Source organism: Cuculus canorus, chromosome 23 (genome assembly GCF_017976375.1).
Source record: "Cuculus canorus isolate bCucCan1 chromosome 23, bCucCan1.pri, whole genome shotgun sequence".
NCBI lineage: Eukaryota > Metazoa > Chordata > Aves > Cuculiformes > Cuculidae > Cuculus > Cuculus canorus.
The window spans coordinates 1,484,583-2,059,613 of NC_071423.1; the positions used below are offsets into that span (position 1 = coordinate 1,484,583).

The window sequence follows — 575,031 nt, forward strand, 5'->3', positions numbered from 1 at the left end:
CCTACACAGTTTTTTTAGTTTTCACAAGACCTTCATGCTTCAAAGGCAAAGATAATCTGTGTTTGCATTGTGGATTATTTGTGAAGGATACATCTAGACCTGGGAATTTCCTCTTTTCTCCCAGTGGATTGCTGTTCTGCCAGGTGTGAAGCGATCAATGTATTCTTCACCTTCTTTCTGGACAGTTGTCTTCAGATGTTTCCTATTTTGGTTAGCCAGCTCCTGGGGAAGTGGAGAGAAGACATCTGGAGGGTGAAACAGTTGGGAAAAAGCTGCAAAATTCCTCTTCTCCAATAACGATTCTCTGCTTCTCCTTGTTTTTTCACTTTCCATTTGCCTATTTTCCCCTGAAAGGAATCAAAGGCTTTTGTAGGAGGAGAACGGTATTTTACAGAGTTCCAGGTGCAGAAGGATGGCACGGGCGTTGTCTTTTCTGGCTTCCTAAGCACGTGCCATCCCTTAATGCTCCATTTCTGTAGAGGTACCAGTCCCAAAGAAAGAAGGAATTGCTTCAAAAGGTTCCAAAGCACTCAAGTCTTCCAGCGCCAGCGTCTGCTTTCACGGAGGACTTTGGCAATGAGAAACAGACACTTTTTTTTGAGGTTTTGGCTCCCAAGTCCCTTAGTTCCAAGAACTAAAGCTTCTTTAGTTCTGCCTTCTGTATCCCCTTTTGATGTTCTCTTTCCAGCAGCTCTGATTCTTTATCAAGTCCTAAAGCTTCTCACTATCTGTTCAGGCTTTTCAACAGACTTCGTGACTTTGGGAACTTAAATGAGTTGGGCACTCTAACATAGCAGCTTCATTAAATGTCCCATAGGTATAAAAATATAAATTCTATGAAATATATATATAGCGCATAGTTAAATAGTGTTCTGAAGATCACTGGTACTCTGGTCCTCTTTGATTTTGAGTCTTTTGAGAAGATAAATGCTGTTTTAGAGTAAAACCAAACCTGTGTGTTTCATTTTTGTTTTACTAAGTTATTAATCCTCTCAAGATCAAATTCATTATAAGAAAATATACAGTCCTGTGAATATCTGGAACTACATTTTTGTGTCACTGGTTTCACTAACTTCTGACAAGACAAAACCAGGATTGTCATAACCTTTCTTCTCTTTGGCTTTAGCTTCTTTCTCATTGTAGAGACAGAAGGCGCAGTGGGGAGTCTCCACAGCCACTGTCTTGCTGAAGTTCTGGAAGTCTACTCTGTATTTCCCTTCTTTGGTTTTGGACACAATGGGAGCAAAGCGATAACCCCAGAGCACCTCTTCTGGGATGTAGGATGTCCTCACTTGGCAGGTAGCACTGGTGGCTTCAACAGTGCCATCTAAAAACACCACCAGTTCAAAATCTTGCTGCAGGATGGTCTCTGCTGCCATGTGGAAGAATGGGCTGTTCTTATCTATGATATGATAAATAGTTAATGGGGAAATGAAGAAGAGATTCTCATTGCCAGCATCAACTACAAATTCTATGTTGACCTGGTCCAAAATGATTGTCTCTCCTTCTGGGGTAATGGTGGTCTTCAGAAGCTTCCCATAGATGTGGCTCCCAATCAGCAGACTCTTCCTGAGGTTTGCCACCCGAATAAGGAGGCAGAGCTTCCCACCGCGTTTGCTGATGACAGCGTGTTTGCTGAAGGTGATAGTCTTAGCCCGGTTCTTGGACCTCGATATCTTGGCCAAGATGGCACCACACATAAAAGAATTGATGATTACCCCCAAGATAGACTGGAAGATGAGCAGGAAAATGGCAGTGGCACATTGTTCTGTGACGCATCTGAAGCCGTAACCGATGGTTACCTGGGTCTCCAAGGAGAACAGGAAAGCTGAAGTCAGGCCGTTGATATTCTCAACACAGGGGGTGTGATTTATGGAAGGATTGAATTCTGGAAGATCTTTGTGTATGTATGCCACAACGTACCAAAGGAGACCAAACAGAAACCAGCTGCCTAAGAACGCTGAAATGAAGATAGTCATTTTGTATCTCCACTTGAGATCCAGGATAGTTGTCCATATATCAATCAAAAAGACAAACCTTGACTGTTCTACATTGCCAAACTCTATGTTACACCTTCCATCTTTGGAGACAAGCCTTGCTCTTCGCCGACTGCGTTCTCTGATGTGGCTGGTAAAGCGTTTCCGGAGGTAGTTGAACATTCCCTCTGCTGATAGTGTTCTGGAGAGTAAGAAATAATAAACATTATGCATAATGCAGGTTTCATTTATACCTGCAGGCAAGGAGTAAATTCTGATGAAGTCTCAAGACACTTGTGTAGGGAAAAAAGTATATGATTTGCATATTTTCCCTCGGCTGGTGGGAAAAAGTTCCAGTAAGTGTATGAGGGAACTAACAGATTTTTGCCTAAGGAGCATTCCAGCAGAAATACTCATTCTGGTTTGTTCAGTAAACTTCAAATCGGTCAACTGTTAATATTGTCCCTTGTTCTGCTGAGTAAGTGGGGGCACAGAGAAGCAGGTTACCTCATGGTGGACATACGTTGGAAAAACTGGAGGGGAGAGGCTGGGGTTTGAGGAGGTCTTTCTGCCCTTTGGAAGGTGAAGTGAGACCTGTCCGTGTTTGTGTGTGGTTACATCGACATCAGGAGACTCTGGATGTGATGTGGATAGTGAATTTAGGAAGAAATAAGAGGAGATACAGAAGACATAATTAAGACAGAGATGCAGTTATTTTTATCTTAGGTTGGGTTTGAGAGTATATTTAAGAGTCTATAAGTATATATACGTTTTGGAGCTCTTATACATACACAGATTTCAAACTCCGGATTCACAAAAGCATCTCAAATAGGACTTTAGGGTGAGAATAAAAGAAAAGATTAAATGTCAGCAGCAGGAGAATTGGGTTTTTACTCACCACAAAGGTAACACTAAGACTAAAGAATCGGATTCAGGAATCCATTCTTAAAGGAAAGTGTGGCTCTGCATCCCTGATAATTTTGCCATTCATGATTGGCCGTGTTCACAGGAGACCCAAGGAATTCTGGTCATTGGTGGAGAACGTGCTCCAGATGTGTTCAGACTGGAATTCAGATCAACCTTTGTTTGGAAAATTCCCAGTCTTGGATACTCAGGCATGAGGAGAGGTTGACCCACTACAGAATTAGGGGTTGCCTGCTACATTCATGAGCAGATCGAGGGTCTGATTTTGTCCCCAAACTTATGAATGTTCTTAGAAGAAGTAATTGATTTCAGAGTTAATCGCCCTTTAAGTACAAAATGTGTTTCCTTGCCGGAGAGGATGTGTCTGATTCGTGTACAGTACAAACCCACCCTGAAAGCGTACCCTCGTGTGCCTGTTTATTCAGCCTTTGTTAGACAAACTTCTTCTCATGCCGCTGCATTTAGCTGTGTAGTGTAATCGTATTTCTTGAGGGCAAAATGTTTCTGCGTAAAACCAACTGAAATGAAGAACTTGAGGGGAAAACATTCTCACCGGTGACTCACGTGAAGGACGTCTGAGCTTGCTGTGTCCCTAAGGACAGTGTGTCCCCAGACACACGGACCTGAATAGTTTGGGGTCCTGCAGCTGCTATGGATGATGTTGGCTTTAGAAGGACCTTTTGAAGAGTGCATCTCTGATCAGGAGATGCTGAGGCTTTGTGGTGTTTTGCTGCTGTTGCTTTGCTGCTGCCTTCCCAATTGAGGGTGACACCAAAACAGCCTTTAGGGATTATTGGGGTGTTTTTTAGATGCAAGCTGAAGGTGCCACCACACTTACCTGAAACCTTAACTCATAGCTCTGTCCTACCCAGGCTTCCTTTTTGGCTAGAAGCTAAATGCTTAGGCTAAAGTTGTTGTCAGATGCACTGCCCAAATGTCACTTGATTTCATGGCTGAATAATGTGCTTAAATACCTGTGGCAACAGTTGTTTGGCCTCTTTCAGCCCTAATTTCTTATATCCAAAATGGAGATAATCCATTTTGTAGTAGGGCATGTAGTGGACTACATACACTGATGTGAGTTTAGTGTGAAACATCTCATTTAACCCCAGTCATCTACCTCTGGGCCAGTTGTGCAGCTGACTCCTAACAGACAGGAAAGAAAGCATAAGTGCCTGCAGAGCCCTCTTGCCTCGTCACCCCAACTGTCTTATGGAGGAATGGGTGGCTCTTTGGCAAAGTCTTTCTCGCGTTTACTCTGTAGGCATCTAGATCGACTCAGAGAAGCTAAACCAGAAATCCTTCCATCAGGCATCATTATGGGGGCCAGAGAAAACATTTAGCTCTGACCTTCAGTACCAAAGGGAAACTATTGTATTATCAACGATGGAGTCTAAGTACAAATTAATTACATTTTGTAAAGCCAGAAGTAAGTTCTATTATTTAATGTCCTTGTTTGTATAAATGGCCCTGAGAATTAACTTGTCTCGTACTGATGCCTGCCTTCCTCACCGAGACTGAAACCACCTTTCTGCTTTGCTCATTAAAATTAGAATGAGTAAAACGAAGGTCACTTCTGTTGTAATGTAGCTTTTCACTGTTTTAAACCTCTGCTCTTGAATTTATTGGTTGTGAATGTAGCTGACAAAAGTTAAAGTTTAAGCACACATCTGAGGAAGGGGGGGATGAGGTGACTTTCTAAACAATCCTCAGGTTTTATTTTCCTGATGCGCTTTTAATATGTTACTCTTATAGTACATAGTTTGAGAAAAACCAAATATTCCTTGTAAAGCACTATTCAAAGAAGATTTCCAGTATTTCGCTCCGAACGTTCCTATTTATTGAGCAAAACCATGCAGCTCCAGTTATGGCTGGTGGTTGGTTTTGTCGTTTTCTGCAATAATGTGGATGTTGACTGTCATTGCCAGACTAACACAGTGTGCAAAATGCTGAGATGCCCCACTCTGTGCATCATAAACTCCGTGTTGTGTCCATTTGGCATAGCTGAGCTACTGCAGGCTTGCTGCTCATCCTGGTGAAAAGATAGGAAGAAAGAAATCTGAAGGAAAATTCAGGCTTGTAATCTGCCCATCTACTCCTGCAGGGGCTGTGATAAATCCAGACCACAATTCTGGCAGATCTGATTCAGCGTTCTTTGGAAATCTGAGCAATCAGCAGGACACACAAATCAACAGAGAATAACCACAGAAGAGATAGAAGAGAGATAATTGGTGTGGTCATCAAACTGGAAACTTGAAAATAGATCCTGAACTTTACCACTCTTCTCCTGCCTCTTTAACCTCTCCAGAGGCTGTTTTACAAGCCCTGATATGCTGCACCAGGAAGATCAAAGCAGCAGAGGAATCACGCCCTTCTCCAGGCAGGATGACAAAGGAATTCTCCCTTTCTTGCTCTCACAAATGGCATTGATTTGCTTCACCTGGAGAAAAATCCCCTTCTGCATGTCCACACTGTGAGTGCATTGGAGTCTGGAGGAGATCGTATAAAGCAAGTTACATAACGCAGCGCTGAACGTCCCTAAGTTTAGATCGACCAAGGTAACCCAATTCCAGCCTAGCTAATATTTACCAGGATATGCTTCCTGTTGGGCCCAAACAAACAGTATTGCTGTCTGTCTCATACGTGCAATTCCTTGTTGCGAGAGTTAGCAGAGTTGCTGCTGTCCCCGGGCACAATGTGTTTATAGAAAGTGCACTGCACTGCTGGTAATCTTAAACAATGGGGCGTTTACCAATAAAAGTGCTCAATGAATAAAGATGACATGTCAAGGTTAGCTATGAAAACAAGGGGGTTCCATTTCCCTGTTCCACTCTTGTATTTCACAGGGATCACTAGAGTAAGCAGAAACCTTTAGATTTTTGTTCTCAAATTCCTGATCTTTCCTAACTTCTCAGTTCCTCCACCCAGAATATTTGATAAATGCCCAGAAAGTCAGTTGCTAACAGCTGCATTTTCTACCACCTTCTTTCTCTGTGTTCCTGCAAGTAGGGAACAACCATCATTACAGTTCCTGATAGTTCCTCGGCTCACTTACAAATGTAACCAACTGGTACTCTTTGCTCCAACTTGCTTGAAATTGTTTTGTTTTGAAGCATTTTGAATGTGGAGATAACAATCAGTAACTTTGATCTTTGCATAAGTCCATTGTGCAACACTGTGTGCGGATCACATTATTCCAAGGAAATGGCTTTAATCTCAGCCACGTGCAACACTTGAGAAGATCAGCGAGTGAAGGAAGGGGAAGGTGTTTAATGTTTGACAAGAACAACGTTCCATCACCTGCTATTTCACTGAAGTTCTGATATCTGTGGATTCACATGTATTTCTTCCCTCACAGCAGTGGATGGATGAGCAAAGTTGGCAATACCCAATTGTTAGTGGGAAATGGTATAAATGAAAAGCAGCCCAGTGAACCCGCAGCTTTTGTTAGAAATCTTTGTTGGGGATTCAGATGAAGTTCTAAGAAGCTTAAGTAGAAGAAATAGAGATATGGAGTTAAAGGATTATTTTTTCAGCCCTGTTCAGGTCTTTACAAAACTCAGATCTTCTTTCACTGCTTTCTGTGATTTTCTTTTTATTGAACTTCCTCTGAACAAAGTATATGAAATATCCAATTCCTAATGCCTTATAAAATCCTTTTTTATTCAAAAAGCAAACTATAACACTTAGTCTCATGGTGTATTATCTGCTGGCTGCTTTGTCACTGAGCCCTTTGGAGAGTACAGCTCATTTACCCTTCGCTGGCTGCCCTGGGTAGAGCAGGAATGTGCCTGTTGTAACGAGATGACAATTGCGGCGTCCAATCTCCCTGGCTCGCTGCTTGTATCAAACTTATATCAGAATCAAGGATCGCTGAACCTCTGTTGAATCACTTGTAAGTACAGCAAGAATGTAAGCCCACTTCAAGCGGTCGGTTAGCCCTAGGGATATGCCTGAAAAGAATCCGATTTACACCATTAATTGTGCTCACTTTATGTTTTTGAGGGACACATTAAGCGAAGGGATGAGTCCTGCTGGCACCGGCAAGCTGACACGGGCAGCTTTCTTCTTGGACCTGGTAATGTTTTCATTAAGTATTTATTGCTGGTAGCAGATCTGAGCACTGGACACAGTGACTGTGTCTCCAGAGTATTGACTGAAATGCCTGTTCCACCCAGCAAATACGATCCTTCAGTCCGGCTCAGCATGCTAATCCGGGAGTTTTGTCACAGCTCCAGTCCAAGTGACTACATTTTACCAACCTAAAGTCCTAAAGGAATTTCTAGTTGGTACACCGAAGGATCTTACACCGTGCCTTGTCCTCCCGCCTGCAATGTAGAATTGCTGTAGGATCTTAAAGAGCTGCCCTTTTCTAGTGCAATGATGGCCATTTTTCAGCAGGAGATGCGAAGTGGCACCTGCCCACTTGTGGGTTGTGCATTAACTTATAGTATCCACTGGGAGTATTGAAGTATCTCAAGAAGAGATATCTTTCATCTCAGATTACTGTAAACCCATAGGTGTGATCTAACCAGCTTTGTGCAAGTACCTAATGAAAGAGTGCTCTTAAGGGCTGCCTTTCCTCTTTAGATAGGGAGGAAGGAAGTTTCATCCTTCTTTCTTTCAAACTGGCTGAACAAGGGCTATTTCAACCACTCTACCAGTAATACAACCAGTAATACAACAAGGACATGAGCTATCCCCCATGTTCTGATTTTTAAGGGAAGGAAACATGTATTCTGACATATATTGATGCTACAAGAGCTGTGGGTTGCCTAAGGGACTAAGTCACTTTATTAAGACCACTCTAATGCGCTGCCAGCCTATAGCAGGGGGGATTCTGAGCCTCTGCCTGAAAATCAGATCTCTCTTCTCATAATGTTTGGTAGAGTTTGCTGCCTGGTGCGTTCTGCTGCTGAGCTGCCCTAGTGTTGCTTGAGTGCACCTTGGAGTCAAAGTGCACCTTGGAGTCGAACATCCCAGAAGGTTTCAATGATAACAGCAGTACCTATTGTACCCAGGAATGTTGCTTGCACCGTGACATCTATGCATGGTTTGAAAAGATAGTCTGCAGTTTCCCCTCACAAAGCTGACTTGAAAGAGTAACTCATTGATGAGATAACTTAAAGAACAGGCGCTGCAGCATTGGGACTCAAGCAAATCATATTTTCTGAAAGCTCAGGAGTCTTTGGGGTCCTCAAAAGCTAAAATACTTACTTAAGGTGTATAAGTAAATGATGGACAGCAGTAAAGGTGTTATTATCATTGATAGCAATCAATAACTTTGTAATTAGTGCCGCACACAAAATTAATCCATGACTACATCTATTGGGGGAAAGAATTGAAAGACTTCAGCTGACTGGGGAGCAAACGCTGCATCTGATACAAGCAAACACCGTTATGGTTTTGGTCTGCCTCCAAAAGGAGCGTTTCTTCCTGCCCTGTGTGCCACAGCGGTGAGAGGTCAATGCCAGCCCACAGCCGCTCCCTTCCTGCCACGTACCTGAAACCTGGCAAATCTCTAGTCCAGGCAAAAACATTTGCTGTCACCTTCCAGCAATGACTGCTTCATAAGCACTGAAGAAAACTCATTTATTTGGTGTTTTTCCACTGATGGACAAGTTCCATGGCTAGACCTTGTCTCCCATAGCACCTTCTGCCGTGGCAGAGAATTCCCACGCAGCGAATGACCATCACCATCAGGTGAAGATGTGCAGTCACGCTGGGACTCCTGCCTCTGGAGAGCCGAGACCCAGGAGCTGAGCTGTCATTACTGTACAGCAGGATTTCCTGACAGAACTATTTCTGTCTTCAGATAATTAGATTTCCACTGGAAATATTAGATTTTCATTAGGAAGCGGCTCTCAGGGGGAAATCGTTCCTCAAGCAAATTGTACCTTTGGGGATTTGTAATTTGGTCAAAAAAACTCCAAAAAAATCATTCTCATTGGAGTGGATGTGTGCATATTTGGTGTGGTTGGGTTTAACGATCTCAAAGGTCTTTTCCAACCTAGTGATTCTATGATGCATTGTTGTGGTTGGAAGAGAATAAAAATAGGGATTTAAGTCACCAACAGTGGTTCTAGTGCTGTATTGTACTCTAAGAGAATTAGGTTTGAGTTACTGAGAAGTCTTGAAAAGAAAACATTTTGCTTTTTGTTGAAGGTTTCTAAAGGGGAAGGGTGGGTTTTGTCCAGTCACTTTTCCTCTCCGTTGCGAGAAAAAGTCTTTGCACTCTCGAAGTGTGGGAAAGGTGGGTTGTCATACATTCCCATACATACGACCGAGCGCAGGAGCTGCCTATAACCAAAGAGCAGTAGGAGATAGGCTGGGGAGGCAATCCTGCACAAACACCACCCATAAAAGTCACAGGGAAACTGGACAGAGTCATGTGAGCCAATTCACGTTCTTTGCTGAAGTATTTAAGGGGTTGAATGATTAACTCACAATTTATTCCTACAGGTTGGCAATGTCAAGTCTCAGTCCCCAGCACCGTGTGGCAAAAGGGCTTTCGGCAGGAGCCCCGAAGGCTGAGGCAGCTGACTCGAGCATCAGCAGCACGGCTAGAAGAGAGCCATTGCCCACGGCAAAACCTCCTGTGAACAGTTCTCACCCTGCTTTGGCATCTAATCATAAGGTATCTCGGCATTACCGTGTCACAGAAAAGCTTCCCTTCATGTACACCCTCCTTCCGAAGTGCCAGTGAATTTAAACTGATTGTGGCTTCATACGACCCTGAAAAGGACCCAGCTCAGGGCGTGGGGAAGATTGCTGACAGAAAACATGTAGCGCTGTTGCAACGCTTCTCGATGTGGTTGGAAAAAGGTTCTTATTTGCTCAATGCAAAAGAAAAGCACAAAGTTGGTCTCCCTGCACTCTGTGCGGTGCTAAAGGAACAAAAGCAAGAAAGCAAGTGTTGCCATGATAAAAAGCTTTCTCTCACTAGTTCACATCACAGGGAATTGCTAATTCCAGCTCCAGGGGAGAAAAACAGTAACAGAATAGTCAGGATAGACTGCAGCAGCCCTGCTAGCCCTGCTGTGTGGTCAGATTCTGCCTGTTTGGTCAGCCTTTGGGGCAGGATTCGACGTATTATTTGTCAGATCTGCAACACTCCCTCTGTGTGAACCGATGAGGGAAAGGCAAATGGGCACCTAGCCTGGAGGATACCACAGTGGGAAGAGTTCTTTTGAATTCTGCTACTGTGTTTTTATGATATAGACGGCACATAACTCACTGATGCCGCAACCAGGTGCTTGTAACTCATGGTGTGGGTTGCACCCTGCATTGCTCTGCTGCAATCCTTCACCTGCTCACAGACCAGGGTAAAGAGCGCAGCGGGTGGTTACCCTACACAGCAGCTCGGGAATATTTTCGTGTCATGTTAAAAGCACTGTCCTATTGCAGTCCTTACCTTCAGCTAGGCTGTAACTTTAGTATCTCAGTCTTTTGTGGTTATCAAGGTGACTTTGATTTCTAAACTGGCAAAAACCCCACTATGCTGTGCTGGTTTGTTGCCAATCACTCGCCTATAGCAGCATAACATTGGTCTTGATAACCCAGATTGGAATCCCTGCGTCTCCTGGTTCCCGTTGGGAACCTCAGCCCCGAGCAGTTCTCAGATAGTAGGGCTAGGAGAGAAAAGAACTGGAGATGTCCCAGATGATAGATGGCAGCCACGTTCTGCAGCAGAGCCTGCAGCTGTGGAATGGGAAGGACACGAAGAGGAGAATGCCAGATTCATCAGTCGGGAAAGAGGCAGTTGTTGAGCTGTGGCCCTGGATCTATGGTCTCACCCTGTTTCCCTTGCATTACAACTCATGTTCCCTGTCTGCAAAGGAAATGAAAGCAATTCCACTACTTTCCATGTGACTGTGAGGCTATTCCACTATCAAAAAGGTTTTTTCATGAGGTTGGGTGTTATTTTATCACAAAGCAACTTTTGGACTGCCCTGCCCTGTTAGAGTAGGATGTTGCTTCAGTAGCAACTGAAATGAACCCTGAACGCAGCCATTGCTTGTAAAGTATTGAGAGACCTTTCAGGAGGAATTGTGGGCTATAAATAGAAATTATTGCTATTTTTTTCATATGAAAGGCAGTGTTTTTTGTATTTTATTCTATTGCTGTCTTAAGGTAAACAAAGAATAAAGTGAGGAAGGCTTTCTCTCAAGGTGAATGTGTGTGTGCAGGTGTAGCTTTCTCCCTGGATAGTTTATACCCCTGAGCCGTGTGTAAGGCAGTTTTCAGCCCTTGCATATCTCATTTGTCAGAGATTAAACTCATGCAACATCACAGAATAAGTCCCGTACTGCTCGTTACTCAGCACTTCTCACCCCCTTCCTTTAATAACTCATATTCGCACAAGGTAATCCCCTAGACCGAGTTTATAGAGGTATTTTCCACTATTAGTTCTTCTGCTACCTCCCTGGCTGCTCACGGGTTCTCTGCTAGGTGCACTGGTTTGTCATTGGTTTGCAATCGAGTTGTCCCTGCATCTTTAATTTCTGTACTGAGGATCACAGGTTCTCTTTGGAATATTAACAGCCCATTGTCTTCATGAGTGTGTGGTGGGTCCCTCTGCCCGTATCCTGTCTGTTGTTCGGAAGCTTTCCCGTGGGCATGTTGAAAGGAGTATCACTCCAGACCTGCTCTCATTAATAGGACTTCATTTTCTTGACTTGCATTTGACCTCTGAAGAACCGCCCTGGTGGATATGATCTGCCAGGTGGGCTCCAGCTGGTAACAGAGGAGAGGGGAGCATCCGGGAGGGGGAATGCAGCCCCTCAATTCCTACTGTATATCTAAAAAACAAAGAAACCAATGATGAAAAGGGAAAGGATTCATTGCATTCTTGAACAGATGCATGTTTTCTTGTACCAGTTTGGATGCCACAGGCTCTCTCCTACAGGAGGTCCTTTGTGTATCCATCCAGCTGAGCTTACATTGAAGCACATTGTGCGCCGTTGATCTTCCAAGCTTCCTTTTCTCCTGGCTGGCCCTGCGTGTCTGTCACAGCAGCTGCGAGGTGGATTGGCATTTGCCGGCTGATGCTTAATCAGTCGAGGTTCAGCAATAGCTGTATCAGACACCGGTAGTCTGGAAGCTTTCTTTTCATCATGCAGTGCTCCAATCACAAGGTTGGCAGTGCCGCAGACTTTGATTGGCAGATTTTGTCCTACTGATGGTTCCTGAAGCTTGATTTCTGTGATGTTCAACCAAGCTCTCCAGATACATCTTGCCTCATTACAGCCTCATCCCAATATTTCCCTTCCCTCGGCTCTTCTTGCCTACTGCATTGTGACGGGGGTGACAGCTGTCATTCCAGTGCCTTTCGTAGGGATGTACAACACTGATGGCAGCCCCTGCCATGGCGTTTAAAGCCAGTTTGAGGGTCTCAAGATGAAAAAGCCTGCCTTCAGAGATTCCCAGCTGAAGTCAGAGGTACTAAAGGTGTTTGGTGCTCTTTCATACAAGATCTGATGAAGCGAATTTTGTCAATCTGAATTAGAGCCTGTTTGTGCCTAGTAAATTAGTTAACTTGTTCCTGTGATTTAGTACAACCAAATATCATGAAAGCTAAACAAATTTCAGGAGCAGAGCTCGAGGATCACACTCAGTAGGCAGCTATTTGCCTAATGTCCTACTTTTTTTCACATTTGCAGGAAGAAAATAGCTTTTAGATACATGAGTACCTGAGTATTCCCTGAAAGACCAAAACTCAAAATTGCCCCTTTTAAGGCTAATTTCTGCTTTCAAGGCCAAGCACAGTGCCCTTTGAAGATACTGAGGAACACGGGCTGGGAATTTAAAGACAGGGACAGTCTGCTATCCCTGAGGCAGACAGTATCTCACCAGCAGAGCTTTTTCTACGCCAACCCTTCAGTTATTTTTGTGTTCCTAATTATTTCTATAAGTGTAATTACCTCGCAAGACATTCTTGGCTTTCAGTATGCATTGAATGAATTATTGACCCATCACATAGGTCGTTGATGTGAAGAGACGTATGAACAAACTGGGTGCAAAATAGCTACTTTGCATTCTTAATAGCAACCGTAAGCCATTAATAACTTTGCAGCCTGATGCACTCGGAGCCTGCACAGTTTTGGTTTGACATGCATATGGTTCAGTTCATCCTCAGTGTAATTTGAAATTCATTGGGCATGGACTTCATCTCCTTATGCTACTTTAAAATCTCTCCTGTGTTGAGATGCGATATGCTAATTCTAAAGTTTATGGCTGACTTGAGATGCTACATTTGAAAAATCACATCCAATTAAATCAACTTATTACCAAGGTCAGAGACCAGTATTCAGCACATTTTATTCCTTGCTGTTTTACAGCAAAAACTAAACTTACCGAGTATATTGTGTCTCAACTCATAAACAAACTACTCTGCCCTAATAAGAAGGCTTCTGGCTGCAGGACCTGGGAGACAGTCAAGGTATAAAGCATTCTCTGGAGAGCCCAAATAGCTGAGCTCAGTTTCTGACACGTTTGTTTATGTACTATGGGACAAGCGCTCTCCCCTTCGTGTCTGCTTCCCCATCTATTCGCAAGATGGAAGTGAACTTCAGGTGTTGTGTGGCTAAATTCAATAATTGCAAATAGATTTAAGACCTCTTGAATGCGTTGCCACGGACTGGCAACATGGCATCACCTGGCTGGCGTCAGAATTGTAACAGAGCTGCAATTCTAGGAGAATATTTATGAGAGATACCCAATGGCTACCTTGGCAGGAAAGTGTTTATTATCGATGAAGAAGAAAAGCTTTTGCATGCATAATATTGTCATATTTTCAGCAAGGAGTGAAACAGAAGGGGATATGCTGTGACTTTTTTTTTGGATGGACAAATACTAAGTCGATTTCCAGATTCTTTTGCCAATGAAAGTCTAAGTTTAGATTTATTAGGAGTCCCTAAACTGTGCAAGTCTTTGTATACAAATTATGCTTTCACCAAGTGCCCAGAGGCCCTTTCTGCCTGTTAAGGTTCAGCATTTCCTGAAGGAGGTCCTTGTGTTCCACAGACAGAGAAGTGAGAAGCATGTTGAATTCTTAGGTACCCTTCACAAATAGCCTACTGCCTCATTTCCCATGGAAAATACAATTTAACCTGCACAGGCATCTTACATCTTTCCTATTCATTTAGGAGCTTAAGTCTTGCTGGAATTCTCTGCGATGTCAATACATTCCACCAGCCTGAGGGAACTTACTGAAGTGCCCACATTAGCAGCTCAGGTGTCTCCGAGTTCCTCCCAGCTGATAGAAAACAGCATCTCAAGGTGAATTGCTTCCAGCCAATTACTGGTCTTGAACTTACCTGTGTCTCCAGCTACACAGGCAGCTCTAGGTACCAAGATTTCTATTTTGAGTTACATTTCTGCTTCTGTTAAGTGCCTAACCCGAGCCTGGGACTAAATTACTTCCAAAAGTGAGGCTCTTACCTCAATTCTTAACAAGCTTTTAAAAATCTTGTATTGGGTGCCCTAGTCCATGCAGAATTCAATTATGTAGCAGACCTCGGGGTGTGATTGAGATTTCCAGAGTCCTACTAAAGCGGTGTAAACCCAGCCAAGGATTTACTCTCACCTCACTTTACCCCTCAAAATGTTAGAAAAGCCCAGGAGCTAATCTAAGAGTGACACCGGAGTTAGAGTGCGTATGAGGACTGGAGGAGCTGTTGTTCACAGCATCTCATCCCACCTGCCCTCCACCAGGCTGTGTGAGCAACCTGGTACCATCATCATCAAGACACAACCTTCAAATTGTAAATGAGTAAAGGACACGAGATTTAACTCCCTTGTTTTATCTCTCGACATCAGCAAACATTCACACACAGGATGGCCATTCGGATCGCAGTAACTGCATCCTGTGATGCAAACACCACTTGTATAGCTGCTTGGTTTTCTCTTTGGGCAGAAATTCCTAGGGCTTTAAACAATGTCTTGCTGTTTGTTGCCTGGTCCGTGGTTACCCTGTGCACATTTCTCCCTACGATATAGAAGGTAGCTGAGAGTTTATTAAAATAGGAGCCAACTAAAATTACTTCGCATTTATCATGGGATGCTGCAGAGAAATTTTACCCTTCACTGTAAAATCCAGAAATGAGTAAAACCCTCTTACCTCTGTGAGCACTCAGTATGGAGAGTGCAAACTCATCAGCCACCCACAGCCTGAATGGGCTCCGAGTTACCTGTTCTGTAGGAAAGCCTTGTGAAGCTATTCAGGGTGGGCTAACAAAAAACTCTGAATGTTAACTACAAAGCTGCTTTTTCTCCAGCTACCATCCTGTTTTACAGACAAGAAATACAGTATCTACTGCTAGTACATCTTTCGGTGGGTTCTGGTGCTGAGGAATAGGCAACTGGCACTTCTGGAGCAACTTGGCTTGGAAGGAAGATCTGCATTCCTGTGTCAAACGCCCTCATTTCCATTGCAGTTCAAAGACTTAACGATGCACCTTAACCATCTGTTAAGGTGAGCTGCTGATTACAGCTGAAAGGCAAGAGTAGCTTTCAGATGTGGGGTACTCAGAACCTTGGGGCTGGAAAGTGCTTTCACCGTGACCACCCTCACTTCAAGAACCACCCAGCTGCCCCAGAATTTCACTGCTTACCAGCTACAGGGGTGGGTCCACAGAGCTTCTGCCAAGTAAATGTGAATGCCCAGAGCTGCTCTCTTACATTTCTCCTGAAACAGCCAAGGACGAACAATAGATCTGGATGGAGCTGGAGACCAGCAAGAAACTCAGTGGAGGGAAATGAGGCATGAGAGTCTCTTTCCACCACTGTCTCACCACCTCCCAGCCCCCTGCTTCCTTCACACCCAAATACAAATCCCTGATTAAGACTTAGTGCCCTTTGCCCTCCTCCTTTCCCACTCCACGCATTGCTCCCACTAAATAGAGCTGTGTTTCCAAGTCCTCATGTACCCCCTCCAGCCTCTTGCCGTCTGTGTTTCCACCCAGGAGCCCAACGCCCTCCGCTCCTCCAGCTCACGCAAACACCACCTCACCCACACGCTTTGTGCCACCTCGCTCAGCTCCCCGGTCCTCAGTCAGGAGCTCAGCAAAGCAGGGGCAGGATCCAGTGGCCCCAGCTGTGCCGGGATGTACAACTGTAAATTATGCCTAATTAGATGTGTCAGCAGGGGCCGAGGCGCTGATCCAAAGGCACCTATAGGACTATGGGTAGAAGGAGGGTGTGCTTGGTGCTGCCGCTGCCCAGCATGACTGAGTTAAAGTTTGTATAACACACGTACCACCGCTCAGGAGCTTCTGGCTTGATTAGGAATTAGCTGCAAGGATCAATCCCTGGGCGCTGCATTAACACTGAGCTAGTCAGGCGCTGCAGGGTGTCTAACGCTTGTTAACACTTAACGATGACCAAAGCTTTTTTACGCTACACCTTATTGGGTTATTTTAACAGAATTTAAGAAAATACTGGCAGTTATTAGATAAGCACCCATGGGAAAAGGCTGTGGTATAGGAAACGGAGGCCATCAGCACAGATGGGGCACCTGTTTCTTCCTGATCGTTCAAACCATTACTTTGTTATTTTCATAATTTGATTCTTTAATGGCCATTTCCCCCTTCTCAAGCGGCGAGGTTGCATCATGCAGAAAATTGGTTTGTTTAAGTAAGAACTCTTATGGTGTCTTTCATCAAATGTTCTCAGAGAACATTACTAATAATTCATTAAAGGGGCACTGTCAGCTGGAACACTTTTAATTACCATTTTCTGACAAGTCAACCCTTAAGTGCTGTGCCCTGATTTTTAGATTTATTGCTAACACATATGCAGATTTGTCTTTTTCCCTGCTGCTGTTTATATGGGTTGAGAAAAGTAATTGACTGTGAGATTGAGGAAGTGAACCATGCACTACATGTTGTCATGCCCAAAATGGAAGATAATTTAAGGGTGGTTACTGTTTTTTTTAACAGTAGTTTTGAGTAACTCGTTACTGCAGCTTCCGAGCATCTCAACGAATCTGAATGTAGCGAGCTCTCGCTGCGTGCCCCGCTGCTGGGAAACCGAAACACCTTGAACTTAAGGTATAGATAGCTGTGAAAATCGTTACTTGCTGTTCGTTAACTGTCTGGATACAGTTGCTTAGCCTTTAAGTAACCGAGGTGAACGCTGGCTGGTATTAATACAGGGTTAAACCAACACTACTGGCAGCTACCACACAACAGTGAATACGCCGTGAACTTGGATCGGCTTCTCCCACCCTTGGTTGTTTGCACAGCCAGACTTTAAGGCCTTTCCAAGCCCGTGCCACTGTCAGAATTCCCACTCAGCGCTCCCAGAGATGAGCAATGCCTGAAGCGTTATGTTCCCCCTCCTGGGTCTGAGGTGACTAGAGCAGAAGTTGAGATTTTCTTCAATAACCTGTTTTATGGGAGAAGAAGCTGAGTTATCAAGAGGGCTATCCAAGGAAAGGCAAAAGTTAAGTGAGTAAAGACTAGAAGCCGTGCATCTTATACCCTCTATACCCTCAGAAAGGATTCTCCAGTTGACTTGCTGTAGCCGCTGGTAACAATTTTGTGCAAGGGTGCAAAAGGGACAATTTATCTGATAATAGGCTGGATTTTCTCAATCAACTATTAAGAAAACCATATGGCCCTGAGCCTCTTACCTTGTGTTGTAAGTGGTGAAGGTGACTGCAGAAGGAGAAAAAGCTGCTCTGCTTCGTCTCCCCTAGACCATGCAATTTCCACAGGACTTTGGTCCAACAGCTTCTGTATCAAAGGAAGAAAGCCCAAGGCCCTTTTTGGCTTTTATGTGTGGCTGTGTCAGCTCAGACTGGTTGCCAGCTCATCTATATGCAATGGCTCATTAACGTTGAGGCTCGGTTTATATATGGTATGTGAAAGGCAGAGGAATGGCTGCTGGATGGAGGAAAAACACAGCAGAAGTGTTGAGTAGGGAAAGCAGTGCAATATTACATGAAGAAGCTGACATTACTCTCACTGTCACCAACGTCTCTTGTCCGATGCCACCAGTACAAGCGCAACAGAAGCATCTCGGTGACTTGTGAGGGTCGGGCCTTTTCTTTGCATGAATGGTGTGATTTTTGGGAAGAACTCAATGCCTCTTGATACCTTCCTTATTCTGCAGAACCCTTTGCAGTTTGATTTATTTGGTTTGTGCTGTATGAGATGTCTGCCCTTGCCCAAATTCCTGCCTAGACTTTCCTTCCTAGGTTTGATCCAAGACCCAGAGTCCGTCTGAACTCTTTGCAGCAGGGTTAACCCGTGGCTGTAAAGCTGCCGTTACTTTTTCTGCAGCACTGCTGTCTTGGAGCTTAAAGGAATGGGCATTTCTCGTATTTCTCAATCCTTTGCATCCTGTCGATAAGGGATCGAGTGACCTAAGTCTGGAATCATCCCACATTACCTACAGCACACAACAATTAGACGTATATTAAAGCTAATTCTTCTGGTTCCTCTAGAGCTTGAAGGCATTTCTTTGTGCTTTAAGACAGTTGTCTAAGGATGTGTTGCCTTGTAACAGTGCCCATCCTTCTCCATCAGCAGAGAGAGGACTTAGATAGCTGGAGTAGGTTATATCCCTATCTTTTGGAGGCCCGGTGGAAATAAAGGTGTCCAACCCTCAACATTACAATTCCCAGACTAGACACTGATCTTCCCTCGGTTATACAGCAATAAGAACCCAGAGCTTCTAGCCACCTGCGAGGGCTGGGTGGAGGACACCCTGCAGGCAGGATCCTCTGATTCTTAGAGGAGTTTGGGACCAGAATTTGTATGTTGAAAAAAGTTATTTAACGCTTGAGCAGAGCTAGACCTGGTCACAGAAACCACCAGGAGCTGTGTGATTCTGTGACTTAAGCATTTGCCCCAGAGTGTTCCAATGACAAAAATCACTGCTAGAAGGACTTAAGCTCTGTTATGAGCCATCCCATGGTTTTAATATCTCCATCATTAATATTACATTTGATAATACTCAAGTAGCACTTTTCATCTCCAAAGCATGTCAATCCACCTCAACATTCCTCTGAGACAGGTATGCAGGTAATGATACCAACTTGTATAGGCTTTTCTAGCACCAGGAGTCTATGGAATTGCTCCAGATACTTGTACCAGGAGCTAAATAATGTGGTATACTCTGAACTAATCTGGTTATCCAACCCAAACCATTCTATGATTCTATTATTCTATTTTTATACTGTGCCTAGTCCATGCAGGAATCCCGTTGTTTTCACCTATTGGCAGTTCATGATGGCACAAATTAATATTCTTGCATCACACAAAGTCTTGCAGATTGTTTAACATGATTTTTCAAAGCAGCAAGCTAGTTCTCCTGCAACGAAACGCAATGAGATTTTTTCCCAGTAGCTTCAAAGAGCATAGTTGAGCCCTTAAAGGGATTTACTTCTGTTAAATATTATCCTTAAAACTGAGAAATTAAAAGCAAAAGGGCTTTCTTCCTTCTTCCTCTAAGACACGTCAAAAGAATATTATAAAAAAGAATAGCTTTCCACAGCTTTCAGAAACTCCCCAAGTGAATTTCAATTGCGGGTTTTTAGGAAAGAGTATAATTAACAACTTTATTCATTCTGGAGCCAGAAAATTATTTCTATATTTGGCAAGAAAAAAAGCAGAGCAGAGGAGGGGAGTAAATGACCCAGATTTTCACAAGCGACAGATGACTCCTCGGTGCTCCACCTGTGACCCCTTAAGTGGCAGGGATTCCCACAAAGTCCACTGCAAAAGGACTTCTCTTCATTGTTTCCCACGCTGGACGTTCCAAATCACTCAGAACACTCGGAAATTTAGGCTGTTATGTTTGTTAAACTGATTATTTCATTCACCTAGGGTAATATTTCCACCAATGCAGCCATAACCGAGCAATTAAATCCCCTTTTCAGAAGTGACCTTGGGATGCCAGCACCTCTCCTCGTTCCCAACCACCTCCACTTTTCTGAGCTTGCTTTGTTGTTTTCCTGGAAACGCCTGCTTTGAGAGCACCTCACATGAAGAAGAAGTGGGGAACACAAGGTATGACTGAGCTAACATTCTCAAAACGCCCCTTGCTATATTTGCAATATTTTCTTATTTTTTTTTAATGGTCTATTTTCCACAATGGAGTGCACATTTTCTATAAAAAGCAAGTTCTCTACATAAAGCCTGTTTGCCTGACAGCAATATTTCTCTATAAATGTGATAATCTCCATTTTGTCAAAGCGAAAAATAGATTTAATGCCTTTATCTTTTGGAATTTCTATTTATAGAAGAGGAGGTCTCCCTAAGATGCAATCAAAGATATATACCATAAGTATAGCAGGCAAGTCAGCACTGCAGGCAGTTGTTTATTCATTAACCTCAGTGTGCCTAGGCTGGCAGCCTCCCAGTGCTTATTTACTTTGTGCTTACCACGGCGAGGGATTTGAAATCCCTTGCAATTTAAATCTGAGTCCCGGGAGAGAGGGCTCTGTCCTTCCACTCATGTCTCATTTGGTATGAGCAAAATGTAGCAGTGTAGCACTGAGCGCAGCGCTAACAGGAGACGGAATATTCTGTCTGATGTATGTACGCTTCTGATTCATTCCCAAACCTTGTTTTTCTGTTAATGAGCACAACCGTAGCGGAGTGAGAAATGAGAAAACTGGCTTTTTGCTCCATTTAGCAGAGACTCTCACCAACACCCTTCCTGAATTTAACAGCCACGCGTGCCGGCATGCAGATAAGCTCGGAGAAAGTGTAAATCTCTAGGATAGCAAGTGTCAGAAATGGAAGAACCGTGTAGCAGATGAAGGTAATTCTACCCCTCATCCCTTTCAGCACCTTTAAGCATTGCTACTGATGCAAGTAAACGGTTCTTAATCACTTCAGCCTTCCCTATTCTTAGACAGCAGGTAGGTGAAGCCCTTGGCCTCCTCTGCTAACTGTAATGACAATATTTAAATGCATAGGCTCTTCAAATTGAAGAACAAAGCTGGCTTAGTGCTGACTTGACATTGCATGGCAATCCAGGAAGGCAGAGACCTGTGTTATTTAACTCCTTGAAGCCACAGTCAGCAGTTGAAACGCAACAGAGGACTCATTTACAGCAAGGTATTATCTGCCCTCTTCTTTCTGCAGGTGGGCTTGACAGGGGGAGATGGCGTTTGTGGCTTAAAACCCCCAAGAGAAGTGTGGCTGCTCACGGATGAGTTGTTTTGTGTCTTCTAGGCACATCCACACACTTTTTCTATGACTTTTCTGAAAGCACAAAGTTAGTGACAAGACTTCAGCCCTGTTTTTAACCAAACGTACATGAAATAAGGATTCCCTGGAGCAGTGTGGCCCTGGAATCCTCACCAGTCCCTGGGAAAGCCCACAGGGTCGAACACCTCTGCTGCCGGTGCCCCATGGGGAAAGTGAGGTTTATGCAACTCTATTCATAGAGGAAATTACACCAGCTTCTCACTTCAAGAAGTAAAGCTGATTACTTGTACTTGCTTGTAATTCAGCTGTTTGGCAGAAGGTGAGAGTGCCAGAGAAGTCCTTACTTCCCCTGAAAATGTAGGGCATGGGTGGACTGCAACAAAGGCACTTCTTTCCTTCCCAGGGCGAGTAAGCTGGGTTTAGCGCAAGACTGTTCTGCTGCGGAGAGAGTGAACCTGGCAGGGCGGTACAGGACATGAGCTACCAGCACCTCCCCGTAGCCCTTAGCTGGGTAGAGGGGGTGTAGTGGCCCATGCAGAACACAGCAAAGGGGATGTTAAGTCATGAGTCACTTCCCTTTTTCTACTCACTGAATCCTCCATTTGAAAAGTTAAGCTAAGGACACAGTGGAAAAGATAAAACTTGTATTGATAGAAAACACCTTATTCTTACATTGGCAGCTGTGTCCTTGTCACTTTGCCCCTTTTCTGCACTCCAGAGCAAAGCGATCTGCGATGAAAATATGAGTGTACGATGCTGCAAACCTGGTGATTGCTCTGAACAATGACAATGGCATCGGATTCAGGGGTACCTGAAATATTTTTTTCTGGCTGAAGCTAGGAAAATAGGAGTTTAAAAGACTGTATGTCAGGAAGCGTATGAAGTCAATGAACACCCAACAGCACAAGGTAACAGGCACTGAAGTTCTCTTTCTAGATTTTGTCTAGGAGCACCAGCCTTCCGCATCAGTCCTTAGAGCTCTCATCACTCATATTATAAATTGTATAATCATAGAATAGTTTGGGTTGGAAGGGACCTTAAAGATCACCCAGCTCCAAATCCCTGCCATGGGCAGGGACATTCCACTGGATCAGGGGTTCCAAGCCGCATCCAGCCTGGCCTTGAACACCTCCAGGGATGGGGCAGCCACCACTGCTCTGGACAACCTGGGCCAGTGTCTCACCACTCTCATGGTAAAGAAATTCCTCCTTACGTGTGGTCTAAATCTGCGCCTCTCCAGTTTATACCCATTGCCCCTCGTCCTATCCCCACAAGCCTTTGTGAATTGCCGCTCTCCAGCTTTCCTGGAGCACCTTTCAGGTACTGGAAGGTCACTATAAGGTCTCCTCGGAGCCTTCTGTTCTCCAGGCTGAACAACCCCAACTCTCTCAGCCTGTCCTTGAATGGAAGGTGCTCCAGCCCTTGGATCATCTTTGTAGCCTCCTCTGGACCCATTCCAACAGTTCCATATCCATAAATGATGCATAAAAAGTGGTAACTAGTTACAACTCAGTGACAATGCTTATTAATTCGGTAGAAGAATGAGCACATCCATCTCGAGGACAGATTGTGCTCTAACGAGAGGTTCTGAGCTGCAGCCTGTTGAGGTACAAGACCTTAAAAATGGGATCACATTTTGTTTCATCCTCTCTATGTTTCCTCTCTCGTTGTTTTCCAAATAAACACGCTTCTGGAAGATGTAGGAAAGTATTTGTGGAAGCTTAAGTTGTTCTGAAAGGCATGAGATGTTTCTAAAATGCCGCTCTCAAGGGGTTGACCCTGCATGAACCTTTGCCAGTGCCTGGGGCGCCCAGGTTTGCTGTGAGCACAGACGTGTCTAGCCAAAGGCTTTCTCCGGAGCTGTGACACCGTGTGTGCTTGAGCAAAGCTGATATGATAGGGAGCAGGGAGACCCACAACGCAGCCGGGGCTCCTCTCTGCCGGAGCACGTTCGTACACACAGGAGTAAGCAGATCAGGCTGTAATGTACTTCTTGCTGTTGCTTTGCTGGGCCGTGTTAAACATCACCAGCAAAATGCAGTTTCTGGAGGATAGAATATGAACTTTAGTTCCGGAGAACAGAGAATAGGGTTCTGGAGAACTGAATGCGAACTTTAGGTAAGTTTGTTGTCCGTACTTCTGTTTTTCCACCCTTTGTGGAAAATTTGCAGACGAGGAAAGATGGAGTTGTAGATAGATACAATACTGCATTATTCCCTGTATATCAGCAGCCGTCCCTGATACTGACAGTCTTTAAGGCCCCTTGACAGTCCTATCAATTGATCTTCCTTCTCCTCTGAAGCTCCTAGATTTCAGGGATCTCCGAGGCAGGACCCTCTGGATGGTGGTTGTATCTCCCTTGGGATCCATATCTAAGATTACTTTTTGGTCTGGTTGCCAATTGACTATTTTTAGCCTTCTCTTTCTGCCAGCTTTAGAAATTCATTCCATCCATTCCCTGTTTACCTAGAAGCCTCCAGGTACATTTTATAGACTGTTAGGCTCATGTTTGGGGTATTTTTATTATTATTACGGTTTTTATTTTGGACAATGTCGCAGTTGCCTAGCAATGTCTGTAGGTGCTTTGAAAAGAGCATAAAGCATAAGCTTTCTGCAAAGGGGAACATCATATTCTGCTTCATATCGAGCCTTTTTATCTGCAAGTCTCCATAGACTCTATCGGCATTAATAAATGAAACTCACCCTCTCTTGCGGAATGCAGGGGAGGGAGGGAAAGACACAGGAAGCAGTCGTCATCCTATTTTTCACCGATGATAACCAAGGCAGAAAAAAGCAAAACAAGGTAGAAAGCATGACTTGATATCCTGACCCGCTGAAGTCAGGCATTGATCTCTCATGGGAGTCACGAAGAAAGCTGAGGTCATATCACTTGAAAGAACCAGAGCTCTGTCGAATTCCCTTTGTAGCTGATGGGTTGGATAGAGCTCACAGTGCCGGGCAGGGTAAGGAAGTGAGCAAGTTGTGTAGAATGATTGTTTATTTAGTCATTTCCCAGCAGTAGGAATACGCTCCCAGAGGCAACACAGATGCAGGACAGGGTAGTGAAGAAACAGAGCATTCTTTTTACATGTTTTATGCTCTTTGTTCTGTTCTTTCACTGGGAAAAGGGTTAGTGTTGATTGTTGCCCGTGTTTTGTTCACAGCCCCATGGAGTCTGGCCTTGTGAAATGCATCTCAATATCTCCATCTCTACATCTCCACCCCTGCATCTCCATCTCTACGTGGAGAGCTGGATCCAGGAGGCAAATTTGTACTTCTAAGCAGCCACAAGTGTGACTGCAGAGAATGTACACCATGTAGGCAGTGCCAGAGCGAACTGTGGCCCCTGTAGTTCCTTTCCTCCCTCTGGTAAATCCACACCTGACCCTTTACCACTTGCAATAAGAGAGCTGCATGGTAACTTTGTCCCTGTTTCTAAGGGCAGCAGAGCAGGCTGACACTCTCACCCTGTACCCATAAAAGCTGTCATTGATTTTGTGTGTGGTTGCTGTTATCAAAAGAAAAAAATATGAAGTATCTTGGGGTTTTTTGCCCCAGCAAAGAACAGCAGGTACTTTGGCTGCTCTTTAGAGAAGTACAGTTACCACACAATCACACAGAAACCCTGGGCTCTGCATTTGAAGGTCAAGACATTAGAAATAGCCATGTAACGAATGACTGTTTTACAGATGAGTGAACCCATCAGAACGAGTCACTCGGCAGCTCAGTAAGAACAGAGAGCTGTTGCCACTTTTGGTAATAGAAAGCAGCCTGAAGGATCAGCTGTAGCCTGCGAGCTTTGTATGAGCAATGAAAATGGTCAGTGGTGTGTCTTCATCTGTGTAAGGCTTAGCATGCAGGCTGGAAGAAACATTTTCTCTGAGGGGTGGTGATATACAGCAGGCACAGCCCTCCCTGTGCTGTTCCTAGCTGAGTTTTGGACAGGTTGCTCTGGGTGATACACTGCTGCCTTCAAGAAGCCACCGGCTTCAAAGCCTCTACTGTAGTGCTGGAATAGAAACAGGAATGGAGCCAACTCTGAGTAAGGTTGGCTCCTTATCTCCCTTGAGGTGATTACAGTCAATGACTAGGTTAAGTAGCTGAAGACAGTCCTCTGTCCTTCCTCTCACAATGTATAGAAGTCTCTTTGTGCTGAAGATCCCCCTTTACAATGTGTTTGTGTCTTGTCTTGTCCCACAGAGCCGTGAGGTTCTTTCTGAAGAGGAGTTTGATTTACGCCCAGGCAGCCACCATCACCTCTTGTAGCACAGTGCTCTGCAGGTCTCCATCACCCACACTGAGATAAATCCCGGCATTGTCTGGCCTTTTCTACAAATGACAGATGTGCCAAAACACGCTTGTCCTGCACAGTAACTTGTAAGAGCTTTCTAAAACCTTAAAGTCATGCATGGCCCTCATATATGGATAAAGGACTTAAACGTGGCAGGTATCACTTCCACCACAAAGTTATGGAGAAGACCTTATCTCAGTAAAGGTTTTGCTTGAAGCTTAACCTTTTGTACTTTCTTGAAGATAGGATGCATGATTAAGTACTGTTTCAGAGTGGTTTTATCCCTTAGTGAGGTCAGGACAGTGGAGTCCCAGTGTGGCTGCCCACCACCCTCTGCTGGCCCCAGCAGGGACTGCTTGAGGTTGCGCTGCCTCTGGACCTAAAGAGGTAAATTTCTTAACGAGTTGAAAGGAGGAGAAGGGAAAAGGTGAAAAACAGAAAGGTTGTCTGTAGGCATTTTCACACCACACCTACCCAAGTACCGCAAGGCTCCATCTTCTTTAAATTAGGATTAGTGTTGTCAATAAAAGAATTACTCACCCTTTTCTTACATAGATGCCAAAAATTATTTTGCTGAGCAACCAAGTGAAATCAGAGAAGTTGAACTTTTTCTCCAGATGTGATAGTTTTGATTTTTAGGAGATGGGGTGGACACAGAGGAGAGTGTAGTTCTGGGCTGAAACAAGGGTGACAGCAGCACTACATGTCTGTTGGCTTTAACTGCTTTATCTCAGATTTAATATAGTTCAGATGAGAACAACATCTGGTCCAGGTACAGGGGGAATTCTTTTGGCATTGGCTCAGAGTGCTGGATAAGTCCCTGATAAATCACCCAAAGCAATGATTGTGGCCTTTCTGGCAATTCAGTTGCAATAACTTTATTGCACGACAAGGTGTGTGCAAGCTGTCAGCACAAATAAATCCATTCTCTGTGAATGGGGCAGTACTGAACCCTCGAGTTCCAGTGGTGTCGTTAGTGTGGGAACACCTCAGCCCAGGGCAATTTAAGTGCTGGGATGACATAACCCAGTCATCTCGCTAGAAAACATCATGACACAGAAAAGCCTGGGGAACTGAAAGAAGCCTCACCAGAACAAAGACCGTGTCCATATGGCATCATATTTCCTGGAATAAGTTATTTTTATGTTTTTTGACATGTCTACAATTCTGGTGTTATGCCTCATTTACACTGGTACATTCTGGGAAATCTAGTCAATAATTCTTTATGTCTGTGCTTACAACAGAGCAGTGTGACCCATAGTCATCTCAGTTACTTCTGCGTTTGTGTTGCACTCTGAGAAAGGTTCATAATGGCCTGAGATTCATAGAATCATGGAATGGTTTGGGTCAGAGGGGACCTTAAAGCCCATCCAGTTCCAACTCCCTGCCATGGGCAGAGACACCTCCCACTGGAAAAGGTCACTCCAAGCCCCATCCAACCTGGCCTGGAACCCCTCCAGGGATGGGGCAGCCACCACTGCTCTGGGCACCCTGGGCCAGGGCCTCCCCGCCCTCACAGCAAAACATTTCTGCCTAAAACTCATCTCAGTCTCCCCTCTTGCAGCTCAAACCCGTTCCCCATCATCTTATACCCACACTCTCTGCCGTTTACACTGATCAGATGGCATTGAACTCCCTAATCTCAGGCTCAGAGGTATTGAGCAGTGGACGAATTTCATAACTAACAAGGAAATAAACTCCATCCATTTGGGTGAAGCGTCTTTTCTTTCACAACTTTAGCACCAGATCTGGCATTTTGAGCTGGTGAATCGAGTGACAAATGAATAAGCCCCAGGCAAATCCCACCAGAAAGGAAACTCACTGATTAACTGCAGAGTAAATCCAGCAGTTTTTCTGCAACTTTAGTGAACTGCTGCTGCACAAATTACAGCATGTAAGGGAGCACTCTTGTGGGCACGGTGGTGTGACTGAATTCAGCATACATTCAGAGAAGTTTGGCCCTGGAGATTGCAGAGGACCCGGTTTGCCTTTTGGCAGCTCAAGCTCTTTCTCAGCACCGCCTGAAAGGTCCTGTTCCCTGGTCTGCATCACGGTTTCATACAGCAGTAAAGAAGGTCACAGCAAAACTCATCTAGAATCATAGAATTACAGAATAGTTCGGGTTGGAAGGGACCTTAAAGATCATCCAGTTCCAACCCCTGCCATGGGCAGGGACACCTCCCACTGGATCAGGCTGTCCAAGCCCCATCCAACCTGGCCTTGAGCACCTCCAGGGATGGGGCAGCCACAACTTCCCTGGACAACTTGTTCCAGTGTCTCACCAGTCCCATGATGAAGAAATTCTTCCTTATGTCCAGTCTAAATCTTCCCCTCTCCAGTTCATACCCATTTCCCTTCGTCCTATTACCACAAACGTTTTTGATGATCTATTCACTCTTCAGGAGGATAGGAAAGGATTTTAGGAAGTTCTCCAAATTAAACATTCCCCAAAAGTGACTCTGTGGTTTGTGTTCCAGGTGTGACAGGTCCCTTAAAGACTGTGTTCCAGGGACAGGGTCCGGCAGGACCGCAGATCAGATGTCTGCAGCGCTCCTGTTCCTGGGGAATTCAGATCCTATTGTCTGCAGCATCATCTGCCTTAGGCGCACTACTGCTGCCTAAATGTGTCCCATCACACACCAGCCCATGATTAGAGGGACGGGAGTTGTTGGGGCAGGCAGAAGGCTGCCGTCGGAAAGAGGTGTGTATTTTTAGAGATGGCTGCAAAGCGTTGCTGTCACAGCAGCAGTGCACTGTGACACGTTAGTCCCACAGCAAACGCTTCATCCTCTCTTGTTTTATGTGACTACGCAGTGATAACGAGCGGTACGGATCCTACCCCATCTCCTCGCAGAGCAGGGAATACGGGGGAGGCAGGAACGGAGGGACCCGTGTCACAGAGCTTTAGCACATTTCGTCCTCAGTGCTTTAACCAGTCACTCCCTGCAGTTTTATATTTATGAATCGGTATCGGGGGACTGCTTGATAGGTCTTTAATTTCCTTTGGTTTTACTCTGCGCAGGCCTCTCTAGGGACAGCAAGAACACTTTCAGTGTTATTGAATGTCAGCTCTGTGCAAACTGAAGAGAGGAAAAATATTCTGATGTTAACTATGAAATATAGGGGAGGTGGGAGGCTTTCTGGCTGCTGCTTTCTTTATTATTTTTTTACCCTCTGATGAGAGTTTCGAGGTCAGCTGGCTCCATAGACACAGATATACCAAGGACAAAAGGTACAGATGCGCCAGGAGTCAGGGACCCAGCATCGCTGGCTCTGTAAACAGCCCTGGATCAGGTCCAGCACCGTCAGGCAACGAGCAGACAGGAGTTTTCTTAAAAAGGCACTTTATTACAGTGACAGCGAGATTTATCTTTTCTCTCTGTTGCATCATTAAACGTGAGCCGTTCGCATTTTTGCAGAAAAGCTTAGATTCAGCACGATCTCAAAATGTTATTTAGAGGATGGGGGAGGGTTTTATTCATGTGTTACAGAATCCTATTGCAATATCTGAGCGCTTCATACACAGCGTGGGTCTCTGAATCAGTGGCTGGAGTAGAAACCTGAAGACTGGTTCTGTCCCTGATGCTGCTGCTGATTTATTGTGTAAGCAGAGGAAAATCTTTTGCTGTAGCTGCTGCAAATTCCCATGCACCCTCTCCTTTCCAAGACCTTTCAAGATCTATTTGCTCAAACTAGACATCTACCAGTCAGGCAAAAGCTGGAAATATTCTCATCTAGCAGTCTTTGGCAGAATCCGTCCCTGGAGATATTTAAAAGACGGGTAGATGAGGTGCTCAGGGACTTGGTTTAGTGACAGATAGGGATGGTTGGACTTGATGATCCTAGAGGTTTTTTCCAACCTGGTGATTCTATGATTAATTTTGTGCCGAGTCCTGGACTTGGGACACAACCGACCCCATGCAGCACTCCAGGCTTTGGGGAAGAATGGCTGGAAAGTCGCCAGGCAGAGAAGGACCCGGGAGTGTTCGTTGACAGTGGCTGAACACGAGCCAGCAGTGGCCCAAGTGACCAAGGAAGCCAATGGCATGTTGGCTTGGATCAGAAAGAGTTTGGCCAGCAGGAACAGGGAAGTGATCACCTGTCTGTACTCGGTGAGGCTGACCTCGAATCCTGGGTTCAGTTTTGGGCTCCTCACTCCAAGAAAAACAGTGAAGGGCTGGAGCACATCTGGAGAAGGGAACGGAGCTGGGGAAGGGGAACAAGTCTTATGACGAGCAGCTGAGGGAACTGGGATTGTTTAGCCTGGAGAAAGGGAGGCTCTCTGCAGCTCCTGGAAAGGAGGTTGTGGGAAGATGGCTGTTGGTCTCTTCTCCCAAGTGACAGGCAATAGAATGAGAGGGAATGGCCTCAAGTTGTGCAAGGGGAGGTTTGGACTAGATACTAGGAAAAATTTCCTCCCTGAAAGGGTTCTCAGGCCCTGGCAGAGGCTGCCCAGGGAGGTGGTGGAGTCCCCATCCCTGGAGGGATTTAAAAGATGGGTGGATGAAGTGCTCAGGGGTTTGGTCTAGTACTGACAGGTACGACTGGACTCTATGTTCTCAAAAGTCTTTTCCAACCAAACGATTCTATGATTCTATGTCTGCTTTTTATAGCGTACTTATTTTTCGTAATCGTCAGTTGTTGCTACTAAGGCAGGGAATTCCTTATAAATATTGAATACTGCTGCAAGGTCTGGAAAGATATAGTCTAGAAATAGTTCTCTTAAGCTCCCAAATGACTGAAAAACTGCTGAAAATCTTCCTAATGTTAATAAATTATGTGGAAATCCAGCAGCTCAGGTGTTACCTCACTGATATACTGTCATATTTCTTGAATTTAACCAATTCAAGCAGACTGGTTACTGGACATAGAGACTGTGGGGAAAGAAGGGTACAATTGGTTTTGCTATTGAAGACTCCCTAGAAGTTGCTGTAGTGAGATGCATCTCAGAAATTGTCTGGAAGGTCTGTTGTATGCTAAAGATTAAAACTCGATTGCAGAGGAGCTCTGCTGCCCAGCTTGAGCACTGGAATTTTGACAAAGCAAAAAATTCCCCTGGTAGAGCAACTTCCAGCCCTTGCAGAGGAAAAGAGTGTGCAGAGACGTTCCTGTGTAGTCAGCAACCACTCAGTTGTTGCAGCAGGAATTCACATGTAGGTTCTTTTATGGACCTACCCACTACCCTTCTCACTCCAAAAGGATCCCAGTAGAAAGTACAGCTCAGCCTTTTAATAAAACGCAAGTTTAAAATGGGTTTTGAAGATCTCTAGTTCAGATCTAGCCTAGGTTAGCCATGACTGGAGCTTTAAATCCCTGGTGACGTCAGTCAGATCCTAAGGGATGGATCCTGAGCTCCATCACAGCCACCACTAACTGAAGCAGAGGAGCCAAAGGTTAACTGCTTGAGTCTTACCAGCTAATCTGTCTATGGTGAGTTGTGCTGTCCGACCTCTCCAGCTGAGCCCTCCTGGCTCCACAGCCATCCCCGCCAGTCACCTGAATGCACTTGGGTGACCTTCCCCCAGCACTGGGGAAAGGCTCTCTGAAAGTACCCATTTGTGGGGAAATAGAGCCCTTTTGTCCCCAGGGCTGATAGTCTGCTGCCAGGCACACACGCAGGATTAAACAGCAATAAAGAGACTTCATTAGAGTCAGTGGGGGTCATTTTTTCTGCAGCCAGAGTAGAGCTGAGCAGAATCCCGGAGTGAACTCAAAGCAGTGACATAGGACCTGCTGGAACAAATGCTGAGTTGCTAAGAGTAGATGGAAAATAGTATTAAAATACACCAGTTAAATAAACCAAACATGTTGATGTGCATTGCCTAAAACCTGTCTTCAAGGCATGGTATTTGCCTGGTTGATTGTGCTTTTTGCTCAGTAACCACAGAATAGTAGGAGGTGGTTGTTCTATGTTGCACCGATCTGTGCTGTTTACTGGATTGTTAGTGCACAGAGGGTGACAATCCACGACTTCAGGTGCACACACTGGGCTCTGGGTGAGCTCCTGCTGGTGCCCAGAAGCCAAATTGAATCTATTATCCTCCCATGCAAAGAGAGCTGTGGAATCCCTTGGAATCAAGTAAACACCCTGTTAGATCCTCACAGTTAAACGAAGGAGCTGCTGGCTTTATGTCTTATCTCTCTCTTACCATTGCTGGGAAAAACACAAGCTGGAGGCAAGACCATTTTTCAGGGCGGCGGCTGGTTGCTGGCTAAGTTAGAGAAGCAGACTGCACCTTTCTTGGTCAGACCTGTATGCACCCACCCCTCTCCGCAAAGGGAAGGCTGTTATGTTTTCAAGAGGGAGGTTAATGCAGTGATTCCCACCTGAAAGAACCAAAGCATTTCCTTGTCTCAGAAATCTCCTTGAATTCTGGCAGCCTGGCAAGGAAATTGCTTTCATAAATTTGTCGTTCTTAGCGCTGTGCTACAACAATGGCATTTTTGCTGCCGTTGTTTCTGAGCTTGCAGGCAGCGAGCAGCCAGGAGAGCTGGAAGCTGGAGTGGTTCATCCACAGAGGAGACATCAGGAGTGTGCGAGTTCCCACCGTGTGCCCCTCATCACTGTTTCCTAGCCCTGCAGCTACCATGGGCCTTGGAGAAGTTCAGTCTCTGGGTGCCCTCCAGCCTCAGGTTCTGCTGCAGCACCTGCAAAATGAGAGCTTAATTAGTGTTAATTATGACAGCAGTTCACTAAGAACCGGATTAACCCACTAGTGGGCAACCCAGAAGTTAAAAGTTAGGCATGACTGTGGCTGCACATCGTCTGGTGCCGATCAGTGCTACGCAATAACCCCCTTGAGCTGGGAGAAGAGCTGTGTCTTTCCCCAGGTTAGCCTTAGCTCTCATTATCACATCAAAGGAAACGGCAAGCAGACTCCTCCACACACGCTTCACAGAGGCGGAGGAGTTCAGGTTTATTGCAGAAACTTTTCCTTCCGTCTGCCTCTGTTCCTACTTCCTAAGTTTCATTTTGAGTTTGGGGGTTTAATAAGCCCCAAAACACAAAAGGAAGTCGAGACAGAGTGGGTGGGTGTCACATCTTTACTGGAAAGCTCAGCTCCTGTTTAGTAGAGAGCACCAAGAAGGAGTGGAGGTGGATGAGACAATCTTAGAAGCTCTTCCCAACCCCAGCTCTTACAACTCTGTTTTCCTCTAGTGAGATGGTAGGTTAATGGTTGACAAAAGCAAGAAGACGTCTCTCATTCCCAAGATCAAATTGCACAACAAATTAAAACGCTCCCTGAAGACACTGTTTCTCCCTTTCCTCTCGATTCATGCAAAGTTGAAGACAGCCACCCTTGATTTCAGAGCCAGCTACAATTTCTGTCACTGGTGCTCAGACTGAAGACCATCCCTTTGGGTACTAAATGTCATGGGATGGCTCATTTATGTGCAATGAAACCCAATTTGATAGCTCAAAAATAGAATGCAGCAGGGCAGTCCAGTAGGAACCAGCAAAAATCCAAACTGTTTGTTTTATGAAAGCCTTTTATATACATAATGTCCTCAGGGAGCTGTTTAGCTCTACCAAAATTAGTCTAAAGTTTGTTCTTCAACATCTTGTTCTGTTTGCAAATCCAGGAGCAAAGCATTCCGCAGCTGCCGTAATTCCACCCCTGTAAATACCCTGTATGGCCTTTGAGCAGGGAAGCACAGCTGTTAGGGCTTGTGAGCACCCCCAGGAAAATCAAGATGTTGCACTGAAGTGAAATTTGTATCTACACACTCCTGGAGTTGGATGGTTCATCCCATTCTTACAGAAGGGTCTAATTTACGTGTCTTCTAATACTGTGGCTCTTCATCAGTCAGAAAAAAACAGCAAGGCTGTTCGGACTCAGACCAGCACACCCCAAATGGCATCACCTAAGGTGAATCATATCTCAGACCTGAGAGAACTTCGTGTTGTTATTGACTCGGAGAAGCAATCCTTCTGTGTTTCTTTGTTTACACACCAGTTCGAGGGGACACCTGAACTGTACTGCCATTTCTCGTTAAATCTGCCCATCCGCAGCAAGCTGGTATCTGGAATCCTTTAACACATCTCAAACTTTTGAGGCCACTGACAACATTCTATTCACCTTTTCAAGGGCACACTGATGTCACTGCCTCACTGAAGTGTTGTTTCCAGCTGCAAAACTACTTTCAGATCTTCCTTATCATTAATTAGTACGAACTGGAGGATGTCTATTGAAATTGAATTGGGGAAGAGTGGCTGGAAATCTGCCCAGCGGAAAAGCACTCTGAGATGCTGGTTGACAGTGGCTAAACATGAACCAGCAGTGTGTCCAGGTGGCCAAGAAGGCCACCAGCATCCTGGCTTGCATCAGCCATGGTGAGGCCAGCAGGAGCAGGGAAGGGCTTGTCCCCCTAGACTCAACTCTGGTGAGGCAGCACCTAGAATCCTGGGTGCAGTTTTGGAACCCTCACTCCAAGGACATTGAGGGGCTGGAGCACATCCATACAAAGCGGAATAGAGCTGGGGAAAGAGCTGGAGGACGAGGTTCTGGGAGCAGCTGAGGGACCTGCAGTTGTTTAGCCTGGACTAAAGGAGGCTGAGGGAAGACCTCATCACTCTCTGTGGCTCCTGGAAAGGAGGTTGTGATGAGGCAGATGCAGGTCTCTTCTCTCAAGTAATAAGGGATGGAATGAGAGGAAATGTCCTCAAGTTGCAGCAGGGGAGGTTTAGATTGGATATTAGAAAATATTTCTTTACCAAAAGTGTGATCAGGCACTGGCAGAGGCTGGTGAGGGCAGCAGTGGGGTCTCCATCCCTGGAGGGGTTCAAAAAACGAGTAGATGTGGCACTTTGGGACATGGTTTAATAGGCACAGTGGGACTGGGTTGATGGTTGGACTGGACGAGCTTAGAGGGCTTTTCCACCCTTATCAATTCAATGTTTCTATAAATCATACATGAAACAATACATGAATTTATAAGGTAGAAACAACGAAGCACTTTGACCAGGATTCATGCACTCATATGGACCCATGGGAAAGGCGTTACCTTTCTGGCTATTAAATAAATGGCTCCTGAAAGGCCTTTAACATTGATTGAAGTAGGTAGCTCTCAAGTGCACTTTTCTCTGTGGCCTTTGCAATGTGTGTGTGCAGATTCTGTGAGAGAGAGCAGCCACAGAGGCACTTACGGTGTGTGTTGGGCTGCCACGTCCCTCTCCTCTGAGCCAACACCTGGACAGAGGTGTGAACACAGCCTGGTGGGACAGCATCAGACCTTGGCAGAGCTGTGGCGAAGAGAAAAGAGTGTCAAAATGGCACGCTGGCTCATGAGCCCCAAGATCTCATTGCAGGAGAGGTCTCTTTCTTCCAGCTGAACAATATACGTGAGATGTTGGGGAAGAAGGGCTCTGTGCAGCCTCACAGCTTAGTGGGAGCTGGGAGAATCCAGACTCCACTTGGAACCCTCACTGTGCCCCACTTTTGTCAGCGTTTGGGGGGAAACCAGTGGAAGGACACGGTGCCAGCAGATGGCAGTGCCTGTTAGCAGAGTTTCACTCCTGTCAGGAGAGGCAGGAGTCAGCTGGAAACAGGAAAACGTTTTCATTTACATTGCATGAAACTCAGAGCCATTTCTCATGTGTGAGCCATGCAGTGGGGCAGCTCAAGGTAGCAAATGGTCACCACAGAAGTGACCGTCCTGTGAGCCCACTCCAGCTGGGAGAAGCTGGGTGCCTTGCTGAGATGTACCATGTAAGGTGGGAAGGAAGGCTTCTCCTAACATTGACCACACCAGCTCTGCAGGCGCTCTGTTCCTCTAGGGCTGCCGGCTGGGCAGCCCTTCCTAGCACTAAAATTCATTCTAAATCTTACTAAAAGACTTTAAATGAAAGAAGAAGCAAATCTGATGCCTTGACGAAGGTGACGCTCTCCTTCATGCAGGTGAGTCAGCATCCAGGGACTTAACCTGCTCTGAAAGTCAACGGTACGACTTTAGGGGTGACCGACACTCCTGCTATTATGAATGATTGCCAGGTACTTTTTAAGTAAGTTTGAGTGCTTATTAAAACCAAATCAAATACTCCCTAAGTAGCATTTTTACAAGGATACTTCATGTATCATAGACATGTTCCTATCATAAATATTGCTCAAAAGAATGTTCCCAACTGTTATGAGCAGGCAGAAGATCTAATGTAATTTGATAGGATTTAATCAGCAGTTTATTACCATGCCTTTTACTTTCATTGTAATAGTTTCAGTGTGATTTGAATTCCGTCCTCCGTGCAGTTTGCAGCCGAGGTGGGGCAGCACTGTTCTAACACACAAGAGATCATTGTCCATACTGTGGCAAGGTGGGAAACATAAACCAACAACAAGTAGAAAAGCAGAATTACCTAATTACCTTCACAGAACTAATTAATAATGTCATCAGCCCTTGGTCTGGCTCCTGGTCCCCAGCCCACCTGGCCAGATCCAACCTCCACGTGCAGACCAGAGAACCAGAATGCTGGGAGGAGAGATGCTGACTTAACCCAGACTCCAGTGTGATGTGATTATTAATGACATCGAGAGCTGTGATCATTTCCCTTCCTATAGCACATCTCTCTTTGAATTTTTCCAGTCTAGCTTCCATAATAAAATGTTATATATCCTGGAATGAAGATGATCAGGAATCAGATTTTCTGATCGACAGGAAGTTCTAGGAGTTCAATATTTATCCTGTTTCAAAATGGAATAAGTGGAAAATGTCCATATAGTAAAATAAAAACGTTCTTCCAATGCTGATGTATTTCATTAGCGATAACGTAACTTTAAAAAGACTTTAAAAATTGAAAGCCATTCAAAGAAGAACATGGAAAAAAAGAGCTTTTGCATTCCAGCAATACAGACACATTCCTGTACAGTGCTTTAGTTTTCATAATTTCTCTTTTCCTTACCAGAAAATCTCCTGTGAAAGCATTCCTGATGGGCTGTAATGTGTGTGGTCCTGGAATAGAGAGCTATGGAGGATGGGGGGACGGGGCAGCAAAGCCTGAAGGTAACCTGTAGCCACCAGGCAGATGTGTCTCATATGCAGCTGACTGACATTTGCTTTGCAGAAAAGGAAATATTTTACTAAACCAGGGAGACAGGGTGATGTTATCGATGCCAAAAAGAAAAAAAAGGGGAAGAAATAAGGAAAGACAAAATCTACAATAAACCATCGAGGAGCTTGGAGCCCATTCTCTGCAGGATGGCAGGCAAACAACCCAGCTCAGTCAGCAAACACCATTTCAGTAGCTCGATGGTTGGCAAGAGAGGGAAGAGCACTATAGGAATCGTATTCTCCCTCCTCCCTACTTTTCCCCAAAGCCTTGGTCCAGCCTGGAAGAGAGAGCTCCAACGCTGATGAAGATGCTCTCCCTGTTCCATGTGCAGCTTCTGCCTCCTCCCTGACCTCCTTTTCTTAGGAACTGCTTTCTGTTTGAGTGATTTTAAAACAAGAACGTCAGCCCTTATCCCCCAAAGGAACGACAGCCCACCCAGTAACCCAGGAGAGGAGAACCCAGACGAGGGGAGGAGAAGTGACCACTCGGTGCCTGGGGAGCTGGTGAGGAGGGCAAAACCCGTATAGTGGCAGGGAGCAGGGTGCCTCGCCTTTTCTCCAGGCAGGGAATCCGCCTCTCCACCCTCCCCATCCCTTCTTGAACGAAGCAGCAGCTTAAACCCCTCCTCTCCTCTCCTCTCCTCCCCTCCTGCCACCTTTCCCTCTGCTGCTCATTCAGAACAGATGATGCTCCCCATCACACGCAGTGTGCTCCCCTCCCTCCCCGCTGCCCCAGTCCTTCGCAAAGCTTAACACCACCAGGAATTCGTTTCTACACGAAGAAGGAGAGGCAGGCATTTGACAGGCAAAAGTAGGACTGCAGCAGTGGAGGGTGAGGGTCTGGAGCACCCCGCGTCAGCTCTGGCAGAGCAGGGAAATCAGGGATACCCAGGGACAGAGAGGCGTGTGCAGTTAAATCTTCTGTGCCACATCGATGTTTTCTAATAGCAGGCAGAGGGAAGAAGGAAGGGGGCAGCCCAGGGAGCAGAAGACGACCGCAGCTCTCTGGTGATGGCATGGATCGGACACTTTTGCAGCCGTTATTCCACCTACCTCTCAACCCTGTCACCGTCCGGTACCCCCGGAGTGCCGAGGCACGAGACTGATGCAGAGCCACGCTTAGCCAGTAAGTTATCTGATTCTGTTTGGTTTTTTTCCAGCTCAGTCCTTTTCTTCTCCGGCTGCGAAGGGTCAAGACCCCAGAAGGCAGGAGGACAAGCAGCTGAGGTCAGGTTTCACCTGCCAGGGTGCGAGCTAGAGACTGCTCTTGCCTAACTCGCCACCTGCCAGGGAACTCTTTGGGAAGCCGGGGATTAGATGTTGATCTTGGCAAAAGCACTGCCAGTGTTGTGCAGGAAAAGACATTAAAAATGATGAGCTGCTCAGATACCAGCTTAGTCGAGATCGCTGGAATACGACAGGCAGGGGGGCACTCATCAGCAGGAAGCTCTGAAAAGCATGGAGTGACTCCATAATCCTCACCTAGAGTCACAGACTAAATTCTTATTATAATTAGGATACTTACTGGTTAGCTTGGGGCTTAAAGAGTGTAGTCTGCAGAGGAAGCGACACGTTGAGCCCTTGGAGGGGACAGGCAATTTAATGCATTGGGAATGCCTAGAAGTGTTTATGGCTCTGGGGGGGTAAAAGTGTGAGTGATTATTTTACCAATGTTCTGTTGTGTCGGTCAGAAAGGTGCCTGGAGTCCTTCCTGTATTAGCACAGGCTGGTTGGAAGGAACATGCTAACTTCTCTACAGCATGTCTCTCATTTGGTTTGACCTGAGAGTTTCAGGAACCAATCAAGAATTGGCAGAAACCGTCTCTGTCCCAAAAACTTATCAGCTGACTCTTGGGGTAATCCTCCCTCCTGCACCCTTCTGCTTTTGAGTAGACAACTACTTTGGCTTTATAGTAGAGTAGCTCAGATGGAAACCAAACTGGCTTCTCTTGCTAGTTCTCTGACCGACACAAGCAACCAGTCTTTTCAGTAGTATGTGGGAATTGTTGCTGGCAGTGTTTGTGCTGAGGGAGTTATTTCACTTGTAGGGCTCAGGTCTTTAACCCACCTCTCCGACTCACTTGGAGATGAAGGGTCAGGATCATTTCTGGTTCCCGTGAGAGATGCACAGTGGGTTCAGTAGCCCTGATGAGTGTCTTGGGGCAAAAAGAGCCTGAATTTGATCAGTTCATCTTTGAACTATTTGGATGCATATACTGGAGAAGCGTGAAGTGGTATAAACATCCTCACTTTTACTTCATTTTTTAAAGCCAGCTGCAGGATTACATAGGCATTCTCGGTTGCTGTGATGGTGAGAGGTCTAAACAACAGAGAGCAGGAATGTTAATTCTCTTTGGGCAGGATTTTCTCTTAAAACTGAGGTTCTGCTCTCCCCAATATTCAGTGTACGCTGCGTGTAAGCAGCCAGAAGCAGGAGAAACAGGAATGTCTTATTAGGACATAAGTATCTCTTTTCCTTTGTTCAGTTGTGTTGTCTGAAAGATAACAGATTTTTAATGATGCCACAAGGTTCTCCTGAAAACAGAGTCTGGGGTGAGAGGACAGAGGCTGCAGAGTGCCTGAGGCACAGTCACTTCCTTCAAATTGGCTTCTTTTTCTGTTTGTTGGTAAAGAAAATATCATTTGAATATTCAAAATCAAGAAAAACCCCTAAGAGGGTAATATTGTGATTGCGTTCTTTGCACATATGTTCAACTTCTTTATTTCAATGAAGTATAAGGTAATTGACTCAAGTTACATGGATTCTATCCTCCTCTCCGTCCTGTGCACTTGAATTGTGATACAGCAGTGTCGTGGTTTAGCCAAAACCAGTGCTATGGAGGAGTAGATCATAGAATGATAGAATGGGTTGGGTTGGAAGAGACCTTTACAGGTCATCTATTCCAACCGCTCTGCAATAAGCAGGGATACCTTCAACTAGATCAGATTGCTCAAATGTTGTAGGAACTCCATGTTCTCCGGTCCTGGCTCTATAACAAGGTGGCATATCCCGTGCACTGGGGGTTTTGTGATGTCTCACAAGGCATTTTCTTTTTTTCATCTTTTATACTGAAATAAAAACCCCACCCCAGCCCATCCTCTGTTCTCATTACGGTTTAGTTACTCCACTCTTTTCTGCATTGCTCTGAAGTCAATGTGTTTGATGCATCTGCAAACTTGTGTGTTATGAGTGGTATTGTTTGATACTTTAATCTGTAAATTGAGGGGAGGAAATCTATGTGAAACTCGTAGGTACTTGAGAGAACAGAAATAATATTTCTTGGCATTAGAAATGGGTGGGTTATTCGTGCTGATAATTCAAGCTAATTTTTAATCAAAGTAGTCTTTAGAGACACCTGAAGCAGATAGGGACTACGTTCACTGCTGCTGGATTGGTGGAAGGGAGGAAGAGTGGTGTGGTGATTACCGGCACTGGTTCGGGATTTTGGAAATTCTAGGTTTAATTCCCTGCCCTGCCACAGCCTTCCAGTGGGAGCGTGGAAGATGTAATTGTCACCGTGACTCACTTCCCCGGCTTGAGATATGGGAAATGAAGCACTTCTTGGTTCCACAGATCGGAACAAAGAAATGATTAAAATTTTAAAGCAGGTAAAACCTGTGTTGAACACCGTGAATCATTTGGATACTCTGGGAATTGGGGGGGCATATTGCTACGCTGATGATGAATGGGCTCAGGGATGCTAGAGCTGTGATTATACAGCTCTGCTGGAGAGAAGGACAGATTGGGAGGTAATTAGCAGATAAAAGTAAAGTGCAAATGTCCCTAAGCTCTGTCTGTCTTTGTGTCATATTGGCTTCCTACCCAGGGAGAGTTTCTTACGAGGTATTCTCTGTGGAAAGACTGAACACCTTCTGTTTCAGTGCTTCTGAGCCTAATGAACTCTAAGCAGACAGGCGCCGTCATCAGCCCGGCACTGTAACAAGCACAAAGTCATTCTGCATCTTTAGTAGCTGCCTAATTAATCATCAGCCACCCATTTTTGTGCGCTGGTGGGTGGGTGTCTCTTCCAGCCCCTGAGGAACTCCAGTGTAAAAGCACGCCTGTCAGCATGTTAGAAAAGCGATGCTGTCACTTAATGAAAACTCAGAGAGGAAGTGAAAGGCATTTTCCAACTCCAGTACTGAGCAAGATTACACTTGGAAAGCAATTACTTGGATCAAGGAGCTTCTGAACCACATGTTTATTAGTGAAGCGCCATGGGTCTCCGTTCTTGTGCGGTTTCCTTCATGTTCTGCCCTGGTTTTGAACAGCATAACTGTTCCGCATCATTCGCTCCAGCTGTGGATCTCTAAGCACTTTCCAAAGAGCCAACACCACCTCTATTTGTAAGTCAGAAAACTGAAAGATTGCATAATTTGCACGAAATCCACCTGCCTTTCTTTTTGTTGCGTGCCTATGTACGCCTCACAAGGTAATCACACATTGGCATTGTTGACTGGGCAGTCTCAGGCTGTAAGTAAAATATAGTTGGAAAGATGCATTTCTCAGGGAAATCAAAGTCCCACTCGGCAGTCAGCACCTATCGAATAGCCATTCATCTTTGGATTGTCAAAGGCCATCTCTTCCTAATATTTCTTCTTCCTCAGTCTTTCCACTGTCCCTCAGTGCTCAGCGACTGATGCTTTCATTCTCTTTGCTACTGCTTGAATTGGCTCCGTTCCTCCACCAGCTTCCCCATGCCGCTTGTGTCTCTAGATTAAGAATTTCATTCCATTCTTGCAGTGTGACACAACGCAGACGATGTTGCCCAGAGGAGTCTGGGGACGGTGACCCAGGTTCTGTTTAAGTGGTGTGGGCCGAAAGGCAACCAATGAACCAAATCGAGTTTTTCAGTAATGATTTGTTTCATGTTTAATGCCGTATTGATTGCTTGCAGAGTAGCATAGAACTGTTTGTTTGAGAGAAGAGATGGCAGAATTAAGTAGAATCCTGACTTGGGGAGGTGTGGGATGTTTCATTAAAGAACAGTTACTCATTTATTCTTATAATGCAAGAAAACACTGGCATCTGGTTTAAAACAAACAAAAAGAAATGTCTTTTTACACAAACTTGATGATGAATTCATGTCTTCAGAATCCTCCTGCCTGCCAGTATAAACACCTCCAGAAGCAAACCCTGGCCCCACCAAAACTCGTGTTTACTTAAGCAAGATCAGCAGTTATTTAAATTGAAAAAAGTCACTGTGGTCAGTAGGGGAAAGTATCTCTCGCAGACTTCTCTTGTTTTACCTTCTGCGATGTCTTCAGCAAGTTTCTACCTTGAAGCCTTGGAGCTACCAGGAGGCACATCAGCGCTGTAGGCAGGACTTGTAGACAGCTCTGCAGAACAATGCTTCCTGAAGAGGCTTGGCTAACCCCAGCTTGACTCTTCTTCAGCAAATCTAAGAGCCCGAAATGTCACCGCCTGCCCCTGAGTCTGTTGTCTGGGCAAAAGCTGAGCAACAGCCAGTCTGATAAAAAGCCTCTTTGCAAGGTTGATAATACACTGACTCACATCTCCTTTGCAGTACCCTGGCCAAAAGGAAAGCAGCTTTGTACAAAGTGACATTTTTATTATCCCGGCCCCATTTCCCCAAAGATGGTAAATGCCAATGGAACAGGACGGCGCGTGTGACTATAAGAGGCAATTTCATCTCACACATCTCTTTGCCGGGGGAAGCAGTGATATACAAACTGAAATCTAAGTCTCTGGGAGATGCTTGCACGTGATTACAATTATCTGGAAAAGCTGCGTGTGCTCGATCGCGGTGGCAGTGCATCAAACAATAAAGGAGTTAAGAAACCCTTATGTAGGTAGAGTGCTCCTTGTATAGCATCTCGTCAATCATGCTAAAGTTTCCCAGAGCAGCTAAACTAATAATGGAACAATAGCAAATTTTCTAGAAGGTTCTTGTGCCTAGGAGCTCGCAGACTATTCATATCTGTCTCACAGATTTCACAGTTGGGGAATTAAAACAGAGGGAAAAGCAGTGATTTGCTCCGAATTAGAGAAACAATACTGAAATTATTTGGCGGAATATGAATCCCTACCACTATTTCTGGCTAGACTCCAGCCATCTAAAACTGCTCCCAAACTGCTAACCAGTATTATTCCTTTTAGAGAATCCAATGCAAAGATTCATCTGCTTAATTATTGTCAATAACCACATACTGAGTTTATGCCTGTACTACAATGGGGGACTTCAAATATTAGGAGAAATGCTAATGCCACCGAGGCTGTCAGTAAAGTTCATACACAGCAGGAATTTCTCTGCTTTCATGGACCACTTGTAAGGTGTTCTTGAAGGTTTCCAGAAAGATTTCACTTGACCTATTGTTAAAGATCAGTAGCATTAGAGAGGTGATGTTGCAGTCCCTTGAGGGTTTCAGTTAAAGCAGGTTTCCCTGTACTTTCATTAATGGGCAGTCCCTCCAGCCCGCTTCAGCAGAGTGATATTTCTAGGGATTTAGGCTTTTTGATTGTTTTTATTCTATTCTATTCTTTTTAATATACTTCAAGATCCCTTTTGGTCTGTTTGGTATAGATCGAAAATATGAAACCTTACACTACAGATTAATTTCTTCAAATATTTCTCTCTTGCATAGTGTCGGTATAAGGGAAGCTCAGCTTCAGCTCTAACTTTTATAGCCAAATTATCTGTAAATCAATTCTTTTTAAATTGAAAACATGCAACTCTCACCCACTTTTACATTTCTACACATAGATGGATCAAAAGCTTTTTAGTCAAAGTGGAGTAATTTTGGAGTAATTTTAGAATAATCAAACATTAAAAACGGAGATGAAAAGTAATATTCCTAAGGGAGAAGAGAAGAGGTTCTTCTCTGTACCTAATTCCCTTGAAGTCAGTGGATGGGATGCTTCTTTCCCTACTTCCCTGTTCAGCCTGGAGAAGAGAAGGCTCCAAGGAGATCTTACAGCGACTTTCCAGTACCTGAAGGGGCTACAGGAAAGCTGGAGAGGGACTATTCATAAAGGCTTGTGGGAATAGGATGAGGGGCAATGGGTATAAACTGGAGAGAGGCAGATTTAGACTGGACATTACAAAGAATTTCTTCACCATGAGAGTGGTGAGACACTGGAACAGGTTGCCCAGGGAAGCCGTGTCTGCCCCATCCCTGGAGGTGCTCAAGGCCAGGTTGGATGGGCCTTGGGCAACTTGATCTAATGGGATGTCCCTGCCCATGGCAGGGGAGTTGGAACTAGGTGATCTTTAAGGTCCCTTCCAACCCAAACTATTCTATGATTCTATAAACTGCATTTGAACCTGGATGTGAATGACCCCGACTCTGTGCCGCTCCCCTTCTCAGACAGCAGCATCAAGGAGTTTGGCATAATATGAATCTCTACTGCTGTTTTTTTCACTTCTGAAGGTAGGACTCTTGAGAGCTGGCTTGGGGTGTGTTTAGACATATCTTCAGCTGTTTTCCACTGCTTGTTGCAAGTTCAAATCTCCTAGACCACTCGTCTGGCTCTCCGCTGCCTTGTAATGTGTGTCTGTACACGTATGTGCAAAGGATCTGCTGGATGTTGTCTGATTGTAAGGGCTCGTGTCTACACTCACTTCCCAGCAAGGAGAATCATATGCCAAGTGTAAGTCAGAAAAATCACACCGAGGGTTTTATCTCTTTAATCATAGAATCTCCTCTGAGCCTTCTCTTCTCCAGGCTGAACAACTTCAACTCTCTCAGCCTGTCCTCATATGGAAGGTGCTACAGCCCTCCAATCATCTTTGTAGCCTCCTCTGGGTCCATTCCAACAGATCCATCTCCTTTTTATGTTGAGGATTCCAGAACTGGACAGATAAGGTCTCACAGGAGAGGAATAGAGGGGCAGAATCCCCTCCCTCCCTGCTGGCCACTCTGCTTTGGATGCAGCCCAGGACACGGTTCGCCTTCTGGGCTGTGAGAGCACGTTGCCAGCTCATGTCGAGCTTCTCATCCCCAGCACTCCAAGTCCTTCTCTGCTCTCAAGCCTGTCATCCCCCATCATGTACTGAAAATGGAGATTGCCCCAACCCAGGTGCAGGACCTTACACTTGGCCTTGTTGAACCTCATGAGGTTCTCACAGCCGCTTCTCCAGCCTGCCCAGGTCCCTCTGGATGACATATTGTCCTTCCAGTGTGGCAACTCCACCACTCAGCTTGATGTCACCAGTTGGGGTAGCAAACCTGGTTCTTCCTAACTTCCCACCCCAGTGTAATCCTTTCCTATGATTTAGCCCTTCCTGTGGCTGCGCTGGCTCAGCCCCGGCCCAAACCCTTCAAATGAGGCAAATTTGCCAGCCCGAAGAAACGCTGGGACTGTGCAGCGGACAGATGGTTGGGCTCCCTGGTGAACAGAGCCAGCGGGTATGGTTCCAGCAACAGGCTCTGGCTGCTTCATTGGAGTAATGATTGATGGTGACTTATACAAGGGCTAAGAGTAATTCTTTGCTGTTAACCAGACTTGGCTACAGCAGAATGGAAGTGGAAATTTGTTGCTTCATTTATTCATCCTGCCTCTGCTTCCTTCCCGCCCACCCTTTGTGCTTTTTAATACCGAGAAGATGAAGCTACTTTGTTCAATCTTAAAATTGTCTTTCCCAAGATACTCTTAATTGTATCTCTACACCTTTTCTCATTCACAGACGCATAAGAAGATTAAAGATAGAGGGAGCAGTAATAGATTTAGTCAGGTTTTAATAGGATTTGCGGAGGACAATGCAGAGAATGAACGCCATAGAGAATATTGCTGCTCTCTCTTTGATATCCCCAAGGCTTCTTAGGTAGGATGGCACAGAGATTTTGTCCTGCATTCAGAATCAAGTCTCTCTATTTTCAACATAACATGTATGGGTTTTTTTTAAAGGAGTATCTAATCATCTCAGTAAACAGGATGTTACATTTAAATCTGCAAAAATCATTGCACCCATCATTTTGTAGTATTTATTTCTAGCTTGTTAAGCATAGTTTTGCATGTTGGCTTGTTAATAGCCGTCTGTTATGCTTCTAAGAGTGTCTGGTGGCTTTGGCTAATGTCAAAGGAAGTAATGGGGTTCTGATACATCTGATTAACAGTGGGCCTGGATCCATCACACCTTCAGACACGTAACTCAAGATGTTAAATTAAAAGCCTATTTCACATTTGGAGCCCAGGCTCCCAGAAGAATTTGTGGAGGGGGGTAGGTGCTTCCAAAAGGTGATTCAGCACACCTGAAATCTGAATTATCCCTGGAGATGCCTTTCTTTGCTGACTTTAAGGGAAACCTTCATGCATAATTTACACTTCTGGGATGTGTAAGTAGACATTGGTGCTCAGCATTTTCTATTAATTTCCAAGGTTTCTCCTGCTATGCACCTGAGGCACCAAAAATCTCCAGTTCCTCTCGAAAATATTTGTTGATGTATCTTCACTTTGTTCCTAGTGTTCTCAAGCAAATTCTGAGTGCAAAAAAATCTAAGGACCAAATGCAAACCAACCCAAAAGACAGTAACAAGGTTTACCTATTTCACGAGTCCTGGTTCATGCTTATGTTCTGAGGTTCCAGCAGTGCATTAAGCAGAGCGACTGGCAGCTGGCTCATGTTTGAAGAGACGGTGTCTTCTGAATCAATATTTAACACCCAGGTCAATGCAGGTTTATATTTAGCAAGTGGCTGTTGTGAGAGAAGTGCTGAAGCCTTTCAAAGTCTTCCCAAAACAAAAGACACGACCCTAGCAAAAGGCTTCCCTGACATATGATCAGCCTCTATCCAGCCCTGCACCAACATGGGGTGAAGTTTATCAGTGCAGCATTAATATTTGCAGTGTTTGCTGTTCTGGTGTCTCGTAGTGGTTCAGACAGTAAAATGAAATGGCTTTTGCCTCAGCATTCTTCCCCCTATTTTAAACTATTATTTCTTTGTTCGCCAGCAGCCCAACCATGGCCGGAGATTCTAGGATCTTCATGAACCAGGACATGGACATCGGAGTTACATCCAGAGAGCCTAAGAAGATTCCCAAACAGGCTCGGGATGATGTCCCTATTGCCACGGACCGAACCCGCCTCATATCAGCAGAAGGTAAGAAGCCACGTCAGCGTTACATGGAGAAAAGTGGCAAGTGCAACGTGCACCATGGAAACGTCCAAGAAACCTATCGATACCTTAGTGACCTCTTCACTACGCTCGTGGACCTCAAGTGGCGATTTAATCTTCTTGTCTTCACTATGGTCTATACCATCACTTGGTTGTTTTTTGGGTTCATATGGTGGCTCATTGCCTATATCCGGGGCGATCTGGATCATCTTGAAGATGACAACTGGATCCCCTGTGTTGAAAATCTCAGTGGATTTGTTTCTGCGTTCCTGTTTTCCATCGAGACTGAGACAACAATTGGGTATGGCTATAGGGTCATAACAGAAAAGTGCCCAGAGGGCATCATCCTGCTCCTGATCCAGGCCATTCTGGGCTCCATTGTCAATGCATTCATGGTGGGATGCATGTTTGTCAAGATCAGCCAACCAAAGAAGAGGGCTGAAACCCTCATGTTTTCTAACAATGCAGTGATTTCCATGAGGGATGAGAAGCTCTGTCTCATGTTCCGGGTTGGAGACCTCCGCAATTCCCACATTGTCGAGGCTTCCATTAGAGCCAAACTGATTAAGTCCAAACAGACCAAAGAAGGAGAGTTTATTCCTTTGAACCAAACGGACATCAACGTGGGATTTGACACTGGAGACGACAGGTTGTTCCTGGTGTCACCACTTATCATCTCACATGAAATCAATGAGAAAAGCCCCTTCTGGGAGATGTCACGCACCCAGCTGGAGAAGGAAGAGTTTGAAATTGTGGTCATATTGGAAGGAATGGTGGAAGCAACAGGTAAGGACTTATCAAAAATCAGGCATAATTTTGAGGGGGGAAAGGCAAAAATTAAGTGCAGTTTGGTGTTAAGGTTTTTACTGTCATGTCACTTGGACTGAGAAGGTGTTGGGATTTGTCCTTCTCTAGTGACTGATTCGGGTGAGATGTGGGTGTCTGAGATAACTGGCAATTAAAAGATGGGCCCTTTAGCTCACATTATAGTGTTCACATTCTTTTTGTAAGTTTGGGATTCAAACAGAGGGTTTAGCCGAGGAACCCTCCATCACCACTTAGAACTGATCCTTGGATGGCCTAAAAGGAATTCATGAGATCTCTTGTGGTCCTGTTTCCTGTGATCAAAATTTGTGACGCAAATCTTTTTCCATTTCCCCTCTTTATTAAAAAAATTGGCTGTGACTGTGCTATTTTAGGTAGCGCTGTAGTGTTGCTTTTGCTGTGAAGGAAGCGCCCAAGAATTGCTGTATCCCATAAACCGGCGGGTGCTGGAACAGAATGCCTTGTGCGTGATCCGGGACATTTTCAAAAGGAGTTCAAGGAGCAAAACACTGCTTTTGTGACTCTTGCAACCCAGCAGCTGTTTAACAGTGCAGAACAATGCTGTGTAATGCGTGGATTAGGAGATCTCCTCAGCTGACTCCCAGTTTCCTCCTGCGGGTGTGTTTGTGGCAGGTGATGAAAGCAGCCTACATCCATATATAATAAATCTGGAAAAGATGTGTGTCTCAACTTTCCAAAGCGTAGAAAAAGGGAGGTGGCCACGTGCCTCTCAAGATGAGTGAATGAGCCTCCACAGAGGCCTCCAGGCTCCTTTCTGCAGTGGGATGCAGTGTGTCTCAGGGGGATCTGGCTGGGGAGGAGGATACGTTCACTCTGAAGTCTCACCTAGAAGACACAGCACTGTGGCATTGTTTTGCCACTTGCAGCTCATTCATTTATTCTAGGCTTCGAGGAGGAGCTGGCAGGCTCTGCCTGCTGTGTTTCTAGCACAGTGAGTGTGTTTCAGCCCCCTGAGATGCTAATGTTCCCTTCAAGAAGGCTTTCCAGGTCCAGGGTTGGCAGCATCCCTCAGTCAACCCGGGGTGTGTGACGGGAATGGGGTTGCAGGCAGCACCGAGCAGAGAGCTGTGATCTAGAGATGAGGAACAGAGGAAGAGTCAGAGATGCAAAAAAAAAAAGCTTTATAAGCAGCTTTTCCCTTTGGTGTTTAAGGATTTTTGTTACGACATAGCACTGTGAACCTGAGTTTTTTCTGTGGGTGATGTTTTGATCTCTTTTTCCATCTGGATGAGGCGTGGGTTCTCTCTGAAACACTAACAAGGGTTTTCAGACTGCGGCACGGACTCGGTGGTATCAGCACCCTGTCTCACAGATTCTGGCTCTTGGCTAGTATTGTTCCCTTCTTGAGATTTGTCCTTGTTAATCCCCTAACAGCCAGAGGGAAAGGGAAATAGTCTCTCAGATTCCTGCATCCCCAACCTTTGCACTTAAAGGCAGCTCTCTAGGGAGCGGATGCAGTGTCCCAGTACCTCCCTTTAGTCATTAGGTGCATAGTGAATAGTAGACTTTTCCAAACAGAAAAAGCCAATAAGAATTTCTGTAGATCTTGCGCTGTTCCCTGCTTGGAGTACTGTGTTGTAGACGTGGCATTACTGGGCAAATAAATATATTGCATTCATTTGGCATTACAAGGCAAATATTCTTTCCCGGCAGAGAGTTGTAGAGATGTGGGAAAAGAAGGGGTGGGTGGAAAAGACTATCAAAGGCATAGATTCGTAATGGAAGCTTATTTTATAGCCTAAACATTTACTAGATGCTAGAATCTCCTAATCTGAGCATGGAATGCATTTCCTTGTTTGTCCAAAGCCTCTTTCCTCACCACACAGTGACACTATCAAATTCTGTTTGAACAGCCACCACACTGCCTTCCTCTTCTGAAAGCTCAGCCTCTGCTAGATGTGCATGAGAGGAAGTCATTACCAATAACAACCTCAAAATTAAAAGGATGGCATAGGAATAATATTGCTTTGCAAATGGGCTTCTCTCCCAGAGGGATTGTACAGGCCAGGGTGTAATGATATTAAGGAGCATACATCTGTGGAAATGAATTATTCTCGTCTAGGAAGACAGGCTGTGAAATTCCAAAATTGGAGCTAGAAGAGCCAGTTTGCATGGAACTTGGAGCAGAGTGGACTTCAGATGATGCCATTATCCGATTCATAGGTTGAGAGGGTTTTTCTGAATGACATATGGTGACCGTGGAGGTGTGATATTTTGCCACAATGAGAGTGGCTTACAGAAGCAGTGTTTGTGCTTTCTTGTTTTGTCCTTCCATTTGCAATATTGATAAAGCAGTTTGGGGATATTAATCCTTACTTTAAAATTTGCTCCAAGCAAATTCTTTCGGTTCTTTCCTTCCTATCATATTGTTTGAGCCCCATCTGCTTTCAGGAATGGTATCATTTACTCACAGCACGACACTGCTATAACCCGGTCAGGTTCAGGGCAGTGTGAAAATGCAATGAGCCATTTGTTCCCTTTGTAACTCCTATGAAAAATTAGGAACCGCCATCACAGTGTTCTGAGGTGCAGCTGGTCACATCCTCAGCCCCGTTCCCGGAGCATGAGCAGCGAGCCCGTCCAGCATGTGGTCTCAGAGAGGGCTGAGCTCTGCAGTTGTTGGCAGAGAAATTGTTGGGAAAGTTGTTGGGAAAAAATAATGGAAACCCAGTCCGTCTTTGCAGACAACAGCAAATGACACCATGTGTGCATTCTGCACCGGCGGGGAAAAGATAACGATGTTTTTTCATAAGGTATTTTGAAAGCAGGTCAAAATGGTGATCGTCAATGTACAAATGACTAAAGAAATCACAGCCTAGTGTCTAAAAACATGTATGTTTTTCATTGAAACACTTGTGACAGCAATTTTATCACTATTTCCCCTAGCTTTGACCAATTACATGCATATTACAAATGTAATGTATTGTTTGCTCTCAAACAAGTAACTCTTCTCACTGACATTTAAGTTTAATTCTGATCCAGTGGAAGGCAAAGGTGGTCAATATTTTCAAATGACAAGTACAGAACGAATTCTGAAGAGCCGAAACACTTCAAGTTATTGTTTTTTTTACAAAAAGAAATATTGTGGTTTAAAGCAATGTTTTTGTTTTCAAGTTGACTTGAGTTCCCTAAACACTTTGAGTTGTTCTGTTTACAAACGTGTTTTAAACCCATGGCTTTGTTTTCAAGTTGACTTGAAGTTTTAAAAGGATAAAAACCAACACACTGATGAACGCAGCACCCAAGAAATGTGCCAGCCAGCCTAAAATGCAGTGGGTTTGAAAAAGAAAACATTGTCTTTATCTGGCAAGAGCTCTCCGGGGTTCCACAGCCATTCTGCTGACCAAGCCATGAAGCCGGCTGCGGCAGAAAGCCCACTGGCAGGGTTCTTTCCAATCAATATTGTAGTGTGATTGAGGCACTGTGACTCTACAAGAGGTTAAAAAACGCCAAAGGGAGACTAAGTTTCTAGGCAGCTTTGTTGTGATCATTGCTGAGTGAAACAACCTCTGGAAAGGCACAATCGATAGAGATGACAAGAGTTCTGACTTCCCGCGCTGCTCTGTGGGCATCTTAAAAGCAGCAGCATCGCTCACAGTGCCCACTTAATGAATTGGTCACAGAGATTACTTAAGGGAATTAATTCCCTTTTGCTTTATCTGAAAGGGACACTTGTCAAGATCAACTGGCCCACGTCTGACCTGCAATAAAAGGCAAGGAAGTGAAGGTGGAAAATCTGTTTGCAAAGTGAATACATTTTTGCTTTCACTACCTTCTTCTTCCCACAACAACAACAAAAATTAGAGCCGTCCTGCTGACAGAGCAGACCTAGGCTGTTGTTGGCCAAACCTTACACTCCTGATCCTGAGTTAAACAGTGTATAAAGCAAGGCTGCTGGAAGGCAGAAGAGCTGTGGAGGTTCAGAGCCTCCCTTCCGTGCGCGTGTGGAGTCAGCTGGGTTATGGTGAAGAATCTGGCTGATTCGATTCAAGAGCATTCGAGACTCCAATGTTTTTAATGTGTTTTTTTTTCCTGTAAGCCATTGATCTGGGTGATGACACCACCCACACTCTCTTTTCTTCCAACTTCACACTTCCACTGCTGTTTACTGACAATTAACCAAACCCTGATTTATTAGTAGCTGTCCTGCAAACCTCTTTCTGTGTCCACATGATCCAGCAGAGCTATTGTTTAGGCACAGAGACTGCAGTGTTTGTTACTTTACTCTTGGTCCTCGCTAGCTTTCATTATCTCTTTTTTCCCCACCACTGTTAAAGAAGCCACCAGAGACGGTCCAGATGCCTGATTAGTCCAGTCATTAAATGAAGTTTTAATAAACTCTTAGGAAAGGATAACATACATATTTCTGGCTTAGAGTCTGTGTAATAAAAAGTGGTTTAATGATTACAAGTAATTTACCTCATTGTGTCCCTGTGAAAGTGTAGGCAAACAGCAACTTTTTTGCACCTCAATTTATCCACTTTCACAGAGGATGTGGTAAAATTTCCATGCTGTAAATACAGGAGCAAAAATGTACCACAACATAAGGGATCCTGAAATTAATCATGATTTTTTTGGAAGAAAAAATGAAGGGTGAGATTCCTAAATGGTATTTTCATACATTCATCATCTGGTTTGGGTTGTCTTGTTTGTTTGTTTTGCACCTTGCATATAGATTAAGTTTTCTTTTCTGCAAGAAGGACCTTGCAGAATTGCTACAGACACTGCTTATCTAATTATAGGGATGAGAGAGACCTCTCAAGTCATTCTTTTCATCAGCTGAGTTGTCCTCCAGAGGTGGATGTTGATAAGCTCAGGTGCCTCTGCAGTCACGGTAAATACCTTTGTGAGATACCTGAGCTTAAGTGGTGAGAGCTGGGTGCTCAGGTTCTTCCTGGCAGAGAAGTGCCAATTGAATCCAAGATCTTTAATCATAAAGTCTTTTTTTCCCCCTCCCCATCCCCAGTGCCTCTGAGCTTTTGCATGCCTGGAGAGCATTCAGATAAATTACAATCCTATTACTGTCCTCTGGCATAAAAAAACCAAGCGGGTTATGATGAAGAATTTGGCTGATTCAAATACAGAACATTGGAGAGTCCAATTTTTTTTGTTGTTTTAATATTTTTTCCTGTAAGCCATCACTCCAGGTGATGACGCAGCCCTCATATCCTACAAGATGTTCTGGCAGATAATTTGAAGAGGCTCTCTTCTCTTCCAACTTTACCCTTCCGCTTCTGTCAAAGCCCAGATACGTCTTCGTCTAAGGGACATAAGCACAAATAATTGGAGGACCACGCTTTTACCTTCTAATATTCCTTTTCAGATTGGAGGAATACTGGCTTTTTGGAGATTGTCATGTACTTTGGTCTAATTAAGGCAAAGGGGCTAGTAAATTTTATAACTATCCAAAAGCTGGTGTTCATATAAAGACATGTATTTCTTAATTAGAATGATAGGACTTAAAATTTTTATAACTACTCCTTGCCATCTTTACTTAAATCAGCCTGTCGCTGTACCCCTGAGCCCATCAGTTCTTTCTCTGTGCTCATGTAGTGTAGGTGGAGCCCAGCTCAAGGAGCGGAGCATGTATTATGCATCCAGTACAAGGGGGAAAGTCACCCTGCACACAAGAGTGTAGGAAAACAAGGGCAGAGATGTGAAATCACTTCCAGCGATATCTGTGTCTGAACTGCAGCGAGAGCCTGGCAAATATGGCCAGCGTACAGTCAGCATCCACATGACATTTTGCCAACAGATAATCACTGAGCTCGGTGGCATTTAAATGAGGAGAGTTAATTTTAGGCTGATGAAAAATGTTGTCTTGACAGCCCCGGGGCATGGGATATCTCTCCCCACTGAGAAAGTTCAGGCCATGTAGCAGTACTGAAAGATTCAACTAATCTGCTGATGTGATCAAATCCAAGCCTGTGGCAGTTTCTTGGGCTGGTAGATGATGCTTTGTGGTCCCCTTGCCCACTCCTGTTAAACTGACAGTGAGGGTACTGGTTATGATGGTAATTTTGACCAAATTAAACACCCTCCAACAGCTGGAGAGAGGCTGCTGGTTCCTCTCTGGGTAACAAAACAGTGGCAAATGTGATTATATTTGCCCTGTGATAATGAAATTTGATGTTATCGGGCAACCTAAGGGTACGAGACCTGACAATCAGGAGCAATCGCCACTTTTCCTAGCAGCGTGGCAGAGCCAGAAGCGGCTGCTCCAGTTGCATAATCAGCGGCATTGCGAGCAGTGAAACGTTCCGAAATCTGCAACTCCCATTGAGTGCACTGCAGAAAAAAACAGGCTCCTTGCTGAGCGAGCATCAAATAACTGCTTTTTGTCACCACGTATTAACATTCCTTTGTCTTTGATAAAATGTAAGCTGCTTGATCTCAGCTGATTTTGATGACAGAAAAGTGCCTTGCTGGTAGAGTTCCCTGACACCTATTTTACACACCAGTCTGTCCTCAGTTACTCTCTCTGTTCTCAGATGTAATGAAACACCTGGTTTAATACACATAGCAATATATTTTGCATCTTTTCATCTGCTGGAAACTAGAAATGAGCCATTTAGGAAGGCACTGATGGCTGCCTTAAACAGGAACATGCACGAACTCTGCTATTGATCCTGCACCGCAGTGACTGCAGCCGACAGACAAAAAATCCACTTCTTCAGATTCTGCTGTAATGAAATTATTGCTCAAACTCTATGAAATGTTTATTACAGAACTTGAAACCAGGGGACTGTCCTCTGGTCTCCAGCTTTCTAAAAAGCCTGGAACTGGTTCCAGCTTTATTAAAAATTTGATGCATCTGCTTATAACTTTGTGCAAACTGTTCTCTGGTTTCAATTAGGATTGAGTTTTGTTTGCAACTGAAAGCTAAGCTGCTGAATTAAGACATGAGAAAGTTGCAATTAAAGCTTGAAAGTTAGAGATTTCACATATCATTTCACATTTTCCACAACTGACAGCTTGTACAAATCTATATGAAACATACTTTTTCATTTCAAAACCAGATTGTTTAGGAGAAAATCAAACGTCTAATCACAGATTCATACAATCATGGAACAGTTTGAGTTGGAAGGGACCTCAAAGCTCATCCAGTTCCAACTCCTGCCATGGGCAGGGACACTTCCCACTCGATCAGAGGCTCCAAGGCCCATCCAACCTGGCCTGGAACCCCTCCAGGGATGGGGCAGCCACCACTGCTCTGGGCAACTTGGGCCAGGGATTCACCACTTTTTCAGTAAAGAATTTTTTCCTAATATCCAATCTAAATATCCCATGGCACGACTTGAGGCCATGCTATGTGATGGAATGATTCATCCCAGCCAAGATGTCCAAGATCTGGATAAGCAAGGCTTAAGAAATGAAGCCACAGACTTTTGCAGAGAGCCCACCACCACGTACAAGAGATCTTAGTCCAGAAAATCGCTCTGCCCCACTGGAAGTCCCACGGAGACCTCGGATATTCAGAGCACAGAGGGCACAGTGCATGCTGTGTGCAAGTGGAAAGCGGCTGCATCCATGTGCTCTTAGTAAAAGTAAGGTTTATTGTTTCCACACCTCTTCTGTCATCTTTTTGCAGTTACAGAGGCAGTAATTAGCTGGGGACATCACAGATGCATTAATTAACCAGGCTGGAGAGCATAGGGCCGCCTGCAAAGTAGGCACTTAATGGAATTCGAAGCAGAGACAATGCTGTTGTTTACTGGGTAATGTAGGAGTTGCCAGGCAGTATGCCCCCAAGCAATTAAGACACCACTGCACATGTGCTAAAAATGAATATTTGAATGGGATTATGGAGCAATTACAAGTTGTCTTATTGTGCTGGTTCTGTGTACCCCTGGGGTGAGAGAAAGCAGCTAGTGCAGAAAGCTGGCGGTGTGCGGTGTTTGGTTGCTGAAAGCTTTCTATTGTTCTGTCCTTAATTGAATACTTACAGCAGGAGATAACTATGGTTGTGTCTCTGGAGTTCAGGTTCACTGTCAGGTACTCTCCCCAGGGAAGGAACTATTTCAGGTCCTGATTATAAGACAGGAGTTCTCTCAGGATGCCTCAGCCCCCCACGTTTAGCATCTTGGCCTTCGGGACTTGTACATGATACCTTCCCGCAGCGCTTGGAAGGCCATGATAAGAATCACGACCTAATCCTCAGCCTGAGTGGTCTCCTCTCCTGCTCTCTCTGCTGGGCTCTGAAAGCACTCAGAACTTGGAGGAGGCACTCGAAGGCCTTCCTGATTTCTGGCGCTAAACCAGATCTGTCTGAAGGCAAAAGGACTGGTTTATTTTAACTGTCTCCTTGCCACATGCATCCTGGTGGTTGTCCAGCATTTTGGCCTCCCAGTGTGAAGAAGCATCGGAAAATGGGATTAGACCTGCAGCCCTATGTCACCAACCCTCAAACCAGGCATAATCATCGAATCATAGAACAGTTTGGGTTGGAAGGGATCTTGAAGATCATCCAGTTCCAACCCTGCTGCAATGGGCCGGGACATCTCCCACTGGATCAGGGGCTCCAAGCCCCATCCAACCTGGCCTGGAACCCCTCCAGGGATGGGGCAGCCACCACTGCTCTGGGCAACCTGGGCCAGGGCCTCCCCACACTCATGGTGAAGAAATTCGTCCTAATGTCCAGTCTAAACCTGCCTCTCCCCAGTTTGTACGTGTTCCCCCTCGTCCTATCACCACAAGCCTTTATGAACAGTAATAAAAGCCCTTGCCCAGGAAAGCCAGTGGTATGAGAAGCATAAGCAGAGAATCTCTCCTGAGAAAAGATGTAGCAGGGCTCCATGAGCTGCCTGTGTGTTGAGCTGCTGTTTGCTAGCTGATAAAAGAGAGTGAAGATTAACCAGTCTTCACCTGAGGACTGAGGAGTCCAGGGCAGGTGATGAGAAGCTTGACACGAGCTGGCAATGTGCACTCGCAGCCCAAAATACAACCATGTCCTGGGCTGCATCCAAAGCAGCGTGGCCAGCAGGGAAAGGGAGGGGATCCTACCCCTCTGTTCCTCTCTTGTGAGACCTCATCTGAAGTATTGTATCCAGTTCTGGAATCCTTAACATAAGAAGGAGATGGAGCTGTTGGAAGGGGTCCAGAGGAGGCTACAAAGATGATCCGAGGGCTGAAGAACCTCATATACGAGGACAGGCTGAGAGAGTTGGGATTGCTCAAGCAGGGAGATGACTCAAAGGAGACTTTAGAGTGACCTTCCAGTACCTGAAGGGGCTACAAGAAACCTGGAGAGGGGCTGTTCACAAAGCCTTGTGGAGATAGGACGAGGGGCAATGGGTATAAACCAGAGAGAGGAAGATTTAGACTGGACATAAGGAGGAGTTTCTTCACCATGAGAGTGGTGAGGCCCTGGCCCAGGTTGCCCAGGGAGGTTGTGGCTGCCCCATCCCTGGAGGTGTTCAAGGCCAGGTTGGATGGGCCTTGGGCAGCCTGAGCCAGTGGGAGGTGTCCCTGCCCATCACAGGATGGTTGGAACTGGATGATCTCTAAGGTTCCTTCCAGCCCAAACTATTCTATGATTCTATGCTGCACATTGTGGTGTCATCACACAGTCAGGAGTGGTCTCCTCTCTGCTGTGACTTGTAAAGCTAAAGCTGGTAGTTTCCTGAAAAGATATTGTACTTCAGCTTCTTAAGGCAAAAAGGCTCCGGGTAATTTTTTTTTTTTCCATTTTTGTATTTTTTCGTGGCAGCCTCTGCACTTCCCAGTTCCTTCCGGCCCAGGAAGCAGGCACGCTGGAACACTGTGACTAACTCTGTACTTGTTGTTCCTGCCCAGAAGCAAATACTCCTGCAGATCTTCTTGGGGGGGAAAAAATGTCTTTTCATTTTGTGATACAGAACTGCAAATTTCTCAGCGTGGCGTGTGTCAGCATTACTCTTTACCCCACTCAAGAACCAAAATGCAACTGATATTCTCCTGGCCCAATAGTTTTGAACTAAGGAAAGCAGTAAGAGACAAGTAAGGCTTTCCAGAGAACTCGCTTGTGTGGGTGCCTTTTAATGGACTGTAGCAATTATGAGAGCAACATATTCACCTTTACACAAAGGAACCTTATTTTTTTTTTTTTAAAGGAAAGGAGTTTTCTGATTACGTGGAGATTTTAGTGACTGAAACCACTGAGCTCTGTGCTACGCTCTTCACTGCAGCATCCGCCTATGCATTGCTTTAGATTTCCATTTGTGTTTGCACAAGTTAGACTTGGAAGTATTGGCCAGGAACTGGATCAAAGGTGTATTCTGAATGTATTCCAATCTCTTACTCTCCAAAAAGGACCAATGGGAGGATGCTGTGAGGTCAGGTTTTCCAGATTTCACCAGAATTAATTCCAAAATCGTGATGCAATTAAGACAATTATAGACAAATATTTGGAAGAGAAGTGACTCCTGACACTGGCAGGTCATTCCAAGAGAATTTGTTTGCAGTTAGGCCGATGTTGAATGCCTCTCCTTGTACTGCAAAGTGGCTCTTTAAACTCTTTTCAAAGCAAATAAATCATTTATATGAGATGACTCTGATCCTTGGGGCTGAGCAGCAGCTTGACAAATATTGGTTTCCTATTGACCACTGTTCATTTGATCCACAATCCATTAATGCATGGAATTCAATATATTTGTGATCTTGACTGTGTGGAATTCCAAAGAGGAATCCATCCCTTTTCCTTTTTGAGTGTTCAGCTTTTTCATGATAGAGGCTTGTGTGACGTTTATTAAGTGAAGACCTTTTTGATGTCCCAGAGCAATCAGGTATGGAGATAACATGAAAGTGCTTTTAAATGCAAGAAGTGGTTGGGTGAGCATGTAAAGAAGCTTTTCATTTAACATCCCTCTCTTTCTACCCAGGGATGACTTGCCAGGCTCGCAGCTCCTACATGGACACCGAGGTGCTGTGGGGACATCGTTTCACTCCTGTCCTCACCCTAGAGAAGGATTTTTATGAGGTCGACTATAACAGCTTCCATAGCACTTATGAAACCAACACCCCAGTGTGCTGTGCCAAAGAGCTCGCCGAGTCCCGCCGCGAAGGGCAGCTCCTCAGCCACCTCTCCGGTGCCACCGTCCTGAGCGGAGGCAGAGAAGCAGAGACAGTGAAAGGGGAAGAAGAAGAAGAGGAGGAAGAAGGCAGGGAGCCAGCGGGATTGAATGGAGCCAACGGGACAGCGGGAGAGGTGAAAGAAGATTTGCCTGTATAACACATAAACTGTGGGACAGTAGATACTCACACACACTGGGAGATCGTGGCCTGGCAAGTCAGGAATTGACTGGGAGTCAGAGAGCTGAGATATCCATCCAGATCTCTGCTGCCTGCTGCTTGATCCTGGCAAGTCACTGCACAGCACTGTGCCTCAGTTTCCCTCCCCTTTTATCTGTACAGTGAGATTCAGAGCTTTGCACTCGTTGGCAAAGCATTTTGATCTCCATGGACAAGGGTCACTAGATATGATCACTGTTAAAATTCCCACCACGGGTTGTTTCAAAAAGTGTTCACTGATTTCAGAACTCTTCCCCCTGAGAGGGTATTAAAAAGTAAAAGTGCAGAATGTCCCATCTCAGTATGAAGAATGTGGTTTCATACCTTCATTTAATTTGTGAGTCAATGTATTGTAGACATTGTTACTGCTAAATTAAAAGAAGAGGAAAAAAACTCTCTGGTATGTAGCAAAGTGGTCTACCACCATTAATTTTACAAATAGATTTTAGTGTTTTCCTCCAGGATCACAGTCATTGTGATTTATTTCATATGAAACATCTGATATCAACAGGACAACTTTCACTGGAAATCATTGACGTGCTTATCCAATGTTTTTTACTGTCTTCTCAAACTGAAGTTTTCTCTTTGTGGAATATCTGACACGTTTCATAGGCTCTCCATGGTCAGAGAAAGCTTAGATCTTGATCCAGTAAAGGTTTCTTTCTGGCCTGGATGTCCCAGTTTCAGTTCTGGTTCATGATTTAAAAGAGAGTAAGTAGCCATCTGGGAGTCTGAAATGTTCTGGAATTTCAGACAGAGTCCCTGGAGTAGGCAGATGGGGTAGGTATCAGTTTGCAACATTCTCTGCTCTTCTGTAAAGTACATTTTTCAAATAAAGGTTTATATGCTGATGTTCCTGTAGCTAATGGGAATGTGCACTGACATAACTGGAGCCATCTGGCCAGGCTGGTGCAAGCACGTTGGATGGTGTCCAAAATCAGGATCAATTCCCCACTTCTGTCAGTAGTAAGCGGTAACATAGAATCATAGATTCATAGAATGGTTTGGGTTGGAAGGGACCTCAAAGCCCATCCAGTCCCACACCCTGCCGTGGGCAGGGACACCTCCCACTGGATCAGGGGCTCCAAGCCCCATCCAACCTGGCCTGGAACACCTCCACATCTCTGGGAGTCTAGTGCTAACCTGTCAGTAACCTTGAGTGCTTTAGGCGTGCTTTGTCCTGCACCTCAGCTACGGTTGCTGTTCCTGTGAAGCACTAAACCGAGTTAACGATCCTGGTCTTCACAAAAAGTTGGGCACAGAACCACGCTTCCCCAAAGAGGAGTGTGAAGACCAGAAAAGGTGAGGAAAACCAGTCTGAGAGATGAAAAATTGCCACGAATTTGAACAACATAGAAAAAAAATGGCATTGCCAGGGAAAATCTCTCCCGTTACCCCCCAAATTTTGGTGGAAAAATAAGAAACCTGCAGAATGACTGCTTTATGAAAATAGAATGAAGAATATATAATATGAAGGAGTTATTTTCCTTATCAGAAGGACTGGATATATATCTGCAGAATAAATATACATTGCAGTAGGGATGGACTGAGCTTAAATATGGGTTTACCTCTTCATATGAAAACAAAGACAAGGTAAATTGAAAATAGAAAGCAATGGTCTTATTGACATGTGTATAAAGAGAATACTATCTTCAGGGGTCAGAGATATTATTTAATTGGAGACCTAATGCTATAATGTAGATAAAAATTGTATTTCTTTCTGAGGGAAGTGGTAGACTGAACATGACAGGACTCTGTTGTACTTAATACCATTTTAAGAGCCAGGAGTCAGCTTGGCCTCCAGGATATAGGAATTACCATTATATTATACACTAAATTTCAAAGTGAAGTAACTCCATTTGAAATGCTCGTCAGTTCTAGAAAGCATCTTGCAGTCTCAGAGTCAGCAGTGTTTTTCAGAAAGGTCTCATTTTAGTTTTTCTACTCAGCATCCTTTTTCCATATTCAGCCTCAGAGGAACAGAGGGAGAAAATTGGGAGAGCTTCCTTAGAAGGGTTTGTTCTTTTTCTGAGACCCCCACTTCTCAGCCTACCTCTGAAAAATAATTGTGTGTCAAAACTGGTTTTCAGGCTTTTTCTGTTCTGTAGCCGCAGTGAACTCCTAATGTAGGGGATCATAACGGAAAGTAAAACTGCAACTGCTCCGTGCAAGGCAGAGGCAAATTCAGCCCCTCAGAGAGATTTTATGTAAGCTCTACGCAATGAGCTGACTTGTCCAGCTCGATTCAAAGTGAAAGAGGATTTGCTGAGTCCTTATGGGGTGCCAGAGACAGAGAGCTTGGAAAATGGCACTAGATTGCCTCTGCACAATTCTTTCTCTTCGTGGCTTTTACCTTCCAGCGAGAAGCCAGACATCTTCAGATGCTTAAGTTATTGCATCTGCTCATTGCCCTTGAGATTTCAGCACACAAACTGCTCTCTCCTAACACTGTCAAGTCTAAGAAGCCACATATCCTATATGTCAGGAATCTTTGTTGTCGCACATTAGGTATTGCTGGCAGAATAAATGCTGAATTGTGCGTAGTGGAGCCGCTGCACATCTAATAGAGTGCTTGGGCAGCAAGACAAGAAGGGTGTTTTTCCCCTCCTCTAATACAATGCATGGGGAGCAAGACAAGAAGGGTGTTTCTCCCCTCCTAAGCAAGCAGCTGTGTACTCTGTTGGCTTCATGGACCATTTCTGTGTTTGAAATCTGCAAATATGCGTAAGAACCTTGTTGAATCGATGCTTCAAACAGCACCGGTGTAAGCAGTAGCGAAAGAACTTCCCTGGTTTCTGTAGAACAGGAGAAACATCCTCCTGTATTTTTAATAAGCTGAGCACACCTGGAGGGCGATATCCTCCAGAGCTGAACGCACCTTGTATTTGCTATATTAAAAGTGGAGAATCAGACTTTCAAGTTGTGTAACATAGCAACCAGTTATGAGGGTTTTGGTAACGCCATCAAGCCGTGCCCTTTCTAAAGCATATCAGGCAGGCCCCTGTCCTGTGTTGTCCTTTTTCTGAAACGTATCCCAAAGAACCATGTAATTTAGTGAGCGTATTAAGCTTTTCTGAAGGTAAAGGAGAGAACCCCTTCCTCTTCTGGAATTGTCATCTCTGAAAACCGCGTCAGCTTCCCTGCCGCTCCGCAAGCATGTGCAGGACAATAACCCATGGGAATAACAGCATAATAGATCCTTTCTTTGATGTATGAATAAACATTTAAATACAATTCTGCATCTCTTATGTGAGTTGAAATATCTCTCATAGATGTGTCCACCCACATAAATATCCAATATACACTATACACTCATCAGCCTCTGTGCGTTCAAAAATATTAACTACTGCTCCACAAGAAGCATTAATAGCCTGTAAACACACTGTTCATCCACAAATAGCCATTCACATTAACATAATGTAGCCAGAAAACAAGATAAAAATACATTTTCAAAACATTGAGTAATTTTGTCTACCTTAAAAATGTATCAGTGATAAGCAAAATTCACAGCAGTATCATAGAATTATAGAATCATGGAATGTTTTGAGTGGAAGAAAGCTCAAAGCCCATCCAGTTCCACCCCATGCCATGTGCAGGGACACCTCCCACTGGATCAGGGGCTCCAAGCCCCATCCAACCTGGCCTGGAACCCCTCCAGGGATGGGGCAGCCACCACTGCTCTGGGCAACCTGGGCCAGGGCCTCCCCACCCTCACAGCAAAACGTTTCTTCCTAAGATCTCATCTCAATCTCCCCTCTTTCAGATAAAAACCATTCCCCTCCCCTTATCCCTGCCCTCCCTCATCAAGAGCCCCTCCCCAGCTTTTCTGGAGCCCCTTTCAGCACTGGAAGCTGCTCTAAGGTCTCCCTGGAGCCTTCTCTTCTCCAGGTTGAACAACCCCAACTCTCTGTCTCTCCTCACATGGGAGGTGCTCCAGCCCTTGGATCATCTTTGTGCCCTCCTCTGGACATGCTCTAACAGCTCCATGTCCTCCCTGTGCTGCTCCATCCCCAACAGCTCACACTCACGCGAGTGTGTGTACGCTAAATTGTTGTCTCCCCTGTCGCAGCCCACGGCAAGTCTCAGAGCAGCCTCTTTGTACACCAAGTGTACAGTTGCTCACAAACACGTGCCCACAGAAGCTTCCATACCTGATCCTGCATTTTCAAACATGGCCTGGGCACTGTATTGTCCATCATGAGTCCAGGTGTCTTCATGCAGACATAAATCTATGCATTGTCTTTCTGGCAGGCAAAGCAACACATTTAAATTATTCTCCAAACCCTTCACTGCACAGCGCAAACACTTTGTGTAACCCTGAGCGGTGCTGAATCATTAAAGTAATTTAATTCCAGGTGTGTATTTCTGTCCTGCACTCATTAATGAGAGGGTTTGAGCAAACAACAGCCACGTTTCTTGTTCTTTTTTTTCTCCTTGTGATGAGACAGTTGGGAAACACCTCTGTAATGCAGGGGAGTTAATGAGCTGTGAATAAAAGCAGGAGAGGAGAATTGCTTACAGTAAAAGGCTTTGTCATTCTGCTTGATTTTGTTTGAGGGTTTGGAGATTGGAGTGGGAAGAAGCCCTGCAAGCCAAGCCCTTTCACTCTACCATCAGCTGTGCTCCTGGGCAGGGCTGGCTCCCTGCACTGTCACCACTGCTCCGAGCTGCCCTGTATGCCCGGATTCCTTTCTGCTTTTGTACGAGTTTCCATACCTCTGCTTATTAAGACCATTTGTTTTGACTAACGTGTGCTTCTAAACTGACCTGAAGATACCTAGAGATGAAAATCCCAGCTCTTTCCGTGGTAGCTGGTTCCAGAGGTTATTCAATGCAACTGCTAGAAATGTACCTTCGCTTTTCATTTTAATTTGCTTGGCCTTAACTTTCACTCCTTTCTAGACCTGTCTCTCATTTTTTAAGGCTTTTATTTTCCCCCTCATTGTTTTCTCTCGTTACCATGAATATATTTCCATCAGAAATAGAAGCTCATGAAGTTGAGATAAGAGGGAATGTTATTTATGCTCAAGTAATTAATACCCCGTGATAAGCCCCGTGCATTGCCATATCTGCTGCAATATAGGAGAGGCGTGTTGCCAGCATGCGTTAAGCAGCAGTTTGGTGGATGATAGAGAGGATACTTAATTAAGTTACAGGGGCACTAGGAAGGCTTTCAGTTCAGGCAGGAATGTGGCAGCAATTCCCATTTCAAGGCTGGTGAAACAGTGATAAGTACGGAGAGACTGATTCAGACATTTGGAGTGATTTGGTCAGGACTTCGTTTCCAGGCGTGCTCAGTCATTTGGATGGGTGCGAGAAGCAGGAGAATTTAGCTGTTTGCATTTTATTCTATGAAGAAGTCAATGCCAAATTCTGATCTCACTTAGGGAGATCCCTCTCTTTCAGGGAAACGGGAGCCGTTCCAGTGGAGCCCAGAGGTCCCTCCACTTTGGCAGCATCTAGCAGACCCGAACTCGACCCTTCAGTATTAGCGGTTGTGCTTTCCAGGAAGGGAGAGTTGTGTTTTCAGACTTTATTGTAAGAAAATGCATATGGACATGGCTTGTGTTGAACAACAGGTGCTAGTGGAATCACTTTTCTCTAAAGTAAAGCCTGATTCTGCGGTTTTGCTGGAGGAAGGTTATTTGCCTTACAGGAGTCTCTGAGCATCCCAATTAAGCCAGAAACAGGTAACCACGCATCTATTTTCCCAAAAAGCATGAAGTGTAACTAAAATGCTACTGAAATCTGTATTTTGCGTACTGATATGAATGCAATCATGGAGCAACTTCAGTGGTGCCATTGGTTCAGCAAGCGCTGCAGGTCGCTGGTTTAAGCATTGAGCTCTGTGGGGTGACTAAAGGTTGTAAAGCTCTGCTTTTATTTACAAAGTATTTGTATCGTAGCCCATCTCGAAGTAGGATAGAGAAGAAAATCAATGACTTTTCCTTACCCAGATGTAGAAGTGAAATGATCAGTGCAGTGTAGCTTTATTTCCTACTCTGTAGGTATTTCTTCAGTCCTGAAAGAACAGGACTGGCTTTATGAATGGCTAAAAGCCACTAACGCTTCTTCTGCTACAGAGCCGCTAATACTGCGTCTGATACAGAGAGAGGGCAGGTGCAGCACTGCACAGCAAAAAGCTGAGCCTTTAAATTAACAGCCAGATACTGTAAATAACAGTGGGCAAGGAGGAGGGGGAACGCCTTGGCCGAGCCACCTAAATAGGGTTTGGTTTGCCAAAGAGGGTGGCAAGAGCTCAGTGCCTCCTGAATGAAGCCGTGGTTGGTCTATTCAAAGAAATAGCAGGAGGGGCAGCACAGTGGTTCCAGCTCATGAGGTCCCGGCATCACCCAGCGCATGTGGAGCTGGATTCAACTGAGTCTAACGTAACACAGCATAGGAGAAGTAATTTAACGAAGGGTGATTCAAAATTGAAACAACTCTAGCCTCATCTTGTAACTGAAATATTCATAAAGCTCCTCATTCGGCATAAAACCATTGCAGGAGTGTTTTAAGGATTTAATGTTTTTTGCAGTTATGCTGTGCAAATTCAGCATCGCTCGCCTGCGTTTTCTCAGTGCAAATGCATCATGGTTTTGACCCATCGCTCTTTCAACGTGTTTTCCCCTTAAGAGACTTATCATGAGGTTTAATGAAATTGTGATTTTATAGTATGCGCAAACAGGTTGAGAAACCATTGAGCTTATTGTCCTGGTCAGTGAAGGCTTTTGGGGTTCATGTCAGAAAAAAAACTGTTTTAAAATCATAGAATGCCCTGAGTTGGAAGGGAGCCACCAGGATCATCAAGTCCAACTCCTGTCCCTGTGCAGAACAACCCCAACATTCACACCATGGGGCTGAGGGCATTGGCCAAATGCTTCTGGAATATTGTCCGGCTTGGTGCCGTGACTGCTTCCCTGGAAGCTGTTCCAGTGCTCCACCACCCTCTGGGAGAAGAACCTTTCCCAATGTCCAACCTAACCTTCCCCTGGCATCTTCCTGCCATTCCCTCGGGTCCTGATATGTTCCTAAAATATGTTCTTTTTTAATTTTACTGTGATCCTCAAATCCCACGTGGGTTTAGGGCTCACGAAACTGAACACAGATAAAGCAAAAGATTAATTAAAAATTATATGGATCTGTGTTTCTATCTCTTAGAGGAAGCGAACGTTTCCGCCTTTCTCCATTTTTCACCCTAATATCCAGCGGTGTATACATATATCCCTGTGTGCAGCTCCCTAAGCAGGGAAACCAAAACGTCTGTTCTCATTGCCCCAAATTGAAAGAAAGTCACTATAGGAAATTCTAGGAACAGAACAACCCATCAGATAAAACACCTGACGGGAATCAGGATGACAACTACACCTTCCATGTTTAAGCAGATTTATCACTGAACGAGAAGCAAATCTCTCAGTAACAGGAAAATTAATGACATTAAAAGCTATCCAGCCTTCATACCCCCCCCCCCCATGTTTGTTCCGGGTTGTTCTATCATGTGTCTGTCATTTTAATGCCAAACAAATGAGCAGTACAATCACCACTGAATTCACGCCCCATCTGCCTCCCGCGCATACGGTGGCAGAGCTCAGCTGCTTCTCTTCCTCCCAGAATAGAAAGAGGGGAGGCAGATGCCAGGTGCAGGCAGAGTCACCGCCTGATGGACCCGGGAAGGAAGGCCATGAGGGGTTTGTCCTTCCCAGAACGAAACCACTCGCCGCTGCCAAGCTGAATAAAGAGACAGACTGAGCAGTTGAAACAGCAGCTGGAAAAGGAGAGGGAGTAGGAGCAAGACCCCGGATCCTGCGGGGCAGCCGGAACAACTCTCCAAGCACCTTTCAATAACAGAGAAAAGACATATTTTTCACATTTAATTTCACCATGTGAGGTTTTATTGAATCATCGCTCTCTCGCTGCCCTCTGCTTCCCCTGCCTGGCTTCTCTCTCCCCATCTGCTTGCAGCCTTCTTGCAGCAAAGCTCCTGCATGCAGGATGGGATCCGTGGTGGCCACAGAGCGACCCACACGGCAGAGCTCGGCTTTGCCGTTACGCCTGCGATACACGTAATAGACAATCATCATAATGGATAACTGCTCCTCGCTGGGGTAAATGAACAGCTAGCCTGGAACAAAGTGCTGTGCTTCATTAAAGACAATATTGAAGAAGGCAGCATAATTGATGGTTAAGGCGATGGGCTGTGACTCAGACAACTTGCATCTCATCCCTGACTTCCCCTGACCCATCACACAATTCTGGGACACTCAGTGCTGACATGTGTTGCTTTTTTTGCCTTATCTGGGAAGGAATTTTTACAAGGGCATGGAATGATGGGACAAGGGGGAATGGCTTCAAATTTAGAGTAGACATTAGGAAGCAATTCTTCACGATGAGGGTGGGGAGGCCCTGGCCCAGGTTGCCCAGAGCAGTGGTGGCTGCTCCATCCCTGGAGGGGTTCAAGGCCAGGTTGGATGGGGCTTGGAGCCCCTGATCCAGTGGGAGGTGTCCCTGCCCATGGCAGGGGGTGGAACTGGATGAGCTTTGAGGTCCCTTCCAACCCAAACCATTCTTTGATTCTCTGACCTGTTTAGGCTCCAGTTCAGGAAGGCCCATGATCACATCCTGAATTTGAAGCTGGCTGAGTTTTTGTGTTGGGGCTAAATGACTTCAATTTCACCAAGGCGGGAGTTGTTCTGTGTTCATGCAGCAACCAGTGAAGTAGGACACTGCCACAGGGCATCATCGAGCCCTTAAACAAGGGTAAGTCATCTTCCCTGTGATTTTACTCTGATCAGAGTGGTCACTGATACGGACAAGAGCCTGTCTTGACTGGGGAAAACTGTGGGCCAAATTGGAGAGGAGACCCAAACAGAGAGTGAAGCTGAATGTCAGACCAAATGCAGTCATGCACATTCCAAGACAGGACATTTTTGTCTTTCAGAACCTGCAGGCTCACATGCTTTTACATGGAGGAAATAGGGTCTATAAACCAAAACTCCAAGAAAACCAAGCCTGGTTTCCACGGGGCAGCCTCACAAAAGCAGAAGCTGCTCTTCATCCCCACAACTGTGCCCCTGTACGGTACGATCCGTACAAGGAATGTGAGCAGCTTATGCCTTGTTTTGATGGTTCACATGGGGTGTGTGTAATTTTCAGAGAGAGGACAGTTTCTGTACCAGGAATAGTAATTGTTCCATTTACATAAAACACATTCATTAAATTGTCTGAGCGGTTGCACTCTGCTGATGAGCTTCTGTCTCCCTAGATCTTGCCTGTATCAGGCTTTATTTATGGGTTCCCCTGACCTTTTCATTACACAGAGTCTCTCATGGATCATGTCCTCTATATCACATCAGTTTTTCTTGTCCCATTTGACATTTACTTTTTATTAACTGTAGTGTAGGTAAAGCTGGTTTTCTTTGTTTTCCACCCTGTGTCCTTCTCCTGCTCTCTAGGCAATAGAATCTGTCGTTCCAGAAATGCAGGGGAGAATTTTTTCTTGACATTTTGAGATTTTCCAGCAGGACATGGAAATTAAAACCGGGTTTGAGGTTAATAATGTCTCCGTGAGCTGATGGGAATTATAGAATGGGGACATGAAAATGAGCCTCATTGCTGACCTGCAGGGTCTAAGTGTGTTCCTCAGTATCTGACAGGCTGAGAGAGTTGGGGTCGTTCAGCCTGGAGAAGGGAAGGCTCCAGGGAGACCTTAGAGCAGCTTCCAGTACCAAAAGGGGCTCCAGGAAAGCTGGAGAGGGGCTCTGGATGAGGGAGGGCAGGGACAGGGCGAGAGGGAATGATTTTGAGCTGAAAGAGGGCAGATTGAGATGAGATTTTAGGAAGAAACATTTTCCTGTGAGGGTGGGGAGGCCCTGGCCCAGGGTGCCCAGAGCAGTGGTGGCTGCCCCATCCCTGGAGGGGTTCCAGGCCAGGTTGGATGGGGCTTGGAGCCCCTGATCCAGTGGGAGGTGTCCCTGCCTATGGCCGGGGGTAGGACTGGATGGGCTTTGAGGTCTCTTCCAACCCAAACCGTTCCATGATTCTGCCTTGAAGCAGTCCAGGAGGTATTCCCAAGTCATCGGAAAACCTTTCTGCATCTCCCACTCCTTGTGTGGCTGACACTCCTTCCATGTCTTTTAAAAAGAGGGAACACATGATTAGCTTTTGAGTGTGATGGAGGGACACATGTTGAGGTTTTCCAGCTGTGTTTAATGTATTTGAAACGCCCTTTGATGAGGAATTTCTTGTTCCTCATTTAACTGAAAAATCACATTAACTCAAAGAGTTTAAGCAGAAAAGCAAGTAGAGGACTATTCACAGTGACATCCAAACCAGTTAGGAATGTTTGTGAGAGACAGATGAAGGAACACTTCCATCTCCTCTCTGTTTGGGAGGTTCCTACCAATTAAGAGAAGCCCTCTCTCATTCTGATCATGCATCTCTCCTGTGCTCTACTGGCCAATTAACAAATCCTTCCCTCAAAAAGATGAAGTTCTCTCCATCTTTTTAGTGACTCACTGTGCATGTTTCGCTGTGAAGTGTCTTACATCGAATTTATAGTCTGTGTTAATCCATACATAAACATATTTATACAAACATTTATTGGAAATAGATCTATACCTCATTTCTGACACTAATAGCCGGTAGAGAAGCATAAGCTACTGCCAAATCTCACTGAAATTAAACACTTTAATTCTGTTCAACACAGCAACTGGGTTTCCAAGTGCTGAGAAAAAGCATCTCAAACAAAATGGTTTTTTGGATGAGTGTTGATACAGTCTATACTCCGAAATAATGGAATATTTCACATTCCTTTTAGATTAAAAATTGAAAACAGATTCTGAATATCTCATGGGACAGAGGTATTATTTACTGAGCAATGATATTTTGCTACCGTATATACATGGGAATATCTCACGCCTGGAAGAATTAATGGATTTTCAAGAAGTACTGCTTTGCAACGATCCTCAGCTGATAGTGGCGTTCATTCCTGTACGTTTAAGTAAAGCTTACATTTGCTCACTTTTCATAAGCCTTCTTTAGAAGGGAGGAAAACAATCAGGCTGTTCTTTTATAGAGGGAATTTGAAATTAAAATTAGAGGTTTAGGTGCCATTACGGTTGTAAAGTAGCCCTTAGTTCTGATGGTGGGAACACGGACTCCAATTTTGTTTAATTTGTATGCGCGAGGCTCAGTTCGACAAAGCATTAAGGAGTCTCAGTTTTTCATAATATTACTATAGCGCTCAGGGCTTTTCAGCACCGTCACTCAATTAGTTCTTGGAAGCCGTTGTTCTCTATATTAATGTAATATATCCCACACATAGTAAAACAAACTGTTTGGCCTTTCAAACAAGAGGACCCCAATCTCAATAAATATTGAATTATAATATCCCTATATAGGGAATACAAGCAAATTCTTTTCTTTTTTTCACCAGCTGTGAGCTGCTCCGTGTGATGTACGGTACAGACTCGACGGGAAAGAGGAGCAAATTGAAAACACCACCCCTGTGGGTTCCCTTATTAGACTGGAAGTGACTGTGAAATTCACAGGACACAGCTCATTAAAACAAGGCTGGCAATCTGTGACCTCTTGAGCAGGAGGAGAAGATCCATGCTGAAAAACAGGCTGTTCCTTTGATTGGGGGGTAACTCAGCTACACAGGAGAAAAACTGGTAGAGCTGCTTCTTAACTCACTCGCTGCCAGAGCACGTTGCTCCTTAGGAAATGCATCTTCAGGGGAAGAGGAAAGCAGCTGCCAGCTTGCTCAGACCCAGCTAAAAAACAAACTGATGGGACCTCTGGAGAGCTGTTGTCGTTTCCCATCACAGCTCCCACTCTCTGAGGGCTGGTGTGCTGCCCTGGTGTGTCAATGGGCTGGTATGCAATGCAGAAGGCAATGAAAGTTTCAGCGGTTGCTCGTGTCTGACTCTCCACTGTGCTCTGGTGATGCCTCACTTGGATCGCTGCATTCAGTTCTGGAGTCCACAGCTCTGGAAGGACATGGAGCTGTTGGAGCTAGTCCAGAGGAGGCCACGGAGACTATCCCAGGGCTGGAGAACCTCCTGTATAAGGACAGGCTCAGAGTTGGGGTTGTTCAGACTGGAGAAGAGAAGGCTTTGGGGAGAACTTAGAGCAGCTTCCAGTGCTGAAAGGGGCTTCAGGAAAGCTGCGGAGTGGCTCTGGATCAGGGAGGGCAGAGATAGGATGAGGGTGAATGATTTTGAGCTGCAAGAGGGGAGATTGAGATGAGATCTTAGGGAGAAATGTTTTGCTGTGAGGGTGGGGAGGCCCTGGCCCAGGTTGCCCAGAGCAGTGGTGGCTGCCCCATCCCTGGAGGGGTTCCAGGCCAGGTTGGATTATACAGTGGGCTCCCTGACCCAAGTGAGTGCATCAAGAGGAGGAAGGTTTCATTGACAGCCTGTTCTCTGCCACAAAATGACTTTCTTCTTGGATTCTGTCCTTTTGGTAACTGAGCTTTAAGAGCACTGTGCTTTGTATGTGGAAAACCTAAGTGGCAGGAGGAAATGTCCAGGCTATTGTAAATCAGGGCAGCTTTATAGAACTGTCTGAAACCAGACAAGACCATAGTCTCAGCAGACAATCTGACTTGCCCTCAAGCATAAGTCCTTAAAATTCCTGTGCCAGTGTATGCTACCCAGGGTGCTTTCTATTGTCTTAGAATCAAACTTGGTACAGTACAGTTTGATAAGGAATATTTGGTTATACATTGCTTCCACTGAAGAAAATAACAGGATAATTTTTCCATGAACTTACTGTAGGGTCTAATAAATCCCACTCTCCTGCCAATAGAACCCAGGGCAAAAATATGGCAAGAAGGTGAACATTTTCTGCTTGAAAAAGCAGCTATCTTAGTAGCTATGTTCAGTCCCTAAAGTGATCATCTCATTCTGGTCTGACGTTTTCTGTAAGTGAATAAACTTGTATCTTAATTCTATGCCTGTCAAAGATTAAATAATGCAACATCAGCTTTTAACATGATTGATCCGAATAAAGACCGTGAAAAATGTAGCCTGGTTGGAAACCTTCGGTGAAAGAATACATTTCAGTGAAGGTTCCCCCCAACCCTGCTAATGCGGAAGAGCTGAATTGTGGGAAAAGAAAAAAACAGATGAGAACCCTTAAGCTGATGCTGCTCTGCGTGAGAAAGAGTAGAAGTTGAATACGAAATGGGCTTAGTAATTATGAGTGAGTTTCATGCTCTAGTGAACTACGAAAGACTGCTCTGGTGTCCAATGAAAATCAGGTTCTCTCAAGGCAAGCAAATTGAGTTTCTAAAATGACCAGTCAGTCACAGCTGAAAACTTTGGCCGCGCTCACTGAGTTAGAGGAAAGAACCAGGAACCCTTAGTTTTGACAAGTGAGGGACCGGTACCTTACTTGCAACTTTCCCTTAGGAAGAACGGGAAATGGAAGTTCAGAAAGGATAGTCATAAATTTCTGCTGCCTTTTGTGCCAATCTGTTCCTTTCAGGGAAAGTGAAGGACATAGAGGTGTCTGACTTGAAGTAAAGATAAGGAAAGCACTTTATGATATTGAACTTTATGCTGTTATGGTAATTGTCCATCATCTACCTGCGAGGATCCTGTAGTCTTGGAGTCACTGGGGTTTTTATTTGTTTTCCAATTGAAAATAGGTTCTAAATTCAGTTGTAATAGTGACATAAAAAAGCAGCCTTTTCCTGACCCAAACCAATTTGATGATTCACTTCTCACATAGTCTACTGATTGCTACAAGTATTTGTAAAATGATTGGACACCAGAGGCCTGGCTCATAAATGTTTTATTCTTTTATCAGTAGTTTTAGTAAATGAAGCTAACCTTCCTGTAGGTAATCCTGTGGCTGGGAGGCGCCAGCCTGACAGTGCTGAAAAGGAGGGGGATTTTAGAATATTCAATCTGCACAAAGCACAGAAAGGAGGACTGTTAGATAGGTAGGGAGAAGGAAAGAGAGAAAGAGAGAAAGAATACAAACAGAGAAAGAATACAGAGAAAGAAAGAATACAGAGAAAGAAAACAAAGAAAGGAAGAAAGCCAGGAACGTACAGGTTTATTTTTAGGAAGAATTTATTCTTAGCAGTGGTAAATCACAGCCAGGCTGGATTCAGCAAAGCATTTGTACACAATGTTCTGATACACAGGCATCCAGATACCCTTCAAGAGCCCAACGTACAGGGCACAGGTTGGCCAACCCTCCATCAGCTTGGTTCATCCCAGGAAAAGTGTCTGGTTTCATTTGCACCTACGCTATTAATAACAGAGGTGGACACTGATAGCTTTCAAGCACTAGGAGCGTTCTTTAAAGTCAAATTATATTGGGTAGATAGATTTATTTCCATCACAATTAAATTTGTGATCCTCTTTCCACTTTCCAAAGATGAAGTAGAAAGTTACTGGAAAAACTCTAAACTGATAGCAAGGTGATTCATATTTCTTACTTAATTGTCACTGAGGTGGATGCTTTGGGAATATTGCCAAGACTGTGCTGGGGTTAGAACTCACAATTTTGAACATCTCTTACTGAAGTCATAGCAACTGACAAAGGATGGGAGTGATGTTCTTCAAAGCAATCCTAAAGACTCTCGGATGAGCTGCCACAGCCTGGCCCCCTGTGCTCCCAGAGATTACTCAGTGAATGTTTTGCATGTCTGGCAACGCAGGGAAGTTAGTTTTAATTAAATTATTTCGGGACAGTTTGGGACTGTGAGCTTTAAACTTGGTTCTTCAGGTAGTTGGTCATGCACAAGTGGATGCATTGACCCCTGGCTGGAGGGCTGTGCTCCCCATTATGTTGCACATGGAAAACCACAGGATGGTTGCAGCTTGGATGAAATAAGGCCAAAAGACATCTGCCCTTGCTGAGAGGATGCTTTTGAATGGCTTTAACTCCAAACTGTCTACAAAGAGAGATGGGAGAAACCGGAGAGCTATTATGAAGGAGTGAAGACACCTTCCCTTGCCCCTTTTCTCTCCTGTCCCTGCTCAGTAGCCCTCAGTGCCCTAAGACGGCAACTCTGGCTCTTATGTGTTTTCCCCCTTCTTATCAGAGCACATGGCTGTCCAAAGGAGGAGTCCTTTCACACCTATCTGCCAGGTCCTTGAGAGGTGTTAAGAGTAAACTAGGTGTGAACAACGTCTGAAGTGGGTACACACATGGAAGCTGAGCTGTGAAAGCATTTGCTCGGTAAAAATAGAACCAGGCTGTTGGCAGAAAGAGGTGTCTCTAACAGATAAACCCAGCAGTGATTGACAGGAGTTGTGGGTTTCTTTTATTAAAGCATCAGAGTTTGTTGACCTTATGAGGAAGGAGCAGGTTTGGCAGGACAGGTGAGTTGTAATTTGTTCTTTAACAAGGAAATGCACCTCTTCTGGCTCTGTACGGAACAACCAATACCGGGTTTTAACCTCTGCCTATCACTCTGTGTGCTTAGTTAGAACAGACAATAAATGAGGGGTTGCCAGGTATTAGTGATCCCATGAAAAAGCGTGAGCTCTATTCCTTTTTGATTTTGGTGGGCTTTATTGTGGAGGAGCTGCAGCTCTTGAGTCCTACCATCTATCCAGATGATCCTCTTTGAACGTCCTTTTGCACTGGAAAGCCAGTAATTGTTCTTCTCAATTGAAATATTTATAAATCAAGGATTGTTTACTAAACAATAAGTTGCACTATGTTTTTTAATAAGAACATCCCTCACGTATAGCTGTTATTCTACAGGTTGCAATGCAACCTTCAGTCCACAGATCTCATACATTGACATCGCACAGAGATCAGCATATTACAAACCAAAAGCCATTTACCAGAGCAGTCGCAGTTCCTGCCTGTATTATTGTATGATGAATGATGTAAATGGACCTGGAGTGCAATGGAGAAGCTGCCTTTAAAACACAAACAAGCAGTATTAGACTAACAGATCTGATATTCCAAAGATACCTATCTCCTCTAGCTTCCAACGATTGGGCCTGCTCTTTATTTTGCTGTCTCACTCAACCAACTCTTATCATAGAATCATAGAATAGTTTGGGTTGGAAGGGACCTTAAGGATCTTCCAGTTCCAACCCCCTGCCATGGGCAGGGACACCTCCCCCTGGATCAGGGGCTCCAAGCCCCATCCAACCTGGCCTGGAACCCCTCCAGGGATGGGGCAGCCACCACTGCTCTGGGCACCCTGGGCCAGGGCCTCCCCACCTGAACAGGATAACATTTCTGCCTAAGATCTCATCTCAATCTCCCCTCTTTCAGATAAAAAACATTTCCCTCCCCTTATCCCTGCCCTCCCTCATCAAAAGCCCCTCTCCATCTTTCCTGGAGCCCCTTTCAGCACTGGAAGCTGCTCTAAGGTCTACCCAGAACCTTCTCCAGGCTGAAAACCCCAACTCTGAGCCTGTCCTGATACATGAGGTGCTCCAGCCATCGGATCATCTTGATGGCCCTACTATGCAAGCTCTAACCTTCTTTGTTGCTCTCAGAAAGGCTAAAGCATAAAAGAGAATTACAAGTCTCAACAAGCGCAGACTGTCTGCACGGAGCCATCTGCCGAATGGGCATCCCAAGACAGGGAGGGACAGGAAAAGAGAGTTGAACACAGGGCCTGCTGAAATCAGTGAGGGGTTTGCTGCTGGCTGCATGGGTTTCAGATTCGACCCGATGGGAAGAAACACTGTGAGTGTAATTTCAGACACTCCATGGCTATAGATGCACTTGCTTTTAAAAGCATTAATAGTGCATCTAAATTTAGAGTGCTGCACTTCCCTTTCATTAAGAATTCTACTTTAGTTCCAGACAGACTCGGCAGAATCTGTCCCCACAAAAGACTCACTCGCTGTCCTGCCTGGTGCACAGCATAGCAGGATCTTTTATTTTTAAAATAGCTTCATCTAACCTGCAGCTGCTCCGAACTTGGTGTCTTTTCTGCATTCATTCTCATTTTTGGAACCTGAACCTCTGCTACTCCCTAGGCTTTATATATCATGGGGCAAAAAAAACCCCAACTCTAAAAAGAGATCCGATTTCAGCCTAAAGCAGGATTATGAAGGCTTGTATGGATGTCTACATATAGAAGAAACACATGCTAATTTGCAAACCTTACTCATGTTTGAATTTCCCTTCGCTGTCATCTTTCAGGAAGCAGTGAGAGTCATTCACGTCTTTCTCATAGATGGGGAAGATGAGATGCAAAGACACTGAAAGTCAGTCTTCAAATAACTCGTACTGAGAAGAATGCAAACCAGGCATCCTGCTTCTCAACCACCTCTCCCTGTCTTTAGTCACTGAGCATCCTATTTCTAGGACTTCTGATGCTCTCCAGTGTCATTCTGGTGGATCGGACGCTATGTGAGAGCTAGCAGAAGCCTCTGGGGGAAATGAGAGTAAATGTTATTAAAAATAGGCACCAGTGTCACAGCAGGGACCCTCGCACAAACCCTGGAAATAAAGGAAATACAGAAATGTGTCATATTAGGGCTTGCAAGATCAAATGCTCTAAATCACAATACATTATACTTCCCCAAAGCATTCTAGAACTATACAGTCTTAATGCCTCTTTTTGTCCATTTTTATGACAGCATACTTCAATGTGGAGCTATCTGAACACTTAGGAAACTTTTTAGCACTTTATTATTTTAAAAGGCAGAGATTTTGTGTCACTTGAGCAGATGGGCCTGAAATCTCTATTTTTGTCATGGTAATTTTTCTTTCTGGCCTCATTTGTTAAAGGGCAAACAGGATTGTTGGACCATTTATCATCTCCTGGGAGGCAGTGTATGTGACTTTGTATTCCCTTGAAATCAGAGTAGGAAATAGTTAATGGAGAAGCTGTCCAGCTCTGCAGTGTGAGAGAGTAGGTTTAGAGGGGTTTTTGGAGTAAAAAAATAAAGTAAATAAGAGCATCATTTTCAGAAGCAGACAAGGACAGTGTCCTCCAAGGCTACAGCAGAGCGTGTACCGGAGTCAATCCGCTTCACCCTCTGCCCTCCAGAGCCTCATACAAGTGCCGAGGGCAGCACGAACCTTTCTCGCACTCACACTCAGACTGGAAATCATTGCCAGAGGGACACTGGGAGATGGTTTGATCTGAAGGTTGCAAAAGCACCCATCCTGGGCTGCTCAAAGCAAGAAATCTCTGCCCCTCTCTGTTTTTTAAGTGGTTCATTCCAGCTCCTCTCAGAGCCCAGGCAGTCCCCATTTAACCACAGAATCATGGAATAATTTGGTTTGGAAGAGACCTCAAAGCCCATCCAGTCCCACCCCTGCCATGGGCAGGGACACCTCCCCCTGGATCAGGGGCTCCGAGCCCCATCCAACCTGGCCTGGAACCCCTCCAGGGATGGGGCAGCCACCACTGCTCTGGGCAACCTGGGCCAGGGCCTCCCCACCCTCACAGCAAAACAGTTCTGCCTAAGATGTCATCTCAGTCTTCCCTCTTCCAGCAGGAAACCCTTCCCCTTCATCCTCTCCCTGCCTTCCCTGATCCAGAGCCCCTCCCCAGCTTTTCTGGAGCCCCTTTCAGCACTGGAAGCTGCTCTAAGTTCTCCCCAAAGCCTTCTCTTCTCCAGGCTGAACAACCCCCACTTTCTCGACCTGTTCTTATACGGGAGGTGCTCCAGCCTTCGGATCATTTTTGTGGCCTCCTCTGGTCTCATTCCAACAAATCCATGTCCTTCTAGAGCTGAGGACCTCAGAAGTGAAAAATCAGGGGCTTCCCTTGCTTTGGTTCCCAGCTGCCTGGTGCAGCTCGGCTGTCTGAGCTGTCATGCACCTTGTTGAAAAGCAGCAGAGAGACCCCAGGCCTGGCTGAAGCCAGAAGATTCCACTGATAATGAACATAGTACTGCTTTGGAGTGGATAAATGTCCACTTGGGATGTTTACAAGGAAACATTTTCAGATATATGGACCTTTTACCCTCTTCTGCCTTGATGTCTGCTTTGCTGTGAATTGGGATTTCTCCCTCTCGACTGTTCTGTTACTTTACTGATGCTGATAAAATGTTAATGCTCATAAGGGAGGCATTAATGGAGCTTTGTTATTCGTTAAGCCACCTCCTTGTGTATCTGGATTGTGGAGAAAATTCTCCCTGCTGCTCTCCCTTGGTATTTTTTCACAGCCAGTCACGTCCCCTCAGCTCGACAGCTTCTCCTTGGGGAGCCACCTTTGTCTGCTTTTTCCCTGGCAGGCCAGGCAGGGAAGCAGGACTACGATTTAACAGCAGAGCAAAGCACTCAAAGCCACACAAACACCCAGAGATTAAATGCTTCCTCCCACCTGGATTCCCAAGGAACTTGCAGAGTCTCAGCATGCTGTTTCTGAAACACAATTGCACCTGGAAAGAAGCTATCACAGCACTAGGCAGCACAGGGCATATTTTAAAGTCCTTTTTTCTTCCTTTTGTCCCTCTTTTCAAGGTCTTCCTCTCTTTGATTTGTGGATTTGGAGACCTTCTTTAATTATCTCCCTTGACCAGCTGCTTGAAGTGATGCTCACTAAGGCAGGTGCAGCGTGCAGCACTCCTGGGTTTTACATAGCAAAGCGCTGCGTGGAGTGACCACCGATATATGGTGAGAAGGGCAACGGTTCCTGCTGCGCTGGTTTTTGGGGTATGAACATGTTCAGAGCAGCTTGTGCGTGCACACAGTCTCCATTGTGCACACACGCTTGTGCACGTTTCCTTTCTGCTCTCTGGCCGGTGCACCAGAGTGACTGTTACAAGGGCCACATTACCCACAAAATCTTCCAGTGAGGGAAATTGCTTTGGATGTGATGCCTGGAGGCATTCTCAGTGCTGGGAAATAAGGGCTCACTTACTTCTTTAAAAATTTTGCACTCGGAGATGAATAACAATGATGAAAATCTGTCACAGTGCAGACGGGTCTGCACACATTCATGCTCAGGACTGTTTTGCAAGCACCCTCAGTCCAGTTTGGCACTCAGCTTTCCCTCTCTTAAGCTGCTCTGTAAGCCTCAGTCCTGGTTGTCTTGCAACCACGGAAGGGATTGCCACGTCAGTGTGTGAGGCCAAGGAGGGCATAGCCAGCCAGCTCAGGCTCTGAGGCAGTGCGGCAGCGTGAATTCCATCTCACTCAGGATGAATTATAGAATTATAGAATCATGGAATAGTTTGGGTTGGAAGGAACCTCAAAGCCCATCCAGTCCCACCCCTGCCATGGGCAGGGACACCTCCCACTGGATCAGGGGCTCCAAGCCCCATTCAACCTGGCCTGGAACCCCTCCAGGGATGGGGCAGCCGCTTGGGTTAATCCCCTCTCCCCTCTCCATCTGATCACTCCACACCAAATCATGAACCTCCGTATCTTCACACCAGCAGCAGCTCTTCCATCTTTGCAAACCAGATTAGAGTCCCCGTATGTTTACACACACTGCAGCTTAACCTCCTGCTGAAGTGTTGATAGAACCTACATCTGCTTCCCCATCCTGCTGCAGCATCTTCAGGTTTTCAGGGTGGAAGTGCTGACTTGTTCAGGCTTTCTCTTCCCCTTTGACTGGAGGGACCATCTACTGTGCCTGGTGGGATGCAAAACTGGAGCTTCTTCCATCTATGGGTAAATCATTTTTCAGCTCCCTTAAATCATTTCTTACAAAAAAATAAGCTTGCGACAGCTTTCCCTTGGAAGCAGGGAGATTGTTGTCAAAGCCTCAGGAAACCCCTTTGATGTGGGGCAGACAACTGGGAGAGCTGGTAATGAGGTGCGGGAGAGAACTTCAATCACTAGTGACAGAGATCAGCATTTCTGAAGCTGACAGAGTTGCAAGGACATCCCGCTGCCAGCTCTGCCCTGACCAACTGGAAGGGGTGAGGAAATGGCTTATTAAAAGCTCACAAACACTCCTGACTTTACTGCTTTAGGGATGAGCAATGTCTGGACTTGCAAATATATGGAAACACTCTTCTGGTCAGAAAATGCAAACAGACGTTCAATTAGCAGACCATGTTCTTACATCTCCTGGACTCCGATAATGGAATACTGCGGGACTCTGCACCGTCCCTTTCGTCCTGTCTTGCAGCCCATTTCAACCATAAATTCTTGGGGCAGGAACTCTGCCGTTCTCTTCTTGCACGGCTCGAAATAGAAAGGGATTTCAGTCTTGGGTGGAGCATATTGATATCACGGTTATAAATACAATGCTAGTGACAGAAGTCTCTGGTAAAATGGCTTTGTGCCCAACCTCATTAAGCAAGGACTTTAATTTAAGCTAAAGAAGTGACTAACTGGATCTGTAGATTGCAGAGAGAGATTTTTCCCAGGTCCTGGTTATTAGCATCCAGCCTTCCCTCCCCTGTGTTGCCAACCCCAGGCCACCTCCGTGGCTGTTGCCGCAAGAACGGACACGACAGATCTGGCTCAGGGATCTCACCTTGTCCATCGCACAGCTGGAGGCTGGCGGGGGCAACCAGAGCTTGCCCCCCTGGACCTGTCACCCATTGCAGCTCAAGACCTGATGCATTACCCACTCCTTGGTATTTAAACTGACCCTTTGCATCCTCTGCCTCTTCCATAAATACACCTCCTATATGAGGCCAGGCTGAGAGATTTGGGGTTGTTCAGCCTGGAGAAGACTCCGAGGAGACCTTAGAGTGACTTTCCAGTACCTGAAAAGGGCTATAAGAAAGCTGGGGAGGGGCTACTCATAAAGGCTTGTGGTCATGGGACAAGGGGGAATGGGTATCAACTGGAGAGGGGCTTGATACAAGAATTTCTTCACCATGAGATTGGTGAGGCCCTGGAACAAGTTGCACAAAGCAGTGGTGGCTGCTCCATCCCTGGAGGTGTTCAAGGCCAGGTTGGATGGACCTTGGGCAGCCTGACCCAGAGGTGTCCCTGGATCCAGGAGGTGTCTCTGCCCATGGTAGGGAGTTGGAATTGGATGCTCTTTAAGGTCCCTTCCAACCCAAACTATTCTATGATTTAGTAGTATACAGGTACGGTTGGACTTGATGATCTCAAAGGTCTTTTCCAACCAAATGATTCAATGATTCTACGTTTCTGGGGGCAAAGGGTACAGTAAAATCTCCTGCCATTTGCAAATCCTGGAGGCAACGTGACCCAGCTGCGATGGCACGAGCTTGTCACAGGAATTCTGTTAATGCTATGTGATGGGGAAGGGTTTGCTTACCGTCTCCTAGCATCGGTCTAGACAAAAATCTTTGCCTGATAGTAGCTACCTTCTGCAGCGCTACCATGAGAACAGAAACACACTAAACACATTCCCCAAGCCAAATTCCTCTTTGGCACAGCTCTGCTGGGATCACAGAGCCACAGCTCAGCGTCCTTTGCTGAATAAGGCAGAAAGACAGCACTGGTTTTCGACCTGGGCTAAGTCTTCAAAGTCTGACTGTAAATCAGAAATACTCATTATGTGCCAGACAGATTTTTTTTTCCTTTTCCTAACTGAAGCACTGCTGATAACTCAAAAATACTGTCAGGAACCTTGCCTGCTGCAAATGTGGACGCTAGGGAGAATAACAAAGCAAGCATGTTTGCACGGCTGAGGTTGCTACTCAATAAATTAAGACTAGACTCCAGCTTCTCGTTTGAAAGTACCATTTTACCTTTTTATTCTTTTTTTAATGAAACCTTTTCTTCCTGAAAGAGGAGAGAATTGCCTTTTTCCTAAGTGGATATTGTCATGAAAAAATAATTTTCAAGTTCTTCAACAAGAACTCAGAAGTAAAATACCCTTGTTGCCTCTCCTAGCATGCTGAAAAGGGGAAAAAATAGGAGAAAAAGAGAAAAAACACATTAATTTTCTGCACATTTTTTGTGGAGAAGCAGAAAACATGTAAAAACTCCATTTCTGAGGTGCCAAGAATTAAACTGGTGTTTTCCTCAAAATCCTCACTGGTGGGTTTCAGCTTTACCCCACCACCAATACAGACTGACCCGTAAGAGACGAGTTAGGAGCAAGGTGGCTTTGTTCACAGGTGGACTTGGTTACCCTTCCCACTCAGGTGGATTCTCTTAAGCTGTTAATATCTGTTGGGGCAGTGGAGGTTGAAGGGGAAAGAGTGAGGTTTGGATTTGGTTTTGTTTTAGGCAGAAAGTAACTTTGCTTTTGCTGGAGTTTTGTGCTGATGGAGCTTGTTGATGTTCATGGTGTGCTTCTCCACTGTGCTTTGCTGATTTAAGTTCCCTGTGCGGTTCTGAGTGTGAGTTTAGTTCTGCCTCCCACCTTGATTTGTTGAGGAAAAAGAAGAGTGGTGGAGGAGAAAGGAGGTAAGGAAATCTGGAAGGAATTCTGGTATGCAGGAAGAAAGTTGGCCTCTTTCTGAGGTCTTTTGCCTCCAGGGAGGCATAACTAGTTTGCCCTTAGGGTAGCCAGTGATGGAGCCCTTCCTGAGGCAGGATTTGTCCCTGCCCTGTACTGCGGTGTGGTTAACCGGTAGGTGATGTACTTAGAGTGGTTGCTTGACGCCGCTTGCTGCGCTTTAGAGTCTGGTTCTGCCTATTGTCAGTGTGATGTTTGTGTTACACCCAGGAATGATCAAATGCATGTCGTGTCTTTATCGCTTTTTGCTCTGCTAAGTGATCCCTGTTCCTTGCCCTGAAGTATGTGGGAATCTAAATTGGTTTTATTTTGTGTTGTGGTCCAACAGTACTGACTTGTTGGCCCGAAAGCCCCCCTTTGCCCCTTTCCCTCCTTTAATAGACTCTTCTTTGACATAGGGGTTGGTCCCAGCACACAACAATAACATGACCTTTATCTAATGCTTTGTGATTTTGTGTTTGAAAGCATTTCATGTGAGTGGCTGGTGTCACTGTGGCTGTTAGTAAAGGGAGAAACCGAAGCAGAGAACAGACGGATAATGTGATTAAGGTTTCAAAACCAGTCTGTAGGGGAACTTGCTCTGAATCTGAGAGCTTTCTAAGAGCCCTGTGCCCTCTCTGACCTCTTTCTCAGCTGCTGACCAGGGCTGTGACAGCACATAAAACATAATAATTACTCACTGGTTATACTGGTGCTGTAAAAACAAATGCCTGGCCAAAGAAGGTAGTGAGATCTCCCACACGTGCTCATACGCCTGCATGGGACACACTTGAGCTGTTGCCCTCCATGACCTGTCTGTGAGAGGTCATGACCTGTCTGTGAGAGGGTACCTGAGGCACATGGCTATCGGGTCCTTTCCAGGGCTTGTGATATCCCTACTTGTGCAAATAGATGCCTTTTGGGAACTGTGCAGTAGATACTGGGTGGTAGGGTAAGTCCCTGCTCATAGAATCATAGAATAGTTTGGGTAGGAAGGGATCTCAAAGCCCATCCAGTTCCAACCCCTGCCATGGACAGGGACATCCCACTGGATCAGGCTGCCCAAGGCCCATCCAACCTGGCCTTGAACACCTCCAGGGATGGGACAGCCACAGCTTCCATGGGCAACCTGGGCCAGGGCCTCCTCACTCTCATGGTGAAGAAATTCTTCCTAATGTCCAGTCTAAATCTGCCCCTCTCCAGTTTATACCCATTGCTCCTCGTCCTATGCCCAAAAGCCTTTGTGAACAGTCCCTCTGCAACTTTCTTGTAGCCCCTTCAGGTACTGGAAGGTCACTCTAAGGTCTCCCTGGAGTTTTCTCTTCTCTCAGTAGGTGCTCCAGTCCTCTGATCATCTTTGTAGCCTCTCCTGGACCCGTTCCAACAGCTCCATCTCCTTCTTACATTGAGGATTCCAGAACTGGACACAATACTCCAGATAAGGTCTCACAAGAGAGGAACAGAGGGGCAGAATCCCCTCCCTTTCCGTGCTGGCCACGCTTCTTTTAATGCATCCCAGGATACAGTTGGATTTCTGAGCTGAAGTTAAAGTGGCTTATGGGGTTCCTTATCTTCTTTGGTATCAAAAGGACAGCACTTTTCAAAGGCTGTGTCTCCTATTTGCCTTTGTCCTGTTGTCCTCCTCTAGATACCCAGAAGCAATTGTTCTTTTCTTCCCAAATTCAGCAGGAAGCTGCCTCTCATGCTGCCTGAAATCTCTGACACAGGAGAATTTCCACCCTGCTGAGTTCATTTCCTGCTTTTCCAGTATCTGCAGTTAATATGTAGTTTCTTTGTTGTTGTTTTGGTGTTTGTACAGGGATTTTTCTTATTTAATTATGGAGGCTCCATGGCTGCCACCTAATTGTGCTGGTCTTTAGGCACAGCTTTCCACGGAGCCTCAGCGTTGGATGTCACTGCCATGGAAATTCCAGCAGTGACACTGAATGCTCTTTGTTGGTAATGTGCATGCAGTGATAGTCCCAACCCAGCACAAGGAGTAAAGATGTTCCCCATCTCCCTTCTTTTAAAGGGAGAAGAGACGAGGGAGGCTGTGAGGTGCTGGCAAAGTAGGATGCATCTCCTGCCCAGGTGTAGGAGGCTTGGAACGTGGGAGGATTGACCCAAGATGTGTCCCTGGCAGGTGATTTATGCAATACCATAAAGTGGTTTCTAAGTAGGGCAAACACGGGTGTCTCGAAAGTGCCTGAAATGCATTTGGGCAAAGCGGAGGCAGAGCTGCTTGGTGTGTTGATCATGTAGGGCTCTTCAGTAAGGCTGAAGTGCATTTGGGACACTCGGGAAGCATCAAACACCTCTCCTGAAAATGACAACACTCAAAATCACCAAGAAAACAGGCAGTCCAACCTACCCTTTTCAGCCCTTTGATCTTTAGCGAAGAGTTAACAACAGAGCCGTCTCTGCCACGAGGTTGTGTTCTGTGAAAATATTTCATGTTGGCCAGAGTGCATTAGAGAGGATTTCTAGTCATTAAAGGGAACTGAGTTCCTACTCTATGAAGATTAATATGCTTCTTCAGCCATTTATTGGGCAGAAAAGCATGTGAGGATGCAGATTGTCCAGCCTTCAGCATGTTTATCAGGATAAATAGAGTGCTGGGAAAGTGCATAGAGTGGTGGCTTCTGTTTCTTTGCAAATGGTGGAAAACAAACAAGCAGGATTTTAGAATGTGAAGCATGTGACTGAGAGAGTTAAACCAAGAAAAGACAATACGTCTGTCTAATGCCACATCTTGAGACTGCACAACATGGCGTGAGTTTCTATCATGTAAACACTTAACTAAAGGTGGTGGTTAGCGATGCTGAGTGGCGCTATGAAGCAGGGAGCTCTCATCTCATGCTCAGTCTTGCCTCTTCCTTATCTGTTTCCGTCTTCAGATTTTTCATTGCTGACTAGGTTTCTCCTGCCAGTTTTATTATCTACATTTCTTTTTCTGGACAGAATTGGACCAGCGTTTCCCTAGTTTTCTTGCTCATCTTGACTAAATTCCCCTTAGCCACAGTCTCTACCCTGACTCTCCGCAGGCTTCCGCTGTGGTTGCATTCCATGCCGTGCTTCCTTGACTCTCTGTTTGGGTATTTCCATTTTCCTCCTTTCCTCTGTACGTTCTTCACCTTCTCATCAATTCTTGTTATTCCTAGCGTTCCACCCCCTAATGATTCTTCTGTTTTCCCTTTGGGGTGTCTCTTTTTCCCCTTGCCTCTGATCAGACTGATGCTGAGCGGGGCCCGGTGGGGGGATTGCAGGAGCGGGATGCTCCCTGTTATCTTTTGGAGGGTTTTGCTCGCTGAGGGAGGAAGATGCATTTGCTCTGCTGTTCTGAAAGGGAGGAATTTGATGCTATTTTGGAAGCTTGCAAAATCTTAAAGGCAAATCCTGCTTTGGGAGGCATTTCTCTGTATGGACACAGCAGACAAGTAGTCATGTCGGGATGCAAATTGGAACCTAGTGGATGTTTTTTTGTTGCCCAAGAGATGTGATTGATTTTTTGCTAACGGCAGAGGCTTTGTTAGGGAGCTCTGTTGTACTCTCTGGATGGGCAATGTTTTCTGGGTCTCCACAGTTAAGTTTTTATGGAAGGCACGTTCAGTTTAATGTAGCTGTAGTTGAGTTATAAATTAATAATCCCTTCTGCTGGGACTGCTGTGTAGCAAGATGGCTTTCCTGAATGTATGTGTAAATAATTCATGCTATTAAATTAGTTGTGTTCCCTGTCCACAGCTCGTTTACCTGCTGTGACTACAAATTCCTCCATACCGTTAGAGTAGGTGTCAGAATATGCCATGCGTGAGAGGTTCATGTCTGTCGGAAAGAGCCTTTACCTCTTATTAAATGGATTGGAAACTCTTTTGACAGAGAGTACCAGAAGAGTCTGGTTTGTTAAACATGACACTCTACACAGGAATATACCTGCTTAGGCAACATTCTCGTCTTTGGTTTATAGATCATAGAAAGACTCGAGTTGTATGAGACGGGCTTTCCTTGTAAACCACAGTCTTGGGTCTCTTTCAAGCTCTCTGTCTCTCCAGAGCTTTGCTGGAATGGTTTCAGTAGTCTGTGCCTCAGTTTCTCCACCCGTAAAACAGGAAAAATAAAAATTATTCCCTGCTTCACCTGTAAAATCCATTTACAATTTTTTATTAATATTCTATCTATGTTTCTTTGGAAAGCAGTTACCACAGAAGGAGTAAATAATCCTTGTCAATGACAGAATCATCACAGAATCACAGAATCACAAGGTTGGAAAGGACCCATTGGATCATCGAGTCCAACCATTCCTAACACTCCCTAAACCATGTCCCTAAGCACTTCATCCACCCGTTCCTTAAACACCTCCAGGGAAGGCGACTCGACCCCCTCCCTGGGCAGCTGTTCCAGTGCCCAATGACTCTTACTGTGAATAATTTTTTTCTGATATCCAACCTGAACCTCCCCTGACGGAGCTTCAGGCCATTCCCTCTTGTCCTGTCCGCTGTCCCTTGGGAGAAGAGCCCAGCTCCCTCCTCTCCACAACCTCCTTTCAGGTAGTTGTAGAGAGTAATAAGGTCATGGAATGGTTTGAGTTGGAAGGGACCTCAAAGCCCATCCAGTCCCAACCCCTGCCATGGGCAGGGACACCTCCCACTGGATCAGGGGCTCCAAGACCCATCCAACCTGGCCTTGAACCCCTCCAGGGATGGGGCAGCCACCACTGCTCTGGGCAACCTGGGCCAGGGCCTCCCCACCCTCACAGCAAAACACTTCTCCCTAAGATCTCATCTCAATCTCCCCTCTTTCAGCTCAAAACTGTCCCCCCTTGTCCTGTCCCCGCACTCCTTGAATCTCAGGTCTGAATTTTCTACGTGGCCATCAGCTGTTTTGTGCTGCAGCAAATGGAATGTGCTCCACAGAAAAGCTAAGAAAGAGCTCTAAGGAAAAAAATAATGATCTCGAGCCTAAAATCTTTTTTTCAGGTTTCTAACAGTCTCTGAAACATTTGCCTCTTTTTTTGGCACTACCTGATGTTCCTAAGAGATGCTGCTGTACTAGCAAGATATTTCAGACCACAATAGTAATGTTTTCTGCTGATTTAACGTTGTCGATTCTTGTTTGTTTTTCCTCAGCCTGCTGCTGCTCTTTTCTGCATGTGATGAGCCAAGGCAAGACTTAAGGGAGCCCAGGGAAGACTCTTAAAATATCTTTCATCTTCTCCCTGTGTACCAGAAACCTGATCATCTGACAGTGAGTAATATTTATATGCTTTTATACATCATACATAACGTGTAAAATTGTTTTATTGCTGAGTTACCATCATATATTATCTATAACAACCTAAAAAGTTTGGTTTGTCTCTCTCTATAAATATTAATGAGAAATCTGAAGTATATTTTTCTGCAGGAAATGCCTACATTTATATCAGATTGAAATATATCTGGAAAAGACGTTATTGCTTACACTTCTGCTGAAGTCTATTTAGAAGACATCCCAAGAAAGGATGTGTCTGTACAAATAACAAGTACTCTCATATTCGTTTGGGACCAATTTATTCACTAGAAAGACTTCTGAAGAAACGTATCTGCGTATTGGAAATCACTAATGGGAGCCGTAAAGGTTTTTGCTAAGGTTTGGGACTTTGGACAAATGTTTGCAATGGGATGGAAGCAAGAAAGGAGTTGTGTGGTCGCATGAGATGGAGAAAATGAGATGGGAGCTCAGTAACTTCGAAATAACTTTGAACTCCTAAACTGGTTATAAGGGAAGTTTCATTGCTCTCTTTTTTGGTTAAAAGACGGGTTTCTGTTAGCCGGGACAAAGCATTTCTAAATACTGAAGGGACTGTTCACATTGTGATTCTAAATTTGGCACTTACCTTTGCTTTCCTAGCAATTAATCTGTTTGTTGTGGTTAAACTTCATACTGGGGGTTGTAAATGATGTCTTGCGAATGTCCAGTCTGCCTTGCAAATGATTGTGTATGAACTGGGAATGCAGAGGAGTGGCACCACAGGTTGTGAGGGCTGCATTGGCGAAGTATGCTTTGTCCCAGTCAGTTGGAGGCTGATTTGGGAGGAGGCAAAGGGACGGAAGAATTACTCATAAGCAAGAAACTGACTTGTAATATCTCCTTCAAGTTGCAAACAAGCTGAGGAATGGTTGTGGGCCTTTTTTGAGACAGTGCAGACAGACATGAAGCTCGACACGAGCCAGCAACGTATGCTCGCAGCCCAGAATCCAACCATGTCCTGGGCCACATCAATAGAAGCGTGGCCAGCAGGGCGAGGGATAGGGATTCTGCCCCTCTATCCCTCTCTCGTGAGGCCTCATTTGGACTATTGTGTCCAGTTCTGGAATCCTCAACATAAGAAGGAGATGGAGCTGTTGAAACAGGTCCAGAGGAGGCTACAAAGATGATCCGAGGGCTGGAGAACCTCCCACCCGAGGACAGGCTGAGAGAGTTGGGGTTTGTTCAGCCTGGAGAAGAGAAGGGTCCAGGGAGACCTTATAGTGACCTTCCAGTACCTGAAGGAGCTACAGGAAAGCTGCAGAGGGGCTGTTTACAAAGTCTCATAGTGATAGGACGAAAGGCAATGGGTAAAAACTGGAGAGGGGCAGGTTAAGGCTTGACGTTAGGAAGAATTTCTTCAGTATTCACCTCCTTTGCTCTGAATGGGGGAGTGTTGTGTTGGTTTAGTTTTGATGCTGTATTTTTGGAGGCTTCCTCTAGCCATCGTCCTAACAGTCTGTGAGATCCTGCTTCCACAAACGTGCAGTATAACGAAACATGAAGTATTAAGCTCTACCCTAACCCATTTAAGTGACTTAATTAACATTGAATTTTACTGAGCATGTCAGGCTTGGAGACACACCGTAAGAGAGAAATATAATCTAATAGGAAGGAACATACCTCACCAGAGTAGTCAAGCTGTGAGACAAACGAATGTCGTTTAGAAGAGACAAATGAACTGATGTGCTGTGGAAGGACATGATCACATTCTGCTCCTTCTTCCTCCAAAATAAGAAAAAAGCAAAAATTCCCCCCACAACTTGGAATGTTATGGCAATATTCAAGTGTTATAAGCAGTGCGTATATGTTGCTCAGATGAAAAGGAATAACAAAGTGGAAGGTGGTGGGAATAGATGGATGATGCAGAAGGGCGGCGAGAAGGGCGAGTCAGTTGGGATTGAGATGTAAGTAACCCTAAAAAATATTGATCAAATGTATGAATGTATCTTGGTGTCCTCTAGGCTGTGGGAGTTCCCAGACTGTTTGCCTTGAAATGGAAGCAATTTAATCTTTAAAAATAATAATGAAAGAGCAAACTGCAAATGAGACCTTCTGGCAGACTGACGGGGCTGCGGTCCCAGAGGCAGACACACATGCTAGGATGACAAATGAGGTCATTAAAGTAAATAGTGTAAATTGAGTTTTGGCAGTGGGTAGGAATCCTTATTATGATGGAGGGCACTAATATGGGAAGGAAAAAAGGGGGTGGAAGAATCTGCTGATGACAAGCTTATCTGGGGCAGAGAAGCAGTGTAATTCTGTAGTGGTTCCAGCTATCTACATCATTGCAAGGCAATGAGCTCGTTTAATGTAGCAGGGACTTCAGCAGGGGATGTTTTAGAGTGTATTAAAGATGATTAAGTGTCACCTCACCAAATAGCAACCAGGATGCTATTTTACCAAAGTCTGAAATGTTCCTTACTCATACAGTTTGTTCTGTGACTTTACATTTGTAGCGTGGTGGTTCTTTGCATACAGATTACCTTTTTTTAAGAGTTTCTCATTGTGGGTGTTTCAAATCTGAGCTCTTGATTTCCTCTTGATAGTTTTTGAGTGTGGGGAGTGCAGCGCATAGCGTTAAAGGGCTGCGGCAGACTGTTCTCACTGTGGCTGACCATGGAGAGACCACTGGATTTTGTCTTCTGATGTGCTCCGCTAGATGCTGGTGACAGAAAATGTGATTATCTTGCTCAACACAAGAGCTTCTAACATGTAGTTGTGTCACTGCTTAAGGTCATGCTGGCTTTTTAAAGCTACTGGAGTTTTCTACAGCTGTGCTGAGACTTAGTGAATAATTCTGTACCTAATGTTGGGGTTTTTCCATGATCAGTTGATGCTGACATAAAGCGTTACTCTTGTAAGAGCAGTTGTATCTTGCAAGTCAGGGCATTGCCTTAGCAGTCTTGTGCCCCGAGTATTACTGTCCTTTGCTATGGGCCCTTTGTGAGCTTGGGGGGTATCTGTGCCTCAGTTTCCCCATCTCTGTAATGGAACTGGTGGTACCCACCAGTCTTGTGTAAAGACACCTTACAGGCTGTTACTAATGAGAGAGATATTTGGATGTAGACGTAAGGAGGAACTGCTTCGCAATGACAGTGGGAAGGCCCTGACCCAGGTTGCAGTGGTGGCTGCCCCATCCCTGGAGGGGTTCAAGGCCAGGTTGGATGGGGCTTGGAGCCCCTGATCCAGTGGGAGGTGTCCCTGCCCATGGCAGGGAGTGGGACTGGATGGGCTTTGAGGTCCCTTCCAGCCCAAACTAGTCTATGATTCTATGTTCCTATTAACACACTAGCTCTCTGTTTCCGGTACTCTGAAGTTCAGCTTCTGTGCTCATCTCAACGTGAGGACAAATGACTTGTGAAGTGCAATGTAGACTTCTGAAGTAAAGGTTTCAGCTTCATTTGGCACTGGTGAGACCTCACCTTGAGTACTGTGTTCAGTTCTGGACCCCTCACCACAAGAAGGATGTTGAGGCTCTGGAGTGTGTCCAGAGAAGAGCAACGAAGCTGGTGAGGGGGCTGGAGAACAAGTCTTATGAGGAGCGTCTGAGAGAGCTGGGGTTGTTTAGCCTGGAGAAGAGGAGGCTGAGGGGAGACCTTATTACTCTCTACAACTACCTGAACGGAAGTTGTGGAGAGGAGGGAGCTGGGTTCTTCTCCCAAGTGTCAGAGGACAGGACAAGGGGGAATGGCCTCAAGCTCCACCAGAGGAGGTTCAGGCTGGATATCAGAAAAAAAATTTTCACGGAAAGAATCATCCTGCACTGGCAGAGGCTGCCCAGGGAGGGGGTGGAGTCACCTTCCCTGGAGGTGTTTAAGGTATGGGTGGATGAAGTGCTTAGGGACATGGTTTAGGGAGTGTTAGGAATGGTTGGACTCGATGATCCAGTGGGTCCTTTCCAACCTGGTGATGCTATGATTCTCTCTGCTCTCAATTTCTGTGCTAGAGCCAGGTTTTCCTACATTTGCCTGAAACTTCCAGATAAGAGCCCATGGGGGCTGAATTGTATATGAAATGATGATCGATAGTATGACCTTAAGCAAGGCCTAAAGGCACAGTGACTCAGCCAAGGGTAGCCAGCAGGTTGTGAGAACAACACGCAGGAATGGATAGAGCGATGCTGGGAATGGTTACCAAAACGAGCATCTTAGGACCTGTAGTATCCTAACACCAATCTAAGTGTGAATCCCATGGGTGGCCTGATGGTGCAAACAGATTCTCTTGTGGTTAGTGTTGTAAGGGAAGACCAGTGCTGAGGGACCCAATCCCAGAGTCAATCTGGATAGTAATGACTACGGAAGCCAATGGCTACCTGTAGTATTGTATCCAGTTCTGGAATCCCCACTGTAGGAAGGATATGGAACAGTTGTAGCAGGTCCAGAGGAGGGCTGTGAAGATGATCTGAGGGCTGGAGCACCTCTGTTATGGACAGGCTGAGAAAGCAGCTGTTGCTCAGCCTAGAGAAGATAAGGCTCCGGGGAGACGTTGGAGCAGTTTCCAGCACTGAAAGGGGCTCCAGGAAAGCTGAGGAGGGACTTATTAAGGGCATGGAGTGATAGGACTGGGGGAATGGCTTTAAATTGGAGGGGGGATGATTTAGGTTAGGCATTAGGAAGAAATTCTTCACAATGAGGTTGCCCAGAGAAGTCGTGGCTGTCCCATTCCTGGAGGTGTTCAAGGCCAGGTTGGATGGGGCCTTTAGCATCCTGGTCCAGTGGGAGGTGTCCAACGCCATGGACATAGGAACTGAATGATTTTAAGGCCCCTTCCAACCCAACACATTCTATGATGCTGTTAATCCCGTCCTGTACTATCAAAGAGGACCGTGCATTTGGACAGAGTTCTTCTATTCGGCTTGCAAAAGAAAGCGTTCCTTTAAAGGTATATTTACATATTACATCTCCAAGAGAAGATCTTATTTTTCACAACATGCCTACAAAAATGCCCCAAATCCAAAACCAAACAGAAATTTACTTCTTTTGCCCAGGAAATGCAGGTTTCTGTTGAACCCATCATTGCATGGTGATGCTGATTTCCACGGTCTGTTAGAAGGAATAAGCACTAAAGCCATTCCTGATGCCGAGAACGGCATTGCAGTTGTGGGAAGGCGGGAAGCTGAAGGCTTAAGGACAGCTCAAGGCATTTGCATTAACAAACACTGCTGGGTTTGGACTTGATAATTTCAAAAAGTACATTTCAAACTAGCATCTTCCGTGATTGCAGCAGGATGAAGAATACTTCTAGAGGCTTTTGTTGCATACAATTTGAAGAACTGCTGTAGTGTAGATGGGGGATGAGCAGGGAAATGGGGTATGAAGGAGCTGAAGTAGCACTTAAAATCATGTGAGTCTGGACAGTCGGGAGAGCGCTGTACCAGGTAGTTTCAGGACATCTCTAACAGAAGTGTTCACTGAAGAGCTGCGGAAGGGCTGGCGATGCAGCTGCACCAGTGTGTCTGCTGATGCAGGAGACTTTTCCAAAGGAATATTTGCACTTGATATGCAAGAAGGAAAGCTTATGCGATATTATAATCACATAGAACATGGGGCTGGCTGTGGACTGACTTTCAGGTCTCTCATCACAGAGCTCATTGCTATTAAAATGGGACGCAGAACAAGGCGCTTATCTCCTACCAGTCTGTGCTTCTTGCGTTGCTGCAGATCGGGGTATGACCACTGCATGATGTGCAGGTAAATATGGACTGATGCTAAGTTAGCAAGTTGCAAATGTTGTTGCTCTGAGGAAGAAAATCATGCTGGCAGGTGGTGTGGGTTTCCTCCTGCTTCTGCAGTGCAAGCCCAGCATGGATGCTTGGAGACCCCAGAGCTTGCTTGTTATTCTCCCTCCTGTAACTTGGAGAGATCTGCATGGTAGGCTTTGTGCTCCTGTTTGGGTGCAGGGCAGGATGCGATCTTTCCAGACTCTTCTGGCATCAGCAATGATGTCAGTCCCCGCTGGTTTCCTTGGTTACTGCCTTGCATCCATTCACCTGGGCGTGCTTGGCCAGTGCGGGAGCGCTGCCGGTCTCCACCAGTCTGTCGGGGTTGCTTCATGCCCATACACGCCTCTTTTTCCAGTAAAACTCAGATTATCAGGCACTAGCAGATCGTTCTTACAAAGCCCAGGGAAGCATGAAGCAGAGTTGAAGTTTGATAACTAATTTGCTTAGTTCTTGCCTCTCTTTAATTACTGCAGACTGAAATCTGCTCTGCTTTTCTGGGAGTGGCTCAATACAACCTTGTCTGGGGGAAGGGACCAGAGGCTGATAGGAAAGAGTTTGTGGTGCGGGTTCAGTGCTTTCCTGGTGGAACTACTGACCTCGAGAGGGTTGGCTGGCTTTTTGTTATGATAGGTTGAAGAATCGCAGCAATGTGTAGTATGCCAGGTCCTGACGTTGGGAAAAGATTGCATTGTATGGCTGAAATCCACGTGGTTTTGTAACGAAAGTGTGATGGGTGGTATTATTGGTGACCAGAGCATAGCCAGTTGTAAGTGGGAAGCTGAGCAGGACTTAAAGGTCTGTCCCCAGCTGTGTGTGTCTACAGTTGTCCCTCAGCTCTGCAGGTTTAGAAGGAATCCAAGGTCTTGCTCAATGCTATTATGAGTTAGAACATCTAAATGCTGGGGAAGTGTTCCTACAATATGAATAGAATCATAGAATAGTTAGAGTTGGAAGGGACCTTAGAGATCATCCAGTTCCAATTCCTGCCATGGGCAGGGACATCCCACTGGATTAGGCTGCGCAAGGCCCGTCCAACCTGGCTGTGAACACCTCCAGGGATGGGGCAGCCACAACCTCCCTGGGCAACCTGTTCTGGTGTCTCTCTGCTCTCATGGTGAAAATAGCTATTTTTTTCCCCCAAGAAATACTTGGAACCTTTTAAGCAAATAGTGGTGAAAAACATTTATTAGGAAGAAGAAAAACATTTGACTCTGAAAAATGGGTCATCAGACACCTCTCTCCCCCACCATGAAGAAACCTGAAGGTGTCAGTGCTAGACCAATCATGTGGTCCCAGTGACATAAGTCCCTAAAGAACAAATGTTCCTTGAATAATAGATTGACTTACTTATGAGTGCTTTTCCCTAAGCAAATCTGGAGATCAATAGCTAATTATTTGCAGGAATAATCTTGCAAATTTCCCAGCATAAATAGATGCATGAAAACTGGAACTTGTTCCAACAAATTTGTGAACAGAAAGAGGTAAAACTTATTATTCTCTTAGCTCGGATCCTAATAGGCACTTCCCCCTCCTGCTTGTACTTGCCGGAATAGCTGCACTTAACCCGTGGCCTTGTTTATGCTGGGAAAAAAATGTTCCTTTAACTACATCCATTCAGAAGTTGAACTAGATCATTAACTGTGAGTTTCTAGTCAGGTTCAAACTTAATTGCTGTTTATAAACCGATTGCATCTGTAGTTGGGGTTTGCCCACAATGAGTGATGTGAACTTCTAAACAAGCCATTCTGTGAGCAGAGGGGTGGTGGAGCTCAGCTGCTTGTGGTTTTCTGCTTCAAGGCGTGGGCTCTGAAGCTTAGTAAAATTTGCCTCCTGTGAATGCCTTTCATGCAACAGGAGGGATGTTACTGGGGCTTCTTTCCCTCTGCCCAACCACCCTTTCCACAAAACCAGTCAGAATTTAAATATCTTTGGGGCTTCTGTCCTCCAAAATTATGTCCTCCATCTGACTTCCAGATCATCACGGAATGGTTTGGGTTGGAAGGGAGCTTAAAGCCCATCCAGTTCCACCCCCTGCCATGGGCAGGGACACCTCCCACTGGATCAGGGGCTCCAAGCCCCATCCAGCCTGGCCTTGAACACCTCCAGGGATGGGACATCCATCTCTTTGTCAGGATCCATCACTCCTGAGCTCAGAGGAGGTGATCCTTGAATATTAACAAGCTTTCTTGGGCCCCTCTCCCCGACAGGATGTTATTCCATGGTACTCTACCAAGCAGGTCCATTAAGAGGCCAAATCCTGCTCTCCTGAAGAACGTGGTAGTGAGCCTGCTGTGCACCCTTCTTGCTGCCCTAAGGCTCTTGAACTCCACCATTTCATGGTCCTTGCAGCCAAGGCTTCCTTTGAGCTTCACATTCCCCACCAGCTCTTCCTTGTTGGTGAGAATGAGATCCAGCATTGGCTCTTCTATCTATTGGACAAGGAAGTTGTCATCAACGCACTCCAGGAACCTCCTGGATTGTTTGTGTCCTGCTGTGTCTGGATCTGGGTTTCTAGTCAAATTTTGTTGCTATTTATTTTTTGCCAGTGTACTCAAGCCTGAAAGTTTAACTTTAAATAATTCTGGGAGGAGTGTTTTTTCCTTTTAGAGGATAAGACAGCATCTTGCATCTCTCTTGGATATTTATGCGTGTTTGTATTTGTTCTTTCACCAAAAATAAATTAGCTCAGAGGGGCAAAATGAATCCTACATTCTGATCAGTGTCTGTCTCCGCAGCCAAGTGCCTGCTTATCTTATCAAGATAAAATTCCCTCTCTAAAGTCTGTGTCCAGCTGAATGAATTGCTTCATAACATATTCCATATTTGCTATTGTTGCTGCAATAGCCTTGTATTGAAAACAGACCTGACGAAATAAGCTTCTGTATGAAGCATTGGGGGTAGAAGTACGCCAGGGGAAGGAGATGGAACCCTCCTTGGCTTGTCCTGGAGCTGCTCTCTGATCAGCCCCAGGGCTGACAAGGAGATGTATCCCTGCCGCAAGCTGCTGCTTGTCTCATCGTATACAAACCCTTCTCTTCTCCTCCCTGCTTGAGCACCTTTGCTCTTCCGTTCATTCTCTTACGAGCACAGCACTGTCTATTCAGCTCTTTTATTTTTCAAATGTCAGCCAATATCTCCATCCAGCTTTGCTCCTGTGATGCCAATAACATAATTCCTATGGCTTAGTCTCTTGTCAAGCACTTTCTCTCCAGGGTGTTTTATTTTGCTTGTTGTCAGCAGCTTTCTCTGGAGAAACGAAATCCTTCCTTCCCTCCCCCTTCTCCCCTGTCCTTCTGTTAAATAATCTGCCTGCACTGCTGAGCCAGAAACGGCTCTCGTAGAAAAATGGGCTGAAAGCCCAAATCTTGCCTGGCCACTAACTTGGAGCAGCAAATTCAGAGCAACTCTTTTACCGGCTCAGATTTGCTGTGGCTTCTGCTCACCTCCAAGGACCGAGGCAGATAGCTGTCCACTACAAAAGGAGCTGGAATTGTTCCCCAACTCTCTGATCCTGCAGCTCATTGATGTTGGATCTGTTCTGGCTGCCCCCAGACCATCTAGGAGAGCCTCCTCAAGGAGGCTGTTCTGTAGCCTTGCTTCAAGCTTCTTTAAACAAGGATGCTTGAGTGAATATTAGTCCACAGTAACTGACAGCGTGAATTTAAAGTGGATTACCTGAACCTTACTGGTCTATAGCACGGTGCCTCCTATTCGGAATAAAAGTGGCCTTGACTTGTTTACGTCAAAACCAAATTAGAAGCAGCCTGATGCTAATTCTAGATAAATGTGTCCACACAGGGGTTAATAATAATCCAGTTTACCTATGCAAATCTTATTCAAATTAACTGCCTTGATTGTCTACATGTCAACAAGTTTCCGTCAAGTGGGATGTTCCAGAGAATGTGAAAATATTGTCTGTGGATTCCACCATCAGCGTGTGCATCCACACCACACTTGCACTGGGGCTCGTTTCCCTGTCTGACCTTGTGGTCTGTGTCAAGCTTGCTATCCACAGCAGGAATTAAAGTCGTCTTCTTGAAGATTACCCTGTATAGAATCATGGATTCTTTGGGCCGGAAGGGACCACAAATACCATCCAGTTCCACCCCCTGCCATGGGCAGGGACACCTCCCACTGGATCAGGGACACCTCCCACTGGATCAGGGGCTCCAAGCCCAATCCAGCCTGGCCTTGAACCCCTCCAGGGATGGGGCAGCCACCACTGCTCTGGGCACCCTGGGCCAGGGCCAAGGCCTTCCCACCCTCACAGGAGAACACTACTTCCTGAGGTCTCCTCTCAGTCTCCCCTACCCCTGCACTCCCTGATCCAGAGCCTCTCCCCATTTTCCCGGAGCCCCTTTCAGTACTGTAAGATGCTCTAAGTTCCCACTGCAGCCTTGTCTTCTCCAGGCTGAACAACTCCAACTCTCTCAGCCTGTCCTTGTACAGGAGGTGCTCCAGCCCTTGGATCATCTCCATGCCCTCCTCTGGACCCGTAACCACAGCTCCATGTCCTTCCTGTGCTGAGGACTCCAGAACTGGACACAGGGGTCCAGGTGGGGCCTCCCCAGAGCGGAGGCAGAACCCCCTCCCTCCCTGCTGGTCCCGCTGCTCTGGATGCAGCCCAAGACAGTGTTGGCTTTCTGGGCTGCAAGCACACGTTGCTGGAGCCTGTGGAGCTTCTCATCCAGCAGCACCTCCAAGTCCTTCTCTTCAGCGCTGCTCTCACCCAGCCTGTGTTTGTGCTTGAGTTTGCTCTGATCCGGTCCCTTCTTACCTAGCAGACACCTCCCCTGTACATGACCTCCTGCCTTGGTGTCTTTGCCCAAGACCTTGCAGTGGTTGGATCAGCACCAATTTCCTTCTCCTGAAAAGCTGGAGAAGGAAAGGAAATAAACTGAATTTGTGTAAATATAAGGGAAATGGAACAAAGCGGGTGTATTAGTGTCACTTTCATATTAATAAGCCTCTGATAAATCCCCAGTTTTTTTTCTCCAGTCTAAAAATACTCCACCTTGGCAGCATGTTGCAGTGGTGATAATGGAAGTGTAGCAGCATGTGCAGGCTGGAGCTCCTGCCCTTTCCTCTGTGGACTGGCAGCAGCCCTGCGGTTATCTTAGGAAAGACTAGAGGGCATATATATGTATTGAGATGTAGTAGAGTGAGTCAGGACTTCTCCCTCCTGAAAGGCCACAGCCTGGAAATTGTCTCTGTTTCAGTAGAACCAAGTGTATTATGGAGATGTCGTGTCCCTGAGTCAGTGAGACCGCTAGAACGCGAGATCAAAACAAGAATGGCGCTATATTTAAAACCAAAAAGTTAATTTTGAAGTGATCAAAGTAATGAGTGTATGTACGCTATGCCAGAACCCGTGGAACTCCCTGCTAGAAGTATTTGTGGAGCAAACGAAGGCACTCTGCGTGCGTTTGCTTATGAATATGTGGTGTGATCCTGGCTTAGCTGAGAGAGGAAACTGCTGTTATTGGATTTGTACCTCTGTGCTGTGAAAAGTTTTAGCCTAAACTGATACTAAAAGTGGAAACCATAGCACAAGCTTGGCTATGCATCTGCCTCGTGATGAGCTGATGCCAGAGGAGATCCCCTTTCTGCTGTCTTATGGCAAGTCCTGTGCTCAAAGAGGAGGTAGCGCTGAGAGCTGAGCCCTGTTTGATGGGGCAGTAGGGTAAGGACTTCTGTGGTAGGTTGGTCTGGGAAGTGGCGTCCTGTGGACAGCTCTGTCTGTTAGGAGACGAGCCAGTGGAGCAGAAGGAGGGGGAGAATCTGCAGGTAATGATGGCTTCACTGTCACATTGAGCCTTTGTCAGCGTCGGGCATCCAAAGATAGATACGTGAAGCTTTGTCCTGTCCTTGGGAGATGTTGTTGGCTGGGACAACAAAGTTGACTGGCTACGGTGCTGTGCAGGAAGGCAGGATGGGCTGGTGTGCGCATCCTGCAGTTGTCTGGCACTCTCTTCCTTCTGCCCTTTGCAGACTGTTTGAAGAAATTAGGCTATTTTATTTTTCGTACAGCTGCTGCCTGTGTGATGGTCAGACAGCCGATTATCTTGTCAGTGTCCCATGGTCTAAGCCATCCTCTAGTAAGAAAGGCGAGTGGAAATGTTGTTCCCTTAATCTGCCTTCTCCTAGAAGCCAGCCACAGCTCGTCCACTTACAGGCAACATAGAATTAGCTTGGAAGACAGCTGAAAGATTTATTGCTGCTTAGAGAGGCCTTGGGAGTAACATCCTTTCCTTACAGTTTTTCCTTGAACTTCAGTAGAGGACTGATAATTCACTGCCTGTGTAATGTGCAGTGCACTTATTTTGTCCTAACTCGTTTTCAGAGGCTGTTTGTCTTGCAGTGAGACATTTGGGCTTGGCAGAAAAAAAGAAGAGCCACAGTAGAGGTCGCAGCAGGAGTCCTGGTGGAATTTGATGTCGTCAGAGCTGTTTGGGCAAAGGAAACTTGAAAGGCTGTAGGAAGATAATGTCAGGCATTGCCTTGCGCAGAATCTCTCCTATTCCCTTCCAAAAGGACACTGAGGTGCTTTGCTCTGCTTATGTCCTGGGAAATGTGCATAATGGATTTCCCCTTGCAGAAATCATTCACCATTGACTTCATCCTTGGAAGAAGGGAGAAGAGAATGTAGTTGATGCAGCAAGTCATTAATAGCTCAGTCTAGAGGGTAGAGCAGAAAGATTTGGGTCGGGACTTCTGAGCCGGTTTCCAGTGTGGTTGCTGACTCGTTGGTGGCCCTGGGCCAAGTGCCTCTTGTTAAGAGTTTGCTTGCCAAACCTTTGGTGCTCAGCAATTTGCCTTCTTGCCCTTGTTTTAGGTCATACATGAGAGGTATGCACAGCAGCTGCGGGTGGTTTCCAGGCACCGAACAGAAGTCCGTTTGCAGAAGGAGAGAGTGCTGCCTCATCTGTTGGTTATGGTTCAGAGAAAACACTTTAACGATTGTTTAAATGGAAAATGCTTTGTGTACACGGGAAACAATTCACAGCTGTCGTGTGGAGCCTGGAGCTGAACAGCAAAGGGACTCCTGCACGGGCCTTGTCGTTAGTAGGCGTTCGTTATCTCTGTCTTACAGTTGGCAGAACTGGGGGGCGAGCAGACAAAGCTATCAGCTGGTTTTAAATGTCTTTTTGACTAAAACTTGTGTTATTCCACTGGAAAAATGCCAGAAGGAAGAGGGCTGTGTGCCACAAAAAGAGCAAAGCTTTGATTTGGAGAGAAAAATTTGCCAGTTTTAGAGGAGGCTCTTAAGTCCCATCTCTCTGACTCCTTGCTTTCAACTTCTTATTTTCCTCTTCCCCTGTTCTTTAGGAAAAAAAAGTCAGGACTTTCTACAGACCTTTTTTTAGTGGAAAAACTTAAGTGAGGAAATGTTCCACAGAATTTGAATAGAGAGAGAAAAAGAACCTCTTCAAACTTTATTGCTTTGACATTTCTTTTCCTCAAGTGCTGATACAATTGTAGGGTAGTAAGTCTTTGTTCAGGATGGCTTAGCATGCAAGTTGTAGAATCATGGAAAGGCTTGAGTTGGAAGGGACCCATGGGGATCAGAGTCCAGCTCCTGGCCCTGCCCAAGACAACCCCAACATTCACCCCGCGTGTCTGCGAGTGAGCACGAGCAAACCTTCAGAACAGGAAAGGCTGGACACGCATCTGTCACGGGTCATTACAGCTCTCCACCCGACTCTCCTGCCTGCGAAAAAAACCCAGAAATAATTCTGCTTCATATTTCCAGCTAGCGATTAGAGGCTCAGCCTCTCAAAACTGATCAGCTGCTTAATTATTTCTGAAGACACTGCCTTAGCTCTTCGTGCCTTCTGAGCTAAGAGAATATTCTGCCCCCTGAATAAGGCTTTACTGAGTGTTGAGGAACTCCTGGAGGGTCTGTAGGTCTGACCTGTTTCACATGGGCGTTCAAGAACAAATCATGGGGCTTATTTGAAGCCGGGAATATAAAATCAGCCACTTGTGTCATAATACCTGGGGGAGACCCAGAAAACCACAATATCCATAGGAAAAAAAAAAAAGAGAATATAATTAGACTCTCTTGTTTACTTTCTTCCTCTTCATGATGGTGGCTTTAAAGCAGTCTTTAACAGAGCTTCTTTCCCGGTGGTGTTATTGTGGGTAGATGTGAATAAACAGAGCTTCCTTCTAATTCGGCCAGTTCAGGTTTTAAGCTTCTTGCTGTCTGGCAAGAAGCTGAAAGTCCTTACAGCTGAAAGTCCTTACAGGCATATCTGCTCCTGTCTTTCCCTTAGCACTGCTCCGTTATTTGTCATCCAGGAGATGAGATAAAAGAAAGCCGGAATGAGGACACTGAGGCTGCTCTGGCTGAGGGTAGGAGCAGAGCAATGCTCTGTGGAAAAATGGGACCGTGTGTGCAGAAGCAGAGAGCAGAGGTTGCATCTATAACACAAACCCACAGAAGTGCTGTCCCAGGTTTACAAAGAGATGTACTTAAAAGCTGGGAATTGCCAGAAGAGAAATTTCTGGTGAATCTCACTTTGCACCTCTGTGTATATGCATTATGGGAATCTCTCACTGTGCAGCTGCATTATCCTTTCCCAAAGCTCCCGGCCTGTCTCGCTCAGTGTTGCAGAATGGATTGTGTTCACTTGCTCAGTCTCTATTAAATAATTTTTCTTCTGTGGCATCTTGTCCATCCCTGCGCTGCTTCAAATCCTCCTCTGGAAGAAAGAATGGCCAACTTAAAGCCTTGTAGGCTTTCATGGCATCAGTGGCTGTTGTATCTACATTATATGCTTCACAAACAGTAAATCACCTCTCTGGCCCTTAAGAAGGGGCATCTCCCCATTTTGCTGTTGGTGTATTTGTTCCTCCAAACCTACTATGAAAACCGCCCTGTTCAGTTGCGTTGCAGATGTCGGGGATTTGATGCGACCCAGTACTTGACCTCAGCCCTTCAGGTGTTCCAAAGGTGGCTTCTGTCGCGCTGCGTAGCAATTCCAAATGCTCAGTGGTTCTGCAGACCAGACCACCGCGTCTCGTGTCAGGCACCCAGAAAATGCATCTGAACAACTCTCTGTGGGGTTTCTCCTGCCTGTCGCTCCCAGCAGCGGTGGTTTGAGGCAGCGCCCAGCTCTTGTGGGAGCTGCCTTGGCAGCTGCGCTGACCATGAGGGAGAGCTCTGCCTCCCTTCCAAGCGGCAGAGCTCCCCGCTGAGCGGAGACGCTGACTGCTGGGCTCACCCTGAAGCTTTAAATAACCCTTGAGGTGGAAGGGAAGAGTCTGTGGTTTGGAGGGTTTGTGAAAGCATTTTGGTTTTGCTTTTGAAGTTGTGTTGCCGACTGAGGAAAATACTTCCCAGTATGAGAGAGTTCAGACCAGCTTTTTCTTTCTCCTGCTCGATTGCAGATATTGGGTGACTGCTCTGAGATGTTAAAGCACCTTCTGCACGTGACTGCACTCCTCCAAGCACTGGTTGGGAGGTTGTTGCTTCAAGGATTATTATCAACAAACTTTCTCTATTTTGGTGAAACTTGAATACAAAACTGCTCCCTGGTAATGTTTGTGGTGGGTTGGATTCACGTATTTTTCTTGTGCAGCCATCCCTTCTCAACATCCCTGTTCTCTGTGGTAGAAGATGAGCTTCCATCCTTTTAAGGCTGGATAAAGGCTTGGAGAGCTTGAACTGGAATCAGAGGAAAGAAAACAAAGGGGCGAGACAAACAAATAGCTCAAAAATAGCTACTAGAGGGTTCTGAAGAAAAAGAAAAGATGTTAATAAATGAAATGAGTCTTGTGAAGGGCAGCGCTGATAGAAGGCAGTGGGGCCAAGCAGATGTCAGCCCATCCTCAGAAGCAAGGCGTGCTCTGTGTGCGAGTTTCTGCTGGCTGCCTGCCTCCAATCCTGGTCCTGTCTGGCACTTCCTTTATTCCTTGTGTTTGAACTCATAACTGGAAGTGCAGCAGCTTGAGGTTCTCCTAGAATACTGCTATTGATGAGATTGTCTACCCTGGAGGGTTGATTTGGAGGAGGTGAGACTTGGCTTTCACTTGCCTGTCTATTGTGGTAATTCCTTTTATTGTGCTTAGTTCTTCTGTGTTTCTGCTTTCCTACTGCATTTCTGTGTTTAGTTTGTTTTCAGTTATGTTTGATACTTGTGGATCACAAACAGTTTCTCCATAGATGCATCCCGAGTCCCTCTCGCTGGGGGTTTCTGAGCAGCCTAGGGGCAGAGGGGGAGTGGGGCTGCGGTACCTATACCATCATCGATAGAAGCCATGAAACCCACTGCAACTGCCGCCTCCGTTTGGGTGACACAGATCACCCACGCTTCCTCCCTGGCAATGTGCCAGGTGATTTGTTCCTGTTGAAGCTTTCCTGGTCTCTGGTCTTCAAATATTCATGCAGTTTGAAAAAAAAAAGCATAAACTTCCAGCACTTACTAGAGCCAAATATTCTTCTCTAGCATCTTAGATCTTTAAAAAAATAAATTACTACTTTTTTACTCAAAAACATTTCCCTCGCCCTTTCTGCAACCTGTTCCCCTTTCTAAGCTGTCACACTTTCTGCAAACCACGAGGCTTTCTAGACGTACATTTGCTACTGGCGCTAACTGCCTTTTTGTACAAGGACCTCACTCTTTCCTGTTGCCTTTGATATTTAGAAGGGCGACTTTTCTTCATGCAGAAGGGCAGCATCATCATTGACTACATCTGGCCGCAATTAATAAAGTCGGTCAAGCTGTAATGGGATGCTGTGTTTCTGGGGAGAAGATTCACCTTTCTCTTCCTGTTGTCTTCTGTTAATCAAACTGGTGGAGCTTCTTCTGTGCTGCTGGGGAGGCACTGGGTGCTGTGATGGGGACCGTGTTGGGTCTGCTACAATGGGAGTGTTGGTGCGTGGGGAGCTCTGGCAGCTCAGGGAGGTTTCCCCCTCCTTTGTGGATTTGGGAGACTTCTCTCTCGCTGGGGAGGTGCTGGCGGGTGAGCCAGGGCTGCAGGACAGAAGGGAACGGGCTTGTGGTGCTCTGTAAATGTCTGAGTCGATGCTGGGGCCTTACATGTGTGATCCTGGTGCTTGATGGGCTTCACTTCAAGCTGGGCAGACCTCTCGTCCCTTTGTGGTACGATGACCTCCTCGGACTGGGAGCTGAAGCTGCGGTGTCGCTGGCAGATCATGATAACTTTGAGCACTTGCAGGAAGGGAAATCCGTGGTGAGAGATGTAAAGATGAGACAGATCAGACGTCAGCTCTGCAAAGAGTCTGGAGGGGCCCATGTTAGGCAGCACGATCCTTCCAGGCAGGTGATAAGGCAGATACTGTAAGAGAGCCTTTCCTGACTGCCAACTTGAACCATAAAGTGCAGACATGATGTCTGAAGTCAAGAGTGTCTGTCGTCTATCTGGAGGCTGAGGATTTGCTTTGTCTCGCTGGAGCAAGGAGCATTTAGGGGTCTGAACTTGAAGGAACAAGATGCTCACAGAAGAACTGAAGCAACTTTAATTCCACTGTACTTTGCGTAAAGCATTTCCATTCTTTATTTAATGGATGCTTTCTACAAGTTGCTTCTTCACTTCGGGACCTGTAGCTTGTAGCATTCATGACCTAAGAGATGGAGTGGGGGGACAGTCGGCTCACACCATAGAATGAAACGGGCACTGCTGCCTGTTTGCAGAACCACAGTGATGCTGCGTGTGCTCAGCAGAAGGGCTGCAACCTGCAAAGCCTCATCTTTAATCAGGCAGTGAGGGACAGACTAACCTTTCCCAACAGCATGAAGGCAGAACTGTTTGTCTTTGATTCCTGTTCCTCCCTGCATTCTCGAGCTGTTGAGATCCAACATCTCAACCCACAGTTGCTGGGTGATGTGTATCTCTGGGTGTCTTTTAGCCTGGAGAAAAGGAGGCTGAGGGGAGACCTTTCCGCTCTCTACAACTGCCTGAAAGGAGGTTGTTGCAAGATGGGTTTTGGTCTCTTCTTCCAAATGATTGGTGATAGGACAAGAGGGAACGGACTCAAATTGTTCCAGGGGAGGTTCAGGTTGAACATCAGGAAGAATCCCTTCACTGAAAGGGTTCTTGGGCACTGGCAGAGGCTGTTTGGGGAGGTGGTGGAGTCCCCATCCCTGGAGGTGTTTAAAAGATGGGCAGGTGAAGTCCTCAGGGATATGGTTTAGCAGTGAAAAGGTACATTTGGGCTTGATGATCTCAAAGGTCTTTTCCAACCTAGTGATTCTGTGATTCTGACATGCCAAAGGTGTGGATCCACATTGAGAAAAGCCTACTCTATACCTGCTGAAGCTGAGCTAAAAGGCATTGCCGGGAGCAGGACAGTAGTTAAACCGCAGCCGCGTGGGAAGATGGGACTGGGTGATAGCAGGGAAAGTTGAATTGTTTGGGCTCGTTGTGAGACTCCAAGAGTCAAAGAGACTTCTTCCATAACCTGGAAGAAGAGCTGTGTTGCAGGCTGGAGAATCTTGATTTAAATGGTATCCTTTGGTGCCACTTGTGGCACTGAACTGACCCGAGGGTTCTGTCCCGCTGTGCGTGTGCATCCAAATGACAGAACAAAAAACCCTTTGGGAAAGGGAGATAAAAGGATTGCAGAGGGGTGGGTGAGTGGTGTTGTCACGGTTCCTGCTGCAGCGCTGGCTGAAAGCTCTGGCGCAGATAAAACAAAGGGGCAGCACCATGCCCTCCCTGTTCTACCCACAGGGGTTATGGGTTGGAGAAGCCAGAGGAGATAGACAGCCCTGGGGCGGGGAGCTTGCTCCTGCTGTCCCGGGAGGGTGAGAGGAACAGAGAGGACTGCTTTTCCCCATCCGTTTCGGTTGTTGCTGTTGGCCCCACATCACAAATGCTCCCTCAGGAGCGGCTGGTCCGTGACCCGGGCAGTGGGCAGGATGCTTCGCCATCTGTGATCACTTGTTGTTTGAGGCGATGGCAGGCTGTTCCTGCACCACGCGCTGCTTCTCTGCCAGGAATGCTAATCTGGGGGATTCGTGTGACCTCTCTGTGTCCCTCCCTTACTCTCCTGCCACTCTGCCAAGCTTCTGTCAAGTCCTGCTCATGAGAGGCCCCAGAAGCCTCCCCACCTGGCGGCCTCCCTGCCTGCGGGTCCCTTCACAGGGGCAGGAAGATCGCGTGTCCTGCTGCCCTGCTTGGACCCCCGGGAAGGAGTCTGCCTGGAGCAGATGCTCAGCCCCTGATGAAGGTGGAGAGGAGAAGCCAAATCCTGGCCTCTGCCCAGTGCTATGCTGGGAAGCGAGGTTCAACACTCTGCGCGCTGCCTCGTGTCCGCGCCTGAGTCTCTTGTGTTTGCATCAGCTCTGCTGGCAGATGCTGCTCTCAGTGCTTGTGACCGAGGGGGTCTTCTGGGTGCACAGCCTCATAATCTTAGCAAGGCGCCCTTGCTGGGTGGAGGAAGACAAGGGAGGAACTGAGCAGTATTCATAGACCCATGGAATGGTTTTGCTTGAAAAAGGCCTTTAAGACCATCGAGTCCAGTCATCAATCCAGCCCTGCTAAGTCCACCACTAGACCATGTCCCCAAGTAGGACATGGTCTTTTGAACACCTCCAGGGATGGCTGAGGGAGTTGATTCTGCCCCTCTGTTCCTCTCTTGTGAGACCTCATCTGGAGTATTGTGTCCAGTTCTGGAATACTTAACATAATAAGGAGATGGAGCTGTTGGAACAGGTCCAGATGAGGCTACAAGGATGATCAGAAGGGTGGAGCACCTACCATAGAAGGACAGGCTGAGAGAGTTGGGGTTGTTCAGCCTGGAGAAGAGAAGGCTATGTCTGAGAAGATCTTGTAGTGACCTTCCAGTACCTGAAGGGGCTATAAGAAAGCTGGGGAGGGGCTGTTCACAAAGGCTTGTGGTGATGGGATGAGGGGCAAAGGGGATAAACTGGAGAGGGGCAGATTTAGACTACACATAAGGAAGAATTTCTTTGTTCTGAGAGCGATGAGACACTGGCCCAGGTTGCCCAGGGAAGCTGTGGCTGCCCCATCCCTGGAGGTGTTCAAGGCCAGATTGGATGGGCTTTGGGCAGCTTGATCCAGCGGGAGGTGTCCCTGCCCATGACAGGGGGTTGGAACTAGTTCATATTTAAGGTCCCTTCCAACCCAAACTATTCTATGATGACTCAACCACCTCCTTGGGCAGCCTCTCACAGTATTGCTATTCCAGTCCTGCATTATCCTGGCTTTTCCAGCATCAGTTGCTGCTTCTGGATGACTTCTCCACTGTTGAAGCCAACCTATTGTAGTGTTCCTCTAGGGATGCAGTCCTGGGTCCCCGATTCGCTTCTCGGTTTGGGTGCTTCAGCCCTGTTGATGCCAGAGCATCCCCAGAGCAGGCGCTCTGCGTGCAGCAGGAGCGCTCGAGACTCAACAGATCTTGTTTGTAAAATGCAAAGCGAATAACAGAAGCCACGCCTTGATAACAGGAGTTGGAAACTTGAACAGAAACTACTAGATCGGAACATAAACCTATTACAGGGTCTGAAAAGTTGGTTTTTAGAGGCAAATGTTGTTTAACAGCGCTACCTGGTGGAAGCACTTCTGCAGACTCGATTGGACGCCTAAGGTTTTGCAGTCCTTGGATGCACTATAAAGCTTAAACCTGTCCTTCCTCCCCCTCCCCAATCTACTCTGTCCCTAAATCTCAGCCTTATTCGTTCATCCTTATTCTTTTCCTTAAATCAGTGGGGAGAGGACTAAGGGTGCTGTTGAGGAATGCTCTCAGCAGTGCCTGTACACACTGAGTCCTATCTCGATGTGGGGCAAAACGCCCACCTGGTAACCTCCACGCTCGCTGTGGTCTTGAGTGTTATTAAAGGAGGTGTTTTTGCTGGCTGGGAAAGCACAGCGGTGCTTTTGAAGTGGTTTAGGCCAAACTGAGTGGGGAGGGAGATGCTCGTTCTCCGGAATGCTCCTTGAGGCAGTGGGTTTGCATCTCTATTCCCTCACCCACCAAGGCTGAGCCTTTTGGATAGATCTCGTCATTGACAGATGTCCTTTTGGCAGCATACTCTGCAGAAAACCCGTCTAGCTGCCACAAGCACTTCAGTTCAGGTATGAATTTGTCTCTTCAGAAGAGATTTTATTTGCCAAGTCATCCTCATTGTGTTCTGCCTTTTGCCTGAAGGACATCCGTGTTGGTGACATAAACAACGGATTCTTCATCAGGCCGATACGAGGCGGGGAGAGAACAGCGAGTACAGAGCAGGGGTCATGTGGAGCTTTGTGAAAGCCTTTCTGATCCTTGTTCTACCCTGGATGGACATCAGCCTCTGTTGGTGCTCAGCAGGTGAAATGCTTGATGCCCAGAGCCTTTAGTGCACTTCTGGGGTAAAGACAGGGATTGTTTGTACTGAAATGCAGCAGGTGGATGGTTTACAGGCAGCCTTTGGTCCCTCCGTCCTGCCAGTGTCGCTCTGGAAGAGGAGTTCCTGATGCCAAGCAGCTGATAAACAACAGGGAAGGGGTGGGTTGCTCACCTCCCATAGGACAGGCTGAGAGAATTGGGCTTATTCAGCTTGGAGAAGGCTCCAAGGAGACCTTATAGCGACCTTCCAGTACCTGAAGGGGCTACAGGAAAGCTGTGGAGGGGGTGTTCATAAGGGCTTGTGGGGTTAGGATGAGGGGCAATGGGGATAAACTGGAGAGGGGCAGATTTAGACTGGACATTAGGAAGAATTTCTTCGCTCTGAGGGCGGTGAGACACTGGCCCAGGTTGCCCAGGGAAGCTGTAGCTGCTCCATCCCTGGAGGTGTTCAAGGCCAGGTTGGATGGGCTTTTGGCAGGCTGATCCAGTGGGAGGTGTTCCTGCCCATGGCAGGGGGTGGGACTGGATCATCTTTAAGGTCCCTTCCAACCCAAACTGTTCTATGATTCTATGATCTTGCTGGTGGGACCTTTCTTACAAGGATGTGTTTAGCTGGGGAGGTTGGATGAGAGTTAATAGTAGATCTGGATTGAAGTGAGGAATGGGAGAAGCAAAGAATTCAAAAGGTAGATCTGGCACAAACCTTGACAGCCCCTCTGTGCTCATGCAGAAGAGTTCTGGGCCTGATGATCCGAGGGCTGGAACACCTTCCATAGGAGGACAGGCTGAGAGAGTTTGTGTTGTTTAGCAAAGAGAAGGCTCCAGGGAGACCTTATAGTGACCTTCCAGTACCTGAAGGGCCTACAGGAAAGCTGGGGAGGGGCTGTTTATAAGGTCACAGAGTGATAGGACGAGGGGGGATGGCTTGAAATTAGAAGGGGAAAGATCTACATCAGACATTAGGAAGAAATTCTTCACGTTGATGATGTGGAGGCCCTGGCCCGGGTCGCCCAAGCGGCTGCCCCATCCCTGGAGGGGTTCCAGGCCAGGTTGGATGGGGCTTGGAGCCCCTGATCCAGTGGGAGGTGTCCCTGCCTGTGGCAGGGGGTGGAACTGGATGGACCTTATGTTGTCTTCCGACCCAAACAATTCTGTGATTCTGATTCTGTGCCCAGGGCAGCAATAACCCACGGCAGACTGTGCCCTACGGGTTCGGCGTGGGGCTGCCCTGTCCATGGAGGAGAGGAGTATATTGCTTTTTTTTACTACTGGCAGCAGTTCTAAAGAGCATAACTCTTACTGGATGAAAAGACTAGTAGAAGTCCTTCTTACAATGTTAAAGAAGTATGACATTAGCTTCCTTTAATCACCTTTTTGTTGTTAATTAACTACAAACAATATTACCATGATGCCTCGCGTCCCTCCCTGCTGGCTCTAAGGGCCAAGGTGGCCCGTGCCATCTGTCAGTCCTACCTGAATCTGCCCTGTGTCTTCTGCACGAGTGCCAAGCTCGTTCTCCTTGCGCCGTCACGCTGGGTGAGAAGAAAGGGGAGACTAAAAAAGCCCAGGCTGGTTCAATTTTTGTCACGAAGCAGCCACGGCCTCAAGAGTAACCGAACACGTAAGCAGTGACACGGCCTTAAGGAGAGCAATTCTGCAACAGCCTTGGCAGATGGCTACAAAGTCACCTCCTCCTTCATCTTCAGGGACGCCTGCCAGCATCCTTCCAAAGTTTGGCTCTAAACCAGCTTCTCCTGCTTTTTAAAGATAACCCGTGAGTTAATGAGGCAGAGGCAAAAACACACACAAACACAACAGAATAGTTTTCAACCTGGCTTGATTAATGCTGTTGAGTTGTACATCTGAGTGTGAGCTCAGTGGGACTGTTGCTTTTGTTTTAATACCACAAGACACCTCAGTCTGGATTGTTGCATTACAGTACAAATAAAAAACAGAAACAAAACCACATCTGCATCATACAAGGTGAGAAGAAGATGAGAATTCTAAATATTTACAGAGGAGGGCAAGTGGGGAAACCACAAAAAATATTTACATAAAAATACATGAGCTCGTCGGCATATACATTTTACACCAGTTCACAAAAAAAAAAGACACTATATAAATTAAAGTGAAGGGAACTCCAAAGGTAACCCAAGACTTTCTGGGATGTTTCTCTCATGCGGCTCAGGGAAAGAAAAATCAAGTCTTCTACAGCAGGAAAATGAACTGCAAAACAACCCTTTTCTCCCCCCCTCCCTCCCTCCCTTGACTGGATGAGGCAAGACTCCGCACACACGGGTTCGTTGTGGGTTCGTTAAAACCAGACCATGCCTTTCACACTGGGTAGCTGTAGCACGAGGCTCTGGGGAAGGAGTTGCATGCCTAAGCCGCCTTTACCTAAAGGAAGTAAAACCGTTTCTCATCCAGATTTCCTAACACATAAAATACATCACGTCGGTCAATGCCCTGGCAACGTACTGAGGAATCGCAGAGTACACGCAACGTTCTGTCCCGTTCTGGGGCTGAAGGGGAACACTTATGTTTTCAAGGTGGTTTTGGTTTCGTGTAGCAACTTAACTACCGCTGTGCAATCCTTACTGACCTCCCCTTCGTATGATGAGCCTAAAACGAGGATCTCTGGAAAGACACAGGCACAAAGCTGTGGGCGTTTCATCATAGATGCATATAGATCTCACCTGGTAAGACTCTTAAAAAGCAGAAATTAATGCGTTACCCAAGACTTCATGGGGGTCACGTCCTCATTACTCGCCTGACATCCGCACTCCCCCTTCGCCAAGGAAGGTCTCCTGTGGGTCACACGTTGCGCTCCAAAGTGGAGGTGGAAATCCAGAGTTGGAGAACGCTTCTGGACCCTAACCCTTGCACACTCTAGGGAGAAAGGCGGCGGAAAACTTAGGAAGTGGCAACTTAAGATGCAGGTAGCTTGTGGCAAGTATGAGGGTATTACTTAAGGACATAGCTGCTTGTCATCTAGCTGGAGATAAGGTCAGGCAATAACCTGCTTATTCTGAGCAGAACTGGACTTGCAGTAGAAGAGCACTGCCATCCCCTTGCTCTCTCCTGTTTCTCTGCTGGGACACCAAGAACTCAGCTACTGCCTTGTCTCCAGATCATCCACCACCCGGTGTGACCTCCCTTCCTTGCTCTGATGCGCAACACCCTTTTTACTCTCACTATGACTTTTGGAAAGGTACAGGGGGACATCTTGACTGTATCACGAATCAATTAATGAGAATGTAAAATTCTTTCCAAGGACCATCGGATTAACTACAGTGCAGGAGCGGAACTGCATAGTTCACGATATGGCTTTGCGTGGGGAGGATGCAGGGACGACTGCGGAATTGTGCTGGATGTTTAAGCTACGGGCAGTAGCGACACCAGAATAAAGGTGCTCATCTGTGTTACTGTCTGGGAAAAGCTGGTGTCTGAACCTAGCTTTTCTTTTGTACTTGTGGCTCAGCACTTGTACATGGATGTTTGGGTTCTCCAGGAGCTTCCAGCTCATGGAGTAGATGCTGATGTGGCTGCTTGCGGAGGGAGGGGAGGATGCTGGGTATTCAGTTTGCTCCTCTGTGTGTCTTTTTAAGGGAGACCCGCCTCGTTCTTTGTAGCAGCTATCTAGATGTAGGGGTGCGTGCTTCCAGAAGCTCTTCTTGAAAGGTGCTGCAAGCTTTCGTTTCCCATGGGACGAGAGGATGCTTAGCGCCTGGCACTTCACACAACGCAGCCAGCGGAAAAGCCCAGGCAGCAGCACAAGACATGAGGAACAGAAGGTACCCAGGGATGGCACTTGATCTCTAGAGGGAGACAGTGGCTCCGAGAGGAAAATCCGCAGGCGTTGACAATTGCTGGGAGCCGCGTTGAGCCCCCTCATAGCAGGAGGATAGTCCTGGTTAAGGTAAGGCCAAAACGGAGGTTAGGAGAGTTGCTGCGGGGGCAGGAATGGGGAGTTAAGGCTTTCACAGAGAGCGAGGTTTCACCTACAGCTCTCGCTACCTGAATCCCAAATAGCCTGAACCAAACACGTTGTCCCTGCTTCAGCTGGAGACCTCGGCAAGTAACCGGCAGCTGTGGGGAGGCTGTGCTGCAGCAGTCGGGGGCTGGTGCTGGTCTTGACACAACACACACCTCTGTTTAGAGAGCAGGGACTTCAACTGGACTCCCTTGGCGAGCCTGCACCGAGGAACCCAGGCAGGTCAGCCTTTCCTTGGGAGCCAGCCGGCAATGGAGCCGCAACACGGCTCACCTCGTGCCCTCTTTCTGTGTGTTATTCTTATGTTTTCCTTAAAAGCAAACATTAAAAAAGCATTCCCTCGCAAAAAAAAAGACGGCCCCTCTACCTGGCAATTGCTCACAAGGAGATTGTGGTAACCTGCATCACAGTGCTGCTTTTTTTTTTTCCCTCCTGACTGCCAGATTTATTTCCGTAACACCTAAGAACAATTATTCTAAACAAAATGCTTAAAACAACAGCATTGCACAATAAACTAGAACCACAAGGTAGCGTTACCGAAACAGCCCTGGACAAGGCTACAAGATTAAAAGAAGCAAATAGCTACAGACCAGTCACCTCCCAGAATTAGGGTTTCCTTATGATTTAAAAGCTCCAAAACAGCCACAAAACTTTTGTTCAAAACCTCATCCAAGTTCCCTTTGACTTTCACAGCTGTGCGCTAACTGCAGGGCCTCCAGGGTTTTAATTAATAAAACATTAAGAGATTCAAAAACAGGTAGAGAAGTTCTTCAACCACAGGGAAGAGGAATGGCCTTGGAATTTTGTCAGCGAACATTTAAAAACTCCTACATCTCAAGTATTGCTTGCAAGCCCTGACTAACGAAATGGATGTGCTTCATGAGGGGTTGTAGAGAGTCCTGGGCGGTCCGAGAGGCCGCACGAGAGACGCTGCCTGGCTTTTTTTACAATACAGAAAGCTTTGAAACACCTAAGATGAGGTTACTGGTGTATTAGAGAGTGCACTGGCCTTCTGTCCCTACTGCTGAGTACTGGCGAGCTACGCTCGCGATGCGGGAGGCGATACGACAGCGCACAGACAGCACCTAACTACGCGGTGTGCCACGATTTCACAGGGGTCCTCTCGCCAACACAGAACTTCAAGGTTACAGAAAGCCGCGTCCCGTAGACCTGCCGTTTGAGGTCAACAGGAGCATTCCCTGATCTAAGAGCTGCAGGAGCTGGCCCAGGGCAAGGAGCTGGTCATGCAGGTAACTTGGCACTTACGCAGTCGCTCCCAGCAGGTGAGCTGGGCTCCATTTACAAGCTGACAGAATGCTACAGAGATTTTATTTTTAAGGGTGTTTTGTTTTTTTTGTAGGGAGATGATACTGCCCGGCCAGTCGCAACGTGGTATTAAATCATCTGCGCTGGAGCTCAGCAGTAAAGAGGAATGGGCATGAAAAAACTGTGCTGTTCCCATCCGTGTGTGTATGGTTTGGTGTGGTTTTTGTGTGGTGTTTATCTTTTGGTATGAGATATGCAAACCTGCCCTACCGCTGGCCTCTGCTTACAACAGAGAAATTGAAAGTCATTTGATTTCTTGTAGTCAGAAGCAGCTTGTTAGGCAAGCAATTGAAAAAGTGCCTTGTACATCGAACTTGCTTCAGAGCCCATTCCGCAGGCCTGAGGTCAAAAAAGGCTCGCAGCCACTTAAAAGCAACTGAAGTGGATCCATTACACCTAAATATTATTTTTCAAGGAACCTCAAGAAGAAAACATTTGGGAAGTCTTTACCCCCAGCCCAGCTCTTAGCCCACCGTTGCTGCGCAGCCTCAGACAGGGCAGAACAGCGGTTCTTCCAAGGCATCACGGCACGGAGCCCCTTTCTTGGAAGCTAGCAGTGGGAAACAAGGTACGACACTCGGGGCTCACAGGGAGAGCGGCTGCATGCACGGTCCATCATGCACAGGACCATGGAGGCGTGGTGAGGAAGCGGTGGGAACTGCCAACATCAAATCTGGGGAAGGAAAAAAAATGCTCCTTTTTTCCCCTCCCCTGCCCCAACAGCATCTCTTTCAGCTCTGCCCAGCCTCTCTGGCAACATCTGCGTGCCAACAGCCTGCCCATCGTTCCAGTTGTCTCAAAACTACATGAAAAAGCTCTATCTCTATACATAAAAACAGTGAGTGGTGGGCTGGTCGGGGTAGGGCTGAATGTGGGGTTGCTTTGCTCATCGGGGCAGGGTTGGGGTTTTGTTTTTTTTTCCGTCACTGAAAAAATAAAACAGTCCACTGTCCAGCAGAGGCTGCTTAGACTCTATCCCTCCTTCCCCCGCACCGGCTCACTCCACGTGGACCTCTGTTTCGGGCCTCTGCAAACACAGCTCTGTCGGGAGGAAGGCTCCCTGGCCGAGCGCCGTGGCGTAAGTTCTACTGTGCACGTGGGTAAAATTGGGGGGCACAAACCCACCGCCTCCAACACAGCCCCCTCTTTGGTGCTGAGGCATGGTATGGTAATCCTCCAAATTATCGTACTGGGACACCACAGTCATCGTGCTTTGGCGTTTCCCAAGGGTTTGGTATGGGTAGAGGAGGGCCGAGTCCCTCTCCATGGTTTCGGGGTGCTGCACTCTGAGGCTGTGGCTCCGTTCGGGCTTGGGCGGTGGTGCCATGGGAGAGGCGGCATGCTCCTCCTCTTTATAGCAGTCTCTGGAGTGTTTCTCCATGGACGTGTTCGGCCTGGCTCGAGATCTCTCCAAATCCGGACGGTCCTCTGCCAACCTCACCTCCCTGTGGTTCAGTCTCAGGGTCTCCTGGTTCACTGGGATGTTGTATTTCCCACCTGGGTGCTGGTATCCGATGGGCTCGGAGGACTCTGGGCCACCTTTGGGCCTGTAGTCGGGATAAGGGGGCCCATTTTTGGATTCGGAAGGCTGCCTATGGCTTGCTTCCTGCTGCAAGTGCGTCCTGTGTTCGTTCGTGTTGCAGCCCGGCTCGTGTAGCTTCCTGTTGCGGACGCTGCTCTGCTTCTGGGGAAGGGACGGCTTCTCCGACTGCCCATTCCCGTAGGTGCCCTGGTAGTGGGCTCTCTCCAGCTCTGGCTCCGGGTGCTGCACGTAGTAACGCTCGTCTCCCTCGGGTGTAGCCGCTTTGCCCGAGTACCTCCCCTCCTTCCCTTCTGCTACCGTGAGGAGGCCAGTTTTCCCAGGATCTGATTTGCTGCGTAAATGAATCGCATCCAGTCCTCCCAGTTCCTCTGGCAGCAGTGGGGCCACGTTATCATACTGGGACATCACTGGCCCTTTCACCTTCTGGCGCGTGCGGCTCTCCCGGCGGATAGACTGCATGCGGTACTTCTCCATGTCCTCCAGGTCCCAGGACATGTACACGTGCTTGATATCCGGGGCGGGAGGCACGTCTCTGCTGATGAAGCTGTGCTCCTTGCCCGCCAGGTGGCTCATGAGGCCGCCCCGGGGGTAGGCAGCCAGGCTGGGATAGCGGTACAGACCTTTGCTTTGCAGCCGCGATGCGTACGATGCAAAGTCTCGGCTGGGCAGGGGGTGGAAAGGCCTGACCCGAACCGTGCTGTAGGGGTCCAGGTCGTAAAAGCTCCCGTCAGCAGTGGTGTAATAAGAGGATCCGGAAGAGCTGGAGTAAGGACTGTACCGGTAATGGACCCGCCCGTTCTCAAAGTAAGGCTGGAGTTGAGTTACGTGGTAGTCGGAGTGGGGCTGATATGGCTTGTACTGATAGAGGGGCCGCGGGCAGAACACCGGCTCATCGTCCGGAGGCACCTCGGTTCGTGAAATGGGAACGGAGCGAATAGCAGAGGCAGCAGGAGTGGGGACGTGCAGTGACTGAACCCTTCGGATCGTAGGGTAGGGTGGAGCATCCTCAGCATAGCTGGCAGTGCGCAGGCCCGTCGGGCTGACGGAGGACACAAACTCAGTCCGGCTACGAGGCTTGGAGTGGAGAGCTGAGGTGCTCTTCCCTTGGTTTGTGTAGGTGTTGTAGCGAATGCCGGCAGAATTGGGGGTCTCGGAGCGAGGCGGGTAGGCTTGGTGCTGGTCAGGCTTGCCGTGGTAGGGCACATGCGGAGGAACGCTCTCCGGCCTGTACTGATGCACGGCAGTGGGTTTGTGGTGCAGGTAGCTGTCTGGCCCAGGGGCTTCGGGGATGCTCTCTGGCTTGGGATGCGGCACGTACACGGGCTGCAGGGAAGCGTGCTTGGGCGGGGGAGGCGGTGGCGGGGGCAGTAGGGCTTCCTCCACGGAGGAGGCCAGCATGGAGGAAGAAAGAAAGGTGTGATAATTGGAGTTGGTGATGGCCTCAGCGTTGTTCGAGTGCATGGCGGCGGCGATTTTGCTCTCCAGCGTTCTCACAGGTGGGACGGGGGGTGTAAAGCTGTAGGAGGAGTGAGTAGGGACGGACTCAGACCGCAGGTGCAGCGGGGGAGCCCTCGTCGTCTCCCGAGGCTTTTCCAAATGGCTCTGGGGGCCTGTGGGCACAGAAGAGGCGCAGCGGGTGGCAGAGGTGCTCTCTGAGACAAAAACAGGCACAGGCTCTGGTGGCTTTTCAGGTGCAGTTGTGCCCCATACCTAGAGGGAAGAAAGCAGTAGCTGTTAGAGGCAAGCATCTCCCTCCCCCTGCCTATTCCACAGTTAAAATATCACAGAATCATGGAATGGTTTGGGTTGGAAGGGACCTCAAAGCCCTTTCAGTCCCACCCCTACCACAGGCAGGGACACCTCCCACTGGCTCAGGGGCTCCAAGCCCCATCCAACCTGGCCTGGAACCCCTCCAGGGATGGGGCAGCCACCACTGCTCTGGGCAACCTGGGCCAGGGCCTCCCCACCCTCACAGCAAAACATTTCTTCCCAACATCTCATCTCAATCTCCCCTCTTTCAGCTAAAAACCGTTTCCCCTCATCCTCTCCCTGCCCTTCCTCATGAAGAGCCCCTCCCCAGCTTTCCTGGAGCCCCTTTCAATACTGGAAGGCTGCTAGAAGGTCTCCCCAAAGACGTTATATCACAGATACTTGTATGGATTAGCTCAATTGGATTTTTTTCTGCTCCTGGTTTGTGTTTGCTGTGCAGAGCTAGCGCCGCTCGCTGCAGCAGGAGGTGTGTATGCTGCCTCCCGCAGCTACCGTGGTGCCTCTGGGAGACGTCAGGACCTGTCACAAATGGCACTCCCTGCAGATATCAAACTAGAGAAGGAGGAGGAGGTGGCTGCCTCTGTAGAGCAACAGGTTAAAGCTTTTACCCAGTTGCACAGTTGGCAGGTAGTCTGCTCGTCTCAAAGAAAATGCACCTGGATTACAACTCCTCAGGCCCTGGTGAGCAGATCAAGTGGTGTAATAGAGCAGAAACGCCTGCCTTAAACAGGTCTGCAGTGCTTAGGACAGGCTGCAGGCGTGCCTGCTTCACGGGCAGTGGGTAGTTTGGATTTCTGAGTGAACATTTCCATGTCTAACTTGCACACCAGGAATCTGACCTGCGTTACTAAAGCCTATTGGAAAAACATACTGTCAGCCTCATTGAAGAGAAGATGCCAAAATTCTTGTTTCTATGCACTTCTAAGCCCTCATTCCCCGCGTCAGTCACCCTGCTGGATACTTTCTCCTGTAAAATCAATGAGAACAGGTCTATGGGGATGTTCCCTTGTGTTTGCTTAAGGAATTCTGTGCTGCTTTCCTGTAAGGCTGTGTGTGTGCGGTACACGTGCAACTTCCAGTAACCTGTGAATCCCCTGCCTCTTCCCATTTGGGTTTGGATGGACTCTTCCAGAGCTCAGCCTCCTGCAATTACAGCGCCGGACACGGTGCTTGGAAGCACGCGCGATGCTGGGAGCAGATCCACGTACCTGGCTAGAACCGCTCGATGCTTTCGCGGAGGCCACTGGCACTTGTCCCGTTGCCGACTGGTGATCCTGCCGCTGCGCCGGGGCGGGCTGGCTGGCTGCGAGTGTGCGCTGTGCAGCGGTGACGGGGACGTCTGCCTGAGTCGTGGCCGGACCTGCTGGCCCACGGTTAGGCTCAGCTGCTGCTGGGATGGTGGTTAAGTACGGCATTGAAGCCGGGGTGCTTTTCTCCCCAGCAGGGGGAGACTGAAGCTTGTCATCGGCTGTGCAGGCAGGAAGGTGGTGCTTGTCCCCAGACACGGACACGCACGGACGGAGGGTGGGCTTATCTACGGACAAGTCTGTGCTGGGTGGTTCCCAGTCAGGCAGTGCACCTGGAGTGGGATGGGGCGGGTGCTCCCAGGCCCCGGCATGGGAGGGGAAGTGCTCTTTGTCCCCCGCTTTCCCAGGATGGAAGCTGGACTGCTCCTGCTCTGCATCTCTGCTACCAGGCATGTCCCCAGGCATGCCAGGGTGGAGAGGTGGGGGGTCCCGGTTTCCAGGTGCACCTGGTGGGTGGTTCTGCTCCCCAGGTGTGCTGCTACCTTGGAAATCCTGCTCTACTGGTGCACCGGTCGGGAAGTGAAGGCGGTTCTCAGGCAGACCGGTATACAGGTGGAGCTTGTCTGGAGCACCAGCAGAGAGATGGAGCTTTTCTAGAGCTGTGCCAGCTTCAGCCTCTCCATAATTTGTGCTTTCAGAATGAGCATCTCCTGGCCTTTTCTGAGACTGAGCGGATGCTTGCTGTGCGGACTCGGCTAACGCTAGGGCTAGCATGCGCGCTGCATTTTTCGGAGGAGGAGGAGGGATAAGAGACACAGAACTGACGGGAACAGGATCCTGGGGGGAGTCGAGGGCAACTGCTCCTAATGGGGGGAAAATTGAGAGAGAGAGTGATTTTATGTTACCCAATAAGGAGTGACCTAACCTTAATGACTATTATAAAAAAATAGACGCTTTCCACACTTTGACAGTGGCAATTCCTTCTGATGTGAAACACTCTTTCTGTCTCACATGCAACTGCTGCTCAATAGCACAGCGGCTCATCACAAAAAGGAAAAAAACACAAGAGATTGTCTAAAAGGCTCCTCTTGCATTTTCTAGCGAGGTAGGAAGTAGGTAGCAGAGAATAAGATACCCTTACACAATTTTGATCATAAGGTTTTTAGGCAAAAAGGTCCCTTCTTCAAGTGTTGGCAGATTTTTAATTAAAGAAAAGTCTTAGATGCGTTGGCTGAAATGATTTAGAACGACATGCTAGAGATTTTCACGCATGACAGGATGGGGGAGAAAAAAAAAAAAGAGTGGTGTACTATGGAAAATAATTATCTGAGATCTGTGAGATGTAGGGAGAAGGCAGAGGTTAAGACCTTACTGATCTGCACAGCCCTGCAAGACACTTGTGATCAGAACTGACGGGCATTCCCCTCTCCTAAAAGGCACGCAGAGGAGGATGGTTTTGAGAGCAGGTCCCCTTGGGAACTTAAAGAAAGAATGGAGGAAAATGCACTGTACCTTGCTGTGTGTGTCCAGTGGGTACAGTCTTATTCTGACTGCTTGACATTGGTCTCTCCCCTTCTTCTGGCAACTCTGGTTTGCCAGCAGCCACTAGCTGGGCATGCTGCAGCTCTTGGTGGGCTCCTTCCCCTGCTCCTGTTTCACTGTTTTTCAGGGGCAAGGACATCTGGGTTGGGGACCTGTTTGTGACTTCAGTGATGCCAATCCCTTTGCTCCAGCTGGAAGCAGAGGAGTTTCTGGATATGCTGGGCACTCCTCCAATCGCTTCTGACATGCGGCTGGGTAAGGCGAAGGAGACGGGTTCCGATGTAGTCAGCGGTGGAGATTTGATGGGCTTTCGTCCCATCTTGGGTGAGAAGGCAATGGGCTTGCAGGCCTTCTCTTCGGTTGGGCTCAGGTCCAGAGTAAAGAAAGGACTCATCTTCTCTTGGAAAGGGGAGACTGGCTCAGAGCTCGTGGCACTGCCTGGTGTCTGGGACTGGCTGCCTGATTCTGCATCCTTCTTTAGCAGGCTTGGCTTCTCCTTATTTATGCCGACTGACTCCAGCAGGGAGGTGCTGTCCAGGCACTCGGACTCTGCTTGGGGTGGGCTGCACTGAAAAGACATTGGGTCGAAATCCAGGCTTGCGACTCCGATATCTGGTGGGCTCAGGTCAACGTCTTCAGCAGATCGAGGAGAAATCAGGGCAGGAACATGGATGAGCCCCTCGTCCCCATCACTTTCATCGTGGGGAAGGTTGTCGTAGGAATTGCAGCGATTCATGTTTCCTAAGAGCTCTCCGTTGAATGAAGCAGACAATGCGTCACTGCTGGACCGAGGCCGTCTGGGTCGAAACAGTTTGGATTCACCTGGGAATGAGTAGATACATATGAGTTAGTGTCAATCTTACTGTCCAGGAGGTGACGGTTTGGTGCTGTTCATAAAGCAGCCTTAAGGCAGTGTGCTCACCTGGTGACCTCTAAACACAAAATTAATGTAGTTAACACTAACTGTTAATTAAGTTTGCTCACACTCCTTTAGAGTAGTTGCCAGGTCTGATTTAGTCTGATACGAAGCTGTTTGCAAAGGATAAGTAGTTTAAGTGTGCTGTCGACCTAAGGCTTTCTAAGAAAGCATTTTCCTTCCCGATGCTGTCATTTCCACCATAGAAAAGAAAGAGTAAATGTCGAGGAATGAATGTAAGCAGTGCTGGCTACACCAGAGCAAGAAGCTTGCTTTTTTTTAACCTTAGAAAGAAAACAAAGACCTGAAGAGCATTTCTCTGTGATACTCATCCGTGGTGGGCAGCAATAAGCTGCTTCCCTAATTAGCAAGTCCAGCTTCTACTGGAGGGGTGGAAAATCTGCCGTCAGTAATGTCAAGGTGCCTCTCTTAATCCACAGCACTAGGAGCACAGGGGCAATTTTGCCTTACCATCCACAGCGTGCAGAGAGGTAAGCGATTCTTCACTTTTAGCTGAGCGAAGAGTCCCGCTGTCTCCTCGTCCACCTAAGGAAATGCAACCGAGATGGTGAGAAGCTGAATTATCAAACTGGTTTATATTTGGCTGCTCAATGGTGACAGGAAGAAACCACTAAATGGATTTCTAGCAACACTACCACAGTCCTGGGAGCAAAAGTTGTGCTTTTTGTTTTAGGGCTCGGGTTTTTTTGGTTTTGTTTTTACTCCAAAGCCCTTAAAGAAAACCTGTATCCTCTCCGACTGTTAATGTGCTTTGCTGTCCAAGATTGATGCAGCCCTGTCTTGCAGTGGAGACTGTCCTGCAGAGCCCCCTTCAACCCGTGGTTCTACACTGCTGGGCAAGAGGCAATTAAAAGAGTGCATCAATTTTTGATGATACTCATTTTACAAGCTCTGCCTGGAGGTACCCATGATAACTGGTTGGTTCCTGCCAGCAAACAAACCCCCTTAAAAAGAGAGGAGAAAGTAACATTTGCGCAACTCACTTTATAAGCACTAAACAAGTACAATTTCAGTGCTCCGAAGAGACAGGCTAAAGGTCATTCCTAGAATGTGTTCATTATACTGGAGACTAAGAGAGTTATAATTTGAACGTTGCACCATGAAGAAGATGGGATAAAAGTCCTCACTAGCCAGCGTTTAGGGATCTGTGGTGTGTTTTACCACAAAACCATGTCGTTGTTATTTTCAACTGTGCAAAGAGACAGTAAATTGTCTATGGGAAGGGCTGAGAATTCTGAATCCACTTCCATTGGATGTGGCTACAAAAGGCCATTGGATGCCTTCTCTTGTTACACCAGTACAGCTTTTGGAGCGACTGTGTGTGTGGAAAAGTGCCTTTACCCAGTTTAATTGTGTCTTTTGAGAGCAGCAAAGGGAACTGTATTCTTATTTCATAATAACAGCACCAGAAGGAATTATTCTGAGACTTATTGCAGCGGTGCCCACGTATCGTCTTTCAAAATTTACTCTGAGCAAAGTGCTAGAGATGTGGGCTTCAGCGAGTTCGGCTCCTGAGCTAATGTGAGAGGCATTTAGGAAAGACAGCGGTTAACTGCAGGTGTTATTCATGGCTTGAACGCTAGAAGGAGATACAAGCATACCGTAAACGTGAATTCTGCAAAGCTGCAGCCGGATTTGCACCCTTACCTGCCAGGGCTATGGCTTTCATTTCTGAGGGTTCGCTGGGATTGCGCTGTAGTTTGCGTTTGGACACGGATGATGATTTTCCCAGGTTGAAGAAGGAACGCCAACTGCCAACTGGCGATTTCTTCATCTTGCTGGGTGGTCTTTTTCTGGAGTGAGAAAACAGAGCGCATTATTGGAGGGGGGAGCTGCATTTAGTTCAGGCTACTGGTTGGTTGTTATTAGAACAGTCTGGTTTCTGCTGAAAAAAAAAAAAAAGCTTAGAAACTTGGGCTCTTTTAAATAGCTGAGGATTTTTTTCATTCTTATAACTCAGCCCTTAGGTATGGGGTAAATTCATCCAAACCATGCAAAGCAGGTGCAACGCAGGTGAGCAAAGGCTCCATACTGATAATCATAGAATTGTTAAGGTTGGAAAAGACTAAGATCATCCAGTCCAGCCGTCAGCTCAATCACACTGTCTACTAAATCATATCTTGAAGTGCCATGGCTGAATGTTTTTTTAACCCCTCCAGGTATGGCGACTCCACCACCGCCCTGGGCAGCCACTCCCAGTGCTTCACCACTCTTTCAGGGAAGCAATTTTTCCTAACATCTAATCTAAGCCTCCCCTGGTGCAACTTGAGACCATTTCCTCTTGTTGTTTTGCTTGTTACCTGGGAGCAGAGCCCAGCACCCACCTCACCACAACCTCCTTTCCAGGAGCTACAGAGATCCACGAGGTCTCCCCTCAGCCTCTTCTTTTCCAGGCTAAACAACTCCAGCGTCCTCAGCTGCTCCCAGAACCCCTGGGCTCCAGTCACTTCCCCAGCTCCGTTTCCCTTGTCTGGATGTGCTCCAAACCCTTCAATAATAAGTGAGAGGCCCCAAACTGAACCCTGGATTCAAGGTGTGGCCTCACCAGTGTTGAGTGCAGGGGGATGATCCCTTCCCTATCGGCTTCACACACCATGGCTGATCCAAGCCAAGATGTTGTTGGCCACCTTGGCCACTGCTGGCTCATGTTCGGCCACTGTCGACCAGCACCCTCAGGTCCTTCCCAGCTGCTCTTCCCCAAGCCTGGAGCATTGTGTGGGGTTGTGACCCAAGTGCAGGACCCAATATTGAGCCTCGTTAACTCTCAGGCAATTGACCTCAGCCCATCAATCCAGCCTGCCAGGTTCCTCTGCAGAGCCTTCCTACCCTCAAGCAGATCAACACTCCCACCTGCTACGGGATGGCTTTTACTGAGCTGGCAGATGCACCAGTTCTCTGACGAACTGTGCAGCCATAAAAGGTATCAAAAGCATCTCTCGCTCATGCTGTAAAATCACATCCACCTCCTCCCACTGCTGTATTTCATTTCTAGTGTCGTATCTGTCCAACTGCTCCAGTTCGAGGGGAACCTGGATTTCTTACAGGCACTTATTCCTGAAATCTGGAAAGCCGTAACGTTTCCAGTGTTTGCCCTGTTTACATTTCTGTGCACATGAGCACAGGCACACGTACACATCGCGTACAACAGGGCTTTAGATATTCAATAACTCTGCTAAAGGGGAGGGAGTGGTGCAGAGGTTTTATGGCTAAACTGAGTCCTAATAGCATCCAAAGCAGGTGGAAAACAGGCTACAATACCTCATGTACAACTAGTTTTTGCTGTAATCAAAACACCAGCAGTGTGCCCAGGTGGCCAAGAAGGCCAATGGCATCTTGGCTTGGATCAGAAATGGTGGGACCAGCAGGTCCAGGAAGGGGATTCTCCCTCTGTACTCAGCACTGGTGAGGCCGCACCTCGAGTACTGTGTTCAGCTCTGGGCCCCTCACCACAAGAAGGATATTGAGGCTCTGGAGCGCGTCCAGAGAAGAGCAACAAAGCTGGTGAGGGGCTGGAGAACGTCTGACGAGGAGCGGCTGAGAGAGCTGGGGTTATTTAGCCTGGAGAAGAGGAGGCTGAGGGGAGACCTTATTGCTCTCCACAACTCCCTGAAAGGAGGTTGTGGAGAGGAGGGAGCTGGGCTCTTCTCCCAAGGGACAGGGGACAGGACAAGGGGGAATGGCCTGAAGCTCCGCCAGGGGAGGTTCAGGCTGGATATCAGAAAAAAATTCTTCACAGAAAGAGTCATCGGGCACTGGAACAGCTGCCCAGGGAGGGGGTCGAGTCACCTTCCCTGGAGGTGTTCAAGGAACGGGTGGATGAAGTGCTGAGGGACATGGTTTAAGGGAGTGATAGGAACGGTCGGACTCGATGATCCAGTGGGTCCTTTCCAACCTGGTGATTCTGTGATTCTATGATTCACCGAGTTATGACACACACTGGAAAGGAAACTCGTCTCTACCTTTCGGACGGAAAGTCTATGACCGTGTGGAATTTCCCTTGTAAAGCTGCAGGGCCTTCTCCCACTTCTATGTATTTGCTGTCTGCCACGATGGGAGAGTTGATCTGGGCTTGTGTCCGTGCCTGTGCCTCCTCCAGCGTGAGCAGCTTTGTGGAAGGGGAGGACACCAACAGTGACTTGGGCCGCGATAAAGAACTGTGCCCTGTAAGACAAAATCACAAGCAACAGAGAGAATCAGAAACCAGCAGTACAGAGATCAAAGCTCCGGATCTGTGCGTCCAGGGAGGTGGTGTGTTTTTCTAGAGCTTTGTTATCCCAGTCACTGAAAGATGTGGTCAAAACAGCCACTTCGGCAGAGGCGTGTTTCTGCCAAAAACCCCTCTCAAAATTAAAAGCAGCGTAGTGTATTCGAGAAAAGAAGGCAGGGGGAGGCAGGTAGGTTGGAAACATTCACTGACATGCTTTAAGTTTCACTCTGCAAAACAGTGATGGTTTTATTTCCTATAAAGCTTGGCCTCAGCCATTCCCAGGATCCACCTCTGGGTGCAACAGGAAAAGCCATCTGTGACTGAAGTTGCTACAAACCAACATGCAGATAGACACAATAAATAGGATCAAGCCGTGGGTCTTGCTCGTGGCCTTTTTACACCTCGTGCTTGTTTTTGGAGATGAGATGAGCATGTACATTTTTGTACGAGCAGCTGATGCTGCCTCCTTCTGCTTGGATCTGTTAGAGGAGCTTGCAGTGCAGACGAGAGCGCTGCAGAGGAGCACAAGAAGCCTCACGTAAAAGCAGACAGCTTTTGTTTGCTTATATAAAGGTGTTCATGTGGTTTTTCTCACCTCAGTAAAAGAGTGTGGGTGAGTTCGTCCTTCCTCCTCTTACCCGTACCTGCCTGTTAGAAGCCATACTCAAAACCAGAGGCTCCTGGAAGCACAGTTGAGGATGCTGCCTTGCTGCAGCGCAGTACTCCTGCGCTTGGCTGATACGCTGTGAAACAGCCTGACCCTTCTCCCTGCCAGTTCTGTGTCAGAGTACGCTGAATGCGAATGACCAAGTTATTAAACAATTAGCTGAATTTACATGGTCCATTCTAAGCCTGGATAATCATTTGGCTCGGACTCTTAACATACTTATCTTCCCCTGGCAGAGCTCAGCCTGCTGTGGGCTATTACTGTTCAGCCAAGCTAACCCCTGGCTCCTGTTGACTTAAAATTGCTTTAAAAAAGCTGAACTTGGAGGAACTCTGCAACCTTCGGGAGAGGCAGGGCTTGTTTAAAAGTAGGGAGCAGCAAATACACTGGAAAAACAGGTATTTGCACTCCATAGGTTGTGGTAACCTGTTCACTTTTCAGGTTATCAAAGCAGATGGTACACGCTTAGTGCTGCTTAGGAGTAATAATAGCTTGTGTTATCCATGTCTGTTGATCTGACAGACAGAGTAAACTTTCCTCCTGGTGCAACTCTGTTCCTTTTCAATGGAACGGGTGCACTTTTGGCCTTAGCAGCTACTCAAGGGAATTTGTAGGTTCCAAGGCTGAATGACGTTTCCAGCGCTCCAGGGTTGGGCACTAATGGGTTGCACTTTGTTCCTCATCCTAAAGCCATGAATCAACAACACGAGCTGGGAACTGGGCAAGAGCTGTAGGGGAGCGCAGAGTGAGCCACGTGGCTGCAGGCACTGCTAACGAACACAGACTGTGCAGAGGAAATAATCAGGGTACCAGATGTCAAAATATGCCCTTTAAGAGCAAGACTAAGTTTCTTAGTGCCAACACTGTGGAATACAGAGAGCTTTCTTTATATCAGTTCAGTTCTTATGTTCTAAGGTGCTGATCGGGGCAGACAGGTCGCGTGTTGTACTGCAAGACAGCTCAAATGGATAAACATGCAGAGCATCGACACTGTTGGTTGTAAAAAGAAGAGGAAGGACAAAGATTTAAGAAATTCTTTATGATTCATCAGTCCTAGGACATAAAAGTAGAAACCAAACGTTAAGATGTGGATTTCTGCAAAGCATCCTTGGCTTCTAAGAAAGGTACCAATAGCCATTTCTAAAACCAAGCTGTATTTGCCTGTTCTAACATCATCAACCTAGAATTCTGTCCTCTGTGTTATAGTGAAAAACTATTTCAAATGTCCCTGAGGAGGCTCAGAGCCCCACTGAGTGTCTGATACCTTTTTTTGATTAAGGTAAACTAGTGGAGGAAGATGCTCACCTGCTCCATCCCGTATGACTGAGCTGAGTTTGGAACTGAAGAGGACATCCACATGGTTCAAGATGAATTCCACAACTACGGACTGGATTCGCACCTCCATGAAGGCAGCTGTCCCACTGAAGCAGGCAGACTCTATTTGCTTCGATCTGAAGAAAAGTCAGATTAAATGAAATGCAGACAGGCAGAAGAACACAGGAAAACGTGCTCCTTTTGGGTAAGGCTTCGGCATGTGTCAAGCTTTTGTGCCTGGCTGCTTGTTAAGAGATCAAATCTCATCCCAGCACTACAGAAATGATCACGCTGACTGCAGTGATTGATATCCACATCTGAGGTTCAGGTTTGAGTCTTAATGAAATAGCAAGAGGATCGGGGCCTAGAGAAAAGCTGGGGAGGGCAGGGATAGGATGAGGAGGAATGGTTTGAAGCTGAAAGAGGGGAGACTCAGGTGAGATCTTAGGAAGAAATGTTGCTGTGAGGGTTTCTGGAGGCCCTGGCCCAGGTTGCCCAGAGCAGTGGTGGCTCTGGAGGGGTTCCAGGCCAGGTTGGATGGGGCTTGGAGCCCCTGATCCAGTGGGAGGTGTCCCTGCCCATGGCAGGGGGTGGAACTGGATGGGATTTGAGGTCCCTTCCAACCCAAATCATTCCCTGATTCTATGAACACCAGGTCTGGAAGGACAAGGAGCGTGTGGCAGGTCAGGATTGAGGTCAATGTGCTCCTACACAAAGTGGGGAGCTTTTTGCTAGCTTTTTTCCTGATACTATGGACGGCAGCAGTTAATGCAGTGGCTCTGTACAAAACTCACTGTGGCCTCCTAATGCGATTTTTCCCTTAGCAGAGAATGCCTCCAACTGATCCTGCTCAGCAAGTACCCTGATAGTCACAAAAACAAACTCAAATGAGAGCGTTTGACTGCTTGTGGGTGAATTGCCAGCAAGAAGGAAAGAGCTTACCCTCATTAACTGCACACTGGGGAATCTATGACTCAGATTTCTCAGGTTGGGAACAAAAGCAGTCCAGAGGATCAATACAATAGAGGGCAGGGTGATTTTCTTTCTTTTTTTCTTTTAAAGCAAAATTTTAAAATGACATCATTAATTTTAAGCTGCCCTGTTATGCGCATTCAAAACAAATTTTAGGGGACAGATTTATCCCCGATCGTTTCCGTAAGTCTGAATTTTTGCAGCCAAAAGCTGTCAAATTAGACTCTAGAGACCGATGCACTGGGAAATCAGTGATGCCACTGAACAAATTTTCCTTGGATGATCAAGGGCACACTAGGCTCGTGGAAGCAGGAGAGGGGAAATGATCATCAGACAAGAGGGCTGGAGGGAATCATTCCTTTAACTGCAGTCAGTGGAAGGGCACTGTGGTGGGACAGAATAAGACCATGGCGCTCTCTCTGCGTGGTTCCCCTGATAACAGCGGGGACAGTTTCACATCACTAGTTCAGGAGTTGGTCTCAGTCCCCTGCTTAGAACTTCCCACTGGAAACTGTACTGGAGGAGAAAACAGATTGGGTGGAAGAAAGGAAGAGCTCTTTCTCAGCTGCTGAAAGCTGTGATTTTGTGGAGAGCAGGTATCTGACTGTGATATAAATATAAAAACTTATTTTGTATAGAAAAAGGAAAGAAAAAAGAGCATACCTGAGGAGGTTTGGAGCCCAGACGATTGCTAAGTTCTTGGTGTGCATGTTTGTGATGGAGCAGTAATCAGCTAGACGGGCTAAGTGTCTCATCAGGAACTCTAGTGTCCTGGAAAACAGGAGACAGGCAAACGTTCAGCGCCACTGAGCAAAGCCACGCTGTAATTCACAAAACAAACCCCAGATTATTGTCGCCTCTTGGTTTGACAGCTCATGGCAAAACGTGTTAAACTGTACCCCGAGACTGAGTTGTCTTTAGCAAATAATCACAGTGGGGTGAGGGGAGTCTCGCCTGATCTGCCCAGGCTCAATGAAGAGACAGCCAAAGCACCCGCGATCAGTCCAAGGGCTGGATCAGAGAACACGGAGAGGGATGGGAACAACTGACATGCCCCCAGCACGGCAGGATCTAGAAGTGGAGCGCCCTGGAAACCCATCACTTGGCTGCTTCACTGCAACAGCAATCCCGGAGGGGTGGAAGGATGCTGAAAAGTGAGCTCGGAAAGGGCAGGAGTGCTTCTTACGACACCCCAGGATACTGAAAACCAGCGCATTGTATGCGAATTCTACTTATGAAATTACCCAGTACAGGTTTCTTACAGATATATGCAGCAGATACAGGTTCAGAGGCTTCTGTTCACATTGAAAAAAAAGTTGTTTTTTTTTTTATATTCAACATTCCATGAGGAGAAGGGAGCGCACGGTGGTTATGAAAATGCTGATGTCCCCCTCCTCCGTGCTGTTGCCTGGCAGCATCCCTGGCTTTTTGCCTGTACAAACCTATTTTTTGGGGGGGCTGGGGAATGGGGAAGAGCTGATTGTGGGACCTGTCATTCCCAAACGGGTAAGGCCTCCGAGGAGACCATACAGCGACCTCCCAGTACCTGAAGGGGCTACAAGAAAGCTGGAGAAGGGCTGTTCACAAAGGCCTGTGGGGATAGAGTGAGGGGGAACGGGGAATAAACTGGAGAGGGGCGGGTTTAGACTGGACATAAGGAAGAATTTCTTCCCCGTGAGAGTGGTGACGCCCTGGCCCAGGTTGCCCAGAGCAGTGGTGGCTGCCCCATCCCTGGAGGGGTTCCAGGCCAGGTTGGATGGGGGCTTGGAGCCCCTGATCCAGTGGGATGTCCCTGCCTGTGGCAGGGAGTTGAATTGGATGACCTTTAAGTTCCCTTCCAACCCAAACTATTCTGTGATTCTATGATTCTAAGGCCTGAAGATGGATGTTCCTGGATGGAAACAAAGCAGGCATCTCCAGCACCCAGACTGTTTGGTACCTGCAGCATCACAGAGTTGCAGAAAAATAAAGTGGTTTTTTTTTTTCTCTTTCTATGCAAACCTCAGGAAAGGAAGAGAGCAGCAGCCTCGTCCACCCACACCGTTTGGCATCCAGTGCCTCCCATGCCCCAGACACACAGAGAGTACCATCTCCAAGTTAAACAAGTCTGTCCGCCACATAAACTAAGAGTCATTTTAGGGAAAAGGTGGAATGCACGCGAGAAAATGAGATGGAAGGGATGAGATTACTTTTGATAAGATCCTCTTGAAGGCCCTAATCAATTAATTAACATTAAATATTACAATTAGTGAATATGAACTACCAGTTATTATACTAATTAATGTTATTTAAATAGCAAGTAGCACACAGTTGCAGCTTGTAACACATTAGAATGGTTAACTAATTAGTTAAGACTAATGACTATATAATAAGATACTGATATTCATATATCATACTACAATATCATATATATACTACAATATCATATATCATATTACAAGTTATGATATTCATATATCATATTACAAGTTATTTATACCACGCAGGTACAGCACTGCAATTGCCCATATAATCACCGTACATTAAAATAAATAAATTTAAATATTTATTAGCAGAAATCATCATAAATAACTATCTTTATGCGTTACAGTCAGCCTCTACGCCAGGATACTGAATTATAACTGGTTCTGCAAAATAACATACAGTAGAAGTAGAAATGACTGACGATTATCAAAGATTACAATTGGACACTATCAGCCAAACATCATCTCCAGGCACCACCACTGGTGAGCCAACAACCATAAACTGATCGGCCAGTTGATGATTATCATCAAGTATGATAATTAGACATCCACAGCCAAATATCCACCTGCAGACACCGGGCATGTTCAGCGGAACTACTCAGGATACAGCACCACAACTGGTCCAGCTAATTATAACAGCTACTGATAGGCAAATAACTGTCAAGACACATTGCAATTAGCTGTTTACACCAATTACAAGACATAAGTGATGAAGACTACTTACCATACTTACTACTAACCATCATTACAATAATTAGTTATTAATGCTGTTTATAGACTCATTAACATACAGTATTACCTATTAATAGGACTCACCATATTTTTTTGTCTGATGCCTTTTTGCTATACCCGGCCATAATTTTTAATATTAAAGAACTTAACGCGCTATTACACTTAGCCAAGACGCAACACCATACATCACAATTCAGTTATTAATACTAAGATGGCCAGATGAGCCAAATCAACCCTGGTGATCAATGGAGAGACAGATGCCGCAGCCAGATGGCCCTCACGTCCATCTCTTCGATGATTCCATGGCAAATTCAGACTAGATATAAGGAAGAAATTCTTCCCAGTGAGGGTGGGGAGGCCCTGGCCCAGGTTGCCCAGAGCAGTGGTGGCTGCCCCATCCCTGGAGGGGTTCCAGGCCAGGTTGGATGGGGCTTGGAGCCCCTGATCCAGTGGGAGGTGTCCCCGCCCATGGCAGAGGTGGGACTGGATGGGCTTTGAGGTCTCTTCCAACCTAAACTATCCTATATTATAATTGGTGATTCTTAAACACTCTATTATATAGTTCTTCAAAGATAGCACTGTTACAGTTTGTTGGTTACTATTATTGCTGCAGGGTTGGAAACTGGAGATGACAAACACTTGACCAAATCAAACTGAAGGCCTGAACCAATTTTTTTTGGCTACATTTCACTTCAGTTGTGATTCCTAGAACTGGTTTTGTGCTGCCCTCCCAGTAAAACGATTTCCTTCGTGATATCGGTCCCTTCTGACAGAACCTGCTTCTCTCTGCCCCTACACAGCGCTAGGAAGTCAAATAAAACTGCGCCAAGTATGTAGTGTTTGTCTGGCAATGAGCTAATTAAAATATAAATCCACTTTATATATCATAGAATCATAGAATCACCAGGTTGGAAAGGACCCACTGGATCATCGAGTCCAACCATTCCTAACACTCCCTAAACCATGTCCCTCAGCACTTCATCCACCCATTCCTTAAACACCTCCAGGGAAGGCGACTCGACCCCCTCCCTGGGCAGCTGTTCCAGTGCCCGATGACTCTTTCCATGAAGAATTTTTTTCTGATATCCAACCTGAACCTCCCCTGGCAGAGCTTCAGGCCATTCCCCCTTGTCCTGTCCCCTGTCACTTGGGAGAAGAGCCCAGCTCCCTCCTCTCCACAACCTCCTTTCAGGCAGTTGTAGAGAGCAATAAGGTCTCCCCTCAGCCTTCTCCAGGCTAAACAACCCCAGCTCTCTCAGCCGCTCCTCATAAGACTTGTTCTCCAGCCCCTTCACCAGCATCGTTGCTCTTTTCTGGACACGTTCCAGAGCCTCAACATCCTTCTTGTGGTGAGGGGTCCAGAACTGAACACAGTACTCAAGGTGCGGTCTCACCAGTGCTGAGTACAGAGGGAGAATAACCTCCCTGGACCTGCTGGTGACCCCATTTCTGATCCAAGCCAAGATGCCTTTGGCCTTCTTGGCCCCCTGGGCACACTGCTGGCTCATGTTCAGTCGGCTGTCAACCATCACCCCCAGGTCCTTCTCCTCCGTGCAGCTCTCCAGCCACTCTTCCCCCAGTCTGTAGCACTGCACGGGGTTGTTGTGCCCCAAGTGCAAGACCCGGCATTTGGCCTTGTTAAACCTCATCCCATTGGTCTCGGCCCAGCAGTCCAGCCTGTTCAGATCCCTTTGCAGAGCCTCCCTACCCTCCAGCAGATCCACACTTCCTCCCAGCTTAGTGTCATCTGCAAACTTGCTGAGGGTGCACTCAATGCCTTCATCCAGGTCATTGATAAAGACATTGAACAGAGCTGGACCAGTACCGAGCCCTGGGGAACCCCACTTGTAACTGGGCAATAAACCATTTTAATAGAGACAGAGGGCAGCTGTCTCGAGGGGGAACACTGCACTCGCATCCTTTCTCGTAAACCCCGAGCCGTAACCAGAGGGCAGCACTGACCTGTAGTGAGGAGGAGGCAGCTGCTGGATGACATCGTGGATTTTAACCAACCGCTCCTCATCTGTAGCAGCAGAAACGGCATCCTGGAACAAGGAAGGAAGGGACTTTAGCTGCAAATAAGACTAGATATCTGCCAAAGCATCTTGTACCATGGCAAATGTAGTGTCCTTCAGCAGTGAGGTGGATTCTGCTGCTCTGCTCCACCTTCAGAGAGGCGCCTGTCCCTTCGCAACAGACCAGCACGCAGGTAAGGTGAGAAAGGCCAAGTAAATCAAGATCTGGGCCACTTTACAGCTTATTTGTACAGTACAATTCCTTGCAGAGGGTGTTGGCTCAAAGTAATATTTGCTGCTAATCCCACTCTTGTTTGAGAAATCCTTGGGGAATTCCTTTGAAGCACTGTTAGTGTCCCCAGGCCTTCTCCTGGGGCTCCAAATGTGGACTCGACATGGTAGGGCACGGGGGGACAAGGCACCTGTGAGCTAAACAACAAGGGAAACAGCAAAGGGACCTCAACCCTGGGGCGCTGCCACGCTTCTGGAATGGCAGGATGCCACCAGCAGCGGGAATGTGGTGTGTGGGGAGCACAAACCTGGCTGCTGCTAGGCTGGTCGTTGTGGAGATACCACCAAGACAGAGAAAGGTGTGTGGAAGCCAGGTTCAACTTGCTGCTGGCTCCTTTGCAGTGTTTCTGTGTTCAGCCTGCGCAGACGAAGCCAAGCTGAAGGGGAAAGGCATTGCCTCGTACTCACTGAGAACTTCTCATAGAGTTGATAGGTCAGCAGCGGATTTGGGAGCTCGCGGAAGTACAGTTTGCAGAGGGAGCCCACGCAGTGGATGTCTTGGATGTAAATATCCTTTGTCAAGTCAGGAATCTGCTCAGAGTCAAACTCGTGGCTGGGAATGAGAACAGAAAAAATAGGCAAAAGGGTTTGGAAAGGAGGAATGAAAATGAAACCCAGCGAAAATTACAGTTAAGAGAAGAAAGGGGTTTGTGATTTACAGGAAAAAAAAAAAATACTCAAGTCACCAAAGCCACACGACCAGCGGTTGTGATGCTGCTAGACCACATTTTTCCAAAATTAGGCTTTTTTTTTTTTCTAATATGGTATTTTCACTGAGTTTTAGAACGGATTGGCTAGTCTGCAATCCCAGGGCCTCTCACAAAGCCTCCAGAAAGCATCTTCGAGACCATGGAGACAATGTGAGTATTCCACTCCCAAGGGCTGTGACTGGGAGCTGCCCCCGAGAAGCAGCGCTGCGCACAGGCCTGAAGGAAAGCCACTGTCCTTTTGCATTTCAAAGGTCTGCAAACTGAAGCGATAAAGCGATGCGGAACAGCAGTGCCGGAACAGCAATGCCATCGGCAGCTGCTGCACATGGAGAGGAGCGTGCGCAGAACCCCCCCTGGAGATGAGCTGGTGAGCTGAGCAGCCTCTGCTGCAGGGGGGAGAGAGCCAGCAACCACAGGAAGAAAATCCCCGAGCAGTCCCTGGGTTTTCAGAGAGAGAAAAACCAAAATCACCACCATTTAGGAAATAAAAGCTGAGCTTAGAAGGCCAAGGGCTGGCTCGCTGCTCCAATCTGTGCATGGGAGTACTGTTTCAGCTTAGCAGGAGGGATTTGCAGGCGCTGGCACGGCGAGCTGGGGCACATGGTGCTGCCAGAGCAGGGCTGTGCCAGCTAAAGCTCGTTTTCCCTGCGACAGCTTGAAGGTATAAACCAAAACCACCTATTGTTGATGTGGGGAATCATCCTGTCAACACCACAAGCTCAGCAGTGTCAGGGGCTGGGTGGCTTCTCCATCATCCAAGTCAGGCAGTTTCTAACACAAGGTAAAACAAGCCTTCGGGATGCGGAGCTCAGCTCTCGGTGCCTACAGGACAGAACCAGTTTGTGTCCACGTCCAGGACAGGAGGCGTATTTGTAACCGCAGCGTCTAACATAGAGCCCTTCCCCGAGCAGAAGGCGCTCCTGCCTTGCCCTGGGCACAACGGCCACGCCAGGGAAGCCACTTGTACTCCGCCAGGCTGTGGGCAGGAGGGGGTGAATAGTCCATCCCAGCTCCGCATTCCAAAGACAGCATAAAAGGAGGGAATAAAGACCTCTGCTCTCCCCAGCGGATGGATTGCCTGGAGCCACAGCCCTCAGTGTTCAGTACATACAGCTCCCACAGCGCCATCCGACTCATCACCTACTCATAACTGGGAGAGAAATTGAATTCCTGCCCTTGGCTCCAGAGAAGGGAGATCAAGGAAAGACACCAGCTCTTTCCATATAAATACACTTGGCCTGGGCTGAAATCCTCTGGCCAGATCCTGCCCTACTCCAGGACTCCTGGTACTCCAAAGTATTTTCCCTAGGAATAAAACTCACGCCCCTGCAGAAGCTGAATATGGAGTGAAGGAAGGGAAGCTCAGCTACATCCAGCCTTTCTTTTCTCTGTACTGGCTGTTTCAAGAAGTACCTACTGTTTCTTTGGACCCCAAGAGAAGATTTTGTTAGCAGAATACAACTTCACCGCCTGTCAAAAGAAGCCAGAACACAGGGATACACCCAACAGCTCAACACTCGCTCCGGTTTGCCTGCCAGCTACCGCGCTGCTGAAGAGCCAACCTCTGTCCTACAGTCAATCTCCCATGTGGAATAAATTCTCTAACTTTCTCTCCAACCAAAAAGTCCTTTAAATCCCAGAGATCTAATCCTTCTGTGTGAAACTTAAGAAGAGTGACTCATTTATAAGGATACTGCAGCTCTAGCTTTGAAATAAGCCTAATGATCTGTTTATATAGCTGGAAACTACAGCAGAGCAACATCTACATTAACCAAACACTCATGGAAATCTGTAGTGATTTAGACTAACAATGGGGAGTGAATCTGCAAGTTATGCCAGGTACTCCCCTCCTTTTGTCTTTGGAATATCTCAGAAAACTGAAAATAGGCTGTCACTTCATTCTCTGTCCTGTACCAGGGAATTATGTCAATAAAGTTTTAGAAAACCATTTTTAAAGCACCTTTGGAAAACACTGAAGGAGAAAATGGTCTTGGCAACATAAAGGGGAAAAAAAAAGGACTAGGGCAGCGATTAGAAAGACGATCCAGCACAAGTCAAAATGGAGAATTAAAGGGATGCAATTGAAGCAAGGGCAAACATTTTATTCAGCCAAGATTGCTGTGGGCAACAGCTACAATCAGAGGCTTTGGAGTCTGCATATCAAAGCCTCGGGAGCAGAATGCTAAAATGGAATTGCTGTGATGAGAAACAGGATTAAGCTGAACCAGAATAAGCCCATCTAGACAGGGGTTTGTACTGTAACTGTACTGGCTCAAAGCTGTCCACTGAACTTGGGAATAGCTGGTACAGAAAAGATATCCTTGATATGAAAAATACGCCTTTGCTGCCTCTGGGAGGCCATGGGCCTGGGATCAACATCGGAATTAGTCACATCCCACTAGGTTCTCTCAGTCTTCTAACAACAGAAAAATGCACATCAAATGATGGGAGGAAAAACAGCCTCACAGAAGGATAAAGAGTATTTGCTGTGATGAGAGCAGCTCCTCACTGGGGAGGACACACACCTAGTCTCCCCCTCGCAGCGTGCCAAGGCCTCCCACCAGGAATTATGTAACTATTCCTCGCATGCTACCAATTAATTGCTAATATGCCAGGAGTCCAAAGTACAAGGAAAAACATCAGCTGCTCAAAAGGGCTCCAGGAGCGAGGGGAAACAGGAATGAAATGTGACAGCTCAGTGACACCACGATCCCAGAGCCTTCTGATACTCTACCCTGAAGGAAACCATCCTGCAAAACCATTGCCTGCAAAAAGTCTACTGAACAATCCTGCACTGCTCCAAAAGAGTGGAAAACCCAGCGTTCCATCCCTCGCTTACAGCCTGCACACACCTATCGGAGCTGCTGGAACTGCGGGCTGCTGCAAGCACAGCCTTTGGACCCAGCGTGTGCCTCGTGCGTCCCCTGCAAACAGGTTTGTCAAACAGCGCCCTTACCGTAGCTTCTGAATATTGGACGCGATCCCAGACAGGCGATATATTCCATCCACGATGCCATGCTTCTCAATGAATTCAGTGCAGCTCTTGAGGACCTGGGGGACTGAAGAACAAGTGGTGTCGGTTAGCCGAGGATGTTATTAGAGTCCTAGTTCAGGTTGTGGTCTCGTCAGATGCCATAAACTAAGCCCAACTGGGCCACTGCTTCAGTTCTTCTGTAGAGGAGAAAGCCTGTAAGAAATATAACTTTAGGAGTTGGGGTGGAAACTGGTCAGAAGTGTTCTCTGCTTTAAAGAAATGCCAGGATACAAAGTGGGTTGAAAAAAGTCAATTCTGGACAAGCAGAGACAGCGCAGGTCCCATCACAACTTCCACAAGAACCGCGGTGTTAAATTCTATTCCAGAAGAGCTACAGAATTGAGGAGATACTCTCTTGTTTTCAAATCTATATAGGATTAACCTATAGGGCTTGGCTCCAGCTAATACAGACACGAAGGAGATGCTACTCTCTGCACAGGGGCCGGGAGAGTTTTTACAACTGATAATTCCATCCCCAGTGCCTACTGGAGCGTGACTACGTTTAAATAGCTCCACAACGTACCACGCTCACAGAAAGTGCAGACAGACCAGGGTATGACAGAATGGAAAAAAATAAGCCCAGAGGATATAATTAGGTGTCAAGTTAATATTCAAGCCGCTTCACCAACCAATTCCTTCCAGTTGACTTCTCAGCCGCATGCAGCATCCACTGCCGGAGATATCTGTCCATCCTCGTCAGCTTAAGGAGGAGCAAATTGCTTTATTTATAAAAGGGGGATACAACTGCTCTGAACACAGACAGAAAATTAGGCTTGAGCTCTTGTGAGCAAATCTTCCTGGAAGAAGCTCAGATCCTTGTGGATTCCTCTGCAAACCCCCTTTTTTTTGCTGTACCTCCTGTGATGATCTAGATTTATTCTTACGTTAGATGCCAGGTCTGATCAATTTGCCATGTGACACAGATTCTGAATAGGTCATGTGGCAAATCCCCTTATACCAAGCGGCAAATGCCATCTGCCAGTCCCTCCTCCGAAGTGCTACTGAACTTAGATGCTCCAGGCTTTCCCCTCCCAAGCCCCTGCACTGCTTTTTTTCCCAGCTTGCAGCACTCTCACAGCTAGAGAGAAGGCTCATTTTTGATGGTTCCCTGGAAATCAGCAGGGGCATCCTGGGCTGACGTCAGATCCGCTCCTCATTTGAGCGTAGGATAGAAGGAAAGCTGTGTGGCACGTCAGTCACGCAGGCTCAGGGCCTGAAGACACCAAGAGACAGTCAGAATTAAGCCAGTTAGACTCTGGTATTTACGGCATTTACAGCATCTCAGGCTGTTTTCCAACACAAGGTGCAGACTCTGGGGCAAGTAGAGCCCTTGCAGGTAAAGCAATGGGATGGAAAGAGCCTTGGAAACCAAATGTTGCTTTTTGGGACAGAGAAACAGAAAAGATCACCTTCTGCTCTCCCCTGTAGGTGCAATGGGAATTCCACTCCTGCAGCCAGAAAGGATTTGCAGAAGGAAACTCCAGCATCCGCTCTGAAGAACGGTACCTCTGGCAGCCTCGTGGGCTCTGAGCAGCACCACAACCGCTGGCGTGAGGAAGAAACCAGACACATGTTTAGGCACCAGAGCCAGGATTAGCAACAGCTCCTCACCGCTGAGCGAATGCCCACTTGGAAATCACGTTGGTAAAAGGTGCATCGGTGACTGCAGCACGTGAGCCAAATCCCCGAGAGCAGGGCAGGCGGAACAGACAGCCCCACCTTCTAACGCTGCTTCTAAAACATTTCTGCAGGACAACGCTTACCTCTTAACAGAGGTTCAACGTGTCTCGGAGAAGAAAGCTTCTAAGGCTTTAAGTGGACAGCGAAGGAGCTGTATCACACTCCAACAGCTGTCAAAAAGGGCTGAAATATGTTCTGTGTTGCACTAAAGCATCAGCAGACAAGTGGAACTCAGGTATAAATGGGTGCAGAAAAGCTGAGAGATAAGAAGAACACCATCCACTGCAGTGAAGGCCAAGGCCAAGGCTTTAGATGTTGACACAATCAGGGGTTTCTTTACTTCTGTGGGAAAAGACAGCAGCCTAGATGGCCAGACACACAGGATCCAAGCTCATCCTGGTTGCCCTGAGAACCGAGCGAGGCTATGTGAGGCGTCCATCTGTTTCTTGTCCCACCACTACCCATTACAAAAGCTGAGAGGTCACAAATCTCACTAGCAAACGAAGCGAGGCTGCTGGGCTCTGCACCGCATCAGTGGCATTTCCCTCTCCCAGCTGCCCGACTATGAGAATCACAAAAGATTGAGTAAAGGGTGCTTAGCTGCAAACCCCCAAGACTACAATGGTCCACACTGGAATCTGAATAGGAGCCCCTCGGTATTGTTGTTATAGCACCTGTTGAAATAAATAAAGCCATTAAAGGTTTTAAATAGGAAGGGGAAGATTTAGATTAAACATCAGGAAGAAATTCTTCACAGTGAGAGCAGGGAGGCCCTGGCCCAGGCAGTGGTGGCTGCCCCATCCCTGGAGGGGTTCCAGGCCAGGTTGGATGGGTTTTTGAGCAACTGGATCCAGTGGGAGGTGTCCCTACCCATGGCAGGGGGTTGGAATTAGACCATCTTTAATATCCCTTCCAACCCAAACCATTCTATGATCCCATGATAAATAAATAAGCAAACAAGCAGCATATTCCCTGCCTACTTAATTGCTAGTGGGAGGCAGAGCGATGCACACACTACGTGGGGCAACTCTCTCCTGTTTATCTGCACACTCCGACCACTGCTAGGACACTGCCTGCACTTCCCAACCGATGGTTTGTGCCACTGGGAGCGAGCTCTGCAGGTTTCCAAAGGCTCGTCCTGGTGGGGTTTATCTAGCTGTGTCAACAAACAGCACGGTAGGAACGGTATTTATGCACCAGTTCAGCTGTGCAACGACCTGCTGTGACAGCAGGAATCAGGACAGGGGAGAGCAGGGGGACAGCAAGGGACACAGCACCAGCAACACCTCCTGAGGTCCTTACTGGGCACTTAGAAGAGTGAATAGATGCTGAAAAAAATCTAGCAGGCTCGTTCTACGCATTTCCTAATCTGGTTACCAGGACGATCTGTTCTTTAAGCTAAATATATCATGACAGCAGCACAGATATTTTGGGGGAATTCTGCATGGTTGGAGAAGTGACTGCAATTCCGGCAGGGCTATAATTATACTTGTAGGCCCTGTGCTGGAATGGTGACTTGATCGTTCTGATTTCCGAACAGAGATGACACCTGACAGTTCCATGCGTGTGTAACCTCCCCTCCCCTTTGAATCCCAAGCCCTTTAGTCAACATAATTTTCCATGCTTATGGACCTGCACATGCAGATGTGTGAAGGGAACAGTGTTTGTTGCCACCAGAACGAAACAGGACGACGGCTCGAGCTAAGACTTCGCTTTGTGAGTTTTTGCTTTACCAAGACCACCGCCTACGGTGTCTCCTGACATCACCGTTTGACTTCTTCCGGTAGCTATCTCTGCAGCACAAATCCCTCCCCTGCTGCAGAGGTGAACTTCTCAGTGTTCAGGTCCTCATTTTGGCTTCTAGATCCCAAACCAGCCACCGGATTTGGATGCGAAAGGAGTCTCAGATGCATCGCAGTGGGAAACTGATAGGGATTTCTTCTCACAGGATGTAGCAGCATCTACACTAAAACTCTATTAATGCCTGTTAATTACTGCGGTTTCCTGCAGTTATGACAATCAGGCTTGATGACACACGTGGTTTGCATTAACAGTCATAGAGGTCCACTGAGCTCAGCACTTGGTTTCCAACAGCTGCCATGAGCAACCACTTTGGGAGAGACGCACACAGGGAGCACGCACAGGGTAACACGGGATATTCCTTCAGCCCCAGCAATCTCTGAGTTGGAAGGGACCTACAAGAATCATCAAGTCCAACTCCTGTCCCTGCACAGAACAACCCCAATTCACACTGTGGGGCTGAGAGCATTGGCGAAACGCTTCTGGAATATTGTCAGCTTGGAGCTGTGACTGCTTCCCTGGGAGCTGTTCCAGAGCTCCACCACCCTCTGGGGGAATAACCTTCTCCTAACATCCAACCTAACCCTCTCCTGGCATCTTCCTGCCAGTCCCTCAGGTCCAGAGAGAAGAACTCAGTGCCTGCTCCTCCTCTTCCCCTTGTGAGGAAGAGCACAATTGGGTCTCCTCTCAGTCTCCTCTTCTGCAGGCTGAACAGACCAAGGGACTTTAGCCACTCCTCCTATGGTTTCCCCTCTAAACCCTCCTCCAGCTCCATGCCCTCCTCTGGATGCTCTCCAGTAGCTTTGGGTCCTTTTTATACTGCGGTACCCAAAGCCATTAGACACAGCCCTTTCCAGTTCCGTGTTCCCAGGCAGGTATATAGTTCCCATGCACTAATGTCCACAGTTGGCTTTATTCCTTGCCTGAGCCGCATCACCTCCAGCCGCTGACCTCAGATAATCTCTCTGCAACGAGGTCACCACCTCAGCCTGTGAAAACCCACCAGCAAGTGCTTCATTCGAACACCGACCTCTTTGTGAGAACCTCAGCACCGTACACATCTCCTGTTCCAAAATCCATCACCTTCTCCCCTTCCTTCCTTCCTTCCTTCCTTCCTTCCTTCCTTCCTTCCTTCCTTCCTTCCTTCCTTCCTTCCCTCAATGTCTCAAATAACAGGTATTTCCAGGCAACGATGCGCAAAAGGCTGGGAACGCAGACGCTTCACCAATGGAGACCGCAGCACCTTTCATCACCGCAGCAGCTCAAGGAATTCACTCAGCTCATTCCTAAGCATCTCTCAGCTGGTCTGAAAGCTTTATTGCATCTCCTAGGGCTCATTAACTGGTTAATTCTTTGCCATTAAGTAGGCGCAGAAGTTTTATAGTTTTCATTCTGAAGAACATTTTGATTCATCTCAAAATCCAGCGCTTTGCCTTTCCTATCATCTTGGAGGTTGTTTTTTTTTTTCCTTTTTAATCTCTCATAATGTTCCCCCTCCCTTGGTTTTGGAAGGTTGGCTTTATTTTTGTTACTATTTTCTTAGCACGTTACTGGAATCAGAACTATTTGTTCAGCCTGGGGGACGTGGCCTCCCATCGAGCTCCCCTCTAGCAGCGGCGGTCTCACAATAGCACGGCAGTGAGGTGAACCACCACACGAGCCCGGGCTGTTGGCTGGTTAATGGGCCGTAGAGCGCCCAAACGCAGCTGCTCAGCTGAATTCCACACATAGCAAACATAGAATGCTAAACTTGCAGCCCAGCAGGAACAAGGAAAATAGAATCAACTGCTCCGAGTGCCACTCTGAACTGCCTAAACACAGGTAATAACCATGGCTATCAAATAGGTGGAATGATGCGTAGGAAGCCTATGAAAAAACAGAGTGAGGGAGTGTGAGAGCAGATTAAAGGTTGTGGTTTAAGCCACAAGAATATAAATTTAAACTATCAGCCACAAGGTGAAGATGAGGTGGAGGCAGCTCACTCCAAATCATCCAGACTGCCTGTATAAACATGCAGATGGATGGGTACACGCAGAGGGCAGAGTGTCCCAGGAACACCCAGCACAACACAAACGGGGCAAAGTTCATTACGGATGTGCTCCTTCCTTGAGATTCTGTGCCTGGCCAAGACTTGGACAACATCCGCTCATCTGAAATTAGCCAAAGGAACTCCTTTGCCAAATTAATGCATGGTTAGATTAGATGGTAGGAAGAAAGGTTTTGCTGTGAGGGTGGGGAGGCCCTGGCCCAGGTTGCCCAGAGCAGTGGTGGCTGCCCCATCCCTGGAGGGGTTCCAGGCCAGGTTGGATGGAGCTTGGAGCCCCTGAGCCAGTGGGAGGTGTCCCTGCCTATGGCAGGAGCATGAAACTGGATGGGCTTTGAGGTCCCTTCCAACCCAAACCATTCCATGATTCCACGCAAAAACCTTCCGATGAATAACCTTGCCTGAAGAAACACGGTTGCTTTTATCCCAGCCATTCTTCCTATTTTTAGCTCAAATTTGCAAAAAAAAAAGTGTCCAAATATTTCCTAAAACAAAAGAAAAACAAATACCCACTAAAGTGCTGCAATAATTCAAGCTGTAACTTTTTCTAGGAGCCCCATTTCAAACTTCTCATTCCTGAAACTCCTCCCTACACCCTACAGGGAGAGTTCACAGAAGGTACACACCAGCATGGGACAGAGAGGTTAAAGGCTTCCTTTCTGTTGTCTGCAAGAGGCTCTTGGCACTCAGCGAGCCGCTTGCCCAGGTTGTTCTGTAAGCATGCAGACCCCTCCAGAAAAAAAAATAAATGTGATTTAATAGATTCCTCTCTAAGGACTTCTGTCTCACCCCTAAATCCATGTCGTCTTGTTCAGATCAGCAGAAGTAAGAGAGAAGGACAAGACCAACCCAACAGCAACCTTCACCACGACTCTCTCTTCCCCATTTCCCACACTAACATTATCGGTGCCGCGGATGGGCTGAGTAAAGTCCGGGCTGGCTATCACTCACTCTACTATTTCCTGGTAACGTGGGACATTTTTATTGGAACAGCGACCTGGGCTCTTGGGAAAGCACCACTATGGACGAGAGGCCATAAACCATGCGTCGGTCCCAGGAGCAGATATCATGCAGTGCTCGTCTGCGGAATCGGCCTCTGGCACTGGACTCTGCTTTTTATGACTGGACCTTCTTTTTTTATGGCAGTTTACCCAGGACAAAGTGCAAAGTTCAAGCCCGAGAAACATAAATCCCACTGCGTTGCATCAAGCCAGGAAGGCGGATAACCAGGTTTTTCAGGTCCTGCGAGATCAGCAACATTCTGGATGCTGTTGGGATGTCTGTGCTGGGGCATTTTGCACTTGAGGGCTGCACATGGTGTCTTTCTGCGCTGGTATCAAAGACTGGAGCCTTCCTACAGGACTGCCATCGCCCAGGCTGCACCCACCTCATTCCCTGGAGCTGGCTTTTTTGGTTTTAATGCAAAACATCCACAAAACAGAACAAACATACTACTAATACATTCATATTTGGATGGTGAGGGGTTGCCCAGGGAAATCGTGGCTGCTTCACCCCTGGAGGTGTTCAAGGCCAGGTTGGATGGGCCTTGGGCAGCCTGATCCAGTGGGAGGTGTCCCTGCCCGTGGCAGGGGGGTTGGAACTGGATGATCTTTAAGGTCCCTTCCAATTCAAACCATTCCATGATTCTATGATTTGCTGGTTTCATCAACTGTGCTTCCCACAATAAGCTGAGAGAGGAAAAGCATCTCCCTTGCTTGCAGTGGAGCAAGGGATAAGAGCACAAGCAACTCCTGCAACGTTTGTTTCTCGTGTTTGTTCCCCTACAGCTGTGCTGTTTCGAAATGCACATTAATTTTCAACCCCCTGCTGTCGTCCAGGTCACTCAGGCATGAAGAATGTCGCTTCTCACAGCTGCAGGCAGGGTGAAAAAGAAGGGGAGAGAGAAACTGTCTCTTTTTTTGACCACAAAAGCTTATGCTGCTGCTCAGCTCTTCCCTTCTGCAAGTGCTTCCTCCAAACAAGTAATTCTCCACGGGGATCCCATGTATCTCTTTGTAATGCTAGCCCTGCATCCCATAATCCAGAGTTCCAGCCATTCAGGAGACACTCAGTGGTGCAATAACAGTGCCTGTTATGTTTGGAAATTTGCCCGAAAAGGATCAAAACTATCAGCTTTTAAAGTATCAACTTGTCTTCAACCATTGCTTCTGCAAAGGGGAATATTCTCTGCTCCTCCGCCTTTTGGGGTCAAATCATCGCAATTCTGCGCAGGCTGTGGGTCCTTTTTTTTTGTCACACGGGTTTCTGCGGGCAGAGGCACGTGCTGCCAGATCAGAAGGACCATGTAGGCACCTAAAAGACTCAGGCTTTTCACAATTTACAGAAAAGACGCAGTGAATTCGGTACCGTCCAGTTTCTGAAACGTCTGGCAGGTTTAGATCTGTGAAATTACTCAAACCCAACCAAAGAACAAAAGAACAAATTAAATACAGGGGATGCACACAGGTACGTTCATTTATTTCCTACATTCACAAGGCTACTCTGGATCTGTGCGTGCCAACCCGTGTGAACACCTGAATAAATACTATTTAATGTTTATAGCACGCCCTTCATCTTCCAAGTACTTTACAAACACTACAAATCTACCCTTGTGGCACCTCAGGGGCAGATCTGGACTATTATTTTGATTTTACAAGCACGGAGATGGAAGGGGAGATACCAAACAAGCTCCCTGAGGGTACAAAAGGTGTGTGAGAGATGGGGTGTGAGCTTGCCAGCACCCAGCTCCCCAGCCAGAACTCTGACTACAGCTTGGGTCAGTGATTGCCCAAGTCCTTTGGAGATGGATTTTGATTAAAAAAATTACTACAAATTGTGAAATAGTGGAAGGAAACTGGTTGTGGCATGTCTGAGGCTGACAGGCTTCAGTATCTTGGCAGCCTCCTGAAAAAAAGGGGTAGTTAAATCATAGAATCATAGAATAGTTCGGGTTGGAAGGGACCTTAAGATCATCCAGTTCCAACCCCGCAGCCACGGGCAGGGACATCCCACTGGATCAGGCTGCCCAAGGCCCATCCAACCTGGCCTTGAACACTTCCAGGGATGGGGCAGCCACAGCTTCCCTGGGCAACCTGGGCCAGGGCCTCAACACCCTCATTGTGAAGAAATTCTTCCTAATGTCCAGTATAAATCTGCCCCTCTCAGTTTATACCCATTCCCCTCATCCTATCCCCACAAGCCTTTATGAACAGCCCCTCTCCAGCTTTCCTGTAGCCCCTTCAGGTACTGGAAGGTCGCTGTAAGTTCTCCTCGGAGCCTTCTCTTCTCCAGGCTGAACAACCCCAACTCTCAGCCTGTCATAGAATCATAGAATGGTTTGGGTTGGGAGGGACCTTAAAGCCCATCCAGTCCCAACTCCCTGCCATGGGCAGGGACACCTTCCACTGGATCAAGGTGCTCCACGCCTCATGAAGGACAGTTGGACACATGGAACAGTACAGCAAATAATCCTGTGAGCTCAAAGAGGCTGTCAACTCCCAAGAGCCACACGGAATTACCACTTTACAACCATTTCTTCCCTCATTTACACTGCCTGCACACAGAGCTCTGGCAAACTTGGACCCAGATGCAAGCAAAAGCGCCGGGACAGGCCGGTATTCCTCCCCTGCTCAAGGGAAACCACGCAGGAAATGACACAGGACCAGAGACAATTGGTTTGGGCTCCAACATCCAAGGGAAATCAGTAAGAGCACGTGGCAAATCCTCCCCTTTACTAATGATTTCTCAAGCACAGAAATAAATCACTTGGGGAGGAGAAGCTGTTTTAAAGTATCTCTATGGCATTCAGTTTATAAACAACTTTTAACGTTTCAAGTACCGTAAAAAATGTACTGATGGAAACCACGTCCCCCCCTATCCATAGGCAGCTGTTCCTGAACTCACTGGTGGGCACTGATGGACCAGTTACAAGTTTTTATTAACCAAATAAAACATCCCAGTGTGGGATCTGCCCTTTCACAACGACGAGCCATGTCCTACGCAATTGGTTCTATTTTCTCCATAGGAACACAGCACACAGAAAAACTATAAAAGGAGGCAGAACAGGACGATTTCCAGTTTCCTCAATCCCTGCAGTAGGTGGGACCATCAAGAAAGACAAGACACATCCCCTCACCCCAATTTGTGAGCTGTAGACCTGTATATGAATCCTCCTCTTGCCATGTTTTTTATTTACAGTTCTCTTTCCCCAGATATCAAGGAGGTATTAAAAAAATTACTGGATAAGTAAAGGTGAATTGTTTTTCCTGCTGTGCCAGAGGGGAAGTTAGAATCCACTTTTTTTGTTTAAACACCTGGTAGACAGGTGGAATCCCCCTCCATCGGCTCTAAAGGGCCACAAGTGACCTCGGACCAGGCTAACTGCTCCATGTCCAAGAGAAATGAGAGGAATCCTCTTTTAGGTGATTTGCCCAAACCACACAAGAAGGGTCTTAGCAGAAAAGAGAAATGCAAAAAAGCCCTTCAAAACTCAGATTTATGTCCTAACCATCAACTCCTTTAGGCTTAAAAATGCTTAAAAACAAGAGTCAGAAGGGAAAGTGGGTTGCCAGAGCTGAACCTGCTTGGAGGTTTAAAAACTTTTTAGTTCACATTCAAAATTGTCAGCTCGGATACTCGGAAAATACCCATTAAAAGTACAAAAATGCCCTTAAGGTTGGGTTCGTTCACAGAATGAATGCGTCTAATATAAACCTTCAGCCTGATCCGCAGTCAACGTTCTCCTCAGCCCATCACAATGACTGTGGCCCATTCCATCACTCCAATCCACACGGCACGGCTAACAGCCACCCACCGATCTTCTTCATGCACCATTTCAACAAACCTTTGTATAAGAAGAAGTTTTTTGCCTAAACAGATCTATTGGTGTGGCTGCCAGCGTTCAAACCTTAACAATTCCTTGGGGAACCACATTCCAAGGTTGCTGTTCCACCAGGTAACTCTTTACTATTTGAGCTGCTCAGATAAAGCTTGAGGATCACCTCCTGATGGAAGTTCTGCAAATGCTAAGAAGTCTTTCTGAAGCAAAAATCTTGAAGTGAAGCGATTCCCTATCAAGGACGTCATGAGCGGGGAGTTCAGCTGAGCTTTCAGAACATAAATTGGAGCTCTTGGATTTCAGGGGCTGCCTTGTGTTTACAGTTAAAAGCAGTTTTTAAAGAAAGGAAGGGAAAAAAGCAATAATTTTGCCAACATTTATAACTTTCTACTTGTCAGCAGTTTGCTTTACTTCTTGTTTGCTGTGTTCCATTTCATTCTCTAGCAGTAAGAGAGAGAGGAAACTGCTTAAATTTACCCCCTAAAACATCAAGAAAAACTAAGATTACTAACTACGTAAGATTCAGCTGTCCTGAAGGCCAAATCAAGGCTTCCTTTACAGATGGCAGAGATCCAAAGCCAGCCAGGCAGACTTTTATTACAACGCAAATTATTAGCTAGTAAAAGAGACTCCTCGCATTAATACCAGGAACCAAAGAGATGACATAGAGATTACCCAACTCGTGCTTGAGCTAAGGGGAACCAGATTTTACAGATCCCTGCCAAGATGCTGCCCGAGATCTCATTCCTTGTGTTACTTTCTTCTGGTAAGTGTTCCCCTTATACTCAAATCTGCAATAAATTAGTATCAAAGACAACTACATCACCACCCAACTGCAGCCAGCAGATTGCTCACAGGGAAGGAGAACACTGGAGGAACCACATCAAGCTCCAGAAACCCCAAGGTGCTGCCAAGGAGCTTATCCGAAGAGCACAATAACCAGCAGAAGGGAATAAACTCATTCCTTGCTCACAGTTGCACCAAGTGCCCACCATATAACAGGATCAAGACCACCTATCTGCTATCATTTGACCTTGAAAAGTCTCAGCTTTTATTTTATTCTTTGTTTAATCCTACCCAACCCGTCCAAAACAATTGCTACTAAATCTGGGGAGCTGGGAAGGGTAGGAAGGACAGAGAGCAAGAGTTAGGCAAAGCAGTAAACCTTGTCTTTCACAGGCGTTTACTTTTTCAGCTGGAAAAGCAATGCCTCTTCCTGTTGATTACAGCCCACTGGAATTTTACAATAATTAAAAAATGAGGTGCTGATCCTTCAATATGGGAAACATCAATTAACAATGAGTGCTGTTTCTAAATCTATCCTTTCCAATTACGGAAGCTGATGATGCATCAACACAACAAATGCATAAAGAGGTACAAACCCCACTGTTTGCTTTCAGCCTACTGACTGCTGTCTTAGGAAGCTGTAAGGTATGGATTGTCTCATGAAATGAACACCGATCCCAGCGTACGCCACCGTTAGCCTGTGCTCACCACCAAGAGAGAAGGGATCATCTGCATCAAGAGCCAGGCCACAGGAACATTTTCAGCATAGAAAAAGAACCGCCAGGATTACATACCCCATCTTCCGAGTCCAAGCAATTCCAGCACATCATTCCCAGCAGCATTTGAATATACGTAATCCCTCCTCTGCTGTGGCTCCCAACTCCTTTCCTTGCAGAAGAGGAATGTGGGTTTTCCCCCCAGACCCGGCTGAGGGGCTGCTACCCAAACCCTTCCGTGAGCTCCCAGAGACCAAGAAGAACGGCACCACCACAACTGCAACCACGTGTCCTCGCTCTTTACGCAGTGGTTCCGTCCGACCCACTCTGGTCCCGGCATAAAGCCTTAACCTTGGCTACATGCTCTTGCCAAGAACCTGCCCAGTTCTCCAGCCCATCAGCCTCTGCATGCAGCCAGGCATAAAGTTCTGCTAACTGCAGACTCCGACATCCGTGAGAAATCCAGGAGCCGGGGAGAGCTCTGTTCGGAAATATTCCGAGGTGTGAATGAGGACGTGGCACAGATGCTGCAATGCAGCATTTAACAAGCTCCCACACCAAACACACACATCCTCGGCAAGCACAGCTTTTCCTAATTGGGGTGAGCTAAATTTAAGGTCTATTTATCACAGAATGAGTTGGGTTGGAAAGGACATTAAAGCCTATTCAGTTCCAACCCACTGCCATGGGTAGGAACACCTCCCACTGGAATGGGAGGCTCCAAGCCCCATCCAACCTGGCCTGGAAAAACTCCAGGGATGGGGCAGCCACCACTGCTCCGGACAACCTGGGCCAGGGCCTCCCCAGGCAACTGCATCCTCATCACAAACAAAAATGCAGAAGCAGCATCAGCCTGCTCGCTCCACTCCTCCCATCTTATCAAGACACCTTTCCCAAAGGAGAATCTCCGCAGCCTCACAGTTCAGCATATGCGAGTTTTGTCATGCCAGCCTGAGAGGAACCACGCAGAAGAGCGAGCACTCTGCCTCAGTGCAAGACTCCTCTCAAATACTCAGATAAACCAAGATGAATGCTTTGCCAGCTCAGTCCTGAGCGGATGCTGAACGTAGAGCTCACACATGCAGCTCTTCGGGCCGGTATCATTGGGGCTCTTGCTCCGTAACAGGAAGAAAGCTCACATTTCTCCACCCCTTTCCTCTTGTACATTTCAGGCCAACTTATCCTCCTTTTGGAAGGGACACAACAGATGCAGAAGGAGGGCGATGACTTGCTGAGCCCACAGAAAGAGCATCCTGCCGTGGGTAAAGCATCTCCTCTGCGTGTGTCAGTTCCCTTCTGGCTGTACCAACACCCAACAGCAACCACGCTCCTCTCCCGGCTGAACAATCCCAGCCAACTGCCTCAGTGTGGAGTTCACCAAAAAAATGTTAGACCTGTTTCAGTTTTTGTCCTTCCTTATCCCTTTTATTCTCTCGGTCTGCTCCTCTCTCTCTATTTCCTATCTAAAAGACAAGCCCAGTTCAGCAAAGTTTCAGTCGTTCATGAGTACAAAATCAGGATCGTTCACGCTGTTTCACAGCCAAATCCTGAGAATTCATGTCTCGTCAGCTTCCCAAAACTGGTAATTAATACAATTCTTCGCTCCAGTTTGGTTCACTATTGCAGTTCTGAGGAGCACATGAATGCCTCGATGCTCATTTGCAGCCACAGCGACATTCAGAGCTGCTACATCTTTTGGGTACTGGACAGCAAGCCATCAAACCCAGCAAGAACACCAACGAATCTATGAATGGATTGGGTTATTTTCTTGTTTTTCTGAACTGAGGTGGTTTATGTTACAGCCCCAAAGCATCACCAGCCGGTACCACACACCGACTTCAGCTACAGCACTCTGCGATGGGATAAAACCACTTCTTTGTGTTCTGGTTATGAGGTGAAGAAGCATAGAATCATAGAATGTCCTGACTTGAAAGGGACCTACAAGGACCATCAGGTCCAGCTCCTGTCCCTGCATAGGACAACCCCAACAGTCACACTGCACCTTCGCTCTCTCTAATTCAACTCATGTTCTCTCGTGATATCTCAGTTCCCTTTCAGCAGTCCCAGGCTGAGGAACATTGAGGGAATCTGAAAATGCTGTGCATGCACAGAGCTCGATTCACAGGAACCCAGAAATGTCTCCACAAAACCAGTCCTGGGGATTACGTCACTCAGAATACAGGTCAGAGAGCTGAATCACACAGGAAAAACACACTCCTGCTGTGTGAAATGGAGACGTGCCCCTGTTAGCAACACTCAAACTGGATCTGCTGCACTTCAGGGAGTCAGGAATGAGTTATTAAATCCAGGGTGAAAACAACTGATTACTTCTCAGATGAAGAGACCTCATTAGCAGAGCTCAGTCACAGTAGCACGTGATGGCAGCGGAGTGACCAGGACAAGAAGCGAGCTCTGCCACACTCAAAAAAAGAGTCTCCAGTGGAGGTAGAACAGGTTAATTCAGCTCAGGAGGTGTCTTTTATTATCCTAAATAAAATGCATACCCCCTAAAGCCAGAGGAAGAAGTCAGCGCAGAGGGCAGGGAAAAGCTTTAATTACTGCTGACTTGTGCCTAACTAAAAGGACAGGGGGAGGGATGGGGATAAAAGAGAGTTCTCTCTCCCATTAATGAGCTCACTCTGCCGGCACGTCTCCTGCCCTCCAAGACTGCTCCCACAGAAGGAATATAAACCCATCTCTATAGCTAACCAGTGGTGTAAATTACCTACTCCTGAGGTAGTTCTTACACGGGTTACTGTCTGTTTCTGTCTCCAAACCACCCAGTTTCCTGCTCTCTGATGCTTTTCAAGTCCCGGCGATAACGATCTCTACTCGTTCCAATTAACAAGCCAATGAGCCTCGCCACAGTCCTGATTCCATAAGAACAAGCTCATATTATCCACCAGCTGGTAGTAAACCACTTCATGGCAGGCAAAGGAGTGCTGTTACCAACTGCATCAGCTGGAAAAAGCGCACAACAGCTCCTCACCCTTTACCATCGCTTTTCCAAAAGGCGTCCATGTGAACGAGGAGTCTGAAATACCACTGGAAACAAATCTAACAGAGTAACTCCCTTCCCTCCCCACACCTCACGTCACTTCTCCATAGCACGCAAGAGCTGCGAGACATCAAATTAACAACTCTGGCATAGAAGGTCTGCTGCAAAATCGATGACATTAGGCAGGGAGCAAAAATATGGAACGGATCAGCAAGCTGCCACAGCCAGGCGGTGATGCTACACCCATCCCTCGTTTCCTGATGGCTTTAACTCCTGGGCAAACTGGCTGTGGCCCATGGCTGCTCCATGCTGTTTTTCCAAATAACCCTCAGCATGGGCCGTTTATGGGAACGACCTTGGCTGGTGAACCGTGAAAGAATTCACGTCCTCTGTTTGCTGCTGGCAATGCAGGCACCTCCCCGACTTCACAGCCTGGGCTGGAGACTCCCGGGGAGAGGGGAGGAAAGAGCAGGTGAAACCAAAGTTCATCCGAGCAAGAGTAGTTACAACGGTGTGATTTTTCTCCTAGAATGGCCAGCTCTTCCCTGCCACCACCCTGGCAAAAGGGACCAAGGAGAGCTATGGAAGACGCGCCGTAACAAACGGAGAGAAAAGCAGAAACACAACATCCAGTTAATTCCTGTCGATGCTGTGAAACCAAAGGAAAAGGCAGATGAAAGATTTACACTGCAAACCGTGCTAGAATCATAGAAAGGTTAGAGAAAGGTTAGGGTTTCTTGTTAGAAAAGTTAAACGTATGGATTTAACATCCCAGTTAATGAATCACCGAAACATTAATGAAGTTTATTTCCCTGCAAAAAGATTTTAATATTTATTCGAAGACACCAAGAGGTTGAGAACTCATCTTCAGCGGTTCCACTCACCTCCAGTGCTCCCACATCAAACCCCAATGCTTGCTTCTCATTAGCATTAGCCTCAATTCATCTTTCAGCCATCGATTTTTGTTACACATTTCTCTAGCAGTACCAATAACCCCTTGCTAGGTACGACCACCTTGAAATAAGATTCCCAGCGGAGGAAGAACTCAAGAATGGATTCTTTCTTACCGTCATGGCCAGAGTTGAGAAGATGCTCTCCCAGGTCACAGCCAAACACCCTCTCCTTCAGGATCCCCCGCTGCTTCAGTTTCTGCTTCGTTGGGCGCGACTTCATGAATGTACGAAGGAAGGTGATGAGCTTCCCGTGTTTTTTCGACACTGTACAACAAAATAAAACCCCCACTTCATTTTAGATGTGGCTCAGTTGGGCAGGGCCAAAGCACAACGCGCTCTACCAAGCACCTAAGAACTGTAGCAATCTTAACATCAATTATTGACAGGAACCGATTTTCCAAGGTCTGATACTGAACCAAGACTTCGCGTTTGTCCCAATTCTTGGCTAATGCAAAAATAACAGAGGACAGCTGGAATGGAAGAAGTTAACACAAAGACATATTTATCTGCGAGGTGGGAGCGTACTAAAGGACCGTCATGGCATGTTGGATGGTGGGCAGTGCCCAAGAGCGACGATTTTCCCCTCTGGAAAAATGAACGAGGCTAAACTAACAAACCCAGCAATCTCATGGACATCAACAAACACAGTGCATAATCTACAAGCTGAACAAACTCCTTGTTACTGGCTCTCATTCCAGTAGTCTTAGGCAGCTCCAGAACAAACGAATGACTAACAATAGCCGAACTCAGAGGGTGTTTGGCTCTAAGTGCCATAGGCTGCCCTTCCAGCACACCAGCAAAGTGAACCAACCTCCCTGCAGCCGTGGAGATACAGACGACACCGAGGCACTATCGGATCCCCGAGTCCTCTCCAGCCTTCCCAAGATAAAAGCATTACTGCCTTTGCTTTGTTTAATGAAAACTAAGGCTGCTAATTCGAAGAGATGCAGTTTATCCCCACTAGAATAAATACAGGAAGCCTACAGATACATCCCTCAAACCCTCCTGCTCCGTTTCTCCATGCCGAGCTGCACGCTCTCTGTAGGCTGGTGCCATGGATCACTGCTAAACCATCCAGCCCCTCTACGGAGTATCATCCACAGCCGAGGAAACGGAGAGTAACACCAGGCAGAAGTGAGAGACACCATGAAACTGGGGTGGAGAAGCTGGAATCATAGAATCACAGAATCATAGAACCATAAAATCACTAGGTTGGAAAGGACCCACTGGATGATCGAGTCCAACCATCCTGGAATTGGGGTGGAGAGGCTGGAACTGGGGTGGAGAGGCTGGAACTCAGGCAGAAAGGCTGTGCAGGTTTGCATGGAAAGCAGAACAATGCCCTGGAATGCCAACTTTTATTGGAGAGGGCCCCAGTCTCCCCAACAAAAGTGCCTTTGTGCACATGATTTAAAAGCAGTTTAACTCCAACAGAAGAGCTCTATTGAACAGAACAAACCGCTAGGTATAAAGGCTAGGCTTTGTGAGGAAGCCTTTACAGCTCCAGGAAGTTGTAAAGACTCCCACAGCACCGCAAGGCAACACCAGAAACCACTCTGCCCCACTCGGTGTCGGATTCCAGAGGGGAAAGACAACCGTATATTCCACCTGCATGAAAACCGTGAGCACCGGAATCAGATTTCAGCAAAGCAATGGTAGTTCAGCCAAACAGCAGCAGTGATGAGGAGCCCTGGTGAGAAAGGCACATCGCGTTAGTGCCGCCGCTGCCCAGCAACACGCAGAGCCGGGAATCCCACGAGCAGCCTCGGCACATGGGACTCAGCAGAAGAGAGATTTTATGCAGCAATGCTTCATACAGGCAGACAGGGTATTATTTAACCAGACAACATGAAAAATCCTCTCCCAAGAACAAAGTTATACCACGCTATGCTTTGTGATGTTCTAATCCCTTTAAACAGCTGAGTATTTCCCCTTCTACTCTATCAAGTATTGATGCAATCCCTCTGTTTATAATAAACCTGATTCCAATGACCTTAACATATCTCTGTCTGTGTGAGTAGAGTAATGTTCTGGTTTATGGATAAAGCAGCGTGACAGAAGACTGACCTCCAGCAGCAAAACACCCTGAAACACCCAAAATCCTAAAATCTCCAACAAAATCCCTGCCTGCCTTCTCAACAATCAAACCCAAGTCACTTAACTAAACGTAGAAGCATGACAAACTGTGCTGTGGGGGCTTTAATTAAAGGAGTGTTTTCAGTTTGACGGGGTTTTTTAATTACACGCAATAAATGAATAGCTTGTCTTGACACGTCAAGCAAAGTTAGGATGGATTTTGGTCCTATCCATCATCACAGGAAAGTAGCGGCTCATTTATCATCTCCTATCAGCCCCGCTCAAAAATAAATGGAGTCTCCCCCCCGAGTTGTGTGGAATTTCAAAGGGTGAAAGCCCTCAGGCTCTTTGTGATAATGCTGCTGGAGGTGATGGATCCGAGACAGATGCTTTTACAACAAAGGAAGCAATTACAAATACACAGGTATTCACTCGAATCATTTTACAGACGCTGTATACGTGAAGCACATTTTGCTTGACTTAATGAAAAATGAATCCATCAGATAACGGATTGAAAATGAAGAAAAGTACAGCCAATTCCAGTACTGGAGGAATTTCACTCCTGCTGGTGACCAGCGAGTGCCTTCTGGTGTCACCTCAGGCATTGCACAGAAAAAGGGGTAAGGAATCCGCTCCCAGGATCCAGGGGTGTCTCTGGTACTTGCTCACATCCCCAACCTGAGTTCTTAAAATATAATAAATCTGTTCACCTTTAAGCCGCTCAGTTCAGGTTAAAATAATTGTCTTGTTTTCTGCATCATTAAGTAAACAGCTATGACCGCACTGCCGGAGCGGATCGGTGCAACGGCCCGAGACGCTGCCAGAGCAATGCTTGAGCGGGTCAAGCAAGCAGAAATTCACTTCTCAGCAGCCTGTTGAAGCCATCGCTCGGTTCCTTGGTTAAAGCCAGCTTCCCACACCGCTGTGTGGAACCGCTGCCCGCCCTGTGTGACAGCGTCTCAGGCTGAGGTGACTCCAGTGTTAGACCTACGCAAGAATGATTCACTGACAGAGCTCGGCTTCTCCTGGGTGGGGAAGAAAAGAACACGGAGAAAATCCAAACAGTCATCTCTTTGCTGACAGGGCAGCTCGTAAAAGAGAACAGCGAAGCAAGTAGGTGCCTGGTAAGGCTAAGCCGCCCTCGTAAGCCGTGCGAGCTGAGGAGGCTGCAGGTATGCTGTGCTCCTGCCAAGAGCAAGCAGAGGTGGAATGCCTTCTACCCGGCTTCCAAGTCCTCGGGCAATATTTGACCCTCAACCCAACAATGAGATTCAACTTCTGATGCATTTCGGATGAAGCCAGCGCAGGGGGCCCAGTGGTGGGATGAACACTGATGCCAAGGTTGCTACCAAGAACCCTGCACTGAATGAAGCCACAGCAGTGACCTGGATTAAAAATAACCTGCTGTACGCGATGCTTGTACAGCAGAAGAGATCAAACAGCTGGGACAGCCCAAGCGAGGGAAGGTGGACCTCACAGAATCCCAGAATTGTTAAGATTGGAAAAGACCTCTAAGGTGATCGAGTCCAACCATCAACGCCTCCTTATGCCGAGCTCCCTGTCATGGCCAATGTGACGCAAAACCACATCCTCAGCCCGCAGGCAATGCAGCGGGATTTGCTCAGGCACAACCAAGCCATGGAATGCCCACCTCTGAGCCCTCCGGTGCCTGAACAGGTTTCACAGAGATGGAGTTACTCTGGATTCACACCCATAAGATGAGAACACAGTCGAACGATACCGTGTATCTCAGCCCAGACTGCAGAATTACCATGCCTGGGAGTACATGGATCTGTTGGAGTGAGGCCAGAGGAGGCCATGGAGATGATCTGAGGGCTGGAGCACCTCCCATACAAGGACAGGCTGAGAGAGTTGGGGTTGTTCAGCCTGGAGAAGAGAAGGCTCCAGGGAGACCTTAGAGCAGCTTCCAGTGCTGAAAGGGGCTCCAGGAAAGCTGGGGAGGGGCTCTGGATCAGGGAGGGCAGGGATAGGATGAGGGGAAATGGTTTGAAGCTGGAAGAGGGGAGATTGAGACGAGTTCTAGGAAGAAATGTTTTGCAGTGAGGGTGGGGAGGCCCTGGCCCAGGGTGTCCAGAGCAGTGGTGGCTGCCCCATCCCTGGAGGGGTTCAAGGCCAGGTTGGATGGGGCTTGGAGCCCCTGATCCAGTGGGAGGTGTCCCAGTTGGAACTGGATGGGCTTGGAGGTCCCTTCCAACCCAAACCATTCTATGATTCTCTCTGCAGCAAGACTCACAGCAAATCAAGCTAATTTTTTTTTCCTGGCTACTTGCCCCTCAAGACCATTCTCCTCTAAAATTAAGCAGGCTCTTGAGAAGAAAGAGGAGCACCAGGAATCAGGAGGGGAGAAGCTGGGTTTGCTTCAGCCGCGTATCTCCTAAGCCCCTGATTGTGCAGACACTCAGGACCACCTTCAGCCGTGTGAATGGACTGAGCTGAACTGGTTCCACATACAGCACCGGTTCTATCACCCCCTTCTTAAAAACTCAGTAAATATTTTTAATACCCATCCCTTCATGCTCACCATGCTCTGTGGACCCACATCTCGCTGAAGAGAAATTATACAAAGCCGAGAACAGAGTCACATCTCCCAAATCTCCGTCATGTTCCTTAGCAACAAGACACTTTTCTCCTTTCCTCCTGCCACAGCAGATTCTATTTTGGAAGCTAATTTATACAGCCCTAAAAACCCAACCAGAATCTGGAACCAAGCACCACCAGCACTGTCCTTTAGTCCTTGACGAGGATGCTGGTTTTGAAGAATGGTCAACCAACCTCACACCAATAACTGCACCCGTCTGTGCACTGGGGTCCCTCGTTGGTCATAAAGATTTTCAGGAAGAGATTTTAAAACTCCATAGATGTAAGAGCTTAAAAACATCCTTTTATCTCCAATAACATTCAGAAATGTTTACTTACTGGTTCACTCTATAAAGAAGAGAAAAATAAAATAGAAATGCTGCCTGCTTTTTGATGCCGCAGCATTTATCTCCTGCCAGGCTGACATCAGTTAAGGCTGGCCTCTGCGTTATACGGAGTCTTGAAATATGTCAAAGGTGATTAATTTCAGTGTCATTAGATAAAACCCACTAAAATTAACTATAACAACAAGAACCAGCCATGAATAAACACATATTTCCCGTTATCGCGAGAGCACCATACACATGGAGAGTAAAATGGGTCATTAAAAGTGATAAGTGATGCTGCTGGTGTTATTTACAAAGTCTAGTATCACTTTTACCGCCCAGGCTACCGGAGCCATCCTTTGGGCAGTGTCTGTAAGCAGAAAACGGCAAACCCCCTTGCCAACATCAGCCTTCGGCACAAGCTGGAGTCTTGGCTTAGTTTGGTCGGCGTGGGACCTTCTGGCACCAGCGACCGGCCAGCCCGGCTACTCCCTCGGTGCTTGTTCATGCCCAGATCACGGGGTAATCTCTGCCAGCCTCTGCTGCAGGATCTAAGGAGTCCCCTTCCAGTGAGAGGACAGTAAATTCAGAAGCCAAGAGCATACCAGACCAGCAGCATGGGCTGCTTCGTGTGACAGCGCAGAGACACCTGTAACAACGTGCACACAGAATATAGAATCGTAGAATAGTTTGGGTTGGAAGAGACCTTAAAGATCATCCAGTTCCAACCGCTCTGCCATGGGCAGGGACATCCCACTGGATCAGGCTGCCCAAGGCCCATCCAACCTGGCCTTGAACCCCTCCAGGGATGGGGCAGCCACAACTTCTCTGGGCAACCTGTCTCAGCAATCTCATGGTGAAGAAATTCTTCCTAACGTTCAGCCTAAATCTGCCCCTCTCCAGTTTGCACCCGTTTGCCCTCGTCCTATCCCCACAAGCCTTTATGAACAGTCCCTCTCCAGCTTTCCTTTAGCCCCTTCAGGTACTGGAAGGTCGCTGTAAGACCTCCAATATCTATGGCTTGGACTACGTGGAGCAGGTTTCTTTATGTCAACGTGAAAATGTGAATGAGAACCATGAATTATTTACAAGGACAAGAACTGTTTCTATGCTCTGCATCACCAAACTTGTTACGCACACCTGGATGTGAACAATAACCACTCTGTCAGCCGGACGCAGAGGTGTCACCCACACAGGGACAGCCCAACGTGGTACAGAAACCCACCATCCCTTCCAGGCCAAAGACGTGCCTGATTCTTTCACAGCCTCTAAGGCCACGAGGGAGCATTAAGATAACACGACCCGACCTCCTGAACAAACAGACCACAGGGCACCTCTGAATGAATTCCCCGGAGCACAGCGTACCTGCCCTGAAGGGAGCAGGACATGGTCAGGAGGTATAAATCCGTCAGCTTAGGGGAAGGAGGGAGCTTTCAAAGGCACGAGGGCTGCCAAGGGCAATCTATTAATTCTATCTAAGTTGCCAGAATTGTATTTGGGGAAAAAAAGCAGCGCTGCTTTGTAGAGTGTCAGCGGCACTGCAGCACGAATGGGCTTTGGTCAGAGAACACAAGGACCGCGGGGGCTCGCGACTGGAACTGATCACAGAGGGGGCTGCAGCTCAAAGGGAAGAACCAAGCAAAGACCAAAACTAGGAAACACGGAGGAGCTGAAAAGATAGAGACGAGGGCATTCAGCACGCCAGGCAGCAGCGGCAGCAGCCAAGGTGACACAAAAGAGTTCACAGGGCCAGCAGCAGGACTGGGAGGCGAACTGGGAAATGTAGAGCGATGAGAAAAATAGCAAAGGAGACACCTGCAACATCTTTTCTCTGCCTCTGTCGGTCACACCACCTTTTGCTAAGCCTCTGTATTCCAGCTGAGTTTAATGCAGCTCTTTTGCTTATCTTACTTACCCTGAAGATCAAATGATTCTCTTGAAAAATCACCTTCTGCCCTAGGCAACCGTAGGCTCTGTCTGTCAGGGAGACCACACTGGCCTTCCACCCCTGTTCACGTTGGGACAGGGTGGCTATTTGACCTCGCATGCCCATGCCCATGCTACACCCAAATATGTGAGATCTTGACAGCAAAATGTACTGAAGCCCTCCTGTAGCACCAAAGCCGCACTGAAGAGCGTGTGATGCTGTAACTCTCCAATACTTACACAACTGGTGTAGTTGGAGAAGAAACCCTATTTTAGAACCATCCCAGAGGTGACGGATGTGTACCACAGAAGGCATTACTGGCTAGCAGATTTCTTATCTTGAACTTCAAGTAGTTTAGATCAGATATTAGACAAAATCTCTTTACTGACAGAGTGGTGAAGCCCTTTGCTGAGGCTGCCCAGGGCAGCGGTGGAGTCTCCATCCCTGGAGGGGTTCTTAAAGCATGTAGATGTGGCACTTTGGGACATGGTTTAGTAGGCACGGTGGGGTTGGGCTGATGGTTGGACTGGAGAAGCTTAGAGGTCTTCTCCAGCCTCAATAATTCTGTGATTCTATGATTCTGTAAGTGGTGCAGTGGCATTAAGGACAACCAGGGAAGCATCCACATCCAACAACCAAGCATCAATATCAACCTGGTATTCGTGCACTAGACACTGCTAAGCTATCGAGTACACGAGAGAATCATCAAATCATAGAATCACCAGGTTGGAAAGGACCCACTGGATCATCGAGTCCAACCATTCCTAACACTCCCTTAAACCATGTCCCTCAGCACCTCGTCCGCCCGCCCCTTCAACACCTCCGGGGAAGGCCACTCAACCCCCTCCCTGGGCAGCCTCTGCCAGTGCCCAATGACCCTCTCCGTGAAAAATTTTTTCCTGATGTCCAGCCTGAGAGCAGCAGGTTCAACCGTCCCTCAGCCATCACTGCCAGAACGTTCTCCAGCTCAACAGTCTCCAGTAACAAAAATACCACATGTTCTCTGTGAACAATTACTCGAGCTGCCAACTACCCTCACAGATGGAGTTCCTTAATGGCTGACCTCCACCTCTCTTTAATACAATCTAAACCAAATGTTTATTGTCCTGTCTGCAGTTGCAGAGGAGTCAAGAATTGACTGTTCTCAAACTCGTACTTGTTTGACGGCAAACTGCCCTTACCCCAACACCGGGCGTACGCTGCATGCAGCACCCGCCCTTGATCAAAAGGCTTCAGAACAGCCTAAATGAAGTTGAAGCACGGCTGCTTGAGCCTCACCCACACGATTTCTACTTCTTCTACAAACAGTAGCAGTGCTGCAGGAGATTTTTCCAAAAGCTTGACAGCAATCCAAGCCATACCCGAAAAAACATCAAGTGCTTTGGACAGATGCGGGCGGCCCCGAGCTTTCACGAGTCACTCAAACACCAAGAATGCTTCAGCCCAATCCTGACATCAGCTGAACCAGGATAACCGGAGTGACTGCGGCAGTCAAGTTACTCCGGTTCTGCACAGCAGCACGCTCCAGCTCGGGTGGTGGGAGGAGGCAAGCAATGAAAAAAAGGAGTTGACATGAATCAACAGACGACAAAAGTCGAATAATGGGGAGTTTGGCAGATGGGAGTCCAATCCCAGAGAGAGAAGGCGCTTGCTCTTACATAAAGCCTTGGGAAGGAACCGTTCTATTTCATCAGGAAGAGGCAGGAGCAATCCATGTGGAATAAGCGCTTAGGGACATAGTTTAAGGGAGTGTTAGGAATGGTTGGGCTCGAAGATCCAGTGGGTCCTTTCCAACCTGGTGATTCTATGATTCTATAAGGAAGAGACTCGGGTCAAAGCACACTATCTCCCTTTGCTCAATCCACGTCCCACAGATGTTACTTCAATCCCACTGCGCAGACACATCTGAAGTACGTGGTACTCCCAGTATGACACCTAACACTGCTGCTGCTCTCCCAGTCCCCCCTCAAAAGGTGTCCATCTCTATTTTCACTGGCCAGAGGGCAGCTCTTTACAGCCCACACCAGGTACTCCCAAATCACAGTGACTTACCCTTCCAAGATCAATATCACTCTGATTCATTTTCTATTTACAATCCTGACCTTCTAAATTATTTATACTTTAGCCAGGATTTTGACATGATCTTGACATGATTTTGCCTTCAGAAGCGAAATTCCCCCTCACCTGGAGTGGAAACAATATTGAAGACAACGGACATAAGCCTCGTTCACATCCCAGTCACTTTAGGCAGCCCTGATGGGATATAAGAGCTTTAAAGAGGATGAAAGTGATGTCTTCCCATACATCCTCCTCACGCAGCTAAAGAAGAGTAAAAAAAGCTTTACTGAAAATAAAAATTGGGCCCAATCCGACGGGGGATTTGCAGCAAACTAAATCTGCTTTCCAAGACTTAGGAATGCAGATAGTGTTTTGTTTTGCCTGCTTTATTCTTTTCCTTTATCTTAGCAGTCCAGAGCTTGGATTTCAAATGAGGCTCTTTCAGCACGCCTGTGTGGTGCCCAGAACAAAAGAGGTCAGGGAAGAGTGGAAGGGGAAGGCCTCCTGTGTCCTCTGTCATAAATAATAAGATCCTGCAGGGCACCGAGTCCTTAAAATGGACTATGGCTTCCAGGAGCTTTTCTGAACAAATCAGAACAGACGAGCCATGGCTCCTTGCAAAGTCTCTCCCCTGTGATGCAAAGTGTCTCCTGTGATCACGGCAGCTATTCTCCCTGGGAATTTTATTTTTCAGAGCGTGCATTCCCTGCCGCGGGGCTCCAGCAAACAAAGGGTACGCATTTTTAAAGAGGAAGCCCCCTTCTCCTGCACAACAGCCCCAACGCTATTAATGCTGAGGAATGCATCCTAGGGCTTCAAGTGCCAGCCGGGAGGGAAAACAAAAAGATAAAATGATATGCAAAATACTATTGAAATTCAAATTGTAGACATTCCCATCTGTCAGCTGCCTCTTTGGGAGCAAGGTATAAATCTAAGGGGGAAGCAATGATCTCAGGAATCCCAAGGACCATGCAGGAATACTTGATCAAGTGGGAGGAGGCCAGCAAGCTGGAATTCCCTCTACTCTGGGATCCGGGTGGGAATCCTCACACAAACCATCCCAGGCATGAAAGAGGCTCCCTGTAACAGCTCTGGTTTCTACACCCCCCTGACCTAAGAGTCCAATAAAACAGTTTACAACTATGGACCTACCGAGTAGAATGGCACAACAGAAACCTGAAATCAGAGATCAGTGAAAGGGGAACAGAAATAGAACAATTAGTGGGGGGTTGGGGAGGCATGTTGTGTTAATCCGGCTTTGGTTGGCAAGAGACAGCAACACCAAGCCAGGTAACCAGCCCAGGGATTCCCGAGGATCTGCTCTCACAGCAGAAAAAATTCAGTCTGCAGCCAGCAGCCAGGGTGCCAGAGGAGAGCGCGTCGCTGGAAATTACTGAGTAACAAGTATTTTTCCGTCTAGCTAAAGACGTGATCCGACTGATCTGGCTAAAACTGCAGTTGCAAGCTACCCATTGGCAGGAGGATCTCTTTGGGAGCCTTCCTGGGGTTGCTCTGTCTGTGTGAGACCTGTCTGCCCTGGGCACGATGCCCTGTGCAGTACGCGATGCCCTGTGCCATACGCAACGGCCAGTGCTGTCTGTGATGCCCTGGCTGTCACGGTGCCCTGTACCGTATGCAATGCCCTGTGCTGCCCGTGATGCCCTGGCTATGCGCGATGCCCTGTACCATACATGATGCCCTGTAACACACACGATGCCCTGTGCCGTACGTGATACCCTATAATATACATAATGCCCTGCACCCTACATGACGCCCTGTGCCATACACAATGCCCTGTACTGTATATAATGCTCTGTACCATATGCAATGCCCTGTGCCCTATGTGATGTCCTGCCACGTATGCGATGCCCGGTGCTGTATATGACACCTGGTGCCCTATATGATGCCCTGTACCATACACGATGCCCGGTGCCATATATGATGCCTTGTACCATACACAATGCCCTGTACCATACGTGATGCACTGTACCATACACGATGCCTGGTGCCATATATGATGCCCTGTACCATACGTGGCGCCCTGTACCATACACAATGCCCTGTGCCGTACGTAATGCCCAGTGCCGTATATGACACCCTGTACCATACATGATGCCCGGTACCACACACGATGCCCGGTGTCATATATAATGCCCTGTACCATACACGATGCCGGTGCCGTCCGCAGGACTCCCGGCCGCCCCAGCATTCATCCAGCCTCCCGCTTTCCCCCGCCAGGACAGGAAAAAGAAAATACACCCCGTTCCAGGGCATTCCCCTCCCACCCCGCAAACCGCGCGCCCCGCGGGAGGAGAGCCGCGACCCCGCTCCTACCTGCGCCGCGCTGCGCTCCGCGCCTGCCCGCAGCCGGGCTCTGCCCGCCCCGAGAGGGCAGACACCGCCTCCCGCAGGCCCCGCCCGCGACCGCCTCCCGCAGGTGCCGGACCCTGCAATCCCTGCCCCCGGGATGCTCTTGCAATCCCTGCCCCCGGGATGCTCCTGCAATCCCAGCCCCGGGGATGCTCCTGCAATCCCAGCCCCAAGGATGCTCCTGCAATCCCTGCCTCAAGGATGCTCCTGCAATCCCAGCCCCGGAGATGCTTCGGTAATCCCAGCCCAGGGGATGCTCCTGCAATCCCTGCCTCAAGGATGCTCCTGCAATTCCTGCCCCGGGGACGCTCTGGCTGCCCCAGCCCCAGGGATGCTCCAGCCCCAGGGATGCTCCAGCCCCAGGGATGACCTTGCCCCAAGAATGCTCCTGCAGCCCCTGTCTCAGGGATGCTCCGGCTCCCTCAGCCCCTGCCCCGAGGATGCTCTTGCAACCCTTGCCCCAGGGATCCTCCGGCCTCAGGGATACCCCTGTCCCGAGGATGCTCCCGCTCCTGTCCTTGGCGCAGGGATGGTCCAGCTCCCCCAGTCCTTCCCTCTGGGATGCTCCAGCTGCGGCTCCCCCAGCCCCTGCCCTAGGGATGGTCCAGCCCTGGAGATGCCCCTGCCCCAGGGATGCTCTGGCTCCCTCAGCTCCTGCCCCGAGGTTGTCCAGCACTGGGGATGCCCCTGCTCCAAGGATGCTCCTGCAATTCCTGCTCCAGAGATGCTCCAGCTCTCCCAGCCCCTGCCCCGAGGGTGCTCCTGCAAGTCCTGCCCCAGTGATGCTGTGGCTCCCGGAGCCCCTGCCTGCAGCCCTGAAAATGCACGTTTCCCACAGCCCCTGCCCCAACGATACCCCTTCCTGCTGCTCCAGGGATGCTCTGGACACCTCTGCCCTGGACCCCGCACAGCCCCTGCCCCGAGGATGCTCTGGCTCCTGCCCCAAGGATGCTCTGGCCCCTACAGTCCCTGCCTGCTGCCCCAGGGATCCTGGCTCCTGCCCTGGTCCCCGGAGCCCATGCCCTGAGGATGCTCTGGCTCCTGCCCCAAGGATGCTCTGGCCCCAGGGATGCTCTGGCCCCCACGGTCCCTGCCTACCGTTCCAGGGATGCTCCTGCCCTGTTCCCTGGAGCCCCTGCCCTGAGGATGCTCCAGCTCCCACAGCCCAGGGAAGGCTCTTTCCCTTCCCTCCTCTCCCCACGCCGCTGCCGCACTGGTGGCCCCTGACCCCAGCTGGGCCACAGCCCTTAGCCCATCCCAGGATCAGAAAGGGAGGGAGAGCAGAGCACCGCTCCATCTGGGGAACATTAGAGTTCTGGTTTCTCTCAACACAATTTATGGCCTCTCACCAACCCCTCTTATCGGGGACTGACCAAACATCGCCTCCCTCTTTGAGCCTGTGAGCACCTCTGCGCCCTTGTCTCTGCACCCCTGCATTTTCCCCAAGGCACGGAGCCAGGAGAATCACACTCCGATTCACTCACAGCCTTCCCGTTCCTTGTCTGGTGCTGAACCCCACCTTTCTGCCCGGGGATCAGAGGGAATGCATCTCACACTGTGGAGCACTCCTGCACCACCTCCAAATTATGGAATCATGGAAAGGTTTGGGTTGGAAGGGGCCTCCAAGTCCATATAGTTCCAACTCCCTGCCACGGGCAGGGACACCTCCCTCTGGATCAGGGGCTCCAAGCCCCATCCAACCTGGCCTGGAACCCCTCCAGGGATGGGGCAGCCACCGCTGCTCTGGGCAACCTGGGCCAGGGCCTCCCCACCCTCACAGCAAAACATTTCTTCCTAAGATCTCATCTCAATCTCCCCTCTTTCAGCTTAAAACCCTTTCCCCTCATCCTACCCCTGCACTCCCCAGCTTTCCTGTAGGCAAACGGAGGCTCACTGCAAATCCTCACGTCCATGCCAAAGGGCTGTCCTAGAGGGTCCAGAGGGAGGCAGAGATGCTGAGCACGCCTGGATGCTCTGATGGAAGCACGTCCAAAGGCACAGTGGGCACGGGCTGGCTCACACACAGGGGACTCACACTCTGGGGACAGCGGACGTATCGCAGGTGGGTGTCCGTCCTGTCTCATCACAGTGCTGAGCACATTTTCCCCCCTTCCCACTCGTAGCGGTGGTTAACCAGCACAGTTTGTGACCGCATCGATCGCATCACTGGAAACAAATTCAATTAAAAATTCTCCAGGTGTTCTGCTATGTAAAACCAAAGGAGAAGAACAGAGATTGTTTTACAGGGACCTCATTTACAGCCTCACTCTAGACCTGTACCGGCACACCACGCTCCGGAGCAGACGGGAACCCTCCCTAACCTGACCTGACCCCTGGCTCTGCCCGGCCACGCCAGGGCCAACTCCAGCAGTAGGGACAACAGCCAAGAGACTCACAGCTGCTTGGGAACTTCAGACAAGCCTTCCATCCTTCTCCTAGTGCCAGTGAAGCTGCTGGTGTTACCTGCTCAAGCACTAAACACTGCTGCTGTGGTTGGCCATGCTGACCCCAGGATCCTCAGTCCCTACGAGGCTGCAACACCATTTATCAACCTCAGCAACTGCTGTCACACGCTTTAAAATGCAGGCTTCCTAGATAAGCTGGACAACCTCAGGGTCAGAAGGATTAAAGAGGAATCTGCTTCTATTTATGCAGACATCCTGATGATCAGGAGAGGAAAACTCATTCCTTTTGGCGCTCACAGTTTCTCCTCAAGCAAATGTGCTATTTTCAAAATTGCCTGCTGACTCACATCTCCAGTAACACTTATTCTCCAGCTGCTTATTATACTCAGTATTTATTACTGGAATTGTTTTGCTTGGACAACGATCATACTGTCACATTACTTTTTTCCTTAGCAGCCAAGCATGACTCCGAAATCCACTTTTATATGCGCCTATGTACAACGCTGAACACAAAACCTTCTTCCTGGTACCAACTCACCATTCCAAGAATATTCTTCCTATCGAAGCCAGTGATAAAAGCCGGTAAAATCCCAACACAAATGAGGAGTGAACGTAACAGAAACAACGCTGTTCAACATTTACCTGCAAAATGCAGATCCAACAATTCCAAACAGCGAAGCAGCGCACAGGTCTGATGAGTTACACTATCAGGTACCCCGAACCGATATATCGTCCCCAGATCAGTTTGGTTTTTGATTTTTGACACAGGTCAGCCTCGTGCAGGCAGAATCCTACAGAGCTGATGAACCCCACTGAGATAAACTCTGCTTTGTACAGCTTGCCGGGGCACAGGCTCAAACCAGGACCAGAGATGGCACAATCCTGTTTGTGCTGATCAGAGCAGGGACGAAACAGTTGCATCGCCAGCTGTAGATTAGGGTATTGCCTTTGAAATCATTGCTCTGATCATCAACAGTCCTCAAGGAGATGTTTTCCTATGTGGAGTACAACGGCACACCTTTCCCCACCTGCACTTTGCGTTCCGTAAAGAAAAAACACTTCATGCTTGTTACAAAACACCTTTCTTTCAGGAAGGAAACCTGAGCAACCAGGGATGGGGCTCTGCAGCACCTGGAACCAACACACCTGCGTTTGGCACAGCATCACGGCTAAAGAGTTATATCACTGTGGCGATGTAACTCCTCTGGCTCTGGAGCTCATGGGCTCTGCCCCAGGCAGGGGATCTCTGCCCTCCTCTGCACTCAGCACGAGCCCTCATGAGTCTTCTGAATCTAGACTGGAAATAATAAAATAATCCTCGCTTTCAGTCTTGCTTTCTCTCCCTGAGACAATTTTAAGGAACAAACCAAGCGCAAGAGATGCATTCTCCGCTTCCTACATGTTTATCAGCTTGCAGTGGAGCAGAAGAGTAGATAATGAATGTCGATCTTTTAAACACAGCTAACAAGCCCAAGCATTTCAAATCAGAGACCAAAAGGGTTGTCACAAATTCAATCCTTAAAGCGTCCTGAAATTTAACCTATCTTCCAAAAGTTATTTCAGACAGAAGCATCCAGAAGGCAGAGTAAGCTAAAAAGTATTATTAATATACTCCATAGCTTCTTCCAGTTTCTGGTTTTGCAAATTTAACCACCGAAGGAAGCTTCAAGCCATGAGCGGAATTTAGACAGCCAACGATTTTCAATGCTGTTTCTTACTCAGCTACACTTATCCTGCAATCAGACTCTCAAACCAAAGAATCCTCCAAAATAAACAGATCTTCCCAATTTACAGAAGAGTTTTGGGGAGAAGCTAAGTTTATAGATGAAAGCAGAGTGGGGCATGAAAAAAAACCCCACCCTGCTCGCAACAGACTGCCACGGGACAACCTCAAAATGACTTGACTTGATTCACCGGGCTCACAGAAACCAGATGCGCCATCAAAGTTGCTCCTGTCACAGAGTAGGTGGGCAATCACCCGGTGCCTCGCTCTTCTGGTGGATGTGGCCAAGGCTGTCCAGGTTGGCAAGAAAAATATTCTAAATATTCCATTCAGAAAGGTAAGGAATGATGCCATACGTAGGCAAGCGGGTAAGAGAGGACTTCCGCTTGCTTTTCTTAAGCAAAAGCACGTTCCCATGAGAACAAGTAGAAGAATTTGATGCACACTTCCCACTGCAGTTACAGGATTAAACGCTGAAGAAGAAAGAGCGTAGCACTGACACAAGCTCTTAAGTGAAATCCGGCAGATGGAACTTCAGATCAGTCAGGTCTTCTGAATTAATCACAGACAGGCTGATTCATGAGCTAGCGAAGCAGCCCGAAAGGCCACACACAAGAGGTGAGCTGCAGTTTGCAGCAGTTGAATTCACTGCTGGAGAGAAGGGAAGGACAGGAGGGAGAAGAGAGAGAGACGGAGAGACGGAGGGGGCAGAGGAACTGTCTTTCCCCAGCTGCTTGCGTAGCATCCCTGGCAGAAACACACCGCAGCTCTGTCTGAGCAGTACACCTTTGTATGGTTCCCTTAGGGATCCTCCCAAACATCCATCACTGCTCTGCCCAAATCAAGACCTTCTGTGAAAGCCAAACAAAGCCGAAGGATTTGCCAGTGGATGTTCTCCAGTTCCGCTCACTTTTAACATTAATTGATATTCTCACACAGACCTTTTTTTGCAGGCTCCAACATCATCACCGGTCCCTGTGGGCATCACCGTGATGGCCAGATGGAGCCAGAGCCCCCGTGCTGCTCCCTGGCACGCAGAGAGGTGCGACGCTCAGCCTACGTGAACTCAAAGGGACCAGGTTTTAGATGGAGATTTGAGATACGCACCAGCATGACCCTTGATAAATCCACACGCCAATGGAAGGAAGTTCACAGCTACCTGCTACCATCTAAGGTTAAAGCTGCCTAAAAACATTTCTGAGCCACAAGTTGACTCACACACTAATTATTCAGGATTATTCAAGAGAAAAGAGGAGGAAAAGCAGAACAAACTGCCTTTTCCCATGATTCCAAATCTCTTAGCATAATTGTGGAGTTTTGCTCAAGCCGACTATTATTGGAGTTAAGTCTCATTTTGACAGACGAGAAAGGAGATAATACCTAGTTTAAAATAACACCCCCCTACACACACACCTGAGTAAGTGGAGAGCCGGCAGAGTGAGAACACAGCACAGAAGGTGTGAGATGAAAGTTGGCCTCATTGACAGCACCTTGGAGCCTACAACACCTCTGTGCTCAACCACATTTTACCGCTTCCCAACTAGTCGTCCTATTTTGGTGGATTCAGCCTCTCAAAAAACCTTAAGCGTGCCAGCCCCAAACATCGTGTTTCCCTAACAGGAACACTAACACACTTCTTTCTTACCTCCTCTGTGCAATCATTTCTGAACGGATGCCTACAGATTGCACAGATCCACACGTCACGCTTGTTCATTTTCTCTTCTGATTAAAATTGCCCAAGAAACACAGCCAAGACTTGCCAAAGCATTACCTGTCAAAACATAGGAAGCCTGAAGCTGCTGTCTATGGGTTCCACTTCTTCAGAACGGCTCGAGGGCCACCAGCGACCACACATGAGAGGGAACTGCACTACAGGGAATACAGGAATTAATCTGTTCCCTCCTTCCGCCTTCGTTCCAGGCGTTTCGCTGTGAGTTCACGACCCGATTCCCAACGTTGCAGTCACGCCAGTGGTGTCTCCCTGTGGAAATGTAGGATCTGTGACAGGAGAGGTTTCCCCAACTGCCAGGAGAGCTCCGCTGCTCCTGGAGAGGACCAAGGCTGTCGCAAGGGCCAGGACGGCTGCGCCCACCCCAGACTGGGGGCTAAGAGGGGCTGGCGGGGGGTGGGGACGTTGTGTTCAGTTGGTTTTTTGGTGTTTTTTTTTTTTTCAGATGAACCGCGTCAGCCCTGAGGGTGATTTTTTTTCATATTTCTAGAAGACTCAGCTATGCCAGGAGAAGCTCCCGGCTGAGCCTGCAGACAGAGGGCTCATCGACCGACGCCCTGCACAGCGCTTATGGATATCACGCGAAGGAACTGCAATGTTCGTGTGAAATAACTCGTCCCTGCAAACTACAGGTTCTGCACACCTGACATTTGCTTCCAAAGTTACAACTGCCTCTCCTTGGGGGCTGGGAAGGCTCAGACATGCAGATCTGGTAATGCCTTAGAACGCTCTTTTTACTTAACCTAGAAAAGCAAACCAGAGATAAATTAAACAGTGACTGCAAACAGCCTCCTCCTCCTCCTCATCTCGGGTCACAGAGCCTGAGGAGCCCCTCTGGTTCAGTCCAGACCTCTCCCAAACCACGGAGTCTCCTGCCCTGCCAGGCTTTCTCTACTCTGACCAAGCTTCCCCCCTCAGACACCGCAGTGATACCCAAATCCTTTCTCTTCTTCCTGCTTTCCAATCCAGGCTTCTTGAAGAAAATATCAACCAATTCACTCCCAACCACCTGATAACCACGGAGCCGCGTTTCCATAGCACCTTGGGAATGGTACAAAAATAGCTCTTCGTTCAGACTGCAAATACCGCATCAGCTCCAAACACCACCTCAAAGTCCAGAGAGTCGGTGGGTGAGAAACACAACCACAGGGGCTTAAAAATCTGCCCAAATGCATGCTTGGTTCTCACTGCTCCTATCGGAGAACACCTGCACAGTTATAGGATTAAAGGATTAAGAAAGAAGAAGAAAAATACATTGATTTCCTAATGCTGTTTATCCTCAGGAACTTAGTTGAAATACTTGAAATTCTTGCTCATCTCTCACTTAGGGGCCAGCCCAGATTTATACATTTTATTGAGGTGGACAGGAGTCTTCTAGATTTGCCAGGGAAGCCTAAATTCAAAAGCAAGTTACACACAAAACTACATTCCCGTGGTCCGAGCAGAAATATTTGATGCTTTTTAACTTTGAGAACTTGTAAAGCTCTATGTAGATCCAATGCTTGCTCCAGTTTGGTAGAGGACTCCCCAAACTGCTACGCGCTCGCATCTGCAGCCGTACACCCGCAGCTCTCTTGCAGCTTCCTAAAACGAACAATCATCGAACAACCTCAGTAATCCTCAGGCGGGTTTTCATGCAGCTCTAGAGGAAAACGTACTAAATAAAACTTGCCTTCTTGCAAAAGGGATGTTTAGGAGGTAGCTCACAGCTTTGGTTGCACCAGCTGTACTGGAAATGCCGTGTCTCGGTGGCTGCCTGTGGGGAAAGCCGTGTGTCCCCCTGTGGGGAAGGGAGCACGGGAGCAAAGACTCACAAACAGAGATCCTTCCAGTACCTGAAAGGGGCTACAGGAAAGCTGCCGAGGGGTTATTCATATAGGACAAGTGGGAATGGGTATAAACTGGAGAGGAGCAGATTTAGGCTTGATATAAAGAAGAATTTCTTCACCATGAGAGTGGTGAGACACTGGAACAGGTTGCCCAGGGAAGCTGTGGCTGCCCCATCCCTGGAGGGGTTCAAGGCCAGGTTGGATGGGCCTTGGAGCCCCTGATCCAGTGGGAAGTGTCCCTGACCATGGCAGGGAGTTGGAACTGGATGGGCTTTGAGGTCCCTTCCAACTCTAACTATTCTATGATTCCATCATCTGCTTCCTTCTTCCACACCACAGCTGAGAAAGCAGCACACCACACACCTCGATGCTGCTGTCTTACTGATGCAAAATCTGACTTCAAGCCAAACTCAGTCCCACAGCCAGGGCTGGAGAGAGACTCTCCGGTACCCAGGGCAGGACCCAGGCTGCTGCTGTTGGGATGCTCTCACACCCCAACGCTCAATGAACACCACATCGGTCATTCAGAGCTGCTGGCGGTGTCTGCTCCGAGCACAGGGGCTCCAGGGAGCCCCTCTCCCCAAATCCTGCTTTTCCAGCAGAATCACAGATTTGATGGTGTGATTGCACAGCTGAATCCCGTCCACAGCAGCGCTTCCACAGATGAGTCCACAGCTCTCATCCTCTCGCTATTTCTGCCAAAAAACAGGAAGGAAAAAAAGGAGGGGGAAGAATCACTTGAAACAAAGGGAGGGAGAGCAAAGAGAAAGGAAGACTCCCAAGGAATTAAAAAGTCACAGGAAAATGCTGCTGCAGTTTTGATTTGTACTTCAATTCTGTCCATGAATTTAAAGACCAACCCCTGTAATAGCATCTTTGAGCTGTGCGCAGACCTGAGTGGACACAGCAATAACACCTTTCTCCAAAACCAGGTGATTGCTGCAGCAATCCTGAGTAAAGAAGCCCTATATCAGAATTCACTGCATTGCATTGGGACATGAAAAACTCCGCTGGCAGTCCTAAAGCAGCCAAGATGCAAACTACCAACAAAATAACAGTGCTAGAAAAAAAATATCATTTTAAGAGGAAGCATTCAACACATGTGGGCAGAGGCAGAGCTTTACAGACAGGCATCAGAAGATGATCTGCCATCAGTTGAGACACAACGAGAAAAGATTCCTGCCACTCACCAGGAGCTTGAAATCACCCAACTGCACACACATCAGCCTCCTCAATAAAACAAAACATCTCCCCAGCGCTGTGGGCAGCAGAGCCCAAGTGAGCTCTGAGCCGCTGTGTTTATTCACATCACTTGAATATCAAACCTCAATTAACCCATTGATTTTCCCCAAAGCATCGCTTGGGATGATCTCTATGAAAGGTACATTACCCTGCAAACTCATTTCAGCCTCAATACAAAGGGACTGGAGGGAGCAGAGGGACGGGAGAGAAGAACACATTGTCTGAACACTTTGCAGTAAACAGGAGATGTCGCCTCCCTTTCCATAAAGCCCAGGTCGGGCCTGTTGGAAGCCAACACTTGCGCAGTCTGATACTCAGTCTTTCCTAAAATTCCACAGTTATATTTTCTTTCAAAGCGCTTGGGAGATCCAGGAAAACAAAAGTTCCAGTGTGGAGGAGAAAAGGCTTAGAGGAGACCTTATTATCAGGTACCTGTCCATAAAGGCTGTCTGCCAAGAGGATGGAGACTCTCTTTTTAAAAGGAGTCACATGGAAAAGACAAGGGACGATGGGGACAAGTTGCTCTTGGGGAGATTCTGATTGGATTCCAGAAGAAAATTTGTTCCCATGATAACAGTGAAACATTGGAATAATATCCCCAGGGGAGCGGTGGATTCCTTGACACTGGACACTTTAAAGGCTCATCCTGACAGGGTGCTGGGCCATCTCATTTAAACCACAGATCACCTAAAGGGCTGGACCAGATGATCCTTGAGGTCCCTTCCAACCTGGCATTGTCTGATTCTACAAAAAGTCCAGATATGATTTAACTAAACAAAAAAGAAACGTTTGTTACCAAGTACCTCTCCAGAACTGACGATTAAATTGTTTAAGTACATAACACGTACCACAGCCATCTCTCAGTTCCTTAGTTCCACTGGAACACTTCATTTTTCCTTAATGTTAGTTCTGAAAAGCTACAGCAACGTTGCCATGCCAACGACAACACAACACAGTTGTTTTCTGCTATCACTGTGCAACTAGGTACACATTAAGGTCATTTACATTGCCATAAAGCTGTATATTTAACCACAGTTCTTTTCTCTCTTATTCAAGCAGGCTCTTTCCTCCAGAACATGGTCAAATAGGGTTTGGCAAACCCTTTGGATAGACCTTTGAGGCACAAATTGAAAGCCTGGGAAAAGAAGAACACTTTATATTTAGCAATTCAGCAGTCGGTGGTTGGCTAATTCATGATACGCACACCAATAGCCACGTGGCCGCGATACTGCGGAGCATTCGCAACATCAGAACCATTCTTGTTAAGCAGAACCCTTAGGATTTGGACTCGATGACTTGAATTAAATCACTTGCAGAAAATCTGCCTGCAAAAAGGCAAATTCTTAGGAGCAGTGAGGAAGTTGATTCTCCCCCTGGTCTCATGAGACCCCACCTGGAGTCCTGTGCAGAGCTCTGGAATCTCCAGCATAAGAAGAATATGGAACTACTGGAATGGAAGAGGCCACAAAAATGATCCAGGGCTGGAAAACCTCCCATACGAGGACAGGCTGAGAAAGTTGGGGTTGTTCAGCCTGGAGAAAAAAAGGCTCCGGAGAGACCTTAGAACAGTTTCCAGTACTGAAAGGGGCTCCAGAAAAGCTGAGGAGGGACTTTTACAAGGGCAGGGAGTGATAGGATGAGGAGAAATGGCTTTAAATTGGAGGGGGAAGATTTAGACTAAACATTAGGAAGAAATTCTTCATGATGAGTGCGGGGAGACCCAGGGTGCCCAGAGCAGTGGTGGCTGCCCCATGCCTGGAGGGGTTCAAGGCCAGGTTGGATGGTGCTTGTAACAATTGGATCCAGTGGGAGCCATCCCTGCCCCTGGCACGGGGTTGGAACTGGATGGGCTTTGAGGTCCCTTCCAACACCAACCATTCTGTGACTCTATTATCTAATAGATACCAAAATAAAAAACGAATAATAAACTATTTCAGCTACATCTAGTTACTGTAACCAATCCTAGAGTGTTAGTAATCAGTTATTGCTATCACACACAGTGTTAGATTTGGTTAGGACACCGAGAGACCAATTGTACACAACGGGCTCTACCTGAGCTCAGCTGGGACTGGTTCAGAGCCTCTGCACCACATGCAGAACCTGGCTTTACACTATCCATCTCCAGATCTGCACGCGGTTAAGGTCAGGTGGGAAGAGGGCGGAAGGGCAGACAGGAGGCAAGAGAAAGGACAAAGGTAAATGAAAATATCTCCTGGAAGAAACACAGGAGGCTAAGAGTTTAATTTGTAGAGACAGCAATTAGAGAAACAGTGCTAGAGAAATCCAGGCTGATGCGTTCTAGGTGTTGCTTCTCTGGCATGTTCTAGATGTGAAGTATCCTTAACTAGCAGTGTCTACGTGCAAAACGAAGTCTAAGAGAAGTGACAGGCCAAGCTCACAGGAGGAACAGCAAAAAGATGGAGGGAGATGAAATAAGCTAAGTAAACACCCAAATCCCACGCAAACTGGAGCTGCTGAGGATGAAGATGGCCTGAACTGGTACTACTGGTACCTGGTAAACCGGGCTTAGAGCTGTCTCAGGTGTGACAACAGCTTAACTCTCAATTCCAGAGCAAGCACACATACTATGGACACATATCGCTGTCAACAGAGGGCTCACTGTAAAAAGAGTTTAAAAAAATATATAAACCAGATCTCAATTTAGATTGGCAGACGCTGGTGGTTTTAAACATAGCTGTGACTTGCACAACAGCGGTCTTTAGTAGGGTTGGGAGAGGAAGGAGTTAGAGCTCATTTTCAGAGGCACTCTGTCCCAGTTTCAAAACCATATTTCAGCCCTTGCCTCCCTGTTCAGGTCTCAGCTCGGCTCATCTGGGGAAGCTGAGGGCCAAAAACAGAGCTTCAGTGTCTAAAACAGCTTTGTAAGCCCAGAAAGGAGCCTTCCCCTAACACCAGCAGAACCTGAACAGGACATCAAACCTGAAAAAGTGCATGAAGTATCTTTCGGAATTACCAGTAACAGAAGACGTGCAACTATGATCTTTGGTACACAGAAACATAAACAAGAACACCAGTGCAGACCACAGAGAAGTGGGAGGGATGGGGCACAGGATCTCTCCAGTGGTGCTGTGTGTGCAGCCACAGCCAAGTTTCTAGTCTCTGTTGCAATTACATGACTCACAGAGGGACGTGGCTGTCAAAAGATATTAACTTCACATGAAAAACAAGCAGAACCACTAATAGTCCTTATATCTTTGAGCAGAAATACCATCGCTGCTGTACTTCTTCCTTCTCGCAAACAGCTTCAAAAGGAGAGTGACTGGATGCTCACCTTCCAGGCTGCACCAGGTAACCTGACATCTGGCCATCCTTTGTCCTCACCTTAAAAAGGGCAAAAAGCCCAACCCTGCCTTTATTATCTGAAGTTACCTGCTCCTGAGCCTTAGCAGGAACGATGCTTGGAAGGGCTCATGGATTCAAGGCACTTCGACTAGAGAAGAGTTAAAAATTAAGAAAAGCCTGTTCTCCACACCTGTGTGTCCAAAAGAAACTCCTTGGATCCCATGAGCACTCACTATTCTGCCTCTTCCCACACCTTCTGGCAGTGGACACAGCCACAGCGATAGATTTTGCCTTTATTCTTAGAAACTCTACCTAGGTTAAATATTCCCTGGCTCTTATGGTTGGGTTGGGAATGCACAGTGGAAGAAGCTCCACCACATGCAATCTCCACGGCAGTAGCTGAAATACAAACCCCATTCTCCCCTTCCTCTCTGAATCTTCTCCCTCTCTACTGGGAGAAGATAATGATATAGAAGATAATTTGATATAGATAAGATATAGAAGATGATTTGATAATATGGGCACATGCTCAGGAAGGTGCTCAAAAAGTGAAATCTTCACACCAGAAACAAGAAATTTGCTGCGAAATAGCATTCTTCTCCTGGAGGAAGCATTGCCAATAGGACCCACATGCCTGTTGCCCACGTTACAAGGGTACAGTGTCTATACCGACAGGCTGGAAGTGTGTATGGGCACGGGGAAAGCACATATATATGTATAAATACACATATGTCTATCAGCAGTATATGCGTATCCAGTTTTAAGACTGATTTATGAAAGCCAAACACCATCCCAGCGGGAGTGGATATGTGTAAATGAGACCTTTACTGTAAGAAATGTTAATTCTATGGAAACACTCATGAATCTTACCAACGCTAGGTTATTGCTATCGGGTTTACATTGACAAGATGTAAAAAAGCAGGACTCTCTGGATAAGAACGCCACTCCCACACAAAGTGCCACCATCACGTTGGGCACTGCGGGATGCTAAGCACAAACGGCATTTTCTCATCTTTAAAAAAGAAGGAATCTCTACTTCTGAAGATTTTCAAGTTCTCCCAGACTTTCAGAGCTGTGTTTAACTCCACTCCATCGCCCATTTTTAACTTCTCGTCCTTTCAAACTGATATTCGGATGTCACGACCTGGTATTTCATTTCTTTCACTTAGGGTTTTATTGCTTCAAAATGATTCTGTCATCTCCAACAGAAATGGGTTCCAATTGGTGTCTTTGTATTGTTTTATGTACAAAGAGCATTTTAAAGGGCTGCTTAGACTAAAGGTTTGTTTTGGCTTCCCTGAATATCTTTCAAAGCACCGGTGCATGGACAGAAAGGAGAAAAGGAAAGAGAGAGAGACTGGGAGAGAAAGGGTGAAAGAAGAAAAAAGGAATAAATGAAAACATACAAGGGGGGAAGTAGCTCCAGGACGCTGGACGGGCTCTGTGGGCAGGGAAGACTGGGAAGGTATAATTGAAAGAAGAAAAGAAAACAAACAAAAAAGCAGTTAGTTAAAACACGCATCCATTGCAATCAGGTTCGTCTCATATATCGCTCAGCCAGGCTACACACAGCGGCCACAGACCCCATCCTTCAAGTTGATCGGTGCTTTTTTCCTTAAACACTCTGGAAATTCATTAGGATCCAAGAATTCCCCACCCAGTGTGTCCCAACTCAAACAAAACCCAAAATGTTTCACATGTTTGAACTTCTGCCCCATCCCCGCTGAGGAGCACAGCGAGGGTAGGGTTTGTTTGCACTACTTCAGTGCCTGCTAAGCACGTGTTTACAGTTCAGCCCATGTTTAAGGACTTTGTTGAGTCAGAAACCAGGCTGGAAGATGTAACTTTTCTTTATATAGATGGACAATGTCAACCACTTACAAAAGAAAATAACTCCTGGAGTTGTAAATTTACATTTTGCGTCTCGGGCCGTACACATTTAGCTTTCCTCCATCTCTACTGGTGCTAAAGCAGACAGTTGCTTTATCCTACTTTTCCTTCTGTGCAAAAAGAAAATCAAAATTGCCCTATAGTTTCCTATCGACAGAAGGTGTTCTCCCTGAAAATTGAGGCTCTGAGCAACCTCATCCAGTGGGAGGTGTCCCTGGCCAAGGCAGGAGGTGGAACGGGATGGGCTTTAAGATCCACTCCAACTCAAACCATCCCATGATTTGGAGAAGGCAGAGCCTTTGCTCTTGCTGCCTCAGCCCACTGTGTTAGGGTTTTTTTGGATGGAAGAGAGAAAACACGAAGTCCAGGAGATAAATTCCCCCCAGAGGCATGAGCAGGTCCAATCTGGGGTCCCAGCAAGGTGACCCTGACCTGCTGAAATCCCCGTTTCAACACCCAGTCCACCAGGCTGAGTCTTGATGGCTTTCTGAGCCTGGGAGCCATCACCAGGTGTCTGCAAGTTCCCTAAAGAAGCGAGTTTTACCCTCACACTGTTGGGTTTCCATCCTGACACCTTTGTCCGCTCATGGCTTTCCTACGAGCTACGAGAACACTCGCCCCCAGAACTCTACTTGGCAGCCCTCAGCCTCTCAGTGTATTTATTCCCTGCCCGCTCCCCACTGGGAATTGATACCTGTCTTGGCTCCATAAAATCCTCATTTAATTTAGCTTTATGAGACCGTTGAACGCCAAATGCCTGGTTTGTTTACATAAGATTAATGAGGCCGCTGCTAATTACATACATTTCATCTTTCCATATTTTCTTTATAAAAACATTAATTAAGGCATTATGCGCTCATGAGCGTCAAAGGGCTGCTCAGCCCAGGCCTCTGCAGAACATACGTTCTCTTTGCCCCTTCTTCTTCCTAGTATTATTTTTATTTTTTTAAATAAATCCCCACAATCTCTTTTGCCCAGGGATCCGCAGTGAGCCTCTTGCAAACCAGGCATGACCTCTTACAGCGCTGCGAGTGCTCCAACACAACCAGGACAACTCTGTTTGCATTTCTGCAGTTAACATTAATTCGTTCAGGGCTGCGCCAGAGTCTTCAGGAGGTTCGAACAGTCCGTTGCTTTATCCAGACCTGTATCCCAATCCTCCTGAAGTTCACTGGGTTATTTGTACTTGGCACGCTGACCCTGATTAATCCGTTATTTATGTTTAAAAAAAGCAATCATTCATTTACAACAGCTCATAATTGAGGGGCAGATTTAGACTGGACATAAGGAAGAATTTCTTCACCATGAGAGTGGGGAGACACCGGAACAGACTGTTCAGGGAAGTTGTGGATGTGCTCAAGGGATGTGTTCCAGGCCAGGTTGGATGGGGCATGGAGCCCCTGATCCAGTGGGATGTACCTGACCGTGGCAGGGGGTGGAACTGAATGATCTTTAAGGTCCCTTCCAACCCATTCTATGATTCTATAATACCAACAAGCACCCTTTGATGTTGCACACCATAGGGGTAGATTTACCTGTCAAAACTACATTAAACGAGCAGGTGAGACGGGAATGTGAAAAACCCGAGGTTACTCATTCCTTTATCCTAAGTAGGACTGAGGAATTGTGAAAATGACCCTCAAAGTGTCAAAAATGCTTATTGTTTTAAAAAAAAAAAAAAAAGAAATGGAAACTTCACCTTCTCATGCCTCATTTTTTTTCCCTTAAGCTTTAATTATCCCACTGCAAACCGCACCCTTATTTTTTGTTCTCCCACCCAATCCAACCGTTCCCCAGCACCAACTACGTTAAGAGCCCTTCAACCAAGGCACACCGATTCGGTAAAGATTCAGTACACGGCAAGATGCTGCTTGTTAGCAAAAGACACGAAACAAATTGCACGTAGGAGGTAAAGCATGAGATGTGATTTTAAGTATTGTTAAACTACAAATATCCAGATTTATCAGAAAGAAAGGACTGAAACAAATAACGAAGACGTCTCTGCTAAATACACCAAAGCGATGAACAGGGACAACATGAACACACACACTGCTCTCAGAAAAGATCAACCAGAGACGGACAGAAGGGAATACGTAGAAGAAACACAGCCACAATCCACAGGCAATTCCCAAAGTTTCACTTTGAAGGAAAAAAACAAAACAGCTCTTTTTTTCTGCTAGGCAGGACAATGAATATTTAAGAGACGCACTTCTCACGGAATAGCTGGAATGCAAATGCAACCCTTCATCCTGTACTGCTTTAAAACTCTTTATAAATACAACTGATTACATCTATCATAGTACTGAAATTCAGCGACATCATTACTAAATGGTGTGAGCTATGGAATATTAGTTATCAAGTCAATATAATAACTGAGGCTGGTTATCACTGCAGTGCTGGGTCCGAGTAAGAAACCACAAAGAGTTCAGAAAGCAAAGTGCTCCACCAGTGATGAGCCCACCTGCCTTCTGGATCCTCACCGAGGTTTCACAACAATAGAAACAATCAGAAGAGCAGTTTGCATCTCACTGGGAAAAAAGGCATTTTCTTACAGCCATGAACGTGAAAAATGTTGGGGCACGGGCTCAGTGCAACTACTCAGCAGGTAACCCCCGAGCTCCTGAGCACAACTGCTCCTTGTTTGACGTTCTCATGAGGACAAAATTTGAAGAAGAAAATGCTAAACAATTTGGTTAAGCGATGCTGAAACTTTCTTTTATTTTCGGGTGCCAGTTTGCGTGCACGTGTACGCACACAGAGACTTACACACACTTCTCTGCAAAAACACCTCCTCCCGCAGAGCCGTGGGAGATGACAGCTTTGACAATCCAACCTTCACTGTCACACGTATTTCGGAGGTGACTCAAGGCAAACCCAATACTGTCCAATTACTTTGAATTTCCAGAATTGAACAAAATGGACTGTTTTCCTGCCCGATTCCTTTTCTTTATCCCAGGCACTAGTGTAAGCGTGTACCGCCCCAGTCAAAGAAAATAATGGTTGTAAAAGCAGAGCTTGCACTTAAACTCAACCCTCCTCTCCTATTCCCTGTGTTTCATAGAATCATAGAATAGTTCAGGTTGGAAGGGGACCTTAAAGCACATCCAGTTCCAACTCTCCTGCCATAGGCAGGGACATCCCACTGGATCAGGCTACCCAAAGCCCATCCAACCTGGCCTTGAACACCTCCAGGGATGGGGCAACCACCACTGCTCTGGACAGCCTGGGCCAGGGCCTCCCCACCCTTATTGTGAAGAAATTCCTCTTTATGTCCAGTCCAAATCTGCCGCTCTCCAGTTTATTCCCATTGCCCCTCATCCTATCCCCACAAGCCTTTGTGAACAGCCCCTCTCCAGCTTCCCTGTAGCCCCTTCAGCACTGTAAGGTGTGTATAAGGTCTCCTCTGAGCCTTCTCTTCTCCAGGATGAACAACCCCAACTCTCTCAGCCTGTCCTCCTATGGGAGGTTCTCCAGCCCTTGGATAATCCTTGCAGCCTCCTCTGGACCCGTTCCAACAGCTCCATCTCCTTCTTATGCTGAGAATTCCAGAACTGGCCACAATATTCCAGATGAGGTCCCACAAGAGAGGAACAGAGGGGCAGAATCCCCTCCCTCCCTGCTGGCCACGCTGCTTTGGATGCAGCCCAGGACACGGTTGGCCTTCTGGGCTGTGAGCACACATTGCCGGCTCCTGTCGAGCTTCTCATCAATCATTTTCATGTGAACTTCAGTTATTATTTGCACTGCATTATAGACCATTGCAGTACTTTATGGTTTTATTAAAATGCCATCCCCATCACTTCTGCAAATCAAACTCTCTAATAATAAATAATAATAAAAACGGAGGGCAGGAAATTCTTTGTGTCCCATCTGCTTTTCATTAAGTCACTGAACTCAGCCAAATCTATGGACAATTAAACAGGACAAGGAGTTCTATGTTTGTAAATTCCTTCATGGCAAAGAACTTTATCCCGCAGACACAAAATGTCCTAAGTGTTCCAGACATCATATTTTGATTAGTGAAAATAAAGTTTGCATGCTGATAAGTATGTCTTATCCAGCCCTGATCGGAAACTTCCTATCAATTCTGGATGAAATGCCCTGCTAATGCTGAGTAAGGGCAAAAGCTCCAAGTGGTTCCTTTCAGAGAAGTCCCCGTTCCTTGGGAAAAGCCAATCTGATGTTTCAAATATAGGTGAGGGGAGGACAGGAATTTATGTGCATAGTAAAGTGTGTGAGAAACCCCGTTTAAGCCATAGATTAGAATATTCTAAACACATGGAATATGGGCAAGGAAAATGCAAGTTCTTCTGCATTATCCCAGCAATGCAGTTCCCAGTGAGGCTCTGGAGGAACCAGAGGAATCACTTGGCAGGGTCCAACTCCCATTTTTGCAGCAGTGCTCCTGAAGCCTCCGAGGGTGCTCCAGCAGCCCCCCTCTGCCCAGTGCCCCCCTGGGCTGTGTGACAGGGTGAGCCAGCTCCTGCAGCCGTGTGGAACCTGGCCCTGGACACCAAAGCTCCTTCCTCCCCTTCCAGCTTCTCACCTCTTCTGTATTTCACACATCATTTTGCCCTCCAAGGTACACGGACTTCTCGAGCTCTCCAGCACCACGTTCCACATGGCCGAGCTACAGCAACCTCCACCCTGAGTCCTTCAAGCTCCAGCTGAGTCCCAACCTCTCTGGCAACCATGGGAGAGGCTTCCAGACTCCTGCTTCCTCTGCACCAGCACTGCTGCTTCCCAAGGTGGAAAAAGGAGAAAGCATAGCGCTACAAAGAAATGGAGTCGTAACGTCTGTGGGCAAAGGAAGGGCAGGGAAGGATTACGGGAACAGCAGCATTCGTTCGAGCAAGCCCGACACTTGAAAGCTTGGTTGTATTCTTCTCAAGAAGCCTTTTGCCTTTAACAGAAGGCACAGAACGGCTCTCCGGGAAGGTTGGTAGGGGACAGCCTCATGACTTGGCAATATCTTCCAACTTATTGCTTTGAACAAGACTTGCGCTTTTGGTATCGGCTTTATAGCAAACATTTCATTAGATGACACTAAGCTGGGAGGAAGTGTCGATCTGCTGGAGGGTAGGGAGGCTCTGCAGAGGGATCTGAACAGGCTGGACTGCTGGGCTGAGGCCAATGGCATGAGGTTCAACACGGCCAAATGCCGGGTCCTGCACTTGGGGCACAACAACCCTATGCAGCGCTACAGACTGGGGGAAGAATGGCTGGAGAGCTGCACGGAAGAGAAGAACCTGGGGGTAATGGTTGACAGTGACTGAACATGAGCCAGCAGTGTGCCCAGGTGGCCAAGAAGGCCAACGGCATCTTGGCTTGTATCAGAAATTAAGTTCTGTCAGGGGAGGTTCAGGTTGGATATCAGAAAAAAATTCTTCACAGTAAGAGTCATCGGGCACTGGCAGAGGCTGCCCAGGGAGGTGGTCGAGTCGCCTTCCCTGGAGGTGTTTAAGGAACGGGTGGATGAAGTGCTGAGGGACATGGTTTAGGGAGTGTTAGGAATGGTTGGACTCAATGATCCAATGGGTCCTTTCCAACCTTGTGATTCTGTGATTCTGTGATTTCCCAGGACCTAAAGAGGAAATCCACTCCCTGGTGTGCTGTTAAAGCCAAATCGCATCCATGCATCTACGCTGCTTCATTATCTCTCATTAAAGCTTAGCAAGAAACTACTCATCAGTAGTCCATGACAGTTAATTGCCTGAGCCATACCAAATAATAAACACTTGCTTATGACCATATCTATCACTCTGGACGGTGTTTAGGGTTAAAGCTGCCCTTGTCTGCACAGTTTCACTGACTGAGTGAAGTGAGTGGTCGCAGTATTAAGAGATCAGCCTCGAACAACAAAAGGAAGACACCGGATTCATGGACTGACCACCTGTTGTAGCGCTTGTATTGACAGGGATCTCAGTGCACCGATTCCGGCAGATTCATTTGCATGTTCCCAGGAACAACAAAGGCTGGAGATACCAATGGTTGAGAAAACAACTTTCCTGGACTGTCAGCTCTTTGAAGCACGCAGATTAATGCAGCTTGGGGCGCTCACGGCTTTTTACCACGGAACCAAACGTTCCAGGCTGTACCACAAGATCTGATAAAATGCATTTCCCTTAGTAAAAATCAAACGTTTGAATCACATCTATTTATTTTAAAGTATCAAGTCAGCAATCTCATAAGATAAGGAACATCATTAAAAGAGGGAAAACAGATGAAAAGCACACCAGTTCACCAGCTTCCCAACTCAACTCGCCGGCTGCACAATGTTTTAAGAAAGATCAGCGATTTCAAACTGCTTCTCTTGATACAAAAAGACACACAGATGTATCTTTATGCAGATGAATATATAGATATAGTTTAACAAATCAGAAGGATAAAACAAAAGCCTCACCTCCAATAAATTCTGGCAAGATCTGTTATGCCAGCACATCTATCTGCAATCACTCCTAGCATACACTTGGATGACAGCAGAATCGGATCCAAGAGCTCATTTTCTCTTCATTTTTCCTTTCCTCAGCAGAGCTTGGTATTAACTTGCCTGTATTTCACACAATACAAAACTGTCCAAAGGGCAGTAGGAAGTAATAGAGTCACGTACCCAGAGCAGAAGCAATTAGGACTCCAGATTACACTTTGTACAACATTTTCTATCTATCCCTAAAGGGAATAAAGCTTCCAGTACCTAATTAATCTATTTCATCTAAGCCAGTATAATCATTTTTGGGTTGCCTGTATGAATTATATGAAAAAAGTCCTCACAACACTGTCTGGACACCAAGAACTGGGACGTTGTATGGAATCACAGATTGCTGAAGGAATCCAGAATTCTTACAAGCTTAATTCTTTCAAATCACGCAGGAGCTGGACACAGATATCACCTTACAAAACACTACAGATGAGAGACATTCAGCATCAGTAGCTCTTCAGAGAGAGGTAACGTGCGGATGGCCAACACACAGAAAGGAGAATGTGGTATGTACACAGGATGATCAACACGGAGAGTACAACACGGTACGTGTAAAGGAGATATTAAACATGGAACACCAAAAAGAGAACTCCATTGCATCAGAAAATTTAATACACATACCTGGTTTTGGCACAGAATTGGTCACGGACTGAGGAACTTTGTCGTTAATTAGTTCGACGCACTCACTAGGGAAAAACCCGACCTGCAGCAAAAACAGAAAGAGAGGCAGAAGAGTGAATGTAGTGTTTTTCCCAATCTGAACCTCCTAAACCAGCAACCGTTTAACATTTCACTCAAACTGTGCTCGCCTGATGCTCCAAAACATTATCCAACATCAAATGACCAGTAATAGTTTTTCAAAATGATGCAGCCAAGAAGTCTCCAAACCAAACAATCATTTCTCTAAGATACGGTTATAAGTCTGCGTTCTAAGCTTGGTACACAGGACAGAGCCGGGAGGGGACAAGTGTGCTACACCCCCCTGAATCTGAAGTGAACTCCAGTGACAGAAAGCCTTCAGCTGGGTTTCCTGCACCCAAGTGTACCGTTCAAGGATTCAGGCTAGAGGTGACCAAGCAGATGTCTTCCTTCTTGCTCTCATCCCGGGTGAAAGTCAAGCCAGACCAGAGCTTTTAACTTCTACCCTTAGTCTGTATTTCCAGACTCTTTTCTCTCGAACCCTAACTCCCCACCCAATCAACTTCTGCATCGTGACATGTAATTCAAGCACCAACACCTTTCCAAGAAGTCCCGGCTAAGCCAGCAGCAGGATTTCCTGACTCGTGTCAGGCATGGGATGTGGACAGCTGAAAGCATGACAGCACTTCAAGCAGCCACAGTTTGGTCAAGCGCTGCGACAACGCGTGGCAAAGAACCAGCGGATGGGCCCCACGTTCATGGACACAGAAGCCCATCACGTCAGCACACCTGTGAAACTCACAGCAGCCACAAGGCAGTCAGCGCTGTGGGGTTGGCCAACATTCCCTTCTCTATTTCTCCCTCATGCACAATTCCCTTCTGTCTCCAAAGGAAAAAAAAAACCACCAACTCTCTTTCCTACTCCAAGTTGATTTTCACCCAGAAAACTCCAAGTAATACAGTGGCAGGGTCATCCACGGTCTGTCCGGATAAATACTCCACACTTCGAAACTATTCCAAATCCCCCAAGGGAAGGAACAGGTAACAGTCATACCAGCCAACTTCTCCTTCTCACACCCCAAAAATCCAGCAAAGTAATGTTTTGGCCAAGTAATCCATAGAATCACAGATGGTTTGGATTGGGAGGGACACTAAAGCCCATCCAGTCCCACCCTCTGCCATGGGTAGGGACACCTCCCACTGGATCAGGGGCTCCAAACCCCATCCAACCTGGCCTGGAACCCCTCCAGGGATGGGGCAGCCACCACTGCTCTGGGCAACCTGGGCCAGGGCCTCACCACCCTCATCATGAAGCATTTCTTCTCAGTGCCAGATCTAAATCTTCACCCTTCCAGTTTAAAGCTGTTCCCCCTCATTCCATCCCTGCTCTCCCTGATCCAGAGCCCCTCTTTCAGTAACTTCAGAAACTTCAGAAACTTCCTTCAGAAACTTCAAAAACTTCCTTTCAGTACTGGAAGTTGCTCTAACATCTCCTTGGAGCCTCCTCTTCTCCAGGCTGAACCCCAACACCCTCAGCCTGTCCTCGTACGGGAGGTTCTCCAGCCCTCGGATCATCTCTATGCCCTCCTCTGGACTCGCTCCAATAGCTCCATGTCCTTCCTGTGCTGAGGGCTCCAGAACTGGACACAGGGCTCCAGGTGGTGTCTCACCAGAGCGGAGCAGAGGGGCAGAATCTCCTCCCTCGCCTGCTGGTCCCATTTCTCCTGAAGCAGCCCAGGATACAGTTGACTTCCTGGGCCGTGAGTTCACACTGCCAGCTCCAGTTCATCTTCTAATCCACCATCGCACTTAATATTAAACACTCAGAAGATGTTTTGTGAGAAGACTATGACAGCACAGGAACAGAACTCATGAGAACAGCACTCTGCATCGGCAGGTCTCGATTCTCTGACCTGTGATGCTCCCTGGAATGAAGACCGGCCAGCTCATCATACTTCAGCTTAAGGGACTCACAGAGCTGAAGAACCCATCCTAAAGACAAGCTGATGCACAGCTTCACCCAAGCACTCACTCAGCTCAGCGTTTTGCAAGGAGATGATATCTCCAAGTTTCTCAGTGCAGTGGTGATTTTCGTTCAATTTATAGATAAAAATATGCCATTAGCATAAGAAACCCAGCACTACACCGGGGTCTTCATAAGTGACGCTGCTCTGCGAGGAGATGTTCGGAAAAAGGCTGATTGGCACACACACAAAAGTACTGGTATTTAAATATGTTATATGGTTCTTAAATACTTTAGCTACGAATCTCTCTTGGCCATTTCCTGTACAAGAGATGCAGGAGAGAGTTTTTAAGCTAAGAAAAATGTACATGTCAAATGAAAGTCTCAGCCCCATCACCCAAACAATAAATCTGGGAGACTCCACAACCAGAGTGATACCATTCCTTTCATTCTCAGAGCCTTCAGAATGTATTTCATTGCCCACAACATCTTAAGCCAAGATATGCAAAACACCCAAAGTACTTGGACACCAATCTTCCATTAATCACAATGAAAATCACTGGATCGAAATCCCAACTCCAAATGCCATAGTGCAAGCGGGAGCTCGTTTGCCTTTGATTGTTAACCATAGTGTGTCTCTTATTTCTCTTATTATATACAATATTAAACGTGAATTTAGAAATGAAAGAGGACCCAAGACGGTTATGGCACTGCTTCTAGACATCTGGGAGCCCTTCCCAAATAAACCACCCTACCTGTATCATTTTTGTCACGTTCACAACCAATATTTATAATGAATATGTTTAGCAAAAGAGAATAATTACTTGTGCCGGTGCTGACAAGAGCTTTGATGTTAACTGGTAATAGTTCTGATGGCTTACATATTCTGACTTATTTATTGTAACTTTTCTTGCAAGATCCCCAAGAAAACATCTTTAGGGTCACCACTGATAACTTGTGCCTTATTCCAACCCCCTTAAAAGACGCGGCTTTTCCTCCCACAGAAAGTTTTCCACGATTTTGCATAAATAAATGAGTTTACTCCAAGACTTAATCTCAACAGATGTAGCAAGGCACTAATAGAGCTTGAGCCAGGATTAAAGGATTTGGCAACGTAGGAAAATAAATAGCAAGGATAGTATATATTTAGATAGATACAAGGTCATCTAAAGGTTAAACAAATCACGACACACCTTAAGCAAAGGAGGAAAGCACAGGCTGCTGCTGTACTTCTGCAAAAGCTCCTACATCTTTTTGTCACTGCTCTGCCCGGGTCTGCTACAACTGGGAGATAACGTGAGGCTTTAAGGGGAAAAGTCAAAGTAACAGCACTGATTTTCTGTGTAGAAGGAGGCAATTCAAACAAACGGGAAAGAAGCAGAGGCACAAATGGCAAATGGAACATTGTTTGAGACATTTGGGTTGGGTTTTGGGTTTGACGTAGGCTAAAGGATGGGTTATATTTCATTCAAAACTTTAGCTCTTTTAGTTTTACCCTTACAGGGAAACACCAACTTTTTATTCCCGTGTGGAATGGCTACGGAAAAGCCAGCACACGCGTGTCCGTGCCCATGGGAACTTCTGCCTGCACAAAAAGGGCAGAGTGGATACGTGCAGAGCAGGGGACTCGTGGCAAATCAGTTCAGACATAATATTCTCCAACCTGTTACTGCAGTCGGCACAAATGGCAGCGGCCATCTGGCTGAGAAACGCCGTCACCAGTGACACGGCCACGGGGCTCTTGCATATCGCTCGTTTTGCAGGTGACACCATCCACCAGCCAGGTGGCTGCACCGAGTCCTCAAATCAACACGCGTGAACCAGAAATCAAACTCTGGCTTCTCATTTAAGAACTGTTGTTTCCAAAGTGACACAGGCCACAAAAATTCAATCAGCCTTCCCAGGCAAGTTTTAATAATTGGTAGCCATCCTGTATATTTTATTTATTAGAATATTATGCACAAGGAGGAAAAAAATGGTCTCAACCAACAGCCCGTTTTACTCCTGACCGATCCAAGACAGAACAAGTATAGTTCTGGAATCCTTAATACAGTTCTGGAATCTTCAAAATAAGGAGATGGAGCTGTTGGAATGAATCCAAAGGAGGCTACAAGGATGATCCGAGGGCTGGAGAACCTCTGCTAGGAGGACAGGCTGAGAGAGTTGGGGTTGTTCAGCCTGGAGAAGAGAAGGCTCTCAGGAGACCTTATAGTGACCTTCCAGTACCTGAAGGGGCTCCAGGAAAGCTGGAGAGGGGATAGGACGAGGGGCAATGGGTATAAACTGGAGAGGGGCAGATTGAGACTGGACATAAGGAGGAATTTCTTCACTATGAGGGTGGGGAGGCCCTGGCCCAGGTTGCCCAGGTTCAAGGCCATGTTGGATGGGGCTTGGAGCCCCTGATCCAGTGGGAGATGTCCCTGCCCGTGGCAGGGGGTTGGAACTGGATGATCTTTAAGGTCCCTTCCAACCCAAACTATTCTATGATTCTAATTTGACTTTTGGGAAATCCATTCAATTTTAAAGCCGGTGTGCGGGTTCAGCATGGAAGATGGTCTGAAAGCAAGGGCTTGGTGTTTCACAACCAGTTCAAGCTCATGGAAGCACAGGTTGACCCTCAAAATATCCAGTTCACTCCAGTTACGCACACCCTTTCCTGTTTTGTGTCCCCCCAGGAGGCTGAGCCTCTCGCTGCGTTGCAGAACTGCAACTAATGAAACTCTGCCCAAAGACAGAATTATTCAGCACATCAAAAGGCAGTTGTGCATCAAAAAAAAAGGGTCTGTCCCTAATGATTCAGCTCTCTGCAACAGAGCGCCTGATGGAAAAGACAAAGCATGAAGAAAAAGAAGAGGAGAACAAAGAAGGCTGGGAGGCTGTTAATGTGGAGGTGGCTGTAGTTTAGGTAACAATCCTACAATGAAAGCGGTGACTCACTAAGGGCATTTGAAAAGAAAAAGGCTGGAGGAAAAACGTCTTTAAAATCATTTTACTTTAAGCAGAGAAAATGATAAGAAGCCCAGTGGGTTGTTTTGTTCTGCAGAGGATTAAGTGCCTTGCAATGCAGTCATTAGATCAGGTGCTGGGAGAAAGGCACCCGCGACTCTAGCATGGAAATCTGAATTAAAATGAGGATTCGTTCCTGAAGGAGAGCTCTGGTTGGCAAAGAATAAATTGACTTCCATGCAGAATCAAAGCTGCACTTGAAACTGAAGCGACTCGCAACCTGTCGGATTTGCCTTGCTGTCGAGATCTGTAGCCCTGCCTCCTCTCCATCTGCCCCACACCGAGAAACCCTCCATCCACTCTGGTGGGGGGGACACGCAGAAATGAACGCAATTCTGCACAGGCAGACATGACTCCCGGTTGGTAAAGGCACAAAACCACCTAAGTTCTTTTAAGTGAAAAAGTAGTTTCCACATCCGGCAAAATCTTGGTCTCCTATCACTTTGGGACATGGTTTAGCAGACACGGTGGCGTTGAGCTGACGGTTGGACTGAATGAGCTTAGAGGTCTTTTCCAACCCTAATGATTCTCTGATTTACCACTTAATCTGCCGTCCATCTGATAAAATGTTGTTCTTTTCCAAGCACAAACTAAAACCCTGAGACTTAATGTGAACAAACGGTTCGAACATTTCATGTTCAGACCTCGTCCTTTTATTTGCTCTTTAAACCACAACTTCCTGCCAAGATGGTCTCTCCTGATTTATTTTATTGTAATAATTAAAATGGCTGGATCAATAGATTCCCATCACGTTTACGATGGCTATTGTTCCTCAATGGCAACAGAGTTATTTGCCTATAATAAATGTGTTAAAGGCTGCACAGCTTCATCAGTTCTTACACATATCACTATAATGTTTCTCAGCTGTACATTCTTTTCAAGCATTCATCAAGCACAATCCTGTCCTGACCTGTAACGCAGCTCTGGGGCTACTATGTCAACCCCAGAGGGAAATTTCCTGTCTCCAAATTCCCTGTAGCATCCAGAATGGCCAAGGAACTCCAGGACTATTCTTCCTGTACGCTCACAGCTTATGGACCTTCAGCTCCACACACAGGTTACAAACCCCTCTCCCGCTTTGTACACCACAAGAACTGTGTCACTTGGCAGCTAACGGTGTTTGAGGAGAATGAAGAGCTCTGAGAAGGACATCTCAAAGAAATGACAAAACCTGTGAATGCACAGCACAAATGCACCTCTACGCAAATCAGACCCACAGCTGCGAAGAGATGTTTGTGCAGTAATAACTGCATTAGCCTGGCTTATGAAATTACCGTCTACCAGCTGAGATGGAACTGTTGAAAAGCACTTCTGAGCACCCAACTTCACCCCACAGCCAGCAGGGGCAGAGAGCCCACAGCCAGCCTGCTACTCTAGCTCACCAGACAGGCAGCGACTCCCTAAAACACACCAAGTTCCCTCCCCTGCATTGTGCAAACACATCCTGAGAGCCACTGAAACGTGCCACGGCTGCTGCCTTTCCAGTAGCGTGGCTCAGTGGCCGGGATCGGACGTACATCATGTAAAACCCCTGCTTACGATTTAAAATGCAAGATTATTCCACCCCTAATTTTCTGCTAAGCCAAAATGCGGTGCTGTGTTTCCGCAGCTGCTCCGATCTGTTGTGTCAGTGCAGTGACTGCGCACGGACGCAGACAAACCCCTCTTCAAGCTGTTTGCTCATCAACGTATCTCTCTGCTGGGGCGGCACAATAGGATTGCTCTGATCTGAGACAGAAGGCAGTGACAAACTCCACAAAGCTCCATTCTTTCACATGTCTTTAATCACTAGTGATGCTCTTCATACCAAGTCATAATTTCCCGCAGCAAGCAGGGAGCTGGCACTGATTAATGGAACGCATGTCCTGCACGGAGCCACCAAACCCTTGTAATCAACCTGCGCCGTGCAAAGCATCCGCACGCAGGCACAGATCACAAAACGGTATTGTTTGGTTCTAAAATGTGGCAGAGCCTCATCATTCCAAGTAGCACGAAAGCATTTCATTAATTTTTGATAGTACAGCAAGTACAGTACTTGCTGCACGGAAGAGAAGGACCTGGGGGTGCTGGTTGACAGCCGACTGAACATGAGCCAGCAGTGTGCCCAGGGGGCCAAGAAGGCCAATGGCATCTTGGCTTGTATCAGAAATGGGGTCACCAGCAGGGCCAGGGAGGTGATTCTCCCCCTGTACTCAGCACTGGTGAGACCGCACCTCGAATACTGTGTTCAGTTCTGGGCCCCTCACCACAAGAAGGATGTTGAGTCTCTGGAGTGTGTCCAGAGAAGAGCAACGAAGCTGGTGAGGGGCTGGAGAACGTCTGACGAGGAGCGGCTGAGAGAGCTGGGGTTGTTTAGCCTGGAGAAGAGGAGGCTGAGGGGAGACCTTATTGCTCTCTACAACTCCCTGAAAGGAGGTTGTGGAGAGGAGGGAGCTGGGCTCTTCTCCCAAGTGACAGGGGACAGGACAAGGGGGAATGGCCTGAAGCTCCGTCAGGGGAGGGTCAGGTTGGATATCAGAAAAAAATTCTTCACAGTAAGAGTCATCGGGCACTGGAACAGCTGCCTAGGGAGGGGGTCGAGTCGCCTTCCCTGGAGGTGTTTAAGGAACGGGTGGATGAAGTGCTGAGGGACATGGTTTAAGGGAGTGTTAGGAATGGTTGGACTCGATGATCCAATGGGTCCTTTCCAACCTTGTGATTCTGTGATACAGCTTTAGGGCTTCTAAGATCAGAACATAAGCCCTGCAAAGACACAACCCAGTTCAACGCTAGAAGAACAGCAGTCAAGTTTGTTCAAGCAGTATCAATATGTTAACTGGAGAAACAAATTGAATTTCAGAGCAGGTATCATGTGTCCACGCTGCTCTGGTTTTACAAATGAGTTATTATCTGAGCTCCCACATCTGAAACAAAGCCAACAAAAGCTGCGTCCCACATGCTCTGGCTAATCGGACAGAAATGGAATCATGTAACTAACACCCCATTCAGACGGGATTTGTAGTGTTGGGAGACCCAAGTGCGCGTAGCCCTGGTATTAATGACGGCAGAACCACAACCTGGATCTGGCACAGTGAGATCTGCCAGGGAAAAACTGCGGGACTTTGAGAAGACTTTCCAGGCCAAAATGTGCAAATGTCCGGTCAATTCTAACCCCCACCATGAGAAAGCTCGCAATTCCACCTCCTCACAGACAGCAACTGCAGCATGAAAATCCCTCCTGCGTGAAAGGAGTTGAATCGTGAGGAGGCAGAAAGTTCTCTCAGCCTTCAGCAGGGTTTTGTTTTGTATATAAAGTCCTTTTAAAAAAAAAATCCTAATGAGAAAATCCAAGGCAGGGAATAATAATGCTTTGGGAACAGAAGTGTCATTTCTTCATGATGAGGGTGGCGAGGCACTGGAACAGGTTGCCCAGAGAAGTTGCGGCTGCCCCATCCCTGGAGGTGTTCAAGGCCAGGTTGGATGGAGCCTGATCCAGTGGGAGGTGTCCCTGCCCATGGCAGGGGTGGAACTGGATGGGCTTCAAGGTCCCTTCCAACCCAAACTATTCTATGATTCTATAATTTCAATGCAAGAGTTTTGGTATCTGATTCCCAGGTAGGTTCAAGAGCTTCTGAAAACCCTTTCTGCTCCAATATTTACAGAGAGCAGTAGTATTAACACTGGGCAGTAAACGCAGACATGAAAGCACAGGTTTCCTGGGTGCCTTGTCCAAATCAGTGGAAGTGTCTTATCAACCAGCTTTATGTAAATCTTCTACGTTCCACCTGCTCTGGTTTGGACAGTAGAAGGAGTGGGATGATTTGAATAGCAGCGTCAGCTGCCTCAGAGCGATGTGCTAAAAGCATCCACCAGCATCAGGCCGGCTGTCGATCAGAGGGTCACGGCTATCCCTAACCCTCACAGTTATGCAGGAGACCACGTGCCTAAGTCCAGAAAGGGGAAGGCTTTGTACGCTGCAGCAGGGACACTCTGCTCATATCCACGAGTATCCTCGCTCAGGCACAGCAGGGATAAGCGCAGCGCTGAGCTTCCCGCCTTTGTTCCGGTTGCACTGTCACCCCTGATGCTTGTGCCTACCTGAAATCCGTGTTTGCCCCTCCACCACGTCGTCAGCTCCTTTGGCGGCATGTCGATGACAGACACTATGTCTCCCACCTGCAAAAGATTGGGAACATCAGTCACAGCTTGCAGCGCAGCCAGCGGCGAAGCACAACTCAAACCACTGCATCCCTCTGCACCGCAAAAAAAGGGCAGAACTTGCGAGCAACGGCACCAACGCCAATCTCGAGCCAACAGCCCTTGTGAAACCAAACTGCCAGGTACAGAGTTTCTGCATTATACCGGATATAGCTGTCTAGAAGGAAACCACTCTCCAAAGCAAGAGGGTCTGGCAAGGGGAACAGAACTGTTTTCATCAAACCGCAGATGTAAGGAAGCAGTGATGGTGTGAAACTCTTGTCCTTGCCCATGGCAGGGGAGTTGGAACTAGATGATCTTTAAGGTCTTTTCCAACCCAAGCTACTCTATGATTCTATGATTCTTTGGCTGCTATTCTCAGGCAGCTGAATTAATTTTTACTCCATGCCCTGTATGTGTGTATGTAGGCATTGACCTATGTCTTCTGGTTTCCTTTCACAGCAAAAAGTTGTTTGTAGTTCACAAACTTCCCAAGGCATGCTTTTCACAAAATCATTGAAAGGTTTGGGTTGGAAGGGACCTTAAAACCCATCCAGTTCCAACCCCTCTACCACAGGCAGCGACACCTCCCACTGGATCCGGTTTCTTAATTAGAAAATGAATAGAGCAGAGATGGTGTGGGCTTACAGCAACAGGAAGGAAAGTGGCCAAAGAGATCAAACAGGTTTTCTGAAGCTTTACTCATTCCTATAAAACATGTAACAAGGCAACAGTTCAAAAGGAAATCAGCAGAATCCATACCAAATTCGGCTTGGTGGGAACTAAGATGTGCGTGGGCTCTACAACAGAAGATGGCCAGAGCAGGACGGGCAGGACCTCAAAGCTGAAGCCAGGGATGGCTTCATACAGTACTGCCCAGCTTTTAGCAGCTGTTTTACATCGATGGATCTCAGTGTGTTTGACAAGGAAGACAACACATCCCCATTTTTCAGATGGGGATAACTGAGACACGGGGAAGTGAAGTGATTTCCCCAAGGGAACAGCAAAGCAAATTCAAGCATATAACCATTAAAGAAACTGTAGTCACTGCAACGAGCAGAGAAACCCGGCACTTTCCTCAGGGCTGGGGAGCAAATGCCAAAGAGCTACTTTGGCAATTGCCTATCAAAAATTAACACCAGCCTAAACCAGAAGAGAAGTTGGGTCAGGGAACAGAACTTAGCATCGTAATCCAACTGATCATATTCCACTTCTGTTCTGCCAACGTTTCTCGCGGCCCAAGCTTGGGAAGCCTCACACGCCTTGGTTTCCCCGCTTGCCTACTGTGCCTCATCGCAACTTGCCGCACTCTGTGACAGTCGTCAGGCCCAGTCCACCTGGTGGCACAGAGCGGTATGATTTCCAAGCAGGGAGTGCCATCCTAAGGGCTTCTACTAACACTGAGACACCGACAGCCTATCGCTCTCTAAAACTACCTGAAAGGAGGTTGTAGGGAGGTGGGTGCTGGCTCTTCTCCCATGTGACAGGACAAGGGAGAACGGGATGACATACTCGTGTCTCTCTGATTGGAGCAGCTCTTGGGTGTACACCGATAGCTGCCGCAATTTGGAATACGAACCAAACCCTGGCAGCATGAGACTATCACTAGTTTTTACTTCCTGCGCTGCGTGCTAAGAATGTCATCACAGATCCTTTGGGCACTGTTTTCCTGTACGCTTTTTGCATCACACTGCATATTCCATCGACAGCACCGCTGCACGGAAACAACCAGAGCATAAACCATCACACTCTGGGTAGAACAGACAAAGGCCAAGTACCCAAGACTTTCATGGTTTGATCTCTCAGTTCTTTGCTCTACAGCAGCGACTACTCTGCATCAAGTAAGACTTTCAGCAGCGTTTTAGATTATCCCTTGCCCTTTAAGTACCAAACTCTTTGTCAGTCTGGTTTGTTAGTTTTCATGGGAGCAGAAGCTCTTAAAAATGGTTTTAGACACGGCCTTGCAAACAAGTGTGTTTATTCCTTTGGCGTGTGTCTACATACACACACCGAGGACAATCTTCCTGACCTGATATGACAAGCGTTAGAACACTGCACAGAACAAACTATGCCGAGTCTGCAGCTCAGAGGCCGGAATACTTGGCAGGAGCTGCTCCATCAGAAGATACTAAGGCCAAGGAAAGCTATATTTTAAAGATGACTGAACTCCTCCCTGTGTCCAACCCACTACAAGTTGAGTATTTGACTGAATCTTCTAAGCTTCACCCAACAAAACGTTCTAAAAACGTCTGACTACATTCCTGACGCGCACACACACACAGACACACATGTTATGCTCTTCCGTACATGACCACAAAGAATGGAAGCTCCTTCCGTTATTTACCTCGAAGGACAGTTCGTCTGCTGCTTGAGCAATGTATCTCTTAATAACATGGGCAGCAGCAATAGCCGGAACGTTAATGGATGACTCCTCATGGACTAGCAGGTGATTCCCCTTGTTATCGATCTGAAATAAAGAGCGGAGGAGACTGTGAGGCAGCTGAGGACAGCGAGGAGGCACTGCATCGGCTCTCGCACATGGCAGAGACTTCAAACTGATTCACAGAGACAGCACAGCTCCGGGCGCCCGAGGAGAGCAGCACGGCAAGATAGCGCAGGGCACAGCACACACACAGGAAGGGGAAGAACAACCCAAAGAGAATTTCAGAAGGTCGTACGTCCCCACCAACTAATGGAAAATGCTCCATTTGCACAGCTTTGTGTACAAACAGTAAGATGACACTGAATGGCTGCACCTCCCTTTAACACCATATCCCATCGCTTCTCCTGAAGGGCTTAAAATGGCAAGAGGGACAAAAATTCCCTACAAGGTGGAATCAATGCTCAAGAAAAGGCACTGAGATAAGGAGTAAATGCTGTCAGACTGAAAACTAGTGCTGCTTTCAAATTACTCCCACTCTTTTATTTCTTTATTTAAGAAAACAACCCCCTTGCTGCAATTCAGTCGACTCTCAAAATTCCTACATTTTTACGCCAATGTAAAATCTTTAAGATTCTCAGTTAATCAAAAAGGTTATTCTGCATTCAATGTTCAATCACAGAATACAGTTTGCTGTAATCTCTAAGTCTGCTGTGTTGCTGTGAGCTCTAGTTTCATTTTTCTCTATGACTTCCTTCCTCCCCTCACGCTGCGAAGGTCTCCAACGTTTTTCTCCTCCTAAAGGATTTCAGGCTGATGAGGATATCAGCGGGGAAAATTGCAGGAAAACGCACTCAATCCTTATCACAACCATTTAAAAATGAATTGCGACAGTCTAATAATAGCTGTTTCTATTCTTGGTGTGCAGCAGGATCATCAGGCAGTGGAGCGACACACACACCTCTCCCCAGTCTCCCCAGTCTCCCCAGCACCAGCCTGCTGGCACAGCCAGGTGGTCTCCAGCACTTGGCCCCATTCTTTCCTGCCCTCGCCACCCAATAAGTCTATTGTTTAAGACGGCAGAAGACCATTAAGAGAGAAACCAAAGCTGCAGCTGCAGTCACAATACACAAACAGTGCCGCTGCAAGCACAAGGCAGGCTCTGTTGTGCAGTTTAACCGACAGCCATGGCCGAGAGGAGCAGATAATGTTCATTGTTTCTGTGGCTACCGCAAGGGAAAATAAAGACAAATAAAGAGGGCAGGCAAACACCGTAACTGTGAGAGCTCCAACAGTGTTAGAAACTTGCCATGCTTCAGTATCGCCCTGCAAAAAGGAGCGTAAGGATGTGTGCGCTTTCTGCTACCTGTTACCAGGAGCCTTCAGCCCCAAACTGGACCGTCCCAGGTGATCCATCACCCCAATCGCTGCTTCACTGGAATTGCCACCTCCTTTTATTCGTGAATACCAGTAGAACGATATGGCTTTGGGTGACAAAATCCAGGCAATAGGGGGAAACAGCTCCTATATTTCCATATTCTTAACACTGGATCTGACTCTGCTCTACACCTCCTGTGGTCACCTGTACCCCAGTCACAGGGGAATAAAGCTTTCAGGACAGCATTTCAGCGACACCACTACGTATAGGATTAAACCTCTTTCAGGAAAGGCAGGAGAGCACATTTGTGGCTTGCTCCGCTGCTAAGGTCAGGAAACAAAGAGTAATCTAAGCTTCATACTGTACCTCCATCCATGTGAGAGCCGGCCCACAGTTTATCTTGTTGCCTGCGATGGCCGAGAGCCGGGACAGGTAAGCCATCAGCATCTGGGTGACAAGCTGGAACAGAAAGAATCAGTCATCCAGTTTTTCTGTTAATGCACCATTGTTTGCAGAGACTTCTTCAGGCCTGGACAGACCATAAATTATCAATTGCCATAGGCAAGTGTTAGAGAAATACATCTCCTTAGGCTGGGAAAAGTGTCATTTGAAGAAGGACAACAAACAACACAGTGTTATAATGATTATGCCACAAATGTGCAAAGAAGTGGCTCCCCATGAAAGCAATAATGTTATTTTTATAAGATACACAGATTTTGATAACTTCCCTTGCCAAGATACCCTAATTCTAAAGCCTTCCTCTCATCACGAACTTCATGGACAAATCACTTGTGTTCACAGAATGGTTTGGGTTGGAAGGGACCTCAAAGCCCATCCAGTCCCACCCTCTGCCATGGGCAGGGACACCTCCCACTGGATCAGGGGCTCCAAGCCCCATCCAACCTGGCCTGGAACCCCTCCAGGGATGGGGCAGCCACCACTGCTCTGGGCACCCTGGGCCAGGGCCTCCCCACCTGAACAGCAAAACATTCCTTCCTAAAATTCAATTTCAATCTCCCCTCTTTCAGCTTCAAACCATTCCCCCTGGTCCTCTCCCTGCTCTCCCGGATCCAGAGCCCCTCCCCAGCTTTCCTGGAGCCCCTTTCAGTACCAGAAGGCTGCTCTAAGGTCTCCCTGGAGCCTTCTCATGCATCTGAGAACCATTTAGCAAAACAAAACACTGCTGCCATTTCCCCTCAACTTGCAAACCGCGGCAACTCCGACTGACCCCTTGGCAAGAGTAATATTTCAAAGAGTAGAGAGGATTTTTAAACACATAGCGATGTCCCTTCTCTAACAGTACACTTGCTTTTAGTGACGAGCAGCTAGCGAGGTCTCTCCAAAGCTTCTCAGTGGCAGCGTTATAAAGCAGTATTGTAGCCCAGAGATTGTAGTACTGTTTAAAACATTGTTCTCCTCAAACACCTGCTCAAATGTGGTCAATTCAACATCAAAAATCCAGCACGAGATGCCACACAGCTGCAGAATTACATTTCACAGAGCAGCAGAGCTCTCCAAGAGCTTTACATCTTCTGTGCTTACAGATCCAGTACAGATTTTCAGGCTCATGCTATAGAGTAGGTACTAAATCAATTGTACAAATAAGGTTCTACGAGATAAGGATGCTCAAATAAACCCAGGAATTCATTATCCTGAATATTCTGCTGAATTTAAGACACTAGAAACTTTAAATTCTCTTCAGAAATAGCCTGCGTTAAACCAAAGCAAAGAACAAATCAGATTCTCTGATGAGCAACATTATCAACAGCATAATCAACCCTATATTCAACAGCAAAAGCCCCGTAGACTCCAGTGGGGCACTGATTCAGCCACTGTGTGCTGTTCCAAAGCAATCAATGCTCAACACTGAAAGAATGTGAATTCTGATTTATAGATCCTAGATGGATTCTGCTGTGAATGCTTGGAATGGATTCAGATTTCTCATTTCTCTTTCCAGCTCCACCTCTCACGTCAAGATTTTTCTATACTCATGGCTTGACGGCAAGGGGCAAACACACAACCGCAGGTCCCAGAGATAAGTGGCCTGTGAGACACAGCGACGGGCACTGCCTGTCACCGCGATCCACACTCTTCCTGCAGACAGACTGAGGCCAAACGGTTTTGTTATGCTCTGTTGGCACAAATAACCTGTGTGGCCACACATTATATTGCCTCCCTCTCCACATCCTCCAGAGTGATGTAGCCAAGACGCACCTGCTGCCTCCCAGAAGATTCTGGACATGAATAAACCTCCAAATTATCAGCAGCCAAGAAAGCAAAGGAATTCCAGCTCTCTGTATTGCAGGTGAAATGAGTCAAGAAATGGAAAATACCTCTAATTCATTTAGAAAAAAACCACTCCTTAAGCTTTTTAAAACACATTCAAACAATTCAATACTAAAACGGTCTTAAAAAATCAGCTTCAGTAACTTTCAGTTCATAAATATAAGCCTAGCATTCCAATTGATATTACTCTGTGCTGCAGCGCTGGAACAGCCCGAGTTCCTAGGAATGTGAAGTTGCTCACAGTAAGCCAGGAAATATCCACATGATTGACAAAGTTTCCAAAGACATGAAATTCTTATCTAAGGTGCTAACAGCACAGCTTCTTTCCCGACACTCAGAACATCCATACATTCAGCAGCACGTTAATTAACTTGCAGGGCACTTATTTTCCTTTAGATCACTGAAATTAGGGGTACAACTCACGCACTGATCTTCTTACAACTGGTCAATTCCCAACTCTAACCCAGGTCACAGTAAAACTACTTTGTACATACTTGAAAACATCCTCCAACCCCTTGAGGTGACTGTAAATGTTTAGAAAGTCAACAATTTACCTCCGGGCTGTCCTTCAGCGCATCGGAGCGGGGCAGCTCGGAGAGCTGGGAGAAGCGCCGGTCATAGATACACAGGTGAAGATGCTTATCAAGGACTCTGAAATCTTCATAGCTCCGCTTCACGATCCAGCTCCTTCCCTGCACGAACAGAAACAAGAATTACACTTTTAGAAGCTCCTCACCCATTTGAGTCGGGTGAGAAAAATGAACATCGGTGCAGGAATAAGAGGTAGATGCGGCCATCCTTCTTCTCAAAACATTTGAAAGCGATGAAGGTGTTCTGGTAATATTTCCATGTTTTAATTCATCGGCAGCCGTTCACGTTCAATCCAGCTGTTAGTGCTCCCGTTTTAGTGACGTAACAGCGGGTTTGGATGTGGCCCAGCAGGATGAAATCCATCCCAAGCTTTTAGTTTCAACCTGTCTCACAAGGGTTCGGTAGCATTTTCAGACCCAAGGTGTCTTTGCACAAATGTAAATTACAAAACTGTTGTATAAACAGCATGAAATTAGATTCTACACCCAGCGAAGAACATCCAGTCAGGGATCTGAAGGCAGAACTGATGCCTGCAAAACCTCCGCTAGACGCCTCAGGCAAGTCTTCAGCTGAATTAAAAACACAATCCATGATGAATAACACTAGCTGGAAAATTTACTCCTGAGCGCGTATCATTTCCCCAATTAAAATATTGACAAGATACACACTGCTGCAGGGGACAAGGAAGAGACCATGGCAGCGCAGAGTAATTCGCTTTGTGAAGCTTTTAATACCTAATGACTGCTTCTAAACGCTTCACGGCCTGTTATGATCAATAAAAAATGTTGTAATAATGCAGCAGTTTACAGGTCAAAGCACTTTACGAGCAGCCATTAATCCTCTCAACCCTCCGTGCAGCCCCTAAAATGAGATTATTCCCATTCCGCAGGCACGGCCACTGACTCAGCACCCACGGAACTCCACGAAGCCTCCTCACCTTTTCCAGTGCAAAGCGTTCCTTGAGTTTTCCCTTCCCAAAACAACAGCATGGCAGGATTTAAAAGCAAAAAAAAAAACCTCAATAATCATTACACGTTGTGCTCCACGCTCCACGTGAAGGTGTCTCCTGAGGGAAGGGAGGAGGAGAACAACCACACATGCAACAGATGCCAGCGGGGCCGGACAATCCCAGGTGCTCCTCCAGCACAGTGATGCCAGCGCTCAGAAGAAGACGTCAGAGGGAGGAATTCGATCGCTCCAGATTCCAGGGCCACTCAAAGGCAGGGCCAAGGATTCAGACTGACAGAAGGATGCCTGACGAGCAGCACAGACCGCAGGGAAATGCATGGTGGAAGAGAGGACACGGCACCGTTTCGGTTTTCTCTGAGAGAAGGAGCTGTGAAGCATGTTCCCAGATCTCCACAACTACAGTTGGAGTTCCTGACCCAACGCTCTCTTCACTTGGGCTACAAAAAAACCTTGGGCTATTTAGACTTTCCCAGCGCAATTCTGCTATATTCATTTATTTATCAGGAAATCTATAAGCATCACTTTTCTATTAATAGCCAAAGCCTGTAAGGAACTGTGAACGTAAAGCCCACAACATTAGCTCTTTTCTGTCTGAGTTATTCAAGACAACTCCAGACACGTCCATTGTACCCATCAACTCTGCTCTCCCAGCACAAGAAATCACCCGTGTTTCACCACCCTATGGAGATGGTTCCTGCACAGGACACAAATGTTTTGTGATTTCCACCAGTTCTCCGGTTGTACTGTTTGTCGAAAGGAGAAAAACAAACCCAGGAGTGCAAGTCCATAATAATTAATCTTCCAAAAGCTGACAGCCTTGCCAATATCTCCATCTTTTGCAATTAAGCAGCGCTCGCTCTCTCACTAAGTTACCAGCGTGACCTTCAGCCGAGGGAGGTTTAGTCACCAACGCAAGAAACAATCGCCTGAGAGAGCGCTGCAAGCCTGGTTTTGCTCCTGCCCGCTGCACCAAGCAGGACATTTCAGCACAGCCTCACATGCTGCCCACACAGAGAACAAACCTGTTTGCTACCGATTGTAAATCCATCTGCAATTCCATGCTATTTTAATTTTAAACATTAGATTCTACACTTGCAGCCTCTTCTTATCATGAATTAAAGAGTTAAACGCACGAGAGAGGAACGGCTGAGGTCAGCAAACCCTGAGGTGTGCAGGATCTGCACTGTCGAGATCTGTAGCCCTGCCTCCTCTCCATCTGCCCGACACCGAAAAACCCTCCATCCACTCTGATGGGGGGACACGCAGAAAGGAACGCACTTCTGCACGGACAGCCTTCTCCTTTCTGCTTCTGAAACCCATCCCTCCATCCCAGCGACAAAGCTCCTAGCAGCTACAGCGAGGAAGTTGATTAAGGAGCAGAGCCAGCTTACCTTGCAACACCACCCGTGCCTCTTGCAACGGTTGTTACCTGCCTCTTGCCCCACCGGCTCTCCGAGAGGTTCTTCCCGCACGGCACAACTCCTCACGGAGCCGGCAGGGAGCTGAGCGTGGTGCAGAAAGGTAACCCCGAACCACAGCTCCTGTACCTTAAAACTGCAGCAGTTCGGCAGCTGCTAAGCAACCAGCCGAGCTATCCCTGCGGAAGCGGCAGCAGCCTCCATGAGAGGGGTGGTGCACATGCCGGGAGGCCAGCGTCGCTCTCGCCATTCCCGAGGAAGCCAACCCAACGCCGGGAATCGCAGCCCAGCATCGCACGGGGAATCACAGCCCAGCATCGCGGGCTCTCGTGCAACAGGATCGCAGGATGCTGGTGGCATCTCAGAATGACACTGCACATGATGTGTCAGTCCAGAACTCAGTCTCCACAGCAATAATAGAGATTTCTATCCAGCAGAAAGTTATTCCAACACCCGAGATGTTATCCCAACACCCTAGATGTTATCCCAACACCCGAGATGCGAATATTTCCTAATATCTTACAGTTTTAAGTCTGCCATAAGTAAACTAAAAAAGCATACGTGCTTTAGGTTGTTCTGCAAATTGTATTAAGTAAAGATTTGGCAGATTTTGAGCCCCAGTGGCAGATTTTTGAGCAAAAATAAATACAGATGTATTCACAAGGTGTGTGGTTAACTTTACAGGAAAGGCTCCTGATCAGGGAGCACAGGGATAGAAGAACGGGGAACGGTTTTCAGCTGAAAAAAGAAGAGACCGAGACAAGATCTTAGGCAAAAATGTTTTGCAGTGAGGGTGGGGAGGCCCTGGCCCAGATTGCCCAGAGCAGTGGTGGCTGCCCCATCCCTGGAGGGGTTCCAGGCCAGGTTGGATGGGGCTTGGAGCCCCTGATCCAGTGGGAGGTGTCCCTGCCCATGGCAGGGGGTGGAACTGGATGGGCTTTGAGGTCCTTTCCAACCCAACCCATTCCATGAATCATTGCAACAATCCAGGAAGGATCTGGGCCACGTTTAGTGCTTCCCCTCCAATCTCCAGTACAAATCACAAGACAGTAAAGCCTACCTTGTCCCAGCCAGCTGTCAGAGTTGCGCAGTCAAAGCAGCAGAAACAACAGTGACCTCATCCAATATCAAAAATACTATAATGTTCCATTAGATCAATATAAAAATTGTACATCTCGCTCCCATTTCCTGCAAATCCTAAAGTGCCAGAAGGCTTTCGCAGAAAGGTGCTTTTTTAATTTAGAGAGTTAATAAAATAGTAGAAACACGTAAGTGGCCGTTAAGTTGGTCTCATGTTCTTACGTTTGTTTTATAGCAAAGCTAAACACTATTGGTGCTTCAGGCACATAATATTCATACGGCAAAACTGCCTTCTTCACGTTGTTAATGATTTCCATAAATCATTGCTCAAATCAATTTTTGATCTCCCTCTAATTTTCCAATTCAATAATGACTTTTCTATTCTTTAAATATTGATGGTCCCGATTCAGCGGAGCACATGTTTAAATCCTATTAATTTCAATGGGACTTCAGAAGAGAGGTGAAGAACACAGCCAAGCGACTGCCCGTGGTCAGACCGTCAATTACAAATCTGAGAAGGAAGAGTTCTATAAAGAAAATCAAGTCTCAAATGAAGATTTCAATAATGCCATAAAGTAGTTCCACGACCTTTGAAAGGAAAAACTGACCACTGGCTTAAAAACCAACCAAGAAAATCAAAGTATTATTTGGAATTTCGTTTTACGTAGAATTATAGAATAGTTTGGGTTGGAAGGGACCTTAAAGATCATCCAGTTCCAACCCCCCTGCCATGGGCAGGGACACCTCCCACTGGATCAGACTGCCCAAAGCACCTTGGTGATTACAGAAATGTTCACAATGAAAAGCATCATCACAATCACGGAGTTTCACGCAAAATGGAAAATCTGGGTTCACCCCTCCTCTTACCGCAATTTCATCTGTTCTCCCTTACATCCTGCACACGGTGTAGGATGAAACATATGATGAAATGCTACTGAGATTCCAGCTTTCTCCAGAGAGCTTCTTATTTTTTTCTGATTATCAACGCAAGACGAAATATTGTGCTAAAAGAATTATTTAAAAAAACAAATCATTAAACTAGCGGTAAAGGGTATAAACTGGAGAGGGGCAGATTTAGACTAGACATAAGGAAGAATTTCTTCATGATGAAAGAGGGGAGGCCCTGGCCCAGGTTGCCCAGAGCAGTGGTGGCTGCCCCATCCCTGGAGGCGTTCAAGGCCAGGTTGGATGGGGCTTGGAGCCCCTGATCCAGTGGGAGGTGTCCCTGCCCATGGCAGAGGGGTTGGAACTGGATGAGCTTTAAGGTCCCTTCCAACCCAAACTATTCTATGATTAGCAACGTCTGTACCGATGATTTAATTTCCACTGAGCCAGAGATTTGAACCTTCCTTACACCGAGATCACAGATGATACGGAGCGACCCAGGCTTCACATCGCATCACACAAGATTCAGAGGGACGAGAATTCAGCAGCGTGGCTCCTCGGCAATATTTTCAGCTCTGTTGGTCGATGGCGTAAGGAGGTGACCCGCAGCCACAGCCAGGAGAGGTTTCCATACTTCCTAAGCCCAGCTCCTCTGGGGACACTCGGCGTGAACAGCAGCATCGCTATCTGCTTCCTTTCCTCCCAGGTCACCCCACAGCACCACCACCGCAGCTCAGTGATGGTTTCCTTCGTTACTAACAGCCATTACTCACCGCAGCACTGCGTGGTGACTGCTGGACTTGGAAAAGCAAATTTAAGAAGAGGGGGATTTTAAAGCATCCTTTGCGTTCACATTGCCATAGTTACACAAACCCAGCTTTGCTCCATCATCTCTTAAAGCCTTCGACTGCCTGCTGCAAAACCCTTACTTCTTTCTAAGAGGGGCTCCCAGAAGCTCAAGGCCAGTGCCATAAAGGCATGTTTTTATATAGATTGAACTGTTTTCCCTTGGGATCCAGCAAGAAGCAATTCCTTCTCTGCTGTGTACTGAACAGTCAATGGTTTGCTCGGAGGCATCCAGCAAGCACAGAAGGAGTTCATCTGTTGTCGATACTGGTGATACAATCCATTTACAAAACAGATACACCCACTTTTTATTACCAAAGATTTGCAGATCTCCTCCCTACGTCAGAATAAGACGATGTTTCCAGCAACATCCGTGCACACAGGACTCCTTCACACCAGCCAGGGTGCTACTGAGTTCCAGCCCACACAACCTTCCTGCCCCACCGCCCGAGTCTGTTTGCTCTCTGGCACCTAATATTTATTTACTTGAAGGCAGCGACAGACCTTTCTTTTCTGGTTCAAATGCTTATTTCCTGAGAGAAATCACACGGATGCTCTCATGAACCGTAGCAGCCCACATTGCAAATCAAGACCAGAAAAAGAGATGAAAGTATGCGGCAAAAGTCACTGCAGTTTGACCCTACAGTAAGAAAATACTCACATTAAATAGCTGGAAAAACGCCAGCATCCACCAGCAGAGTTTAACTCTGACTTGTACAGCTATTTGGGATCTGTATGTTATTCCAGCATGACCCTCCAGCCCTTTTTCTATTACAAGGTGCACTGGAAAATGGCTTAGAAATTCAGTCTTAACCAAATCCAAGGCTGATAAAATCCATCCCCTGGAGCCCACCCAGGAAGCGTTTCTGGCTGCTGCCATAGGTGGCTTAACCCTGTTTACCAAAATGTCCCAGATGATTCCATGTCTTCTCAGGTATAATTTCAACATAAGGAAATTATAGAATCATATAGTTTGGGTTCAAAACGATCTTAAAGATCATCCCAATCCAACTCCCCTGCCATGGGCAGGGACATCCCACTGGATCAGGCTGCCCAAGGCCCATCCAACCTGGCCTTGGACACCTCCAGGGATGGGGCAGCCACCACTGCTCTGGACAACCTGGGCCAGTGTCTCACCACTCTCATCATAAAGAAATTCATCCTAACGTCCAGTCTAAATTTGCCCCTCTCCAATTTGTACCCGTTCCCCCTCATCCTATCACCTTTGTGAACAGCCCCTCCCCAGCTTTCCTGTAGCCCCTTCAGGTACTGGAAGGTCTCTATAAGATCTCCTTGGAGCCTTCTCTTCTCCAGGCTGAACAACCCCAACTCTCTCAGCCTGTCCTCGTGTGGAAGGTGCTCCAGTCCCCCCGATCAGCTTTGTAGCCTCCTCTGGACCTGTTCCAACAGCTCCATCTCCTTCTGACATTGAGGATTCCAGAACTGGACACAACACTCCAGATAAGGTCTCCCAAGAGAGGAACAGAGGGGCAGAATCCCCTCCCTGCTGGCCATGCTTCTATTGGTGCAGCCCAGGACACAGTTGGCTTTTGGGCTGCGAGCGCTTATTGCCGGCTCATGTCAAGCTTCTCATCCCCAGCACCCCAAGTCCTTCTCCTCAGGGCTGCTCTCAATCACATCATCCCCCATCGTGTACTGAAAATGGGGATTGCCCCGACCCAGGTGCAGGACCTTACACTTGGCCTTGTTGAACCTCATGAGGTTCTCACGGCCCCACTTCTCCAGTCTGTGAAACGATAAATCGTTAAAAATTAAAGGGAGTTTGCCCTGAGGCAACACAAAGCTGCTTTATTTCGGAGTGAAAGCGTAAGGCATCTTGGCCAGCTCAACGGCCACGGACGAATGCTCACTTTCACTGCTCCTGGCACTATGCTTCAAGAGGAGTTTGTTCCTTCCCTCCTCACACCACGGGGGAAGGAACACTCACACTATGGATCTTCCTAAAGCAGGAAGACATTCGCACTAGCTTAGCCCCACCGGGGAATGCGTACGTTATACTCAACCATTAGCACTTGATCCCACAACCCTTTCGGCCAAAGGTGGGCAGCAACGAGCGCACAGCACAGTAACAGCTACCTCAAAACGATGACTGCTCGCTTCTGGAGCTGACCTGGCTGAGAAGATAGCATCAAGAGCTTGCTGTGGGATACCCAGTCTGCTGTCAGGCATCATAGACTCATTGGATAGTTTGGGTTGGAATCATGGAATAGAATCACGGGATAGTTTGGGTTGGAATGGACCTCAAAGGCTATCCAGTTCCACCCTTGCCATGGGCAGGGATACCTCCCACTGGATCAGGGGCTCCAAGCCCCATCCAACCTGGCCTGGAACCCCTCCAGGGATGGGGCAGCCACCACTGCTCTGGGCACCCTGGGCCAGGGCCTCCCCACCCTCACAGGAAAACATTTCTTCCTGAGATCTCATCTCCATCTCCTCTCTTTCAGCTTAAAATCATTCCCCCTCGTCCTAGAAAACAAAATATGGAGAGGAAGGAGCTTTAAGTAAGGGGAGAATAATGGAAACGCTAAAACTTCCATGCTCCACCTAGAAACACTGGACACCTGAGGGACCAACTACTGCGAGATGAAGGGAATACATGTACGGATAGACTACAAGAGGCAGAAGGCACAGGAGAAAGTGTGGTGTATTTGTCATGAATCCTTAATAATACTATTCCATGGAACAAATTAATTCCTTTCAGCCTTAATTATCCATTTATTATCAATTAATTGCGATCCGCAAGAAAAAAGAGGCTTTAATGGAAACCATGGCAGCTTTTCTCCCCCTGAAATTATACTTCCTTGTGCTCCCTGATTCCAATTACAGATAGGAACACAAAAACCACACATGGATTTCCAAGGCTGCCCGGGACCTGGTCTAAACAACAGCAGTTTTATTCCTGCTGACTTTGGAAAATCTCCATGATCAGGCACATGCGACTTTCTGGATGCCATGACCCTTTGGTGGTTTCTCAGTCCCTCAGAGGAGCAGCTGCACCAGAGCATCCCAACAGGAGGTGAATATTCGGTTGTCATTTGGCTTGTACAGACACAGAGAAACCATGGCACAGAGACAATGGGACACGCTACGATGACCCAACACCAACACACCGTGTGTACAGCACGTGGGTCGGGGCAATCCCCCATTTCAATACAGGATGGGGCGGTGATGTGATGGAGAGCAGCCCTGAGGAGAAGGACTTGGGGCGCTGACTGATGAGAAGCTCGACATGAGCCGGCAATGAGCACCACAGCCCAGAAACTAAACGTATCCTGGGCTGCATCCAAAGCAGTGTGGCCAGCAGGGAGGGAGGGGATTCTGCCCCTCTGTTCGTCTCTTGTGAGACCTCATCTGGAGGATTGTGTCCATTTCTGGAATCCTCAACACAAGAAGGAGATGGAGCTGTTGGAATGGGCCCAGAGGAGGCTACAAAGATGATCTGAGGACTGGAGCACCTCCCATAGGAGGACAGGCTGAGAGAGTTGGGGTTGTTCAGCCTGGAGAAGAGAAGGCTCTGAGAAGACCTTATAGTGACCTTCCAGTACCTGAGAGGGCTACAGGAAAGCTGGGGAGGGGCTGTTCACAAAGGCTTGTGGGGATAGGATGAGGGGCAATGGGGATAAACTGGAGAGGGGCAGATTTAGACTGGACATAAGGAGGAATTTCTTTATGATGAGAGTGGTGAGACTCTGGCCCAGGTTGCCCAGAGCAGTGGTGGCTGCCCCATCCCTGGAGGGGTTCCAGGCCAGGTTGGATGGGTCTTGGAGCACCTGATCCAGTGGAAGGTGTCCCTGCCCATGGCAGGGGGTGGAACTGGATGATCTTTGAGTTCCTTCCAACCTACAGTATTCTTTCATTCTCTCTCCCAGCCTTTCGCTGACACTTAATAAACCTGAAACAGGATTTACAACCTTCCACATGTGAATGAAATTCCCTGCACTCCTGACATGCTGTAATTTAAATAATTCATTATCAACCCTTTCTTTATAAAATCACACCGCAGGAGCAGCAGTTCATGGAGAGACACGGGGTGAGGGGAGAGCAGCCAGCACGGGGGCTGCTTTGCTGCACCTCGGAAAATTCAAGGAATGGCCCTCCAAGAGCTGACAACCATAAAGGAAACCCTTAAAAGCCACTGATAAACAGACCATTAAGTAACAGGAGCAAAAATGCTCCCATCCTACATGTGGCAGGGCAATGAGTGAAGGTATCTGTATTTGCAAATAAGGATATGGACGTTGCGCATTTAAGTACGGCACCACCCGCCCTGTGCCCCAGAGGTGCTGTCATCTGCTCCGCGCTAAACCACTGAGAACAAATAATGTCTCATCAAAGCAAGCAAGCCCCTGGCCTTTAAAGTAAGCCAAACAACAAACCCTTTGAAAATTACTTGCCCCAGGTTAGTAAAACAAACCAAAGAGAACTTCCAAACTGCCTGGCCCGAGGTTAGCTGCGACAGCGGCTCCCAGATACAGATCTGTGCTCCTAACTCATCTCCTGGGCACAGCACTGAAGGACACAGCTGAGCTTTGTAATTATTTTGTACCCACAGCACAGAAGAAAGAGTTTGTTAAAGCTACCAGCCAGGGAGAAGAGATTTTGTAGGTCTAGACCCAAGAAACTCGGTCTGGTAAAGCTCCCTAAGCCCCGTTACGGCTGTCACAGCACTCAGAATAAACTGTTGTCATAGAATCACAGAATCGCTAAGATTGGAAAAGACCTCTAAGAGGCTCTGAACGCCCCAATCCAGTGGAAAGTGTCTCTGCTGATGGCAAGGGGTTGGAACTGGATGGGCTTTGAGGTCCTTTTTGATCCAAACCGTTCTAGGATTCTGCACCAGAGAGAACTCTCTACGCCCGCCCCTTAGGTTAGAGAGATAGAAGACATGACCACTCAAGGAGAAAGGTTTGTTAAAGATGCAGATGACCAAGAGTCATGGAAAGAGGATAGAAGGATGAAACATTATTTAGAAAGCACAAGAAGCAGAAGCAGCTTTGGAGACGTTTTGTTAACAGAACAGGAGCCAAAATGGAAAAAAATAGCTGCTTTTATGGCAGCTGCTTAGATCAGTTTTGAGAAGAAACACTGAAAAGCAGTGCCAAGAGCCCGGAGATGAAACATTTAAGACAGACCATCTTTAATATCTAATATCCCCAAAGAGGTAAACCCCAAAGTTTGAAATAAATACCATATTTTAAACCCACTGCTCAGTTAAAAAAATGCATCATTAGAGAAAGTCAGTTCCTTCTGATCTGCCAAAGCCTGAGCCTTGATTGCAAACTTGCCCTACAGCCCCTTAACAACATCAGTTCACAACTGTGCTTCGCGTCTCCATCCCGCAGCCTGTCCACACGTTCACAGCTTTCCAGTCTGGAGGCCACCAGCCCTGCCAAGGAAACAAAGAATTCACAGCACGTCCACGATGAACGGATTCTGAGATGTTTCACGCTTCAAGTGTAACTCTTGCCCAACAAATCGGACCTGGGTGCCTGCTGGACTGGGTCGGTTTATCGCGGGTCACACACACACAGAGACGAAGAACACCTGCGTAGGTGTTTGTAACAAACTCGGGGCACAAATCTGCTCTGTAAATCTGGGAAAGCCCTAATGAATATAAAGATCTAAGGAACAACTTAACTCTTATTCCCTCCAAGTATTCTGTCACTGATTCCTCTAAAACAAACCTTATATTTAATATAACACACAGTTATCAATCCAACTGGGCAAAGCACCTCTTGTTATTTTAATACTCTCTACTAACCTGCTTGTCCTATAAGTTGTTCAATAAAGCCCACGTTTTATGTCAAATTACTCCTGTTTGGAAGTGCAGCTGCTCCTCCACGACCTATGAAATCTATCAACATGCTTCATGTTTGAGGCATCACCACCATGTACCTTCTCCCTCTCCACACGCTCGCTCAGCCACCCAACATCTAACATTATTCGTAGATCAAAGCAACATTATTCATGGATCAAAGCAACTTTGCAGCCCGTGTAGGATGTTAACTACTTTGGACTCTTTGTCCTGACTTTCCCAAGCAAATGAGCACTGTAATATCGCTATTACAAATGAACGCATGTCAAACTCCTCTATAAGGAATAAACATCAAGGCAGCTAAGAAAAACAGGAACATCCACCACAATCCTTCTCTTCTTTTGGGTTTGAACCAAGCGCAGCTCATGGAGAAGTTGTAAAACAAGTAAAATTGTAGACAAACTGCTTCTCTGCGCTGCATTTACACTTGCTTGGTTACAGAGCAGGATTCAGTGTCTCTTCAGAATCAAGGCAACTGTCCTCTTCAATTTGTGGCCGGGCCCAGCCTTGCCTACAAAGCACCACACAACGATCAGCAGCCCTGCCAAAATGCATTACTTACAGAAAGAAACCATAATGGCTATCCTGTCCGCTTGGATTTCAACAGTGATTTTCACTCTTGCTTCAGAGCTAAGGAGACGACAATTTGGAAACCAGTAGATTGATGTCTCTAATTCAGAGCTTGCTTTCTGAAGGCAAAACGCCCAAAGGACACAACGTTAACAAACCACCACACCATTGTAAAAGCTTCTGTTGCTTAAAAACAACTTTCACAGCAGCGCATTCGTGTGATATTGCATTTTATTCTGAGAAACAATTTTCCCTCTTAGAATCACAGAATCATAGAATAGTTTGGGTTGGAAGGGACATTAAAGATCATCCAGTTCCACCCCCTGCCATGGGCAGGGACACTTCCCACTGGATCAGGGGCTCCAAGACCCACCCAACCTGGCCTGGAACCCCTCCAGGGATGGGGCAGCCACCACTGCTCTGGGCAACCTGGGCCAGGGCCTCCCCACTCTCATAGAGAAGAAATTCTTCCATATGTCCAGTCTAAATCTGCCCCTCTCCAGTTTATACCCATTCCCCCTCATCCCATCCCCACAAGCCTTTATGAACAGCCCCTCTCCAGCTTTCCTGTAGCCCCTTCAGGTACTGAGGAGGTCACTATAAGGTCTCCCTGGAGCCTTCTCTTCTCCAGGCTGAACAACCCCAACTCTCTCAGCCCATTCTCCTATGGAAGGTGCTCCAGCCCTCGGATCATTTTTGTAGCCTCCTCTGGACCCATTCCAACAGGGAACACTCTTGCTCATCATCCCTGCCTAGACCAGGACTACCATGACCATTCGTTTCCCCAGGTAGGGTCCATCACAAAGGAACGTCTGAAGGGCACAGAGAAGGGGCGGTTGCAGTACATCACTTCCCGCCCCCTTCCACAAATAACTGCACGGCAGCTCAGTCCAATGGAAGTCTGATGAACCGCTAGGCTGCTATCTTGTGGTGATCATTTCTGGATACCCTCTTTCCTCAGTAAATACCACCCTCAAACGAACTCGCCAGACCATTTCTCTACTCAAGGTTACAGCGCGCCTCTCTCTTTGGTCTGCTGACGGGACAGCTTGAAATGCACTCAGTTTATACCTGCTGAAGGAATGTGCTTTCACACAAGCAGGTCCTTGACGGTGTTCATCTCTGCAGTGTTTTCAATAAATAAATCATTCAATTCAAAAGCCGCACACAGCCAGAGCCTTGTGACTGCATCTCCAGCATCCAGAGCCAAGGGCAAGAACAAACCCAGCTGACTCTGCTTCTTTCACAAGACATAGTTAAATAGATTGAAAAAAACCCAGAGTGAGCCATGAAAGGAGAAATGAAATACCAATGCTTAAAAACTACACTTTTCATCTCTTGTTACCAGTGGGCAGATTCCCCACATAAGAGCACTGAATCCGCTCTGTGGCTGGGAGTGAAGGACAAATCCCATCAGTGAGGGACTGAACACCCCCGAGACACACGGATGCCGCTGCAGGTCAGCTCAGTGCTGCCCTTGGATTCATTACACCCTCCTGAGCAGCCCACAAGATGACAGCCTTTTCATCCCATAGTCCCAAAGAGCACAAACATACTGCAAAAGCCCAAAGTGAGCACGTGGTACAACTCTTCCATCTTCTTGCTGGTGATTTGGTACCCAAAACTCCAAAATCAGTCAGTCAGATCCTTTTTCTTAATGATTATTACCTCAATTAATAAATTAATTTATCCTTCAGTATTGTCGTAACAGCTACCAAGAAACAGATGTTAATTATGCAGTTCTTAGAGGCTTCTGATGTAATTCAACACCTTCTCTCCCTTCCCTTAGATGCCAGTTTACCTTCGGAAAGCCTGGAACAGACCCAGGATTTTCAGACACTGCACTTTGGCAGACTTTGGCATCGCTCGAGCTTTGAAAACAGCCCAGACCGCTTGCCAGCTTCATACATTCTTTATTAATCCACATTACTATCGTCACATCATTTTTATTTATTGCTGTTGAGAGCAGAGGGCATGTAGGGTATGACCCAAGATCAACCACTCGAGCAAAGAACACCAAGTGATGGATTAGCTCGGCGGAAACAAGGGCCAGAGTTGCTTTCTTTTACCTAACGTAAACCAGCCCTCCTCACCGGAGAAATGCTTGGATCTGAGGTTTCAACATCTGTTAACATCTGGAAAGATAGGCTGAAAATATCCAATCCATAAAGGACTACGGTCAGGGTTTTTTAAGTTTTTGGGTCCTTACAAATAAATACTCAGTGTCAAAGCGGGGATCTTCATTCAAGGCACCTAAATCTCCCTGGCAAACCCGATGGTGGAAATTCCAGCCCTTGAGACATTTTGTTGCAGTCATCTTCAGGCAAGCGGTACCAAGTGTCAGCAAAGCAGCGCAGAAAACACGTTACAGGAGGAAAGGCCAAAACGGTGACCAGCATTTTAAGGCACCTTAAATCACAGTAAGGAAGAATTTCTTCACCGTGAAGGTGGTGAGACACTGGAACAGGTTGCCCAGGGAATCTATGGCTGTCCCATTCCTGGAGGTGCTCCAGTCCAGGTTGGATGGGCCTTGGGCAGCCTAATCCAGTGGGATGTGTCCCTGCCCATGGCAGCCGGGTTGGAACTGGATGATCTTTAAGGTCCCTTCCAACCAAACTATTCTATGACTCTATGATTCTTTCCGAGCTCTTCAGAACGGACAATGTTAGGACAATACTGAAGGATAAATTAATTTATCAGTTGGGGTAACAATCATTAAGGAAAAGGATCTGACCGATTGATTTTGGAGTTTTGGGTACCAACTCACCAGCAAGAAGATGGAAGGCTTGCTCGCTAATATTAGGTTGTACAAAGAAGCAGATGCTATGAAATCAGAGCAAAGCCTCACAGTGTTGTGCATCCTCCTTCTACACCTGGATCTCGACCCAAGTATTTCACCATCCACAGGTGGATTTGGCTTTCATCTGTGGCAGGACTCACGCAGCAGCTCCTCGGGCACGGGAGTTCAGGGGGAAGGCGGGGGTGAGAACCCGTGGGTCAGGGCAGGAGACTGAAACAGGCACTGAATTTACTAAACAATAAAAGGACAGAGTAACTGCTGCTGTTTAGTAGAAACTAAACAAGAAGATTAACTCTTTAAATAACAAGAGTAGAACCATACAATCACCAGGTTGGAAAAGACCTCCAGGATCATCGAGTCCAACCATTCCTATCTGCCTCTAAACCATATCCTTCAGTACCCCATCTACCCATCTTCTAAATACCTCCAGGGATGGGGACTCCACCAACTCCCCGGGCAGCCCCTGCCAGTGCTCAATGACCCTTACTGTGAAAAACTTTTTCCTAATGTCAAATCTGAACCTCCTCTCAAGCAGCTTAAAGCCATTCCCCCTCGTCCTGTCCCCTGTCCCTTGGGAGAAGAGCCCAAATCCCTCCTCTCCACAACCTCCTTTCAGGCAGTTGTAGAAAGCAATAAGGTCTCCCCTCAGCCTCCTCTTCTCCAGGCTAAACACCCCCAGCTCTCTCAGCCGCTCCTCGTCAGACGTTCTCCAGCCCCTCACCAGCTTTGTTGCTCTTCTCTGGACACGCTCCAGAGCCTCAACATCCTTCTTGTGGTGAGGGGCCCAGAGCTGAACACAGGATTCGAGGTACGGTCTCACCAGTGCTGAGTCCAGGGGTGGAATCCCCTCCCTGTTCCTGCTGGTCACACCGTTTCTGATCCAAGCCAAGATGCCATCGGCCTTCTTGGCCCCCTGGGCACACTGCTGGCTCATGGTCAGTCGGCTGTCAACCAACACCCCCAGGTCCTTCTCCTCTGTGCAGCTCTCCAGCCACTCTCCCCCTGGTCTGTCGCTGCACAGGGTTGTTGTGCCCCAAGTGCTGGACCCAGCACTTGGCCTTGTTAAACCTCATACCATCAGTCTCAGCCCATCAGCCCAGCCTGTTCAGATCCCTTTGGAGGCTCCCTACCCTCCAGCAGATCAACACTTCCATCCAGCTTAGCGCCCGCGAGCTTGTCAAGAGTATTATTCAATGCATTCATCCAGGTCATTGATAAAGATATTGAACAGGACTGGACCCAGCCCCGAGCCCTGGGGAGAGGAGAGCCAAGTTAATACATATTCTGATAACAGACTTTGCATTTGGTGGGATCCAGCTTGGATGCTCCACCCAGACACACCCCATCAACAAAGATGAGACCAGCTTTTCCATCCTTTTTTCTTTTTCATCATATATAAAACACACAGTAATGCTCTGTGTGCGCGCGAGAATTTGGCCCTCAGCGTCATCTGTACAGAGAGCTGTAGGTTTTCACAAGAGGGATGTTTGTAGCCCTTACTCAGGAACTGTCCTCTAGGTGTTTGAGCTTCAATCATACAAGACCGAACTATTAAAGTATTAAAGAACACATCCTTAAGACAAAAAAAACAATTATACAAATGGTTTTTGAACGTTTGACTCAAAAATCCTACCGTAAGTGATTTGTGCTTTCAGGATGGACTGTGAGAGGCAGAGAGAAGCAGTAAACTGGACTGTGGACATCAGAATAGTCTGAGTAAGACATTTGTGTCTCTGAAAACACATCCCACTCTCCTCTCCTCTCAAACCACCCAGGATGAGGAGTCCTGTCTGTTCTTCCTGCTTGGATCCCAGTTTTTCCTGGCATTCTCACCACTGCCCTGGAAGCACTTATTAATGCAACCACGCTCCCAGCCGTGGAACACTGGCGTTGCCTTCAGAGTTCTGCACATCCCGGTGTTGAGACAGAAGATACTGAGCTGGAAGCTCTTCAGGGCAGAGCTGGGAGACACGAGCGGCAGACATTTGCGTAAATGCCTTCATCTTGCACCTCCGAGACCTCATTCTATCAATCAAAACGAACTCAGCACAGACAGCAGTGCCTGCCCTGAACAAAAAAACCAGGAACAGGGCAGCACTGTGCATCCTGTACAACAAAGCCACCGGGCTCCAACGGCTGCCAGCGAGGGGTCTGCAAATGGGAGCAGAGAAACGAGCAGCCACGCTTGGCCCAGGAAAGCTTCCTGCGCTCAGAACAGCCTTGGAAATCCAGCTCAGCCACAGCAGAAAGTGGCTTCCTTTGCAGGACGTTGGCAGCATCCCACTAAAAGCAGGGAACAAAGAAGGTTCCAAGGTCACCAGTCAGGCTGTGGTTGAGGGGCTATCATGAGATCGAGGTGGTTTTAAACATCCCTCAGGCTTGCACAGCCTGAAACTGCGGGTTTCCAGTGCCTCTCATTGCTGTTCCAGCGACCCACCCGTGATAGTGAAAACACACAGTAAAACACAAAAGGCGGTTGGAGTTCAAGGTCTCTTTTAGAACCTGAACATCTTCACAACTGGTCTCTTGTTCTCTCCTTGCCACTCAAAATTCCACACAAAAAAATTGACGTTTGTAGCATTTTAATACCGCAAATCTCATGCTGTAATTAGTATCACAGCACAGAATGGTCTGGGTTGGAGGGGACCTCAAAGCCCATCCAGTCCTACCCCCTGTCATGGGCAGGGACACCTCCCACTGGATCAGGGGCTCCAAGCCCCATCCAACCTGGCCTGGAACCCCTCCGGGGATGGGGCAGCCACCACTGCTCTGGGCAACCTGGGCCAGGGCCTCCCCAAACTCACAGCGGATATTCCTTCCTAATATCTCATCTAAATCCCTCCTCTTTCAGCTTCAAACCTCAGATTTTAAGCATTTGTAGATTAACAAAGTCTTCTTTCCATTCATCCATCCACACATCCCTTCTTTTTACATAGAAAGGGATTTTGTTAACATTTCTTTCCATAATGGCAATCTTCCAACAGCAGTATCTGTACATGTCCTGAAAGCAATCTTCTGGAAATGAATGAAAAACTTGGAAAAAAGGAAAATCCACTTCCATTGCCCTAAAAAAACCCCAAACCACCTCCTCATCATCAGCTCTTTCCAATAAAATTTAAAGCCCTACAATCGTCATTTTCAAGTTTTCATATTTAAATTTGTTCAAAGAAATCAAAAGAAGAATCCAACCTTTCCACTTTCCTGAAACACTTGAAACAGCTGCATATAAATTCCCATTTCTTCTTAAGAGCTGATAAACTGGATTAATTTTTGAGGTCTCTAAGAAGCAGAAAAGCTGAATAGAGACTTAACCCCCCTCTGAACCTCACACAAAGCCCATAATTCACTGACTCGCAGCAGAAACGTCTCACAAACACAACCGCGAAACAAACTCTTTTCAAACCTTATCTGGGAAGGTTTTGCAAAACAGACATCAAACAATAATTCTCTTTACACCACTGAAGTTGGGAGACCGGGAAGACGGCGATAGAAATTCCTTAGTGGCAATGAGGAACCGTACTCTGCCAAACACAGCTAAGGCTGAGGAGGGCGTTAATAAAGTCTAATTTTCAGAAGCTTTAGTTTCTTGTCTGCTACACAATGGAACGATAAAATAAATGTCTTTTCACGGACCAGATAACACAGAGTGTATCTGCACAGCCCAAACCAGGCAAGGCACAGCAACATAAGGCATCTGACCTCAAAACCAGGGCTTGCAACTTATTTCTCGAAGGTCTGTAACCTCAAATTGCCAGGATGGCCAAACAACCTTGGTCTTCCCCATGCTATCTGTTTCTGCAACAAATCACAAACATCTTAAAGCATTTAAACGTATATAGGTTTAGCTTTAATTAACAGAAATTGTTTTCTCTGAGAAATCAAAGCAATTTTGAAGCTGCTGCAGCAGGATGAACACCACTGCCAGGAGCACGTCACCAGCAGGGCGAGGGAGGGGATGCTGCCCCTCTGCTCCGCTCTGGGGAGACCCCACCTGGAGCCCTGTCTCCAGTTCTGGAGTCCTCAGCACAGGAAGGACATGGAGCTGTTGGAGCGAGTCCAGAGGAGGGCACGGAGATGATCCAAGGGCTGGAGAACCTCCTGTACGAGGACAGGCTGAGAGAGTTGGGGTTGTTCAGCAGAAGAAAAGCCTGTGGGGAGACCTTTGAGCAGCTTCCAGTGCTGAAAGGGGCTCCAGGAAAGCTGGGGAGGGGCTCTGGATTGGGGAGGACAGGGATAGGATGAGGGGGAATGGTTTTCAGCTGCAAGAGGGGAGATTGAGATGAGATCTTAGGGAGAAATGTTTTCCTGTGAGGGTGGGGTCCCAGGCTGCCCAGAGCAGTGGTGGCTGTCCCATCCCTGGAGGGGTTCCAGGCCAGGTTGGATGGGGCTTGGAGCCCCTGATCCAGTGGGAGGTGTCCCTGCCCATGGCAGGGGGTGGGACTGGATGGGCTTTAAGATCCCTTCCAACTCAAACTCTTCCATGATTCAATAGTCCGTATCCCAAAAGTGAGCAAAGTGGAATTTTTACAGTCTTTTTTTCTCCCTCCCTCTATGCTTTTGGCCTTATAGAGATTCATCCTGCCAAAATCTCTCCCCACCACACTATCATTCCATGAGCTATTTCACACCTTCCATTCAGTCCTAATGTAGAGCCAAATCCATCCAGACACCGCTGGTATCCAAAGCGTGACAGAATGGAATCTTTCCCTGGACATAAGGAGAGGCCGCGAGATGTCAGGGGTGAAGTATCGCCACGGTAGAAATGATGCTCAGCTGTGCAGCTCCCTCCGAGGCCTTTCCATTCATTGGATCCAGATGCCACAAGTTCCTCAGCTTTGTATGAGAGACACAGGGACACGGACTCAGGAGAGGGGAATCACAGACTCGGGGCAAGGCAGAAGGTGTATTTAAAAAAAAAAAATAGCAGGAAAGAAAAAGACAAAAAAAAAGGAGGAAAAAAGATGAAAAAAAGGAGGAAAAAAGATGAAAAAAGGAGAAGAAAAGAAAAAGGTGACTGGTTCAATGCCCATCCTTCAAAGGGCACTGAAAAAGAAGACAACAATGCTTCTCAGCAGCTGGGCATGGCTCACAGCCTCTGGGTCTTTTGGAGAGCAGCTCAGTTAAGACTCGCTGCAAAGCAGCATCTTCTTCAGTTGGGGCACAGGACTCACTACGTTGTCCTCGTGCAAATCAAATCTCTGCACTGTACTCTCAGAAACATCCCTACAGAGCACCCGAGAGCCTGCCCGAAGCGTCAGACCGGTTGCTGGAGATGGGGGATGGTTCAATCCACGCCTCATCAATGCCGCAGCCACGCTGTGCGCTGCGGATTTGCTACTCCAGGGGCTGTTCCTGCACAAACATCTTCTGCAGGGTTTAGGGACCCATTTTTAACTGGCAGTGACCATTAACCCTTAGAGATGGCAGTAAGGGAGGCAGAAGGATCAGAAGTGGTATACTTCAGGGATAGAGAGAAACTGGGAATGTTCAGCCTGAAGAAGAGGAGGCTCCAAGCAGACCTTATAGCGACTTTCCAGTACCTGACGGGGGCTATAAGAAAGCTGGGGAGGGGCTGTTCACAAAGGCTTGTGGGGATGGGATGAGGGGAACGGGTACAAACTGGAGAGGGGCAGATTTAGACTGGACATTAGGAAGAATTTCTTCATCATGAGAGTGGTGAGACCCTGGCCCAGGTTGCCCAGGGAAGCTGTGGCTGCTCCATCCCTGGAGGGGTTCAAGGCCAGGTTGGATGGGCCTTGGGCAGCCTGAGCCAGTGGGAGGTGTCCCTGTCCATCGCAGGGGAGTGGAACTGGATGATCCTTAAGGTCCCTTCCAAGCCAAACTATTGTACATTGGCATTCTTATAGACCTCCTTGAACAGTCAGGAGAGACTAGAAGGTTCATTTCTGCATTGAGCACTGCCAGTGCAGTCCCAAACAGGAGGACTCAAAATATATCAGAACTCCAATTGCCTTAAGCCCCCTGAAAACTCCAACTCTTGGTCACCGCACTGTTCTTGGCTGGGACGCAGACATGTCCACTGTTAAACCTGGCAGTGCTCCTTGTTAGCTTGGCTTGCTTTGCTGAAACGTGGTTATTTCATCTGAAACGGGCTACAGCGGTGTTAGAACAGTGCTAGCAAACTGCTCAAGCACAGGCAGGTTCGAGATGTTCACCCGCCGCCTCTTCCCTCTCCCAAGAGCACTATTGTACCTCTACACATTAATACATACACGCGCATCCTTAAGGGATGCCAACAGGGTGGAGCTGCTCTGTGTGCCTCTATCACACTAAACACACAGCTGTAGCTCAGATTCTGCCGAGTTCCACCTTCAAAGCAGATCGAGACATGTCGCTGCCCATCCCTCTCAGAACTCCTTACATCGGCGTGTATGGAGTCAGGGTGGAGGAGCTGCAGACTCGCAGCCTGTCAGGCATGTACTAACGTCACTCTGCCAGTACGACTTCACAGCAAATCCTTCCCTACCCTACACAATCTAAATTTCGTGAGCCTATTCCATACACTTCCTTTTAGTGCCAGGAAAACGTCAGTAGAATCACATAAGGAGCTTTAAAAAATCAGGTAGAGTCCACAGTGATTCCATCGATGCTCAGCACAAACTGCTAAGACGGACACTCCACAAGTGCTGAGATGAATCACGGAATCACAGAATCATAGAATAGTTTGGGTTGGAAGGGACCTTTAAGCCCACCCAGTCCCACCCCCTGCCATGGGCAGGGACACCTCCCACTGGATCAGGGGCTCCAAGGCCCATCCAACCTGGCCTGGAACCCCTCCAGGGATGGGGCAGCCACAGCTTCCCCAGGCAACCTGTTCCATGGCTGGAATCATGGAAGAATTGCTATGTTAAGCCCAGAAAAATGACCAGACAGGCATTAGCTCTCAGCTGAATTTGTCAATGCAGCTTCTCCTACAATCAACAACTTGATTAAAAGCCATTAAAAGACGATAACCCATCACGGCATGGGACACAGTCACCATCCCTGTATCGGCCGCCGGTGAATCTGTGGCACAGAGTTGCAGAGTCCTCTGCTCAAAACATATTGATCACAGCAGCAGAGGCAGTGAAAGAATTCCATGAGATGTCTGTGGACATAACTGGGAAGAGATGGTGAATGCCCATCCCCTGGCTGCCAGCAGCATGCCTCCAACAACACAAACACCGGCCAGAGCTCTCCCGCCTGTATTTCCTTGGCCGCTGCATCCGGAGTGTCCGCGTGGCAGAGAACACTCCCCCCACTGACAGCCAGAGTGGAAGCACGCTTGCTGGTGGCCCCGGGCTAATCGCTGCGCAGCTCGGCACAAACCACAGCCAGGATTCTCTGCTTAACAGACTCCTTTTCTCCCCTCGATGCTTCTTTTCTCTCCAAAAACCAGCTGCCCGCAGGACCGCAGACATCCCTGTGAGCACCGAGCGAGCGAGGAAGTGGAAACCCCGCAGGAAAGTGTCGTGTCGGAATATCAGGAGGCTGTGTGGCCAAACCCAATGCAACATTGACCGCGAAAGGAGGAGGGGGAGAAAATATGGCTTATTTACCTGACAGGAGATCTGTACAAGGTAGACCAGTTCCTTGGATTCACAGCCGTTCCTCGTTATTTCATTCTGTTCCTCCGGGAGCGAAAGCTACACCAAGGGAGCGGGGAGGGGTGGAGAGAAGGGAGAGAGAAAAAGAGGAGGTCAGTGAGCAGGGACAAGCCAGGCATGTAATAATGCACGAGGCACAACATTCACATCAACTTGCTCCAGACACGCTGGGCATCGGGGAATCGGGGAAGCACTTGTTTGTCTGGAGTTCCCAGATAAAAAACATTCAGCATTCACGGCTTCCACAGCCCCTCGTGTGCCATCGGGTTTTGGCATCTCACCTGACAGCTTAAAATTAAAAACAAGGTTGGAAAATAGAACAGTCATAGGAAGACAAACTGTTCAAGGCTGGGATCAAAACTCCAGCTTAGAGATCTCCAAATTTAATTGTTCAATGAAAATATCTCTATAAATATTCATGTATCAGAGAAGTGATTCCCCCCCAGCTTTATTCATTTTTAGTTCATACTTTCAGGCAGACACTAGATAATAAAACACATCTTCTAATTTCAGTGTCGTCAGGAAATGCACCGCAACAGAGAGCTTTATGGACCATTCATCATGTGCACAGTCATTAAACACAACGTCACAATGTGCCTTTTTCAAAGCAGTGGCGAGAGAGTTAACCATGTCACTCCTGCCATGACTAGTCTGACAACTAGTCCTGCTACTCCCACTAGTCTTGGTACCTGCACTTCAAGCAGCTTATGTTGAACCATCTTCTCTGAAAACAGAAATGACCAAGTGATCATAAACAAATTAAGATTGCAAAGCAAATAAAAAAAGGAACTGTCTTCCCAAAAGTTGTTTTATAAATGAAAGAAAGATCCTTATCCAGAGTCCTGGGAACAAAAAAACCATGGACCCCCTCTTGCAGGTGTGCGGTATGAGATCATAGAATTATAGAATAGTTTGGGTTGGAAGGGACATTAAAGCCCATCCAGTTCCACCCCCTGCCATGGGCAGGGACACCTCCCACTGGATCAGGGGCTCCAAGACCCATCCAACCTGGCCTGGAACCCCTCCAGGGATGGGGCAGCCACCACTGCTCTGGGCAGCCTGGGCCAGTGTGTCCCTACTCTCACGGTGAAGAAATTCTTCCATAAGTCGAGCCTAAATCTGACCCTTTCCAGTTTATACCCGTTTCCCCTCGTCCTATCCCCACAGGCCTTTGTGAACAGCCCCTCTCCAGCTTTCCTGTAGCCCCTTCAGGCACTGGAAGGTTGCTTTTAGGTCTCCTCTGAGCCTTCTCTTCTCCAGGCTGAACAACCCCAACTCTCTCAGCCTGTCCTCCTGTGGAAGGTGCTCCAGCCCTCAGATCATCTTTGTAGCCTCCTCTGGACCCATTCCAACAGCTCCATCTCCTTCTGACGTTGAAGATTCCAGAACTGGACACAATCCTCCAGCTGAGGTCTCCCAAGAGAGGAAGAGAGGGGCAGAATCCCCTCCCTCTCCCTGCTGGCCATGCTGCTTTGGATGCAGCCCGGGACACAGATAGTTTCTGGCCTTTGAGCGCACATTGCTGGGATGAGGGATTCAGTCTCTCCACACTCCTTATACGATGGGCACTGACTTGCACATGGAAATCACTCCCACACTCGCCACAAGAGTTATTTGCTTTCTTTCTTAAGCAAAAGTTATACCAACTTAAAACCAGAAAGAACTGAAGCGGAGTTCAAGCCTTTTTACACCAAGGTAAACAACACTTTCTCTCTTGGAAAACGTGTATGGGAAAATTTAAGTCTGTAAAAAAATCATAAATTAGCTTAGACCAACAGAAGTCCACGACAACTGAAAGCAGAAAGGAATATAAGAGTGAGGAGAAAAATCACAAATTGCTGTATTTTCATGAATGTAAGCAAGAGAAAATCAGAAGGCCATGATCAGAGACAGGCACCTCGCGAGGAAGGGGGAGATGCAAGGCAGAATTTGCTTGCATATAAATGACCACCGGTACCCAGAGCGAACGGAACTTTGCATTTTGCCAGTGTCTCTCTCCTCTTCCCTCTTTGTAAGGCAGTTGCAGAGCACACAGATTCAGCACTCTTCCTGCACCAGACATAACTACATGAATACTAATTTCTTTTCTGATAGTTGTATACAGGATTGCAGATAATTAACAAGATTTCTGCACCAAAGAAACTCTTGAGATTTCCATAATTTGTTATATTTTTACAGCATTAAATGTATTCCGAGGAAGAGAGAGAGAGCACATGCAAATGCTTACCATGCTCTTGCTGGTTATATGAATAACATCTTTCCTGCTTCATGGCTGTTCTTTTTGGTGAGCAAATACAAACTCTACACAGAAGGACTTGTATCAGAAATGAAGTCTGCACTTGCTCCACAACAGCACGGAGCAGTTTAAAAACCGGTACCTAACTGGGGAGATCCAAGAGCCTCCACTGAGGATGCTCTTCACAGAACCAGGAGGACACACGTGCAAGCTCTTGCAGCTGAAGCCCACCCCGTGTCACCTCCCTCACTCCATCACAATTCACATCTCCAGGGAACCCCTGTACTGGCTCCCTCGACCACCACTGCAGCTCCTTCTGCACCACCTTCTCAGCACACTGACACACACAGAGACTTCTGGACAGCCTCCTGTTCCACCTATAAAAGTAACAGTCAAACAAAAATCCATACCAAAGCATGAAGTAACGGAAAGCCAATAAACAGCTGGAGATGTTTTCCCCATTTGCCAGGTAGAATAGATTAGCTCAGGTTGGAAGGGATCTTAAAGACCATCTAGCATCATGATATTGACAGCGAGATTGAGTGCACCCTCAACAACTCTGAAGATGACACTAAGCTGAGTGGTGTAGTTGCCACACCGGAAGGATGGAATTTCATCCAGATGGACCTGGACAGGCTGGAGAAGGGGCTGTGAGAACCTCATGAGGTTCAACAAGGCCAAATGTAAGGTCCTGCACCTGGGTAGGGGCAATCCCCGTTTTCAGTACATGATGGGGGGATGATGTGATTGAGAACAGCCCTCAGGAGAAGGACTTGGGGCGCTGGTTGATGAGAAGCTTGACATGAGCTGGCAAGGTGCACTTGCAGCCCAGAAACCAATCGTGTCCTGGGCTGCATCCAAAGCAGCGTGGCCAGCAGGGAGAGCGAAGGGATTCTGCCCCTCTATTCCTCTCTTGGGAGACCTCAGCTGGAGGATTGTGTCCAGTTCTGGAGTCCTCAACGTCAGAAGGAGATGGAGCTGTTGGAATGGGTCCAGAGGAGGCTACAAAGATGATCTGAGGGACTGGAGCACCTTCCACACGAGAACAGGATGAGAGAGTTGGGGTTGTTCAGCCTGGAGAAGAGAAGGCTCCGAGGAGACCTAAAAGCAACCTTCCAGTGCCTGAAGGGGCTCCAGGAAAGCTGGAGAGGGGCTGTTCACAAAGGCTTGTGGGGATAGGACCAGGGGTAATGGGTATAAACTGGAGAGGGGCAGATTTAGGCTGGACATATGGAAGAATTTCTTCACCGTGAGAGTAGGGACACACTGGCCCAGGTTGCCCAGACCAGTGGTGGCTGCCCCATCCCTGGAGATGTTCAATGCAGGTTGGATGGGCCTTGGGCAGCCTGATCCGGTGGGATGTCCCTGCCCATGGCAGGGGGGTTGGAACTGGATGATCTTTAAGGTCCCTTCCAACCCAAACTATTCTATGATTCTAATTCCAAGAGGGAGCTCCAGTCCGGTTCAACGTGGGTTTCCTCCTCAGGGAAAAAGTTTCTTCCCTATACTCTTATTAACTCACAATGCAATTTCAGGCTTTGTGTTCCTCAAGCCTGGCAGCACTCAGGGACAGCACTGCAGGCTCCACTGTGCTCCCGCAGACTCTGCCCACCAGAAGAGCCAGCAGCCAGGCAACAGCAGTGCCGCAGCATTGAACACAGTCAAGGTTGGATTCTGCGCATCACAGCGTGAGGGAGAAAAAACTACAGGTCAGGTTAAGACAAAGGTTGAGCTGCATCACCCCTCCTCTGACATATAGCGTCATTTTAACAAGTTTGGACTTATCTCAAGCCAGGTCTATATGCAAACTCTCCAAAAATAGCAAGTGAATCACCCGTAGGCGTGAAGTTCATGTGTGCAGGATGACTATTTTACAGCAAGCTATTCACCTGAAAGAGCTTACCTGCCTCAAAATTAACCTACTGACAGTCATCAACTCCACACCCACTTAGCAACCTTCCACTGCAGTGCTGCCGAGTGTCCCATTTAAACAAACTCACTGCGCCGAGAAGTGATGTTTTATATCCATGGCATTGCCCTCCCTATGGGCAACTGTCTTTATTCCAGAGTAAAGCTGTAAAAGCTACTCGAACGTCTGTTCCCTCAGCGTACCAAGGGACAGAGAGAGCAGAGCTGCTCACACAGCAACACCTCTTGGTTCTGTCCCACAACCTTACTGGTTTCTTCTGCCCTGGAAGATCAACATATATTCCCTGTTTCCCATGTGTCATGTTTCACTCTGCTAAAAATACTCTTCCAAAAACCAGGGATGTCATGACGTTCCTCCTGCAGCATCCCTCCTGAACAAAGCATCCTAGAAATAGAGGCACACCTGGGTCTGATTTGAACCAACAAAGCAAAAGCCTTTGTTGACCTTAGCGGTCTCTGAACATGACTCATGAACAGAATTTGGTTGACTCCAAACTGGGAAGTTTATTTTAAGCTTCTTGAAGGACAGAGCAAAGACAGCAGGATCTCAAGTATATCCCTGTAACAATTTCATAGAATCATAGAATAGTTCGGGTCAGAAGGAACATTAAAGATCATGCAGTTCCAACCCCCTTCCAACACCTCCCACTGGATCAGGCTGCCCAAGGCCCATCCAATCTGGCCTTGAACACCTCCAGGGATGGGGCAGCCACCACTTCCCTGGGCAACCCGTTCCCATGTCTCATCAACCTCACTGTGAATAAATTCTTCCTAATGCCCAGTCTAAATCTGCCCCTCTCCAGTTCATACCCATTCTCCCTCATCCTATCCCCACAAGCCTTTGTGAACAGCCCCTCTCCAGCTTTCCTGTAGCCCCTTCAGGTACTGGAAGGTCACTATATGATCTCCTCGGAACCTTCTCTTCTCCAGGCTGAATAACCCCAACTCTCAGCCTGTCCTCGTAGGGAAGGTTCTCCAGCCCCTCAAGATGTCAAGGCATCTTTCAGTCGGTGAGCTCCTCACGCTGCCGTTCTGCACACCCCAAAGCACTGATGAGTGCATTAAATCCTGGAGCAGGCAGGGAAGTTCTCCACTATCAGCAAACACACGTGACATCACTTTGTGCGGCTGGCCGGCAAGCACCACAGTTCCTAACAAAACAATTGGCCAAAAGAGGGGTAATGCTAATAAACCAAATAACAGTGAGGGTTTCCAGGAGCACAAGGCCAGCGAAGAAGCAATGAGCATCTCACAGCATCGATCCACTCTGATAGGAACAGTTTCACCTCCGTAACCTGAAAGAGAAATTAAGCTGCATACTTCGTTCCTACACAGTTTTGCCACCAAGAGCAGTTCTTGCCAGCCAAGGCTTTCTTGGTCGTATATATAGGCAGGATAGGTTCAAAACACCTCTCGTGCCAATGGTCTTCCACTGTCTGAGAAAAAGCAGCTCATCTTCAGTGAGCTGAGATGCAAACAGTGATTATAGGAGTCTCCTGCAGAGAGTGATTTATTGATTACTCATCTTGCAAAGATAAACAGCACCAAAGTAAACGGGAGAGTGAGTTACGATAGGGCACACGCAGAAGTCTAATTCAAAACCTTGGTAGATCTACAGAGCATAAGCCTGTGCATGTGCGTGGATCTTCCAGAACACGGGTTAATCATAGAATGACTTGGGATGGAAGGGACCCTAAAGTCCACCAAGTTCCTTTGACAAAACCATCCTATGTGTTTGATAACTGACATCAAAAACTTGCCTTGCGTCCAATGACGTAACTCATTTTTCAGTGTGTTACCTACAGCTTAAAACCTTACGCGCAACCAGAAAAGAGTTAAAAAAAAGAAAAAAAGAAAAAAAAGTTCCCCCCGCCCCGGTGGAATTAGAACTAAGGTTAGATTTTAATGTGAAAGGTGTTAAATAATTAGACGATAATTAGAGTATGAAAACTACAGGCTAGGAAAAGACGCTTGATTCCTTTTCCCTTCAAAACTTCTCCTTATTTGTTTTCAAATCGAATGAGCAGAATCATCCTTCCCGAGGTCCAAACCTGCTGGCAGTATCCGTGCTTTCAGTAAACTGGTCTTCTGCAAAACCATCGCAGGTCAGAGGTGTAGAGCCTCCACTGACTCCTGGGGACACCCAGGAAAGACCACTCTAGTGAGCAGCAAAAGCCTGCGGAAGAACTCTTCCAGGCCCTTGGAGTCTACTTCAATATTTCACACAGCATCTTCCAGTTTCTTACCCAAGTTGCTCTGAAAACAACGCATGGGTTGAAGCCAGCAGAAAGGCAAGAGTCCACAGCTTACACGCTACTGTATTTGCAGTGTGACTGGCTCTGCAAGAAGACTCGGGGACACTGGAAGTACATGATCGATGCAATATTAGCACCCAGGAAGCAAGTCCAGGCTTTTCCAGCAGAATGTTAAGCACAATCACGCACACCCGTTATCAAGCCTGAGCTGGTCAGACACATCCTTGGCATCTCATGCCTAGATGCCAATGGAAACCTGCCTGTCCCTGACCCTAAGCAGCAAGAGCACCTATTGAGGGGTTCCTGAACACACCACACGTGGTCCTGCCCACGATCTGCTCTGATCTGCACACGCGATGTGCAAGATGGGCATGACCACCACAGAACCTGCTGTGAAGTGACAGACAAACTGCATTACCTGTGCTTATGCAAAGCAAATGCACACTCTCAACGAGCGACAAATGCACTTCATGGCCAATCAAAGAACTCAAATACATAAAATGAAAACAGCTGCTCTCAACGGATTAAGAGACACTGCAATGCTTCATAATATTTATTAAAATTTGGCTATAAAGCATAAGCAAGGTAAGCCTTTCACTTTGTTATAGAATGGTTTGGGCTTTGGGCTGGAAGGGACCTCAAAGCCCATCCAGTTCCACCCCCTGCCATGGGCAGGGACACCTCCCTCTGGATCAGGGGCTCCAAGTCCAATCCAACCCGGCCATGAACCCCTCCAGGGATTGGGTCTCCTCTGGACTTGCTCCAACAGCTCCATGTCCTTCCTGCGCTGAGGGCTCCAGAGCTGGACGCAGGGCTCCAGGTGGGGTCTCACAGAGTGGAGCAGAGGGGCAGTATCCTCTTCCTCGCCCTGCTGGTCCCACTGCTTTGGATGCCACCCAGGACACGGTTAGTTTCTGGGCTTTTTACCCACCGCCGGCTCACGTTGAGCTTCTCACCCAACAGCAACCCCAAACCCTTCTCCTCAGGACTGCTCTCAATCCCTTCTCCACCAAGTTGGTATTTGTGCTTGGGATTGTCCCAACCCAGGTGTTAGGACCTTGTCCTTGGTCTTGCTGAACTCCATGAGGTTCATGCAAGCCCACCTCACAAGTCTGTCCCGCCACGACCCCACACACCCAGCTCAGCATACAGCTCAGCGGTCCAGGCAGGATAAAGAGGTCACGGCAGATTCGAGCTCCCCAGCATGGAAAGACAACAATGAATCCACTTCATGGGTAAGCATAACCTTCAGCAGGTTCCACCTCAAACCTTGTGCATGTCTGCAGAACTCTCACGGAGAGCGAAGATGGCAGCAATGCTCAAGTATCTCTTGCCAGGAGTTTTAAGTCAGTGGAAAGGCTGATGCTTTTCCTGGCAGAGGATGTGTCATTGTTCCAAGGAAACCTGGTAATCCTTTCACGTTTTTCCGAGATGGAATTTAAGGTTAACTCCCTGGCAAACTCCACCAGACACACGCAAGTGAAGTTTCTGCCGCTCAGACTCAGCCGCAGCAAAAGCTCATTAACTTTCCAAACCACTATTAAATCTGATAATACTGTCAGAGAAAGTTAGGAATGGACTTGATTTTTTTTTCCTTTGTAAACCACCCCACTTCCAACCCCTCCTTGATGCCTGTCCGCTCGTTAATTTACAATGTTTGTGCAGTTCAGCAAATCAGGCGAGGGAAAAACCACAGGACAAATGCCACCTTCATGCATCACTCTGGAACGTAGGGATTGGGCGAAAAGTATGTCTGATGGCCAAGAGCAAGAAACGCGAGGCTGATTTTCCTGTGAAATATTGCTATGCTTTATTAAAAAAAAAAATCTAGAGCCCAAATATCCATGGGCCAAATCCTGAAGAAATTAAAAGCCTTAATACTGATCAACACTTGGAGACACAGACTCATTGGGCAACAAAGCCGGGGACGGGGCTGGAGAACAAATCTTCTGAGGAGCAGCTGAGAGAAATGGGGTTGTTCAGTCTGGAGAAGAGGAGGCTGAGGGGAGACCTCATCTCTCTCTGCTGCTCCAAGAAAGGAGGCTGGAGTTGGTCTCTTCTCCCACGTAACAAGCAGTGGGAGGAGAGGAAATGGCCCCTGGAGTTGTGCCAGGGCAGGTTTCAATTGGGTACTAGGGAAAACGTCTTCACCGAGAGGATTCTCAGGCACTGGCAGAGGCTGCTCAGGGAGGTGGTGGAGTGCCCATCCCTGGAGAGATTTAAAAGATGAGGAAATGAAGCACTCAAGGATTTGGTTTGGTATGGGACAGGTACAGTTGCACTCAACAACCTCAAAGGTCTTTTCAAATCAAATGATTCTATGATTGTAAGAAAACGCTTTTATCATCTCTCTTAGCAAAGGTATTTTCTATTAGGAAATGGGAGTTATCATGGAGTTAAATATGGAATTAAATTACCCCACTGATTCAAAACATCATTTGATCTTCATTTAGCTCAGGCCATTACTTACATCAGTTTGTCTTGTAATGGGTCACCTTCCAGACCCTGTTTTTGATCTATTTGAAGTTATTATTTTATTATATTTGAAATCTGAGGTCAGCAAATCTTTTTACATAGGGAAACGTTTTGTAAGTAATTACTCTGAAACATATATCTATTTATCTGGCCTATTTTTTCCCTCCAGATTTATCTTGCTAAATGTACTTATTATAGTCCCACACAGTTCCCCACCTTCTCTTCCTTTCTCCTTTTCATACTGAACAGCAGCTTCAGAGCAAGAAAAGAACATTTCCGACAGGGGGGTTGGAATTAGATGATCTTTAAGGCCCCTTCCAACCCAAACCATTCTATGATTCTATGAGAGCGTCTTCTTTACCCAAGCATAAATATCCTGAAGTCATGATGAAAGAAAGTAAACACAAGAAAGACATGATTAGAGAATATTTTTATACCTGAAACTCCCATTTCTTCACTGCTATTTGATATCACCCCTTTGAAATATCAAAAGAGCAGCAAAAACATCACACGGAGCTCAACAAGACAAAGAAGAAAAACCATTTCCGATAACGGCGCACAGATTGCCGCTCTGAGCTAACCATGGAGTGACAAAACCCCTCGCGGCGCGTCCGAACGGTGCGGAGAACGGTCCATTATACATCATCTCCAGATAATCAATCAACTGCCATCAGCGCCGGGGTGAAAGGCTGTCACACAAAGCTCTCCCAGGGCGTTGAGTCTTCATGCCAGTTCTGTCCAGGGTACATGATACAACCGCAGCTGTGAGCCCACAGATTAATTCTGCCCACTGCACGGTTCCACTTTGTATTTGGACACCGAAATTAAAACTCAAACGCAGGAAAAAGGCAAAACGTCTCCATGAAGACACCCCGGTTTCCCCCATGTACGAGGCAGAGTACACCAGAACACAGCCGTGGACGCAGGAGGACATTAATTTTGTTGAATTAAATGTTGGCCTAAAGTCTCCTCCTAGCAGCCACAAGACACACCAAACCGCAGGTGTATGAAGGTCAGAATTTATGCAAGCAGTAAGCAAATGTAAAAGGTTGTGGGATGTGTATTTTGCCTGGAGTTACTTTCAGAACTATTTTAAGCCAGCAAATCACATGAGACGATTTTTCCCTACTGATTATTCAGCAGTCAGCATCCCTTCGACTGAGCTTCACCTTCAAGATTAATAAATCCTACTGTCATGTATAAACATGCACAGCTAGAGAAAAGGGCAGATACTCGCTGCACAGCAGGTCCTTGAGATGCTTTAATCACACTGGATGCAGTAATAGTTCCATAGGTACCTTTGGGTTAGTGCCTTACTGTGATTTTAATCCAAGCTTCCCCTGAGGTCACGCACGCGTGCTCCGCTTCCTGATACTTCCGAGAGAGGCTGGGACAGCTGCGACACTCCTTGAGCTCCTTCGCAAACCAAAACTATGCACAGAATGATCTGGATTGGAAGAGACCTCAAAGTCCATCCAGTTCCACCCCCTGCCATGGGCAGGGACACCTCCCACTGGATCAGGGGCTCCAAGCCCCATCCAACCTGGCCTGGAACCCCTCCAGGGATGGGGCAGCCCCCACTGCTCTGGGCAACCTGGGCCAGGGCCTCCCCACCCTCCCAGGAGAACATTTCTTCCTAAGATCTCAGCTCAATCTACCCTCTCGTAGCTCAGAAGTTGCGGAGGAAAACTTTAAAGACAGAGGGGAGTACGTTGGCCCCTCGTGCTGCCTGGAGCATGAGAAGCAGAGCACCTGCAGAATGTCCACCAACTGTTTCTTCAATACCTGTGTCTTCCACATATGTCTGGCAAATGGCATCACTTAGAGGTGGCAGAAAAAAGGGGCATCTCGTAAGATTTGCTGACTCTTGGATTTGCCATCTGATTTAGAGGTTGGCTCCAGAATGCTCCACCACTCTCCGCATGAAAAGCCTTTTCCTAATGTCCAACCTAACCCTCTCCTGGCACATCTTCCTGCCATTCCCTTGAGTCCTATGAGTAAGAGGAGATGGAAGGCAATTCCTCATGAAATCCACCCTTTCCAGCATCACCCACTGTCTCAGAACATTGGATCCTCCCCACGTCACGCTATCCCGGCCAGACTGCTGTTGGAACGCTGCTCTCAGACACGAAGCACAGTGGAATGTAGTTCGTGCCTCTCTGAAGATAAAATCAGGAGTAACCTTGAGAGAATTTGACTCTTGCTGCAGTCAGAAACGTGCAGCTTGGAAAGATCTTGCTTTCAACCCCTGATTCCAGGTTGAGCTGCCAGCGCAGGTATCTGGTGTATACGCTGCTGGGGTTTGCTTGTTTTATTTCTTAAGCCAAGCCTCTTTGATGTCCAAGCTTGTTGAGACAAACTCATAGGGAACTGTATCAGAGAAGCTTTTCCCAGATTTCCATATATTCATTGCAAATGTTTCCTCGTGTGGCCTCACCCTGTTATTCCCTCTAAACGCGCAAGAAGGTCAATCGTCAAAAGCAATGAAATATTCATACAAACTCCTTAGATGCAGCCATTGGGGACTCCATTAGGCAAACCCAACTTCTTAGGGTCTGAAAACAGGATGTTTTCATGAAGTTAAAATATCTGATGTTATTAAAACCAAACTAAATGGCACCTGCTCCGTGAGGCTGCACGCAGAGCGGTGCCTTGGGCTCCTGATGATTGGCAGAGAGGACGTGACATCCTGGAATGCTCTACAACCTGGACTTGCCATCTATGGGGTTTTGGGTTGGAATTTAGTGGGTTTGCTTCACAGAATTACAGAACATCCCGAGTTGGAAAAGACCCACAAGGATCATCCAGTCCAACATGCATGAAACAACATCCATAAGACAACCACTCACACTATGAGTCTGAGGGCACTGTCCAAATGCTTCTGGAATACAGAATCACAGGATAGTATGGGTTGGAAGGGACCTTAAAGATCACCCAGTTCCAACCTCTCTGCCATGGGCAGGGACATCCCACTGGATCAGGCTGCCCACCCCATCCAACCTGGCCTTGAACACCTCCAGGGATGGGGCAGCCACAGCCCCGCCGCGGGGCTGTTCCAGCCCTCCTCCACCCTCCGGGTGAAGCACCTTTCCGTTAAAGCTCTGTCTGAACTGACTGTTAAGAACTTTCTTCACCCCATGCATCCCAGGCTACAGAAATAACAGCCATGAGAGAAACCAGACCCGATATATTATCGGTGCTAGAACTTCTTACATTAAAGCCACCAGGCTGCAAACTGCTTTTCACTTCAGTTGGGTGAAACCTAGATTGTCTGGCTCCTTCGTATGAAGCAGAATGTCTCACTCGTAATGAAATTTGGGAAGACGTGGGAGAAATATAGAACTACGACCAGATTTGCTTCATAGATTTCTTTCCTGCATGGATTTTTACTTCCATTATGACCTCATTTTCTTCTCCTTTTCCCATGGGGGAAACTACTTCCAGTCCCCGGAGTTTCAGAAGACAGCAATGAAACATGACACTAAGCAGTGCCTCGCAAACAAATGTTTGCTGTGGACACAGGGTGGCTGTGCTTTTGCCAGACATACAACAGGGTAATAAGTTACACATGGTTGACAACACGGAAAGTCCCTGCGCCCAGTAACCATGGCCACAGTTGAGGAATTGTTGCCAGAAGTGTATCTCAGAGTACGGATGGGTGCAGGCAACCGAGTTCCTCCTACAAACTCATCCTCCAGGGAGCTCATTAGGCCGTCCCCACCACCACGTCACCAGGCTCTGGCAGCCCCGAAGCACAGGAGCACACGTGCGTGCACTCTGCCGCGTAGACAAGTGCTTCAGGGAGCAAGAACTAGACGATAAATGAACAGAATCTGTTACTGACTCCATCTATTCCTGCTGACCACCACACTGCGAGATAAAACACAGAGGCAAAAAAAACCAGTTTTGCTTGCACATCTATGATGGAAATCAAAACCACAGCTACTGCAAAGAGAGCTCGTAGGGTAAGCCCGGCCCCAGAAACACAAATGCATCTGGTTTCAGTAAAGACAGAGCGTCTATCATGGCATGTTGTTGATTAAATGAGTGTTTTCTCATTCAGAGAAAACAGAACATTCCACTTGGGCAAGCACAGGAGGATGCTCAGGGACATGGTTTAATGGCAGATAGGAATGGTTGGACTCGATGATCCAAGAGGTCTTTTCCAACCTGGTGATTCTATGATTCTATGATGTGTGATGCCTTGCTCCACAGTCCCGGTATTTTCACGGAGGAAGCACAGACACAGTGTCCCAGCTTTCCCGGCCAAACCTGCTGGAGGAAAGCACCAAGCAGTGCATTGCCTACAGCCACCACGCGGCTCGTTGTACACCGGGGCTCACAGGGAAGGGAAGAAGGCAGCAAGTGTAAGTGCAGGCAAAAGGAAACGAAGATAATCTTCAGGCACACAAGTTATCGCTCGCAAATTCACGTTCCATAGAACAATAGCGCATAAATGAAACATTTCCTTAATGAAATCAATTGCAAGGACAGGTTAAACGACGAAGAGTAGAGGTTCCCATCAATATCACGCTGCTGCCAAAATCTAATTACAAACACTGCAGCGATTCCTATCCGAGAAACCTGCAGGTACAACGATCCAAGCTCCAAGCAGAGGGGTTTGATGTGGTTTGGATGCAACAGATTGAACACATATTTGAGTGTCTTTACAAAAAGTCCCTTTCTGAGTGCATCACACAAACAGCATTTCTGGGCCAGGCAGAGGTTTTGAACTGCTTGTTCTGTTCCAAACTCCGGAGATCAGGCTCTTGAGCTGCATGGGACTCGTCAGGAGTTTGTTCCCCAGAGCATAGCGAGTTGTTCCCTATGAATTCCTGGCTTCTCAAATATGATAGATAAAGAAGAGAGAAAGAAAGAAACAAACAGCAAACACAGCTACTCACAGAAGTGTGTCGTAAGGAAAAAAAGCCACAAGTCAAACAAACAGATTCCAAATAATTAATTCAAACCTCACAGCTGCTGATTTTGTGAGCGAGAAACACTGCCAGGCAAACCGAAGAGGATTTGAAAGCAGTGAATCCAAACAGTCCTCGCTTGGCCAAACAAAAACACATAACACCAACACAACAAGGCTCTCAATTGCTTTAACTTCTGGCAAATATTAAGCTCAGCTTTTTGGGTAACACAGGTCTTGTACCACCAGGACCACCACCCAGAAACTCACATGAGAGGTGTCACTCAGCCTGACGCCACTAATAGAGGGAACAAAAGTGCATACAGAGATTGCCTTTATTCACATATGCAAATCCGGGTGCCGGGATAAAGGGCTCAGTGGGCCACGCGAAAAGCCAAGAGCCCAGAGAGCCAGGGAAGAGGAAGCGGTGCAACTCCAGCTCTTCTACACAAAGGACAAGGAGAGCTGAGCCAGCACAAAGGCAGAAGTTACGCCACATCCTAAAAGCCTCCAGTGACTTAGGGTTTCAAAGGAACAGTAATTCCCATAACGATTTTGCAGAGGTCTCACAGATGCTTTGCACCGATTGCACGACTTACAGAGAGCTTGGACTAGGACTGAGCTGCCTGTGGCAGGAATTCCAGAGGTAAGCACCAAGCCTTTCCTAGAAAGCCCAGATGCTGATTTTGTCCGGTTAATAATTTACTGGCTATGAATGAAAAAAAAATGCATGTGATCTTGTGAAACTTATGTCTAGTGTGCATTTTGCTATTGCTCCTGTCAGCACGGCATCTAAGATGAGTGGATGTGTCCCTGGACCCAATTAAAGATTTATCCACATCTATGTTTCACACACATACACATCTGCATCAGAAAGAAACACATAAAGCTTTTATTTTTAATTACCCAGATAAAACTTCAGAGTCCATCTGCATTTTCTTTATCAAGAGATATTCCAAGGGTTTTTTTTTAACAAAAAAACACAAGATACATCAAAGAAAAGGCAATAAATTATGAAACCTCCTCATTTTAAAAAGAAACCTTTGCCAACCCGACCCTCACAACACAGGAAGTGTTCTAAGCATCGTTAGCAACAGTTGGGAATCCATCTAGCACCATAAAACACAGCAACCTTCTCTTTCACTGGCCCCTCGGTTCTCTAACGAGCAGAAGTCGTACTAGAAGTTTAAAACCACGTCTCTAAGCAGCCATTCACTTTGGCTGAGATAGGAAACCACCGCTAGGATGCTCCCCAGCCCTGCTCCCAGTTCATTCCTTACACCTCATTAATATGGCTTTCAGACCAACCACCTCTGCAAAAACGCCTTCCAAAAGGCCACAGGTTAATCTCTGCAAGAAGAGACATACTTTGCATTATCCTGAGCTTTAAAATCCGCACTGCAAGACAGCCTATACCAAAATGCAATAAACTCCCCCTTTAAACTCTCTCTGATCATTCTGCAAAGAAAATACTGCCTGGTAAACCATGATCTGAGTCATTCTTTCCCGTCACATCAGCATTCGGGGCCATCCTTAAGGCATCCTACCAGCTGCTTTTATATTAGCAGTATTATTAGTAGTAGTATATTGTGCCAGTAAACACAAAGGATCTTATATCAAGCACGGAGGATCTCTGGAAGGCTGTGTGCTACTTACCCCTGCTACAATGATCTATTCTTTCCATGGATGGGATCCTTAGCCAAGGCCTAACCGTTCCAGGTCTCTTTGTAGCTTCCCAGCAGCTAATTGAAAAAACCTTCTCGGCATCGGCACCGAAAGGCAAGAACTCCAGGCTAGCGAAATCCAATTAAACTCCCCACGTTCGGTTCACTCACTCTCCTCTCTTCCCGGTGCCGCTGCTTCTCCGGCTGAACGTGCCTATGAATAGCGTTTGCGATCTGCCTCCATCGCCCCGTTCGCCGTTTCCACACTGCCCATTTCATGCTCAATTTGCAGCGTCGAGAAATCAGTGGTGTTCCTTTCTCTCTCGCTCGCTCTCTCATTGGAAAGGTCCCACAAGACAAGCCGGAGAGTTTAACAAGAGCCAAGAGAAACAGAGAGGGAGGGAATGCATGCAGGGATTGTGTTCAGGCGCGGCACAGAACTCTGCTGCTACAGCTCAAACGGAGGGGGAAAAAACTGACAGTAAACCGCCATCACACGCCTGAAACCCAGCACAGGCAAACTGATTCCTCATTGCTTTTTCTTTTCCACTGGTATCAAACTGCTCGGTGCTAAAGCTCCATGAAATTCCTCTCTGGTCCCTGGTGCTGTGCAAGCTGCAAATCAACGCAGGATGTGTGCCCCAGCGTCAAGGTACAACGGCTCTCTGTTCCCTGCACGTATTCCCCACAGAAAACAAGTATTTAAATGATGAAAAGTTTGCTGTCAGAATCTTCCCCGTTCACTTCACAGCCGAAATATGTTGGCTTGACCAAGGGGTCCGTGCTCCGACCACAGAACAAGCGATCCCCAGGCGTCTACAAAGTCCAATGTTGCAGATCATTATTCAAAGGCAGGATTTGATCCTTCAGCACCGATAACCACTGACGGGGAGACCACCTCTTCCCCGCAGCCCAAAACTCTGAATTCCACTTTAAGCCAGCAAGGTAATTAAAGCCTTCAAAGCATTATTAGTTCTATCCGAACTCATGTCAGAGTGCTGCTGCAATTTCACAGCACTGCTGCTAGTCCAGAATATTGAGGTCTGGGCATTTTGAGGCAGAAAAAGGCATTTTGAACGTTACTGTCCATGCAAGTGGTTCTAACTACAGCCAGCCTACCCTTGCCTGGCATTCGCGAGGGTGGGGAGGTCCTGGCCCAGGGTGCCCAGAGCAGTGGGGGCTGCCCCATCCCTGGAGGGGTTCCAGGCCAGGTTGGATGGGGCTTGGAGCCCCTGATCCAGTGGGAGGTGACCCTGCCCATGGCAGGGGGTGGGACTGGATGGGCTTTGAGATCCTTTCCAACCCAAACCATTCTTTGATTCTATGAATTAGATGCTTAAGTGATAATTTGCTGTCATTTTTTGTGCTGGCCGTGACTTCTCTAGGCAACCTGTGCCAGGGCTTCACCACCCTGACATGTTTTCATCACAGGAAAACATTTCTCCCTAAGATCTTATCTCAATCTCTCCTCCTTCAGCTTAAAACCATTCCCTCTTGTCCTATTCCTGCAGTGCCCTCTCCCCAGCTTTCCTGGAGCCCCTTTCAGCACTGGAAGCTGCTCTAAGGTCTCCCTGCAACCTTCTCTTCTCCAGGCTGAACAACCCCAACTCTCTCAGCCTGTCCTCATACAGGAGGTTCTCCAGCCCTCAGATGATCTCCATGGCCTCCTCTGGACTCGCTCCAACAGGTCCATGACCTTCCTGTGCTGAGGACTCCAGAACTGGACGCAGTGCTCCAGGCGAGGTCTCACAAGAGAAGAGCACATGCCTTGCTCCATGAACACCACCCATCAGGAATCTCCCATAAGTTCCCGTTTTCAGTTTAACTCTGCAGAGCACAGCAAAGTCTCTTCTTTCTATTTATTTCTCTACCAGTGGAGTTCTTGATGCAGTGAGGTGACAGAGAACCGTGTTCATCCCATTCCTGACACCCATTCTCCTGCAGCTCCCCCAGTTTTCATTGTTTGTTCCCTATACTGACAACTAACTCTGATCTATTTGACATGCTCACTTGTCTATATTCTACGTGGCTGTGTAACACAACCGTCTTTGATGCCTGAAAACAATCTACACGTGACTGGGAAGACAACTGATCAGTTGTCACTTCTCACACGTGTACAGTACGGTGCAGCAGAGCACAGCATAGTACAAGAACATACATTTTTAGAGCCTTCTTCCTCAGCTGATTGCTATTTCCCCTCCTTACAAGTCTCCCTTTGTTCTTTCAGCTGTTAAAATACTCTATAGAAGCTGTAACGCTCAATACAAGCTGTTTAAAAAAGCCTTAAAATTAGCAGAAACTCAGTTTACTCCCTGCACTCGCACCCCAAAACTCTATTTCTCACAAAATCTTGATAATTCCTTCCCACTACAGTGTCTTCTCCACTGATACATCAGAAAACTTATCAGAAGATGCCACGGTTGCTTTGGTTTCAGGTACACGTTGGCAGAATTTGCTTCTCCTATCCCTAAATGATGCTACGGGTGCTGTAACAGCCCAAAGGAAACCAACGCTAGGGAATGAAGCACGTCGGTGCCTTTAAATGACGCAGCCTAAGCCACCTCAAGAGCAGCCTTCGTCTGCACAAACCAGGGTAGTAATCAGTAAGCAGCAGCCTTCCACATCCTGCTCTCCTTTAACCACCCTCAGCCCATCTGAAAGCCGATTCCTAACTCCCTCTCACACCTGGTTCCCTCCAATAAACGAAGCGAGCAATTCCCGACACGGAATTGGTGCCACGAACGATGTGCCAGTGACAGGCAAACCTGCACAAAGAGATTACACAAAGTCACAATGGAGAAAATAGCTTCGGAGCATATTTGCTAAGGCAAACAGCATCCTGAAACGACCTGCAGAAGGCAAGAGAGCCACGTCTGCATCCTCGTCCATACCAGAGAATCGCCTGTGCTTTGCTAACTAGTACGTTATTCTAAGTACATGGAGCTGAGAAGGATTTTCCCAGTGTAAGACAAGCCTGATTATAAGTTTTGCTCCCTCTTTTAAACTTGTTACACTAATTGCTCACATGATTCGTACCAGACAGAAAATATCCTTCCAAGAGGGAAAAGCAACACAAGCAAATAACCAAAAAAGAGTTTATTCCCTCAACCGACAATCATAGAATCATAAGGTTGGAAAAGACCTCTTGGATCATCGAGTCCAACCATTCCTATTTGCCACTAAACCATGTCCCTGAGCACCTAATCTACCCATCTTTTAAACCCCTCCAGGCATGGGGACTCCACCCCCTCCCTGGGCAGCCTCTCCCAGTGCCCCAGGACCCCTGCTGTGAAAGATTTTTTCCTGATGTCCAGTCTGATCCTCCCCTGTCGGAGCTTCAGGCCATTCCCTCTTGTCCTGTCCCCTGTCACTTGGGAGCAGAGCCCAGCTCCCTCCTCTCCACAACCTCCTTTCAGGTAGTTGTAGAGAGCAATAAGGTCTCCCCTCAGCCTCCTCTTCTCCAGGCTAAACACCCCCAGCTCTCTCAGCTGCTCCTCGTCAGACGTTCTCCAGCCCCTCACCAGCTTTGTTGCTCTTCTCTGGACACACTCCAGAGCCTCAACATCCTTCTTGTGGTGAGGGGCCCAGAGCTGAACACAGTAAATCACATTTTAACCAGCTACAATTTGACTATTGTCTAAATTGACTTTATTAAATGGAATAATTGCTCGCATCCTTGCAAACAACAATATTCAGTTACCATTTGCACAAGTAGATAAAGCAGCCTGGTTGAATTTCCAACTCTAAAATAATTTTCTGGCTTATAGAAACCAGCAGCAGCATCTCACACATTGTGTTTTTAGTGGAGAGCACTGATGATGAACCAAACTCAACTATGTCTTCGGTTCACACGTCTCTAGAAGAACTCTGAGGAACAGCTCTTCACAGTCTGCCTGCTGCATTGAGGCACCTGCGCCCGTAAGCCCCGTACCAGGTAGCCCCAATTCTCCTTGTCCCCACCAACTGCTCATTAGGGAGGTTATCAGAATCATAGAATAGTTCGGGTTGGAAGGGACCTTAAAGACCATCCAGTTCCAACCCCTCTGCCATGGGCAGGGACATCCCACTGGATCAGGCTGCCCAAGGCCCATCCAACCTGGCCTGGAACACCTCCAGGGTGTCCATAGGAGGACAGGCTGAGAGAGTTGGGGTTGTTCAGCCTGGAGAAGAGAAGTCTCCAGGGAGACCTTAGAGCCCCTTCCTGAAGGGGCTACAGGAAAGCTGGAGAGGGGCTGTTCACAAGGGCTTGTGGAGACAGGACAAGGGGGAATGGGTATAAACTGGAGCGAGGCAGATTGAGACTAGACATAAAGAAGAATTTCTTCACCACAAGAGTGGGGAGGCCTTGGCCCAGGTGGCCCAGAGCAGTGGTGGCTGCCCCATCCCTGGAGGGGTTCCAGGCCAGGTTGGATTGGCCTTGGGCAGCCTGAGCCAGTGGGAGGTGTCCCTGCCCATGGCTGGGGGGTTGGAACTGGATGGGCTTTAAGGTCCCTTCCAATCCTAACTATTCTATGATTCATTGCCGGACGGAATGGTGCTGCTAAAAGAGCTGCTTTTTCCCTGTTGCTGCACCCCTACGATCAGAGAGCCATTCCCCTCTTGACACTGGCAGAATCCACATGCCTGGCAGAGAAGCCAACACACCCTACAGCTCGTCATGTCCATCTCCTCAGTGTAAAGTTCTCTAGAAGAACAATGAAAAAGTTTCCTTGGACCTGCCTCAACTCTTTCCTCGAGGATTAATCTTCCTCATTCCAATAAAACCAGGCTCCCCCCAGGCAATACCAGCAAAATTCCAGTTTCCCAGGAACCCAAATCAAATCACTCTGTTGAACAATAGAGAGAATCAGCCAGAAGTGACACAACACTTCTTGCCAGAGACCATCTCTCACTGTTATCTACAGCACGATCACCACCAGGGATTTGTTCTCCCCCTCCAGCGTCACTGAACTGAATTAAACAGTTAACTAAAAAAAAATAAAATCCTTCTGGCTGCAAACCAAACTTTGCTTCCGACACAAATTCCCATAAAATTGATGCCTACCATTTGAGAATTAGCAGCCAAACAGAAAAACCCCATCTGTCTCCAAAGGAAACCACCTTTAGTCACTCGTTAATTTGCCCTGGTGGATGTAATAGCAGACATTTGGAAATAGGCACTTTGAAACACAAAGGACACATGCCCGCTCTTGCGTGTTAGTCGTTACACCACAGGCTATGTTCAAAAAGGGAAAAGCAAATAGCTTCCACGTTACCCGTCAAAGCAAAGCCAAGTCGATGTAATGATGGGTTTCCATGGCCACATTCGGCAATTCTGAAACACAGTAACTTCAGGGTTCCGAGAGGATTCGGGCATCTTTGGTTCTTCCTTTAGAAGGAGCCCTTCCACCTATCTGCAAAGCAGCACATTTTTCAAAGTTCCCACCCAAACTCTTCAAATGGGTGTGGTTTAATTAGTTGTTGTTGGTTGGGTCCGTGTTGATTAACACATGTAAATAAAGGCATCTGGTGTTACCTCTCTCTGTTTCCATTTCACACCCTATTAAAGGCTCATTTCACAATTAATTGAAATCAGAATGAGATTTTTCAGGAGTTAATTCAGGAGCTCAGCCTTTGCCATGCCCAGGTCTCATCACTGCCAGGGGAGACTCAGCCCCACTCCCGGCAACATCCAAAATTAGAGAAAGGTATCACACAATAGCACCAGAAACGGAGCTGGAAAGGCCAGTCTGCAGCCAAACCACTCACACTCAGAACAAGAGAGGAAAGGATTCCTCTGTTCTACCAACAGGAAAAACTATATTCTTCCTTGTGCAGAGTTTAAGAGACAGCTAAGAGATCAAAGAAAGACAGACCAGGTGAGCAATGAAGTAATGCCTCTGCTACACTGAATCTACACCACGTTCGGCCCAAAGAACCGCTGAGTCCGATTCAGCCACCTTCCACTTGGATACGGTTTGGAATTGGAACTCCTCATGGATTTGTAACTGTATTTCATGAGTCACGAAAGCGCAACAGTAACACCAAACTGGATAAACACCTATCAACCACTGGGCATGCTCTCAACCCCAGAATCTGAGTTCCGACATAAACACAAATGATGCAAACTCAGCTCGCGACCACAAATGCCTCCTCAGGCTGGTTACGTTATCACTGGTTCTCCTGCTCTTTTCTACTCCTCTGCCCATCCTCGTTCCAAAAGATGCAAAGCAATAGTCAAGATGAGATTGTTGACAATTGAAAGTTCATAACACAAATGCTTTATTACAGCCACCGCCACTGCTGTTCGGGGCAGTGTGGAATCAAGGAGAAGACCACTGCTGTGATGGATTTCTGGAGCCGGGGAAGCCTGGAGCACTCTGCACACTAGATGGCATTGCACTACAAATTATCGCAGGGATTAGCAACCATTCCCCTGCCTAAGGAAAACACCAGCAAAATTATCTTACTGCTCATGTAGCCCCCGTTCCGTCTTGGAAGTCGGGCTGAGCACAACTGGGCAACATTGACAGTGGTGAACAATGGAGATGGCTCTGCAAGAGGAACCAGCCACTTGGTGGCTTCAGGCCACCGAAAACAAAGTGGCAGTTAAATTAAAGGAGCTGGGCGATTATTTATTTATTCAAAAGGAAAGCGGCCTTGCCACAAGACAAAGTGTCCTTTCTTTGGCTGCCTACCCCTGGACAAAGCGGGATACTCACTTTGGCTGCCGCCAATCAACGTGCACAAACCCAACGTTCCCTTCCTCATCCAAAAGGGTCCATTTTTATAGCGAGCCCATTCAGGAACTACTGACACAGAAAAGCCGCTTGAATGGGCCAAGAGTGAGATTGCTTTACAGTTTGTGCCCATCAGTTTTAAACAGGCTGGGTTTATATGCTGGCAACACATCTTAAGGATATAAACCACCTAGAACCCATAATATGTTACTGCTTAAGCTTATTGAGAAATGCATTCATCCACAGTCAAAAAAAACTCGGCCAATGAGCACAATTTTTTTTACAGCTATATGAGATACATATACTTTTTATCTTCCCGCATACGGCATTTCATAAAACTGCTGACTTTCAAGGAAAGTGCATTAAAATCATTGAGTTAGTTATGACGGCTTTTTCTCCTCCGAGCTCCAAAATCCATTAAATTCTGTGGGAGGTCAGTGACAGGTTTAGTCATAGTCTACTTTTCCATTTGCTGGAAAGAAGCATATTATTCCTCTGAGGGAACTGAAAATTGATACAGTCCTGTCATTCCAGGCTATTAGTCTCTTACTCACTCCCTTTTTCTGTTTTCGCCCCCACTAAATCAATATTAACTTCTTTTTCCACACTGATAAGAATCAAAGTCATTGGAAAAAATGCCGTATATACCCGCAACATCAGCAGGAGTTCAGGGGAGGAGAAAGAACAACAACAAAAAAAACCCAAATTATAATTTTGCCGGGGAGCAAGAGAACTGTGGCAACAAGAAGCTTAATTTGCTTAAGGTGTCATTGATCCTGCCTCCCTGCCGGGTCCCCTTTCCTTATGCAGAGTGCAGATAGGTTTATGCTTCGATTTCTCACTTTTGCGTCAGCTGAAGAGAGGTATTTCTGTTCTTTCTAATGCATGGGGCAAACTAAAACCGTGCTGAGTCACATTTCTTATCTTGCACTTCGAGAGCACCAGGAACAAGGAGCCGGGCTCCGAGGAGCAACGGCACTGAATGAAACTCGATGCATGCATGGGAAAAGCCAACCCTGAGGAGCCTTGAAGGCAGCAGCCTGGCTATACCGTATTCAGAGGTGCGGGAGATGGATAAAGCTGAAATTTCCTTAGGAACTGTGCCTCCTGACTTCCACGGAAGTCGTTCTGTTGGCACGCAGCCCCTGCGAACCAGCAGGACCCATCGCAGGAGGTTAAAGGAAACAAACCCGGCATTCACGACACTGCCGAACAATGCTCCCCATCGCGGATGCACAACCTCCTCCCAACATCCTTTCCACGGCCCCGTCTGCCCAGTAATTCCAGAGGCTCAGGAGAGTATTTCAGCTTGTCCTGATGTGCTCCTGAAGGCTGATTTCAAACCAGTCATTGTTACCCTTCCAGGAGCACTGGAAAACCTGGTCTTTACTCTACGTTCCCCATTTTTACCTCTCTGTCACCAAGTCCAGAGGGATCCCTGTTCTCCAAGTCACTGCCTGCAGGTACACGGTCTCCTTCCAGACTTGAGTGAAGAAAATAAGCTCAATGAGGTGACAAAGTCTACCTTTGCACATTATGCAGCAGACGCTATAAATCAGAATAAAGAATGCTGACCCAGTTTGCACGAGTATCTACTTCCACTGCAAAGCCTGGTCCGCAGGGTCTTCAAAAGCCTTATACAGCGAAGATGAATGAACCTGTCGGCATTCAGGAGATGCGCAGGCACCACTAAAACTTCTTACAAAGCTTCAGAAATAGACTGTGAGCAAAAGCAAACAAGCTCTGCCCATCACGTATGTGCCAACCACATCTTTCTGAGCAGGAATTCACGGGACTGGACTCAAGACACAGCAGTGAGGGGTGGGGGGAAATCAGTGTTACTACAGCCACATCTGAGAGCTCCTTCCCCAGGAAAGGCATTACTTATTATCTGGCTAAATACCAGCTCCTCTTGCTGACAAGAGGAGCAACAAACGAAGGAAAATAATCTCCCTGTAGTTGGCAGGAGGAAGCGATAAAAGCCGAGGGAAAGCTTACTCCATTTCCTCCCATGACCCCAGAAGTGGGAAAGATCAACAACCACTCATCTTTACAAATCAGGCTGTGTGAAACCCTGCGCTGTTGGCATTCAGCTATGCCTACAACCCCCAGTTCTACATAAAGGTTGATCTGTGACTCAATTGACCACTGAACGCGTTTTAATGTAACACAGACCTAGCACAGAGCTGTAGGGCTCCCAATGCTTTCGCATCAAGCCCATGACCTTTAGACACTCACCGACTGCTTTACCAGCTTCAGTGGGGGAAGGAGAAAGCGGGATTTTGTGCACCCATCCATGTGGACATGCATGAGAAAGAACCTTTTAGAATTTCCCATCTCAAATCCTCCCCTGCACTGTTTTTTTAAAGAAAGCAAATCAAAGTCCCTGTTCCGCAGATGGGTCCCGAGGCACAGCGCAACGCTGACAGATGTTTTATATCACCACATGCCTTTCCTACAGAAAAGCAGATGCTAAAGCATGGAAGAGACTAGCTGGACGCGTTTCCCCTCAACTACTCTCTTCTGGGAAAGACAGGCTGGAAAATTAGCAGAAGAGGCATACGGTCAAACTGGCTTTCTAAAACAAAAAGTTTTTCTAGGTGTAAAAACAAAAACTTCCCCTCTTAGACAGATGTTGCATAAAAACTTCAGCCAAACTGAAAATCTCTGGCTTGAGCGGATAGCGCGGTGCTTGTATTTATTGCATCTCTCCTGCTTCTCATGTGCACACACATGCATACACATACCTCTCATCTTCTGCTGCTCACTGGATGATTCTTTAACGTTCCTTCCAACCCAAACCACTCAATGATTCTATTCTATGATGAACTAACTTGGAGTTCTGTGAACTCACACACAACTAGATGATCATTAAGGTCTTTTCTAACCCAAACTATACTATGATTCTATGATTCACACACCCGTCCTGTACTCCTACACCTCCAGACAGCATCTTCCCACATTACGACTCTCCAGCCCGCATGCCAGGGACAATGCTGTGCCCTGTACAACATCTCCACCACTGCCTGCTGCTTCACAGGTGTCCCGAAGCATCTGCAGCCGTTATTGCCAATATACAACTTCGAATAAGCATACAGAACCCAAAATAGAGCTGACAAGTGACTGAACTGTTGTAATAGATCTTAGGAAAAATGTATTTACTGACAAAGTGGTGAAGAACTAATTGGTAGAGGCTGCCCAGGGCAGTGGTGGAGTCTCCATCCCTGGAGGGGTTCAAAAATCATGTAGACATGGCACCTCCCATATGAGGACAGGCTGAGAGAGTTGGGGTTGTTCAGCCTGGAGAAGAGAAGGCTCCAGGTAGACCTTATAGTGACCTTCCAGTACCTGAAGGGGCTACAGGAAAGCTGGGGAGGGACTGTTCACAAAGTCTTGTAGAGATAGGACGAGGGACAATGGGTATAAACTGGAGAGGGGCAGATTTAGACTGGATATAAGGAGGAATTTGTTCATGGTGAAGGTGGGGAGGCCCTGGAACAGTTTGCCCAGAGCAGTGGTGGCTGCCCCATCCCTGGAGGGGTTCCAGGCCAGGTTGGATGGGGCTTGGAGCCCCTGATCCAGTGGGAGGTGTCCCTGTCCATAGCAGGGGGTGGAACTGGATGGGCTTTAAGGCCCCTTCCAACCCAAACCATCCTATGATTCTATGATTTAGTAGTGGATAGGCAGGGTTGGGCTTGATGATCTCAAAGGTCTTTTCCAACCTAGCGATTCTATGATTCAAGATGGTAAAGATGGATTCCTGCTACACTTTTACTGGAAGTGAAGCTCTTAGTTCACTACATAATCCCCGGTCAGGGCTTGCTTACAGGTTAGTCAGCGAGGTCACACAGGCAGCTGTCTCGAGTAAGGAAAGAGGCACCAGGAAAATAAGAGCCCCCCAGAGAGCAGGCAGAGAGGAATGGCACAATGCAGCACCAGCTGAAAACCAGCATAAACAGGGACTGGATCATGACACACAGCAGCAGCGCGGCATCCAGCCTTCGACATTTCGTGTCACTCGAGACCAAGAACACTTCATTAACACTGCTCTTTCCAGAGTTTATATGTAAATGCATTGCAAACCCCGACCCAGAAAGGTCAACTGGAAAACATGAAACCGTATTTTTGCAGGAGATAAGCGCACCCAGGAATTACTCCATCATTTGCTGCCACAGATCATTTAGGTCATGCAGCAAAAGCAGTATATCATGTGTATATCCCAAACCCCAGGGGAGGGAGAAAAATCCTTCCACAGGTAAAAGAATGCAGCTTCACTATGTGAAGAGCAGCAAGAACAGTAAAGCAAATCATCTTAAATTTATCGTATGAATTAAATTATCATGAAAAATTGTAAGAAATATATTTTTTTAATTTTATTTTTGTGAAATAATTCACAAGCCATGTCTTATTTTTTTTGATCTATGTGTCAAAACCTTATCTGGTTGTCTCTGGAGTGGACTTACGAGTCAAAAATGCAGGCAAACTGCGTAAATGGCCACGGACAGATCTGAAACTCAGTTTTGATTTCTAGTTTAGAAAACCCTGCTAAGATGCCAGAGGCAGAAGATAAAACAGAAAAGATCCAACAAGAAGATTCTAAACTTTACAATTCCCAAATGACACTTGAGGGAAGGCAGGTTCCGAACAACTCGGGTCACCCTGGCAATAGGTCTGCACTCTGCAGACAGACTCCACGGGAGAACTTAGCATTGGAATTGCGGAGTTGGGCTTCTAGTTTTGCATTTAAATATTTAACCGCACTCTCCAAAGGAAAAAGGGGTTGGTACAATCCTGCCACCGTCCCCCACACTCTTTGGAAGCTCTTAAGAACCTCATTCTTTTGACGCATTTGTTCTTCATGGAGAAAATGGGAATCTCCAAGAGATTGATGAATGGCCTGAGTTCTTCATCCTCATGGCATTAGATAGGCAGAAAAAGTTAAAGGCAGTTGCGAAGGGGAAGCAGCACTCCAGGACAGAACCCTCACTGTGTCCTCTGATTAAGCATCAAGATCAAATCAGCTCTAAAAAGATCTTCTGCTTACTTTGAGCTCCTCTTATTTTAAAGTAGGCAGAAAGGGAGGGATACAGGGAGGCTTACTGAGTTCAAAGTAATGCAGGGATCATGTACCAGGGGAAATAAAACGCAACGCGGCTCATCTGGGGTGTATTCACAGTGCACATCACAGCTCTCATGTTACTGCTAAAATGCATTAATAATCCAAAACGCAGCACTCGCTAAGAGCTCCCTGCTCCAAAGAGAGTTTCCAAACCCCATCTAGCTCTTATTTAGGTTAAAAACAAATGGCAAAGATTGCCACGAAATCAAACCTTGAGCCATAAGAGAAGGTGCAAGGAAGGCTCTGAATCAGACTCTGAAGCTTCTCACACCTTCTCTGCACCCGAATAACCCGGAGCCTCCACCAGAGCAGGGCAGCACCTTTGTCCTGACACCACACTTGCTTTCTATCATGCAAACCCTTTCCATCCAGCTCCCAGTGGGTTCCCTGCCCATTCCAGGACTCCTACACTATAATCACTCCAAGACTTATAAAATAAAGGAATATAAAACCATTCACTAGCATTTCAAAGCAAATTCCTGGACTAAAAAGAAGTTGATTTGGTTTTTTTTCAACTACTTCAAGCTTGCAAAAATGGCTATTTAGTCCACAATAATTCATTTTAAAGCCCGAACATTTGGGCATCTCACATCTGCAATAAGTAAGGTTAACACTTAAGCACCATAAAAGCGATTATACAGCTGCACTGGATTTCAAAGTAACCTATAAAGAATTAAGTATCTAAACAAACTGGTAGGACCAAAGAATACCACCTACCTCAAAAATGAATTTTTCTGTGTTTTATAACAATATTTATAAGCTACACCAGTCTCCCAACAGAAAAGAATTATTTTTTAAGGCAGGTTCATGGATCCTGAACACACACAAAGCATAGGGCGCTGTGTATTTTTATTCCTGACTTGTTTTAACACTGGATTTGTAGGCATCTATTAAGTAACAGCCTTCTAAATTATTACTGACATCACTTTGAGTGTGATGGTGCCAAAAGCTCTCTCTGCACTTAGAGGTGTGACCTCCAACCGCACCACAGAAACCAATCCCTGATTACCCGGAGAAACATTTGATGGAGCTTTAAACACAGGTACACCGACCTAAACAAGCTTCTCCTCCTTCTGGGACAGAAACTATTGGAAAGGCAGAAATTTGGGATGGTGGTAGGGGAGGTCTTGCACCTTAAAAAATTGTCCCATAGCACACAATTCATTTTTTGTTAATATTTCATACAGTAGAAGGCTGGAAAGGAGAATCAAAGTCCGTTCAGTGAGATTCAAGAGACATAAAAGAAGTTTTACTTTAGGTCTTGAAGAGGCAGAGAGAGCATCACATGCTTTTCCATGTAAGTATTGTCTATTTAATAACCACAACCACAGGTCCACAGGACCGGGAATGGAAGTATTCTGTTTCACCAGAAACACGGCAAACTGAATTTGCAGGTTCTGTGGACACAATGGCCAGAAACAAGAGGTCAGAGGAAATAAGTAATTGAGATCTTTGGAATCCTCAGTGGAGATGAAGGAGCTTTCCCATACAGACACCAGGGAGGGCGAAAGGCAGAGCCTCGCCTGCAGGACATGGAAGCAGAAGCTTCCAACTTCTGCTCACACACCACGGCAAGGGCTAAAACAACAAAGTCATCGAAGTCTACAAACATGTTCAGATGCCTTCTAGACATTATAACAGTATGTGCGGGAGAGAACATGCGCTTGTGTGTCTGCCTCCCCTCTTAAACGAAAAATCTGTTGGAATCCAGAGCCCCGGGAAAGTTCAGCTCTACAGGAAACCCTCTGCACAGATTTCTCTGCTGCAAGTAAAACAAAGGACAAAGCCTGGGTCTGAGCTTTGGGAAGAGGAGGCTGAGGGGAGACCTTATTGCTCTCTACGACTGCCTGAAAGGAGGTTGTGGAGAGGAGGGAGCTGTGACAGAGGACAGGACACGGGGGAATGGCCTCAAGCTGCGCCTGGGGAGGGTCAGACTGGATATCAGGAAAAGATTTTTCATGGAAAGGGTCATGGGGCACAGGCAGAGGCTGCCCAGGGAGGGGGTGGAGTCCCCATCCCTGGAGAGGTTTAAAAGACGGGTAGACGGGGTGCTCAGGGACATGGTTTAGTGGCAGATAAGAGTGGTTGGACTCAATGTCAAGAGGTCTTTTCCAACGTGATGACTGCATGAGCTTTGCAGATCTAGAAAGCTCTTCTGACACCCATGCAGACACAGATATTGCACCGGGAACCTTGTGACAGCACAGCAAACATCTCATATGCAGTAGGTGAACACTCTTAGTGCAAGCGCGTCCCCCTGCATTTCTGAGCCTTGCGAGACAGATTATCATAGCATGGGCACAGCGACAAGTGTTTTGTTGAGCACTCAAAGACAGAATTTCCCCGATTTCACTATGAGCAAACAATCCCGACTTCATCACGCCACGTGCCCTTGCGTGAGGTTATCCCCAAGTGCAGCAGATGGTTATTCTGCAGAGACTGAAACTGCCTGGAATGTGGATCACGGAACTGCATGGAGCGAACGGTCTCCACAGGGTTCAGCATACGGACCATACCTGGTCTGCTCAAACCAACCTCTTTTAGCCAGCAAGAATGCTCAAAGACAAGCAGCCAGGGATACAGTCTGCAAGATCACGTTATATCCTATCCCCCTTCACCGGGAAATGAATCAAACAGGTCGTAGCTCAGGTTGAAGGCGCACTCACACACACTCTCCTCTGGAGAGTTAAGCTAATGAATGAACAGTTAAAAATGCTACCTCTGAGCCGCCAACTCTGTCATCAAACCTCACCCCTCCAGCACAGGAGCACAAACGACCCTTTCTGTAAGCAGGTACGGTAAACACAAAATGGAAATGTCTCCAACGTTGTTTGGTTTAACAGCAAATACATCCACGGACATGGCAAACCTCCGCTGGAGAGCAAACGCCTCCCTTGCTTCTGTCCATCTGGGGATCAAACCAACACCAAGTTTACGAGTTATTATCATCACAGCAGCTCGGCATGCCTGCAGATCTATGGGTGCAATATTATCCTGCATTTTAATACCGTTCTTGCTAACACTGTGGCTTACTATGCACAAAATCATAAGGTTTTTAATCCTTTTTCAACACTAGTGAAACAGGGATTATTTTTCTGGAGCACATGGATTCTTTTCAAATTTTTAATATACTTTAATTATACATATAATACATCTTTCTGGGTTTTTTCAGGTCATTAGACCTCAGGGAAGAAAAAATTTCCAACACAACTCTGTTCCAGTTACTAATTAAAACAATTTTTATACGTTTCTGTGACAGGCTGCTAAAGATGATTTATGACGGCGGCAAACAGCAGGAGGTCAATGCCAAAGTTAACAGCTGGGCTCATTACCGTCACTTTATGATTTACTCCTGCCATCAAACAGCCACCACGCACCAATAAAGGCTAAAAGTCCACAAACAACTCTGCTATATTTCCAGTGTTAAATGCCGAGGAAGAAAAAATTAACTGGTGGTCTCATTTTCAAGCTGGAGTGCCCCAAGTGCCCCGTTGCAGAGGGGAGCCAAGCGCGCACGGCTCTCCCTGGAAAAGCTGTGCCCAAGCAATCAGGATGGAAGTAAGAGAAGATAAAGAGAAGAAAGAGTTGGGGTTGTTCAGCCTGGAGAAGAGAAGGCTTCGAGGAGATCTTATAGAGACCTTCCAGTACCTGAAGGGGCTCCAGGAAAGCTGGAGAGGGGCTGTTCATAAAGGGTTTGTGGATAGGATCAGTGAGGACGAGGATAAACTGGAGAGGGGCAGACCTACACTGGACATTAAGATGAATTTCTTCACAATGAGAGTGGTGAGACTTCAACAGCCCAGACAGGTTGTGGCTGCCCCATCCCTGGAGGGGTTCAAGGCCAGGTTGGATGGGCCTTGGGCAGCCTGAGCCAGTGGGAGGTGTCCCTGCCCATGGCACGGGGTGGGACTGGATAATCTTTAAGGTCCCTTCCAACCCAAACTATTCAACGATTCTATGATTTTAAATCTCATCTGCTTTTAATAATTATTTGTGGGTTATAGTCTGCCCTGCTATTTAGACCCGTAGATGATCACGTTAAAATAAACAACACGCATGGAACCAGACAGAACATTGATCTAGATGAATACAAAGAGAAAACTTCCCTCCCGATGACAGGTAATCCAATACCCAACTAGCTGAGCACTGGCAGAAAAATTACAATTTAATGTGTGAAAATGATCAATCTTTAATAATTATCGATTTCATGAACTTTAAGTCAAGGGGAGGAAGGTGAGAAGGGAGGGTCCAACATGCTTTAGGAACGCCCAACAGCTAAAGCCACAGGGAACACCAGCATCAGCCCAAAGCAGGCTGAAGCTGGATGTTCCCACATAAAATATTCCAGTCTCACCTGGAAGTCCTTGGCCAGGAAGCCAGCCTGCCCTCCCCTGCTCCCGAGAGGACATCTCCCCACCTCACATGACCGATCCCCTTCTTCCTTCAGGGGTCACAAACGCCTCCAGTAAAGTGACTTTGTTGAAGCGAAAGACCTTGCTTAGCCTTGAAATCACAACCTGCCAGGACATCGAGCGGCTTTAGTGACTGGGAGACAGTTTGCACCAATCCTGCCCATTAACACTTGATCCTCAACAAGACTGTTGGCTTTCTCCAAAGAACAAGTAGAAAACGAAGGAGCAGCACCAGTGAAGTTCAGTTCTCCACACATGGAGTCGCCCTTCCAGTATAAAACCCTTGCTGGAGTTCTTCCCATTTCACTGGAAGAAAACCAAGCAGCTGGAATTTCACAGGTGTGATCTTGTTCCAGGGAAGAATTTTTCTGAGGAGTTAGTGGCAAGTTGGATGCAAGACCAGGAAAGAGAAGAATCCAAAAACTGAGGTGAACTTACTCAAATATTTTCCAAACTTTTTTTGGCACGGAGAAGCTTGGCCTAAAGACTCCCAACTTTAAAAATGTGTTGATCCTGGCGGAAGACTGTGCCGGCTTTCAGGGAGTCGCAGCTGGAATTATTAAGTTAATAAAGCAGTTTCCACCTACATTATGAACATGGTTGTTTTCATATACCCACGTCCTTGAAGCAGCCCTTGCAACACCTCCTCTACCACTTTGGAAGGCAACAATAAAGAAAGTCTACAGAAAGAAGGAGGAATGGGATGGGAAGGTCTAAAGAAGAGGAGCATAAGGCAGATCTTAGAGCAGTTGCCAGTACTGAAAAGGGTTGCGGGAAAGCTGGGGAGGGGGTCTTCATCAGGGATTGCTGGGATAGGATGAGAGGGAATGGTTTTCAGCTGAAAAGAGGGGAGATTGAGATGAGATCTTAGGGAGAAGTGTTTTGCTGTGAGGGTGGGGAGGCCCTGGCCCACGTTGCCCAGAGCAGTGGGGGCTGCCCCATCCCTGGAGGTGTCCAAGGCCAGGTTGGATGGGGCTTGGAGCCCCTGATCCAGTGGGAGCTGTCTCTGCCCATGGCAGGGGGTGGGACTGGATGGGCTTTGAGCTTCCTTCCACCCAAACCATTCCATTATTCTAGAATGTATCAGAGTACTTCAAAAGTAATTTGCGGGGGGAGATTAACGGCATCCACAGGTGAATGGCTAAAAAGGAACATCACCTTCCATGCACTATGGTCAAAACCACCTTCCTATTTATACAGGCAAAGCAAAACCCAGGAAAACCTTCTTTCACAGCAACAACACCCAGCACAATGCAGCTCAGCTTCTGTGATTTTTACTATGTATTTCCATATTTTCCCGGGGGAGGGGGGGAAGGGAACATGCTGCTGCTGCTTCATGTTCTGCTTTTGAAAATAAGTATTTTTTTTTTCTTTTTAAACACTTTGCAAAGGAGCGGAATAATGAAGACGTTACAGGCTGTGGTTGCTCAGGAATGCCAAGGTACTGAGAACTCCATCCCCACAGAAGAGCTGGAGGAGTGAACAAGCCCTCCTACACCAAAGGCAGGGAGCAGGCTTCGTTTAAAATCACTGATGGAAGGGGATCTGAGCTAAGCTGCCAGACAGACAGACCCAGCTCAGGGAGCTCTCTCTCCATTCCCGGTTCTTCCAGCCGACTGCCGTGGAAGGCTCTGTGGTGGAGACATCTTAAAACTCCCCCAGTTACCTCCAGAGGAGGGCATCTGGCCAGGCTTCATCGCTTTTATTCCCTCTGCAATCCATCCCAGGAAACGCTTCTACTGCATAAACAGATACACCTCCACGAACACACTTCCTGGGAATATTATTAAATAAAGAAAAAAGGCAAACCTAAAGAGGATGACCCCCCAAAAATATCTTCTCGATAGCCTTTGATGACCAAAGGTACAAGAAGAACTGAAGTGCTCTTTGCGAGGGTTCTAACTCTTAAAATGCAGCAGGGAAACACAATCAGAGGCACAAAGCACCACCACCACTGAAACGCAGCCCATCATCTTGGCTGGAAGGCTGCAGCTTGAAGAGGGCATTCAAACAGCAAACAATACTGCCGAGTTCCTAACAGGAATTCCTGGCAGCGGATGCCTCTACAGCGGAAGTGTTTCTGGTTCAAATACTTCCTTTACTGCTGATAATACGCTCCTACCACCTGCAATGTCAAGGCTTAACAGATAAGGAGAGGATCTTCCACGCACCATAATCCAACCCTGTTCCGACAGGGAGTTATTTTTAGAAGGCAGCTACATAAATGCAAACACAGAGATACGGATACTGCGCTGTTTGAAGGGGGAAATGTGTGTCAAATGCAAGATTGCTGGTGTGATATGAAAGTGCATTACAGCCCTTTCTCTCCTTTAGCAACGTTTTTTTCACCAAGCATGGAATATTACCATAGAATCATAGAATAGTTTGGGTTGGAAGGGACATTAAAGATCATCCACTTCCAACCGCCCATGGGCAGGGACATCCCACTGGCTCAGGTGCCCAAAGCCCATCCAACCTGGCCTTGAACACCTCCAGGGATGGGGCAGCCACCACTGCTCTGGGCAACCTGGGCCAGAGCCTCACCACTCTCATGGTGAAGAAATTCATCCTAATGTCCAGTCTAAATCTGCCCCTCTCCAATTTATACCCATTACCCCTCATCCTATCCCCACAAGCCTTTATGAACAGCCCCTCTCCAGCTTTCCTGGAGCCCCTTCAGGTACTGGAAGGTCACTATAAGGTCTCCTCTGAGCCTTCTCTTCTCCAGGCTGAACAATCCCAACTCTCTCAGCCTGTCCTTGAATGGAAGGTGCTCCAGCCCTTGGATCATCTTTGTAGCCTCCTCTGGACCCGTTCCAACAGCTCCATCTCCTTTTTACATTGAGGATTCCAGAACTGGACACAGTATTCCAGATGAGGTCTCACAAGAGAGGAATAGAGGGGCAGAATCACTTCCCTCGACCTGTTGGTCACGCTTCTAATCACGCTTTCATTATCTGGGAAGCAGAGTTGATCAGCTCTCCATATGCCATTACCAAAACCTATTCAACTAACAAAGTCTTTATTTCTGGCAGGGAGCAAAGACATTTACAGAACACCTAATCACTATTTCTCTTTTTATATTAACGGCTCATAGCACTAAGTGAAGTAAAATCCCATTTGCACCACATTAGAGGGAATCATTCCAACCTGTGTAACTCGGTAATAGAGGGGGGGTTGTAGAAATAGTGCAGTCCCTGGGTGTCACCAAGCCCTAAAGCTCACTAATAGGCACCGAGACTGCAACACAGCTGCTGTGCTGAGACACTTCACAGTTGTACATCAATAAGTTAACTCAACAGTCCTAAGTTAAAACACAGATTGGAACCTGCAACCAAACCATGCTCATGCATTGACCTTCAACTCAAACCAATGTCTGGAAGATGCTGCCCCATTTACTGTATCACATCAACTCTTTCCATGTTAGCTCAGCTATTTGCAGGATACGCACAGCGCTGGAACAACCCAAGCCCCTACAAAGGATGCTTTTCCAACCAGCACACGCTGAAATCATGCTTGAATTTAACAAGCTGCCTTAGAAACGGATTGTGAATGTATTATTTTAAGTTACATGGGGATGATTTAGGCTTCTAAATCATCTGGGAGGATTTAACTTCTGAAGTTAAAAATTGTGGTGAGGTTTAGACCGGATATTGGGAAACATTCTTCATTGAAAAGGTTGTCAAGCATTGGAAGAGGCAGCACAAGGAAGGGGTTGAGTCACCATCTCTGGAGGAATTTCAAAGAGGTGTAGATGTGGTGCTTAGGGACACGGTTGAGTGGTGGCTTGGCAGTGCTGGGTTAAGGGTTAGACTTTCCCAACCTAATCGATTCTATGATTTTATGTGAGCCCTTCTGTCTCAACGCAAGACCTGGAAGAGATGCTGAGGATCTTCCAATCCATCCTTCAGTGATTAACTGAACGTGAACTTGAGCTCTACAGCAACACGCCTGCAACCAACACGCTTGCTTTGTATAGTAACAAACTGAGTTTTGACCTTCTAGAGAGGAGAGGCATCGTAGGCAGAGGTTAGCCAGGTCCTCGGGAAAGGCAGCACAGCTCAAGAGAGAAGGAAGCCAGCAGAAACGACCTAACCCATGTGGAGTAGTCCTTCTCAGCCACAGCTGAGTAGCATCTTCTTTGGGAGACAGACCATAGCGAGGCTGATCCCGTTCTGCTCCCGCTAACAGGACTCCTAAACATTTATCCAAAGTTAGACTGAAATAAACCTATTACACAGAACCTGGCTTTCCATGGTGAATTTAAGAATCGATGATGTAGCCTTGAAAAAGAAACGCAGCAATAAATGTAAGGTATTTCAGCAAAATGCCAGTGAGTTTCTGACACCAATGCAATCTGTAACGCCCTCCTGTAACTCCAGCTTTGACACGAACTACTCTTGCCTGGTGAACCAGCAAATTCCTCTCGATGCAATACAGGTCTTGCCGACCAGATGCAGGTAAGGGTAAATATATCACTATTGAAAGTGGCATAGCAGAACGTTTCCAAAGAGAAAATCATCTCCAAACGCACCTGGTTTTGTTAGCATGAAGCGAGCATAAGAACAAATCCTTTTTTATACATCTCAGAAAGCTAATTTAAAACCATTTCAGGAGGTGAAATGCCAAGATATTAATACCGATTGCACCATGAGATCGTATTATAAGTGACATCAACGTTACAAAACAATCTGAAATGTGGCCAGGCTGTTAATAGACAGCATTACACAATTCCTGACACAGCCAGATAATGCTGCATTTCTGCTATGCAAATTTTCAACAGTGAATAGATTTTGAACAGAGTTTACACCCACTGCTCCTCCGATGCAACTCAGTAATTCGTGATTAGGTGCCAAGCTGTCATTTACAAATCACTCCAACCCATTGCTATTTTCTAGCCTACCTTGCTATCACAAAGCAGCCACCAACGAATGCTGTTGGATTAAAATGTATGAGCCCTACCTGAACCTATCTTTAAGCCCATAAACTAACACCGCTACTGCTGTTATCAATAGTTTTCTTTTGTTTTGCCATTAATACTGGTCTTCTCCTACTAAGCAAATACTGTAATTCCCTACCTTTTCACATGTCAGGAGCAAAGCTCCATTCTCAAAGTATTTTTATCCATATTACACAGTCATTACAGTGAGGGAATCTATCAGAAAAAGGACCAGAGGCACGGAGCTGGTCCGAGTCACCTTTTCTAAGCACGTTTTGCTTTAGGTACTTGGATATTTAAGTGTGTTAGTTTTCTAGTGGTAGCAGTGGTGGAAACAGGAATTGCCTTCCCCAACATACAGACATCCACACTTTTATGACCGTGCCTCCCACGCTGCCATGGTCATCCAATATTCTCCTGGCTTCACAACAGAGAAAACAGCTCAGGGGGTGTGACCCGGTGGAACAATCCAAACTGCTTTGTTTTCCTGAGCCACTCTTCCCCAGTTATTGGTTTGCAGTTGGTGACCAGTTTAAGCTGAAAGAGGGCAGATGAAGATAAAATCTTAGGAAGAAATGCTTTCCTGCGAGGGTGAGGAGGCCCTGGCCCAGGTTGCCCAGAGCAGTGGTGGCTGCCCCATCCCTGGAGGGGTTCCAGGCCAGGTTGGATGGGGCTTGGAGCCCCTGATCCAGTGGGAGGTGTCCCTGCCCATGGCAGGGGTTGGACTGGATGGGCTTTGAGGTCCCTTCCAAACCATTCTTTGATTCTACGACCTGCCAGCGCCAGAAGACAAGCAAGCAGGAGCACAGAAAGCAATGACACCAAAGAAATGAATGCTGGGCAGCTCGCGCTCCTGCTTGTGGAAACTTTCCACCAGGATATGCCTCAGGGTTGGTGGCAGAACAACATGAAGACAGTCTGTAAAGAACATATCACCTGATCTTACTTCTCTCTTACAAACACAAAAATCTCAGCACATCAACCCTACAAGTATGCCCTGACAACCTGAAAACATTCCAAGGAATGCTTAAACCCCCAAAATTATCACAGAATCATAGTATGGTTTGGGTCAGAAGGGACCTCAAAGCCCATCCAGTTCCAACCCCCCCTTGCCATGGGCAGGGACACCTCCCACTGGATCAGGGTGCTCAAAATGCTTTAAATACTACCGCCACACAAAAGCTGTGATCCCTCTCTCGCAAGTCTTGCGGAACATCTCTGAACGATGGATAGGAAAACTCAGATGACCACACGATGCAAAATCCATTTGCATGGACAGAAAACAGCTCAACACTTGCGGCAACATAAAACCTCCCTCTCAAACCACTAAAAAAAATCAGTGGTGTCCATTCAGACAATCACCAGGCGACAGAACAGGGATGTGGGTTAGTCACACTATTCCTGTACAGAGAAAATGGAAATAAAGAAAGTCAGATTTGCTCCGGAAGCTGAAGGATTGCTCCTGCCCGTGCCAGCCCATCTGACACAAGTTGAGCTCTTGGTGCTGCCGTCCCCTCGAGCTCTATTTTGTCTGACTCGCCGTGTCTTTGTGTGTGTGTGTCTGCCAAAGCCCATGCACCCCGCGCTCAGCAGAACGGACCTACTTAGAGCCACGGAGTGTGAATAATAGCAGAGACGAGCCTTGAATAGAACTCAAAACTCCCTCTCAGTAGGAATTTTACAGAGAGAGAAAAAACGGACGCGTAATTCTGCTTGCAAAACTGTCAACTTGAAAGGCTGTAAATAATTCACTCTCTATTACAGGAAATGTTTTACAAATGACAAGGTTGTAACCTCTGTTTGGCTGCAAGGCTGGCAGATGCTGGAGGCATTCCTGCCTCTCTAAGTGCAGAACAAGATGTGCCCTGCTCACGAGAAACCAGCAGCGATTCTTGGTTCCCAGCCCTCCCCAGCGCTGTGAAACGCTTCTGCCTCCGTTTCCGATGGATGGATCGCAAAGAAGTGAAGTCTGCACACTTCTAGAGATGCAACTCTCGGCCTGACTGGCAATTTCCTGTGCTCTGATGACACAGCTGCTGCAATGCACAATGCAGAGCTAAGATAACACCAAGAGAATGGATAAACTTGAATTATTTATATTTATAGAAATACATTCAGGCAATTGTTTAAAAGATACACACACAGAAGCTAAAAAAATGCGTGCAGTTATTATAGAAGGCTCAATAATGAATGTTCGATGTAGTCTAAAAACAGGGACATCAGTCACATTCAGAGGCAATAAAATCACGCCCAGCCTCAAAGGGGCGGCCACGTGGCTGAGGGCCGATTCGAGCCAATTCCAAAGAAAGAGACTCTGTTCCTTTAACTTCTTATCACTAAACATTTTGCAACAAACTCAAGGAGCCTTAAGGAAGGTCCCTCTGTGCCTTTCCCCTCCAGGTTAGTCGGCAGCCAAACACAATGAGGCTTTGTATATAAAAGAAACTTGAAACTCACCTGGATGTTGCCAAAGTCCACGTTTTCATAATGGAAATGTGCACATTCAGCCATCTTCGGGAAATGGCCCTTGGTAAAGGATAACCTGAAGCACATCAAAAGCACCCCATAAGACATCCAAGTGAGCGAAACAAGGCTCAGCACCCAACACCGTTATAAAATGCAGTGACCGATATAAAACAATGACGACTTTCTCATCCTAAAGCCAAGGGAACAGAGGGGTTTGCTGATGTGATGCACCAAAACCACGGGGAAAGGAACTGAGTGAGAAAGGAGAATTGCAAAGTGCCTTTCATCATCGCATCTTTAAAGAACTGCGTGGGATTTCATCCACACCAAAGCCCACATCTCGACAAAACAGTGCAGGGAGAAGCCGCTCTACCTTTACAAACACATTTTCGCAGTGCAAATAAACAGCCTTACACGAGACACATAGGAAAGTAGAACTTTACCTGTGAAAGGCATCACAGCCCATCAGTCCCGGGTTGATGTATCTGAGGGTGCAGAACAAACGCTATTTATCCTTTGCCTTTTTAAAAGTCAAAAGTGAGGCATAATTATTCCCAAGTGTCTCCAGCTACAACGGTGGCTGACAGGGAGCTCCTCTGGCTCGGCGACGGGCTCTTGCTTCTGCCGAAGCTATTATAGACTCCTATAGATATTTCTGGTGGCGAGCCAATGAGATTGTCATTATCTAACTCTCTCTTCCCACGGGAATCTAAGTGGGAAGTGAGATGCAGCATCTGGCTGCTCAGAACTAGAACAAAGAGCCATTCCCCTTACAGCATCCGAGCTCTAAGGAGAGGTGATCTGAGAGCACGGATCAATCAGTATTGGGGAGCTGTGGCCCTCGAGTCAGCAGTCTCAGCAAAGACAAGCCAAGTCATATTGATTACTTGTGATCCTCTGTGCGTTAGAGGTTTGAAACCTTAGCTGCAAGCATAATAAGTTGGATTACATTCTCTGGGAGAGAATAAGAGAGAGAAAGGGAGTGTAACCCACCAAAAAAAGAACATTCTGGGAGATTAGAGAAGGAAAAAAATCCCTAAAAAATAAAAAATGGTGCAAAACTCTTTTGAATAAAACTTACAGAGCCAAATAAAAAAAAAAAAGAGAGAAAATATCAAATAAAAACTAGGTCTAGGCCACCCACTTGTCCTGGTTTAGCTTCTAAGAGCATGGGAAGACAGGGAGAAGGGTCTCATTTATACATGGCTTGGGCTTCTTTTTAGGTTTGTTTATATATATATATATGTTCTCTGGGTTTTTTTTAAACAAATCCATTTGAGGAAGAAAACACAAAAATTTAAAAACACAGTAACAGTGAGTAACTTTAATAAACTTTTTGCTTTCTATAGCCAGAAACAGCTGAGAACGCCAAAAAAAAACACCCTCTCATGCCCTCAGTTTTAGACTACATTAGCTATAATTTACTTTATTTCGCATGGATTTGGGTTGCTCAGGTGAAGATACTGTCAGAAACTGTTGCCAAATGCCCCAGTCGCATAGCGGTACAACAACTAAAACCCACGACATCAAGCCCAGCAGAGACAGAAAACTCAAAGAACACTGCTCTTACTTTTTCACATTCTTCACTTTCATACTTGCTGTACTGCCGCAGGTCCGGAGCGGCAGCTCCCCTGTAATGTCCGGGATATCTGCGCCTCTTGCCTGCAACAAAGAAGAAGTAAAGCGTTCAAAATGGGACTGCATGCTCTGGACCGGTGCTGGACAAGCAGGAGCCCATGGAATGTTACATAGATGGAATCTCAGAATGGTTTGGGTTGAAGGGGACCTCAAAGCCCATCAAGTCCCAACCCCTGCCATGGGCAGGGACACCTCCCACTGGATCAGGGGCTCCAAGCCCCATCCAACCTGGCCTGGAACCTCTCCAGGGATGGGGCAGCCACCACTGCTCTGGGCACCCTGGGCCAGGGCCTCCCCACCCTCACAGCAAAACATTTCTCCCTAAGATCTCATCTCAATCTCCCCTCTTTCAGCTGAAAACCATTCCCTCTCATCCTATCCCTGCCCTCCCTGATCCAGAGCCCCTCCCCAGCTTTCCTGGAGCCCCTTTCAGTACTGGAAACTGCTCTAAGATCTCCCTGGAGCCTTATGCTCCTCTTCTTTAGATCTTCCCATCCCTCCTTCCCTCTGTAGACTTTCTTTATTGTTGCCTTCCAAAGTGGTAGAGGAGGTGTTGCAAGGGCTGCTTCAAGGACTTGGGTATAGAAAAACAACTGGAAGCTCCTCTGAGGTCTCCCTGAAGCCTTCTCTTCTGCAGGCTGAACAACCCCAACTCTCTCAGCCTGTCCTTGTATCAGATCATCTCCATGGCCTCCTCTGAACCTGCTCCAACAGCTCCATGTCCTTCCTGTGCTGAGGACTCCAGAACTGAACACAGGGCTCCAGGTGAGGTCTCACCAGAGTGGAGTACCAGCGCCTCCCCACCCTCTCAGCAAAACATTTCTCCCTAAGGTCTCATCTCAACCTCCCCTCTTTCAGCTTAAACCATTCACTCTCGCCCTATCCCTGCCCTCCCTGATCCAGAGCCCCTCCGCAGCTTTCCTGTAGGTTTGTATGGAATGTAGATTAGGATAAAAGCAACCACGCTGCAGGAGAACCTGTTTTGCCCTTGATCCAGGGAAGCCGGGATGACCCTGGCTCAGCAGTGTTCACCCAGTAGAGCCACCCTGGCTCACACAGGACTGGAGTAGAGCACATTCTCTGTGCTCCGGCAAATTCCTGTTGTTCCCAGCGCTGCCCCTGGAAATGGGATGGTGCAGCTACTGTCAGGGAGCTCCTCCCATCACCGCTACTCAAAGGGGACCCCAAAGACACTCACTCTCCCAGTTGCACCTCTCACAGCCTGAGCATCGCACTGCTCTGACTCCGCTGTCCACAGCGGTACAGAACACACACTCCCACTCACCGAAGACAACAAGGACAATATCCATAGCCTTAAATAAACCCATCCTGGGTAAGAGATTTCCTAAGCACACAATTCCTCCAGGATCTAACAGGACACTTGAGAGACTCTGTGAAGTTCAACATTAAGAGGATCTTATTCCATGATCTATGATCTATTCTATGATCACTGATTTAATAAATCTTACAGGTCTTTTACATAAGAAAATAATTAATTACAGTAATAAACGTGTGATTCCTGTAAGTTGCTTTCAGGCAACGTTGGATGCGCCTACCTTAATTTTCTAGAGAGCAGAATTTCTGTAGGAAGAAACACAATATTTCTCTTCCATCAGCAGCAGAAGCCGGTGGGATAGAAAATGGATATACAAACCTGACAGAACAATGAGGGCTTCAAGCCAGTTTGCAGCAGTGGGCAGAGACCACCCTGGATCGAACACAAAGTGGCGTCGGCAACGCTGACACCTCCAGGAGACTGAAATGCCAGCACCCCTCTCTATATAAAGGTGTGTTATCCTCTTTTCCCAACTGAGCCACGTCCAAATGGCGCCGGAAGGAGATACCCGTCTCTCGCGTTTCCAACAAACTGCCCGTGTCCATTTAAATGGATAAAGAGACACAATACAATAATTATTGCAGTCGCTTCTCCAACTAGATTTGCACTCTTCGGACTCTGCTGTAGAACAACTGCCTCTCACAGATGAGGAACAAGGGCTGAACAGTGATTTGTCCAAGCTACAGTCTTTAGTATGAGGTACTAACACAAGAAAAGACTTATGAACGGATAGATAAATAAGTGAATGGATAGATAAGTAAGAAAAAAACTTATCAGCATTTTAGACATCACACCACTCCAAAATGAACCGCAGCTACTTCCCACCCAACCCAAAAGACACACAGCTACAGAACAGCGCACTTTATTAACTACTGCACCTGTTTTGATCCAAACCCTGGCATGCAAAATGTCACCCTAGATCGCCCTCCACTCCAAACACAAACCAAACGCTCCAAATGAGATTTGTCATCTTTTATGATTTGTTCCATGGTAATTTAATTTTAAAAAGCATTTTGAAACAGTTGACTTATTTCCATCTGCAATTAGCCAGCGAGCTCCTCACCTCCCTCTTTTCTAGGCTTTGCTGTTCCGTGAAAACCTCGTAATTGCATAGCAAATCTGTTTATGCAAATTATTAAGTCCAATTGTCACAGCTTATTGTCACTGCTGCACCAATCTGCTTTGGTCCAAAACCTGGTAAACAAATCAGGGCTCGATCCAGAAAGCAGTCTATTGATTTATCCGATGTCCAGTCCTCTTCCATTTCACTGGAAGGCTTTTGAGCAACACCACTCCACCGGTCCCCTCCAAATGAAGATATTCCTCTACCAAAAATCCACTCAAAACTACAATTGTATCAGTAAGCAGTTAGGACAAATATTTAAGAACTTCAGTGCTTTATAACAGGTACCTACACTGATCTCAAGGCAGATCCCACAGATGCGTTTGCTCTAAGAAGAGGAGTGACCAACAGGTTGAGGGAGGAGATTCTCCCCAAGTACTCCACTCTGGTGAGACCTCACCCAGAGCCCTGCGTTCAGTTCTGGAGTCCCCAGCACAGGAAGGACATGGAGCTGTTGGACCAGGTTCAGAGGAGGCCACGGAGATGATCTGATACAAGGACAGGCTGAGAGAGTTGGGGTTGTTCAGCCTGCAGAAGAGAAGGCTTCAGGGAGACCTCAGAGCAGCCTCCAGTTGTTTTCATATACCCACGTCCTTGAAGCAGCCCTTGCAACACCTCCTCTACCACTTTGGAAGGCAACAATAAAGAAAGTCTACAGAAAGAAGGAGGAATGGGATAGGAAGGTCTAAAGAACAGGAGCATAAGGGAGATCTTGGAGCAGTTTCCAGTAGTGAAAGGGGTTGTGGGAAAGCTGGGGAGGGTCTCTTCATCGGAGAGTGCATGGACAGGACGAGGGGGAACGGTTTCAGGCTGAAAGAAGGGAGATTGGGATGAGATCTCAGGAAGAAATGTTTTGCTGTGAGGGTGGAGAGGCCCTGGCCCAGGTTGCCCAGAGCAGCGGTGGCTGCCCCATCCCTGGAGGGGTTCCAGGCCAGGTTGGATGGGGCTTGGAGCCCCTGATCCAGTGGGAGGTGTCCCTGCCCATGGCAGGGGGTGGGACTGGATGGGCTTTGAGGTCCCTTCCAACCCAACCCATTCCATTATTTTATGATTCTCAGCAATTTTGGGGAGAATACTTGCCTTTGTGTCCCACTCCCCGATGGACGGTCATTCCATTTTGAAATCATCACAGCCCTTGACTGGGGAGGTACCAGAAGGAACCCTGAAGCACCTCCATCACTTTTGCAACTTTCAGCTGCTGCTGTCAAACTCCCTGGGAATCAGAGAGCTCTCACAAATCGGAGTATCCAGCTTTAAGCACCCAAGTTTGAACTTCCTGGTCTTTATATTTATAGACTTGATTTGAAAAACCTCAGCTTTCTGCTTTCCAGCACACAAAACCTTAGTCATAAATAATTTCTATCTAACTACTCCACTGGATAATACAAAAGGATTTTCTCCTAAAAAGTCTCATTGCATTTATCAGAAAACATGTCAACCTGTCTCCCTCACATCCAGAAACGTAATACAATTTGAAAATACACATAAAATTGAAGAAAACAGTCCAGTGAACACGATGTGAAGTTCCCTCTTTGGTATCCTCAGTAGGGGAGAGTGAACCTACGCAAAATCCCCAGTTCTCCTCCTGCCACAGGCTGACAGTGGGACTCACAAGACAAGAAGAAACCACGGAATCCCACCAAGCTCCAGCAATTCTAGAACAGGCAAACAGGTTTTCCATAATACTACTGTAAATCCATATACAGGAACTGATGCAAGGCAAGACTTGACAGGTCAGCATGGAGCCAGGCTACTGAATTCAAGGATTTCTCAAGGCAGAAATTTACTCTTCTCCAAGAACACCACAAAGCAAAGACACCTATCAGACAGGCAGTAACATGTAAGCATCTTTCTACCACTGCACTCCAACCAAAACCAGTTTGGAGGGACCAGATTGCTCTGGATTCCTTCAGCACATGGCCTCGTTTCTAAAACTGGCAGAGATGATTCAAAATGCTCGCTGGTTTCCATGACAGTCTTTCCTTCACATCATCTTTATTTCCCCTCAATTTTCCTTAACGAGGGGAATAAAGAGGGAAAAAAAAAACCAACAAAAAATACAACAAAACCCTCCAGAACTTTCCCCAAAACCCAAGCTTTGCTATTTTACTTCTTCCTGATGAACAGCAGAAGACAGAGATGTTGTTTCAGTCAAAGCCGTTCCTCTGTGATGAGTAACGGTCTACTCAACCTGAGCGAGAGGACGCTCTGCAGGGGCCACAACACACACGGTTTGCTCTCTGCAGTGGGTGTTCATGCACTCCTGTGCATGAACTCATGCACTCTTCCAAATCACTGAATTGTAGAATCATAGAATAGTTTGGGTTGGAAAGGACCTTAAAGATCATCTAGTCCCAATTCCCCTGCCATGGGCAGGGACATCCCACTGGATCAAGGGCTCCAAGCCCCATCCAACCCGGCCTTGAACACCTCCAGGGATGGGGCAGCCACCACTGCTCTGGGCACCCTGAGCCAGTGTGTCCCTACTCTCACGGTGAAGAAATTCTTCCATAAGTCGAGCCTAAATCTGCCCCTCTCCAGTTTATACCCGTTTCCCCTCGTCCTATCTCCACACGCCTTTGTGAACAGCCCCTCTCCAGCTTTCCTGTAGCCCCTTCAGGTACTGGAAGGTTGCTTTTAGGTCTCCTCTGAGCCTTCTCTTCTCCAGGCTGAACAACCCCAACTCTCTCAGCCTGTCCTTGGATGGGAGCTGCTCCAGCCCTTGGATCATCTTTGTAGCCTCCTCTGGGCCCGTTCCAACAGCTCCAAGTCTTGGGTACCAGGTAGCTACACAAAGCTGGCCCAGCATCCGCTTCCTTGCAGAGCTTCCTTGGCAAGGTTAAAAAGGAACAGTCCCACCAGGCAAATGCCTCCATCAGTATCACCCTGCTCAAAGAGTTTGCTTGAAGGACAATGGAAGAAGAAAGAGAGTTCACCACAGCTTCATAGTCCCCAGCCACAATCATACTCCAGAGGAAGGAAGCTCTACTCTTAATTACATGAGAGTAACAGCCATCCTAGTTCTCCACAATAAATAAATCAATAAAGCAAAGGAAAAATGCCTTTATTAAATTGAGAGTCCGCACGTCAGAGCTACCTCCAATACCTCCAAATGAAAGGTCCCAGTTTTGCAGCGTTTATGTGTCCAAGCACTATCCTTAAGAGGATTACAATGTCCCTGAGCTCAAGAGGGCTGGAACTGGGTCACTTTTTGAATGGAAGAAAAGTGTGGCAATTGATGAAGATATTCATCCAAAAAGTGTCAGTGCCAATATGATGGGGAATGGTGTAGGGAGTGTTAGGAATGGTTGGACTCGATGACCCAGTGGGTCCCTTCCAACCTGGTGATTCTATGATTCTATGATTCTAGGAAATGAAAGTATTTGCCAAGGTCTTCATATCGCTACTGCCCACCAATTCATTTAGGGGATGCAAATGAGCATCCCAAGTATTTTATACAGGTCGTTTGTGTCGCTTTAACACACTGCAGCTACATTTTCCAGAGTTGCTTAAGACATTTGGATGCATTTAAAATGCAGAAGCAACTGCATCTGGTTTATATGCCCAGCCCTGACGACCTCAACTTAAACAAAAAAAATATCTGCCTCTTATTCTGCAGCAGTTTTACCAAAAAGTGAAAAACCAAAACAAATACCCCCCTCCAACTGTGCATATCCAAACTGGCCGTGTTAAAAATTGCTGTCTCTGCTATTCGCAGCCAGCTCAGCAGAGCGCAGCACCGGCACGTTCAATAACGCCGCGACACGGCAAAGCTGCACAGCAGGGCAGGCTCCGGGGTACCCGTCTGTCTGCTGTGCTCTCACACTCTCCCTCAGAAAGGAGGAAGCCATCGGAGAAACGATACCTTTGAGCGTATATGGGCTCTAACATCTTCTGCCGAGAGCGACCCGAGGCACTGCGTGCGAAGAAACAGCTCCGAGATCCAACAGCACAAAGATGCTTCGGAGAAAGAGAAAGCACTGAACGTTTTATTTCTTTTTAATTGAAGTCATCACTTAACTCCCTGCCTACTGCAAATGTCTCGATCCCTGTGGCAAAGATAAAAGGAAAAACCTTTCCGAGGTGCCAAAGGAGAGCTGCAGGGCTGCCTTATGCGCAGGCAGAGCTCAGGGCCAGAACGGCTGCAGTAATTAGAGGCAGTGCTGCCTTTTTAACTTAGCTCTCGGTTTGGGGAATGGGGAATGCAGGCGAACAGTGACCCGACCAGGGATGCCCTTAAAATCTCATGGTAAATGAGAAACATAACAGAGAAAAGCCAGTGGAAGAGTGACAAGTGCTTCCAGCAGGGAAACTCTGAATAGTGGCTCCACACATTCTCAACCCCATGGCTAAAAAATCTGCATTCAATAAAGAAGATACTTCAATCTGTATCATTTTTCTGAGTTTAGGACTTTTAATTCCATTTTCCACATTCCCCGTCAATGCTGAATTGTTCTAGCCAGTACTCACTGCATGGCATGGGTAGCAGGGAATTCTTCTCTCTCAGAAGACCACACAGGATGTGTTTCTTCTGCTCCCAGCTTCTCCTCTCCAAAGGAGGGGGAAATAAGAAAAAGGAAGAAAAGCTTTTAAGCACTGCCATGAGCTGGCAAACGAAGGGAAACCTCTCATTCCTGAGACTTAACAGAGGAGTTAGTCCAGAGCATCTATTTACCAGAGTTTAAAGGATCTGCCCGGAATGAACAAAGAGCAATTTCTTAACTATTCATCTACTGTGTTTCCAAATAAAGGTCACCACCTCACAGCTACGTGGGTAAAACCCTCTTCAGCTCACGTGTAAAACAATGAATTCATAGAATCACAGAATGGTTTGGGTCAGAAGGGACCTCAAATCCCGTCCAGTCCCACCCCCTGCCATGGGCAGGGACCCCTCCCACTGGATCAGGGGCTCCAAGCCCCATCCAACCTGGCCTGGAACCCCTCCAGGGATGGGGCAGCCACCACTGCTCTGGGCAACCTGGGCCAGTGATTCACTAAGTGGGATCCAAGACACAGAGCATGGCAACTGTGTGAACTTTCTTTGGCAGTATTATTGTCACTGTGACCAGAATTCACCTCTGGAAAGCAGGCTGGGTTTCTGTCATGACAAGTTTTCCTCAGAGAGGCTTAAAGAAACGCCTGGACTCGCACCGATTCTCTGAAGACACATCAAATGCACCCAAAGGACAACAGGGGTTATTTCCAGCCAAACACTCTCACACTTGTATTTTCTTTCATTTGGTTTAGAGATAAAAATGGATGCAGTGAGTTAAAACGAACTAAGGACAACGTTAGCATGATAACTACCTGCCAGCTTTAAGTTTGGACCTAACATCGCTCTGGGAAGGCGCAGTGAGATGCTTTATTGCCATTCAGGAGGATCCCAGGCCGGGAGCCGCAGCGGTACAGTACCGAGCCCCACACAATAGAGCGCTGCCTGAGGAATGTACTTGCTTTAAGAACACAAATCCCACATACAATACGCGTGGGAAAGGCAGCAGGGTTGAGTCCTTCCTCTGTACAGCCTACAAAATAAATTAGAGAAAAGAACCACAGAAAACAGAATAACCAATGAGCGCAAGACTCCAATTCCAGCTCCTTGTAAAAAGAAACCCCCCAAATCCAAGAGTTCGTGTGATGTTTGTTGTTTCACAAAGGGAGGAGGGGATCCGAACCACGGCTGTTATAAAAGGACAAGTGGAGCTCTGGGTTGTTACAGTAGAAAGCGATTTCACATCACACAAAGAGCTACGGAGAGGAATGCTGCCTTTATCGAGCAAAAACCCCTCTGTCATTCTCCGGCCATATACAGCAATTATGCAAATAACAAGGTTGTGTTATAGGTATAAATCAGCTTAGAAACTGGAGGATTTTCCCACTGCAGTAGAAGAAAGACTGGGAAGGCGGAAAAAAACAGCAGCCTGACATTTAACCCCAATATCTGAGTCACTGGAGCTAACACGAATTGGTATTTATGCGCGAAAGCCAACCTGGACTCGGCTTTTTGTTTATAAAGAGAGCTGTTTCCAACAGCACGAAACACAAAACCAGTATGCGATATACTCATTTTCCAAGCCCTCCTAATAACACAGTAATGTGAAGAATGTCTCTACTTCTAAGATGCAATTTATACCATAAGCAGTCCATAACCTCCTGAACGACAGACGGAAGGAAGCAGCTCATTCCAGGGTTACCCAGGGGAGTTTGGCCTGTGATCAAACCCTGCGCTGGCTGAGCCACTGCGGTGGCCTCCAGCTCCAGCTGCTGGTCCCGAACCAGGGCAGGGGCCCTTAAACCCACCTTCCTGACCAACTGTCCCAAAGGCCGCTCAGCCTCCGTGAGCCAGTCCTCCACACCGGGGCAGGGACACGCTGGCACACGCGAGGGGATGCTGCTCTCCAGGAAGGGCTGATGGCACTCGGGCAAGGTCAGAGCCAGACACGACGTAGGCAGCAGGAGCTCTGGAAAAGGCTTTCCACACCACTGCTCAGCAGAACTGGGAACGTGAGTGACAACCTTATGGCACTAAGAACGTGGATTGTGTAGAAGCTGATGGTGACTCATAGAATCATGGAATATTTTGGGTTGGAAGGGACTTTAAAGATCATCCAGTTCCAACCCCACTGCCATGGGCAGGGACATCCCACTGGATCAGGCTGCCCAAGGACCATCCAACCTGGCCTTGATCACCTCCAGGGATGGGGCAGCCACAGCCTACCTGGGCAGCCTGGGCCAGTGTCTCACCACTCTCATCGTAAAGAAATTCATCCTAATGTCAAGTCTTAATCTGCCCCTCTCCAGGTTTCACCTTTTCCCCCTCGTCCTGTCCCCACAAGCCTTTATGAATAGTCCCTCTCCAGCTTTCTTGTAGCCCTCTCAGGTACTGGAAGGTCACTATAAGATCTTCTCAGAGCCTTCTCTTCTCCAGGCTGAACAACCCCAACTCTCTCAGCCTGTCCTCCTGTGGAAGGTGCTCCAGCCCTCAGATCATCTTTGTAGCCTCCTCTGGACCTGTTCCAACAGCTCCATCTCCTTCTTATGTTGAAGATTCCAGAACTGGACACAGGATTCCAGATGAGGTCTCACAAGAGAGGAACAGAGGGGCAGAATCCCCTCCCTCCCTGCTGGCCACGCGGCTTTGGATGCAGCCCAGGACACAGTTGGCCTTCTGGGCTGTGAGCGCACATTGCCGGCTGATGTCGAGATTCTCATCAATCAGCACCCCAAGTCCTTCTCTGCAGGGCTGCTCGCAATCACATCATCCCCCATTGTGTACTGAAAATGTGGATGGCCCTGAGGATCTCCAAGAACATTTCACTGCACTCATACACTTATTAAGTAAAAACAAGGGATTTTTTTCCCCCTAAAGATCAATATTTCAGGAACAAAAAAAAAAAAAAACCTCTGAGACATAAAACCAAAACCACATGCACAGAGAAAAACCCATAACAAATTAAGAAGACATTCCTACCCGGGCACACCACTGTAACATGCCAGAACACCTATTTGGATTGAAAACCATGGGCACTCAGCCACATACAAATAAAGGGAAAAAACTGTGCCACGAAGCAAGAACCAGCAGTTAAAACCCTCTGTTTCTGCAACCATACCGAAGAGCGATCTCAGACGGTTTTGAGCTGAAAATACCTGCTTGGAGTACAAGCCAAAGAGCAAATCAAGAACACGGAGACCCTAAAACTTCTTTCCCACTCCTTGAAATGACAGGCGCATCAGGAGCACTCTTGGCCCAAGGGTGCAGTATCAGGAGAACCTGGCTTGAAGAGGTGAAGCCAATCTTTTAAACCCCCACCCCAGTCCTTCAGCCCCAGGAGACCCTCTCCCACCTCCTCCCATTGCAGCTACAGCAGTTTTAGTGGCTGCAGTACAGTTCCTGAAACAACCCTGGATGAAAGGGAAAGGAAAGCTGAACTTCGTTGGCGGGATTATTTTTAAATGAGATTAGCTGAGCGATTCACTTTTCACCTCCAGCCCAGAACCTCTCTCACCGTTCCTGTCCTGAGACTGGTAGCATGGGAGGTGCCCAGAAAGCCACCTCTGGCCTGGGCTGCATTCAAAGCAGCGTGGCCAGCAGAGAGAGGGAGGGGATTCTGCCCCTCTGTTCCTCTCTTGGGAGACCTCATCTGGAGTTCTGTGTCCAGTTCTGGAATCCTCAACATAAGAAGGAGATGGACCTGCTGGAACGGGTCCAGAGGAGGCTACAAAGATGATCAGAGGGCTGGAGTACCTTCCACGGGAGGACAGGCTGAGAGAGTTGGGGTTGTTCAGACTGGAGAAGAGAAGGCTCGGAGAAGATCTTATAGTGACCTTCCAGTACCTGAGAGGGCTACAGGAAAGCTGGAGAGGGGCTGTTCACAAAGGCTTGTGGGGACAGGACGAGGGACAATGGGTGCAAACTGGAGAGGGGCAGATTTAGACTGGACATAAGGAAAAATTTCTTCACCATGAGAGTGGTGATACACTGGAACCGAATTAAAGAAAAAATAAAACAACCTATCACTTATTTATAAGAGACTCCTTTCCCTTCCTGGATATTGCGTCTTATTCTTAAGCAGCTGCAACTGGGAAAAGTGATGGACAGGTAAATAAATTGTAAGTTTTATCTCCCAAATAACTACATTTCAAACCAATGTGGCATTCCTTATATTACAGCAACAACATACGCGTAAAGAGAGATCATCTTTGAAACACGGTGGGAGGAAAACAGGCAGAGGGTCAGGATAACGTAATCCAGCCTTCAAAGCTCAGCTCCTACTGCCTTTCAGAACCCCCAAGAGTGAGTTTTCCAATTCCAGCAGCATCACCAGCACCAACCATCAGAGCAGCAGCAACTTGCTGTCACCACCAAGCAGCTCCTCTGAGCAATGGGGGATAGTTATTAGAGATATGAAACCGTCTGAAATTGAACCAAAAAACTCTAAATTCCTTGGAGTTTAGATTATAAAGTGGTCGCCGACAGCCTGAGCAGTTGCCATGCAGCTGCGTCGATACCCCACACACTGCTGAGCTCTGCGGTTTACTCGCAGCAAGATAAACAGGCACTCAGCTCCCTGATGCCTCAGCAAACTCAGCCCCGAGTGCCCGATGCACATTAATGTGTGTTTATGCCCACCTACGCTCGTGCAATTTGGCAGAGGGCTACTGGGAGCACTCAAAAATTAGCCATTACACTCCAGTACCGTCGTTATCTTTTTAATTGCCATTATCCCCTACGATGATAAAAGAAGAAATACAAACGGTGGTGTGGAAATACAGGACCCAGATATTACACCTAAGAAAACATGCATTTACCGACGTGGATTGAATTCACTTTGAAATGGAGTGATGCAGAATGCAAAAGCAGGGTGAACTAAAAGAGGGGATCCCTGAACAATAAACTTTACTGACCCAGCCTTGGCAAACTCAAAATCATTCCTACTTCGCTAACGTTACACATATACAGATTTTAAAGCAGAAATTTAGGAAATGTAGGGTTTTTTTCTCCTGGATCAACACTTACCACACGCTGCACCCACTGTAAGACAGTAAATGTAACTCTGAACAACTGCTTCTATAGCATCACCAGTGAAAATTAAATGATTGCTATAAATTAATACTTTCTGCCAAAAATACAGTATCCATTCTGGTTTAATTGAACTCATCTAATTGGCAAACCCAAATGGAAGCCAATGCGCCAATTAAGTGATTGTCCCAGTTTTCAAAGATTCTCAGGGACAAGCTCCACGCTGGGAGTCAGTCTGCAAAATAAAAACAACTCTAACCGAGAGGAGAGGGAGCAAAAGAACCACAAACAACAATATGACACCTTGCCAAAAGCTTAATGGAGGAAAAAAACACTTGATTCATGCAGCAATAACAAGGAAAACAAGTTCTGTGAATTGAAAATGCGATATAGGTCACTGGTGCAATGCCAGAGCAGAATTGTTTTGACCAAAATATTATTACAGCCTGATGACTGCTTGGTGTGCGCAGAACATTATCGCGTATCAGCGCCACTCTGTCCACACTATCTGAAATCCCATTTCTATCCCATCGTTATCTGTGTCACAGATGGCGCCCTGTGACCTCTCTGCTACACAGCCCGAGCTGCAGCGACTCACATCAAAGCGCCGCCGGGTGCCAGGCAGGGGAGGAGAGGCGCTGCGGTTGCCGTGAGATGGACGGGACTTACTAACCCCGTCAACAGCCTGAGAGCCTTCATCAGCAGAAAACTGACCTCCAAACTCTAAGGTAACAGCTTCCAGAGCATTTCAGAAACTCAACGACTCCTAAGGCTCGAAGCCAGCTGCCAGGTGCTGCAGGATCCAGGGGAAGATGGATCTGAAGTCCATTCCCACTGAATCTTCCAGGTCATTCAAAATACAACAGACTAAACCAGAATTCCAGCTTTCTATCTACTCAAACTTTGCCTTGCACTCAACAGCTTAAAACTCTGGGCTTCTAAAAAGTACCTACAGGTACTTTTTAATGCCGCTATTCAGAGTTCAGTGGCATTCTTTCGTCTGAAGAAGTCCATAAGCCATAGGATCAGCCCAACAAAACTTGGGGCTCACAACCAGATACCCAGCTGTTAAGTTCTAGTGTTGGTTCATAAGCATACACAGCACTGAAAGCAGTAACTCACAGGAATAAAAAGTCCAAAATGTCAGTTTTTAGATGTTAAAGGGTACTGTATTTACATGTCACAGTTGCTGAAATGAGAGCATTTCGGTACTCCACCTTTTTGGCCATCACCGCAGTTGGAAGGGCAAAGAAAGCCACCACACTGCCGCCTTCTTCAGAATGTGCCACAGCCCCTGGAAGCATTCCCATAAACTGAATGACACACTGAGAAAACTGCCTGATGCTTTCTGAACTAAAAACCAACTGAACAAAAATAACATAAAAAACCCAAATTCTGGGTACCGCCGTGTTTTGCTTCGATTCTTGCAGAAGCCACGGTCAGGCTCTGCGGCAGCAAGTGTCGGACAACGCATGAGAAACAAACGCCGTGCTAAGGAGAGTCAAAGCTTCCTTTAAGCCTTTACAGTGTGCCCACTAATCTCTATACACTTCTATAAATTGCATTTAAAATTAGTTTTCTCCTCACTGCTGTCCCAGATTTACCAGTGATATATTGAGGTCTCATTAAAACTCCTTTTTCACCTTCATAACCCACAGTACGTTACCTTCCCTGTTATAGCATCAAATCCTGAAAATACTACAGGGTTCAGAACCCACATGACCTGATAGAAGAACTCAGATTACTGCAGGGACTTCATAGGACAGGGTCCGATCTCTGTGCCTTTCTAAAACGTTTTAGGCTTGTATTTTCCCTAGGGGAATTCCACCAGCATAAGACAGAAAAGATGATGTGTACCAACTGCCAAAGACCTGCTTTCGTGTTCACTTACTCATCTGGTGAATTCAAGGGTTCATAGCAGTTTCCCATCATTAATTTAGAGGTCTCTACATCACACCTGCTCTAGGCAACCTGGTTATAAGCTAAGAACACTTGGGAATGCTATGGCTACCATCTCGATAGCCTTGTTAGCATAGAATCATGGGATGGTTTGGGTTGGAAGGGACCCCAAATCCCATCCAGTTCCACCCCCTGCCATGGGCAGGGACACCTCCCACTGGATCAGGGGCTCCAAGCCCCATCCAACCTGGCCTGGAACCCCTCCAGGGATGGGGCAGCCACCACTGCTCTGGGCAACCTGGGCCAGGGCCTCCCCACCCTTGCAGCAAAACATTTCTTTTCAAGATCTCATCTCAGTCTCCTCTCTTGCAGTTTGAAACCATCCCCCCTCATCCTGTCTCTGCCCTCCCTGATCAAGAGCCCCTCCCCAGCTTTCCTGGAGCCCCTTTCAGTCCTGGAAGCTGCTCTAAGGTCTCCCCACAGCCTTCTCTTCTCCAGGATGAACAACCCAAACTCTCCCAGCCTGCCCTTGTCTGGAAGGTGCTCCAGCCCTCAGACCATCTTTGTGGCCTCTACTGGATCAGTCTAAGAGATCTATGTCATGAATCTATTATGGACAGATTAATTCTGGACAAGCACTCTTCTAGATCCTAAAAGCTAGGTTTCAGAGGTGTTCCAGCATGGGACAACCTGATTTCCTTGAGCTGAGGAACCCTTGGTCACCTCCAGCCATGACCTACTGCCGAATGGATCCTTGCAGACATTCAACATGGGATGCAACCAGCATCTGGCTTTGGAGGGAGCACATTCACCTTCTCTCCAATGCCTACCAGGTTAATTGAGCTTCAGGTGGCCTCTCTCTGTGACTTAAAAAACTCATAAAGAGGTGCCGAGCACAAGTCAGATGGTCAATAACACAAAGTAAATGGAATATTAAGTACAAAGAACAATTAATGCTAACATTAATGACAGGCTGGGGACAGCTGTTTGTAGGTTGGTATGAGAAAGACTATATAAAGGCTCCCTTCATCAATTCATTTCTGGTAACAGAAATAGAACGCTCTTCAGGGCCCTGCAAGGAAAAAAATACTCCTTTCCTTTCAAATAACACTACTGTTTCAGAGAGCTGTTAGAAAAATCCATATCCTGAAACATAACTTGGCTCAAATATGGTTTTTCATCCCCAGGACTCAGAAGGATTCTGCAAAGAAAGTCAATATCATCAACTGTATGCGCGAAACTGGAGCGGAGAGCGAAAACGGGCATGTGTGAAGGTCACCCAGCAGGGCAGCGGCACTGGGGGAACGGGAGGCTGAGAAAGTGAGAAAAAACAAACTCTAAAAATACAGAACAGGAGTGGGGGAATACAAAATACAGCAGCCCTCAAAGACTGCTCCGGCAGCTGTGTCCTCATCCAGCTCCTGTAAGGTCTGTTCCTCCAGCGTTCTGTCGCATCCAGCCCGGTTCCCAACATCTACATCCAACATTACTGCTATAAAGTTTCAGGAACCACCAGAATTACCCAAACAATCCAGATCTCCAATATAAAGTCACCTCCCTTCGGCTAAACCATAAACACCGAACAAGGAGGTTTAAAATGCAGGTGAAAGTATAATACTTGTAAAAAGATAATTAAATTACTATCAAGCAAGGATTAAAGACTCTCAGGTGCTCAGAATAAAACAACAAGGGCAGAAATTCCACAGGGGAAGGATGGGATGTCCTCCAGAGGGACCTGGACAGGCTGGAGAAGTGGGGCTGTGGCAACCTCATGAGGGTCAAGAAGGCCAAGGTTCTACACCTGGGTAGGGGCAATCCCGGATTTCAGTACAGGATGAGGGATGATGTTGTTGAGAGCAGCTCTGAGGAGGACTTCAGGGTGCTGGGGATGAGAAGTTCAACAGGAGCCGGCAGTGTGTGCTCACAGCCCAGAAACCAACCGTGTCCTGGGCTGCATCCAAAGCCACGTGGCCAGCAGGGAGGGAGGGGATTCTGCCCCTCTGTTCCTCTCTTGGGAGACCTCAGATGGAGTCCTGTATCCAGTTCTGGGATCCTCAACAAAAGAAGGAGATGGAGGTGTTGCAACGGGTCCAGAGGAGGCTACAAAGATAATCTGAGGGCTGGAGCATCTTCCATAGGAGGACAGGCTGAGAGAGTTGGGGTTGTTCAGCCTGGAGAAGAGAAGGCTCCAGGGAGACCTTATAGTGACCTTCCAGTACCCGAAGGGGCTACAGGAAGCTGCTGAGGGACTGTTCACAAAAGCTTGTGGTGATAGGAGGAGGGGCAATGGGTATAAACTGGAGAGGGGCAGATTTAGGCTTGACATAAGGAGGAATTTCTTCACCATGTCAGCAGTGGGGCCCTGGCCCAGGTTGCCAAGGGAGGTCACGGCTGCCCCATCCCTGGAGGGGTTCCAGGCCAGGTTGGATGGGGCTTGGAGCTCCTGATCCAGTGGGAGGTGTCCCTGCCCATGGCAGAGGGTGGAAGTGGATGGACTTTAAGGCCCCAACCATCCCAAACTATTCTATGATTCTATGATTCTAAATACTAAAAATAGAGTCTCTACCTTATATTTACAGTACAGGACACTCAACCTCTGTACATTTAAAAAGCCCTTCACTTTATTTCTTTTTAAGAAACAGCTCTGGCAACAAAGCACTTATATAAATTAATAATAAGCACTTTAAAATATATTGCAGATAAAAGGGGAGAGTAGAGACAGCTTGTACGTGTTCATCAAACTGCGAATGCATAAATCGCCTTTTCCCAAAGTACAAAAACATGTACAAGGGAAAAGTTCAAGATAAATGAAGAAGCATCCCCGGTTTGTCAGCTGTGTCAGGATCTGCCGAGCTCTCTGTCGTGCCGCTGGGCTCAGCATTTGCTCACCTGGAGACCGTGAAATTCATCTAAAGTGACAAAGCCCCACACTCAGTTGGCTCTCCAGCTGTCTGCCCCGAGAAGCAACGGAGAGTGGAAAACAGCACAGCCACGTCCAACGTCCCCAAACCCCCGCAGCCTCTGCTCCCCAGAGGCTGAAACCATAGGCAACAACAAAATGCGAGGTCTGCAATTTAAACACCTACTAATCAAAAATTCAATGTATTATGCCTATATGAGAAACTTGTGTACCAGGTAAGGAGCATCCAAAGGGAAAGGCTGAACCAGGGGCTGCAGAAAGCACAAAATGAAGGAAAAGAGCAGAGGAAAAAAGCTCAAGCAGAAAATGATCGGGAAAAAATACAGTAAACGCACTGGTTAAACAGAAAACACAAAGTGACAGCATTGAACAGGGTCCTGTAAATATTTACATCTCATAAACACAACCTTCTGATGGACAGAAGTGGGAAGCAGGAATTTGACTCACTCAGTTCAGTGAACACCAGCAACTGAGGTTTTTCTACCTCTACAATGTATTCAGAGGAGCACGAGGTCAAAACAACGCTGCAAGCACAAATCCAAGATGTTATAAATCCAAGTTCAGTAGCTTTACACGGAGCCTTGTGCTTCACCACACACCAAATCACTGCGCAGCAAACCTGGGATCAGAGTCTTTCTCTTTATTGTCCTCTAAAGCTCTTTTTTTTTACAGCCACCTGGACTGCTCAGTTCTTTTCTTGCCGGCATGGAGCTGTGCAAGAGGATATGTTCTAAACAGTGAATTCTTCATGACAAGGGTGGGGAGGCCCTGGCCCAGGTTGCCCAGAGCGGTGGTGGCTGCCCCATCCCTGAAGGGGTTCCAGGCCAGGTTGGATGGGGCTTGGAGCCCCTGAGCCAGTGGGAGGTGTCCCAATGGCAGGGGGTGGGACTGGATGGGCTTTGAGGTCTCTTCCAACCCAACCCATTCCATGATTCTATGATCCAATAAATCAATAGCACCGCGAGGAACACTGTGCATACGTAAGGCTGTTGCACAGAGCTGAACACTGAACCACGCCACGAGCACAACAGCCTCGATGAGCACAAGGAAGGTGTCAAGGCAAAACACTGAACCTTCCCTTCACTGTAGATCACCAACGGCCAAACCAACAAGAGATGAAGCATGCCAGCTACCGTGTTACAGGTGAGACACCTCATCATCGCCTGACACCGCCGAGACACACCTCGGGGTTCCAGACAGGCCGGTGTCACAGAGGGATTTCCACAGGGCTCCAGGCTGTGTCCAAGCAGCGTGTGCCGAGGCGGGGAGCACGCACCGCTGGCTGGGGAACGCCGATGGGAACAGACAGCGCTCCCGAGCAGCGGCACAGCGCGAGCGGCTGGCCAAGGCGGAGAAGGAAAACATACGCACAGGAGGAAAAACAGACTTAAAGAGTGACAATTGCGAGAAGTCCAAACGGAGAGTGGATAAGCAAGGAGGAGAGCAGGGTGACAAGCACAGAGACACTGGCGATTACCTAAGCTTGAGGTTCATTTTTTTTGGCTTTAAAATAAAGTTTGGAAGAAAATATTATCATTGTATTATATGGGGTTTGATGATGCTTCTAAAAGGGTAAAACACAGCACTTAGCTTTGTTCCCCTATTTAAAATTTAAATAGATACTTTGCTCGGAGGAAGTTCATTACCTACACATTTTTTGAACGCTGTATAAAGAACAGCTAATCCAAAAATCAACTTTACAGAAATTAATGGTGCTTTAAACTTCAAATAATCTTTGGAGATGAACATCCGTCAGTCGATATATTGGATGAACCTGCCTGTCCCGCAGCACAGCAGAACGCAGCTCACGCTGCCACAGCACTGCGGGCAGTCTCGGAGCAGGGAACACATGGCTCTTCCAGGCTGAAGCCCCATCACTGCCACATGAGCCAATGAGAGGCAGAAACTGTCACTGGTGCCACACAGAACCATAGAATTGTTTGGGTTGGAAAGGACCTTAAAGATGATCCGGTTCCAAGCCCCTGCCATGGGCAGGGACATCCCACTGGCTCAGGCTGCCCAAGGCCCATCCAACCTGGCCTTGAACACCTCCAGGGATGAGGCAGCCACAACTTCCCTGGACAGCCAGGGCCTCACCGCCGTCATCATGAAGAAATTCCTCCTTATGTCCAGTCTAAATCTGCTCCTCTCCAGCTTGTACCCGTTGCCCCTCATCCTATCCCCACAAGACTTTGTAAATAGCCCCTCTCCAGCTTTCTTGTAGCCCTGTCAGGTACTGGAAGATCGCTAGAAGATCTCCTCGGAGCCTTCTCTTCTCCCAACTTGAACAACCCCAACTCTCTCAGCCTGTCCTCATATGGGAGGTGCTCCAGCCCTCCGATCACCTGAGTTTTCTCCTCTGGACCCATTCCAACAGCTCCATCTCCTTCTTATGTTGAAGATTCCAGAACTGGACACAGGATTCCAGCTGAGGTCTCACAAGAGAGGAACAGAGGGGCAGAATCCCCTCCCTCCCTGCTGGCCACGCTGCTTTGGATGCAGCCCAGGACACGGTTGGATTCTGGGCTGCGAGTGCACGTTGCCGGCTCCTGTTGAGCTTCTCATCCTCCAGCACCCCAAGTCCTTCTGTGCCACATCCCAGTAACAATTTCCACCACACTATGAATGGACTGCCCTCCCCTGGTAGCACCACTGTGTACTGGAACATTCCAACCTTCCCCCTCTCCGAGGCCTCTCTCCTCTTCAGCTTCATGTGCTAATGAGGCAATTTAGAAAACTTGGAAATGAAAAGCAAGATACAACTTCCAGGCACTCCTGCACTGAAGCAAGGCAGACCCAGCTCCTGTGATAACCCCACCTTATCCGCTCACCCCATCTGCCTGCTGATAAAATAACATCCGACCTTCTGAGCTCAGCAAATGCCAGAGGGAACTGGGAAAGTGGAACTGCAGGTACTTTACTCACTCATTTAAAAACAAAACAAATATATCCAGATAATACAGCTGTCTGTGCCCCACTGCCCACTTGCACGGCCTTCTGTAAGCAGGAGAGCAGCACCTCTGCGATGCTTCGCTGCGGTTCCCTTCCCTCTGGTAGGTTAGCTTTCCGAATGATGGTTTGTTTCTCTAGACTCAAGCAGCATTTGGCTAAAATCATCTTCTTCCACAATGCTGCATGCTTCAAAGAGCATGTTTGTACAGTTCCTTTCATGCTCAAAAATCTTGCTGAAAAAGAGGTTAATGCAGACTGAAAATCGTTGTGACATTACGGCCCTTTTAATTGGTAACTAGCCTGCTCTGGGGCACGCATTAATAGGGCAGGAGCGTTCCGCGTGCTTCTTCTCTCTCTCCTTGACAAACTGCCAGGGGAAGCAAAGTATTGCTAAAAGTACTACACAATCCACTTTAAAATGTGAAAACTCTATTAAATCAATGTGTAACTGGACTGTGAGAGGGGATTGTTCAGAGCTGCAAAAACAGCACGGAGAAAAGACAACAAGGTGGTTTACCATAGCGCTGAGAGTCTCCTCCCAGTCCGGCCTCTCTCGGGGATGGATGCTCCTCTGAAGCTCTGGCACAAAGTCATCTTCTTCTGCATGTACAGAGGACTTCATCATTCTGCAAAGGAGGACAGAGAGGTTTGAGACTCTGATAATCACAGAATGGTTTTAGTTGGAAAAGACCTTTACGATCATTGAGTCCAACCATCGATCCAGCCCTGCTAAGTCCATCACTTGACCATGTCCGCGGGTATGACATCTACTCATCTTTTACGGACCTCCAGGGATGGTGACTCTACCACCTCCCTGGAGAGTCTCTTCCAATGCCTGACAATCCTTTCAGTAAGGAAATTCCTCCTACTATGCAACCTAAATCTCCCCTGGCACATGTTGAGCCCATTTCCCATTGTCCTGTCACCAGGTACCAGGGAGAAGAGACCAACCCCCACCTCACCACAACCTCTTTTTAGGTAGTTATAAAGAGGATGAGGTCTCCCTTCAGCCTCCTCTCCTCCAGACCAAGCAACCCCAGGTCCCTCAGCTGCTCACAAGACTTGGGCTCTAAACCCTTCACCAGCTCCATTCCCCTCCCCGGGATGTGCTCCAACATCCTTCTTGTACCGAGGGGCCAAAAACTGAACCCAGGATTCAAGGTTTGGCCTCACCCGCGCCGAGCAGAAGGCAAGGATTGCTTCCCTGGCCCTGCTGGCCACACTATTCCTGATGCAGGCCAGGATGCCATCGGCCTTCTTGGCCACCAAGGCCACTGCTGGCTCCTGTTCAATGTCTGGGTAACACACGCAGTATGTTATGATGCTCAATTTTGTGGCAATATAAATGCCTTTATAAATCCAGAAACCTTATAGACTTCCAAGTTTCTCTGACGTCCTCCATTATACAGCAGGACAAGAGCTTGCTGGAGAGAAATCTGCACGTCCTAACCAATCAAGGGATAATTTCCTATAATCACTGCACAATTTGCGAGTCTTAAAACACAGAAAAATACAGAGGAGTATTTTTCAGTCCATTCCAGAGAAAATAGCTTCTATTGCCCAGGCAAACAATAGAAGAAAAAGAAGAATGAAGAAGAAATGCACTCATGGGATTCCATAGTGGTCACTGCATGTTTTGCCCAAAACAGTGTGCTGTGTCCATACCTCAGCCTGAACCTCCTTCCCAAGTCCTGAGCCATCAGGTCCCTCAGTTCTCACCGATCCTATCTGAAAATGAGCGCCTTTCGCTGCCCCAGCTCTGCAGGGATGTGCTCAAACCAGTCTCATTTTATCACAGTAAACTTTTCTTCAGATAAGAAGTCATCTTTCAAATACCCTGGGAAGTATATTGCAAGACTGTATAGAGATCAGAGGCTCAAAATCAACATTTGGGAAGCATTCCCAAAGCTCCTCAGCCCGTCCCCAGGACGGCTGTGCCGTACAGCCAAGGCGCTGCGAGATGTGGCATTCGCAGGATGTATAAATGCGCATTTTCAGGGATTATGACACAGACCTTAAGTACCAAAGGCCATTATTATTACTCATTCCAGTCTCATTAAACATGAGACTCAGACAGGCTTTGATTTTATTAATAGATCACCATTTATTTCCTTTGAGTATCCATTCTGGTAATCAACACGGCGCACAGCAGGGTTGGTTTCGCTAAACTCAACGAATTTATGTACTGATTTATGCACCGTTTGACAGAACGAGCCTGGTGACAGGCATTTAAAAGAAATCTTTTGCTTCAGCTCCAGACTTGAAGCCCTGAAAGCCCTCCACGACGTCTGCCACAACGACACAAGTGGCTGAGCCAAAGTATTTGACTCCCCTTTGTAGCCTACTGAGGGTTAAGAATGCAGCAATTAACACTCGCAATAATAGCACGGCTGGGTTACACAATTATATCCCATATAATTTTATACCTCACTTTGTGATCACATTTCTGCTCTAATAAAAAACACATCCCAGAGAATATGGGACTCGAAACTGAGGCTGATGTTGCTAACTGGTTCCATGTGCCGTTCCCACCACAAACATCACCAGCCCAAAGCAGGCTGGCCCTAACGAGGCAAGACAAAATACATCCCCATAGTGAAAGTTGTGTTCATCTGCAGGAAAATTTGCAGGCAAATACCCTGATTTTGTACGTTGAGGTGGAACACCAGCTCAGAAGAAAGACTCGCACCTTTGCAACATACGTGTTCAAAAGAATTTGATTTTGTAAACGTGAAAACTCAATGCTCAGAGCTGCGGCTCTTCCACCTTTCCTTCTTTGTCTATTGGGAGTGAGAAGATGTGGCTGTTTCACTCAACCCCAGCTTCACCACAGCAGAAGTTCACCACTTGTTCTAATGGAAAGCGAAAGCCAAAGCCTGCTCGTTGCAGAGAAAAGCAAATTGTGTGGTTCGACAAAGAGAGAAACTCAAAAAAGTCCTTCTTTCTTTAAATCAACCTCATGATTTTGAAAAAGGCACAATAAGGTTTTCCTTAGGATTTCCAGATGTTTGGGACTGGCAACACTGCAGTTGTACAAACGGATTCCGAACACATCTTTCCACAGATGTGTTCATTTTCCAATATAGCATCAGGCAGCATTTAGCCTAATTCCACCAGGGAATGAAACAAAAGGAAGGGTAATACGATCAAGACGCACCTTTCTACAGTACAGTTGAAATAAAAAGCTTATCACAACGCACGCTTTCTCAGTGTAAAGGCTTGAAAATAACGAGGCTGAATTTACAGCTTTATCGGTGCTTCGGATTACAAATGAATTTACTACACAACCTCTCAGGCTTACGGCAATTCCTCCTGGACTGCTGATCAGAAATGTGGTTGCCTTTCAAGAAGCACATTTTCTGAACGTCTGAAACGCTGCCTTCCACTGCCCTTCCTTCACCCAAAGATTATGAAATAGATGCACAGAAACACGCTTTACCTATTACACAAACTCTCCCTCAGCCTGGTTACAGGGAAGACACTTCAGATGCTGCTGTTGGCTGCGAGGTGAGACTGAGCACAGAGAAGGATAAGTTCTGGTTTAAAATAACCTTGGGAATCAGCTCCAAGGTCCAAGTCTCTGCGCTCAGAGTGGAAAAACCAGGATGTTGTAGCACCCAGTTCTTTTCGCTACACTCTCATCTATTTACTCACATTATTGTTTAATCTGATTATGCCCACAAAACTCCACAATAAGTCTTCCTACTGAGACCCTGGAATACAGTCCTATTATTCCTCGCATGGAAGGTGTTCTGGACTTTCACTGGAAATAAGCAAAGCTCCGGGTGTAAAACAGCATATTCATTCTCACTTCTTCAAGCATTTCCCAGAGCTGATTAATGGAAGATTCTACTGCTGATGGAAGTTAAATACTTCGTGACAGTACTACAAAAATATTGGAAACAATACGGACAATTTCCTCTCTAACACAATTATAAACACTCAATAACTGCGAACCTTTATTCATCTTTAATAGGAACTATTCAATTCCATGCCATCCAAGACAAGAGACCAAGGAAGGCTGAAGATGCTGCAGGTAAAATTAGTCCCTTATATATTCAGTCTAGTGACTATAACGCCAGAGACGGGGAGGAAGAGGAAGACAAGAAGCTACTTAGCATATTTCCTTTTATAGAAGGTTTCAACAGACCTTACAAGAACTCCGCATGCTCAGGGATGACACAGAGAATGAAACCGGAGCTCCCAGAGTCATCCTGGGTTCCCCGGGTCAGGGGCAAAATAGATTCTCCTGCAACGTGGTTGCTTTTATCTTAATCTACATTCAATACAATCCTAATCTTGGAAGGAAAAGCTGGGGAGGGGCTCTTGACCAGGGAGTGCAGGGAAAGGATGAGGGGGAATGGTTTTGAGCTGAAAGAGGGGAGATTGAGATGAGATCTTAAGAAGAAATGTTTTGCTGTGCGGGTGGGAAGGCCCTGGCCCAGGTTGCCCAGAGCAGTGGTGGCTGCCCCATCCCTGGAGGGGTTCCAGGCCAGGTTGGATGGGGCTTGGAGCCCCTGATCCAGTGGGAGGGGTCCCTGCCCATGGCAGGGGGTGGGACTGGATGGGCTTTGAGGTCCTTTCCAACCCAAACCATTCCGTGATTGTATTCAATGAAATACGTGGGGTCCCTCAAGCGCTTACTGATTCTGGAGATGCAAAAGGCTAAACAAATTTAAGAAGCTGCTCTGTTCCGAGCCCTACACTTGGCCATTTTGTGGGAGATATAAATGACTTAGAATTCACCGCAAAATCTAATCCTCGCCATAAGAACAGAAATGCAGTAAAATGCCACTTCTTCAACATTTAACAGCTCTGAATGCCCTTCAGATGGAATGTGACACCATTATATTAATAAAAGTCCTGGCTCTACAGAGGCCATTAAGCAATCTCCCTTCAGATGAATGAATTCTTCTTCATTGTAAATTGAGAATCAAATGTACTGGAACAAATGTTTACAGGACATTTCACAAAAGGCACAGCCCGCATTCACACCCTCCCTTCAAAGTTCTCTGGTAGGTCAAGCTGATGAATCTCAAGTCAGAGCTTGTACAACTCTACACGATATGATTGTTATCAAGGAAACATCTCATCCTTTTCCATGTTCTCAGATCTAATGTGTTGGTCCCACCATCCACAGTATTTCCGTATCTGCTCCTCAGGAATGACAATGCGTCGGTGCTTTCTCCTGAGAGGGCTCCCTTTGGTCCTGTGCTACTGAGCGTGAAGTCCCTCCTGCCAACGCTGAGGAGCACATCTCTGTGCCTGGAGCAGACAAGCACAGGTGCTTTAAAGGAGGAGTAAATTAACGTTCAGCTTGATGGCCAGAACCTCTGCTACTTTGCGTTAAAATAATACGAATATTCGATAGTATTTCCACCAATCAATGATATTCTCTGTGGGTCTGAAGGAGTCCGACATCCACCTGTCGGATGCAATTCCACACTTCTGCTGGCACAACAGAGAAAGAATGATAAAAGTGGGTTTGTGGAAAAAGATTAAACAGAAGAGGAGAAAAAAGCAGGAGCTTCAAAGCACCACGCGACCTCTCCAAGAAGGTTTGTTGCCCTTACTCAGGTTCTTTGGCATTCACGTGTCCCACCAGCAGGAGTGCCACAACTGGCATGGACTTTGGATGCTGGTGACCAGCAGATTAGCAGCTCTCCTCTGGGAGACGTAACGGTGCTGACAAATGACTTCCAGAGGTGCCTCATGGTTCGCATGGGAGCATGATGCATTTTGACTGTCAGACTCCCCACACTGGACAGTTAATTGTCCGGTTGACACATTCACCTGGGACCAGCTATATATATATTTTAAATTAAATGCCAAGCGTGTTCTTCAGGTTGTGCTCCTCCCCGGGGACACAGGGCATTCCAGCTTTCCTTGCTGCTTCTCCCACAAATGACTTTTCTTTCTGACCTCAACTTAGGAGGAGAGAGCTTATGACAACCCATTTATTAGTTTATTTCTTATTCATGCAGCACTGCTGTTGGGCCTGGAGATTCCTCAGTCAATGTAAAAGCACAGAATCACTGACTGCAGAGGACTAAGTGCCGCAGGAAGTGATGTTTTCTGAGATATGAATTCTATCCAAACAGCCAAAACTAAATAAGGTCTCTGCTGACAAAAATTTATCCAGTGTTTAAAGCTCATTGGTTTTCTAGCCAATGGTGTTTATGCTGCGCAAAAGGCCAAAATAGCCAAACCTTCACCAGGGCACTAAAAGGAAGCGCGGGTCAAGCTTTGCACCGCTTTGCACTGCGCAGGGACGTGTCCATCCACTCGGCTCACCTTCCATGCTCCCAGCAACTGTGTTCATCTCCACTGAGCACTCTTCAGTTGGCCACTGCTAGCAGGGACCATGCGAGACAGAGAGAGCGGTCAAAGCAGAGCCACAACGCAGACACTGCAGGTCCAGGAGTCAGCGGATGACATGCACCATCACACGAACAAACAGAGTACTTTGCAGATAAATGAGATTTGGGTCTATTTTAGGCTTTAGGACTTCACTACAGGCAAGATACAGCGCAGAAACCTCGAACCAGTGCTGAGCACACTGACCTTTCAAGGATGGATCTGAACTGGTGATCCACTGACCTGGATCATAGAATCATGGGATGGTTCAGGTTGGAAGGGACCTCAAAGATCCTCCAGTTCCACCCCCCTGCCCTGGGCAGGGACATCTCCCACTGGATCAGGTTGCTTCCGGCCCCAAGGATGCGGCACCCCTGTCTCTCCCAGTGTAAGCAAGGACAGAGCTCCCAGGATTCAGTCCCACAACTCTCAATCAGAGCATGGAAAGCAAAGGCAACAGAGAATCGGAAGAGACACACCTTGGAAACTCTGCTTTAAAGGGTTTAAAAGAAGGTGATCAAGCTGAGGTGTCATAATGCTACAAAGAAAATAGATGTAAAGAACTGCAGATGTCACTATACAATATATGACCCTTCACATCACAGAGGTTATCTCTTATCACCACGAGGAAAGGTAGAAAAACTAGGAAACAAGATCTAAGATTTGGCCCAAAGCTTATAAACGCTTGAGCAAGAAGCTGGAATCAAGTGAAAAACACTGATGCATCTTTTCTGATCTTAAAATTACACCACACGCACAAAAAAGGGAAATGCCATGAGAGAGATGGAAAAACCCCAAAGCACGCATACCCTCCCCCCAACCCAATTTTCCAAGTAAACTCTGTGTCCATGAAATTAAAACTAACACAGTGGAAAGGAAGAAAACATTCACGCAATATGGAAAGCAGAGATAGCTCGAGAGCCCCGGGACAAATGAAACAAGAGACGGGAATTGAAGGCTGACAGCGCTGACCTGAGAGAGGATTTAATTCCCCATGTTTTAAATCAGCTTTGTCAACACCTTTACTGATTACATTACCTCTATCTGCATTATATGAAACAAGATTTCTGAAGTCTGCCTCAAAAATCATACAAAGTGAAGATAGAAAAGAGCTATGAAGTCAGCTTAAAACCCACCTCGTAAATAAACAAACGGTAAATGGATCGTATTTAATCCCTGACCACAAAATGAAAACGTGGCATAACTAAATGGTTTACTGTGATTGATTTTACGAAGTTGAAAGATGTAATTGCTACTTTTGATGGAAGTTCAGAAGTCAGGGAGCCAAAATTCAATTGTTTGGGAAGCCACCGCGCGAGGAAAAACGAATAGAGTGACAGCAGAATATTGCACTGAGAGAATATTTAAACATCATCTGAAATATTGAAATATCATTCAAATAGCAGCGAGCACAAACCAAACTAAATTTCTCTGAGTTACTCTGGGAGCCACCCGCGACAATACGGCCCTATTTATTGCCTAGTTTTAGAAGTTTAGATCAGTGGGTTTTAACTTGTAGTAGGTGAGGGTGTGAACTGGTGGCACGAGCGAGCAGAGGGTGAAAAAAACATTTATTGCAGCCAAGCAGCTATTCAGGAAATACATCCCTTCCAAGGAATGGTCTGCTCGGAGGGCAATCTGTGCAAGGGCTCAAGTAAAGGCAGCTGGAAATCAGCCCCCGGTGTCACCACAGGGGGATGAAGGGAAGGAGAACAGCCGTGCTGAGGAGGACTTGGGGTTGGTGTATGAAAAGCTCAACACGATGCAGCCATGCCTGCTCACAGCCCAGAAAGCCAAATCATTTCTTGGGCGGCATCTAAAGCAGTGAGACCAGCAGGTGAGGGAGGGGATTCTGCCCCTCTGCTCTGCTCTGGAGAGACCCAACCTGGAGCCCTGTGTCCAGTTCTGGAGTCCTCAGCACAGGAAGGACATGGAGCTATTGGAGCAAGTCCAAAGGAAGCTAAGGAGATGATCCGAGGTCTGGAGCACCTCCTGTACAAGGACAGGCTGAGAGAGTTGGGGTTGTTCAGAAGGAGAAGAAGAGGCTCCAGCGAGACCTTAGAGTAGCTTCCAGTGGTGAAAGGGGCTCCAGGAAAGCTGGGGATAAACATTTTAGCAGGGCCTGTTGTGACACGAGAAAGAGAAATGGTTTTAAACTAGAAGAGCGGAGATACACACTAGATCTCAGGAAGAAGTTCTATGGAATGAGGGCGATGAGACACTGGCACGGGTTGCCCAGAGAGGTGGTGGATTCACCATCCCTGGAAACATTCCAGGTCAGGTTGGATGGGGCTCTGAGGAACCTGACTTGGTTGAAGATGTCTCTGCTCACTGCAGGGTGGTGGAACCAAAGGGATTCTTCTCATGTCCATAAGGGGCAAGGAGGGATGCTGAAACACAAGACCCAAACCCCAGCTATTATTGTCTTCTTTCCTCAACACACGAATGTGCAGGTATCCTGTGAGATCAACCTCAAACCACCCATGGTGAATCTTCCCTAAATATGAAAGCAACCGGGGTCACAGACCCCCTCCTCTTTATGATAGTCTTCTGCCATAGTTTTGGCAGCTTCGTTTACTGCTTCTTGTCTCACCCGGTTGTATTTTATGTCTCAACTCAGTACCACCCACCTCAGAGTACAGAAGTATAGAGATGTGTTCTTCGAGCTCTGGAAGGGATCGGAACACGCGCCCAAGAACTCTGTTGACATAGGCCGGAATAATTTGCATTCAGCTTTTGCATAACTGAAATATGTTTAAACATTTTATGAAAAGAATAAGTTCCTGGAATATTCAGTTTTTACAAGCTCTGAGCCATGTTCTTTGTTATTAAAGAGCTTTATAAAAACAAACACAGAGTCCTTACGCTTTCACATGTACATAGAACTGAACAAACCTGCCCTTTTACTTGGCAACACATGAAAGACATTGTTTAGCAGGTGCTCGCCACTTTCTTTCAGAAGGACACAGTGCTAGGCAATAAGAGAAGTCCTCAGGAATAGATTTCTCTTATCAATTTTGCCCAGTAGAAAAGAAGGAATTAGGAAATCACTGAACAATCAGAATCATCCAGCCCTGGGCTTGGATTTCTGTTGTTTGTTTCTGGAACAAATATAAAAGTATTAAAGAAAATTGCCTCTAGGGGGACAAAAATAAGAGCACTAACCTCTCATCTGCAATTAATAAATAGCTAAAAGCAGCTCTTTAAGCTAAAGTTTCAACACAGAAGAGGAATGGGAAAGGATGGCTGCTCCTGCCCTTTCGACTCCGCTGCAAAAGCGGTTCCGATCCTCACTGGAGTCTTCAACTACTACAGTAACACAGAACAGGAATAAAACCCATCTGTCTGCAGCTAATCGAGCACAGCAAAGACCAAAAAATGCTTGAAACTGTAAAGGATGACCTAAACCGAGAGGCAAGGACACTCCTCTGTGCTGATCTCTTGTTTGTTTCTAGTTCAGCATCCACACAAAGTCACGGCGAATTTTATCTTTCCTCATAGCAGCATTTACTGGAAAAAGGATGCTTCCAGCACACGGAATGATCAAGTGCAATCAAGTAATCAGCCTCACATGTGGTTAAGTGAGAATTGTTCATAGCCTGGAACAACATTCAAAGCTTGTCCCAATAGCTGCTTAGCAGGGAATCCTGTCCCTAACTCACACGCAGACGGTTGCCCACCTAGCACTGCATCTTCCACTTGTCCGACACACTCGGGAACGGCTGGATGTACGCGGCGGGACACGGCACGAGTACAGAGCGGGGGGAAAACCACCCAAAGCAGGCTCACTAGTGAATAGTCCCAAGGAAAAGAATGGAAATAGGACACCAGAACCTGATTAGCCCAACAAATAATGAAAGATAAGCACAAGCAAATAAATAGAGAGTAGCTCCAGCTATTCCAACTTAAATACTTAGCCGTAACTGACTGCCAGCCCTCGCATTACACTTCAAGCAGCACTCCTACCTGTGCCACCGCTGCTGACACGGCATCAACACTAACAGAGTCTGCTCGGCCCTTCCTATGCCTCAAGGGCACCACTAACAGTTTCCACTATCATACTTCCTACTGGGTTGTTCTCAACCAGCTAAATGGAATTAACTGGAGGTGGGGGTCCTATGGGTATAATGTGCAAAGCACACTGCGATTGTTTCTGGACGGCAGAGGAACGTGTGTCACAAACAAATGGCCCATTCCAAGGCCAGTGCAACACTGGAAGGGCAAAGCACTATCCGGGATAAGCGAAGCACTAACCAGAACTAACCTGCCTGGCGCCTCTGCTACTTACGGTTCTGGTGCACGAGCTGAGGAACTGGAAGTGGCAGCAGGGCCACAGGCGGGTGTCAGGGTGACGAGCAGAAGCAGAACCGGAGCGCAGGACACAGAGCAGCAGCTAAAGGCACTGTAGGGGTCACAGCGTCTCACAGTCCCACCTTGTGCAGAACCGATGCCAGCACTCCAAACAGAAACACTCCGATGCCGTCTTTAACAACCAAAACACATTTCCTTTGCTCTTTTGGGAAAATTTGCCATTGATAAATATTTTTTCACTGAATAAAAAGCCTCCAAATCAACCTCCAGGAAAGAGATCATTGATCTCCCATGCCTTGAGCTCTCAAGGATCCAGCTGCAGCCACTAAGGTCCAATCAGTTTTACCTTCAACACCCACACGTCATCCTGGGTACAAAAGCATTTGAGCTGGCACACATGTCTGCAGTGAATGGAAACCCTGCTGCTAGGTTTCCTGCTGCCACGGAGATGAATAGAGAAAGAACAATTAGGCAAGGCTTCAGTCTAATTTAGATTTATTTTTCTTTTTGGAGGAGACGCTGGGAGATGGCACATCATAAACCAAAAGCGTTAACTCTAGAGGCTGCTGAGCAGAACAACACTGAAATACCATGTGTAACCTACGTTATAAGGGCTTCAGAGAATAAGCATTATTGCCCAGTGACCCCAGTTAGGTCAAACGCTGTACTGGAATATGTCAGGAGACTCAAAATGTTAAGGCAAGGACCATCTACACCAAAGCAGACAAGAGGTGAGCAAAGAGAATACCTCCATCCATCTTCCAAAAGCTCCCAATAACCAACAGCCCAGGTAACTGGTACAATGTTTCAGAAGAATATTGAGCCTAAAGTAGGAAAATAACTTCAGTTTCACAGTTCCTGACCAAAAAGTCTATTCACAGCAGCACAGCTTTTATCTTAAGGCATGTAAATACCAAACACCTTATCAGGAAGGAAATCAGGAGGAGGGAGAACACTCCCCTCCTGTGCAGACCAGAGGATCGCAGCACTCTCCCCTCATCCCATCCTTGCCACAAAGCTTTCCAGCCCTACGCCAAAGAGACAAACACCCCCCAGCCCAGCTCACCAGCAGTTTATCAGGGTGTTCGCACAGCACAGTCACACAGGCTTAGACGCGTTGAAGTCTGCTGTTTCCCAATCTGGGGCTCTGACCACCAAGGTTTACGCAAGACCTCCTCCTCCTCCTCCCCCTTCCTAATCACCTTCTGCACCTCTTTCAAAAGAGAAAGGGGAAGAGAAAGCTATAAGCTACATACAGGAAGACTTAAAAGGAGCAGCAAACCTCCAAGAAGTGGGCTGCAGAAGTCGGTGCTATCAGAGTGCTCGTGCAGCACAGCTCCAAGATAGCTCTTCTATCCAGCCAGGAGGGAGAAGCCCGGCAAGGGCTCTGCTGTTTCCATAAGGCACAGCTCCCCACCGCTCCCCAGCTACCTGGCCCATCTCTACTGACACTGTCCTGGAGGAAAAACAAATGGACTTTGAAAAGGACCAGCTTCCCACTGGATCAGCAACCCTGAACACAGCTCCAAGAACTCCTGCTGGCCCAAGGGTGGAAACACCTTGCCCAGCAACAGCATCCATTCAGTTCATCTGCACTGGGACGTGCTCCGGCAAAGAAAGGTTCAGCAAGACCTTAACACGCTCCTTGGAGACCCTCTCTTAGCTTGGGCCACCCCTTGCCCTGTGAAGCCTCACGCGGACTCCTGCCAATCACACCCTGATGTGTACGGGTCGCTCCTCACGCTGAGCAGAGAGGTCGGGACATTCACTTCAGCTTTGCAAATGCTGTGTGCGAGCTGCAATGCTTCATCATGCAGCATCACCCAAATGCTTTGGGAACGCCAGAGCTCAGGAAAAAGAACAGCTTTATTGGTTCTTCTTATCTCTAACTAACTGGGATGGAAGCATCTGAAATACAAACAGTTTGGGAAAAAAAAACAAACTTCTGTTTATTATTTTTACTTGAAAAGCAAACTATGAGCAATAAAACCATGGCCACATAAAAACAACCTGCGACTGAGAGCAAGGACATTGTAAAGCGGAATAAAATGTCAGCTGAGGATTTTCACCCTGTTAAAACCAAGTATATTAATTGCACAGCCTCACAGTTCTGTGGTTTTAGGTAACCTCTTTAATTTTACATCAGGCAGGCCAAGAAAGTCCCTGAAACATCAACCCAGTAATAAAGGCAGAAGGAAGGGGGAAGAAAGAAAGAGGGGGAAAAAGGTGAATGACACCTCTGTAGACAAATTAAAAGGATATTCAAAGAGGAACAAAACGAGGACCCCATTTCTAATGCACTATAGAGAATGAAAAATATGAAAGGTGTTTAATTGCCCAAGCAGATGCCAGCAGTGGAATGCATGGAAAAGCAAAAGCAAACAAGGTTTTTTCTCCCCTCAGTTCGGAGATAACACAGCTGCATTCACAGGCTGCCTCGTGGAGAAGGAATAATTTCAACACTTTAACATTATCACAGGATAACAGTTTACTGAGCACAGGAGAAACTGCCTCACTCACCCCGATCACAGAGCGATACCGTGGGACCATCTGCAAAGGGCTCCGTGGCACAGAGGAGCTGGAAGCGAGCGCAGTTACATGAAATGCAGGAGAGAAGAAGAAAGGTGCTTGACAAACGCTTGAAGGCTCCAGGAAGCGAGCCCCACAAATGACTGTGGAGTTGTGCAATGACTCAGCAGGAAAGAAAAAAAAAACAGGAAAAAAAAGAAAAAAATATAGCAGCAGCCACAAAAGTCTTTTCTATAAGAAATAAGAGCTACCGTCAAAAAATAAGTAAAATAAATAGAAGCAAGAAGAGTTCCCAGTCTGGAATCCTGCCTGGTCCCATGAGCTCTGCGCACAAAGTTGTTTCTCCTCCCCAGCCGTTCTTCATGCAGCACACCTGAGCCAGCCAGGAGCAGGAAACCCAGCCTGGAGCAGGAAACCCAGCCCTAACTCCTGCCTCCCCACCACCTCCGCCAGGCAGGCGTTGCTCTGCAAAGAGCACTCACTCTGCTTGGTGATGGGAAGTTACAGCCAGGACAGAAGTCAGAAAAGTACACAGCAGAAGGAAAATGCCGGCTCGTGGAATCCAGCACGACCTCGGAAAGGGGCAGGAGTGTGGGAAGGCAGGACAGTCACCCCCTTCTCCAGCCGCGACAAGAGAATGTCATGATATGTCCGCACGTCCTCTACTTTCTCCTGAGGAAACAGCATGAAATTCAAGCTCTCAATTTCACAGAATGATAGAATCACCAGGTTGGAAAGGACCCACTGGATCATCGAGTCCAACCATTCCTAACACTCCCTTAAACCATGTCCCTCAGCACTTCATCCACCCGTTCCTTAAACACCTCCAGGGAAGGCGACTCAACCCCCTCCCTGGGCAGCTGTTCCAGTGCCCGATGACTCTTTCCATGAAGAATTTTTTTCTGATATCCAACCTGACCCTCCCCTGACGGAGCTTCAGGCCATTCCCTCTTGTCCTGTCCTCTGGCACTTGGGAGAAGAGCCCAGCTCCCTCCTCTCCACAACCTGGTTCATTTACTTGCATAACTTCCCAGGACGGCTCTCTCGTGTCTGCTGAGGCGCAACAGCTCTCCCCACGTAATCTCTTACACACAGTGTCCAACCCGACAGGCAAGGCAAGCTGTGCAGATCTCACTGCTCCGTTCGAACACCCTCCTGCACCCACTCTCTCCCTCACAAACCTTTATGCCAACAGCTTTCCAAGAACATTTAATCCTCTGCCCTCCCAAACCGCCCCTGTGCCTGGCTGCAGAGGGAACCCCCCAGTGCTCCGGCAGCAGCTTGCCCTGAACCTCGCAGCAAGGCTCGGTGATATTTAAGCAGATGCTTACGTGCTTTGTAAGGCAGGGGTAGGAAAAATACCATGTATCAGGTAACTGCAATTCCTTCCCATCATTCTCCATTCTCAAACCTAATCACTGAGAAACACCATGCTTTATCGCTTCCTCCTCTGCCTTTAAAATCACTCCTGGCGTGGTTCCATCAGGATAGATTCCATACGGCATCTCTGCCACCATAAAAATCGGAGAATGGGTTGGGTTGGAAAGGTTCTGTAAATCGGAGAATGGTTTGGGTTGGAAGGGACCTCAAAGCCCATCCAGTCCCACTCCCCCTGCCACGGGCAGGGACACCTCCCACTGGATCAGGGGCTCCAAGCCCCATCCAACCTGGCCTGGAACCCCTCCAGGGATGGGGCAGCCACCACTGCTCTGGGCAACCTGGGCCAGGGCCTCCCCACCCTCACAGCAAAACATTTCTTCCTAAGATCTCACCTCAATCTCCTCTCTTTCAGCTCAAAACCACTCCCCATCGTCCTCCTGCACTTTCTGATCCAGAACCCCTCCCCAGCTTTCCTGGAGCCCTTTTCAGTTCTGGAAGCTGTTCTAAGGTCTCCTCGGAGCCTTCTCCAGGCTCAACAACCCCCAACTCTCAGCCCATCCTCATATGGGAGATGCTCCATTCTGCTTACGCATCCACATAATAGAAGACAACAGGATGGCAACACCTTCTCTATGCAACAGAATCTGTCCAACCACATTGGCTGAAGAGAAGAACTGTAAAGTCAGAGAAAAGAGCATCTGACCAGGGCAGCTCAGCATGAATGCTCGGAATGAATTTCCGAATGCTTCCCCTTGCCACCCTACCACCTTTCATGGCTTACACACGGCACTGTCCTTTCCCACTACAGGAGAAATTAAACCCTGCTGCGGCAAGGGGAAGATAATAAACCAGGACAATCCTGCTGGAAATGACATTCAGCCACTGAATCCACCTTCCAATCCCATTTCAAAAGACCGATGGGAATAAAATAAAATTTTGCCCTGAAATAATTTTTATACTTGAGCGACAAAGGTCTTGACAATTAAGTCAAAATGTTCCTGTAAAATAGCTGTTTTTGTTACTTTTGCTTAAAAATAGTGTGACTAATGCACAAGAAGCCTCAGCACTAAGTTACGGAAACCTGGAATAAAACCCAAGAGGCGCCTTCTTTCCTTTGTAACAGCCTGCTTCCCATAAAACGTGACCCTGGACAACACATTAACTCCATGTGGACAACACAACCACGTGTTTGGGTTGGAAGGGACCTTAAAGCCTATGCAGTCCCACCTGTGCCATGGGCAGGGACACCTCCCACCGGATCTGGGGCTCCAAGCCCCATCCAACCTGGCCTGGAACCCCTCCAGGGATGGGGCAGCCACCACTGCTCTGGGCAACCTGAAAACTCTTCTCCCTTGTCCTGTTGCTACAGGCCCAGCTAAAAAGTTTTTCCTCATCTTTCTTATAAATCTTCCTTAAGTATTGAAAGGCCACAATAAGGTCTCCATGGAGCCTTCTCTTCTCCAGGCTGAACAACTCTCTCAGCCTGTCCTTGCACAGGAGGTGCTCCAGCCCTCAGATCACCTCCATGGCGTCCTCTGGACTCGCTCCAACAGCTCCATGTCCTTCCTGTGCTGAGGACTCCAGAACTGGATGCAGAGCTCCAGGTGGGGTCCCACCAGAGCGGAGCAGAGGCGCAGAGTCCCCTCGACCTGCCGGCCACGCTTCTTTTGATGCAGATCAGGACACAGTTGGCAAGTGACACACAAAACTTCTCCTTACCAGTCCCTTCCTGCACCACGATGCACGGCGACCGAAGAAGTTACTGGGAAGAGGTAGGCTCCTCTCTCACAGGTAATCCAGCAGACGGCATTAATTGGGGTTTTTTGGTATGACTAAGGTAATACTTCAGTTCATATTGCATCACAGCAGAAGCTGGCATCTTCCACTGCAACCTTTAGTTGTCCTGAGTCATGCTGGCAGTAATACAATGCCCTCTTGGGAACATAAATAAATAGACAAAGAAAGCCTTAACTGACGTGGTGAAGTACATACCAGTGAAAGCAAACCGTCCCATTAGTTTCAAGACATTTAAAGGGGTTGCAAGTGCAATATGTTAACTTAAAAGGGCAGGTGATGAACAGATCCATCACTTTTCCGTTTGACAGGGGAAAAAAAGCAAGCAGGGATAAGCTTTCCAAAGTATTTGTGTGGAGCACCCAGGGGTAGTCTGGAAAACGCAAGCGTTTCTATTCCATTGGGACTTGTGCAGAAAGGCAGGATAATGAAGTGACCCGGCTATCAGCCTTCCCAAAGAAATGAGATATTGTTGAAACAGCACACATTAATTTCAGAGCCCAGGAAAATGGCAATAAACAGCACTCTTCAAGCTGTTTTTCTCTCCTCTCAGTAATCATCATGATTTTAGAGCTGACACCTGCAAAAGAGACTTTTTAGTCCATAATGAATAACAGCAAAGAGAGAAGGCTGAGAGAGAATAGGTTAAAAAAGGTAAGAGTAGAGCAAACAAAGGAATAAAATTGTAAGATATGAGACAGCTTCCAGGGATGAGAGCAGCCTGACACCCAGCACTTCCCAAAGACTCCTGGAGAGGCCCGGGATAACAGAAGCAGCTGAAAGCTATCAAAATTGTCTCAGGAAGTGAGGCTGCTGCTCGCACCCCCTCCTCGCTACCATGCACTTGGAAAAGAATGCTCATCTTGTCATAGGAAACCCCAGCGCAACGATGAGATTGGAACCATCTCCAAATCTCCTTACCAAAGAGGAAAAACACAGCGAGAGGGAGCAGGGGGAAAGATGAGTCTGAAATGGGGGAAAAAAATGGAGAGAAAACTACTGAAGAAGCAGCTGGACCAGAAAGCTGGAGCCCTTATGCAGGAACCCGGAATCGGGGGCTGCCTGGAGAGCAGGTACTGAGGCTTTGGCCCCAAAATCCTTACCACAACCCAAAGCATCGTCCTACACCAGTGGAGCCATGCAGAGCGTCCCAGCGACAGGCAGCAGGGGAGGGAGGGCATCAGCCCTACAGCTGCAGCCCATGCACCCCTCTGCAGCCCAAGGATCGCTGCTCACCAGCCCTGCCTCCCCTCTGCTCCGGAGCGAGAGGCTTGACCTGAACTGTATCTCAACCAGGACTGGGCTACAGAGCTATATTTTCAGAGAATCAGAGAATTACCAGGTTGGAAAAGACCTCTTGGATCATAGTCCAACCACTCCTATCTACCACTAAATCATATCCCTGAGCACCTCGTCTACCCGTCTTTTAAACACTTCCAGCGATGGGGACTCCCCCCAACCCCTCCCCGGGCAGCCTCTGCCAGGGCCCCATCACCCTTTCTGGGAAAAATCTTTTCCTGATGTCCAGACTGACCCTCCCCTGGTGGAGCTTGAGGCCATTCCCCCTTGTCCTGTCCTCTGTCACTTGGGAGAAGAGCCCAGCTCCTTCCTCTCCACTACCTCCTTTCAGGTAGTTGTAGAGATCAATAAGGTCTCCCCTCAGCCTCCTCTTCTCCAGGCTGAACACCCCCAGCTCTCTCAGCCGCTCCTCGTAACCCTTGTTCTCCAGCCCCTCACCAGCTTTGTTGCTCTTCTCTGGACACACTCCAGAGCCTCAACATCCTTCTTGCCATGAGGGGCCCAGAACTGAACATAGGATTCAAGGTGCGGCCACACCAGTGCCGAGTCCAGGGGCAGAATAACCTTCCTGGACCTGCTGGTGGGACGCGGACATGGATTTCTTTCCTTCCGTGCGTTAGGAACCGTGCTGCCTGACAGAGGAGCTGCATCCCTGCTGTTCCACACCGAGGTTCATTCCCAAGCTCTCTCGCGGAAGGCAGCTGGTGGCACCCCACAGGGTTATGCCTCGGTTATCCACATCTCCCGCCCACTCCGATCTCATCCCCAGCCTGACGCTCGCAGGCAGCTCACGGCGTGAGACACCATTCCATGTGACAGCCCAAGCCAGAGCTCCTTTCCTCCACTGCCCGTTTCTCTTCCCAGAGACAAAGCAGCTCACCAAAACGTCTTGTGCAAAACTCCGTTTGCAATATTTTCCTTCAAATATTCGTTCTTTGTTTGGAAAACCATCTGCGATAGCTCCCCGAGTTCTCTTTGTGTAAACAGAACCTAAAAGAAGAATCATCTGCTCTCTTTTTATCTCTGAAATACATCAAATTAATCAGGTAATTAGCCAAAGACTTTTACATCTAATCTAAGTCTTAGCAATGTGTTTTGCAAGAAGACTCTTGGCACTTATTCCATGAGTTTTCCAAGATCCCCACAGTTAACTACACGAGCCTTTCAGGCAAAATCTGAACGATCTCTAAACTCAAACATCCTCTTCTGGTTTGCTGTGCCTTATTTTCCATGTAGAAATGAACAGGGAATACCATCCAGACCCAACGCCTCCCATCAAGTTCAGGAAAACCCACAGGAAGGAGCACAGTCAGTAGAAGCGGCCGCTTTTTCTGTTCTGGGATGGAGATGGTTCACATTTCATATCCTCATTATATAGTAAAGGCTTTCAACACTTGTTTTGTTGTAAATGCAGCAGTAATTAAATATGTTCTCTAAAAGCGACAGTATTTTGTTTTCCCGGCGCGTGCAAACAGATCTAATCAGCTGTTAGAACGGAAAAAGATTTCCTACCACACAAAATGCATTTGCACGTGAAACCTTCTGCCAGTCCACACCAACACCCTGACAACACTGCCCACTTGGTTGCTGTGAACCGCCAGCACCGATCCTTCGCACAAAAAGCAACGCAGTCTGAAACAGCGACAGAAAACACCGAATCAAGCCCATTCTCCGATCTGAGGTCTGATTTTCCACCAGCACTCACATAGAGAGCTCATCAGGTTCAACTCTCTTTTAGAACACCGAGGGTGCCTACGTAGGAATAAAAGGGAGCAAAAAGTACCAGTTTTGAGGTTCGTGATTATATATATGATTATTATTCTTTGATGTGCACTTTTTTCCTTCCTGTTCTATTTGTACATAGCATCAGAAAATCTGTTTCTCTGATTTAACTGACTCGATGAGTGTTCTAGGAGACCTGGGAAAGAGGAATGTTTGGGCTAGGATTGGGAAAGGGTGTTTGAGAGATGATATCAGCGCTCATATGAATAACACACTTATGGAGTCAGCAAACACAAGTACGTGTCACCTACTCAGAGGTGACGTCTGCACACATCCTCATGCGCTCTGCATTAAACTCATCACTGACTGCCTACTTTCCAGCTCCTAATCAATATTTTTCGAAAGACAGTCTTATCCGATGGATGAAACACACGCAGAGGGAAAGTCACGATCAAGAGCACGTATATAACAAAAAGTAAGAAGTGTCTGTGGTTTCTGTTTCAGTATTTTCCCTCCGTAAACAGCACTGCAGATGATTAAAGTTCTTCTCCAAACCTGTATTTCTGGTTTGCTGCCTGTGCACACACCGCTCTGCTCCCTGATGATCGGCACTGCCGTAACCTGATGGATGATAATAAGACGCCTTTAAAACCCCAAACAAAGGATGCTCGCAGCGCACTGCTGCCGGAAACTTCGGCTCCTCACACCTGAGTTGGTAGCCCAAGGGACTGGAACGTTAGCAGAGGACTGGAACACCAGCAGAGGACTGGAACACCAGCAGAGGACTGGAACATCAACAGCGCAGGCACTCTGCCAAGGACAGGACAACGAACACACAGTTTGCTGACCACATGCAATACATGGAAGCCACACTCACCCACCACTCAGGAGATCGCAACGCCATGACCTTGCCAATGCCTTTCCCCTCTCCGACACTGCGTGCTCTCTGATGCCATGAGCAGCACAGGGTTACAACAACCTATCACCTTTCATTAACGCAATAGGCTCTAAATGAACCTGCTTGTTCATTTAGAAGTTGTATCCGGAGCATTCACAGAATCATAGAATAGTTTGGGTTGGAAGGGACATTAAAGATCATCCAGTTCCAACCCCCCTGCCATGGGCAGGGACATCTCCCACTGGCTCAGGCTGCCCAAGGCCCATCCAACCTGGCCTTGAACACCTCCAGCAATGGGGCAGCCACAGCTTCCCTGGGCAACCTGGGCCAGTGTCTCACCACTCTGAGAGCGAAGAAATTCTTCCTCCTTATGTCCACTCTAAATCTGCCCCTCTCCAGTTTATACCCATTGCCCCTCGTCCCATCCCCACAAACCTTAGTAAACAGCCCCTCTCCAGCTTTCCTGTAGCCCCTTCAGGTACTGGAAGGTCACTGTAAGATCTTCTTGGAGCCTTCTCTTCTACAGGCTGAACAACCCCAACCGTTTCAGCCTGTCCTCCAATCATCTTTGTAGCCTCCTCTGGACCTTCGTGACTACACCACAGCCATGGGTCAGTATCACTTAGTACCTCACCTGTTTTCTTCAAGTTCTGACTCATTTTAGAGAACATGTGCTGGACACTCTGGCTCCAGCAGTTTTACCGCCCACTGCTGTCTCATACAGGTCCCAGTGTTTTCCAGTTGGGAGGCCCAGACAACAGCATCCCTGAGTGCGAGATGTTTGCTACTCTTTCAAGCCAGTCAAACCTCCACCAGCTTTTTTCTAGCAGCTAGGACCAGCGTAAGTCACCAGAGATGCTTTGTCCTCAAAACTCCATGCAATGCCACATCATTGACAGGCTGAGAGAGTTGGGGTTGTTCAGCCTGGAGAAGAGAAGGCTCCAAGAAGACCTTATGGTGACCTTATAGTGACCTTCCAGTACCTGAAGGGGCTACAGGAAAGCTGGAGAGGGGCAATTCACAAAGGCTTGTAGTGATAGGACAAGGGGCAATGGGTATAAACTGGAGAGAAGCAGATTTAGACTGGACGTAAGGAGGAATTTCTTCCCCATGAGAGTGGTGAGGCCCTGGCCCAGGCTGCCCAGGGAAGCTGTGGCTGCCCCATCCCTGGAGGTGTTCAAGGCCAGGTTGGATGGTCCTCGGGCAGCCTGAGCCAGTGGGAGGTGTCCCTGTCCATGGCAGGAGGGTTGGATTGGCTTTAAGGTCTCTTCCAACCCACACTATTCTACGACTCCATGATCATATTTCATCTATAATTGCACAAGCATTTTTCCCTACTAAGCAGCAGCCTGAAGTTCTTCCCTATGAGTTTTTCAATTTTTTGTGCATTTAGACTCCCTGGTGGTATTTTTTCTTTGCAGGCACCAAGAAAACTTTGCGTATGCACAAGAAGAAAGGCCAAAAAAACCCAAACCTCTGTTCTTTTCTGAGCCACAGGAGATTCATCACAACTTCTTCCTATGCAGAGGCACATTTTTAATCAACGAGAGGCCGGGTACTAATTAAAAAGCCTATTCGGGCATCAGCTGGTGCTCAGCACCATTTTGACATCTCAATGGGTATCTGTTACCAATGCCATATCCTATGTCGATACATTGTTGGCTGCGATCAGATCCGAAATCTCATTTGCAAAGCCTGCTCCAGCAGGGAGATCAACACCTTGTCCTCCCCTTTTGGCTGCGGGGCTGGAGTTCATGAAATGCTCTACGTACTCGGAAATCAAAGTGATATTTCAGGGTACTCCAACATGAAATGCAAAGATAATTAATTGATTGCAAAATAACAAATTAATATGCAAAAAATAATAAATTAATAACTAATGCTGCTGTCATTTCCTTGTAAGAAACCAAGAATATCTCTACAAAGCAGAGCACATCACCCGTGTCCTGCTCCCATTACCTGAACTCTGATTCAGAGAACAAAAAGCGTGTGCATATTTATACACACATGCATAAAAAATATCTTGCCAGCTGTTTTTCAAGGAGCTGAGGAGAAAATGGGTAATATTTTTCTTGCCAGACCACCACGAGGACTTACACATCCTGCACAGATGTCATTGAGACTGGACATGACCTTGAATTATAAGCACATTGGAATACAGTGAGCAAGACTCTATTAGAATTTCTTGTCAGTTCACAGCAAGCCTCTGCATTTTGTATTTTCAAAGCTCCAGCCATGGAGTCAAACAGTGAAGAAATACTCTCAGCTTTCACTATAATTAGTAAATCATCTTGCAGAGGAAAGGTAAATAACAGGACCCGTCTTGCACTTAAAAACTTACACTGGAGTGCAAATTAAAAAAAAAAAAACATTAAAATCAAAGTGCACCTTAAAAGGCAGAATTTCTAAAGTCAATCTTGTGATGTTTCAGCAACTTGAGTGCTGTTTTTAAATGCCTGAGAGGTCAATCATCCTACAGATGAAAATCCACTCTAGTAGATCAGCATTTCTTTAAGATGAGTCTTTTGGTCTTGCAGCTCAATTTAGGTAGGGATTGCCATAAGAAAACCAAGAATGGCCAATGCCACCACCATGGTATGAGAAGCAGAGGCCAGTGCGAGGATGAGGTACCATCAGGCCATGGAAGAGATGGATGCTGGAAGAAGCTGTAAAAGAGCCTAGAATTAAAGAGATGGATAAATTCCTTTTGGGAATGCTGATAATTCCATTATGATCTCTCTTAATTAGGCGTTATACTCCCTGTTCCAGCACAGGATGGTGCATCAGCACTGGACCACACGTTAACGTCACTTCTCACAGTCATCAGAGGGAAGTGCGTCACGCGAGATCATCGTGTCATGGCCAACCTCAAGCACCGGCCACTGAGACATCACATCAACAGGCAGAGGAAAACTCGAAACCCTCTGTGCGTGACAACAAGGAGAGGTTGTAACTTAACACATTTCAAACTCAGTTGCAAACAATGCAAAAAAAAAACCCCAGAAAAAAGATATCCACACTATTTCCATGAGTGAAATTATTTTCCATTCCCTTGAGAGAGAGAACAGGAAAGAAAAGTCATAACATACACAAGCGCGTGTTGCCTTTTTCGCTCTATTCTTGTAGATACATATGATTTTAATAACATTAGCATCGCCCACCAGTAGCGCACGCTCCCACCACAGCCATAAGACACTTTTAAGGCAGTCACACAGTTTTAAGACTGTCTTAAAACTCAATTTTAAGCTGTCACACAACTTCATCGTGTTCCTCCAGCTCACATTTGGTCGCAAAAAGCAAGTCAGACCTGCCAGGAAAGCTCTTGTGAAGGAAGAAAAATAGAAAATATGTCATTATGTACCTCATGATATTACAGATACTTTTCCCCTTCTCATTTAATCCATGACGGATGCCTGTTCGTGCTATTTGCCAGTAGAATAAATGAGCTAACCCCACTGTACATGGATCCCAGGGCTGAACACAACAGGAAACACACAACTGATTTTTCTGTTGTTAAATGCCACGATAATTCGCAAGGTATGAGAAAAGACACATAAAAAGAACCAGAAAAATTGTTCACCAACTCAGCTTTAACTATTTTCCTTTTAGGAACTATTTTCATTTTTAGTATCTTTACTACTGATCAAAGGAGCAGAAAGCGCTAAGAAGGTCTACCAGAAGGTTCCAGCCCCAAGAAGAACCATCATGTACTTACTCTGTTGTCCTCAAGGACACTGAAACTTGTATTTAGACAGCACGTTTCAGCAATGTCACACGTGTCACTGAACCGATCTCCACAGGATCCAGAGGAAAAGTGCACAGCAAATCACAAAGTGGTACCAAACTCTCTGAAAGGATTGCACTCCGGATGACGCAAGGCATTTTGGAGAGCTGCAAACGCTGCTGGAGCACGGGCTGGAACGGGAGCGGAGTTGATGACCCATGGAATCACTACACATCCACACGAATACTTGCTTCTTTTTGGCCCCAGATTAAGGCTTTTGGAACCCATACAAACTCCATGCTCAGAGCAGCAAGTTTGAGAGACTCACATACATCAACACAACAGGGCTTCACTCCACTCTCAAGTCAAGTCTTCACCGATTCTTCTCTGTCTGCGAACAAACCGCTCAGGATTCTCCAACACGACGCACTTTGACAGGACTCAACATGAGGTGCCAGATTTGAGGAGCAGCTGCATTCCAGCTGGCATGGCTACACGCTCTTCCTTGTACAGCCAAGAAGGCTCAAGCAATTCCAGCCCTACTCGTTCTGGTGGCTTTCCTGGCTGTTCACCATGTAAATGTGGTTAAGTACACATTCCATTGTTCAACCAACGGCACGTTGACTCATCTGAAAATAATTTAGGGGATTTAGAATTCTCTTTGCTCTGACATTTCCTCACCAAAAAAAAAAAAAAAAAGAAATTGAGAATAAGGAAAATCATAATCAAGAAACTGAATTCAATATTCCTTGGAGAGAAATCTTTATCTTCACCAAGTCTTGTGGCCAAGAAGTTCAGATTTTCCCTTGTCGTATCATGCTAGCATTCCTGACCTGAGCATGTAACCGGCTTGTTGTGAGGGGGCTGAGGTTCTCTCCTGAAATTCATGAGCAGCACAGCACAGACCGGGATTTACCACTTGCACATCGAGTGCTCCACCAGCCCTGCAGGTCCCACAGCTCTGGTGAGAGGGACAGCTGGAAGAGCAGCAAAGCGCCTTCAGCTTGCCAAGACCAACGGAGAAAAGAAGAGTGCAACGAATAAAAGCAGTTTCAGCTTCTGCATGTGAATTTTGAGATTTAAACATATCTAGAATTCATACTTAAAATGAGAAAAGAGGTAACCCTGAGCTTAAAAAGCAATAAAGGGATTTGAAAAGGTCAGAATAAACAGGTCCAATACAGAACAGAACGTTGTATTCAGGGCTGTCCACATCTGGAGGTATTTGTGAGCAGCTGCTCCTGACAAGTTCCATGTGTGGTCAAGCTCTTGAAAGAGAGAATGTATTCAAAACCAGAGACATTCGTTGGACAAAAAGGTTTTGTGTGATTTGGGTGTCTCCAGTGTTTGTTAACATACATTGAGGCATGGAGAAAAGAGGGTTTATTCCTGCAAGCCATCAGTCGTACACACAAGCCAAAAAGCAGCTTCTTCACCACTCTGAGTACTGCTCAGGAACCGAAGAGAGGTGATTTTCATCAACTGGAGAGATAAACTAGGGTAGACTACTTAAAATCAGCCACACACCTTAAACAGAAAGGGCTCTAAGGTACAGAGAGATTTAACCGGGGTCGGGGGAGATGGCCACAAAACACGTATTGCAACTGTTAACATCAATAGCACGGAAGGCACTGGGCAGAGAAAGCACAGGAACACCACACTGCTCCAAAACTCCAAAACTGCATCTGGCTTTTGGTTTTTTAACTAGAACTACACACAGCTCTCCCTTCTTTTGGTTTTGTTTTTCAGAAAAAGCTTCTAAGTTTTCCTTCACAATCAATCAATCACATCTGCTTTTATAAGAAGGGAAAATCTAATTCCAGTGTCAGCCTTTATTCCCAGATCAAGCTGTGGGCACGTCCCTTGGAAACAAGGAGCCGGCTGGCTGTGAGCCAGAGGCAGGCAGAGAGAGGGAAGGCGAGGAGGTGACTGCAGGCATTGCAGGACACGAAGCCTGCACCCAACTGAGAGAAACAGGGAAGAGATTGGTGTGTCTACCACAGCTTGCTGCCCACACAACTCCCCGTGTGGTGCTGGGAGCTGTCACAGCAGTTTTTCCAGGGCATTAATTACCTCCCTAGGAAACTCGCTTCCCTCTCCAGAGTATCACAGCGGGGAGGAGGAAGGGGTGTCTTTTCTTCCCAATAAGCAACCCCTTGGCTGGCAGCCTCAGCATCTCTTCTCTGTTCCTTCAAACCATGCTGCTCCAAGGCTCCGGATCGAAGCTTAGCTACTCCATCATCCCAGCAAAAAAATCTACGGCATCTTACGGAAAGAACAGCTCCTGGCTTCGCCAGCGCAGCCCCCGTACGAAAGAAAGAGAGCTCCAACGCTTTCACAGCTTCCCATGGGGATTTAAGCATCAGATATGGAAGCGATCAGAGGCTTGTTAATCTCATTATATTGCTCCTGCGAAAAGCTAGGAGCGAGCGTGGCAGCATTAAACAAATTAGTTTGCAGAAGAAAAAAAGTCAACACAGCTTTGGTTAACCTTCTGGGCATGAATTTAATGGCTCTCTGCAACCACAAATACTAGGCTTTAACAACAACCGCCTTCTGAAATTGATATCTGACATCAGCCTTGCTTCCCTCAATCATTACCAGGGAACGGAGATTTCCAGTCCATGAAAAACTAAGTATTTTCATGTGTGCCCACGAGCAGCTCCCTCAGTAGCAGAAGAAGCTGCGAAAGTCCCCTTTTAATAGGAAGCTGTCAACAGCGTGCATCAGACGGACTGGGCAAAATTAAGACACTATTGCAGTTTCCTCTTCTTGTTTCATTTCTCACAGCCCAGGCCTTGTTTCTGTCTAGGAAAGCCCCCCATCCAGTCTGCTTTTCTTTCAGCGTGCCTTGTGAGGGCAATTTAACTTCAGAAAATGCTTCAGATCTGCTCCTACGCTACAGACAATCCTCTGGACTCACACTACCAAGAGCTGGTTGTAATGTAGGTTTTGTTCCTGGAAAAGCTTGCTAAAGGCAATCTTTGAGAGCTACGATGGAGTACTGGTTTTATTTTCAGAGGCAAACGTCTAAGTTTCAAACACATGAACCGAGATCAAAACTCATCCTTATTTCAAGCCTAGCCGGGGCTTGGCTCAGTGTTTGATGCCATACAAAGTTCCAGCCTTACTGTGTACCTCTAATGGAAAGCATGAAAATATTGGGTCATAGCCCCTCTTCCCATCACTTTTAATTATGCTATTTGCTCAGAAACCACGTCCAAATTGTAATAAGTAGTTTAGTACACCGTTAATTTACCTTTTGACTCCTGAAAGGAGGTTGTAGTGAGGTGGGTGTTGCTCTCTTCTCCCAAGTAACAAGTTACGAAACGAGAGGAAACGGCCTCAGGTTGCACCAGGGCAGGTTTAGATTGAATATTGAGAAAGATTTCACTACTGAACGCTGCTAAAGCACTGGAAGAGGCTGCTCAGGGCAGTGGTGGAGTCTCCATCCCTGGAGGTGTTCAAAAAAAACCATGTAGACGTGGCACTTTAGGACATGGATTAGCAGGCACGGTGGGGCCGAGCTGGCAGTTGGACTGGATGAGATTAGAGGTCCTTTCCTAATGATTCCATGATTCTATGATTTCATGGTATATATCGCTATGGTTGTCACAAAGCATCTCCGGGCACATCTTTAATTTAAACAAATAGGTTTTCACACGGTCACTGCAGGCACATGCCCTTAAAATTGCTTGGTATTTTACATAAGTGATTTCTAAAAACGCATGGCATGGTCGGTCCATCACTCTGAAACGGCTGAAACAGAACTCAGCGCAGCGACACTGAACACTCTGCAAAGAAACAGGGTGTATGTTTATAAATTATATTAATACAGCACGTGAAGCTATTCCATTGAAGCATCAATATGAGAAAACGTACAGAGAACAGATGGAAAAGGCTTGGAAATTTGGCGTTTATATTAGAGAAAAGAAGTTTGTGTAATATCTTGTTGTTTCGCTATTAAAAAGGACAAAATCCAATGAAACACACAAATGAAGAAATGTGGCCAGAAATTCAAGTCTGTTTGCACATTTCAAACACTTCTTAAGGACTGAAATCTCATCTGCTGCACTCCAGCCCCGAGCAAGGTTTAGAGCACTCGTTTATAACCCCTATAAAAAAGGTTGAGAACTCCTTGAGAACAGGGAAATTGCTGTACGACACAACGAAAAGACGACAACATCGCTGGAGTTCATTAGTGTCTCCCATTTGGCTCACAGCACCCAGAAACTCAGACCAAGTGCAGAGTCACAACAAGACAACCGTCCCCTCTTGGAGTGGTGAAACCCATCAGGACCCATCAGGAATTTGGCACTAAATTCAGTTGCCAAGCGAAAGCAAACCACTGCCACCACCGCCTGTGTGTCAGCTCCGTGCCCAACAAAGCCGTCATCTTATCTCAGCAGAAGCACTAGGATGCTCGTGATCACCCAGCTAAAATCGCCCCCAGCTTGAACTGTCTGGATTAAAAACAAAGAGCTGCGTTAAACTCTTGGTGTGCTATGCAACGAGGGCTTTCTCGTCTTGCACATTATGAGAAGTGTCAGGTTAAAAGCCCTTCTCCGAGTTTGATTAACCAGAAATTTCAGACCTCCGAGAAGCTTCAAAGTGAACTTAGAGTAACTGTAAATATGTAACCCAACAAACAGTAATGCGCTGTCGGCTTCTGGATGCTTCACAAGTTTATTCAGCCATGGGATTTGCTGAAAGGGAATGCGAGGCCGGGAGCCTTTATAAATTAAAGTGGAGGCCATGGTAATAAACGACCCAGCATTCCCGGCCCAAGGAGTTTGGTTCTGCCCCAACAACACCCTGCTGCCAGTTATGGCCAACGCCTCCTGTAACTGAGAGCGGTCTTTGTCACCACAGAGCATCGCAATGTGGACCACCACAGCGCTCGCAGTCCAGAGAGCCACCGTGTCCTGGGCTGAATCCAAAGCAGTGGGACCAGTGGAGAGAGGGAGGGGATTCTCCCATCCTGCTTTGCTCTGGGGAGATCCCACCTGGAGCCCTGTGTCCAGTTCTGGAGTCCTCAGCACAGGGAGGACATGGAGCTGTTGGAGCGAGTCCAGAGGAGGGCACGGAGATGATCCAAGGGCTGGAGAACCTCCTGTACAAGGACAGGCTGAGAGAGTTGGGGTTGTTCAGCCTGGAGAAGAAAAGGCTGTAGAGAGACCTTAGAGCAGCTTCCAGTGCTGAAAGGGGCTCCAGGAAAGGTGAGGAGGGACTCTTGATCAGAGAAGTGCAGGGATAGGATGAGGGGGAAGGGTTTTCAGCTGAAAGAGGGGAGATTGAGATGACATATGAAGAAATAATTTGCTGTTCAGGTGGGGAGGCCCTGGCCCAGGTTGTCCAGAGCAGTGGTGGCTGCCCCATCCCTGGAGGGGTTCCAGGCCAGGTTGGATGGGGCTTGGAGCCCCTGATCCAGTGGAGGTGTCCCTGCCCATGGCACGGGGTGGGACTGGATGAGCTTTGAGGTCCCTTCTGACCCAAACCAGATCTCAACCAGACACTGGTTGCTCTCAGCTTTGGAAGAGAACTGCAACAGATCTTTTACTCAGTGTTTCACTGCTGTTCTACACAATGAAGGAAGAAAACCAGATTCGATCAGGGTCTGCGTAAGAAAATGCGACAGATATAAAACCAGCTATTACATCACCTCTGAAGTGTCTCCAGAGGCACTGGGATAACAAATTCCACATTCACCATTTCAGAAGGAATGATCACAGGATACAAGAGAAGAGATAGAATCAAAATGGTGCTTCAAAGCAAAGGCATGGAGTCCAGATTCCTTCCCTTTTTACCTAATGCTCCCTGCTTTAAATGGTGCTCCAGCCCCTACCAGACCTGAGGAGAGCAGAGGGCAGTGTGAAATGCACCCAATACACTCTCCACACAGAATTCTACCCTGTTCGGACTCGGCAGCTCAATATCCACCTGTTTTGGTCATTATCCTCAGGACTGGAAAGCTGAGATCCCATCTCAATTCCTCTACTTTCTGTCCATCACGTCCACCACTTCAAAGTCACCTTAATTCTCCTTTCCACCACCAATTCTTGGGCTTCTTTTTTTGCCTTTTCTCCAGGCTGATGATTGAAAGGAAGGTGGAATGACATTCCTTTATATGACTTAGGAGTACTGGCAGAAAACAGGGCATTTACTTTACTGACCACTGTCAGCAGCAGAACATCAAAACTTTACATTCTGGACCCTGATACCATGGACTGAAGTTTTCAGAAAGTATCAAACAATGAGAAAAAAGCATAGTTTGAAGAATGATTAAACCAAATGATAAACCAATGATTAACACCCCCTACTAAACGGGGATTAAATTTCTTTTTTTGGTGTGTATTTTTGATATCAATACTGAAGATACGCCACGCAGTATATTTGATATGCTGACTGTTGCAGAAAGAACAGAGCACAAAGGATGTGCTCACTAATGCCATAATAAAATTGCTCACTTCTTCTGCAAAACGACATGCAGGGTTTTTTTTCCAGGGCAAGCATCCTGTGGGAGCTGAGGGAGCACCCTCCCGGCTGGGAAGAGCCGGGTGTGGAAAGCTGCAGGAGTACAGGCAGTTCAGCAGTCCCCGGGCAGCGGTAACGTCACAGCACGCCAAGTCACCCAGAGCTGGTGATGCGTAACGCAAACCACCAAAGACCGGCCTAGGAGATGCTATCTATCGCAAGTAACACACACCGTTCCGTGCCCTGCGACCTGATCCAGCTGCCCCTCGGAATGCCAGCTCTTGCATAAGCTCAGAGTGTTGCTCTTTTCTGTCCTCCTTCCCCTCTAGCCAAGAAACTCCTGCTACAGGTCAGGCAGGGGTTCTGCAACCCTGGGAATGATTCTTTGTCCTGAAGGAAACACCCACCAGCGCAGTTCAGGTTTACTTTTACATCAATAACCAGAAATCCTCCTGGACTCCAAGCATCATTGGAACGGTTGGACTCGATGATCCAGTGGGTCCTTTCCAATCTAGTGATTCTATGAGCAGTCAGGAGCACTGGAGTGACAGAAGGTAAAAATACTTCCATTATCCTGTTAAATGCAAGCCTTGCTTCTAAGAAACAATAGGAATTTTCGTTGCTACACTGAAAAGCAAACACTGAGGGAACGTGAGTGAGAGGTCTCTCCTCCACAAAGTCAGCCTTAACGCAGTAAGACCGAGTTCTGTCACACTCTGGGCTGTCGGCACATGCGGCAAGAAAGGGACTGTCACTGCCGGAATCGAAAAGGTATTGAATCTGCAGACTCCCCTGAAATGCAAGACCCACATGGAAGAACATTGCATAGATTGCACAAAACCATCGCTAAACTTTCTCTGTATTAATGACACACCTGGTACTGCACATGCCGACACTGCCAGTTCTTTTTACCAGTGTCATTCAGAGTGAGCTCTGCACATTCCCAAGGGAATCCACACCAAAAATCCTACAGTGTTCCTGTTTACAAAACCCACTACGGCATGTGTGTCTGGTTTAGACCCACACGGATACTAACACACAGCGCATTGTGCCTTTTCTGTCACCAAGGGCACTGGGGCGTGCAAGGGCTCCAACATCAGCACACTACACACGTTCCCTTATTAAATGTGGACTCGTTTGTAAGTCAGGGGAACCCAAATCACCAACGCAGCCTTCTCAGAGTCACTGGGTAGCACAAACAACGAGCGGGTATTCAGGAGCAGCTTTCCTAAGGCAAAATACTACAAGAAAGGATGAAAATACAGACCATTTCAATTTTTCAGTGCTCCTGGGAGCCGCTCGCCCTGGTTCCGGCAGTGCCAGCTGAAGCAGGCGGAGTTAGCACACACCAGGACTTTGTGGATAATGCATTATTCAGTGAAACAAGAACCCGTCTGCAGCTTCCGGCATCTAGGTTCAAAAATAACTTTTAGTTTGGTACAAACAGCCTTGATCTGTGAACCAGGTAGGCGGTCAGAGCATGCCCAAGACGGCAAGTTTTAAATTACACCGGTTCCCCCAGATCCCTCCTTTTTTTCACCAGTAAATATTATATTTAAGCGCTCTCAGCCCTGAAGTAGAAAATACCAATTGAACTGCCACGCAATAGGCTTATTTCCTATCAGCCAAAGCACAAATCCAAGCCTAGGGTGAAGGAGACGATTTGCCATGAAGATAATCAGCACTGCCTCATTCCGTAAGAATTTTAACTGCACGATAACCTGACCCTCCAGAACTATCGCTCCCAAACCCACCTCGTATCAACAGCGCTTCGGGAGCCACTAGAAAGGAAAAAGAAACACACACTCAGCCCAGAACTGCTGTGACTATTGCTGTTTTCAGCATAGAGAGTGTGTGCCTACGGACAGAATACATCATAGCTTGGGTTAAAACAATGCAGGTGTCAGTCATGCCACTAAGCACGTTCTACAGCCTGGAAATGCCTCAGTCCCCACTGTCGCAGGAAGAACGGGATGACAAATTATACCGTGTCTGCTTCCTACAGCATGAGCCCTAGAGTGTGATCCAGCCAGGAGACAATCAACCTCTCTCCGTTCCATACCCAGCCGCTCAGGAGGTGCACACAGCCACGTCCGTGTGCTGAACAACACACCCCCAATCCAAAGCACACCTCCAATTAAAGCAAATTGCATTTGCTTGGTGGAAATGCCACGCTTGCCTTTTTCCACTCCCGCTCCACGTTTCCATCAGGCATCGCTGGCCACAACCAGCAATGGAACAGTCGCATTCCTTGGAGAGAAGCAATCATTTCCATTCATTTCCGCACTACGCTTAGGAGAAAGCAGGATTAAAACCACAAAGGAAGGAAGCATTGCTGCGTTGCATTTATCGGTGGGTGACTTATCAATAGCACTGGGTGACTTATCAATAGCATTGAGTGACTTATCAATAGCACTGAGTGACTTATCAATAGCACTGACCTTCCAACTCCATCGAGAGGGTTCCCAACTCCCGGTGCTCCCGCAGCGAAAGCAGCCACACAGATCCTGGGAAAGGCAGCAGCAGCTCCGCTCCCTCCCTCCATGTTGCACACACAGACGGACACGGACACACACAGAGAGACATGGACACCCCCGGACACCCCTCCTCACGCTGCAGCCTCGCTGGAATGGCCAAATACAGCATTCACCCCAGAAGGTCTATTGGAAGTGAAAGGCACAGCGCAAGCTGCTGCCCTCCCCAGCTCTGATTCAGCTCTCCTCAGGCTGTGGCAGGCTTTCCAGCTGTAACCCTTTCCAAGCCGGCAGAGGGAGGGAAAGGAATTCCTTTGTGCTGTGTGCCTCCCAGCCTGCCCCTTGGATCTACGCAGGGCTGTCCTCACCTGCTCTGGATTCACCCCTGAATTAAATCTGCCCAGCACAGCAAAGCTGGGGATTCTGCCCCTCTGTTCCTCTCTTGTGAGACCTCAGCTGGAGGATTGTGTCCAGTTCTGCAATCCTCAACATAAGAAGGAGATGGAGCTGTTAGAACGGGGCCAGTGGAGGCTACAAGGATGCTGAGAGGGCTGGAGCACCTCCCATAGGAGGACAGGCTGAGAGAGTTGGGGTTGTTCAGCCTGGAGAAGAGAAGGCTCCCAGGAGACCTTATAGTGACCTTCCAGTACCCGAAGGGGCTACAGGAAAGCTGGAGAGGGGCTGTTCATAAAGGCTGTGGGGATAGGATGAGGGGTAATGGGTATAAATTGGAGAGGAGCAGATTTAGACTGGACATAAGGAGGAATTTCTTCACCATGAGAGTGGTGAGACACTGGAACACGTTGCCCAGGGAAGCTGTGGCTGCCCCATCCCTGGAGGGGTTCAAGGCCAGGTTGGATGGGCCTTGGGCAGCCTGATCCAATGGGAGGTGTCCCTGTCCATGGCAGGAGGGTGGGACTAGATGGTCTTTTGAGGTCCCTTCCAACTCAAACTATTCTATGATTCTCTGATGGCAGTGATGGGTACTGTTTGTAACAGCGGGAGTCTGTTCCCAGTCCTGCCAGCACTATAACCTTGGATATATCACATTCAAGTCCTCGCTGTTTGGCTTCCCTGTTCACTGAGAACAGGATAACATTCACTGGGTTCCCAGAGGAGACCTGCAAGGCTTAATTTATTTCTGTGCCCATGCAACCCATTTTAAAGTAGCTGTGCAAAACCAGTATCCCGTTCCCTAGGTTATGCACCAAACCAAAAATGGGAAATAAGCACCATTACCCAACGTTTGCATCCCGTTACGAGAGTGACCTCCCACCAGACCACCACAGCAGCAGCCTGGGCGATCAGACATCTGCAGGAGGCAGCGAGGTGCAGCACACACTGAGGAACGCCAGGATGATGGATGGATGGTTTTACATCCCAACTTTGCCATCAGCTTGTGCGTGACCTTGATCAAGGGGTTTTAATCTCTCTGTGCTGGTACAAAGTGTAGAGCTCTTCTCGCCTCTCAAATGGTCCAAGCTTTTTGTGTTGTTATCACTGCCACTGTGTGCTGAAGCTCTTGGTCCCAGCACACAAGCTGCAATTGTAACTCAAGATTCCAGGGATTGCCCGGAACTCAACAGATCATCCAAAGGTACCCAGGTTTGCCCACAGTTCCTTTCAACTCAGCAGGATTGTTACGAATGTTATTGGTCATCAGCTGCAAAAGCAGATTTCTTTGGACTCAGTGAGACCCCAAGATAAAAGATTTCCTAAACCAAAACACTTCTTTGGTTTAAAATTCAATATTAGAGGCTACACAGCCTCTAATTATACAAACCAGTAGGTACAACTCTGTTGTTTTCAGTTTAAGTGGTTGGATCAATACTGTTTGCTAAATGCTGTACAACTGAGTGACAATAACCTTGTTAATTAGACCTAATGCACCAACCAGTTCAGCACTTAAAGGAGAAAGGGAAGATGCAAGCCTGGCGAGGTGTGAGCCAAATCAAACAGGTTCTACCTGTTCTGTGCTTAGAAAGCCTAATCACTGTTTCTAAATCCCTTTCTCCCAGTGCTAATTCTTCTTTGTTTCCCCAAAACAGACCTGGGAGTGGGACAAGCTAAAGATAGAACTGAATAGGAAACAACATGCCCAGTTAGAAAAAAACATTCTGACTTTCCACCAGCAGCTGCTGGCCTCCAGGAACTATTACAGCATTCTTCCTTCCCTTTGACCACCCCCACTTGAGGCAGAGAGCAGAGTATCCTGGATGGATTCATCTCCAAACCTGCATCTCTCAGCTTATGGGTTTGACTTCTCTGATTCGGATGGATAAGGTAATTTAACCAGAGTCAAATAATAGGAGCAAACAGAAGCACACTGCAAGGCGACAAGGACAGGGCAGTAACACATCTCCAGAGTGGTCGAGGACTCTGGAACACTGACATTAATGAGGACACAAGGGGAGAAAATCTGTGGAAATTCAGCACCCAGCTGTACTGCAATGAAACACTCTGCTGCACCCTCGGGTACCCGCAGAGGATAACCCACTAATTAAAGAGCGAAGCTAAACCCCACCTTCAGAGCCACTGGTGCAAGCGATGTGTTCAAGCTAAGCTGAACAGAGCAGTAACACAGAGCAAAAACAAAGCTGTCATCTCCTAACTTGATAAAAGCATAAACACTCAACAGCTCCTATCCACACGGCATCTGTTACAGCTTAAACTCTACTATTGTGCTTAACAGCAGAGCAGAAGTAGCCGTGGGGGGAAATTTAGGCAAATGTATTTACTGTACAGCTCCAGAGACTCATGCCAACAAACTGGAAGCAGTTATTAGTGAGAGAAGATGCATTCACTGGAGCAGAGGAGCCACCTCAGCACCCCAGTGTTTGGGGTGCAGTAAAAGTACACTCTGCTGGACCTTCTTGTGCTTTCACAACACCATCACTGCCAGCTGTGAGGACACCATCTCCAGCTCTCCCTTCATTCTGCGCTCCCTGTTGTCTTCTACTTGGATCGTAAATTCTCCAAGGCCAGGGATTCTTCCGCTCATAATTTTTTAGTACTGTTTCTATCCCAGATCAGGGCTCTGGAGTCTAGAGTAAAACAACAACAAGGGTTTTGTTTCACAGCTAACGAGTACTCACTAGTTATTAAGAAACACTGCTGTGCACACAAGTGTCCCATTTTAAGAAGGTCTTTAAGACATCCCTTAGAAGACATCCTTTAGAAGACCAAGGAGGGGCTCTTTATCAGGGAGTGCAGGGATAGGATGAGGATGAATGGTTTTCAGCTGAAAGAGGGGAGATTGAGATGAGATCTTAGGAAGAAATGTGAGGGTGGGGAGGCCCTGGCCCAGGTTGCCCAGAGCAGTGGTGGCTGCCCCATCCCTGGAGGGATTCCAGACCAGGTTGGATGAGGCTCTGAGCCCCTGATCCACCTGATCCAGTGGGAGGTGTCCCTGCCCATGGCACATGGTGGGTCTGGATGGGCTTTGAGGTCCCTTCCAACCCAAAGCACTCTATGATGCTGTGATGTGCCAGTGCTGGAGCTCCTGAAGCAGAGACACCACAGACACGAATGCCAGGCAGCACCAGCAATCTCAACCCATTCTGTGATTCAGGCTCCAAATTGTGCTGTGGATTGGTGTAAACTTTGCTGTAAAACTCCTCATTTGCAGCTTCAATGCACATGAGCTCGATTACTTCTTCTGAAGACAATTCTGACAGCAATGGATATTTTTTTCTAACGTAGGATCTGGTCTCCTGTCAGCTATATTTTATCCTTATTTAGGTCTTAAATTATCATTAGAATAGCAAAACAAAATTAAAATTTTGACCCAAATTGTGGTGTGGGTTTTTTTTTTTTTTTTTAATTAAGAGAACAGCGCAGAATGATATCACCAACTGCAGGTTCCAATTTGCTGTTAAATTAGCAATGGGCTTGGAAACGTTCTCTCTCTTAATCCTTGGGGTAACAGTGCAGTGCAGAATCAAATTTGAGAACAAATCTCCAATCCGGAAAGCTACTTCATGACACAGTTGCACTCACTACCAACTTACTAACTGCCAGGTTGATAGCTCACAAGAACGATAATTAGATTTACATAATGATTCAGCTTTCTACTACCTAAATAAACTTTGGGAAACTGCACCAAGAACTCCCCTTTGAGCCAATTCTCTCCTAACAGAAACTGTCAACCACTTCAAGATTATCCAACTTGAATCCCACTTCTCACCTCTGCCCATACATTCTTTTCTCCTTTAACAGTTTCTCTGAGTTTAAATGCTCTTCCAGGCAAAAAGATAAAAATGCTGAGCAAGAGTGGGTTTTAAGTTTAAACCCTCTGACTGCTTGAGGTTATCGAGGCAAAGAAAGAGCAAGGACGCTGCAAGACAGCACACATTTCACTAATTAAAAATGGATTGCAATTAATAATGTATGCATGACAAGCTAATGTAGGACTGCTCTTGATTCCAAGAGTAAATGAATTTAATGGGAAAGCATTCCAGTGTTGAAATGTATATATTTTTGAATGAACGACTCGAAGCAACGCCATTCTCATTAGATCCATGATTTTAGGTAAAAGGCCTTGCTCGATACACGCTGGAGCACGCTCAGGAACCATGAAGACCAACAGCCAAGATGGAACCCAGAAACTGAAATATTTAAAAGAAACAAACCTCGCTGCCAGCCCAAGATGAGACCGATTTCATTGCTAATTGATGACCTGGGTCACAAACTGCTCTCTGCTGCAGCATATGACAGGACATTTGTTGTCTCCAAGCCCCAGAGCACTGTCACTCACAGCCTGTTCAACCTCAGTGTCTGTGTTCTGTGAAAAATGAGTTTTTTTACCGAAAGGACTCGGTGAATCACAACACAAGAAAGAAAACCAGACTGTAATTCCTGCTCTTTCCACTCCTCACCACATCAGAGACATCCTTTGGATGGTTTGGGTTCCAAGACTGTTCAAAGGGCTGGTTTAAGCCTCACCTGCCCCACGAAGACATGGATGCTGAGCTGGCTGCAGCAGACACCTCCCGATCCCTCTCCAAACCGGAGACAGCGTTCCTTCACATTCCCTGTACAAGAACCACGCTCAAGGCTCTATTTAAAACACAAGGCTCTTGCCACTACGGCACACCTCCACAATTAATCAACTTCAAAGGCCATTTATACAGCTATGTGTTATGACATCTCCATGACAGTTATTGCTGTGCTGAATTCCCTGGTACAGACCCTGTTCTGGCGATGCCCAACTAATCTACGGCAGATAGACTACTGCCTTCTCTACAAATAAACTCAGAGGGTGTGTCTGTGGTATCGGGAAGGAGAAGAGGAGAAACACCTGAGGATCTCAGTGAAAAACCAAGCCCTGCAAACACCTCAGGTCAGGACCGCAAGAGTGTGACTGAGCTGTGGAGAGCAGCCTCCTCTCATCCCATGGAACATCAACCACGTCTCTAGGTGACAAACACAATCTTCATCACATCACAAGCTCTTAAAGGAACTCACCTCAGCACAGCTATGGCAGGAGATGGAATGGACAATGTCCTGTCACCTCCTCCCAGCCCGGGACGAGGCTGAGCCATCGGTTGTGGTGCGGGTGCTGTACTTTCTGTAAAGTCCAGCAGGATCCACACAGCACAATGTTGCTTATGACACTTCTGCACAACACTGATGTAGTAAAGACTGACACATCCACAGCCAAACCCATACTGAAAATGTCTAAATCCTTTCTTATTTGAATTTTGTGGCATAATAACTACAATTGGATGCTTCCACTTCAGTTTGACTAGGATCAGCACGGAAGAGAAAGCTAAGGAGCAGCTTCCTCGCTCTAAAACCTGCAAGAGACAAGTGGCATGCGTGTCTAAGTCACAAAACATGATCTTCACTGGTGGGATCCCTGCCAGAAGCAGAACAAATAGGTACTCCCTGCGCCTTACTGTTAGTGAAACCTCATTCCAGAGCAGAGAGGCACCAGCTTCACGAAGGAGACGCTAAACTAGATGACTAATTGCAGCATTACCACACTGCTTTTCTTCTATCAAACAGTGTGAGCAAGCTGCCACTTAGTACAAGTCCGTGCTTGTACAGAAGCTTCGCAATGCAGTGTCCAAGGTGTGTCCGTGCGATCCACCTGCTCATGCTCAGCACCGGCACTCCTCAGCGCCTGCCCTCTTGGCATGAGCAGCAGGGCAGGGGAAGAGGCATGTGATGGAACTTATTCCCTTCAAACATGTCTTGGACACAGAAAAAAATGAGAACTCTGCATTAGAAAAGAACCAGCAAGCTTTGTTAGGTATCTACATCTTCAGAAGTTGGCTATGGTTGGATGGGGCTTTGAGCAACCTGATCCAGTGGGAGACGTCGCTGCCCATGGCAGGGGGTGGAACTGGATGGGCTTTAAGGTCCCCTCCAACTCATACCATCACACCTCTCCATGATTCTATGCAGAAATAAATCATCAGCCTCACAGCTGCTCATGCTTTGGACTTCTTTTCACTTCACTTTTGGATCAAGACTTGAAAAACTGTTTATCTCAAACCTAGAGAAAATGCAAGATAAGGCACTAGGACAGGGAAGAGTCCTGAGAGGTGGGGAACAGAGACAGAAGAGGGAAACAGTAACTACCACACACAAATTCTTGCTTTCTCCAAACCCGGAGAAAACAGAAGCAGGTTCAGTAGCAGAGAGAAGCAGAGGCAGGCTCAGGGAAACAAAAAGGTGATCAGGCACCTGATCTGTAAAGAACTCTGCCTGCTTCCAAATTTGTGATAAAATGAGCAACGCTATCTTTTCATTGAAGTTTGAAGATGCCCCTGGACTGCTTGGTCTGTGAAGGAGAGCCATGGTTTGAGAGATTCTGTGGTGGAAGGCGGCCAAGTCAGGAATCAAAGGGCTTAAGTAATAGGGGAACAGATTAGATGGCAACCGGCACAGGCACATTTCTCTGCACCCAGGTCAAAGTCCTCAAAGATAACATCTTGGACCCAAAGGACCACACCTAAGGGAGCAACATTTTCTCCAGTGCCATAGGTTAGCTGTAACAAGGAAACAGAAGATTCTCAGCTTCATTCCACAGTTCCTCGAGTCCCTTTTCACCCTACCACAGTCATCATTCTTCTTGGCTATGCTAAAAGCTCAGGGATGACAGGAATAGTGAGGAGCCTGTTGATATCTAGGATGCCCAATCATGGCCTTGTAAAGGAAAAGTAAAAGTTGGACAGCTAAGAGAAGTGGTGGGGAAACACCGCAGTGAAGATAGGAGTGTTCACCATCTTCTGGAAGAGGTCGTGCTCAGCTCCCAGCACCGGCAGGACTCAATGGCTCGCAAATACAATGAGCTGGAACACGCCAAATCAATTTGGTGCGGTACCAGCTGTGGTGGTAAGGGCTGGATAAACACGGGCTGCGGCCACGCTTCAGCCTATGCTTTGCAGAAGGTCCCTGCTCAACAGAAAGGACACGAATAAATAGCACTAAAAAAACAGAAAATGCATAATCTTTTAAAATAAGGCTGAACCTTCTCCTTGCATGGGGACAGCGTCTTATCTCTGCCTGCAGGGATGTTATTTGATCAGCCCCAGTTCTACATCTGCAGCCTCTCCTACATTCCCACATTATAAACACATGAATATTCTGGTTTGTGAGACTTAAACAAGTATTCATGGAAACTCTCATTTGATATCTTTCATTAACTCCATCAATTCTACGCCTAGAAAGACCTCATCACTGAGATCCCAGCGACAGAGGGACATTTTGCTGTTACTGGGGCTGTTTGATAAACATTGCATGTTATTTTATGGCAGGGGGGGTGGAACTGGATGGGCTTTGAGGTCCCTTCTGACCAAAACCACACCATGGTTCCATGATAATACAAGTGCTGTAAGGCAAGAAGTGCTTCTCCCACCACTTCCCCAGGAAAGCTGCAGCGCCTCCAATTTTCAGTTAGTCTGTGACATTTGAAGGGAAGGACCAATTCTGGCCACCACGCAGAGAAGAACCTACAAACCAAAGGGTGGGCGGTTGTAAGATCATCTTTTCATGAAAAATCATTAGCTTTGTTAAAACTGGGCAAAAATGGTTTTCGTTTAAAAGTACATCCTCTATCTTGTCAAAGCACAGCTTCTAGGATATTTTCTTTTAAACACCACTGAAAGCTTTTTAACACAGCACACAGTTAAATGAGGCTAAAATGGCTCGTTTGAATGTGAAGGAGAGATTGCACTTTTTTCCCTTCTTCTCAAACAGAAAGAAAAGAAGATGAAAGACAAATCTAATTTTCTCTCATTACAATCCATTGAAGCACAGATTTTTGTTAATTGCTTTCCTTATGGGTATAATCTAAATGTTTAAAACTATAATAAACCTTCGAAGCACCACAAGAAAATAAAAGAAGACTGAGAAAGAGCGTGGGGAATCCGTTAGCAAATTTTTCATTAGTACATCACCGAAGAAGTCTGGGTGTGTGTCACAGCGAGAAAACCTAAAAGCGCAATGATCAGGGGAAAAGGACCCACAGAAGAGGACAGAACTGCCCAGGTCCAACACCCAGGACAACCAACATAGCAGCACGTTGGTATGGTTTGGCACCAGGAGAAGCTGTTAAACACATGTGCTAGAAAACCGAGCTGTAAGATGAACGAAAAATCCCCCTGGGAAAAAAAAAAGTGCATCTTGGAAGTCGTTCTACAGTGTTTTATCCTAGCGAGTTAGGAGAGCACAACCACCGATGTTTCATGTTTTGATGTTTTAATGCCCCTGGCCATCATCCCTCAATGCAGAATAGAGAAGATCTGATCAGCCCAACTGGGAACTGCTCCCACTGGACTAAAAAGTTGCTTCCTCTTTAAGTTTCAAGAATTTAATGAGCACACAAGGTGTAAAACCAGCAGCTAAAAAGCAAACAGAGCCAGCCGCTCCCTTGTCCAGAAGGTACCATCTATAAACACCCACAAATCCACAGATAACTCAAATTAAACACAAACTAGAGAATAGATTTAACGCATTTTCTCAGTAGCTGGAATTAAACAGGGATTTCCCAGTCGTAAGAAATGCACTTTTTGTTTTCCTGCTCAAACTTCTATAGCAGGGCTGATCTTCACTTTAAGTGCAGCCCTTTGCAGTATCTACTCACATGATGTCATAGTTGCCCGTTTGGTGACCGATACAAACATTGCAGTGTTTAATACTCTTTTAAACATATACGGGACTCACTTCACCCAGCGAAAGGGTGGATGTTTACAGTTACCACCACTCCTTCCCCCCCCCAGATGTTTATTATTGCAGATATAGTGGGTTTCAACGATGGGGTAACCATAGCAGTGGACACCGGTAAACCCACGGATGTGATCTATCTGGACTTCTGTAAAGCCTTTGACATGGTCCCCCACAACATCCTTCTCTCTTAATTGGAGAGAGATGGATTTGATGCACGGATGGTGCAGTGGATAAGAAACTGGTTGGATGGTTGTATTCAAAGAGTAGTGATCAATGGCTCAAAGTCCAGATGGAGATCCATGATGAGTGGTGTCCGTCAGGGGTCCGCACTGGGACCGGTGCTGTTTAATATCTTTATCAATGATATTGACAGCGAGATTGAGTGCACCCTCAGCGAGTTTGCAGGTGACACCAGGCTGAGTGGTGGAGTTGCCACACCGGAAGGACAGGATGTCATCCAGAGGGACCTGGACAGACTGGAGAAGTGGGGCTGTGAGAACCTCATGAGGTTCAACAAGGCCAAGTGTAAGGTCCTGCACATGGGTCCGGGCAATCCCCACTTTCAGTATAGGATGGGAGATGATGTGACTGAGAGCAGCCCTGCACAGAAGGACTTGGGGTGCTGGTCAATGAGAAGCTCAAAATGAGCCGGCAACATGCGCTCACAGCCCAGAAGGCCAACTGTGTCCTGGGCTGCATCCAAAGCAGTGTGGCCAGCAGGGAGAGGGAGGGGATTCTGCCCCTCTATGCCTCTCTTGGAAGACCTCATCTGGAGGATTGTGTCCAGTTCTGGAATCCTCAATGTAAGAAAGAGATGGAGCTGTTTCTCCATCTAGAGAAGGTCCAGAGGAGGCCCATGGCAGGGGGGTTGGAACTAGATGATCTTTAAGGTCCCCTCCAACCCGAACTATTCTATGATTCTATAATTTAATGGGTAACTGCTGAAACCAGTGAGCTTTAACAACCTGAAGGTCACAAGAGATCTTTCAAGCCCAGACCCTCGCCCAGTTACAAGCTGAAGAATTGTGGTTGCCCACCATCCTGCTGCCTGCCTTGCTCCTGCTCAAAAGAAAAGTGGTCTCACATAGATCTTCAAACACACACCTCATACACTGTTTGTATTAGAGGCTCACGAACACAGCTTGTAAAAACACCACTATTCGGGAGGAGTATGAGACTATAGATAAATTCAGCTGGAAGAGCAAGAGAGGCCAAGACTTGTTTATATCCTTTGTAGCATCCTACAAAGGGAAAGAGGATTCTCCCTAAAGCCGGCTCACTGCTTCGGCTTCTCTTGGGTTCACAAACTTGCTTTCATTATTCTGCAAATACCTGCTGTTGGCATAAACCAAATTCTTCACAAATTAAAGAGAAGGAACCCGCGATAACCTGCTAAATACAACATTTTCCTGAAAAGCACTCTACTCGTGCAGCCTCGGCACCAGGCTTCCGCCCTGGAGTGGTGGAAGGGTCTTCAGGGGTGACAGCAACCACATTTCTTAGACATTCATTCCAGGTTATTTTAAGCAGATCGTGGGTCTTCCAGGAGGTATTCCATGGGCACAAGTGCTCAACAGCTCCATAACCATAGGTGTACTACAACTGTCAAATGGCAAAACAGAAAAGAATGCTGAAGATTCTAGTGCTTGTGTTCTGACAAGCAATCGCTAAAGACCACTGAAAAACAAATAAAACCACGTTTTTCATTCAATTTCTCTTTCTCTCTCAACGAAGCAGCAAAAAGAAAAATCATTGAGGGATGGAGCAGAAAGGAAGGCACTTTACAATCTCCTGCACATGTCATTAAGCCAAAATCAGCCTTTCGAGCTCTCCTCTGAACAGCGACGTAAACCAAACATGGGACAGGCAAAGTTCTTCATGGACTATGAAAGGACATGAGTGCCTGATTCAACCAAACATAACTTTAAATAATCTAGCAGGATAGCACGTTATTTATCATCAGAGAAAGACGTCATCTTTTGCCGTAAACCACAGGGCAGATGATGAGCAGCTCCCCAAGAGCACATACCTGCATTGACATCAACCACAGTTGCATCAGAAGCAGATGCAGCTTGGCTCTAAATCCATTTTAAAGGGGACAACAGTGCAAGAATTCAACATTAGATCTATACATGACTCTTGCAACACTATAGACTAGGAATTTTCAAAGAATCATTAACGTTGGAAAAGACCTCCAAGCTCACCCATTCCAAACATCAGCCCAACAGCACCATGCCTACTAAAGCATGTCATGAAGTGCCACAGATGCATGTTTTCTGAGCACCTCCAGGGACGGACACTCGACCACTGCCCTGGACAGCCTTTGCCAAGGCTTCACCACTCTTTCGGTAAAGAAAGATCCCATTTTGCTTGAGTAACTGTACTATCAAACAGGTTAGGAGGCTGGAAGAAGAAAAGAAAAGAAGCCCTCCCACCAAAAAGCAGCACTTGAGATGCAATCTCCCACCACACCTGCACAGGGTCACAGTGTGGCAGGTTAAGGCCATGACCATGGGAACCCAGATGTGCTTCCGTCGGAATACAAAGGGCACCAACAACCTATTTGTCCAGTCACGCAGGTGAACATTCAGACACAATACCTCTCATTTCCTTCAAGGAGGAACCGGCTGTCACTTTTAAGTCTCAACAATCCACATGTTTAAGACTCATAATTTCTCTAAGTGATTTTTTTTCTTCTGCTCCTCTATGTTCAAGTCAAACCTATAAAAAGAAACATGAGTGCCAGACGCCAGGGTGACAACTGCCATGCAGTCAGAGGTGAATCACGACCTGGCAGGGACAGGCTGTAATTTGGTGCAAAGAAGCTATCATAATCAATATTTACAGATGAGAACTTTTATAAAAGAGTGCCCATTTGGCGCAATAAGGATGTGGAGACTGCTCTTTGAATAGAAATAAAAACACCAGCTGAAAAATGTCGTCTGCCCTCCTCAAAAATAACTTAAAAATAAGTATATTGTCAAACCTGAACGTACAGCTTGACATCTAGTGTACGAAACCCAACGGCGGAGCAAGAAAAAGTCCAGATGGAGGAGTCGCACGTTGCTTTTGTGTGCGCTGTAGGACAAAGTTGGAAAAGCAAGTGCAATTACTTTACGTTACCAGTACAGAAGTGGCTGGAAGCTCCTGCAGCACTGTAAGCTGTCCCAACACAAAGGCAGCCTCCCATCCCGAGCCAAATATTAAAAGCCATCACTGGAAGACAACCCAAACCTCGCAAGGAGGAGGCGACCATTCTGCTGGGGAAGCACCACGAGGCTCATTTGGAAGCATCTCTGAAACATGCACTGTGCTATTACCGAACTGTTAATACGTTCATCTATCCAGTGTGAAAATAAACACTGAAGAACTCGCAGTGGAAGAAATCTCTGGGAAGCACCAGATAGATTTCAAGCCTACAAGTTTCTTCCTTGGATGTTTCTGACAACTTCACGCTTTAACGGCTGTGATTGCAAACCAGAGCTGCTGCCAAAGCTGGTGCCTCTGCAAAGGGTTGCAGATTTGCAGCGGCGGGAACATCCTTTTCTCAGTGCCTCATGTTTTATTGTCTGCAAAACACAGAATGATTTCACAAAAGCAATTTAAAAATATATATATTTTAGGATAAACTTTCTAGAAATCAAGCTATTCTGAAATAAAGATAATTTTAAGCTCTATTGACGCACTCCACCAGGCACTCAGGTATATCACCATTTTTCAGGCTTCTAGTGCTCACTACAGGCTCTCACGGTAAGTTTTCGTTTATGCATTTGCCTTAAATATATGACCTTGGCTCACCTAAGAGAAGGTCTGATATTTGCAAATTAAATCGAGGCCATCTCCTAATTCTAAATCACTAAATAAAAGCTTGCAGACATGTTTTCTACAGATCAAATAGGAGAGCTCGTAGCTGATTTAATTCAAATTCTATTCGTGCCAAGCACCCAGCATTCCAGAACCAGTAAACTGTGTATCTAATTATCACTTGTAGAGTTCAAGGGACTGCATTTCAATGAAGATTATGAAAATTAAATGGACTTGAAATGCCTTTTTGACTAGAAAAATGAGTGTTCAAGGTGACAGTTTCTCAGGGAAAGTGCTTCTAAAAATATTAATAGTTTTACTGATTGGTTTTAATAAATATTTAAACCTTATTGCCACGGTTTCTTCATGTCGCCCTCCCCCATAACCTGCAACACTTGAAAAAATAAAACCATTAAACACGGAGAAACAAAGGTTTCTTTAGAGCGGCTTTGTATTTGAACACAGTGGCCACATCCTTAGCTGCCGGACCTCCCGGTGCAAATCCACATGCACAAAGCCCAGAATGTGACAAGCCACGATATGCACATCTTCTTGAGAAACACTGATCGGACAGGTCTGCCAAGAGGCTCTACGGAACGAGCGACGTAACTGCAGGCACTGGAGAAGGAGCACATCGGGAGGGGAGAGCAGAAAGAAAAAAGAAGGAAAGAGAAAAAAGAAAAAGGAGGAGAGAGGAAAAAAAGAAGAAGGAAATGGAGGAGAAAGGAGAAAAGGAGAGAAAAAAGAAAAAGGAGGAGAGAAAAAAGGGAGAGAGGAAAAAGAGTAGAGAAGAGAAAATGGAGGAGAGAGGAGAGAGGAGAAAAAGGAGGAGAGGAAAAAAGAAATAGAAGGACAGAGGAGAAAAAGAAAAAGGAGAGAAAAAAGGAGAGAGAAAAAAGGAGAGAGGAGAAAAAGGAGGAGAGAGAAGAAAAAGAAAAAGGAGAGAGGAGAAAAAGGAGGAGAGAGGAGAAAAAGAAAAAGGAGGAGAGAGGAGAGAAAGGAGGAGCGAGAAGAAAGAAAAAGGAGCGAGAAGAAGAAAAAGAAAAAGGAGAGAGGAGAAAAAGGAGGAGAGAGGAGAAAAAGAAAAAGGAGGAGAGAGGAGAAAAAGGAGGAGAGAGGAGAAAAAAGCGAGAAGAAAAAGAAAAAGGAGGAGAGGAAAATCAAAAAGGGAGAAGAGAGGAAAAAGAAAGAGGAGAGAGGAAAAACAAAAAGGAGGAGAGAGGAAAAAGAAAAAAGGAGGAGAGAGGAAAAAAAGAAAAAGGAGAGAGAGAAAAAAAAAAAAAAGGAAAGAGGAGAAAAAGAAAAAGGAGACGAGGAGAAAAAGAAAAAAACAATCCAAAACCCAAACCAGACCACAGTGGAAGTCAGAAAAACCCTGCTTCTAACTGGGCAGCAGGCTCTTCAGAAAGAAAAGTTCAGGCACGCAGAAACACTATAATTTATGGAAAAATGCAACCGAACAGGTTCACTCCGTGCAAACGCCACACCTGATGAACCAGCACGTGCAAACGCCTTGTCCTTCCCCATCCCAGCTGTGCCGAGACACCTCTCCCAGGACGAATCACTGCCTTCCAAACGGGGCCTCTCCACTGAGCTGAAGGTGAACGGGGCCACACCGCCACACTTTGCTCCTCATTCGGCCAGAAGCCTTCTTTCCATTAACCAATCTAGCAGAATAAAGCCTTAAAAGCCCTTGTGGAGCTCGTAGCGATGAGGGCAGTGGGAATGATCCCATGAGGGCAGTATCCCTGAGTGACGGGGCCTCCCCTTCCTTGCGGTGTGGCAACACTGCACAGAATCCAAAATAACAGTCTTAATTTTAAATGGAAAAAGCAACAGCTAAGTGGAATATCATGAAGTAACAGAATGTGGATTTTAAGCTTAGGATAGAATTTGGAAAAGGAAGATCAATTAAACGAGAGCCATTGGGCAAACTAGAGACAAAAATAACATTTCCAATTAAATCTTTAAGCAGAAGTTTCAAACAAGCAGCAGTTATGTTCTTCAGTAGTCTCAGACCCACTACCTCATACCAAATGACGTCCCAACGTATTGCTTCCAATAGAAAAAAAACAGGCAGGAAAAAATAGGCAGAAAACGCTGAGAAATCTTAAACGCAATGAAAGTCAAATCCAAACCACCTGGCATAATTTTATTATCATAGACAGGAGGAGGAGAAGTGAAGCTGCAACTATTCCTAATTCAAACTAGACATTTCTTCCTCACTTTTCTTCACTATGAATTCACTATGTCTCATAGTGAAGAAATTCACTATGAGAAATTCACTGGTAAGACATTGGAACAGGTCACCCAGGGAAGTCTTGGCTGCCCCATCCCTGGAGGTGTTGAAGGCCAGGTTGGATGAGGCTTGGAGCTCCTGATCCAGTGGGAGGTGTCCCTGCCCATCGCTGGAGGGTTGGAACTGGATGGGCTTTAAGGTCCCTTCCAACCCAAACCATTCTATGATTCTATGATGTAGGTCCCTACGAAGCAGACAAACCTGATAGATCTGACGCTTTCAGTACTATAACCCGTCTAGGACAACATCAGCTCCAAGGACACTCTCAGGGTAACAAAAAACACTTCAGAGAGTGAAGGATGGTTCTCCTGCTCCACAGCCACTGCAAGACTCGTATCCAGTCCTGGCTGTGGCGTCGCAGCTGAGCCGCACGCCCGCAGGAACAATGCACAAAGCCCATTTCAGAGAACAATGAGAACAATGAAAGCATCACATTCTTGGAGCCAGCACGGAAATCTTTTTCACTCCACTCGTGCCAGGCAGTGTTTTCCTTCAGGAAGAAGATGCACAAAATGCTCCACACATGAGCTGCAACGACAGCTCAGCCTTGGTGGTTCCATTCCTGTTACAGATCCCTTTCTACACACACAGGATTTTGCCTTTATCTGAACTAAAGCTGTTCCAGCAGAGCACTGCAAATGCTATCCTCAATGGGACGGGTTTTCTATGCAAGGAACACAGAATAATCACCGATTTATCCACAGATGTGTTCTTGTATTATAAACCCTTAAGGATTCCCTGCCAAGCGATGCAGTATTTTCAATTTTGCCCTTGAAAGTGGGTTGTATACGAGAGTGCTACAAGACTCATTAAGGTTCTTGAGAATTTTCTTCTATCACATTTCTGGTTGCAGTCAAAGAGACTGATTTGCCGCTCCGCTCCTCCAGAACTTATTGCTACCATATCAACTCATCCTCTTTGGTTTTCATGCCAAACTCACTCATGTTGACAACAAAAGCAAACCCCAAATTTGATGTTGGAACAGTTCAACTTTTTCTTGTGACTCCATCTATTTCAAATAAATGTAAGAGAGGCAAAGAGTTTGGAATTCTTCATTTTTTTCTTTTACAGAATCCTATCGAAAAGAATGATCTCTTTAAAAAGTTCTCTTGGGTGTTTCACAATGCATGTAAGTGAGAACCTTCAAAAATTATACGCATTTTAAACATAGTCTCTGTAAAAATCCATATATTTTTATCATTGTTGAAAATCATAACACTCCTACAGGATAAAAAGAAAGCAGAGGAAGAAGGAATGGGGAGAGGAACACCGTCGCTTTGAAAAAACAACCTTCAAGAACTTACAAAAAGGAGAAAACATTGTTTTTCTCCCAATACTCCTTTATAGAAAAGCTGCTGAAATTAAGAAATATATACCACTCCGGCATTCAAACAGAAGTATGAAATGTCTCTTTTACATAAACCAAGCGAAAAAAAGAAAAATCCAATAAAGCTATATGGAAAAAACCCATTGTATATTACTGAGAGACTGCAATTTCATTTTCATATTTGCCGTGGAGTGGCGAGTTCCTGCATTATGTGGCATCAGGGTATACAGACATATTATTTCAGTATTTGCAGTGTAGCACCTGCTCCCCCACTTTCTCCCTGGCACATCGTTCTGCAAACTTGCAGCTAATCACAAGAAATTTCTGGGATTTAACTTCCATTTTTAGTGCTGGCCTACTTAAAAAAAACAAAGGGAGCCCAGCAATAAGAAGATGCTTCTCTTTCTGAAGACGAGCAAAGAGGTACAATACCTCTGTCCCTTCCTTGATCAGATGATTGAGGCATCGGGCGTATGGAATTCCAAGAGCTGCTAAGGATTCTCCCAAGCGGTGGGATAAGGTATGGAAGGAAAGCAGAGGCGACCTGCAGCCAGAACAGATGGGATGTGACATCAAACCACACACTTGGGGTGGGGGGATATCTTTCTTCTGACTGAACCTCTTGACTTCTCCTGTCCAATTCAGTTTCATCACAATCAGTTAAATTCCGTGTGTGTGACTTCCTGAACAAGCAGTATCTGCCCCGTTCCCAGGCTTCGCTCATTAAGTCCACGAGCAGCAATTTGCAGAGGCCAGAGCGGCATTTTTCAGAGCCCTTAGTTATTCACATCACGCCAATGGGTTTTCCCAGGAACCAAGGATGAATGGCTGATAACAAAACCTCCACACATCACATGGAGGCAGCTGACTCTGAGCAACTGAAAAGGAACTGGATGTGCCTCAGCAGTAGGCACCGGGTATTGCAGCAAAACCTACCCTGGGAGATGAGGTGAGACCCAACTCTGCTCTAGGTTTCCATTGTCCTGAAGCTTCCTTACTTTTTCCACAAGAACTAGCTTTCCTTATGCCAGAGTATGTCCGAGAAATAAAGGCTGACAAATTAAAGGAGAACACAGAACCAAATGCATTACAAGAACTTGGCAGATTCCACCACCACTGGATGCCACCCAGTTAGACACAGGGTGAGCTCAAGTACCCCACGTTAGGAACTATGCATATAAAGCAGTCACAATCTAACTTTTGGGCAAATTTGGTTCCACAATGACAACCAGAGGTTTCCTTTGCTTTGGAGGAGTCCAGAGTGAGGCCTCTAGAGAGCTGATTTGCCGAACTCTTCCCAGTATTCTAAACTTCAGCACAAGCAGAGAGACTCTCTCTTCTCCAGTGACCCACAACCGAATTGGCACCAGCACTTCCAGGGGTTGGATTCGCAGACAGCATTCCTAGGGAAGTCAAGCACTGTCATCCCGTTCTACCAATACTGCAAATTATTGGAAACTGGAGAACGGAAGAACGTGGACTCTCAAATTTATCATAATGGAAGGAACAGGGCATAAATGAGGTTCCAGTCCCCACGTGCACCAAAGCACATTTGCAGTGTCCACATCTGTACTGCAGCTGTCTCCTCCCCTTATGCTTTATTTGTCAGTGGTTTGACAAATGCATTAATTACGATTTAAAATGAACCTGCACTTGAAGGAGGGGTGGGGGGAAGGGAAAAATGATGTGGCAGGTACCCTTGGCAGCAGCCTTAAAGGACAGGCGTTTCCAATTATGTGATCATTTTAACAAGGCAGCTTTCCTTCCTCCAAAGCATTTGTCCTCTGCACGCTGCAGCTTACCCGATGTGCTCAGCAGTTTTATTTATACAGACGTGACTCACCTTAGAATGGCCTCAAACAACGCACCTTTCACTTTTGCTTAAAAAAAAAATACAAGCAAAAGAAAAATCTTGTAGAAATAAGATCTCTGTCTGAAGCTCATCCTGAAACGTTGGCCACACCGTACAGACAACGTGATATTCAAGGCTCAGAACACTCAGAAGCGAAATGGGGATCTCAGAGGGGAACCACTAGACCAGAAACTGTCGTCCTGATTCCATACGACACTGCCATGCACCTACTACTGCAACAGGAAGAAGATCCAAGACCTCATCTGCGTGCAGAACACTGTTCCAAAGGAGTCTTCAATGGCCAGACAAGTTAATCAGTTATTTTCTTACTCTAGTCCCTTAAGTAAATTGTTATGTTGCTTTCATTGTTATAGTTAGGACATTCCTTTAAAATAAGAAACAGAAGGAAGAAAGCAGTGAAGCTTGGCTGGAAAGTTAGGTAGACACGTCCCTGGAGATCTCTCTTCTGAAGTCTGGGAAAAACAGGCTCTAATCTACTCTGGTACGCCATCAACTGTAAAAGAGAACTATTTTACAGATGGTGTTCCTGAGGGGTTGTGGGAGGCAGGGAAAAATAACTTCTCCAGATTCAGTCTTTCTACAATGCTAAAGGTAAAGAGGCATCAGATTTCTCGCACCTCTTCAAATTCTACTATTTTTTTGCTGCTATTTAGCTCACTCCTAGCTGCTCCCTTCCCTCCATTCGCTGCAACCCCAGGCACGCGCTTCCTCTGCACTACACCCCATCCCCTTCAGCCAAGCAAAACTCCAAGGCTGCAGCCACCTCGTTAATAAAGTTCCTTAGTCTTCACCTCCCAACTGCTCTTTCCTATTAAGAGCTCCTCATCAACAGGTCGATAGGGAAGGGATTTTATCTCTTTTCTCATCTGTAACAGAGTCGCAACAGCCAGACAGACCCACAGCCACTGAAATGGATGTTCCAGTTGCAACAGCCAGGCTTCCAGGGTACACGTCCTTCCTTCCCCAGCAGATTGCTTGTGGGACCTCCACTGCAACTGGGAGTCACCAAGAGTCATAATGGCTTAGGAACAACTTACTGATTCATTAACAACACCAGCAATAAGACTTGATACACATCACTTCCCACCAGAAAGCAGGGCGCAGTTCTGACAGAACGAAGCACAAAACTCTCTTCTATCATGTTCCAACTACTCCAGATAACTGCAGGTGATCTATCATCTACAGACACATCTTCTGCTTAAAATTAAACAGTGTCAACTGCATGCTCATAAAAATACCTTGTTTTAAGATGAAAAAGCAGTTCGCTTTTTCGTTTGTTTTAAAGCTCAATACAAAGAGATCCATTTCTTCCTCTCTGCTGACCTAATGCCCCAATTGGCAAAACTTATGGTAACGATCTCTACTCAGAAAAGGCTGAGTTATTTTTCCCAAATTCCTCAGCTGTAACTAATCTTATGTGAACCACTGTGAAAGAAGTAAAATCCAGCTTGTCCTCATATGCAGCCATGAACTGAAACGTCAGCATTCCTCGGTGAGGTCCAAAGTCAGAGGAAGCTGTTTGGCACATAACACACAGGTCTACGTGCAGTTAAAATATGTGCTGGAGCGCATCCATGAAGTGAGAGGCCAAGACAAACCTCCTCAATAGAAGCCACTTCTCCTGGTTCATGCGTTATATTGTAAAATACAGTCTGCTTGGCTCCTGAGCCTCCACCATCAGCCCGTCCTAAGGAATCCAAGACATGCTCTCCTGTTCCACACCTGCCAGGTACCATTGCTAAGTGGGCAGCACTGACTTACGGCAACGGGAATGAAAGGTTCTCCAGCAACTCTTTCATTCCCATCCCTTTCAGAAGGATGGAGTAGAATTAAAAGCACTGCTCTCCAATCACCAGAGCTATTAAGAAACCCGGAGGTCCTTCAGATACCTGCAGGCTTGCACGGAGCACAGGAAGACTGTTTTGGTATAGGAACTTCACAGGATGACCTTGAATTTCCTTCTCAGGTGTAGAACTCATTTAAGTATGCCTCGCCTGACACTCACTCTGACATTTGAAATGTCATGAGTGAGATGTCCTTATTCATTTGGTTTCAATGGGAAAGTCCTATGAATGGAAACTGAATCAGGACAGAGTCGGTTAAACTAAATTTTGCTTTGCTGCTGCCTAATTAGATGATGCTGACTAATCCTCTGCATTGCTTTACAGTGAAAGGCACCCAGCAGGAGTGTTAAGATGGGGTTTCAGAGAGCTAAAAGCCATGAATTATTTCCTTTTACAGAGTATTTCTCTTGCACAAGTTCCTTCCATCAAGCGTTCTTTTCCAAGATTATATCCTCCACAAAACGTCTCTGTGGCCAATGGCATTAGAAGCTCAAAGAGCCTCATAAAGGAACAGAAACGATGAAGAGAACAAAAAGCTGGACACCCTCTCTACAAAATTGTTCATACGCTTGACCTCCCAGTAAGTAAGCAGAGACCATAGGTTTTTTGCTTTCCTCCTGCAAAATACTTGAATTCCAGGTTCAGTTTTGGGCCCTTAAGTAGAAGAAAGATATTGAGCTGCTGGAGCGTGTCCAGAGGAGGGCAATGGAGCTGGGGAAGGGTCTGAAGAACAAGTCTTATGAGAAGCCGCTGAGGGACCTGGGGCTCTTTAGTTTGGAGGAGGCTGAGGGGACACCTCATCGCAAGTCCCTGAAAGGAGACTGTAGCGAGGTACGTGTTGGTGCTATCTCCCGAGTAACAAGGGATAGGATGAGAGAAAGTGGCCTCAAGCTGTGCCAGCAGAGTTTTAGACTGGATATTAGGAAAAAATTCTTTGCTGAGAGAGCAGTGAAGCACCGGGAGCGGCTGCCCAGAGCAGTGGTGGAGTCACCATCCCTGGAGGGGTTCAAAAAACCAGCACTTCGGGACGTGGTTTAGTAGGCACAGTGTGGCTGGGCTGACAGGTGGACTGGATGAGCTTAAGAGATCTTTTTCTACAAGAAAAGTAGTCCTGTGGCTAATTGTAACCATAATATGGCCCCTTCCCAGATTCACTGAGCATTGCTGACGGGTTTACAGTGAGGCACAGGCAAGCAGCCCTTGCAAAGCTCAACCCCACGCTGCTGGGCTGAGAGAAACTTAACAGACTGAACACTGCTGAAAATTTAAATCTGAAGTGTTCTAATCGCTTTCGTTTCCTCAGAGATCCTCCTAAACCACAGCTGCAAAATACATGAGTTGAAAGTAAAAAGCTTCAGACTGAACTATTCAAGGATGGGAAATCATTATCAATCTTTTTTGAAGCTTTAACGGAGCTTCATCAAGCCTCTCATTATGTCAACCAGTTCCTACGGCAAGGAGAGTTCAACTGCTTTCTCCAAGCTTAGTTTGTTGAGTTATGTTCAATTAGGAAACATAACGACCCTACTGGAAAGGGAAGGCAAATAATGACCGGAGCCGAAGCAGCAGGGGTCATCACAGTGAGAGGGGCACTGCTTGAGAACTGAGGCTCCACAGTCACACGCGACGGGTTCTCCACTCTCAGTGACGGCAGCCAAGTAAAAACAAACACACTCTGGAGTTGGTGAGTTTTCAATAAAATCTAAGGTGAAACAACCTCAGTGCTCCAACGTTTTACCTTGCGTGATGCAGACTTCCCAAAATCATTTAAAGGTAGACAACGCTACCAATTTAACTTACAGCCTCACCTCTTCTGTGACTCTGTTCCCCTCCTGCTGGCTGTGTATGTGCAAATCTACAGAACAATGACACATTAACTGGGAGAAGCTCAGTCCTCTCCAGTTAGGATGCCCCCAGCCTCATGCACTGCATCGGATCCTTGCAAGATAAAGACTGACTGCTACACTGGGCATCTTCTTGAGATTCCTATATGCGTATCTTGAACTGTATTACAAAGTATTTCTTAGGAAAGCACAGATTTTGAACCACAGCTTTATGCTTGAAAATAACTCAACATAAACAGCCTACTCCTCAACAGCGCAGCTCCTGAAAGCTGTACAAGGTCAGATATGCCTCCTCACTTCAGTGACAAAACCAGGTCAGCAGAACTGCCTCCTTATTTCAATTACTCACCAAAAGTTAATCCACTGGGAGCAGTACCAGGGCTGTGGCACTCACTGCGGACAGATTGTAAGGTCTCAGGCTTACTTTAACACGCACATTGGCTTGACAATTCTGTTATGAATGATTATGTAGAAATCGGGGTTAGTAATAGAGGAAAGTACAGGAGGAAGATCCAGTTATGTTCACAGAGGTCCCAAGTCTGGGCAAGGAAAAAAGTAAAACATCCTTCTACTTACACCGTAGACGCGTCTGATCAGGAACACAACGGCTAAACCCAAGTCCATACAGCTATTTTAAAAGTGCAGCTGCTGTCAAAACAACTTCTTAAGTCTATCTGCAGCTAAGCCTCTACATGGCATGTAACTTTTTACATCTCTTCTTTTTATCAGCAACCAATTTTACAAGTATCTACTGCAATAATGCACAAAAGCAAAATCTAGATGCATACATATTCTGCTACGTAATTAAAATAACAACTAGTTTCCATAGAGGATGTAAACGGAGGTATGAGAAACAACAGTTGATGCCGAGTAGGTGAGCAGGCAATAGGTCAGTACATAAATGCAGAAGATATGCTGCTGGGAATAAACTCTGCTCAAGGTCACTGCTGAACTTGTTTTAATGTAATTAATTCAATAGCATTTAGAACCATTTGAAAGAAGCCGGCATAAAGTAGTAATTAAAAAAAAAAGGAGCCAAGGACAGCACATCACTGGCAAATAAAAGGCAAAGCCACTCCAGCTCCAGCTGTGCTGGAAGAGGGTTAACTGCTTCTGCTGATCCTCCGAGGCACCTCCATCACCACGTCCTCCAAAAAGGATGGAGAACAAATGTTCTTTCAAAGTCAGGACCCAAAATGCAGCTCCAGGGGAATAAAATCATGAAATCAGTTTAATGTTAGCTGTTTTCTATGAGAGTAAATAGCGCACCTTCCCGTCGGTGCTCGGGTGACAGCACAAAAGAACAGAGAAGAGGGACAGCAGGACAGCAGCCGGGGGGCGAGTGAGACACCCCAGCACGCATCTCAGGCTGAACCACGCAGACTTCATCATTTTACTGCATCTTACTCGAAACTGTGTGTGACCCATTTCAGACCTCACTCCAAGCTGACTATAATTAACTGTAATTTGTACAGATTTCAATTTAATACGTGAACTGGCTTGCTAAAAAAAAAAGGAAAAAAAGGAAAGCAGGGCAATTTGTACAGTTAGAAAAATTCCCAAACCCATTTTCAAGTTAAAACACCAGACAAAAATACATCGTATATCAAGTCTATATATTATCCTCTCCAACACAGCTCCAAGGTAAAGAGGCTTCTGTGCTGTCTCAAACCTTACCGCAAGGACACAATGTCATTTCAGAGCCTGAAAAACTCTTGTTTCCCCTTCACTAAAAATGCACGGTTTAAAGTTTGTTTTCTTAGTGCCAAGAGACGTTTCAGAATTTGTTCTTGCTTTGTAATATATCCTTAAAACACTTTTTGCAGTCAACATTCCAAGAATAGATGCACTGAGTTACCTACAGAAGAAAGTAATAAAGAACAAACTGAAACAAAATCAGTTGCCAAATCCCTACACGGCTACACACTTCATTGCTTCTCCAAGCTTCTTCATCTCTGTAAGCTCCCTGCACGCTACTCCGCTCAGAACAGAGTCCTTTGTAGCCCCTCTTTCCCTGCACCCCAATACCCAAGAGAAAAAAGCACTTGGTCTCCAGCCTGTGCCTTGGCATGAAGCTCTCTGGGTTATTCAGCTGAGCCGTGGGCCTTCCCCACGATATCCCCTTACTGAGGGCTTGGTGATGGGCAACAACTGAGCTATGGGCTGTGTGAGCGATTCCAAGCACATGGCCACTAGCTCCAAGTCACCGTAACAGCTACAGACTAAAAAAAAAATGACATTAACAGAGTGTAAAGCTCAAGCTCATCTCTTGGACAGAAACAGAAGATTCTACCTTAGACCCTCTAATGAAATAAAGCACATCACTTTTCCTCTGTCCTCATTTCATCTACAGAGATGGCTGCTATAACTCCCTATCAGAATCATAGAATCACCAGGTTGGAAAAGACCTCTTGGATCATTGAGTCCAACCATTCCTGTCTGCCACTAAACCATATCCCTGAGCACCTCATCTACCCGTCTTTTAAACCCCTCCAGGGATGAGGACTCCCCCCCTCCCTGGGCAGCCTCTGTCAGGGCCCCATGACCCGTTCTGGGAAAATGTCTTTTCCTGATATCCAGCCTGACCCTCCCCTGGCGCAGCTTCAGGCCATTCCCCCTTGTCCTGTCCTCAGTCACTGGGGAGAAGAGCCCAGCTCCCTCCTCTCCACAACCTCCTTTCAGGTAGTTGTAGAGAGTAATAAGGTCTCCCCTCAGCCTCCTCTTCTCCAGGCTAAACAACCCCAGCTCTCTCAGCCGCTCCTCGTCAGACTTGTTCTCCAGCCCCTCACCAGCTTCGTTGCTCTTCTCTGGACAGAGAGAGCCTCCACGTCCTTCTGGTAGCAAGAGGCCCACAATTGAAGAGAGGATTCAAGGTGCAGTCTCACTTACTTATCTTGAAAATCTTTGAATAAAGAACACATGATTGATAGAATCACAGAACCATGGGATGGTTGGGTTAGAAGGGACCTTAAACATCACCCAGTTCCAAGCCCCCTGCCACGCAACACCTTCCACCGGATCATGTTGCTCAAACAAAACAAGAATTCTGCTGTTACAGAAAACACAGGTTTGCTTGGGTTCAAGTGAGATCTGCATCCTTTGAAAGACATACAGTTTTCAACCTCCTGTTTCCTTCTCTCCTATTTCCTTCCTCAAGACAACACAGCAATTTCTAACCTCCCCTTCCACTGCCACCCCAGTGTCACACAGAATCTTACGCAGACATTTTCCTAAGGAAAAAAAAAGCACAACAAAAATAACTTCTTGCTCATTCATATCCTTTTTCTCTCCTTCTCACTCTTACCCATTCTACAAATTTCTCTCCATGAAGGTGAGGTATCACCAAATCCTTTTTACCGTCAACAAGACCAAGAAAGCCAGAAGAAGCCTATAAGGACTTTAATTAAACTTGGGATGCTGTACATTCCCAAATGGATAAATCTTTCTGCCTTCCTCCTCCCATTTGTCACTTCAAAGGACATTTCTGTGCTTATCCTTCCTTTGTACGGATTTTTCAGCTCTCTGGTAAATTTTGAAGTAGACATCAGTTTTTGGAGCAAAGAATAAGCAGCAGCCCAGGAAATCTCTTGTAAGGAAGGGAACAAAACTACCTCCCAGTGCCCTTATCAGTCTCAGCACCTGCATAAAAGCACTGGCTCCAATGCCGAAAGCCGCATCTGCTGCAACGAGCAGCGACAGGCTTGTGCCAAAAGTTTTCCTGACTAATACTGCAAAGCCTGGCTGCAAACAGAGTTGTGATGGCTTCAAACAGAAAGCAGAGCCGAGAATTGTGCAGTGCTGTCTGGCAAGGCAGAAAGTAGATGAGGGATGGAACAAGTCTTGGAAATGGAATTAATAAGTAGAAGATGAGGTGACATTCAAGTAAAGGAGAGACGAGAAAAACAGTAAGACACCATTCTGACACAACAAACTTCAGATAAAGCAACTTCAAGGTGACAGAGCAGAAATAGTCAATGATGATGTAAAAACAGAGTTAGGGGTACTCAAAAGTATGAACGTTCTCTGGGTGGTTGTCACTCCTACCGCCCAGGCAGAATGTTTTGCCTCCTTGCAATTTAAATTACACCTGTTTTGCATTTGGCTTCCAAGAAAATTCTGTTCTATTTCAGATTTTTCTTCTTCAGAGAAAAGCGCGTTCCTAGCACTACGGTGAATTAGTAACTACAGCAAAGGGACACGCAACTTGCAGCTTGCGAGGTGTTCAAAAGAAAGATTCTGAATTCATTCCAGCATTTAAACAAAAAAGGTAACATCCACTCGAAATCATCATGAAGCTAAGGAGAATGCACAAGCACGGTCCAAGCAACCATCAGTGAATACAGACTCATAGAATATTAGAATAGTTTGAGTTGGAAGGGACTTTAAAGATCATTCAATTCCACCCCCTGCCATGGGCAGGGATACCTCCCACTGGATCAGGGGCTCCAAGTCCCATCCAACCTGGCCTTGAACACCTCCAGGGATGGGGCAGCCACCACTGCTCTGGGCAATCTCTTCATGGTGAAGAAACTCTTCCTAATGTCCAATCTAAATCTGCCCCTCTCCAGTTTGTACCCATTCCCCGTCGTCCTATCCCCACAAGCCTTTATGAACAGCCCCTCTCCAGCTTTCCTGGAGCCCCTTTGGGTACTGGAAGGTCGCTCTAAGGTCTCCTGGGAGCCTTCTCTTCTCCAGGCTGAATATATCAGCAGCGGAGCACTGACAGAACCATCACAACAGGTCTGGGCTCCAGAGCGTCCACACCTACTCAGCTCTTGGCCAGAAAAACTCCTGGGATGCACTGTAAAATGCCAGAGGACGTGCACAGCAAGGCAGAAAGCTCTGTTAATTCACAGAACTAGTTAGCTTCCAACACACTGCAAGTGCAGACAAGCCAAAAGAGAAGACTCAAGAGAGACGCCGTGGGGCAGGAGCAGCTGCGTGACCCCAGATGTGCCCCAATTCTCTGCTGACAATTTCTTTGCCCCCTTCCTTGCAGCAACTTGTAAGGCAGCCAGACAGAGCTCTTGCAGCAGTTCGCCATCTGGTTCCCTTTCTGCTCTGTGCTTCCACGTCACCCCTCTTAGACACAGCATGAGCATCGTCTGGCTGAACGGCAGTCACCAGAACACCCGCTTCTGTCAAAACTGTCATCCCAAAGAGGTAAGAACATGTGGAAGTAAGGGGAGCAGGAGCACAAAAACAGAGCAGAAATACAGCACTGGAACAAGAAAAACCTCAAGAAAAGAAAACGCAGGGCAGATAGGAACCAAGGATGAAAAAAAATTAGTAATAGTGGAAAAATTAGTAATAATGGAAAAATTAGTAATAATGGAAGCGTAGTTCCCTGCTTGCACACTAGGAATTGTGCACCCTAACATACTTTGCACGCCTGCTTGTAGCAGCAGTTCATCTAAGGGCAGTGGTAGGTTAGAATGATCCCTCTTCTGGAAAATGCTACTGATGTGGCTTTATCCAAGAAGAAAAAAGTGCTAATTGTTTACACCTGCCATAGAAGCAGCAGCAATCACTGCCATCACCATTTTCTTCTACTCCTCCTCTTGGGTTTTCAGTTCTCGCTGCTGGGGAAGCATCTATTCCTTACCACCAGCACCCCTAAATGATAAAGATTACTCTTGTTTGTGAGTGCTTTCTTATTCGTGCACTTCCACCCACTCCTTCGAAAGCCAGGGCTTGTTGTGGGGTTTTGTTAGTAAAGAACAGTGACATTTGAGAAGGATCACCACTGAGAACCAACGGGGGATTTTGGCCTTCTAGGAGCATCCACATCAGGATAAAGGTTTCTAATAAAGATATCAGCTATTAAAAAAGCATCCTTAGTGTTCAGACACCCAGCTGGAATCCCCATGCAGTTTTTCCTGTCTGACAGTTGACCAAACTGACTGTCTTGAATTATAGCTATCCCCTTATCTCAACTGAGATAAGACATTTATCTTGCCAGTCCTTAGAAATTCTCAGCCGATACGCGCATAAGTGCTCTTTCACTGAAATCAAACCAAGTTATCAGCTATTTTTCTGTGCTTTGGAGATTTACAAGTCATGCAGCAGCTGAGGTATTGCAGAACTCCGACAACAGACATGCGAAGGGGCAGGTGCTGTTAATTCTTAAGCATAAGGTCGGTTACCACTACGTTTTCTTTTCAAACATCATAGAAAAACAGTATCTTCTTCCAAACTGATTATGTGGTTTCCACCAGCATCGCGCTTCATATTTCACCCAACCAAAGTGCAAGCCACACTGACCGCATGGCTGAAATTGTGGCTGGAAAATGGAAAAAACTCTCCTTCACGAAAGTGCTCGTAGGAAATAATCATCGATTAAACAGAGAGACATAAGCAAGGACATTGTACTGTTGAGAACTGCTCGGACTCGTCACAACTCAGTTTCTTTCTTAATGAAACACCAGCCACGCTCTCGGTAGCCACACACTGATTCTCCGGTGTGTTTTCAGCACTTGTACCTTCCTGGTACTCAAAGTGGTTGAAGCCCTCTCAGGTAGTCATTGCCTTCAATAAAAGAAATTGTTTAGATGGAGGCTGCAAAACCAGAGGAAAATACAAACTATGCAGCTTTTCCATTCTAGAACACACATTGTAAAAGCGATGGAGTCAAACACAGGAGATGCATCACTGGACATCACAGCAGTCCTAGAGAACCCAGCTCCAGCTTAACACGCTAACAAACAAGACCAGCCTCCTCTTTCAAAATTTCAACTTTACCTCGAATTTTCAGTGAGGAAAAAACAACTCCACTGATTCTACAAATGCATCCCAGCCCAGCACGGAAAATTCATACCAAGAGAAGTTCTATACTGTCACCAATCTTTGTTGCACTTACCCAGTGCCAGCCGTGAAACTGCGGGATCAGTACAAAGCCACCTTCGCTGAACTTTGGCCCCTCAGATAAAGTGATATGCATTAGAAATTACTGAATGCTCATAATTTACAAACTGCCTTTAATCTTTAGCTCTTGCTAAGCTTTGGATTATGTTTCAAGGCACAAGAAGTTCTTGCCCCAACAGGCCCAGCACATACAGAGAAACCTCCGCTATATTTCCCTGTGATGGCTCCTTCACAAGCATTTGGGATTCAGAGAACTGAAAAGAGCCAAGAACAGCCATTTTAAAAGCATTTAATCTGTTTCAGCAAGAGAGGAGTTCACCCTGTCCTGCTGGCTGGCGCCAGGCAAAGCCTTGGGCAGTCTGATCCGGTGGGATGTCCCTGCCCATGGCAGGGAGGTTGGAACGAGAGGATCTTTAAGGTCTCTTCCAACCCCAACTATCCTACAATTCTATGATTCGATGATTCTATGATTCCATTCCAAGGATGCTCAGGGATGCCGACCGCCCCACAGGTACACACCACCAAGCGCACCAAAGGAAATCCACTTCTCCGTTCCCTGGTTTGCTTTCACCTGCGTAAACAGACTATAAACACAATCTATTTAGATGACAGCAATTACACCAACAATTTCAATCACATCCCAGGCCTCTCAAGGGGGAGGGGAAAGAGACTTTAAGAGCTCAGTGTGAGCTAAAAGACGCCTTTAAGAAGGGAGATAATTAAGCATAGGTTAGCTATGATACCTCATAGCCTTCTGGAACTCATTTTTATTGTGCGTAAAGTTTAAAACAAACTGTATTTGATCTGCAAACAGTCTTCAGAGACAGAGAGAGAGGTTTTTTTGAGCTACACATTTATTACTACTTGTGTCAGAAATCTTAAGTGCAAGCTACTCAACCCTAGATTACATTTATAGTCAATGGATAAAAACTTGACACCACCACTTGCCGGGTATCAATCTTATCCCAAGGCAAGCATTAAAGAGCAGCCAGCTTTATCACCCTTGGGAGGCGCTTATTTGGCTGCACCGGCTACGGAGGAAGCCTGGACATAGCCATGCAGTTTCTAAAAGCCCAAACTGGAGCAGGTGAATTGTACCGGGGAGGTGGTTTCTATTCCAGTCCAGGGACTGGAACATCGTTAGGAGAAACTTCAGGACTCAACCCATGAAAAAAGGTCACTTAAGTTCCTTGTGCAGATCTGGCTGGAATGAAGAAGGCAATTTCACCTACAAATAAGGCAGGGGAAGGAAAAAAAACCACCACAACAACAAAAACAAACCTGGAACCCAACAGCCCTGATTTTAAATAGCGCCATCAGGCCACATCCGCCTCCTAACCTATGCTTCAGGCCCTTATTTGTTCTTGTTTTGGCTTCATAAAAGTATAAAAAGCTTCACATTCAGGCTCTACAGAGCTGAATCCAGGGGATTCCAAACACAGTAGCCTTAGAGATACAGAAAAACAAAGCTTTGCAGAAGAACTTGTCTGCATAAGGTCATTTCCAACACAGCTGCTATGCTGTCAAATTTGGCTATCAAGGGACAAAACCCAGCCCATTCTGTCCTTTATCCTAATTGTGAAGCCAAAGTCTTCTCCTCCAACAATGTGTTCATCTGTTTAATAGTCTGTTTGCATTTAACAAGACATGTTAATCAAATACCTCCGAAGTTTTCAGGAAAGAACCAATAATTGCCATAATTTGAGTCTCAAGTCTTTGTATTCCCATATTTACTTTCCTACTAAACGTATTTATAAGTTTTACCCTCATCTGACTAAAGGGCAAATAATAAAAGTACTTTTCTCAAGAGTCAAAATAGTATGCAGCTATCGTAGAATCATGGAATGGTGTGGGGAAGGGACCTTAAAGGTCATCCAGCTCCAACACCACCTCCTCTGGCTGCTGTCAGACTCTCTACAACTCTTTTATACACAGGCTGCTTAAACATTTTCTAGGTAGGACAAATCTTTGGGAATTTAAGTAAAACAAAATAGCATTTCATGATGACTTAAATACCTAAAATCAAATCCTTGCCTTTGTGACAGGCAGACATTTCCCAGGCAGCTCCGAGACCGCGGTTCCACCAGGTGAGGTGGGAAGTGGAGCAGTCAGTTATGTATCAGCAAGAGGCCCATGAGGGAGCATTACCTCATTCTCCTCCTCCTCCACATTCATTCCCAGTTGGAATGATGCTATAAAACCCACACTACTCATAAAAGACAACAGACGAAGCGGAAAAGCAGGGAGACAGAGGGACCTCTCCCTCCTTCTTCAAGACAACACCCTGACCCAGCTTCTCTTCCCTGAAGAGCATCAACGTTGGAGCAAAATATTGAAACACAACCGAAAATATTCCCACTAATGTAACAGAAGGTTGAAACCCCTCCCCAGAACAACTCATATGAGAAAAAAGGCATTTTACGGGACCTTTGAAACACAGAGATGCTTTTTAAAGCACATAAGCGGCACAGAAGTTTCCCTTTCCCTCTCCCCCACACCTAATCTCTCCCGGCTGTACACGCTGTAAACACGCGCGCCTCAGAATATAATGAAACAATTGTGCTAAGGAACAAATTTGTCCTTTTGCTTGATTGAAAAGAAAGGCAGAAGGAGGACGGTTTGAAACAGATTCTGAGATGGAAGAGCACTCCGAGATTTGGTCCCAAGGAGCTCTCCTGACAGCACATTTTTGCTGCCAAGAGTAACCAGTTCCTTGTTTCCACACGCACTGCCGGTACCACCAGGAAGCCGGGGAGAAATACACCCATGCTGGGTGGTCTCCTGCCCCACTGATCCAGTGATGTCAGCATTCCCACAGCTGGAGAAGGGACTTTAGGAGCACTGTTACACTGGGGATGTGGAACTCACCACAGCATCAAAACACCTGCTCCGAACTTCCAAAGGGTAATGATGTTGGCACCAACTCACCCAAAGTGCTATGCACCAAATCCTGGTGGCTGACAAATACTTGGGGGAAGAACTGTGCCAGGAGTTTGATGTAGACGTGAATCTGAACGTTCCTGACGGAAGAGAAAATCCCAGGCCTAGCAACAAAATAGGACATTTTTTGATCACAGGATAAAGATATCCAGAGACAAGGACAAGAGGGAATGGCCTCAGGCTCCGCCAGGGGAGGTTCAGGTTGGATATCAGAAACAAACCCTTCACGGAAAGAGTCATGGGGCACTGGAACAGCTGCCCAGGGAGGGGGTGGAGTCGCCTTCCCTGGAGGTGTTTAAGGAACGGGTGGATGAAGTGCTGAGGGACATGGTTTAAGAGAGTGTTAGGAATGGTTGGACTCGATGATCCAATGGGTCCTTTCCAACCTGGTGATTCTGTGATTCTGTGATTCTATTCTATGATTCTATTCTATGACAAGCACAGCCCACTAAAATAATAATGATTAAAGAAAAACACATCACCTAGACCCCAAAGTTAAAGGCAAAAGCAAAAGAGTGGGAAGGAATAGAGGAAAAGGTCACCCGGAGTATTACTGATAATAACCAGAGATTCAAACAGAAAAGATTAAGACATCAAGACATTAAGAATATATGGAACTCAAATTTGTAGAGCATATCAAATTAGTTCACTGTAGTCTTAAATTACTGACAAAAGTGATTCCTTATTAACTGATAAATCGCTCCAACTCAAAGACTTTGCTACACCAGGGTTTGTCCAGAGCTTAAGTAAATACATCTCACACCCATCCACTCCCACAAACCCATGAAGGCCAGAACAGAGCAACACCACTCTCCGGCCACGGGTAGAACACAAAGTAAAGCAGATAAGCCACAGACTTTTCCCGATGAACACAACACAGAATACCCTCAGTCATAACCTACTTTAATTTTTCAGGGACCCCTGAAGACAAGTCTGCAGTGCGAGTTTGCCTCTTACCGCAAACTGACGTTTAGTTCCTGTACAATTACACAGAGCTACAGGATTTGATGAGGCTCTTGAAATATGATAGGAACACACTGAAGGACTAGATCTTCAGAAGAATTTTTTTCACTGAGGGTGGGGAGGCCCTGGCCCAGGTTGCCCAGAGAAGCCATGGTTGCCTCATTCCTGGAGGGGTTCAAGCCAGGTTGGATGGGGCTTGGAGCCCCTGATCCAGTGGGAGGTGTCCCTGCCCGTGGCAGGGGTGGAACTGGATGGGCTTTAAGGTTCCTCCCAACCCAAACCATTCCATTATTCTATGAAGAGATCCAGCACTCAGAGAAAGAACCATTCTCCAGGCACTTCTCAAAGATGAGATGCTCACCCTTGGCACCAGCAGCATCCAGAGGTACAAGTGCCTCTGCTGTAGCCTCGCTGCTCACATCCACATTTGTTTATGTGCACACTCCAATTACTCTCTTGCAATATATAAACAAAACGTAGGATTCAGTGTGGGCACAAACAACAAACATCGGCATCGAGGTTGCATTTAGAAAACCCTGATCTGCAATTATCACATTCCCGTGCCCTACACACAGACCACATTCACACATACGAAACACAAACCTGTTCTCAGACTCATCCATAATTAAAGCAAATTGCTATATTACAAAATTCCAGCTTACAGGTTTCATACTTTTTGAGTATATAAGGCTGAGCTAAAATGAAAACCAGGAACAGGTAAGTATTCACCCACAGAGCTGTATTTATTGCTCAGATGTTGTAGGCAGAGAACATCCTTCTTAGTTTTTAAAATAGCTGAAGTAAAAAAGGGTATGCGGGGAAGTAAGATGTTCAAAATACCTCCTAAGGGAAAAAAATAAGCACAAACACAAATACCACTTCATTGATTTACCTGCGAATCAAACCAGAAGTGATTTTGTTTCCAGACGCCCACATTCAAGCCATGAATCACCATCTTTTCTGGCCGAGAGCCAGTGCTGCAGTTCTAGTTACCATGACAATATTGATGCCTCGGCGCTCAGCAGGCTTACACGTAAAGGTGTTCATTCAAAAGTAAACAAACAATTGGGGCAGGAGAGGGAAGTCTGGGTAAGATGACACTTCGAGAACACAGTTCTCATGTAAAATCCAAAACCTGCTGAAAACTCCACAAGGAAACAGTTAATCCATCACAGGAGCTTTTTCTGCAACGGGGCACCTCTGAACTTCCCAAGTGCCTCTCTGTAGTCAAACTTAATCACTGTGGCGTTCCCTCTGACTGCCCTGGGAGCTTCCACCCTCCTAACGGATGCCCATGCAGGGGAAAGGTCTTCTTTATTATTATTTTTGAAATTATTTTGCTTCCCCGACTATTTGCTTCTCTCCAAAAGGACACGCTGTCATCCACACATCCCCTGACCCAGCTATTGAGCTTGGCTACAGCTTCAACAGTTTCCACACTTAAAATCCTTAACATCACAGGAAAGCAACTCCTCCACACTCAGATGATATTATTTCAATAAACCATTGTGCCTTTCTGGTATTCTGACTCTTTCTCCCTTGGTTTTACGAGCTTAAAACGAGCTTAATGCGCAGCTGCCATAGACGGTCACGGCGTGGCCCTCTGTAGGGAGCCCAGAATGTTGCTTCCACCACCAGATGCAGCGTATTGAGCCAGACTCCTGAGCAAACACAAAGCGCTGTCTTTCCAGAGCAAATTTCCCCTCTGTTAGAGGGCTCACAGGGCAGCGATACGCCTGATCAGCTCTTGGAAAAGTTTCTGCTGATTTTGGCAACGTCAAACCAAACCCACGAGCGGTGAAGAGTAACCTCATTCAAAAGACAACTCTCAAAGCTGACCTGGAAGGAGGATTCATGTGCTGCGCGGAGGTTCTGCACTAAGGCAGAGAGTGGGAACAATGAAAATGAAGGGAGAACCTCTCCATTCCTCTTACAGCCCATATCACCACAGCCTCTAAATGCATTTATCCCAGCCAGGCAACCACACGTTACCATCCCTGCGGGACAGAAAAGTCCAATACAAGTGCAGTCCCTTATCTGGGCAGTCAAGATAACCTAGGCAATGGAATAACCTAAGTTATTCCATTTATGGAATTTATGGTGGCTGATAATTAAGGCATCGTTTATCAGAGGTGAGAGTCTACTCTCCCAGTCCACAGCACCACACAATTTGGGAATTACACAGGATTTCTGTTGGTCTCCCCTGGAGTATTTTAACCCCACTGAACAAAACACAAGAGAACAATGGGTCAAAATTACCCATTAGCGCATCACCTACCTGAAAGCCCAAAAGCACTCTGCTGCCTTCTTTCCCTGAGAATAAATGGAGGAAAAAAGTCTGGGATGGCAGAAGGAACACTGTGGTACATCCCACTCAGCAGCATCCCATTGATTTGGCCTGAAGCTTTTGAAATTAATTTCCTTTGTGACAATAAACACCACTTATATGACATGGATTGTTTATTTGCAATGTAATTGTTTTCAGACAGCCGCACTGTCATTTCTGCTAATTACAAAGGGCTCAGCAGCTGCCTCATCCACACTGTACAAATCAGCACCACCCATCATCTCTCACCAACCTCCATACATCTTCCCCTCCTCAAATCATCAACAGGAGTTAATATAGTAACCTCAAAAGACCTGCGTTTCTCCCTGGGCAAGTCACTGCTCTCGTAACGCCGAGGACGCCACTGCAGAGCCCATTCTTCTGTGACGACCTTGCTTTGCAGCAGAGAAACACATCTGGCCCTCATCAGAAGTATAATCAGCATTGGTGAATGTGTGTTCTCTAAAAAACGCATAAAATTTACATTCAATAATGAAATTGCCTTTTAAAAAGGAGACTAGGTCATTGAATCATGCCAAAAACCTGTCCAAAACCATAAAGTTGCTTCCTGTAGTATTCTGGAGCCCTATTACAATCACCAAAATGTTTCCTAAACGCCCTCAAGCAACTGGACTGCAGGAAAGCCGAGCTCCTAGGAAAGCAATAATTAGCACTAGCCTCCTCCTTTTCTTTTTTAAAGCTTCAGAGCTTGAAGACTACTTCGGCTAGAAACTTCCTTCTGTCACAGAGTCAATAATACCATAAAGATCCCTTCAGGCCTGGGAACTGAGAAAGTACCAGATCTACGCGAGTAGACGTGCTACCAGAAAAGCCTAATAATCCCAACAAGTTTAGTATCTCTGCTAGATTTAAAGATTAATGCTTTACATAATTCAATATATGGTGCTTTAGAATTTCAGCAACGGATTCGTACAGCTAACATTACATAAAAATACAGTGCAAAGCAGTTATCATAAGGCATGAAGTTAACAAGGTGATTATGCCTGGAAAAAGCTAGAAATGGTTGGTTGCTCCAAGGCGCTTCAGGGTTTGTAGGGGTGGAGTTGTTGGGAGGATATTTGATCTATCTTTTCTTCTTTTTAAGTGGGATACACTCTAAAGCTATATTCAGAAAGAAAGAGCAGTTTTTCCTCCTACGTCTTCATATTTGATGGCATTTTGAGATAGTTCATGATGCTCTAGAACGCTCCAGTTTATCGCCGAGAGTAAAGTCAAATCTTGAGGGCACCACAACCGCAGGCTCTCTCCAACCACACAAATACATCTGACTAGCAAAGATCAGGTTTGCTGAGAAAAATACCAGAACCTCGTCTTGCACACCACATACACCTCAGCATCACAGCCCGAGTTTGCTGCGTAGAGACAATGACACCGAAAACACTCGAGATAAGGACAATGCATTCTTACTGGTAACCAAAAACATTCCTCAGAATCTACAAAGCCCAGCAGAGCGCTGGAAGACCTTCACTGTGGCTGTCAAAGGGCACAGAACAGCTACAGCTTCTTGAAGCAACACATACACCTTCCTTAGCAGAGAATCCGAAACGTGTTCAGGCAAAGTGGCCTTTGCCATGTCTCATCTTGCCTAATTTTTAAGGCCCTCCAAGTGTGCTGCTATCCCTGGATATTAAGCAATCACCAGGTAAAAGGGAATTTTCTTTGTACTCGGTGAGCAACCCTTACACTGTGGTATTCAAATTTGGGTTTTCTATAGCTTTTCCCTTGTAGCAATAAAGTTCAATGACAGTGAGGAGCCAAAAATAGCTGTTCCCCTTCCATAGGAAACAAGCGGCTATTAAAGGCACGGAGTTGTCCACCCACATTCCAGGCAGTTTGAAAAGATGTAGAGTATTGCTTTGTGCTGATCTCGTCAAACCCCTTTGGAGCTGTCGGGAAGCGGCAGCCGCCTGTCTGTCTCTGGGGCCACATCTCCAGAGGCGCTGAGCACCCCGAACTCCAGGTAACGGCGGGGGTCCGTAGGGACTCAGCACCTGCAGCAAGAACCAGGCAATCCTGCTCCCATTTCTGCCATGCGCCGCCTCATTTTGCTTTCCATGTTGAATTTCCTCCTAGTCATTAGGACAAGGAGTCTGCCTCTTGTCAGCAGACCCAGCCCTCCCAGCTCCAAATGGTGCATCTCAGTGGCCTCTTTCACTCCTGATCCTTCCCACAGCCAAATCCTCCACTACGATCCAACATCACCTTTCAGTCCCAACCAGAGCTAGGAAAGGAAACCCGCCCTAAAAAGACACGGTAGAGAGGCGAGCCATGCAACAACCAGAGTATCGCAACAGACCCAAGAACAGGCAGAGCTGAGGCTTGAGATGTCTCTTAGCCTGAAGAGCTCCAGAAATGGGCGTCGCACAACCTGAACGAAAATAAAAATCACCCTTATGAAGTCTGCCCTGTGCTTCTTTTGCACAACAAAAAACCAATTCATTTCTCGATCGCATTGGGACATATGATGGAAAATGGATTCTATATGACAACCGACGGCGTTCCACACAGTGGCCGGACCAAGGTGAAGCACCAAGACACTTCTCCAAATCGAAGCTGCATCAAAAGAAGACCATGGTCCCTCTTTGGTGGTTGGCAAGTGGAACCATCCACTATAACTTCTGGAATCATGGTGAAACCATCCAAGCAGGGAAGCATTGCCAGGAAATCAACAAAATGCACCCAGAACTGCATCATTTACATCCAACATTGGTCAATCAAAAAGGACCTATTCTTCTCCATGATAACACCTGACCAAGTCTCACAAATGACTTCACAGAAGCTACAAAACTCTCCCTCACCCAGGTCACTCCCAAGACCTCTCCCCCACCCATTATCACATTTTCAAGCATCTTGACAACTTCCCCCAAGGGGAGGTTTTCCACAAGCAGCAGCACCTCAAAACACCTTCAAAGAATTCATCCAGGACTGCAGAATTCTACGCTACCAGAATAAATAAGATCTGTTTCTTACTGGTAAAAAATGCATAGATTCTAATAAAGTTGATGGTTAAAAACAGTAATTGTTTTGTACCAACCTATTAACTCAGCCAAACTCAGAATTGCTGTATGAAGGATCAAAATCTGAACCTGCCAACAGAGCTAGATTGAAAAAACCCAGCATGTTTTGTTTGGAGTAGTTACTTAGAACTGAGAAAATTCTGTGGAAATCACTGCAAAGCAGGAAATGAACATTTTCTGGTTCAATTTATTACCAACACTATAATGACACCAACAGGGTTCTTGCTAGAAAATGAGAGTAACTTCAGCAGAGCAGTCTGAGAGTCAAGCACCCCTGCTCTATTTTAGACTCATTTTTTGTTTGACACAGGAAAGGCTTTGCTGAGCATCTCTGTTTCCCAGTGACTTCAAATGCTGACACTTCTTCTCCTCTACGCTTTTTGCCTTTCCATGTCCAGAATGGAGACAGCTCCTGTATTATCTCAGAGCACCATCAGCAGCTCAGTAATTGTAAAACACCAAGTTCACTGAATAAAACATACACGCACTGCAAGTAACTGTGATCTTCCTGTAACACTTCAAATCCCTCAATACAGGGATTTACTCTTTCCCCTGGCACCCAAAACTGGGACATGACTGAGGTCCACAACGAGAACAGCAAAGATTCGAAGCAAAGGCTCCAAGGAGATCTTCCAGCGACCTTCCAGTACCTGAAGGGGCTACAAAAAAGCTGGAGAGGGACTGTTCACAAAGGCTTGTAGCAATAGGACGAAGGGCAATGGGTGTAAACTGGAGAGGGGCAGATTTAGACTGGACATAAGGAGGAATTTCTTCACTATGAGGGTGGTGAGGCACGGGAACAGTTTTCCCAGGGAAGTTGTGGCTGCCCCATCCCTGGAGGTGTTCAAGGCCAGGTTGGATGGGGCTTGGAGCCCCTGATCCAGTGGGTTTGGAACTAGATGGGCTTTAAGGTCCCTTCCAACCTAAACTATTCTATGATTCTATGATTCAGCACATCCTGCACCCTCTGCACACAGAAGCTGAGTATCGCCTGAAATAAAAGTGGGTGTGGAAAAGAGATTTAATTTTTATATCCCTATCCACAATTTGCTTCGGTTTAAATTATTTCTGAGGCAAAAATCCAAACTCTTCATAAATAATTTTGCTTTACAACTACAGGGAATAAAGCCGGCCTTAGTAGGGACGCTGTAAGGACCTCAAGAGAAGGGACCACTTTGTCAGAGGCAAGAAAGTGACCCCAGCTTTACTGTCGGTTCACATCACCTTTAACCAGGTGCTTCTTGCTCAGTTCAGCTACTCAGCACTGCGCTGGTTTATGGAGCAGAACACAAAAAATACGTGTCTAGGGATGCCATGCACTGAGAAAGGGAACAGTAAGCCCGTAATAATCCCAAGTGTTACTATTCATCATTTGCACAGCAGCACTACTTGAAATACATCATTTAATGGGAATTTCTTTTAAACAACAACAAAAATTTATTTTCCAGACTAACGAAAATGTTGCATGAAAGATGATGGGTTGCCTTTCTCAGCGCAGGCAGGACTAATGCTAAAGTGAAGGATTAGTCCCTTCAGGGCACATCTCAAACCACAGAAGTCTGCAAAGTAAGGCTGTTCCTGCGACCAGAATTAGGCTGTCAAGGACCCAAGAGCATTCCTCTCTCAGATATTATTGCAAGGTCTGTCCTGAAATGGAAATCAGCAGTTCTTTAGAGACCTGCTCCACCCCACCCCAGAGATGTGATAATGAAACAGGACAGATAAGATCCCTCGAAGCCTCTCATTTCGTAGAAGCTGACTTCTTCCACAAACTCCTGAGGACCACTAGGATGTATTCCCTGCCCAGCACTGACAGAGAACTCATTTTAACAAGCTCACAGCACATACTGGTGGCCCAAATTGAACTTCCCAGTATTTACAACTCCACTCAGCTTTGGAGAATACATAAGAACTGTTGTTTCATCACAGTTAGTTCTTCTCCCACTCTGTCCCAAGCAGCATCTCCTTCCATCTTCATAAAGCAACCTCAGGTGTTGTGCTTCCAGTTACAGGTAGAAAGAGTAACACCAAACCACCAAGCAACATAGAAACCCCATGCTCTGCTCTGAGAGAGTCATGTTTTGTCACTGTAAGCTCTTAATGAACAAAATCAAAATCTGAAAAAAAGACAATATAGATGCAAGCTTTTAAAGGTGCCAACACCAAAAGCAGGACACCCTCTCAGGTTACACACAGATACTTTCTTCTGCACATTTGTATGTGCAGTAAAAAAAGGCGTTTTGCTGCCTTCTGTCCCGTGTTTCCATCTTCCCCTGCACCTCGGTTTTAAAAGGGAAAGCACAACACACAATGCTTTCCCATTTGACTGGTGCAGCTGACACATACTCATTTTATTTGTCCTTTGGTCTGGGCAAAATCCTCTTCACGCAAGATCCTTCATCCGTCTCTAACTTTCATTGCAAAAAAAAAAATCTTCCTCTTGTGTTCTCACCTTTCCAATAAAATAAAAAATAATAACAAATAGCCCTATTGTCACTCTTCCACTCCTTCCAACAGCCCCTAAACATCCCCCACTCCAAGCATTTTCACCACAGCTCTTCATCTCACATTTCACTCGCTCTTGCTAACCCCTCCCTTTGCCTTTCCTGCCATGTCCCATTCCTTCCCTCCAGCGTTTCTGGGAACTCTGCATCGCTAACAACTTCACAGCTGGGAAACCTACACTGCTTACCCTTACTAACTGACAGCAAATAATCTGTTTACTGGCTCCTGGAACGGTTTCCATGACATGCCATCCACAATGCTCAAGCTTTGGGTGAAGTTTCTGCAGAAGATTCCACGCTTTGGAGCTTTCTCCTTAACGCAAACACTCCCACTGCAGCAGTAATTATAATTCTCTCTCGATGTTTCACCAAGAAGAACTTGAGACGACAAGTATTCTCCCCAAGAGCTCAAAGCAATCACTCCAGAATTCAGCATAATGGAAGTCACGCCAGAAAATATGTGGCAAAGGGGAATCTCACCATCAACAAAAGGTTAAGTTTAAAAACTGGGGTCGCAAAGCAGCTGTGTACAGAATCAGGCCCACCACAGTTATAAAGTTCAAAGCGTCACCTAAAGTCAGGCAGGGCACAAGATGATGTCCTGCAGCCTTTCCTACAAAACCCTCCCTTCACCACTCAATCCTGATTTATGACACAGCAAAGCTTTGCAGTGTGAGAGGTGCTTTATACTAATGAACGGCAAAAGAAAAGAGCAAAGTCAAACCATTCACCATTGATTCTCTTCAGAAAGCAGGGATTAAAGCCCTTTCTTTCCAGCCTAATAGGAAGAAACAGGAAAATGCACCTCTACGGACCAAAAATCTCGGAAAGGAGGGGGAAAATTACCCGCTGACTTTTGTTGCCCAGGTCCAGAGTCAGAAAAGTAATTCCAGACTCATTCAGAAGCAACCAGGACAGCAGTGCCACCTTTACACACCACACAAAGGCGCTGATTCGAGGTGCAGGAAATAAGGGTTCATCGGAAGAAGACGCAGTTTAATTTACTGTTCTCCAAAGTTCCAGCTGTCACTCTTCCTGCTCTAAATATAATCAACAAAATCTGATTTAAGTCATTTGTAAATAAATGTGGAAGCCTTTCCTCGTCTGTGGCTTAATTGGTGACTCATTTCACAGCATCACTAAAGGACTGTGCTCTCTTCCCTTCTTCCTTCTGCTAAATTCATCACTACATTCTGCTCGTTGCCATTAAGCTTTACCATGCGAGGCTGCCTCCCTTCATCCGTTACCATAGCAGCCACCAGTAACGGAATGCAGCGTTCACAAAAGATTACTTCTCCCCCCTTAATTTATTTATATGCAAGTAATCCACTGAGAGCTGACAATAGCAACCACTTCACATTCCCACTACAGGAAAGGGGGTTTTTTAATTCATTTTTTCCACACGTGGAATAAATATAATTCCTCTGGAGGTAAAATAAACCAAAAAAAAAATCCTAAATTTCTCAGGATTAAGAAAATGCAGCAGCAGATCTGGCCAAATCAGAGGCTGATTTGGAATTAAAGCTGGGGGGAGCGGAGGCTTAGCCCATGGGCTGCCCCGGTACCGCTCTGCAGAAAGCTTGTCACTCTTCTCAACACAACTAGAACCAAGGAGAGGCTGAGCTGTGAAAAATTCCTAATTCCAAGCATTTACATTTAGAAAACCTAAGAAAAAGGGAGGGCAAGCTAACCTAAGAAAGCCTCTTAAAAAGAGAGGCCTTTTTCTGCAGCCTTGGTTACATACAGAAACTGAATTCAGCTGTTAAATTGTTCAATTCTGGTAAAAACTACCCGAGTACAATAAGCTTCCTTACAGATTGTGAGAGACAAACCATTAAAATAAACCCTATCCTGGCGTGGGTGCCTCTGGTCTTGTCCGAGAGCAGCAAGACTGGACAGCAGGGCTCAGCTCCACCGCATCCGAGTGGCCAGATCCAACCAAGAGTGTGGATCGTGAGGAGGTATCACAGTGCTGAGGTAGGTCTGAGGTCCAGCTGGGAAGTCAGAGAATCACAAACGATGGAAAAGTCTGCTAAGACCATGAAGTCCAACCATCAACACAATACCAACATGACTACTAAGCCATGTCCTGAAGTGCCATATCTACATGTTTTTCAACCACCTCCAGGAATGGATCCACCACTTCCTTCTTCCAGTGCTTCACCACTCTTTTAGTAAACACATTTTTTCCTAATATCCAACCTAAACCACCCCTGGCACAACGTGAGGCCATTTCCTCTTATCCTTTCACTTGTTATTCAGAAGAAGAGACCAGCACCCACCTCCCTACAACCTTCTTTCCAGAAGCTGCACAGAGCGATGAGGTCTCCCCGTGAGCCTCCTGTTCTCCAGACTAAACAGCCCCAGCTCCCTTAGTTGCTCTCATAAGACTCGTGCTTCGGAACCTTCTCCAGCCTCATTGTCCTCCTCTGAACATGCTCAAGCCATAGGTCAGGTCCACAGCGAGCAGGAAGGACGGGTTCCCAGCCAGGAGGACAGGCTGGGGTGGAGGCCCAGACACCACACGGCTGTGGCCAAGCAGACACCAACACGCCTCCAGCAGTGCCCAGGCAGAGAGGAGGCAGACAAAGGTCCAGGGGTGTGGAAGGAGACTCATTAGTGCCCACAGGGCCCTGACGGGTTTTTTAACAGGTACATCCTCTTCCCAGGCTAAAACGAAATTCACTTCTCCCATCTCATTACTCTTACTTAACAGAGAGGCTTGGCATAGGAGCACTTACCACTCAAAAAGCAAATTCAAGCTCTCTCGCAGCAATTTGCAAAGATGGATATGTATTTTCACCTCAGTAAATTCAGTCAGAAAACAGTTCTCATCATTTTGCCACATCCACGCTGAGCTGAACAGAGAAATTGGAACGGAGCTCTAGTCAGCATATGTTCCAGGTAGCTTCCAACTCATTGCCTCCCAGGTCTAAAAGACCTCTCACCAACAGCTCCAAAGCATCTGCAGCATTTTCCAAAGCCTGGAACTTAATGTCAAAATCAGAAATCGTGGTACTTTTGAGGCATAACGGCCACTTAAGCGAAATCTCTACTCAGTAGAGAGATCTTACGCTGCCTTTCATTGAGTCATTTTTAGAACTTGCTATATTAAACATTTTATAGACTCATCAACACTGAAAATCAGCAGAACATTTAACAATGCTTAATGCAAATGTATTCATAGCACATGGTTTGTGGTTCTTCAAAGATTACTACACCCATATAAACACATTCACAGAGTCCTATGCTATCATAACATAGTTTTTCCAAAACACAAAAGCCTAAATTTCAACTGGTTTTAGCTGCAACTAAAAATCTATAAAGATGGGGCAATTTAAGTTGACTGGGGAGCGATTCACTGGTTCCATAATCTCTATAGACTAAAAGGAGGACCAGACCTCCAGATCCACATAGTTTACATTAAATAATAACCTAATTCTGCTTTTTGGACTTGATGCCTCAGAGAACGGCACAGTGCCTCCAGCGCGCAGTGACCAGGAGGCACTAATTCATAGTGCTATCATTGGAGAGCATCTCTTTCCTTCAGGTCTCCTTTCTGCTCTGCTGTCACTCAATGCAAAACCAGGAAAATGAGACAGCATCACGCTCAGCCAAAGTCCCGCTGATCCCTAATCACGCTGCATCCCACTCTTACTATGCTACCCTTTAGTGGGAAGATGGAACTTAAATGCTGGGAAGCAATGAAGGAAGAAAAATTAAGCTAACCCTTCAATCACAGAAGAGATCAGTCAACTGGATTCTAGATAAAAACCACACTCAAGTAATATCCGTGTCTTTACGAAATGTGTAAGCGTTCTTGCAGCCTGACTCTCCTCCCGCAAACCCAGAGCGCAGCTGCCAGAAAGCTGGGAACAGACTGCATCAACACGGGGAATACGTAATGACTCTGAAACATGATACAGTAAATGCTGATTATTCTCAACACAAGCTACAGATCTCCTATTGCGTAATCAAACTGCTTCCCAAAGCCAGAGGAATAACACAAAAGTCAGAAAACACAAGGATGCTTCATTTGAATTAAAAGAAGTGGCAAAGCACTAAGAAGAGAAGACATCGGATGATACCACCACCATATTTTTACCAACGTATCTACACTAGTCATCAAAAAGAGTGGTACCTTCAGCTTTTTGGTTCAGCACAGCATCTTCAACCCTACAAATCACACATAAGCCTCAAAGCTGTCTGTGAAAGTCATGCTGAAACACTCCATTTTCAGAAGCTGAGCAGTATATTTCTAAGATCTTCCAAGTACATTGCAGACTTTACACAACTGAACCTTACAACTCCTTCCCTGCATATTTTTATTTGCCAACCTCTCACCATCCCATCATGTTACCAGGGATATCAACTCACAGAAGAGCTGCCCAAAATCACAAAGCAGTTCAAGGTCAGGACCAGAACCCATAGCTGACTTAGAGCCCCAAGTTTCCATCACAAGAAGTATCAGGTTTGGAGACTAACGCTGTTGGCAGATTTTGTAGCTTAGGCCTGAGGCACAAAGCTCTGTCACTTGCTTCTGTGTTCAATGAAAAGATGATCTTGGTGAAAGGAATACACACCTTGCACAGAGAAGCGCCTTGGGCTGACACTCTTTATTAGTATTTACTGAAGTTTTACCGCCTGGTCAGTGGTCAGGATTGAGCCACCCACAAAATATAGGGATTCTCTGTCAAAGACCTTGCAGTTTAAACACAAGGGGGAAGCCATGCACAAACCTTCTTGTCCAGACCCCCATCCCAATTTTCCAATTACCCTACCTATTCTATTTATTCTTCAGCCAGCACGCACAAAGCGGTTACTTTTAGGAGTCATAAGGGAGAGCAATGGATTGATTCTTCACTAGGAAGAACCTTTGTATGAAAGGTGGGAACATATCCCGATTTCTATTCCAGTCTTCAACTCAGAACTATGAAGTTTTACCTGTTTTCATACGTATTTTTCAAAGATGAAAAATCAGAATCTCAAACAGCAGTAAAGAAGCCATTTCAAAACAAATACGGCAAAAAGATTTGGGGAGGAGAATAGATACACGCACCTTTTGCAGCTTAACCAACACTGAGGTTTTCATTGTTAAATCATCTTAAATCCATCACCCTCTTATCAGCACACAAACAAGTTAAATCTGTGTTACAATTCAGTAGCTTTTGCTTTAGCTTCTTACACAGGTATGAAAGATCAGTATTGAAACCAAAGAACAAGAAGCTGAGAAACAGACCATCGACTATTTCATATTAGGGAACAATTCTCTAACCTCTCTCTGTCAAAGTTCCAGCGAAAGAGCTCTATGTAGTACTGAGTATTTCACTTCACTTAGATGTCTACGGTGAAGACAAAAGTCAATGCCAAGATTAATTAACTCCTGGACAGCACTTGGCACACAGCGACTCCAAACAAGGCTGATGCTGCAAAGTTGAATACATTTTAAATATCAGTCTGAGAATAAAGAAAGGGCTGATTCGCCAGCCCAGAAATTTATTTTTCAGGAGGGGAATTCCTGCCCTTTGTTTATACTTCCCCTTGGAACACTCCGCAGCTCTTAGTCTCCCCATTATTAATTCTAAGTATCAACTATACAACATATGAAATAAAAATACTCCCCAAAGAGAACCGGTTTTATTATTTCCTGTTGTGTATCTTCTGGCTATCCAATTTCTTTAACAGCTCAATTAGAGAAAGCCTTTGAAAGGCCAGATAAATCTGCCGTGATTAGCTTGCCAGTAACGACAACGCTTTCATATTTGCTGTAGCTTTTAAAAACAGAAAGTGTGCCGCACAGAAATGACAAAAGAGGGGCTGCTCAGATTTTCCTATTTGAACCAAAGCAGAGAAACTTTTTATTTCTAAGTATCCAGACCCCACTTACCAAGATTCACTCGCTTTTACAGGCAGGTGAGAGTGTGTCTCCTTCACTGCTTTCCCAATCCTATCCAATGCAGAGAAGGGGTTTCATATAGGCAGGTGTGCACACACGAAAAAGGCTTTTTTGGGGGTTGTCCTATGCAGGGACAGGAGTTGGACTCGATGATCCTTGTGGGTCCCTTCCAACACAGGACAGTCTATGATAAGGTAGAGATGTAGCATGTGTGAAGTCCTCATTTACAGTGAGTGCTGGAGATGAAGGAGGGAAAAAGAATGGCATGTAATAAACAAAAATGACTGCAAGTCCCAAAACAAATATTTGCAGCTGGAATAATCATGTGCTCAAACCCCAAATCCCCACTCTGCCCAAAAGGCAGAGTTTATTTTGATGTCATCCACAGCAGCTGGAAGAGAGCCGGGAAAGGCAGGGGATGTACAGATTTTGTTTTTCTACGTCTTAATTTGAATTTTTTCCATTAGTTCTGTGTGTCCACTGCTTCTTTGTGGCCTTTAAAACGGAAATGAATGCTAGATTTTACAGCAATACTGAGAATTCTCGCTTCTATATATATTCTTTGTATATTTTTTTCTCTAATTGCACTGGCATACTATAAACTGTCACCACTGTTTTGGTCTAACATCCCCATTGCAACATTTACGAAGCAGGGATCACAATTACAACACGATAAACAGAGATAGGTCTCCAAAGTTCATCATAAAAATGTTCATATTTCTAATTGCTTCCGGGCATAAATTATTCCACCTCACCAGAAGCATTTTAATGCCACGATTTATTCAGTGTGAATATAGCACAAAAAAATCTGAATCACCAATAACACTGATACAAAATGGACTAAAAGAAGATACTTCCAATATACAAACACACATTTGCCTAATTTAGTGATGCGAATTTAATGATGTGCTAACTTCAGTGAAACCTAAAGACACAGCAACCTTCAGGATCCAGCTAAGGAGAGCAAGTAAAATATTCTGGCTCTGCTACCACTTCCATTTGAGCTTGCCAAATGCAGAGGCCAATTCAAAACAGCGATACACATAATGTAGCTGTTCTCAAAGGAATTCGAGGAGACAAGTATGCTCTTTTGCAATTCAATAAAGCACTTTTTCTCACGCTCAAGTGGTGACCTCCTCTTAAATGCACAAGTCGCTGAAGAGAAGGTGCAGCCAAAAACCAGGGTCTGTCAGATAAAATAACCCACACTTAAAGAGGCTCAGCCAGGCAATATAAACTTTGCAGTTTTGGTTGGATAAAAACTGAACTAGTGCTGCGGCCTAAACTTTGGTGCAATGGAAGAACAAGGATAGGCTCAGTCAAGAGCAACTCAAACTCAAAGTCTCAGGCGATGCCCAGGGGCAATCCCCATTGCATTCTTCAATAGCTGGAACAGGGTCTCGGATCAGAACTGTTTCCCCAGCTCTAACGCTGATTACTCATGATCTTACAGAGCACCACCCTGCCCGTAACCTGGGACTAACAGTATTTGTCACCCGCGCCAAGAGCCCCACAGCCACGTCTGAGGAGCACAACACACTACTCAAGTGATGTCCACAGCAGGGGCCATAACACAAGACAATGAAGGTCACAACTCTGCTGGGGAGGAAGGAGCGAGATTTGGCCCAGAAAGGAAGCAGAAATGTCACAGGAGAGAGAATAAAGTCCAAGAATATGGGTGGTAAGAAGGAATAACCTTGAGCACCTAAAAAAAGATGGGGGAGAAAGTGTTTGCAGGCAAAGCCCACAGAAAGTAGCAAAGGTCAGCAGAGTGGAGCCACCCAAAGAGGGCACGTTCCTAACCCAAACTGTCAATCTTACCTTAGCATGCTAGGTATGGATGTTTTGAGAGAAGACTGCTTCCCAGATAACTTTTTTCATATATTTATCTCAATAAAGTAATTTCTATGTAGTTCAACTACAGACAGTGATGGGAAGAACTACCAGATTTCTTTTTTAGGTTAAAAAAAAATCTAAATACTAAAAGGCTAACAAAAAGGAATAACCAACCTGCAAAACAAGCATGGAGAAAGAGCCCTTTAACTTCTAGAAATACAGAGGCAGAGATTAGAATTCACAAAGTCCAACAATTTTCTGGTGAACATCTCATTTCAGCTCAGCATATGCTCCAAGTTAAACATATCATCTCCCTGGACACCGACAGGGCTACGTGTGTTGAGGGTTCAGCAACCGTTGGAACGCTGCCCTAAATCAAGTGCATCCACAACTGCAACAAACAGCATTTATGATGCAAATCATTGCAGAAAAGTTTGGTTTTCTGCACCTCCCAAAGCGTAAAAGCTTGTAAATGTAACTGTAGGAAAACCTGCTAGGCTTGAGAGTAGTCCCTGCAGCTCAGCAGATATCAAACGCTGTTCTCGCTGGAGTCTATATTAACACTCCTGGTATTGCTGCTGGTCTGGTTCCCAAGGCTACAGCGGCAGCTGTGACTCCATCCCTGACCTTCCTGAAGGATTCCAGTTGTATTTCTAACCTAGAGCGCTTTGGCAGAGCTGGGCAAAGGACGGACAACGTGTGTCACGGACTGGCAGAGCGGAGGAGGCAGCAAGAGGCAGTGAGAAGCTGACGACCTCTTGCTGCAGCTCAGGCGCAGCAGAGACAGCGTGAGGACCAGGGGTTAAGGCAATAACCAAACACGATGAGAGCGGAGGAGCTTGGTACACGATGACAGAGCTGAGCATCAGCTATGCCAGAGAACAAGCACAGCTCTGTATTGGGGAGGGACTGCTTACAAAGGCAGAGAATGATGGGACGAGGAGCAACAGGGCAGATTTAGACTAGACGTAAGGAGGAATTTCTTCACGATGAGAGTGGTGAGGCACTGGTACACGTTGGCTGCCCCATCCCTGGAGGTGTTCAAGGTCAGGTTGAATGGGCCTTGGAGCCCCTGATCCAGTGGGAGGTGTCCCTGCCCATGGCAGGAGGTTGGAACTGGATCATCTTTCAGGTCTCTTCCAACCCAAACTGTTCTATGATTCTATGGTTGTGTCAAACCCAACGGAGGAAAGAGTTAAAAATTCCTTTGGCTGGAAAAAAAGCTACAGGAGTCAAACACTCACTGAATCAAACATGGACTTCGCCTGTCAAAAGCAAAAATGCAAGAGAAAGTCTCAATCATAACTCGCTTTTCGATTGTATTTGCATGGGGTGTACAAGTGCGATTACATTAAGCAATGACTTGATGATGGACTTTTAAAAACAAAAATCCAAACAAACTCCACACAACTGCTAGTCACCTAGATTTTAAAAAATAAGAAGTCTACCCAGAGGAAAACGGAAAAAACAGAACAGTTTCCACAGATGCAGAAGAAATGAAACAGATGGTGACTCTTACAGAAGAGCGTATTCCTGCTGAATAAACATAAATATGTTTTGGTCAATAACATTTCAACTGTCACAAACAGCACAGATAAAAAATGACTGACTCAAAAGATTCAACCCTCTTCCCTGTCCTTAGAACCATGTAATTATAAATACTGCTGACAAAATTGAGATTATGATTTGCCTCGATTGGCAAATCACATTTCAAGTTAAACGCCACTCTCTTTGGCAGGTGACTGCTCAGCAACAGAAACGCTTTCACACATTTCCTACTTGAAATACTGGATCCCCTTCTGCACAGATGTGATGCTTCAGCCCCGGCTCCCAGCGTGCCACGCAGCCCCCAGGACCGCTGCAACCCAAAGTGTGCGCTCCCATCGCCCTCACCTGGGAAAACACACCCACCAGCACTTCAGAGGACTCAAAGGCAGCTTAGCCAGAAAGCTTCAGAGATTTCCACAAAAGAAAATGAGAAAACCAAACAGTTGCTTCCATTCTACAATCAGATGAAGGAAACGGGAGAGGAAAAAAAAATAGAGAAAAACAAAAAGCAACTGCTAAATTAACAAAAAAAATTACAGGTAACTAAAAAAAAGAGGTTTCCTTCCATTTTTTATGATCCTTATCACTTCAATGAAAAATATAAATGGCATTTTTTGAAAAGTAAGCATGTTGGGCTGACATTACTTTCTCTTTGTGCTTAGATGCCAATTCCATCTGAGCACCTTCACTCCTGTGCTCAGTTCTGGGCCCCTCACCACAAGAAGGATGTTGAGGCTCTGGAGTGTGTCCAGAGAAGAGCAACGAAGCTGGTGAGGGGCTGGAGAACAAGTGTTACGAGGAGCGGCTGAGAGAGCTGGGGTTGTTTAGCCTGGAGAAGAGGAGGCTGAGGGGAGACCTTATTGCTCTCTGCAACTGCCTGAAAGGAGGTTGTGGAGAGGAGGGAGCCGGGCTCTTCTCCCAAGTGACTGAGGACAGGACAAGAGGAATGGCCTCAAGCTGCTCCAGGGGAGGGTCAGGCTGGATATCAGGAAAAAATCTTTCACAGCAAGGGTACTGGGGCACTGACAGAGGCTGCCCAGGGAGGGGGTGGAGTCCTCATCCCTGGGGGGATTTAAAAGACAGGTAGATGAGGTGCTCATGGACATGGTTTAATGGTTGATAGGAATGGTTGGACTCAATGATCCAAGAGGTCTTTTCCAAACTAGTGTTTCTATGTTCTCAGTCCCGCGCACTGGGGTTCGTCTATCTATAGCTCAACTAGATTCCCAGTATCCTAGAGGAGTGGAAGGATCACCACACCTTTGCTGTCAATCAGAAAAAGACATGCCATACTCCAAGGGTTTCTGAATATGGGGTCCATTTCCCAGACTGAGGTTCTGCTAATTCAGTAAAGAAGTCAGTGACCCAGAAAATCATTCTGGAAAAGCACAAGGTAGCTGCTCGCATACAGTCAGTAGAAGGAGGCAAATTAACCTGCATGTATTTTTACAACGATTGCCACATCACGTAAGGCATCCTCAAAGCACAGGGAGAACCAAGGATAGGTTTCACCCTTTTTTCAAGTTACTGAAAGGAACGTGTCTTCTTTTATTTATACACACACAGACATCCCACCTAGATTATATTTCAGTCGAGAGAAAGAAGCCTGCACCTTACGGGTCATTTCCCAGGACTGAACTGTAACCGCGGTCAGCCTGAAACGTGGAACAAGGTTACACACTCACAGAAATATCAACCGAGCGGGTAACAGCACTGTCCATCTTTAAGCTCTCCTTTGAGCACAGTTAGGAAAGTCAAACAACCAACTCCCCCTTCTGCCCTGCAGACACGTTCCCCCCAGAGCTGACATTAGAAAAGAACAGCCCTACATCTGAAATTGTTATAAAATAAAATAGCTTTAAGAAAAGTGCTTTAGAAACCTGCATCTGTAGCTTTATTAAAACACAAAGCCACGGGCATGGGATTTCTTTGACAGATCAGAACCTGATTTGCAGTCTGCGTATAGAAACAGTCACGTGGATCTTCTGTTGATCTGTCTTACTATCAATTATAAAGGCCAGACGAAAACCAGTTTTATCTTTTGGCTGAACGTGAAGTTCTTAAGCAAATTTGTCTCGTCAGTCATTCACTCGTCCAGCTTTTCTTGCTTCAAAGTAATATTGGGGCTATTTAAAGCAATGATGACTTTGAAGAGATCTCAGACCCTCATACATCAAAGGAGGTGAAAACTTCAACTGCTCTGTCAACACTTCCTCCAAGGGATGGACATCAACAGCAAAGGAAGGTTTAGCAAAGCCACTTCAGAGATTTATCCTCATTTCCAAAGCATGGCCACTTCATCTTCCCCTTCTACATTAGGAAGACAAAAAAGCAACCTAAAAAAGCTTCTAACACAGGTTAAATAATTATTTAAAATAAACCAAAAATAACTTGACAACCATTTTTAATCTTCAAAAAGGGTTTATTTTTCAGAACATTAGAGAAGAGTTCAAATCCAGCCTTCAGGTTCTGCTAAAGCAAATTAGCATATGCTGAGGAATATTCTCTGCGGCTGGATAAAGAGATACCTTGAGCAAGGTTAATGAGCCCCCTTCGCCTGATGTTACACATCAGTAACACGCACAGATCTACTAAATGGTTCTGAAGAACACAGGAGGATAGTGCTAGAGACACAAAGATGCTCTATCCAGTCTCCCTGCATCCACCTGGAACGGCACTCGGGCTGCAGCTACCGCATGACCAGCGGAGAACCCACACCCCAGCTCACGGTCCAGCACAGCAGCCGGGAATGCCACTGGATTTGGCTTTGCAAGAAAGGACCAACTGGAACCAGATCTGATGAAGCTCAAGCACATTTCCTTTCTACTGACTCTTCTGCTTTATAAACAACATTTTAAATTGGCTTCTCCCGCTGTTGGAAGGCAGTTGGAGCTGCAACTGACTCTTTACAAGCATACAAGCAAACTATGAGGTTTTAGGCACTCGCAGACCTGGACCAAGGGGGTTTAATGACCATGTTGCTGACCTTTGGATAAGGTGGAACTGATGGCAGAGGGCCAGCAGAGTCCAAGTCACATTTACATCACAAAGAAGTTCTTTGAACGTAGTTTTGCAGCATCCCCACAGCCCTTATGGCCACTGGCAGATGGCCGAGTTACGCTTCCTGTGCTATCCTGCTTTTAGAGTGGCTGAGCTGTGATCACAAGGCACTACAGGAAGGCTCTCTCCCACTTGGCGCGTTGTTTTCCACCTCCACTACGCTCTACGACCCTGTAAAGAACATCTTTTATCTTACCACATATAGGAAAAGGAAGAGACTATCAGGCTGATGATTTTCTAACAGTCCTCTGGGCAGCAAACACTTTGCTATCACGCAGTTTATTGTGCTATGGCACCAGCTCTTCCACAGTTTCACATTCAACGTGCATGGCTACACACAATAAATTTTACTCCAAAACACCAGCAGTTCTCCTGAATATGATCAGAGAGGTGTCACCTGGCAGACTTGGGATAGCACAAAATTCTAGTGGGAGATGAGGGAAAAAGAAAACAAGGTGGTGTTTCATGTCTCCCCCAGAAGGCATGTAGTTGAGTTTATATTTTAAGCTTATTTAAATGTATGGCCTCCATAAGCAACACCAGCTCTCATCCAAACACTTTCACAAGTGTTAATACTTAAGAAAGCTTCTAATAATCTCCCCCTATGTTTAAGCATCAGGCTAGTCACCGGGACCGCCTCCCGATCTCACCCTCCCTGCAGCTCTGACATTCTTACTCAACCACCTCCCCATATTCTAAAACCCGATTTTCCAAAACAAATTCATAAACGACAAATCCACGCAGGTATTTCAGGTTTCAATCTCTTAATCTTCACAAAGCTTCATATAAGTAGAGAACATTTTTTTGCTGTTGTGTGAATGAGCCCCACACCATTAAGAGCTTAAAAACCTAAATAAAAAAACCCTTTCCTTTATACGCTTCTTAGTATTCGCATTCAATACACTACAAATATCAATACTTAGAATACTGGAATGAGATTATCTGCTCATATGTATCTGGGACAGAGTGGGAACACAGGACACTGGTGGAGGCTCAATGTTCACCTCTTCACCTCCAATTTTTCTATCATCTATACATTTCAGCAGCAAATGCAGTATTCTATACAAGCGTACTGCTTAAAACTTTTAACATCATTTCCTTAGTGACTTGGAAAAAATAAAGGCACACAGCAGAGAGGAGGGATGAGGGAGGAAAAACACTGCTTTCTCTTTACATGACTGTTCACAGGATGACCGATTATTTAGAGAGAAGTGGGACAGATAGCACGACACCCTGACGCGCAGTGTTAATGGAGACGGACAGCCACGCTGCAATCAGATTGTTCCCGATGAGACTGGAGAAGACAAAAGCAGAATGAGAGCAGAAGAAAAATTCTCAGATTATATACATTCACAATTTTGTTTTCTATAAAAGCGTAATATCTGCTACAGAAATGAGACTGATGGAAGCTGGAAAAATGCAAACAAGCTTAGAAAACACAAGCCACTCTACATCCTCACCTCATATTGCAAGTCCTCTTTAATTTTTCTTTTATATAAATCTACGCTCGAGCATTTGTTTCACTTATCTTTACGGTTTTAAGAAGTTTGAAGTTATGAATATGCTTAAGGGGAATACTCAAAGTATTTGTTGAAAAAATAGTAACAAAACCAAATAAATAGTATCCTCATTGCAATCCTACAAAGGTCCAGTTGGAAGACAGCAAACTCAACAGCAACTTTGATGGCAGCAGGAGTCCTGCCTGGAAAGATCCAGTGACTTCTCCTTCCAAAGCCTCTTCCACCAGTGCTCAAAGGTATGATGTGTTCTTCCAGAAACTCCACTAAGTTAACACTACTTTTGCCCAGGTTTTAAAATAAGTTTGTTTCGTGTTATTTTTTCCCCTCTTCAGCCACAGATCAGACTTTCAACACAACAATGCCACCTCTGACATCATTTCTTCATCGTCACCAATTACACTGTTTCAAAAGTTCGCTTTTCCTGGGGGCAACAAAGATGACTCTGAAAGACGTTATGCTAAACTTCACTAGAGAGCAATTTTTCCAGCCAACTAGTTGGCCTGAGATGCATTTCCATCTCCTAGAGGAGAAGAGAAACCTAACACCAAACAGGCTGCAGGTAAAAAGTTCAGAGATTTCCAAGTGCTCGCTGCTTCCCAGCCCCTCAACCCTTGCAATCTATTTACATCATAAAAAAAAATGAAAACCAGCAGTCTCAAACAGATGGGACAAACAGAAGAAAACCCAAGTGTAAATTGATTTGGCCAGGACAACATTGAGAGATGTCTACAAGTACTTAATAGAGTTAAATGTTCAAAAAAGAACACCATTTCCCTGTAAGTTCGGACACTGAGGTGGTAAACAGCACCGTATGTCACACCATATGTCAGTCAGCAAACAACCTTAGCAAATCATCCTCCAAAGGCATTCTCTAATGCTACCCTATTGCCCCTACCTTACTTTAAGCAGTGATGCAAGAAAATCCCCATGCTGTGCCAATATTAACCCTTTCAAACATCAGGCAAATCATCACAGAGCACAGAGCAGAAGGGCAGAATCCCCTCCCTCACCCTGCTGGTCCTACTGCTTGGGATGGAGACCAGGACACCATTGGCTTTCCGGGCTGCGAGCTCATGTTGAGGTTCTTATCAACAAACACCCCAAGTCCTCCTCTTCAGCGCTGCTCTCAATCCATTCTCCATGATAGGAACAACCTGAGTTCTTAGGAACAATTGATTTGATAGGCTTGAGACCTTCCAAATCAGCTGAAAATAAAATTCCAGGCATCGCTTCCGTGCATTTTACAAGGCCTGTTTAAAAGACGGGTGGATGAGGTGCCCACAGACATGGTTTAGTGGCAGGTAGGAATGGTTGGACTTGATGATCTAAGAGGTCTTTTCCAACCTAGTGATTGTATGACTCTATGAAAAGGAAGGCGTAGCCTTTGAACACCATATAGATCAATCGGTTTTAGAATATGCAGCATTTGGGAAGAGAACAAGTTGCCTATGATGATAATTTAGAACATTAACAGCAGGATCTTTCCAAAATCTTCTCCTTATGCAGTTGCTGTCTAGCCTCTTGTACAGCGCTTCGTCTAGCAGCTTGAGGCAGGAAACAGAAGCCTTAAGAACTAATACTGTAACTCATCTATATATGTCCATGCATTAACATGCCAAAACCTGCCAAGAAAGGCTGGACCAGATGATCCTTGAGGTCCCTTCCAACCTGGTATTCTATGATTCTGTTCTTAATTTCAAAAGACCCTATGGGGAGACTCAGTAATGCTCATAATGCTAATCAGGAATGAGATTTTACTTTAAGAAGATACTAAAGTCTCTCCATTCTCAAAGAAGTTTGCAATGATGCAGCATGTAGAATATCTTCCAGGAAAGGAAAAAGGGACGTTTGCTGGGGTATGCTGCAGAACTCTGTGTCTATGCACACACTTGGGCTCAGAAACTAATTCCAGGCATAGAAAACAAACATCAAATCCCTCCTGTGTGTTACTGTCATCTCGCTGAAATAGCTTTAGAAACTTGTGAAAGGTATCCATGTTGAGACTCCCCAATGTTATTTACAACCAGGGGTGGTTTTGCAGTGTGTTCTTCAGAAAGACATCAGACGTCCACCTCTCCAAAAGCTCATCCCATTGGATTTCATGTATGGGTTATCAGAGACAGATAGCCCAGAACCATGCCATTATTCAATTACTGGTATCTTTTCTTACTGACACATCACCTGAGAAACTATAATACGCAATGATTTTCTGACTCATTTGTCGATGTCCAGTTTATCCCTCTGAATGCTTGAGCAGCCTCCAGAAATCTTGTCACACAGGTCGCAGAAGGAAGACCTACAGAAGATTTCATGCTTCATGTGCTGCATAGATTATGGGACTGCAGTTTCCTAACTTGAATTTTTCTGCCCAAGAAGATCTACTGTTCTCATGTATCAAAAATGCTGGAGAACAGAATACCTACACCTAAATAGGAAAACACGTTCTTTGCAAAATTACGCTAATAAAAATCTCTGCAGTATTTAGAAAATAAGACTAGACTAGATAGTTCAAAACTCCGAAAACTTCTAACAGCTTTCCCAGATGGACATTTTATTCACATTTCATATTCAAAACAGATCACAGCATTCATATTTACCCTTGAGTCAGCCTAAGTCACCGCATTTCAACAAATTAAAAGAAGACATTTAAATCACTTCAGATTCCTCCTCTGAACGCACGTACCAAGTAATTAGGAGCTCGAACCACAGCAGGGAAAGCTGGAGAGACCTTCACCCAGACAAGGCTGGGAGCATCATGCTGTCAGCAAGTTTTCCTGGGATGACGAGGTCACCAGGTTAAGTACAACAGGGTTTTCTGGCATTAGTTACAGGATTCTGCTGACTGAGCTGTTCGTTCTGAAGGATTCTTCAAACCTGTTTAACGGCTTGTCAACTTTCTACTCCGCAAGCTAGCTCCGCATTCATTCCTCATGCAAATTGGTGCAATCCCCAGCAGAAATTACAGTGCCTTACCCCAAACCTGGAGCTCATTATAAACACACCAGTCAGGGGCTACTCGTTATTTTGAAGCATTCCAGCTTAAGAAATGTTGAGTTTACAAAGAGTGTTAAACATTCTGGCCTTGGGTCTGTAATACCAGGATCTAACACAGACGTGAACACTGTGATATATCTATGTGTCTCAGGCTAGCTAGCATTTCAAGTCCCTTATCTTCAACAGTAACAAGTTCGGTTATATTGATTAATGAACACTCCCTCCTATTGTTTGTGAAAAGAATGTGTGCCTAACAAAGCTTTGCTGTTCTCCAGACGCTCGTCACACAGGGTTATTCAAAGAGAACACCACTCTGAACCATTTCTCCAGATGAGTTAACAGTCTCAGTTTTATTCTATTTTACTATTCTTACTTTATCCTCCCAATGCAGGGTACGGGTCTGCAGGCAGGAATGTACTCCCTAAATCTGTTAGAGAATGCAAGTCCGCGATCACGTAGGAAAAACCTTGGAAATCTAGCATCTACATTAATTCTTTCTCTTCTCCTTATTTTAAACCTTCTAAAGAATTAGGGAGATTAGAGAAGGCAGAGACACTTTCTATCTATTTATAACGTGTCCTGTAGGCTCTAAAGCCGTATTCCCTCTAGACGAGATCTAAAGAGAGAAATGTTTTGCTGTGAGGGTGGGGAGGCCCTGGTCCAGGTTGCCCAGGGAGGTAGTGGATGCCCCATCCCTGGAGGGGTTCAAGGCCAGGTTGGATGGGGCTTGGAGCCCCAATCCAGTGGGAGGTGTCCCTGCCCATGGCAGGGGGTGGGACTGGATGGGCTTTGAGGTCCCTTCCAACCCAAACTATTCCACAATTCTCTGATTCGCCGCTCCTGTAACACCGAAGTTGTGACCCCAGTTTTCTGAAGGGCAGTTCTGCATCTCCGCTCCCACACGCCGCCCTCAGCAATGCGCACACGCACAAACCTTCAGCGCTTTGTGCCTACAGGGATACTTAAAAGGGAAATTCCAACAGGCATATGCATAAGTTAACACTCAGATGGAAATCCAAAACATCACAAAGAATTCAGATCTACATTTCTCTATGCATTCAGATTTCTGGAAATTTTCAGGCATAAAAGAGAAGGCTCAGCACCCCAAGAACTCGCCAGAGCACGTGGTGCCAGCAATTCTCGAGCGGCTGTCCCAGCAAGCACTGACAACACAGCCCTCAGCAAACCCTCCAACATCTCCATGCTAAGAAGTTCCTTGTCCAAAAGGGTAGGGAGTAGTTTTCATTCTCTCAAAGGACTACTAAGAAGATAAATTAAGGTCTGAGTAGTGCTTTGAAGATCAAAACTGCTATGCTGTTATTTATTATGGAGAACAACAAAGTGCATTCTTGTTGTCTGTAATTCAACTTCATAGAGAGAACAGAGAAGAGCACATGTGCTCGAGTGCACGAATTAATTCTCCCTGCCTCAACAAGCTGCAATTTGCATAACGGCAATTTTAGTCACCAAAACCCCATCAGTAAATCTATACTCATCCCTTTGAAATATTTTAAGGGCCTTAAGGAATATAACCAATATAGTTTCTCTTCTGATTCTTTTCCAGATAAGCTCTCCCTATCAGATATTTCTGCCTCAGTTCAGCAATGCCTTTTATCCTTAGGATTACTTACATGCTAACATTAGGCATTCTCGAAACTGCTTTGCTAAATCAGAAATTCTATACCTATTTTGGATGTTTCTACCCAAAAAGAGGAGAGTATGACAGCATGACATGAAGGGTGATATTTTAGGAGGGAAATCACAATTATTTTGGAGCTCTATTTTCTTCGCAGGCTTTCCCATCAGAAAATGAATAATCTGCACAGCAAAGTACGTCACAAAAATGTCCACTACTGAAATCTATGTAGAAATACTAAATTGCACAGCGTATCGCTGATTTTCACTCCTTTGAAATGCGCACACACACATACAACTTCTAAACTGTACACCAGAAATGCTACCACACTTCAATTACATTTTTATCTTTAAAACATGGAATCATCTGTATTTTGGCAGCACTTCCACAAAAGAGATTGGAGAACAAGTCTTTTCAGAGGCAGCTGAGGGAACTGGTGTTGTTTAGCCTGGAGAAAAGGAGGCTGAGCGGAGACCTTATCACTGTCTACAATTGCCTGAAAGGAGGTTGTAGAGAGGTGGGTGCTGGGCTCTTCACCCATGTAACAAGCATTAAGAATAGAAGAAATGGCCTGAAGTCACACAAGGGGAGGTTCAGATTGGACATTAGGAAAAATTTCTCCACTGAAAGGCTTCTCAGGCACTGGCAGAGGCTGCCCAGGGAGGTGATGGAATCCCCATCCCTGGAAGCATTTAAAAGATGGGTTGATGAAGCACTCAGGGATCTGTTTTAGCAGCAGACAGGGATGGTTGGACTTGATGTTCTCAAAGGTCTTTTCCAACCAAGTGATTCTACAATTCTATGAAAACCATGAAAGATGAGTCGTATTAACACCAGTTTTTATAATAACCCATAATAACAACTCTCAAGCCTTGCCACCACAACCATATTTTCCTGCTCTTATTCAAACAGCTAAAGCAGGAGATCGAGTTCTCCAGCATGCCAGCACTGGGATGTAACAGCACAAATATTTAAAGAAAACAAGAATACAAGCTGTTGCACCTAGAGGGTAGGGAGCACCGAAAGCTGATGGAACCTGGACGGCTACCGCTACCCTTCCACTTGAAAGGAATTGCTAACAAAGGACCTGCGAAGACGCTGAGCATCTCTCCAGCATGTCAGCCAACATCACCTCTTCACAGGAAACACTGAAATGTTAGAAGATTAGGTTTTGGCTCTGTTCCCGTTACCTTGGTTTGCACTCACAAGATTCTTAAAATCTGCAGCACACTCTTATTAAAAACACAGATACCAGATTGCGAACTTCTGCACTTTTTAGATTGCTTTCAGGAGAAAGTTGTGTTATATTTAGCAGCCATATGGCATCCCCCCTCCACACACATGTTTTATCGCGGTAAGAACTGACAAATTAAGTTTTCTAAAACACCGATCTATATGTTTTCATTTCCAATTTTACTCTTACAAGTTAACTGCGGTTTAATTTTTAAACCTGGCATTTGACAAACGGGAAACGCAAGGGGTACCTACGGGAAACAATGCCATGGAGAAAAAGTTTTCTTGTAGTCCACGTGAAAGTATTCAGAATGCCACTGAGCTACATTCTAGACATTCTAGCTAAATTATCCCTAAATTAATATAGAATGGCTACATAACCAAATAGCCAAGGATGTATTTGCTTCTTTATGCAATTTCCAATTGCTCTGCATACGGATTAGAGTGTTACGTAAAGAATACACCTTATAACGACATCTTTGGTTACTTGTGTACTTCAAGCTGCCGTACATCTCAACGGAGGAGAAAACAATAAGCACAGTGACAACCAGTACACCATAAAGAACTTCTAAGACAGAAGGGCAACCACCATACCATTTTCTCCTGCTCCTGGGAGCCAGGTTTACACACAGCCTGAAAGGCAGAAAGCTGAATTTCCCTATAGCACAGTCTAATTTTACAGAACCTGCAGCCAAAGGTTAGAGAGGGCACAATAGTTTCAAGAAATAAGAAAGAATATTTGATATATCCTGTCATTTGGGACGGCTGACAGTGCCAGCTGAACATACAACAGAAGAATCTCTCTATAAGTTTCCCCCTGACTGCCACCACATCATGCATGCACCCCTTCAGAAAAAAGGAGAGAAAAAAGGGACTGACAACTCCTAACAACTTAAGACTCCAAGAAAAGAAACAGATCGTTTTCCTCTCTAGCAGTGAGAAGCATCACTGATGAAATACTTACCTGCCAACTAAACCATGACGGCTACTCCTCTTCCTGGTACCTAGAGCTTTTCCAGTTCTTTCTGTGCTTTTCTAGGGAGCAGGGACCCCAAGAATACCTGGAACGATGCTCTCACAGGCCAGGCTGGCTGCACCCCCTGAGCATCACTTCCCAGCCAAGCGATGCCCTCTCCGCTATGACTGAGCAGAAGGACACCGACACCAGGACTCACACTGCACCCGCACTTCGATGACGCTGACCTCCTGCCAGCCTTTCTCCGAGTCGCAGGTTCAGGGTGGACCGGATTCAATTCCTGAGAGACTACGAGGGGCAACCCCAGCCTCTCCCTCCGACTGAACAATTCCAGAGCAGCACGGAGTATTCCTCCAGCAGGAGAGCGGGGCAGACGTGAACATTACACGCATGCCTGAACACACTGATGAGCTGCGTGTTCAGGCTGAGAAATAGAAAAGAACAACCCTGCTTTTTCCAGCTGGTGTGTTATGTTCATTACTCAAAGAAGAATAATAAACACTCGCTATTGTAGTTCCTCTCTCTCTGCACAAATCGATTTAGGGAATATGTTCTTTCAGTACAGCCCATCCTATCTTTTAGCCTTGTAAAACTGATGAAGGTGAATGATCTGGCACAAAGCGCTGCCCGAAGCAGAACCTTCATGCTGGACAACCCGCTGGAGAGTGTAACCCCCAACATGCCAGTCAACATCTTTGGTAGAGAGGCAGCAATTCCTTCTGAACACGGATTATTCCCTCCCGGCTTCCTTGAGGAGACAGCTACTGCAGGATGAAAAATAATTGTGAAATCAGAACAGCACCAGCAAGCAAGGGAACAAATCGCTCCATAGGGCAGGATTATTCGCACAGATCATTTGAGGGAAAGCAAAAAAATGTTTAAGGATGCAATCAATCATTACGGTTTCTTCCAAAAGAAAAAAAAAAAGCACACGCAATCATTTGTTTAAAGCTTGCCTTGGTGAAAAAAAGCGCTAGAATAACCATTCCTGCATACTTGATTATCAAATCAGACCTCGCTGGGAAGAAGAAGAAAGAAAGTCTTCCCATTAACCAAATTTTTTTATTATTATTTAAATGTGGTTGTTCAACACTGTAGAAAGGAGTGGGGAAGAGCAGATCCCTGGTCTTCTGGCAGTTTTTCCCATTCCTGAACAATTCCTCCTTCAGACACACAGCCACAAAGGTCCAAAGGTCCCCAGTGCCTTTGTTCTCCCTTCCAGAGTGCTTACAAACAAACTTTTGTTCCTGTCTCTTCAATGAAACAAGCTGCAGCAGTTACCAATGACTGAACTTCACAGCTGAGGCTCGCCTTGTGCATCGCTCCACTGAAGGAGCAAGGAATCCCATTTACCCCTCAAGAATAAATTATCAGAGCTGTCTCCGAAATAAAAATCAGCTGCTGTGCATTGAACCAGCCTCTAGCACACACCTTACCCTTCTGCACAGACACAAAAGCAAGCAGGAAAGGATCCACATACTTTAAACATTATACCAAAGATGAGGTTTGTTTTATCTGAACATCATAGCTATTGCTCATTTGTTTGCGAGATTTTGAATAAAATCCTACACATGTCACATTTTAGTGCAAACATGCTATATGCCAGTAATTTTTGATTTAACATGTGTATGGGCTGGAAACAACGACACCCAAACAGTAATTTTTATTGTTTATATCCCAGCCATAGCGTAAGGGATGAGATGATGACGATAAGTTACGGAACACAGCTACTGAAATCCATTCACATCCCATGAAAAGCTGATATGGAAATTGATAGTAAAGTTTGTAAAGATTCTATCAGATTATACCAGGTGCTATGAAAATTTTAGGGGCATAAAAAACAAGCAAGGCGCATTACTGAGGAGGATAACAGCATTCTTGAATTAAAAATAAATATAAAAAATAGTGAAACCACCCTTTTAAAACACTGACTGCTTCTAGCAGGTGGGAGCCGACTCTTAAGGGATGCTTCTTGTAAAACATAAAACACAAAAGATAGCAAAGTGCTTTCTTCTTTGCTTTCTTGCTTTTTCCTTTAATAAATTGTGCCTTCAAGCTAGAACACATAGGCTGACTATTAAGAAGTCTAATGAAGACATTCATGAATTGTAACAAGGAGTAAAAGGGTAATGGAATCTTAGAATGGTTTGGGTTGGAAGGGACCTCAAGTCCATCCAGTTCCAACCCCTTGCCATGGGCAGAGACACCTTAGGCTGCTCCAGGCCCCACCCAACCTGGCCTGGAACCCCTCCAGGGATGGGGCAGCCAACACTGCTCTGGGCAACCTGGGCCAGGGCCTCTCCATCCTCACAGCAAAACATTTCTGCCTAAGATCTCATCTCACTCGACAGTATTTGTAAGCGGTAAAATAAGACTCATGCCTATGCTCTGCAGAAACATGACCCTTCGCCCCCAGAGCACTCATACACACCTTGGGCATCCTCAATATTGAGACAAGAGAATTCACCATCCACATGCCAGGAGACATTGTGACTGGAATTGAAAACACCCACCTTACCATTAAGATTTTAACAAGACGTTTGTTTAGTCAATAATAAATATATCTCAGCTAACAAAATACACAGAGGATAAAACACTTCAGAAGCAAGAATTTTCAATCCTCTTACAAGAACCTAACACTTTGCCATCAATGTTATTTTTAGCAAAACTGATTATCTCAATCTGCCAGTAAGTGATGACAAAGCTTTCAGAATACCACCTTCCATCCTTGCAACTGAAAAGCAACTTAGCAGTGGTAATTAAATCACTGTTGTCCCTCTCGGCAACCGGATTCTGGGGCCACGGCTTCAGGATCACTACTACGCCTGCATCCAGCTGAGCTACTCACTGACACAAGTTTGAGTCACAGCATGTGATGTCACACCAGCAAACTTTTGCTGTTCACGTGCTTATGACTTTATGTTTGCTCTAAGATAGAAAAGATGGAGCAAGACCAAATTAAAAGTTACACAGGACTGACGACTAACTAGAGTGAAGCTTGCTTTAAAAGTAAACAAACACCCACAAGTGAAATTTGAACTGTCACAGTGAGTTTATCCAAGAACAGTGTTTTGCACGATGAACTCTTGTGTTACAGGTCCACTACCAAGAGATCTAGGGCCATAACTTGGGCTGCGGCTCACCGAGCGTCCCTCCACCCAACAAATAACCTCATGGATATTTAAGCACTTAACTTTATCCTGAAATCCACAGGAAGCCAGGCTCCAAACTTCTGGTGGTCCTGGTTTAATGAATTAATGGCAAAAATGGGAGAAACTCCATTTTCTCTGATTCTTAAACAGTTATAATGGGTAGACTACATCAATGCTTTCTACCCATGAACATCCAAGGCTGAGATGCTGACAGGGAAAGGGAATGGAGGCGCAGCAACTGCAGCTTCTTCATCAGCAAAAGCAGCTGATGTGACAACAGGATGAAGAATTACAGACCAGTGGTTTACACTGAACCACCACTTCAACTGGTGACTTCAGGCTGCATCAGCAGGACATGCTCAAAGAGTCACAACTTCGCTACTGAAATGAGACTAAAAGAAAATCTAGGTTCTTAAACAATTATTTTTAAAGAGGAGATTAGGGTTTATTTTATTTTCTACAGGGTGAGTTAAAAGACAGGAGCTGCTGAGCCATTTCTCATCTGTTTCAAGACTCATAGATGACACTGAAGTCCAGAACAACACACGTGTAACTAAAAGAACACAGCGAAGAGTAACAGTTAAATGTCATAATCACCACATGATAGTACCACCTAAATATATTCCAATCGCCGATATGATGACAGGTAATACTACGTTTAATCAAAAAGCAAGACAATAACATAAGGAAGCATATGCATGGCATATTTACCAACCTGATTACAGTTAACCTGGGTAACACTGGTTTATCAGCTTAAACAATCAGCAGCTAATTAACTGGGCATTTAACAACTAGGTAATAAAGTTTCTTCCCAGAGAAAATCAGATTGGAAAAGTCAACATCAGCTTAAACGTGATTAACTTCCTGTCCCATTGCTGGTATAGCAAATCCAATTTACTAAATAGTTTAAAGGGCGGGTTTTAATTATTTCACACACTTCCAAAGAATCTAACACTACCTTCACACAAATACAGTACGGTGGTCAGCTCAAGTATACACAGACTCCAGCAACACAAAATATTACTGAAATAGAACACACAAAGCCTTCTTTAGGTGCTCAACAACGCCAGTCTTGTAATTGATATTGGAGAAGCCCTCATAGAACCTTTACAAGAGGGAAAAGCACTCGCGGTGCAGGAGGAATATGCAACACAACACTACCTTGGAGAACTTCTTTCAGACTTCTCATTGCTTCTGATTTCTAAAACAATCACTAGGAAACAAATCTACAGCTACACAAACCCTTCTGAGTCCGCTTTACGTATTTGACCTGGTTTCAAAAGGCACACAAAGACCTCAGAATACACACAGAGCACTCAATCTATCTCTCTGAAGTGTTTTACACAGCAGAAACTGAGGCAGCGCAGAAAGATGGTGATAGGACTAGGGGCAATGGGTATAAACTGGAGAGCGGCAGATTTAGACTGACATAAGGAAGAATTTCTTTACTACGAGAGTGGTGAGACACTGGAACAGGTTGTCCAGGGAAGTGGTGGCTGCCCCATCCCTGGAGGAGTTCAAGGCCAGGTTGGATGAGCCTTGGGCAGCCTGAGCCACCCCACCATGGCAGGGGGTGGAACTGGATGGGCTTTAAGGTCCCTTCCAACCCAAACCATTCTATGATTCTATGACGGTGTGGGAGAAACACAGCAAGTCACCAACAGAAGGATTCAAATGACCGGTTCATAGCTGTATCAACAGAGAATAACAGCTTTGCTGCCTTCCTACAATTTCTACTGAACACAGCAATTCCAGTTTTCCCACTTTAATTGTTCAACGCCAAAGACAACAATTTGTTTTCAGCTACAACAGGGATTTAAAAAAAGAAAATAAAAACACGCACAAATTGATAATGAAAGAAAAATAAACAGTTTCAACCAGAGAGGCTCAGAATTACTAAATGCCTGCTGACCTGCGCCTGGATCATTACATACTCAGGTTATGCGATTCTCCAAATCCTGGTTGGCTGGAAGAACCAATCTGCATAACAATGACTACAAAAAATGGCTTCCCTTAGTGTCCCCAGGATGCACATCCCTCCTCCGCTTGGCTAACAGCAGCCAGCCTGCTCAGAGGATTAGCGTAAGAATAGAAATCACTGTGGAAATCCACAGCTCCAACTGCCCAGACTTGCTGACCTGCTTCACCCCAGACACCAAATTGATTTATTTTTCAAGCAAAACAGTCGTGGACTTGAAAATTGGAGAAATATTTGTTTCTTTTGTATTCCGGCATTAGACATGTGCAAAGGGCAGCCACCAGACGCGCACAGTGAACACGAACGGCTTTCCCTGCCGCAGGCACAGAGAGCCCACACGCTCACCTGTTCAAATCCTTGCCGGAGTCTGGTGGAGGAAAAGGAGCTTGTCAGGACCCCTCTCAGCTTGGACCCACCACATTCATCGCAAAACCCCCTTGTCAACAATCTCGCCGGCTCTGCTGGTACAAGATGCTGCTGCCGTCCTCCAAAGGCTGAGCCGGATACCGGAGCTGCTGTCGGGAGCAGGAGCTGCACCAGGCAGAAGCCATCCAGACCGCCGGTTCCACCAGAGACATTAGTCTGGGTCTTACAATTCACAGATTTACCTACTTCTCTTGATATCTTCTTTCCTTTCTCCTTGGGATCAGCCAAAACAGTATCGAGCCACCAACTGTGAGACAATAGCTCCTGCCCCGGTCAGCGCCACTGGAATCAGATAGGAACCACTACACCGATAAGAATATTTTGAGAGGAAGTGCAAATGAAAATAATCCCCTAGTTCATCAAGAGGCCAACATCTCCCCTTTATTAGAAGAGAGGAGAACATAAAGGCCAAGGGAACCCATTCCAATTTTTCTCTCCCCTACAAAGCTCTTCCAGCCATAATAAAACATGAAAAACATCATTTATTTTTGGAAATACGTATACTGGGTTCCTGAAAAAAAAAAACCCCACCAAATTTCCCTATAAACATATGACAGTGTTTGGCATGTTTGCTTTGAAATAGGGGAAGCTGACTGGAATCATCCCCGTAACGCGGTCTGACACTTCATGCAAAACAATGCATTCTAACAGCAAAATGACATTTCCTTTGCAGAAGTTCACAAAAGAAAGAGAAGCCCCAGGGGAAATGGCCGAAGTAGCACTCTTTCCATTTTTGTTAAGATTCCCTCGGCTCCCTCTGGGATCTGCTCCTCAGTCAGTAAGTCACCACTGCAGCCCTTCCTCCTGCGATTCTATAACGTCATTGCTCGCCTCACTTTGCAGAAAAAGAGACTGTTAGGAACCAGGATACTGACATTTCACAACCCATCAGCCAGTGGCACAACAACACTGCAACATCCAGCTACAAACCACCCATAAATCCCCAACATAAGAAGGAGATGGAGCTGTTGGAACAGAGGAGGCTACAAGGATGATCTGAGGGGTGGAGCACCTCCAATACAAGAAGAGGCTGAGAGAGTTGGGGAAGACATCCAGGAAGAACCTGGAGAAGAGAAGGCTCTGAGGAGACCTTAGAGTGACCTTCCAGTACCTGAAGGGGCTACAGGAAAGCTGGAGAGGGGCTGTTCACAAAGACTTGTGGGGATGGGATGAGGGGGAATGGGTATAAACTGGAGAGGGGCAGATTTAGACTAGACATAAGGAGGAATTTATTCACTATGAGGGTGGGGAGGCCCTGGAACAGGTTGCCCAGGGAAGCTGTGGCTGCCCCATCCCTGGAGGTGTTCAAGGCCAGGTTGGGTGGGCCTTGGAGTCCCTGATCCAGTGGGGCCCATGGCACGAGGTGGAACTGGATGATCTTTAAGGTCCCTTCCAACCCAAACTATTCTATGATTCTAGGATAAAGATCTAAATACTAAGACAATTCCCAGTGAGATTTCTGGTGACCTGCCTCAGATGTTCTTTGTTGCCTCAGAAACTTGACAAATTTACTTTTAAACAAACAAATCCCAGATTAAGACCACAAGCTGAAAGAATGAACAATGATTTGCTTCTGGTGATGGACTAATATTTCTGCACATGACGCACGGTATTAATACCACGTTAACACTTTCAGTTCTGTGGTTTCCTCAAATAACAGGTTTATATTGCCAGACTCATCCAGTTTTTCTCCCCGTTATCATCTCAGTCATTCCATGCCACCAAAGGGATAAAATTTTGGTTCTACTTGACACCTTCAATATGTTCAAACGTTCTAAAGCCATCAGCTATGAGGGCACACATCCCGGCACGGCCCAACCAACCTCCAATAAGTTCCATGAACACAAATCAGTCCAAGCCAAGCTACTTGCTTGCTCCTTTATCATGAGGAACACCTATTATTTTACTTACCAGTCATAATAATCTGTTGATTCAAGGCTAACCTGATTTTGCAAAACTGGATGAAAAGACAGGAAAGAAATCGCATGGTTCTATATAAGCACATGCAGGACATTTGTCCCCATTCTGTAGAGGAAGGTATCCATCCCACGCTCAAACAGCACGCACTTGGAATGGATAGCGAGAGCCTCTGAAATGACCCAATCTGCTCCATATCAGAGAGGAGCGTCCGGTGGCTTTTGGATAATACGCTTTAGGGTTATAGCTCTTTCTTGAGATGAACCCGTTTATTTTAACCTTCCACCTTCTTGTCTTTTCACCCATTCCTCCAAATTGCATTCTCACAGTACCAACCAACGCAACAACCTGGACGCTCATCCCGACGGAGGCTGTCCAAGCCTCTGTCCAAAGCGCTGTTTTCTGCAACATCTCATGAAGTGCAACAAAAAAATGACACATTTCCACCACCTTCTTACAACTGGGCAGTCACCGGTCCTGCCCAGAGCAGTGCTTTGGGATACGAGACAGGTTCTCAGGGGAGAGGAAGATGGGATACAGTTTGCCAGTAATGTATGCGGGTACATACATCCACGCTCCGAAGGTGAACTTACCTTTTGAAGCCATTTCTCAGTCCAAATACATTCCAGGCCTTTCCCTACAAGACCCCAACACCACCATCCTTCCATCACCTCCCCACTGCAGTTTGGTGAGAACATTAATGGAGATCTTCCAGATACACCCACCTCCAAGCACACCACAGGTCTGCTGGGCGCTCCGTCATGTCAGGATCCCGGGCAGAGGGATGAGGCTGGCTGGCAGCCAGGGTGACCCAAGGGGATGGTGACCACACCTGGAGGGGTCTCACCGGGCATCGGACAGGATCCCACCACCCACGCACCCCACAGAGTGGGGAACCAGGCCGTGGACCCCACGGCCCTTGGACCTCACACACTTCACCATCAAAAGACCCCACTGCCTTCAGACCTCTCACCACCCTCACACTCCACTACCCATGGAGTGAGCTACCAGCTCACAGACCCCACCACCCTCACACCCCACAGAACCCATCCCACTGCCCTCACACTCTACGGACCTCAAAGACCCCACTGCCCCTGGACACCACAGACCCTACTGCCCTTGCACCCCACACGCCCCACCACCCATGGACCTCACCACCTTCACACCCCACAGACCCCATCCCACTGCCCTCACACTCCACAGACCCCAAAGACCCCACTCCACCACCCCTATATCCCACAGACCCCACAAACCCCACCACCCATGGACACCACCGCCCTCACACCCCTCAGATCCCATAGACCCCACCACCCTCACACCCCACAGACCCCATCACCCATGGCCACCATCGCCTTAGCACCCCATGGACCCCACAGACCCCACTGGCCTCGCACCCCACAGACCCAAAGATCCCACCCCACCACCCTAGCATCTCACAAACCCCATAGACACCACCACCCTCACACCCCATAGACCCCACCCCACCACCCTAGCATCTCACAGACCCCATAGACCCCATCCCACCACCCTAGCATCTCACAGATCCCATAGACACCACCACCCTCACACCCCACACACCCCACCACCCTCACAACCCATAGACCCCACAGACCCCATCCCTCCACCCTAGCATCTCACAGACCCCATAGACACCAGCACCCTCACACCCCATAGACCCCATCCCACCACCCCAGCATCTCACAGACCCCATAGACACCAGCACCCTCACACCCCACAGACCCCATCCCACTACCCTCACACTCCACAGACCCCAAAGACCTCACCCCACCACCTTCACATCGCATGGACCCCACAGAGCCCACTGCCCATGAGCCTCACAGACTCCATTGTCCATACACCCCACGGACCCCACTGCCCTCACGCCCCACAGCGCAGGGAAGGAGCCCACACCCAGGCAGCAGCCCCAACGCCGCTCTCCGTGCCCGAGACGCGCAGGCAGGACCCCCACGGATGGAATCCCCATTCTCCCTCTCCCGATGGCTCCTTGGCCGCAGACGACTCCTCCAGCCCGGATCCCTCTCTGGGAGGACAACGTGGAAAAGCCACAAACTGAACAAAAAAAACCCCACCCTGGAATCATGTGGCTCCATTTCCCCTTTAATTTCCCCTTCCATTTCCTTTTCCATTTCCTTTTCCACTTCCTTTTCCACTTCCTTTTCAACTTCCTTTTCAACTTCCTTTTCCATTTCCTTTTCCATTTCCCCTTCCATTTCCCCTTCCATTTCCTTTTCCCCTTCCATTTCACCTTCCATTTCCTTTTCCTTTTCCATTTCCCCTTCCATTTCCTTTTCCTTTTCCATTTCCCCTTCCATTTCCTTTTCCATTTCCTTTTCCGTTTCCCCTTCCATTTCCTTTTCCATTCCCCCTTCCACTTCCCCTCTGGCTGGGCTGGAATCCCTGAGGCGACAGCCCAGGGGCACCGGTTGCAGCCACTGGAGAAGCAGCCGTGCCCCTCGCCATCCCCAGTGCTGCTATCGCAACATGGCACACACACAGCCCTTCCCCTGCTCCCCTCACCCGCCCCTGTCGCCACCATCGCGACACGAAAAGCTCTATCGTGACATGACCCGCATCCCCAGCCCTCCCTACGCTCACCACGCAGCAGAGCGGGGACTCAGCCCTCCCCTCGCCCACCACCGCGACACGCGGGCCTCTATCGCGACACAGCATCCTCCCCCACCTCTCCCAAACCTCTCCTCTCGGCCCTCCCTGCGCTCCCCTCGCTGCTCTCCCCTCGCTCTCCCCTCGCCACCGCAGCGGCCACTATCGCAACACGCGGGGCTCTACCGCGACACAGCAGCCTCCCCATCCCAAGCGCCACTAGAGCGACACCGGGGCGCTATCGCGACAGAGCATCCTCCCCCCCAACTCTCCCCCAGCCCTCCCTGCGCTCACCTCGCTGCACAGCGGGGATCGAGCCCTCCCCTCACCCCCCTAGCTCTCCCTTAACCCAGCCTTGCAGCCACCATCGCGACACGCGGGGCTCTATCTCGACACGACCTGCATCCCCCGCCCTCCCTACGCTCCCCTCACCGCACAGCGGGGACCGAGCCCTCCCCTCTCTCCCCCCCCCCCGCGGCCACTCCCACGACACGCAGGGCTCTATCGCGACACAGCTCCCCCCCCCCCCCGGCGCTCACCTGCCTGGGGCCGAGCCCCCTCAGCGCGGAACCGCCATCGCGAGGGAGCGGCGCGCGCCCCGCTCGGCACAGGCGGAGCCGCCCATGCGCGGGGGGGAGGGGCGGCACCTGCGCGGGGGGCGGAGCCGCGACTGGGGCTGGACTGGGGCTGGACTGGGGGTGTACTGGGGCTGGACTGGGGCTGGACTGGGGCTGGGGCTGTACTGGAACTGTACTGGGACTGGGACTGTGCTGGGACTGGAGCTGTACTGGGACTGCTGTGGGACTGGGGCTGTACTGGGACTGTACTGGGACTGGAACTGGGGCTGGACTGGGACTGTGCTGGGACTGGGGGTGTACTGGGGCTGGACTGGGGCTGGACTGGGGCTGTGCTGGGACTGTGCTGGGACTGGGGCTGTGCTGGGACTGGACTGGGACTGGAGCTGTACTGGGACTGTGCTGGGACTTGGGCTGTACTGGGTCTTGGGCTGTGCTGGGACTGAGGCTGTACTGGGACTGTGCTGGGACTGGGGCTGTGCTGGGACTGGACTGGGACTGGAGCTGTACTGGGGCTGTACTGGGTCTTGGGCTGTGCTGGGACTGGGGCTGTACTGGGACTGCGATGGGACTGGTACTGGGGCTGCTATTGAACTCGAACTGGTGCTGTGCTGGTGTTGGTTCTGGTGTTTGTACTGGTGCTGTACTGGTACTGGTGCTGCTACTGAACTGGAACTGGTGCTGTACTGGTATTGGTGCTGGTGCTGTACTGGTACTGATGTTGAGCTGGAACTGGTGCTGTGCTGGTGTTGGTACTGATGCTGTACTGGTACTGCTATTGAACTAGAACTGGTGCTATACTGGTACTGTACTGGTGGTTTACTGGTACAGGTATTGATACTGGTGCTGTACTGGTATTGGTGCTGGTGCTGTACTGGTACTGGTGCTGCTACTGAACTGGAACTGGTGTTTATTGGTATTGATGCTGGTGCTGTACTGGTACTGCTGCTGCTATTGAACTGGAACTGGTGCTGCAGTGGTACTGTACTGGTGGTTTACTGGTACAGGTATTGGTACTGGTGGTGTACTGGTATTGGTGCTGGTGCTGTACTGGTCCTGCTATTGCCGCTGGTATGGTACTGATACTGATGCTGTACAGGTACTGTACTGGTGCTTTACTGGTACAGGTATTGGTACTGGTGCTGTACAGGTACTGTACTGGTGCTGTATTGGTGCTGCAGTGGTACTGTTATCGATCTGTATACTGTACTGGTATTGGTATTGGCACTGTACGGGTGCTGTACTGGTGTCGGTACTGATACTGGTATTGGTACTGTACTGGTATTGCTGCTGGGATTAGTACTGGTGCTGTACTGGAACTGGTGTTGGTACTGATACTGTTCTGGTGTTGGTACTGGTACTGGTGCTGTAGTGGTACAGGTATTGGTACTGGTGCTGTATTGGTGTAGGTACTGGTATTGGTCCTGTTACTTTACTGGTATTGGTACTGATACTGTTCTGATGTTGGTACTGGTGCTGTAGGGTAGTGGTGCTGTACTGATATTGATGCTGGAGCTGCACTGGTACTAGTATTGGTGCTGCTGTTGGTACTGGGATTGAACTGGAACTGGTGCTGCACTGGTACTGCACTTGGTGCTGTTATCGGTCCATATACAGTGCTGGTATTGTACGGATACTGATACTGTACTGGTGCTGTACTGGTATTGGTACTGTACTGGTAACATTGCTGATACTGATACTGATACTGGTATTGGTGCTGGTACTATACTCGTATTGGTACTGGTGTTGGTACTGTGATGTACTGGTTCTCGTTGTTGGTACTGGTGATGTACTGGTATTGGTGCTGATAGTGGTACTGTACTGGTATTGGTAATGGTAATGGTATTGTACTGGTGCTGTACTGATGTTGATGCTGTACTGGTACTGCTATTGGTACTGGTATGGTACTAGTGCTGTACCGGTACTGCAGTGGTACTGTTACTGGTCCATATACCGTACTGGTATTGGTACTGGCGATGTACAGGAACTGTACTGGTGCTGCACTGGTACAGGTATTGGTACTGGTGCTGTACTGCGAGAGAGGAGTACAGCGAGAAAGGAGCTTTCGGGAGCCACAGGACCTCCTGAAACGAGAATGTAGGGAGGTGGGTGGTGGTCTCCTCTCCGAGTTACAACTGATAGGGTGAGGGGAAATGGCCTCACGTTGTGCCAGGGGAGGTTTAGATTGGATAGTAGGGAAAAAAATGTCACAGGAAGGGTTGTCAAACCTGACAGAGGCTGCCCAGGGCAGTGGTGGAGTCACCACCCCTAAGAGGTGTTCAAAAACCGTGTGTATGAGAAGCTCGACATGAGCCAGCAATGAGCACTCTGCCCAGAAACCAACGGTGTCCTGGGCTGTATCCAAAGCAGTGTGGCCAGCAGGGAGGGAGGGGATTCTGCCCCTCTGTTCCTTTCTTGGGAGACCTCATCTGGAGTTCTGTGTCCAGTTCTGGAATCCTCAACAAAAGAAGGAGATGGAGCTGTTGGAACGGGTCCAGAGGAGGCTACAAAGATGATCTGAGGGGTGGAGCACCTTCCATATGAGGACAGGCTGAGAGAGTTGGGGTTGTTCAGCCTGGAGAAGAGAAGGCTCTGAGGAGACCTTAGAGTGACCTTCCAGTACCTGAAGGGGCTACAGGAAAGCTGGGGAGGGGCTGTTCACAAAGGCTTGTGGGGATGGGATGAGGGGGAATGGGTATAAACTGGAGAGGGGCAGATTTAGACTGGACATTAGGAAGAATTTCTTCACCATGAAACTGGTGAGACACGGGCCCAGGTTGCCCAGGGAAGCTGTGGCTGCCCCATCCCTGGAGGTGTTCAAGGCCAGGATGGATGGGGCTTGGAACCCCTGATCCAGTGGGAGGTGTCCCTGCCCATGGCAGGGGCATTGGAACTGGATGATCTTTATGGTCCCTTCCAACCCAAACTATTCTATGTTTCTATACGTGGCATTTCAGGACGTGGTTTAGCAGGCATGGTGGTGGGGTGACAGTTGGACTGGATGAGCTTAGAGGTCTTTATTTAACCTTAACAGCCCTGTCAGTCTGCGTTTGCCCCTGGACAGACTGCATGCACGCCCTGTTCACCATGCAAAGCCTTTCTCTCTGCTTACGTTTCAGTCTAGTCTCAAGACAGTGTTGTTTTATCAGCATAAGTTAAATTAAACTTTTAATTGAGGCGTAAGGGTTAACCACAAAGTCCTTCCTCCAGATGAGCAAAGCACTTTGTTGAATGCAATGAGCTGCAGCTCTTCAGTAGAGCATCTCTTGCAGACGTTCCCCCTGTGCTGTGTTTCAGTAGCTGATCCCAACCACTTTATAATGTGCTTCATGGATGTTTTACTGTATCATGAGCATTTTCAGAAACACACGGTTTTGCTGGCAGACGGCAACATGGAAAATCCTTCCTGTTAATTATGCCATTGGGTGACCACGGAGGTTGCAAATCTGATTGCTGGTGTGTATTTATTCCTTCAGCAGTGCAATCGCAACGCGGTTCCTCTGCGAGGGGCTTTGCCTTTGGCGTGGGCCTGGAGGCACGACGGTGAGGAAGAGAGTTGGGTGGTGGATCACGCGTGTTGCTGCACCGAGCAGCTCATGGAGAGCTATGCCATGTCCTTTGTCTGAGCCTCGGGGTGACAGCTGCATTTGCATTGCAAACCAAATATGAAATGGCCCAAGTGATACGTTTTAAGGAAGGTTTTAAATGAGAGCAAGAGCTGAAACTGCTCCACAAGCTGAGTTTGACGCTTCTTGGTTTTTCTCTTGCATATGTGAAACACTGTAAGTATTGTTTGTAATCCACATTGAGACTACTCTGGTGGTCATAGAACCATAGAATCACAGCATCACAGAATCATAGAATCATAGAATAGTTTGGGTTGGAAGGGACCTTAAAGATCATCCAGTTCCAACCCCCCTGCCATGGGCAGGGACATCCCACTGGATCAGGCTGCTGATTCCAGCTATCAGGAGTGTTTGGAGAAACGATGCTACTGTTTGCTCAGGTATTGGGCAGCTAAGAGGAGGAAGGCATAACCACGCAGAAGTTCTGCGATGGGAGCTTTAATTGAAAAGGTTTGAAGAATTTTGAGGTGTTGTGATGCCAATTTTCAAAGCCTGTGTGGAGTAACTGACAGTAACTGTGAAAGCGCAGAGTCTGGAACAATAGCTCTGAGACACGTGAGCTGCTTTGTGTCAGCATATGCTGTGCCAGATGCCAACCGACAAAATTGTAGTTAAGAGCATTGGTGGGTTTGGGGCTCCGTGTGTGAGGAGGCAGAAAATCATGAAGATCTTGTACCGCATCCCTTGAAATGGGGAAGAAGGTCATTATGTGAGATGGAGCTGTTGAAACAGGTCCAGAGGAAGCTACAAAGATGATCAGAGGGCTGGAGCACCTCGCATACGAGGACAGGCTAAGAGTTGTGGTTGTTCAGCCTGGAGAAGAGAAGGCTCCAAGGAGACCTTATAGTGACCTTCCAGTACCTGAAGGGGCTAAAAGAAAGCTGGAGAGGGGCTGTTCACAAAGGCTTGTGGGGATAGGATGAGGGGGAGTGGGTATAAACTGGAGAGGGGCAGATTGAGACTGGACATTAGGAAGATTTTCTTCACCATGAAAGTGGTGAGACACTGGAACAGGTCACCCAGGAAAGTTGTGGCTGCCCCATCCCTGGAGTGGTTCAAGGCCAGGTTGGATGGGCCTTGGAGCCCCATGGCAGGGCATGGAACTGGATGATCTTTAAGGTCCCTTCCAACCCAAACTATACTATGATTTTATGTGGGCTGATAAACGAAAGAGGATGCAGAAAATGCATAAATTACTAGGATGGCATGGCAAAATCATGTGATTTACTTATGCTCGTGCGTGCTTCAGTCTACAACTGCAATCCTGTCAAACCTGATGAGTTGTTTGGAATGAACCAGGACCAGAGCCATGTGGCTCACCGCTGATCAATCCTTGGGGCACTGGATGTGGGTGTGTTGGTTCCTACTCCAAAGTTAGTAACGTGTGAGGAGATGATCCCTGTCTATCCATCACTGATTTGAGTGACTCCAAAATTCCTAGATGAAGGATACTCAGAGAATCCCCAAGTAGCTCAGCCTTTCCCTCTCTATGAGATGCATCATCTCTTTTGCGGGTTTAGTTCTGCCTTATTTTGACTGGCTGTCACTGCAGGATTTTGGCAAAGCTTGTTTGTTGCTTTTCCCAAGCCGAGTATTTTTCCTTATGTCTGCCTAACTGAAAACAAATGGTGGGCTGCAGATGGGAATGCAGCTTGAGAAAAACGGAGATCAAAGAAAGGTCTTGACTCTACGCTGAGGATTCCCGCTGCATTTCCCCTTTCGCTGCCTCCCACCAAGTTCGTGGCTTGTGGTTTGAACCTCACTGCCTTTACTTTTCATCTAAACATCTTTGCTTGAAAAAAAAAAGAATTAAGGGAGAATGTTTTCCCGTCTCAGAATTTCTCTGTTTCTAGTTCGTCAGTCCTTGGTTTTGCTAATTTTCTGGAAAGCTGGAATGGCTCTTCACGAAGCCGGGAAATGTTTCAACATGAATAAACAGCGCAGAGCCCTTGCATGCAGTTCAGCCAGACAGGAAAGGGCTGATTTGAATTGTTTCAGCCCTTGCCAGTTATAGGTTGCTGTTATGTGTCCAGAGGGCTTGTCTGCCCTTTTCATGTTGGATCTGAAGGTCACTCGGCCCTGATCACCTCATCAGCAAGTTAGCCAGTGCTTTCAGGAGAAAAAACTTACCCAAAGGATGAGAGGGAGGAATACAGCCAGGTGGCGGTTCCTCCTGAGCTGATTTTTCAGTCTCAGCCTTTAAAAACTGGGGCATATTTATTTGTCATTAAGAGTACTAATTTTTTTTCTCCCGAGTGAGGACTTTTTTGATCAACGTGGCTTGTGACGTGTCCTTTTTTTTTTTTTTCCCATTATCTTTTTTTTTCCACCGATGGATGAGGTTAAGGACGTTCAAGAAGGGAATTTTGCCTGGCTTAGAACTGTTGGGGCTTAATTATCCACGGATGTCAATGGAAAGATGCCTCAGCCTGTGCTGAGAGGAGCTCTAGAGAGCAGCTATGATGATAGCTGGTTAAAAGTTCTGTTTTCATTTATATCATGTGGCCTGGCTGTGCTTTGAGAAGATGTTTATGTGAGATAACACTGTGACTTCCTTTACTTCTGTTCTGCTTCTCTTAAATATTTTTCTTGGAGTGAAATGATAAATATTTGACAATCGGTTGCATTTGGAGATTTCTTCTGAGCTTTAGATGTTTGTTTTGAGAAGATGCTGATGCCATTGCCAAAGAGTACTAGGCTCTGTTTACAAAATAAATTGGGACCACAACAAAGAAGTGTGGGAGAAAAAAAAGATAGGGAAAAGGAAGAGTGAGAGACCATGTGTTTCTGTTCCTGAAAGCTGCTTTGCATTTCTGTAGCACCTTTCCTCCCAGTATTTCAGGGCACAGCACGAGCATTAGTCGAGCCTCCTGCGAGATTTGGGAGATGAGTGAGGCAATTCCGGCTGCTGTTGAGAGGCTTGGAGTGATAGGATGAGGGGCAATGGGTATAAACTGGAGAGGGGCAGATTTAGACTGGACATAAGGAGAAATTTCTTCACTATGAGAGTGGTGAGACACAGGTTGTCCAGGGAAGCTGTGGCTGCCCCATCCCTGGAGGTGTTCAAGGCCGGGTTGGATGGGCTTTGGTCAGCCTGAGCCAGTGGGGTGTTTCCAGGAGGTGGAACTGGATTGGCTTTAAGGTCTCTTCCAACTCAAACTATTCTATGATTCTATGATAAGTCTCCTGGACATATATAACCCAGGAAGAAGAGTGAATCTTTTCTGGTGCCGGGCTCTGAGAGCCAGATAAGTCCCTACTGCATATTTAGAGAGGTCGTCGTATAGAGATGCTGAATTTGGACTTGGGCTTCTGCATTGCAGAGAGAGATTGTCTAATTGATCAGAGTCCTTATGGAGCTAAACCAGCAAGTGTTTTGCCATCAAGAAAAAAGGATCAGCATAAAAATACATCTAGTTTTATTAACGTCAGTTTTAAATTAATCTTCATTTCAGTGGGCAAAGCTAGTCATTCATTTAGGGTTGAGGCAGCAAGAGTGACATCCTGCCTCTGTTGAAGCCAAGGAGCATTGCTATTGGCAGCTGAAGCCGGGCTTTCTTCCCAAAAGTAGATGTTAGCGATAAGAGCAAGAGACTCGATCCAAGTAACTTCAGTAGCAAATTTGGCATATTGGAGAGGACTCTGGGGAAGGAGAGACAAGGGTGCTGTCCTTACCAATGTTCCTACTCGTGTTTTCAGAGAATAAATATATTTTCTCCTGGAAATGGATATATTGACTGTGTCAAGCTGATTGCTCTGTGACATGCTGTGCTTTAGTCCTGAATGTTTTGTATTCAGACATCAGCTCCTATTCATCAGAGAGAGGAAATATATTTTTTTCCCTACAATATTTTGTGGTTAGATTTTTTTTTTCTTTTTCCTTAGCATTTTTAGGTATCAGAATCCTCCTGACTCGTGTAGGGCAAACCGAAAACATATCTATGTTTTTAAAGCTGCTCGTCCTTGGGAAAGGAAAGGGCGTGGGGTACACATGATACCATTCTGTGACTACAGGGCTGCTTACTCCACTGCCTACACCCTGGAACAGAGCCTTAGCTCGTCAGCTGGTGTCAGTGGTGATGCCACAGCTTGTTGCCGCTGCATGATGTTTTCTAGTAGAAGTGATAAACAAGAAGATAACTAAACAATGCGCTGCTGTCAGGTGTGATGCTGGCATAGGCGTTGTGTATGGTTAGCGTCAGAGGTGAGTCACTCCGAGATTTTACTGAGAGTTAAAAAGTTCTAGTGGGGATGAACCCTGCTGTCCCCAAGGTAAAACACCCCCCAAAAACCAAAGCGTAGCCGGTACACATCCTTTAGTTAGGCATATTTCTACACACATGCACAGCACTGTAAATCCAAGTGAATTCTAAACTCACAAAGATATGCATTCAGAGAATAACTATGACCAGATTTTTAATGAGCCATTCATTTAGACTATTTAGCAAAAAAAAAAAAAAAAATCACTATCTTCTGGAATGATTTCACTGAAACAGTCACTGAATACTCAAAATGCTGGCAAACAACAGTAGAAATTTCCAATATTCTCTAGCCCTTACGCACACAATTGGAAGTTGTCCCACCCTTTTAAAATTATCAGTATTCCATCACCCCTGTGGAGAACATTGTGTTTGGTTATACAAAGCAATGAGGAAGGTTTGAGATGTAACTGGATAAATTGATTTTTTAAAGCCCTGAACCTCTTAATGTTTACAAAATACTCTTAGTGTACACACACAGTCTCTGGGACTATGGAAATGTAAAGTTCATCTGTGTATAAATACAAGCAGAGCAGAATATAACTTTCTATCCCAGGCTATCTCTTTGATGGTCAAATCCTCCTGGATGAGTGTGCAGGCTGCTGAATGGGATTCTTCCAGTTATCAGGCTTATTTCTTCTTGCGTGCAAATGTGATGCTGTGGTTAGGATCGAGTAAAATTGCTCTTTTGACTGCTTGCTCTTTAATCCCTCCTTTATAGTCTCTTAAATGTTCCTGGAGCTATGCTGCCGTGAAGCATCTGTGAAATCAAGTGACTCGCTGGGTCAATCACATGGCTGGCTGCGAGCTCAAACGTCAGGCAAGCGCGTTCCAGCCGCTCTGACCCCGATGAGAAGGGAATCACAGAATCACCAGGTTGGAAAGGACCCACTGGATCATTGAGTCCAACCATTCCTAACACTCCCTTAAACCATGTCCCTAAGCACTTCACCCACCCGTTCCTTAAACACCTCCAGGGAAGGTGAATCGACCCCCTCCCTGGGCAGCTGTTCCAGTGCCCGATGACTCTTTCCATGAAGAATTTTTTTCTGATATCCAGCCTGAACCTCCCCTGGTGGAACTTCAGGCCATTCCCCCTTGTCCTGTCCTCTGTCACTTGGGAGAAGAGCCCAGCTGTAGAAGAGGAGAAGAAGCGGGACTGTATTGCATCTCATTGCCTTTTCACACGGTTTCTCTCTTCAGACCACTCATGCCCAATCTTCTTGAAGTTTGCAGCCTTGTAATTGTTTGGCTGTTGGACTGCTGTTAGGATCTGAGGCTGTTGGACACTCAGTTTCCCAAGGAGTTACGGACACCGGCGTGGGTGGAGAACTCCCTCAGCTTGCTCTGAGACCAGAGGCTGAGACGAGTTAATACAGCGCGTAAGCGGGGCCCCGCGAGGCTGAGGAGACTTGGCACTTGCCATGCTCCTCTGTGACAAATGCTCAAGATCTCTGTCTGATAACCTCACACTTGGATATTTTTCCCATGGAGAAATGACCTTGGGTTTGGAAAGTTGGTGTGGATTATGTTAACCCACGCTGCGAGGAAAGAGCTGTGAAAGAATATGAACTAGCACATCACTAAGTGAGTGAAGATACCGTGCTGAGAGAAACCTGGTGATGCCATAGAATCGTAGAAGCATAGAATCAAAGAGTCACTAGGTTGGAAGGGACCCACTGGGTCATTGAGTCCAACCATTCAATCATAGAATAGTTGGGGTTGGAAGGGACCTTAAAGATCATCCAATTCCAACACCCTTGTGATGGGCAGGGACACCTCCCACTAAATCAGGTTGCTCAAAGCCCCATCCAACCTGGCCTTGAATCCTGTCCTGGAATCCAGCACTGTTCCTTAGCTGGGAAAAAGTATCTGTGACATTGTGTGATGGGAAATCAGACATGCAGGGTAGACCAGCCCCTGCCTTCTTTTCACGGTGACTGATTTAGTGCTGCTCCCCATCATCTTTAATGCAAATTATGTTGTGTAATAATTTGTATATTTATGACTGTGTGTGGCCAGAGCTGCCGGTTTCTATTCATGTCTCTCCGTTGCCTGGAGTGAGAGAAAACAGCAGATTGGGTCAGGCCTGAGGTCTAGCTGCACAAGCTGGGCAAGTATCCTGTGAGAAGCACACAGTGCCTTGCATTTTTAATCCTAGATTTTCTTTGTCTCTGTTAGAGAGTGGTTTAACCCCTGATACAGGAGCTATAACATCCGATTGTTGTAATGACGGCACCTGTGGCAATTCTGTATGTCCAAACATTGGACGTGGGTTGACGTAGAGTTGGGCTGCTGTAACCCTGGGCAGGTGGAATGGAGTCTGGAAGCTCTTTAGTTTGGAAAAAGGGTAAGGAGTTGAAGGATGACTGCTAGATGGGTGCCTGAAAACACCAAGGGAAGGGACCTGGGGGTGGGCTGATGAGATGCAGAAAGCTTAAAACAAAGTGACGGGCTGTCAGGGTTGAAACTGGGATGAAATCTGAACTCTGCCTTTCCAGTCACACCCACTCAATTGCAATCCTTCGAGGAGAGCAAGTGAAAGGAGGGAATGCGAGGGGCTGAACAGTGCAGGTGCTAGAAATGGCCTCTGGTGCCTTCTAGCAGAAGCTTTCTGGAGCTCGGATGGACGTATGGCATTTCAGGGAGCCGGCGGGAGAGCCTGATGGAGCTGTCGGGTGTGAACGTGTCACACACAATGCAGATGCTTGGCAAGCTGTGGCCTGCGGCAAACTGTGGATGTATTTTTCCCCTCACGTGCACTCCAGACAGCCAGGAAAGTTGTATTTTGGTGAAGTACTAGTAAAATGCATCACAAAGGTAAGGGCTGTGCTGCCAAGAGGGCTCGAAGAGCAAAAGGACTGAGCAAGACCCTGGTATTTTACTGTGCCCCGTGTTAGTCTTCTGTTAATTCCTTCCTCAATTTGGAGCACTTCATCTGATCGTTGTGTAATTCCAATATGTTTGGAGTTCACCTTCATTGATGACCACGCTGTGTTTCGCTTGGGTTTATCGGCACAGGGAGAATCAGTGAAATATCTGGTGAAATCTTCATCTACCTTAGAACTTGAGGGCTGAGACCGCACCTCAAATACTGTGTTCAGTTCTGGACCCCTCACCACAAGAAGGATGTTGAGGCTCTGGAGTGTGTCCAGAGAAGAGCAATGAAGCTGCTGAGGGGCTGGAGAACGTCTGACGAGGAGCGGCTGAGAGAGCTGGGGGTGTTTAGCCTGGAGAAGAGGAGGCTGAGGGGAGACCTTATTGCTCTCTACAACTACCTGAAAGGAGGTTGTGGAGAGGAGGGAGCTGGGCTCTGCTCCCAAGTGACAGGGGACAGGACAAGAGGGAATGGCCTGAAGCTCTGCCAGGGGAGGTTCAGGTTGGATATCAGAAAAAAATTCTTCACAGTAAGAGTCATTGGGCACTGGAACAGCTGCCCAGGGAGGGGGTCGAGTCGCCTTCCCTGGAGGTGTTTAAGGAACGGGTGGATGAAGTGCTGAGGGACATGGTTTAGGGAGTGTTAGGAATGGTTGGACTCGATGATCCAGTGGGTCCTTTCCAACCTTGTGATTCTGTGATTCTGTGACTTTTTCATTCCAGGGAGCTGTGACTGAACCAAGGTCTTTTATTGGGCTGTGAACTTTGTAGAAACTCAAGGTGATTACTTACATCAAATACACAAGCTGAGAATTCTGCTGTCTCGTAGATTTACGCCCAATAGCAGAACGGTTATTTTCCTACACCCAACTCAGAGCTGGGGGAAGCCCTGGTTGCTCCTGACTTCTGAGAACTATATAATTAACAATCAGCAGCCGTTGCTGCCGTAAGATCCTGCTGCTCCCAAGCAGGAGTTAGCATTGCATATTTATTTGGAGGATGAAAATATCTACTAACATCTATAAATATATTCAGTTATTTTTAGAAGAGGTATTCAAATCTTCTAGTGGCTGAGTGTCCCAGATACAAAGTGATGGAAGTGAGGGAGATCTCCTCTTGTGACTGAGTTATTTGTTATTGTTTCATCTTAGGTTTTGCTGCGTCAGGTCCATTTTCATGGGAAGGACCCTCAGTGAAGCTCAGCCACTTATCTGACCATCTTCAAAAGGTATTTCATAAGTGTAAATATTTGTGGCAACTTGCCTGTGTTCTGTGTACTTTACAGAATGACAGAAAGAGACCCTCCGGAAAGCTTTTTATGTTTTAGAGCACGTTCTTTAGTAAGAATAATTAACTAATCTAGCACTCCACCAATGGTTATTTGCATATTTTTTTGGCAAAACTTGTTTCGTTAACCAGAGAGACTGTATGGTGCCTTGTTTAAGCAAAGAAATGTTTCTGTAGGAATTTAATGATCTTACAAATAAACGTCAGGGTCTTTTACAGTGAGTACCACCAGCCCTAAGCCCTCGCAAACTACCTCTAGCTCGCTTTGAGCCACACGAGGGCCGTAGAATCACAGAATCATTAAGGTTAGAAAAGACCTCTAAGCTCATCCAGTCCAACCATCAGCCCAACCCCACCAGACCTGTTAAACCGTGTCCTAAAGTGATGTGTCTACATGTTTTTTGAACCCCTCCAGGGATGGAGACTCCACCACTGCCCTGAGCAGCCTATGCCAGGGCTTCACCACTCTTTCAGTAAAGAAATTTTTCCTAATATCCAATCTAAACCTCCCCTGGTGCCACTTGAGGCTGGTACAGGGTACAGGACTATAGAGCTGAAAGCTCTAGAACAGCTCAAAGCTCAGTATTTATCTGCACAGGACTTGTGGTATAAACGTACTCAACTACTTAGGAATCCTCTGAAATGTCATGCTGCCTTTTGCTCTGCCGAGGGTCAGTTTCTAGTAGGGATGCAGTAAAAAACAGAAAAAGCAGTCATTTTTTGAGGGTTTCACCGCATAATACTTTTAGGCACGTATAGGCATTATTTCACTTAAAGTACTGTATAAAAAGCTTTATCTGCAGATTAAAAAAAAAAATAAAAGGTTAAAACTGTCGAGTTTAACCTGAATGGGGTAGAAGACAGCAGATAAAAACTCATGCTCAGGAGATGAACGCTGAATTTAACAGCGGCTCAGTTCAGGGTTGCCGTCTCACTGTGGGGCTGTTCAGATACCAAAACTACAGTACTTTCTACTTGAAAGAAAAGTGTTTACTGCTGACACGTGCTGTGGTATTAGCCACTCCAAAAGTCTGGAACAGGATGGGGAGAAGTCCACAATGGAAGAAGAAGACCTGTGCACCGAGCCGGAGTGCATCTCATATGAGTTTACTAGAAAAGGCGGTAAGAACTGTGCACAAGAGATGTGGCGAGTTCAACAGCCGGTGTGAGATGCTGCTCCAGCTTTTTTGACCTACAGGCATAACAACGAAGGGGTGAGCAAAGTTCTCGTGTAGGAAATGTCTGCAGGAACCCAGCTAACGCCGGGCTCTCCCTCTGAACCAGCAGACTGGCTTGGTTGTTCCAGGCTGGGGCTACAGCCAGCAAAGGCTACTCTGACCCACGGGCACTGGCCGAGAACTTGAGATAAGGGGCGGTAGAATCACAGAGAGACCCAGAGAGCTTATGGGACTGTGGGAGCTGGAGAAAAATGACACTGGAAGGAAGGGAAAGGTTGAGAATGGCTTTGCGCGATGGGTAGGAAAGAGAAAGTATGAGAAATAAGCAGGGAATTTAGCTAAAAGGCTCCTTCGCTGATTGATTTAACTCACACTGGAGAGAAACTGGCCTTAGGTCAAGTCTGCAGTGCTTTTATGTGATTGCTCTCCCCCCTGAGCTTCCTAGAGTGACAGTTGGGCCAAGCGTTTTGGCCTGTGGGCAAGTAAACAAGAAAGTCATAAGAGATGAAGAGATGTCCCTGACAAGGACAGCTCCCTAATATGTGTTTTACATGCCAATTCAGAAGTTGTGGGTCTGCTTTACCCGCTGGGCTCCTCTATCAGGAGGTGGATGCAAAGTGCACCTCTTTCCATCTGGAAATGTGTTTAAAAATGCTGCATCATCACTTGCAGCACTATTTTTGGAGCTCACTTACGACGTGGAAGCTCTCAGGCTGTCCTTGGAGCAGAGCCATGTGCTATCAGCCCCTTGAAAATACAAGTGGATTAAATATGTAGGTCAGAAAACAGAAAACACATCCCAATTTATTTAATACCTGACAGTTTTGTTGCCTCATGTTACCTCACTGGAGCTGCTGATCAGTATTTGAAGGTAATATAATCTCTCTCAGCTCAGAGATTGAGAAGGGTCACCAAGTATTGCTCCCCAAAGAGCAGGGGCAGTTTTTTCAGTGGCGTTAAAGGATAAAAATACTTGCCAGGGAATCAGGTTATGTGTGAGAATTGCTGTGAGAGAGGAACATAGAATCATAGAATCACCAGATTGGAAAAGACCTCTTGAATCATTGAGTCCAACCATTCCTATCTGCCACTAAACCATATCCCTGAGCACCTCATCTACCTGTCTTTTAAACACTTGTAGGGATGGGGACTCCCCCCCCCGTCCCTGGGCAGCCTCTGCCAGTGCCCCATGACCCGTTCTGGGAAAAATTTTTCCTGATGTCCAGCCTGACCCTCCCCTGGTGCAGCTTGAGGCCATTCCCCCTTGTCCTGTCCTCTGTCACTTGGAGAAGAGCCCAGCTGCCTCCTCTCCACAACCTCCTTTCAGGGAGTTGTAGAGAGCAATGAGGTCTCCCCTCAGCCTCCTCTTCTCCAGGCTGAACAACCCCTCTCTCAGCTGCTCCTCGTAACCCTTGTTCTCCAGCCCCTTCCCCAGCTTCGTTGCTCTTCTCTGGACACCTCCAGAACTTCAACATCTTTTTTATCACGAGGGGCCCAGAACTGACCACAAGATTTGAGGTGCGGTCTCCTCAGTGCCGAGTCCAGGGGCAGAATCCCCTCCCTGGACCTGCTGGTGACCCCATTTCTGATCCAAGCCAAGATGCCGTTGGCCTTCTTGGCCCCCTGGGCACACTGCTGGCTCATGGTCAGTCGCTATCAACCAACACCCCCAGGTCCTTCTCCTCTCTGCAGCTTTCCAACCACTCTTCCCCTGGTCTGTAGCTGCACAGGGTTGTTGTGCCCCAAGTGCACAGCTAACATGGAGCAAAATCTTCAGAGTAGAATCTATTTGTGTTCCATAAATGGGCTGAACATAAACACACATTTACGTCTACAGTGATATCAAACCAAAAATTAAGCCAGGAATCCTACTGGCACCAGTGGCCCCCGTGGGTTCATTGTGGCCCTGTTTCTTCCCTCATTTTCCAGCCCCGAGCAACTGGACAGGGAGTTCCAGCCTGGGCTGCGTCAGCCTGTTTTGTGCTGGTTGTCCCCCCTTTGCTGCTGTGCCCATCAGCCTCACACAACCCCGAGCAGTTTGACATCTGAAATTAAAGAGACGCCTGGGTCTGACTGAATCGTTCTTCATTATCTCAGCGGGCAGCAGATTTAGGAGCTAGATTTGCAATGAACATTTATTAGATTGTGTGTCTTCTGGGGATAGCTAATTTATTTCTTTTTTATCATCTGATTCCACGCCTTAGCATCATAATTAGCGATCAGACAGACATACTCCAATCAAGAGGTGCTTTTTGGTTTTTTTAAGCCTGCTTATTCTAAGAGTCTTTCTTTTCTCATTTATAGGGGAGTTTTGCACGGTTCCTCTGACAAGTGTGAGGTAGCCAGTGGGAATGAGATCTGTAATTAATTCACTAGATGCACAGAGCAAGTTGAAGACCGGCTCTTGGATGAAGGAGCTCTTCAGTCTCTGTAAGGTATCTCACAAGACAGCAAACATTTAGTTAAAGTGGTGGAGGTTGTGATGTTGGTGTTAGAGTGGCACACAGCAAATTCATTTAATGGAAGGTGTTGAGGACAGGAGGGAGAATATTATGTCTTTCAGCATTCCCCAGAATTTTGAACAGCCGTATGTGTGTGATTCTGCACTTTCTCATCAAGAGCTGATTCACTGGGTTTCTAGTAGAGAAAATGAAATCAGCCTGAGCCCAGCTTGCCACCCCTTCTCGTAGGTGTGTGTTTGGCAGGGGGTGATGTTAAAAGGGAGCCCAGCATCGAGAGCGTTGGCCTGAGCTGTGGGAGGTCCAGATCCGGCTCTTGCATTGCCAGAGACAAATTGATTGTCTCTGTGTGAACTGGTCATGTATCCTTGTTGTGCTTTGGCTCGGCATCCATAAAAATAACTCCAGAGACTGGGTGGTAATGTGAGACCCCTTGGATTCTGCAGTATTAGGGTGTCTTGTTGGTTTGTCGCAGGAGTGTTAAAAGCGGTGGAAAGCACAGAGTGAGGATGGTTGTCCCTTCAGGTTTGTTCTTTTATGTAATGCCTCTTGTTTTATTGCACAGGAAATACCTTTGTTTCTCAGCTCTCCCGCTCCTATAGAACCTGCCATTTATTGTGATTTACTTCGGTGTCTGTTTTCCTCGCTGCTTTGTGTTCTTGGATCAGATACAACGCCCTTTGATTCCAGTCATCCTTTTGCCTTTGCTTGCTTGGCTCTAAACATTTTGTTCCCTGAACATGGGCCCAGGTTCTGCTCTCCCTCATGCTGCAGCAATCAGCAATACTGCTTCCGAAGCAATTAGTTAGGAAGCATTGACAGACGGGAGGGAATTAGGGCTGTTGATTATTTTCTTTCCAACCTTTTTCAAGGGTTCCGTATTACTCTTCCCAAATCTTGCAGTGGTAGTCTAAATGTGCGGACCAATTCCAAGACTGACTATGCTTTGCCTGGTGGGAATCCACACCAGATTTCCATTTACCTGATTTGGATTCGCTGCTTCGTAGTCACGGCAGAAACCATACCACCAAGGGAGTTTGTGCGTGCAGCTGCTTGACTCCTGCCTAACTCAGCTGGATGGATATCTCAAAAGCCAGACGTGTCCAGACAGTCATCTTCTCAAGGCGGGTAATGAACTCACTTATTGGGTCGCAAGACACTCAAAGTATCAAGTGGAGGCTGATACAGAATGGGGCGAAGCCTGCAGCAGGGCTGACCCTCGAAGGAGAATCCGCAGCCAAGACCTCTGCTAATGGTTTCCTAGTGGATTACGCTAGAAATGAGGAAAGAAATTACTTTCTTGATGCAAAAGTTGTTTTTCTATTACCTCTTTTGGTCCCCAGGGAAGAGTAGATTTGGCCAAAAATGGAAAATTATCAAGATCTGAGCAGAAATAGTAACCGTTGTCCTGAGGTCTTCTGGGTTATTCTGTCAGAGCTGACTTTGTTCAGGCTCAGTCCCTCTCCCGTCTTGTTGTTGCGTGCTGTGTGAAGAGCCGCAGCCTCACCAACTGAGGTCTGGTCTGAACTTCCCTGTGCTGCGGTTTTCATTTCCTCTGTGCCGCGTTCTCTGGTCCACATCAGCGCCTACGCATGTTTGGAAGTGGTTTGCACGTGGCCAGCTTCTCTTTCCTTGTTTTTATGGCACCTACTGCACCAATATCTGAGAGGCAGATAAAAGACACCCAAAGGAGGAGTAGCTACGGTAGAAACTGAGGTGACCGCTGAGCTTGAGATGTAAAAGGGCGTTGCTCTTCTTTCCTGGATTATAGCAGAGTTTACACATAGGGTGAAGCACTTCCCTGCTCACATCAGGGCCTGTTCAGGTCTTTGTAAAACTTACAGCTACCCAGGATCCTTCCAGGTTAATGAGAGGCTCGAATTATTGTTGATCCCAATGATACGCAGGTCCTGGGCAGAGAGGTTTTGGTTTAAATGCCCATGAAGTGCCCATGTCGGGTTCTCAAGATCCATCCAAGTATTATTAATTATAGATTGTATTTAGCCTTAACAGCCTGACAATATTCAGCGTTGCTGGTCTCTTAATCTTGCTGAGAGAGGAGAGAAATTGTTAACCCTGTTTTGTAAATGGCCAAAGCTGCATAGACCGGCTGTAGTGGAGCAGGGACTGTAATCCCTAATTCTAAATTCTCCATTAAAACCCTAATCCCAAGGCCTTCCTTCTGCTTCAGACACAGTTCAGGACGGATGGTGCATAATTTAGCTGAAGTGATGCACCTGCCACTGTTTAAAGCTGGTTATTTTCTGTCTGCCCCTGTGTCAAAGTTGCTTTTATCTTTGTCTTTTTTTTTATTGCCAACTCCTCTTTTTTTTTTTTTTATTCTTTTTTCCTGGAGTGACTAGAAATTGAATTCTATTGCTTGCATTTTATAGGTCTCTGTTAAGAGCCTTGTGGTTCAACTACTTCAACAAAATCTCTACAGACTAACAGTATCTTGGGACTGATAAAGGTTGATGCTTGGACTGGATAAAGGAGAAGAATCCTAGTGTGAGTTTTCCAGCATCCACTGGGTGGTGAGAATCATAAAATATCTCCTGATTTGCCTGAGGATCTTAATTGTTTTTGAAGACATTTTCATTGATAATGTTTTAATGGGAAAAGAAAGGAGGAGGGGGGGAATACAGCTGCTTCACAGAGAGTGTAGACATAAAAGAACAGCAGGACACGGGGCATGTGGAAGTAGGTCAGATGCACTGCAGAAAAAAAAAATCATTATTATGATTAGGAGAGATTAAGGAAGGCAAGAGCAAACAGCATCAAAGGAATCCAGTTTATCAAGGCAGCATTCCTTGCAAGGCAAGTTCTCCGATCTGGGGCAAAATGAGAATGTCCCATGCTACATATTTAAATTAATATCTAGTCTTCTCTCTATTAATCCATGAATTCTTGAAGAAACCTTTATTGAATTGTCATGAGGAACAAATGCTTCAGAAACGGTTGCTCGCCCTTCCTTGCTTGAGTTCTTTTAGATTTTCCTTTTTTAAAGCTATGATTACCCAGTTGGGTCTCTAGGTGAAGAGCGCGCACAGTGTAATCGTGGTGCTCACTGACTGCAGTCAATCAATGGCTTCCTCAGCACGTTGGGTGCTTTACGTAAAATAAGGAGATTCTCGTCTCAAGGATTTCACATAAAAATCAGTTTATAAGTATGATGTTATTTCGTCTGAGGACATGAAGAAACTTCACAATGACAAGGAGGTTCTGTTGCTTCTCATAACTTTTGGGCAACTTTAATTCTGGGAGACGTGAGCAGTGTGCTGTGAATTACTCAGTCTCCTTTTCTCCCCTTTCTCCTTCTCGTTTTGACCGGCTGCTTTCTCCCACATGCTGTAACAGCAAGGCAATTCACTTTGGTTGGGGTGGGGTTTTCTTCCTTCCCTTCCATCATGGCAGAGATGACGCTGGAAGCTTTCAGCTCTCTAGAACAGCACTGTCCTCCTCCAGCATGTGTGTTTCGACGTACCAAACAATGGACCTTAACGGTAAACGTGGGCAATGCCTCTTGAAGTGCAAGAGGCACACATCCATTTGTAAGACAGATCCTGTATGAATTCTGTTATCACCTGAGAATTTGGGTCCTGTTCTTCACAGCACTGCAGGCATCTTTTGCTGAGGTGGATTAGCTGAGTTGTCTTTGACTTATTGTCTTATAGCGACCGACCTTTGGGTACCTGGAGGGGCTCCAGGAAAGCTGGAGAGGGGCTGTTCAAAAAGGCTTGTGGGGATAGGGTGAGGGGCAATGGGTACAAACTGGAGAGGGGCAGATTTAGACTGAACATAAGGAAGAATTTCTTCACTGTGAGAGAGGGGAGACACTGGAACAGGTTGTCCAGGGAAGTTGTGGCTGCCCCATCCCTGGAGGTGTTGAAGGCCAGGTTGGATGGGCCTTGGGCAGCCTGATCCAGTGGGATGTCCCTGCCCATGGCAGGGGGGTTGGAACTGGATGATCTTTAAGGTGCCTTCCAGCCCAAACTGTTGTGTGATTCTATGACTTCACACCGAGCTACAGTGCTCCTTATACATTTTTGACATTGGTTTGGGTCCTCTAGACTGAAACAACAACCTCTGAGCTGTTTGACAGAGCTCTGTCATGTCAAATGTTTCTTAGCAGGAGCAAGCTGCCTGATAAATTTAAACAAGATGTGGATGTCTCTTAACAGTGGGTTAAATACTAGCTGAACATCTTTCTAAATAGCTGCCAAAGGCTGTGGGCTGGTTTGCAGCTTAAACCAAGCCCTGCAGAACTGCTGACTTGAGCCGAACCATGTAGAAGGTTTGGCGTTTTAGAAGCTTTTAATTAACAGCACATTTTATGCCACTCATTAGTGTCCTATTCAGGAGGAATTGGTGTATGAAGCCTGCTAAAACTTTTATAGTGGTTACCCGTACAGCTGAAGTTACATCTGGTGCGTTCTCAGCCTCCCAAGCCGAGAAGGCACGATGCTTTTCTGCTGCCTTTGCAGCGATCCTGCACAACACAATCCCAGCCTTGGGTTAACGCTTTTCCTGCTGACTGGCTGTCACATTGTCACTCTAACAATGTTGCCTTTCAGGTCCCAGCACTGCCAGAACTCACTCTGCTCTTTGTACAGCACAAGGCAGAGCTTTGATGGGAATAACCTGGCTCTCCTTTGTTTAGGCGTAGAGTGAGCGTGCGCGGAAAATCTCACCCCTGGTCTTGTTTTGGACCTTTTCCAAAGATTGGCTTAAATGTTGAAGCAAGATACTCATCTTTCTATTTTGATGAAACTCCAGATCTTGATGGTTTTATGAATGTTAAATACTTCGCTTGAGTCTTGCTGCTACAGCTTTGGTTTAAGTTGGTCTGGAGTTTCTGGGTTCAATAAAACTATGCAAAATTATACCTGATAAGATTTTGATCTCTTACTGCTATGTGTTTCTTGCCTAACAACATGAGGTAACTCAATATCAGTAGTCTTCTATCGCTGTGGTCCAGAGCCTTCTAAAAATCTTGGGTATGACATCAAGGTTTAGCATTTCAAGCACTGCTTTGGAGATTCTTTGCAGTGTTGGGTGTTGATCCAGTCTGATGGTATGTGGGCCTGGGGGGCTTGGAAAGAGGGAGCAGCAAGGCATGAAGTGCAGCCCCTTCTTAGAAACCAGCACACTAGAAACACGCATTTAATTATATAGTGGAAAGAAATTAGGGACAATTAGGTCTCATCATAAGTGGATATTTGAACTTGGTTCCTAAGTGTGTTACTGACTCCTGTTACAGTCGTTTTAACCACTGTTTGCTTAAGATTTCCCATTTACAAATAAACTGGCAATGGTTTAAGACTTAATTAATGTTGATGAAGAACACTGCATTGCTCTGAGAGCTGCTGGAGAAAATGGCAAATCTTGCCGTCATTGTTATTATTGTTCCATCTTTAAGCTGTCAGATTATATAAATCTAGGCAGATGCCTTAAAGCATTGTGTGCCGAAAAGCTCTCTAAAGGAATAAATTCCCATCTCCTTCATCCTGGAAGAAAATGTCATAATTGTATGGGAAGATAGGACAGCTACTATTGAAAAGGAGGTGTAAAAGGGTAGGGAAGAAGCTCATGCAACACTAGAAAAAGAAGAGATGGGAGACATCTCTTTATCCAAACTGATAATGAAACATGAAGTATCCCCAATCCAGCCTGCTGAGAGTGTCTGATAAACACTTTGACAGGGTTGTGAGACAGTGGCTGTTGTTTCCTTAAAGCCTCAGGCTCTGGAATGCAAATGCAATACCCAGGGGTCGGAGATAATAGCACTTTACATGTATGCCAATGTTATTTCTTTTTTAACCTGGAAGTTTTAAAGGTATTTTAAAGGCATCAGCTAGACACTCAGACCCATTTACCTTCTTCGGGCAGTCCTGCCTATCTGATCCATAAACTTCGAAGTTGAAAGCCTTGGATTGACTATTTCTATGGGAATTTTTATGGTAGATCATGGCTTCTACGGGGATTTTACATCATACGTTTAACCTAATGTGAATGTGATGAACAAAGTTATACTGGTGATTAATTTATCTATAAAAGAGACGTATTAAAGCGTGTTGTCCAGAAATCCTGTAACATTGATTAACTACTTTTATGCATTTATCCTTCCTCAATCCTTCTCCAGAGCCTTAAAAAGAACTTTTTAGGATCTTTCTAAGGCTGCTACTGTTTGTTGCAATACACAACAAAGTGCTGTGACATATCTGCTGCATTTTGATGAAATTACTTGAACCAGAATGACTGGTGCTGCGATTATTCCTTATATTGATGGTTTAATTACAGCAGTGAGATGTTACGGGGTTAATTAATTGTTGCTTATTAAGTGCTTTGAGACTCTTGAATGAAAGATGCTACATATGTGCAAGGGAAGATAATTGCTTATTAACAGCGACGCTCACAGCTATTTGCAGGGTAAAAACAATTTAGTTCCGTTGTGTAATATTAGATTTGCAGGCTGGTCAGATCCGTGGCATATTTCAGGTTGGAAGCCAAGTGAGAGTGATGCACAGTGCCGAATTTGGCTTGTGGGAGTGGTCCCGTCAGCTTCCGTTGGAACAGAACGGGGCTGGAAAAGCAGCAGGTCGTAGAAACTGGAGGAGGGGATTGTGTGGGAAGAGGTTCTTCAGCTTTCAGTAAAATCAGTAGGAAATGGGAAAGCTCACAGGAATATTGAGGTACAGGCTCTAATTTCATGATCTTTAAGCCCTGGTTATCAAACAGCATCCACCTCCATGCGTGCAGCAATTGTGCTTCCATTGCCTTCAGAGCACCTTCTCCTTTAGAGGCTTTTTCCTAAGCATTTTCTCTATCAGCAGCAACTGTAGTCTTGCCTGTAGGCATGGACAATGCATCTGTGTTAGAAAATCAGGCTGCCTGAGCTCTGGTATTTATCCTGGCACTGAGGAAGCAGTGCTATGTCTAGGGAGAGATTTCATCGGTTCTCAAAATTTAATAACCCAGTGTGTCAAAATAGGAACAGTTTAATTGGTGGAATTCCTTTAGTCATGTCAGAGAGATCTCTGTTCCCTTCGCTCCTTCTTGCCATGCTAATTCTCTTTTGTATTGAAGAATAAAGATATTCACTGATGAAGGAGGAGGAAGAGAGACTTTAACGGTCTTATTGCTTCCTAGGAATGAGCATAAAGTGTCTTATAACGCTGGTTTCAATACCTGGATGTTCAGTATTTGTCTCCATCCCAGAGACCACTTACTGTGGGAATTCATGTGAAGGTTCTGCAGTGCCCAAAAGTGGCTGGAGGGAAACACAAAAGCTTTCTGAATACTGCCAAGCCAAAGATGACTAACATCATTAAAATCAGCTGAAAAGCATGTCCCTTTCTATCTCTAGAAAATGATTATTGAAATGGATGAACGTAGCAGTTCTTCGGGGTGTTGACCCATCACAAAGGTGGGGATTTGTATCTACAGAAGCAAAGTGTGGCTACGGCTGTCATAAAACCTCTGCTGAGATGGAGAATCTACGCAGCGTGTGATGTTCTATGAGGTGGTGAGTGCTTCTTCCACTGAAGCTGCTCAAACCACGGGCTGTTGGATCCAGGAGAGAACCAAATCATCTGCCCAAGGGTGGGCTGGAACCCATGCGGCGTATTTCTAAATTGTTGGGGCTTGTCCCAGCATAGAACAATATAAATCACCCTACAGAGAGAGGCGGAGGATCCCAGCCCTAGAATAACACGTCTGCTGGCTGCTGCTCAGCTAATGTGCTCGGTATGTACGTGTAAAGCTCGAACTCCCTCTCACGACAGCGTTTGTCTTGCCAGAGAGATGTGGGACTGCCACGTTTCTGTCCAAGCACTGTGTAGTACATGACGAACACCATGGATTCACTCTGCATGTGCAGATTGCTGTGAGCTGCACGCTGAGGAGCTCCCCAGTTCCCTGCAAGCGTTAGTCTTGCTCTGCAGGTGCTGTAGGGATGAGCTTTACGTGCCCAAAGGATGTGGTCAGGAGTCCTGGACACAAAACTACCTGATCAAACCTGCTGCTGAGCATCCAGAGACCCAGGAAAGGGGGATGCGCCCTTCAGTTCTGCTCGGATAAAATTTCCTAACAAAAAAAATCTCATGTCTCTGAGAGCCCTGGATAAAAGCATGGATTTTAGCAAGTTGCTTTGGGCTTTTTGTTGGTTGTTTGTTGGGGAGGGGGTGGTGTTGAATTGCTGCACTGTGCAGTGGCCAATTCAGGACTGCAGCGTGACATCTAAGTGGCACAATTTTGAGAGGGATGAAAGAGTTTCTGAAAGGTTCCTCCCAATTACCAGGCATTTATCCCCTGGGAAGTTTTCACCAGTTGTAATGGATCCAAACCTTTTCCTGTTCACAGCGAGAAAAGATCTAGGTCTGTTTTCCAGCTTAATGGTTTAGGAGAGCTTTATTTTGCATGAACTTGCTTTATCTCCAGAGAATAATTGTAAGTGGGAATCACTTTCTGAAGGTGTAGGAACAAGCTATGTATGGATTCAGCGAGTCGGACCAGATAAAATTCCTTGGAGAAAGTCTGTGCTGTCTCTGCGGATGTATACAGCAGCTGGTACTGCAGGGCTAGGGGTGGTAATCCTGGATGCTACTGCAAACCAGATAATAAAAATACCCCGCGTCTCATTAAGCAAGTCAAGGAAAAGTCCAAAAAGATGCAGTTAAAGCTGCAGGTAGGGATTTCTGGCTTCAAAAGCAGGACTGGGGAGGAAGTTAGGGGAAATTCCATTGAAAAGCCTGCTTAACTTGGGCTGTCTGCGGTATGAAATATTGCAAATGCTCTGCCAGAGAGAAGTGCGTTTGTCTCAGTTACTGCTACAGCCCAGAAATGCAAACGTTTTCTGTGCTGTAGTTGTTATGACTCAGAAGAATTATTCTCCTCTGTGTGTTCTGGCTCTCCTGGGCTCCGATCACCTGTCAGCCAAGGTACTGAGCTTGGCAAAGGCAGAGTGGGGATGGCTCGGTATCCATCTTTGTGGGTGAAAGGCTGTTTTATTAAATCTTTGTGGACAATGCGTTTCCATTTCCATTGCTCTAGGGGATGTGGAGTCTGAGCCAGTCACTAAAGCAGGCCTCCTGCTCTCGGAGGTGCCAGAAGCGATCTGCCTGTCTGTGCAGTGGAAATGGTACAGCCACAGCCAAGGTTTGTGTTCCAAGATTCAGCCCACGCCAGTGACTTTCCCATTATGTTGGTGTTTAGACACAGGAGTCCCACTGTGAGGGTCATGGGGGACACCGAAAGAGCATGCATCTTCAAAAGGCAAGGCAGAAAAGCAATTTGTTTTTTAACGGATGAGATATCACCTAGTGACTTACTAAAGATTCTATATAAAATTTGCAAGATGTGCTTTACAACGTGCAGTATATCATTTACTGTCTTATCCATGAAACTAGTCTTTCTCCTGATGTTCTTCTCTGGGTCATAGGACTGAAGTGGTGGTAAAACCATCTGCAAAGTTATTAGCAGTCTCAGTAAAAAAGAGATCCTTCAACAAGGTGTTATGGTAATCTGTTGTCTTCCTACTGCTCCAGCCAGCCCCCCCGCCCCTCCGTCTCTTGATTTTCCCTTCTTTAGAAGGGCTCAAAGCAAGGATGAAAGCAAACAGCTCTAAAACCGCTGACTTCTCAAAGTGCTGCACCCTGGCATTCAACCACCAAGGGACAGAAGTACGACCAACATCTTCCCAACAGCCTTTAATCCCCTTACAGGCAGACGCGTGTGAAAGGGAAAATAGTTTACAAACAGTGATGCTAAAAATAAGAAGCTTAGAAGAAAGAGTACCTTGTTCATCCTAAAGTAGGGAGCATACAGACAAAGAGGAAAAAAAGCAAAACCAGTCTTTTTTTGTAGTTTCCTGAATATAATATATTTTCTAAGAGCTTGGATAAATCAGCCTGGTAGATTAACCATTCGGGGTGATGGAAGGAGTGTAATCTGCAACATGCTCCTTGCATCTCTCTCTGTAAGAAAGCCTCTCCCCTTGCTCTTATGTTTTTTCTATTCCTGAGTGGAACAAACTTTGTCAACCGTTTACAGCCAGACTGGGATTATGTCCTGAGTAATGGCTTCTGGTACTGTTTTCTCCAGGAATCCCATTGGCATTCCCAGTGATAATACTGTACTGCTCATACTCTTTTACTTTCCATTAGCTTCTCCAGCCCCCTCTGCCTGAGCTCCGTGCAGTCTGGCAGAACAAAGTCAGGCAGGCCAATGGAGCGTCAATGGAGCGTTCCGGAGTGGAGAGAAGCTCTAAGGCTGCACTCCCACGAACTGCTTCCCAGTAGAGTTCAGAGCCTGGGGCTGTGCATGGGACACCTCGAATCCTGGGTTCAGTTCTGGCCCCTCGCTCCAAGAAGGATGTTGAGGCTCTGGAGCGTGTCCAGAGAAGAGCAACAAAGCTGGTGAGGGGCTGGAGAACAAGGGTTATGAGGAGTGGCTGAGGGACCTGGGGTTGTTTAGCCTGGAGAAGAGGAGGCTGAGGGGAGGTCTCAATCCAAGAGGTCTTTTCCAACCTGGTGATTTTATGACTCTATGATTCTATGACACTCGCTCTCGGTTGATGTACTCCATGGGGGAGTCTTGCCAACTACAGAGAAAGTAAAGTGCCTTTTAGACAGCCACTTTCTTTCTATATAACACAGCTCCCCTGTTTCCCATAGTTAATTAATTTTAATTGAATACTCGGGGCCTCTGTGTGGGTAATAGAATAGCAGTCAATGAAAAGGAACTTATCAAAGGTACCAGGTAGTTCTGATTTTGCCTTTCCTGCTGCTGCCCTTCACCCTGCGGGGTCAGACTGTCTGTGAATGGCTAACTGGTGTGTAAAGAGTACTCTCTCATCTCTCTTGCCTTCAGGGTGAGCTTGTCTTTGGTACATCCTACCTGAATGGGATAAAAGAATCCGTATTTGGTGCATGACATCTACAGCTCAAGCAAGAAAAAGAGCCCAGTAAAAAAAATCAAACAAACACACCCAAACCCTCCCACTTTGAAATTCATTGATGTTTCTTACTTTCACAGCTGCTTGAAGGACCGAAGCTTTCAACATGTGGTAGAAATCACCAGCAGCAGTGGATCCATCCGATAATGTTTCTTTAAATTGGGAGATCTTTAAGGTCTCTTCCAACCCAAACTATTCAATGATTCTATGTTTCTATGATTCTATGAAAATGTCCTGGTTTTAAGATAATTAGAGCAGTTCTAAATTCACAGTATCTCCTGCAACTGTGCTGGTGTGGGAAGCCCAGCCTGACTTTATTAGTAGAGGGTTTGATTTTTCCCTTTTTTCCACGGGAAGGATCAGTTTGGGAGATCCTGTGCACCTCCGGGGATGCCAGAGAGTGCTTTTGGTAAGAGTAAAGGCTTCCCTCGCTGCTTCCCCTTTGTTTGACCATGAACCATGGCAGTCTCTGCTCCGGACCACCAAAAGAAGAGAGGATGTGAGACCATGACACAGTGCTATAAGGCAGTCCTTGCTCTGGGCTTCTGAAAATGTGCAGGGAGACTGTCAGGAAGGGAGAGAGGGGTGGTGTGCAGGGGGGCTGGAGTGGTGGGAAAGAGCAAGAAGGGAAGACAGCGAGAAAAATATGTGAGCACAAGAGGTTCAAAGACATTCTTTGGCTGTTTCTGCCTCCTGTGCCTGTGCTGGCTCAGTCAGTGCTGGGGCTGTGAAGACCTCTCTTAATCTACATTTCCTTTTCCGCTTTCATTGGGAATGGAAGAGTCATGTGTAAGTGACCCTGCTCTCCCCCTCTTTCCCTCTCCATTTCCTTTCCCAGCAGCGTCTCTCTGGGATGTACAGCCATCTGGCTGTTTATTGCAGCATGAGCTGAACTCTTCGGTGTATCCTTTGGCATTTGGTCCTCTTTTAATGATTTCTCTCTCCTGCTTTTGCATTTTCTATACATCTCATTTGCACCCCTGGAGCCACTGTTGCACGAGTGCACTCTGTCTTCTTGTATCCCATGTATTTTCATGTTTTCTCCCCAGAAGTTCTCCACATTCCTGTTTGGTTTCTATTATTTTTATTCCATTTTTTTCTCGTGTTTCTCTGCTTCCTGTTAGCACAGGGAGCACCATCCCGCTCTCAAAGAGATGAGTGAGCAGAGGCATCAGCCTCCCTCCTGCTCTAATCCCATCCATCCTGGGTCAAGACACTGACCTCAGAGGCATGGCTGGAGGCGGAAAGGGAAGATGCAAACTGTTCCAGAGGAAGTTCAGCCTTGAAGATCAGCACTGGGATAATGAACAAGAATCCTTAGCTTCTTTCCCTTTGTGCAATGAGTAAAATGCACAGAACAGTCCACTTAACTCCTTCACTTCCAGGAGCGAGCAAAGATGCATCGTCATAAAGAGACGGTGAAACAAAAGGGATCATCTTCCATGAGAAGTCCGTCTATTTTATATTGGTAGGAGATGATGAGAATATAATGGCCAAGCAGAAGTCTGTCCTGGGTGCTTTCATGCTCCTTTCCTATTCCAGAATATCTTGGAAGAAAATCGTAACCACACAGGTGCTGCAAATAGATTTTTTTTGATGGAATTCTCATGAAAGGACAGATTGATGCTGTGGAATGAAATCTTCATTTGTGCCTGGTGGTGAGATAAACTATGACTGTTACAGGCTGTTGTTCTAGGTTCTTTGAGTATTTAAGACTTTTTCCTTTTTATTTCATTCTTTTTGCTGCAACAGAGAATTTCCCGTAGTTGTTTGCTTGTGCTGAAGATAAAGTTAGTGCTTCTTGTACCATCACAAGTGTTTTATGTGTGATGAGTAGCACGCAGGGATGTGCTGGGATCTGTGCCGAGGAGGTTGAATGGCCACTGACAGCTTCACAGTGGCAAAGGATATGGACTCAGAATAATTAAACAACAGTGTCTCATTGCAGCTCGTGACAGCTTCCAGATGCTGCTGTGAGTGATTCCAGATTTGCTCTTCAGAACCTCTGGTTGTTGAGAGCATCCATGCACTGGGAGAATGAGAGCTATATTATCTTCCAGGGATGCACACGGCATCGCTATCTTTTTCCTTTAGACTTCTGTGGTGGGAACGAGATCAGCAGCATTCAAAAATCCAGCCAAAGGGCAAAGCCTTTTACACATCCCTCAGTAACGGTGTCCTTTCAAGAGCTCATAGATGTGCACAGCTCTGTGCTTGATCGGGGCACAATGTATTGTCGCTGTATATTGCCTGTAAAACCATTTCCTTCCTTATGCACAATTACTTCCAGCACCCACTGCCTCCCGTACTGGAAGATAGGAGGGGGAGAGACACAGCCCCAAAGGGACCTTTGTGATTATCTTGTCTAGCAGCAGAGGGCACGAAATCTTTCTTGTTCTCATGATTGACAGCCAACTGAACGTGAGCCAGCAGTGGCCCAGGGGGCCAAGAAGGCCAATGGCATCTTGGCTTGGATCAGAAACGACGTGGCCAGCAGGTCCAGGGAGGGGATTCTGTCCCTGGTGAGGCCACAGCTCGAGTCCTGTGTTCAGTTCTGGCCCCTCACTCCAAGAAGGATGTTGAGGCTCTGGAGTGTGTCCAGAGAAGAGCAACAAAGCTGGTGAGGGGCTGGAGAACGTCTGACGAGGAGCAGCTGAGAGAGCTGGGGTTGTTTAGCCTGGAGAAGAGGAGGCTGAGGGGAGACCTTATTGCTCTCTACAACTGCCTGAAAGGAGGGTGTGGAGAGGAGGGAGCTGGGTTCTTCTCCCCAGTGACAGGGGACAGGACAAGAGGGAATGGCCTCAAGCTCCGCCAGGGGAGGGTCAGACTGGACATCAGGAAAAAAAATTTTCACAGCAAGGGTCATGGGCACTGGAACAGCTGCCCAGGGAGAGGGGGAGTCCCCGTCCCTGGAGGGGTTTAAAAGACGGGTGGATGAGGTGCTCAGGGATATGGTTTAGTGGCAGACAGGAGTGGTTGGACTCAATGATCCAAGATGTCTTTTCCAACCTGGTGATTCTCTGGTTCTATGTCTGGCCTGATACCTCCCCCTGCTGTTCCTTGCCTGTTTAGCACTGAGCATCCATCTCCACCCCAGCTCTCCTGCTGGATGTTCTACAGCCCCAGGGCTGGAGTCAGACCCTTGCACGATGCAGGCGGTAAGGGAGCAGAGGTGGGACAGTGGGTTTAGGGCAGTTAAGACTCCACCAATATTGCAGAGCAGGAGGATGACTCGCAATGGAGATCACGGGCTTGGCATCCTGGAGGAGCTCTCTGCGTGGGGCAGCGCTCCAGGGCAGAGGGGTTCAGCCCTGGGAACCCCAAACTCAGGAGCCAGAAGGCCTTTCTGATACTACTGCAGTCACTTCTCCCAGTTCTCCCATCTTAGGGCAACACCGCCTCTCCATCTACCTCCTGAGTCTGGGGTTTAACTGATTGATTACTTTTTGAACAACAGTTTATGCACTCAGTCCCAGTGTCAGGAAAGGCCTCTTTTATCCTTCCCAGCGTGGACACTTCTAGGCTGAGGTTGTTTATATTTTAGGGGTATTAAAGTGAGAAATATAATGATGTGATTATGAGAAAATACAGAAAGGAAGGAGAGTACCCCAAGCAGCGGTGTTCCTGCTCATTTAAGCCCCTGTGCTTTGCAAACCATCTGCCCAGAGAAGCTGTGCCTGTCCCATCCCTGGAAGGATTCAAGGCCAGGTTGGATGGGGCTTGGAGCAACCAGATCCAGTGGGAGGTGTTGGGAGCTGGATGAACTTTAAGGTCCCTTCCAACCCAAACTATTCCATGACTGTAATTGTATGGAATAGGCAGACAGTTTTACCAAGGTGTGTGGAGACAACAGTATTCTCTGTGACTTCTGCAGCGGAGCTGCTCGGGTAGGGAAGGGGTTATATCATCTGAGGGAGTGCCCCCAGAGAAACTGAATGACATTAGATTGTAAAATCTTGGTGAAAGGGGCAGCTTTTGTTGCACAGGGGTTCAGCATCCAGCAAAGGGAGGTTCATCCCAGCTGGGGGCCGATCTATTAAAAGTAACTATTATTGAATCATAGAATGGTTTGGGTTGGAAGGGACCTCAAAGCCCATCCAGTCCCACCCCCTGCCATGGGCAGGGACACCTCCCACTGGATCAGGGGCTCCAAGCCCCATCCAACCTGGCCTTGAACCCCTCCAGGGATGGGGCAGCCACCATGTCCTTGGACAACCTGTTCCAGGGCCTCACCACTCCCATGGTGAAGAAGTTCTTCCTAATGTCCAGTCTAAATCTGCCCCTCTCCAGTTTATACCTGTTCCCCCTCGTCCTATGACTTTGTGTACAGTCCCCCTCCAGCTTTCTTGTAGCCGCTTCAGGTACTGGAAGGTCACTATTACTTTCCAAAATAAAAAGAGCTATAATAGTAATAAGCGTAGAGTAGGAAAAGAGACAAATGAGAGGTAGAAAAGGGCACGGAGTGGTGATATTAAACATTATGGTACAGATGTTCAGCCTAAATTCTTCAGCAGGGCTCAGGGACATTTGGTCTTTTATTTTCCAGGTTTCCTGGGCTTTGGATAGTGCTCTGGATTCAAAGAGGTTATGCTTGTGTGCTGGCTTCTAGGTTCTGCTCTGGAGGCTTGCCGTCTGCTGCTGGAAAAGCAGGGCAGGAGGGAGCAGAGAACTGTACCTGTGCAGCTTGGCTCATCCCTGTTCCCTCTGGTACCGGAGCCGGTGCCCCGGCAGCGCGAACCCCAGCGCCAACCAAAGCTGCGCCTTTAAAAAGGGCTTTCCAGTCATCAGTGTCTTTCTTCATAGGTGATTAATCCTGCTCTGTGTAGGAGTACTCAAAATTATACCGTTTCTTTACAAACCCCTCGCTTTTATAAATGAGCTAAAGAGCAAAATAATTACTGGAAGTTGTAACATTAGAAATCAAATGCCAAGCGATCTTATTAAATCAACACTTGGATACTAAAGTTGAACACTCAAATTAGATGTAAAACTGTTATTTTGTGGTGGCACATCTCAGCAGGTGGGTGAATTCTCTGTTTCAGGATGCCATCAAATGAAGGCTTCGTGGATACTTTTCTGAAAATGGTGTTTCACCCCAAAATCACTGAACCAGAGAAGTCCAAGGACACCTGCGTTGAGCTGTCTGGATAATTTTGTGGTATGTTTTTTAACTTTATGGATGTGTTGCTGTTGTTTGGTAGGAAGTAGGACTTGGGTAATGGGAAGAGAAGGCTGAGTTGGAGTCTGGGTTCCATGGGCTGCGGTTCTGTCCATGAGGGAAAGGGCACGGCAGTTATTGAGATGAGACCGGGTAGCCCTGTCTGTATACCTTCGTTGAGAAATGATTTATAGCAGTGCCCCATGGGTGCAACTTCACTTACGATAGAGGTGGTTTCAATGCTTTAGCTTTTAGATGCAGATTTGCTGCTACAAACCGATGGGGTCCACAGAAGATCAGACTGTGCCCATCTACAGTTTGTAGAATCATAGAATCATAAAGGTTGGAAAAAACCTCTAAAAACACCAACTCCAATCGTTAGCCAGACCTCACTGTGACTACTAAACCATTTCCTGAGGTGCCACGGCCACATGTTTTTTGAACACCTCCACCACTGCCCTGGGCAGCCTCTACCAGTGCCTGATAAATCTTTCCGTGACCAAATTGGACTCCAAATGGGACCAATTTTTTCCTAATATCCAATCTAAACCTCACCGGCATAACTTGAATCCATTTCCTCTCATCCTATCACTCGTTACTTGGGAGAAGAGACCAATACCCACATCACTCCAGCCTCCTTTCAGGAGCTGCAGAGAGCAATGAGGTCTCCCCTCAGCCTCCTCTTCTCCAGACTAAACAGCCCCAGGTCCCTCAGCTGCTCCCGTAGCCCCTGTTCTCCAGCTCCTTCCCCGGCTCCTTTGTTCTTCTCTGGATGTGCTTCAGCCCCTCAACATCCTTCTTTTAGTGAGGAACCCAAAAGTGAACACCAGATTTGAGGTGTGGCCTCACCAGTGCTGAGTCCAGGGGGACGATTCCTCTCCACTTTTACAGTGGTTTTAGTAAAACCATATTTTAACCTACAGCTGAGAACTGCGTGTGGACTGCGTTGGAGGGGAGACTTCCTTGTTCTCTTTCTGGGACGCCTTGATGTGATTCATGAGCTTGTTTCCATGATGAAGAACTATCCAGGAACACAGAAATGCAGGATATTCTTGGTATTCCTGATAGGCAGAAACCAAATATAAGGCTGGTAGTGACCTAGACAGGAACAGAAGAAAGGAGAGGCCTAAATTTAGGCACGGTGGTTTCTATAACAAGCATGAAAGACTCATCCCGGGCTCATTCCCTTGTCTTCTGTTCTCCTATTTTATATGGGAAGCAGCAAGGTCTGTCTAGCACTGTTGCAAAGAGTCTATTGCACCTTTAGAGTTCTGATAACCTCTTTGAGCAGAAGGCTGCAGGCACAGGCTAAGATTTGACTTGGTCCAGATGAACCTGTCCTTGGCTTGTCAGGAGACAGGGGAAAAGGCTGGAATTAGATGAGCAGAGATCCTCCCGGGAAGGACTATGACACAAGACATCTGGTTGCATTTGGAATGTTGCCTTGAAAGTCACTCTTATTTCCCCAGACATTCCCATCCCTCTTCTTTGCCTCCGATCCCCTTCGTGTGAAGAAAATGATAGCATTGAGCGCTTTGTGGATGCTGTGAGTGAATCCACTGGTGATTGTGGGTCACTCCAACGTGCTCAAAGGAAAATCAACCAATAAAAACAGTGACGAATAACCCAGGCCAATATAAACCATTTCTTGGATGCGATGCAATATGATTTTAATGACTCACGGTCTCATGCAGTGTAAAAAAACCCCATCGTTTCTGATAGAACAATAGCTTTATATTGCATCATGCATCGAGTGCTCACAGACTGGGGCACAAGAAAGACAGTTTTATGTTTTAGACACGTATGCATTGCAGCCTTCTGCCCTTTTGCTTCATAAAGATTTAAAGGGGGTTTATCCCAACTTTGCAGCAAAGCCAGTGCTTCTTCCTGAAGATTAGTAACTAGATCGTGTGGCAGCACTTAGGTATTTTGATGATGGGTCCTTTAAAAGCATCTTAGATTAGATAGTCAGATAGGAATGCATGATAATAAACTGAGCAGACAGGGCCATGTGCTGAGCTACTCGTTATCACTTCAATCCGTTTTGAATTGTGTGAACATGCCGACACTAAAAAGAGAAAAAAGTAAAGTGGGCTTTGTAAAATAATCCTATTTTTTGCTCTGCATAATTGATTATGTACATATGTTACTGTAGAACGTTTCAGAAGAAAGGACAAGGAATTCATAATGCTATTCCTGCTTCTCTTCTGCTGGCTTTCCTAAAAATTGCAACTTTGAATAGATGCAACAATGCTCTGAAAGTCTAAGCTACATTCCATTAAAAGCTGAATTAATGGGTCCTCTGTGACATACCAGCTTGGACAGTAGTGGGTCAGGCAGTTTCAGAAGGCTTCAGTGGAAGCTCTGCTGCCTCCAGACACAGGATTGGGCATTTATAGAGGGGAACCTGATCCCAGAAAGGCACCGCGGGATGCCATTCACAGTTATGATTAGAAATGTCCCAGGAATGCGTGGGGAAGGGCGAGTGTACAGCTTGCCTCAGATAGTGCCAGCATGGTCTCCAGCTCTCTCAGAAGTGGCCAGATGGCATTGTCCCTTTTTCCCAGTGCTTTTGATTCGATAAGGTCATCTTTTCCATGTGCTCTAGAGTAACAGCTCGTTCGCTCGATCTGGCTGCAAAGGACCTGGGAGAGGGGAACATCTGACTCGAAGCTTTCCTGTGGGATTCTTTCAGGCTTTGCTGCCGGTCCAGTTCCCCAGGGCTGGCGTGCAACAGCCCAGAGCAGGGCGCTGACAAGCAGCAAACGACACGTGGACATCACCCAGGAACTTGTCAGCCTCGCATCCAAATTTCCACTCCTGTGCATTTCCAGGCTCTGCAAGTGGCCCCTGGCAGCTAAAGAGTCTCCACAAGAGGCTTCCCTTTCTCTTGCCAGTGGAGTAAATGTAATGCTTTGAGATCATTGGACAGAGACACACCACCACTGCAGCACTGCTAATGTCATCACTAGGGTTGAGTTAGCCAACACGTTACTGGCTGAGTTAATTGCTTTGGCTATTTCATAGAATCATAGAGTGAATCATTGAATGGTTTGGGTTGGAAGGGACCTCAAAGCCCATCCAGTGCCACCCCCTGCCATGGGCAGGGACACCTCCCACTGGATCAGGGGCTCCAAGCCCCATCCAACCTGGCCTGGAACCCCTCCAGGGATGGGGCAGCCACCACTGCTCTGGGCAACCTGGGCCAGGGCCTCCCCACCCTCACAGCAACATTTCTTCCTAAAATCTCATCTCAATCTCTCCTCTTGCAGCCTAAGCTGTTCCCTCTATTCCTATCCCTGCACTCCCTACTTGACAGTTATCTCCAGACAGGCTTTGATTACTTTTTCCCTGAGGTGGAAACTTTGTGATTTGTCTACTTAGCTTTGAGCTTGATTCACAAGGAGCCTTAATCCACCCTTGGATTAATCTAATATATTTTATACTTGCTAATTTAAATCCCATTTTTAAAAAGGACTTGCAAGTGGACATTTTGCCAGCAGGAGGAACTGTTGCTCCATCTCCCAGCAGCTCCTCTGGCACAACTGGCAGGCGTGTGCTTATTAAAAGTTTAGGATTCAGTTAGTCCTTTCCTTCTTTCTCTTGAGGCAGCTGCTGGAAAGAACTCTTGGTAACATTCAAAGAGGATTAATTATTCTATTAGATCAGTTTTGCCAAAACCCAGCGATCTAAAAATCACATTAGGTCTGGAGGGACTTTAAGTACTCATTTAAAATCATGAAGGTTTTATTATTACAGATGCTGCTTGAAAGAAGAATCTCGTGCTTTTTTTGTCCAGTCTTGTGGGGTTTAGTTTCTCAGCAGTCAGAGTTTATTGAACAGAGATGTGATTCTGTTTCTAGTAGCGTAACTCAGGAAGCTGGTGCTTGAAAGAGTGGCAGCATAGAAACCTTGCAATGAGCAGCTGAGCCAGCAACGCTTTAGACCTCAACACCGTTGGCCACCTAGAAAGTTTGTTGGCTGAAGCGCTGATCGAAATGCCCACCCAACATGCAAGGTTGCTTCTTTTCAGTCGTACATGCAGTTCTCCCGAGAGTTGTCTCGGCAGAGAACAGCAACAAAAAAAGATGGGGGTGTGTTGAAACTTTTCTGGGGTCACAGGGCTGGTGAGTGGCAGAACCAGGAGTTCCATCCATCTCCTGAAAAAGAGCTGTTTGTGGATGCCACCGTGTCTTCCCAGGGCACAGCAATGGTCATTTATTAGTTGTTCAGTGTAGCAACAGATCCATTGTCTGTCTCTCCCGCTTTTTACTTCTCCATCCTCTCCCTTCACCCGGAATCTTAAACCACAACAAATTCCACCCTTCTTTTTGGGGAAAGAGTATTCAGAGAGACTCACAGCCTTAAATGTAATGGAAACATTTGCTAATGAATGAGCCCTCGTTATACACATTACAAGGAAACGCTTAATTGACAGTGGCCGCCGGATAACAGGGTTTAATTAATAAATCTAGGTGGCGTCATATGCACCACAGGAAGGGATTACAGGGGTTAATGTGTCTGTCTGTTGGACTTTTATGGAAGAGTTGTGTTGCCTGTCTTTTAACACGAATAACCCACGTGTCTGTGACCCAACGCTTGCAAAAGGGAGAGTGAATTGGTTATGAGAACACAGCAGCCCTGTCTGGATGTTTGAACTTGGGCTGGATGGCATCTGAAGCTGTAGCAGACCAAAGGCACATTTGTTTTCTTGCCTCTTTGGCCGGCATGGGGGTTTGATGGTACTATCGATTCTAACCACACACACACCACCGTGCGTTTGACAAACGGTCTTCTCTTAACAGGCTGCCCAGGGAGGGGGTTGAGTCGCCTTCCCTGGAGGTGTTTAAGGAACGGGTGGATGAAGTGCTTAGGGACATGGTTTAAGGGAGTGTTAGGAATGGTTGAACTCGATGATCCAGTGGGTCCTTTCCAACCTGGTGATTCTGTGATTCTATGATTCAAACCGAGCGGTTTAATGACAGGTTCCCTAGCACCTCACACAGATTGCGCCCACCACGAGCTTTAGCAGCAGGGTGTGTAGAACAAAGCTTCTCACCTGATGGATAGCGGTACCTTTAGTGAAAAATTGGTGACCTGCCTTTATCTACCACTGACATGGTGACTCCATATGGGAAACAAGGCCCTGGGGATCCCGCTGAAGTCTTTCGTGGAAGACATTTGCTGTTACTCTCGCCCACAAGCTGCTCTTTGAGTTTGCAGTAGTGTGATAAGGTCAGAAAGCATCCAGGACTTCCACTAAGGCTGTCTTTTGATAACATTGTCATTTTCTTCTATTTGCATGTACTTAGAACAGTTATAAGTGCTCATTTTAGACATGAAAGCATTTATTTATTTATTTATAGAGTGCAGTGGGGTAGCATTGACAAACACCACCAGCCCAGGAAGACTCCACCTTTACCCACTCTAAGGACTGCTTGGGTGACAGCCACCAGGACTTCAAAAACTTCTGCAGAGGAGACAGAAAGCAGCAGCTGACATGTACCTTTGCCCAAGAGACCTGCATCTCCCAATATAAGTTGACTAAGCCCTGCGGAAGCAAATAGAACCAGCCTGATTTATCCCAGCCCACGATCTGTTATGTGTACAAAGTGATAACTGAACACTTGATGAACAAAACTGCTCTCTGCTTGAAGTAGTGCCTCATATCAAGAGAGCCCTTTGGAACACGGCAGAGCTGTTTGTTCTCCTGTACACAGGAGCATTTTGAGGCAATGTGGCCATACCAGTTCTGCCTGAAGCCATTAGTAACAGAAAACCCTTTAACCTGCTCTTTGCCTTTCCCAACAACCACTTGTGGCTTACCAGGACGTCTTAAGTCACCATCCTATGCCCTGCGGAGGCTGTCATTGTTGTGCCTTTACTGTATACAGAAAGAAGGAAAAAAAAATCATACTAGAAGTTTAAAGGAGCAACTTTTCACAAGGATGCGGCTCTAAGCTCAGAGCAGGTCTTTATTATTAACCGGTTACTTATCCTCATTCAACCAGGAGAACAGCTGGACCATGGAGACCTAAATAGCTGGTAATTACTCTCAAGCTTTGCCTCATCTGGATCACAAGACAAATCTTTATCCAGTACCAGAGTAGTCCCTTGAAGGCAGTGGAACAGGATTAATCCGTTGCACTGTTCACAGTCCCGGTGTTCTGAAAGACTCCGGGAGTTTTCACACTCAGGTCTGCAAAAACATAGCAGCTAACAGCAAGTGTTAAATGAAGACTAAAATGAAGGGGAATTTGAGTGGCCAGTGAAGGTGAAAGTAGCAGTACTAGATACACTAGGGGAGATTTAGGATGGATATTAGGGGGAATTTCTTTACTGAAAAGGTTGTCAAGCACTGGCAGAGGCTGCCCAGGGTAGTGGTTGAGTCACCATCCCTGAAGGTGTTTAGAAGGTAAGTAGATGTCGTATTTGGGGACATGGTCCAGTAGTGGACTTAGCAGGGCTGGACTGATGCTTGGACTCCATGTTCTTAAAGGTCTTTTCCAATGGAAACTATTCTGTGATTCTATGAGCAGTCACCTCTCTGCAAAATAGCAGGCTGAAGTAAGCTGTTTCACTACCGATTACCACCAACAGGCTATGAAGTGGTAGTAATAAGTTGAAAAGAAGTTTTTGTTATTATGAGAAACTGGTTTAATCTCTAGCTGCAGCTGAATCATTTCTTTCTGCTCACTTAGAAGACTTTCTATGAGACTCTTCTTCCATGCATGAATATACATACATACTTTATACTTTTTTTATACATACAGACTTCTTCCTCTATAGCATCCTTTTAAGCCGATATAGGATTGGAGGGTGGTTTGGATTGGAAGGAACTCTTAAAGGTCATCCAGTCCAATCCCACTGCCATAAGTAAGAACATCTACTCAAGAAGGTTGTGCAGAGCAAACATACTCTATGTAGACACATTTTATATTGACCTCACATATTTTAATAGCTAGAACACTTTGTTTCCAATTTCTGAGCTTGATATTGAGTTATGACCACAGCATAACCAGCAATGACAGCAGTTCCAGGACTTTCTAAGGCTCTCTTATCCCCTCCTTATAGTGCAGAGGCACTTAGCACAATGACCCCTAATTAGTGCTTGCAGGTAGAAATCCAGGGGGTGTGGGCACCCTCCCTTTCTTATAAAAGGGGGAAGATGAGAGTCTGTTGTGGTTTTTGTTTTTTCCTCTTTCTTTTTTTTTTTTCTTGTAGCAGGGAATTTTTTAGAGCAAAACGTGATGCTGAACAGAAAGGGAGATGCTGCGTCGACTCTGGTAAGAAAATAAGAAGAAATGAGAGAATAAAATGGAGCTAAGCTATAAAGGTTTAAAAATGTAAAATACTAAGTAGGAATGTCTCTGGAATAGGAAGAGACATCACTGGCAGCTGGGTGGCAAAGTGGTAAGCTGGTAGCAGGCATGAGGTTTCAGGTCCAGTCTAGAGATCTTTCTTTTCTGTGTTAAAGATGCTCTTCAGTTGCTGCTGTTGCTGGGAGTGGGACGTTGCCTACCCCAGGAAACCTTTGAAATAAGTGGAAGGCAAATGAGAGCAGCTCTTGCTTGCAAACAGACTGAGTTCAGCCCTGAATGAGAGACACTGTGCCTGTGATCGGTTGGTACCTCATACCAGGCTTGAGGCTCACGGAGCGGCCAGGTCCCTGGCAGGAGGGATTAATGCCTTTCAGAATGTCATCAGAAGAGGACTGCTGAGAGCATTTTTCAGAGAGCAGGCAAGGAAACGGGTAACGATGAGAAGAGAAACAGCTTGGGGTCAAGCGTAAAGCTGTGATTATGGTAGGAACATGGGACGTGTGAGTCAAGCAGTTTGAAGGTGCTCCTCGAATGCAAGGGCACTGGTCCCGTGTACCGGTTGTTTGATGTCCTACTCCCCCGTTTACATTGGTAGCACAGTGAAAGCTCTGTGGCTTAACTGTTGGCACCAGGGTCTTAACAGCTCTGTGTCTTTTAATGTCCTGATTATGCTGAATGGCAATTGAATTATAGTTGATTTCTCCCTGTTCCTCACGAGTGCTGGCTGGTTTGCCTGATCCCTAGGCTGGGGGCAGGGCTTGTCCTTGCACGGAGCTGGGAGCATCCAAAAAGCTCTATCTGCAAATGTCTTGCAGCAAACAGAAGGGAAGTGAGGCAGAAGCTTCTTTGGAGGTGAACAGCGGCACAACCTGATTGATTACAGGTTCCTGTGGATTCCTCAGCTGCTGTTAAGCAATCCAGAGTGTGACAGGCTTGCTTCCAGATCAGCACTGGTTCAGGCAGGTCATTCTCCAGGGCCAAATCTTCTAGTCCAAGGCTGCTTTAAGGGTTTCGGTGTTCCAAGTAGTTTTGATATGGGACTGCAGTCTGCCCGGCTCTCTGCGCGGAGTCCCCCACGTGCCGTGCTCCTGAACCTTTGGAGCTGTGCGCTCGTTCCTGATGTTGAAACACCCAACTGCTGCAACCTGGACAACAAACACTCCTGGGAATGGCATTATTCAGCTCTGGCCATGAAACAGATTCCTGAGCTGTTCCCCAGGGAGAAACTTTATGCAGACTTTGTGGCAGGTCGAGGAAGGATGCTGAGCATCGTAGGTAGGCAAATTAAGCACTTATAATAGGAAGGAGATCTCCTCTGTGTTTCGAGCACCAAACCGTGCCTCGGCTGGCTTCTACGCAACAGGCAGCCCTTTGCCTGCGTGCGGGCTGTAACAGGAGAGGAAATTTGGCCAGGAGCTCTGGAAGAGGTTTTTTTGCTGTAGCTGAGGTTTTGCTCTTTCCTTGTTTAGGAGGAATGAATATTTTTTGCCATGCTCAGGCTCTGCTTCCTGGAAATCTCTCTGCCCTTCTCCTAGTGTTAGGCAACGAAAGTCTCTGCCTTACCTGTGAAACCTGGGGACCCAGCAGTGCTCCAGTAAGTTCTGGTGTACTCTGTCATTCATCAAAGCCCACAGCCCCATCTTTCCGTGTTTGTCCTTATATTAATTAAATGCAAGTCCACCTACAGCACAGAATTGCAGAGCGTGGTGTCCGTGTATGTGAAGAGCAAGACGTGGGCTTCTGTAGGGCACTGTTGTAGCTGGGATTCTTGTAGGCAATACCTGACCGTGTCCTGCTTGGGAAGGGAGACCTGAGTGATTCGTGTAGGGGACGCGGTGTCTGGGCTCCATCTAGGGATGGTGGTGTTGGGTTCTTTCAAATGGCTGCACGAAGATCCGTCTGCAGGTTTGGACTTGGGGTCTGCAGAGCCCAGAACGATGAAGGCTGTCGAGAAACCATGTGTAAAGATCAGTACTTGATGGCATCAGTCGCTCCCTCTGGGCTTCTTGCAGGCTGAGATAGTGGCAGATTGTCAAAATTACTTAACGTCCTCGAACACCACCCATTCTGGTATGAATAGGCTTCTTGTGTACGACTCACATGATCGTGGTGTTTTTCTGGTGTCTCTATGGAGACTGGAGACATTCTTCTGGTCTATTGGTTTGGGATTTTTTTTTTTTTATTCTTTCCTCTCAGGTAAATTGTCTTGTAGGAAAAAAAGAAAACAAGCAGAGATAATCTTCGTGAATAACGAATAAAACATGGGTCACAAAACACCAAAACATCCTGACTGCTTTCATAGGAGTTGGAAATATTTTGATTTTTTCCTTTTTTAACATGCTACCATCCAGCTTGGCAGAGATTAAGCAGCCTTGTGCAAAAAATAATTGGCTTTAGGCAAATCTGGATGAAGCAGTGAGTGTTAGCATCAAAATTAGGCTGGAGTATGGATTAAATAGTGAAGCAATGTTAGATTTGGGAAGCCTTCCATGCCAAAAACTGGAGAGTTTTAAGATATTCCAATTCCAAATGCTCTCATTCTCATGAAATCAGATGATTCCCCTTACTGTTGGCTCTGGTTCCTCTAGGAAAGTGGGTTAAATGAGATTTTTGTTACTTTGGCCTTATTAAAATAGAAGTCTCTGTTTTTACTGGCATCCTGGAGCGGACAGCGATGTGGGTAGGCTGACGAAGAGGTGGCCATGTAGCGCGGCTTCCCCTGGAGAAATGGATGCATGGGGAAAACACTGTTAATAGTAGGGGACCAGGCACATCTCTTGCCCACACTGGACCCTCACGTGCTGTGCTAAGGACAGCAGCAGGAACAGTTGCCTTCAGTGGTCTTCTCCAGAACTCTTCCTCAGCAGTGAGCCTGTCCCTGACCAGTATGTTCTGCTACTTTTTCTCCACAGCAAGCCCCATCGCTGCGTTTTATGGCTCAGAATGACACAGAATGCTCCTTTGCATTCCTGGTTGCCACTCCCCAAGTCCTTAGCCCTAATTTACAAGTCCGGATTCTAGCCTCTTAGCTATAGCATGAAGAAACAAATCTCCACTTGCTGAGAGATGGTGTGTGTGTGTCTTGGCGTCAGCTCGGGTATACGTAGGGGTATCCGTACAACACTCAAAAAATCACAGCCACCCCATAAATTTCTCTCCAAATGCCTTCAGTTCTGCCAGTGAGTCTCTCTCTGGATTCATAATGATTTATTCTATCCGGTTTGGTATGTGCGTTGGTGCCCTGCGTAGCGGCAAGGCACCGCCCCTGCTAAGCTCACGGAAACCACTCCAACCACCACTGCCAGGGGCAGGATCTCTGGGTTTTGGTAGCACGAGAGCCTAGGAAAGGAGAAGCTGCTCGGATCTTGTGCACCTCTGCAAAGACGTGACAGGAAAATTATCAAGACAGTGCTGTTGGGGTGAGGAAAGGACGTCTCAGAAGGGAGATGCTGGGATTTAGATTGCATGATTTAGAGCGCATGATGTTGAGTGAGGTCTGGCCTCTCTCTTGAGGGTTGATAGAGGAAGCCTCAGCTTCTCTGCAGGTAGATCTGAACCCATATCTATATCTCTTTTCTAAGGGACTTTACAATCTGTGCAATGAGCTTCCTGGACTGTGTGTTCTGAGCCTATCAGCACTGATACAAATGATGATTAGCTGTGCATTCAAAGCAGAGCATCCTCACTACGTCAAGGACCAGGCAATGGCTTCATTCACATGGTAAATACCATTATGCTGTATTTCTAGATGATTCTAAGTTGGCCCTAAGGAAGGGAGATTAGTTTTAGGGCTTGTGGCAAAGCAAGAAATGCAACAAAGGTGTCCTGAATTATAGTTTGACCTTCAGTATAACTTTATTGAAGAAAGTCACTCGAGTCTTGGTTTCTGTCCGCATCGAGGATTATTTTGTAGTGTTGATGCTGTAAACCCAGGTTTGTACATTAAGGGATGAAGCCTGATAGTGAAGCCAGAGGTTGTTTGGACCGCACAAGTGCTGCATCACCACAGTGAGGTAGGGGGAATACGAGGAGAATCAGTTGGGCTCAGTGAGGTCTGTTGACGCTCAAAGAGGCTGCAGACAGATTTAAAGGTGACAGGAAAAGTAATGTCATGGTGAGGATTTGAGGCAGGCTCTGTATCTTTGGGACCTGGAACAAGAATTCCAATGAAATTGCTAGACCTGGAGCAGTTGAGTTCTGCATTCGCTTTGGCCAGGGATGAAATTCGCTTGTAGAAATAAGCTGGAAGCAACAGCCTCCCTGAAGCCAATGGAGCACATGAGCGTGTGCAGTTACCTCTATGCTCTGAGAATTCTCCTGCATCGCATGCTTTGGTGCCTGGTGGTACCATCTGGCCATCGGCAAAGAGGCCAAACAAAGATCAGAGTCAACAAACGCTTCGGTTTCTCTTCCACCCCATGATGGGATCCTGCTTTTCGAGGCTTTCCAGGAGATGGGGGAGAGAGAACCTGCTCGGAGGTGTCTGACTTTCTTTCTGAAAGAGCATTTCTATCAGGGGAGTGTAGAGGACTCGAGGGCTCACTGGGTTTACCTTATGGATGTGCGTACAGGGAGATTTGGTTCTTCTCCAAGTTCTAATTCTGTTTCCTCTGGCATCAGGCAGATACTTTACTTACATGAGCTCTTTCATTCAAAGGGACATTGGCGCACCAAGGCCTTTCACACTGAGGTGACAAAGCCTCTGGGTACACTCTTCGCTGAGTGAAACACTAGCCCGAATTGTGCCTCTCTGTTTCCAGCCACACATTTGATTTTTCTATTTTGGATCGGATATCAAGCCCAACGTCATGCTGAGAAAGGCCTATGCTTAAGATCAGAGTGCTGGTGTTTAACAGGATTGGTTATGTCTATGTATCCGTTTTCAAAGATGGTTGGGTTTCACTGGAAAATGGACTTTTCTAGTGATTAAAAATGGCAAAAGGGCTTGCAAAAGATATCTTTGCCCTTTTGATAAGGAAAAATAAATTCATAACAAGAACCAGCGCACTTTAAGGCTTTGGCAGGGGTTTTTTTGACAGAATGGGCAGGAATTTTTTTGCGTTTAAACTTCTTTTATGTGGGAACTGGTGAGCTGAAAACCTACCAGACAGAATTCCTCTCCTTAGGCAAATGATCCCAGTGGATCATTTGCAACATCAATGATCATTTGCAATGATCCCAGTGGGTCATTAAGCAACACATAAATACAGAGGCAAATAATCACAACCAGCTAACTTTTCCCTCAGCAGAAGGTGGTGGTTGGGTACTACCCAAATAACAAATTCAATTATACTGCAGCAGCTTAATTCCTATGGCCTTCATCAGCATCTGATGGTAATGTCCCTGCTGGGACTGAACAGGTCTAACCTAGCGATTCTAGAGAACCGTTGAGGTTCCAGTGCTGCATGGAAAGTGTCCGATAGCACAAATTGTCTCCAAATTAAAAAAAAAAAAAAATGTCTCCAGAAACCTTAGTTCAGAAAGTCTCCTGCCATATCTTTCCTGATGGAACGTGGCTGCCCTCCTGGAGGATCTCCTTTCAGCTCTCGGGTGGAGGGTTGAGCTCACCGCTTTCATCCCTCCCAACCCTTCGCTGGCTGATAAGCTCAAAGCAGCACTGGTTTCCTCCTCAATTCCGCTACTGGTTTCACCCACGCACACACAAAATAGCTTCAGTCAGTGAATTGCAGGGTTGTGTCGCCGGGTTTAATTGCCCCCGCTTGGAAAAAGGCGTGTTCTGGGACCCTGGTAACTTGGGGTTCTGCTGCCGTTTGTGGGGTGCAGGTGCTGGACTCACACACACAAACTGCGTCAAGTCTTCTGCCCTCTAAACCTTCCCCAACACACTTTGTGCTTCCCACCCTCCCGTACGGCCCCTTTTCTCCGCTGCTAGAGAGACCTTAGGGAGAAGCGCTTCTCGGCAGGGCTGCCCTACGTGGGGAGAGCACTGGGGGCTCCAACAGCTGCTCAGGGTTTGAGTCCCCTTGGCAGATGTTTGCTATTCCAGCCACTTCATTAATGTTGGAAACAAAACCCCTGATTATTCTTGACCAAAGCACCCCTTTTTGATTGACAGCCCGTGTGTGTTTCGTACGACAGAACCCACCCCATTGCTCTGGCCACTCTTTTCTTTTCTTTTTTTTTCTCTTAAAGAATCATTAATAAAAGAAATAACGTTTCCAGAGGTGCCCCAGGCTGCTGTAATCCCACCTGCACGTTCACCTCCTTGGGCTCTGCTGAGGGCAGTGGAGTTTCCCAAGTGTGGATGGTGATGCCAGCCCCCCATCCCCAGATATCCAATCCTTTGGATGTGAGAAAGAAATGTTTCGAGGCAAGGGGAGACGCTCGCCTTGCGGTCAGTTGTGTGCGAGTTAAGACAGCTGATGGTTTTCCTCCCCTCTTGATTTCTGGGATAGATCTAGTTGGGCTTACGGAAGACCCTCTTTGACTTCCAGCATCTATATTGCACTCTCCATTTAGGAAACATTCCTCTGCTGCTTCTTGTCAGGTTTTATGAAGCCAGTAAATGCAAAATGAGTTTGGAGAGGGGGCAGGGGAGCTGCAGCTACTGCCCAGCCACTGAGGAAAGACAGTGGAATGCCGATGGCTGCTGGTTTCTCCTGTCTTGGGATTTAAATCAGTAGCGTTGCTTCAGAAATATTCTTTGCAGTAATTGCCAGCAAGCAGCAGTTGCTTGAGTTAAAGTTACTGGTAATTGTTTTACTTGCTTAAAAAAAAAGTCTAAAACAGCAGCAAAATTATGGATGTATGTTCCTGAAATGTTTTGTCTGAATTAAGAAGTGAGTGTTCATAAAGCTACTTTCATAATGAAGTCAGTAAATCTCCTTAAATATTTGTTGCTTGTTTAGCAACACTTTAAGTAATTTAAAAGTAGTGATATCATCGAGGAGGAAAAGTCCTTGACCTCCTTAGTGGTTGTTGTTGTAGTTAAATTCCTGTTTGTAAGATCCCTTCAGTTTCTCAAAATAAAAAGAACTAAAACCATTTCCAACCAATTTAGTTTAATTGAGAATGCCATTCCAATGGCTCAGCGAGCAAAACACTTTATTTTATCTTTGTTTTAATACAATTTGCAGTGCCCTATTTTTTTAAACCCACGTAATGGGTTTTTAAGAGAAAAGCTGGGAAGATAGATCAAAAGTATTACATCTCCTTGCGTCTGCCTCCCAGTTTTGACAGTGTGCGGACAATGCGAGTATCTTTTTTCTGCTTTTAGGGCTCTTCAGGTCGGCAAATGAATCTCTGGAGCTAAAGCCAAATGATACTTGTAATTGAGAAAGAAATGGTGCTTTGACAAAAGAGATTAGAGATAATTTATGGATTTTCAAGGGCTTTTGAAAATATAGATGGACAAACAAAAGTTGCTCAAATTGAGAGTTTGAGTTGGTTGTTGCCTTCTGCCAAAAAAAAACCAAAACAGACTGAGTTTTCCCATAGTAAAACCTGGTGTTTGGGTCACCAGAACATCCAAACTAAAGGGTGGCTGATAGCATTTTGCAGATTATACTTAAATCCTTGTATGAAGCCTACAGGTAATTTTTTTGGGGTGTGGCACATCTCCGTGATGAGCCTCTCTTTACTTATTTAAAGTCTGCGGCCACACGGAGCTGTGAGCTGGCTGTGGTTTCTGGAAAACCATGCAGCAACCGGTTCATCGGGAGGACTCCTCCCAAAACGCCTTCTCCTGAGTAAGATATCCCAGTGATTCCTGTGCTCCAAGTGGGCTAAAATCCCATTTGGGAGCAGTTTTCCAGGGCGCCACTGCAGAGGCCACAAACAGAGCTTGGTGGAGCGGGGAAACTCGGCACCCGCGAGCTGCGCGGGGTCTGTCCTCAGTAGAAGGGGCTCCAAGCTCATCGTAACACAAATCCACCCAAAATAAGCAGCAATCCAATGATCTGAACCCAAGACCTGAGTAACGCTGCTCTGGAGAAGGCAGCACTGGCTTCAGCCAGGCACCTATAAATAGTATTTTTCGCCCCCCTGCTGCCACTCTCCAGCACTTTGCGACCGGGAAATAGATTTGGTGTCGATCTGAGCGAGTTACGGGGGCTCAGGAAGAGGGACTTTTAATGTTTTAAACTAATTACTGGCTGAAGAGTGGGTAGAGGGGGAGAAGAAAGGAGGGGGAAAAAAACCCAGCCCTAATCTAGAGCCTTTCCACTATTTGGGAATAGGTGTGATGGTGATCGGAGTGAGCTGCGAGGGCTGGAGAAGAGGCACTTTAATTACTTAAACTACTTACAGGCTGGGGAGAGAAAGGAGGGTGGAAGAAAGGAGGCGGGGGGAAATATCCAGGTCTAATCTGGAGCCTTCCTAGTTCTTGGGAATAGGTGAGATGGTCATGGGAGTGAGCTGTGAGGGCTGGAGAAGAGGCACTTTTAATTATTTAAACTAGTTACAGCTTGGGGAGGGAAGAGAGGGGGAAGAAAGGAGGGGGAAAAAATATCCATCCCTGATCTGGAGCCTTTCCTACTCTTGGGAGTAGATGTGATGGTGATCGGAGTGAGCTGCAAGGGCTGAAGGAAAGGCACTTTTAATTATTTAAACTAGTTACAGCTTGGGGAGAGAAAAGAGGGGGGAGGAAAGGAGGGGGAAAAAAAATCCAGGTCTAATCTGGAGCCTTCCTAATTCTTGGAATAGGTGTGATGGCCATGGGAGCGAGCTGTGAGGGCTGGAGAAGAGGCACTTTTAGTTACTTAAACTAGTTACAGGCTGGGGAGGGAAGAGAGGAGGAAGAAAGGAGGGGGAAAAAAATATCCATCCCTGATCTGGAGCTTTTCCTATTCTTGTGTTGGTGATTGGAGTGAGATGCAAGGGCTGGAGAAGAGGCACTTTGAATTATTTAAACTAGTTACAGGCTGGGGGGAGAAGAGGGCAAAGAAAGGAGTGGTGGTGGGGGGAAATCCAGGTCTAATCCGGAGCCTTCCTAGTTCTTGGAATTGGTGTGATGGCCATGGGAGCGAGCTGCGAGGGCTGGAGAAGAGGCACTTTTAATTATTTAAACTAGTTACAGCTTGGGGTGAGAAAAAGAGGGGAAAGAAAGGGGGGGGGGGGGGGGGAATCCAGCCGTAATCTGTAGCCTTCCTAGTCCTTGGGAATAGGTGTGATGGCCATGGGAGAAGCTGCGAGGGCTGGAGAAGAGGCACTTTTAGTGAGTTAAACTAGTTACAGGCTGGGGAGGGAAGAGAGAGGGGAAGAAAGGGGGGGGAGGAAGTATCCAGCCCTAACCTGAAGCCTTTGGAGTTCTTGGGAATAGGTGCGATGGCGATCAGAGTGAGCTGTAGGGCTGGAGAAGAGGCACTTTTAATTTTTTTAAACTAATTACAGGCTGGGGAGGGAAGAGAAGGGGGAGGGAATAGACGGGGGGGGGGAAAGAAAGGAGGGGGGAAAAAATATCCAGCCCTAATCTGGAGCCTTTCCAGTCCGAAAAAAAAAAAAAAAAAAAAGAGGAGGAAAGAGCAAGCCGCGGAGCGCAGTGCCTTAAAATAGCGCGCAGGGAGGGGAGAGGGCTGGGATCCTCCCAGGCGGCGCACGGGAACAATGCCGCTCGCCGGGAGCCGCGGGGCTCCCTGATTGACAGCCGGGCCGTCCTAAAAAAGATGGTTATCGTGGGGTTTATATAGCGGGGAGGGAGCGGGGCGGGCGGGGCCGGCGCTGATGCTCGGGGGGCAGCGAGAGCCCCGCGGCCGCCGAGCGCCCGGCCATGCACTGCCCGCAGCATCCCGGCCGAGCCCGGGCAGGCAGGAGGCGCTACAAGACCTTCATGATCGACGAGATCCTGGCCAAGGAGACCTGCGATTACTTAGGAAAACTTTCCCTCGGTTCCGTTTGCCCAGCGCTGCTCGTGCGTCCCAAACCGCTGCACTCCTGCGCCGGTAAGAGCCGCAACGGCTGTATCCCGAGCTCCATCCCGGGGAGGGGTGGGGAGGTTGGAGCCATCCTGCCTTCTCCAAAGGGTGGGGAGGATGGATGCCAAAGCTCCGGGGAACGGGGGGAAGCCTGGAGTCTGTTAGATCGCCAGGGATCGGGCAGGATGCTTGCTAAACCTCTAGGGAAGGAGGATGCTTAAATGCCGCTTTTGGGATGCAGCGGTGGGATGCAGCCCTCATCCTCCTCGGGGTGCTCCTCAAACCCAGGGCCGTGGATACAGAGGGAATGGGAAAACGGGCCTTCCAGGAGCTCATTTGCACCATCAGGTTTAGTTTCCTTCCGCAGAACTGTAAAGAAATTGATAGAGAATCAAAAATGAGGGGGAGCTATTTAAATCTGTTAAATCTCCAGGGAGTGAGGAGGGTGTTTAAATATCCAGTTGATCCCATGGGATGCAGCCCTCATCTTCCTCAGGGTGATCCCACCCAGATCCAGTGCCAGGGATGTAGAGGGAATGGGAGCTCGCTTGCTCGCACCGTTGGGTTTCGTTTCCATCTGCAGAACTGCAAAGAAATTAATAAAGAGTCACCCCCCCCCAAAAAAAAAAAAGAGGAAAAAAAAATCTGTTAAATCTACAGGAAAGGCGAGGACGTTTGTTAAATCTCTAGGGAAGGAGGATGACTCTTAAATGTCCAGTTGCTCCCCTGGGATGCAGCGGTGGGATGTAGCCCTTGTCCTCCTCAGGGCAATTCCAAATCCAGTGCCAGGGATGCAGAGGGAATGGAAACTCGGGCCTTTCGAGAGCTCGCTCGCACCATCGGGTTTCATTTCCATCTGCAGAACTGCAAAGAAATTAATAGAAAATCAAAAATAAGGGGGGGGTAGGGGGGAAGCTATTTATATCTGTTAAATCTCAAGGGAACCAGGAGGATGCTTGTTAAATCTCTAGGGAAGGAGGATGCTTAAATGCTCCCGGTGGGATGCAGCAGTGGGACGGAGACCTCGTCTTCCTCAGGCTGATCCCACCCAGATCCAGTGCCAGGAATACAGAGGGAACGGGAACGCAGGCCTTCAAAGAGCTCGCTCACACCGTTGAGTTTCGTTTTCACCTGCAAAACTGCAAAGGCATTAATAGAGAGTCTAAAAAAAGAGGAAAAAATGCTATTTAGATAGTGCTTCCTACCCTAAATTCCCTCCTCCTCCACAAGGAGTGAGGCCGTTTCCAGCAGAGGTGATGTGAAACCGCTTCTGGTGACTTTGCAGGCATAGACATCACAAATAAATAAATAAACCCAAACCAGGCTCTGTCTCAGGCAGACACCACTAGTTTAAATCCAGCAAAAGGAGCGGCTGCATCTGGGCTACGAGCGTTATTGAATCTCGTACAGATTAGTGTAAAGTCAGCTTTAAAAAATCTATGTTAAAAAAAACCCCAACTTATAATGCATTTCAGATTTTAAAAAAAGAATCCTGATTTTTTTTTTTTTTTCTGGTGAAACACACAGTTTTCCCAATTCGTATTTGTCCCGCAAGGTCTCGCTTACAGTGTGACAACCGTTGTCTTAAGGGAATCAGATGATGACACTGAAACTTAAAAATACGTGCTTCAAAGGCTTTGAACTACTGAAAAACGTTTGTAAAGGACTAATTCCTGGTTAAAAAAAAAAAAAGATCTTTCAAGGTCGTAAAAATCTATTTTTCCTTTCTCTTTCCTGGGAATGTTCATTTTCCTTTTTAAGTTGTGTTTTAAAATTCAAGGTTTGCGTTTTGGCTTAGGTTCGGTGTTTTGGTTTCAACGCTTAGCTGAGTGTAAATAAAAAGGAATGTTTCAAGTCTTTAATGGAGCTGTGCTAACAGAGAACGGACTGTTAGGTTCCTGAGAAGTTTGACAAGCGGAGTAAACCCTTGGCCCAAGCATAAGTCTTCCTGCAATGTCAATATTAATTTTGTAAATACGAATTATTAACGATCCAGAAGTGATTAAGTGGCCAATCACAATTAAGACCAGCTTTTGGGAAGAAGTCGTTCAACAGTGTGATCCTTATTCAACATTTATTTCCTCCGATCGATTTGTGCGTGGTGTTCCTTGCCGTCTTTTGGGGTTGGAACTGGATGATCTTTAAGGTCCCTTCCAACCCAAACTATTCGGTGATTCTTTAACGAATCGCTGATATATTTTTATACCAGGAGATCTTGTTGTTAATCGAAATATTGCTGACAAGGGAATTTCTCTGAGCTGATCCCTTGCTGCTGCATAGACAGCGAAATTCTGCGCTTGGCCAAAATAAGCGTGAAAGTCCCAAGTGGTTTCAGAGTGTGGCAGCAAGCGGTTACGCAGTGAGGCCGGATTCGGTCGGTAGCCTGGCTTCCACAGACCAGGGAGAGGAGAGAGATATCTGCTGTCTCCTGTACAGAAAGAGGTATTAGAGTTAAAAAAATAAGATCCTTTTAGCACCCAAAAGGAATATTAACCGGAATATTGACCAAGATCCTGGACGGCATCAAACAACACAACCTGAATGTCACATTCGGGCTAAGGGGTCCTCAGCGTTTTTGATAGGTGGGATGATTCCCAGGGGCTGTTTGAGTCTCCTCACCCTCATAGAGGGGGAAAAGAGGCTTTTTTTTAAAAATAAGTATTTCTGTGCCAAGTGCAGCAAACCTTGTCTTTGCAAGACATATATATTCATTAAATAACCATTAATAATCCTCTCATGATTCAGCAGTGGATTCCGAGTGATGCTAGCATGACTCTTGCGGTTTCTGTTCAATTAAAGCCTTATTTCTCTTTGTGCCTGGGCTCTTTAATGAATTTGCCCTCGAGATTGTGTTTCTAGCCCAAGCTCCAGCCTGTCCTTATGTGGATTGTGAGCACCTGCTTCTGACGGAATGAGCTTTGTGGAGTTGCAGTGCTTGAGAAGGGAAGCACAGAGAGATTTGCTTGCGGGATTAAAAACATAAAAGAAACTGCTACAAGAGTCCATGCTTCCAAATTGTAAGCCTGCTTGGTAGGTACGATTGAAGTCCTAGATGTATTGGGTAATGGGATTTTGTTTTTGTTATGAAAGAGGAAATTCTGTTATTATCCAAGTAATGGAAAATACCAGAAAAGAGAATGAAATAGGAAAGAATTTGAGAAATATCCAATGCAAATCTGATTTATTTATTTTTTTTAAATAAAAAGCATAGCAAAAAAAAAAACCCAACGCCAAAATAAATCCAAACCACTTGTGGAGCAAAGACTACAGGAGTACAGCACTATGGCTTTGAGCTTGCTGCCTGAGTTCCCTTTGTCTCTTGAGTTAATTGGGAAGGGACCGAGCACTTAGTTTCTTTGTGGTCTAAAAGAACTGAATCTTCACCTAAATCAAAGAAATGTCTCTTGCCGGTACGGTCATAGCTGAGACTCAGCGTGTTGGGAACAGTAATGGGTGATGAGTTACTTCAGCTGAACTTCTGCAGAGCAGCACGGCTTTGTCTCGAGTCAGGAGTCCAATTTTGTAGTTGTTTTCCTGGGCGGAAGGGTTAATAGTGCTTTCGTCTTGGGTGAAGGCAGGGAAGCCCGAGATGCCTTTATGATTTATTTGGAGCTGAAAGATATAAGACGCGGCAGTTGCGCGTGTGTTTTGACAACATCCTGTGTTAAGTGAGGAGAAAAAAGTGTTGGTGACTGAATGGGAAATAGTTTTTTTTCTTTTGGCTGTGATTAAACACGGAGTATTTAAACCTGTGCAGCTGAAGTGGGATAAAATAAAATTACCAAATAGAGGAGTTTGGGGGTGGAGGGAGTTCGGGCCCCCGTGCACCGTGAAGTCACAGGTTGGCTTTTATTTGTAAGGAGCATTTGGAAGCTCGCCGATCCCACTGGGGAGGCTCCCGTTGCGAAAAGTCGGAATAAGCCCCAACCAACATTTTCCTTCGGGGAGAAAATGTGATTTCTTGTGAAACGGATCCATCGCTACCTTAAATTTGGTGCATGACCATGTATTGTGGCGTTTATTGAGCCAAATAAATGAGGCTGCACTCGTTACTGGATCTGTAACCAAAACCTAACCCGGGTTCGGAGCCACTGTGATTAAGAAATGATATTTAAACTGAAATATTTTCAGCTAGTGGTTAATATCCCTTTGATTTATGACTTTTGGGATTGTGATGACTTAGTGAAAACATTATTTTGTTGCGTGACATTTATATTTTTATTGGCTTTTCATATTATGTCATAGCTAATTAATTTGTATAAGTAATAATTAGTGTTAATGTGGTTTGCTCCAGTGATTTCTGATGGTTGCTTTTCAACTGAGCGGAGTCCTTTTTAAATTATCTTTATATTATTTTTCAATTTTACATTTAAAAATATTTGTAGCCACCTATACCAATTCAGGTTTGTTTCTTGGATTTAAAGAAATCTTTCTTTAGCGATACATTCAAGTCCAAATAACATATTTGTAGTTTTGGGCGTGATAAAGAACCAGAGGACGTTGTCAGTGTATAATGTTACGAGGCCAAACTGGAAATGTTTTATATTTGTCAAAGTAACTAAAAAAGCTTGAAAAAGAAACACCAGGGTGGTCACGGCCGGGGAGTGGGGGGAAGCTGTGTTATCCCTGGTGATAGTAGAATTCACGGCATAATGTACTGATAACAATATTGGTCTTGTATGTCCGGCTATTTGTATCGCAATTAAATTAAGATGGTTGAATGAAAAATAATCACATTTTCTCTTTCAAGAGGAACTTCTTAAGGGTTTTCAGTTTATTTTAGCGAAGTTCGTAGGCAAATTACTTATCTATGCTGTGTATTCATTTCTCCATTCTGGAGCTCATCGGAATACCTCAGATTTGAAGTTATCTTAGTGGTTTAAAACTTGAATCCCAACGAGCATCAGTGTAATTTATTCCTATTCTACACCAAGATATTTCGTGGTACCTATCTTGGGTCGGACTGCGCTGCTTGCTCTTTTGTCCGTGATACAATCACAATGTCTTGCATGAGCGTAGTTTTACAAGCACAAAGATCCTTCAATTGGTGGGGGTTTACGTGTCTTCTGAGAGAATTAGCTGCTTCGATATCAAATATTTATGTGTATAAGGGGAATTGTACTGCTCTGTGTAGGTTTAAAAGTGGCACAGCTTCTGCAAGTGGATTTAACTTCAATTTTCTCAGCTTGTTTACGTCTTTTTGAAAGTTCGCTGCTCTGCTTGCTGAGCTGTGGAACAAGTTGCCTTTAAAGAACATTAGGAACAATTAAAGAACAATTATGACTTACTTCCTTGAAATTATTGTTTTGGATTGGGGGGTGGGTGAGGCTCAGACCTCATTCCCTATTTTTGCAGTTGGGGTTTTAATGTAGGCGGATATCTAGTGTGGAATTGTTCAAAATTGGAGTTCTTCTTTTCCAGTTCTTTTGTCTGCATTCCGTTGTTTTATTTTACGATGAAATTGGGAACTGCTTATCCCAAGGATTTTTTTTTTTTTTTTGAGCTGTCATTTTCCTGATATATTTGATATTTTCTGGATTAAGCTCAGCAATGCCTGCAGCCACCGGGGCTGGTGGGGAGTCACCGCTTGTGCGATAAAGCGCGAGCTTTGATAGTCTTGGTCCTCGGTCCGTCTTGTCAGTCTTTTTAGGGAACCATGGTGAGAAAGGAGATTTATTGCATCTTAAAACAGCTCAGTTTTTATGTGTGACCTTACAACAAGATTCCTTCTGATTCTGTTAGAAAAGGCCTCGCTGTGGACAAGGTTTGGATTTGCTCTGGGCATTCCTTGAAACTGGGGTGGATGCCATTCCTTTGGCTCAAATACTTGCTGAACCTTTTACCTTTAAATTGAACGGATACTGTTACGGAGTTCCTGGGGGAAAGCAGGGCACTGTGGGAAAGGAAAAAGGAATCCGCGTAGTGTATGTCCCAAAGCAGGGAAAAATGAGATGCCCTCCATTCAAAGCATGTTATCTGAAACATAACAGCTGGATTAATCCGATGAAATGAAGCAAATGAAATGAAGTTGTGGGTATTCCCTCTACCAGGATAACTTAAACGTGGGTGTGCCCAGATTCCTGCCAGCTGGGGTGGAATTGTTGTCCCCCAGGACCCTGCAGGTTCAAGGGTTGCTGTGGCATCCTCTTTGCTGTCACAAGGTGTTGGCCAGAGTTTTGGTCTTCATATAATCATTGAATTGTTGGAGTTTGAAAGGACCTCAAAGCCCATCCAGTCCCACCCCTGCCATGGGCAGGGACACCTCCCACTGGATCAGGGGCTCCAAGCTCCATCCAACCTGGTCTTGGACCCCTCCATGGATGGGGCAGCCACCACTGCTCTGGGCAACCTGGGCCAGGGCCTCCCCACCCTCACAGCAAAACATTTCTTCCTAAGATCTCATCTCATCTCAATCTCCTCTTTCAGTTTTGTGGTGTGTGAAGTGAGTACTCAGTGGACCAACGTGTCTCAAACACGTCCCAGCGGTAGCAGGAGCTGGGACTGGAGGACTCATGAGGTCCACGAGAATGGTCCATGTCCCAAAATGTCTTTCTTGAGGGAAGCGGCCAGAGCGAATGCATTTGTTTATACGGCAGCAGAGCGATGGGTGCCAGCCTAAATTGTAAAGCTCTAAGTGTCTCTGTGTGGAAATCTCCATTGCTGCAATACCGTTGGGGATGTTTTCGGATTATCTGTGCAAGCATAGGATGAAAAAAAAAGATCCTTTATAAACTCCTTATGTTTATTTGGTTTAACTTCCAAAGACCAGGGTAATTCTATAGTTTAAAAGCAAAAAGAAAAGGCAAAATGGCAAGGGAAATCGATTCTCCTAGGAAAACACAAAGCCTTGCTTCTGTAGGTGTCTCTGATCCAGTATTAGGGTGTTACTGGTTATTATTAATAAATGTATATAAATCAATGGTGATATTCCTGCACGCAGATCCCAGAAGATGCGGTCGTATTTGCGCTGATCTCTTGGAGCGCTCTTCTGGAAACCTAGAGCATGTGCTGTTGGGACGGCCTCCCTGCTCCCATACCGTCATTTATTCAGCTGCAGCCTCAAGAGAGCCTGAGTTTTCACAAAACTCTCAGCCAAATAGCTCCATGTCCATATTAGCCCTGCGAGAAAAGCCTTTCTGTAGCAATCACGCCCGAGAGCAGCTTATCAGACGAGGTAAATGGAATAAACGCTGCAGTCTCTGAAAGGATTAAGCTGTAACTACTGAAGAGTGGGCACAAAATTTAAATCAAAAGAGCTTTGCATTTTTCAGCGATGTCTGCCTTGATTTGTACATGTTTTTTATGTCTTTAGTGTAAAACGTAGTTCAGAAATGCCAAATAGCGGCATATGAGGGATAATAATGGGCTTGGCTAATAACTGTATACTCGGAGAAGAATCTATTCATTTTCTTTGTCAGGTTAGATCCAATATTATAATTTCAGAAGGAAAGCCGGATCGGATTTTGAACATGAAAAGGGTCTCACTGCAACTGGTCAGGAAGGTCTGTCTCTGAAGAATTTCCAATGCTAAGTATTAAAAATTTGGAATCGAGACTGAATTTTGCTGTCTGTATCTCAGAAGAGTTCATAGTGAGTGAAATAAATTAATGAAAGGCAAAACTCCATGGAACAAAACGGAAAATCACATCCTGGCGATTGCAATTAAACCGACCGTGGAAGGTAATCAGCGTTGTGGTTGTGGTTAAGCGTGAATAAGCATTGCGGAGGAATGCTATAATAGGAGGTATTAATGAATATGGAGTTCCACTGGGAAAATTGACACCTACATCTTATTTTCTAAAGCCTTGATGCTTGCAGATTAAATCTATCTGCGCCCTGATTTAGGCTGAGATGCTGTAGCTGGACTCTGCTCGTGGAGATGGACTGAGCAATACATGGAGCCACCGCGCTCAAGTTGTTGTGATGGCTATTTTAATGGCTTTTATTCATCTTGCTGCTGTAAAATGCAAGAAAAAACAGATTAGTCTGGAAGAATAAATCCCCCCCCAGCACTGCTGCCTTCAGTACCAGCGGGGAATGAGCAAGGGCATGGATATTCACTGGGGAAGCTGGAGCAAAAGAAGGGAGCTTGTTTGGAGCCCGTGGGTTGTATGAAGTTCCCAGTCCGCTCGCTGGCTACGGGGAACAAGGCAGAGCAGTAGCTAAGGAGACACTGTGTTTTTTCTTGTCGTTACTTGTATGGAGCCTTACGTTTATCTTCCAGCTTAGAGGATGGTGAAGGACAGGTCACTGTATCATAGTCTTGGTGGTACGTTGAGTGGAGCGCATCTTCAGAAAGGATTTGACATTGATAGGAGTTTTGAAAGCAAGTTCGGATGATGGAATGAAGTCTCTGCTTTTCTGACTTTGTTACTTCTGTGCCCACAGCACAAAGTGAAAATAATAGGAGCAGTGAGAAAATGGATTGTTTTGGTTTGCTGGTGGATGGAAGAAATAATGATCAGTTGTCCTTTTCAGATCAGAGCGAAGCAAAATGTTTTGGATTTATTTTGGCAAGTTAAAAGTTTAAAAAGCAGGGGAGGTGGGCGTGGAAATCAGAATACTTAAATTGGGATAAACACTGAAAACCTATCTTCTAAGGGCTGAAACAAAGCTTTATAATGCTTTCCTGTTTTTTTTCTATGAGACACTTGGCAAAGTGATGAAGTTACTTTCTGTATTGCAAAACTGTCTGTCTTTTTTCCCCCCTAATTTTGATGAAAGTAAGTTACTGCCGAACGCTTTCAGTCAGTTTGATTTCAGAGTTCTCCAGCTGGACTGCGGAAGCCAGAACACGCCAACACCAGCTTCGCTTGCTGGGAAGTAATATTCCCTGGAAAGTCTAGGACCTGGTTTATTTGTATAAGTCCCTACCAGAGCAGGATCACAAGAAACAGCTCACGGGAGCTGGGCACAGGTGTCCTACGTGCCCTGTCACTCAACGGGGAGCAGATGATGAGAGTCGGATGAGACAGACCGGGTTCTGCCTCCTGCTGACGGGCTCAGCAGTGTCGCACACACCGATTTACCCACGACAGTGTCCCTTGTTTGCATGACTCGCGTTTCTCGCTCCAAGGGGAAGAGTTTCTGTGCTGTGGTGTGTCTGATCGCTCCCACCACGGAGACGAATATGAGAGTTTCGGATTAGGCTTAGTGGCAATAAATTATGAGGCTGTATTGATATTACCATCCAGAGAAATATTGGAGATGCGTTTCTCCTCCCCGCCCCCTCAGTTATCTATGATTTCTTGTTTTCTTAGCACTCTAGGAGAATCTCGCTGAGAGCCCTTGTTGAGTGACGTGAAATTCCCAAAGCTACATTTTGATGATGTCTTAAAAGTGTATAGAGATTTGGTGTTAGGACCTGACTAACACAGTAAATACTTAATATTTTCCTCTCATATAACTTTTCTTTTTGACTGATTCTTGGCATCTTTTCCCCCATTGCTCTTGGCCAGAACACAGCTCAGAAGAACACCAAGTTACCAGTTCCAGATATCTTGGGCAGGTGTTTGACTACTCAGCTCTCATTTAAGTAACTAAAGAGAAGGGTGAAGAACAGCCTTTCCCAAAATAATCCACTGTGCTCCCAGATGTGGACCCACACACTAGTGTTCAAGTCTCTTCCAACTGCAGTTAACACTTCCAAATGTTGCAAATGCAGTTCTATACTTGCTGCTTCTCACGTGGCCTCTGAATGTGTCCGGACCCTCAGAAGGGACAAGCGTCTAGACTTTAGCTCTGGGTGATGCTGGTAGAACACGCGCCATGAGGATGCTAAAGGTTGGATCCTGCTCTTAGTGACTTAGTGAGAATTCACGAGGGTGGCAGTGTTCTTGGGGTCGACATTAGGTAGCTGTCTGTGCAAATCTCTCAGCGAAGGGTGCCCCGTGGAAAGGCAGTTCAGCACATCTTTGTTTTAAAAAAATCCAACCCTAATTAATTTTTTTTGGCTGCTCTGTGCAGTCAGAGTTGGCACTTTTGTAGAGCATAAATAAATCTTGTTCAGTAAGAAGAAATTACGTTCAGAAAGACAACAAGACATTTTCTAGGAGGATATCCTGATGTATATGGAGGGGAAGAGACAGTCTCCCCTGTACAAGATTTTTATAAAACTATGGGTTTGGCAGTGGTTATTTCCGGAATATTTGAATGTTCTCTCTAACACAAAGCCTGAAAGAAGGCCACCCTTAAGTAACAGCCGCCAGACAAAATCTCCGATTTGCTTTTTTCATTGTTGTGTAAAAAAATCACATTCACTTTTTTCTTGAAGGAGATAGAAAAAACACTTTTCCAGAATTTCCTATATAAAAAAACTCCCTCTGATGTGACGTGACGAAAGAAAATTTGCAGATTCAAATGCTCTTTTTTTTCTGTGGGATTCGGAGCAACAACCTTTTGGTGACCTTAAAATGTGTTTGTATGTGTGCATTCAGGTCTTATCTTGTAAATTCTTTAACATGCCAGTGGTTTTCATTCATGTAGTCAGTTGGCTGGCTTCAACAGGACGGCTCATGCAAAGGAGGATTTGAATTGGAAGCTTTTGTATTTGCCCTGTAACTCAGATAGTCGTGCTACTATTTGGTGGGTTTTCTTCAAAATAAGAGAGTTTTCAATGTAGTCATCGTATTGTCTTTAAATATTTGGCCTTGGATAGATCTACTAATGATGACCTTGCAAGCTGTAGGACAGTTAATGGCTGGGCTTCCTGATGATTTAAATCAAATTTTTTTTATACTGGGATTTCATCTTGCAGAGGTTGGATTTCATGTAAATTAAATTTTAATAGCCATCTTCAGAACTGGTGTTGAAGGAAGAACAGGTCCCTGTAGCTTCAAGTGTACAGATACCTGTTGCCACATGTGCTGTGCAGCTGCCTACGTTTGTACCTTAAAAACAAGGCACTGTTGTGTAAGCACAGAGGGTTGAAGCCTTAATCAGAGAATCATAGAATAGTTTGGGTTGGAAGGGACCTTAGAGATCATCCAGTTCCAACCTCCTGCCATGGGCAGGGACACCTCCCACTGGATCAGGGGCTCCAAGCCCCATCCAACCTGGCCTGGAACCCCTCCAGGGATGGGGCAGCCACCACTGCTCTGGGCACCCTGGGCCAGAGCCTCCTCACCCTCTTTGTGAAGAAATTCCTCTTTATGAACGGCCCCTCTCCAGCTTTCCTGTAGCCCCTTCAGGTACTGGAAGGTCACTAGAAGATCTCCTCGGAGCCTTCTCTTCTCCAGGCAGAACAACCCCAACTCTCTCAGCCTGTCCTCGGATGGGAGGTGCTCCAGCCCTTGGATCATCCTTGTAGCCTCCTGTGGACCCGTTCCAACAGCTCCATCTCCTTATGTTGAGGATTCCAGAACTGGACACAGTACTTCAGATGAGGTCTCCCAATAGAGGAACAGAGGGACAGGATCCCCTCCCTCTTCCTGCTGGCCACGCTGCTTTGGATGCAGCCCAGGGCACGGTTGGCCTTCTGGGCTGAGTGCTCATTGCCAGCTCAGCATCTTCTCTTTTACAAGACAGGGAGACCTGTGCGAGATGTTTGTGTTTACTTAAATAGGGGTTCCTACGACAGATTAACCTGGCGTCTTTGAAGTAAAATTAGTAGTGGTACTTTCTTATGGAAAGTATCTACTTGCACACAGTAGGTGTAATTCCATAACATTAGACGTCTTCAGGAAAGCCCGTCGCTCTGGCTCACTTTTATTCCTGTGCCTCAGAGAGGAAAAAGATGAATCAATGCCCTGAAATAGAAACGAATGATGTACTAATTGATTCAACATCACGGTGAAAAGTCTGAAACAAATGGGGATTTTTTTTGGCCACAAAGCAATTGCGTGAATTTGTGAATACATTCCATTTCACCCTTCTGTCTGTTTTGTTCAGAACCTCCTCTTGACAGCTTTGCTAACGTTCATTTTGTTCCTCTGGTGACTAAGGAGTGGAGGAGCTGATATTTGAAGGTTTCTGTAACAACGGAGGACGTGCCGGGCAGCTCGGATCTCTGCTCCTCCTCCTGCTCATTGCTTTCCCTGATCGGATTTGATCCAGGTTGCTGGATGGCAATGAGATTGTCCGCTGAGGGACGGGAAGCGGTGCCAGAAGTTAGAAGGGTTGGTTTCACTTTGTTGCATTAAATTACAGGGCAATCATAAGTGATGGGAAGGAGTCTGATGAAGTGGGTGAGGAACAATTGATGGATTATTTTAGTTAAAATCACTTAGAGCCCAATCCAACTCCCACTGAAGTCAATTAAATCATAGTTGGGTCAGGGCCAAAATGAGTCAAATTCAATTATGCCTTAAATGTAAACATTTAAAAGCACGTTATTATAAGGTGGTTTAGCGCTTCAATTATTTTATAAATGCTTTTGTTTTAATATCCCTGACTGATGGTATTTTATTTGTTAACTTTTTGTGGTGGGCGAGTGATGGAGAGCACCGTGACCCCTGCAGCACCCGTCTGCGGTGAGGAGGTGTCGCAGCAGTTGACTCTGTGCGTGTATTTCTGTCCATCAGAGAGTAGCTGGCTTGTGATTGCATTAGGAGAGGCAGCAAAGATGACTGCAAAGAGATTGTTGAAATCCCTGTGTTGTTTCATCTAATTGTCAGGATTTAGAGAGCTTACTTGTGTGAGTATCAGCTCACGAACTGCTGAAACTCTGCGTGCACCCGTCCCAGAGCTGCAGAGGTGCTGGATGTCCGTCCTTGCCCCAGATGAACAAAGTAGAGCATCCCAAATATTATTTAAAAAGAAAGAACCTACGTGGTAAAAGTTGGATTTATAAATATGCTCATGTTTAACAACATACGGTGACGTTGTCGGAATATCTTTTCAATTGCAACTCGGGCCTGCTGCAAGACAGTTGGAGTAGGTTTTATAAGTTCAGGGTTGATACTTTTTGTTCTGTCCTCAGAGTTTCTCCTCACTTTCCCTTTTCCGGCAGCGCAAAAGCATCTTTCGCTGTTTGGAGCAGCTCAGAGCTGCAGGTTTAGGGTTTCCTGGCACGCATTTGTTCAGCGGCGTAGGGTCTCTCATCCCAAGTGTTGTCCCTCAAAGCCTGTTGGTAGCTCTGGATGTGGGGAGCTGCGTGTGCAACGGGGGACAGTTGTTCACTGGGGTCATTCCTGTCCCTCCGAGTGCACTGAATTTGTCCCCACAGACAGGCGACCTCCCAGTCGCTGCCAAGAGGCACCGAGAGGACTCTGCGGGACTGGAAGTTGGTTTGGTTTCTGTCTTCAGAAGAAGCTGTGTTTAAAATGAAAGATTGGCCTGATCTGTGTTTTAACTCAGGACAGGGCATCACTCTAGCTCAGCGAGAGGGGTTTGTGGTGCGTGGAGGTGCTGAGCGTTTGCAGAGCGGCGGAAGGAGAGAAAATGGGGATATGGGTGGGGATGAAAAAGGTCTATTTGACTGCCTGCACAGCTGTACAGGAGCACGGGAGTGTCTTCAGAGCTGTTTCTCTGGCTAAATGGACTTGGTTTTCAGTATCGCATACTACTTCCTTTCACAATCTCACAGTTTTCATGGTTGTTTCACCATTTTTGCACCCCTTTCTGTTTTCCCTGTGGTTTTATTCGTAGCAGGATCGATTAAAACTTCCAGCAACTCTTTTTAAAGAGCTTGCAACAGAAATTTCTGTCCTTCAGACAAGGGTGAAACTGTTAATCTGGAAAAAAGGATAAACCCTTGCTAACCATTGCTATAGGATTTTTATGGCACATTCTCAACTCAGGAAAAAATACTGCCTGTTTGCCTCCCCATCAGTGAACAAAGACGCTACCATGAAAGCAATAAGGACAACTTGATAGCTTTCATTGATCATCTGTGGCTTTAATAGGTTTGAAAAATACTGATTTGTGTGATCCACACCTTATTTCTCCCTTCTTAATATTAGCATGATTAGTCACATTAGGACTTGTAAAAATGCATTAAAGTCAGTTGACAACTGTTTAAAAGCCAAGCGTTGCTGTTACCTGATCACCAATGCAGCTGAGATGCAATTTCTTTCACTCGTGTTAACTTGGTGATCTTAACTTTGGTATCACCTTTCAAAACACAAAAGCAGAGGTGATGTTTTTACCTGCTAATTGTATTTCTTTATCTCCATCTCTGCGCATATACCTGCAAAATAAGAATGGTACTCCTCTGTAGTAAATTGTGGGATAGAAAATCGTTTTGGACGGTGAAAGGTACTGAAAATGCTTTCATTTATTGTGGTGCCTTGATGAGAGCTTTGAGTGCAGAAAAACATTTCCTTTAGGGGAAATATCTTGGGAAAAGTTCTTAGGAAGCAGAGCTGGTGCTGAATTCCTGAATACCTCTGCAATGATATTAACTTCTTGCTGATGGTCTACCAGGACGTAGCCCACTTCCCCTCAAACCAGTTATGCCCATGATGTGTTCAGCACGTTTCTTGCATCTGAAACCAGTTGTGATGGAAGAACTGCTATTGCCTATTGCTGCTGTGTTAATTAAAACTTAAATGTTCGTTCCCACTGCCTGACACGTTGCTTGAAATGTGAGGAACTCTTCTAATTTGTCTCCTCAAAATCTTTGTTTTCCCCAAAGTCAATTGTAGGTCATTTGCCTACAGTAATTGCTCCAAACATTGGAAATATTTGTCCAGTCGATGGCAAAGTTAATTTAAGTGTTTGGAAAGAGATTGCCTCTGGTTAAACTGGGGCCAGTTTGCACATTGTGAGAAAAAATCAAATGCATACCTCATCTAGTTTCTCTCCACAAGAATTTTCTTCGTTCAGATGCTTCATAGCAGTCAGTAAACAGTGAAGCTTATGTATTTTAAACTCTAATTTAACCCTTTGCACATTGCAGGTTGCATCCAAATATTGCTTTTCCCGGTACCTCTTGATTTCCCCTATCCTCGCTTCTTATTGAAGAAGTCAATAGTAGTTTGGGGTGTGTAGAAAAAGCAAAAGAATTGCATCAGCCCACAAATATAGGACCGTGTTCTGCTGCACACCCGCATAGGTGGCAGTTTGGGAGCAGGGGCACCTGAGTGGAGTTTGTGATCTCGCAGAGCCTGTGGAATAGCTGAGAACTCTTCAGTGGATGCTCTGTGGTTTGGCCGTCCCTGCTTGGCTTCATCCTTGGATCACTGTGGGATGTGGAGTCAGCGATACGCTCGCTGAGAGCCTCGTCTTTCCCCCTAGCTAAGGAAAACTGCGCTTCGTTACAGTCGTGCGAAAATCCTTTGCTAAAGAATGCAAGAGGAGCCCAAAGTAATGTGGTCAGTGGGGATTGCCTGTGCTTAACTATGCTTGTCATGAGGATTAATTAACTGCAACTAAAATCTGTATTTTTTTCCCCAACAGGGACTTCCCCATAAATCACATTAAGATAGGTGTTAGACAATGCTGCATTTATTACCTTGTAGGTGTTTCACCTTGCTCATTACCAATTTTTATCCATCTTTGGACACTTTAATGGGCTCTTTTCCCTCTGCCCGTGCCCTGCTGGGCTTTTCACTTTGCTCTTTCGCAGCCCGCCTTTCTCTCTCCCCGAGCTCTTTCTCACCGTCTCTCCCCTGTGCACAAACTGCAGCCGATAATGTTTGAGTTCACATCGAACTTTCGAACCCATGATGTCAGGTTGGTTTGGAATTAGGCAAAACCAGTTTGCCCATCCCTCGTTGTCAAAGGGTTAATCCTCTAAACTATTGAGAGACGAGGGCAGGGAATTATGAAAGAAGCCCCTGTTTTATAACCATTTGTATTGCCAGTGCTTGACTACTCATAATAAGTAGGTTGCTCCTGTGATTAATGACTGCGTTTTACATGCTGACAATGAATGATGTGTCTTATTGTAGAAGCCATTTATTTTTATTTGGTCTCCTCACCCAAGCAGCACTGGAAATGAGATATTAAACATCTTGCTGGGAGTATGTTTTATTCTCAACAGTTTAATGAAAGGTGACCCACAAAGAGGAGAAAATAATTAAAATGATGCCTTCTTTGGCCTCTTCCTAATGTGGGCAAAGACAACTCATGTGGATCTTTGTTTTAACATGGAGTTTTTCTTCTTCTTTAGGGACTTTATTTTTGTTCCCTCCAAGTTGGAAAGGAGCAGGAATGTGTTGTCAGTCTGAAACTCTATAAATTTGGAAAAAACAGGCTATTCAAATGCCTTAATTTCAGCCTGCCTTTGTTTTATAAACTTATTTTTAATAAATGACTAGAATAATTTGGAATCTTTAGTTATTTTGAGCCAATTCTTCTATCAGATTATAAGTTTCTGATTTTGCTTTAGTTTCAGTTGCACTTTTTCCCCTCCCCGAAACTCATTTTGTGCTGGAGGAAGAGTGTTTGTGGTCTAAATAGACAGACTCGACACAGAAGTCATTTGTTATTCAAACAGCTCTATCTCCATAGCTGTATGCATTCAACACTGCTTCCATCTAACTTCAAGTTTATTACTCTAGAATGGTTTAGTAAAGGAAGGAGGAAAAAAGACCTTAAAAATTGAATTGAAGATCTCTTGAATTAATCAGAAAATCTATTTCGGGACAGTGAAGCTGCTTGCAGTGTCCAAGCAAGTCTTTCTAAAGCTTTACATGAGCCGAAAGACCTTGGATCTGGCTTCCCAGCAGATTCTCTGGTGTGGAAATAGAGACAGCTGTAGGCATGGCATTGGTACTTCGAGAGGAAACGATGAGTAGGATTTTCTTTTATGTTAGACTTTAGGTACTCCTTCCTATGTGGTTCACCAAACATAAATTACAGGTTCATTTCGCTCTCAGAATTTAAAAGATCCCTCATAGCTACTATGTCATTGCTGAGCAAAGCCAACCCATTCAGCTTGATGGATCCGATTATCTAATGGTGTTCCAGGTGGGACATGGCCCCATTTCTAAGGTTAATGGAAACACTGGCACTGTAACCTGTTTCTTATGCTGTCTGCAGGGAGAGCCTGGAAATGCCAATCTAAGGTGGCACATAAAGGAGTCTGGCAAACAGAATCACTAATGTTGGGAAAGCCCTCTAAGCTCATCAGTCCAACCGTCAGCCCAACCCCACTGTATCTGCTAAACCATGTCCTGAAGTGTCACGTCTACTCCAGGGACAACGACTCCACCACTGCTCTGAGCAGCCTCGGCCAGGGCTGGTATTTGAGAAATATCACAAATATTCCCTGTAGACTTATTTCTTTACATCACCATCACTTAAAAATTGGCAGGCACGGGTGATCTATGGCAGAATTTCTTTGTGGGTTAGAAGAACTTAAGAAAAAAGTTACTTTAGTTTGAAAAACCTGCGTACGTGCCGGTTATTGGAGGAGTACCTTTGGAAATGTGGGTTACACAATAACAGGATACATGCATTGCTTCACTATTAACATATGTATTAATGGCACATTAAGGACTTTCATAATCGTATGACACAAAAGAGTTCTCAATGCGCTGCTCATGCAATCCATTAATGGGAAACGTCTTCAGCAACCTGTGAAACAGTAACACTTCTGCCTCCCCTTGTGGCTTCCACTTAAGTACTTTGCAGACCACGCAACAGCCTTGTGTGGTAGGTGTGACCGTATAAACTGGAAAAGGGCAAATTTAAACTAGACACAAGGAGGAATTTCTTCACTGTGATGATGGGGAGGCCCTGGAACAGGGTGTCCAGAGCAGTGGTGGCTGCCCCTTCCCTGGAGGTGTCCAAGGCCAGGTTGGATGGGGCTTGGAGCAACCTGATCTAGTGCGACACGTCCCTGCCCATGGCAGAGGGTGGAACTAGATGATATTTAAGGTCCTTTCCAATCCAAACTGTTCTGTGATCCTTGTTTTGCCTGTGGGGAGCCAGAAGCCCAGTGAGCTTTGGGGGTTGTACATGAGGGCAGCAGCAGGGTTGGAAATGCTACGCCTAACGTCCTCTTTCCCCAAAAATCTTCACCTCAGCAAACAGAGCTTTGTTCTTTTAGTTCTTTATGGGGCAGATGAGGGTAAATAAAGTCGGTGGGAATGAGGCAATATTCCCACCAGCCTGGAGTTGTTTCTGATGCTAGCGGGAACCGTACGCCCACACAGGTGTGGAGGGAAGAAAGAAAGGGCTACATTGTTTTTTGTGTATTGACTTTTATGATTGTTATTTAAATGAGATTACGGAGTCACAGATGTACCTGCAGAACATGATGATGCTGCATTCCTCGGTGACAGATGCCAGGGGAGAACTGGAGGTGAATAGATGTGCTGAGAGAAACCAGAGATGGGTGATAACCAAACCTTTGGCTCAAAAGCCCCCAGACCTTAGAGTGAGGATCTCCCATTTAGATCCCCAAATCAAAGCATTTCTAGGGGCATGTTTGTAGTTCTAGATTGGAGCTATCAGAAACTGGTGTCCTTCTAACGTTTATGTCCATAATGGCACTAATTCACAATTAAAAGTAGCAGGATTTGAGCACTGTAGAAACCTATTTAGACCTTTGCAAACAATTAAGACATGTTTCCACTCTAAGTCTAATCTGTATTTGTCTGGAGATATAAAACCAGTGTCTCCTTGGCTGACTTCCTATCAGAAGAGAAAAAATCCTCACCATGCCGATGACCTGGGGGAGGGCTCGTGTTCTTAGGAGACTGGGACAGCTAGAGCTCACCAACTGGAATTTCTGGCTTATCCTTCTAGCACTGCTGTGGTATAGGTAGCCTGGTAGCTGAGAAAACCTTGTCATCGCTTTTCTAGCGTGTCGGTGGTTGCATGCCTCCGAAGGGCTTTGCAACTCTGAGACTGACATTTTTCTCATGGAACTGCTTATCCTGGGTGCGTCCGTTCTGAGGCTGCCCACCCTCGAGACATTTTTCAGCCTGCTTTTTTTGCGATTAGATTAAGATTTGGAGAGTTTCGATAGGAGCGAAACTTGTTTTGCGTTTCAGCTGAAAAAAACCAAACCACAATACCCCCCCACCCTGGAATGAATGGGAAGGGCTGCAGGTACTATAAACCAGGTTTGGGTGTTGGGGGGGCTATGCAGGTCTGTACAGGCTGAAGATCTGGTGCAGACGCTGCACCCTGGTGTAGGGTGGGATGAGAAGTTGTTTGGAGTCTTCTAGGTCCTTCTCCACCAAGCAATTTGCTGTTGTGCTTGTTGCTTACCTCAGTTTCCCTGCTGCAGACCTACCCCATAGCTGCCTTGTGTTTTCACGCACCGGCTGTACTCCGCAGTGAAAATACGTGTGTAATGCTGCGCTCTGACGGGTTCTTTCCATGATGTCTGCAGTAGCGAATGCAGCTTTCCTTGTCCTCGCTAATTAAGTGCAGATGTTGAAATGAGTGGAATATCAGCTTGCCTGGGGGTGTAACCGAGATGAGCATCCCACCTCCCCGTGTCCATACTGGATAGTCACGGCTACAGGTAGCAGCGAGGATGAAGCCGTGTGACTATGGATTCTTGCAACATCTCTGGTTCATGACTAACTTTACATGATGTAGACAGTCCTGGTGATGTCAAGGGAGCTGCTCTGCGAAGGAAGCTGCCACCACTGATTTTTAGTAGTGCTGCAGAATGGTTTGCAATGAAAGGTTTCTATAAACTGGAAATTCGGCTGTATTTTTTTTTCCCATCCAAAGGGTGAAAGCTTAGCTGTCCTTGACTCATTCTGTTTGGGTTAAGATTCAATCCATGGGGTGACAGGAGTGTGCTGTTGTTTGATGTGGAGGGACTAAAAATAGCCATGTCCTGTGCCGGTGGAAGCTATGACATAGTCTTTGTCAGCTTATTCAACCAAAAAAATGAGGTTCATAGGAAATCTTTATTCTAGGGTGCTCTAGACTCTGACAATAAGGTTTCGGCTTCCTGGTATAACACTGCGGTGTGCGTTATGCTCAGCTTTGTTGCCTCTTTACGCCTCTCCTCCTTATCCCAGCCACAAAAGCTGGGTTGAGATTGCAGATTTAATTGGCAATCACACAGGACAGACAGGCTGTGAACAAAACCTGCTCGTGTATCGTTTGCATCCTTCTAAATTGCATTGTTTGTGCAGCTGTTCAGCCAAATCGTCAGCAGAGTTTATTTCTGTCTGTAGAGGAAACAGAGATGAGTTTTTCTCTCTGTTAGGGCAGATGCAAGATCAAAGAATCAGACATGCAGCTCAGACCAACCTCTCTGCTGAACGTGTCCTGATGGGGGCAAGATTATTAATAACGCAATCCCTGAGATAATAAGCCACGATTATGAGAGGCAGAGGCTTTGCCAAGATGTGACAGGTCTCTTTCAGGTTAACCCTGGTGCCTGCTGAAATTCCTCTTTCATTTCAGTGTGGAGGAAAAGAGGAGGGTGTTTGTGCGTTTTAAACACGGATCTACTCTTCTCCCAAGGAGGAAAAGAAAAAAAAGCATTTTCCAAAAGATCCATCGGGCAAAATGTACGCAGCCTGGTGTTTAGAAACAATTGAACTCTCTCTCTTCCCATGTGTCACTCAGCAGAGCGTTTGAGAGGCTCAGAGGAGGAAGAGGTGGTGATATTTATGGCAGGCTTTTTGCTGGAGCTCACGCAAGGGTGGGCTTGAGAAACCTGAAGAGTGCTTTTGTGTGCACGGCCAATCAGCTGTCCTGGGGTGGTGTTTGCTTATGGCCGTTGTGATAATAATTAACAGAACAGGAAGTAAAGGATTGATTGATTTATGCATGGGTGGCAGAACACGCTTGAACTGGGACAGAAACTGAAATCCTGAGAGGAGGCGGATTTATTTATCACATGTGTAAGGATATAAGAATGGTCATAACGTGTCAGTCCAGTGTCCGTATGGACTCATAGCTTGGATGGTGGCCAGTTAGAGATACTTAGGGAGCAGTATAAAGAACAGAATGTGACTTAGCCTTCCATTAAACTGTACCCGCTCAGCTCTGATGATCTGTTTCCACATCTAAGTAAGTCCAAGTCTTGCTCCCTGACCGGTGACACCATCTGGACAGAGGATTGGATTTGGCCTCCTGCGTTCCTCCCCAGTGTCCCAAGCTGTACAGTCATCTGTCATCAGTAAAGACAAACTTGTTGCAGCTTATGCTTAAACACCCTGAGAGTTGTGTCGTCCTGGTGCAGCATTTCTCCTCCACCCCTGAGAGACAAGACCGGGGACTGCAGATAAACACATTCTGTTCAGCTATTTGATTCTGTAAGCTTTTGGCTACTTTGCTTGCTGGATCTAGGTCTAACGAGCGATGAGCTCTAGAGTCGAGTCTTGTCCTTGGCAGTGGAGGAAACACTTGTCTGAAGTATTTAACATGACTTAGTTCAAAAGAGCGAGCTTCAAATGGAAGTTGGCTTAATGGAGCTGAAGTATCCCTTGATACCAATATGGTAAATGAGCTGGTGGCTTGTATCCCAGTAACTTCCCTGCACCGTTTGAGGACTGTTGTTCATGGAGAGCATGCTTGTGCTTATTTCTCTGGGACTAATGTGGCCTGGTCTTAAAACTCCCTTGGAGCCCAAATGCTAAGGGCCTGGAATGGAGATTCCTCTCCAAACCCACCCTCCATTTGGAGCTGTTTCCCGTCATAATGGCCTCAGGTCCATATATCCTAATAGGAGATAACGGGACAGATCTCCTTGCATTCTGAACACCTCCACTGAGTAGGATTTAAAGGGATCATCTGCTAAAGATGAGGAATCCCGGACAGACTCCCTTTTCTGTAGCCTCAGACAAAGAGCAGGACCTCTCTGAGCCACGCTCAGGTTGCCTGAAGAGTATGGATTTGAGTCCAGGGCAGCTCCTGTCTAGAAGACAGTTTGCTGTTTGAATACGTGAAGCAGAATAATTCAAAATAGAGAAGTGGTGCGTGTTCTGATTCATTCTCCCTTGATTAAGCCAGAGTGCTATTACCTTTGCTACAAAGGATTTCTCGAGTGCCAGCCAAATAGATGCTTTAAATGCTTCTTAGAAAAAGAATAATCTTCTTCTATATATAAATTTTCTTCTTCACTGAGGATCTGACAAGGTCCTGGCACACTCTCCTGTTTACCAGCCAGCCACGAAGAAAGGTTACTGTGTGCAAGGAGCACAATCTATAGCTCCCAGGTGGTGCTTGCAGTGTCTTTCCGGCAATTGAGAAGAAACCCAGCAGTGAGGCATTGCTATCCTGTGATAACAGGAAACCCCAGCGCAGTAACTTGCCCCAGGACAGCAACACAACCAGGTCTTTCCAATCTAGGTTCAACGTGCATTCCGATCTCCTCCCCCACCAGTATGGACCTTGAACAAAGCCAGGTTGTTATAATGGGTATCACCAACCCTGCCAGAAGAACCCTACTGCCCTCCTCCAGGGATCTGGCGTCCCAGGAGACGTGGATGCTGTAGGTGAAGTTTTTTGGTTGTGTTTATAAGACAGATAACCGCTCCACATCCAGCCCTGTCTAAAGAAGGGTATTATACACCTGCCGGTGGCAGCAGGGAGTGAGGCAAGTTCTCCTTCAGGGAGGCTCTCAGGCTCATCATTTGTTCAAGGCCAATTACTTACTGTGTGTACAGTGCCTTAAACATGTCAAAAAGCACAATATAAATATCAAATGTCATTATTAAGTAAGGATTAATTATCTTCTGGTTAGTTTTTGTGAAGGCCTCCGGCATGCATGCCTCAGATGCATTCAAACTTATTAATTACTGTTATTATGTAGAAGTTATACTGAAGCATTATGTTGATAAATTGCTAATGGAGACAGGCTTGAAATGGAAAACCTGGATCTCACAGCTCCAAGCACTGAGGAAATTCCACTTGTGGCTATGAAACTGGGTGAAACTTAACTGCAGAGTGCTCCACAGCTGGGGGAACAGCAGTGGAAGCTTGTACCCAGCTCCACTCTCCTCTGGGAAGCTGAGCAGGTAGTTGCATGGAGAGAGATGCTTTGAGAAAGAGCGCCTTTTAGCTATATTTGTTATTATAAAATTTAATGATTACAGACTTTGCCGAAGCCCCACTCCCTCAAAAGAAGTGACTGAACATAAAGGTGACCGTTCTCTTACGTGCCTGGGGAAGGTAAAATAGGACTCCTGAAAGATCCCTAATTTTCCCCCACCCCAGAAGCTGTTGTCAAAAATTACCACGTGATAAGGTGCCACTTTTTCGCCCCTTAACACTCGACTCATCCCAGGAGGTACAGAGTGCTGAAGAGCTGGCCTTCGATCGCAATGCCCAAAGAAGGTTTGTCTCAGCTGCACTGAAATTCGCTGCACTAATTTTCATTTCTTTTCTGTTTTCCACTTGTGGACACGTGTAGGTGAAATCCTCACTCCACTGAAGCTGATGGCCATTTGCCATGGATATCAGTTGGGTTTGTGTTCCTCCACAAAGGAGAGAGGCCATTTGCTACCAAGCAGACTGTTGGCCGCGCAGCTGAGTTGTGTTTTGGTTTTGCCAGACTTGTGGTCTTTGTCAGGTGAATAGGTTTGTTGAACTGAGGTGGAAATAGAATATGGTGTGACCTGTACCTGCAACCTTTGTTTGAGGAGCAGTTAGACTTTACTCCGGGGAACCTCACTGGATGCTGTTTTGGAGCACCACCACCATCTCTTCATGCTCCAGCTCTGCACTTAAATTTCAAGGTTGATTTTCAGGGTTGACTGCTTTGCTTTCCTGTAGCCTCTGTGACACTCAGGATTCCCATGAGAATTTTGCCTCTGTGCATTTGGGCTGAGACTTGGAAGCTTTCAAAATGTCCCAGAATTGTCCTTCAGCTCTGTTTATAAGCTGAGACTTTGGCTGTCGTTTAGCTACAACTGGTTTCCACGTGGAACAAAAAAACCCCCAAAAAACGGAGAGCCAGTAGAAAAAGAAACAACAAAAATGAAGAAGAATCTCCTCTCCCAAAACAGTGCTAATTCTCAGTTAAGTGTCTGAGCAATTAGGTGTGGATACGCTGGAGAAGAGGAATGCCAATAAAGAGCACACTCAAACATTCCCAGTTTTGAGAATTCTTCTTTAATATGTATTAACCACAGGAAAAGCTGATTATGGTGCTTCTGAAGGGTCTGAGGATTTCTTGAAGGTTTTCCAGCTATTTCAATATTCAAAGAAGGGCAGGCTCTGTAGGGCTGTCTTACAGTAAGACTGGAAAGAATGAGAAGAGAATCAGTGTCTGAACTGGTTGATGCAAAGGATTCCTGACAGATTATCTGCCAGCACTTCTCTGGCCAAACTTTGCTTGACAGGAATGCCAAAAACGTTTAAGTCTGTACTTGGGTCCCACCCCTGGGCTTGAGGCTTCCTTGCCTTGTGCAGGGGACAACTTCAGGAAGGTTTTGTGGCTGTGCCTGGACTTCCAGCCCATTAGGAGAGGATGTGAGGGTCCTTCCTACCTCTGAAGGACCATCTGTGTCAACATGTTGCAAGGGCTGCACTGCGCAAGAGCACCGACTCAGGTCTTGGAAACTGCCAAGGTGTCAACACAGTGTTCATAGCCTAATTAGCCCACCTCTCTTCAGGCCATAATTAGCTCAGGTCCAACCATACCCTGGCATGGCTGTACTGCTTTCCATTCCAAAGACGGCTGAGGGATCTGTGTGCGGCACCGTGTGTGAACATCACCCAGCCCATTAGAACAACTTGGGGTTCAGTGTTTCATGATGACTGTGCTCCAGTGGGCAGGGTGTCTAGGGAAGAACTGGATCTTGGGCTGTTCACAAGGAGGCTGGATGACCTCGTTATTTCCCTTCAACCCCTCCCTAGGCACTCCTTCTTCAGGGTGAATGAATATGGCTGATGAACGCACAACACGTTGCTGTGTTCTCTCCTTTGGCCTCTGTGTCCGAGGGCACTCGGTGTAGCACAGCACTCATCTTGGGCAGAACCTGATGTGAGCTGCCTTCTAATGGTTAATAATCATAAAGCAGAGCTTAAGGAAAATCGTAATAGTAGATGAGTACAGTATTTTTACTTACAGAGTGGCTTATGGTTTTTATGTGTTGTTGGATAATAGAATACAGTTGTAGATAAATGAGGTATCTTGGTATGACAGTGCCTGTAAAAACACAATATAAGGACGAGGAAGAGACAAGAAGAAATCTCACTGGGGTGGTGCTTAGTTGGTGGTAGACTTGGCAGCTCTGGGGTACAGCTCTCCTGGCAAGGGCATGCTCCTCGTCCCACCGCCTCTTCCCTACTGCCTTGCCTTGGCTGACTGTGTGATTGCTTCCACGGTAGGCACGCTCAGCAGAAGAGCTGACAGCATGGCTCTGCAATGGCATAATGCTGGATGTCAGCTCAGTCCGGCTCTGCCACATAAGACAGAGTCGTCTTTCCAGGAAAGACAGACAGCAGTGTCCGGGGAGATGCTGATCCCATGCTTGCCAATGCTCAGGGTGCTGGGAGGCAGCGAGGGGCAGGAAAAGGCATGCAGGAGGTGGCCCCCATGGCTGGGGCTGCTCAGAGCCTGAGCAGAGAAAGATTAGATCCAATGTCAGCAACCTGAAAGTAGGAGTTGCGTTGCTGCCCTCAGCAGGCTTTCTGATAGGCAAGAGAGATACTGCAGGTCCACGCGGTGCTGGGGAAGCTGAGCCTGTGTAAGAGCCATGCTAGGTCTCTAGACCTAGAAAAGGAGCCCATACTGACCTGAGAGGCCATCCTGTGTCCTGGAGTACTTGGTGGCTTTTTGGCTGTTGTCTTTAATCAGTAGATGCTTGGCTATGTTGAGTTTCTGGATTATGTCAGGTCTATACTCAGCTCTGGCTCATCTGCACTGCCGCCACAGCTGGTGGTAAAGCCCAGCCAAGATCCATGGGAATGGCATGGCTGGCATCTCAGCTTTTGGGGACCAGTGGTGGAAAAAGCATATGTAACACCCTCCCCATTAAACAATGTACAGCTCAGCTTATTCTCAACGTTTCCTTGCTTAATTTGCCCCCTGTGCTTCACTCAGTATGTGCATCTTCCTTTCCGTAGGCTGCCTGCTCCTTCAGCAAAATGAAGCTCTTTCCTAAATGAACTCAACTCCTCCTCGGTTCCCTTTTGTTTTGACACCCGGGAGACAGCAGATTTATAGACCTTCCTGAGTCACAAGTTCATTTTCTTCTATTATTTACCTTTCACTGCAGCCCATTCTCAGTGAGATTTCATTCTGCCTCCGAGCAGTGCTGACCTGCCAAAAGGAGCTGATCCATAAATCTTTCCTTCCTTTTTCTTTCTTTCCAAAACAGAATAAGCTGAGTTTGCCTGGGAGGAAAACTGTTCTGCCATTGCCGGCAGTCAAACAGTGCAATTAATTAGTGCTTTCCCTTTTCTCTTCCCTGCAGTCTGTGTCTGCTGGGGTTGAAAGGAAGCCAGGGAGGAGGAAAAAGAGGGGGAAAATATTTGTTTGAAGTATTTATTTTTAATTAAAACTTTTGTGTGGTGATCTGGTGTGGTGGTGGTGCACCTACAGCATCGCATCTGGTGGTCATAAGAAGTTTAATAGAGATATCCCAACAGATGAGTAGATTTGACTTTCCATTGGTCTGATGAAAAGCAAGTGAACCTGATTCAGTTCTGGAGTCCTCAGCACAGGGAGGACATGGAACTGTTGGAGCGAGTCCAGAGGAGGCAACAAGGATGATCCGAGGGCTGGAGAACCTCCTGTACAAGGACAGACTGAGAGAGTTGGGGTTGTTCAGCCTGGAGAGGAGAAGACTCTGGAGAGATCTTATAGAGCAGCTTCCAGTACTGAAAAGGGCTCCAGGAAAGCTGGGGAGGGGTTCTTGATCAGGGGGGCAGGGGTATGATGAGAGGGAACGGTTTTCAGCAGAAATAGGAGAGATTGAGATGAGATCTTAGGAAGAAATGTTTTGCTGTGAGGGTGGGGAGGCCCTGGCCCAGGTTGCCCAGAGCAGTGGTGGCTGCCCCATCCCTGGAGGGGTTCCAGGCCAGGTTGGATGGGGCTTGGAGCAACTGGATCCTATGGGGCATGTCCCTGCCTGTGGCAGGGGGTGGGACTGGATGGGCTTTGAGGTCTCTTCCAACCCAAACCATTCCGTGATTCTATGACTCCTGCTCACGTAGCTGGAGCCAGTTCGGTGAGGACTGAGTCTTCACTGATATATCCCTTGAGCTCACACCTGAGCTAAGAGGGATTAAAAGGCTGACACGCTGCAGATTTACGCCTAGGATATTCGTTTATTTTGGCTAGTAAAGATTGCCATTCCTGACTGGAACCTTCATAAGAAATGGGATGAATCTTCTGTCCTCCTTCTTGCTGATAGTGCTGAAAAGCAACACAAGGGAGAAAAAAACATGGACATGTTAGATGATGATACATGTCTAGGACAAATATTTTTCATTCAAGTAGGAAAAGTTCAGGGTTCTCCTAGACCTGAGTGGCTTGAGAGAGCCACTTCATTTTGAGGTGCTGTAGGGTGTGCGTTGTGCAAGGGGCAGGTCGATTATTCACTGTACAGCGGCTGCCAGCATGGCCCGATTTAAATAGCAAAGCAAAATGTTTTCAGATCCTTCGAAAACACTCTGCTGATCCAATGTTCTTTTTATTTTTAGCTCTTGGTTAGTTTTAGCAACCAAGTGGCCAGATGTTAGCTTTATGGGGATGGACAGAAATAAAAGCTTTCTGGCTGCTTGAAAATGAGACTATTGAAATGCTTAAAAAATAACTACAGGATTACTTCTGTCGCTTAAGCACCCCTCCCTCGTTGTGCACGATACAAAGGATGGGTTGTACTAATGCTTCCCAAGTATTTGAGAAGTATTCAGCAGCAAAATGAACCCGAGTCTATCCTAGACCTTGGAGTGACTAAGACTGTTCTTGTAGATAAAATTGAGACTTTTGAGGAGGCTCTGAGCAACCGGATCCAGTGGGAGGTGTTCCTGCCCACGGCCGAGAGGTGGAACTGGATGGGCCTTAATGTCCCTTCCAACCCAAGTCATTCTATGAGTCTATGAAGACCACATAGTAAGAGACTGCTGTGCCTGTTGAGGAGCGTTGGGACCTCCTGAGTCCTAAACCACTGGTTTTCACCATTGGGCTGTGCTACCTCTGAATTGCTTTAGATGCAAACACACCTGAGGTTTGTCGCTATGACAGCAAACGTCGTCCTCACTTTCTGGCTTTTTGGTTTTGAACTGCAAAAGACCAGGAGTGGGAAAGGTGCTCAGACAGCAATGCAGGGAAGAGTGCATCCAGCTGAAACTGTTTTGAAAGACAGCTGCGGAAACGAAGAGCGCTTCATTTCCATTCCTTCCCGTTTGGGGAGACAGAGCATGTCACAACAGTGCTGAGCAGACAAGAGCTGCTTGCCAGCATTTAATTTGTTGAAGATTAAGAAATTATTCCATTCTTACAATATCGTGTCAGTCTAGAAATACCTTTGAACTCTGGGGGATGTGAAATTTAGATCTAGCCTCAGATTTCATGGTGTTTGGAAGCCAAGACTTTTATCATGGTAAGAATTGTACGGATGGTTTAAGGGGAGTCATGTTGATAGTGTACTTAGAGACAATGAACTGGCTCAGCTTCAGCTACCTTTGAACTTTGGGATAAGTAGATCCAGACCAGGACACCGAACCTGAGCTCTTTCCTTAGTGTTCTAGAAGCTCGCTAGAGCAGCACAGGGGCAAAGAGGGCTGACGGCTACAGCCTTGCCCCGTTTTCTGGCCAGCAACTTCCCCACCCCAAAAATATATGCAGCCTTGAACCCCACATCTTTCCCTAAATGCTATCCTTACTTTATGTCCTAACTATCCTGTGTCCTCCTCAGGCTGAGGGCAGAAAGCTGAGAAGTCTCGTATACGGCTGGGCTGAACATCAGCAGATGCTTTCATTATTTACGATGGTTTCTAAAAGCATGGTTGCAACTGTTGGTGTCAAACCATAGGCAAAGGCTTCTCTTACGAGCACGAATGATAAACGAATATAAGGCACTTGGTGTCAACAGCCTCACAAATCTGTTCACCACCTGGAGCTCAGAGTAACTCGGCAGTTGCAAACCACTACTTGCATGAAGTAGAAGAGCGATTTCAAAGTGCTGTAAGTAAATAAGTGTCCTGACGTGGGCACCAAAAATAAGCATGTGCTGAGCTTTTCTGAGCGCTTGGCCAGGTCACAGCTGCTGGCTGCTGAACATTTTGGAAACGTATCCCCTCATTCAGGTGCTCAGGACTTGAAAACATGGACCCGAGCAACTCCGTTGTCATGTCCTCTGATAACCAACTAATGTTTTACCCTGCAAATCAGCCAAGTTGTCGCTGCTGATCTTGCAAGGGGGGGAAAGCCATTCTTTTATTCCTAATCCTACCTGATTATTAGAAAAACATTCTAGAGAGACTTTCCTCTGTTTGATAGAGGCAGATCTTAAGCTCTAGGACCTTTGTAGATACCCTCCCTCCACTCCAAGCAGTCTCATGTGCTGCTGCCATGCCGCATGGGAAAGTGAATATCCCTGATTGCTCTGATATCAAATAACCTTTGCTGATCTCCCTTGAAGAGAGTTCCTTGTAAAAATGCTTTTGTCCAGGGGTTTCAGTCACTTGGAGCCTTGCAGGGGTTTCTGAGATTTGGTGATTTATTACTTCTTAGTGATCTTGTGGTTTATGGAGAGCCCTGCTGGAAATATGCAGGGGTACGAGGGTAAACGTATCCGTTAACCAGTGATATGGTGCTGGAAGCCACCCATGTGCAAGGGCAGAAATGGGGTTTCAGGCTGTGAGATAAAGTTCAGAGACTGAACCTGCAGAGGAGCAGGAGCTCTGTGATGGGGAGGTTTGAACCAGGATCCCCTAACAGCACAATGGGGGTATGTAATAAGACCAAATCAACTCCTTGATGGTGTGTAAGCTCAGGCATCGGTTTTCAGTCTCCTTATTCAGAACAGTTTGGAGCAGAGATACGTGAAGTCTCTTCTCCTAGAGCTCTTCTAGAGCCTCTGTGAACGAGAGTGGTAATGCAGAAGAGCAGCGGTGCAGAAGGGTGAAGTTGCAGAACTGGTGCCCAATGAAGACCATCAACACACCTCATAGCTTACCCAAGGACACCTCTTATGGTGGAAGTAGCTTTCAAGGTTCCTGCATAGGACTCTTGCAGTGGGGGTGTCCTTCAAGGCAGTAAGATTCTTGGCAGCAGATTTGGGTGAAACAGAGGAATTGATCAGTTTCATTGGTGGGTCGGCATTGCTTTTGCTGTTCTGCGATGGCAGTGGGTACTGCTGAGGTGTAGTTGGTTGATATCAGTGGATGCATAAATACCAGTGAGGGCAGAATTAGTAGTGTAAAGAAAAAGGACAGTGTGCTCTGTCCTACTTTACGATCTTTGAATTTACAACTGAGGCTGTAAATCAGGGCGGAGTTTCTGCCAGGTTACTTGGTGATGCTGTAGATCTTCAGCTGACAGAAATCTGCAGGAAGGAAAGGTAGATGAAGGTTTATGCAAGCTAAAGTTTGGCTTGGCAATTCTGATCTCATCTCTCAAGTGCTTCCTTGGTGGTTTAAGTGGAATAATTTAAATTTAATGGAAACATCTAGATTTCTAGTGCTGCAGAGATCTGGAGAAGAAAGCAAGGCTTAAGTTCTAGCCTGCCTATATGCCTGTCTTCCTTAAATTCCAGTCTGCTGGGATTTACAGAGTTATGGCCATAGTTTTCCAAGCTTACTTTCTTAGTGGCTGGATTTTGCTCAACTTGTAGTGGTTGTAGAGAGAAGTGATGGTCAACAAGCTGCACAATTCTTACAGTTCTTTGAAGTACCCTGTGCACCGCAGCTTACCTGGGACCCGATTTATGTGATCACAACCCTTCGCTCAGGGAAGGAGGGTAAAGAATACAGGTCATCAGCCGGCCAGGCTGGCAACTCCTTCCTTCCACTGGGATGAGTTACTCACTGAAAGAGACTCATTGAGGTCTATAGATCATTATTTTCATTAGCGGTGATTCATTTTAAGAGTTTCACAATTGGGCCTATTGGTGTAATACGTTCCTTTCCACAGTACCATTTATCTAGAGATCTCAGGATGCTTTATGTACATTAAACTCTAATCCGTGTTTTACCACCAGTGGAGTAGGCAAGGAGGATTGTTTCCATTTTGCAAATGAAGTAGACTGAGGTACAGAGTGAGAACATGACTTGCCCAAGACCATGTAGGTTGGTTGCAAAGTGATAAAGAGGACAATCTTGCAATGAGTGAACATTTCCCGTACATGGCCATGGTTCCCTGACTGAATTTTAAAGGAGCATTTGATTCCGGGGGACCAAGGCTTAGCAGAAAACTGCCTATAGCTGTAAATGCAGAAGGTCTGGTGTGAACCAGAACTTCCTCTAGTGTTTGGAAACGTTTAGATTTGTCATCCCAGACTGGAAGGACGGGAGCAGAACTGCTGGTTGTTTTTAGGGTTGGTCTGAACTGATTAGCGTAAGATGTGGAGTTAAGAGTTGGTGAAGAACTCTGTTTGCAATCTATTCATCCTCAGCTGCTGGTATGGTCGATGGAGTCGGTACAGAGAGCGGAGGGTGGAAGTGTCACCTGACTCCTCCAGTTACCTGGTAGAGGATGAGCTGGTTTGCAACTTCCATTGTCTGTCACCAGTAAAAGGAGGTCAGGTAACTGTCCCAGGTGAACCCTGTCCTACTGTTTGCAGAGAAGCAGAGTTGCACGAATAGGGCCAGATTTCATGGGTTGCTGAGTTTAATCTCTTGTGGTAATTAGATGACTTCAATGGTGTCTGTTATAATAGATCCTAAAAAAAAGAAAAGGCATTGGAAAGGCAGGGCCTCCTTGCCCTGTGCTAGGGAAACGCACATCAAAAGTCCCAGCCCAAGCAATGCTGAACACATGGAATATGGGAGAAAGAGCATGTCCAGAGAAAGGAATTTACCAAGTGAATGGCAGAGACAGGAAGGGTATTCCTCTCTCCCTGCTCTCTCCAGTGCTCCCATTACTTAACCATATTACCACTGAATCGGCCTTTATCCACCTGTGCTTCCTTCTCTGCCAGGGTCCCCTTCTCTGAGGGCATACCCGCTCATCTCCGTCATCACTAGGCAGCCCTCCGTGGTCCCTCACCTCATCCCAGCTGCCACCAGCTCCCGCGTGCTGCCGCCCCAGCCGTCCTCAGGGAACACAAGCTCAGAGACACCTGCCAGTGAGACCCATGCCAGCAGTGAGTCGGAGGCAGAGCAGCCCACGCCTCGGTTAAAAAAGCCACGCCGGAGTAGGACCATCTTCACGGAGCTCCAGTTGATGGGGTTGGAGAAGAAATTCCAGAAACAGAAGTATCTCTCTACCCCTGACAGGTAAGTTGGTCTCTCACACCTGGAAAGTTGGAACTAGATGATCCTTAAGGTCCCTTCCAACCCTAAGTATTCTATGATTGTATGAAAGGAATGAGCAAAAGAGCTGCTTTAGCCCCGTTTCACTCCAGGTGCTCCATGGCTGTATTGTGCTGCCTTCTGCCTCCACAGAGATGCCAAGGGCAGAGGCAGGTGACCAGATTCAATTTCAAGGCTAACTATTCCTGGGACCGACGGTTACACAAGTAGATTATATCAATAGAAATGCTATATGGCGATATAAGTGCTTTTTAGCAGGCATCCAAGCTCAGAGACGGGCAAAGTACACAGCAGAAGGCTTTCTGTCTTCCCCGTTCCTGCTGCACCCTTGAGAAAAGGTAGACCCTGTCCCCTCCTGGGATCTGGTGGTGGATGTCTCTGTCTCCATGGCAGCTGGGAGGTTGGCTGTAGATTCAGCTGGCTGCTGAACCAGCTTTCATCTACAAAACTTGGGGAGCAGTGTAGTGAGGTGGTGGCCTGTCCATCAGCTTGACAACAGAGGGTTGCATGGAGTTGAAGGCCACCTTGCCCTTGTGAAGGCAAGTCTCTGTGAAGGAGCAGACAAGTTCTTGGGACTACTTGTTACCCGAGTAATCTATGGAGAGGTTTTATCTTTTTAAAAGGTTTTGAATCCTACTCTGCAATTTAAATTACAGGAAAAAGACCTGTCTGAGTTCTATGAAGTTTGTAAACCTAGAGAGGGTTTGAAAGGTAGAGCACACTTTGAACTCCACAGGTGGCAGTGTCCCAGTATTTGAACTGGTTTTGAAGACTGGAGTTCTCTGCTCATCCTGCCTGTCACCAAAGCCAAGGGTGGAAGCCAGACAAAGCCTCATGGGCACGGCCAGGCTGTCTCTCACAGTTTCAGAGTTCCTAATGCTCCTGCACTGACTCCTCACAGCTTCACTTAACCAGATGGTTGACACCGTTGATGAAGCTCTCAAGGCCGTTAATTAATTTTATGGTATGACTGTTCCTTGGCTTTGTACGTGTTTGAGGCTGATGAGCAATCCTCGTTCACGTACCACTTCCCCTCTGTTTGTTTCCTCGGGTTTCTAGGCAATACTTGTTACACTAATGTGTGTGGCAAGAGAAGTTAACTGGTTGCAGGTAACCAAAGTGTGATAAGATGTGAAATAAGGCAAGGAAAGTTAGTCAAGAGGTGTTCTCTCTGTCAAATCATGGCTGGAAACATGATGGCAAAGCAGTGGATTGTGATCTGCATTCCCTCCTGCAGCTTTTGACATGGACGGAAGGTTGCACTGCTGGGAGGGCAACTGAAGCGCCTGGTGTAAGGGAGTAGTAAGGGAGTGCAGTGCAACAGGATGATGCTTGTGCTAGAGTCTGCTTTTCAGATAACAGTAATTGTGTCTTTAATCAGTGGAATATCTCACAGACCTCCTGTAGTGGTGTGGGGAGAAGGCAAACCATGCCTGCAGCTCTAGAGTGAATCCAAAGTGGAGGGAAACTGTGAGTCCATGAGTGTGCATCTGAGCACAGAGAGCTGGTGTAGGGTACGTAGGTGTCCATAAATGTAAGAGTGAGTCTGACTGCCCTCGGAGCCCAGCAGAAACAAAAATTTTATTATGAAAAACTTGGCCTTGACAAATGCGTTTCCCCATCCAAAGACGGGACACATTTTCCTGAAAGCTCACACAATCCAGAACACTTCGGAATGTGCCTCTGAGTTTGAGCTGTCCCACCTGCAGGACTCGCATGACTCTGTAGGGCACTCACCCAGCGTTGCTGAGTATTTCCAACTCCGTCTGTTGTGCAACTCTATTACAACACTGCTTCGTGCTCTCACCTGTGGGGAAGGAGAAAGAGTTACTCTGAGCTGCATTTGCTTCATACCCAGGTTTTTAATATAGAAATTAATGAATGGTTTCAGATGAACTTACACAGGTTGGAGATTTGTGGAGGATGAATCAGGATTACGGGCTATCTGCCACATATACCCTTAAGCTAAACATGCAAAGAATAAATTAATTTATAAGCCTAAATTGCCTATAATAGCAGAATGCATAAGAAATGAATAGATTTAGATGTACTACTACTCCGTGAGAAATGAGAAAGTATTATTATCCACATTATGAAGGTAGTGAAGAAGAAATATGATCCAAAGAGCAGCACTTTCAAAGGCAGACTGATGTGTGGTGTCTTTGCTGTTACGTGTTTGCTCCAGACAACATGGACCTGTTTTTCTGTGATGTGCTGTACCAGTAGCTCTCTGCTTCGTGTACAAATGTGGGGTGCCAGGAGATGGAGTACAGCAGGCTTGTGTTTCAAAGAGGGCAGGCAGACTTCTGAAACTTCTAGGCTTGCTCATTTGTCCAGTGGCCACAGAAGAAAAGAGAGAGCCTGCAGACACCTGAATATTCTTCCTTCTTCTGTAAAAGCTTCCCTCTTTGTATCCTAAAGTCACAGTGGCTTCCTCTTTTCATACATCAGGTTGCTCCAAGCCCCATCCAACCTGGCCTGGAACCCCTCCAGGGATGGGGCAGCCACCACTGCTCTGAGCAACCTGGGCCAGGGCCTCCTCACCCTCACAGCAAAACATTTCTTCCTGAGATCTCATCTCAGTCTTCCCTCTTGCAGCTGAAAACCATTCCCCCTCATCCTACCCCCACACTCCCTGATCCAGAGCCCCTCCCCAGCTTTCCCCTTTAAGTACTGGAAGTCTGCAACAACAGATTAGAGAGATACGTAGTCATCTTTTCTGCTGGTCACAGTGTTTTATGTTCTTGCAGTGCTGGATTTGCTGCACCAGGTATCTGAGCTCTTCTTGCCCTCTGTAAACTCATTTCAGTGTGTGTGTTCTCTCCCAGGCTTGACTTAGCCCAGTCACTGGGGCTGACGCAGCTCCAGGTGAAGACGTGGTACCAGAATCGTAGGATGAAGTGGAAGAAAATGGTAAGTGGTTTGTTGCCATCTCTCCAGGATCCTTAAAAACTGATTTCAAAAGAGCAGATTTAGAATGTGAGCATCACGTCAGTGACCTGTGTCTATTTATACCAAAATCTGTTTTATTTCTGATCACTTTCCTTAGAAACACTCTTTTTTTCCAAAGCGTTCATGCTGCAGCATACGTGGTGGGCTCGAGGGACCGCAGGCGGTAGGGAGAATATAAAGCAAAGGGAAAAATGAAATTAGAACAGAACAGAGGGAAGAACCAAAATATCTCCCTCTTCATTTTTGGCATTTGTGTAATTTTAATGCTTGTTGGATTGGTTATGCGCATATACAGAAAAGATTGTATTGCTCCGTGGAAACCAACGTAATTTGGAGAGCTAATATAATTAATTCTTGCTTTTCATATTTTTCTTTCACCATTTTCACTTATTCTTAGCTTCATGGCCCTTTTCCGGTTAAAATGCTTTTAGAAAGGACAACTGTCTGATAAATCCTGGTGGGAGCCGTGACTGCAGTTCCTCAGTGGAGATGTTTATGTGTTCTGACCTGGGAATTGAGATGCAGGTCTAGGCTGTACCTTTCACAGAATCACAAGGTTGGAAAGGACCCATTGGATCATCGAGTCCAACCATTCCTAACACTCCCTAAACCATGTCCCTCAGCACTTCATCCACCCGTTCCTTAAACACCTCCAGGGAAGGCGACTCGACCCCCTCCCTGGGCAGCTGTTCCAGTGCCCAATGACTCTTACTGTGAAGAATTTTTTTCTGATATCCAACCTGAACCTCCCCTGGCGGAGCTTCAGGCCATTCCCTCTTGTCCTGTCCCCTGTCACTGGGGAGAAGACCCCAGCTCCCTCCTCTCCACAATCTCCTTTCAGGCAGTTGTAGAGAGCAATAAGGTCTCCCCTCAGCCTCCTCTTCTCCAGGCTAAACAACCCCAGCTCTCTCAGCCGCTCCTCGTCACACTTGTTCTCCAGCCCCCTCACCAGCTTTGTTGCTCTTCTCTGGACACGTTCCAGAGTCTCAACATCCTTCTTGTGGTGAGGGGTCCAGAACTGAACACAGTACTCAAGGTGCGGTCTCACCAGTGCTGAGTACAGAGGGAGAATCCCCTCCCTGGACCTGCTGGTGACCCCATTTCTGATCCAAGCCAAGATGCCATTGGCCTTCTTGGCCCCCTGGGCACACTGCTGGCTCACGGTCAGTCGGCTGTCAACCAGCACCCCCAGGTACCTCTCCTCCGTGCAGCTCTCCAGCCATTCTTCCCCCAGTCTGTAGCACTGCATAGGGTTGTTGTGCCCCAAGCGCAGGACCCGGCATTTGGCCTTGTTAAACCTCATCCCGTTGGCCTCAGCCCAGCGGTCCAGCCTGTTCAGATCCCTTTGCAGAGCCTCCCTACCCTCCAGCAGATCCACACTTCCACCCAGCTTAGTGTCATCTGCAAACTTGCTAAGGGTGCACTCGATGCCTTCATCCAGGTCATTGATAAAGACATTGAACGGGGCTGGACCAGTACTGAGCCCTGAGAAGCCCCACTTGTGACTGGGCTCCAGCTGGAGTTAACTCCATTGACCACCACTCTCTGGGCCAGGCCATCCAACCAGTTTTCAACCAAGGAGAATGTCTGTTGCAGCCGCAGAAGTTACTGCCACTTATAACAAACTAGGGAACGGCTTTGGGTGCACATCTTGGGTTGGAAGTGTCTTGTGGCAATGATGATGTGAAGGGAGAGGGAGTAAAACATAGGAACGGAGCTGTTTTGTTGACTTCCAGTGTTTACACACAGGAGAGGGGCCTCATGTAAATACATTCATCCAAATAATGCAGGTGTTATAATAGAAGGCTATTTCAGAAGCCAAGTAGGTTGGAGGAAAGGCAGTTGCAGGAAACCTTGGCTGAAGTTTGCGATGATTCTCACCTGGGTTTTGAATAGAGCCAACACTCACAAACAGAACTGAATTCTGCATAAAATCTTCTCTGTAGTGCTGAGGACGGACTGATTTTTGGGCCTCCCCTAGGAACCAACTTGGAGACTGACAGAGTTCTGAGTGTTCTTGCTTGCATTGTGTCTTATTTATATGAGGTGATGATGGGTGAACTCCATGAATTCAGGAGATTTCTGTGAGGCCAAAATGGTGACCAAGTCATGGATTAGTTTTGAGGTCGAAGCCGAGTTTCATCCTTCTCTAACAGATGTCTCACAGCAGCAGCGTTCATATCGATCCTGACAGTTCATCTCTTTTCTCCAGGTACTGAAAGGTGGACAGGAAGCTCCAACAAAGCCCAAAGGCCGTCCAAAGAAGAACTCTATTCCCACTTCGGAGGAAATCGAAGCAGAAGAGAAAATGAACAGCCAGGCTCAGAGCCAGGAGCTGGAGGGATCTCAAGCCCCAGAGGAGCCTAAAGTGACAGAGGAGAAGCCAAAAGTCTCTTTGGAGACAGAGAACCCTCCAGAACATATACCAGAGCCCTCCTCAGAGGAGACTATGCAATTAAGTTAAAAGGGAAAGAAAGAGGGTGAAAGGAAAGCAAAAAAAAAAAAAAGATAGAAGAGGAAAACCAAACCCAAATATATATATATATGTGTATATATATATATATTTAAATATGTATGTAATTGTGTGCGTGTACATATATATATAAATATATATATATATGTAGGCCTTGTGTATAAGTCTAGAGATTGCTCACGTTGTGCCTTTGGGAATGAGCCATCATGGGCCATGGTGGAACAAAGACATCCTGCATAAGTGGTGACAGCCCGTCCCTCCGGCGGCGTGTGTACACCTTCCCACTGAGAGCAACCGGACGTTTCCAGACAAAACCACTTCTGTGCACCCAAGACAGCTCCTGGCAAGAAGAGGAGAAGTCGAGGGCTCCTTTCACACCACAGGAAGCAAATGCTGATGTGACTGTTCAGTGTGTTCGCTTGACTTTATCCTTGCCTTTTTGAGTAGTGCAAATGGACGGAGAACTTGGTCTGGTCTTGGATCAGGGACTGCTGAGAAATGGGGAGCTCTGATAGCACCATTTCATCCTGTAACCAGCACTTATTTCTGTTAGGGATGGGCCCAACTTAAACAGTTTGAGTTCAGACCCATGGGTTTGCTTTGGCGCAGCGTAGAGATCAAAGCTTCCACAGCAAGATTCAAGCCCGGGTCAGCATCCAGATTCCATCCCTCTTGGTTGTTTGGGTGCCGTCTCTGTGAATTTGCAGTGATCCAGGATAAAACTTTGGATGAGATGAGGTTTTGGATTTGAGTCTGCTCCAAAAGCTTTGGGATGCTTGGATCTGGGATTTTTGCTTTGGGCCCACTTCTCATTTTTGTAGGGTTTTTTAAAGAACACTTAAATGTTTTCAGGGCTTTGGGAGAACGATGGATTTAAGAAGTTGCTGCAGAACGTTCGCGTTTGTTTAAGATGTGTGCCAAGAATAGATATGCACCGTGTTTCATAAACTCTTGTTAAGGGTGCATTTTGCCCAAAGGCTGCAAGAGATGTATTAAGATAACCTTTATTTTTTAATTAAAAATTAAATATATAAATAAAACAGTTGTTGTTTCTTTTTCAGAATGCTAGACGGAGGCTTTTTTGGGGGGCTAGGTTTTTCTGTTTACCAAACCCTGGAGAAAGCAAGATTCGTCAGACTTTCTGTAACCCTTCTTAGCAGCGAGCGCTGTGCAGGCTCCCAGTCGCCCCTTGCTAAGGTAGGTGAGGGGTGGTGTTAATGCCACCTTGTCACTGGGTGCAGAGGATGCATCAGGAGTTGGACTCGATGATTCTTGTGGATCCCTTCCAACTCAGGACATTCGATGAATGGGACCACTGATATTCCAGCTATTTTCTGTCACCTCCCTGCCCGCAGTTATGTCTGGAAGGCAATAAATGGGTCTTTGTGACCCTGTGAAGGTGATGTCTTAATATCCTTTAAGTGGGTTATTGTTGGGGTGGTGGTAATGACTCATACATAGGTCACACATAGATCTCAGGTGACTTTTCCAGGCTGTGTTGACTGGAGAGAAAGGATTTCTTTTTTCCCCGGTTTCTTGCCCAGTGGTGTTTGGAAGACTTTAATTGCCCCTCTGCTTTAGCTCTGCCGTGGCACATACATATATATCAGGAGAAACTCGTACTGGCTTCAGCAGAGCCAGGGTGGGACGTTGCTCCGTGCACTGTCTGTTGCTGAGTAATTAATACACAGGAATCAGGTTTGGATCTAAATAAAGAAAAAAAAATACACACCAGAGCTTGTTTGCAAGAAAATTTGGAAATCCTAGCTGTTGGTGGCAGTTAGCTTTCTTTTATGGCACAGAGAACGGGAAATGGGATAAAAGATTTCCCTCTTGTTGGTTGTGTTGAAAATGCAGGCTGTGAGCTATGAAGTCCTTCCTCTGCCATTAAAATGCCTCCAAATTTGTCTTTGAACCGTTGTTCTTTCCCCAAAGTCCTGACAAACTCAGGACAGGCTCAGTAAGAGGCAAGGGTGGCGGGGCAGGGTTTTGGCTCTTGTCTGGAGTTGGGATACAGTGTGTTGTTGCACATTCCTTATCTGTGGATGTCTTTTTTTCCCCCTTTCTTTCCAGATCCATGCTTTAGTTCAGCCGTATCTATTGGACTTGACATGGCCTTTAATTTAAAAAAGGCCTATGGCCTGTTTCTACAGGAATTAGACGAGATGGTCTATGAAATCTATAATCGCCCTCTGTTGTTCTTGGATAGCAGCATTAGCACTGTTATCTCAAAATAAAATGTTTCTACAAGTCTTAAATGAGGTGGTACTGGGAGAGGGTGAAAAGAGCGATTCACTGGAAATAATTTGGCTAATTAGTTTCAACATTAGATTGGAAAAAAAAAAAAGCCTGCCGCTCTACCAGGTTTACTTGGAAGCCTTGGTTTGCTAAATCAAACTTTGTGTGCAGATCGTTCCAGAATCATAAAAAGCTGACCGTCACGGAAGGCATCAAAGATTTTAACTTCTCTGAGTTCAAAGAGAAACATCGGAGGGTTGGAGCACCTCCCATCCAAGGACAGGCTGAGAGAGTTGGGGTTGTTCAGCCTGGAGAAGAGAAGGCTCTGAGGAGACCTTATAGTGACCTTCCAGTACCTGAGGGGTCTACAGGAAAGCTGGAGAGGGGCTGTTCACAAAGGCCTGGAATGGTAGGACGAGGGGCAATGGGTATAAACTGGAAAGGGGCAGATTTAGGCTGTACAGAAGGAAGAATTTGTTCACTATGAGGGTGGTGAGGCCCTGGAACAGGTTGCCCCATCCCTGGAGGTGTTCAAGGCCAGGTTGGATGGGGCTGCGAGCAACCTGATCCAGTGGGAGATATCCCTGCCCATGGCAGGGCGGTTGGAACTAGGTGATCATTAAAGTCCTTTCCAACCCAAACTATTCTATGATTCTGTGATCTGCTAAGGAATTTTAAAAACCATTTCAGAGGTGTATTCTAAACCTGGCATTTTGAAATTTCAGTTTGTAGCCTTTCTTTCAACCAAGATGTCTTCTGAAAAATGGATAGTTCATGTGGGTTGTTGTTTTCACATTTGGCACCTGAAGGATATCTCTAACTTGAGGGCTTTTGTTAGATTTGCATGGCAGGATGGAAAGAAAAATAGAAACAGAGAAAGAAAAGAAATTACTTTATCACCCCAAAGTAGGCAGTTTTTGTGCCCTCCGCTGGATTTGGTAAATACAAAAATAGAACATTTCATGAACTTTTCAAGGTCCATTTCTACCTCACAACCAGGTGGAGTTGGTCATTTTGCAGCAAAGAATAAAGTAAGTTTTAAAAAATGAAAGTTCCCTCTTCCCAGATGAAAAGAATTGTTTCTGACTCAACCCCACTGCACAGCGGGAGCAGTTCCAGTGATTTTTTTTTTTAATTTAGTTTTTTAATCCCATTCTAATCACTCGTGAGTCAATCTGGGTAAAGACGCAATACTCTCGTTGTCTGGGCTAGTTTCTAATGAGTCCATAAGACACTGAAGATGTTTTTGTTCCTCTTTTGGATGAGTAGGAACTTTAGCATCTCATTTTTCAATGTGATTATTTAAGTGCAAAATTAGCTCTTGAAACACTGTCTGATATTCGCTCACACTGAATTACTTCCACTGACTTTCCTGATAATATCTTGAGCATTCATGGAAAGCTTGTTCCGAATGAGTGTTCGGATGGAAAGAAAGTGGAGGGGGGAAGAAATGGTGAAACCATTGAGTTGTTTCTTGGCTGAATCTTTTCATTCTTGTTTTCTGTTCTGTGTTACATCTGCAGTTGGAAAGAAACATCTCCAAATTCGAGTAGAATTGATCATTCTGATCCCAGCCACTGTTGGTAGGCAAGTCATCCTTTCCCTCTTGATATGTGATTTTCCTTCAGCGGGGTTATTTTTGTTTGTGTTGTTGAAATGCAGAGAATTGAGCAACTCTTCCCATTGGCTTTGGGCTGAGCTGAGAGAGGCTTCCAGGCTGGGCTGGAGAAAGCCTGGCTCGTTGAGTTTACACTTTAAGTGGGGGCTGTGGTGTGTTCTGCGGTGACAGCCAGCTCTTGTGGGTGAGTTGTATTTGCTTCATGCTCTGGAGACCCAGAAAGAACATCACACGTCTGACTTGAGGCACTCTTGTTCAGAGATGTTGCCAACGTGACTGCTGTCTGCAGTCAATAACGAGGCAGTCTGCACAAAAGGGCTTTATAAACAGAGTGATGGTGAAGGGCTTTCCAAGCGTCTTTGCACTCCTCATGAAGATAATTTTATTATTTAAGGGACCATTGATTGTTCTGTCTCCCAGACATCAAGACCTCCTTGGAATCCGACTCGTTGTCACTTATTGGAGGAGCCTGATCGCAGACATGTGCCCTTGGGATTGAACCTTGCTGATGTTCAAGGCTGTTGGGCTTCAAGTGCTAACAGCAAAGAACAAGCCCTGATGTCGAAATCCCAACTCCCCTACAGGGATGGAAAACTGCTCATATCCGGAGTTCTGGCTGGGACCCACCTTTTATTGTACCCACTGTTTAGATAATTTTGCAAAGCACTGAGCTCATCCAGCAAGATGGAAAGATCCCCCAGGTCCCGCGAAGGATGAATGGGCTTTCATCCTGTTTTGCAAGGAAAAAAAGAGGATGTATTTGCTTAACTTCAGGCCAGTACAAAGAAATTTGGTGCTTGAGTGGGTTTTCAATTCCCCCTTCTCTCCACCACCTGTAATAGATAGTAAGAAAGGAATGTATGAAAGAGGGGATAAGGAGGAGGTGAAAGAAAAAGCAAAGGTGGAAAGCTTAGCTGTATTGACCTATATGAAAAATAAAAACCAGGGAGAAAAATAATCAGGTTGAAAAGTCAACTTCTTTCAGGTAAATTTTGAAAGACAGATAAAGCTCTGGTTCTGTAAAGACAGAGATTTTTCCTGAGTTTAACTGTGTGTGCAAGGATGGTGAAGGACAGGTTTTCCATAGCTTTTCTGTTGTGGTGTATAAGGTAAAAAGTAGATCAGTAGAAAAGAATTGGATTAGACTTAAGCTACAATACAGGATTTGGGCCCAAATTTGGGTCTTGGCAAAAGCACAGAATCATAGAATCACCAGGTTGGAAAGGACCCATTGGATCATCGAGTCCAACCATTCCTAACACTCCCTAAACCATGTCCCTCAGCACTTCATCCACCTCTTCCTTAAACACCTCCAGGGAAGGCGACTCGACCCCCTCCCTGGGCAGCTGATCCAGTGCCCAATGACTCTTACTGTGAAGAATTTTTTTCTGATATCCAACCTGAACCTCCCCTGGCGGAGCTTCAGGCCATTCCCTCTTGTCCTGTCCCCTGTCACTTGGGAGAAGAGGCCAGCTCCCTCCTCTCCACAACCTCCTTTCAGGTAGTTGTAGAGAGTAATAAGGTCTCCCCTCAGCCTCCTCTTCTCCAGGCTAAACAACCCCAGCTCTCTCAGCCGCTCCTCGTCAGACGTTCTCCAGCCCCTCAGCAGCTTCGTTGCTCTTCTCTGGACACACTCCAGAGCCTCAACATCCTTCTTGTGGTGAGGGGCCCAGAACTGAACACAGTATTCGAGGTGCGGTCTCACCAGTGCTGAGTACAGAGGGAGAATAACCTCCCTGGACCTGCTGGTGACCCCATTTCTGACCCAAGCCAAGATTCCATTGGCCTTCTTGGCCCCCTGGGCACACTGCTGGCTCATGTTCAGCTGCTGTCAACCAGCACCCCCAGGTCCTTCTCTTCCGTGCAGCTCTCCAGCCACTCTTCCCCCAGTCTGTAGCGCTGCACAGGGTTGTTGTGCCCCAAGTGCAGGACCCGGCATTTGGCCTTGTTGAACCTCATGCCATTGGTCTCGGCCCAGCTCCCGCTTAGGTTTTCTTAGGCTTTTCCCGTCTCAGGGAAGTGCCCCACCACCTCAGATGGCCACCCCACCACAGTACTCACCGTCCTGCCGCATGTTGCCAAAAAAGCGACACAGGTTTGGTGAAGCCTGGATCCTATGGAATCTTAGACATTGGGCACTAGCATCCTGAAAGAAACTCACTCCTCTTTCTTCCCAAGGTCCAGTACTGCCTGGTAGGATTCACCAGGTTTTACTGTAAGCTGAAGAATAGTTGGTTTAAGGGCATAAATCTTTGGAGTAGAGTAGCTTTCATTTTTTTTTCAAGAATGGCAGATTGCACGCATGATAGGCACAGTTCATATGTCTTAAATTAACGATTTTTAGTTAAAATGACAACCAAAAAAACCCTAACAGTCTAGAGACCCTAGTGCTCTAGAGCATCTAGTGCTTATAGACTTTGAACTCCTGGAGTTGAAGCCCATGAAGGCAATTTTCAGTGCAGGGATTTGGACCCTAAAATCTAAATATGTTTTCCGTAGCAGAAATAGATTGTGGGGTTTTTTCCTCATAACCAGATATCCTGTGAGTTCTAGGCTTTCCCCCAGTTCTAGTACCTTCCCATATTGTGAATCTCCTCGAAGACACTGTTGTAATGCAGTGGGATAATTATGCCTTAGCACGACAGTAACAGCTAGGAAGGAAGCCTCCTATTGCTATGGGGATCCGTAGGTGCCAAAAAGGCGAAGTGTACCGCCAGGGACTGTCGATGGAGAGAATTCACCCCTCTGGGCTGTTCCAGCATGTCCGTTAACTACTGGAAACACCAAAGCTCTTGTTTTGTCAATTGAGAGTAATAGAGTTACTCTCTAAGAGAGGTTCCTGAAGTCACCCTGGTCCTGGACAGTCACCTTGGTACCTTCTAGCATGCAACTGGGAGGAGGCTTTTTCCCTCCAGAAGTTAGTGAGAAACAAGTTTATCAAACAGAAAGTCCATAAGACAAAATTTCCTGGAGAAGGCAGCAGCTGAGCATGCCAGAGCAGTAACAAAAGCAGAGGAAGCAATGGTTACGCCCTGGGCAAATGCTTCTAATATTTGCATAAAAACGGGGAACCAAATCCTTGTAGATACGATAACAGTAGAATATTTCAGTCCTTTTACACTTCCCACACGAGGGCCTTTAATTCCCAAACAGCAGTCGGCATCGCTGTCAGGTGGTGGATGGGACGAGTTCCTCGACACTTTAGACTTCACCATTCTCACCAGACCCAAAGCCCAGCTCTTATTTGAAGTAAGATTTAGGAAACTAAGGTTCCTTTCCAACCTGGTGATTCTATGATTGAGGCTCTGGAGCGTGTCCAGAGAAGGGCAATAAAGCTGGTGAGGGGCTGGAGAACAAGTCTTATGAGGAGCGGCTGAGGGAACTGGAGTTATTTAGTGTAGAGAAGAGAAGGCTGAGGGGAGACCTTATCAGCCTTACAACTCCCTGAAAGGATATTGTAGAGTGTTAGTCTCTTCTCCCAAGTGATACGTGCTAGGACAAGAGGAAATGGCCTCAAGTTGCACCAGAGGAGCTTTAGATTAAACACCAGGAAAAATTTCTTCACTGAAAGAGTTATCAGATATTGGAACAACTGCCCAGTGAGGTGGTTGAGTTGCCATACCTGGAGGTGTTTAAAAGACAGATGGATGAAGTGCTTAGGGATATGGTTTAGTAGTGGACAGGTAAGGTTGGACTCAATGATCTCAAAGGTGTTTTCCAAACTTGTGACTCTAAAACACCTTTCTTAGTTGCATCAGAGCTGTGATACTCAATTTTCAACCTGTGCAGGTTCTCACAGCCCTCCAATGAGGGTTTGGCTGAGGTAGAGCTATGTACAAGAGACCCTGCAGCCCTGCAAGGGGTTGGAGAGACTGTCCTAGCAAGTGAAGGAAGTTAAAGCACGGAGGAGAGCTGTGTTGAGTCAGTCAGTGTTTATGCAAGTAACAAACCACTGGGAAAAAGTCTTCAACAACATTGTGTCCTGTCACAGTTGGGTGGCTTGGGTTGCTCTTCCAGTGCCACCTCGTAATGATGGTTTTATAGCAGTACTCTTTGCAAAAGCAGTGGGGAAGAAAAGAGGTGTAAACTGACATGGAAACAGCAGAGCTGCTCCTTCAGGACTGCGGATTTTTGTGGCTCTTGATTACATTTAGCAAGCTAACATTCAGGAGCAACGATTATTTCTAAAGCCAGATCACCCATCTGCTCTCTGCAGAGCTTTCCTCTAAAGAATACACTCTCCCAGTAGCTAAATGAGACAAAACCAAGCTGCAGGTGGTGGATTAAAAGTGATAAATAGACTGACAGGTCGGAGGCTGGGGGTTCCTTGCTCACAGTCATTCTTTAGGAGATAATGGCACCAACTCGGTGAGAAGAGAGAAACTTTCCCTCATTATTCACCCTTGTCCTTAGCATGTAGTGCACTACCACCTTGATGTGATGGGCATCCAGGGTCCTGCTGGGAGAGAGGAGAATTTCCTTCTTCTTCCTGGAAGCTTGGATTAACTGTAATTCAGGCTTCTCTTCCAAACCTTCCCACACCTTCCCCTTCCCAGGCAGCTTTGCTCCTGCTGGAGGTTACTGAGGTTTCAGCAGGTGACGGCTTGCACCTTCTGGGATTGTCACAGCTGGGAGCTGCGATCCACCCATGCTGCCAGCTCTTGAGCAGCAGACACCCAAGCCTGCTCCCAAACCACAAACTGCCACATCAGAGCTGCTTTCCCCGTCCAGAACAATTGCTGGTTTTATTCTGTGGCTGTGCCCATCCCTGGATTCATGTGGGATGAGTGGAGGACCACGGCTGCAGTCTGAAAGGACTGATCCCTTGCAAATGAGGGACGTACTGCATCAGCTCCCTGCAGACCTCAAAGACAGCAGATAGCTGGAGTCCAGGCCACCTAAGGAGGGAGAACCATCTTTCTGTCCTGGGATTTGCACATAGGAACTTTTTCATGATGAAAATTAAGTTCAGCTAATCCATAACGTCATCTTCTTCTCCACATGGAGATATTTCTATTATTTGGGTGGGGAGTATGACTCAGAGAAATTATTTCCTCTCTTGTCCATGCTTCTCATTACTGGAAATACAATGGTATTCTTTCCCCTGTGTTTCATTTTGTGTTATTTAGGATAATGACACAGAGGAGGTGTCTGATAATGGGATTAGAAGCCCAGACTGGGAGTTATCTGCCTTATTCTCTGTGTGCCTGAGTGAATATTTACCCCTGAGGTAATAATTACATCCATTTGTGCAGTGAAAAGTCACCCATCATAAACAGTAAGACGAAGATGTCAGAGAGCAGAGGATGGCTTGATGTTTGTTCTATGCTCTTGCCAGAAGAGATGGATAAGTCATGCGGGAAGCATCAGCCAGACGTTTCCCTGCTAAAACCAAGGTTCTTTATTCCCCTTCCCAAAGACCTGCCTCTCTCCTCGTGCCACGTTACCACTTGGGGATAAGCAGAAGCAAACAAACTTGATCCACCCCTTCGGAAAAGCTGTTTGCAAGTTGTGGAACAGCCTCTGTGAACCCCTCCTGAGGAGTGCTCTGCTCCCTGGCTCCCAGCCCTAGTCTGGATCAGGCCAAATGCCTTGAACTTTTGGACGTGGTACGGAGCCCAACTGTTCAAGCAGGAATTTGTGGAGAGCCCGAGGTAGCAGAGAGTGGGATTTTAGGCTGATTTACTCAGCACTGTGTGCAGTTTGTGTGGAACGCAGGCCCGGGAGTGAGGGCCAAGATGAGTCTTCAAAGTCTAAATTTGAGCCACCCAAGAGAGATCCTGATTTCCAAGCAGCAGATAATCCTGGCTCTGAAGACAGAGCTGCTTTGGGGGTGACATGCACGGTCTCCTGCAGCGGTGGTTCTCCTAAGTCAGGGGTTACTTACTGCAAATCCAGCAACCGGGTTGCAAAGGCAGGAGAATGGTTTTGGTTGGGTTTGGGTTTGTTTTTTCAGAAAAGGAAAGCTTTCTACATTTTTGCTTTTTTTCTCTTTTTAAGGATCTGCTGTAGGTAAAGAACCAGTGCTCTGGTTTTGGACAACAGATCTGGAGCAGGTAACCAGGGCAGTGCTGCCAACACAGTGACGTTCCTCAAGTGCCCCTCAGAGCTGTGCTGGCCTCTTCGGAGGATCCTGGTTTTATCAGTCTCATTTCCTGCTGCTTCTTCCTAACAGCTTAGCTTGATGAAACCTGGCATCGTTACAATAACAACAAACCAGGAAAGGGATACTTGTGAAATGTCATACAAATATTCCTCTTTTTCCCTGTGCTTTCTCAAGATGGGATCCTACGTGATGTCAGGAGGTAAAAGTTGGGATGAGCAGAGTCTGTTTAGGCTTCAAAGACCGGGTTGGTGCAACTGCATGTGTGTTTTCATACTTTCCCTTTCACACGTATTTCCGTCTCCATTTAACAATTGAGGTGGTTTGTACATTCCTACTCCTCTTGGAAAGCTGTTCCAGAAATTAATTCCCGTGGCAGTGCTTCAGTAAACCTGTCCCCCATGTCACTCTGTCTTTTTTACTAGGGTTAGCCTCCACCACACACAGTTCTCCCTCTCTGCTGCTTCTCCTCCTGGATATTTATAGCTGGGGATCATATCTCCGTGCAGCCTTCATCCTGCTGGGCTCTTAGACGCTCGTGTGATAAACTCCTTCCCCCTGACCACTCTGGTGTCCTTTTGCTGCCTCTATTCCAGATTGAATTTATCTTTCTTGAACACAGGTGATGAAATCTTTACACATTGCTACAGAGAAGGTCTCACCGCAGCGCTGTCTCCAGCCCAAATTCCTTATCTGGCTTATTTTGGAGTTATGATTGCGTTTTTATTAATAGGGGGCACCTGATTTTACTAGCCAGAAACCTCATTTAATCATTCACAGATTACCACACCATGATCTTCTCCTCCCCTGTCTTGTTCTTCTGTTCCAGTCCTCCATCTCCTGCTTCTCCTGCAGGTTCTACAACCCTTTTGGGTAATGGCAATCTGACTCAGCTTTTTGTCATCAGCAAGATTTGATGGCTCAACTCTGCTTTTTTCTGCCCAGGGTTTTAATTAAGGATTAATGTAAAATTAATCTCAGTCCGAATCTTGAACAACACTACTAATGAAGTTCTTGAGCCCACTTGTCTCCTGCTGAACACGTTTCCCCGTGATCACCAGATGCCTCTGTACCCTCTCATACAAAACTTTTGTCAGTGAACTTATTACTCTGTACAGAATTATGCGCTCTACACAAATCACTGCTGTGCTGCTTTGCCTTCGTCTGGAAAATCCACTATTTATTGAAGGTTAGATTCGCTAATCCAGGAGGTCCCAGTGGAAGCAAAGACCTGCACAGGGACACAGAGAGAGGGATCAGCACTGTCCGCAGCAGGTTTACATGACTGAATACAGTTCCCAACTACCTGCCAAGCCTGTTTGCTTCTGAGAACTCAAAGGTCAGCCAAACAGGGGCAGGAAATGGGAGCAATCCTGCACAATACCATTTCAAACAGTTTTAATGACAGTATCCTTTCATACCTGCCAGTGATATATTTTTTTTTCAGCTCTTCAGCATTGTTAATCTTTTTTTCCCCTCATCCTCTCTGTTTATTTTTGTTGCAGATTTATTAGGTGCACAGTTAAGTGCCATTTAGCTCTGCAGAACTGTCATCGCCGGCGCTTTATGAATGGGATCATTCACTGACAAACTATTTAAACGCTAAAAGGGGGGAAAATTTACTGCTACAGGTCACTGAAGAAGCCAAGATCAACTGAAACTCAGCTGCATTTCTCCTTGAATAAAGGAATGTGATGAAGGCGCTCCGTGTATTCTTTAACGTACCCTCATCCTTAATTTATCCTCGTATGTCAAACTGAATGTCACTCTGTTTTGCAGAGGTATTTTACCTAAAATAATGCCTTTCTTCCTGACAGCTTGCAAAAGCCCAGAGATCTAAAAATGTGGCTAAACAGGCAGCCACACACCTGCTAATTAAGGCTATGAATAAGCCGTGACCAGTCGTGCCGCCTCGGAGAACCAGTTCCAGGCAGGGAAATTTCTAGGAAAAAAGCAAGGGGAATTTTGTGGATAAAATGCAGTCGTGGTCAAGGGAGACGTTCTGACTTTTATTCTTTGATAACCTTGAAAAAACTCTATCTTTTAATCATAGAGCCATGGAATGGTTTGGGTTGGAAGGGACCTCAAAGCCCATGGGCAGGGACACCTCCCACTGGATCAGGGGCTCCAAGCCCCATCCAACCTGGCCTGGAACCCCTCCAGGGATGGGACAGCCACCACTGCTCTGGGCAACCTGGGCCAGGGCCTCCCCACCTGAACAGAAAAACATTTCTTCTTAAGATCTCACCTCAATCTCCCCTCTTTCAGCTCAAAACCACTCCTCCTTGTCTTATCCCTGCCCTCCCTGATAAAGAGCCCCTCCCCAGCTTTCCTTGAGCCCCTTCCTGGAGCTTCAGGTGGGGTCTCATGAGAGCGGAGGAGCAGAATCTCATGTTGATTTTCTCATCCCCCAGCACCCCATGTCCTTCTCCTCAGGGCCTCTCTCAATCGATTCCCCATCCAGCCTCTAACTGTGCTTGAGATTTCCTCTACCCAGGTGCAGGACCTAATATTTTTGCTCCACCCTTTGGCAGAAGGGTAGAGTGGTGCATCCTTCCTTCTACCAACAGGTTTAGAATTACAATTTTTTCTGGCCAGATGTCAGAGCTGGATTTTTCCCTTGGTTGCCCCTTCCACCCATGTAGTGTGGTGGCAGCTTCCATGGCTCAGTGCATAGACCGGTAAGTTTATCATAACTGGTTATCTCTGCTCGTCTTTGTCTGAAACATCTCATAAGCAAAAGACCCAAGGGACTGGCAGAAAAACGCCAGGAGAGGGTTAGATTGGACATTAGGAACAGATTCTTCCCCCAGAGTGTGGTGGAGCTCTGGAACAGCTCCCAGGGAAGCAGTGACGGCTCCGAGCCTGACAATATTCCAGAAGCCTTTGGCCAATGCCCTCAGCCCCATGGTGGGAATGTTGGGGTGTCCTGTGTGGGGACAGGAGTTGGACTCAAGCCTTGTGGGTCCCTTCCAACTCAGGTCACTCTATGGTTCTATGATTCTAAGTACTGTAGGAAACTACGCTTGCTTGATTTTAAATGTTCTTCCTGAAAGCGAATAGTGTCCCTCCTTTTAGCATTATAACCTTCAAAAGATGGATCAAGGTTTTGTGTTTGCTCATGTTATTTTCTGTGTTTTATTGTGTCCTTTGTATCCTAATTTTTCTTAGTTGTCTGTAACGACTTGGAATTTTGCAAATATGTATTTTTATATATGTGTGTGTGTGACTATCGATTTGAGGAAGGACTGGACAGGCTCCAGGAGAGCAGCCGGTGGGGACAGCCGGGTGTTGAGTGAGGGAGCTAGGTGCCTCAGGTTTCCTGTCTCTCGTGTCTCTGATGCTCTGACCTTGTGAATTCCACTGTTTCTTTCCCAAGTGAAAGTCTCCTCTTTCACTTGATCCTGGGGTATTGCCAGGCTTACAGCTCATTATACATGGGAGATCAAGTTGTATTGTAAAGTTGACAAAAATGACAATTTTATATATTTTTCTCCAGCAATTCCACCTTGCCGGGCAAGGCTGCTTCACTAATCCACTCAGATTTAGAGTTAATCCTCGTGCACCCGGTGTATTTGTGTGTAGGTATTTGAGAGATTTAAATGGACACTATTAAATCCTATGGGGTCTTATTTCTTAACATACCTTAGAAACTTAATCTGATGGAGGAAGATGAGACACAAAGGCTTCCTTTCTGTAGCAATCAGCTTTAATTTTACTCTGCTTACAGAGTGAAATCAAGAAAACAAGAACTCCATGGCCATGATTTGCAATGCTTTGGCAACAGTAGAATCATAGAATAGTTTGGGTTGGAAGGGACCTTGAAGATCATCCAGTTCCAACCCCCCTGCCATGGGCAGGGACATCCCACTGGCTCAGGCTGCCCAAGGCCCATCCAACCTGGCCTTGAACATCTCCAGGGATGGGACAGCCACACCTTCCCTGGGCAACCCAGGTCAGCGCCTCATCACCCTCACGGTGAAGGAACTCCAGTAGTTGATGCAGAACTTCTAAAGTAGGTGAAGAACCTATTTTATGGATGAGGAAACTAAAGGAATGAAAAGGTGAAGCACAGTTCTCAAAAAACACAGACAGGCACTGGAGGAGCTGGCAGTTGAGTATGGACATGAGTTCATTTCATAAGAAATGTATTCTAATTCCTTTGAAAGGCTTTGGCTTCTGAACTGGGGCATAAGTCTTGCCAGAATTTCTTGTAAATTCTCCCAAATTCTTGTGCTTTTTGTGCAAGGTGAAATATCAGAACAGACTTTCTGGTAGTGTTTTATCACCTGCAACTCTAGCCCAAGTCAGCAGGTGCAGAAGGATGAGAGAGAGGGTTGGGAGCAAGCTGTAGCATTCAGGTCTGGACTAGGATTATGAAACACCACAGACACAGAAGAGTTGCTGGGAGTGATTTGTGAAGCCACCCAAAGCAGACAGTCAATAAACCGAGCCTGCAGATCACGTACGTGCTCCCGTGGGGCTGCTCATCAGGTTTAGAGAGGTTCTAGTTGAAGCCACAAGCCCCTAATGTCTAAGGCACGATCTTGACACCCCATCCCTGAAGGTGTCCAAGGCCAGGTTGGATGAGGTTTTGAGAAACCTAACTCAGTGGAAGGTTTCCCTGCCCATGGCAAGGGAGAAGGTACTGGATGAGCTTTAAGGTCCTTTCCTACCCAAACCATTCTATGATCTCCAGTGAAGCCACAGTCAGCTTCACTGTCTGGTTTGGGGTCTGAGCTGCTTCAGGTATCTCAGGTCCCATTACTGTTTTCCCTTAGTGGAAGTCCCATACCCAGATTGCTGTATTCATTCCTGTTCTTAAGGCGAATGAGCTAATACCAGTGAAATTCACCTGGATTTAATAGAAATGCTGCCATGATTTCCTGGTGGAAGTTGATGTGATTTACGCTCTCTTGCTGGCTTCTTCTCCAACACTGTCCTCCCGTTTCAGTTGGTAGTTCACTCACTTTATCAAATTTTGGTTGCATTTATGGTATGCAAAAAACGAGGCCTTTCAGGACTGACAACTATGAAGTGAGAAAATAAACTCTACACTACTTTTAACTCGTTTAAATTAAGGTGGAAATTTGTATTCTCATTTTGACAGTCTGTTGGGCAATGCTACACAACAGCAGCCTGAAACACTTCTCCATCTATGTGGGCTTCATCTCACCTGACTTTGACCATCTAAGAGTTTGCTGTTTAGCTTGAGCAGACCATCGTCTTTCAATCTATGGCCAGTGCAGAGAAAAAAGCAATTTATCCTGCCTCCTGCAGAGATTAATTGCTTTCTGAAGATGCCTTTGACTGTAGATAAAGGTTAAGTTGCTTTCCTTAGTTTAGCTTGCTGATTCTAGATAGAATCTGAAGCCACCAGACCCTGGTTTGCTTGGAGATGAATGATCTCCTGGTACCTTTAGCAAAAGTAGGCATCTTAAAGCTTGACTACTTCATTCTACTTAGCTGAATGCTACCCACAACACAGAGTGGGAGTGGAGAACACTGAGTAATTTAGGAAAAGAGGTGTCCAAATCGTAGACTCCAATTTGTGCAGCCTGTGTCAGCATTGGGCACCAAGGGCAAACACAAGGAACAGCACTAAGCAGATGCAGAGCAATCTTTCTTCCACAATGGTCCTTTTCCTAACCTCTAACAGCTGGCTTAACTCTGGTGCATAACATTGTGTATGCCTTCCAAGTGGCTATAATGATCCTCGATATTATTATCCACATAAATTACACTTTGGCTCTTGGGTTTCAGAAGCATCATGTGTAAGGGAGTCATGTAGGCTCATTAAGCTCTCGAGTACACCCTCCCTTTCTCATTTCTGTGTTGATCTGCTTCTGCTCATCAAGGATGGGCGTGTGGACATATCCTGGGCAACCTCTCATGTGCCTTTGGGTTCATGGACCTACCTTCCCTCCCACACCTGGCATTGTGCCCTTGTGGTGGCTATAGGTGAGAGCAGAATCGGGCTCACTGTCGCTACAATTCATGATGACGGCCTCAAGATGTGCCAGAGGAGATTTAGGTGGGATATCAGGAGAAATTTCTTAGCTGAAAGGGTTGTCAAGCACTGGCAGAGGCTGCCCAGGCTGGTGGTTGAGTCACCATCCCTGAAGGTGTTAAATAGATGAGTAGATGTCATAGCCGTGGATATGGTCTAGTGGCGGATTTAGGAGAGCTGGATCGAGGGTTGAAGTTGATGATCTTAAAGCTTTTTTCCAACTGAAACCATTCTATGATTCTATGATTCTAATTAATAAAGTTCTATCTTTATCCAGCTTTTTATTTTTCAGGAACTATGGGTACTTTGGTGTTATAACAGATGTCACATTAAAAATAGGTGATCTTGCTAAACGGGCTGCAAAGAGTTACGTTCTGTTCAGTTTTCGCTTTTTAACTTGGGGAAAGAGGAGAGAAATATCTGTGGTTGCTTAATGGAGTAATAATAACTTGCTGTTACAGTTATTCCATTTGGCAAACGTGGAAATATTCCCCCATGCTCAATGTTTCTGAATGGAGACAGCATTAACGAGGCTGAGGCTGTACGAAACCTTCTATTCATAGATCTCAGCTTCTTGGTGTGCCAAGTCCCTTTCTTTGCACGCTGGTTATATTGTCAATGAGTTCATTAGTTCTTGGTGGAGAGTCAGAAGCTAAAGAGCTGTAATTGCAGCTTCTGGAAAATAATATCTTTTGGGGAAGGTTTTTTTTAAAATTAATTATGCTTTTTTTTTGCATTAAAAATGACAGAGAGGTTGAAATGACATGTCTTTCCTTTTTCAATCTACTGTATTTTCCTTGATGGCCAGAATAGACGATGGGACCGGCAGGAGAGATGTTTTACCAGTGAGGCTAATCGACCACGGAGCAGTGTGCCTAGGTTGTGGAGGATTTTCCATTATTGGAAATACTGATATCCAGAGTCAATTTCCTTTCTTAAGAAACTTCCTCTACTTAAATTTAGTTCTGCACTGGTGCTATCAGGGACATGAAAGGGGGGATCACCCTGGTCCGCCCTCACCGCGTTATATTACCTCCCAGCTTGGCACCGTTGGGATCACTGTGACTCTTTAGGATTGAGTAGAATCCTGGGAGTTGGTGGATGCTCTCTACCACATCTGTGGGTCAGTATCAAGCCTCTGGGAGCACTGCGGTTGCTTTTATATGCAGAAGGGCTCGCTTGGCAGCACCTGGAATCACTGCAATGCAGTTAGGCTTAATCCTGCCTTGGCATCGTGTGTTCACCCGGCGTGCCTCGCCTGGCAATCCTGCTTTATAAATAGAGGGGGCAGAATGCAAAAATGACAAGCAAGGAGCTTTTAGGGCCCATGACGTAGTGTCATCAGACATGAATCTGCAGTGGGTGAGGAGTGGATGACATAGAGCTGCAGGCTCTGTCTTACCAGAAGCCCAACACCCGGCTTTTTCCTCTCAGCTTTAGCCTCCTGGACCAGTCAGCAGGCATCTCCACACGGGCTTTGGAGAAGCAGATGACTGACAAGAGGAAAAGAGAGGAGGAACAGACATCTGTGGGTAGGGTAGGCTGGACTGATGGAAAATATGGAGAACAGGGCATCTGTTCTTGTGAAGGTTTTTGTATCTCACCCAGTCTATTACCATAGGACGAGGGGCAATGGGTATAAACTGGAGAGGGACAGATTTAGGCTGGGCATAAGGAGGAATTTCTGCACAATGAGGGTGGTGAGACACGGGAACAGGTTGCCCAGAGCAGTGGTGGCTGCCCCATCCCTGGAGGGGTTCCAGGCCAGGTTGGATGGGTCTTGGAGCCCCTGATCCAGTGGGAGGTGCCTCTGCCCATGGCAGAGGGTGGAATGAGATGATCTTTAAGGTCCCTTCCAACCCAAACTATTCTATGATTCTGTAGATGTTTCCTGAAAAGCAGAGGTTAATTTATCATCCATTACATTCCCAGCTCCCAAGGCCTGGAGTTTGCAGCTAACGAGGGTTTTTTTGTGGTTTCTTCATGCAAACATGGATGTTATAGCCCAGTGCAAGCCTCTTCCTTCCAAAGCAAAGGGATCTCTGTGTGACAAATTGCAGGGATGCTGCACCCCGGTCACTGCCACCCCACTCTCTTCTGCATGCAGAGCTGTAAATACAATGAGTCTTCTCTGCTGCCTCTGCATGAAAAATGAAAACATACTGCAGTATAAAAAACTTCAGGAACTTAAAGACCTGATGGGGGGGGGTCATACTGTTTTTTTTGTTATTGTTGTTTTCCGCTTTTGTTTTAAAGAAGACAGTAACGTATTCTGTTGGGGTGGAAGAGATCAGCCCTTCGTTCTTTTCAGCTGCTGCAGTAGCTTGAAATTCTTGCTTAGCTAAAATTACTGGGTTCAAACGCAGCATAGCACAATGCTATATAGAAACCTAGAGACAGAGCCGAGTCATATTTTCAGCTGACATAAATCAGCAGGGAGCCATTTATACCCCCTGAATATCTAGCTGGGGATTAGGTATTTCATCTTCTGTCCTCCCTGCCAGGGGCTCATCCCGTGAACAAGTAGCTTAACCTAAAGAAGTTAGGAAGAAGGGTCAGGGTTACACACACCAGCAGCAGCTACTGAGATGTCAGCAAGGGTGGGAACTTGTCCCACTGATGGGAAGTTATTCACTTCTCTGTTTTGGAGAGGAGGGAGGAGAAGCGTGTGCTTTGGCAGTGGAGGCAGCAATGCCAAGTGTTTCCCAGGCCAAGGCTGCAGGACTGGGAGAGGGATCGTGGCGTGGAGAATATAACCCACATAAAAGAGCCGATGCCAGGGAACAATGGGAGCCTTAATTGCAGATAAACACTGCAAAAGCCACATGAATCATGAGGCCGTGCATTAAATTGTTACCTGTGTTTTGAAGTGGAGAAAGGAGAGTCTCAGCCGGTGAAGCCTGGCATTGGCAGGCAAAGCTGTTCCCACATATTATCTTTTGAGGCAGACAAAGGGTGAAGAAAAAGGGAAGAGAAGGTAGAAACCACATATAAACATTAATTAATACTCTCCAGGCTTCTTTTTCTTGGTCATGTTAAACCTTTAATCATGGGGATTTAAGACCATGGCTTTTTATCCAGATAATAAATGTGGAAAGGAGTTCTGCTGGAAAGCCCTCATCCAGCTCCTCTCCCGCTGGGCTGGTGCAGGATCTGGCACCCTTTGTGCACAACCCGCATCCTGCGGGAATGCAGATGCTGCCAAAATCCACTCTGCTTGCACTCGCCTCCCCTGTGCTCTGCATTAACCCATTTGATTTCCCATTTGCAGGAGATGAAGAGCTCGTATAAGGTCAGTCGTGCCATCTCCGCTGAAAGGTGGTCATTTTGCGTGATATATCATTACCCCTGTGATTCACAAACATCCTAATGCTCCTCCAAAATGCAGTCGTACCACTCACATAATGGGACAGCCTGATGGCATCGGGGTTCCTCAGCCGTGTCTCTGCCACAGGGGCTAACAGTGACCGGTGGCTGCTGACACGGAGGGCTGGAATGGATTTCTTCTCCGGCGATTACTGCTGCTCGTTGGCAAAGGGAAATGCTCCCTTGCTTGAACTCGTGAGGTTAAACCACGTCATTCCTGAGTGTCATTCAGTGCTTAAAGGTGCTGTCAAGAAAATTACACAAGAATTTGTTTAAAACTGAATGTTTCCCCTCATCCCCTGCTCTCCCTTAGGGCTTGCAGGCACCCCGGCTAAGGAAGCAGCAAGAGAGGAAAGCAATTAAATCCCATCGCAACTGCCCCAGAGGGGTCGGCTCCAGCCCATACCTGGGCTGTATGTCCTTTGTGTGGGATAGAAGGCAGGAAAAACCAGCTGTGGACACTTCTTTTGAGCTTTAATACCAATTATTATCATTTCTGGGACCCTCAAAATCTTTAATGTTTATTCCAAGAGAGTTGATCTAAGTCCATGTTGAAGATGAGCAACCGAGGCCTGGCTGCCTGACATCATTTCCCAACCTGAGTCACTCTTGCAAGCAGTAGATAACATCAAGATAATATCGAGTTTAAAAAATAGAAAACAGCACATTTTCATGGATGTTTCTAAAAGCCAAAGCCACGAGAAGTTCTCATCCCACTGACAAGTAGGAACGAGCCTCTAACGCAGCCGAGGAAGATGCCCAACCCGGGAGGGCTCTCCTCGCTCAGAAGCTGTGCTCTTCTTTCATGTGCAGAGCAAACCATTCATTTTCTCAGGTGAATAATGATAGTTTAGGGTGTAAGATTTACGGCATGGCTGTTAGTGTCTTGATGGTAGATATGTCAGGCTATTTAGCTGTTGCCGAAGGTGGAAATCCATAAAGATGATGGAAGAGTCTCTCCCCAGACAGCACAAAAGGTCATTTGTTTTGTTCTTGAAGACCTCAACAAGCCGGTGATGCCGTCGGTTTTCCTCTCCTCCCCTTTCCCTCGGCACCCATGGCATACATTGCTTTGCTCCCCCAGCTCTAAGGATGAACAGAGGGGCAGGAAAGGTGTTTCTCATTCAGTTTTTGCTCCTCTCTATCTGTATTCCTCCCCTAATGGCTATTGCTCGTGTTCAAGGCCTCCAGCCTAAACACTTCGATACCACTCTGCTCCCTGCCCCTTCCCATCCAGCTCGCTTCACCCCATCCAAAGTTTTAGGTGGTTTTTGCCCCTATTGCTTGTTTTGTTCAGGAGTCCCCCAGGAAATAAATACACATTTTTCTGTTGGGAAAAGAAGGTGAGGTGAAAGCAAAATCAAAACATGTTTGTGGTTCCTTATTTCAGTAGAAAATAATAATGATAATAATAATAATAATAATAATAATAATAATAATAATAATAATAATAATAATAATGGAGATGATGGTGATGATGATGCAACAGCTGCTGAGGCTGCACAGCAAACCAAGTCCTCTGTGAAAACACAGTTTGGGCTGATTTTTTTCCCCTTGTTTCGGGTCGCAAGCAAAGCCTTAACCAAGGAGTGCTGCATCCTGCATGTCCAGACCCTTCTCCCCCATCTGACACCTCCCTGCTGGCATAGCCCATCTCCAGCCGCTCGGGAGCGGAGACAAGCATGGCAATAAACAATAAACAGAGGTGACCCAGCCAAGCCAAACACAAGGAGGTAAAAGCCCTGCTAATCATTTTTGTTTTGGAAAAAAAGGATTTAAGAACATGCACCGGAGAGCATGTAAGTGGAATGGAGCTGTGCTAACGCTTGGCACCCCCTGGCACAGTGACGGGGTGTGCGTAGCCCCAGGCCATCGATGAGGTCTGTCCCTGCATGTCAGGTGGAATTTTCCTGCTCCTATCTTTCATCGGTGAAGATGGATGTTGGCTCCCCAAAACCCTGATCTCCCGAAAGATAGATGGCCTCTAGGAAAGGGGCTTAGCCCTGTGCCTCGAGCAAACCTGCCCAACAGCCATCCAATTGCAGTGAGAGTGAAATTTTCAGCAAGCACAATTAAAAAATCAGAAATTCCCCTCTCCCAGCTTCTTCCCTCCCGGGAGCAGCGAAGGGACAGGGTGGCCGAGCCTCAGAGGCAGGTGATGCCCCTCTGTGCCAAAACCTGCAAGCGACCTACCAGATGCATCCAGCTGTGAAATACTCATTTCCTCCCACCACAGGTGCTCCTTGTGGCTTTCGGGCTCGTTTAGTCCATTAACTAATTGGAATCACTTCATGAATAGGCAAAATAGAGCAAAAAGAGCTTTTTTTGTTTTCCCGGTATCGTTGGGTGTGATGTTGACTTAGCGGAGCAGAAACCACACCAGCCTGAGAGGAATGGAAAGCGGTGCTGTGTTGAGCATGTGCTCTGACAAAGAGCGGTTGGTGTTTGGCACTGGATTCCACCATTCCAAAATCCCAGATCTGCCGGGTGAGGGGAGCTGGGGATGGTGGCTGAGCTCTTGTTGCTCGGTTCCTTGGAAACAGCAGGCAGAATGCGCTGTAGAAGATAGAAGAGCTTTGAGGAGAGGTGAAGCAATCCAAAAGCAAGCTCTGGTAAGGCACTTCTAAACAGAATTATTTCAGGTTCTGGCCCCTACGATCCAAATCTCATTTTAGAATGATCTTTAAAGAAAAGTGGACTTAGTGGGGGGAAAAAAAAGATGGATGAGGAGCCGCATTTTTCATCATATCCATGAGCAATTAATGCTCTCATAGAATACAATCCCTAGACATTTCTGTGCAGTCAAAGTGTCAGAGGATGTGGTCATGGCACTAACTATTGTACCAGCAAGTGATGGGCCATTACAGGCTTCTCATCCTGCGGAACCTCCAGTCTTAGTGGGCAAAGCAGCAACAAGCCCACGGGAGGAGAGAAGGTGAAGCAAGAGAAAATTACTCAAGCAAAGCTGTGCTCCAAAAATAGGATCTAAGAGGTGATCACTACTAAATTCAGCTTGGGGTGCCCCAAGCATTAGTGCAAGAGGAGAAGACAGCTCCTTGCTACGCTGATGGTCACCAAGCTGGTAGGGAATGAGGCAAGGCATGCCATGTCCTTCTTGATCGTGGCTCTCCTGCCAAGAGTGGGATGGGAGGCAGCTCTCAAAAGGCGTTTCCTTGCTTACACCTCTGCTGTGAAGGATGTTCATTTACCTACTACCCTCTTGGGACAATCGCTTTATTTTCTCTTCTCTACACAAGCTGCAAACCAGACCTCTGCTCCTCGTTGGCCAGGTGAGAGCCAGGAAGAGCTCCGCTCTCCCTGAGGCATGGAAACCCTGAGTGGAGCACTAGCTCTGCCTGCTCTTGGATGTTTTCTGATAAGGATGTTTTAATAAAAGATCTGTCACTCAAATATTTCTGATTCATTAAAGAAAAAAGGAATGAAAGGGAGTAATTGGAACCCTGAGCCCAAAGGGGTAATGTCAAAAAAAAAAAATATGCAACCCAACAATAGAGTGAGTGAGAGACCCTAAACTTAAAGTCGAGTGTCAAAATTGCTCTGGGAATGATTTTCTTGTCTGAAATCCAGAAAGGTCTGTGATTCATGGCCCAATCCTGCCCTGCAACAGCAGCTGCAGAGGATAGGAGGAGTATTCAGGTGTTAAATCCGCTCTCTGTCCTCCACCATTGGCTTTGAGCTGGGAAAAGAGCAGTGGAGGGGAGCCAGGAATCAGTGAAACATCTTGGGATGGAGCTGATCACAGGCCAGACCTCTTGGTCCCACCAGTGCAAGGGCTTTGCCAGCTCCTGTGATTTTTGTGCTGTAAGTGGAGGATAGGTGGTGTTTGCCCAAAAGCTCTACGAGTCGTGGGATCCCCTGAGAGTGTCCGTTCCTGGGAGAGCTGGAGATGGAAATAAAATCACCTCTTGGGGCAGGTGGGAAAAGCTGGAAAAAATACCTTCTACAAGTGAAGAACTTAGGAGGCAACTTTTATTGTATTCGAAATCTCCTTGCTTTAAAGCTGATCTCATTATCCGGGGAGATGAGTCACGGGTTTTTGAATGCGTGTGGGTGGCAACATAAAAATTTCCTCTGAGTAAGGAGAGTGGGGTTTGGCAAGTGGGCAGTTGGTACCTTCTCCTATCCTCCCACAACAGAGAGCGTCACTTCCAAAGGTGATAGAGTGAATAATTTCTTCTTCTAATGGCAGTTCTGGTTGAGTTACGTGTACACAGCCTGTCCCTTTTTAATTGTCAGTATCCCTGACTAACATAGCCCTTCAAAAATTATCACTATTTGCAAAGGGCTTTTTAGCAAGAGGGGAGTTTGCTGACTGGGAGAAGGGGCTCTTTGCCACCTTCCCTCTCAGCCATGAACATCTTCTCCACCTGGTACAAGCAGATAAGTCAATGGAGAAAGATATAAAACTATACTGTGGTAATTAATCAAAACTCAGGGCTATGTAGGCACTCTATCCACACTCGCCACGCCTCGGGCTCGTTTCACTGTCACTTGATAATGTGCCTCTTATCCTGTGAAATACAAACTTGGGTGGAGCTTCCCTTTTCACCCCTTTGATTGTTCATCTGGAATCCCAAGGGACTGGAAATGAAATACATTGGCTTAAGTGATGTTCCCCAGATCAGTAACTGGATCCTGGGAGGATCCCCCGGGGCGGTTTTCCACCAGGTGGGAAGAGGGATGTGTCTCGCTTCTGCTGCACTGACCTCTGCTAAGGCAAGCACATGCTTGAGTCGCCTACTTATTTTTATTTGTGTGATTTAATGCAATAAATCACACTCATCTTTCCCAGGCTCCCCTGTGCAGCAGTCCAGACGCTTTCCCGTCATGTTATAAAGTGCAGAGCTGAGATCTCCATCACCCTGCACTCTTCAGGGACTCATTTTAGCTGTGGATAGAGGTCTGGATCTACAGCACTCAGCCTTGACAGGCGAAGCTTGCACCTCCTGCAAGGGTGAAAGGTGCAAAGGGGAAAGGATTTGTCTGCTGAGAAGAAAATAGACTCTATTCAGCTTCTTGGAAAATAATTTCCATTGAGAAATGGAAACATTAAAGCAGGTAATTTATTCCTTGAAGAAATCAACAAAGAGTCACGGGATGGTTTGATTTGGAAGGGACCTTAAAGATCATCCAGTTCCAGCCTTCCTGCCGCGGGCAGAGACACCTTCCACTGCATCAGGTTGCTAATCTATTGGGTGAAAATCCCACTCTTTGTGGGAAGCTTTTTATGGTTAAAAAGTCTTGCCCTTATCCTTCTGGCCCATTTTTCTATGAATGAGATCTCAAATTAATTAATTAACTTCCACCTTATCCTCACAGATGTTATTGTTATCTCCATCTGGCCCAGGTAGAAGCCCACTATTTTAGGCACTCTTGGGCAAAACAGCCTACAACACTCCAAGAAATAACCCCTAAAAATCATGAAACTCCCTCCTTCCTGCACACGGAAGTTGTCTGCTTTTGGATATTTCTCGGATTAGCTATTCTGAAATAATTATTTTTGGTAGGAACATTTGCATTCCAGAATAAAAGTGTCTTATTCCCCTTTATCATAAAGCAACTTGGAAGCTTATTTCTCCATATCTGGCATTAGGCAACTTCTCATGGCTACACAGCATCATGCACAGAAGTATTTCCTTCTCGTGTTGGGTCTTATGCTCCAGGATTTCCACATCTTTGACATTTTACAGCACCTTCAAGGAGGTGATTAAGTGTTGTTTTATTTCCTTCATACAGATAGGCAGGAGCTGGTGAAGCAGCTCAGGGTCTGGCTACAAAAAGAATCCAAAATCATCAAGTTTGATTTGTTTTGACCACCGTGGTGGGCTCCACCCTCTCGCACAGACCAACGAGTTCCTGCAGATGTGTCAGTGGTCCATTTGGGGTCCAAGGGCAGGAGGGTCAGTGGAGAGCAGTGATTTCCCCACTCCTCCCGGGCACCTACGTGCTTTGGCAGGGTAAGTCTTGCTCGATGCCACATGCAAATAGGCGCATATAAAGAGAAAGAGGAGGTTGCTTGATCCTCCTGGCCTAATTGCAAGCATAGAGGTCTGTTGTGGTGCCTGTTGCTATAAACACGCTGGCAATTTGCACAAGTATGTGACATTGTAAAAGTTCCTGAAAGATTTTATCTGGTTGGTTTTGGCTGAAAGCCCTTTATTCACGGAGAAATGCCAGGTAGGAAGACAATAAGTGTGTATCCATGTGTATATTTTCAATGTCCTAAAGGCCATCAAATTAGAAAGGGAGTGGGTTTACTTTACTCAAACGCCTCCTGAGTTGAAGATAAGGTAACGCAAGAAAAGCCTTTCCTTTAAAAAAAGGAAAATAAATACAATCTGCTTCTCAGCGTTCCTGCCTGCACAGATTGTCTGGGCAATCTTTAACAATCTCTTGTACCTCTGAGTTGTTTTGATTTTAAAATATTGGTTCATAACAAATCTTAAGCTGTCAAAACGAAAGGATTGTACAAAATATCTTCGAGGTTACATAAACAGAGTAGCTGGGAAACAATTCGGTAACGCATCTTCATTGCAAGAGTAGAAGACACCTATTTTTTGAAGAGATTTTCCACCTGAATACCGTCCTTCTTTGTTTTGAGAAATGTTGATTTAATAGGGTTGAAATACTCTGCGTAAGGAGAAGGAGGGTAAATGGCAGAAGACAACGTGGACAGAAGAGGGGAGAAGAGGACCTGGGGCAGCAATTACCAAAAGCATATTTGATGAGTTCTTCCAGGAGAAGCAGCTGGGGATGAGTGGGAGCTGAGAAGGGTAAGAGGTATAAATTAGGGCGTGCTGGGACTGCTGGGGGAAATAATTGGGAATAATGAAGGAGAGGAGGTAAGTGTGAGCCTGGGAGCAGCTGAAGGTAAAAGGAAGGGGAAGAACTGATGGAACGGTCATCTCATGTAGGGCAAACTGGGAGAGATTTGGGTCTGAAGAAAGGAAAATGAGAAGAAATGCAAGATGTTCTGGGGTTTTGTGTTGAAGGAGAGAACTGAGTAGTGCGTTGTAAGGGGGTCCATTGGAGACAGGTGGAGGAGCAACAATGAAGAGGAGATGTACCTGTGATGGTGAGGTAACACAGTACATCTGTCCTGGCTGGGTTTAGGACACATCACCACTGAGAAATAGAAGGATCCAAGGTATCCCTACAGCTGGGGGTGGAAAGAAGAGAGTTATGAATCTCGCTGTGACCTACAGCTCCTTCCAAGGAGCTTCTGAAGCTTCCAGGGAAGGAGAGAAGTGGGTGCAAATTGGAAGAAGAAAACTGCAAATGGGGTATGAGATGGAGGAGACTGGACAGGAAAGAGTAGTTGGGGTTTGAGGTGTGAGAGAGAGCTCTGCACTCGAAATTGCTGTGCTGGGAGAAGAGGACTGGACTGGACATGGTAAGAGGAGCAGAGAGCAGTGATAGGGAGAGAAAGTGACTGGGAGAACACGGAGCCTGTGGTGAGGACCAGGTGGAAAAGGGGAGGGAGAGATGGACAAAGGGGATGTTATCATGTAGAAGAGGGGTGCGATGGGATGAAGCTGGTAAGAGGACATCTAGCAAAATTCTCTACCCTTGAGGGTCCTCTGCTTTAGCCTTTCCTCCCTGGAGCAGGAAAACTTTCTGCACCAGGGAAAAGTGCCAGAACAAGCTGCCCCTCAGCCCAAACATCTCTGTTATCCTGTTAAAGGGAACAAGAGCAACAAAAGGAGGTGTCTGTCTCAGTGCTCCTTCTGTGCCGAGGCTCCAGCTGTTTTCTTTCCTTCTCTTACTTGTCCTCATCATTTTTCTGGATATTTTTTCCCCCCAGCTGCAAATCTCTCTGCATCACTGAGTTCATTAATTTAATATCAGTGAGGGTTCCTAGAAGTGCACAGGAGCTGTGTATTTCTACTGACCCTAATTCAGCAAAACACTTAAGCACGTCTGGCTTTCAGCAACTGCATAGGCCAACAGGACTACTGTGTAATTAAAGCTAAACATAACTTAGTGTCTAGTTTATTGAGGGCCTACTCAACTAATTAGTTAAATCTTCCACGAAAAGTCAGTAGGATCCTTAATAAAGCAACGCTCTACAAACAGCTGTTGTGCGACTCTGCCCAGGTCACATTATCTTGTTTGCAGTTTAGATGCCTGAAATATCTGACTTGTCTTTTTGTGTATGTGTGTCTGGAGCTTAATCGTTCATGAGAAAGTCTCCCTTCTTCCCCACTAAGATATATTAAAGCCACCAAACATTAAATGGTTTAAGTACACATGGTACCTACCAGGTAGATGCGGTAAATCACGGTTGTCAGGTAATTAAATGTAACCTGTAAATCACATCAGAGCATGTGAACCAAGCATTCGGTGTCAATGTTTTTAATTAATGTTGTAAAACAATATTTCAGGCTTAGATCGAGTGTACAAGGCAGATAACATATCAAATGATGGCTAATAAAATATCAGCAGTGGGTATGGCTCTAATAACCAGTAGCCACTGCAATCCTGAGCACCCCGGTTGCACCCCAACAGGTGGTCCGCTCTGAAACGTGGTATGCAATGTTATTGCAGGGGGATTAAGGATGGTCATTAGACTCTCGTTGCGCTTGTAACACTGGATTAATTAACCAGCAAGCAAAATTATCTGCCCCCAGATCCATCACCTGCTAAAATGTACCAGCGGGTCATGAAAGATTAGACTTGGGGGACCTGATCCTGCCCTTTCTTGCAGCTTCGATGCCCGTGTGGGCTCCCTCTGGTTTTGTTTGTGCCTCTGGCAGTGGCAGGAGGGGCAGCCTGTTAGAGGAAAAGTGATTTACAAGACATAAGGAAAGGGTTGTCTTTTAAAACACTGCTGTGGAACGCAGTACTGTGTTGAAACTCGGCTGCTTTGGCAAATCTGGTGTTTATTTTTCTCCAGTTTCGGATGGGTAGATGGCAATGGCTCTGAGCGATGTTTCTATTGCCAAAAAATGGGGTGCCCAAACTATTTGATACAGACTGTTGGTGATACTCAAGGTCGTAGATGCAGCGAGACAGGAAAAGCCCCTGTGGGACCAGACTGGTGCTGAGGGTGAAGGTGTAGCCTGGAGTGGCACATCCCAAATCCTGCAGATCCCTTTGTGGGGTTCTGCCCAGGTTACAGTAAATCCTCTGCTGTGCAGAGGGGCTTTGGGGTGGATTAATGAGTGGAAAACCTCTGCTCAACCACATGGGCGTTTGCAGGGGCAAATGGCCCACAACCATTTATGCTTTAGATGTTCTGCTTTATATAGGAAGGCCGGGAGTCTGGGATAATCAAAATACGCTGCACTTGAGAGCTATTGAGCAATGGAAACTGGGGAAAAAAGGACAATAAAATGTCCTTTTTTAAATATAACAATGTTCAATATAGCAGCCCCTTTTGTTTCTCACCCTAAGATTCGTTTTTCAAGCAGAAATCCTTGATGAAAAATCATTATTTTGCTGCTAAAACCATTAGCTATAACTTTTCACAAAGCCATTGAAATAGAAAGCACCTCAAATTCAAAAAAATGATCAATCTGGAGCTCTTCAATCAAAATGCTCAACTTTCATATACTGAGCTTTCCTCCCCGTGCCCCTTCCCCCTCCAAAAAGGAAAAAACATTAAGTCTGAACCAGTGCCTCATTTCCTTCTGTCCACCTCCAAACTCTCCCATGCTTTAAAAAACTGTCCTCTTCCCACGGACCGTTTCAATTCCATCAGGCCAGCATTTCCCAAAATAAAACAAGAATTTGTAGGGGTTGCTAAGCTGGTGTCCTATTTAAATTAATATCTAATTGATCTTCTCATATCTTCTTTTCTCTAGTCTCAGCCATTAACTTATTAAAAGTACCCAGATAGTTTTTATAACCCATTTACGCACAGATTATCTGTAATTTATTAAGGATTATGGCTTACCTAAAAAACACTGCTTTAGTCCCGTATCCATTACACCGCTCTGAAGGTGTCTTAAAAGCATTTTTTGGCTCGTAGTATCTCCCCGTGGGAGGAAGTTTAAATTCAGACCAAGTTTATCGAGTCCTAAATGCGTGGTTGGAAGGAGCCAATGTTGTCGCTCAAGATTTCTTGCAGACCTTTGCAATTTGACAGAGCTTTAAGGGCAACGTTCAAAGACCTGGGAATCAGAGGTGCGAGTGCAATCGTGTCCTGACTTTGCTTATAGCCAACCTTCAGTTGGTGGCGTCGGAGTGGGTTTGGAGGGTGACGTGGGTCATTTTGAGTTAGAAGGGATGATAGAGCGCACTGAATTGAAAGGGGCTATAGGTGAATTATAAGTGTGGAAGGGATGTGGAGCATCAGCTCCTTGCTCGGAATCAGAGCAAGTGAGCACAGAGGGATAAACAGCCTTTTCAATCCCATTCCCAGGGCAGGGAATCCAGGCTCTTCTCCTCATTTCTGGCTCTGAAACTCTCCTGTCCTCCCTTGCAGGGATTTGTCCCTACTCCAGGCTGCTCTTCTTCTTCTCCCTTCTAAATAGCAGAGCCAGGTTGTTTGTTTTCACCCTCGTTCCTCAGAGCTGCTCCACCGGTCCTCCTGCCCAGGAGGCGAAGGGGAACAAATAGGCTTTGTGTGGTTTCTAGCTGACTGTCAAAATAAATATTAATTGGTGAAAAGGAAAAGAACTCTATAAAATGAAATAAAAAGCCATTAAATACTTTCTCCCTCCTCTATTACACCTTTGTTTTGTTTCTCGGTGTGCCGGTTAGCACAAAGCCTGGTGCTTGCTTAGTGCTTGCCTTGCCAAGGAGAGGTGAACCATTTTCCTCATCCCGTGTGATTTTTATTTGCTTGTTCTTTTAGTATCCTTGAGTGAGGACAAAGTGAACAATCCTCTGGCTTTCGAGATGGCCTGGAGGCTTGACAAGAACATCTTATGTCTGAATGGAGCTTTTCTCTCGGGTTCACTGTCCACCTTGATTTATGATGCTGGAGCTGGATGCCGTAATTAGGATACATCGATTGATACTCAGTAGGTGAAGCGAATACAGGGCTTAGAGAAATAAGTTTCAGGTGATTTCCTGGATTCCTGCTGCTCCCTCTGCTATTCCAGACACAATTTCTAATATGTTTTTCTTTCATGGGCACAAAAGACTGGAAAATAATTGTGAGCAATAGCTGCCTTTCTCTTTTCATCTGTTTGCAGCCTCTCTGCTCCTCACATATGCGCGAGCTGCTCGCTCTGTACTTGCTGGCTCCCTGAAGAGAGGTTTACTTGTTTGGGTTCATGTTTTTTCAGTGCTTGGCACAAGAGGGTCGGTGAGTAAGGCTTTATGGGTTCCACGATAAACACCATAAATAATAGTGCTGCCGATGCTCGTGTAATCCCAGGAAGGGGGCATGAAGAGATCCCCTTTCTGCCACGAGCTGAGCAACATTATCATGACTGCTGGCAGCACCGCTGCTGAAACGTAGGTAATTTTGTGGCAGAAAAGTCATGCTGGGACCTCTACTCTCATTTGTATTCTCCTCCACTTTCCTACTCTTTCCCCTTCCCTTTTGTTTGTTTGTGCCATGTCCTCTGCCAGCAGAGCAGCAAAATAAATCGGATACAGTCTCGTTTCTTTCTCCTTCTCCCGAGTGAGCAGGAGGGATGCTCAGCCTCCTGCAACCTGGCAGCTCTGCTCAAAGGCAGCAGGAGTTGGTGTTTAATGTCACTCCCTCTTATCCCCGAAAATGATCCACAAGTTGGCAATGACCTCCTGTGCAAACTCGCAGGAGGGTTGCGATGTTGCAAGAGAGATTTTTATCCCTTGAGCCAAAGCAAGAGCTTGGAGGCAGCAGCCTGAGGTGCCCTCCCGGCCCGGGCAGGACTTGTCCCCTGTGTGTTTGTCACACTTCACTTGGCACTTTCCAACTCAAATCTGCTATAGGGTTGGACAAAATAGCTCACAGGGCTTAATTGTTCTTCCACAGCACTAAGTAATTTACACCCCAGGGCTTAATTGTTCCTTTGCACTTGTTCCCCAGCTGTACTCCAGGGTTCCCTGTGGATTTTGTGGGCACCGCTTGTGGAAACAGAGGAGCGGGGACAAATAGGGCAATAGTGAGTGACATGCACATGGCTGGCTTCCCCCCTCTCCTTTCCCTCTTTCCAAGCCCTTCTCTCTCTCCAGGCACACATGTCGAGACAGTTCACAATGATCTAGGTGAGAAGCTGGCAGAGCAGAAGCTTCAGTCTCAATTACCTTCCTTCTCGTCCGTTTGCACTGGATCCTTATCTCCCTCCGTGTAACTCTCTGTGTGTAATTATATGCAATGATAATCCTTCACACACTAAGTGCATTATTAAGCAATTCCTAAGGTAAGTAGTTTTCTGGATCCCCAATTATGATTAGATATTGGCAATCAAGCTGACTTCCACTCTCCCTCCTGGGCTAGCCCGCCGAAAACAGTCTTGTTTGGGTAGGTGAGGTGTGAGACCCGTGTGGGAAGCTGCCTCGCAAGGAAGCGTTCAGGCAAGAGACTCTTCCTGGGTCTCCATGAAGCTCATTAAGATGCTGCCCTTGGGGTTGTTTTGCATCCCAGCAGACGGGCTGGCTGGACACAGTGTTAACACGTCCAAATCCATCATTTGAGTCGTGGAGGCCACAAAGCTGTTGTAGCTTTTAGGTTTGTGGTTCCCATCTCAGTTTTTGTCATGGCACCCAGAATAACAGAGATCTCTTTTTGCAGCCACCCCCCAGTAGCCTGTGCTGTTGGGATTCTCAGAGCTTTCAAGGTCTGAATCTGCGAATGAGTAGAAATGAGTCTTTTCACTTTCTTGGTATGGTTCATGTTCCCTGATCCTCTGGCTGTTTCTATTGTGCTCCTCTGCTTCCTTCCCACCATATCTGCCTATTTCCCATCTTATCAGTGCTGGGAAGATGAACTTTGCAACTTAATAAATGCTTTAGCAGCCCACCACGCATCAGTCTTGTCAGGTGGGTTCCTCCTTGCGCCCTGTTTATCCCTCCCAAACACTGGAACGCTTTGCAGATCAGGCATGAAGGTCAGCAGAGTGTGATCAGGTTGGCACATGGATCTCCCTGATACCCAAGAGGGGGTGTGAATGGGCTCTGTGGGTGACAGCATCTCTTGCAGCAGTTTTCCCTTTTTTTTGCCACCACACTACAATATTTCTCGTGCTGTCTCAGGTTGTTTCCCTGTGGTGTCTTTGTTGGAGCAGTTCTCCAGCGTGAGACCTGCTGTGCTGGCAGCCTACGAGGACGTGGCTGTGTGGTGTATCATCTCTGCACTACAATGGCAGAGGGATTGTGGGGATTCCTCCTAATTCCATCCAGGAAAATGCTGTTTGTAAGTGTAATCGAGAGGATGGCTTTAGAGTTGATGACTCTAGGCTTATGTTGTAGATGGATTTTGTTTCACCTCTTTCAAAACACTTAAGAGCTTACCAGAAAACCAAATGTCATTGCTCAATCTGTGAATTGTCTATAATGCAACTTGCTGTCTCAGTTCCTTCCTTTCAGCATACAATGGAAATAGATTTATTTCACTTTTCCTTCTCCCTGAATGCTACCGTTCCCCCTCCTTCAGTGTTGATACATGTACATATATTTGTGTGTGTGTGTAAAGGGATGCACTTGCCAGTGTACTCGCTAAGAGTGCTTTCCTCCACTCTCCAAGTGTTTCTGCTGAAATAAATATTTACTCATAACTGATCATATGAAATCTTTAATCATAGAATATTTAGGGCTGGAAGGGACCTTAAAGATCACCCAGTTCCAACCCCCCTGCCACAGGCAGGGACATCCCACTGGATCAGGTTGCCCCGCCTAATCTTGCTCCTATGAATTGCCCAAGGACAGATTCTCCAGCAGTGCAAAGGAACAGACGCTCGGTGTGGCTGAACATCAATCTGTAAAGCATGTTTTTTCCCCACCTTGATATTCATTATTGCTTGAATCCTGACTATTTGCACTTTGACTTTAACATGCAAATAAATCGGAGCAGCTTAGATAGCCCCAAGCCATAGAGCCTTCTGCCTTGTATTTAAGAATGGTCATGGAATCATAGAATAGTTTGAGTTGGAAGAGACCTTGAAGATCATTCAGTTCCAACCCCCTGCCATGGGCAGGGACGTCCCACTGGCTCAGGCTGCCCAAGGCTCATCCAACCTCGCCTTGAGCACCTCCAGGGATGGGGCAGCCACAGCTTCCCTGGACAACCTCTTCTAGTATCTCACCACTCTCATAGTGAAGAAATTCTTCCTAATGTCCAGTCTAAATCTGCCCCTCTCCAGTTTGTACCCCTTCACCCTTGTCTTATCCCCACAAGCCTTTGTAAACAGCCCCTCTCCAGCTTTCCTGTAGCCCCTTCAGGTACTGGAAGGTCACTCATGTCTGACTGTGGGGCTGTCAAAACTATAGGGACGTCTGTAGAAGACTCTAAATGTTTGCAGCTAGTGAGAATTAAACAGGGATTCAGGGACAGGAATGTCAGACCCTTAAAACTTGAAGTTGAATTTGCTGCTTGAAGGGCATTTGCAACATTAGGAGGTGAAGGCATGTCTAGCATAGAGCACTCCCCGGTAAGGCATTATTTTCCTCTTCTGAGCACGAATTTGAAAGCGGAAGAGCCCTGGTCTGATAGAGTGTTTATCCTGCAGTCGAGGCCTGATCCTGCCACGTGTCTGAGCTCGTCGGTCCCCTCTTGCACACACTGCGAGTCCATCCAGGGCGAGCTTCGCACACCCAGTGTGACGTGCAAGCTCCGTGCCCCAGCACCACCCTCCCAGCCCGGTGCCCTCAGTCATTACCTCCCTTAATGAAAGAGCAGTTTGCTGGCATGAAAATCACCAGGTTAAGCACCCCGCTTCCCTTCAGGAGGAATAACAATTGTGAAACAGCACGGAAGGTGAGCAGATAGCAAGCAAAGAGCTTTGCTAATGCACCCTGGTGTGCCAACAATAATATATTTTCTGCAGTAATACCTTGCATTTTACTAGCGCATTTCGCCGTGCCTCTCACGGTGTTCTGCAAGCTTTAATTAATTACAGTCTCATTACGTCTCTGTTAGATCCATTTATTTATTTATGAAGAACTTTCCATCCCCAAGCACTCTGGAATCTGTTAATCACCTAAAGGCAAACCGTGTGCCCAGAGAGACGAGATCTGCTGTGAAAATGCTGCGGATAAACACAAAGAGGCTCTTGTCAGTTGGGCTCTGGGTTGTGATTCGAGTCGGGGTTCAGTTCCCGCTCCTGCCACGCGTTTCTGCAAAGCAGGTTGCTTGAATCTGGCTGTGGTGTAAGCGGACATGGTTTTTCAGAGCTAAGTGTAGAGGATGAAGATGCTCTGTCCCACCAACACGCTCCTTATCTGCTTTGGCACAAATGAAAACAAATTAGTTTAACTTAGAGCTGGGAGAGTAATGTCTTGAGCATCTGCCTCTGGCTTAGCCTTGGTGTGATGGTTGGTGTAAAAATGCTTTTCTCTCTCCACCTCTTCCTTTCCTTTTCACACTGCAAGATCTTTGGGATGAGAAAAGGCCGTTTCTTTTTCTCTGTGAGCACAACATGGGAAAGGGGTTTCCTTTTGTTTCCCCACGGTGCCTTTTGCAGCTATAACTTGCCAGCTTTTAGCAGTGGAAGTGGTGAATACTAGAGGGAGAAATGTTCCTGCTGGCGAGCAATGAGCCAGGCAGAAATAGCAGCAGGATTTCGGGGTTGACTTTTTGCCCTGTCCCTGCCACGAGAGTTTTAATGCTTATGTCAGCAGGCAGGAGAAGGGTTTGGTGAGATGAGCATTGGCGCAGCAGCTCCAGCTGCAAAATACCCCCTGACTGTCAGTCTGGACATCACTCCTGACCTTGGCAACATGTTCAGCACCCTTTGCTTTCCCACAGCACCCGGGTAGCTGAAATGGTCTTGCTCTGAGACCTGTGACAGACCGTTGCCCAAGGGACTGGATCACTAGCCAGCCAAATTTCCCTGCTCCAGGCACTAAGTCAGTCCTTGGAGAGAAGAAGGAGCTGGGATAAAGCCAGCTTCACACCTGGAAGTGGGTTTCCAGCCAGGGTGGGATGGTATTGAGGGCTGCCCCAAGGACTTGGCAGTTCAGAGGGTCCGGCCATGCCCATCACCTGCTCTCACCTCCAGCTGTGGTTCTCCTCCAGCATTGACACGTCTGCGCTCAGTTGAAGGGAAACGCGCTGAGAGAAAACACGCAGGAGCAATTAGCTCCCATGAAACCTTCTCCCATTAGGAACAATGGCTGGCTTGGTTCTCATCTGATTGAATTAATGATATTCTAACAAGTGACCTTTTTTTCCTTTTAAATTTTCTCATTTGGAAGGAATTGCTCGTCATAAATTATGCTTATAAAAATTAGGCTGGTGTTTTGTATTGTTTACAACAAGCACTTCAGGGTTATGGATGTTATTCATTGATTTATAACGTTTAATTCTCCTCCCCCCGCCACATCCCCCTTCAATCTCTTCATAAATCAAGCAGAGATGTCAACCCTGTGTCAACATTTCACTCAGCCTGCAAGTTGCGGGCAAGTTGGGACAGCAGATCTGATGGAGGTTGACTCTTCTCCTTCACTGTCTTTCCCATTTTGATGAAACAATAAGAAGGTGAGGCTGGCACTTGTCAGTTATTTCTGAGTCACATTTCATTAGGCCTTTTTTAAACACTCCAGAGAACAATGTTGGAGGCAAGCGATCCAAACAACTCATGTTCCCGCTTGTGCACTTGTGGGTTAGGGCAGCAGCTGCTGTGGAATTACACTGGGAGGCTCAGCAGGTGTCTGATGGTCCTGGACCAGATCTGGATGATGTCAGGCAGCTCTCATCCTTGCCAGCTCCTTTACCCCCAAACCTCAGAGAGATCCTGGGGTCATCATTTTAAAAGCATGAAGAGGTGGTTTGTTGTTATTCAGAGGGTTCCCCAAGAAATGATGGGGCTTCCAGGAGTGTCCAAAGCAAGCTGGGTGCAGATGGGTAGAATTGCTGGGGATCCGAGTGTGACACAGAGTTGGTGCTTGGATACATCCCAAAAGGAGGATGATTTAGGGGGTTTTGGTGAGCAATATTGTGCAAGTTTGTGGTATGAGGGGCTGGACTGCCAGTGGAATTAGTGGGTATTAGGGACCTAAGGCCCTCTGAGACCTTCTTCAGTGTCTGTCTTCTTCACAAGATAAGTCAGTCCCTTTGGAAAACTGGGAAGGAAAACATCCTTTCCCCAAAGATCTTGCTAAGAACACAATATGTCTGTCAAAGAATGTCCAAAGATGGTGTAAACATGGTTTTGGCCCTTTGCTGAGGGTCAAACAACCAGGGAGCTGCTGATCCCTCCGCATTGCTCTACTGTCATGGGGATACCTGGTATCTGACCTCCAGTCGTCACAAGATTGCTGCTGATGCTCCATGGAATCCATCCAATAGGGCAGAACATATACATTTCTGGAAGCGAGGTCTTGGATTTCATACAGATTGAACTTAAACCGAAGAGCTAAATCACCAGGGATGATAGAACTCCATTTCTGCTGCCTGTCTGCTCCATACCTACCTATCATCAGGTGCTTTAGGAGGAGCCAGGCATCCCATTAAAGCCAAAGTGCCTGGCAGATGCAGGTATGCGGCGGGAGGAGAACCTCATATATAATTCCTGCCTACATCGTGCCTACAGTATGCAGTCTTATCAGCCTGCTGCTTTCTTAAGCGATAGACCTCACCCAGTTGTAATAACAAAAGTAAATAAATACATTTTAATAATCCAATGCTGGTAATTAACGATGCTGAAAAACAGATGTCTCCTTGAAGAGCTCATGAAGCAGCCGATTGCATAAGCTCGCCCATTATGTGGGTATGAGTTGATTATTAAAAGAAAACATTTAGCAAATGCAGAACAGGATATTCATCTGCTATTACATAATGGTAATAAGCAATTGAATTTAAACAGTGATACGGTCTTCCAGCCGTTACGGAATGTCGAGTGAAGTGTATTTATGGACACCGATGTGAAATAGTCCTCCTTGTTTTTCCAAGAGGAGAGATCTTTCAAGAGATAATAAATAAAATAGACTCTAGTTGCTTTAACATGAAGCAAGATGAGTCCTCCGGATTAGTTTGGATTAGTCTGTTGCTAGTGGCACGGAGGTTTGGCGCTTGGCCATTTATTCACCTAGAATACGTACAGCTAATTGGAAAAGCACCTGCGATGAGATGTAGCTCACCACCTGCACTTTGCTGAAATAAAATAAGCCTTCATAATTGACTACATTACCTATTAATGTTATGAAATCACCCTCAGGCACTTTTATTATTATTATTATCTCCTCTTGCCTTCCCTCCCCCCCCCCCCCCTTCTTCCCCAAGCTTTTATGAATCAAACTTTTGTCTCTGGCTCTTTCCATGGAAGCCCCAGAATTGTGCCTCTGTGTCAAGACTGGGGTTGCTCTGACTGACTTGCTTCTCCTTGCAGAGGGAACCTAGGAAATTAATCCTTCTTGGTAGGGAGAAAAAGTAGTTTAACATTTACCTCCTTGTTCTCCTGGGACACAGTCTCCTTACGATCTCTTCCTTTCCCACACCAAAAAAGTCCAATAGCAGTCTTTGACCACCCCCCAGGGCTGCTGGGATAACCCAGAGCAGCATCATGCTGATAAAAAAACACCTTCTTGGCTTTTTTGTTGGCCATAGCGAACTACATGAGGTGAACTTTGCACAGATATCATTTGCAGAAGGTGTTCAGAGCTTGGTGTGGTTCGTTGGTTTGCAGACAGGTGGGCTCCCTGCCTCGTAGTGACCGCATTTGAGAGTACATGGGTCACGTTGACCCTTGCTAGAAGACTGTGCTGTGCATGACAAAGGCAAGGTTAGCAGTTGTTGACAAGCAGGTGGCCTCAGGGACTTGCTCACTCAAGACAACCCCTCTTCTGTCAGTGGCCAAGGTTTGCTGAGATTAAAAAACCTCAGACGGAAACCTCTGCTGCTGCGTAATTGCTAGGGAAATGAAGACAGAGATAGGAAGGCTCATGGAGAAGAGCCATAAGATATTCCTTCTGGTTTATCTTCTTCCCCTTCACCACCTCCTGGCAACTTTGCCATGAACTTGAACTGAGCTCAAATCAAACCATCTCTGTGTGGCTTTGAAAAACCAGATTAAGAGTTCCAGGGCATTTCCTTGGCTCTTGCACATCCTGATTGGAGAGGAAGGAAACCCTAAGCTCCTGTGGTCAGAGACACCATGCCAAGACACGGACTTGACTTCTAAAGCGAGTGGTAGGATGGTGAATAAAACCCAGGAGCCAAATTTGTTCCCAAGTTACCTAAGTGTTTGCTCCGCGTGCCAAACCTTCTTTCTCAGCATCAACAACTGGAGATGCTGAACAAGCAAACCCAGTTGTTCTTTGCCATTTCAGATTACGAGGGGACAGTGTGTAATTATTGTGCCTGGTTTATCATTATTGCTGTTTTGTATTCATAATTACTGACATGACTGCACAAACGATTGCGTTGTTTTTGGATTAAAGAACCCTGCTAAAACTACTGGAGCGCCAAAAATAATCAGGGTCAAGAGGAGGACCAGTTAAGTCCTTTTAGGCAGTGAAAGAGCTGCAGACTGAGAAGATCCCTGCCCATGGCAGGGGGAGTGTGGACAGGGCTGAGGATGGTGAGACTGGCAAACGAGGATGCAGAGGTTGGGATTTGTGGTTGAAATCGTAGCAAACAGGACTCAACGAAGGCCTGAGCACTTTTGAGCACTAAGTTTGCTGAAGTGGCCTTACTGGACACCTGAGCAAGGAAATCTGCTGAATTTTTTCCTCTCCTGCATTAGAAAAAGCAGTTTTCTGCAGCTAGACCATTTATCGATAAAAAGGTCTGCCATGAACATTGAATTTGGGTCACGTACTGTCCCCCCAAAGGTTGCAATCAGGCAAAGTCCCCTCCGGTTGACTCACTGCTTGGTCTGATGAGGTAACACTCTGCCTATTCGAGTCTGCAGATGAAGTGCACTGGGGCTCAGCAAACATTTGAGATCAGGCTGTGCTCCAAAAAACACCTAAACCAAGAAGGAGCTTGGAGCAAGAAATAATGAAGCCTGGCCTGAGGGCTGGGGGGTAAAAGCCAGAGCTGTGCCGGCCGTGCAAAGCCAGAGGGTGTTGGGACTCGGGAATCTAGTTGAGCAGTGGAGGGAGCCAGCTGTGAGACATCATTGCCAATCAATCTCCCGGGCTGCACGTGTTGCAAGTCATCGCCTTTCACTCCTCAGAAGTTCTGTAGCTGTTTAGACCTAAGGGTTAAGTTCAGGCCCAGCTTTAAGGGACACAGCTGCGATTTCTCATTGGGGCATCTCTTCCACTCCTCCAGTGAGGAAGAGCCTCCAAATCCATCCATCAGCCACCTGGATGAGAGAAATCTTGCCACATAGCCTGAAAGGCCCTAATGGGTGAGGGCCCTCTGCAGATGAAATGTTCTTGGGTGCGCTCACTGGAGGCCTGTACGGGCTTGCTCTTCAGCTCTGTCTTTTTCCCAGACGCTGCTGTGACAGCCTTGGTTCAGCTCCATTGCTCAGTCTCCTTCGGACGAGGCTGTTCATGGGAAATGCCCCATCACTGATGGAGCCTGGAGGTCCTCTTGTCCCAAGGCATGCACGCAAACTCCAGCCTGGAGTTGTGTTAAAACCTTTTCTGCTTCTTTCCTCTCCCTCCTAGTTTGCATTTTGAGGATTGTACCTGTATAGACCAGGCAAGGGTGCCAACAAGATCCACAGCTAATCTTATCCCGGATATGGAGGCAGGACTCATCCAGAAACTCTGGACCTTATCCCCACGGGGACAAGAAAGAGCAGCCATAACCTCAGGATCTGCAAAGGATCACACAGAGGACCAGGAGAAGCCAGTGCTCTCCCAGCAAGAGCCTGGATGCCATCCACAAGTCCAGCTAAAGGCTCAGTTACAGCACTCAGCTTCCAGACTCTCTGCTTGTTCAGAAGTGTTTATTGAGTTTTCCACTGTTTTTTCCAGGCAAAACAGCAAACAATTGTTTCGTCTGAGTGTCCTTGTTTTGAACGCCTGTGAAGTGCATGCGTGTCCAAGGATGCACGTGAGGGAAATGAGCTGCATCTCTCAGGAACATTGAAGCCAAATACAAGTTTCCCAAAATAAAAGCTCATGAAAAACTCAATTTCTTGCCCAGCAATGAGAAGACCTTGCAGATCTTCTGTGTGCTATGAACCAGAGCAGAGTTACCCCTGCAGGTCCTCATCATGAGTAGGTAGAAGACTCCAGCAGTGTCTCCAAGTCAATCCAGGCAGGGAATCAGAGGTGATCAGGTTTTTGCGGTGCTGAATTACCAAGGCTGAGTGCATTACCAGCAGGGCAGTGTGTTCAGTGAATAGGTTTCAACCTGCACTTACATCCCATGTGGAACTGGATGATCTTTAGGTTCCTTTTCAACCCAAACCATTATATGATTCTTTGTCTGGGAGAGAGCTGTGCACGTGGCTGGAGTCAGGGCTCCATGCGCTAAATATTCAATATTCAATCCCTTCGTATTATTGTGATAGTTATTTTCTTCCTGAGGCTTCTAAGTGTATTCACTCATTATTTTAATTGACCTCTGAGAAAAGAGCAGTATCAAAACAGGAGCTCAGATTACTGAAGTTATTATCCTGTTGTGTACAATGAGTGATTATTTTATATAGATAGATATAGATATGTATAAACTCTCTTTTCTGCAAAGGCAGCAGTTCAATAAATAATTAATGTTTCTTAATCCTGTAGCTATTTCTCTTGCCGTAAAAAATTAATTGGTTTTCCATCATCTGTTTCCCTCTGACCTGGAGGTATCTGGCACGGCATCCATGCCCCTGCTTTAACACGCTCCTTGTAGTCTTTGTCATGCCCATGCCCAGAATCTGGGGGATAAACTAATCAGAGATATTAGAGGCACCTCCAGGAAGATATAGTCATCGTAACACTTTGCACTTATGCAGCATCCATCCATCTGGGAATAATTAAGCCTCTCAGCCTCTGATGAGGTAAATGCTGTGCTCACTGGTGTGTAGACTGGTAAACAGAGTCACAGAGAGGTTACGTGGTTTGCCCCAGACCACACAGTAAGTCAGTGGCACCACCAAAAAAGGGATGTTTTCCCCATTTTCTGTGTCCCTGAGAGGCTGCGTCACCTCTGAGATGTGCTAAAGCTCCAGCAATGAACATGAAAGGGGCTGTTGTTCACCCACTGGCTCCGAGGAAGCACCAGGTGAGTATTGAATAGAAAACCTCAGAAATCGTACTTGAAGCCTCAGGGGAAAGGCAAAATGGTTCTGAGACTGAAAATGTTTTTGCACCACCAGCTTACACAAAGGAACTGAATTGTGGAGGAGGATGTGTTGAAATAAGTCGGGGGTCCTAAAGAAGCCTGCAATGAATTACGGACTTGATTCTGTTCGGTCAAAGAGCGCAGGACCGGACTCCCTTCCAGGGGTTATCAGGGACAATCTGCTCTTGTCACATAACCTAAACCCCCTCAGAAGGTCCAGCTTGAACCTGGGCTCTATTTCTGCTTCATATTTACAACTCACTGCTGCTAAACGCTCCCACTCTTAGCTCTGGTCCTGTATCACAGCAACTCCACAGCGCTACCAGATCCATCACCAGTGAGGAACACTGTCAAGGAAGGTAAAATCTACTTAATAATGAGGATATTTAAAATAAATGTTTAGAGAAAAAGGTGTTTTACCAAGGAAAAAGTACTTCTACTGCCCGTCAGCTTCTTTCGTGCTCCAGGGCTACCCTGGTCCCAGCCTGCTCCTCAAAGCATCTCTGGTCCCTGTTCTTCTGTTGTAAATGTCACAATCCTTCTGATTTTCTGTTTTCTCCAACTTTCACACTTTCTGCCCCAAACTTTGCAAGTTGACGAGGGAACTGGGAAGCCCTTAAATCTCCTCTGACAACCCTCCAGTGTTTGCTGCAGGGTGACTTTGAGACATGGTGTTTTCTTCCAGTTTATTTTCCCTCTCAGCCGCGTGCAGGTGCTGAGCATCCTGCCCACCAGGAGAGCACATGGCATTCATAAATCATCCCCAAGCGCCCCTGCCTCTCTCACCGCAGCAATGCTTTGCCTGAAGCTTCTGCCTTTCCCTTGAGCACACGACTGAGGAGAACAGCTTGCTGTGGCAATGAGCTACTGCCCCCATTTAAAGGGGAAAAATGTGGAACTGCAGAGAGAAACTGCCAGTGAGCTGGAAAATGCAACTTTTGCACCTAATAGTCCATGTTCTGGCTGTTTTCCACGGACTGCAGAGAGTTTGGCTTTTGGGATTTAGTGTCCCCTATGTCTTAGCATAGTGTCCCCTATGTCTTAGCAATTAGCGATGGCTGAAATGGCGTTGCTGTTGCTTTACCGGTGTCGTGGAACTGAAAAGTAGCATGAAAGCTGCTATTCCAGGCTCCCGTGGTCTTGTATTAATTAATGCTGTTGCTTCCAATTTGCATGCAAGACCGGAGAGGCCAAGCTTGCTGCCCTACCTTGGCCGAGCACAGTAGCTTGCTTTGCTTTACCTGGTGGGATTCCGTGGTTGTTCGTGTGCCGACTATGCCTGAAAGAGTTAATTGATGGGGAAAGAAGAGCCAGTTCAGCCTAGGGGAGCTAGCATGTACAAGCATTTTCCTAATATGAAGTTTTGTTTAATTACGTCCGATGAAGGCTTCAGTGGGAGCCATCACTGCCATTGCATTTTCTGGAGCAAATTCCTTCCCTTTGATTTGTAATCTGCTAACATCCCTACCGGCCAATCTTGTACAAACAGCCCTACAGGCTGTAAAATCAAATGGAAAATGTAGGCTCACATGGCACAGCTACAGTCTGAGTCGAAAGGGTGTGACGAGGGAGGACAGGAGGTTACAAGGTAAAAAATCATGCTCCAAACGATCTCTGCACATGTCCAGACCGAACGCTCTAGATCTCTAGATCTAGAGATCAGGTCCCAAAGGCCAGCAGCACCAAGAGTCCTGCCACAAATTCCACTGGATTCCCCATGGGAATCACAGAACAGCACAGCCCTGGCGGCAGGCATTAAAGATGCTTCACGTTGTGGTTTAGTGGCAGGTAGGAATGGTTGGACTCGATGATCTAAGAGGTCTTTTCCAACCTGTTGATTCTATGATTCTGTGACTCTATGTCACCCCACGCACCAAACCCACGTGAGCCTCATTATGCCCCTAACCCTAAAGCAGAATTTTCTCCTGAAACATCTCTCTAAAGTTAAATCAGGAGAGACTGGGACAGAGCATGGCCACGATGGTAGAAGCGTGCATCACACAGGATGAATTCAAGCTTAGTCCTCATCTTAGCAGGGATGTGTTAGGGAGATCGGTGTTAAACGCTGGAATAGGCACCAGGGCAGTGGGGGAGTCTTCTTCCCTAAAGGTGTTAAAAAAAACATGTAGACATGGCACTTCAGGACATGGTTTAGTAGGCACGATGGGGTTGGGCTGATGGCTAGACTTGATGAGCTTAGAGGTCTTTTCCAACTTTGATGATTCTATGAGATGCGTCCTCTTTTCCAGGGCAAAGAGAGTGAGGTGCCTGGGATGGGTCTCTCCCGCTCCTCCAAGCAGGGTACTTGGACAGCAGAGGAGTAGGAACTTGGGCCGGTAGGATATAAACAGGGAAGTTACTTGAGCCACCAGTTTATAGGTATTTCTGTAAGTCAGACAAGCTTAAAGTTTTGAAAGCCAAAGTGCACAGATTTATTTGTAACTGCATTGAATCATGGAATGGTTTGGGTTGGAAGGTACCTTAAAGTCCACCCAGTTCTAACCCCCTGCCATGCGCAGGGACACCTCCCACTGGATCAGGTTGGTCAAAGCCCCATCCAACCTGTTCTGGAACCTCCCCAAAACCTGGCATCAACCTTCCCAAATTGCAGATGGCTTCACAATCCAGTGTGCGATAAGTGGTCGTGGTGATTTCACAGCCAGAAGCAAATGCAGTTATCATCTAGAAACGGTTCTCGCTAAGCCCAGTCCAGTAAAAAAAAAAATATTGATTTCTACATGAAACCAAAAACTTTGGGTTCATTTATAACACCACATTTAAGGAGAAGACTTGTCTGTAAAACTGGCAAAAATATCTTGCCCTGCACTAACTCTTGATCCAGTGGTTAATTACTTTATCTCTTAACGCTTAGATCTTACTGCTAGCCCTGCTTCATTTTGTGTCCTCAAGAGTCTCAGATCGTGATCTGTGTACTGCAGAGATGGCAGCATTTCCCTGTAGGAGTCGAGAGATGACAGCATCATTCCCCATGGGAAAGCAGGTCTAGGAAACTTCACTGAGACACAGACTTCATAGAATCATCCCGGATATATTTATACATTTAAAAGTAGCAGAAATGACACATGCTAACATAAAATAACTGCATTTACTCATTACTCATACTTTGCCTTTGGAATTTTTCTTCTTTTATTGCTGTTTTACAATAGTACCAATAGCAGTCAGAGTAGTAGCAGTAAAACTACAGAGCATTTGTCTAATTACATCTAAATTTAATTATCGCCCTTCTTCATGGCTCCATTCTAATGAGGTCTTCAGGTTCTTACAGTGGATGATGAATGGGCTATAGAGGTGTTATCTGTTCTTCACCTGAATAAGAGCCATTCAAGACCAGAGAGGGCCCTTGAAAGGGCGCAGCCTCCCTCTTTCTGCCTTGCGCACAAAACAATCCAGATTGTGAAACGCCTGTTGGAAAGACAGATAAAAAAATTAAACAGCCACAGGGCATCCAGGTTGGTGGATGGGTTCCAGAAACATTAGGTCATAGATTAATTTTTTTTTTCCCCCCCCTCTCTCTCCCAAAATACACTCGGGAACTTTTCCAGCAATTATCAAAAGCCACTTTTTATAGTGAGGGTGTCATCTACAGCACAGTTCTCCAGATTCTCTTCCATTGGCTTCGTTCTCATCCAATTTGAAAGCTTTTCTTTCTTTTACATTAAGGTGGAGTGGCTCTACAGGCAGGAACTCAGATTTCCCTCCAGATCCCCTCAGCATAAACCAAAACGAACACCCCTCAGGTGTGTACTTTTCTACCAGAACAAATTGTTCTCCTTGAAAGTGGGGCAGAGACCTTGCTATGTTTGGTTGGCTTGTGCTAAGGCCTCTGCCACTTGGGACTTGTTTTCTGTTGACATCCTAGAGGCTAAATAGCAAATGGGGAGGAATCTGCTCCTTTTCATTTAAATAATTATTCCCCTGGAAAAGCATGGACCAAATTAACCGTCATTGCAACAAAAGTGTGGAATTCACTCGTTCTGCATTACCACACTAAGCAAAAATCTGTTGCAAATGCAGAGCCATGACATTACTTTCAGCCCAGACGGTGTTGCTAAAGTGCTTCTTGGCCCAGGAACTGGTCATGTTGTGCTTTATAATGCACCTCCAACTTGGAAAGTGGGAGACGTGAAGTGGTTTAACAAAGGTCATTGGAATCAGTGGTAGAATTTGGAGGAAATCCACTAATAACAGAGTCATTGACTATCTCAGACAGCAGAGTCCGCCTCTGGGTAGCACCGCAGACTCAACAGTCTTGTTGTGTGGGAGCAGAAATCTCATCATCTGGTTGCTCATAACGCACCTCGTCCCTAATGGGTGCGCTGCAAACGGCAGGGTGACCTCATTCGTCCCTAATGAGGAATGAAGTTTGCAGACCAAACACGTCGCCGTGCGCCTGTTATGTAGGTCATTTGGTTTCAGTCCTTCTTCTAAACTCAAGTAAAGATTTGGGGGCAGAGTCAATGTCTTAATCCTAGTTCTTGCTTCTAGACAGCACTCACACCACGTTACACTGCTTTAATGACTGATTAAAAGAAAGAGGAGGGCTGTTCTTGTCTACCGCTGACTTTAGCAGTGCAAGATCTGCAGACCAGTGGAACACGTCTAGATATAAACCTCCACTTCAGTAGGGACAGTGTTGTGCTCAGATGTTTTCTAGCGAGTCTAGAAGGCAGAGATGGAGAGCGACTTTGAAGCACCATCTAACCTACCTGCTCCCTCAAGGTACCAAGGCAGAGACAACTCGGTCTAATCTGTGCTTGGTACTTTTGTCTACCATGCCCTTAAAACCCATCAAATTCCATATTTCTTTAAGGAATCTATTCTGGGTTTTTTATTATATCTAGATGTTTCCTAAACGTCAGCCCGAACCCCTTTGTTCCAGTTCCACTTCATTTCCTACTCATCCTGTTGAGAGTGAACAGAGACTATTTCACTACTTCAATTAAATATTTCTGCATGACTTTAATTACTCCTCTCTCTCCGACCTCTCTTTTCTCATCTGAGCACTCTGTCTCACACAGGCTTCCTTAAGATATCATGTTTTCTCGACTGCTCATTGGTCCTGCTGCTTACTTTGTTGCATAAAACAGACAGATGATTGTCCTCAATCCACAAACTGAAATTCATTTAAATCTAAGTAGATAATTGAAGCTGGTTGGATCAATAACAGGCAATGATCTAATATATCGACTGGAGATCTCTATCTGAGTAGTAATGGGTTAGTCATCGATACGTGCGTAATTGACAGGGCATCTGTGGCCAAATTCTACCCACTTTTACAACATCCACATCCAGGGCATCTACAAACATAATCTGGGCTTCCTGTGAGACTGCGAGCAGTTGCCCAATGATGGAGGATGAACCAAAACCTAACAAATCCCCTCTCTACGGCTCAAACTAGAGACCCACTAGTGGAGTAATAACGCACTCATGTCATCCGTCACAGGACACTGTTGTGGGGGGCATAAAAGCTGCCAATTCTCTCATGTTTTATAGAGGGCTCAGTCTTTAAAAGCTTTTTTTGCCTCTGCTGTTGCCAAAGTTGATCAGGGTAGTTTAAATTACCTCCTCTCCATCTGATATCTACAAAGAGAGTCTAAGCCCTGAGGTTAAGCATGGAGGGGTGAATCTGAGTACTGGTCAGTGCTGTGTGATTTGGGTGTGTTTTTGCACCCAGTGAAAATCCCCCAGAGTCTCTGCTACTTCCATCTTTAGTCAAGGAAGAGTTAAGTTCATTAAGCACCTTTCCAGAAAAGCTTCAAACCTCAAATCCAGGAGCTCACAAGCCACAGGGTAACTTCTGCCACCTTAAGTAGATGGTGAGACGTGGGAATCTGAACAAAACCCAAATAGCCTGAGATACGTCTTACACTGTGACGTGGATTTAAAAGCAAAGGGAAAAAAAAAAAAGGAGAAGATATTAGCACACAAAATATTAAGTCATTCATATTTTCTGCAATTAATTTATCTGTCATCGATAGACTCATAAACTATTTGACTTTATGACAGCTTGGAAAGAGAAGATGCCAACTTTTCCTGCAGGTGTGCATCTGGTTGGGAAGACATCAGCAATTGTACGTGCAGGGAGGGAGGATGATAGGAGAGAGACAGAGGGGTTGTGAAATAAGATGGGAGGGAAAGGGTTGGCAAAAATCCTGGCTAGCTGCATTTGTGCTCCTCTAAGACTCGAAGAAAGGTTTGCGAAGCCCTGGCTCCTAGCAGCGTTCCCAAGGGTCTGTTGAGAGCCCCTTACTGCACAGTTTCACTGATCTGGCTTCAGGCAATGAACCCATAAAAAGAGCTCAGGGCACTATAGAAATGGTACAGCACATTTCCTGTAATCAGTGTGATGCTTCAAAGATGCATTCAGGGCGAGATATCAGATGCTTACATTCTAATGTGATCATAAACCTTCCTGATTTCACTAGGATGCAGTTTCCTGTATGGTTTTTTTTTTGCATATTTGCTCTTCAGAGCATCTCCTGTGGCACTCGTACGGATACCTCGACACCGTGGCTGTTTTATGGCCATGAACTGCAAGTCGCTGGGGCTCAGGAGGTTTGGAAATCAGCCTGAGTGAAGACAGATCTGATGGAGACTGATGACGGTCAAGAAGGGTTGAGAGAGATGGGCGTTATGAAGAAAGCATTATGAGTGAACCCCCATCTCCTACCAGGATGGAAATGTACGGAATAATCCCAGGATATCAGCTGGTTTAGTAGATCTCAAGGGTTTTCTCTGAGCCAGGGGAGTATGGCTTGCAGGGGATGGATGATGCATGACTAGGGAAGAGACCCGAGCACCCCCAATGGGCATTGATGTTTCCAAGTAGCTTCAGGTGAACCCCCTCTGTGGCAGCACCTATAAAATATGAGCCAATTCCAGCTGCCTTTCCTGCTAGTGAGGTCAGCCTCGCTCCTAGGGCCAGCTGAACCGTGGAGCTGAGAAAAACTGGTAGGTGGCTATTTGTGTCTTTGCCCTGGGTGAAAACTGACTGATGTGGAGATGGAGAAGATCTTTAAGGAGCCAACAGCTGGAAGGTGGACCCCAGTTTGAAGGTCTGCAGCTCCTTCTTCACCCCTGTGCCTGCACTTTCTGCCTTTGAGGGTTTTTTTCCCAGATTTCTGTGAGCTTGAAAGTACCTGGAAAGGTAATTCAGTGGCTTTGTGGGCTCTCTTGGGACAGATGTTTCTTGACATCTTTTTTTTCCCCTAAGTTGAATTAAATTAATTAGTTTAAATAATCAGGAAGGTTCTGCTTCGCACATAACATTCCTATAGCTCCCTCATCCCTAATGGACAAATTGTGGGCTCATGGTAATTTTCCAGTCCTATGATGTTGGCAACGTAAAGTTCCAGATAAGCACCTGCTGACTTCTACTTTTTTAATGGAACTGGTGCTTGGATGAAGCTGATACCCAAGAGATTGAGGTGATTTTGCATGCAAGTAGTAAAAAGCTGCTCATCTTGTTCCAAAAGGGGGAAAACAAAGCCATTACAGCCCCAGAAACAAATAACCTATGTGGAAATGTGGAAAAGTCCTGATTTGAGAGCTCTGTCAAGAAGAAAACCAGGTAATGAGTCTCAAGGGCTAAGGAAAAAATAGTAGTGAGTTGCGTCCTGGCTGCGTTTTTGCGGAAAAGAAAGGGAGGAAAGTAAAAAGTAAGCTGAAAGAGGGGAGGTGGAGATGAAATCTGAGGAAGAAATGTTTTTCTGTGAGGGTGGGGAGGCCCTGGCCCAGGTTGCCCAGAGCAGTGGTGGCTGCCCCATCCCTGGAGGGGTTCCAGACCAGGTTGGATGGGGCTCGGAGCCCCTGATCCAGTGGGAGGTGTCCCTGCCCGTGGCAGGGGTGGGACTGGATAGGCTTTGAGGTACTTCCAAGCCAAACCATTCCATGATTCTATGAAAAGCAAGGGACACCATTGTATTTTGGGTACCAGAACAGGGAGACAGGAAAAACCTTCAGTGAGAAAGAAATTTAAGATCTGGGCCTGTTAAACAATGAGGATGTGCTATTTCTACTGAAGCCCAAGCAAAGCTGAGGATGCTTTAAACTGAAACCTTTAAAGAATATCAGTCTGCCCAAAGAGCGAGCCCTACCACGCGCTTGGGTGATAGATTCTTGATGTATCGCAAACTCGTTGCCCCCGCAGGAAGCTTTAATATTAAGCATTAAGTGAGTTTAAGTCCATCTGGACCTGAGAATAATTGGGGATACAGCCAGCCAGACTCCTGCTGTGCTTGAATCCCAGATTTTTCTCTGTTTCCAGGTGTGAGTCCATCCCAGCTCCTACCACAGCACATGGAGACATCTAATGGCCCCGTAATATACTGCAGGCGATGGTACTGCAATGCACAACTTCATGCCAGCGTGCCTGAGTGGTGACCTGGAGCTGCCACCCTTGCAGAGGAGCTCCAGCAACTACACCCTGGGAACTGCAGCCTGGCAGTGCAAACAAGGTCTCTGTGCCAGCCGTAGTGATAGGCTGCATGATTGATAACGTGTTTGTCATCAATATACCCGCCTCGAAACTCAAGAGACAAACAGGTCCAGCCTTGCAGAAGCTCTGGATCAACCCCCTGATAGATGCGAATCTTCATTGTGATTTTAATGGTTGTCTAAATCAAGCTCGTGTCATGGGTGGGAGGTTAGAGGGGAGATGTAGTGGTGCCAGTGGTGGATCTGGAGGTGAATCCTTGATGCTGGGGGCAAAATCCAAGTGGGATGTGCAAGAATTTCCTGTTGACCATAGAAAACTGCAGCAAACTGATGTTTCATTCTTCTAGCAGCCTTCCAGCACGCGAAGGGAGCCTACAAGAAAGCTGGGGAGGGGCTTTCTACAAGGGCGTGTAGCGATAAGACAAGGGGGAATGGCTTTAAATTGGAAGGGGGAAGACTTAGAGTAGACATTAGGAAGAAATTCTTCATGATGAGGGTGGGGAGGCCCAGGTTGCCCAAAGCAGGGGTGGCTGCTGCATCCTTGGGGGTGTTCAAGGCCAGGTTGGATGGGGCTTGGAGCCCCTGATCCAGTGGGAGGTGTCCCTGCCAGTAGTAGAACGTTGGAACTGGATGGGCTTTGAGGTCCCTTCCAACCCAAACCATTCTAAGATTCATTCGGTCCACTCGGTTAAAAAAAAAATTGAATAAAAATTGAGGGAAAGGGGGAAAGCGAAGAACCAACACAAGGAATTTCACTCCACAAGTAGGGAAGCATCTCAAACGTGCCACTGGTGTGTTGCTGCAGACTGCTTAAGCTGAGAGAAAATTCTTTGGCAGTGACATCAATTCAGCAGTAAGTAATGCATTTTCTAGGGCTGAGATTCAATTTAAGGTCTCTCCAGTCAGGGGATTGATTGAATGGTACTTCAAAAAAAAAAATCCAACCCAACAAATGAGACTCCTTTTGTTAAGCTCTCGTCAGACCGTAATTTAAAATGGTTTTACTCCCTTTTTTCCACTTGAACTGTGGTTTATGTACCGAAGTCTGCTAGAACTGCCTTGAACTTGGCTCTCTCTCTGGAAATCAACTCCCCTCCCCCTGAATCCACCAAAGCCAGAAGCTGACAATAATGTATTTAGATGCCAAGTGACTCATCCAAGGCTTTGATGATCTTTAGCCCCTCTGCACTCACCCCTTTTACCTACAATCTGGGACCCAGATCCACTGAACCCCAGGGAAAGTGAGTAAAAAAAGGGGCAATTTTGAGCCCTGCATCCTTGAGAAATATGACACAGAACACTTTTTTTTCCCCCAGTAAATCGTGCAGCTTTCAGCAGTTGGTGGTTTATAACCTTCCTAAACCAAAACCTGTCGGGGTTTAATAACCCCCTGCAAATCTCTCCTCCAGAAATTGTCATTTTTTTTTTTCATTCTGCAATAAAAAACAGATTAGAAATTGCCATAATTTTACAGGGAGTTCTTGCCGCCTATGAATTTAAAACTAGCCTGGATAAACCTCTGGTGGAAAGGCAGTAACGAATAGTTTTGTACCAGCAAGGGAAGGGCTTAAAAGTTTATTTTCTTGCTGAGTGACTGGAGTTAGGCAAAGCCCATCCCCAATGGTTTCATTGTTGGTGATGCAGCTGCAGAGATTGCCAAATACATACTCCATAGAGGACTAGTTTTCTAAAAATAGTGATTAGGTCATTAAATCTGTCTCTCTCTTGATCCAAATTAAGTCTGAGGACAGATCTGGAGCTGGCGTGAAGGGAAGGGGGGTGCCACTGAGCTTAGCCATTTCCACCACCTCTGTTCTCTCATCTCCTGCAGACCAGGAGGAAACCTGCAGTGACCACTGTGTTGATACCACCAGAACTCCACCTTTAAATATGTGTGGGTTAGGCTGAGGCACTGTTTCGCACTGGGGGAAAATGGGGACAACTTCAAGCCTGGGTTGATTTGGGGTGAATACGTGCATGTGATTTCAGTGCTGGGTTGGCAGGGTCTGTTGTGCACAGCGACTTGGGTGACCAGAGTTTCCCTCTAGCTGGGAAAAGTGGTTTTATCTCATGTCTCTGTTTGAAAATGAGGTATCTAATCAAAGATCATTGTCTTGGCTCCGCAGAAAAAGGAGAGGGAGGTCAAGTCAGCTGCTCATCTTGGCTCTTCTAGACATGTCCTTTTGTCCAGGGTGGGCTCATGCCTGATGATGACTTCTCTGCATGTCGATTGAGATGTTTTTGAGGTGTTCTGCAGGTGTTTTGGAAGGAGATACAGCACGTACGGGAGGCTTTCTCTGAGCATCTCCAACACAGTGCCACCTCCGTGGCACTTTACTTTGAGCAATGTGAGCCTTGGCTACTGAAGGCTCCAGACCTTGCAAACAACAGCAGAAAAAGCTGTAATCTGTGTCCAAGTGAGAGCAGAAAAGTGTTAGGAGAGTCTGGTTCAGAGGCATGCAACATCTGGGGAGAGGAGGTGTGGGGCACAGCTGGGATGATCTCTTCTAGACATGATCCTTCAGGTCGCGGTTGGAGCACTGCGTGGGACAAGATGTAGAAGTAGTTTCCATAGCTGAGCTGCCAGCCCGCTCATGAGGTGCCTTATCTTTATCTCTAATTGCATCTATTCACATGCAATCAAAAGCTGAGGGGTTTGGGATTAGATCTGCTTTGATGTTACCCGGGGCAAAGCAGCAGCTGGGTGTAGAGTGTTTGTTTTGGGTGTTTGTGCCATGGCAGAGGAAGAAGAAGCTGCAATGTGAAGTGGCTGCAAGGTAAAGCACGTCCCATCTTCAGATTGTGGCTCAGCTTTGCTTGAGAAGTCATTTCTTTTGCTTCCTTGCCTTGCTGGTGACTGCCATGAACTTAAAACCCGATAAACTGAAATGTCAGGGAAAAAAAGTTACAATAATACTACTTCCAGGATTAGATCAAAATAAAATAGGAAAACCTTACTTAGAAAGTTAATGAATAACTCACTAAATAATTTATCTCTGTCTCTTGGACACCATTTTCCTTCCTTGTGCTTCAACAACTCAGACCTTGGGGTTTGTGGAATAGTTTGGAAAAAGGGGGGGGGGGGGCGAAGAGTTGCTTAAAAAGTAAGTCACAGGCTCTAACATGTGTTCTTGGCCGGTTGAATTCAAGATGAGGGTTTTAGGCTTCCCGTGGGAGCTCCCTTTCACAGCTCTCCCCTAATCCTCTGGAAATAGCCTGTTCCCTACAGCTGTTGGTTCACCAGATAAACTATTTGTTCAATTATTCTTGGCCGAGATGGCGCGGGCTGCATCAAAGGCTGCCAGCTCCATCCCTCAGACCACTTCAATCCCCTTCGGAGGAGCCCCAGCCCTTTTGAAGCCCACCGTCTTCCTCGCAAGACTGTCTCCACTCCCACCCTCGCATCCTTTTTTATCTCACCGTGGCATCCCCAAGCCTGGTTGGCGATGCTCCTGGGCGGCTGCAGGGGTGGGTTAGGAGGGCGGCTCTGGTGTCAGAGCGCCTGGGCAAGAAAATAATTACAAATGAAAAAGAGATTAGCAGAAGCTGTTGTGACAAATGCTGTCGAAATGGTTTCTGGATTGCCGGCGGTCCCTTTTAACGGGAGAAGTCAGCTGCAGCTGCCATCCCTACGGCAATGCAGAGAAACACGGGTCCCACTGGGACCCTGGCATGAAAGCCTACGACTCGACAAACCATGATGCAGGGATACGGAATGACAGACTGGGGCAGCTTCACGGCACACAAATGGATCGATAATTAACACAATTGTTTTTTTCACATTTGTCTGCCCCCTCTGCTTCCGTCCCCCCGTCTCAGCTTTTGCAGGAGCATTCAAACCTGTCTAAGAAATGGCTTGCAGCTGCTGAAAGACGGCTCTCGCCTGGCGCTGGGAATCGCTTTGAGTTCACCTTGTGAGGAGTTCAAGCCTTCAGGCTCTCCAAGGTGGTTATACAGTTCCTAAGTGGTTTGACCTGGCTTCAGCTCAAGCCCTGCTTTGGTTCGCCAAACCTTCCCCCTTTCACCAAAAGGAAAGGACAAAGCATCACACAGTTGTGGCTGTTGTATGGGACATATGGGAAAACCCACGACAGCCTTCACAGGAGACCTTAGAGGGCTGATTATTCATGGAAAGAGGAGAAGTGGCTTTGGGGAAGTTGTTCCTCCTGCATGGAAGGCTGAAAGCAACCTGCAAGTCCACCCATGGCCCCAGGGTACAATTGGTGGAGCTGAGGTATGAGATGGATGAGCATCTGCGCAGCAAGAGAGCGTGCAATGAAACACTGCTTTCCTTAATACATGTGGCGGTGGAGGAGCAAACTCTGTCCTTGTGTGGAACCCAAGTCCCACGCAGTGCTCTGCCTTGCACGGTCGAGAGGTGAGTGATGCCCTGTGAGAGCAGATACCGACTGTGTCACTGTCAGAAATGGTCCAGAACAAGGAGAAGAGCTATAATGAGAGACACGTCCTTTTGGGCTCGTTTCTCACTGCGTCCTGCCCAGGGCTTGCAGCACCAGAGCAGAGACATTACAGCATCCTCCTGCTTTGTTTTTTTTCCCCCAATTTCTGAAGCCAAATGAAATGTGCAACCTCACCACATCCGCATCCCTCTCCCAACCTCCCTCTTCCACCCCTAGCTCTCACCCATCCTCCCTTCCACCACCCCTATGTCCCTTCCAGCTGCTCCCTGCATCTCCTTAGCCCCAGAAATTGCCCTTGAAACAAGTCAAAACACCATTAGCTCGTCCCCGGCCAGCCTGGCTCCCTTCCCCAGCCGAAAGGACGAGGACAGGCTGGCGCTGAGGCATCCCGCCTGGTACTTTGAAGCTCCTGCCCACGCTCGGCGGGGACAGCTGGGCTGTGCCACAATCCCCTCGGCCCTTTGGGCTAAGCCGGGTGTTTTAAAATAGTCCCCCTCCCACCCCTGCCCAACGGTGACAACTGCACAATTATTTTAGACGCTGTTTAAGGACCCACTGCGTAACCGGAGCCTGCGGGTGGTGGGGAGGAATGGGAGGTGGTGGTGGGCGAAGGGGCTGGGGGAGAAGGGAGGCAGCCCTGCGTGGGTTTCACTAATTAACAGCCCCCTCGTTCCTCACAGGGGTGACCAAGGCTGCTGGATGGTGCAAAAGCCTCAGCACTGAAGATACTGGTGGCTGAAAACAGGCACTTTGCTGCAATCCATCTGGTTTTTAAGGATGGTTGGAACCCTTTGGGATTTGTTCTAGGGCTCACCCAAAGGCAATGGTACCTCCTCGCTGAAAAAAAAACCAATGCTGCTTGGTGGGATGGGACAGCAAGTGGGGGTGGAAACCACCTGGGGTACTACATCATCTTGTGCCTCAGTTTCCCCATTGGTAAAACAGGAATGAGCTGTCTGGTACAACGCTAGGAAAAGAGGGGAACGCACCAAGTTTGAGTTAGTCCTCCTAAAACCGGTGCCACAGCCCAGCTGCTGCAAAATGCCGTTAGCAGAGGGAGGGCTGTGGCAAAGCGACGTGAGGAGCTTCACACAGCAACATGCGGTTGGCTTGAAACTGGGCTCCACTAGTGGAAATCCAGCCCTGAAATGGAGATGCAGAGCCCAGTCCCCCAGGCCTTCACCCTGGTACTCCAGAGCATCCCTTGGAGGTGCAGGAGCCTTTCTGCGAGCCCTCAGCACCACCTAGTGTTCCCAAATCTTCCTGGGGTTCATTTCTGTACATCAGAGACGCGTTCAGCCACATCGCGTGGAGGCTGGTGTCCAAGGCTGGGACAGCAGCAGCATCCCACAATCTTTGTCCCTGCATCCACGGGGCATCATCCCTGTCCCCTTTGTCCTTGGGGCATCCTCCCCCATTGCTGCCTCTCTTCTCCCATCTAACACCATAAATCCCTCGTGCCAGCTCTCAGGTGAATGCTGCTTCCCAAAAAGCCAGCACTCACTTCCCACAGCCATTCCAAAACACCGTCCTTTGTGGGCATGGATTTACAGGGCAGGCTGAAATGCTTCACCAGTCAAGGTTGCTTCTGCAGAGCTTGGGAAGATCATAGACTGTCCTGAGTTGGAAGGGACCCACAAGGATCATCGAGTCCAGCTCCTGTCCCTGCACAGAACAACCCCAACGTTCACAGTGTGGGGCTGAGGGCGTTGGCCAAATGCTTCTGGAATATCGTCAGCCTTGGCACCGTGACTGCTTCCCTGGGAGCTGTTCCAGAGCTCCACCACCCTCTGGGGGAAGAACTTTCTCCTGATGTCCAACCTAACCCTCCCCTGGCATCTTCCTGCCTTTTCCTCACATCCAGAGGGAAGAACTCAGCACCTGCTCCTCTTCCTCCCCTTATGATGAAGCTGCAGAGCACGATCAGGTCTCCCCTCAGTCTCCTCTTCTTCAGGCTGAACAGACCAAGGGACTTCAGCCTCTCCCCATACAGCTTCCCCTCCAAACCCTTCACCAACCACCAGATGCTGGATTGTAGCACATCGGGGCTGCGTTTCTACTGTTAAAGGTCAATCAATATCTGGGTTTGAGCATGCTTTTGTCCCCAGGTGTAGTTTTCGATGAAATGTAGCTTTTAGGATTGATTGGGATGCTGAATATTAGCAGAAATCATAAATATTTGCTCAGGAGAGAGAGTTGGAGCTGGAGTGCTGGGGAGGAGGAAAAGAGCAGAGAAAAACTGTAAATGGTGGTAGATATGGGGAAGAAGAAAAAGTATTAACAGTGACACTTCACAAACTTGATTTATAAAGCAAAGAGTTTAGTGTTTATGTGTTGTGATGATGAATTGATTTTCCTTTTTTCCTTTCAGGTGAAACCCCCACCATGTCCACTCCTGCCCACCCCACGCAGCTCTGTGTCCCCAGTAACCTCACCAGCAGCCAGCGATGGTTCCTTTCTGCTCCAGATGTTCATAGAATCATAGAATGATTTGGGTTGGAAGGGAACTTAAAGATCATCCAGATCCAACCCCCTGCCATGGGCAGGGACACCTCCCACTGGATCAGGGGCTCCAAGACCCATCCAACCTGGCCTGGAACCCCTCCAGGGATGGGGCAGCCACAGCTTCCCCAGGCAACATGTTCCAGCGTATCACCACTCACATAGTGAAGAAATTCTTCCGTACTTCTATTCTAAATCTGCCCCTCTCCAGTTCATACCCATTGCCCCTCATCCTATCACCACAAGCCTTTATGAATAGTCCCTCTCCAGCTTTCCTGTAGCCCCTTCAGGTACTGGAAGGTCGCTATAAAGTCTCCTCTGAGCCTTCTCTTCTCCAGGCTGAACAACCCCAACTCTCTCAGCCTGTCCTCCTATGGGAGGTGCTCCAACCCTCGGATCATCTTTGTAGTCTCCTCTGGACCCGTTCCAACAGCTCCATCTCCTTCTTACGTTGAGGATTCCAGAACTGGAAACAATCCTCCAGCTGAGGTCTCCCAAGAGAGGAACAGAGGGGCAGAATCCCCTCCCTCCCTGCTGGCCACGCTGCTTTGGATGCAGCCCAGGATACAGTTGGCTTCTGGGCTGTTGAAGACCAACGCACCCCCAAATAACTGCCACTTGTTTTGGTAGGTGTCCTGGTGTCAAGGGTGAGCCCAGGCATGGGGCTGGGAGGTGACATTCCTCCCTCTGCCACCGAGATGTGCCCTTGCTCCACTCACTGCTGAGTGGCAGCTTGAAGCAGAGGGTGGAAATCAAAAATCAACCCTCTGGGGTGGTTTTATTTCTTTGCTATGCCCTTCCCCCGCTCGCGCCAGCTCCCTTTATGAGGGCCTGGGGGACAGTGGCATGTTGTTTAGCCAAGAAATGCTGCAGTTGTGCAATGAATGATTTTTGCAGAAATAAAAAGGGACAGCTTGCAGGACTGGGAGATTTGATTTTGCCTGCCTCCCATGGGGCTGTACTGCTGCAGATGCCCACCGCAGCCTGGACCTCTCCTGGCCAGGTCATACGGATGTCACCTCTCTCCCATGCAGGGATGGAGGTGGTTTCATCGAACATTTCATTGTCTGCCTACTTTTTTTTGCTCCACATCATCTGTGAGTTACTTTTCTACCCTCTTAAAATTTCCCAAGGAGTTTCACCCATTTTGTGCTCCTATTTCTGTGCAATTTCTTCAACCTTTAGCCTTCACCACCCCTCCCTGTGCCTCCATTTCTGTTGCTGTTCACTGTTTTCTTGCTCTCTGCCTTTGCTTTCTCTTGTATTTCTTTTATCTGACTACACAATTTTCTTTTCCATGATCTCCTGTCCCTTATTAATGCTTTTGCCTTGTCCAAGCATGCTGCAGTGCTGGCATCCAGCTGCGACTGATGCAGTTTGAATCACATCATGGCTGAGCTCTCCCTGCTTTTATTTAATTCCAATCCCCTCTTGCTGGTTTTTACCCACCAAGGGTCTCAGATCTGTTCACAGGGGGGACTGTAATAGAAACCTTTGGGGTTTTTTCTATGCTTGTGTCTGCTTTCCTTGCCAAGCTGTGCCCTGAAGTGATCCCTTTTCTATCCGGCCATGCACAGATGCTGTTTGGTCTCTGCAGATGTGCCAGATCGGATTTATTCATCTCCTTTTGCCATCTGGCAAACTCTTTCCTAGGCGTCTTTGTGAGGCAACAAGGTATTTGCAAGTATTAGGTGACGTTTCGAGCAGAGTTCATCGAGTCCCTTGCCATCTCCTTTACTCATTCCCAGCTGGTGGCTCCCTGGGGCTCCTTACCCTCCCCATCACACCCTGTATGGGGACTAAAGCAGGTCCAAGGAAGGCTGATGCGAGACCTGCTTGATGGAGCATCTGTAGGAGGTGGCTCCTTTTGGAGGGGCCAAGGCATCTAAAAATGTGAGGCTCATAGAATCATAGAATAGTTTGAGTTGGAAGGGACCTCAAAGCCCATCCAGTCCCATCCTCTGCCATGGGCAGGGACACCTCCCACGGGATCAGGGGCTCCAAGCCCCATCCAACCTGGCCTGGAACCCCTCCAGGGATGGGGCAGCCACCACTGCTCTGGGCAACCTGGGCCAGGGCCTCCCCACTCTCACAGAAAAACATTTCTTCCTCAGATTTCATCTCCATCTCCCCTCTTTCAGCTTCAAACAGTTCGCCCTCATCCTCTCCCTGCACTCCTTGATCCAAATCCTCTCCCCAGCTTTCCTGGAGCCCCTTTGAGTACTGGAAGCTGCCTTAAGGTCTCCCTGGAGCCTCCTCTTCTCCAAACTGAACAACCCCAACTCTCTCAGCCTGTCCTCATATGAGAGGTGCTCCAGCCTTCAGATCACCTTTGTGGTATGTAGGTATGCAGCTATTTCCTGCAGATATACTCCCTGTGCTGGGTGCCACACTGCACAGCACCCATGCATTTAGGCAGGTCTCGTATGCACCCATGCATGGATGCAGGAGGGCACAGGGAGGGAAACATCGATACCTCAGTGAGGAACCCCATAAATATCTGCCTGGATGAGTGTTCCAGGCAGCTCTCCAGCTTGCTTTCCAATTTTCCTGCATCTTAAAATTGCAGGCAACCTGTGTAGCTCATCTCTCCGGATGCATTTCTACACGGCAGATGAGTCTTTCACTCATGCCCTCTGCCAGCACACAAAACTGATGGAACTCATTTCCTGCCTCTGACATTGCATCATCTTCCTGATTTCTATGGGTAATTAATTCTGAGCTCTTCCCAAGCAAATGTGTGTGTTGATCCCTCCTCTTAGTACTGCACGCTCCAGCCTGCAGCTAACATGGGATCCTTGGAGACTGCAGGTACCGAAGTGGACCACCTCAGACAGCACCCTGAGATGTTTCTGAGAGCAGCAAACCTGACTTTCCTGGTCATTCCCTGCAGACCTGCTTGTCGGTCTAGAAGCTGTGGCTGCCCCATCCCTGGAGGGGTTCCAGGCCAGGTTGGATGGGTCTTGGAGCCCCTGATCCAGTGGGAGGTGTCCCTGCCCATGGCAGGGGGTTGGAACTGAATGATCTTTAAGGCCCCTTCCAACCCAAAGTATTCTATGATTCCATGATTTTACGAGTCTATGATTTTATGAGTCTATGATTTTATGAGTCTATGATTCTATGCTGTCGGGGGTCCTATGGATATATTTAGGAGCTGAAGTTCTGTATGGGATAGGTGGGAGAAAATAGACATCAGGAGATGGAGAATTAAGGATAAGCAGGACACGACGCAGCTGTTTGAGGCTGCAAAAATACCTGGAACGGGAATGCTGAATTTATTTCCAGTTGAGATTTCATGTGAAGGCAACAAGATTGAGAGATGCTGCTAATTGGGACTTGAGTCCAGGCTTTTCGCTGACTGGGTGTTCACTGCGCTATGGTGCCCAGGACTCCCATCCCCAGCTGTAGCCTACTGCCCATGGCTGGTGAAGGGCCAAAATCTGGACACAGTTTAGATGAATTACAGTCTTTCAATGTGATTTCGAGACCATTTAAGGAAATCTGAGGGTTTTAAGGGGTGAATGAGTGCCAGTGAAAACAGTTATAAATTCACAAATCTATAGAATTCTTAACATTGAAAAAGATCTCTCAAGCTCATCCAGTCCAACCGTCAGCCCACCCCAACCGTGCCTGCTAAACCACGTCTCTAAGTGCCACATCTATGTGTTATTTAAGCCCCTCCAGGGATGGAGACCACCACTGTCCTGGGCAGCCTCTGCCAGCGCTTCACCACTCTTTTAGTGAAGAAATTTTTCCTAATATCCATCTAATCCTCCCCTGGTGCAACTTGAAGCCATTCCCTCTCATCCTATCCCTTGTTACTTAGGAGAAGAGCCCAGCATCCACCTCCCCACAACCTTTCCGGGAGCTGCAGAGGTCTCCCCTCAGCCTCCTCTTCTCCAGACCAAACAGCCCCAGTTCCCTCAGCCGCTCCCAGAGCCCCTGGGCTCCAGCCCCTTCCCGGGCTCTGTTGCTGTTTTCCAGATGCCCTCCAGCAGCTGTATATCTTTCTTGTACCGAGGGGCCCCAAATTAGAGATTACTTTTATATTTAATGTGTTTTACTGGGCAATGGTTGCTCTGGACCACACGGAAATGAGTTTTCCTGAGGCCAGATTCTGTTTAACCTCCAGCTGAGGGATGGCCTTTACTACAATGAATACATCCACAGAGGTTATTTGTTTCCTTATAGTAAGATCCACCCCCTCAACACACCCCATGGTTTCCTTCTGCAAATATTTGCCAGTGCAGATTTCCTGGTGTTGGTGTTCCTCGGCTACGACACCGCAGAGCGTTCGACAAGGGGCAAATTTCCATTTCAGAGTCAGGTTTAGATAAAGGTTTCTGGTTTTGCTTAACTCAGCCTTTCAAGATGAGAGGAGCTGTGGGATTTATGTCCTAGATCTAACAACTTTATCACTAACCACCATGATTTTTACATGGCAATTTTGTTGCTTGAGTTGCATTTTTCTTGATGTCTCCTGGCTTCTTTGCATCAGCTTGCACAGAGACAACCACTCCTCAGCTAATTCTTCACCCACCTCTTGTTTTCCTCCCGTTTATTCTCAACTTCATCTTCAGGTGTAGGTTATTTTGGGGATAAAGCCCCTGTGTGCCTGCAGCACCCTGATTTATTCTGATTTATTTCAGGCTTGCAGGACACGTATTAAAATGGCAGAAGGTTCCTAGAACATTCATGGACCAATTTAAAAGAGGACCTGCCTACCTAGAGAAAAGAAACGCCTGCAGCTTGGCTTTTGCCTCCGGAAAATCTGAATTGCCCCACCTGAAAAAACATGTGTGACTCGAGTATCCAACCCCACCGCCGATAAAATCAATGATGAGAGGATGCCTACAGGATGCTTCCTGCCTTCCAGCATTTCCCACCTCTCCAAGAGGTGAGAAAGGATGATTTAATAGGTAATTATTTTTACATGAAGTCACCTGTTTAAACAACATCATGGGACAGGGCGAGGGAATCAATTTGATTTGAATAAATCAAAATAATAATAATAATAATAGACAGGGGATTGCCAGACAGCGCCTCTAGCCATGAAATCATCTATGGAACGTGGTGAATATATTTAATATATTAAAATTCACCTTTTTTTACTACAAATTCCCTGCGGTAGGTGTGTCTGCGCTCAGTGATGTAAGTACCTGCGCCGCTCCGTAAAAGTGAGTTAAACCCGGAGCTCCTGCACAGAAGGCTCTGTCAGTGCTTCTCTTAAAAATAGCGATAATAACGCTTACTTCTCTCCCGCGGGTGTCGTGGAGGTTAATTATTTAACATTTGTAAAGCACTCGCAGGGCTGGAGATGAAAGTGGAAAGTATTATTAAGAATAAACTACATTTTATAGGAGGCCTGGTCAGAAAATTGCGTTCGGAGTTGAAATATAGCTTATGAGGAGGGATCCCCGGAGAAGCATCCATCGCAACCTGGGAAACATGGGAAATGAAGTGTTTCAACGATATTAATCTGTTCTGCAGGGTTTGGTGGCTGAGTTTGCGCCAAGGGGTGCGGAGACCTGGGGTGGAGGAATTGCCTCGTGCACCCCAGCGATGAGGGAGTCCGGTAGGAAGAAGTTTCAATCATGGCAATGAAATGTGAGAAAATAAAGATTTTGGGGGATAAAGCCTTAAAACAGACAGTTTTTCAAGTCGGGAGTTTTGGGGTGGAAAATTACAAATTAAAGAACCGGCTGTGGATAATGTTGGGGGGCTTTTTTTGTGGGTTCTGGGTCATCTTTCCCCTCTGGAAGGGGTTTGGGAGTGTCCTGGGAGGAGGTAGGAGCTGTGGGCAAGGAGGGAGGAGCACGGCTCACCTGGGTGCAGGTGCGGCAGCCGGAGCAGCCGAGCAGGTAAGGTTCCACCGGCTTCGCGTCAAACAGGGTCTGGGAAAGGTCATCCTGAGGTGTGGGAATAATCCCCCATCCCTGGGAGGGAAAGGGACCCCACCTGCCTGGGTGGGTGGAAACAGCACCTGCCCAGGTGGGAAAGGGTGGGGAGACCCCTAAATCTGGCGACCAAATCAGCCCCATAGGGAGAGGGGTCGGAGTGGGTCAGTCTGGACTCACTCCCCTTGGGAAAGGAAACTGTGGGGGATGCAGGGTGGAGGGGGGGTGGGTTTCACCTTCCTCACCCCACTGGGGTGTCCCACTGTCCTGAGGCGATGGTGGGATGGAGCAGAGGAGGGTTTGCTGCTGCCGGTCCCGGGTTGGGCTCATGGGACGGGGCAGGTGGGATGGGGCAGAGGGGATGGGGCAGAAGGAATGGGACAGAAGGGATGGGATAGAAGGGAAGGGGCACACGGACAGCACTGTGTTCCAATGAGGAAGCTGAAGAATGTGTTACGTGGTACCCGAAAGCAGGCAGTGGTGGGAGCAGAGCAGCCTGGGGACAAGCAGTGCCCCCCTAAAGCCCTGATCCCCTCTGCTGCTCCCTGCCCCCAGCCGAATTAAATGCAAAAGCACTACCCAACAGCTAGACGGAAATCGCTGTTGCATGCAGTCTACTCCCTTCCCACCCTTCTCTCCCTGAAGAATTACCCAGAAAAGCCGCTTTTAGTGGCCAAAATCTTGTTGATTAGGAGGAAAAGCAGAGCCCAGGGGACTGCTCTGCTCAGCGGACGGTGCCTCCCTTTACCAGGGCGCTGCTGGGGAAACATCTCTTCCTTCTTCCTACCTGCTTGTCCTTAAAAACCTGGTGAAATCACACTTCTAGTAACATCTCGCTTCTAATAATATCTCACCTTTACAGTGCAGGGTGCGATTACAGAGGCAAAAAGCACTTGCAGAGCTTTGTGCCAGGCAGGCACAGCTCTCTAATAATCCAAGTGGCGGCTGCAGTGCTCAACGGGCTTAGGTTTATGTGTTTAAGGCAGATAACTGGATACATCTGCGATATATCACAATGCAAATGGTTTCTTTAGGAGCTTGTCTTGCACAGTTTTCCTTGAGGGGCATTGGAGGTGGCTGGGAGGAAAGCTTAGCCTATGCTGTGGGGCAATTGGGACAATTTGAGGATGAGCAATCACCTCATTTTCGGAAAATACCAGTTTTTGTGGCATTGCTGGTGGCGATAAGGCTCGTTTGGGGTCACCGCTTTGTGTCAGTACATGTGAGGTAATAGGGGTTGGTGGAGTCAGGGCTGTTCCACCACTGCGCGTTGCGGAGCTGGAGGGGCAGTTTGGTGTGCAGACCTTGGCTCCGCACTCCCATGGGAACCGCCACCTTTAGAAAGCATTTAATCTCTTAGGCATCATGCGGAGGCAAAGAAAAACGGCTTTTAGGATGGTAACATGCATTTCCCAAAACAGATCATTTTTAAAGTTAGACCTTATTGCCTCAAAACCACAAATAAACAAATGCAGGTCGTAAGGAGAAGCAGAACGATGACGAAGCACCCACTCTGAGCCCCTGTAATTAAGATGGCTTTGGCTAATTTGTTTTATTTCCCATCTTTCTCTGCTGGGCTGTAACTCGGAGCTGCTTTTTGCTGCCTTCCTGATGGCAGCACAGGGGTAGGGATGGAGAGTCCAAAGCGGGGACCTGTAACACACAGAGAGGCAGAGAGGCAGCAGACAGGGAGCAATATTACCTCTCCATCTCCAGCATTTTGGTCTCTCTCGCCCCTAGTGTCTCTTTTCAGGTGGGTCTGTTGAGTCTCTTAAAGACATCTCAGGTCCTGCATCCCAAGTTTGAAGCTTTCTTAGAATTATAGAATAGTTCAGGTTGGAAGGGACCTTAAAATTCATCTTGTTCCAATCCCCCTGCTATAGGCAAGGACATCCCACTAAATCAGGTTATCCAAGGCCCCATCCCAGTTTGAACTTCCATGTGGGCCTTTCAGGATTAGCGTGGTCTCCCTCACGTGTCTGTCAGCAGCTGCTGCACAAAGCTCCTGCAGCACCTGACGGTCCTTCAGATACTCCCCAGCAATTGAGCCTAATAGGTTCCAATGATGATGATCATTTTGAAAGTAAGACTAAAGCCCTTAAGGATCCTTTAGAGGCAGAAAAGTTGCTTTCCCGGTTTCACAGACACGCCTGGGCTCACAAGGATTAGAGACAAGTATCATGATTGCTTGGTGTCACCGTTAACGCTTCCCGGTGCAGATGGAGGCAATGATAGAAAAAAAAAAGATGATAATGGGATGAAATGGTTCAGAGTGGGGTTTTAGTTTGACATTAATGCATTAGGGATCCAGTTCCTGGGGGAGCTAATGGAAGCACTGCTATGATTAGAAGTGCCTCTGCAGACAAATGAGACAGTGCTGGTAATGGAGCGAGGCAGCGGGAAACAGGAGAGCTGATGTTGTAGGAGATGCCTCTCCTGACATCTCTTGGGCGTCTCCTCTGCCATCCTTCTGCCTGCAGAGGCACAGTTGTCTCACCTCCACGCCTTCACCTCCAGTCCCCCCTGTGGTGGACCACTCCTTCCCTCCCGGCCTCCCAAGCGGAGGATTCGGGTTGTGGGGCTATTTGTATTCAGAGGAAGACGTGATGCACACAGAGAGCACGTAGGTAGGAAATGAGCTGATGGGGGATGCTTTCTTGGCCAAAGCACCTCAGCTGCTTTCGGTCTCTAGGTCTGGGTTTGATGCTTTCCTGCGGTCTCAGATGCAGCCCAGGGAGACCCAAACCACCTTTGTTACTCCCAGACACACACCTCAGTGGGTTTCCCCGGCTCAGCCTGAGCTTCGCTCTTTTTTTTTTGCCAGCCAAGACATTTCTTTTCTTCCCTGAGTCAGCCTTTCCCTGGAGACCATCCCTGTCACCCACAGGCTCTCCGACAGCCAGGTGACAGGTCCCACAGCGAGCAAACCAGCCCTGGTGCGTCTGAACTGCTTGATTTGTGGAGGACAAAGGGCAAAGTTAATTGCAGGGTGATGGCTGTGAGCTGTTTCCAGTGATGAACTTTAGACTAATTTCCAAGCTGGTGAAAATGGAAGTGATGCCCCAACCGAGACATTACTGATGCATTAATAAAACCTTTACCAAAAATAACTTCAGTAAAGCAAACAAGACCTTTAGAAAACTCAAAGGGCCCAGGGTTTGGCTGCAAAGGGATTATCTGTGGCTGCCAGGGTGCTCCTTGCCATTCTTTCTGCTGCTTTGGATGCCTCCCTGGGTGGCTGAGTGCATTAGCATGAACCAAGAAGAAACCAGTTCCTTCGGGAGTCGATAAGAACAGATGAAACAGTAAATCATTAAGCTGGTAGAGCACACTGCATTGTAATAAACAGGGGACAAAGTGCATTAATTACAAGCCAGCAGGGATGCAGGCAAGTTATTGAACGTGCAGGTTAGACAATGAGGGAATGGGGAAAAGACGCGCTTGGCAATGAAGCCCGGTAATGGTGGTTGTGCCGCCAACACCATCAGCTCTACCTTCAGCTTTTTCTTTTCCCTGGTGTGGTTGATTGCAAGGAAAATCCTGCTGCATGGATAAATGAGACCTGCTTGCTCCAGGGCACTCACAGCAGCAAGCATAATTGGTTTTCTTTTTCCACTGTGCTCACCTTTTGCATGTTTTCGAAGGAGGAAGAGAAGCAGGAGAAAGACCTGGGGGTGGTGGTTGACAGACGACTGAACATGAGTCGGCAGTGTGCCCGGGTGGCCAAGAAGGGCAGTGGCATCTTGGCTTGGATCAAAACCAGTGTGGCCAGCGGGTCCAGGGAAGTGATTCTCCCCCTGTACTCGGCACTGGTGAGGCTGCACCTTGAGTACTGGGGTCAGCTTTGGGCTCCTCACCGTAAGAAAGACATTGAGGTCCTGGAGCGTGTCCAGAGAAGAGCAACGAAGCTGGTGAGGGGGCTGGAGAACAGGGGTTATGAGGAGCAGCTGAGGGCCCTGGGGTTGTTTAGCCTGGAGAAGAGGAGGCTGAGGGGAGACCTTATTACTCTCTACAACTACCTGAAAGGAGGTTGCAGAGAGGTGGGTGTTGGGCTCTTCTCCCGAGTGAGAGGTGATAGGATAAGATGAAATGGCCTCAAGCTGCATCAAGGGAAGTTTAGATTGGACATCAGGAAAAAATTCTTCACAGAAAAGGTTCTCAGGCACTGGCAGAGGCTGCCCAGGGAGGTGGTGGAGTCCCCACCCCTGGAGGTGTTTAAAAGGCAGGCAGATGAGGTACTCGGGGCGTGATTTAGTAGCGAACAGGTATGGTTGGAGCTGACGATCTCTATGGTCTTTTCCAACCAAATGATTCTATGAATTCTATGCTTGTCATGCATCCCAGAGAAGCCACCCTGCTTCCTGCTAGTGAGCAATCAAGAGGGCACGGGGGGCAGCAGCCCTGAAACAGCCCCGTCACCCTGCCAAGCTCACCCCATCTCACATCAGGACTGCGCAGTGGGTGTGCTGGCAATGCAGGTCGTGCATACTCCATTAAGTGACCTTTAAGTTTCCCCATATGATTGTTCTGTGTATCCTTTAGGTCCTCCCGTTTTGTCTGCATCGATCTCACATGGTAAACCATCAGGTCCCGTTAAATATCTGCCTTTAAAATATAACTGCTGAAGCTCAGCCACGGAGTTATATTTTTGACCGTATATTGCTGTAAGGTTATAATTACAGCATTATTTTAATGTATGGTGTGGCTGCAGCACTTCTTGGTGTGGTATTCTGGGATGGGTTTAGTTCTGCTGTCAGTCATTGTCTTGATATTACACCATCACATGTATGTGGTGGGATTCTCCACTCACCCAGAAAACGGGTTTTTCAACCGTCTCCCTGGCTCAGGTACACTACTCCCTTAATCACAGGGACACAGGCGGATGCTCTGATACCCTTGTTGTTCATTCAAAGGATTAAAGAGGCAGTTAGAGTGGACAGGTACAGTTGGACTCAATGATCTCGAAGGTCCTTTCCAACTAAACAGTTCTCTAATTCTATTGTATTAACCCACTGGACTGTGCTAGCATTGCTGGTCATTGGCGCCTTGCTTTGATTTTGTGTTTAATTATCCGGTGCACCCACTACCAACAAATCTCTTAAGTCATGAAATAAGGCAGAGCTTCGCGATGCTGCTCACGGCTGATTGCAAAGCTGCAAGCCTATAGGGTTGAAAAGAATCATAGAATCATAGAATCATAAAAATCATAGAATATTTTGGGTTGGAAGGGGCATTTAAGATCATCCAGTTCCAACCCTTTGCCATGGGCAGGGACACCTTCCATGGGATCAGGTTGCTCCAAGCCCCATCCAACCTGGCCCTGAACACCTCCAGGGATGGGGCAGCCACAACTTCCATGGGCAACCCCTCGCAGTCCAAACATCAATGTATTAGTAGTACCTTTTATTCCCATGCACAGATTTTCCACCCTTGGATTAAATCCCCTCCTAAATTTGTTTGGATGAAACCCACCGTGATGTCTTAGGGTATTTGAGGGCAGGAGTGGTGTAAGCTGCAAGGACGGCAGCCGTGTCTGCTACTGCCGGTAGCTGCGTGCTCCTGGGAGGTGTTTGCACGAGGAGCCAATGTTTGCTTACCTTGAGCTGTTGGATTAGCTGGTTTGGTTAAACCGGTTCAAATCGGGCAGGTTGGCTACAGGGCTTTAGCAGGTCTGATCCAACCTGGCGGATTTCCCTGCTCCGAGACAGCTGCCTCTGGGAGATGGTATCTGCAACCAGCCAGGGGCAACGGACTCAACGGGGAGAAACAAGGTGTCCCCAGGATAAACCGACCTCAAATCAGATGGTAATAAAGCCAAAGCAACCACACTGCCCTCTCAAAGGCTGTCAGCAGCGAGGCGTGTTCAACCTCATGCCCAAATTAGCCTTTATGCAGAACACGGGTGACAGCAGAATAAGAGCTTTTTGGGGTTTATAATAGCAGCCGGTAGAGACTGGAACCCAAAATGCAGCCCTGGAAGGTTGCTTTAAGCATAACACAATTTGGGATGGGTAGGTCAGGTCCAGCCCCAAACTACACATCCTTGATGGACTTCATCCGTGCCACGAGGGAGCTGGTTTCTGCCCGGCATTTAGTGCAGCTCGGCACGGAGAGGAGCGTTACTAAATGGAGGAGGAAATCCTGGGCGCCAGCAGCACAGCCTTGGCTATCAATTAACAAAATTTCTAATTGACCAGCCCGACACAACCGACCTGCAATCGCGCCAAGGCAGCCCCCGAACATATGCTCAAGCCCACATCAAAGAGCTAATCGTTTCTCCTACCTAATTAAGCAAACCAGCAAATGGCCAACAGGAGCCTGGCTGGGTTTTAATTGCTGTAATTCTCCTAGGAAACGGGTCCCCTGGCTCTCCCACTAACCCTGCACACGTGAGCTGCAGCACGAAGGGCAGGAGGCTTGAGCAGCCTGTCTGGGATGCCCCGGCTCTGCATAGTGCAAATCCGGCTTAGTGATGCTCTGGAGAGAAGAGAAGGGGTGGGAGGAGGCGGTGATGCACAGAACAAGTTGGTTTCTTTGCCCAGAACTAAATTGTTTTGTTTCCAGCAGTCTCAGGGTAGCTATATTTTGAACAAAATGCTTTGGCTTTGTGAATTACGCGTGGGGTGGGCTTTTCACCTTTCAAGGACTGAAAAAATTTCAGGAATTTAAGCAATTTTTAACACAGTACACCACTTCCGTGGCTCTACAAGGAGCTAAAGAACCCAGTGATGAACCCTCTAGACCTTACTGTTTACCCTGTGCACTTTCTCTCCTGCCCGGTCCCGAGAAGCCCACTTTGCAGTCTGCGGCAGATGCTCTCGCTCGTACCTGCAGAAGGGTAGGAAAAGCAGGAGCTGCTGCTGGGAGGGATCCTGGGAGGTTGCTGTGATCAGGCTGGGAAGCGCCAGAGGCTGCAGCAAAAGTGGGCACTCTGCTAAAATAGTCTGGATGGTGGCTTTTGGGGGTTTTTCCTAACCCTGGGACAAGGACCTCAGGGAATTCTCTGATGTTCCCACCTCTCACCCTTGGAGGGTTTTACAATGCTCCTTCCTATCCCCATGTTCCTGGTCCTCCCTGAAAGGGAAATTCCATTTTTTTTCCAGCGTTATGTCAAATAACTGGTGGAGGTTATATAAGGATATTATTTTTCTTTGCCTCATAGTTGGAGGACCTTGTGAGGATGGCAAACTTCAAGGGTCACGCACTTCCAGGCAGTTTCTTCCTGCTCTTTGGGCTCTGGTGGTCTGTGAAATACCCACTGCAGTATATCAACCAGAAAGCAAGTAAGAAAACCTACAGGATTTATTGTTTTAAGCATGTGGATGCCATCGAAGGGGGAATCAAAATCATCTTTGCTTTAATAGGTAAGTCCTATATTTTACTAATTATGCTCATAACTTCCCAGCCCGTAGTGATGACTGTGCTGCAGCCTTGAGTCCAGATATGGAACGATATGTCCTTGATGTTCATCTTGTCTTCATCTCCATTGGAGTGTGACATGAGAAGACCAGGTCTCATACCCCTTCCCAAAGCTGAGCCACCTTTAATACAGGCAGGCCTGGTTTTTATATCCAGTTCTTTCTCCCTAATGCAAAACCATCAGCTCTTGGTTCAGAAACCCTCTGAGCAACCTAGTCTAGTTGAAGGTGTAGCTGCTCACTGCAAGGAGGTTCGACTAGACAAAACCTAAAGGTTGTAAAGGTCCCTTCCAACCCAACCCATTCTATGATCAACGATTATCGTGTATAAACCACGAGAAACATCATGATCTTACATATCCATGCAGGGATGCTGGCAGAGCAGTTCGTCCCGGATGGTCCACACATGTACCTCTACAGTGGAGAGAACCACGACTGGGTGAAGCTGATGAACTGGCAGCACACCACCATGTACCTCTTCTACGGCCTCTCCGGGGTGGTGGACGTCTTCACATACGTCTCCCAGGTGGTGCCGCAGGGTCTGGACCGCCTCATGCTCTCCATGGCTGTGTTCGTTGAAGGTTGGTAGAAGGTGGTGCTTAATTTGGGGAGGGATGTTGGAGGGCAGTCAGAGAAGGATCACAATTTGCCAGACTGAGATATCACTCTGAATGCCCATGAAGACAGGACGCATTGTAGGTGATATATTAGGGCGATATATTAGGAAGTAGGTGACTATTAGAAGCACAGTCTTGTAGGAAGATGGGAAATATGGGCATCAATAGGTCCTGGCTTTGCCTGGCTTGGGATTCCCAGGGTAAGAGCGGTACAACGCAGCAGGCTGAGTTTCCCCCGTTATGATAAATGGCTGGTGGATGCTGCATTTATCTTCTGTCCACAGAGCTGTTTGCGTGCCCTGCGTTCCCCCTCGAGAGCCATTAATTGCATTGCAGGCGTCGTCACCCTCATCTGCTTGTACTGCATGTGGCAAATTCAAGTGACTTATTCCTATTTCAGCACATCATGAATATCATTTTGTCTCAGGCTGTCTTGGAAGTCACGAGCCAGGATTTCAGACCCCTCTTGGATCAGACAGGGAAGAGTCACTATGAAATGAATGCCCTGTTTATATAGAAAATCCCTTAATAAAGACACATCTCTTGTTATTTTCCCTTCCCTGATCCCAGTGGTTTTTGAAGCAGCGGCAGGGGCAGGTCAACAGGCAAAGTTTGGCATGTAAGAAAAGGAAATCTATCATTTCCAGCTCCCAAGAAAATGGTGAAGTTAAGCAATAGAAAAGCAGGACCTTGGCTATGTGAGGAGGGTGATTTGAAGTGGTGGTGGCACCAACATGGGAAGAAAACTACCCTTCTGTTGTCTTCTGGCTGTGGTCCCCATATTGCTCAGATCCTCCTGTCCCAAGGTGGGGCATCTCATCCCTCTAGGATGGTGGGATGCCACGACACCTGGAGAGATAGTGCTACGTGGAGTGCCTTGTTTTTACAGTGACCTGTTTCAATTCACCAACCAGGCAGGTGATTTATTCTACCAGGGCTCTGTGGTCATAGAATCATGGAACAGTTTTAGTTGGAAGGGACCTCAAAGCCCATCCAGTCCCACCCCCTGCCATGGGCAGGGACACCTCCCATTGGATCAGGGGCTCCAAGCCCCATCCAACCTGGCCTGGAACCCCTCCAGGGATGGGGCAGCCACCACTGCTCTGGGCAACCTGGGCCAGGGCCTCCCCACCCTCACAGGAGAACATTTCTTCCTAAAATCCCATCTCAATCTCCCCTTTTTCGGCTTCAAGCCGTTCCCCCTCATCCTCTCCCTGCCCTCCCTGATCCAGAGCCCCTCCCCAACTTTCCTGGAGCCCCTTTCAGCACTGGAAGCTGCTCTATAAGGTCTCCTCAGAGCCTTCTCTTCTCCAGGCTGAACAATCCCAACTCTCTCAGCCTGTCCTCATCATGGTTATTCATGCTGCTCTGAGGGTGACACATATGTTTTTTGGCAGGTTGTCTCTTTTATTACCACGTCCTTCACCGCCCCATGCTGGATCAGCATATCCACTCCTTGCTGCTCATCGCGATCTTCTCAGGGGCCTGCAGCACCATGCTGGAGGTCTTCCTCCGTGACAACATTGTCCTGGAGATGTTCAGAGCTGGTGTCACCATTGTCCAAGGAACATGGTTCTGGCAGGTCGGTTGTGTCTTGTTTTGAGGAGCAGAGCATCGAGGTAGGAGAGCAATGGGAAGGGAGAAAAAGAAGCCGTGCACAACGTATCAATCGCACATCTCTGAAGAATAATTTTTCCAAGCTCGCCTCATAAATAGATCATAACCCAGAACAAAAATTTACTTATCGCAGGTCATCTCCTGCTGAAATAGCTGTTTGGCTTGGCTTATGGCTTCTCTGGGGGGAAGAGAAAAAGCGAGCGCTCTCAGTCAGCAACCAACATTTTACAGTACCTAACAACCAAGCACTAATTGCTTAATGTGTCTAATGCACCCGGCTGCGCTCCCTCTGGTTTAGCAGAGAGATGCAAATGCCACCAGGCAATAAAATGGCTGAGTAAAAATATATCCAGCTGATCGCTGTGGTAGTGGTTGGAGAAGCAAAGAAATCAGCTGGAGATAACCACTCCCAAAACTGCGCTGCCAAAAAGAAATGTGAGTTCTCCTCCTCTTCGTCAGCCCTAGGTCTGCTGCGCTAACTCAAACGGTTCATTCAGAGATTAAACCTGGGCTGAGCTTGCGGAATATTAGATTTGGAGTTGTTAAAGGAGCCTGCAAGGCAGAGAGACAATTGTGTCCGCGTATTGTACAGAAAAAGAGAGACTGTAGGCATAGACTTTCTTCGTGTGACCTCTCGTTGCAAGGCTGGGCTTCAAGGAAGGCTTCAGAAACCACTGTCCTGGTCAGGGCTCGAGTCCCTTGGTCAAAAAGGGGATAACAGAGATGGACAGAGGGCTTCTGGAGGGCTTCAGTGCAATGATGTTTTCCCTTCAGGGTAATAAATTGTTTGTTCCACCCAGATTGGGATCGTGCTGTTCCAGCCATGGGGAGGTCCAACGTGGGATGAGACGGATCACAGCAACATCATGTTCCTCACCATGTGCTTCTTCTGGCACTGGGCAGCTTCTGTGGCCATCCTGGCTATAAACTACACTCTCGCTTACTGGTACGGATTTGGGCAGAGGTGGGGTGGGCAGGCAGGGATGGGGATGTCTGCAGTGAGATGCAGATGTACTCCAGCCAGTCCTGGAGTCCAATGTCACGGCTGAATAAGCAGCCCCTGATTGCTGCCAGTTTTAGGGCAGGGCGACAAAGGTGTGTGTTAATTGTCAGGTGCACAGAATGCAGAAGAGTGCCAGCACGGGCACTAGAGGGGGAGAAATTGAATAACCAAGGCCCCAGCGCCGCTCCTGGAACTCACCCCACAATTTCTCCTCTGCACTGCGTGCTGGACGTCAAACATTAATTCAATAGAAAAATCATAGCATTACCAGGAGAGCCTGACACGTTGTCCCCTCCCGTGCAAGGATTTTGAAGCTGTTGACAGTCTCTGAGTTATCAGAGGTACGACCGCACTCTCCGATTGCTAACACATTGCCAGTCCCTGGCATGGCTTTTCCAAGGGGACATTATCCCACTTTTTGGGGTGCTCCTACAGCCTCTGCGGGACGCTGCGTGGCTTACTGAGATGAGCTACAGAAGGGCTGGTGCCGTCTATGCGGGCAAATAGACTTTGTATAGAATTAAAGCCTCCACAGCCCCGGCTTTTTAGGACCCTTATAGGAATTTCTCCCCTCTGTGTGTTCATCACAAATGCACTTTGCTCCCTGGAGCAGTCTGGCACTGGTGCGTGTGTTTTGCTAACAGTGATTTATTGCTCGTGCGTTACAGCTGCCTCCAGAGGTGCAGGAGAGGCAGTGGAGAGCCCTACATAGGGCTTGGAATCCGGCAGCAAAAGTGTGACCCCAGCTCCCAAGCTGCCTTCTTAAATGGATCTGATGAAGAGTGAAGAGGGCGCGATCTCCGTCTCTAAATATGTGAAGAATCTGTTTTCTAGAAGAGAAAAAAAAAAAAGAATTAAAATCTAATTAAAAATTTATGTTTTGGAAGAGCAAAGAGAGGCTCCACCGTTCTGCTGCTGGGAAGGGTGTTGAGCACATGGGTGGTATCTGCCCTCTGTCCATACCCAAATATCGCCATCTCTGAGACCGGCACTGTTTGCAGTGTGGAAATTCCACATGATGAGGTTGCTATGGGTTCCCATGTGCGTTGCCATGGTGATGGAAGGCATCCTCTGGCCAGCTGACCTTTCCAAGTGCCAGGAGGCTGAAGTCAGGAAAACCTCCAGCTTGAGGTTGCGTTTCCCCAGCCCAAGGAGGAAGAGTAGAAGAGTGTTGAAAGGAAGATTATGTCAAATCTGTGACATCACAGCTTGATTTTGCACAATATAAATTTCATTACTGAAGCTTTGAGCTAAAGAAGGGTTTCGTTAATAGTTTCCATGTTCACTTAAAGGCTGAAGAGTGAATAAATGTGAAATATAAATCCTTACTGAGCTGATATCCTTAAATTTGTCTGATAAATTATAGAGTGTGTAATAACAGCTTAGGCAAATCCATCCCTCAGACCTGTAAAGCCTGAAGGGCTGTAAGATACATGGCTAAGCAGCAGGGATTCATAAAACGCCCCGGTTTTCCATTGGAAATAAACCCCTGAGCTGGGGAAGTGAGAAGAAACAGGCACAAATTTTGGGTTTAGCCTGCCTTTGCCAGCAAATTTCTTGCCAGAAGTGACTGGAAATGTCATTTCGTAGACAGGAGGAAAATGTACCAGTAGTGGGTATGGGGATTGAAAAAAATATATATACACACACACATATATATATAATAAAACCCAGCACATGTAAAGCGAGGGATGGATGGATGGATGGATGGATGGATGGATGAGAGGGATCTGATTTGTGTGCTTGTGCTCACGACTGAACGGAAGAGCAGCTCCTGCAGGTCCAAGCATTTGCAGCTGTGTGTTCACACCCGGAGGCAGCAGAGCTCATCTTTAAACAGCCGTTCCCTTGTGCAAAGAGCCTGGTGCAGACCAAGGGGCTACAGCCTGGAGTTTATTGCTTATTAACGGTGCTATAAAGTCTAACCTACTTATACCTCCACCACCAAGCCAGTTTATTTTGCAGGGCTGAATATCAGGAGATGCAAACAGCTTGGTATGAAAAGCTGAAAGAGAGATATGAGATAGCGGAGCAATACATCTCCGTAAATCCATCTGATAAACGCTGTGCAATTAGGTCTCATGAGCTGTAACCACCGATCGCTTTGCAGGTACTTTTCATCTGCCGAGTGGAAGAGTTTTTCTAAAGTGCATGAATCCCTCTTGCTGCTGCGATGAGACGCAGCCCGGGCAGAGCATTTTGCAGGCTGCCACCTCCTAATGCACAGCGAAAAGCCTATTTGCAAGGTGACAAACCAAGTTACCTAGAGTGCCGCGGGACAGAAATCCACTTAATTGAACAGCAAGAAGACCTTGTGTGATGCTCTGAATTATTTCTTGCTCTGATCTGAATGATTCCCTCTCCCTGCTCCCATCCAACAGCCACATGAGGGCAGCAGCAGGTCCCAGGGCTGCAGGGACTGAAGTCCAGGCTCGCTGAGGTTGCACATCTTGCAACCACCCTCCTCCTTGCTACCCCAAAAGGTCAGAGGTGATTTCCATCCGATTAAAGCTGAGCTCGGTTTCTAATAGCACTCTTTGCTTCTGAAGGTAGGAGAGGGTTGATTTAGCTCTTCACGGCTCTCTTTGCTGCTCTTAAGTCGGCGCCTCCATCCACCTCGATGTTTTCTTTCTCCCTTGTCACTGTGTGGTCAAAAAACACTTTTCCCCTCTGTAGCGCTCGGTGTCTGAAATAGTTTCTGTCTGCCTTATTAACTCCCTGGTCCTACAAACATCCCAGGACTGTCAGTATAGTGCTTGCTAATTTGTTTTCCAGCTCTGGAGCACATTCTTTCCCAAGGTATGAAGGTCAGCCAAGGAGGAGAGGTACAGCCTGTGATTAACGATGAGAATACAGGTGGTGTTCACTTCTTGATGAGAAGCAAGGGGTTTTGTTTTAGCTAGAAAACACATCTGTAGATAGCCTGGGTACCCGAACCAGGGCATGAAGGTTGCTGGATGCATGGTAAAAGGTCCAGAGATGGCTTATCTATAGCGAGGAGCACAGGCCATCCTCACATTTGTTTCTTCTATGCTAGACATACCAAAACAGTCCTAAAGACAGCATGGCTTTCGTCAACAACATGAATATCAATTACTTGTCCTAGATCATGTTTTTCACCTTATACATTGAGTTATCATCTATTGTCTTTGCACTGAGAAGTGGTGGCTGCCCCATCCCTGGAGGGGTTCCAGGCCAGGTTGGATGGGGCTTGGAGCCCCTGATCCAGTGGGAGGTGTCCCTGCCCATGGCAGGGGGTGGAACTGGATGGGCTTTGAGGTCACTTCCAGCCCAAACCATTCCATGATTTTATGATACTGAACCCACTGGCCATGCAGCTGGAGCAGATGAGGGGGTGGATGTGTGCCCATATCCACCGCTGGCTCTAAAAGGACCGCAATGACCTGTGCAACATCTCAGTGTGGATTTTGCCTTGTGTAAGTACAGCCTGATGTTGGATGGTGCTGCTAAAGGGTGGGGGCCACTGGTGTTCCTGAAACAACCCGCTCATCTGAGGTAGGAAGGAGCCTCTGGTCATCCCAATGGTGATATGTAAGATGCTCTTATAAAGGAAACCAGACAACACCCCACAAAGCAGCCACATATCTGGGCAGGCAGCTCCTGCTCCAGCTTGAGAGACAAACCCTCAGCAGAAACCCTAGAACAGCCCATCCACGAGCCACTCATTCCTCAGGCAGGGACAGGGTCGGGCAGGGATAGGATCTACCACTGCCATCCCTCACAGCCACATTTATGTAAGGCTGAAATGATGGTGTAGGCAGCAGAACAAGCCCTGCCTATGCTTATACCACCTGTTTCACCTCCTCTGTTGCCTCTTTGTGAAAGCCAGTATTAGTATTCGTCATAATAACAATAATAATAATCCTTTGCACTTCCCGAACAACTATCCATCTGCAGCGCTCGAGCGGCTGGCAAACCTTTAATTAGATTGTGCCTTCCCACCACCCCCAGGAAGTAGGCAAATATTATCACATTTTTTCATTAGCACCGAGGATGATGAGGAACCTTCAGGGAGAGGATGTTGCAGTTACCGCTGAGAAAAAAAAAAAAGGGGAAAAATAAAGTCAAATTCAATCCAGGGTTCAGCTTGAGAACAGTGGAGGGGGCTGGAGAAGGTCAGACACAGATCTGCCTCCCCCGGTCTCTCTCTGGGAGGAGGGGGAGGGCAGACGTGTGCTGGTTTAATCCCATAATATTCCACGCCTCAGTGGTTTGCAGCTAAGGGACTGTAATGGAGCCGTATCCATTTGTGCCCGCAATGATTTTAGCGTGCAGGGTGTGTGAGTGACCCACTCTGGGATCGGGGGGTGCCATCCTTCCTCTGGGTACCCCCTCATCGGGCTCTTGTTCCCAGCCCCTTGTCACAGCTTCATCCTCTTTTTTATTATGGGAACCGTTCCGCAGGCTCGAATCCTCCTTTCTTCAATCGTTTCATGCACCTACCATCTTTTTTCATTGTCTCACTCGTGGGTGATTTAACACGAGTTCCCTTTTCACAGAAAATTTTCTCTGCTCTAGTAGAGGTGTCCCTAGAGTTGGAATGGGGTGGGTTTAAGGTCCCTTCCAGCCCAGATCGTTCCATGATTCTCTGTGCTTTACATTTTGCTGGCTCTTTAAGCTCCATGGAGAAAGAAACCTTCAGCCCCTGAGTAGATGCTTTTCAGCTGGGTCTGGTTTCCTCCCCTCTCCCTCCAGGTGCTGCCCTCCCAGCTTGCATTATCCCACTTTCTCCAAGGGCTTAACTTGCCCAGCTTGGCGAGTGGCTTGGTGCTGAGCTGCCTTTTGGGGTGATGGTTTGTTGAGCTGTGTGGTTGCAGAAAGAAAAATTGAGCTTCAAAGAGGTTCCTGCTGGTTCTGCTTTTCTTTTTTTTCCAGCAATAAAGGTATGCTTTTCTGGCTGTGCTATTTTTAGGGATAGGTCTGTAAGGAAGAGCTCCTTTGGGCGTTGTGTTTCTCTCTTTGCTTGGGCTCAACGTGGTATTGCCCTGTGAGCTCGTGGAGCTGCCTGGGTTTCTAGAAGCCCCTCTCTTGCTGTGGGCTTCCTTGCTGTTTCAGGACCTTCTTCCATGTGTGCTCAGCTCTCTGCCATGGATGTACCTGACAGGGCCTTCCAGAACCTGAAGGGGCTACAAAAAAAGATGGGAAGGGACTGTTTGCAAAGGCTTTGAGTGATAGGACGAGGGGCAATGGGTATAAACTGGAGAGGGGCAGATTTCGACTGGACATAAGGAAGAATTTCTTCACCAGGAGAGCAGGGAGGCCCTGGAACAGGTTGTTCAGAGAAGCTGTGGCTGCCCCATCCCTGGATGTGTTCAAGGCCAGGTTGGATAGGCCTTGGACAGCCTGATCCAGTGGGATGTCCCTGACCACGGCAAGGGTGGAACTGGGTGATCTTTAGGGTCCCTTCCAACCCGCACTATTCTGTGTTGCTCCCTGAGCACCATTGGAGGTGAGGTGTGATGGATATGGGGTGCAGCAGCACTGCCAGCTTCTTGTTTTCCTTCCTTCCTCCTACATGCTACTGCTGATAGGGAGATAATGACTATAAAAGAACTCCTGGGTATGGCTTGGCAGCTTTTATGTCTATGCTGGAGAACAACCCGTCACCCTGGAGAGGTTGTGCTGGTGTGTTTCCATGCTATTCCAGCCTTGAGGCTTCCCTGGGGTGCTGGCTCACGTGTATGGCTCTTGGCAGGGCTGGGCATGGCTTATCCTGTGGCCTCGCTTGGGGTTTTTCTGGCTTGCACGGGGAGTTGTGTGTGTGTGGTTGCAACCTGAAGAAACACTGTGTTGTGAATGCACTGAGCGGTTGTTAGTGGCCCTTGGGTGGTTGGAGGCTTGGGCAGTCCTCCTGAGCAATACCGCCTGTTTCCGCACCATCAGCTTGGTGCTCCAGAGGGAGATGGGGATGCTGGGATGGCCGGTGGGATCTATTTGTCTTGAGACAAATAAATGCAGCTGGTGGGGTGCTAAGCCTGGGTGTGCAGCCATCGGCGATGCGATGTGCAGCAGATCCGGAGTGAATTGTCTGGATGCTCGGTGTTGGGCAGCATCCAGTGTCAGATAGGTGAAAAGGAGTAGGAACAGGCTGCCGTGTCCTGCCTTTTGGCTGTCGTCTCCCTCCTCTTGGCTGCTGTGTGCTGGGAGATGGAGCTCTGGTTTGTGAGCTCCTGACCCAAAATCTCTTGCCTATAAGTACTTTTTATAAGGCCATACCCCCTAAAAGGGTTATCGGGTACCTGGCAGCCCAGTTCAGGGACTTCAGAGCTCTGCCAGCAGAGCCTGGCCACGCTGGGGGATTGCCATGGCTTTGTTTGTTCCTGGCTCTTTCCCCAGTCATCTAAAAACCCAACATAACAACTGAACGTAGTTGTCCTGGGAATGGAATTGGCTGCTCCTCCTGATTTTTGTGTCAAAGTCTGGGAGGCTTTTTCTGTTTTTTTCTTAATAGCAGACAAGAGGTGTCCCAGGTTGTGAAAGCTGGTTGACTCAGAGCGCCTTGAACTGGCCCGCGGGATGTTCAGCTTTAAACATCCTGTCTGAAGGCCACCTCCCCGTGGTGGCTTCTCCCTTTATCTGCCTCTTCTGAGTAATAACCGCTCCTTTCTGCCACTGCTGGAGCTGGGAGAAGGACAGGCAGGAGTCGCAGGTGAGCTCTTACCCATAGAGATAAATACATTTGTGGGCAGCCGTGCCATGGGGTGGACAAGGTTGCTTGAGCTTGGGAAGAAGGGATGTGGGGAGAGCCCATCAATGCAAGGCAAAGGGTTAGTGTGATGGTGGCTACCGATGAGGCTGGTGGAATTGGTGCTGATGGAGGCAGCCTGCCAGCAGTCTGTGGCTTTAGCTCTTTTTTAGGAGTGTTATCACATTTTGGAGCTGTGTCATAGCAGAAGATTGGCAGGAGAAGGAGCTTGTGCCTCTTCCGTCCGGGGAAGGCTATTGGCACAAGAGACGTGCCTGGGGAGCAAGGATGGAGGAGGATCCACAAAGAGAAGATCCTCCAGATGTCCATGGTGAGGTGCTGAGCTTGCCCCCCGCACGCAGGCTCCTGTCCTAGGCTGCTGCCTGCCAAGCTGATGGTTGCACCCATGGGTGCTTGTAGGGGATACTCATGAGTCCACATGGGCAGCATCTTTGTGGCAGCATTGATCCCCTTGAGTCAGTGGGAACAAGTCCCAACACAGGGCTGAAATTACTGATAGTGACGGAGCTGGACCTGCGATGGTTTTGGTGGAAGGGGAGCCTGGAAATTGGACAGAAATGCCATCCTTCCTGAGCCAAGCCCAGAGAGGCTGCGAGCAGTCAGTGCGACGCACCGTAAGCAGAGCAGGCAGCTCCCGTATGGCTATTAAGCAAAAGCATCGTAGCCTGGAAGCTGCAGAAGGAGAAGGGCAGCTCAGGTAATAACTTCTGACTGCAGTCGTATTTCAAGTCCTCTGACAGACAAACTAGCTCGCAGGAAAAATAAATAACCCGGGTGCCTTTCCTCAGCCGCGCTTTCTTCCCTGGTTATGGCTCACTTGGAGTTTAATTAGCTTTTATGTGAGCGTGGACTCAAATGCCGGGGCGGGGGGAAGCCGGTGGGTGAGAGGTACAAGTTCTGGGCTCATTGGGGTGGTTGAGGGGCTGTGTGGGTGTATGTGGGGGGGTTGTTTTTCTGCACCTCCAATGTGTGAGCTGTGCGAGTGGACTGTTGCTTGGAAACGTGTCTGGTTTCTCTGCAAAATAGTGGCTGTTTTGCAAAAGAAGGTGGGGGTTTTTTTTGAGTGGGCTACATCCAAGCTTCTGCTTGACTGAAAGGTTGGTTTGAGACATCTCTGCTAGGTTGGAGATGCCCCAGGGTATGTGGTGGCTGCTGAAGGGTTGGGTCCAGGAGCCACAAAGCACAGGGGACTTGTGACAGCTCCCAAAAACCTTGCTGATCGGGGTTGCTGAGAGGTGACAGAACAAAAGAATCCTCGGCACCAAAATGAAAAGTGAGACTACTCTACCTGGGAGGGGGATGGTTGGGGCAGGAGATCCCAGGAACCGCTCTGGATCCAAGTGTTTGGGGGGCTGCTGGTAACTAAGGTGAAGGGAGGGATGCCCGGTGGATGTGGGGTGATGAATCCCTGTTTAAAGCTGGATGCAGTTCTGGTGCAGCTCAGAGCAACACCTGGAGCTGCAAGTGGAACGTGTTGGTTGTCATTCCTAATGGATGAGCACTGCGATGTCTCTGCTCTCCTCCAATTAAGCCTGTCAAATTAACACTCCTGCTATGTATCTTGATGAGGGTGCGCTCCTGACTCCAGCTTCAGGCTGTTGCCCTTAGAGGAACATTCCTGGTAGGACAATGGTAAAATTTGGTTATCTATCGTGCAATTGTGCACCGCTTATGTGCGCTTGAGTAGCACTTGTTCTTAGTCACCTCAGCACGTGGATGTCTGCAGGGAAGCGTTGTGCCCTGGACTGGGTGTCCAGGCTATAATCAGGAAAGATGTGGGGCGTGAGCCGCCTCTCCCTAACGCAGGTATCCAAACTAGAGCAGAAAACCATCACCAATCCCTGAACCAGCTCCTAGGATGGGGTGTTTCTCACCTGCCTTAAAGGCTATTTAGTGACTTCCCTCCTGAAAGGAAGCCTTAACGCGCTGTAAACAGTTTGGAGCCTTCCTATTACCTTCGTCCCAGAGATGCAATGGATGACAATAGTCCGTAAACCCAAACGCAGCTCCTGCCCACGTGGGGCTGCGCCAGTTCCAACTCCAGCTCTGCAGCCAAAACCTGACTGGGGATGTCCTGCAAAACTCTCTCTCACCTAAGGCACTTGCTACACCACATCCTACCCTTATTTTGCAGTATCTAATTACTTTCTAGTGTGGGAGGACTTGGAGAACGTGCTGGAGTTGTTCATCCAGCCTCTGCAATTTGCTTTGGTATTTATAAACACAGTGAGGATGTGATTTGTGATGCAAGGGCAAGTTGGTTCAGTAGCTTCAGGATGAGTAATACCTTATTCCATGCACATCCGAGCTAGAAAAGAACCAGAAAGCCTGTGAGAAGGGAAAGAGCAAGACCTCCTTAGGTGGTAGATGCATGCAGAGAGCAAGCAGAGAGGTCTTGCTGGAGGAAACCAGACCATCCCAAGGTAACATCAGAAGCTCACCACTGTAAGCGGTTAGATCATTAATTATTCCTTTCTGTGCTGGCTTCTCTTGGATTTTTATTTAAACACTTTGAGTATGGGCTTAAATACTTTGTAGGATGTAGCTTTGCCTGTGGCAGCCGGTCATGTTGGCGTACCTCTGCTCCTCTCCATCCTTGCTGGTGCTCGGTGGCGTTGGTTCAGCTTAGCACAAAGGCAATTTTCATGCCTTTATTATTCGAGTTCTTCCTACTAGAGATGAAATCTCTTTCCCTTGTGTCAAGTCACCGCTTGTGTGTGATACAAAGGTTGTGTGGAATATGTATGAGGCTCCTTTTGGAAATGGTAATGGTTCTTACATTGCCGCCTCCTCCTGCTGCGCAGCCGGTGGGGCCCAGCAAAGCCTTGGCTGGCTGGAGCTGCCGAACACTGGCTGGATTCACGCCCTGGTAATTATCCAGTTTGGAGGGATTTTATGTTCCAAGGAAATAATTGTCATGTTGCTTTTTATTAGCAAAAACTTTGTTATAATTCCTCTTCTGAAAGCACTAAGCTGCTGTGCTTCCTCGGGTACTAATGTATTTTTCTCTGGCGCAATGAAGTCCTAATGATGGGTACACACACATATACAGTGGTACACGGTGGCAGCTTCTCCGTGGTGAGTTCCCATCTCTGGTATTACCTGTTTGTACCTGGTGGCATGGCTGTGCACACCCACTCTCTCGGGATGCAGTTCCCTGGGAATGCCAAGCAAGCGAGAAGCCCATTTCCCTTGGGGATAACTTTGAGTTGGTCCCAGGCTCTGTTTGTCTTTGCAGGTCAGGCAAGCGAGCCCAATGTCAACAAGTTTCCTCGGCAGTGCCCTCCGGGGCACCTTCTTCCTCATATTTGGTCTCTGGTGGTCTGTGCGATACCCGCTGAGGTATCTCAGGCGGAAAGGCAATGCTGAGAGTCAGCCGAGCAATGGGATCCAGCGTGTGGAAATCTTCGAAGGGGCAGTCAAGGCTTTCTTTGCTTTAGCAGGTAAGAGATGATGAGATATCTCTGCCCTGATATCTACTGGCACTCCACCATGCTCTCACATGAGACTGGGGCTGTTTCTGGTGGGAAACATCTGTGGCTGCTGAGGGAGGGCTTGGGGACATGCTTGTGGCACCCTCTGTGTTGGGACCTTGCTGACATTCCTCTGGGTAAACATCGCTCCGACTTCACCATTGTAAAGAAACCTTTCCCGCAAGCCCGTTCTTCCTGTTCTCCGCCCAGGAATATTGGTCGAGCAGTTTGTTCCCACTGGTCCTCACCTGCAGCTGTACAGCCCCAAGACACACAGCTGGACTGACCTCACCCCCTGGCACTACACCACCGTGTACCTCTTCTTCCTCCTCTCCGGCATCGTGGACATCGTCTCGCACTCCCCGCTCAAGCTGCCGCTTGGCTTGGATCGGCTCTCGCTGTCAGTGGCTCTGTTCATCGAAGGTGAATCCCACAGGGTGCCGGGGAGATCATGGAATATGGATTAGGGAGAGGATCAGCAGTGTGTGCTGCAGCCCCAAAACCTCAGGCTGTTTTGAGGTCAGGGATGTGCTGTGCTCCAGCCAGAACTGGAGAGTATGCAGACGCGTGATGACACTGGCTGTGTGCTGAAGGTGCCCCCTCCGTATTCCCCTCCAAATATGAATCCAGCCATGGCCGGATGCCCCAGGGGCACAGGGAATGCGTGGGATCCTAGAGATGTGTGCTTCCCCTGGTGACAAGCCGCTGGCACTCTATGGAATTGAAAAAAGATGTTGTCTCCCCCACCTTGGGTGGATGCAGAGGCACAAACCCTGTGATACGAAGCTCCTCACAACCTCCTCAGCTGAAGGTCCCCATCACTGTGTTCCTCCTGAGAGCCCTATGGTCCTGTCTGGGGCATGATGGTCTCTGCCACTGTGGGGGTTTCTCTGCAGGCAGAGCAAAGCCCAGCACTGGGGACTGCGCCGTCCTGGCAGGGTGAAGGTGATGACAGCAGGCTGTTTGCTGTCTGGCTCTTCCCGCCAGGCAGATCATAGCAAGACCTGGAGCATAGTCTCAATTTTCAGATGTTTTCTCAGAAAAACAACTCCCAGAGCATCCTTTTCTAACGCAGTGTGAATCTTGGCAGGTTTCCTCTTCTGTTTCCATGACTACAGTGATGCGGTGCTGGACCACCACCTCCATTCCCTGCTGGCCTTGGCTATCTTTGCTGGTGCCTTTTCTGCCCTCCTAGAGGTTTTCATCCGAGACCACATCATCCTGGAGACCTTCAGGACCAGCTCCTTCCTTCTTCAGGGCTCTTGGCTCTGGCAGGTCAGTGCGTATCGAACGTTCTCCTCCAAGCAGTGAGCTTCCCCCCCAGGAAGGCAAGCAGAGGGGGGATGCTCTGCCCTTTACAGCACGTCTGTTGGGTTAAAACTGGAAACTGCTTGGAATTTAAGTAAATAAGAGGAGGAAAAAAGGCTTAGTGCGAAGCTGTCGTTGTAGGGATATGCGCATGTAATATATGCAGCATGGACAAACCTGCCCACTAAATGGAAATCGGATCCCACAAGGGTGGGAAACCACAATTGTGGGGTTTTGTTCTCTTTCTCGGGTCCAATTTCCTCCTCTTTTTTTTTCCAAGTAACTGGAAATATCTGGAAATGTTGTAATCACCATCTTTGGGTCTAGGGAGAAGTGCAGAGCCTGGCAGTGCACCCCTTGGGTTTTCTCAGAGGATGCTGAGCTGCACTGCGAGCCCTCAGGCTTGTCCATAGGGCATCCCTCTCCGCCTGGAATGCACCCCCATGTCAGTCTGGGGAGACACACATGCTTCGGAGTGCTAACAGCATCCCTCCAGGTGTTACTTGGGGTTGTTGTGCCTCTAGTTCATAGTCAGCTGCAGAAAGATGGTTAAAATCAGGAGGAAAAGAGAAGAGGGCTGTGCTAAAGTCCAACATGTGTTGATGTCAAACATTTCTTGCGTCTGCAACCAGATTGGATTTGTGCTGTCCCCTCCATGGGGAGGACCAGGCTGGGACCCAACCAACCGCAGCAACTTCACATTCCTCACCTTGTGCTTCTGCTGGCACTACGCGGGCGCTCTCATCATTTTGGCAGCAAACTCTGCTGCATCTCGCTGGTACGTGGGGCAGAGGGGCTTTGGGGGGTCCCAGCACTGGGCATGAGCTCCAATGACCAATAGAACAATACCTACATCCAGTGCTACCCTGGGAAATCAGCCAGCAGTGTATTGTGGGATAAGAAAACTGGGTGTCCATGGATGTTGTAGAATCATGGAATGGTTTGTGTTGGAAGGGACTTCAAAGCTCATCCAGTTCCACCCCCTGCCATGGGCAGGGACACCTCCCACTGGATCAGGGGCTCCAAGCCCCATCCAACCTGGCCTGGAACCCCTCCAGGGATGGGGCAACCATGACTTCTTTGGGCAACCTGGGCCAGGACCTCCCCATCCTCATCATGAGGAATTTCTTCCTAATGTCTAATCTAAATCTTCCCCCTTCCAATTAAAAACCATTGCCTTTGTCTGATCACTCCAGACCCTTGTAAAAGCCCTCCCCAACTTTCCTGGAGCCCCTCTCAGCACTGGAAGCTGCTACAGGTCTGCCTATAGCCTTCTCTTCTCCAGGCTGAACAACCCCAACTCTCTCAGCCTGTCCTCATCGCAGAGGTTCTTGGCTGCCACCGCAGTCTTTAGCAGCGTTCCCAGGAGGGTTGGGGGGAGCTGGTGGCTCTCTCTGCCTGCAAATACCTGAGCAGTGTCACTGTCCCTCCTGCAGCTGCAACGAGTCCTGCCAGCTGAAATTTGGGGACATCGATGTGGAGCTGGACTGTGGCGTATGCACCCGCAAAAACAACAAGAGTGGTGCCCTGCTGCCAGAGAGCACCTCGGACGACAAATGAGGCTGTGGCAAGCTGGAAACTTCTCTTCTGCTGGCTTAGAACTCTTGAGATGAGGTTTTTAATCAGTCTTGATAAACTACAATGGCACTTGATGGCAAAGCATCAGAAGTGGGAGGCAGGACCCTGATGGTGGAGTGCGGCAGGAGATATAAACCCTTTCTGTGCATCCCTTTGATGGCAGCAAGAACAAACCAGCTTGTCTGGGAGAGGTGTTTTAATTTTCCATGCTGCAGCACAACTGGTTTGCTGGTGGAATCCAACTGGTGTGGCTGATTTTAGCTATTTTTTTGGACATTCTTGGCTTTGCCTCTGCAGGAGGGAGGCAAACCAGCAGTCAAAACTCCTGGTGCCTGTCGCTCACTCTGGTGTTAATGGAGGGGGTTTTGTACAAAGCTTAATGTGCACAGAGCATACGTGGACACCAATAAAATACTTTAATGAATCACCTTCCTGGATCTCTTGAATGTGGTGCCTTGAGATTGGAGGTTAAGGTAATATTCAGCTTCCAAATGGTTCAAGGAGTGGAAGGATGGGACAGCATGTGACTTAATGTCACCAAATCTGCCTGGAGAAAGGGGGCTGTGGCCCGTGGATGGAAGGCAGGGATGCTGTTATCCTGTTAGCACTGTTGCGTAGCTTCTCCCTTCCATGGTTTTAATCGGAAGCCGGGAGGATGAGTTAGATGGATGAGGCAGACTGGTTGTGATGGATTTTGACTTGCCTGGGAGATGGGGTGTTCACTGGGCAGAGCTCAGCTTGCAGAGAGACCCTGGAAGCAAGATGATGGCTTCAGGCAGTCCAGGTTGGGCATACAAATCTTCCTGGTAAGTCCCTGAGAGCCAGGGATTCTTCCTTATGCCCAGTCTAAATCTGCCCCTCTCCAGTTCATACCCATTCTCCCTAATTCCATCCCCACAGCCTTTGTGAACAGCCCCTCCCCAGCTTTCCTGGAGCCCCTTCAGGCACTGGAAGGTCACTGTATATTTAAAATGCTTGTGCCATACCCTTCACCGCGGGCTGGGCTAGGTGACATAGGGAACATGAACAGTGTTATTATCATCTTTTAAGACCTTTGCTCTGGTCCTTCCCAAAGATGTGCAGAAGACAGCTTAATGTAACCACGTCTTTACTGGTCTGTACAGCTCCAAAATCTCCAAGGAGGAAGGAAGAAAAATCCACCCTGGCTCCAAGCAGTTGTGATTGCCAGCCCCACAGGAGGTCCCAGGGAGAACAAACACTTCTATTTCATCATTTATTTATTTATTTGCCTTTGGGAGCAGGGCTGGAAGCAGCCCAATGCTTTGTGTTGGCGGCTGTCAAGAAATGGACCTCAAGGATGAAAGAAACCAAAATGAGTGCAGAGTTTTGGGCTCCCAGGTTTGGCATCCACACATGAGATGATCATTTGGGGTTGTAAAGCAGGCTGGCGTTCATGAACATAGGTTTCTCCAGGGTTTAGCGGGGCAGATCGACATTGACTAGGGCTGATGTGGGTCTCCTGGGCCAGAGTGAACACTTCAAACATGCTCGGTGGAGGTGATGTGCTCTGGTTATTAATAGTCCTCGTGGGATGAGAAGAACCGTCTTTCAGTCAGCTTGTTATAGACTATCTGCCACTAACGGGAAGCTCAGTGCACAGGTTATAACCCTCTGTACTGCACTTGGAGAAGAAAGGGAAAAAAAATCTCTTTCCCCTTTGATCACCTAATGTTGCTTTTTGCCTGTTTTTTTGTGCCCTGGTGTTATCTGAGTAATGCTGAATCCCTCTCTCGCTGAGGTTTTTGCTACTTAAAGTGTAGATCTTTAGTAGGGATATTTCTTCTTTTCCCAAATAAATGCAAATAAGAGCAACTACTTAGCGATCAACTGGCTGCGTTTTAACAAGCTTAGCGAGATCACACACTGTGCCTAAAGGTAAAGCGTGAAGTTTCTTTGAACAGGGCTCACAGAATTAATCGTCCTCCAGTCGGGTGATAGAAGTGGCCCCTATTTGAGATAGACGATCATCAGTTGGGTCAATAGAGCAGAAAGAAGAAATGATATTATTGTGGTTGTAATTGCATTTGTAGAGCAGTTCCTAGCCTGCGTGTGGAATTGATATCCTCTCTAACAAGCCTTTAACACAAAATGTTCTTTCCTATTAAGGCCTGGCGGCAATGAAACTCATTGACTAGGGGATGTGTTACTGCTACATTGTCCACCCAAAACCACCTCTGGTAGTGTGCTGTGGGCAGACAGAGCTGACCCTGAAATACGGTGGGAGTAGAGAGCCGGGACACCCCGCTCCACTGCAATCCCTGCCTCTCCAGTTTAATTACTGGCGTCCTCATTATTATACACAGACACGACTGATGCTGTTCCCTTGCTGATGGAGTGGTCTTTGGTGAAAGACCTTTAGATTCCTCGTGAACCTCCCGTGGTTTATCTGTGCTCCCCTAGGAGACGGCAACGATGTGTATGTGCCACTCCAGTTCTGATTTCCTTTTCTCATAGTCCGGGGTGGCTGGAGGACTGCGATCTACACCCAATACCTGGACCAGGAAGTGATCTCTTCACTCATCTGCACGTTACTGAGTTGTTAAAGTTTAACTACGTGTGAGCCAGGAGCCAAGGTAATGCTTACCCACATTTTATCTTTGTTTCCTGGCTTTTACCATGCAGCAACACCAGAAGCGGTGTTTTTAATGGCAAACATTCTCTGCTGCACAGTCAGGCTGGGGAGCTGATTGAGACACTCAAAGCACGTGCATGCTGAAGCCTTTGGAAGAAATGGAGACCCTTGTCCTTCCAGATCAAGGTCTGCGAGTGGTCAACGGTTGTGAGACTACAGAAAGGAGGAGGTGAAATTTTTCTCCTTTTGACAAAATGCAGCTGGAAAATGTCAGGGATAGGCTTTCAGCCTTGGGGAGTTGGCTGTGAGAGGCTTGGGTGAACACAAGGTATGGTTTAGGGCTGCAGTTGGACTGAGGAGAAGCTTCGTGAGTCCATATGAAAAGGTGCAGCACTGCAGCTTCATGGTGGTTCAGCCAAGAGTCAAGGTACGATGTGCTTCTCACTTTGTATCAGAGCAGCTGCTCGGTAAAACACAAACACGGGGGCAGCTTCAGGTGAGAAAAAAACACTTGGTAGGGCAGACACAGTTCAAAATATACCCCTAAACAATTACAATCTGTATTTTATACTTAAGCTTAGTTACATCTACCTTCCTTACAGACGGTGAGGTTCACACACTGTCTCTTCGTGCCAAGACTGGTCTTGGGCTGCTTGATTGGATGCCCAGCTCTGGCTCGTGCTGGAGGGCATTTTGAAGTTCCATGAGATAAACCTTCTCCTCCTCTTCCCCATTGACACTGGACCTGTACAGCAATGTTGGTGGCTCAAGAAGTTCCCAGGTCAACATCTTGCCAAGAGAAAGCCATTTCTTTCATCTCTCACTTGAGGTTGGCTTCAGGTGAGTCCATGCCCTTTGTCACTCCTCAGCAGCACATGGATAGGCATAGGAGGAATGTCAGTGTGATGGAACCCACCAGCTTTCCCCAGCTACTGCTCAGCAGTTGGTGCACTGGTGTGAAGATCCAGGCAATGAAACACAGTGGGAACAGATGGGTGCACCAATGGTGCTGGTAAGTGCTCAGTGCTTTCCATGTTTCTTCCATACAGCAAAGTTGAGTCCAATGAGCTTGTAACTGCCCGTCCTACTGTTTTCCTTAAAGAAGTTTGAAAACATCTTGCGTGGAACTGCTAAAATCTGGTAACCTTTTGTCCTCATTGCACTGAGCAAACCCGAGGTCAAACTCAGTCGTCAGCTGCAATAGCGGTCAGGCTTAGCTCTGTGGCTCCTGTCTCTGATACTTCTGGTTTATTCCACGTGCTGAGGTGTGAGTATAAATACAACGGCTTTTCTAATGCTTAATGTTGTTGTCAAAACTTTCCTTCTCCAGAACCTGGTTTGAAGGTGTGTGCTGGGTAGAAATACCCACACGTCGTGATATTGGGGCATGGGTGCGGAATGCCTGGACTCAAAGATGAAATGCCAGCATTGCTTGGAAATGCAGCTCAAGCCATTAATGCTACATCAAACCCTGGAATGGCTTTGATGAGCCGTTCTCTGTAACGGGTGCTGTGATGTTGAAAGAACAGCAGTTGCCTTTACTCACCTCCTGCCTTTCCTCCCCCGGTGGCTTTAATTGCCCTTCATCCCTCCAGACTGAGGCTGATGCTGCTGGAAAATAAAATGTCTGTGGCGCCTGTTTGACGCGAGAGTTGAGTGGAAAGATGGTTTTATTTGAATCTATTGCATAACCTGACGTTTTTGTGTGATTTGCAGCATATTTGTGATACACCCCTTACTGACCTGACTGCCTAAGATTCACTACCACTGCTCCCCTGTCACTTTGACCCCTCTGTCACCCAGTGAGCACTGTCACGGGGATGAAATGTTGGAAAAAACGGGTGTTTTGTTGGGTTTGGGGTTTTTTTGCCTTGTGGGCCAGTGGCATCTGATGGACATGGTGCAGCTCCGTTTCCTCCTCACTGGGAGCCTCTCTTTGCAACCTGGTGGACAAACCCTGCCCGTTACCTGAATGTGTCAGAAAAAGCAATGTGGGCAAGTGGTGCCAGGGCTCAGCCGAGCGGCTTGCGGGAGATTATAGAGTAGTTTGGGTTGGAAGAGACCTTAAAGATCATCCAGTTCCAACCCCCCTGCCATGGACAGGGACACCTCCCACTGGATCAGGGGCTCCAAGACCCATCCAACCTGGCCTTGAACCCCTCCAGGGATGGGGCAGCCACCACTGCTCTGGGCAACCTGTCTCAGTGTCTCACCACTCTCATGGTGAAGAAGTTCTTCCTTATATCAAGTCTAAATCTGCCCCTCTCCAATTTATACCCATTGCCCCATGTCCCATCCCCACAAGCCTTTATGAACAGCCCCTCTCCAGCTTTCCTGTAGCCCCTTCAGGTACTGGAAGTTGCTATAAGATCTCCTCGGACGCTTCTCTTCTCCAGGCTGAACAACCCCAACTCTCTCAGCCTGTCCTCCTATGGGAGGTGTTCCAGCCCTCAGATCATCTTTGTAGCCTCCTCTGGACCCGTTTCAACAGCTCCATCTCCTTCTTATGTTGAGGATTCCAGAACTGGACACAATACTCCAGCTGAGGTCTCACAAGAGAGGAACAGAGGGGCAGAATCCCCTCCCTCCCTGCTGACCACACGGCTTTGGATGCAGATTATCTGAGTTTGAACCGCCGCTCAAGCCCCAGCGCTGTCACCTGAATAGAAAGCTTTACCCTTCAAATCTCTCATTACAGTGAAACTGAGCTTATCTTTAAATTCAAAATGCTTATCTCAGTTTGTGCTGTGGTGGTCAGGAGTTGTGTGTGGCTTTAAGTTCTTTGGGTTTCACTTTTTCCTTTCTACTGCCATTGTGCTGCAGTTCTGCCTTAAATTAACGTTGCATCAAAGCTTTTTGTTAGAGACGCCTTCAGAAGGCGCCACCAGAGAAGGCGACTTGGCTGAAATTTGTGCATCTACTTAGTTTTCCCAAGAGAATCTGATAAAAAAGAATGGAAAAACTCAGCTGTTTTATTGACTGAAGAAAAAATAAGTTATCTTGTGTGTGTGTGTGTGTGTACATGGTTAAAACTGATGATGTTCTGGATCAAAACGCAGGTAAACTTGAGATTTAAATGGCAAAAAGAACAAAGCCTGGAGCTGTGCTTTACAGCTCGGTTCCTGGAGCCATATCTGTAGCGGTTTGCTCAATTAACTAACTGATTAATTACCCTTTAAGCTCAGGGGCTGAGACACTCATGAGCTCATGTGTTGCTTGATTCATCTGACGCAGAAATTAGATGATATTTCGGGCTAGGCTGGAGCTTCACGGGCTGTATAAACCCAGAGCTGGTTTGTCAGCTCTCCGGGGGCAGAGAGCGAGGCAGGAGAAATCCGTGTCTGCTCTTGTTGTGATGGAACGCTTTTATTCTGTGTTTTTATGTCTTATTCTAAGTGCTGCTCGCTTATCTTGCTGCTGTGATGCAGTGGGGAACGGCGCTAAGTGGAGAAGCTTCAAAATAAAGGATGACTTCAAGCAATTGCAGGATATCTTTTAACTTGATACTGTTCAGGTACAGAAGATAAAGCAAGGAATCACCTACTGTTTAAGTAAAATATAATGTACCAGCCCTAAACTGCTTAAAAAACCCCAAAACAATAACAATGAATCACCTCCTTGAGCGTTGTCCCGGTACCACCTCAGCCATAGCAAAACCCTCAAATGTAGGAGAGATGTTTCAGTCCGATATCTGCTATTACCAAAATGAAAATTTTTGGTTTTAAAAGGAAAAAAAAAACCCTCCATCTCTTTTTTTGAAGTCACGACTCTTTATTCAGCTCTACACAGTAAAATCCAAGCATTACATACAGCCTGGCATCATCTGGATAAGTACGGACTGAAGAGGACTTCAGCGCGATCAAAAATAATACCTCAAGAACCTGAAAGACAGGAGCTTCACATGATTCTGTCCCCTAATCTAAAAGATGTCCAAGAACACCTCTTTATAATTTGCCTCACTTGAAGTCCTTCATGGAAAAAAAATTTATAAAGGGCAAAATTTAGATTAGACGTTAAGAAGAAATTCTTCACAGTGAGTTTGGGGAGGCCCTGGCCCAGGGTGCCCAGAGCAGTGGGGGCTGCCCCATCCCTGGAGGGGTTCCAGGCCAGGTTGGATGGGGCTTGGAGCCCCTGATCCAGTGGGAGGTGTCCCTGCCCATGGCAGGGGGTGGAACTGGATGGGCTTTGAGGTCCATTCGAACCCAAACCATTCCATGATTCTACGAATGCACGAACTGGCAGCACAGGAATAAATGCACCGTGTGATTCAAGAGCATGTGATGCTCGATTTGTAGCGCACTGCTGCCCTGCTGGACACCAAAACTGATTTCTGAGGAAGAATCAACTCCACTCATCATTTTGGGTCACAGCAAAGATGAGCATGCTTTATTTTAAAAAATAAACCTAAGCAAATAGCCCTGAAAGTAAAAAACAAGGGTTCTCCTCAGCTATGGCTTGTAGTTCTTGACTCCTCATTCTGAAAAATGAAGGATCATAGAATGGTTTAGGTTGGAAGAGACTTTAAGGCCTCTCCACTTCCACCCCCTGCCATGGGCAGGGACACCTCCCACTGGATCAGGGGCTCCAAGCCCCATCCAACCTGGCCTGGAACCCCTCCAGGGATGGGGCAGCCACCACTGCTTGGGGCAACAAGGAGATCAGCACCCTCATCGTGAAGAATTTCTTCCTAATATTTAATCTAAATCTTCCCCTTCTGATTTAAAGCTACTCCGCCACATCCCATCGCTCCATGTCTTTGTAAAAAGCCCCTCCACAGCTTTCCTGGAGCCCCTTTCAGCACTGGAAGCTGCTCTAAGGTCTCCTTGGAGCCTTCTCTTCTCCAGGCTGAACAACCCCAACTCTCCCATCGTGCAGCATCACACAGTGTGGTACCCACCTCTTGATGCTCCTGGTATTCGCCCTTCAGAACGAGGAGGCAGCAGTAAGGAAAGAAACTCCCTAAAAGATGAGCAGAGGAGGGCACAGAATGTCCATCATCCTTCCAACAGGGATTATCCCATTCAGCAACTGGAACAGCTGTGATGAGCAGAACAGATGCGATACCTGACAGCTCAGGCCAAACGTTGCCACAAGCCTCAGTGGGTCCCAGTTTGGCTCCGATTGCATCACTGGACTGAGCTCCAGGGACTCTCCCTAAGCTTGTGTTGCCACCAAGTGTTTTAAAAACCAAATTCAGCCCAGAAAAGTCACAACCCACCACGCGGTACCCCAGCAGAGCACAGCCCCACCAGCCCTCTGCCTGTAGAGCCTTCCTTTTCCACACGGCCTCTCTCCAAAGATGCTGCAAAACGAGTGCTGCCTCCCTCTCGACTTCCGTGCTTGCCAAAAGCTGACGGCCGCGACTTTGCAGGATACGGATCTCAAAGCCTGTACAGCAGATTATCCCGTTCTATCATAAGAACAGACACCAGGACCCGTCCTTCTGCTCAGCCTCCCCGGATGACGCAGAAATAGGGTTTAGCATCGCAAGGGCTGCATCCACAGAGGAAAGAGCTGCACACAAATAAGGATGTTTGCCCCGTGGAGGGAAAAACTCATGTGTTTATCTTGCAGCCAGGTGTTAAGATTGAGTAGGAATTCACCTTTAGTCTCTACTGACCTGATATAATAATTTCTATCATTTTTCCTGCCTCAAAACACACAGAGAGGGGAAGGGGAGCTGCAGGACCAGGCAGAATTACACCCAGCGACCTCGTCTGACTTCAGAGCCAGCAGGAGGTGGGCGAGATGCCCTCCAGAAGTTCTTTCCAACCTACTTTTCTCCATGAGCCTGCACCAGCTGCGGGATTATTCCCTGCCAAACCACCACGCTGAATAAAACCATTATTACTCACCTTGCATTTGATTACGCAGTGCCAACCCCGAGAGAATCAGCTCCGCTCTGTTCTCCTGCCAGTCTCTGCTGCGTGAGCCAGAGGCAAAAAGGCAGGAAAACATCCTCCCTTTCCCAAACACCCCACGGAAACCTGGGCAGGACAAAAAAAGCCCATCATGGAACCAACTAGATCCGTTTAGGGTGGCCTCTCTGCTATTGGCTCAGCCTGGGGGCACCGAGCCCAGCAGCTCCCAGTAGGGAAATGGGAATTGCAGGTCACTGGGGACCCTTCCCAGCAGCTCCCAGTAGGGAAATGGGAATTGCAGGTCACTGGGGACCCTTCCCAGCAGCTCCCAGTAGGGAAATGGGAATTGCAGGTCACTGGGGACCCTTCCCAGCAGCTCCCAGTAAGGAGATGGGAATTGCAAGTCATTGGGGACCCTTCCCAGCAGCTCCCAGTAAGGAAATGGAAATTGCAGGTCACTGGGGACCCTTCCCAGCAGCTCCCAGTAGGGAAATGGGAATTGCAGGTCACTGGGGACCCTTCCCAGCAGCTCCCAGTAAGGAGATGGGAATTGCAAGTCATTGGGGACCCTTCCCAGCAGCTCCCAGTAAGGAAATGGGAATTGCAGGTCACTGGGGACCCTTCCCAGCAGCTCCCAGTAAGGAAATGGGAATTGCAGGTCACTGGGGACCCTTCCCAGCAGCTCCCAGTAGGGAAATGGGAATTGCAGGTCACTGGGGACCCTTCCCAGCAGCTCCCAGTAGGGAAATGGGAATTGCAGGTCACTGGGGACCCTTCCCAGCAGCTCCCAATAGGGAAATGGGAATTGCAGGTCACTGGGGACCCTTCCCAGCAGCTCCCAGTAAGGAAATGGGAATTGCAGGTCACTGGGGACCCTTCCCAGCAGCTCCCAGTAAGGAGATGAAGTGGGAATTCACAAGGCTATGGCACCAGAGATGCTGCTCATCATCTCTATAGTGACGTGCCAACTCCTGGAGCCTCCATGGCTTATGCACCAAGCAAATTCCCTTTCACTCCTATCATAACCAATTCCTCGCAGGAAATGTTTCCTCCATCTCCCTGGATGGAAGAAAACCCTCCCAGTAAAACCACTGACACGCTGCAGCCTTGGCGGTCACCAGGTTTGTACGCGAGGCAGCCGCCCTGGGACGGGAGAAACCACATCCTTCTCCTTGCTCCGAGCACGGATACCTGGAAGGCGCAGCGACGCGCACATCTGGCGGGAGCAAATGTTTCAAAGCAAAGACCAAACACGCTCAAAGCCGCAGGTGCGTCGCTCAGGTGGTGCTGCCCAAAGGCTGTTTGCACGCCCACAGCAGCTCCAGCTGCCGAGCAGACGTGCTCCCCACCACGTAGGGTTGGCTCAGGGCAGGTGAGGAAGGGCTGAGGATTCCAGGGGAATCTGTGCTCCCACGTGAACAGTGAGAAGCTCCTGGTCCCGAGCAGCCAGTCTTCGAGAGGTTCTGCCTCCCGAGTGGCCTCGAGCTCAGAATCGCAGGAGGGATTTGGACCGGCTTGCGTTACCATGGAGACTGTAAAGACTTAGAGGATGCTAGGAGGAAAATTCCCAGGTATAACCACCCCCACTAGAGATCAAAGGGACCATCTGGAGATATCTGAGGCAAACTGATGATCTGCTAAGTCACGTACCTTCCCAGTGCGCACACAGCCAAGCTGGGGACCCACAGCCTCATGGATCTCTGGAGGATGAGCCTCCAGAAAGCAGGAACACCCCAAGTCATTCCAGTCTAAGCCATCCTCCTTCAAAGAGATTACCAAGCTTCACAGACCGTGCTCCAACACCTCCTCCTCTTACCTCTGCCATCACAGGGTCTTTATCTCCTCCCACCACACCCCATAGCAACCTTTCAGGGTGATCCAACCCCTTGCCTCCAGCCCCAGCCTCTCCCAACGCTCCCAAGCACCGCGTCTACATGGGAGGAGGAGGATGGTGGGCACAGTGCCCACTCAGAACCTCCCAGCTGCCATCCAGAGACCGGCTGATGCCATCCGACAACCAGCCCCTTCAGGCAGCAGCCTGTTCTCAAATCACCCTCAGGAAAGGAGCTGCCTGAACTAAACCAGTCCGCACGACTCCTTAACGCGATTGTTCCTGCAGAATCACACATTTCACGTGGCATCGATGCCTCCTCGGTGCCGCGCATCACACTGTCACACCCACTGCAGCGCCTGCTGGGCTCAGAGGGTGCGTGTGAGGAGAGGCACGGGGTAAGGGTGCCCTGACTCCTGCCCTGGTGAAACAGCTTTGAAGCCTGCAGCCTCCCAGCTCCCCGAGGCACTCATCCTGCGCTGCTGCTGAGGATGGCAGCCAGGTGATGGGCACAGAGAGCCCCTACAGCTCCTTACAGGGGCTGAGATATTAGAATCATAGAATATTTAGGGTTGGAAGGGATCTGAAAGCCCATCCAGTCCCACCCCCTGCCATGGGCAGGGACATCCCACTGGATCAGAGACTCCAAGCCCCATCCAACCTGGCCTTGAACCCCTCCAGAGATGGGGCAACCTGGGCCAGTGTCTCACCACTCTCATGGTGAAGAAATTCCTCCTCATGTCCAGTCTAAATCTGCCCCAGTTTATACCCGTTCCCACTCATCCTATCCCCACAAGCCCTTACGAACAGCCCCTCTCCAGCTTTCCTGGAGCCCCTTCAGGTACTGGAAGGTCACTATAAGGTCTCCTCAGAGCCTTCTCTTCTCCAGGCTGAACATTGCCTCGGCACCAGCACACAGCATGGGAGGTTGAGTCAACTCAGAGGTGGCAGCGGCTCTGCCTCCCGCGCACAGAGCCAAGGCCAAGACTCATTTCCACTGTTTTTCCAAGTCTTGACTGAGATATTGTCACACTTTCCAAACCCCCCATGGGTAGCATTTAGCTCCACTTGCCCTCGTTTTCCCCACCTTACTCTTTACTGCCGGTTACCTGTTACCGTGTCCTATAAAATGCTTTCTCCTGGCTGATCGCAGCCCGACCCTCGCTGTGCACACCCGAGAGCCTCAGCAGCACAGCCACGAGCAAAGCCCTGACGCCAAAAACTGAGCTGAAGCTGCTCTGGAGCCTCACGCAAAGAAATCCCCATGGGGTGGCACCAACTTCAAGAGTTGCACCAGAGTTGGATGTAGGACATCTGACCTCTGGCTCTACAGTTGGCTCTCAGAGACATCAATGCTAAGGTTGAGGAGGTTTTATGTGCTCCATCAACTTAACGCTACCTTTTTGATGGAGCTGCACTAGGAAAGGCACCGCATCAGCAAGTACTCGGGCTCCTCTCCTCACGAGCACCTCCAATCGCTTCCATCAACCAGGGCTGAAGGTGGGAAACACGCTCCACACGCATCTCGGTAAGTACGGCTTTCCGTGTGAGAGACGAGCGAGGCTGGTGAGATAAATCCACCCAGCCCACATCCATGTAGCATCACGCACAGAGCGGTGTCACCGCATGTCACCTGAGTCTTGGAGGGGCAACATTAACAAACAACTTCAGAGCAGGAAAGGAGACAAACTGAGCCAGTGCCTCCTCCGCTGCTCAGTGTCCCAAGGACCCCCCTCTCAAACTCTTTCTTTCCTTAACCCAATCCCACGCTGCTCCCCTTAAAATCGATGATGGAAACCATCTGGGACAGTTGGTTAGAGAAGGGTTTCCAGCATCGTAGAGAGCTGTGTGTGAGGAACAAGCAGTGATTTGAACAAAAACTACTGTTTATCTTTGAAGTGTCTCATCGTGATGAAACCCCTGGTGCTTCCCCCACTGCCCCCTCGGCTGCGGTCCCGGCCCCTCGTTCCCATTAAGACATCTTAGCACCGATCTTCCCGTGAATACATCACTTTTCAGAAGCTGCAGTCTAAATCCGTCGTGAAGAAGCGATGCCGAGCCCTTGGCAGCCTGCGCTGAAGCAGGTAACCGACAGACTTTGATTCCAGACGAATGTAGAACTGATAGAATTTATCGAAGCAAAAAAATCTAACACTCACGTTCAATTGTGGAATTCAACCCGCAGCCGCTGTTTGTTTCTCTTTGAGGTCACTCGACCCGAGGGGGCAGTTCAGGAAGCAGCTCTGGACCGAGGATTCGCTCCGGCATCGTTTAAATGAATTTAGAGTTGAAAATCAGAATGCTTTCCCAAGCAGTTGTGACAAAGCAACAGACGGCATTTTCTAGGCCAGCATCTGTTCTGTCCTGCAGAGTCTGAATAATTTAACCAGAATATGGAAGTTCCAGTGGAACCACGGTTAAGGAGAAACAGGACACACCATTGTTTCCTACTTGGAATCACTAAGCCTTCCCATTTCCCTCCCACCTCCTCTCCCCTCTTCATCCAGACCTATTGGGAGCCGCTCAGATCAATGCCAAAGCAGATTAATTCTGTCTCTTGGCCTCCTGGACCGGCATTCAAACGGCAACAACTCTGCGGTCATCGCACGAGAGAGGACGGATTTGCGTTCGAGGTCACACTTTAAAGAAGGAAAAGGAAGAGGAGTGACATACAGGAGCAGAGGGACTGAGCTGCCCAGGCTGATGGCTTTAGGTGTTCCGGAAGAGAAAGTTAAACCATACGGTCAAGTTTTCCCCTTCATAAACCGAAAACAGGCTGAGAGAGTTGGGCTTGTTCAGCCGGGAGAAAAGAAGGATCCGAGATCTTATGATGACCTTCCAGTACCTGAAAGGGGTTC

The 575,031-nt window shown here is 46.8% G+C and overlaps 6 protein-coding genes and 1 long non-coding RNA gene across 22 annotated transcripts; 4 read left to right on the forward strand and 3 right to left on the reverse strand.

The window, feature by feature from the left end:
* Positions 1 to 640: 640 nt before the first annotated feature.
* KCNJ1 (potassium inwardly rectifying channel subfamily J member 1) lies at positions 641 to 17,674 on the reverse strand. 3 transcript variants are annotated; one of them, XM_054086897.1, is made up of 3 exons: positions 17,536 to 17,674; positions 15,515 to 15,588; positions 641 to 2,178 (listed from the first exon to the last, which is right to left on the reverse strand). In XM_054086897.1, the coding sequence occupies exon 3, from the start codon at positions 2,157 to 2,159 to the stop codon at positions 1,044 to 1,046; it is 1,116 nt and encodes a 371-aa protein (XP_053942872.1). In that variant the 5' UTR covers positions 2,160 to 2,178; positions 15,515 to 15,588; positions 17,536 to 17,674; the 3' UTR covers positions 641 to 1,043. The 3 variants fall into 3 exon arrangements, with proteins under 3 accessions (XP_053942872.1, XP_053942873.1, XP_009566897.1); XM_054086898.1 differs by having other exon boundaries at positions 15,515 to 15,626; positions 17,536 to 17,640; XM_009568602.2 differs by lacking the exon at positions 15,515 to 15,588.
* Positions 17,675 to 28,724: 11,050 nt separating this feature from the next.
* Positions 28,725 to 37,788, reverse strand: LOC128854355 (uncharacterized). The gene is made up of 3 exons (XR_008453396.1): positions 37,455 to 37,788; positions 34,507 to 34,602; positions 28,725 to 32,006 (listed from the first exon to the last, which is right to left on the reverse strand). It is a non-coding gene; the product is annotated as an uncharacterized LOC128854355 (long non-coding RNA).
* On the forward strand, positions 36,895 to 62,323 carry KCNJ5 (potassium inwardly rectifying channel subfamily J member 5). Of its 2 annotated transcripts, none has more exons than XM_054086896.1 (3): positions 36,895 to 37,527; positions 46,314 to 47,263; positions 58,183 to 62,323. In XM_054086896.1, exons 2-3 carry the CDS (start codon positions 46,324 to 46,326, stop codon positions 58,530 to 58,532), a joined length of 1,290 nt encoding a protein of 429 aa, XP_053942871.1. In that variant the 5' UTR covers positions 36,895 to 37,527; positions 46,314 to 46,323; the 3' UTR covers positions 58,533 to 62,323. The 2 variants fall into 2 exon arrangements, with proteins under 2 accessions (XP_053942871.1, XP_009566898.2); XM_009568603.2 differs by having other exon boundaries at positions 36,896 to 37,527; positions 46,317 to 47,263; positions 58,183 to 62,322.
* A 51,356-nt stretch (positions 62,324 to 113,679) lies between these two features.
* On the reverse strand, positions 113,680 to 388,659 carry ARHGAP32 (Rho GTPase activating protein 32). Of its 9 annotated transcripts, none has more exons than XM_054086884.1 (23): positions 388,551 to 388,659; positions 283,970 to 284,078; positions 263,635 to 263,726; positions 262,508 to 262,549; positions 262,056 to 262,140; positions 222,888 to 222,974; positions 200,888 to 201,025; positions 198,414 to 198,506; positions 196,634 to 196,756; positions 194,191 to 194,268; positions 185,127 to 185,208; positions 152,666 to 152,815; positions 136,660 to 136,762; positions 133,402 to 133,546; positions 132,650 to 132,732; positions 128,376 to 128,483; positions 126,732 to 126,877; positions 124,512 to 124,713; positions 122,200 to 122,345; positions 121,003 to 121,077; positions 119,586 to 120,437; positions 118,035 to 118,936; positions 113,680 to 116,766 (listed from the first exon to the last, which is right to left on the reverse strand). In XM_054086884.1, exons 2-23 carry the CDS (start codon positions 284,075 to 284,077, stop codon positions 114,511 to 114,513), a joined length of 6,096 nt encoding a protein of 2,031 aa, XP_053942859.1. In that variant the 5' UTR covers position 284,078; positions 388,551 to 388,659; the 3' UTR covers positions 113,680 to 114,510. The 9 variants fall into 9 exon arrangements, with proteins under 9 accessions (XP_053942859.1, XP_053942858.1, XP_053942863.1 ...); XM_054086883.1 differs by lacking the exon at positions 388,551 to 388,659 and adding an exon at positions 386,115 to 386,402; XM_054086888.1 differs by lacking the exon at positions 388,551 to 388,659 and adding an exon at positions 377,905 to 378,215.
* A 48,589-nt stretch (positions 388,660 to 437,248) lies between these two features.
* BARX2 (BARX homeobox 2) lies at positions 437,249 to 475,644 on the forward strand. Its single transcript, XM_009568606.2, has 4 exons — positions 437,249 to 437,605; positions 469,486 to 469,783; positions 472,648 to 472,732; positions 474,984 to 475,644. Exons 1-4 carry the CDS (start codon positions 437,434 to 437,436, stop codon positions 475,233 to 475,235), a joined length of 807 nt encoding a protein of 268 aa, XP_009566901.2. The 5' UTR covers positions 437,249 to 437,433; the 3' UTR covers positions 475,236 to 475,644.
* A 61,353-nt stretch (positions 475,645 to 536,997) lies between these two features.
* LOC104066060 (transmembrane protein 45B) lies at positions 536,998 to 550,080 on the forward strand. Of its 3 annotated transcripts, none has more exons than XM_054087203.1 (6): positions 536,998 to 537,169; positions 545,310 to 545,511; positions 545,934 to 546,146; positions 547,580 to 547,764; positions 548,600 to 548,745; positions 549,471 to 550,080. In XM_054087203.1, exons 2-6 carry the CDS (start codon positions 545,328 to 545,330, stop codon positions 549,586 to 549,588), a joined length of 846 nt encoding a protein of 281 aa, XP_053943178.1. In that variant the 5' UTR covers positions 536,998 to 537,169; positions 545,310 to 545,327; the 3' UTR covers positions 549,589 to 550,080. The 3 variants fall into 3 exon arrangements, with proteins under 3 accessions (XP_053943178.1, XP_009566902.2, XP_053943179.1); XM_009568607.2 differs by lacking the exon at positions 536,998 to 537,169 and adding an exon at positions 538,013 to 538,111 and having other exon boundaries at positions 549,471 to 550,079; XM_054087204.1 differs by lacking the exon at positions 536,998 to 537,169 and adding an exon at positions 541,902 to 541,959.
* Positions 550,081 to 555,333: 5,253 nt separating this feature from the next.
* LOC104066061 (transmembrane protein 45B) lies at positions 555,334 to 562,315 on the forward strand. 3 transcript variants are annotated; one of them, XM_054087200.1, is made up of 6 exons: positions 555,334 to 555,472; positions 558,768 to 558,972; positions 559,213 to 559,425; positions 560,093 to 560,277; positions 560,943 to 561,088; positions 561,747 to 562,314. In XM_054087200.1, exons 2-6 carry the CDS (start codon positions 558,786 to 558,788, stop codon positions 561,868 to 561,870), a joined length of 855 nt encoding a protein of 284 aa, XP_053943175.1. In that variant the 5' UTR covers positions 555,334 to 555,472; positions 558,768 to 558,785; the 3' UTR covers positions 561,871 to 562,314. The 3 variants fall into 3 exon arrangements, with proteins under 3 accessions (XP_053943175.1, XP_053943176.1, XP_053943177.1); XM_054087201.1 differs by lacking the exon at positions 555,334 to 555,472 and adding an exon at positions 557,797 to 557,952; XM_054087202.1 differs by lacking the exon at positions 555,334 to 555,472 and adding an exon at positions 557,826 to 557,974 and having other exon boundaries at positions 561,747 to 562,315.
* Positions 562,316 to 575,031: the final 12,716 nt, after the last annotated feature.

Excerpts from the sequence above, each read along its gene's own strand:
- BARX2 (XM_009568606.2), top strand. The coding sequence starts at position 437,434 with ATGCACTGCCCGCAGCATCCCGGCCGAGCCCGGGCAGGCAGGAGGCGC. Across the intron at positions 469,784-472,647 it reads TATCTCTCTACCCCTGACAG|GCTTGACTTAGCCCAGTCAC; the intron begins GTAAGTTGGTCT and ends GTTCTCTCCCAG. Across the intron at positions 472,733-474,983 it reads GGATGAAGTGGAAGAAAATG|GTACTGAAAGGTGGACAGGA; the intron begins GTAAGTGGTTTG and ends TCTTTTCTCCAG.
- ARHGAP32 (XM_054086881.1), bottom strand. The coding sequence starts at position 316,485 with ATGGAGGGAGGGAGCGGAGCTGCTGCTGCCTTTCCCAGGATCTGTGTG. Across the intron at positions 185,209-194,190 it reads GGGGCAAACACGGATTTCAG|GTCGGGTTTTTCCCTAGTGA; the intron begins GTAGGCACAAGC and ends TTTTTGCTGCAG. Across the intron at positions 120,438-121,002 it reads CTCTCTGCACGCTGTGGATG|GTGAATCCAAACTGTTTCGA; the intron begins GTAAGGCAAAAT and ends ACTCATTCCCAG.
- KCNJ1 (XM_009568602.2), bottom strand. The coding sequence starts at position 2,159 with ATGTTCAACTACCTCCGGAAACGCTTTACCAGCCACATCAGAGAACGC.
- LOC104066061 (XM_054087200.1), top strand. The coding sequence starts at position 558,786 with ATGTCAACAAGTTTCCTCGGCAGTGCCCTCCGGGGCACCTTCTTCCTC. Across the intron at positions 560,278-560,942 it reads AGGGCTCTTGGCTCTGGCAG|ATTGGATTTGTGCTGTCCCC; the intron begins GTCAGTGCGTAT and ends GTCTGCAACCAG. Across the intron at positions 561,089-561,746 it reads AACTCTGCTGCATCTCGCTG|CTGCAACGAGTCCTGCCAGC; the intron begins GTACGTGGGGCA and ends TCCCTCCTGCAG.
- LOC104066060 (XM_054087203.1), top strand. The coding sequence starts at position 545,328 with ATGGCAAACTTCAAGGGTCACGCACTTCCAGGCAGTTTCTTCCTGCTC. Across the intron at positions 545,512-545,933 it reads AATCATCTTTGCTTTAATAG|GGATGCTGGCAGAGCAGTTC; the intron begins GTAAGTCCTATA and ends ATATCCATGCAG. Across the intron at positions 547,765-548,599 it reads AAGGAACATGGTTCTGGCAG|ATTGGGATCGTGCTGTTCCA; the intron begins GTCGGTTGTGTC and ends TGTTCCACCCAG.
- KCNJ5 (XM_054086896.1), top strand. The coding sequence starts at position 46,324 with ATGGCCGGAGATTCTAGGATCTTCATGAACCAGGACATGGACATCGGA. Across the intron at positions 47,264-58,182 it reads AGGAATGGTGGAAGCAACAG|GGATGACTTGCCAGGCTCGC; the intron begins GTAAGGACTTAT and ends CTTTCTACCCAG.